A 436,279-nucleotide genomic window follows, 5' to 3' on the forward strand; every position below is an offset into this window, starting at 1 on the left:
ATTCAATAGGAAAAGGGTTTTATTTTGTTTGCCTTCTTTTTGTAACCTTCATAGGCTCTGAGTTCTTTACACTGAATTTAAGCAAAGAATTTTTCAGTAAATTTAAAAAAAATCATAACTCTTAAACCTTCCAAAGGAACTGGGCTCTTCTAAAGGTAAAAAACAAAAACAAACAAACAAACAAAACCTTCAAAAATGAGCTCATGCACCAAACTAGTTTGTTTGGGGGAATTTATGTAATATCTAAGCATTCTTTGGGTGTAAGCTCAAAAAAGGAAGTTTCACAAAATGTATCAATCCCCCTATTTCCTTTACACAGGACCTTCCATTTTAAAGGATCCTTCCCAAAGCACTTCCCAGGCAATATGGCTATGTCTACATGGCTCCTTTTTGTGCAAAAACACCTTTTTGCACAAGAGCCATTCTCCCGCTTTTTTTCTGGAAGAACGGCTCTTGCCCAAGTGGGGGGTTTTCAGCAAAAAGTGTCATTAATTATGCAAATTAGGTGTGGCAATATTCACCACTTTGCCTCATTCGTATATTTACTTGCGCAAGAGAGGGCAGTGTAGGGGTTGCCTATGGCTGTGTCCAGACTGGCAAGTTTTTCCACAAAAGCAGCTGTCTACACTGGCCGCTTGACTTTCCACAAGAACACTGACGATCTCATGTAAGAAATCAGTGCTTCTTGCGGAAATACTATGCTGCTCTCATTCGGGCAAAAGTCCTTTTGCGCAAAAGCTTTTGTGCAAAAGGGCCAGTGTAGACAGCTCAGATTTGTTTTGCACAAAAAAAGCCCCAATCGCGAAAATGGCAATCGGGGCGCTTTTGCGCAAAAGCGTGTCTAGATTGGCACGGATGCTTTTCCGCAAAAAGTGCTTTTGCAGAAAAGCATCTGTGCCAGACAGGATAGTCAACCAGTCGCTTTCCCTCCTGTCCCTATCACATTTGTCAATCAGATAGAGGCAGCAAGGAGTGGGGGAAGAATAGGCAGTACTTCAGAACAGCAGCATTACTTGAAGCCTGGGACTAGAGCTAAGGCTCCACATGGCACTGCCACTTTGAAACATGACATGCAGCTTAGGGCCAGCTCCAGACTGCATGTATAACCACTACCAGGCAGATTTGAACCTGGGACCTCTGTAGCAGTGTTTTGGAGCCTTTACCCACTGAGCTAAAAGCCAGCTAGCTCCCAGTTTCTGCTGTAGAGGTCTCTTGGTCTTAATTATTGCTGTGGTCTAGGTATCACTTGCATTGCTCAGTAACCACTAGGCTATGTCTACACTCACGGCTTCTTGCACGAGAAATATGCAAATGAGGCTAAGCCTGGAATGTCGCCAAGCCTCATTTGCATACCTAATGAGCCACCATTTTTTTCAAAAGAGGCTCTTGCACAAGAAGGAGTGTCTACACTGCCCCTTCTTGCACAAGAAAAACCCTCTTGTGCAATGCCATTACACCTATTGCTTTCAGGAAGAATGGTGGCTCATTAGGTATGCAAATGAGGCTCGGCGATATTCCATGCTTAGCCTAATTTGCATATTACTCGCGCAAGAAGCCGTGAGCGTAGACATAGCCGTGGTGTTTATAGCGGCAGCACTGCATTGAGCCCAGGATAAGCTGGGGACTCACCTGCTGACCCCAGGCTCCCCACAGCGCTGTGGCGTCAGGCTCCTCACAGTGTTTCAAGGTGGCAGCACTGTGGGGAGCTCGGGATCAGCTTCAAAGGCTGAGGCACCCTATTGACTATTAGTAGATGCAGAATGCATCGACTTCTGCATCGACTATTTGATTAGTCAATTAGTCGATACTTAACATTCTCAATGAGAATGTCAATGCTAATATCAGATTGAAAGGTATGGGAAGAAATTCATGGCATTGGTTTAAAAATGTGGTTTATTTCAAATAAATGGTTTGGATCTGTCTTTATTCTTTCACTCTTAATGCGTAGCAACCCCTTAATTCTCTCTGCTTGAAAATCAGATAAAACCACAAACAGAAGCATGTATTATCACCCCCTTTCCCTTGGTCCTCTCTCTTGGAGGATCTCTTCTTTTCCTTATTCTCCCTGTCACCATCTCTAGGCCTCTTCTGATGCAATTGTGCTTCTCTCCCTCCACTATATAACTTTCTTCTACTGACACGGGGCAGCAGACATGCTGCTAGTGCATTTTCTTTCTCCTCTACACTATACACTAAAACCTAATAGGGATGTTAAGTAGCAATTAATTTGGTAGTCGAGTAATTCCATTAGTCGATAAGCACTAGTTGATAAGCACTTCCGTGTTCTGCCTTTGACATGTACAAGAGCCCAGTGGGGGCTCTTGTGCATTACAAAGTTGGAATGCCATGTAGAGCCCAGGGCTAGCGGGAAGTCCCACTGACTCTGGGCTCCACGCGGTCGCTTCCACTTTGAAATGCACAAGAGCCCCCGCTGGGGACTCTTGTACATTTCAAAGCTGGCACACAATGTGGAGCCAGAGATCAGCTGCTGATCCTGGGCTCCACCCAGCATTTCAAAGCAAAAGCGCCACACAGATCCCTGGCACCACGTGGCACTTCTGACTGAAATGCCATGAGGAGCCTGATGCCGGGCTCCCTGCAGCATTCACTCCCTTGCTGCCTCTTCCCTCCCTTGCTGCCTATCTCTGATACATGCAGCCAGTGGGGTGGGGAGCAACTAGTAGACTATACTGTCGACTATCCGATAAGCACTTGCTTATTGGATAGTTGACTAGTCGACTAGTACTTTACATCCCTAAAACCTAATCTGTCATTCTTTGTTGTTATTATTTTTTATAATGGCAAGTGTGTATGAGGTGGTGTCTGATGGATCCAGGCAGCAACATACAACTACCAGCTGGACAGGTGGTTTGAAAGCAGCAACTGTTTCCACACAGCTACCAAGCAATACCAGTAGTTTTGCTAAGTATAGTCTATTTCCTCTTTGTGTGAATCAAGGGGGAAAAGATCTCAAAATGTATTTGATAAGTTGCAGTACAAAGTCAAACAAAATACTAAATCACACTTTTATCACAATGTAAAGTGTATGATCTTTTGGATTATTATTATGAAATACAGGATGATATATTGACTAATATAAGGTGAAGAACATTAGAAGCCAAACAAAGGCTGTCCTTTAAGATAAAAGACAAGTGCTATGCTAATACATAATAGTGAGAAGAAGAGAAATTGCTTGGTATACATGTAATGTGCATTTCTCTATAATAACCCCATTCCCTTTCATATATGCTCTTGTTTACACGATCTACACCTCTTGATCAACAGCTCTGTGGTCATATTTCCATATGTTCCAAATCTCATATGTTCAGAGCCTATTGTGCTGGATTTTTTTCTCTCTTATTTTATAAAGAAGGATTTGTGGCATTAATTTGGTGTTCAAAACTAGTTTATTTTCTTTTGGTTATTTATGTTATTTCAATTGGCATGTGGTCCTTAGTTTTGTGTTGTTTGGGGGTGTTTTAAGAAGCCTGTTCCTGCTCTGGAATTTAATCTGGGATGTTGCCGGTTTATTTTGATGTATTGTCATTTTTGACAATCTGCCTAGAAATTAAAGGTTAATATTATTATAATGTGCTGACTGGTGTATGTATATTGCTGACCTCTATTTGACAGACTCAGAACTGCACAATGGTATTCATAGAACCTTGTATTTCTAGTTAATTCAAGTGTCAAGGACCTGAGTCCACATGGAGAAGGTGGCCTTGAATTCTCTTTTCCTGCAACCAAATAATTCCCAGATGGCCAAATGGATTTGATTGGGTACATATAATCTGCTATCTACTTCCTGCTCTTTCCCAGCAAGAAAGACTGTCTTTAGTTTTATGTTTTGCTCAATATTAAGTAACAATCTTTCTGTTACTTCACAGATAAAGTATCTTTGATTTGGACATAACCTCGGCATGCAAGGACACAAAGCACTCTCTTGGGCTACGTCTACACTGGCCCCTTTTCCGGAAGGGGCATGTAAATTTCACTAGTCGTCGTAGGGAAATCCGCGGGGGATTTAAATATCCCCCGCGGCATTTAAATAAAAATGTCCGCCGCTTTTTTCCGGCTTTTAAAAAAGCCGGAAAAGAGCGTCTAGACTGGCCCCGATCCTCCGGAAAAAGTGCCCTTTGAAGTGCCCTTTGAAGTAGGAATAAGACCCTCCGGAAAAGGGCACTTTTTCCGGAGGATCGGAGCCAGTCTAGACGCTCTTTTCCGGCTTTTTTAAAAGCCGGAAAAAAGCGGCGGACATTTTTATTTAAATGCCGCGGGGGATATTTAAATCCCCCGCGGATTTCCCTACGACGACTAGTGAAATTTACATGCCCCTTCCAGAAAAGGGGCCAGTGTAGACGTAGCCTTGGGGTATGTCTACACTACAATGTTAGTTCGAACTAACGGACGATAGTTCGAACTAACATTCATAGCCGCTACACTAGCGCTCCGCTAGTTCGAATTTGAATCGAAGTAGCGGAGCGCTTAGTTCGAACTAGGAAAACCTCATTTTACGAGGATTAAGCCTAGTTCGAACTTACTAGTTCGAATTAAGGGGTGTGTAGCCCCTTAATTCGAACTAGTGGGAGACTAGCCCTCCCCAGGTTTCCCTGGTGGCCACTCTGGCCAACACCAGGGAAACTCTATGCCCCCCTCCCGGCCCCGGACCCCTTAAAGGGGCACGGGCTGGCTACGGTGCTCGTGCCAGGTGCAAGCCTGCCAGCACCCAGCCAGCAGACCCTGCACCTGGCACGGCACAGAGCCACCCACCCAATGTCCCCCAGCCCACCCCCTCTTCCCGGGACCAGGCTGGCGGTTCCCGGGAGCTTGCCCTGGACCGCAAGAGGTGGGCACCTTCCTGGGCTAGTGCGGACATCGTGGACCTCGTCCACAATCTCCGCACTAGGCACAGGAAAGTGGCCGTCTAGGGCAGGAGAGCTGCCAGCCTGGCCACCCAGGAGCAGGTGTGCATGAAAATCGTGGGGGTCCACTGAGACCCCCGACCCTGAGCCCTGAGCTTACAATGGCCGTCCTGGGTCAGACCAAAGGTCCATCTATCCCAGTAGCCTGTCTGCCGACAGCGGCCAACCCTAGGGACCCTGGAGGGGATGGACCGAAGACAGTGACCAAGCCATTTGTCTCGTGCCATCCCTCTCCAGCCTTCCACAAACTTTGGGCAGGGACACCACTCCTACCCCCTGGCTAAGACTACTCCATGGACCCAACCTCCATGACTTGATCTCACTTCCCTTTAAACTCTGTTCTAGTTGTAGCCTTCACAGCCTCCTGCAGCAAGGAGTTCCACAGGTTAACTCTTTGCTTTGTGAACAACAACTTTCTCTTACTAGTTTGAAGCCTGCTACCCATTCCTTTCCTTTGGTGTCCTCTAGCCCTTCTTTATGGGAACTCATGAAGAACTTTTCTGAATGCACCCTCTCCACCCAACCCCTGCTTTTAGAGACCTCTATCCTGTCCCCGCTCCATCTCCTCTTTTCTAAGCTGAACAGTCCCAGTCTCTGTAGCCTCTCTTCATCTGGGACCTGTTCCCAACCCCTGATCATGTTAGTTGCCCTCCCCTCTCCCAGCCTTTCTCTTCCCCTCTCCCACCTCCTTTTCCCAGTCTCCCCCAGTTTTGTTCAATAAAGACAGAGTCAATGTTGGAAGAAACGTTATCTTTATTTTGTACATCAATAAGAAAGGGGGCTAGGGAAGGGTAAGTGGAAGGAGGTGAGGGAGGAATGGGGTACGAGCCCCCGATGGGGAGGACTGGGCTGGCTCTGCGGGCTTCTGGGGGTGGAAGCTCTCCTGCAGCCCCCCGATTGCCCCCTCTCCCCAGATGGCAGCCTGCAGCAAGTGCATTCGGGCTGATGGCCGAGTGGTGTGATGTGCCCAGTGTGGGTAGTCTGGGCAATCCAAGCCAGGACTGCTTTGCAAGCGGGGCACCCCTGAGAACTGTCTGTCCGGGGTGGGGGTCGGGACCCTTTAAGCGCAGCCCTCGGCTAGCCTGAGACAGCATCTCCACGCTCTAAGTCCTCCTCTGATGCCCTGCCGGCACTGCTTCCGGCCATCCTTAAGCCCTGTTCAGGGTCCACTCAATGTGGACTTGCTAGTTCGAATTAGCAAAACGCTAATTCGAACTAGTTTTTAGTTCTAGACGCGTTAGTTCGAATTAGCTTAGTTCGAATTAACTAATTCGAATTAGCGCTGTAGTGTAGACGTACCCTTGAAGACAAATGTAGCGTTATGTCTGTTGGACTTTAAGAAACAGCAGCTTACTGAGATTCTAAAGGTTCTGGCAGCTATTCAGGCTACCACCTTTTCATTGTACTTGTCCTTCCTCTCTGGTTAAGGCACAAGCTGCAGATGAGGCTAAGAGAACATTTTTTCCATTTGCACATGATAAAAAGAATGGGATATTTTTTATTTGATGTCAGTCTTGCTACACTTATCTATGTCCTTTGTCTGTTGAGACTAGATTATTGTAATGCACTTTGCCTGAGGCTACAGTTTAAACCACTTAAATTGGTGCAGAATGTGACTACCCACTTATTAAGATCATAAGAGGGCTCATAAAACCAGTGTTTTGTAAGTTGCATTGTCTCCTAGATTGAATTTAATATGTTTATCTTGACCTTTAAAGCTTTACATGGTTTGGAACAAGGCTTCTTGAGAGTGTTGTTCTTCTTATGCAATATTGGAAAAACTGTTATCAGTGCAACAGTGACCCTGAAAAAAAATTGACTCACATAAACTGAATCTCAGATAATTACAACCTCTTCGTGAAAGCACTGTGCAATACCGCTAAGATATCTTTAGGATGTAGAACTGAGCACATACCAGGATTTATGCTTGTGCTAGCAGCCAAATATAAAAAATGTCCAAAAATGTTAAAAAGAAATCCTGTCAGAGAAGACCCTATTACAGCAAGGACAGCCCTGACCAATAAGCTTCAAGAGGAAAGGCAACACAAATGGAAAGAATTGATTGAAATAATAGACATGACCCACACAAGTAGGAAAATCATGGTTGACCATTTAAATAGTGTTCCCAAGAAAGTAGAGCAACATCACAGCCTGTCAGGTAGCACACCAATTTCTGCTCAGTGAGAAAGCTCTGAACAAGCAGCCTAAAATATTAAATAGCAAACTGATTTGGAAGAATTTCATTCCAGAGCACCATAGATTAACTCAATGACAGAGTAAACCACTTAAAGAATGGATATATATGCTAGTACACTGACCAGCCCAATATAGAGCAATACAAGGGGACATATATACGCTGTGGTCTACGTATCATGTCACAGAAGAAGGACTTTGCCACTGTCAAGACTAGAGTGACAGGTGTGCTGAGCAATCAACTTATTACAATAAGAACCAGCTTCATGTTAACCCAACTAAGACACAGGTGATGGCCTTCTACCTATCCTGTCAATAAGCCAAGAGGATATTAAACATCACCTGGGATGGAATCCCACTGGCTAATCACCTGAACCCTGTCTACCTGGAGATGACATGGGACTGGACACTTTCTTTCAAAGCACATGTAAAAAAGATGAAAGAGAAAGTTTGTGCCCATAACAACATCTTCAAAGTGGTCATCTCAAAGTGGGGAGCCAATCCAGCTACTTTGCCAACCACTGCTATCACTTTGTGCTCTTCCATAGCAGAGTATGCACTCTCATTGTGGGAATGATCATACATGTCTACACTACCCCGCTAGTTCGAACTAGGAGGGTAATGTAGGCATACCGCACTTGCAAATGAAGCCCGGGATTTGAATTTCCCGGGCTTCATTTGCATAAGCGGGGCGCCGCCATTTTTAAATCCCTGCTTGTTCGAACCCCGTGCCGCGTGGCTACACGCGGCATGAACTAGTTCGAACTACCTAGTTCGAACTACCGTTACTCCTCAATCCACGAGCAGGGATTTAAACGAGCAGGGATTTAAAAATGGCGGCGCCCCGCTTATGCAAATGAAGCCTGGGAAATTCAAATCCTGGGCTTCATTTGCAAGTGCGGTATGCCTACATTACCCTCCTAGTTCGAACTAGGAGGGTAGTGTAGACATACCCTAAGTGACAGGTGTTGAGGAATAACAGGATGTCTAAAGCCAACACCACAGGACTGCCTCTTCTTACTAGCTGGCATTGTGCCACCTGATAGCAGGATCATAGCAAGCCAAAGAAAAAGTTCATGGCCTTATGGAAGATCCAAGGCACCTATTTGGTCACATGGGAGTAATCATATGCCTTAAGTTACAAAGTAGTTTTATAACCAGTGTTGTATCTTTGGATAAAACAGGTGGCAAGGCACAATTTATGTTATGGAATGAAATACTATGTGAATTGGATGCACTTAAATAGATCTGGTACCTCAGGTGGAGCTTCCCAGAGGAGAGGGCCAGATACAGATAGGTCAGCCTGGTGGGAGATGTAGCAAAACAAATCAGTCACTATTCTGATTGATAATAGGGAGCCATAGGAAAGTGTGTATGTGGGGTGGAAATCCAGCACACTAGAGAGACACTCACAAACAACAAAAACCCTCAGAGGGAAAAAACCCGCTTTTTCAGGATAAGGCATTTTGCTCCCCGGCTGTGAATATTTATGTTGTGTTTACACTGAATGGGCTTGTTGCCGGGGAGAGATCAGGGACTGACCTTGTTGGTGGCCCCTGTTCAGTGGACACAGAGTCATTCTGCCCTTTTTCTTCTATGACACTGTATATTTTTAAGGCACAGAGCACAGTTGTCAGTCCTGGCTGGCTGAGCGAGAGAGAGCCCCCCTTCCTGGGAGTTGATTTGGTTTGGCTCTCGCTTACGCATCATTTGTACAGACATAAAAACGCCTCCGCTCCTCATGCCATATCAACGTCAACCACCGAGCCAGGAGGCTGGGGAGGGGGCCACCCATCCCGAACCCTGCCAGGTGGCTGGGCACAAGCCCTGCCCAGAGCACACGGACCTGGGCGGGCAGGAGGCAGGGCTCCCGTCCGCTCCCTCGCAACCCGGAAGGAAGGGAGACGTTCCCTTGTCCCGTGATAGCAGCAGCAGCCTACGACCCCCGCCGCTGCCGCCCCGCGAGGCCGAGGATGGCCTCGGACGCCCCCGCCACCCTCTCAGTCCAGCTGGCGGAGCAGCCCAGGTGGGTGGGTCTGGCTGGGAGCCGGGCCCGTTTTCAGTCTCTCCGGGTCTGCGAGGCGGCTTGGCAGGGCAGTGGCTTGGCCGGTGCAGACGGCGCCTTAGCAGCCCCACATGCCGGGTCCGGGCTCTCCTGGCCCGCAGGGACGGCACGTGCGGCTGGTGGGCGCCCGCTCCACCGCGCTGCACCCTGAAGCATTTGTCCCCAGAACTAAGGGTGGCCCGCCTGTAGGCCGAGGCGCGGGGACTGCGGCGAGAGCGGTCCGAAGCGGTTTCCATCTTATACAGAGAGCTCGCGGTTTGGCACAGTGGTTCTCTGCACCCCCGCTGTAAAAACTGTTCCAGCAGCTCTGCCTGGAGGCACAAGCAACCACTTGGCGAGCTACCGCCATAGCCCTGCCCACCCTGGTTCTGAGGAAATTCTTCTTTCCCAACTCGCTGATAGCTGGATGGAAAAGGAGAATATGTGCAATCCATCATCCCTTAGGGGGAGACTCTGGCTCAGTCCAGCTTCTTCCCCCTGGCCCTGCTAGATATGAGAGTACAGGAGGGGGAAGGAAACTCACAATCAGTGCAGGTTTCCCCAGTCCCCTCTTCCACTATGGCAGTGGGACAGTCAGTGGAGGGAGAGGGGACAACCCTGTCTGTCCTTGATCTTTACCTCTTTCTGCCCTCCAAGCCCCAACCCTGACATCCTATGAATTCTGAACATTGTGAAGCCAACCCAAAAGGCAGTGCAAATTTACCCCACACATTCTTCCAAGGAGAGGGAACAACTCCATGCTCCTCCGTCTAAGGCCTGCTCTGGTGGGAAGTGTTATTGGGAAAGCTAAATCTCATTGTGCTGCAGAATGCATCCAGTCCAATAAACCTCTTTATTTATGTTAGCATTAAGAGAAGAGCTGTTCCAAATTGTTCCTCCTTAATCAGATTACAAGACATTTGGCTTAATTTTAATTCACATGTAAATGCCATTTTCGAATTTGCCTGTGCACAGCTGAAGCAAATGGGAATTGTGTTGATTAGTGAGTCTGAAAAATCAGATCTGATTCATATACATAAATGTAAGCACCCATGTTTTGGCCAAAGTTTACAAATAGATGCAAACAGTTAATTATTCTTGCGTAAGGTATTTCTATTCTTAAAATGCTACAGTAGCTTTAGTGCTTCAATGTAGACACTAATGTGCCAGTGGGAAGGATTCTTCCATTGGCATAGGTAATCCACCTAAATACCTGAGAGGCAGAAAAATTCTTCTGTTGAACTAATACTGTCTGCACAAGAACTTAGGGGCTACGTCTAGACTGCATCCTTCTGTTGACAGAAGGATGTAAATCAAGCACATTGAAATTGCTAATGAAGTAGGGATTTAAATATCCCATGCTTCATTAGCATAAACGTGGCTGCCGCTTTTTTCGAAACAAGTTTTTCGAAAAAAATGACAGTCTAGACGTGGATCTGTCGAAAATAAAGCCTTTTTCGACAGATCCTGTATTCCTCAAAAAATGAGGTTTACAGGATCTGTCGAAAAAGGCTTTATTTTCGACAGAGCCGCGTCTAGACTGCCATTTTTTTTCTAAAAAACTCCGTTTCGAAAAAAAGTGGCGGCTGTATTCCTCACTCTAGCTAGGGGGTAGATGAACCTGGACCTGCCCTAGCTGGACATGCGCCCCTTTCCTAGCTGAGCCTGCTGGAGCTGCAGTAGCCACAGGAGAGGTACTTCTTACCTGCCCCCAAGCTGTTCCTGTGAGAGTTGGGTGGTGTAATCCTCTCTCCCTGGGGCACCCTACATTTTGAACTCTTCATCCCATGCTCCACACCAGAGCAATAATTCAAATGAAGCATTAACTTTTTAATTTTATTTTCCAAAAAACATTGTGTTAAGGACCCGAGCAACACTGGGTAAATCTTCTAGTAGGATATATTTTCTTTTAAAGGAGGTATATAAACTCTCATGCTTCAGGGCATGAGCAAACCACCAATTGAGAAAGAGAGAGAAGAATCTTTCCCTCTGGACTTACTGTATACCAGTGGTTCCTTGCATATTCCTCCAAAGTATCTGGCACTGGGCATTTTCAAGACAGAATATTTCATTAGATTAACCACTGTCTAATTTAGCATGGTAATTCATGTGTTTTAATTTATAAACAGATAAAGTAGATTAAAGTGTGGAAAAGTCTAATAAATAATTCAAACAACAGATGGTGTCCTGTACAGCTTTATGACTAGATATCTCAAAGGGGTAACTCTGTTAGGGTATGTCTACACTATCACCCTAGTTCGAACTAGGGTGGTTAATGTAGGCAACCGAAGTTGCAAATGAAGCCCGGGATTTGAATTTCCCGGGCTTCATTTGCATCTTGCCGGGCGCCGCCATTTTTAAATCCCTGCTAGTTCGGACTCCGTGCCCGCGGCTACACACGGCACGGAGTAGGTAGTTCAGATTAGGCTTCCTATTCCGAACTACCGTTACTCCGTGGTGCGTGTAGCCGCGGGCACGGAGTCCGAACTAGCGGGGATTTAAAAATGGCGGCGCCCGGCAAGATGCAAATGTAGCCCGGGCAATTCAAATCCCGGGCTTCATTTGCAACTTCGGTTGCCTACATTAACCACCCTAGTTCGAACTAGGGTGGTAGTGTAGGCATACCCTTAGACTGTAAATTTAAGAAAATGAGCAGTCCTTTAGCACCTTAGAGCTGAGCTACTCAACTTTGGAAGCCCCGGGGGCCACAAAGATACTCACAGCACATGCCAAGGGCCGCAACTTAAGTGTGGTAGCATATACATGTAAATATATATGCAAATGGATGCTTTCACACTGACGCATGAATACAAAGATTAAGGCAAGACTACACAACACACGGGCCCCATTTAAGTCAGTTCTGCTGATATTAATAAAATGCAATATTTACCCGATTTCCACTCATATGACAGCACTTTTAATGGGCAATGACAGTCAAGTAATTTAACTACTAAAACACATCAACAGAAGACCATTAAATTGAATCACTGTTGTGGAGTGTGTTCCCAATGGAGGCCATGTTCAAAGGATTCCACCTGTGAGCTGTGTGTTGAGCCCCACATAAACCCAAACTGCAGGCGTGTTGCAGGAGGCATAAGGGATCTGTCAAAAAAGGCTTTCTTGACAGATCCCCCCTCTAGACTGCTGCTTTTTGCCAACAAAGTGCTGAGTCAGCAAAATGCGACGGCCATTTTTATGCAAATTAGGCATGGGATATTTAAAGCCCTGCCTCATTTGCAATGTCAACCTGCCTAATCTGCATCCCTCTGCCAACAGAAGGATGCAGTCTAGACATACCCTAAGGTGCCACAGGGCTACTCATTTTTTAAGTTACAGAATAACATGGCTACCGCTCTGAGACTTCTGTCCTCAAACAGCTGATTGTGACAGCAGGAAGTTCTGGAAGGGAGGTGAAAGAGTTGATTGGCAGGGCTACCAAGGGCCAGGAGGCCCTGAGGTGAGGGGGTCTTCTTGCAGCAGCGTGCTAAGTGCCCCTAATTTTCACCACCCTTGGCAACTATGGCCAATGTAATTATTGCGGTGGCTATAGGTAGACCTAACTTAAGTTAACTTAATGTTGTGGTGTAGACGTGCCCTTAGTGATAGGTGGTGGTTATATATACCAAAGAGCACAAAAGATTCAGATTGCTTCTAGTCCTGAGAGACCAGTCACTTACCCCAGGTCATCTTGTGCCTCACCAAAGAGAAAGCTTGTAGCCAATCTAGTAATAAATTAACTAAAGATTTATTAACTAGAAAAAAAGAAACAAGGCTTTTATTACAAGGCTAAAGTAGGCAAGCATATATACACAAGCTTTTTTCTCTTCATCATCTGAGGAAATGAGTTGTAGCTCATGAAGGCTTATGCCCTAATAGCCTAATAAATTTGTTAGTCTTTAAAGTGCCACCGGACTCTTTGTTGTTTATACGCAAACTAGTTACATTCTGTGGCTTAAAGAGGCGAGAGTTGTATTAATATTAAGGATGTTAAATATCGGGCAATTGAATATTTGTGTAACTGCATGAATTCTTATTGATTATATGATGATTTGATAGTCCCTGGGTTGGGGCCAGTAGCTATGCGCTCCAGCCCCACTCATGGGAGCCCCCTGCCATCCCACCCTGCTGCCTCTGTATGAGTGGGAAATTAACTCAAGTGGCAGCGCTTGCTTCTATGATCAGAGGAAGCAGCACGGGGTGAGAGGTGGGAGCTGGTCCACAAGGGGAGCCAGTTTAAAAACCAGTGCCCCACACAGACCTGGTGCCTGCCACCCCACGCTGCTGCCTCTGATACAAAGGCAGCAGCATGGGGTAGCAGCAGCCGCTGTCAGCAAAGGTCCGAGCTCCCCACAGACAGGCTGCTGCCAAAGGGGGTGGCGAGGGAGCGGGGGAGGCTGCCGTGAAGCAGCCTCTGTCCGCGGTGGCCTGGGCTGGCCATGGCAAGCAGCTCTGTGGGATGTGTAGCAGTCTCTGTCCATGGGAAGCTCAGGCCTGCCTGGACAGAGGCTGTTTTGCAGCAGCTTCCCCTGACCCCCCTGCCGCCTCTTTAGAGGCAGTAGTGGGGAGGAGGGAAGCGGCACCATAGAGCCGGTGCTGAGGGGAATCAGCTTTTAAGCTGGCTCCCTCCAGCACCGGTTCCTGCTTCCCCTCTTTGCTGCCTCTGATACCGAGGCAGCAAAAGGGGGGAGGGGATGTGTGTAGTCAACAAGATTAACCAATAAGCCTGTTGTTATTCTAGCTAATATGTCATATCAGAATGTCTATTAGGACTATTCCAAGTTGATCCTGGGGATTTCTCTTATTCTGTTTTCAGAGAGGTAGCTGGGTTAATCTACAGGCAGTCCCCGGGTTACGTACAAGATAGGGACTGTAGGTTTGTTCTTAAGTTGAATCTGTATGTAAGTCGGAACTGGCGTCCAGATTCAGCCGCTGCTGAAACTGACCAGCGGCTGACTACAGGAAGCCCGAGGCAGAGTTGCTCTGCCCCGGGCTTCCTGGAATCAGCCGCTGATCAGTTTCAACAGGCTGAATCTGGACGCCAGTTCCGATTTACATACAGATTCAACTTAAGAACCCCAGGCGTCCCCAAGTCAGCTGCTGCTGAAACTGATCAGCGGCTGATTCCAGGAAGCCTGGGGCAGAGCAACTCTGCCTCGGGCTTTCTGTAGTCAGCGCTGGTCAGTTTCAGCAGCGGCTGACTTGGGGACGCCTGGGGCAGAGCAGCTGGGGTGCTGCTGGGTTGCTCCAGTAGCGCCGCTCCTCGGCGCTACTGGACCAATCCACCAGCACCCCAGCTGCTCTGCCCCAGACGTCCTGATTCAGCCCCTGCTGAAACTGACCAGCAGCGGCTGAATCAGGACCCCTGGGGTGCTGCCGGGTTGGTCCAGTAGCGCCCAGAGCGGCGCTGCGGGACCAACCGGCAGCGCCCCAGCTGCTCTACCACAGGCGTCCAGAGAAAAGCCTGGACTGCTGGGGGGGGGGGGAAGGCGTACTAGCTGCGCCCCGCCCCCCCCCCAGCAGACCAGGGAGACTGGGAGCAAAGCAGAGCAAAGCCGCGGAGCACGCCAGCAGCGGGACAGCCGCGGCACGTCTGGGCTGTCCGCTGCCCGCGTGCTCCGTGGCTTTGCTCCACTTTGCTCCCCATCTCCCTGGTCTGTTGGTCTCCAGCAGACCAGGGAGACGGGAAGCAAAGCCGCGGAACACGCTGGCAGCGGGACAGCCGCGGCGCATCTGGGCTGTCTGCTGCCCGCGTGCTCCGCGGCTTTGCTCCCTGTCTCCCTGGTCTGGGGAGACGTGGGGCAAAGCCGCGGAGCACGCGGGCAGCGGACAGCCCAGACGCGCCGCAGCTGTCCCGCTGCCGGCGTCCTCAGAGGCTTTGCTTCCCGTCTCCCTGGTCTGCTGGTCTCCAGCAGACCAGGGAGATGGGCAGCAAACCCCATTCGTAACTGCAGATTCGACATAAGTCGGATCCGCGTAATTTGGGGACTGCCTGTATTTCAGCAAGAACAGGGAGTCCAGTGGCACCAAGTCTTTAAGGTGCCATTGGACTTGTTTTTGCTTCTGTTTTGTAGCTCTGGCTCTGGGAGAGTCCAAACAAGCCAAAAAGATTTAAAAATTTTGTGTCGCTATTTTTTTTTCCTTCTTCCAGAATTCAAGCCCTTTTTCATGTAGCTTCTTAATCGGTGTGAAGGAGCAATAAACAATCTTTGTATGGTAGTATTCCACAATGACCCATTTGGTATTGATTGCCACCGGGATGAGCAGACGATGATCCCTTCTGACATAGTCAAACAGTTTTTACAGTTATAAAGCAAACCTTAAATATAGCATTTGATAAAGATATTATAAATGAGATCATCTTACATGCAGAAACTTACAAGCATTTCATAGTCTTAACACTAAACAGGTTATTATAATTTCAGTACTTATCTTAATCATACTAACACCCAAATGGAACAGGCTGGTTTCCAGCCTCAGATTTGTCAGTTCTTGTCTGAAGCCTAAACCTTGAGAAGATCTGGCCATCTGGCTTGCTAGTGCTACAAATGTTTACACTTCCGATTTTGTTTTCAGTTACTTGCATTTTAAAGCAAGAATGTTCTTCCTACTTAGTACATTCAAGTATTCCTTTCCTTCTGTTATTACAAATCAATGCTACATGATGATTAGCTGTTGCTGTAAGTGAACCCAACTTCATTGACTTCATTGGCTTTTAGCTATGATCTTTGAAAAATCATGGAAGACAGGGGAGATTCCAGAAGACTGGAAAAGGGCAAATATTGTGCCCATCTATAAAAAGGGGAATAAGAACAACCCAGGAAACTACAGACCGGTCAGTTTAACGTCTACCCCAGGGAAGATAATGGAGCAGGTAATTAAGGAAATCATATGCAAACACTTGGAAGGTAATAAAGTGATAGGGAATAGCCAGCATGGGTTTGTGAAGCACAAGTCATGCCAAACTAATCTGATAGCTTTCTTTGATAGGATAACGAGCCTTCTGGATAAGGGAGAAGCGGTGGATGTCATATACCTAGACTTTAGTAAGGCATTTGATACGGTCTCGCATGATATTCTTATTGATAAACTAGGCAAATATAACTTAGATAGGGCCATGATAAGGTAGGTGCATAATTGGCTGGATAACCGTAGTCAGAGAGTTGTTGTTAACGGTGCTAAATCCTGCTGGAAAGGGATAACAAGTGGAGTTCCGCTAGGGTCTGTTTTGGGACCCGTACTGTTCAATATCTTCATCAATGATGTAGAGATTGGGATAGAGAGTACACTTATTGGCTACGTCTACACTGGCCCCTTTTCCGAAAGGGCCATGCTAATTTTAAACTTCGTAATAGGGAAATCCGCGGGGGATTTAAATATCCCCCGCGGGATTTAAATAAAGACGTCCGCCGCTTTTTTCCGGCTTGTAGAAAAGCCGGAAAAGAGCGTCTAGACTGGCCCGATCCTCCGGAATAAAGCCCTATTCTGGAGGATCTCTTATTCCTACTTTGAAGCCTACTTTGAAGGAATAAGAGATCCTCCGGAATAGGGCTTTATTCCGGAGGATCGGGCCAGTCTAGACGCTCTTTTCCGGCTTTTCTACAAGCCGGAAAAAAGCAGCGGACGTCTTTATTTAAATCCCGCGGGGGATATTTAAATCCCCCGCGGATTTCCCTATTACGAAGTTTAAAATTAGCATGGCCCTTTCGGAAAAGGGGCCAGTGTAGACGTAGCCAATAAGCGTACTCTCTATCCCAATCTCTACATCATTGATGAAGATATTGAACAGTACGGGTCCCAAAACAGACCCTAGCGGAACTCCTCTTGTTATCCCTTTCCAGCAGGATTTAGCACCGTTAACTTCAAAGTAGGAATAAGAGATCCTCCAGAATAGGGCTTTATTCCGGAGGATCGGGCCAGTCTAGATGCTCTTTTCTGGGCCAGTCTAGACGCTCTTATCTACAAGCCGGAAAAAAGCGGCGGACATCTTTATTTAAATCCCGCGGGGGATATTTAAATCCCCCGCGGATTTCCCTATTACGAAGTTTAAAATTAGCATGGCCCTTTCGGAAAAGGGGCCAGTGTAGACGCAGCCATTAAGTTTGCAGATGATACCAAACTGGGTGGGGTTGCAACTTCTTTGGAGGATAGGGACATAATTCAAAATGACCTTAGCAAGTTAGAGAAATGGTCAGAGGTAAACAGGATGAAGTTTAATAAAGAGAAATGCAAAGTGCTCCACTTAGGAAGGAACAATCAGTTCCATACATACAAGATGGGAAGCAACTGTCTAGGAAGGAGCATGGCGGAAAGGGACCTAGGGGTCATAGTGGACCACAAGTCAACAGTGTGATGCTGTTGCAAAAAAAGCAAATATGATTCTAGGTTGTATCAACAGGTGTGTTGTAAGCAAAACTCGTGAAGTCATTCTGCCGCTCTACTCTGCACTAGTTAGGCCTCAGCTGGAGTACTGTGTCCAGTTCTGGGCGCCACAGTTCAAGAAAGATGTGGAGAAATTGGAAAGGGTACAGAGAAGAATGACAAGAATGATTAAAGGTCTAGAGAACATGACCTATGAAGCCAGGCTTCATGAACTGGGCTTGTTTAGTTTGGAAAAAAGAAGATTAAGGGGGGTCATGATAGCGGTTTTCAAATATCTAAAAGGGTGTCACAAGGAGGAAGGAGAAAATGTATTCCTTTTGGTTTCTGAGGACAGGACAAGGAGTAATGGGTTTAAAGTGCAGCAAGGGAGGTTTAGATTGGACATTAGGAAAAAATTCCTAACTGTCAGGGTGGTCAAATATTGGAATAAATTGCCAAGGGAGGTGGTGGAATCTCCCTCTCTGGAGATATTTTAGAACAGGTTAGATAGACATCTGTCAGGGATGGTGTAGACAGAGCTTGGTCCTGCCTTGAGGGCGGGGGGCTGGACTCGATGACCTCTCGAGGTCCCTTCCAGTCCTATGATTCTATGATTCTATGGAGGTGGTGCCAGTTTACATCAAAGGCTGAATTCAGTATCAATATGTTAATCTAGGTTTTCCATTGTACTCCTTCTAATGGATTCCAACCTGCCTTTCAGATTGCTGAAGCTGAAGAAGATGTTTATTTCTAAATTTGGATCGGCTCCCAAGTTTTATGCCCGTGCACCAGGAAGAGTCAACTTGATAGGTAAAAGGAGAATATTGTTCTCTTTAAATTTATGGCAAATTCCAAATATACAACCTAATGATTATGATATATTTATTTTTGGTCAAGAGGTGCCTGTGCTTGACATTAAGTCATATATGGTCAGGAGGAAGTATTACTTCATTAGTTTTTAACTTTGTATTGTTACAACCTGTATTTCACATTAAGGTCACAATTCAGGATAGCATCTTTATTTAAGATGTGCTTAATTTTATATTTTAAGTGCCATCTTGAATAGAGATGGACTTGAGGACAAAAATACTTTTCTGACTTGGTGCCTAAAAATGTCTTTCTTGGTCAAGTTTAGGGCTCGTTTCCCTACCTTAGGGTATATCTCCCTTTATTTTGAAATAACAAAGGCAAGCATCCACACTATCCAGCCCGTTATTTTGAAATAATAACTCCTGCTTGTGAGAGAAATAAACTTATTTCAAAATAGTTATTCCATGAGTTGTTATTTCAAAATAACCTATTTCAAAATTATTTAGTAGTATAGACATAGCCTTTGTTTCTGCAGCTCAGTCTAACTCAACTGGTGGTGCTACAGTTGAAGATGGTAAAATGGTATAATGCAGGGGTTCTCAAACTTTGTGATACTGCGACCCCCCTCTAAGTTGCTCACGATCCCCTGGGGGGTTGGGAACCACAGTTTGAGAAATGTGGGTATAATGAAATCAATCTACATCTTTTCTCACCACCACAGTTTAAATCTTCAGACATGGTGATGTATCCTGGCACAGAGTGCTATGTTTTGATGAGAGCTGGAAATGTTCTGACATAGTTTTCCTTCTCTCATTCTGAAGAAATTCTTCATAGTTGGAGCCCATGGAGGTTAGAATAGTAACTTGGCTTGTAGAATAAATATGGTTATTTCATATGTATTTTTTTAAAATGTGGGTTCATTCTGGGAGACGCCCATTTTTATTTTACGATCATGCCCTTTCTAGAGTTCAGTTCCCTGTGTAATTAGAATATGATGACTCAGCCAGTCAGTCAACTTTCTCTGTGAAAGGATTATTGCTGCAGATCATGGAAAATACATTGTAATAGAGTTCTCAGAAGTCTAGCAGGCTGTGCACCCAGTATCACCTCTCAGCAGGAAGGCCTTTCTGTTCAGCTCCTCATCTGAGGATGGGATTAGCTTTCCCTCTGGTTGCAATATCCTTGCCATTTTATCAGAGGGGGAGTGAGAGTGGAATGTAGCTTATGCCTCACCTGCAATTCTACTGGCCAGAGATGCTGGAAGAATTTGTATAGTGCGGATGCTGAGAGAATGAAACTGTAAACCCTATAATAGAAACTACTTCAAGCTGCTATATCCCTAGTTCTAGCACCTATGCCGCTGGGTCCCATTCAGAGCCCTATGGGTATGTCTACACTACCACCCTAGTTCGAACTAGGGTGGTAATGTAGGCAACCGGAGTTGCAAATGAAGCCTGGGATTTGAATTTCCGGGGCTTCATTTGCATTTCGCCGGGCGCCACCATTTTTAAATATCCGTTAGTGCGGACTCCGTGCCGCGCGGCTACACGCGACATGGACTAGGTAGTTCGGACTAGGCTTCCTAGTCCGAACTACCTGGTCCGTGCCGCGTGTAGCCGCGCGGCACGGAGTCCGAACTAGCGGACATTTAAAAATGGCGGCACCCGGCGAGATGCAAATGAAGCCCCGGAAATTCAAATCCCGGGCTTCATTTGCAACTCCAGTTGCCTACATTACCACCCTAGTTTGAACTAGGGTGGTAGTGTAGACATACCCTATGAGATTCAGCAGTGTCCAGCATCCCGGAGTGCCCTGAGAATGACTCTCTCTGGATCATTTCCTACCATCTCTCTCTCCTCCACAGACCTGCTGATGGAGTGGGACAAAAGGGGCAACTACTCTGGGCCCCAGTGATACAAAAGGGCCCAGAGCTCTGGGGCCATTAAATTGTTGCTGGAGCACTGCATGGCGCACTCTGGGCAGCACTGAGGGCTGCCTAGCCCCAGCCCTGCCCTTTGTGGGACAAACAACATGGCCTTCTCCCACCTTCCACTGCTCCAAGGTGCCAATATAACATAACAGAAGAAAAGACAAACTAGACCTTTAACTCCAGCTGGGCTCAGTGTGCAGTCCCATACAAAAGCTTTTTCAGTATTCTTGTCCAGGAGCCCTCAGGTTAGGTCTGTCTTTCTCCCCAACTTGTCATTGATTGAGTTGTGTTGTTCCTCCTTTTTAAGTTTCATCTCCCGCTGCAGCATGCTCTGCAGGTCTCGACGGACTGGGGTATCTGAGCTCAGAACTGTTCTTTAACCTTTTTGGCATAGGTAGTGGGTGAGCCCAAGGCTGGGGGAGGCAAGCCCCTCAGCCTTGCTCCTTTTGTTTAAAGCCCCACCCCTGCTACCTAAGATTCCGTAGGAGCCAAGCCCCCCCTTCTACTCTAGGGGCAGGCCACTCCTCCACCAGTGGATGGCGAGTAGCCCCAGCCTTCCCACCTAGCCAAGGAGCACAGGATAGAGGGGAGAGCAGGCAGCATGCAGCCCCAGCCCCAGAAGGAACATGACAGAGAGGGAAAGCAGGCAGCAGGAGGCCCCAGCCTTTCCTGGCCTGGTCTTCCTTGGAGCATAAGGAGGGGAGTCGCATGGCCACCTTATCCCTGGCCCTGGAATGCACTTGGTGAGCGGTCTTCCTCATCCCAGAGCATGGGCAGCACCTGGCCCAAAACCTCCCCAGCTTTGGGAGGGCTGCCAGCATAGCTTCCGTCTTGGCAGGGCTGAAGCCCAGCCAGCCCCAGGAGACTGGGGGAGATGCACTGAAGGTAGGTGGGAGCTGGAGAGTATATTTGGGACTGGGCTGACGGTTTGGGAAGGCATTGTCTTCCCCTGCCTCTTATACTGATGCCTATGCTCTTTGGGTCCAGTGTGGAATTTGTACACCCATTTCATGCATATTAAAAAATTTAATTAGCCCACTGTGCAGTCAATTACAATTTTTATCTTATTGTTCTGTTAACATCTGTCATGTAAGACAATTAAAGTGGAGAACAGATGTTGCCTGAAAATTATTCCTAAGAGAAAAGGTACTTGATATCTCTATTTTCTTCATTTAATGCTATTTTGTATCTTATGAACAGTTCTTATAATGATGATTCAATATTATTATTTTCCTGGAAAAAGTGCAGATATGGGATGAAAAATAAATTCCTGCTTAAGGCTTATCCAGTGGATGATGAATCATTGACATGAGCAGAAGTCGTTGCAGGAAATGTATTCATTTTTCTTTGCTATATACCAACCACAGGTGAAAGAGAAATAATTTAACTTGCATGTCTTACTAATTTTACCAATTACACATCAAGCACACATAGATTTTCTACTCTAACTGCCAGATCACTGTCTACCTTGTAATTTTGTTAAGGAACCTAAAGGTTTAGAAAGAAATGAAGTTTCTAAAACGTTATAGAAATTTAAAGCTTTGGTGCATTAGTATAAAATTTAAAAAGTGCAGAATAGTCTATCAGTTGGGATTTTAGCAATAAAAGCTGTAAAATGTATTTTCTGAAATGTCTGGCAAAAATTGCCTCAGAAGTGAAGCAGTTCTGCATTCCTACACTAGCCATTTGTATCCAGGGTGTTTCTTCTGCTGCTGATTCATAGATTCCAAAGTCTTAAGGGGTCTCTGAGATCATCGGGTTGGAACTTCTATATTAATCAAGCCCCTAGATCTTCCCTAAAATAATTCCTTAAACATATCTTTAAAAAAATCCAATCTTGATTTCAAAATTGCCTGTACTAGATAATTCACCATGCTCCTTGATAAATTGTTCCAATGGTAAATTATTTTAACTCGGAATGTGTCTAGCTTCAGTTTCAGCCATTGGGTCATGTTCTACCTTTCTCTGCTAGATTGAAGATTATTTGTTCCACATTTAGGTAATTATAGATTGACATCAAGTCACCTCTTAATCTTCTCTCTGTTCAGCTAGATAGACTTACTCTGGTCAGTATATCATTATAAAGTTGGTTTTTAATCATTCTTGTGGCTGTTCTCTGAATCCTCTCCACTTGATGAACATCCTACTTGAATTGTGGACATCAGGGCTGGACATAATATTTCAGCAGCAGTTGCACCAGCGCCAGAGATAAAATAACCTCTCTACACTGATCTGAGATTCCCCTATTTATGCATTCCAAAATTGCATTATTTCTTTTGGCTATAGCATTGCACTGGGAGCTGATGTTCGAAAGATTATCCACCATAACCTCCAATTTTTTTTCAGAATTACTGCTTCCCAGGATGAAGTCTCCCATACTATAAGGATGGCCTACTTTCTTTGTGTCCAGATGCACACATTTATGTTTCGCTGAATCAAAACACATATTTGCTTGTGCCAAGTTTACTAAGCAAACCAGATCACTCTGTATTAGTAACCTGTCCTTTTCATTATTTATCATTATGACAGGATGCTGCTCTCCACTGTGGCTCCTCCTGCCAGCTGTTCTGGAGATTAGCTCTGTATGCCAGTGTGTTCTCTTCCAGTGATGTCTGGCCAGCATCACTTCTGCTCCAGAGACCAATGTCACCCCACGACCACAGCACCCTCTTCATGACATAGCCCTCCAGACTCTATGTTCCTCCCTTCTCGGGACAATACCACAGTCCCTCAGTCCAACCACTTCCTCAGTGCTGAAAGTGGGCAGAGGGTACGTGGGCCTGCCCACTACTCCAATCACAGCCTAGGCTGCCACTTGCTGTGTCTCATTTAGTTCCCCTGTAGATCTCCTTCATCCACTTCCCCACAGCCCCAGCACCCTCTTTTGCATGCCTCAGGGTCTCAGCCTGCAGATTCCTGCAGTCCTCCAGGAGCTGCCTTTAGCTCTGTGGGTCTCTGCATGTAGCACTGCTATGTCTAGGGTGCTTGTTGCCCTCTACCTGAAAGGCAAACCAGTCCTCCTCCCTTCTCAAGCTCCAGAAAGTGACTGAAACTGCTCTTTTCTGCTCTTCTTATGTGGGCCAGCCTGGCCCTGATCGGCTGCTCCTCTAAGCCCTACTCTGATTGGCTGCCTCCTGTGCATCCTCTCTAGGATTCTGTTAACTCTTGAGAGCACATTGTGGAGGAGATGCCCCATAAAAACCACTCTCCCTATTTGTGTATAATTTGGCAAACATTATCAGTGATGATTTAATGTTTCCTTCCTGGTCACTGATAAAAAAGTCAAATGGTGTAGGGCCAAGAAATACACCTGCTTGACAATGATTCCCCATAGACTATTATATTTTGAGATCTACCACTTAGCCAGATTTTAATCTGGTCAGTAGAGCCATATTAATTTTATATTAGTCTACTTTTTCATCAAAATACCATGCAGTACAATTCAAATATTGTACAGAAGTCTGTTATATATGTTTATCAAACTTGTAATCTCAGAAAACAAAGATATCAAGTTAATTTGACAGGATTTGTTTTCCATAAATCCATGTTGATTGGCATTAATTAAACCTCCTTTAATTCTTTAATGAGTCCTGTATCAGATGCTCCATTATCGTACCCAGATTAATGTGAGTCTGTTGATTCATAAGGCAGTTCTGCACTACAGGGCAATGCTGACCTAAGGCATACAATTCTAGCTACGTGAATACCGTAGGTGGAGTCAATATATCTTAGTCTGAGTTGCCGCAGAATCTCCATTGTGGGATAGGAGGGGAATGGGTGATGGGACAACATTAGCTTTCCTTTCTTCCAGTCTTCTGAAACTCTCCCAGTGTTTCAAGACTTATTGAAAATCAACAGTAATGGTTCATTAAGTTCTTCAGCCAGCTCCTTTATTCAGATTTAATGATTTAAAAAAATCTAACTTTAGTAGCTGCTGTTTAACATACTCATGAGATACTAGTGGAATGGAAAGAATATCATCACCTGATGAGGATACTACATTATCTTTGACTTTCCCAAATACAATACAGGATTATTTATTGAACACTTCTACCTTTTCTATATTATTAATAATTCTACCATTTCCATCTAGTAATGGACTAATACTATTGTCAGGATTCTTTTTGTTCCCAATATACTTAAAAACCTCTTATTGTTCTTAACATTCCTAGCCCTAGATTTCTCCTTGTGGTCCTTTGCTTCCCATATCTGTTGTCTACGATTCTTAGCTTCTGATTTATATTTATTAATATCATCACCTTAGCTTTTCTTGCACAGGTTTCATTTTTTTATAGCTGCCTTCACTTTTTTGTAATCCAGGTAATTTTCAACCAGTATGGTCTTTCACAATTGTGGGTTTATGGAACATCTAGTAAATTGTTCTTAAAGAATCATTCCAAAATGCTGTTAATTTTCTGTTATTTTGTTGTTGTTTTCTAGGAGAACATATAGACTATTGTGGATATGCTGTGCTCCCTATGGCTATAGAGCAAGACATACTTATAGCTGTTGAACCTGTAAAAACTGAGGTTGTCCAACTAGCCAATACAAACCCTTTGTACTTGTAAGTATTTATTTACTTACCTCTTATGTTAATTTATAGTGCATTCATCATCTAATTGCAACACCACTATAGGCTGAAGTCATATAAGCGAAGTTTAAACCAACGTATGAGTGTCTACAGAAGAGCAACATTTGTGTGCAGACAAATCCTCAAAGAGTAGAGTGCCACATACTGAAGCACCAACAATACTTCCTTTAGAAACCAGGAGCTCCTTGAAGTGTTTGCTTCCAGCCCAACGTGACCCTGCTTAACTTATGAAATCTGATAGACTCACAGCATGAGATGATATACTTAGAGCAGTGTTTTTTAAACTTTTTAAGACCGAGGAACACCAAACAATAATTTTTTGAAATGAGGAACACCAAGGATTTTTTGTTGAGAAAAAAAAAAAAAACAGGTTGGTGTGGGGGGGAAGTTATTGAACAAAAATAAAGGTTGCCTGCCCCTTTAAGTGCAGCCATTTTGAACTCTGTTATTCTCCGCGGCACACCTCCCACTGCCTCGCGGCACACCAGTGTGCCCCAGAACACAGTTTAAGAAACACTGTACTTAGATGAATTGTATAAAATGGTATTGCCAAGGTGATACTATAACAGTTTTCTCTGTGGTACAGAATCTAATCAGATGTAATGACACTGGTGCTTCTTATGCTGTGTATACTTTCAGAGAGAGTGAGGTTTACTGCTTCTCTCCTCCCTCTCTCTGATTGAGTTTCCCCAGCATAGCACTTCTCTCCCTTTGGCCTACACAATTCAGAAACCTTTTCATTGCAGTTTTCCCTGTTGAGAGGGGGCAATTCGAGAATTAAAATAGACCTGTTGTCTAAGTTGATTACTTTCTTAAATTCACTCTCCTTAAATTCAGATGCTACATGATTTCCTGGGCCACATTAGTGAGTAGGATATATTTGCAGGGGAAAAGCTATTTTGATAGATGCCAAATGAAGCAGTGACGGAAAATATAAGCACTTTGACTGGACTGGTATTTGAGCCAGAGCTTGGCACAGCAAATAAAAATCTAAATAGCCTCTTATTAAGACAAGTACAATTAGTGCTAAATCTAGAATTATAGTTCTTGAATTAAAATGGCATACACAATCAATATATTTTTGTCACTGTTTTGGCCGCTTTTGACTCAGAAGGAAAGCTTTCTGCATGCAAAAGACAGCATCTCTGCTTCACTATGGTCAGCCGGGTTGTAAGCAAGAAGTAACATATTTTTCAACACTTTTGATCATTATGATAGCAACAGTTGCATTTGAGCTATTGTATCTTTGTTTAACCAATCTGAGTAGGATTGGTTCCAGTACAGACCCCTACAGGACATCATTAGTTATCGCTCTCCATTCTGAAAACTGACCATTTTTCCTGCTCTTTGTTTCCCATCTTTTAACCAGTTGTCAATCCATGAGAGGATCTTTCCTCTTATCCCATGACAGCTTACTTTGCTTAAGAGCCTTTGGTGAGGGACCTTGTCAAAGGCTTTCTGAAAATCTAATTACACTATATCCACTGGATCACCTTTTCCCACATGCTTGACCCCCCTCAAAGAATTCTAATAGATTAGCAAAACATGATTTCCCTTTATAGAAACCATGTTGACTTTTCCCCAACAAATTATGTTTATCTATGTGTCTGACAATTCTGATCTTTATTATAGTTTCAATCAATTTGCCTGGTACTGAAGTTAGATTTACCCGTCTGTAATTGCCAGGATTGCCTCTAGAGCTCACATTGAAAATTGGTGTCACTCTTTTTGAAAATTGGTGTCACATTCACATTAGAATGAAGTCACTGTAGTGTTTCTGTCCACATTGGGTATGTCTACACAACATTTTGGAGCAAGCAAGAGTGAGCTTCTCAGCTGGTGTCAAAAGACATAGTCTAACAAGGTTCATGCTAGTACGCTGAAAATAACTATGTAGACAGTGTTTTGAACGTGTGGCTTGGACTGGAGTTTGGGCTGCATTTTGGAGTAATTGGGGAGTGAGTCTCGCAACTCTGTAAACTCCATCTGGGAACCTCACTCTCACTTGTTCCAAAATGTTGCATAGACATTGTTAGTCCTTCTATTATATACATGGGCATCACTTTTCAGTGCACTGTGCTTCCTTCAGTTTGAGTTTTAAAGGCAACCTGAAAGTAAAAATCATAAACTTTACCTTAGCAATGAGGGGGAAAGTCTGCTTCCTCCTGCTTGACTGAAGAGGACCCTATCTCACCTCAACGGTTGTGAGGGACAGTATTATAATGCAGTGTTTATGTGAACCAGGTGTTCTTCAATTTTCCTACCTCTAACCACAGTCAGTAGCAAGAGAATGGAGAGAGGAATAGTGGCTGTGCTCCTGCAAGGTACCATAGACTTCAGTCAGTTGGGGAAGTCAATCAACTTGTTAGAGACCTTCAGTATCTAGCAGGATCAGGCCCAGATTGAGAATCTGCTGAATAATAATTTAGCTCTGTAATTAGTAAGCTTCAGAAATCCAAAAACTACTGCAGTGGAAACAACTCAAATTGCTTAAAAGAGCCCCAACAAATTATTTCAGTATTGATATAGTTTTCAGAGTAACTGTAAAACTCCAAATCCTTGTGGATTATTGTTCATTTTATAAATAGGTTTCCCCCTTTTTATTTAAACTATATTGCATCAAACAGTCTCAGCGGGGTAGCCATGTTAGTCTGTTACTTTAAAAACGAGTAGTCCTGTGGCACCTTTGACCGAGTCTGCACTAGGGGATAAGTTTGAATTAAGATACACAACGTCAGCTATGTTAATTGCGTAGCTTAAGTCAAAGCATCTTAACTCGAATTTTGGCACTGTCCACACTAGTGATGTAAGGGAGTAGTCAACTAGTCGACTACCTGATAAGACCATGCTTATCAGGTAGTCAAGTCAGCTACTCACATTCTTCCCTCCCCCTTGCTACCTCTGTATCAGAAGCAGCAAAGGGTTGGGGAGAAGCAGGAGCCAGTACTGGGGAGAGTTGGCTTAAAAGCTGGTTGCCCCCAGCCAGGACTGGCCCTACCATGAGGCGAACTGAGGTGGCAGTCTCAGGTGCCAGACTGGGGCACCACTAAGACCCAGAGTGTAGAAAATTGTGTCTGCTGCTGGTGCATATGTATTCTCTCTGCTCTAGATGCACAGAGATGGTGGAGTGCTGTGTTGGAAGAAGGAGGGCACAAGAGACCTTTGAAAGTTTTGGCCCAAGCGAGGGGGCATGGGAGTGTCATTTGAGCTCCCCGCCTCAGGTGCCAAAATATTGTGGGCCAGCCCTGCCCCCAGCACCGTCTCCATGGTGCTGCCTGTTCTGCCCCCCACCCCCCACTGCTGCCTCTACTAGAGCGGGGGGAGGGAGGCTGCTGCCAAAAAGCAGCTCTTGTCCGTGGGGGGTCCCAGTGGGGATTTGGGACCCACCCCATACAAGGGGGCTGCTTTGTGGCAGCAGCTTCTGTCCATGGTGGCCCAATTGCAGACAGAAGATGCTGCCGGCTGGGAAGGCAGCCCAGCTGAGTCCTGGATTGTGCCAGGTGCAGGACCAAACCCTGCTGAAGCTCTGCAGTTTAAAAGTTAGTAGGAGCTAGGCAGCCCCCCCCCCCCCCCCGGCTCCTACTGCATTTTAAATTGCAGAGCCACAGCAGGATTTGGCCCTGCACTGGGTGCAAGCTGGGACTGAGCTAGACTGCCTATCAACTAATCGAATAGTCAATACAAATTCCATCGACTACTCGATTACTTAAATACCCGCCTCTTAACATCCCTAGTCCACGCTATGGGAAGTTGAAGGAAGCACACTCTCCCTTCTACTTCCCTTACTCCTCAAAGAAGCAGGACTGCCGGCATGAATGGGAGCACCCTCCCAGTTTGAATTAATGTGTCTTCAGTAGATCTACTAATTCGAACCCCAGAAGTTCGACTGCAGCTGCTTCGATCTTATCTGTAGTGTAGACATGGCCTTAGAGACTAGCATAATGTATAATATGATGAGCTTTTGTGGATAAGACCCACTTCATCCACAAAAGCTCATGACACTATGGCTGCTTTTGCGGAAAAATCATCTGCTTTTGCGGAAAAACTTGCCAGCTGTCTACACTGGCCGCTTGAATTTCCGGAAAAGCACTGACGATCTCATGTAAGATTGTCAGTGCTTTTCCGGAAATACTATGCTGCTCCCGTTCGGGCAGAAGTCTTTTTCCGAAAGACTTTTGCACAAAAGGGCCAGTGTAGACAGCACAGTACTGTTTTCCGCAAAAAAGCCCTGATCGCGAAAATGGCGATCGGGGCTTTTTTGTGGAAAACCGTGTCTAGATTGGCCACGGATGCTTTTCCGCAAAAAGTGCTTTTGCGGAAAAGCATCCTGCCAATCTAGACGTGCTTTTCCAAAAATGCTTTTAACGGAAAATTTTTCCGTTAAAAGCATTTTTGGAAAATCATGCCAGTGTAGACGTAGCCTATATATTTTTGTTAGTTTTTAAGGTGCCACGGAGCTACTTGGCATCAAGTATGGCAAGGATTTGTGCCTTTGTGACACTTAGCAAATAAAAAGCCAAATTGTCTTGCCCGTTCTTATTTGAGGCAATTTCAAAAATTAGCATTGTGCACTCCAAGAAGTTATAATTTTTCTTTAACCCAACAGCCACAAAATGTAACCACATAATTTGTAATGTTTTGCTTTGTCATATAAAGAATAAAAGGTATAAAGAAAATCTGATAGATGTTCATTTTGGAGATAAATGGACTTCAGACCTCCTTACTGTCACACACAACAACAAATTACACATAGTGATTGTAATCCCTGAGTTTTGTGTGGTATGAATTAGGGATTAGGGGGAGGTCTAGGTTGGATATTAGGAGAAATTATTTCACTAGGTGGGTGGTGAAGTACTGGAATGGGTTACCTAGAGAGGTGGTTGAATCTCCATCCCTAAAGGTTTTTAAGTGTTAGCTTGACAAAGCCCTGGCTAGGTTGATTTAGTTGGGATTGATCCTGCTTTGGGCAGGGGCTGGACTTGATGACTTTCTGAGGTCTCTTTCATTCCTATGATTATACAGAAAACAAATTTAAGGGAACCCAGCAATGGCATGTTTCTCCTCACTCCAAAGAAACATTTTCTTTTCTGTTGTTCAAATATCTGAGCAGTTTTGTTGTTTACAAAAGTCATGAACAGTAGGGTTTTTTCACCTCTTCCTCTAGGAAACTTTCACAGTCTGATAGATCTTAAACTGGAAAATTTTCCTGATTTCAGCCTGAATTTTCTGTCTTAATCCCATCCCATTACTTCTACTTAGGTCAGGTCTTCACTACACGGGAAGGTAAAATTAAGATACACAAGTCTGGCTACACTAATTACATAGCTGGAGTCAGTGTACCTTAATCCAAACTGCCACATGGTCTCCACAGGGGGAGGCAACTTCCTTTACTTGTTGTGAGGAATGGGAGTTCTGGCACTGATGGGGGTGCCCTCCGAATTTGATTTAGCAGAACTTTATAGATCACGACAGCATCAATCTTTTGTGTAGTGAAGATCGTCTTAAACTCTGTGTGCCACCTGAATTAACCACCCTTGTGTACATCACTGCCCCCCCTTCCCCTCCCTCTGTGGCGCTCAGCTGACTGCTGCACCCCTCAGCTGGGCCGCCGGGGGAGCCAGCAGCGCAAGGGGCTGTTTGGTCTCCGCTGTGGCAGGAGGGGAAGGGCGGTGGGGCCCCGCCCCCCTCCCTTGTGGCAGCCCGGCTGAGTAGGCAGCATTCAGCTGAGCGCCATGGCGGGAGGGAAGGGGAAGACAAAGGGGGGCAGGGAGAGATGGAGGGGAGAGAGAGGCAGGAGGAGGAGAAGAGAAAGGGAGAGTGAGAGGCAGGAGGGGGAGAAGAGAAAGAAAGAGACGGAGAGAGAGGCAGGAGGTGGAGGAAAGCTGAGAGAGATGGGGGAAGCAGTAGGAAGAGAGAGAGAGAGAGAGATCAGGAGAGAAGACCTGAAAATCCCATCTTATGATGGGCTAATTGGCTAGAATATGGTATAGTTGTGTATAGTTGAGCTTGAAATCATAGCAGATTGTATATCATGTGGCAAACTCTGATATTACTTTTAATGTTAACCCGGCCAAAGTACTGTAAAGATTTAAGTCAGTTAATGTTGTACTTGAAAAAAAATAAAATGAATGAATTCTAAGCATGAGAGCTGAAACTGTAGCCTTGGCTAGAAGTAGGCCTAGCTTCCAGACTAGAATGCAGTGACCAAGTACAATGCCAGCAATGACTGTGAAAGTCTGGCACCACTGTTGGGAGTAGACTCTCTAAAGAGGGAACAGAGCTCCTGCCTCTATTTCACACAAGCCAGGAGACTAAGAGCGTGCTTGCACGGAGAAGTTGTGCTGCTTTAACAGTACATGGGTCTAGCTCAAGGGGTACAAATTTCCCTTTGTCATTATGTCACTATCAAGGTGTTTTTATACCAATAACGGTGTTCCTTTATGGGAAGGAGAATGAGCTGTGCCTGTTAAGGTACCATTTCTTTATCTTGGTATTAGAAGATTTACCCAGGGTTGCTCGTGTCCTTAACACAATTCATTTTTGTTTTTTGGAAAATAACATGAAAATGTACATGCTTCATTTAAATCATTGCTCAGGGGATGAGGGGTTCAGTATGCGCTATTCAGGACTATCCCAGCCTTCGGTCACTGCAGTAGCTTGGGGTAAGGTGGGAAGCGCTTTTCCATGTCTGTTGCAGCTCTATTGGGCACAGCAGGGGGAGAGGTGCATGTCCCCTGGCTGGGGTAGGCTCAGGTTCATCTGCCACTTGCATCCCCCAGCCAGAGAGAGGAATGCAGCAAACTGTGCACTTTCCTCTTGCTCTGTGATGAAGGGAAACAGCCAGCAATGTTCCCATATGGATCGGGGGAGCTTCAGCCCCCCCTCCCTGGCCTAAAGGGTGCTTGGGGGGTGGGAGGCTCAGGGCTGGAGCAGATCTGGATGGGGAGGGGGCACATCCTCAGTCAAACCCTTATACCTGCCTGGTGAGTCTCTCTCTTTTTTCTTTGGTTTCTGAGAAGCGATCTCATTCCAGGCACATCTCATTTTCTTGGCACAACCAAACCCTGATCTTGCTTTAAATTATGATAAAAGAAAGCTGCGTACTAAATTTAGTGGTCCTAATTCTTACCGTTTAGGAGGAATTCCTGAACAGACTGTCAGACTCACAGACAAACTCTCTCAAATATATAGAAGATAAATAATAAGTGAGACCCCAATAGTAGTTGTATCCACAACAATTTTGGATTAAAAAACCAAAACCACAAATCAGACTTCTAATGGATATATTTTACACCATTTACTCCAAAACTGTGGAGACCAGGCCTAGGCCAGTTTAGGAAGCACACTTCGTAGTCTAGAAAAAGTGAACAGAGTACCTGCTCCTTTCTAGCATTTGGAAAATGTTTTCTAAGTTAACCAAAATGCCTCTGGGAATTACTGCTGCTGCACAGCCCTTCTACAGATGCCACTGCAATGCAGATTGTCACTTGAAAGCCCCAGTTTAGCTTCTAGTGTTTGAAAACATTCAACGTTAGTTTTTCCTCACTGTCTCAATACCTTTGTCCTTGGTGTGCTGGGTCTCTGCTGCACAGACAACATCAGTTGGGCCCAACTATGTGGTATAAATCTGACTCATATTTATAAATAATGCCTTATGAATTAGGCATATGCCCTCTGCACAGAACAGGTGCAAAATGGGCTCACTTCCAGGAGCATTAAAAACCAGGGTAAAAAGTCATTTAGCCACAATATTTAGTGCAGGAATAAGGGGGGAAAGGCGGTGTTGTATTTAGATTTAGGACTTTTGTAATTTTAAATTGAAGGAGGAGCAGTAAAACATTCTGAGAGTTATCTTGGATAACATTTGACCTCCACAGCATAAAACAGGATTACATTTGAGAGGCTGCTATTGGAATTACAGTATGCAAATACTGAGTAGTTTAGGATAGTAGTAGCAATAAATTCAGGTCTGCCTTGATGAGCCTCTCACTTCAATGGATTGTCTTAAAAGTAATGGAGAATAAATCCTGAGAGAAAGCTTTAAAATGTATTTTTATTTATTAAGCATAATTGAGAGATGATCATTATTTATTTTAAGGGTTTTGCTTTTCCAAGGCTCTGATTTAGGAAAACGCTTACCTATATGTTTAAGTCTACCGCAATCTACTGCAGTAGGCCTCACAGTATGGGAAGGAGGTGGGCAGCTCTCACTGGAGAAAGAATAGGCTAAGAACTATTTAGAAAAGCTAGACATACACAAATCCATGGGTCTGGATCTAATGCATCTGAGGGCACTGAGGGAGTTGGCATATGTCATTGCAGAGCCTTTGGCCATTATCTTTGAAAACTTGTGGAGATTGGGAGAGGTCATGTATGATTGGAAAAAGCAAATGTAGTGCCCATCTTTAAGAGAGGGAAGAAGGACAATCCAGGGAACTACAGACCAGTCAGCCTTACCTCAGTCCCCAGAAAAATCATAGAGGGGATCCTCAAGGAATCCATTTTGAAGCACTTGGAAGAGGGAAAAGTGATCAGGAATAGTCAACTTGGATTCACCAAAGGCAAGTTATGCCTGACCAATCTGATTAGCTTCTATGATGAGGTAACTGGCTCTGGGGACATGAGGAAGTCAGTGGATGTGATATACCTTGACTTTAGCAAAGCTTTTGATATGGTCTCCCACAATGTTGCCAGCAAGTTATGGAAGTATGGATTGGATAAATGGACTGTAAGGTGTATAGAAACCTGGCTAGATTGTCAAGCCCAACGGATAGTGATCAATAGCTAGATGTCTGGTTGCTGGTTGGTTTCAATGGGAGTGCCACAAGGATCGCTTCTAGGGCTGCTTTTGTTTAACATCTTTATTAATGACCTGGATGAGGGGATGGATTGCACCCTCAGCAAGATTATGAAAGACACTAAGCTAGGGGGAGAGGTAGATATGTTGGAGGGTAGGGATAGGGTCCAGAGTGGCCTAGAGAAATTGGAGGTTTGGGCCAAAAGATAAGGGACAAGTGCAGAGTCCTGCACTTGGGATGGAAGAATCCCAAGCATGGTTACAGGCTGGGATTGACTGGCTAAGTAGTACGTCAGCAGAAAAGGACTTGGGGATTATGGTGGATAAGAAGCTGGATATGAGTCAACAGTGTGCCCTTGTAGCCAAGAAGGTGAGGCCACATCTGGAGTATTGCATCTAGTTCTGGGCCCCGAAGTATAGAAAGGATGTGGACACATTGGAGAGGGTCTAGTGGAGGGCAACAAAAATGATTAGGGGGCAGGAGCACATGACCTATGAGGAGAGGCTGAAGGATTTGCGCTTATTGAGTCTGCAGAAGAGTAGAGTGAGGGGGGATCTGATAGCAGCCTTCAACCTGAAGGGAGGTTCCAGAGAAGATGGAAAGAGGCTATTCTCAATAATGACCAGATGGAAGAACAAGGAGCAATGGTCTCAAGTTACAGTGTGGGAGGTCTAAGTTGGATATTAGGAAAAGCTGTTTCATTGTGAGGGTGGGGAAGCACTGGACTGGGTTACTTAGGGAGCTGGTGGAATCTCCATCCCTGGACAAAGTCCTGGCTGGGATGATTTAGTTAGGATTGGTCCTGCTTTGGGCAGGGGGCTGGACTCGATGACTCCTGAGGTGTCTTCCAGCCGTAGGATTCTATGTTTCTAAGTCCATCCTAATTCACAACAGCCCTTAAGCACATGCTTAAATAAGTTTGGTTCTGAATAAGGATGCTTCCCTGAGTGGAACCCTAGCTTGAAAAAACAGTTATAGGCAGTCCCCGGGTTACATGGATCCGACTTACATCGGATCCCTACTTACAAACGGGGTGAGGTAACCCCGCATTAGCTGCTTGCCCCCAACAGACCAGGGAGACGCGAAGCTAGCGCTCCCCCCAGCATACCAGGGAGACGCGGAGCGGCTTTTCTCAGTAGACACCTCAGCTTGAGAATAAAGGACTGAGGGAAGTGAGGTGTGGGAGAATAAAACTGAGCTCTGGAGAAATGTTTGGCTGAGTTTCCCCTACAATATGTACCAGTTCCGACTTACATACAAATTCAACTTAAGAACAAACCTACAGTCCCTATCTTGTACGTAACCCGGGGACTGCCTGTACTAGGAAAGACCAGATCTGGTTTTGATTCTTGGAACATAAGGCCCAGGGGCTGGATTTGGCCCCCAGCTTGTCTGGTTCCAGCCCCCTAGGCTTGGGGTTCCCCCCAGCATTGGGTAGCCCGCACTAGTGCTCCCTGCCATCCCTCCTTGGTGCTGGAGCACATAAAATCTACTAGCCTGAGCCCCCCTAAGCTCTGGTGTGCAAGGGGAACATGGGCAGTGTCTTTCTCCTTCTCAGTCAGAGGCCACATCAGTGAGGGTTTGCTTTTTTGTTTTGTTTTGTTTCTTTGTTTCTCCTTGCACATGGCTAGAAGTAGCAACTTGGGGTGGGTGGGGAATGGCAGTGACTCCAAGCCCACAGGGGCTGGGAACTGGCAGCTCAGCACTTGACTAGAAGCAGCTGGTCTGGAGCAGCCCCTGCCCGGGGCATGGTTCCACTCCAGTCCTGTAGGGGGTGCTGGGCTGGAGCATTCCCACCCTCTGTTTAATCAGTTAACTGGTCAAACAATGTTTAACTGGTTAATCAGTTGACTGAATAAACTTAACCAGGTGGCTAATTAAATGGGATTTTACATCTCTAGCTGAAAATTGACACTTGTCTAATTTAACAATTCTCTGAGGTGGAAATTCTCTGACTGTTAGAAAGAGAATGGTTTAGTAACTTGTAAAAAGGAGAAATTAAAACATGATGCAGCGAATACAAATGGGTTTGCAGTATAAAGGGTATCTGTTCCAATATAGAAATGGCAAAATCTGTCTTTCTTCTAATAGGAGAATGAAGAGGAACCTACTATGATTTGAAACTCAGTCCTCACAAGGAAACTTTGGCCCTTTAGATAAATATTTTCTAGTCCTGCCAGTACAGCTACACTTTATTTTATACACTAAATGGTACCATTTTCCTTCTTGATGCAGACAGTGTTAATTGGATCAGTACACCTGTGTCAACCTCCTTCTGCATTACTGATTAATTTTAAATTGATTCATTAGAGACTTTTGACACAGCTATTTCCATTGTTGCTTTAATCTTTATCTTATTTAGCAAAATCCAAGAATATAATCAAAGATTTGTGTATTCCATATTTCTGTAGCTGCAGAAATTGCTCTGGAGTGTGGATGTTGTGGCTTGGACTCTGAACTCACCTCCTTTTGCCCCCAGACTTCTAGGCTTGAATGCCCAATCTCCAGCCTGAGAGGCACAGTGTCCATATTGCTATTTTGAGCTTTCAGGCTGATGTCCCTAGCACAAGTCCCTGGGGATATGTCTACACTACCACCCTAGTTCGAACTAGGGTGGTAATGTAGGCAACCGGAGTTGCAAATGAAGCCCGGGATTTGAATTTCCCAGGCTTCATTTGCATCTCGCCGGGCGCTGCCATTTTTAAATGTCCGCTAGTGCAGACTCTGTGCCGTGCGGCTACACGCGGCACGGACTAGGTAGTTCGGACTAGGAAGCCTAATCCGAACTACCTAGTCCATGTCGCGTGTAGCCGCGCGGCACGGAGTCCGCACTAGCGGACATTTAAAAATGGCGGCGCCCGGCGAGATGCAAATGAAGCCCGGGAAATTCAAATCCCGGGCTTCATTTGCAACTCCGGTTGCCTACATTACCACCCTAGTTCGAACTAGGGTAGTAGTGTAGACATACCCTAGCTTATGTCTCTAGCACTAACCTAGCTGGTAGTTAGCATAAAGCTAGCTACCACGTCTGGGAGGTTTGCTCCTAGCTGCAGTGTAGACATATCCTAACTGTTCTCCAAAACCTCTGGCTTTCCTGAGACATCCTTGGAGATGCCATTAGGCACTGTATGCACACAACTTTGCAGCACTCTGAAGACCAAAAGTATGGGGACAGTGTAACGACATTGAATTTAATAGCAAAATATATAATTCAGGGGCTCTGTGTTGATTTTATGTCTCATATTCATATTTAGTTCTTTAAAAACTTTCATTTTTAATGGAGATGAAGCTGCTGCAGAATTCAGGATCACTGCTGCAAAATTTAGCTTCATTTTACCAAGGGCCTTGGTTATAATTTACTTGGTACTATTTAAATTATGAAAGTCTTGATACACATATAGATATTTTTAAAAGGATGCTTTTTTTGTTACAAATCATATTTTAAAAATACAATTGTTTATACCTACTCCATCACTGATAACTTAGACTAATAAAAAGAAAAAAAATGGATTTTATTGTAATATTTAGGATGTGTTTTCTCAGCATTGCCAAAAAATACACTAGTTCGTTTCCTTTTCTGGTCATACATAGCACAAAGTTGCAATATTTGGGATGCAAGCTTTGCAATATTTGGGACACAAACATTGCAATTTATTTGATTTTAAACAGCCACACCCACTAGAATGTTTTTAAAAAGGCATGAAAACATTTTTGATGTTTAGTTTCATCCTTTGTTTTTACAAAGCCTAGTTTTTGGCCTATATTTCCTGTATTAACAATGTCTCCATTAACCATAGCTTTTTTGCACAGTTGATAAATGAGGTGGAAGGAGAGCCAAAGGAAAAGAATGTAATACATATTGCATAAAAATGTTCAGCACAGAATTTAAATGTTGCTGTATCATCAGCAGATGGCAGCAGTAAGCCACGGAAATAAACACTGACAATTTTATAAACCCTGTGTTATGTCTGTTTTTGCAGGGATTTTAGTACCAGTGTGAATAACATTCATGTTAACAAAACCAAACCTGTGTGGCACAACTACTTTCTCTGTGGTTTGAAAGGAGTTCAGGTAAACCAAACCATTTAACACATACAGTATTTATTATATGTACTATATTTTAAGATTAAAGTATGATATGTGTATATTATATCATATATTTATAAAATATATATTTAATTGGGCACCTTTTACTTATAAACCTTAATTTTCACCATAATTTGTAGCTGTCTTTTGTATCCTGTTAATTATAAGTACTTTTTATATTTATATTAACATTTGTAAAATATTTTTGTTTTGCTTGTTTGAGTATATTTACAGGACATAAAACCTATTTCAGATGTATTATATACATTATATCCAGAGCAGTGTACTAATTTATTGGTGTCATGATCAAAGTCATTGACTATTTCAATGCACATTTTTCTACTTTAAAATTAGATACATTGCTCAACAGAGCCACATGCTTATGGTTTATTTTAAAAAGGAGCTTGAGGGTTGGAAATAGAGAACCTAAAATAATATTTTTCCTTTTCTCTGTCCCCCAGTGAAGACTATTTTAAAATGTACATAATTCCTAGGAGTATAGAAAGACACACAGACTTCCCCCCTGTCCCGTGAGTGCATGAGAATCAAATAGTGAAATTGGTTCTATTGCACATGCTAGGCACAAGGAAATGTGAATGCCTCCAACCCTCAGAACAAACTGAATAAAGCAAGCAAACTAAATTTGTTTTTAAAAAGTTTCAGTTGCAATAATGAACTATATAGCTTTACAGGCTTTACAGTGTATGTTTTTGGGTGAGTTTTTGAAAAGCTCACAATCACTTAAAAGCTAAGTACCACTGGAAGTCATTGTACGCTTGACTCAGGTGCTTTTGAAAGTAGCACCTTTTTATCTTAACTATGCCTTTTAAAAATCATACTTGATTCAGAAAGAAACATTAGCTCTTTATTAGGCTAGGAATAAAAATGTGCTGTGAGTCCATCTACTTCTGAAACTTTGACAGATGGTGAATGTTTAATTCAGTAGTTCATTTAGCACCTTTAAAATGTGTTGCACTATATAGTCTTAGTAACAAACTGTTCTCATTATGATCTAAAATTCCTATGTTACTGTCCTGTATGTTTCAAGCCCCAACTGGTGACTCATATTTGTAGTAATGTGAACATTTTCAATCTCTGAATTACTCCACAAGTAAAATATTCACTTAATTTGTATTTACTTTGCAAATTTAAGCTAGCTTTCCTTACAGTAATATGGCTTAGAAAAACATGACCTAAGTGACCTTGCATATTTTGGGGTCTGTTTCTGAGAGTTAGGTATTAAAAACAATTTTTAAACTTGATGGTTAATATGTAAAGCAGGTTTGTATACTCTAATGCTGGCAGAAAATAAGCATAAATGCTACACACTCTTAAGAAACATTCAAATGCAAGCCCTAAGAAGGTCCCTGCGGATAATCTGTTTATATGAAATTGAACATGTTATCCTTTTGGGATAGAACTATTGCAGAACTTGGCAAAGTCCATTTTCATTTCTGAAACTGGAGTAAGTTTTTTATTTAAACATTGCGTGATAAGTTTGCAAGTCTGATTCACATTGAAGAGAATCCTGTGGATCAGTTTCCGGTTAAATATATTACTCAAGTATTTTTTTTTAAACAAGCTTGTCTGATGCTGTGCATGAAAGGGCATTGGCAGCAGTAACATTTCAATTAATAATTTGTATTTCTGGAAAGGGAATTTTTAGATGATTCGTAGTAATGAAAGAACACATTCAACAAGATTTGTTTTCTTATATGCTGCATGAACTCTGCCCTTATTGTCTACAGTTAGCTTTATTTCAAGAGCAGTTACAGATTTTTTTTTTTTTTGAGGAAGGGAGGGCAACTTTTTTTCTGAGAAATCGTGGCATTTTCTGGTCATTGCAATGGTTACGTAAATCTGCATTGGCACAAATTCATATAACTAAGTATTAATACCATTTATGTAGGCGATATTTTGGTTGGTACAGTTTGTTGTTTAGTTTGAACCAAAGTGAACTAGAGAGTATATAAAAATTTGTTATGAAGGAAGAGAACTAAAACATTTAAAAAGTAAGAACAGAATACATTCTACATACAGAGTTTTGGTATTGATGAATGAAATATTCATATATGATATTTATCCTTTGAGAGTCACCTTTTGAGCCACACTGACATTTCTGATGTTGTACCTTTTCTATAAGTAGTATGATAGTCATTAAAAAGCATAATGGCCTCACATAAGCTGGTGAATTTAGAGTTAGGAAAGGTCATCTCTCATTGAATAAATATTTCTCATATTACACTGCCTACTATTCTTTACTGTTTGCATATAATTAGTGTATAGGCTTTCTACCAAGTGACTTCATAATATTGTATATATGGTTATAATATAAACTTCTTTCCCCCCTACTTGCTAATACAGTTTCATACCAATAAAATTAATATTAACCACAAGCGGTAGGAATGCAATCCAAACCAAGGAAAGAATAGATTAAAGAATATCTAGGTAAATTAGATGTATTCAAGTTGGCAGGGCCTGAAGAAATTTATCCTGGGGTACTTAAGGAACTAGATGAAGCAATCTTGGAACAGTTAGGAAGTATCTTTAAAAAGTCCCAGAGAACAGATGAGGTCCAAGATGATTGGGGAAGGGCAAAATTAGTACCTGTCTTAAAAAGGGAACAAAGAATTACATATCTGCCAGCCAAACTTCAATTCCTGGAAAGATACGAGAACAAATTATTAAACAATGAATTTGTAAGCACTTGGAGGATATGAGGGTTATAAGGAATACCTGCATGGATTTGTCAAGAACAAATCATGTCAAACCAAACTGATTTCTTTTTTTGGCTAGGGTTACTGGCATAGTGGATATGAGGAAGCAGAGGATGTGATATATTTTTATTTTAGTGAGGCTTTGACTCAGTCCCACATGACATTCTCAAAAGCAAAGTAGGGAAATGGGGTATAGAAGAAATTGCTATCAGGTGGATGCACAATGGTTCTCTGTCAAAGGAGGAAAGCATATGTAGTGGGTGGGGTGTTGCAAGGGTCAGTCCAGGATCCGGCACTGTTCAATTTTTTCATTATTGACTTAGATACTTGATTGGAATTCTTATAAAATTTGCAGCTAACACAGAGCTGGGAGGGATTGCAAGCACTTTGGGGGACAGGGATAAGAATTCAAAGTGACTCTGAGAAATTGGATAATTGGTCTGAGTTCAATAAGATGAAATTCAACTGAGATGAGTGCAATGTACTGTCCTTAGGAAGAAAAAAAATCAAATGGAGAACTACAATGTGAGGAATAGCCAGCTAGGTGGTAATGCTGCTGAAAAGGATCCTGGAGTTATAGTGGATCACAAACTGAATATGTGTCAACAGCTGCAAAAAATCTGCTTTCATATGAGGTGTACTACTCAGAGTGTAAGTGAAGTGTAAGACATCGGAGGTAACTGTCCTGACCACTCAGCACCAGTGAGGCATCCTGTGTCCTGTTCCTAATACCTCACTATAGGAAAGATCTGATTAGATTGGCAGGAATCCAGAAGAGAGCAACAAAAATAATTCAAGGTTTAGAAAAACTGACCTATAAGGAACAGTTAAAACAATTGGGCATGTTTAGTCTTGAGAAAAGAAGGTGGGAGTGTGTGTAGGAATGGGATAATAAAATCTCCAAATATGTTAAGGGCTATTGTCAAGTGGACAGGGATCAGTTGTTCTCTGTATCTGCTGAAGGGAGAACAAGAATTAATGATCTGAATCTGCAGCAAAGGACATTTGGATTAGATATTAGGATAAACTTTCTATCTGGAAGGATAGTTAAGCTCTGGAATAGGCTTCCAAAGGAGTTTGTGGAATCCTCATCATTGGAGGGTTTTAAAACAAGTTGGAAAAATGTCTGTCAGGGATAGTTTACTTGATCCTGCCACCATGCAGGGAGCTGGATTTGATGACTTCTCAAGAATCCTTTCAGCTCTACATTTCTCTGATTCTATTTTTGATGTATGTTTGAATCAGGGAATTTGCCTTCCTACTCACTGTCCCTGTCTGGGCTGCATGCAAAACTACCATATGGCCAAAATGTCTCTTAAATTCCAATTTTGCTGGGATCTTCTGCAAGTTGCAGAATGCTTTCTCTGGAAGTATCTTATAGTAGGAGTCCCTACATTTGGGGACTAATTTGACATCACAGGGCATGAGTCACAACTGAAGAGTGTCTAGAGGTAGCAGTAGCAATGAAAATCCACAGTTTTGAGCTTTAGCGCCTCTTATAATTTAGTGAAAACTATAATTGGCTATTTTTCCTTTCAATTCAGAAATATTAGTGATAGCTGAGCTGTAGAACAGTTTCAGCTTGTCTGAAAGACCTCAGAAATTCTCTGTTGTTTTCAGATTAAGCATGCAAATTATCAGGTCTAAAATAATATTTTTAAGTGAAGAGGGGCTATCAAAATATAACCAAAAAGGTGAAATGGTCTTAAAATCTTATATTTGTGCACTTCTCATCTGAGGTTTAGTCTCGGTTTTTAAGGACCACCCTTCATGGTGACAGCAAACAACACATTAGTTCAACAACAGAAATCCATGGGATAATTGAAAGTCTAAGGCGGTCTGTACTTGATACTCAGATTGTTTATTTTTTCATTGTTAGGAACATTTCGGTCTTAATAGCCCAACTGGAATGAATTGTCTGTTAGATGGAACCATCCCACCAAGTTCTGGTCTGTCTAGTTCCAGTGCCTTGGTATGCTGTGCGGGACTTGTGACACTTACCGCGAATGGAAAGACCCTTTCAAAGGTAATTTACTGTAAAACCCAAGAGTATAAACTGTAAAATGCAACTTTAAATATTAACATCTATAAACTTTAAAGACACAATGCAATTGTTTTTACAAAGAACTGTTGGATATAAACTTAAAATATTGCACAAGTGAGGAAACATCTTTGGCCAAATTTTGGCAGGCTTTACATTTGGCAAGGAAACAGGCATACATTAAAGCTGCAGAAAGAGAATTATTGTAAGCCTGTATTTTGGCCAACTCGAGTCTCACACATGGCCATCCATGGACCAGATGTAATCTCTGCAAGCCAGGATTGAGCATATATGTTCTAAAACATGTGGATCACACCCTTTGACCCTTATACTCCCTCCCTGAATGACTTTCCATGGCTCTAGTAGCAAAGCATCAGTTGAAAGCCTGTGGAGCAGTTTCTTAATGGGTTATAGTTAAGACAAAATAGGAATAGAAATCTTCCATCACACTCTTCCCCCTGTTTTGAAATGAACCCATGTACAGTCCACATGCAAAATTTAGTCCTCAATTTTTAAACAAATATTTTTCCTCAAAAACAAACCTAGTATACATGAATTGTTGCTACTAAAACTGTTAGTAGACTTTCATCCATGTGTCAAAACACTTCTGCAGTGGTCCTGGTGCTTGAAAGTACCATATGGAGCAATAAAGTTCAGTCTGGTAGAAATGTCTGGGTAGAATCTAGAATCTTACATCTTTTCTTTTCCTAAAGTAAAAAATATTATTTACATTTGTGCCTGTTGCCTAGTCATTGTAACTAGTGTATTCACATTCCATACCAGAAAATGAGTCTCAGAAATGATCCATAAATCTGACAGAAATAAAAAACCCTGAACTTTATTAGTAGAAATTAGTAACTTGTCCACCAAGAACAGGCATGCTGTGTGCTAAATAATGCTGTTACATCTCTGTTAAGAAAAAATAAGTTACAGTATGTGTCTTTGCCTGGATGTTCATGTAAACTCACACATGGCCTTGGAGTTTAGTTCTGCATCATGCTAAACCTGTTGTGAAGAGGTTAGCCAAGAGCAAAATGTATGGTTGTGAGTGATAGCACTGATGAGGTCCATGGCAGCAATGCTCTCCTCTAGCACAACGTAAGAGGTTTATAGCATGGTAGAAAACAAGAAGCCTGGTGCCAAAGGCAAGGTTTTGCATCTAGCACAGAAAGCTTTTTATAAGTCCATTGGCCTAGATTCTCTGCTGCACCATGCTTATGTTTGGATCTGGGGAACTCTGAGCTCTAGCACAAAGTAAAGCACTCTTGGCATCTTAGACCTAATGAACTGTTTACCAGCTCAGTATAAAATATGTTGTGGCACCTCCCCTTCCTGCCCTATAGTCCGCCCTGCACGTGGACCAAGTGGTGGGTGTTGTAGGGGCCAGCAATACCAGCTGTGTACCAGCTGGGAGCTTCCCTGTGCCAGGGGATTTTTCAGAGGAGTGTGTTCCAGAATCTCAACACTTCCCAGACCTGAACTTTTCAGGATATCTCTATTTATGTATTTCATTTTTTGGAGGGAAAAAATCCCCCAAAGAAGACATTGTTAATGTAATTAACAATCCTAAAGTAATCAGTAACTCTTAGTGAAAGTTGCCATACCGACCCCCTTCTTCAAAGAATTACCTGTAACAGAAATGACAACTGCAGATAATTTAAGTTGCAGTGTTTTGTCATCAGTGTGGACTATTTTGGTAAGGTTACAAGAAAAGGTTGACTTTTTGCCCCATTTGATGGGTATTGCTAAGCCTTAAAACACATGCTTTGCTGAAGCAGAGTACAGAAACTTTTGGCTTCAGCATAAGATTTGGCTGTATAGTAGGAGTTCTGTGGCCAAAGTTCTGGAATTTTGACCTTTTGCTGAATGGAACAGTTATCTGTTTTCTTGATGCAAAACTATTTTTATGAAGATACTTTGATTTATAGTTCTCTTTTTCCTGGTATTGAGAGTTTTAAATACTGTAATGGACTGAAAGTAAAAGTAACTGGAAATTAAAGCGATCTTATGATACTCTCCCTTAGCATGAGGCTTTGTTTCTGTAAGATAAAGAAAAGAACTAGAGTACAAAATGGAAGTGCTGTGCAGTCATAATTAGGTTTTAGTGCTAGCTTTCAAAAATAGCTTTTTTTTTGGTAGAGATTACAATTTAGCTCAGAAAAAAATGCTGTCACTAATCATTGTGTGTAAAAAGGGCATTGTTTTAGTTTGCCTAGAATTATTTTAAAAATCACACAGAATAGTTTAGGTTGGGGTGGATAATAATATTTGGCCAGGATCCAAAACATTTTTGAAGTGGCCCTGGGCTGCCCTGGAAGGGGTGAGGCCTAAAATGGAAGGGGCGGGGCCAGAATGCATCTGGGGCTTCCCTACCCACAGTCCATGATTGGTCTGGGGGTGGATGAGCCTCTTTTACCCCCCTTACCACTAAGCATCCATGCCACTGGCATGACAGAAAGAGGCTTTGCACGCTCCCCACCTCAAGGCCAATTAGAGCCTGGAGGCAGGGGAAGCCCAAAAAGTTTCCTCTGTCCTGCTAGGAGCACATGGCACTTTTCTAAGTGCCACATGCTGCTTGCAGGGCAGGGGCAGGGCAGGGCAGGGGAAACTTTGTGCACTACCCGGCCCCCAAGCTCTGAGTGGTCTGGGGCGGATTAGCATGTGAAGCTTCCTCCCACCCTGCAAGGAGCACACGGCACTTTGAAGTGCTGCGCGTGCCTCGCAGGGCAGGGGTGGGGCGGAGGAAACTTTGCACACTCCTCCTGCCAGTCAGAATTTGGGGGCGGGTGAGCACGTAAAGTCTCCTGTCACCCTGCCAGGAGTGCGCGGCACTTCAAAGTGCTACGTGCTCCTGGCAGGGCGGAGGAAACTTTGTGCGCTTCCCCCGCCCCGACCTTAATTGGCCTGAGCGTGGGGGAGCGGCAGGGCCTCCGCGGGCCGGATCAACCTGCTTGGCGGGCCAGATCCAGCCTGCGGAGGCCCTTTTGCCCACCCCTGGTTTAGGCAAAATACCAGTCCAAGTCAATTCAACCAGCTATGCAATGTTAACTAGTTGCAGTACACAAATATTCAACTTTTAAGATAAAAAAATTTAAATTACATGTTTAAAAAGAATTAATCTCTTCTATAGCAAACTTCTAGTCCAACACTACACTAGAATAATACAAAGAATGCTAATGCTCAGTTATATCATTTGATTTTAAAATAATCTTTAGGTTATTAGGAATACAGAGCCTCTTTAACACAGCTTTTCAACATGAGAAAAGTCTTGTCAGCAGTGGAAGCAGAGTGATGTTTTTAATTGTCCTACCATCATGTTTTCTGCTAAGAATTTGTGAACACAGTAGTTTAGCTAGTACATCTCAATACTTAGATTTATTTGAGTGAACTGACTCTGGTGTTGTGCTGAAAATATGTGGTCTTACTGTACTCAGGTTTGTGAGGCCGCCTCTGCATTTTTTCCATTGCTTAGAGTTGGATGGCTAAATAAATGTTTATCACCTATGTAAACTAAGAAAAAACATATATAGTGTAGAGTAAACAAGAGAAACACTGAGGGGCTGAGTCTAAACAACATTTGGGTACCTTCTTAGAAAGAGCATTTACAGAGGTTTGATGGAGGTTTGATAAGAGGCCCAAATCTACTCAGCATGACGTCATTGAAATCCGTGGGAGCTTTGCCAGTGGGAGCAGGCCTAATGCAATATGTTTATATTTATTAATTAGGGGGCCTAAATCAATTCCATGATGTTAATAGAAAGATCCCCACTGACTTGCATTGGATTAGGCTCAAATAAATTACATAAAATGAGATATCAGCCTTGAATTCCAAAAGGCTCCAGGATTGGATTTATACAATGGAATGCATGAAACCTGCACTTGGTCACACAAATGAGGTAGTTGGAAGTGCAATTATTTTCATACTGTAGTAGTTGGGTGCAAATTTGTAAAGCCACTTCCAAAAATGTAGTTCATGGATTTAAACAAAGATATTTTTTCATATGAATTGTACTTAGTAAAGAATGAATGGAAGCGCTTTAAATCATGAGTCACTTTTGAAAATGTGTCACCATTAGAAATAAGGATGGGAAAAGGTGAGCTGGTTTGTGAAGACCATTGTGTTCCCCTCTTTTGCAATGCAGCACATTGGGAAAAGACACACAGGAAAAAAGCTTTGCGCATTAGAATTTTATTCTTGTAGCTCAGGTTAATAGCACACATAGCATGAAGTGTATTTATTTTAAGTGCATTATTTTAATCTTGGATCCAGTGTTTCAGATAATTAAATGTTGTTTTAGAATAGAAAACACTGGGGGTTTGAGCTGGCATTGCTAGCATTCGTTAAGGATTTATTTTATGTATGAAGACAATCAGAATGTTGAAGTATGACACTTTCTGATAATTTTCACAGTAATTAATTGTAATTTCACAGAAAACCTTATGTGGTAAGCAGCAGGAGTGGACAAGTGCTCAGAAAGCAAAGGTTCTCTGTCATGGTAGTGACCTTAATATCAAGGAGAGAGGAATATGAAATGGAAGTTAGGGAAACCAAATTAAGTGTTGCGATTGCTTTATATTGTGTACTGTAAATGACTAGCTTAATGGTTTATAAAAAAAGAAAAGCACACAGGCGCAGCATGTGAAAAATTCCCATCTGTGCAGGTCTCTCAGTGCTTAAAAATGATAGCATAGCTTTGAGTCTTTGGTCACAAACAGGCCAGCAGGAGTTCAAATTAGAGAAGTAAGGAAACAAACAATACCCCAAGTTTATAAAAGCCAGTCACATTTAGAGTAAAATAACAGTGAGGTGAAGGTTTCTGGGAATATGCACTCCAAGGATCTTGGTCTTCTCCCGCACAGCTCATCATGTCATATTTAATAGAGTGAAAAACTTTGGAGGCTTTAGAACACATAAAAGTAAGCATAAGTACATTGCCCACAGGACTACCACACAGATCAGTGTAAACAAATTGAAACATTTCTGCATTGTACGTATACCACTGTAGGTCCCCAGTATCACCCCTAAAGTTGTTGATAGAATGTTGGTGGCTTTGTGCTGACCATTCACACTCTGGATTGTTTTCACCCTCAAAATTTAACAGCAGAATTTTAAAAAGCATTCAGCATTAGCTTTTTCTGCTCCCACCAAAGTCAATAGTTGAATTATCGTAGCCTTCAATGGAAGAAGAGTTAGGCCAACATTACTCTTTTGAAGATCCCATCGTGCTTCTGAAGCCCCTGTGCAGTGCAGAAGGTTTTCAGAATTGAGACTTTAATCACTTCCCTTTGGCCTAAATTTCCCCACCTGTAAAATGGGATAACTTACCAAAGTGTTTGTGATGATGAACAGCTATAAATTGACTGGAAGTTGTAGAATGATAGGTGCAATGGTTATGATTTAGATTCTTTTATAACATTACTCTGAGCTTTTCCATTTCCTTTCCCTTTTAAAAGCATCTGTTTAAGGTGATTGAGCTTATCTATAAATACACATGTAAACTTTATATTTTAAGATGTTGTTGTTATAAAGTACTATCAAAACTTCCAGGCCCATAGGAAAAAAATTCCAGAGCTAGTAAGGAGTTGTTAGGTTTGACTGTGTTTATTCAAATCAAGTGGAAGCAGAGCTCTTGGAGCAGCTTGTGTGGTAATCAAAGGCCATAATCTCTCATGAACCAGACTGGAAATCCACCATTTAAGTATGTTAAAGGACAGACAACGTCAGGTTACAATTACGGTGTTTGTGATGACATTCAGATAATATCTGACAAATATTTTCCTGCTTCTGATTAAAATAAGTATAATTACCTTGCAAAACATATGTGAAATTCAGGTAATTGGAATTTAGCATGCAGACTGTAAGCAGATGGTAACTTTCATTAGTTTCTATGTATTAGTATTTTCTACGTTTTAGTTTATTTTATACACAATATATTTAAAATCAGTCCTTTTTTTCCCCAGATGCTATTACATTATATACTATGTCTGAGATTGAAAGACTATTTATGTCATCTTAAACTATGTCTTTAGTGATGTAGTAGAATAATGACCATGTCATGCTCCTTTTATATGCTGCTATAAATATCAAATAATCAGGTATACCTGCAGCTATATAGTTTTTAGTACTATGAGTTGAGGACCTGATCGAAACCCCATTGAAGTAATGAAAAATCTGCAATGGATTTTACACGAGATGCTAAATCTTCCATATTTTATTGTGCAAAAAAAAAAAAAAAAAAAAAATGCTGAAAGCCATGTTGCTCATGGCATGTAAAATGAAATTGGAAAATTGGTAAATATAAATTAGGAAACATTCTTTCATTGACTGAGGGATAGATGAGATGGATTAATAGGATTTTTGCATATTGTGATTCTGTGATTTTTCTTATCATGCATACACATAGGTACCTTAATTTACCAGAAGTTATATGATGAAAAGAGCTCTCGGAGAACTGATAGTGAAAATGTTTAAAGGTTGTACCATGCTGTTACGGCTATTAATAACAGAGGTTCCCTTCATGAATAATTACCTTTCAAACAGAAAGGAAACGTGATTTTTTGTAATAGAGCTGAAACGTTACAGCGTCACTTTTTTCTGCACTCTTTTATGTACAAAACCTGATGTACTGACCTTGCTCAAAATGTCTTACATAAAATAACTCAAGTGAATGTAATTTTATACCATCATTCTGTAGATAAAGTCAGTTCATTTTGTTTTCAGTCATTCTAGATTTGTATATATCAAGTTTTGGGATAACAAAGTGTGTGCTTTTCCAAAAAACCCAAATCAATTCAAGAAACACTAATTTTGTTTTACTAACAAATATTTGCCTGTCTCCCACTCACTAATTGTCCTACTCTTTTAAGGGGCTTAATCTTGCATGAGTTTAATTCTGTAAAGGCTTATTTGAGACTGAAAGGGAGTGGTAACTAGTATGTAATACATTAAAAATGATAGACTAGCCTATTTGGATGCAAAGGGCCACATTTTATCCTGATTTACATCCTGTCCCAACTAATGCAAAAGGTGAAAATCAGAGCAGTTGGATCTTAACCTCTGTTTGAGCAGGTGAACTATTACAGTTGAATCTTCCTTAACTGGACTTCTCACTCACATACTTCCTTAGACCATGTCTACACTAGGAAACTATTTCAAAATGACTAAATTCGACTTGAGAACTTAATAAATTCAAACTAGCATGTCCTCATTAATGTGGATGCGCAACCTCGAATATTTTGAAATTATTAGTTTAGAATTAGCATTACTCCTTGTGAAAAGCAAAAGTACAGAGTTTGAATTTCGTGGCCTATTATTTTGAAATAATGGGCTTGGTAGTGTGGACGCACTGCTTGTAAATTTAAACTTGTGGGGGTTATTTCAACATAAATTCCTAGTCTAGACCAGTGGTCATCTGAATATTTGTGGAAAATCATATAAAGTTGATGATCTTCTGTTTCCATTATAATTCATTGTCTGTTGTCACTATTACCACATGGATCCAATGAAGATTAAGGAAACTAATTTAGTGATTGGTAATCTTCCAAAGAAATAGGGGGTAAGGATGTAACAAATTGTCATGCTTTAAAAAGATGAGTTTATGAAAAGCAAAGAGGAAACAAAACTTACAGAGTTGAGTTGTGAATGGAACTTGTGAGAAAAGTTCTCTCCTTTACACTCAGTTGAAAATTTCAACTTTTCACTGAAGAAATGAAAAACAAAGATTTTAGCTGAAAATTCAGCAAAAGAAGTATGTTTAGTTTTTCAACAAGACTTTCTGTGGAAAGCAGACACTTTTAGTGAAAAATTTCATTTACTCAAAAACCCAGTTTTCCAGTTTATTGAGCAGCACTCGTATATATTTTTAAAATCTTTCCACCTAAATATAACAGCAAATAGTTCAACTAACCCCTTACTTTGTTAGACTAAGCTGTGTCTCTGTTGACATGGTTTCTTAGGGTAGACTTCTTCAAACTGCCTATATTGGGTAGAAAATACTATGGATCAAAGATGAAACAATTTTTAAGTGGTAGACATTTCTTTCTTTGTAACCCAAGATTTGACTTACTCCTTATCAGAAAGAACTTTAAACTGTTTCAAACAAAAAACAGAGGGTTTTTTTTTTTTTTTTTTTTTTGAAACTCTCCTTCAGATCAAAGGCTAGTCCTGGTCTGCACATGTGAACAAGTTATCCAACCTACAAATGAGTAATCATTGCCTCCTGGCAAAGGATACTGATCAGAATTTAAAATGAGGAGGGAGGAAGAAACAGAATAGTCTAAGAGGTAGGTAGGTGTGCCCCGCTTTAGGTTTTTTCCAAATTCTTTAACTATTGGTATCGGCAAAACCAGAGCTTTAGTTTTAAAGTGCTTGAGAAGCAGCAGCTTGCTTAAAAAATTGTATTTCTTTCATATTTTTAAATTATAGGACTTCTCTTGTGCAACATTGTTACAGAATTGTGTGCTGTGATTCTGTTCTTGATAATGTTGTTTTTGCTCTATTAGACACATTCTAATTGTGTTATTATATTTTGTTTTTATCGCATAAACAACAAAAAACGAAATGTAGTATTTTGTATAACTCTCTGATGCTAAACATCCCCCATGTCAAGCCCTGCCAATCTGGCATGTGAACTTGCCAAGAGATGCTAACAACCTGATTGTATTAGTCTTTGAGGCGGTAGTTGGAGAGCTGTGCTATTTGAGGCTGCTGCTTTCCAGATTGGTGGTGGAGCTTACTCATTTTCTGAGCATGATATGCTCAGCCTCTGAAGGCAGGAGGAGAGGAGCTGACATATGATGGTGGCAGTTAGGCCAGCAGAGGTGGAAAAGAATAAAAGGAAGAAAAATCCAAGGAGCTTATCTAGGCCTGCTTTAGGGTCAAGATCAGGTGCCATGAAGGTACCAAAAGGTGTAAGGGATGAACCACAGACAAAATAAAAATGAATGTACGCTCCAGTCCTACACAAATCTCTCTCCTCTCTCATGAGATGGGCCATTATTGCAGTCATTTCTGCTGATGTAGTATCGGAGGGCTGTTGTATATGCAGGAACATTTTGGCTAGAGGAGCTGAATGGTGACAGATGCCATTGCTCACAATGTCTAAGTTCAAGGCAGTGGCACCTATATTTCCTTTCCATGATCCTGCAAGAGCTTCTGATTCCCCAGCTGTCACCTGAGCAAGGACTGCAGGGCTCACCTCTAAATGATTACAGTAATAGGCCACTAGTTTATTTTGAGCTGTTCTTGGTGCGTATTTTGCACCTATGCAGAGTATCACAACTGATGAGAGTCATGTGAGGCCATGAGAAATAAAAATGATAGATACAGTGAAACCACCTTTAGGGTTGTCTAAGTAAAATGCATTCTGTCAAAGGTCTTTACTAACATAGCCACTCACAGGAATAAGGCACATTTCCTTCCTTCCTTCTCCACTTTGCTCTTTCAGTACATCAGACCCTGCAAATGGATTCAGGTGTTGTATCAATATTTCACACATTCTAGTCACGTTACCCCACGTGAGCAGGGTAGCATAGTTAGAATTCTCCCATTTTTGGGGTCAGTACTCGAGAAATTGGAGGGTTTTTAGAATGTGTGGGTTTCAAAAGAATTAGGCAGGAAAAGTTCAGATTCACCTATTATATGAAGCCATTATTGCTTATGGGAATTAAAAACAGTTTTCCTGGTATTGTGCCTCATTGTTACAGTCCTGCAAAAGGCCAGTGTGAACCAGGCTACAGAGCTGGGAGCCGCGCTCCCCATGCTGTTAGCTACTCCCCTCACTGAGGTGGTTTACGCATGCTGCAGCCACACTTTGGCTACATCTAGATTGCATCCCTTTTTCGGGAAAGGGATGCAAATTAGATGTATCGCAATTGCTAATGAAGCGGGGATTTAAACCTCCCCCGCTTCATTAGCATAAAAATGGCTGCTGCTTTTTTCCGGCACGGAGCCTTATTTCATAGAGGGATAAGGGATCTTTCAGAAAAGGCTTTATTTTCCACAAGATCAGCATCTAGACTGGCGCTTTTTTCCGGCAAAGCTCCGTGCCGAAAAAAAGCAGCAGCCATTTTTATGCTAATGAAGCGGGGGAGGTTTAAATCCCCTCTTCATTAGCAATTGCAATACGTCTAATTTGCATCCCTTTTCCGAAAAAGAGATGTAGTCTAGACGTAGCCTTTCAGTTTAAAGCACTTCCGTGGCTGCACTCTAAATTGTTAAATGTAGATAAAACCTATGACAGCATTGCTGGGAAGAACAAGCCACAGTGGTGGCAATCAGAAATGTTCATGTTGTAATTCTACTTCTGGGACTGTTTTATGTGACAAGTCACTTAAACATCTGTACCTCAGTTTCCTTGTTTGTAAATTGGGACTAATACCTGCCTTACAGAAATGATGTGAGAATTGATTAGTTAACACTGCGTAAAGTTCTTTGAAGATGTAACGTGAGACAAAAATGCCATTTAGCAGATAGCACAATTCCCATCTCCTAAATTATGTTACAGTTATGGGTCTTGAATGTATGGGAACCATTCAGCTGTGTCTAAACTGGCATAATTTTACGCGAATACTTTTAACGGAAAAGTTTTTCTGTTAAAAGTATTTGCGCAAGAGAGCGTCTACACTGTGCTTCTACGCATGCAAAAGCATCCATGCCAATGTAGATGCTCTCTTGCGCAAGAAAGCTCCGATGGCCATTTTAGTCATCTGTCTTTCTTGCGCAAGAAATTAACGTTGCCTGTGTACACTGGCCTCTTGCGGAAGAATACTTGCGCAAGAGGGCTTATCCCTGAGCGGGAGCATCAGACTATTTGTGCAAGAAGCACTGATTTTGTATATTACAACGTCAGTGTTCTTGTGCAAATACTCATGGCCAGTGTAGACAGGCGGCAAGATTTTGCGCAAAAGCGTTTGATTTTGCGCAAAATCTTGCCAATGTAGAGACAGCCTTCATGTTTTGTGGTTTGGCTGAGAAGTGGTGAACCCATTGTAGTGAGAAATGGATGGGCCAGCAGCTGCTCAAGCTATAAACAAACTAGGTGGCTGTCTAGGCCCTCAGCTTCTGCCAAGATGCCAGGAGTGGCTGGCCAAATCTAAATGGCACTAAATGAATGAGTAAAATTTTCTTTGACACGCACTTTTGGCATTTTTTTGCTGCAGAATTGTTTTTTAGAAGCCCTCTTATCTCTGAGATCCTAATTTCCCCATCCTGTCTGTTTTATAATAATAATAGTTTGCATTTCTATAGCATTCCCCATCTGAGGATCTGAAAGCACTTCACAAATGGTAATGCATTCTGACACATGAGGTAGTGTTCGCACTTTGGATCACACAAGAAGTCAAATATAGAGCTGGAGAGGGAGTCTGGAGACCTAGGCTCTAAACTTACTGTTTTAGTAAGACCATCCTTTTCTAAATATAAAACCTCTGCACGCCATGGCTGTCTGTGACTCTACATCCTTCAGTCCTTCACATCAGCTTCCAAGATTACAGTAACACTTCCCTGAATTTTGTCTTATTGCTAGTTTTACCAAAAAGCAAATGTTTTGGCTGGTTGCATCAATAATGAGTAAAACCTGCTTTTTTGCACAACTGACTACTTCACGCGCTACAGTCCCAGCCTCTGTTACTACTAGGAGAAGGCCAGTCTGTGGAGGCATGAACCTGTTTAAATTAGAAAACAAGTTTTTTAGGGATGCTTTAGGCTGTCTTTTGGAGAGGGTTCTTCAACTCCTGCCAGGTCCTTCTTGGTGGTCCTGCCAATCCTTGCTGAGCTATAATTAAAAAAAAAAAGAAGTAGTTGCTCAAGGCTCCAGCAATGTTGTATGCCCAGCACACGCAGCTGGACAGCTGACAGGCTGGGGCCAAACAAGGACCAGCACTTAATGAAGCATGGATCACTAAAACATATGAAGGGATGGTGGTGGCAGTGTGCTAATTGTTAACATTCCACATCTACAAGACCCCCTCCCACCCTTTTTTTAAGTGTAAACAATCCTAGGCTCACAAAGTTGAGCCGTAGAGGATCTATGTAGAAGGCAGTATGGCTTGTATTCAGACAAAGCCAGGGGAGAATTGCTTCGTCTGAGTTTTGCTATGCTTCCTCCCAAAACCTGCCACTGAAACAATCATTTCTCTGTCTGCCATGCCATATACAGTACAGGTACCTCAATAGCTGAATATTAGGCTAGGTTATTAGAAACGTGTGTAAATCTGGACCTGGATATTTCAGGGCATAAGCAGATCTTACACGTACATCAGATTTTCAAATCTAAGCTGGAGAGCTTTCCACTGCTGCCCTGCTGATGCATTGCCTGGACCTCACACCAGTATGCTGCACAAGTAGCAGCAAAACAAGTGAAGCAGGACCACTATAGAGGAGGAGAGAGGGGGCATGTCATGGGCTAGCAGTTCTGGGAGTTAGCTTGTTGACTCTGTGGACACCTCCCTCTAGCTGGTGTCTCCACATGTTTCTCTTTGACCACAGCTTCATCTTCAGGACACTGCCCTCTGGCCATGCCCACTCCAGTGTCTGAGCCCCCCTTCCAGGGGTTGGTGTTTATCCTGCTTGCACTCCAGGTCCTTCCTTCCCCAGGGTATCCCATTTTCCTCTCATGGAACACCCAGTTCCCTTGTACCCAACTTGCCTCAGTGAACCTCCATCAGTCTTCATCTAGCCCCTGCCTCGGGCAAACTGCAGTCTGTAATGGCCACTCATTACTAGCAAAAGGGTGTGGACCTGCTGCCCCTGGCTACCATGGCTGCCTCTCTACAGCCCTAATAGCCTTGGGCCTTGCTTCAGGTCTTACAGACCGGGAGCTTGTTTGGCCAGAGCTTCCCCAGCCCTGCTCTACCTTCAGGAAGCCTACTACTTCCCTAGCAGTTAAATCCCTACCACTCCTTCTCCAAAACAGCAGTCAGTTCCCCCTTTCTATTTCGGAGTCCTTCTTTATATAGCCCCTAGCTGGGCTCTTATTAGCAGAACTGCCTCAGCTGGGGCTTCGCTGGCAGCCCTCACTCAGGGCTGGGGTTTTGCCCTTAAAGGGCCAGTGCAGGGCAAACGCCCTATCACAGGGCAATATAGCTGTGGGGCTCATCCTGGTGATGGGGAGCAGAAGGATGTTTGAGAATACATATGGTTCCTGCTGCAGAGAAGAGAGAGGACCTATAAGCTGCATTTTGTGTGTGTGCACATGTATGCCAGGGGGTCTTTTTCAGTATGCAAATATGTCATTGCTTATTTTAAGAGGGAAAAGGGCATCATTAATGTGGGGTGGACTGTTGCATAGTAAGGTTTCATTCACAAATTAGTTATTGTTTGTGGGGTGTGGGTGGGAGAACATAGACTTTGGTGAAGGCAATTACCCCCATAAGATCTGGTGCATCCATGGGAAAGCAGATCCCTTTGTCTTTAGATTTATGTAAGTGGGTCTGTTTACACTCTGGCACCAATATGGCGCTCTGATGACAATCTGAACTTTCCTTGATGTTTGCTCCTATCTGCTCAGCTTTAGAGTAAGTTTGGTAATGGGTTTTTGACAGCTCCTTATCAACCTGAAGTTTATGGAGCTTCTTACATAAGTAGCACGTGTGGGCCAAGTAAATCAGCCTTTAGAGTATTTGCAACCCACCTCTGATTGTGTAGCTCCGAGCACACGTTTTACAACTTTGTCTATTTCCAATGGCTTTATGTAAATTGAGCAGGCAGGCACACTTCCCTCCCCCCATGTGATTTACTGCCTTTATCTGCTACCTTTTACAGTGGTGTGGCATCGCTGGTTAATGTCGCTGCTCTGCTGGTTAATGTTGCTACCCTGGTGGTTATCTTGTTTCACTTCTCTGGTGCGGGATCTGAATCTGACTTTGCTCCTGGTTTGAAGAGCATGCTGCTTCTTTGCTACCATCTTTTTTCCTTTTCCTTTCTTCTCTGTTGTATGTATGATGCTGGCTACCCTGTGCTTGAGGGAATGAGCTGGGATTGGCATGTGATAGCATGCAGCCATACAAGCATTACCCTTTACTTGTAACTATAAAGTATTTCTAGAGCATTCCCCAAGACTCCTCAGGGGCTGGCTTTAATGTCTATTACAGCAATGATAACATTCCTACTCTCCCCTTCTAAAGTACCATTTCATTTCCGGGTGCCAAAACATGCTAAGACATTGATGAAGCCTCACAGAAACCATCTGGGATTTACAAATTAGAGAAAGTAGAGATTAGGATGTCATCTCAGAGAGTGGAACACAGACTAGACAGTATGTTCCATAGAGAATGGAGCTGCACCACCTGGTACTTTGGAGGGCTGTGACATAGTGGGGGTGCTGTCTACTTTTGTAATCCTGTGTTCACTCTGGTGTTGCATTCACCATTTGTCTTATGGGTTAATATGTGATCCTACTGTCCTATGCTGCTTTGTAGTGATGATGCGTGTGTGTGTCTGTGTGTGTATGTCTGTGTCTGTCTGTGTGCGTGCCTCAGTTTCCCCAGACCCTGCAGCACTAGCTGCATGAGGAGAGGGAGGCGGGGTGTGACTCACTGAGGAAGTATGTTTAGTCTCTCATGTCCTGAGGCCCAGGTGACAGGAGATAACACCTTGAAAGCAGGACAAAGGAGGGGGCGGGGTGGCCTGGGGCCAGGGAGCAGTGGCTGTGAGCGTGGATCAGTCTTGGTGGGGCTAGGAGGAATGAGGAAGCTGAGAGCAGGAAAAGGGGTGAAGGGCCCAGGAACTCCTTCCCCTCCTGAGAGGAATAATTCTGTCTGCCCTGGCTCCTGTGTTAACATCGGTCCCATGCTACGCTGCTTCTCTGTGAACCAATAAACCTTCTACACTGCTGGCCGGCTGAGCGTCACATTTGGCTGCGGATGGGGGTGCAGGGTCGGGAACCTCCTGACATGCTGTCACAAGGGCCAGGTCCCATATTTATGTATGTATTTTCTTTAAGAACATAACAGCTGAGGACATTAGCAGGCCCCTGAGCAGTCATGGAACCACTACACATCTGAACAAAATCCTTTGGGCTGATATCTGTGTGCAGATGCACGCACAGTGCATTGCTGGCAGTCAGAATCACGTTCACACAGTCAAGGGCAGAATTTGACCCTCAAACTATTTGTTTTTGGTTTGTAAAATGAGGTGATCATACATCCCAAAGGGCTAGACTATGGCATTGCCATGTGGTCTGTACATAAGGCAGTGCCCAGAAGGAATGGTGCCTCAAGATGGCAGTGGTGCGACTTGCAGAATAAGGCCATCTGAGTGTACGAATGTCAGAGCCAGACCCTAGATGATTCATTGTGGGGACTTGATGATGCACTCTTTACTAAGGTTAAAGTCCCATTGATATTATTGGGTGTTTTGCCTACATGAACAAGTCCCTCATTGGAAAACTGTGTGAGTGTCTTGTTAGTGCAGAGTCATAAATCTCATGAGTTCAATTCAATCAGTAACTTCTAATTATGAAACTGATGCATTGCAAGTAGCTAAGTGAATTGTATGGATTATGTAAGTGACCAGGGAATGTACTTTATAGGCTGTTAGTATTGCGGCACAGTCTCAAACACAGATGTGGAATTTGGCTGGGTGAAAGGGACTGGGAGGAGTCAGGAAGATTCTGGTATGGTTCAGAGCAAAAGGGAGAAAGACTCTTATATGACAACCAAAGCTTAGTGTAGTGGTAAGGAATGTGTGAGGAGGGTGATCTCAGAGGTATCTCACTGTCCTTGCAGTGTGTCATTAGTTCAAAATGTAAGCAATGCATGTGCAGTATCCTTTATCTTCACTTAAGCTTTACTTCTCATTTTTGCTTAGGTGGAAGTTGCAGAAATTTGCACCAAGAGTGAACGCTACATTGGCACAGAGGGAGGAGGCATGGACCAGTCGATATCATTCCTTGCAGAAGAAGGAACTGTACGTGACTCTTTTAGCAATAAATTAAGAACACATCATAACAATACAAATTAAAGATACATGAATGGAAGTAGCTGAGCAAAACAGTACAGACACTGATTATGCACTAATGAAGATGCGAGAGTATATATGTGCCTCATTGTATTAAAAATGCCGCTGTTCAGCACTCGAGAGCCAGGTCAGACTAAGAAGATGAGATGAAAATAGATGGAGAGAGAATAGAAAGGCTATCTGGGAAAGGAAGAGATAGGAAAGAGGAGTAATAGACTCTACATTGGTTAACTGATGCCTGGAGTAATTTCTACATTATGAAATCTGAAGCTCTAGAATTCCCTATGCTAGTTATCACAAGAATTCTTTATTGGAATGTCTAGTGACAGACCAGTTCTAGTAAAGCTTCCAGATTCGCTCATATACACAATGGGGAATTTAAAAATATTTAACAGACTTTGATTTCTTAAAATGCCAGTGTTTGATTAGGTTGTAGAACATATCTGTCTTAAACATGAGAAACATATGAATTCATCTGAGGAAGTGGGCTGTGCCCCCGAAAGCTCATGATACCATCTACATTTTTTGTTAGTCTCAGTGGTGCTGCGAGACTATTTGTTGGTTTTTAAGTTTTGGCTTGGAAGCAGATTGGCATGTGGCCACCTGTTTAGTGCTATTCATGGAACCATGCAGTAAGCGAAGAGTGCCAAACCCAGTAATGGGTCCCTGCTTCGCAGAGCTGAGCAGATCCCTGACATAGCATGTAATATACAACCTACCCAGTGAAAAGTAAAAGCTAGGCATGCGTCTCATCTCTTCATGACATCACAGCCTGAATGATTTAGTTATTGAAATGTATAGCCTAGTCATTCTCCCAAAGGGCACCACATGCTGTATCCATAACAGACCTCACCACAAGCCTATGAGGCCAGGAATTATTTTATTCCAGTTCTATTACTGGGGAAAGTGAGGCAGTAACTGGCTGAATGTAGTAATGTCCTACACGCTACTCAATGGCATTTCTCTGTTTCTGTCTGTGAGGCAATGGGCTCAAAAGTATTCAATTACAAATTTTCAAAATACCTAGTCCCATGCTCCTTTTGTCATTAGTGCCCCTACCCTCCCAGTCTGTAAGCACTAGCCCCTGAATCCTATATGAATGGGGTTTTGAAGCCCTGGTAGGCTAAAACAGAAACAATCACAAGGCAAATGGGGGCAGGGGAGAGGACATAGAATTCCCAGCACGATGGACGAGTAGAATGGAGTGTGCACAACTCCAGGCATAAGGGTGTGACTGGGGGATCCCAGTATGGAGGCAGAGAGTATTGGAGTACACAACACACCCCTGGCATTGTGGGTTGTGGAGTATTGCAGAAAGTCCCTGAATTAGAGGGGTGATGAGAGGGTCCTTAGGGACCTTCTGGGCTAATGGGGGGAGTTAAGAAGTCCCTGGTATATGCAGTGAGCTCAGCGTACAGAAGCAGCAGAAGTGTGCAAAACCATCTAGTTTGTAGGCATGTCATTTTGCACAATAACATCGTGATCCTGCAATGCTTGGCAGATTGCTGTGCCTTTGTGGAACCCTGATGATTCTGATGGGGTCCATACAGGTGCAAAAACCTCTCCCACACAAAACACCGCTGGAGTGGATCCTGAATTTGTTGTATGAAAACAAGGTGGTTGCCCATTATTTCTAGCCAGTTGATTTGCATGACAGGCTCCCTCAGAGCATTCTGGATGTTTTATTGAATAGTAGCTCACTGTAGTTATTGGGGATGGGCCTGGATCAAGACTTTGAACACCCCAGAATGCAGGATGTTCAAATGTAAGGCTTTGTTTGGTCCCAGCTCTCACATATAGGGTTCAGTTATTACTGCCATAGTCCTATGCTTTGGTTCCACCATGCCCTCTCCAGCGGGATTTCAGTTTCCCAAATCCTACTGCCATCTTCCTTTTAAAAGGAAGTTATTTTGAAAAGATTTGCCTGCAGATATCTTCTGTGAAACAGAAAACACAAGGACTTTTAATGGAGAAGCCATAAATTCCAGCTCCCAGGAAGAGGCTTAAGATTTTCTTGTAACTTGATCGTTGCAGCTAAATAGCTTTTCTTACTGTTTCATGTCAATTTCCTTAATTAACCGTCTGTGGGTTCTTGAGAGAAAAAAATTTGCAAAGGCAAATGCATTTGATTTATTGAGCTAACTCCATTGCTAGTAATTTAAAATTGACCATTCATTTTTCTTTTACTAGGCCAAGCTGATAGAGTTCAGTCCTCTGAGGGCAACTGATGTGAGACTTCCAAGTGGAGCAGCTTTTGTTATTGCCAACAGTTGTGTTGAAATGAATAAAGCAGCAACTTCTCATTACAATATTAGGGTGATGGAGTGTCGTCTGGCTACAAAGGTACTGTATGGCTTTTGTCAAACTCTAATGAAACCTTCATCCAAGTATGTGCTTTCTTCTACCCATGACCAGTCTTGGCTTTACTTTAACACCAGGTCAGGTGCTGCTTTAACTGGCATTTTTATCTTCTCAGGGCCTGACCCCTCTACCCTGTTGCAAGGCAAACTCCCACAGAGTTCAATGGAAGTGTGAGGCGTCTGGGATCAGACCTTTGTTGTACTGTTTTAGGGTCTGTGGTTTAGCAGTATTGAGTTTATTATTATTATTATTATTATTATTAGCCATGGACGGAGAGAACAAGTTAATTCCTTTTCAACAAAAATATGTTTAGTTAATATGAGTAGAGGGCTTCTAATGAAATCCTGATAATGAAAAGGCAGTGGAGAAAAACAAAAGTATTTGCATGGTAGTTATGTATGTTCAGTAATAGGTACACAGTTATTGGGTAAGCAGATGGCAATAATCAAAGATACAATGTAGAAACATTAAAATGCTATTGGAAGTGTTGATTAGAAATAGATACTTGCATTAACTTTAAAGATGGGCCTGAACCAATACTGCAGATTTGGCTGTGGCCTGGGGTGCCAATTCACATCTTAAACTTGTCTCTAAAATAGGTTGACTCTGAACACTCCAAGCCTGGGGAAAGTTTGAATTTGGACCCGAATTGGAAAATAACAGAGTTTGGGAGTATTCAGATTTGAGGTTTGGATTCAGTCAGTTGTAAAAATAAAGGGGACTATTACACTGGCATAAATGTGGAGTAGCCTGGCTGACTCAGAGGACATACTCCCAATTTATACTGCTGTGAGTAAAATGTATCTCAGAGAATTCAGCTGAGAGTTTACATAATTACATGGTGGGATTCATTGCCCCTTTATGTCAAGGACATTTATATGGAGAAGAATATCCAGCATTGTAACAGTTAATGCTGAAAGAGGAAAAGAGAGAATCTAATAATCAGTGAAACATTTTAAGCTTCCTGTATTGGCTGATAGCAGAAGCTAAACCAAGGGTGTAGTTTGGAAAGTACCATTTTTTATGTATTTAAGACAGCAGTAATAAATAATGTCAGTGGTCATGGCCAGTTTCTTCGCTATGGATTGTCATGGACTTTAGTGTAGTCAGGATCAGTACCTCTCTATGAATAGCTTTTGAGTGGAATGACAATTAAATAACTCAGCTAATTTGGGTAGTCCTTGTTTCTTTTGGAAGCTAATTCAAATTAAAGCTCAGGAATATTCATATATCCTATTTTTTAAAAGACCATTTGTAAGGCCTTAAGTGTTGTTTCATTAAGCAAGGTAGGTGAATTGTACCAGTGTTTAAAATTGCTTTGCTTAGTTGTTCTGCGTTGCAAACTGCAAAAGAATGAAGGGAAAGATGGATGTTATGCCACCTGTTAGAGATGACACAATCTGCAAAAAAATACTTTACACAGATGTACAATTTAAAGGAAAGTAACAATTTACATCTGCCCAATTTAAGCACATGTTGCCCAGATGGATAGTTGCATGCATAATAAAAAAATTGTTGAGACAGAGAAAACCTGTTTCCTTTAAAGACAAGTCATAGACGGGTGAAGGTGGGCAGAGAGGAAGCAGGGTTGTCTTTTAGGTACTATGAACACAGCAGAACTAATAAGTTAACGGATCTATGAAACATTAGCTTAGGCGTCACAACACAACTTTGTAGATTGTTCTTATTGATGGGTGTCTCGGTGATAGTATTTGTCTTTCATTCTTGTAGCTCTAATCTCATTTCCCTTACTCTTTCCATTGTAGACATTTATATGCGTGGGGAGACACTAGCATAACATATTCCTAAGTGCTTTGATTGGCGCAGGATATAATGAATACTTGATTACCTCTCTCAATACCTGCTGCCTTTCCTTCTCCTTTCTTCAACACTCATCCATTCTTTTTCTTTTTATTCAGGTTTTTATATTATGCTCCTCACTGTAGTCCCTGGCGTGGCGCCCGATTGGAGGTCTAAGGGGCGCCGTGCGCTGCCTAGTGGCAGCTCTAAGGGGTGCCGCACTGCCCCCGGCTCTGGGCGTGTGGCGCCCCTTACAGCTGCCATCAGGCGACCCCCCCCCATGGGTTGGCACCCTGGGCAGTTGTCTGGTTAGCCCCCCCACTTCCAGCCCTGCCTGGATCTTCCCCACTTCCCAGCAGCTGTTATGCTTAGAAACTACTCTCTGGGAAACTCCATTTTGTTTCTTTATTCTGGGCAAGCGTTTTGTTGGGGAAGAAACTTTGGTCCAGAATTCTTGCCTCTGAAAATTCCACCATAGGTGTCACAGGATAGATACCCAGCATTAGCAAAAAATGTAGGTCTTTGCTTCTTTGTACTATGGGTCAGGTCAGTGTTTCTCAAAGGGTCGTGTGCCTGCTTTGGGAAAGCTGCTAGTGGGCCCATGCCCAGTGGCTTTCTCAAAATGGGCCTGAGGCTCACTTTGAGAAACAGTGCTTCAGGTTATTCTCTTCACTTGTAAAATGGTGTTAATAATGTCTGTTTATCTGTCTACCTTAATGGGAGCTATAAAGTCTAATCAATAAATGTTTCTGAAGTAGTAAAGGACCCTCAGAGGGCACTATGAAGCACTAGGATAGTATTATTGTTATTTAAGGCTAAGTACACCAATATTCACTGTGAATCATTGTGTATATTTCTCCCATAATTTACTGGGATATAAATTGTTTAGTTATATTCACATGTACTTAGCTTAGAAATGAATAGGTCATGTTATTGGAGTGGATGATGACAGATTCCTGAAAAAGAATCCTCTTTGGTTAGATGAAACTTGGAAAGAGCAGGAAGAGCAGCTATTCTAGACACTTCAAAGAAACTCTTAAGGAGAATCTCAACTTATGTGATATAAATATTGATCACTTTGAAGACAGAACCATGGACAAACCTGATTGTAGAGCAACTATCAATAATGTTGTAAACACTTACCCCACGGGTTGGTTGCAGGGCCAATTTTGTTCAGCATCTTTATTAATGGCTTGGATGAGGGGATGGATTTCTCCCTCAGCAAGTTCTCAGATGACACTAAGGTGGGGGAGAGGTAGATACCCTGGAGGGCAGAGATAGGGTCCAGAGTGACCTAGACAAATTGGAGGATTGGGCCAAAAGAAATCTTCTGATGTTCAACAAGGTCAAGTGCAGACTCCTGAACTTGGAATGGAAGAATCCCAAGCACTGTTACAGCGTGGTGACCAACTGGCTAAGCAAAAAAAGGACCTGGGAATTACAGTAGATGAGAAGCTAGATATGAGTCAACAGTGTGCCCTTGTAGTCAAGAAGGCTAATGGCATATTGGGATGCATTAGGAGGAGCAATGCCAGCAGATCTAGAGAAGTGATTATTCCCCTTTATTCTGCACTGGTGAGGCCACCTCTGGAGTATTGCATCCAATTCTGGGGCCCCCATTACAGAAAGAATGTGCATACATTGGAGAAAGTCCAGCGGAAGGCAACAAAAATGATTAGGGGGCTGGAGAACATGACAGATGGCCATACATTTATAGTGTTCTAATAAGACACTAATATTGAGCAATAATGTCCAGAAAAAGAGGGTGTAAATCGGTAGTTAAGAAGTAGCTTGAGGATACCTTACGTCTTTACTCCACCTGATGTGTAACTGCCAGGAAACACCCAAGTATGGGGTCAGTATTCTTGTAAATTCTACAGATGGATTTTCCCTATTTCTTTTCTGGGTCTGGTGTCTGTGGTATTTTGAGTTAATCAGGTGGGTTTTTTTAAAAGGTCAGAAACTTCATTGTCATACGTTTGAATGATCACAAAGATACCCGGTGCTAAATGTTTTGCAGTGATCAGTTTCTGTTCAGTATGTTTAGTCTGGAGAATATCTAAATAATAAGCTCATCCCAAAGGTAGCTTCTCTTCAAGGAATTGGGAAGGATGCAGCAATGCACCAGTAGCATAATTACTAATAACACAGGCTACGTCTAGACTGGCCCCTATTACGAAATAGCCATGCTAATTTCCAACTTTGCAATAGGGAAATCCGCGGGGGATTTAAATACCCCCCCCCCCCCGGGATTTAAATAAACATGTCCACCGCTTTTTTTCCGGCTTGGGGAAAAGCCGGCAAAAAGCGTCTAGACTGGCGCGATCCTCCGGAATAAAGCCCTTTTCCGGAGGATCTCTTATTCCTACTTTCAAGAACACTTTCAAGTAGGAATAAGAGATCCTCCGGAAAAGGGCTTTATTCCGGAGGATCGTGCCAGTCTAGACGCTTTTTGCCGGCTTTTCCCCAAGCCGGAAAAAAAGCGGCGGACATGTTTATTTAAATCCCGCAGGGGGTATTTAAATCCCCCGCAGATTTCCCTATTCCAAAGTTGGAAATTAGCATGGCTATTTCATAATAGGGGCCAGTCTAGACGTAGCCACAGTGAATAATGTATTCAGATAATAGAAAGGATTTTGCTGGTTTTTCTGATGATACCTACTGATCGTTAGTGCAATATAATAATGTTTTGCATCTCTTCAGCACCGTTAAGCTGAAGCTCAAATCACTTTTACAGGCAACTATTAAAGCTATGAAAGTTTAAAGTTAAATATGTGAAGGAAATATTATTCATGGTGACAGTGACTCATCAGCTGACATTGTGCCATATGGCTGTGTGTAGTATTGTAGGGTTTTTTTCTTCATATTTCTTCTGATCATCCATTCATCTTGTGAGTGGGACTTCCAGCTGGATCATATTTAGCCTCATCCTTTTCCACTGGTAATATAAGGGTAACTCAGCAGTCCCACAACTTCACATCGGATCATTAGGCCAGGCTCAGGTCACTAGTCCTTCCAGTCCTTGTGCCTGGGATCTCCTCAGCAAGACTCTAAAGGCTACATCTACACTGCCCAGTCTTGTGCAAGAACATATGCAAATGAGGTGCGGCGATGAATATCATCCTGCCTCATTTGCATACTTAATGAGCCACCATTTTGCACAAGAAGGAGCAATCTACACTCCTTATTTTCAGGCAGAATAGCTCTTGCACAAGCAAGTATAGACTGCTCCTTCTTGTGCAAAAGCCTCTTGCGCAAAATGACGGCTCATTAAGTATGTAAATGAGGCACAGTGATATTCATTGCCATACCTCATTTCCATATGTTGTTGCGCAAAAGGGTGCAATGTAGATGTAGCCTTAATTTCTGCCTTGTCAGGCCTTTGATTCTTTCCTAAGCTACGTCCTACATCAGTCCACCTTCTCCTGAACAGGCTCACATGTTCAGCTCCCAGCATGACAAAGGAAAGAAAACCACCAGTGTCTTGCTCTAACATTAACAGGTGTGTTGTGAGCAAGACACGAGAAGTCATTCTTCCGCTCTACTCTGCGCTGGTTAGGCCTCAGTTGTGTCCAGTTCTGGGCACCGCATTTCAAGAAAGATGCGGAGAAATTGGAGAGGGTCCAGAGAAGAGCAACAAGAATAATTAAAGGTCTATAGAACATGACCTATGAAGGAAGGCTGAAAGAATTGGGTTTGTTTAGTTTAGAAAAGAGAAGACTGAGGGGGGACATGATAGCAATTTTCAGGTATCTAAAAGGGTGTCATGAGGAGGAGGGAGAAAACTTGTTCATCTTGGCCTCTGAGGATAGAACAAGAAGCAATGGGCTTAAACTGCAGCAAGAGAAGTTTAGGTTGGACATTAGGAAAAAGTTCCTAACTGTCGGGGTAGTCAGACACTGGAATAAATTGCCCAGGGAGGTTGTGGAATCCCCATCTCTGGAAATATTTAAGAGTAGGTTAGATAAATGTCTATCAGGGTTGGTCTCGACAGTATTTGGTCCTGCCATGAGGGCAGGTCCCTTCCAGTCCTAGTATTCTATGATTCTAACTGACTGCAGAAATCTGTGTGAAAAAGAATCCACCAGTTCTTGGAAAAGTCCCAATATAGTCCCCAATTACACAAAGCAAATACTTAACTTTCAGCATGTACTTAAGTCCCACTAACCTGAAAGTTAGTCCCACTGAAGTGCTTTCCTGAAAAGAGATGATCTGCGGTATTGAGGCCTTTATGCTTTCAAACAATTTTAACTTCAGACCAGTGTTTTTTGAAAAGAAAAAGAGGAAATCCTCGCCCCACTCAAATCAACACACTTGAGTGCAGAACACAGTCTCAATTTAATATAACACGCCTGTATAAATGACTCCAGAAAAATCTTCCTTGTACTGTTAAGGTTGAGACTCCCTTTTAAAATGAATGAGAATACAGGTTGAACCTCTCTAGTCTGGTGCACTCTGGTCCAGCATAATGTTAGTTAGCCAGTGTCCACTAATCATGGGCATGGGCAAGTTTTCCGCTGTCCCTTAAAGTTTGTTTATAGCCAACAGTCCTGGCTCTCAGTATTCTGTGCTGTTATTTAGCTCTAATTTACCACTAAATGTCTTCTAAGAGCCCAGTAAGCAGTGGAAGCTGCCAGACAATATTGACCTCTAATGGTCTGGCAAATTGTCTGGTTTGGCATGGTCTAGGGTGCCAGACTGTAGGGGTTCAACCTGTAGAATGCTGCAGTTATAAAAATAATATACACTAGAAAGTCATCAAGCTTGCAATTAGGGGTCCAGCACCAACCTTACCATGAAATTCAGCTCTCCAGCACGCTTAGAAGAAAGTATCACAACAACTTCAGAAATTTGGGTTTATTAAATACCACCAATCAGGCTGAGTGGTCACTATTCGATCAAAGACAGATAACAGCAAGTCCTCCTTTGACCTTCTAGAATTGTGCTGGGGAATGTGTAAGAACAAATGTCTAAAATTGGTTTTATAAAATGAATAATAGTTGGAGGGGATAGCTTGTGGAAAACAAGAGATCATTGATTTGACTAGATATACCGTATTTTCTGGCGTATAAGACGACTTTTGATGTTAAAAAACATCCCCCAAAAATCGGGGGTCGTCTTATACGCCGGGTATACAGCTTTGTGGCTTTGCAAAGCCTTGGGGGAAGCCGGCGGCGGGGCCCCTCCACGGCTTTGCAAAGCCTCGGGGGAAGCCGGAGCAAAGCCTCAGAAGCGCGACACCCCGCCGCCGCTTCAGCTTTGCTCCCGGTGCCTCTGGTCTGCTGGGGACCGTCTCCAGCAGACCAGGGACACCGGGAGCAAAACCGGGGAGGTGGAGGGGCGCTGGGGTATAAGACGAAACCCTATCTTTTAACTAAAAAATTAGGGGGTCGTCTTATACGCCCAGTAGCCTTATACGCCGGAAAATACGGTATGTAATGTCAGTAAGGGTACGTCTACACTGCATCCCTAGTTCGAACTAGGGGTGCAAATGGAGACAATCGAAGTAGTTAATGAAGCGGGGATTTAAATATCCCGCGCTCCATTAACATGATCTCGTTGGCGCGCTAGTTCGAATCACAGCTGATTCGAACCAGGAAGTGCGCGCCGGGACGCATTAGTTCGGACTAAAGCCCTTAGTCCGAACTAATGTTACTCCTCAAAATGTTACTCCTCATTTTTTGAGGAGTAACATTAGTTCGGACTAAGGGCTTTAGTCCGAACTAACGCGTCCCGGCGCGCACTTCCTGGTTCGAATCAGCTGTGATTCGAACTAGTGCGCCGGCGAGATCATGTTAATGGAGCGCGGGATATTTAAATCCCCGCTTCATTAACTACTTCGATTGTCTCCATTTGCATCCCTAGTTCGAACTAGGGATGCAGTGTAGACATACCCTAAGAGATTTAGGCTAATGTTTTAATAAAAGAAATGCTTACATTTTTTTGGGCTGTTATTGACAGAAATCTTCCTGTTCTGGTACTAGATCTGTGTGTAAACATATTGGCTATTTGCTGTGTAAGGATAAATGGCTTGATGGCTTTTCCTGAAAAAAATCCGTTCTCTAAGGTCTGTTTGCTTTATGAAATATGTCATGTCAATTTCAAACTATGATGTGTGTCACTGTTTGTTTTTGCTGTGGTAAGCTTCTCGCTAAGTCAAAAGGCCTAGAATGGAAAACAATGCTGAAGCTCCAAGATGTGCAGGCCAAGCTAGGAGTTAGCCTGAAGGAAATGCTGACCGTTGTCGAGGAGGTATTTCACCCTGAGCCTTACAGCACAGAGGAAATTTGTACATGCCTGGGAATTAGCCTTGAGGAGCTCCGCACTCAGATCCTCAGTCAAAACACGCAAGATGGTGAGTGTACATCAGATGGTGGTTTTTATTTTAAAAAGCTCGTGTTATGTAAAATGCCTATAATACATAAAGGACCTGGACATCTTGCCAAAAGAGTTCATCAGCAGGAACCTGTGGGGAGGTTTCTAGGGCGAAGGGGCTTATATCATATCAGTTCTATTTGTTCCCATTAGGGCAGTGTTTCTCAAAGTGGTCCACGAAACCACTTTGAGAAAGCTGCTAACTGGCCACGCCGGTGTGTTTATTTACTGGTGCCGCAACCACGGAGCCTCGCGGCTCCCATTGGCTCTGGTTTGCCATTTGCAGCCAAGGGGAGCCGTAGGAAGAAGCAGCCCGGCCCACTCCACTTCTTGCTGCTCCACTTGGCTGCAAATGGCAGACCAGAGCCCATAGGAGCCACGAGGCTCTGTGGCCAAGGTGCTGGTAAATAAACACACCGGTGTGGCCAGTTAGCAGTTTTCTCAAAGTGGTTTCGTGGACCACTTTGAGAAAGTGTATTGGGGAGCTGGGCAGACAGCCCAGCTCAGTCTTGGCTCATGCTGGGTCCGGGACCTAACCCCATTACAACTCTGCATTTAAAGTGTATTAGGAGCCTGGCAGGCAGCCTGGCTCAGTTACGGCTTGCGCTGGGTCTGGGAGCTCAGACCCCCCCCCCCACATAGGGGCTCCTACCCCTTCATCAGAGGCAGCAGCACAGAAGGACTGGCAGCCTTTCCACAAGGGGAGCTAGTTTAGACCCTGCTGATCTCAGGGGGAGGGAGGGTCTGAGCTCCCATACCTGGCGCGGGCTGGACCTGAACTGGGCTGCATGCCCGTCTGGCTCCTAATACACTTTAAATGCAGAGCTGCAGGAGTGGTAACAATGTGGAGTGGCAGGTGGCTCCTTGGCTATTAAATTAACCGATATTTAACATCCCTAAGGTAAATGTCTTCTTCAAAGGAATGAGTAAAAGGCACAGGATGTAATGTGCCTGTCACAGAACACCAAGAGCCAAGCCTTCCTGAACACTCTCCTGTGACTATTTCAACCCTTTCCCTTCCTGCTCCTTTTCTCCATTCCTCCCAGCATGTCTGGCTTCCCTCGCATGTCACTGTGGGGAGGCCAGAATACCCCCTTGGCCTCCTTCGTACCCTGGCTTGTCCTGGAGCACCTCATATAGAGGGACGAGGGAGCAGGTGGTGCAGAGTCAGCTGTTCCAGTTTTATGCTATCCCAAAATGCTCCTGACATAAGGAAAATCCTAAGCTATGCAGTTAGGACAGCTGTCTGCTCCGTTGCAATGCTGGAGAGGTGCCAGTATGTATTCAGAGACCTGGATCGGGCCCCACACCTCTGCGGAATGTTGTACAATACTTGTGTGCATTATATAGAGAGTATACTAAAGTGTGTAGCTCTCTAACACAAATATAACATGAACTATGTGCTCTTAGATATCGCAGGGTATAAATAACCTCTCATCTTATCCCCCACACTTCCTTTTTCATGGGAAATCACTAGGGCTCTTAGTTTCCTATACTATCCCCTCCTCTGTTCCCCCAATATGAAACATTATATGAATAGTAACTCACAAATATGACTATTTTGCATATCTCTGGTTTTAAAAGCTAACATTTAAAGCTCAGTAAAGTTGAACTGTTTATATGGATTGTTATTTTCACTAAAAAAAACAGTCTGGATGAAAAATTTTGACATAAAAGCAATAGAAGAAAGTCCAAGGAAATGTTATACTGTAGCTCTGTCTAGTGTTTGCAGATGTTCACCAAACAAAATCTCTTAAAATTTGCGTGACCATGATCTTGTTTGATAAAGCCAATTAAAATGGCTTGTGCAGAAGTCTGTTTGCATTTGTACAAGATAAAACTAAACAACAGATTCCTGTAAAAGTAGACACAGAGAGAAATAAGACAGACCCAGAGTGAAGAAATCAAATCCACTGTTTGTTTTTGTTATGCACCAAACAAATTACACTTCATGTTGGTTTTGGAAAACTACAGCTTCTTCAGCAAAAATCTTCTTGCTTTAGTTTGCTGTATTTTACACTGTCTCCTAATGACAGAACATACTTTCTTGACGTGAAAGAAGAAAATACTGATAAATAAACCAGGCTTTGTCATTACAATTCTGTGAAAAATACAGCAAACAAAAGCAAAAATGTTGGAGAGAATATGTTAAATTATTTGCTAGATGCTGATTTTTCCTTTGTAGCAGAGCATAAATTTGTGACAGTTTCCACTTCTGCCCCCACCCCAGGCTAGGGCTGTTAGTAGTATGCCTTGAGCTCCCATGGCATCCTGTATAAGAACCTTCGCAGATTCTTATGGGTTAGGAAAGGAGAAATAAAATGTTGCATTTGTGACTCAAAGCTTCACCTTCATCTTCATCGCACTTGAGGAAGCCTGGGATTACAGCGCAGAAGAGGGATGCTACAGATTCCAGCTGAGCTATTTGCTTTTAGGCAATCAGAAAGGAATAATACACGCACACTTCTCACTATACAGTATTGTCTGTTATCAGATACATTTCAGTCAGGTCCACCTCTTTCCTTCTATTCATATTATACATTCCCATTCTCTCCAATTGGATGTCTCATTGTCATTTTAGTGAGGCTTCCTAGCCAACTTCTTAACCAACATCTCTGCACTCTGTAACAAGACCTATAAAATAGTTACAGTTGCATTTGCAATGATGTACATAAGCCTGTCAGTAGCTGAATTTTTTAGGCCTACAACACACGTTCTTAACTAGTGGGCAAATCAGAGGTGGGACCAAACCAACACCGTGTAGCATTGTACGACTAAGCACCACATTCGAACTTTGTTGGTAGTTGTTGAGCCAGATCCTGGCTTCTGTTCTGGCTTCTTTGCACTGTTTGGCACCACAAGGACCGTGAAAATCCATCTTGACCAATCAACTAAGGATTCCTGCTCCCCCGGCCAATCAACTGATGATTCTTCACTTGAATATCTGTACTACATCACCCCACTTGAAATTGCTTAGTGCCACCTTTAAACCTACTCACCATTCACAGCTGCTGTATAACCCAAATAAAAATCCTGGTTCTGAAACCCCAAATTTAAGAGAGTGTTGTATCTAGATCTACGCTTTGTGCCCCAGGATCCTCTCCAGAACAAATAGTATTTATTATTCACTTTCTAAAGTGCAGTACACTATAGTTTCATTACTTCATAAAGTAGTTAAGCTCCAGTGGTGGTGGGAAGGTTGTGTATTTATAAATCTCACCGCAGCAGGATATTTTTCTATAAAATAATGTCATCTTTTTGCCATAATATGTTTCTCCCTTTTAAATGGGATATTCTTAAACCAATTTTTCCTTTTTACACATAAAACAGTAATCTAATTATGACATTTTAAACCTGGGAACAGAATCACCATGGGAGCTAAAAGCATCTGTTTAGTCTGTGGGTTTGGCTGGTTAACCCCTGCTTAGAAAACTAAATTTGGGAAAAATATTGCTACTGAAAAATAAGCCTCAAACCACAATGCAATTGGAATGAGTGGGGTTGTATAGTCTTTCACTCATGCTGTGAAGTAGTCCAAAGGAGTGGTGAGCTCAGTGCAAGAACTGATTGTAATTTTTTTGTCACATTTTTTGGAAATTGACTTTTAAATGTATTGCCACATATGCTCTCTTTATCAGGCAGTAGCCGGAGTTTTGTTGCAAAGAGCATGCACCCATAGAGCAGGATAGCAGAGAGCACATGTAGCTTATAAGGAAGACTAGAATAGAATAAAATGGAGTGGGCCATTTTAGCAACAAAAAGCACTTTTAGAGGCATTGTTGTGGTAAAAAGAGTCATCATTAAAGCAGTAGGTGCCATAATCTCTAAAATGTCTCTTGACTTGGTGGTTGTATTCAGGGAAGGAGCATCCAATTGCTCTGTTTTAAGAGGAGCGAATTGTGAATGGTTTACTCACATTGATGAGCAGTTGCTCACAGGAGTAGTTGCATCAGAATGACGGGGTTGCTTTATGTGGGAACCTGCCCAGCTTTATTAGTAAGGGGATGGAGAATCATCATCTGGCCTAGATGAAATATAACAACCTGTGGCAACATTTTCTTTTATTAAATTAAGGGCCAGATTCAGTCACACAAATGCAGTAGAATCTTTCTCTGCCAATAGTTGCACTGAAAACAATGGGACGCCTTATGGAAAAAGGTTTATGCCATATTTGTAAAAGTGGTAAAATCTTTCACTGTATGATTTTGGGCGGTGAATTCTTCCACTATATTTCTTGCATCCCCACTACATCTTCATAACTGAGCCATGTTGTTTTCATTAATACACAGTGAAATGTAATTTAAGCAGATGCCAATGAGACCTGACAAAATGTATAGCCTAGTAGAGATTGGTCTATAGCTAAAGGTTAAATTGTACAGGAAACCCCAAAGAAAGTAGTCCGCTGAAGGTGACGTAATAACAAATAATACAACTTACTGGAAGCCACAAAGTTCAATTATTTTAAAACCATCTACAAAAAACAAACTGTTGCACAGTTCTCTGCTATATTTAACTAACCCACATTTGTTTGAGACTAATAATCTCTGGCCTATTGCTGTTTGTTTTTTAAAAGAGTTTTATGTGGATGTCAGACAAGGTTTTATTAATGGCAGTTTAAGTCCTAATATTTTGTTGCTATGGCCCAAACTGTCTTGGTGCATTGGAAAATTCCACTGTTTCCTCTAAGGGCAGTTGGTAGGCAATGAACATTTTAGACTCATTTGAATAGGGTGCTGAAGAAGTCATTTAAGGGCAAGCCCTTTGCAGCAGAGTTAGAGGCCAGGGGCACAGAGCCCATGACGCTTCAGGACCCATTCAGGCTTGTGGGGCTGTTTAATTGCAGTTTAGAGGTTTGAGTTTGGACTGGAGCCTGGGCAGTAGGATCCAGTGAGCTGAGAAGGTCACAGAGCTTGGACTGCAGCCTGAGCCCAAACATCTGGACCTCATAAGCCTGAGTTAACTGGCATGGGCCAGCGGTGCAGTTTTAATTGAAGTGTGAACATACCCCAGTGTCCTAATTGCTGCTCCTTTCCATTCTTCTGAGCCCAATAGGAGAGAGAATGCTGCAGCCCTCAGTCCTTACCCAGACAAAACTGCTGTTGACTTCAGCGAGAGTCTAGCTCTTGTGTAGAGACTGCAGGATTTGGCCTTAATGGCTCTGTAATAACTCTTTAAAACAACTCTATTCTTAGCTCAGATAGAAGATTTGTTTTATGCATCTGAAAGTTTTATACCTTTGTCACTTTGACTAGAGCAGGTTGAGGCTTCAGTGATCATTCTGTTTTATTTGTGAAATACAAAGTCACCTGCCAAATACGTGTTGTGTTTTTTACATAGTAAATGATTTTGGGCTAGTCATCTCCGGCACACCTCTAGGCTTCCTTGGTTGTTTGGACTGTAAATACAGATCTTCTCTTTGTGTACTGGTAACTATTGTTCTCTTAAGGCTGATAGCCTCCAATTCAGACATAGATCTAGATGTTAGAAACATAGTTTTACTGTTGATATATTTGACTGCATGGCAGCAAGTATCGAGATAGCCCTAATATGGAAGAGCTTTCTCCATTACTTGGAGCATATGTCTGGATTTATGTACGTCAGAGGTAGTACCCATAAGAGGTACAAAACAGAGGTAGTACCCATTGAATACAGAGATGGTTGGAAGCCCAAATGTTATTAATTCTTGTATAGAGCATCAGATTTGGAGGTGGTAGGAGGAAAACACTTTAAAAAGATTTCATTAAGTGCTTAATTTTTTTAATTGGAATGCTGCTATACTCTGTCATATCTATGGCAGTTGTGGTTTTCCCTAGATTTATAGTTATATCTCCATACTGTAAAAACCAGAACCCTTTCATTTAATGATATCATTTCTTCACTGATATTCACTTGGCAAAGAGTCATGTTTGCAAGGGAGTCTAAAACAACAACACAAAACCAGTTTCTGTCATTTTGAATGTAATAATTGCTTAAAAGGATAACATTAGATTATAGTCAAACCAAATGTCAAGTTTGTGGAGTCTTCATGACATGAGAGAATGCTGTCAAGGACATAGTTTCAGATTTTCTGACTAGCAGCCAGCATTTAGAAGACCCATTCTAGTTGCCAATACATAACATGATGATCATAACACAACCACAGAGTGTTTTAAGGTAATCTGGCCAGTAAAGCATTATTTTACCAAAGGGTGGTCTCTGAATCAAATACAGCCTTTGGCAAGACTTTTACCTTACAATTGAAACCAGACATGTTTTCAGTTCATTTTTTGGGTTACTACTGTTCAATGGTGATTTACAAGAGAGTGTGAGCTATGGCAATCTCTCACGCAACTTCAGATATGCTCTAAACGAATGCACATTTAGAAATCCCCGTGCTGTAAAACAAGAGTTTCGTAAGAAAAGAATATTTAAAGAGAAATCATCACAAAAGGAATGCTCAGGATTCTATGCCCAGCAGTCTTTCCCTGGCAGTCCTGAACATTCAGGCACAGTTCTGCAACACACATTGCAAACAGCTACAGAAGCAACAAAAATGATGGACACATATATGGCAAAGCACAGCTCTGAATGCATCGAGTAAATCAGAAATGGTTGTTTAAGCATCCTCCGTTGCTCAGTGACATTTCACTGAGATTCAGCTTCCAAGGAGCATTTGAGTCATTCCCTTTTTTGTTTTGTTTTAATCCTAGTCTAAAAATACGTTGTGTACAGAAGGCAGACAAGTTCAATTCACCTTTAGTGGGTAGCATTTGAGTTATATATTAAACAAAGGAATATTATCACCAATGATCCCAATGCACAGTAAGAAAAGCAAATATGGTAGGCGACCAGATTGGCTTACCAGGGAAATCCTTGGCTCTCTTAAACACAAAAAGGAAAATTATAGGAAGTGGAAACTTGGACAGATAACTAGGGAGGAGTATAAATATATTGCTCGAGAATGCAGGGGAATAATCAGGAAGGTGAAAGCGTAATTGGAATTGCATCTAGCAAGGAATGTGAAGGGTAACAAGAAAGGTTTCTACAGGCATGTTAGCAATAAGAGGGTTATCAGAGAAGGTGTGGGGCCCTTACTGGATGAAGGAGGTAACCTAGTGACAGATGACGTGGGAAAATGCTTTTTTTGCCCCTGTCTTCACAGACAAGGTTGGCTCCTAGCCTACTGCACTAGATAACAAAGTGTGAGAAGGAGGTGGGCAGCCCCCGGTGGAGAAAGAACAGGTTAAGAACTATTTAGAAAAACTAAATATACACAAATCCATGGGGCTGGATTTAATGCATCCGAGGGCACTGAGGGAGTTGGCAAATGTCATTGCAGAGCCTTTGGCCATTATCTCTGAAAATTCATGGAGATTGGGAGAGATCCTGGATGATTGGAAAAAGGCAAATGTAGTGCCCATCTTTAAAAAAGGGAAGAAGGACAATCCAGGGAACTACAGACCAGTCAGCCGTACCTCAGTCCCAAGAAAAATCCTGGAGGGGCTCCTCAAGGAATCCATTTTGGAGCACTTAGAATAGGGGAAAGTGATCAGGAATAGTTAACATGGTGAACATGGATTCACCAAGGGCAAGACTAATCTGATTAGCTTCTATGATGAGGTATCTGGCTCTGGGGACAAGGGGAAGTCAGTGGATGTGATATACCTCGACTTTAGCAAAGCTTTTGATACGGCCTCCCACGATATTCTTGCCAGCAAGTTAAGGAAGTATGAATTGGATAAATGGAATGTAAAATGGATAGAAAGCTGGTTAGATTGTCGGGCCCAACGGGTAGTGATAAACGGCTCGATGTCTGGTTGTTGGTTGGTTTCAAGGGGAGTGCCCCAAGGATCGGTTCTAGAGCTGGTTTTGTTCAACATCTTTATTAATGACCTGGATGAGGGGATGGATTGCACCCTCAGCAAGTTTGCGGATGACACTAAGCTAGGGGGAGAGGGAGATATGTTGGAGGGTAGGGATAAGGTCCAGAGTGACCTAGACATATTGGAGGACTGGGCCAAAAGAAATCTGATGTGGTTCAACAAGTACAAAGTGCAGAGTCCTGCACTTGGGATGGAAGAGTCCCAAGCATTGTTACAGGCGGGGGACCGACTGGCTAAGTAGTATCTCAGCAGAAAAGGACTTGGGGATTACGGTGGATGAGAAGCTGGATATGAGTCAACAGTGTGCCCTTGTAGCCAAGAAGGCTAATGGCATATTAGGGTGCATTAGGAGGAGCATTTCCAGCAGATCTAGAGAAGTGATTATTCCCCTTTATTTGGCACTGGTGAGGCCACATCTGGAGTATTGTGTACAGTTCTGGGCCCCCCAGTATAGAAATGTCGATGCATTGGAGAGGGTCTAGCGGAGGACAACAAAAATGATTAGGAGCACATGACTTACAAGAAGAGACTGAAGGATTTGCACTTATTGAGTCTGCAGAAGTGAAGAGTGAGGGGGGATTTGAGAGCAGCCTTCAACTTCCTGAAGGGAGGTTCCAAAGAGGAAGAAGAGAGGCTGCTTTTAGTAGTGACAGATGGCAGAACAAGGAGCAATGGTCTCAAGTTACAGTGTGGAAGGTCTAGGTTAGATATGAGAAAAAACTGTTTAAATGGGAGGGTGGGGAAGCACTGGAATGGGTTCCCTAGGGCAGTGGTGGAATCTCCATCCCTAGAAGTTTTTAAGTCTCCACTTGACAAAGCCCTGGCTGGGATGATTTAGTTGCGGTTGGTCCTGCTTTGAGCATGGGGCTAGACTCGATGACCTCCTGAGGTCTCTTCCAGCCCTGGGATTCTATGATTCTAATGGAAAAAATTTGTTCCACTTATCACATCATTTGAGCCCATTTGCTATCATCTGGCTCAGAACTACATTTCCAGCAACTATACATTGAAATTCTAATTTATGTCGGCTGATTTTTTTATTCCAAATAAGGAATTAGATAGATATTGCTGATGTTACAGGTAGTGACAGGACATGTTATCGAGCTAAGTGTGGAATACCAGTACACTATGCCTGGTTTTAACACAGGGAAAACACTGTCTGGAGACATTTATCACCCTCACAGTCTCAGATTTGGAGGTAGATCTGGAGGCATGAGCCAGGGAGTTCTGCTGTATTGGAGGTGAATCTGCAGATTGCCTGGATCTAAGAACCCATCCTGAGAGACCTTTCTTCATTCTAAGTTTGAGTTGGCCTCTAAATTGATTTCCCTAATGGAACTGGTGAAGACCCTGGCTTTGAACATTCCTCCCATGCCAAAAAGACAGACTAAGATTTAACATCCATCAGTGGATCTGAATGCCTTAGAAATGAGCTAGATACATTGAGCCTTCATGATCCAAGATGACTTGACAGTGTCAGGATACACCTAGATCGGGATAGTCTCCTATACAATAAAGAGAACTTTGTGCACTGTGATTTTTAGTGCTTTTATGAGACTTCTTCCTTAGAGAGGGTCTGAGTTCTTGAAAACAGGTTTTTTTCCCCCAGAGACACAGCTAAGAGCATTCATAACTCACAGTACAATGAATAAAATGCCAACTGGGAAAATTTCCCCTTTACTTTGGAGATGGATCTGACAATTTCAGACTCTCTAAGGGTATGTCTACACTACCCCGCTAGTTCGAACTAGCGGGGTAATGTAGGCATACCGCACTTGCAAATGAAGCCCGGGATTTGAATTTCCTGGGCTTCATTTGCATAAGCGGGGAGCCGCCATTTTTAAATCCCCGCTGGTTCGAACCCCGTGTAGCGCGGCTACACGGGGCTCGAACTAGGTAGTTTGGACTAGGGTGCCTATTCCGAACTACCGGTACACCTCATTTCACGAGGAGTAACGGTAGTTCGGAATAGGAACCTAGTCCGAACTACCTAGTTCGACCCCCGTGTAGCCGCGCTACACGGGGTTCGAACCAGCGAGGATTTAAAAATGGCGGCTCCCCGCTTATGCAAATGAAGCCCGGGAAATTCAAATCCCGGGCTTCATTTGCAAGTGCGGTATGCCTACATTACCCTCCTAGTTCGAACTAGGAGGGTAGTGTAGACATACCCTAATACAGAAGGAGATTCCTGGCTTTTCAGCCATGACCTCTTTTGGGTAGAGAGGCCACATCTCTCTACCCCCTGAATGGCCCCATAGTTCCCTTCCTACACTGTGAGGTTCCCAGCAAGCCTGACTTCCTAACAGGCCAGCAGCTGTGCTTTGCTTTCTCTCCAGAAGCAATGAACAATGTAATGTCCACCAGTTATAAATTACCACACTGCTCTAAGCAAGCACTTGTATTCCTGTGGTGAAAGCATTACAGATAAGACATATGAAAAAAATAAATGTTCCTACATGCAAACTATAAGGATAGGGTTTCCAGATGGTTTCAACAAAAATACCGGATACTCTTAGCATTACATCACAATCTATATTACATCTTATTTAGAAAATACTGGACATTTATATTTTCTCAGATATGTTTCCCGAACAGAAAGCTCAAATACTGGACTGTCTGGTTCAAAACCAGACACCTGGCAACCCTATATAAGGATTATGAGAGGTCACCTCAACTCCAACTTTGGACTCTACTGGGTATCAGTCTTTCAAAACCCACAACTGAGTTTTTCCTTTGGTTACAACTTTAATCTTTATTATGTGGTGTAAAAGCACCTTGTACACTGTTTGCATGAAGAGTTGTCTATTGCTTCATCCACCTTGTAATTTTTGGGGGATATTCTTTCTAGACCATACATAAAAGCATCAAAACTAAAATGATAATAAACACTTTAGTCTGAAAACAGTATCAAAGCAGAGTTTTTAAAATGAAGCGTTGATTATAGCAAAAATATCTTTTGACTGAGAAGCAATCTAACAAGTCAAAAATACAGAAATAAATGTACATATTGTAAGTTTCCATTTTTTTCTTTTTCAGTTAGGTACCTGTTAAAATAATGGTGATTAATAGAATATGTAATAATACAATATTTTCACTTCATTTTAGTTACCACCTTTAAATTGTATCAGCGTTCTAAGCATGTGTATAGCGAAGCTGCCAGAGTGCTGGAATTTCAAAAGATATGCAGTGAGGCACCTGCCAGTGCAATCCAGCTGCTGGGAGAATTAATGAACCAAAGTCATATCAGCTGCAGGGACATGTATGAATGCAGCTGTCCTCAACTGGATCAGCTGGTGGACATCTGCCTGTAAGTTTTGACAGCAATGAACGAAGAACTCTCTTTGACAATATGGTTTGAATAGATTGGAAAACATGACATCATTAGCTATTGTAGTTTTAAAATGAAAGAAAAATATTCTTGTCTCTTATCACCAAATTAATCTCCTAAAGAGACGTTATGTAGTCAAATGTTTTCCTGCTGACATCTGAGTAATGCTTGTCAGATGAAAGTTACACTTTATGGTTTCATGATGGAATCTAGTTCTGGACTGACTCGTCATCAAAAAATTTCACAGTAAATAAAATTGGCTACTACGTTTGTTAGGTTTTAGAAGAGTTCATGATCAGTGTTCTTAAAATCTCTTCTCAGTTGTTACTTTTAGATGTATTTCTCCTTGCATATTCCTTAATCATTTCACTGCTGACGAGGCTGTAGCTTCAGGACTGTTAATGCATTCTTTGATATAGTGTTGCCTTGAAATCTCTATGGAACATCACGAACTAGCATTTGTTAATACTAAAAGTACATTTTGCCCAATGCAAAGCAACACGACTGATATACTAGGCAGCAGTAAAGTGGTTAAATATTGAATATCTTTTGAATGGACTAGTGCCAATGAAAGATCTCTCAATGTAGAGTCTTGGCCCTGTGCAAGGCACAGGCAGACACTGCTGTTTGCAGAACTCAAAAGAAAAAGTAGAAAAAATAAAGATCTTGTCATTTTTAGTTACATTCACAACTGGATGGACGGCGCTATGCAAGAAAAAAATGTTCTGTAGCATAGAATTCAAACACAAGGATAAGATTCAATGCACACATGTAGTTAGGATTGTATCAAATTAAAGTTAATGGGAACATCTTAATTAGATGGACCAAAGAGTAATAGTGAAAGAAAAACATGGTCACTGTCCCAGTTTCATCAGATTTCTTTCAAAATGACCATCGTGCAATGAAATGAAAACATGAAGAATGTAGCAAGAATAACTGAGCAATGAACCAGGCTTTAGTACAATATGAAATTATTTTTGAAACTATGTCTATTGTATGGGACAAGTTATTTATTTATTCGCCATTCAGTCCACCCATAAGAAACATGAATGTATTTCAATGTTTTCTGGATATAACTTTTCTTAATGATGAGGAGAATTTTGCGCAGGGGTGGGCAAGATGTGCCCAGGGGCCATTTCCAGCCTGCTGCCCCCTCGTTGGGATCCTTAGGCACAGAGCAACTCACGCCACTTTGAACAGCTGCTCTCTGCTCTGGACTCTGGGGAAGGAGGTGGGAGGCTTCATGTGTTGCCTCCACTCCCCAGCAAAATCTCTCGGCTCCCATTGGCCAGTTTCCAGCCAATAGGAGCTGAGAAATTTTGGATAAAGATAGTGCGCAAAGTCTCTCCACTCCCCACCCGGAGTGGAGCCAAATGGAGCTCCGCCATTTTGACTAGTCTGATGCTGCAACCGTCAGGCAGAGAGCCTGCCTCAGGTTCCTGTAGGGCAACTGGCTGGGAGCCACCTAGGTAAGTACCTCCCAGCCAAAGCCTGCCTCTGGCCTCTGGCTTCTCTTCCCCCCAACTATCTGCCCCAGGCCACCACCCTCTCCTGCCACAGATTACCACCCAAACCCCCTGTACCTCTCTCTCTTCTTCTTCCAAGTAACAACTCCCTTGAAGACCGTGAACCCCCTCTTACACCTCTCTCCCAGGCCAGAATCCTTTCCTACAACCATACCCCCTCCAGTGCACTACAAGCCCCTGCCCCAGATCACAACCCCCTCTTTCACCAAAACTCCCTCTCAGACCCCACACCTCCTGAACCCTAGTCCACTACCTCAATTTTCTTTCTGCACCCAATCTCCATCCCCGACCCTGCACCACCCCATAGAAGTGTAGTCCTTGACCACTTATCAAAATCTTGGAGTGGCCCCCCCATTAAAAAGTATTGCCCACCCCTGATTTTGCGGCTACATTGTTACGTACAGTTGATTATTAAAGTTGAAGGAGACAGAATTTTATGGCCAAGATTTTTAAAATGAACCAGTGATTTTGGGTGCCCCACTTTTTAGGTGCTAAACTTGTTACATCTTGAAGGGGCCAAATTTTCAGAAAGCGCTGAGTATCTGCCCTCTGCAAGGTCCCTTTAAGCTGTTTTAAATTGGTTACTCAAAGTCTGAGGCATTTAAAGATCTCTAGTCACTCCTGACAATTTTGGCTAACATATTTAGTTTCATGGACCAGCAACTGCATAAATTAAATTGTCTTTACTTACAGTGAAATACAGCTGCCATGTAACTTTAAAAACCTTTCCAAAATACATTCCATATCATTGCCTCCTCACATGGTTTAAGCCATAGAGAATAATCTGCATATCCAGATGTTTTCTGTTTTGCCTAACTCTTTATGTTTTACAATATACTCCCTGCCAAGAAAAAAAAGATTCCTATTGGCTGTGGTTTGGAGTGCTGAAAAATTTAGCCATTAGTTGGTCAACTTTTTATGCAAAGAGAGTAGACTTGTACTTTCTGTAACCTGCTCATGTTGTTAATAGCTGTTTTTCTTGTTAGTTGTTTAAAGCAGGGCAAATAAAACAGAGAGATTTTCAAAAATGCTTAAGAGATTTAGGGGCTCAGGTCCCATTGAAGATCAACTGGACTTGGGCTCCTAAATCCCTGTGGAATTTTTGAAAATCTTGAGCCCATAAACCACTCTGGATATTTTTCTGTTTCTTGGTGTTACATGTTCTATTCAATTATGTGGTGTTAGCCTTGCTTGTTTTAAAGAAAAGATTGTTGCCCACGTGGTTACAGAATAAAGTGTGAAGATGTGACTTGAGGACAGCTTAGACTTGAAAACCAGAAGACAAGAAAAAAATAGTTTGACTCATGATTTTTAAGTCATTCTCATGATTTTTGAGCACTTGAGGTTTGGCAATGCTATTATATTCTTTTGTATATTGCACAGCATTTGTGGTTGGTCAAACCTGCAGTGATTTCATTGTGATTGGAAATTTCAATAGATGCTGTATCCAGGAGTGCTGAAACAGTTTTTATAGTGAGGGGTGCTGTGAGCCATAGAACCAACTGTAAACCCTGTATATAACAAAAATCACTTCAAGTCAGGGGGTGCTCCCGTACCCCCATAACCCTAGGTTCAACACCTATGGCTGTGTCTTGACTAGCATAGCCACATACTCCAAACCACATCTTTGCTGATTATTTTGATCTTTGCGCACACACTCAACTTTGGACAGTTCCGAATGAGAATGCATCTAATAGGCTGACCGCAGAGCATTTTCCCCTCACCTTTATTTCCTGATTTTAACTTCAGTTTGAATAAACAGTTTGTTCTTGCAGGTCCTCATTTATATTCTGTTATGTAGGATGCATATGGGACCAATTTTCAAACTTGGGTGCTTAACATTAAGCATCTAAATTCATCTTTAGGAAACTAAATCGGTAGCCCGAATTTCAGAGGTGCTGAGCACCAACAATTTCCAGTGACACTGAGGAATGCACAGCACCTCTAAACATCAGACAAATTCTGAGTTACCTAGAGATGGAACCAGGTGCCTAATCTTAGCATCCATGTTTGAAAATGCTGGCCACATTATTTTGAAGCTTTAACACATAGCCTGTTTCTTTTAAAATTAAATTTTGTTGCATTTTTAAATGATTAAGTATAACAGCAATTATAAAATGTAACAACAGAGAATTATTTAATGAGATGATTCAGAATAAATCTGAAGATATTTAAATGGCATTTCACAATAAAAAGCCAACGCTGTATCTGCAATACAAACACTTAAAAATTAGATTGCCTTCCAACTGAATTTGAGCAGTTGACTTAGCTGCTTTTTAAAGAGGTAGATTGAACCCCTGAAGACAATGGCAATCTTTCCATTGATTTCACTGGAAGTTGGATTGGATCCTGCTTGATTTACGAGGTTGCTTCTGTGGATCAGAGAATAAAAACAGCAGAGAAAAAGAGCAACATACAAAAAGAATTATAACACTGCAAAAATAATAATAATAAAAGCCTGGAAATCAAGAATGAACAGATCATTGAGTCAATATGTAGGATAGTGTCCTTCCATTAAACACACACACAGAGTAGGTGCTGGATTCAGAAAAGCACTTAAGCCTGGTCATTTAAGATGCCTTCCTCTGTTAGTTCCTAAGCAAGTAGTATTCCAGCACCTTGAAATATTTAACACTGATTTTCAACCTGTATCTAGAACCTTGCAAATTTGCAGATAGCTGCTTTATATCTGTGGGTATCTGAATCCACAGATGTCAATGTGGACATCTGTCTATGTTGGTATGGAGAACTTGAAAACAACAAATGGAATAATAGAAAACAATTATTAATAGTATGAAGATACAAACTAGAGAGGTAGTTTGTATGGAAGGACAGAAAGTGCACAGTTAGGATCAGATATTTTTTTCAGCTGCATTGTTGTAAACCCACTCAAACCAAGCCAGTCAGATTGTTTTTAAAGCAGACCTGATGGTGAGTGATGGGTAGAGCTCTGCACAGATATAAAATTTGTATCCGCATCCATATCTACAAAAATGAGCTGCGGATATCTGCATTAACTTCCACGGACGCAGATACCCATGGATCTGAAGTGGATATCCCTGGATTTGCATGGCTCTAGTGATGGGACTTTTTAGTTTGCCTTTTCTTGAGATTTGCAGTACTCCTTTTTCTTTACTAGCACTGTGACTAATCTTGCAAAAGTCCTGCATCTTCAGAACATGTTATGACTCTACGGGAGCAACAGACATGTATAGTGTGCTGACTCTTCTAAATTTGAAAATGCCTTATATGAACAGGACCTATGCAATTAGTGAATGAACATTACTTCATTTTTGTCATATCCTCCTGTCATAACTTCTGATGTTTTAAAACTACTGCTAACTAATGACTTCCTACTGCTTTCTTCACCTCAAGTTATTTCAAAATCTTTAAGCATTGTCAGAGCATCTAATTTTTGCAACTGCTGGAAATAACTATACTGCAGAATTTAAATTGCCAACATATTTTTGTCTAAAACGTTTAATGCAAATAGAGTTCAAATGTCTCATAAGACCAAGTGTGCCATATAGTTTTGAAAATGAGAAATAAATGCATCCCACATTCACTGTGCTCTGTAGGCAGTTTATGTATGACAAATGATCTCCTTTGATATACTGCACTCAATTTTTTTATTGTTGTTATTATTATTATTATTGCAGGCAGTTTGGGGCCATCGGGTCACGCCTGACTGGAGCAGGATGGGGTGGCTGTACTGTTTCAATGGTGCCTTCTGACAAGCTGAGTACCTTCCTAACAAATGTGAAAGAAGCTTATTACAAAAGCAATGCCCAAAGGTTAGCTTTGGAGAAGAATAGTCTGTTTGCTACCAAACCTGGAGGTGGAGCTTTGGTTTTTCTTGAGGCTTAGAGAATGTAAAAATTTCAAAGAAACTATGTAGGGCATTTAGGAATTGGCAGTCTTCCTATGCCACAGTAAATTAATCCCTTTTCTGTTCTGTATTATAATGAGCAGTTGCTATTATCAAGATACATTTCTAAAGAAACAATTAAAAGAGGTTTCTTAAGTTTTATAATGTATTTTTCCATATTAAAAATATCCTTCCAATTAAAAGCAGCCTAAATACTTATTTCTCTCTGGATTATACAATGTAAATGTTGCTTTACTAAAACATATCCATTTGAAAAAACTGAATAAACCAGACAATTCAAATAAAGAGGAATACTTTTCTTAAGCAAGTGTTTTTCTCCCCACCCTTCTCCCCCCGACATAAAGGTAAGTGCAAGTTGAGTAGAGAGTTATGTCACTTTATAAACCCAAATGAGGTAATATTCAACCCCTAATTTCAGACCTGCTTTACAGTTGTGGCTTACTCACTTCTTCCACTGTTGAATGCTGTCTTATCCCATGATTGAATTCCTGTGGAAAACAAAGAAACAAACTAAATTGTTAAGGGCATTGCAAATGTTTTGCTGAACACTGAAACATTTTTAGGATTCTCAGAGAAGAAAATATCTGGTATATTTTTGCAATGTAATATTAGAGTAGCACCTGTGGTGCTTAGTTAAGGACTGGGTCCTCATTGTGTTAAGCAGTCTGAGCTCATTGTTGCTATTGTTTGGATCGCAGTTAGCAGTGTATTTTTTACAACATTTGAGACAACTGCCAACTCTTTCCAAATTCTAAGGAAGCTGAGTGACAGGCTTCCTAGTTTTTTGGCCAGATTGAGTGACATCATAGCTATCATAAAGGCCGACAGAGCTAGTTGAGTTTGATTCTTCTCTTCTACTCCTGATCTTTTCTCAAAACATTTCTTTCTGGGTTAAAGTTCCCCTAGCTTGATCTTAGCTCAATTACAACATTTTTTTGGTTTAAAAAATATGTTCAACCATTTTTGAGTTGTGGATCATGAAAAAAAATATTTTTCTTCAACTACCAAAATATCCATTCAGCATTTATGGTGCTCAGACAACTCATGAACAACAACAACAGCAGCAGCAGCAAAATTAAATTGTATGTGACTGCAGAAATTTGGCTCACAAATGAAAAAGCTACAATTGGTTGCAAGTGACCCACTGACCACAGGTAGAACTTAATTTCTGTTATCCTTTGCCTGCTTATAAAGAAAAAGATTCTCTCACCAGTGCCAAACCAAAGTAAATGGGCTTGGTGGAGGGTTGGCCTCCCACGGGGAAAGGGAGGAAATGAGAGCAGGCCTTGCAGATACTGTTGGCAGCCTCAGAGCTGCAATAGTAATGATAATGTATCTCTGCTATTATGCTCCCTCTCCTCCCTCCTCCAGAAGAAATGATTAGTGGCTCCAGCCTAGTCTACTCGTGTCTTTCAGTGGCGAGGAAAGAGCCGCTAGGAAACTCTGCTCCACAGTATGCAACATTCTTGGTTGCTGCCCAGTGTAGTGGAACCTCAGATGTTTTCTGGTGCCAGAACCCATGCAACGTTGAAGGGCCAGGAAAGATTTGTCCCTGTGTATATCTCTACAGCTATGCAAGTTTGACTGTAAAGAGATGTGCATCCAAATACAGATCGCTCAGAAGAGATGCAGTATGTACTATCTAGTATGTACTACCTACTTCATCACTCAGAAGAGATGCAATATGTACTACCTTCAACTACATGTTGAAGAGGCAGTTCTGGGATGCTTCTGATCCAGTGAAAGTGGTGTGCAAGATTTGATCCAGGTGGCCAACACAGACTCCCAGATCTGCTCAGGAGGGTCACCGGGAACACGTAAGGGTAACATTAAAAGTAGGAAGTTATACTGTTGGCAAGTCAGAAACAGAAAGGTGTGACATAGATAACACTGGGATCAGAGAAATGATCTCACAGTTTTCAGAGGGAAAACAAAGGTCTAGTCAGGATAGCTGGAGAAGAGGAATAGAATGATGGGATTGTGGGGAGATGTAGAAAAGAGTTGAGAGGGGGAGTGAAATCAATGAGTGGTGTGAACAAGAATAGAGAGCACAGAATTCCTCAGAAAGGTTCTAAGCTTTAACTAGGCCTCTATGACTGCTTATATGAGCTTACATATGGGTTGTATGCTATTAATGTGTAGCAAATATGCATATTTTCAGCCAGACCTGCAAACATGGCAGGCAGTGATCTTCCAGAAATGATGAGATAAGCTTATAGCACTTTAAGAAAGAATAATTTGGCATTTATTTTCCAAAAATACTTTTCTTTGATCTCATTTATTTGGTGAAAATCATATTTTATGTATTTTCCTTTAATAAGTATATAACAGCTATCACAGCATAGTATGCACTGTGCTATCCACAGGCCTACTTTTCTAATGACTTAGGTGTGCATTATGTATGCCCATGTCATCAGAAAATCTGGACCATATTTTTGAAATTTGGAAGGAGACTGCTTTTATTTATTGCATTATTATAGTTACATACCAGTTCATGCATTAACTTAGCTGCGTTCAGCCTTAGTTCAGAGGGGTTCTTAGAAGTGCTCTCTGTTAGTCTAAGAACAGAATAAAGGATTTTTTGCATCAGCAATGTTTTTAAGTTGAACATGACTTTTTTTGTAGTTTCTGAATGTCTCCAAATATATGGAGATAAGTTTTCATGCCTGCAATAAGTTTCACATTTGAGCTTTCAGTAAGTTTAACAGATATACAGTATTTATGGATGAAGTAATTACAGAATCATAGACATATGGGGCTGGAAGGGACCTTGTGAAGTTCTCAAGTCAAGCCCTCATGCACCGGAGGGGGTGGGGAATGAGGGAGCACCAAGTAAATGTAGACAAACTTTGACAGGTGTTTGTGCACTCTATTCTTAAAAAACAACAATGACAAAGATTCCACTACTTTCCTTGTAAGCCTTTTGTAGATCTTAACCAGCCTCACAGAAAAGTTTTCCTAATATCTAATCTAAATCTCCCTGTTATAGATTAAACCAAATACTTCATAGGGAAACCCCTAAAATGTTATAAAATGGTTAAAGCAAACCTTCTAAACTTCTGGTTAATTTTTTTTCTCTGCTGTTCTATTTTTGAAATGTCTTCTCTACACTTGTTCTGAAACCTGAAAAACCAAAATTGAGCACATAGAATAATTAAACTTGTATTAAACTGATTTATATGAGAATTTCAAGGTACGCAAATTACACATATAAAAAATGTACTCAAGTATTGTATGCAGTCTCTGAAAATATGAGAAAAATGAATTTTTAACTTTTGTTATTTTAAAAGGGAAGTTGAAGAAACTATGGTTGGTATTTTAAAACTTCTCTAGCGATCAAAGAAACAAACTGTGAGCATTAATGGTAGAAATAAAAACTGAGGCTGAGTTGAGGTTTTGAGGTTATAAGAAAACATGGAGCTTTTATATTATTGAAATCTAGGGCAGTGAAGAGAATGACAACAAAGAGGAAAGTTATTCATGTTATAGGTATCTGCTGTTGTCTTACCTGTGAAGAAATCTCTGAATAACAATAGTAGTAAAACTAAACATCCCCAAAGTGCTGCACATACATCTAGTAAAGCAGCCACTACCCACAAAGCATGAAGAAAACCTGAGTGTTGCTGAGAGTTTTCTAGTACAGGTCAGACTCATGCATGTGCAGCAACCATGTGTAAAACAAGGAAGTCTTTCCATAATTGGGTTTTCTTAAAACCAGCTTTTTCTTACTCAACATGCAAAACATTTCGCGCCCTTTTTTAGTTAAAAGAATTCAATCAATATACATATATTATTTAAAAAATAGCAAAGAACTTGTGCGATAGTAATGCATTCTAGTAGTGTGTGTTGTGGTTATTGATGTAACACAATGAATGGATTTTATCTTGTAACATTCAGGGGCATAGTGAGTTTAATCCTACTGTGCAATGGAGGAGATCTAAACCTTTCCAGAAAGGATTTATAGTAAAGATACTGCCAGACTTAACTGCAGCAGCATTGCCTGGTGCCATATTAATATGCCGTATTATCTTAGTCCTAGTGACAAGAACTTCTCCAGCACAGTATTAACTGGTTTCATATCTTGTGTATGTGGGGCCTGCTCTTGCTCCCCTTTGGCATGAAGGGAAGTTTTGCCATTTACTTCAATTTGGGGAGGAGGTAGTCAAGTCTATATTTCTGACATGTAGTATATATGTCAATCTAATAGATAGTAATTATTTACATACCATCTGAAAAAAGAGAGTTATTATCCAGATTGGTATCACTCTAATGCCTTCATTTATCTTAAAAACTGCTTTAAACTTACACAGTATAATCCTTCTGGAATTCTCTTCTGAGCCTTTGTGTCTCTTTAATAAGTTCTTGATAAGTTGGAGCAACTGGTGTGCTACCATTTCAGTCAAGTGAAAAGATTTCTATTTTCAGACATTTTGGGAAATTAAGTGGTATGCTATATCCCAAGCAAATTTACAGGACAAAATAAAAAAAAACTACCCCTAAAACAACATTCAATTTAGATGTGTTCCTCTAATAAAAACAGACACTACAATAATGAATCAAACTGAAACTGTTATGTCTGGTACTAAATTATCATTTAGTTTACACATATAAAATATATGCATCATCAAACAATTATATGAAATGAACTTTAGAAAGGGTTCCTATCAAGAAATAAGAATCCACAACAGCAAACTGTTATGATTTAGCATTATTCACACTGTAAACTAAGCATGTGAAATGTTCTATTAGACACTAAAAGCTTATTTGAAGACAGTTACAGGACTGGTTAATGGTAGGATGGCACAATATTAAAAAAAATGCCAAATATTTTAATTGGAAATTGTGCTCTGTGACATAATTACACTCAACTAATCTGATGGCTATTCTGGACACTTGAGGTTGTCAGGCTGACAGAGACAGCCCTGTCACAACCCTGTATTTTCAGCTGTTTTGTTTTAGCTGTTCTCTTTTTGCCATTCTATTACCAGTATCACAAAGACAAAAGATTAATCCTACCTTGGGATTTAACCCCTTAATTTGTGCCCTCTACTTCTGGACTCATGTCAAAGAACAATTTTCAGGCAATGATCTTCATGTTCCATGAAACCTGCATTTGTAGATAGATGATCGTCTGATTGATTTTTCTGTGGACTTCTGGGTAGATTTTAAACTGTTACTTAACAAAGGGAAAAACTGAAATTACATCGTAGAAGGCCTGTTCATAAGAGTGCAAGGAAATCCTCATAACCTTCAGCTTATCCTTGGACTTCAGCTCTGTCAATCAACCTGATTCACAGCAAAAAGATGGCAGCTACTAGTGTGCTGGTAGAAGCAGTGCTCTCCATGTTGCAGGGCAGTGGTTCTCAAAATTTTTGTATTGGTAACCCCCCCTTTACACAGCAAGCCACTAAGTGTGACTTCTCGTATGCATTAAAAGAGGATTGGCAGGGATGGTGAGCCTACCCTCTGTCAGGGCTGGGAACGGATGACGCAGGTGGATCACTTGATGATCACCTGTTCTATTACTTCCCTCTGGGGCTTCTGCTATTGGCCACTGTTGAAAGACAGGATACTGGGCTAGATGGACCTTTGGTCTGATCCAGTGTGGTCATTCTTATGTTTTTCCTTTTTTATACTGACCACTATTTTAAAGTGATATTTGTAAGTTTGTTAATATCACTTTTCATAGCAGACTTACTAATGCATGCAGACATCACCGCAGACTTGCCAGCTGGCTGGGATGTATGTACGTGCAACCCCCACATACTAACCTGGCAACCCCTGAGCGGTTGTGACCCCCCCAGTTTGAGAACCCCTGTTATAGGGCTTGATCTTGCCACTGGCATTGGTACATCCCATGATGAGCTCCTTATTTATAAAGTCACCTATTCTGCCACCCCTACTCATACTGAATTCTACCTTACATCTTCTCAATCCCATTTATTTCAGTGGGACTATTACTCAGCATGAATCTGGCCCTAATGCTCTGAATCACTGAGTCACTCCAAACTGATTGATAGCTTTTGTTAAACTTGCTGCTTCTGCAGAGATTTGTTCCTTGGTTTTACTTCAGTGGCTCATAAGTACAGGAAAATGCCAAGACAGAAGGAAAAAAGGAAGCTCCAGTCCAAGCCATTGGAAAGATTCCTGAGGTCTGCTCCAATGCTTTAGCAGTAAAATCAGCAGATGTACATTCTCTCATTTGGGGTGAAGTCCTGGCCTCATTGATGTCAATGGGAGTTTTGCCATTGCCTTCAGTGGAGCCAGGATTTCATCTCTAGTCCCTGGCATTCAGTCCCTCGCAGTGCAATTCACTGGGGGAAATGTCAATTGTCAAGTCACATGAAAAAATATGATCGTACAAAGTCCTACATGTAATTAAGGCACTTAAGACGAGGATTAATGCCAAGTTCATGGCATATGAAGCCAACATTTCTACTGATAAAAATGTGCAATCCGCGAGTAAAAATATTATCAAGTGAGGCTGAAATGACTGACCACCTTCTGACCAAGTGGGTCTTTGCCCACGAAAGCTTATGCTCCAATAAATCTGTTAGTCTATAAGGTGCCACAGGACTTCTCGTTGTTTATTCAGTACAATAGTAGATTTGCCTATATTTGACACACATTGGTACCCAAACAGCTGTCTTTTTCACAGCCAAGTTAGGTGCCATTTTGAGAGGAAATAGAAGCTGTACAGGCTACCAGTCTTTCTGAAATTCAACACAATGTGCTGAATTCAACACAATTCCCTTACTTCCATTATGAGTTAATAACCACACTAAAAATAGGAAATAAAATATACCTGAATCAAGGGAATCTAGTAAGGATTTACAGAACTTCTTTAAAATTAAATTAAGGCTATATAATAGAGCCATATATGTGATCGAAGCCAGATATTAACTATGATCTCAAGGAACTTAATCAGAGGGGGGCTGAAGACCAAGAAAAATACAATTACATTGCTTTTTAAAGTCATTTATGGTGAAAGCCTGAACCCTGAGGGTATTTTCAAATAAATTCCTGAATAATGTTTTATGGAGGAAATCAACTATATCAACAGCAGAACAGATGATGAGTTTTCAAAACCCTTTTCTTTAGTTCCTTCTTCTTCCAAGTCCAGCTGACAGAGTGAAAGTCAGTGGACTGATGTCCTGAGCAAGAACTTTCTTTCTTGGTGGAGGTAAACAGATACACCTGAAGATCTGTGACTCAAGAAGGCTAACAAGGAGGTGATTGGCCACTTTTGAAGCTGTTTTGCTGTACTTCCTTCCAATCATCTTGCTGCCACCTTTCTTAAAAGAAGCGGTTTGTACAACCTTGCTCCAAATAAAGTGAAAGAATCTCGAAGCTGACACATTTTTCCATTATTGCCCTGTTTCAGTATTCAGAGTCTTCAGATTTCCTTGATTCCAGTCAATTTATTTTTTGGATTTGATGTAGCAAAGACACTTCATTGAGCTCACTGGCTGAATGGTGATAACCTCTTGCTGCTGGATAAAAATCAGATATGCATGCTCATTCTCTCCAGTCTGTCAGCTGTCTTCTTTGACTTTTGACCATCGAGTACATGTAACTGTGGGCACTAGCTGGGCTTGATGGAGTGACTACAGGGGCACTCTATAAAGGTAATTAGGCATCTACAACCTCTTGGTAGGCACCTAAGTCCCATTTTTTTTTAGGCACCAATGTGAAACATAAAATTGCCATTCAACTGCTTCCAAACCCTGCAGTGCCTAAATTCACTCAGTACTGAAGTGTTTGCCTCTGGAGTATACACAGTGCAGCTTTGCTCTAGGTATCCAGGCATCTGTCTTCTGGGAAAGGTCCTAAGGAATTTACAAATGGGGGAAGATAGCTGTTTGGCCACTTAAGTTGTGTGCAGGGGACTGGACCAGGAGGTATGCTGAGAGGTCACCTACCATATCAGACCCCTTAGGCAAGTTTATGCCAAATGGCTTGAGTGGGCAGGGGACCCTCCCTTAAAACTGTTATCCGAGTGAAAAGGTTATTTGCCTGTGATGCAGGGGACCTCCTGCTTGTTTTCAGTGTCTCTTCCTCCTAATGAGGAAAAAAGGATTTAGAAAGGGAACTGCTACCTCTGAAGTGGGGGCCCTAACCGGTAGACTATACACACATTACATTTCTTTCACTGGCCATATTAATACTTCATTATTATGTGAATGAAGTGGAGCAATTTCAATAGGAGAAATTGAGGACATGCCACATTAGAGTATTTCATAGCTTAATGGTTAGGACACTTATCTGAGCCATGACACATCCCTATTCAAATGCCTTCTCATCGGGGGGGGGGGGGGGACATGAACCAAGGAAGCTCTGGCATACCCTATCAACAAGCCTGAAGGTTAAAACGGAGGGCCTTCATGTCCCCTAGCTGTTTTGTTTCAAACTGACCTGTGACTTAAGCAGATGAACATCTGCCTTTCCCATAACTGGTGGATCACAAGTGAGATGGGCGTCTTCCTGCAACCCAGACTTAGGTGCCTGTCTCTGTGAAAGGGGCAGGGCTTAGCATACAGTCCTCTGGTCAGCATCTCCCATTGCATAACTGAGGCAGCTCCTGACCTACCCTGCTGAATTTGTGGCTCACATTTTAAGGCATCTATTCAAAATATAAAAAGCATAGGTCCCTAACTCAATCTCTGGGGACTGCAGTATTGATCCTGTGATTTTCTAGGCACCACAACTTCCAGAATCACAATGCCTGAATCCCTTTATGGAACTCACATTTCTTCAGAGAGATTCACAAAATAGTTTTAAATAATTGCTTACCTGCCCCTTGTGTTCTGTTATGGAAGATCTCACAATATTTTGTTCTTCCGTTACTGCAATTTCTTATACAAGTTTGCAAGAAACAAGCTATTGTATAGTCAATTAGCACAACCATGTAAGCTTCATTTTATTAGATGGATTCTATAACCTGTGTCCTTTATTTGATATTAGCTCATTTGTTAGATCTTCATCACAGAATGATGTAATAAGTTGTGATATCTGTAAAATTTATTTGTTAGCATTAAGTTAAACTAGCAGTCTCACTCAGTTCATTCTTCCCAGACCCCTCTTTCTGTTCTTCCTCCTTCAGCTGCCTACATACAAGAAAACCACAGAGAGAACTACTGTAGTTGATGGCAGAAGGATCTTGTGAAAGAAACATTAATTTTCTGTAGTATTCTGAGTTATGAGGCTTGATGGTAGCTAAGCACATGGTACACATTTTTTTTATTCCATCATTAACAAAGTGCCAGTGAGTTTGCGAGCTCTCTCAAGCAATATTATGGGATTTAACAGTACAAAGTTTGAAATTCAGTGGTGGGCTCTACTAATGAGATACAATGCCACCTATACTGCTGAGAAAATGTATTTAATAAATAAAATTAGTACACTACTTGTTGCCTGATGTTTTTATTTATATTTGCAAGTGCTAATTACCAGAGTAGTTTTCATAATTTTAATGTTTCAGAATGGACTTTTGTATTCTGCATTTCTATATCTAGGAAGTAGTTAATGAGAAGGATGATATTTTGAACTCTGATTTTATGGTTGGGAAGTCATCTCCTCTTTTATTTGCTATGTATATTCTGTAAAGGCCGTCTTTAGTTCTTATATCTGGAGATAAGGAGTTTCCTTTTCTTGTAAATTATAGCTTTGAATCATGCACCATTAATGACAATCAGCATAACCATTCTTCTCTAAAGATGCTCTAAGTCTGCAGCCAAAATTATGCATTTGAATTATTTTATGAAGTTCCATGCTGTGTCAGGATCTGAGTGGTACACTGAATGTAGATATTTGTCTGTTTTAGCTTTTCTCTAGATTTTTCTTAATGTGCCGTCATTAGCTGTCTCATAATCATCATTTAAAGCATGAAAGACCATCCATCTTCTGTTTTAGTTGTGAAATGAATAGAAGCTTTTATGCTATTAAGTTATGAAAAACATCAACATTTTGTTTATTTGGGATGACTTCAATGTGGGCAATATAGTGTCTCCAGTTATTGTAATAAAACAATGTCACTTTCAGTGATTCATGAATTCACAATTCATATGCTCCAGGAAGAAAATCTGATTTTGTTTTAAAAACCACAATCATGCAAATTACTTATGACAATGAAAGTTGCTACAAAAGCTCATGTATTAACCACTTCTGGTGGTTCATTTGCCCATTTAATCTTTCCATAATAAGGGACAAATGATGGCTGCCCAAGGTGGGTGCACTCGATGGTGGAGAATAGCAGAAAATTTCTGCATTTAGCACATCCATATGTGAGGTAGACAACTCATTTTTGGGGAACTCTGCTCACATTCTGAAGAACAACTTTGCAATATTTGTAGCCTAAAACCCTTATAACCAGATTTCACAGAAAGGCGTCCCCTGCCCCCCTCCCACACACACATTCCTCTGAAGCACAGGGCCTGGGGTGGCTGCCCCAATCCATACTTGGACTTGTTCTGGGCACCACCAAAAATTATACAAAACTGGTTCTCATGTACACTGGAGACCACAACTATGAGAACATGAGAAAATGCTTGAGGGAACTCAAGTGTTAATCTTTATGGGGAATCATTAAATCTACCAAAAACAGACTAACTGGAAACAATTATAGAAGTAAGAAAGAACAAAATGAATTAATATGACCATTAGTTCTCAAACCCATTAGTTTAAAATGAAAACACAAGTGGAAGGTACATTGCTGACTCCACCACAACACAATAGATGCAATCTCCCAAGGTTTAGGCAAGCCTATCCCAGAGATGTATCTAGATCACACAGTTCATATCCTGGTTCAGATCTTTACCTGAGGTTTTTGCATTTAGGGTTCTGGTTTAAACTCAACAACAATAGGTTGAGCTGTAAAGCTTGAATTCAGATAAGAATTTCCCTAAAATTTGGGAAGTTTTAGATTTATGTTTCTGGTTCAGATTTATCTCTGCTATATGGATTTAAAAGACAAAATTTCTGATAAAGTTATCATGAAGTTTCATGTAGGCATTATATATACTATGTTATGTTAAGGGATAACAGGATTAGGGACCAGTCATATTCCATCTTCATGTTATATATCTGCTATTTTTTTCTGTTTTGCTCTAACCACTTGATGAGATACTTTGCATTACAGTGGTCTGTTTCAGTCTAGAGAACAGAAAACTGTCCAACTATCTTGAACATAATGGAAAAAGAAAACAAAATGCATGGGTAGACTTTAGAAATGCAGTCTTCACTTTTCTTTTCTTTGGCTATATAAAACCATTGTAGTTAAAAGCTTAGAAGAATGCTTTATAAAAACACAGCTCAGATTACAGCAAAAAAGGATATGGTAGCTTGCAAATTTCAGTGCGATTCATCTTGTAAGTCAAAGAGCTTGAGACACCATCAGTGATTTCATGCATCTTAAGATAATGTGAGACCAGAGGACTTGGAGCACCAATTCTGAAGAGTACACGCTGGAAGACAGGACCTGAGCCAATATAACAGGACTGTGCAGAGTGGATAAGGTCAGCTAAGCATATAATTATTGAATTAATTTTCTTGCAAATATAGTAAATATAACACCATGGAATTGTGGATATACATATTACCAAATATCTCTGATGGTAAATGAAAACAATAATTATAAAAAAGCTAATGAATATGCTTCATATTGCAAAACAGGGATAAACAATGACCATTTTTTCGATAGAAAACTGGGGGGTGATCTGTGAAGAAACATGGGAATGCACTGTATTTCTTGTCAGTATTATAGGAGATTGTATCAGATCTACTTGAAATAGTAAAACTCCCACAGACCTCAATCACAGCAAGATCAAGTCCTTTGTGGGGAAATTTCCCCTGAGACATATGAACAACTGCCAGCAAACTCCAGCTCATTTTAATGATATTTTATGTCAATGCAATATTTTTGTAATATTACATTTAAGCCAATATTTGTGTTAAATGATTCTCTTGTGGTGTAAGTGACTATTGAACTTCATTTCAAATCATATTGCTTAACATTCATGCTTATCACAATCTAGCTATTGTTAATGCTAATGTAGAGCAAAGATACTTAAGTACTATGAAAGGGAGGAACTTCATAAATGGAGAGGAAGGGAAATGGATAAAAAGAATTAGAAGTAGAATAAACATGGGCAGTGGGACATGACAGCAACATGAAATGACAGATGAACATAGTTTTACATTTTTAACAGTTAATTACAGCTCCTGATTAAAAATAGACTAAAAAAAAGTGCAATGTTTACCGATTGTTACAAATTACACCTAATATTACTATATCTGAAAGGGATTAAAGTAAAACATATTTTTGTGGAATCTGGGGCCAGATCAACTGCTGGTGTAATTCAGCATGATTTCTCTAGAACTATGATGAATTACACCAGCTACGGATTTGATCCTTTATGTAAACACACACACCTTTTTTGTTACACATTACTAATAATACTGTAAATAAAAGTGAAAAATGTTAAAATCCAATTTACTTGATATACTTATAATTATCCAGTGTTTCTCAGCCTAAAGAATGAAGCTAATTTTGCTTTTGTTTATAATCACTTTCACTTTTAGGTTCTCAGTGCTGCAATGTAATGGTTTCTGACACTGTAGATATTTTTTTTGAAACATCTGTTTTCTCTGGGATTTCTTTTAATTGTGAGAAAATTAATTAAATTTTGTGCCAAATGCAATTTGAAAGTGTCCCTTTGATTTAGTATGCCAAATAGAAAGCTATGCAAAAAATTACAAATCTGGCATAGTAGTGAGTAGGAAAATATAGTAGTTATTTTCCAAGACATGACAAGAACTGAAATATTATTTGTCACAATTGTAATATGTTCACGTTTTCCTTTCCCTCCATTCTTCCTCTGAAATTCTATGTCAATAGCAACATTATTTTCCACATTCAGTTTTTAAATCAAGTGTTTTTAAAAATGCAGCCATATATAGGAACATCAATTCAAGAGCTTACACTGGTGAAAAGTCAGGCTTTTTATTTTAAACAAGAAGATTTACCTGGCATTGCTTGGGTCCTTAATTTTTTTTTTTAAATAAACTGAAAATGTCCATGCTTAATTTAAATCATTGCTCTGGAGTGGGGCTGGGGATAAGGGGTTCAGTATGCAGGCTGCCCCTGGGAGAGAGATCTAGCCCAGCCCTCTCTCATCACTGCAGCTTGGGGCAAGGTAAAAAGCACCTCTCCATAGCATCTGCAGCTCCAGTGAGCACAGTTGGGGGGAGGGATACATGTTCCCCGGCTGGGGTTAATCCAGGTTTGTCTGCCCCCTACAGTCCCAAGCCAGAGGTAGGAATACAGCAAACTGTGCACTTTTCACTTATTCCCTGACGAAGGGAAACAGCCAGCAATGTTCCTGTATGAACTGCAGATGGGGAGGAGCGTCAGCCTCCTCACCTCCCCTAAGCGGCATCTAGAAGAGTGGAAATCTCAGGGTTGGGGTAGTCCAGAAGGAGGCAGGCCCACACCCTCAGCCAGCCCCTTTGACCTGCCTGGTGATTCTGCCTCTTTTCTATCTGGTTTTCTGAGAAGCAAACCATTCTAGGCACATCTCATTTCCCACAATCAAACCCTTATGATTAAGAGGCTGATATCCAGAGTGTAAAATCACATTTAATCCTAAAAATAGTGTTTTCATGCATCAACTATACCTCTCATGGGAGCCCTTTTATGGAAAAGTAATTTCTGTTGTTTTATTTACCGTTTTACTTGAAGTTGTCTTGTGACAGAGGGTGAACATATTAATTACCCAGACAAAAGGTTGGCCAGATTCCAATCTGTTACCTCAGCACAAATCTAGCACATATTTATTTCATTGAAGTTGCTCTGGATTTGACCAATTTGATCTGATCCATTTATGCACTGTGTATATTTATGAAACAATATGCCAGATGTTTCATAGGTAAATTGATTTTTCACAACCATCTTTTTCTTGCAGAGAAAGGAGCAGTAAGAAATGCTCCCTCCCCCCCTCCCCCAATCAGCACAGAACTACATAAGAGCATGACAGCCTCTACTTTTTTGGTGATATCAATTGTATCAGCTGCACTTGATAGCATTTTGATGCACCCCTAGGGTATCAGGTCACCCAATAAAATCTAAGCTTATGTTTCTAAGTTTCTGCTTTAGCTCTAAATATAAAAAAAGATGTTTGTCCCATCAAAGAGGAGCTTGAATTTATTATGATTTTCATCATTATGATACTAAAAATGTTCTGTGATTAAACTGAAAACTTAAAAAAAATGTTAACTTGCTCCTAAGTGGTCATACTAAGAGTTACAGCATATTGTTTCCCAGAGACAGAAATTCAGGCCAGCAAGCTCCTTTGTGGCAAGGAGGAAGGAAGCTGTGTGTGGCAAAGCAGTGTTGCAGAAAAATGTGGGGTTGCACTTAACTTCTTAGGCTTGTCTGTCATGTCCAGCTCACATTGTTTGATGCTTCAAATGGGTACAAATGTGGCTGTTGATGGTGACCTTTAGCAATTCAATCTCCTCTGATTCTACTCTTAAGGCAGGCAGTTCGAGTTAATAATGGAATAGAAGCTGGCCACTTGAATGACACCCTGGAAGAGGTTAGGTTTTTCTCTGAAATAGCTTGATACTGGGATAGATAAGAATGTTAAGTTTAGAGTGTGTGAGCAAATGGGAAAAGAGATTTTATATATTAATTATTTTGGGATCCGACTTGGTAAGACAGAATTTAAATAGTACTGCCTGATAAACTCAGTGGATATTGATAGTTCACATTTTAACTACATGTTAAATAGTTTGTTATTGATTCAATAACTTTAAAAAACATTGGTTTAAGTCTATAACTGCCTCTGATTTTTAAATAAGCATCTCCTTTAGTTAACTTTATTTTCCTGTGATATACATAGACAATATGACACATGTTGCTTACGCTACTTTTAAACTGGTTCTCTTCCTTGCAGTACTGAATTAGTTAAAACCTGATTATGTGAAAAAAACACTTCTTGCTCCATTTCACCTCACAACAGCTGCAATCAACAGGCATGTCACAGCTGAGGCAACCAAGGTTCAAACCTGTATAGTCTGTAGGCAGCATGTTTTCAAGGGGAGGGGAGCTGACTATGGAATTCATTACTCCCAAAGATCAGGCAGAATCAGGATGCAGGACTCAACTTTCTGTAGGCAGTATTCTAATAATGGCATCTGGAATGATCTTGGCTCAATATTCAGGCTCAATTAGTGAAGGGGAGGGGTCAAGAGCTGCTGTCTCATTGGTACTAAATGTTACTATTAAACACCTGTATTGCAAACTCAGAGATATCATGGTGATTGTGGCCTTAGAATTGTATATTGATAACAAATATTAGCCACCAACATATTTGAACTTGGGTATGTAAAGTTAGGCCGGTAAAATGTCCTGATCAAATAGTCTAAATTTCAGAATTGTTCTTCTTCCGCTGACTTCAGTTTTCTAAATATGGGATTAGAGGGTTTAATGAAAATTTTGAGCAAAGGCATTTTATACGTCATTATTCTGAAGAGTCATGAAACATCTCCAAACAATTCTGAGATCCCAATTACCCTTTATTTGTCTATTTGAGGGATTCCGGCAAATGTCTTATCTAATGAGACTATGACCTTATTCCCCACTGCCAGGAAAAGTTACATAAGCCAAGGGGCAAATCTAATATGGTTACTTTAAATTTGTAAAGGAAAATCCTGACCTCAGTCTCTTCATTTGGGTGGAAGGTCCCAAAGACAGTGGAAGCTGTGGGGCTGTGCAGTGTACAGGATGGAGCAAAATTAAAGAATTCTATACACTGCAGTGGGAGGTGAGAGAGGGCATCCGCTGAGTGTGTTGGAGGGTTTTGTGGGTATTGCAGTGTATCCACAAAGTAGACCAAGTGGAAAATTCCCCTACTTAATGCAAGTGGTGCAATGTAGCAGCAGCAGCACAGGGAGAATTCTGTTCTCCAACTCTGACCACTGCAAAACCTGTTTACTTTAGTTTTGGCACTGGGAATTGGACTTGGCTATGAAAATTGATTCCAGAGGGAAGATCATCATGACCTAAATCCTTTGCGAGAGAAGGCACAGGAAGAGTAAAAGGGAAATGTTTTTCAGAAAAGCAATGAATGGAAATACAAACTACATATTGTGTATAATTTCATAATCAGTATAAAGCAAACCTCTTTTATAGTTTCTGGCTCTTTTGGGAAATCCATTTTATATTTGCTGTCTTCCTTTACTTCTTCAGCTGGTGAAATGTACATATTTTTTGTATCTTTGGTTAGATCTTCAGAATCAAGGCCCACATGAAATCTCACTGCTAAAATACAAATACAAAGCACACTTTTTAATGCTGTTTCATTTTTGCTTCCCCCCAAAAAGTAACTACTTTAAAACTATGCAATCTTCTTGCAATATTGTTTCACCATCTCTGACACAGACTGTTGGGTCCATGCCATCTTGACCTGTTATAGATTTTTTATTGCATACAGAGATATTGTGGTGGGACATCACATGTGTGTCATAGATTTTGTGGGTGATGTTTAATTCCACTAGGATACACACCAGGCCTTCGATTTAAAATTCCCAAATCAAAATTCCATTTAAACAACTGTGGGATATATGTTCCAGACAAAATGTTCTTGGCAAAATGTCGTGCAAAGAAGTTTCACTGCAGATAAAATATCACTTAGTGAAAGGTTGTACCACCAAAGATGTTTAATCTGGTTTCTGTATCATGAAACATTAATCTATATTATTGTAAATACACAACAGGTAACCTGGCAGATTAGACCATATTTATTAAAAGCATTTACACTACTACCATTATTGGAACATGGATCCTTTCCACTATCTATTTCAAAGACTTTTATGTGCTTCAGCACTAAACTTGTAACTTAACCTTCCAACCATTCAGATTCCTTAGGGTACGTCTAGACTACATGCCTCTGACAACAGAGGCATGTAGATTAGGCTACCGGACATAGTAAAATGAAGCGGCGATTTAAATAATCGCCGCTTCATTTAAATTTACATGGCTGCCGCGCTGAGCCGACAAACAGCTGATCAGCTGATTATTTAAATCGCCGCTTCATTTTACTATGTCCGGTAGCCTAATCTACATGCCTCTGTCGCCAGAGGCATGTAGTCTAGACGTACCCTTAGAGATTTTTTTTCCACATGGGAAGGGGGAGGGGCAGTGATTATGGCCCATGGAAATGAAAGAGGAGTAGGACTACTGGTCCCAACATCCAATGAGTTGGAGCTATGGAATAATAAATATCCCAAGTCTTTGAGGTCCCAGCTCCTGCCTTCTCCATACCCCTGCCAGCCCAAAGAGTTGGGCTGAGGAGGAAAAATGTGGAGCAGCAGAGTTTTGGCATGAATGTATTCAATTTTGAATACTCCGGAGCAGAAAATGAGCTGAAGGACTTTATGTAGGCTTTGCATTTGGCACTGCAGAGGTATGTTACACTGACGTGTTGCCTTGCATCCAATTTTTGACTGGAAACCCCAGTCAAAAAAGGACCCTGGCAGCTCTGATCAACACTGCTAACTGGGCTGTTAAAATGTTGGTCAGCTGTATATTGGGAGCTCAGAGCTAAAGCAGGCTGCCTACCTGCCTTGGCACCATGTGGTGCCCAGAGGTGGCCGCCAGGTCCTTGCAGACTCTATGCACAGGAAGGCTCTGCTGTATGTGCTACTGCTCTTGTGCCTGAAGGTGCCACTCCCCCAGCTCCCATTGGTCATGATTCCAGGCCAATGTGAGTGGTGGAGCTGTCACTGCTGTTTCCACAGCTCCCATTGGCTGGGAACCATGACCACTAAAGATCTGTGGAGGTGGTGCCTACAGCCATAAGGGCAGCAGAGTACATGGACAGAGTGTCTCTGCACTTAGGGGCTGATGGTACCTGGCAGCTACTTACTGGGAGTCATGGTAAGTATCACTGGGACCCTGCAGTCCAAATCCTTTCCCCAGCCCAGATTTCCCTCCCACACCAAAACTACCTCCTGGAGCCCACACCCCTCACCCCCTCTGTACTCTACTTCCATCTCAGCCTGGAGTCTTCTCCGACTATCCCACACCTCCCATCCTCATCTCAGAACCCACACCCCTCAGCCAGAGCCCTCACTCCTCTGCACACCCCAACTCCCTGCTCCAACCTGGGAGTTCTGTCCCATTCCTTGAGCCCCTCATTTTTGGCTCTCCCATAGCCCATACCCCCTGCTAGAGCCCTGGATCCCAACACCTGCCCCAGCCCAGAGCTGCCCCCCCCCCAGCCAGAACACTCACCCCCCTCATGAACCCTATGCCCTCCCTATCCCAGCCCAGTGAGGGAGGGGGAGAGAGAGCAGAGAGAGGGAGAATGGACCAAATGAGAAGTGAGGCCTCAGAGAAGGGGCGGGGCATAAGGCAGGGGGGCAAGGAGGTTCAGTTTTGTACAATTAGAAAGTTGATATCTCTGCTCACATAGGGTACATCTACACTAGCCTCCTAGATCGATCTAGGGAGGCTAATGAGGGCGACCAGAATTGCAAATCAAGCCTGGGATTTAAATATCCCATGCTTGATTTGCATGTTCCCGGCCGGTCACCAATTTAGAAATTGACTAGTCCGAAGTAACTACCCACATCTACACGCGACAGGGAAACAGGATTCTGGAATAAAGCCCTAAATTGAATTAGGTGGTATTCCTCGTGGAATCCCATTTCACTCCCATGTGTAGATGCGGGCAGTTACTTTGGGCTTGTCAATTTTTAAAATGGCAACTGGCTGGGAACATGCAAATCAAGCCTGGGATATTTAAATCCCAGGCTTGATTTGCAATTCCGGTCGCCCTCATTAGCTTTCCTAGATCGATCTAGGGGGCTAGTGTAGACATACCCATAATATGCTTGGGCATAAATGTATTGTGTGTATGAACCTCACACTTCATAAAGCCTTTTTTGTGAGCAGAAATAATTTACAAAGAAACTGCAACACAGAAAACATGAAGAACATCTGAAAACAGAACTAAATGAAATTGTCAGAATGATGCACTGAAGTTTTGATCAGTCTTAAATAACCCAATAGATTGGAAGTACGGTATAATCAAGATAACTAGTGTAGAAGAAAAAAAATTCTCTTGTGACTTTGTGATCCTGAATATGATGGTAAAACAAAATTAAGTTAAACAGTAGAAGATTTGCTTTAGTCAGGCATCCACTGAGAATCAGCTACCTTTCGGCTGGGTAAGTGAAGGCAAAATATAGAAGCATACAGGCAAGGAAAATAAAAGGACCAAGGATGAAGAAAAGTACATTTATACATGACAGGAAATCCACCGAGGAAAACAAATTATATCCAACTACTAGAATGCCTCATTTGCCTTAAAGAAATACAAAGCAGTCTGTAATAAGAAATAATGTCTCTCAGTTAGAACAACCGCAATATGAAGAACTTTATTTGGGAAAAATCTTTCTGAACTTGACAGCATCCCAGCTCACAGAAGAGATGGACTGCAGAAAAAGAGATGCTGTGATAGAAACTGAATGAAAGCCAACATGAAATAGCCTCTTCAAGATTACATGCTTGAAGAGATTTGCTTGAAGACAAAAGCTCTAAACAAAAAGGTTTGCCTAGCTATTCCAGAGCTTTTACCACACTCTTGAAAATAGACCTATCATTTTCTAACTCATCTGGAAATAGTATTTTCTGGTGCACATTTATGTTTATACTGAAATATTAATGTTCCAAAATTACGCTGGTCGTAAAAGATTGTACCAACTGTAATAGAGTGCATATTTGTTTAAGTTTCTTATCTTAATTTTTGTTTATTATTTTGACTAATTATAACTAGTGACTTTTAAAATGAAAAACAATGGCATTGGTGTAGAAAGGATGCCTATGTATATATGCCCAGTCACATAAGCCCCAAAATCTGGACAGCATTTTGTTTAATGGACGATAGGATTTTCTGTACAGCACTTCAAGATATGGTCCTTCTCAAACCATTATTGAATCAAGAGGTAAGTTGAATGGTTACATAATTTCAACACTCACTGACTCAAAATCCTCTAGCATTTATCCAAAATCCACTGGAGGATTTTAGATTTTAGCAGGTTACACTAGACTTTCTACTACATTAACATATATGAGCTAATGCAATTAAGGTAGGAAAAGGTAAAATACAGCCAGATGTTTGAGGAAGGATAAAGTTGTACAGAAGGAAATGGAGGAAGAATGGAGAAAAAGGCTAAAACAGCAAGCACATTGAAGAGGAAGAGTGGGAAATGGAAAGTAAGGAAAACAAACAGATTAAACAGACATATTTTACTAAATAGAAGGGAGAAGAAAACAGTTAAGGAAAAGTACACAGCAAAATAGAATAGACATGAAAACAGAGGAAATGACAGATACCGTAGTATGTGCTAATTAATTAAATGAACGAAAGAAACAAGACACACCCAGGCAGTCTGGATGCTCTCTTTCAAAAAAGCACAGTTTGCATTACATAGCGCCTTTCTTCGAAAGAGAACTTTAGAAAAAAACATTCTTCCTCATAAAACAAGGTTTTCCACCATCAAAAAAACTGCCGCATTCTTTCGATTTACTTTTGAGAGAACGCGGCAGCAGTCTAGACACGGGAAGTTTTTTCGAAAAAAAGGCCACTTTTTTCGAAAAAAACCCTGTAGTCTAGACATACCCACCCAGTTTCAGTCCCTCCCTTCTCCTTCTTACTCTCCTCACAATATTTCACATGTTTTAGTTACTCCTATACCCTTCTCACCTTTAAAGTCATTGAACATTCAGTTACAATTGCTGTCTGGAGCTCCTCACCTCTATTTCATCTTAGACCCTCTTCAATTTGGTTTCCACACCTTGTATTACACTGAACCTGCTATTGCCAAAAATCTCTAATGACCTCTTCCTAACCAAAGTTCAGGACCAGTACTTGATTCTTGTTTTTCTTGATAAGCCTGTTACCTTCAACACCAGACTATCCTCTCCTGGTTTCTTTTCCTGCCTTTCTAATTTTTCCTTCAGACTACTCGAGGCATCCCCTTCCAGTTTTCTGTCGGGGAGACACAGAGCTTTGTTTTTGGTCCATTTCTCTTTTCCCTCTATAATTTATCTCTGGGTAATCTCATCCGCAAACTCAAATTCAACTACGACAATGCTAATAACTCACAAGATCTCTCTCTCTCCTTCAGACCTAGCCCCTTTTTTTCCAAACTAAAAACCTGGCCTATTTGAAATCCCTTTGTGAATGTCTAGTCATCATTCCAAGCTTGCCATGGCTAAAACAGAGCTCTTACATCCCCTCCTTCAACTTTCCCCAATGCCTCCTTTCTTGATCACTGTGAACAGTCTCATCATGCTGCCCATCTCTCCAGTCAATAACCTGAGGCTATGTCTACACTGCAGGCTTCTTGTGCAAGAACTGTTTTGCACAAGAGTTTTTGTGCAAAGGGTCTTGTGCAAGAGCATGTCCATACTGTCATGTGCTTTTGAGCAAGAGTGTCCATGGCAGCGTGGACGCTCTCTTGGGCAAGAAAGCTCTGATGGCCATTTTAGCCATAGGGGTTTCTTGCATAAGAAACCCCTGTTGCCTGTCCACACTGCCTTCTTGAGAAATTGGGATTCTTCCTCATGGGGAGAGGAATAACTTGTGTGCAAGAAGCCCTCTCTTCTGATGTTTTACTATAAATGTACTTGCGCAAGAACACGTGCAGTGAAGACGCTCCGCAAGTTTTTGCACAAGAACAGCCGTTCTTGCACAAAAAGCCTGCAGTGTAGACATAGCCTGAGTGTCATCTTTGACTCAGACCTTTCTTTAGGGCCTCACATCCAGGTTATATTTAAAATCTACAATCTTTCTGCATAATGTCTGTAAGATATGGCCTTTCCTATTCATCCATGTAGCTAAAATGTTCTTATCCAGGCTCTCCCCATCTCATATCTCAGCTATAGCAACATTCTTTCCTCTGGTCTTGACCAATACAATAGTGGCCTGCTCTTAGTCCATGACTTTAACCATTCCATTCTTGTCTTTTCAGCCCTCCACTTTTTTTCCATTCTATCACATCAAACTCTTTCAAACTCTTACAGTTTATTACCACTCTACCTACCATCTTTCATTCACTAATAAAACATCGTCTCCTGCCCGACTGTCCCATTCTGCCAGCTTCCATGATCCAACTGTTAAATTTTCAAAAGCATTTTCATGCTTTTCCCTTAAGCTGGGTAAAGCGCCTCCCTAAACATTTACATAACTAATGCATTATCTCCCTTCAGAATTCTACTCAAAACTCTCCTTTTCCATGATGCCTACAAAAAACTCCAACTACTGGTGGGCCACTAGTGTGATGAGACACAGCCTATCATGCTGACTAATATTGCCCCATTATTTCCTTATAATCTGCCACAGGAGTGAAAGTAACTTACATTTCTTACATGTACTGTCCTATCAACCTTCCCTCCCCAGTTGGAGGTGCTAAGGCTGGGAAGCAGGGTTGACCATACAATGGTACCTGTAAGAAATATAAGTGTGGGGTGGAGTGTGGGGGGCTCAGGGCAGAGGGTTTGTGTGTGGGGGATGCAGGAGTCAAGGTTGGGGTGTATGAAGAAGGGGATAAGGGCAGGAGGTTGGGGCGCTGGTGGAGCAGGAGTTTGGGATGGGGATGGCACACTAGGTGTGTGGGTTACAGATGCAGGCATCAAGGTTGGGGTGCATGAGGCAGCGGCTCAGGGCAGAGGGCTGGGTAAGTGTATGTGTGGAAGGGCAACATTTTGGGAACTGCAGCCACATTCACCCAGTTGCTGAGTGTTTTTCCCCTTTTTGCTAACAAGGGAGCGAGGCAAAGAGCACAGCCTGTGTCCCTCCTCCTCTGCCCTCCCCTTGGCAGCCAGGAGCGAGAGCAGGCTGTGAGCTTTGCTCTTGGTCCCTACTCAACAAAAAGAGAGAGAGAAACCCAGTCAGCGATGGGGGAAGTGTGGCTGCAGCCCCACCCTGAAATGGCAGGGGGATGATGGGGGTTCTGGGTTGGGGCAGTCCCAGATGCACACCCCTCCCAGCCAACCCCTCTAACCTGCCAGACAGACTGCCTGCTTCTAGTGTGTCAGCCTGCAAGAAGCCCAGGGAGCCAGTTTGGGAGCGCCCCTACCCTTCCCCTGAAGCTAAGTTCCCTAGCTGGCTAGGTGGTTGCTGGAGAGCTGCACCAGCTTACTGTCACCTCTGCTCTGCCATCTGCCTGTATCCATCTGTTGTCTCTTGTTTTATACTTAGATTGTAAGCTCTTTGGGGGCAGGGAATGTTTGGTTTTTGTTCTTTGTACAGTGCCTGGCTGTTCTAGTCCATGACAAGGACTCTTAGGTGCTACTATCATACAAATAATGAACAGCTATACAAAATTAAACCAATATAAAAAGGGTTTAAATCTAGACCCTTTAAGCCCTTGGCTGTCTTGTCACACTTCTTTACTTAAAAAATGCTGACAGGCACAGTCAAAATCAAACTCAGGTTAAAGTTTACTCCTTTAGTAAAACCCCTCATGCGTCTTTCTGGCCCATTAACTTCCACAGCAAAAGAGAGCTACAGTTCTATGGCAACCTTTTCAAAATTAGTCCAGACACTGCAGTAGGCCATTACTACTCTTCACTAAAAAAGGGTTCTTAGACTCTTCCCACTATTCTTTCCCCCTTTTTTCTTTTTCTTTTTCCAGACGCCATGTACGTGAAGGACCTGGAAGGTGATTGGGTTATTTGATGAATATTGCATGTTCAAATGTTAGTGGACTGTCTTCTAGTGGCTGCTAAATGGGGATTATAGATAAATTCAGCCTGGATAAGCAATAGAGCTTCTCAGCAATTTTCTGAAGAAAAAGCTTATTGATTAAAAGCAAGTATCCCCCTCCCCCCCAGAAACCTGCCAGTTTGGACTAATCTTCCAAAAGAATCTGCCAGGCAGGTTTAAAAATTTATCTCACACATACATAATGAAAACCTGCCTGCTCAGCTCCTTAGCAGCCTAGCTTTAGGACTGTTTGGGAATTGAGACCCCAGGACTCCTTGCTCTGGGGTCTGTGCAAGGATGTGTCTACATGGCACCATAGGTTGAAATAAGATACGCAATTTGAGCTACGCAAATTGCGTATTTTATTTTGATGTTATTTAGAAATAGCTTATTTTGAAATTTGGTGCTTCCTAAACAGCACTTATTTCAAAATAAATTGCTATCGCAAAACATCCCTTACTCCTCGAGGAATGAGGTTTACAGGGAAGTCAGAATAGCGAGCCCATTATATTTCAAAACAACAGGTGCCCTCAAAAGATGCAGAATAGCATCCGGTATCCTGAAATAGTACTGCAATGTAGATGTAGCCCATGTAGCCAGGATCTCCAAGATTTACAGACAATCGGGCCAGCTCGTTTCCAGGGCTTCCCAACTCTTAAACCCTGAGGATTTAGTTGCCAGCAGCGCTGGAAGCCTAGTCTCTAGTTTGTCATGCCATATGGACTGACCCGGGGCCAGGGACAACAGGGCTTCCAGACTTCTGGGCCAGCTGGCTCCCTGACTCCTACAGCTGTTGGAGCCAGCTACCCAAGGAGTCAGAGGGCCCTGTTACACAGGAATGAGGCACTCTTATTCCAGAATAAAAAAAATGTGTACACATGGCGTTAATCAGGAATAATTCCATGTGTAGACGAAGTCTAATTCTGACATGCTTATCAACAAAATTATTAATTAAATTCTTATTGCAGACCATTTGATGACAAAGGGGCTGACAGATGCAATTGAGGACAGAATTTAGCCAACAGGTCCTTTTATTACTGTTTCATGAAGCAGCAGGAACATTAGCACAGCTTGATTTTTAGATCAAGTTGAGTTTGCAGAGGAAGCAGTTAGAAAAAGTTTACTTGCAAACTGAGCAAAGTTGATCTGGAAGTCATTAGAAGATAATAATTATAGACACCCCTCCCCCCACCATGCCATCTTTACAGTCACTTTTCAGAGTAGAGCTGTACTTTTTCAAGTCATTCTGCAGAGTAGGGTCATGCAGGCTCTCTCTTATATGATTATCCTTATTCCTGAGGACTTTGCATTTCCTAATAAGGAGGACAGAAGCAGAGTGAAGGAAGAGGAAAGTGGAAAAACCAAGAAGAAAAACAACCAAGACATACAAGTAAGTTGCAACTTTTCACTTGTTATATGGATTCTTTGCAAAATGTTTTATGATAAAACAAAGACAAACACAGTAAACATGTGCAGCATTTAATGTAGACAGTGTGTGGAGATTATCACTAACTATTTGATTTTGTTGCATTATCTCACATTTTGAATGTATAGTACTAGGGGGATGGGAGGAAGAAAGGGAGGAAGTAGGTATATCAAAAATATACAAATATCACTAAATCAAACTCTAATATTTTTTCAAGAAGCATTTTCTCTGCCTATCTGTATATGTAAACTATCATCAATGCAAAAGGTTTTCTTCAGTTTGTGTGTGTGTGTTGAAATTGACATTTAGTGACACGTGCAGATATAAATCTAATCCTTCCAACTCTATTAGACATGAATATAAGTTTTTGGTCTTCCATGTAATTACATTTACTGATAAGTACATATAAGATTAGAGCATTCTTGTCAAAATAGTGACGAGTATAAGTATAATATCCATTATCTGGTTTTAAAGGAATTTTGAACCCTGTAATGTTGATTTTGAATCCTCTGAAATAGATCAAATTGTAATGCTGCCATTAACAGTTTTATAGATTATAACAATAATTTCAAACTTTTCCCACCCGTCTTGTTTGTCTTCCTTATAGATGTGGATAATAAAAACCTTACATATGCCAAACTGCCACTAATGTCAGCTAGGTAGGTCTACACAGCAGCATTATTTCAGAATAACTGATATTATTCTAAATAACAAAGAGAGCATCTATGCTACAAGCCTTTATTTTGACAATGTCGAGCTGGAGGACTTCTTACTCCAACTCATGGTAAATCTCATTTCACGAGGAGTAAGGGAAGTCAAAGGAAGAGTGTTCTTCCTTCAACTTCCTGCTATGTAGACAGCACCAAAAGCCGAGTTAAGCTATTTCGACTTAGCTACGTCAATTGCATAGCTTGAGGTTACGTAGCTTATTCCGACTTTAGCCCTGCTGTGTAGACTTGCCCCTAGTGTTTTGCTTGGATAAGAACAGTAGGATTGAACACCTTAAGTATAATAGAGGAAATCCTAGACCTCTTGATCAGTGGGAGTTCTGCCATTGACTTAAATGAAGCCAGAATTTCACTGTTAAGTAACCTGGACTTGCTCTGTGAAGGGTTAATGACATGCTGCTTGAGACACCAACAGTCCTTAGAAACCAGAGGTTCCAACATTGCTATCTCAGTGGTGTTGAACTGGCAGGTGTAAATGCTGATGAGACTAAGATGTTTTTGCAAGAGCTTTGTTTGGTGTCTTGAAAATGTAGGTGTTAAGTTTTCAAACCTAGGTTTACTGCATGAAAAACATTTTAGTCCAGACATCAATATACAAGTACAGTTGTATTTTAAAGTTACAACTTGTGATTAGTTTCTTTTCTGCAGATATATAATATTTAACTACTTCCTGCTTGATTGTATGTCTGTTACTTTCAAAGTATTTTCAAACATTTTTAAAAGAAAGAAATCCCTTTGAACTTAAAAGGCAAGTCAATTAAATTAGATGCACAAAGTTTTCACATAAGAATTAATTAGGAGCCACACCATAAGGTTTTCTTTAACATTTTACCCTCATCCCCTCCCCATTGTGAATCTAATCAAACACCCTTTTTGAAGAAGTTCATTTTTGAATATGAAGGGTTCTTTGTCCTGACTAAATACAAATTTGAAAATGAAAGTTAATATGTGATACATATATATTGACCACACCACTGTAGCAAAGACATTTCATATTGTAGAGTCAGATGCCAAATGTCATGAAGACCATTAAAGCATATATTTAATTCCATTAAAATAATCATAGTATTCTTGCAGGAGGTTTGTTCTATGATGAGAAAGCATTGACTACATGGTTAAACTATGGAGAGAAGAATAGTGAACAACTGAGTGAGAAGTAAGAGAAGTTAAAACATGGCATTTTACTAGAAGCTGAAAATGGAATGTTGAGAATTCATGATGGAATAATATCCTAAATCTGTTTAGACTGGCCAAGGTCCCTTATATCATTTAAAAGAAAAATACTGTACAACTTCATAAGTCAACTGCACAATGTGGTAAGATAATCAACAGCAAAGGCTATAGCGAGGCACAATGATCTATGATAAACAAACAGGAAAGAGCAAAACAATGAGTTATTTAAGATGATCTTCTATAGGAAAAAAGAAAATTAAATGTTGCCATGGTAGCTTCAATATCAGTACATTAAAATCCTACCCTATCACTAAACAAGAGGCAAATTTTGAAAATGCAGGGGTTTATATATTGAAAGATATAAATGTGAAAAGTAGGTTTTCAGTTTGGAAAATATTAAAAAAACAAATTGTAGTAATTTTCTCTTTAACAGTGGTAGAAAACCTATAGAAGGAAATTCCTAAGAAGGTACAGGCAATAAAAGTAAGAGTAAAGTGTTAGCCCTCAAATAAGAATCTAGAAAGAAAATCATAAATATCAGCAAATTTCCTAAACAATTTTTTAAAAAAGATTCTAAAGCCACTTTGGAGCCCTTTCATTTTCCTTGTATAAATACATCAGCTTCCCATAAGTTCTGGGGAGGAAAAAACCAAAACCAAAACCAAATTACTTACTTCCAATGCCAGCAGTGTAAGTAATGACCAGTAAGATTTTATATGCTTCTCTCAGTGTGCCCTTTATAGACACCAATGTCTTCAGTTTAGGCTCAGTTACACCTTTTCCACACTATATGTAAAAACATTTCCATACATGTAAATACATAATTTGAAACAATGGAGGTGATGCAGGCCCCTACTAATGGAATTTGGATAATAAATCTCTGCTGATTATTCATTGGCCACCAAATCATCCAATTTGCTCCCCCAGAGCTGTTTGCATTCCAAGAGCTTGGCATTAGTAAAATCTTTTCTGGGCACTAAAATAAACAGATCTGACTCTGAACACAGAAAGAAAACAGATCTATTAAGATACAGTTTCTAACCAATCACATTTCAGAATAGAGGTAAATAAAGAAACAAGCAACAAATTAGAACCTCACAAAAGACAGACTTCACCATGACTACCTACCTGGTAGCTTAGAAGGATAGCAGAGTTGTCAATGGAAATACAAGCTGGTGGCACAAGAGAGGGGTGAGGAGGAAAGGTAAATTCAGTACAGAAGAGGTTAAAATGCAAATTGGCTACACATCCAAGAGGATCTATCAGAAAAGTGGCCAGAAATTTAAGAATGAACAAAAAGAGGAGAGGTCAGAAATTATCAATTTTTGAGAATCTCTGTCATTAACGTGGTGCTACAAGCATCTCAGAAGTAATTGAAAAAGATTAAAGGGGAAGCATAAAGAACATATTTGCTTATTTTTGAATGTATAAAAGCCTGTAGGCACTAATCCAAAACTCTAAGTGACTATGCCATAAATTAATCCTCACCAGCAAGAGATAAAAGGCATAGGTTAAAAAGTGGAAGTTAAATCCTAGTGAGGAAAATAGAAAGGAGCATAAAGTCTGACAAATTAAATGTAAAAATATAGTAAGGAAAGCCAAAAAGGAGTTTGAAGAACAGCTAGCTAAAAACTCAAAAAGTAATAGTAAAATGTTTTTTAAGTACAGCAGAAGCAAGAAGCCTGCTAAATAACCAGCGGGCCACTGGATGATTAAGATGCTAAAGGAGCACTCAAAGACGATGAAGTAATCGGGAGAAACTAAATGAATTCTTTGCTTCAGTCTTCATTGCTAAGGATGTTAGAGAGATTCCCAAACCTGAGCCATTCTTTTTAGGTGACAAATCTAAGGAATTGTCCCAGATTGCCAGAGGAGGTTTTGGAGCCAATTGATAAAAAAGTCACTTGTAGCAGATGGCATTCACCCAAGAGTTCTGAAAGAACTCAAATGTGAAATTGCAGAACTATTAACTGTGGTTTGTAACCTATCGTTTAAAACAGCTTCTGTACCTTATGACTGAAAGATAGCTAATGTGATGCCAATATTTAAAAAGGGCTCTAGAGGTGATCCTGGCAATTACAGACCAGTAAGTCTAACTTCAGTACCGAGCAAATTAGTTGAAACTATAGTTAAGAATAGAATTGTCAGACATATAGATGAACATAAATTGTTGGGGAAAAGCCAACATGGATTCTGTAAAGCAAAACTCTAATATGCTAGAGTTCTTTGAGGGGGTCAACAAGCATGTAGACAAGGGGGATTCAATAGATATAATGTACTAAGATTTCCAGAAAGCCTTTGACACCAAGGCTCTTAAGTAAAGTAAGTTGTCATGGGATAAGAGGAAAGGTCCTCTCATGGATTGATAACTGACAGGAAACAAATGGTGGGAATAAATGGTCAGTTTTCAGACTGGAGAGAGGAACTAGTGGTGCCCCCAAGGTTGTGTCCTGGGACCAATACTATTTAACCTATTTATAAATGATCTGGAGAAAGGTGTAAACAGTGAGGTGGCAAAATTTGCAGATGATACTAAACTGCTCAAGATAGTTAAAAACAAAGAAGACTGTAAAGAGCTTCAAAAGGATCTCACAAAACTAGGTGATTGAGCCAACTTAATTGCAAATGAATTTTAATGTTGATAAATGCAAAGTAATGCACATTGGAAAAAATAATCCCAACTACACATACAAAATGATGGAGGCAAATTTAGTTATAACCACTCAAGAGAGAGATCTTTGAGTCATTGTGGATAGTTCTCTGAAAACATCCACTCAATGTGCAGTGGCAGTCAAAAAATAAAACAATATTAAGAATCATTAAAAAAGGAATAGAGAATAAGATAGGGAATATCTTATTGCTTCTCTATAAATCCATGGTATGCCCACATCTTAAAGACTGCGTACAGATGTGGTCACCTCATCTCAAAAAATATATGTTGGAATTGAGAAAGGTTCAGAAAAGTACAACAAAAATTATTAGGGTTTGGAACAGGTGCCATATGAAGAGAGATTAAAAAGATTGGGATTTTTCATTTTAGAAAAGAGGGGATTAAGGGGGATATGATAGAGGTCTATAAAATCATGACAGGTATGGAGAAATTGAATAGGGAAAAGTTATTTATTTGTTCCCATAATATAAGAACTAGGGGTCACCAAATGAAATTAATAGGTAGCAGGTTTAAAACAAACAAAAGAAAGCTTTTTCTGCATGCAGCACACAGTCAACCTGTGAAATTCTTTGCTAGGGGATGTTATGAAAACCAGGACTTTAAGGTACATCTAGACTACATGCCTCTGGCGACAGAGGCATGTAGATTAGACTACCAGGCACAGGAAAATGAAGCAGCGATTTAAGTAATCTCCGCTTCATTTAAATTTACATGGCTGCCGCGCTGAGCTGATCAGCTGTTTGTCGGCTCAGTATGGTAGTCTGGACGTTCCACGGTCGACATCAAAGGCATTTGTTGACCTCCCAGGTATGCCTCATCGTCGCTTCATTTTCCTATGCCTGGTAGTCTAATCTACATGCCTCTGTCGCCAGAGGCATGTAGTCTAGACGTACCCTAACAGGGGTCAAAAAAGAACTAGATAAATTCATGAAGGTTACGTCCATCAATACTTATTAGCCAGAATGGGTAGGAATGGTGTCCCTAGTCTCTGTTTGTCGGGGGCTGGAAATGGATGACAGGAGAGGGATAACTTGATGATTACCTCTTCTGTTCAGTCCCTCTGGGGCAGTGTTTCCTAAACTATGGGCTGCGGCCCGATAACCGGCAGGGCTGGCCTTAGGCCGATTTGGGACCCGCGCCCCTGACCCCAGAAGTGCTGGCGAGTTACAGAGCCAGGGGGCCTGCTCCACCAATATGTGGAGCTGGATCTCTCCCCCGGCTCTGCCTGGAGTGGGCCCGGCCCCCCGTGCTCCTTGCACGGCTCCTCCTCACCATCTGCTGCTGCCCATGTGCGGCGTTGCACGTGGGCGGGGAGGACGCCTGGGCGTGACATGATGTCACGGCCCAGGATTTTAAAACTCTTTAGAGGCACGTGGCGGGGCCACACGGGCTCCGGGTTCAGCTTCCGGGGCCTGAGCCTGAGCGCAGCCTCCGGCCCCGCAATGTGGAAGGCAGAAGGTAGGGGGCTTGGGCTTGGGCTTGGGCTTGGGCTTGGGCTTGGGCTTGGGCGGAAGGAGAAGGGGCTTGGGAGGGGAAGGCACCAAGGGACAGGCTGCAGGAGAGAGACACAAATGCCAGGGGGCCAAGAGCAGACAATGAGGGAAAGGGCAGGAGGGGAGGTGACAGTGGGAGGGGGGGGCAGGGTGATGCTGGGAGAGGAGAGGGGAAGGGCGTTGGGGGCTGGAGGAGGAGGTGTTGGGAGAAAGCTTGAAAGAAGGGGTGGGCATGAGAAAGGCCAGGATGGAGCAAATCATGTGTGAGGGCACAGAGGGGCAGGAGGGGATGGGGCAGAGAGTGGTGAGGGGGTGGGTATTAGGGAAAAAGAGGGCAAAGGGGGCAGGGGCAGTAAGGGAAGGGGGAGGCACCAGGAGGGTGCAGGGCTAAGGGAAGGTGCAGGTGCCAGGGGATTCTGGGGTGAGGAGGAGGGGAGATCTGGCTACTGGAAGTAGCACTGGATGGGGGAATCGGGGCAGGCTGGGGAGATTGGGGGGCCGGTGGAAGCAGGGCTGCCAGGGGGTGCGAGGTTGGGGGCAGGGAGCTGGCCGGGGAAGATGTGGAGGGAGTGGGAGAAGCGACTCCTGGAAGGAAGGCTGGCCAAGGGAGATTGGGAGGAGAAGTGGGGGAGAACTGGCTGCCCGGGAGGGGGTTGGGGGAAGTGGGACTGGCCAGAGGAGCAGCAGGGAAGCAGGGGGGAGGAATGAATTGGACTGCGGGGAGTGGGACTGACCCAGCCATATGTAGATCTTGGGGCACTGCCCCTGTTCCCCACCTCCCCCCCACAAAGCACAAAGGATGAGTTAGTCCGGCCCGGGGATTCTATTGTTCCCTCCCCTCCCCCCACACATACCCCTCGAGTAGTTGTGAACTGTCTGGCTGGTAGACACACTCATGCAGCCTGAGCACATTTACCATCCAGGCAGTTCAAAACTACAAACTGATACATCTAGGCTGTGTCTACAATGGCACACTTTTCCGGAAAAGGGATGCTAATGAGACAAGTCGGAATTGCAAATGCCGTGGGGGATTTAAATATCCCCCGTGGCATTTGCATGAACATGGCTGCCGCTTTTTTCCGGCTCGGGGCTTTGCCGGAGAAAAGCGCCAGTCTAGACGGGATCTTTCGGAAAATAAAGCCTTTTCCGGAAGATCCCTTATTCCTGATTTTAAGAGGAATAAGGGATCTTCCGGAAAAGGCTTTATTTTCCAAAAGGTCCCGTCTAGACTGGCGCTTTTCTCTGGCAAAGCCCCGAGCTGGAAAAAAGCGGCAGCCATGTTCATGCAAATGCCGCGGGGGATATTTAAATCCCCCGCGGCATTTGCAATTCCGAAGTGTCTCATTAGCATCCCTTTTCCGGAAAAGGGTGCCAATGTAGACACAGCCTTAGTGATAATACAACTTACCTAATGAGAAAATACCAGAAATGTTATATGTCTGGTATTTTCTCAGTTTGTTTTTTATGTGTTTATATTTTTGGGCTGCAAAAAGCAGTACTGAAAAAAAAAGAGTTCACTAAAGTAAAAAGTTTGGGAAACCCTGGTCTAACCAGCTTTCTGTCTGTCTTACAGTCCATTTATCCAATCCATATTCCTGAACTTGCTGGCAAGAATATTGTGGGTGACCATATCAAAAGCTTTGCTAAAGCTGGCACTGGAGGTTTTGGGAGGACCAGAAACAACTTATTTGAATATTCATCATTTGATTAATGAATACGCAAATATGCAAATGAATGTTACCGGTCCTCCAAAAGTTTGTGAATGGATTTACTGGTCCCCGTGTCAAAAAGTTTGGGAACCCCTGCTCTGGGGCATCTGGCATTGTGTCGGAAGACAGGATACTGGGCTAGGTAGATCTTTGGTCTGACCCAGTATGGCCGTTCTTATGTAATTATGTTCTGAAATACAAGAGGATAGTTCATGAAGATAACCCGCTGCACCCTCCAATCCACTCCCCTTCTCAATAACGTGAGAAAATAGATGGCTTTTGCAGCTTGCCCATGTTAAACTTGGGCTCTGACTAGATAAAGGAAGGAGATTGGAGTTCAAGTCTAGACCCACCAGTACAAGTATCTCAGCTAATCTCAAATGTGGCAATATATAGCAGGGAGGGATGCAATCTCAAGGATACTCATATCCCTAGTGATTTGTGTATGGAAGATCTTGTTATTAACTGACCATGTTAATAGCAAGTAGAAATAAAGGACCACAAAACCACGAAAGGCAAAAGAATGGATTTAAATCCCACCCATGACATCTGCTGCACTACATTAGAGAAGCCTTGACTTCTCTTTGTGAGAAACGAAAAGCAGTCTGGATAGTTCTCAATTACAGTGTTAGCAGCCATCAAAGTCCCTCTTACAACACATAATCTCTCTTTCTGGACTGGTAAAGATTCATGTATAATAATGAATTTTAGGACCAGATGGGAGGTTTTCCTAGACATTTCCTGGCACAAATCAATCTTCATTCTTCCTGCCAATAGAGTATTCCCAAATCATTGCATAAGAAACACTTCTAGCTTTCTGGATAAAATATTCTCAGGTTCTCACACTGATTCTTGGATTCCTAATGCTACTTTTGTTGAGACATTCATTTTACTTTGCACTGTATTTTTTTCCTGAGCAAGGAGTTAAACATATGCTTAGTAACTAATGCAAGATAGAAGATCAGTTATTTCACTCATTGTTCCTTTTAGTAACTGAGGGGGAAAGGTCACTGAATACACAGGAGAGGCATAATCTCGCAATGCGCATCTTTCTTTCGGACCAGCACACCTCCACACCGAGTTCTTACAGCCATTGCCACTCAAAAAAATCTCTCACATTTGGGTGAAATCCTAGGTGACAGTTGAGATTCATTCTAGGCCCTGTCCCTCTCCCCCACTCTTAGTCCTAACTGTCCTGGGGGGCGGGGGTGAGGGACAAGGCAAAAAAGCCAATAAAATGGCCCAGGACAGCGGAGCAGCAAATTTGTTTTCCAGGGCTCACATGCACATCTCCCTTGATATATACTCCTTTACTCAGTATGCTATTTTTGCATCTAATTTATTGTAAAAACCCAAATCTTGTAATATTCATAATTTTGTCTAGCAAAGTTAAAGAAGAAATTGCAGATACATGTACTATATCAATTATGTCAAAAGAGACATCATCTTATGGTGTGGCAAACATCTGCCTGTGGGATTTGCATAGTATTCAATTCATGAAGAATTCTATTTGAAAATATCAGTTGAAGAGTAGAAATTGCAATATCATAAGAATATAAGAACGGCCATACTGGGTCAGACCAAAGGCCCATCTAGCTCAGTATCCTGTCTTCCAACAGTGGCCAGTGCCAGGTGCCCCAGAGGGAATGAACAGAACAGGTGATCCCTCCCTGTGACTCATTCCCAGCCTCTGACAGACAGAGGTTAGGGACAGCATTCCTATGCACCCTGTATAATAGCCATTGATGGAACTATCCTCCATGAATTTATCTAGTTCTTTTCTGAACCCTCTTAAAGTGCTGGTCTTGACAACATGCTCTGGCAGGGAGTTCCAGAAGTTGACTTTACTTATGTAAGGACATCTTCATACAATGCAAACTGTCAAACCATAATCAGTTCTTTCTGTTCTATTGGTGGTATTCTTTCCACAGCTGCTTCTGCTGGTCCTGTTGAGAGAAGGACCATTCTCTTTGGTGGTGTTTTTAAAAATTTTTATTGACAGATCATTTGTTTCTTACTGGCTGCTTTCATTGTCCAAGGAAGTAATATGCTGGTTCAAGTCACGCAGAACTGTAAGCTCACAATGAGCTTTGAAAAGGAATTCTCCTATAAATCAAGGAAACAACCCATCTTCCAGACAGTCTTCTTAAGCAAAATGCAGGATAATGTAGCACTTTAAAGACTAACAAGATGGTCTTCTTAGATACTCAAATGATAGGATCACAGTAGAACTGATGGAGAAGTGGGTAGAGTCCCACGAGATTTTGTCAAAACACTTGGAGGAAGGCCACCACATCACATGATTCAAATATTTCTTTTCAGCCTCATATTATTAATTTTGTCCATTGCACTTCCAAAATGAATGGATAAATATTGAATGAGCCCCCTGAGGACAACATCCTGAGATTGCTGTTTGCATGCTGAGATTAGGAGATAGTAAGAGATTTTAAGGCAGCTGAGCTATTCCAGTTAAACTATAAGACTTGACAGCACCCAGGAGCACAGCACCCAAAAGGGACCAAAACCCCTAATGAATTAAATTGCAGTAAGGGAGGTTTAGATTAGACATTAGGAAAGTCTTCCTAACTGTCGGGATGGTCAAACACTGGAATAAATTGCCTAGACAGGTTGTGGAATCTCCATCAATTGAGCTATTGAAGAGCAGGTTAGATAGGCATGTATAAGGGATGATCTAGATCAGTGTTTCAAAAGTGTTCCGTGGAATCACTCTCAGAAACACATTAACTGGCCACCCCGGTTTGTTTATTTAGCGGCACCATGGCCACAGAGCCTCGCGGCTCCCATTGGCTCAGTTTTGTCCTTTGCAGCCAATGGGAGCCACAAGGCCCCGTGGCCGCAGTGCAGGTAAACAAACAAACCGAGGTGGCCAGTTAATGTGTTTGACAGTGATTCTGTGGAACACTTTCAGAAACACTGATCTAGATGGTGCTTGGTCCTGCTGTGAGGGCAGGTGACTGGACTTGATGACTTCTCAAGGTCCCTTCCAGTTCTAGTAAGTTGTGATTCTATAAAGATAAGATCTTCCAGTTCTGAACACAAGTTCAGAAAACTGATCCTATGTAGTGATAGAAGATCTGATGAGAGTGGTTGTCTGAGCACACCCTGTAATCTAACCTCTATAATTTTTACTACACATAGATCTTTTGTTTGCACTTCTTTATAGACCTCCACCAAGTTTAACACAGAAATATGCACCATAATTAAAGGAATTTTCTTCTAGAACAGATTTTTTTTTAGTAAAAAATTATTTCAATTTCAGCAGTAGTACCCGTCTCCCTCTCTCCCTCCGTCTCTCTCTCCTTTCCAGCAATTAAAACATTCTGTTTCTTTTACAGCCTAATGTAATGAGAGCTGTCTGGCAGATTTTTTTAAAGGCATGCTTTATGGGTTTTCATCATGGCAGCAGTTTGTGCCTTCAAAAGAATCGTCACTGGTGAGATGCTGTCCAATGTGTTGAACAAACTATTAAAAGTGTCGTGACTTTAGGTGTGGCATACCAAAAAGTTTTGCATTGTATGATGCCCTCAAAAAACACTGAAAATATATGCAGCATAATTTATAGCTGTCATGGGTAAGAGTAAAATGCACTCATTACTTCTGTAAACCTGTAAGTAGCCTACTGCTGTTTGCCCTCATGGAAATACTTTCATCCCATAAGTAATATCATTGAAATACTTTCATCCCATATGTAATATGAGAATTTGAAGCATTACGTAAAGTCTGTGCTTAGCATCCAGTGCTAAGGATCTGCTCCTCCTGGTGAGTGAGTGATGGGAACTGGGTTTCCTTTTCTTCCATGGTCATTATTTCACATCAACAGAAATGTCAATTCATGTGAAATTAAGACAATGACATGGAAACATGCTGAAACATCTGTGAGTTATCCTCTTAGGATGTGTCATTAAGGAGAATGTTAATAAGTCTGGTGGTCCCCTTCTATGCATTTTTTATATTATGTCGACACAGAATGGTATCATCCCTGGGTAGCTGAATTTGTAATGGGCTCTTGTGACCCAAAGACCCTCCTCCTGGTTCATGCTCTGAAATGGAGATCAGTCAGAGACAAAATGAACAGGCCACCCAGAAAGAATGACTGTCTCTGTTGGCCTCAGGAATATTTTCCAGTTTTTGTAGAGCTAGGTAATAATTGGATCAGTGTTCTGCTTGAACATCTGCTGCTGGTTGAGATCTCTGACTCTAGTTTTTCCAGCTCCAATCTGACATGCATTCTGAATGTTATTAATTCTCATGAATTAGCTTCAGACTGATAAGAGACAACCAGACCCTTTACTCTATCTTCCAGTGTTTAATATCAGTTCTGGATTGGAACAGCTGGAAACAATATCACATTTGCTACAATAAATTTTCAGAGGAATTTGGTGAAAATATTTCATATCTACAAAAGGCCAACTTAGAGAAATAGTCATATAAACCCGTGATATATAGAGAAAGAGACACAAGGAGAGGGTTTGGTGTCATTGGCTTAAAAAGAGCATAGTTAGGTATCTCTCCATAGGAACCTATGTAGAGATGGACCCAACTTTGTTCCCGCAGACTGAGAAATGTTGAAAAAAAAATTGGATCACCCAAAGTTTATACTTTGTGGATTAACTGAAATACTTGTGCAGTTGGAGGGGTTGTGCAGACATATGTCTTCTCTTCAGCCTCTCTCCTCAGCTGTAGGTCTGTATCTTGATGGAAGAGTGTCTGCAATATCCAAAGGACTTGATGCCACAGAAGCAGCATATTCCTAATACTGCAGCCTCCTCTCAGAGGTCTGCCAGTTTCCCTTCCCTCTTTGTAATGTGGGCCAGAATTAAGACTTGGTTAGCATTTTAAATAAAAAGACAGCACTGGAACTAGAAACCACAATTCTGACTTCCATTCTCATCATGTTATCTGTACATACAGCACTACAATCAGAACTACAATGTCTTCATAGCACACAAATTTCAAGTGCTTTACAACTAATAAATATCACCAACCGCATAAAAATCAAAGGGGTTTTAGGAATATTTTAGTGCTTAAACACATGTAGGTATGAACAGAGCAGCAGAAGTTTCATGTGCACAGTAATGTTTCATAATGGTTTAAAACAGAAAGTTGAAGATTTCCCAAATAAAAGCATATGGCCAATGTAGGCCATACTGTAATTACTTGAATAGGAATTTGACTAGAACCATTAGTTAGCATCCCTCATTTGAGAAATTACATATTACTGTTTAATTACCAAACATTTTAAGGATCTGTTTAATGTCTCCTCAAAAGCAGCTGAGTCATCTAAAGCAAGATAATTCAATGCTAAATGCGAAAACATGTTCTCAATTGATTCCCGGGGATAAATATTGCATGCAACTCCTGTCACTGGGTAGTCTTGTGTACTACTCTGTGGGCTTGATCCTGCAAGCCTCCTTCATGTGCAACTCCCATTTTAGTGGGAGCTGAGCACAGAGAGCATGGAAGTTCAAAGTCTCTATTCGCTGCAATACATACGTATAGATAAAGTAAATTGTAAATTTTAATTTTGTGAATTTTAGGTCAAAGTTTAATATATAGAAAGTTATCCTGTATTAAAAGTTACTGCATAACACAAAATATTCAAAGGTTACAATGTGTAACCAAAGCCATATAGAAAGAAAGATTGGCAATATGGTTTTATTTATAATTGTGAATTTAAAAAAAAAGATCAAAAAAATTTCACTATTTTCCCTGCTGGTAACATTTTTTTCTTTTTACAAGAAGAAACAAATGACTGCATCGTTTGGAGATATCAAGTACTCTCATAGAAATTCCACGCAGGCAGCACGTGTGTTCAGATAGATCACATGGAAGATGAATGCATGAAGATTATATAGCTTTTCTACAAAGGGCTATAGAATAGGATTTAGGGTATGTCTACACTACCCCCCTAGTTCGAACTAGGGGGGTAATGTATGCATACCGAACTTGCTAATGAAGCCCGGGATTTGAATTTCCCGGGCTTCATTAGCATAAAGCCGGCGCCGCCATTTTTAAAAGCCGGCTAGTGCGAACCCCGTGCCGCGCGGCTACACGCGGCACGGACTAGATAGTTCGGATTAGGCTTCCGAATTAGGCTTCCTAATCAGAACTATCTAGTCCGTGCCGCGTGTAGCCGCGCGGCACGGGGTTCGCACTAGCCGGCTTTTAAAAATGGCGGCGCCGGCTTTATGCTAATGAAGCCCGGGAAATTCAAATCCCGGGCTTCATTAGTAAGTTCGGTATGCATACATTACCCCCCTAGTTCAAACTAGGGGGGTAGTGTAGACATACCCTCACATATTAGAAGATACAATACTGTGTTGTGACTTCACTTCAGAAGTCAATATCATAATAATTAGATCTACACAATAAATTTTGAGGGAAATTAATAGAAAAGGCCTAACTTTTTGATTCCTAATTTAGTCTGGTAACTTTTACAGTGACACAAAGAGACACAAGACTTGAAAGGTTACTTCTGAATGGTGTAGCAATGGTTCCATAAAAAAGGGTAGGGAACATATGTTCTGGAGCAATTCACTCAAGGTTAGAAATTGGAATTACAATTATTCTAGTTTATATCTATAATGTAATGATTCTATTACTGGTATTTTCTACTATTAGCTGGCTAAAGATTTTAATAAACCCAAGAAACATTTGCTAGTGATAAGGAGCCCTAAATTAGTCTATTAGCTGATTTTGATCAGCGCTCTAAATAAGCCTACTAGCTGATATTTCCCTTCTTTTCCCCAGTGTGATGTAGCTTACTTTTAGCCTGGTAATAATTAAGTATATATCTGACAATAGAAACTGTATTGGAAGAAAACAGCCACTGATTTTAAATCCTGTGGCTCAGCTTTTTATGGGTCAATTTGTGCATTTAGATGTACATGCAAATAACTAGTTAGGGAAATTCTGCTAGTTGTTTCTGTAGTTTAAATCTAAAATTACTCTAGATTAAATAGCTCTTTCTTAGAACAGGGACTGATCTTTAAACATCTAATTGGTTTCCATCTCAGTTCAACAAAACCTGAGTCTGTTAACCTCCTTGACACAACAAAGCCTATCTATTCTCCCAGGCTTGAGGGGGTAAGAGTTCTAGAAAGGGAAGGGAGCTAAGGTTGTGGTTTGAGTTAATTCTGAATGGACAGCCAACAGCTAATGAGGAGTTCATGGTTGAAATGGGAAGAAACTTGTATACATTTTTATTGCTCATGTGCCTGTAAGTTTTCTAAAGCATAAGCAAAAATTTGACTCAATATCATACTCCAGCCAAGTTTTTCTGCTCTCCAAAACAATAAAACTGACGCTTAAAGGAATTAAGCCATAATTTAAGAAGCAGATGATACAGTGAGGACTGACTGTGATGAAGTAGAGTACATAAAGCTTGTTCTACAGCCTTTTCCAGGGACCCACAAGGCACTGAGAAGTGCTCCTCTGAATTCTTGAGAGCCCTCAATTCCCATTGATTTTAATGAGAAATGAGTAAACTACACACCTTTCAGGAAAGCTTTGGGTGACCAAGCATACTAGTTTGCTGTTGTTTTGAAGACCTAGTTCTATTACCCTGAGGCTTATTACACTTGGCATACCGTACTATCCATTTTTAGAGGTACCATTATTGTCTTAAATCAATAGGCAGTTGGGCACAGCTGTGGAACTTTGCTTTTCAGAAATCTGTTTTGTGTAACTTCTTGCCTCACGTAAATACCAAAAGCAATTTCCCCTCTCAAGGTGTTGTTAAAAATTAACACATTTGGTGTGTTCATTACCTTTCCCTTGCATCCACTCTTTTTGGAATGCTTTTGCTTTTATCTGCTTGAATGTTCAGAGAATGATTTATAATTACTATATCTTAATTTGCTTTTATTATGCTGTATAGCAGAGCAGCCAACAGCCATATGTTGGGCCCCTAGGTAAGGGAAGGGAGGATCCCAGTCCTGTACTCCTGGAAGGGGCAGGGCCTCTGGTAGAAGGGATGGAGCTAGGGCTGCCAACCTCAGCACCACCCAGATGGTGCTGTGCTGTCCCGCCAGCCCTTTGCTGACAATTTACTCCATGCACTACTGCTGCTGCCATCTTAGAGGCAGCCAGAGGCCCAGGCCGGTCATAGTTGCCGGGCCTTAGGGCAATTGCCCCCTTAGCACACCCCTGTTGGAGGGCCAACTGTATAGCAATCTGAGTACATAGGAGCGAGTGAAATGTTTCTTCATAAATATAACAATTGAGCATTATTTTTGTAAAAACACAGACTTTGGAAATGAAAAACTACAAGCATCCTTATTACGTTTTTATGGTGCGTCATGCAAATTTTTAAGCTGGTGTGTAAATTTACCGTGTGAGTGATCTAACTGAACTCAGTGGGACTGAGTAAAGTTAGACATGCTGCTATGTTTGCTGGATTGGAAAACCAACTTGGGAAACTCATTTTAGCTGTTTTTTAAATAAAGGATATTAGTGCTTCTGTGTATTTGCAATGTGAATAAAAACATGTCATTTGAAAATCCAGGTGAGAAAGGTAACTAGCAAAGCTCTTGCCATCTTGGAAATGCTAGTTCATACAACACAGCTTATCTATCTATAGCTATTGTGATTAAAAGCTTCGCTGGCACTGTAGCAGCAGGAATAGCCCACCATAGAGAGAACAGAATTTTTTCCTCCTAGTCTCCAGGCTAGCCATGTTATAAATTATAAAATATTAGCGCTAGAAAATGCCTTTACCAGATGTTTAATACAATGGGAGCAGTATGCAGAAAGGAACTTGGACTAAAAATAAGAATAAATTTCCTTTAAGATTTTATGTTGATGGGCCCCTTCTGAGTGTATTTTAAAAGAGGGGCCTTGCTTTTCTCATGAAATTAATTGCATATAGTATTAATTGCTCTCCTAAATTTCTTATACATATTTAGTTTATTGCTCTTCTCAACAATGAAATGCTATCAGTGGAAAAGCCAAGACCAAGACTGAGAGCAATTATATTCTACAGTTTCTCATATTGAATGGATGTCTTTTAAGTGTAAAAATGTATTCTCCATGGTTTATTAAATCCTTTACATTTTATATATTTATTTTACAAATGAAAATGCATAGTGCTGAATGTGAGACTAAAAATCTTAATGAAATGATAAAATTATTTTACCCAGTATATTAATAAACATTCAAATGCCATTTCTTTAAAATATAAAGTTAATTTATTTCTTGTGAAGGATGTCACTTTGACTATAGTACTTCATTCAGTGAGGTGAATGGGGCATTGACAACTCCACAGGAGACCGGGTGTCCATCCAGTTCTTCACTTCTCTGCTAAGACCACCAATAGGCAGGTAACTGTGATTGTAGTTTTGTAAACTGGACATCTGTCTGCCAGAAATGGACTAAGGCCAGCAATCTCTTTCAGCTAGACCATTAAAAAAACAATCATATGGTATTTACTGTGCCTTGGGTTGACCTTAAACTGGTAACCTAGGGTTAAAAGGCTCCACATACCATTAACAAATCCATAAACACTCTAGTTCAGTGGTCTCCAACCTTTTTAAGCACGAGATCACTTTTTGAATTGAAGTGCAATCCAAGATCTACCTCAAACTCAAATACCCTGGCCTCGCCCCCTTCGTGCTCCTTGCCCTGCCTCTCTCTGAGGCCCCACTCCTGCTCATTCCATCCTCCCTCTCTCCCTCCCTCCCCCATCCTCACTCACTTTCACCAGGTTGGGGCAGAGGGTTGGGGTACAAGTTCTAGTCTTCAGTTAAGGGATTGGAGTGTGAGAGGGGTACTGAGCTTAGGACAGGCAGTTAGGTTGCAGGAGGGGGTTCTAGGTGCAGGCTCTGGGAAGGTGGTTGGATGCATGGGGGCTCAGGGCTAGGGCAGGAGCTTGAGGTATAGGAAGCAGTTCATGAGTTAGGTAGGAGTTCAGGATGTGGACCTCAGTTGGGTACTGCTTACCTCAGTTGGCTCCTAGGTGATAGTGCAGTGGGGCTAAGGCAGGCTCACCTTGCCCCAGCTCTGCACCACTCCTAAAAGCAGCCAGCAAACTTGCTCTATCCCTAGTCCTGTTGTGCCCCCACCCTGCTCTGTGGAGATAGGATATAAGATGGGAGAAGGGGGCCCTCCACTCCCTCCCCTACCCTGCACAGCAAGCAGGAGGCTTCTGGGGGAACAGCTCCAAGGCAAAGGGCCAAAGATGTGCAGCAGTGGGAAGAGGAGCAGCTGAAGTTCTGGCACTTGATAGCCATGGGGCCAAAACAGTCAGGATCACCTGTCAGAGGCTCCAAGATCTTAGGCTTAATTTAGGCCATATCTATACTACAAGATGAGGTTGAATATTATGGTTGATTTCTTGCCACCTATTTTGCAAAGTCAAAGGTCCATGTCCCCGGAGAAGTATTCAATGTGGTTTGAAGTAACACGTCCCTACTAGGGGAAGTGTTGTCGACTTGCGAGTGATGCACTGTGGGGGGCTATCCCCTTTATCTAAGCCTTCTTTGTTTTGTGGCAGGACTGCCTCAGCTCCTTAATTTTAACTCTGCACTGCTGGGTGTCTCTGGAGTATCCTTTCACCCCATTGCCTTTGCAATCTTTGCATAGATATTTGCATTCCTTTTTCTGGTTCGGATCTTGAAGGAAATGGATTCCTCTTCCCATACCTCAGTGAGGTCCAAGATCTCCTTCACTCACCATGCTGGCACTCTTCTGTACCCCTGGGAGCTGGAGCTTATGGGACTTGAAGAATTGGAAGTCATGGCCACGTGTGCTGCTGAGGTGTGCTGCCCACTGTGACGTGTGCTCACAATGCTGGCTGCAAAGGAAATGAAATTCAAACTTTCCAGGGGCTTTTCCTGTTCCCCTGGAAAGCAGTAGAGGTGCAAGTTCTGGCCAGAGTAGTTAGAGCAGCGCAGTGGGTTGCCTCCTGGAGGCCAAGAACCTTGACTTTTGCCAATGCTGCATCTACACTATGGTAAAGTCGACCAAGCAAGCTCAGGAATAGTGTTTCTTCTCATGAAATCAGGAGTAGCCAACATTGACCTCAGGGGCCCTGAAGGTCAATAAGAGAGGCGCGTGGTGTGGCGTGGCATTGTTTAGAAATTTGACCTTATGCAGTTAAATTTGGTCTAAACTCCTAGTGTAGACCTGGCTTTAGTCCTAGCCTGCTATTGTATCCTAGGGGTATAAAATCTGCCTGGAATGGATTTTAGTGGTACAGTACATCTCTTAGCTATTCTTGTAAGCTATGGCTCTGCTTCGCTCCTTCAAGAAAAAGCTGTACAGTATCTGTGTTAAGACATTTAGTGTAATTCCTGACTCAATCCCTCTCCTGCACAACTAGCACAGTTCTCTTCACTAACTTCAACTTGTGGTCCCTTTTCTGTAGAAGAAACCACGGGTTCCAAAAGAAACATTTTTTTATTGTTGGAGGAAGCTAAATAATGCATTGTAGTTCGTGTTATGTGAAGGAGGGAGGAAGGGATTTCTTCAGTGTGATAATAAAAATGTCAAAAAAGGCAAAAATAATTTTGAAACAAAATGTTGAAATTAACTGTTTCAAATCAACAGACAGAATTGTCTTGGCTTTCATGTTCACAAGACAATGTGAAAAAGGGTGTTTGGCAAAATTAAAACATAATTATTTGCTCAGCTCTCTTTGAAAGTGACAAGATTTTTTTGCTAGCTTTTGTGTAACTCTTTCTCCCCTGAACTGCATTGTTTCCAGTTGCTCCTGAAGAAAGTCTGCAACTCTTGTGCTACCTGACATGTAATCCTTTCATGTATCGCAGAGGTAATACTGGTACCATTTCATCATAGGTCCTGACTTCTCTTCCTGCTGTGTGTGTTTGTGGAGGGAAGCGGGGGGTGAGTTGGGTCAACCTTCCCTCACTTACTCTGTCTCATTGCATATTTGGAAGTTCTTGCTTCCTACATCTACAAAGGAACTTCTTTTCAGGCAACTCCTTTAGGTTTTGGCTACTTGGATGGATGGTAATTGGAAGACACAGGCGCTCACCCATATCATTTTGTCTGTGTTTGGATTTATTGTACTTTCACTAGGAAAAAAAATATTAACAGAGCTAAACATGCGATGTCAGTTCATTACACAGTACCTACCATGGAAAAGGGAGTATTAGTAATACTCTAAAATTGTGTTTCTGCACAGAGGCAAAAGATTTGTATTTAACATTTATTTCAGTACTAGAAGATTTACCTGGTGTTGCTCAGGTCCTGAAATAAATTGGTTTTTTTTTTGGAAAATAAAATGAAAATGTTTCATTTAAATCAGTGTTCTGGGGTGGGGATAGGGGGTTCTGTATGCAGGCTGCCCAGAGGAGACAGGATTACTGCAGCCCGCTGTAACCGCAGCAGCTTGGAGCCAAGCGAGAAGCACCTCTTCATGGCTGCTGCAGCAAACATAGCTCGGGGAGTGTGCATGTCCCTCGGCAGGGGCAGGCATAGGTTCAACTGCCCGCTGTGCTCCCCAGCCACAGTGAGGAATGCACAAAATTGTGCACTCTCCCCTGGCTTCTTGATGAAGGGGATCAGCCCGCAATGTTCTCATATCAATTGGAGGGGGGAACCACTACTGTCAATGATGCGCTGGAGGAGTTTAAGCTGGGAACTGTAGGTGATGTCCACTGGTGTTCTGTTATTTTCCTTACTGGATCTGTCTTGAAGTAGTTGGCTTCATCATTGACAGTCTACAACCTCCCGTGGAAAACAATCCCCCTCTCTCACAGGCCTTGGGAGACAGGCCAATCCTCACCTGTACACAACCCCCTAAGCTGAAGTAAATCTTTTCCAGCAGCCACACATCACACCTCAGATACACTCACCTAGGAACTTACCCTGCAACAAACCCCATTGCCAACTCTGTCCACAAGTAACACCATGACAGGACCTAATTTCATAAGTCAAAACATCAGGGGCTCATACAACTGCACATCTTCTAATAGGATATATGCCATCAAGTGCCAGTAATGCCACTCTGCAATATATATTGGACAAACCAGACAGTTTCTACAACAGAGGCTATATCAAACAAAATATCAAACAAAATACTAATAGCCATATTATGCCATTAAGTTGTAAATAGGTTTTCCTGTTTAAATGAATGGGGAACCATACTTTATAAAGGATGCAACATTCACATTTCACTTTTGTCAAGAGTTTAATAACATTTCTTAATTTTTTTCCTTTACAGTATAAAGACAACAGAAACAAATTCCTAAATTTATTATTGCACAGTTCTTTACCTAATTGTCATAGTCTTGGAAAATAGTTTATTCTCGTCCCAAGACCTAATTTTAACTATTTTTAAAAGGAAGCATTACTGTAAAAAGGGAATTTATGTATGTTTCATCAACTTTGAAGTGGTATGTGGAAATTTCCACTACATGCATCTGACGAAGTGGGTCTTTGCCCATGAAAGCTTATGCTCCTACACTTCAGTTAGTCTATAAGGTGCCACAGGACTCCTCGTCGCTTTTGCAGATTCAGACTAACACGGCTACCCCTCTGATAAGTGATATCCAATGGCAGTTTATATTAGATCAAAAATACTTCACTGCTTGAAGTTTTTTTTAAAAACAGGACTGGGCAAAGCACTAGAGAATTGTATTTAACTATCTTTTATTGGTAGATGAAGTGATTTAGATTAAATAGATTTTTTTCCCATTCTTAACATCTAGCATCCTGAGGAGTAGTTGTCTAAAACAATTAATTGTGAGTATTGTCAATTACCTATCTTCAGGATGGTCTCATCAAAGGATCATAAAGTGCTCTCTTTTCTTGGCATGAGCAGGAATCTTGACAGTACCCCAGCTTAAGCTATCTAGTAGAATAGTAGCCCAATGTTCTGGCCAAATTTCAATAGTTTCCATCAGATGATCTGTTCTTCACTTCACATAATAAATTGCCCTGTGTTGCTTATGCACTTTTAAATGGATGCTGCATTCTTCATAGAAGTGATTGCATTTCAGTGGTGGGTGAACTGAACGATTATATGCTACATGCAAATAATTTTGGAATCTTTATGGTTTTCTCAAAATACAATATTTCACTGCCAGATACAAATAATGTAAAGAAATGTCTAATTCAAAACAATTACTTTGAATTGCATATTTTAACATGGAAAGCCAAAAATTGGTTTCTGTGAAACATTAACATAGCAAACAGAAATTTGTTTTCCTGTTGCTCCAGTGTTAACACCGCATAGTTTCAAATATTTCAAATGTATTTTATTAACTATTTAAGCATGTATTACAGGAAAAGGTGGGGAGACTTTTTTTCCCCTTTGTCTCTAGCATCTTTATATTTCCTTTCTAGACAATTCAGAACGGCTGGTCCTGGGATGTTTTTCCTATCATAGGTGGTACAGCTACTATACTTATGCCTAGAACCAAAACCTAATTGCCTTTGATGTTTAGCTTAGCCGTCTGCCCTTGTGGCCTATTTTTAAGTATTCTTCTGGGACTTTCATAGTATGTGTCACATTTTTACTTCCACAGTAGCTATGGTAGTTTAGTATGATTGGCAAAGTACTCTGAAAACAATCTTGCATGAGTACTAAAAGACACTCAACAGTATGAAAATCTATATATTCCAGAACTTTGCTATATATAGCTCTTGGTCAGACTGGACTAGGGCTATACACTCTTCAGGAAAATATTAAGGGTTTTCTTGGATCTACTGGTTATAAAAAATACCCTTAATATTTTCCTGAAGAGTGTATAGCCCTAGTCCAGTCTGACCAAGAGCTATATATGAACAGATTTGATTTTGAAGAACTAGTACTATTTTACATTTATATAGGAGCTTTCATTTTAGGATCACAAAGGGGAAATTGAGATACCAAAGTGAAGTGATTTGCCCATGGTGGGACAATAGCAGATTTGGCATAAAACTAAAACAAATTTCCTCACTCATCACATATTTTAATAAACCTTACATTCATGTGGGATATACATCTACATAGTCTTTTTGGCTATCTCTAGACTACATCCCTTTTTCGGTAAAGGGATGTAAATTAGGCACATCGATATTACAAGTGAAGCTGGGATTTAAATATCCCACACTTCATTTGCATAATGGCGGCTGCCACTTTTTTCGAAACGGGGCTTTTCATTTAGAAAAATGAGGTTTACAAGATCTTTCGAAAAAGTTTTATTTTTGAAAGTTTCCCGTCTAAACTGCCGTGTTGGTTTTTTTTAAAGCCCCATTTAAGATACAGCTTCAATGATAAAGACTTGTATTGCAGTAAGATTCTCCCTTGTCCTTGATCTTTACCAAAGGATTTATTACACACTTATCCTGTTGTGATATATTTATGGTGCTAAATATTTATTGCATATAAATTGATTAAGACAGTGCTATATTATTCCCTAGTGTGGAATGAAGCCTCAATAACTGAGTAGGAATAACACAGCTTTTCTGGCATTTGGCAGATATTTTTCAGTGGCCAAATCCATTGCTCATCCAGTTGGAACTCTCCCGCAGTCCACTACTGCTTGGACTCAAACAACAGAACAGATGTTCTCTGGCCAGGCCTTTTCAAAAAATTTCTTTTCCTAACAGAAATCATTAGCTTCATCATTCTATTTGAATGACAACAGCATTCTAGTCTTCTAATGTGTGTGGAAGGTGGTTCAATTTCATCTTGGCTGGAAAAATGGAAAAACTGTTGGCTCTCAAATTGTTTCAGTGAGCGTGGAGAGGCAACTTGGAGCTTTTACTGAATAACAGAGTAAATAAGATCCATAGTGGATGGGACGAGATCTTTTGGTATGAGTTTACCCTATCCAAGCATTTTGTCAGGGGAAGCACTTGCGGAACCAGACTAATTTGGTCTGGCCAAGTGTTTCTGAATATGTCAAAAGGATACAATTCCTGTAGTTCTCGTCTGCTAAATAAACCCAAATTGACACCCTTTAAGCTTCACCCTTAAAGGCAGAAGCTTGGGTGCAGCACTTTTAAATATTTGGTTCCTCTCTACGGTTCAGTATTTTATTGGGAGGTTTGTTGACCCTTATTTAATTGTTAAAACTGCAGTATTCAACAGAGAGATTCAGAATGACCTCTTTTGCTCCCCCAATAAAATTAAGATAGTGTATGAACACTAAATAATAGACACTACCCATTTGTTGCTTGTTTTCATATTTCCAGTCACATTATTTTCCACTGATAATAAATGAAGTGCAGAACTTCATAAAATTACAAACTCACCTGCCTCTCTGTGTGCCTCCCCAAAACCTCCTTATTAAGCATGCAAATCTTAGATGTCCTCCATTAAAGTTACTTGTACTTACAGTGCTCTAAAATAAACCACTCCTGCTTAAATACTGAATTTGGAAAAAAGCTTCCCATCTGATGCTATATAGGCACTGGCTTTTCCTGAAAATGAGTTTTAAGGAGAAACTTTTGAGAAAATGGATGTTGTTAACATGGCATTTCTCAACGTTAGTCTTCAGAATAATTGTTTAATTTATAACACTATAAGGGTACGTCTAGACTACAGGCTTTTGTTGACAGACGCTTTGTCGACAGATACTGTCAACAAAGCTTCTGTGAACAAAGAGCATCTAGACTACATCCAGGTCTGTCGACAAAGCAAGCCGCTTTGTTGACACGACAGTGTAGACGCAAAAGACAGTGTAGATGCAATAATGCCTTCCGTAGACAGAACTCTGTTGACAAAAGGCATTATACCTCGCAGAATGAGGTTTACCGCCGTCGACAAAACTGCCGAGTTCTGTCGATGTTATGACAACAGAACTCAGCGGCAGTGTAGATGCAGGTATAGTTTTGTCGACAAAAGTCCACTTTTGTCGACAAAACCCTATAGTCTAGACACACCCTAAGACTTTCAAGAAAATCTTTCCTAATTCTGTAGTATTGTTATAGTATTTGACATGTAATTTAAAAATAGGCACATGCTGTTTCAGTGAGACGTCGCTGAACTAGTCAGAGCAGAAGCAGCTTTAAGAAATGTGTCAGCTCTAAGAATTATTTTGGAGGGTGAACTCAAGGTTTAGATGCAGTACTCTGTAATCTGATCTTTCTAAATAAAACCCTTTCAATAAATTCTCCCCAACTCCCAAAGTTCCTAGGAAAAAGAGCATTTTCAGACAGCACTGGAATATTGTGGGATCCCAGGATTGAGAGAGCTGGGAAGACAGTATATTTTTGAATACTGGAGTAACAATGCATAATTTACATATGGATTCACATTTTCATTTCACCCTAGAGCAGGGGTGTCCAAACTTTTTTCAAAGAGGGCCAGATTTGAAGAAGTGAACATGCGTGAGGGCCGTCCCCGCACTCTCAGCCCCAAGGCGGTGGGCCCGCGGGGTCGGAGGCGGGCGGAGAGCGCAGGGCACGCCGGCCTCACGGCGGCCCGGGGGGCAGGGCGAACCCGCAGCCGAGCGGGGGAGCGGGGCTGCGGACGTGCCCTACAGGGCAGGTTCTAGGACCGCAGAGGCCATGGGCAGCGGCGGGGCGGCCGGAAGCGGCGCGCTGGGTGCGCCAGTTCAAAAGAGCGCCAGGGAGCCAGGAGAGGGGGAGGAAGCGGGGGCCGTATTAAACCGGAACACGGGCCGCAATTGGCCCGCGGGCCGGACTTTGGACATGCCTGCCCTAGAGATATAAATTTACCCAGTGTCTGCTTTTCTGTTAACAGAGGCTGTAGCTTTCTCATACTATGTGAAAATATCAGAGTATATATACTTCAGTGTTACTTAATTTCTAAAAAGCAGATATTTCTGGATTATTTAGGAGATTAATAATGCTTCTCTCTTATGTTATGGCTTCAGAGGCAGGTGGCAAATGAACATTACTCATACTGTTTGGCAGCCTAGGTAAAATCAGCAGGTTTCATTCCAGCTTCTCAGAACAGGTAGCCTCCTGCCAAACAAAACCACCAGTAATCAACATCGTTTTGAGCAGTCTTACTAAATATGCCCAACAATGAACCCACTTGAAGGCTGAATTACCATCAGTAAGGCATAATGGCTAGGAAGCCACTGGTGGTGGCTTGATGTACCTGTTCTGTCTATGAAAAGAGGGCTTCATTCTCCAGGACTATCAGCCTGGCACTTTCCATAAGAACTAAAATATTCACACACTCTATAAAAATGCAGGAATTTTTGACTGTCTGAAGAGTTCACTCACATAGATGTCAGCTAATATCCAAATATCTCCATTATTAAGATCCTTAGTTTTATCTACAAAGAAATCAGTTGGCCTACATCATTAACACAGTTACACAAACAGAGGATAAAACAGTTTTATATTACCAGAAGTTGCATCATTATGGATTATTATTTTAGCATTGTTAGCTCTCTACAATATGATGTTGCTCCCACAGGATTACTGATTAAAATAGGAACCAGATGTGCCTTTCATGACCAGATTGAAAAAGATAAACAACTAGAAAATCAATTCAAATAAAAAGGATGCCCTGAGGGTGTTTTTCAAAACTGGAAAGAAACTGAAAATCTTGTGGGGGATGGGGAAGAGGGTAGAAATTTGCCTCACAAAAGATCTCCTTTCCCCCATAAATAGCTAGCAATCCTTGGACCACCTCAATTTTCCGGCACATTTTTGATTATATGGAAAGGCAACATTAAGTTAAAACTGTGCATCTAGACAGCATCAATAACAAAAAAGTGGTTTTAGGATTACATAAAAAATCTTTAGGCATAAGGAGAGAAAAAGCTGGCTAAAGGAACGAGCCCATACTTCAGACCCAGTTTTCAACCTTTTAAGGGAGTACTATTGCAATTTGAAGACTTATAAACATGTTAAAGCTTCAGCAAAATTACCTTAACGGTTAGAAGAAAAACTGAGAGGGAGTCCTATCCTCTGTCCAATTCTGTTTAAATAGGAAAATGATTTAGTCAGAAGTCTGAAATCTTATATCTTAGAATAAGGAGCATTAATGGCATTGAGGCTGTGGAGTAGGCTAGCCATTTTTTCCCCTTCAGTTCTCAGAGAGGCCAGGCATTCCCAATTCAAGACATGGGGGCCTTTGAAGGCACGGGAGATCATTGTTCCTGTTTTATCATTTGGAGTTACAGAGTTTAGGAAGAAATCACTTGAAACATAGAAAGCTGCAGCAGTTGCAAGTTTCAAATTTATTCCATAACATAGAACTAGCTAGAACCAGCCAACACCAGCTGGGCTAACTCCTAATGACCTGACTCAGCTGCTATAACAACAACAACAACAACAAGATCTGTATCTACAACAACCCAATACACAACATATTAAAGGGGGAGGAATAAGAATGTTCCTTTGATAAAACAAGCACTAAACTAGTGAATGAGGGTAGACTGCCTCAGTTCCTGGCTAACCCCGGGGATTATTTTGCCCTGTAACCATGGGTTAATCTTAACTAAAGAGCCAGCGTTTGAGGAAGACTTCTTTCTCAAAGATGGATTACAGTGGACATCTGGTCTTCTTGCATAGAATCATAATACTACGACTAGAAGGGACCTTGAGAGGTCATCGAGTCCAGTCCCCTGCCCTCATGGCAGGACCAAATACTGTCTGGACCGTTCCTGATACATATTTATCTATTCTACTCTTAAATATCTCCAGAGATGGAGATTCCACAACCTCCCTGGGCAATTTATTCCAGTGTCTGACTACCCCGACAGTTAGGAACTTTTTCCTAATGTCCAACTTAAACCTCCCTTGCTGCAGTTTAAGCCCATTGCTTCTTGTTCTATCCTCAGAGGCCAAGATGAACAAGTTTTCTCCCTCCTCCTTATGACACCCTTTTAGATACCTGAAAACTGCCTCATGTTCCCCCTCAATCTTCTCTTTTCTAAACTAAACAACCCCAATTCCTTCAGTCTTCCCTCATAAGTCATGTTCTCTAGACCTTTAATCAGTCTCGTTGCTCTTTTCTGGACCCTCTCCAATTTCTCCACATCTTTCTTGAAATGCGATGCCCAGAACTGGACACAATACTCCAACTGAGGCCTAACTAGCGCAGAGTAGAGCGGAAGAATGACTTCTCGTGTCTTTCTCACAACACACCTGTTAATGCATCCCAGAATCATGTTTGCTTTCTTTGCAATGGCATCACACTGCTGACTCATATTCAACTATAACCCCTAGATCCCTTTCTGCCATACTCCTTCCTAGACAGTTGCTTCCCATTCTGTATGTATGAAACTGATTGTTCCTTCCTAAGTGAAGCACTTTGCATTTGTCTTTATTAAACTTCATCCTATTTACCTCAGACCATTTCTTCAATTTGTCCAGGTCATTTTGAATTATTACCCTATCCTCCAGATTAATCGCAACCCTTCCCAGCTTGGTATCATCTGCAAACTTAATAAGCGTACTTTCTATACCACTATCTAAATCGTTGATGAATATATTGAACAGAGTCGGTCCCAAAACAGACCCCTGCGGAACCCCACTTGTTATGCCTTTCCAGCAGGATTGTGAACCATTAATAACTACTCTCTAAGTACGGTTATCTAGCCAGTCATGCACCCACCTTATAGTAACCCCATCTAAGTTGTATTTACTTAGTTTATTGGTAAATAAAGGGATTATGGGTGTGGGCCTGACAATGGGCTCGGAGCTTGAGGTGTGAACAAGTGAGACTGTCATATCAGCTTGCTCAGAGAGGAGGTTTGTGTTCCCCACAGGTGTTGATGGAGGAGGAGAGTCAGGAACAGGTGACTGTTCACTCAGTAGCTCACTGGTAGTGATGAGATTGGGCAAGTCAACTGGAGATGTGTCCTGGGGTCAGGAATAGTCTGGTAACAACTGATCTACATGCCACTTTAAATCATGATCTACATGATTTAAATAATCGCCGCTTCATTTAAATCAAAATGGCCGCCGCGCTGTGCCAATCAGCTGATTGTCGGCACAAAGCAGCAGTCTAGATTGGGATCTGCTGACCCCGGAACCCTTCGTCGGCAGATCCTGTAAGCCTCGTTTCACGAGACATAAAGGATCTGCCGACGAAGGGTTCTGGGGTTGGCAGATCCCCGTCTAGACTGCCGTGCTGTGCCAACAATCAGCTGATCGGCACAGTCATTTTGATTTAAATGAAGCGGCAATTATTTAAATCACTGCTTCATTTCCCTTTGCTGTCGTGCCTAATCTACATAGCTCCGTTGACTGAGCCATGTAGTTCAGACACACCCAAGATGCTTTTGAATGTCCTCTAGCTGATTTCAAAGCTTGTTTCAATGTCTGCACAAACCTTTCAGCTAACCCATTGGTGGATGCGTGATACGGTACTGAAGCGATGTATCCCATTTCAAACTCTTGAGAGATGAACTGCAGACAGTTGTTACTCACAAGTTGTTCTAGCAGACCAAAATGACTAAAGATTCCACACAGTTTTTGGATAGTAATCTCAGTAGTAGTGCACACCATTATAGAGACTTCTGGACATTTGGAATGGGCATCTACCACCACCAAAAACATGCTTCCTTCAAATGGGCCATCAAAATCAACATGAATGTGTTGCCATGGTTTTTCAGACCAGTCCCATTGGTGTAGAGGTGCCAGCTGAGATTTATTCTTCACACCTGGCATGAAATACAAGCTCTTGCCTTCTCTTCAATGGCACAGTTCATGCCAGGCCACCAAAAATAATTTTGTGCTATTTCTTTCATACACAACAATCCTGAATGTAGCTATTCTAACATCTGTGATCTCGGTAGCATTGGAATAACAACACACTCCACACAACAAGCTCCTAGAATGGATCAATAATTCTGTTCTCCTGGACATATGAGGAACAAGATCAGATGAGACCTGAGAGTCCTGTAGAGATGTTCTATGCATCACTAAGTCTATCACTTGGGACAGTACTGGGTGAACATGAGTTGCTCTCTTAACTTGCGTAACAGTGACAGGCATGTTCTCTACTTGTTCAAAAGTAGATTACTTCCTTCTGGTAACTATCTTGATGTTTGACTGGCAAAGGCAGCCTTGAGAGACTATCTGCATTGCAATGCAGAGTGTATTTCTGATACCTTATCTCATATGTGTGTCCAGAAAGCCTCAATGCCCATCGTTGCATACGATTAGCAGACAATGAGGTAATGCCTGTGTGTGGACCAAAAATTGTAGTCAGAGGTTGATGGTGAGTAAGAAGTGTAAACTTCCATCCAAATAGGTATTGATTACATTGCCAAATCCCAAAAAAGTTTCCCAGTGCTTCATGCTCGATTTGCACATAGTTCGTTTCTGCCTTGCTTAAGGTGTGTAAAGCAAAAGCAATTGGTCTCTCTTCTCGCAAAGGTATAATGTGTGATAAGACCACTCCCAACCATATGGGGAGGCATTGTAGGCCAACTGAAAAGCTAAGGATGGATCAAAATGTGCCAGGACCTCCGAATTTAGCCTTCTGCCAAAGACAAAATATAGAGTGGCATTTCTTTTTCAGACCGAGTGTTACCTTGATCATCTTGAGTCTGCTCAATGGAATGCAGATTTTTCTTTGGTCCTCCAGACCTCTTTTTTTGTTTGCAGGCATGCTCAATGTGTCCCTTTTTGCCACACTGTTGACACACTAGGTTCTTATACCAGCATTCTTATGCATGGTGACCCAGCTTACCACAACGGTAACATTTTTGGCTCCCCATTGTTTTGTGGGTAGGTTGTTGGGATACTTTATGCACCCTAGGGGGTGTACTGAGGTATTGCGCCACCTACGTGGCCAGTTCCATGGAGACCACAATATCAATGGTTTTCTGTAGGATGAGCTGGGCCTCTGATAATAGGCACTTCTGTATCGCTTCATTATGCAGGCCACACACTAACCTGTCATGTATGGTATCATTTAACATCTCCTTAAATTCAGTGTTCCGCAAGCTTTTTCAAATTTGCTACAAATTGGACAACTGTTTCGCTCTCCTTTTGGTCTCTTATATCCTATATCTTTCAGTGGTTTTGGAGCATAATGTGACCACAGGATTTCCACAATGTCACTATAAGATTTGATCTCTGGCTTAACAGACTGCATAGCAGAGAGTAGGTCTTAGTCCCTACAACACTTGAGAATATTGGCACCTTCTTTTCTTCCTCAGTGTCATTAGCAATAACAAAAAGCTCAAAATGCTCAGTATATACATGCCAAAGCTCCTCAAAAGGTCCCAGTGGCCCCGTAAGTGTAGCCATGATGCTGCACCTCTTTTTTTCCTCTTTTTCTCCTTCCTGCCTCTGGGATTCACTGGTTTTAGTTTGCACTGTCAGTGTAGCAGTCAGTTCTCACCCCCACTTTCCAAAACAGCAAAAAGGTTTGTTTTCTTACATTGACTTCTACTTCTTCTGTTGCTGGAGGCAGCACAGGTATCCCATCCTCATCGCCACTTTGTGTTTCAAGCAATTTCTTCCTAAACTCTGTAAGTCCAAATAATATAACAGAGAGCGGCAGAAGTTGCAAGTTCCAAATTATTCCATAACACAGAACTAGCTAGAACCAGCCAAAACCAGTTGGATTATCCTCTAATGACCTAACTCAGTTACTATAACAAGATTTAGGTCTACGATAACCCAATACCCAACAGTCCCCTGTGCCAGAGACTATTTGCACCATTCTGGTTTTTTCTACTCCAGACCTGTGCACTGGTGGATGCCTGGCATTCTTTTCCTCCCCACCTACAGTCAAAGTGAGGACTTTCCTTCTCTGCTTCCTTTGAGGATGAGGGGTGGGAGAAATTCAATCCAATAGCACATCAGACTAAGTTGGAAGTACTGACCTATTCTCTATTTGTTCGGTGACTATAGTAAGGAGAGAGCAAAGCACAGATCAATTCTCCTGCTAAGCTTTAGTTCTTGTGGCTATTATTGCAGGCCTGTTTAGGGGTATGGTTACACTGTGGTGGGGGAGGGGTTTTGGAAGAGATATGCAAATAGCACTCACATTTACATACCTCATTTTACGAGGAAGAAGGGGGCTTTCAAAAGAGGGTTTTTTTCCCCGATATTTGGCCCCATGTAGACGGGGCCAAATGGTGGAAAAGCCTTTTCTGGGAAAAAAAACAGAAGAAGGTATGCCAATGTGAGCGCTATTTGCATACCTTTTCCAACCCTCTCCCCTCCAATGTAGCTGTACCTTAGGGCAGGTCAGCCATACAGCCCACACTAGAAGCTGTTCCAATAGTCAAAGAACAAGCCATCCAGGACTGTGTAATTTGACTTGAAATAGCACACTATGTTGACAGGACTTATCCTAGGGCACTTACATAACATTTCTAAGGAACAGTGCTTTGCTGCTGGCAAGACTGTACCAAAACTTCAGGTACTTTCAAAAAAATGTTCTTGTGGGAGGCAATTGCTGCTCCTCTATTATGAATCCTTCCCATTCCCTTATTATGAACACTTGTGCAATGTTTGCAGTGTACTCAGCATAAGTTTCAGAAACAAAGGATAAACACTTCCAGCAAGTGCATTTTAGTATGCATTTGTTTGCCAACCTCCCTTCTTGGTTATGCTTAGGAGGACATTTGTTTTAAATGAGAACAAATTAATACACTCCCTGGTCCCTCCCCCTTTCTACTCTATGGAAATGTATCCTTCATACTCACAATTTAACACAAGATACGTATTTGTGGGAGCTCATCTTAAAATATTGGCACTAGATCAAAATTCCATTATTTTCACACGAGGGGCATATTTTTAAAAAACTGAGTCCTAGATGCAAATGTAAAATACAACTGTTTTACAGACATCCTCATGCTGGAGGGATCCTAAAAGCTCTTTGCTAAAATTCTACCACCACACTGATGGGCAGGTGGGGCAATTTCCTTGCTACTGATGCAGTCAACTCTTCTCTGGATATTGCTAAATATTTCTTGCTACAGATGTCTGAGGCATCAAAAATGGACCAGATTATTTCAAGTGTTTTCTAGGCTACAACTTCACCCAAGACTTAACACAGAGTCTCCACTTCCCTGCTATCTCACACTCCAAATCGCATACATTGAACATTCTGCTATATAAACAGTTACACAGAAAAACTACATTAAAAATGTTATGGTTGTAAAGTAAAACACTTCAAAGTTAAGAAATGACAGAATTAAGATTGTCCATATAACTTTAATTCAGCTCCCTTATGCATACGTTTTATGAGAGTGTTTAAGTACAGGAATATCCAGTATTTTTTCTACAGCAGAAATGTTAGATGCCAAAGGATATCCTGTCATTAAAGCTGAATTAATAGCTATCAAGAAGGCCATAGTGATTATTATACATACAAGGATACTGAAGCCAAAAGTGGTTAAGCAGAGCATGTGGAGGAATAAATTTAATCTCTATAGAGGATCTATCAGACTGCAAATTACTGGTAGGTTCTTCACTCTCAAGCCATTGGAGAAACTTGTGTGATGGCTGCCAATGTTGTAAAAGTTCTAAGAGCTCTCTCCTCTTCTAAACTTTCCTGGAGGAACTTTAGCTCTTGGAAAGCTGGCTCTTGTTCATGCTAACTCTTAGCTGAGAGGAAGCAAAAGACTGGGGACAAGGTGGACTGCTGGGTTAAAAGGAGAGAAGGATAGACAAGGATTTGGGGCAATGAGGAACCCATTTAAAGACAGCAAACTCAGGAGCAGAATCATGTATCAGCAGCACAATATTAAGACATATTAATATTAACAAAATATAAGTTAAGCTCAAATCAGCTTTGCAATCAAAATCATTTTTGAGTCCAGAAGCAGCTACTTGTAGCAGACATTCTAGAGTCAGCCAATGTATAGTTCACTGCTAACAATGCCATAAAAAAGGCATGATTTTCAAAAAGGGAATTTTACTAAAAATGTGGTTAAAAGTATGAAAAAACTGCCTGTCAACATTGTTAAATAACGTTTTAATAACTTCTCTGAAAAGCTGAATTATTTTATTCTGTGGTTTGTCAGTCAACTGTGTCCATTTTTAAAAATCTGGATGTGTCATGTCAACAACATGCCACGTTTTGCACATAGCATGTTGTATTTCAGCATGATACCTATAGTACATGAGCTGGTTAAATTATTTATTATTAAGAATTTTGATTAATTTAGCTATTTTATGAGTCATTTGTAAATCAGTTCTGGTTTCTATGGATATAAGTACAGGCAGTCCCCGGGTTACGTACAAGATAGGGACTGTAGGTTTGTTCTTAAGTTGAATCTGTATGTAAGTCGGAACTGGCATCCAGATTCAGCCGCTGCTGAAACTGATCAACAGCGGCTGAATCTGGATGCCAGTTCTGACTAACATACAGATTCAACTTAAGAACCCCAGGCATCCCCAAGTCAGCTGCTGCTGAAACTGATCAGCGGCTGATTCCAGGAAGCCCGGGGCAGAGGCTTCCTGTAGTCAGCCACTGGTCAGTTTCAGCAGTGGCTGACTTGGGGAAGCCTGGGGCAGAGCAGCTGGGGTGCTGCTGGGTTGGTCCAGTAGCGCCACCGCTCCTCGGCGCTACTGGACCAACCCAGCAGCACCCAAGCTGCTCTGCCCCAGGCGTCCTGATTCAGCCTCTGCTGAATCTGACCAGCAGTGGCTGAATCAGGACGCCTGGGGCAGAACAGCTGGGGTGTTGCCCGGTTGGTCCAGTAGCGCCCAGAGCGGCGCTACGGGACCAACTGGCAGCGCCCCAGCTGCTGTACCACAGGTGTCTGGAGCAAAGCCGAGGAGCACGGGGGCAGCGGGACAGCCCAGACGCGCCATGGCTGTCCGCTGCCTGCGTGCTCCGCGGCTTTGCTCTGCTTTGCCCCCCCCCCCGGTCTGCAGACCAGGAGGATGGGGGGGGGGGCAAAGCAGAGCCAAGCCGCGGAGCACGCTGCCAGCTGACAGCCCAGACGCTTCTGGGCTGTCAGCTGACTGCGCGCTCCGCGGCTTGGCTCTGCTTGGCTCTGCTTTGCCCCCCCCCATCCCCCTGGTCTGCAGACCAGGGGGACGGGGGGGGGCAAAGCAGAGCCAAGCCGCGGAGCGCCCGGCCAGCTGACAGCCCAGACGCGTCTGGGCTGTCAGCTGATCGCGCGCTCTGCGGCTTGGCTCTGCGGCTTGGCTCTGCTTTCTGCCTCCCCCCCCCCCGTCCTCCTGGTCTGCAGACCAGGGAGACGGGGGGGGTGTGCAAAGCAGAGCCAAGCAGAGCCAAGCCGCAGAGCGCGCGATCAGCTGACAGCCCAGACGCGTCTGGGCTGTCAGCTGGCCGGGCGCTCCGGGGCTTGGCTCTGCTTTGCCCCCCCCCCATCCCCCTGGTCTGCAGACCAGGGGGACGGGGGGGGGCAAAGCAGAGCCAAGCCTCGGAGCGCGTGGGCAGCGGACAGCCCTGTCCGCTGCCCACGTGTTCCGCCGCTTTGCTTCCTCTCCTTGGTCTGCTGGAGACCAGGGAGAGGAACCCCGTTCGTAACTGCGGATCCGACATAAGTCGGATCCGCGTAACTCGGGGACTGCCTGTGTACAATAAGTAGCTTGGAAGACCAAGTGTCAGCCTATTGGTTTGTGAACTATGTACTATGCTTGTTAGTTACTTATGGTCAGGAGGACCAACAGCATTATTGCCAGGCCCTTAGAGAAGGTGAGTGGGCAGATCCATGCTCCAGGAAAGGATGGGGCCCGCCAGCCCTCAGCACCACCCGGAGCACATTGTACTGAGTCTCTCCAGCAGTCCTTAGCTGCTCCAGCAGCAATTTAAAGTACCTGGGGCTCTAGCCATCACCACTGCTGCAGTAGCACTGGCTGCAGGTGGGAGTCCTTGGCCATTTTGAATCACTGGGCCCTGTGGTAATGGCCCCTTTGCCCTCCTGTCAGAGGGCCCTTTTATGGTGAGTGGTAATGAAAAATTGATATTATTTCTGTTCCGTGACTAAATAAACTTTTAACACAGTAGATTACTATCAAAAACTGAATAAAAGATTAATAGTGTCTGATGAATACTTGCATTTGCACACAAATACTTTTGTTGAAGTGGGAATGTAGATATTCACAAGAAGAACAAAAACTTGGTTGGACACGTTTACTGAATAGGTCAGCCTGGCATCTCATACAATGTCAACTCTTCTGTGGGTTATATGTTCCAGTCCATGTAAAGGTTTGGCTGGATAGACCAAAGTTGATCAAAGAAATGGCCAATGAGAAAGAGACTTATGGATCAGACTGTTAGTTTCAACAATCCTAGCTTTCATGCTTCTAATCTTTCTGCCAGCTGTTATCTTTGTTATCTGTGTATCATTATCAAACTGTTTAATTAGCTTCACTCACATAAAACAAACACCAAAGGACTCGCTATCTCCACACAACTAGCATGAAAGAAACAAGGGACCCCATGAGAGTTCTTTAAAAGTATCCTGCTTATGAAGGGTGGGAAAGCCAAAAACACCAGAAAAACCAGCAGATGTAAGAAAAGGCTGAGTATCCTTATACATCCTTTTTCTTGCTGCCCAGTCCAGCGATGTTCACATTCTCAGAAATTTGAGGCCCTTTGTCAATTTCACTGCCAGCTAGGAATGCTATTTTCTGTTTTCAGTTTAGATGATGCACAATAAGAATAAAGTATAAAATTTCACTTTTTTGTACAACTATCTATTGTTTTTGTAATTTAGGTTGTGGTCATGCAAAGAGAAGTTGCAGTATAAAATAGTTTCTTTGATACTCAATTGTAAACAAGTGAGTTTCCCTTAGGTTTTTTGTTCAGGTATGGAAAGTACTATGTATTCTGTGGAGAAATTTATCCATTGTGTGAAGGACCAAGGTGAAACTGTCAGGGTTGTTCTCCACTCCGGCACTCCGAGTACAGAAGGTGAGAGCCCACAAAAGACCTTAAATACCTTGCCTTTATATAGGCTCTGCTTACCAAAATAAAATAAAATAAAATAAAATAAAATAAAATAAAATAAAAAAACAAAAATAAAAACAAAGCCACAAACCTCCTCCCCAGGCTCACAGGCTCTGAGGGGAGGAGGGGGGGAAGGGCTGTCACCATCAAGATATTTAATCCTGAAAAAACAGGAAGGAATACTTTAATTCCTTCCCCAGGGATACCCCAAGCTCTTTTTCCCCAAGTGAGCTTGACAAAAGAAATAAAAAACACAGAAACTGTATCTGATAGCTGACCTCCCAGGCTAGGCAGGCACACAGATCTTCTGTTACCTTCCAGGACACAAGAATCAAATCATTGCCTTAAAAATATTATGTTATTAACAAGAAACAAAAAGATATCTTAATAAAGCATGCTTGATTGCTTGGTATTATAAAGCATCTAAGAAAATAACAGATCAAAACACCAAGAGCCATAACTCTTTGGACTGTAGCTTAAATATCATGAGTGGGGAAGGAAAAGCATAGATTCTCATAGTGAAGTTTAACCAAACAATAAAAACAAAGAAAAATACACTGAATATGACTAAATACACATTTTCTCCCTTATTTACTCATGATTCCTTCATGGTTCAGTCCTCTGTCATGTCCCGAATTCCTTGGAGGCATGGTAGTCATGCCTCGGTTTAAATCATTCTCTGTCTCCCAACTCCTGGCTTAAACTCACACAGAGAGAAACAGCAGGTATCTAGATACAATTCAAATTTCAAGTCTTCCCATTGTTTTTTCTGGCTTTCTGCCAATACCCTCTGCTAGCTACCTGAGTTTAACCCTTTAGTCACTGGGTGCTGGCAGCACTCCTCCTATCCAACAGAGGTCTTCTGAACCATTTAAGTCACTGCATCATAGGGGTTGCACGGATGAGGTCTGCTGGCAGCAAGGACACAGAGACATCTTACTCACTGGAGAAAGCATCTACACCCTGTCACCATATAGCCCAACAGGAGACCACAACAGGGGTGGAACATGTACAAGCAAAGTAAGGGCCTCAAACCAATCTTTACACAGAGCCAGTAGTAAACACAGCTGGTATAGAGGGGCAGCTACCACTATTCCAGCCCATAGTAAGTTGTTTCACTCTACTTAAACAGATAGCCAGGAATCATAGGAGCAGGGAGATGCCAGGATCATTGCCACTGGCCCTGGAGTGGGCATGTGGATTTCACATCCCACCACTTTGCACTCTACCTGCACAAAGCTCAAATATTTGGATTTCATGTAGGTGGAATAGATTTCAGACAGAATTAATGCTCCATTCTCAACTTGAGAAACGGTTGGACATAACTATCCTAAAAAGCATGGAAGTGCTTTAATTTAGTAATGTGACTGTTTCAATTGCAGGAAAGGTCAGGAGGTAGACCAGCCCAATCTTGGTCTATTTAAGAAAAGATTAAAAGTCTGATTCTGGCAAAACTCATTCTGGCAAAACTCATTCTGGCTGATGCCATAGAGGAAGGAATCCCCCTTCTGACACATAAGCAACATGGTTTCTTTAAAATACTATGGCAGTGCATCTGTGTATGGACAGATGAGATCCAGGTTCAAATCTTGGCAGCAGTAGTGTATGTGTCACAACCAGAGATGGGAGGGATGCTGTTTGGCTAGGACAGGAACTAACTGGAAATTTTCTGTCTGATGTGCATATTAAAGGATCCAATCTGTTTGAATTAGTAAGTACCTCACTCTGCTTAAACCCAATTATCTCAACTAAAGCAGTGCAGCTGTGGCAGATTTTCATTTTACTACAGTGGCTCTACATGCAAAAGGCACTCTGGGAATATATGTATTTGACCCGTTAATATTAGTATTTGCTCCTGGAACATTTATTCCTATTTAGCCAAAAGCTCAGACCCCAACATTTTGAAACTAAACAGTACATTTTTGCATCTGTGCCACTCCACATCCTTTCCTAATACCACAGTAGACTGCCTAATTGTTTTTTCTGGCCTTAAAAAAAAATCTATATGAAATTAGTGGAAACCAATGCAAAACTGATGCCCAGCACACAAGGGGTATGTCTAGACTGCATCCCTCTGTTGGCAGAGAGATGCAGATTAGACAGGTCGACATTGCAAATGAGGGAGGGATTTAAATATCCTGCGCCTAATTTGCATAAAAATGGTCACCATATTTTTCCGACTCAGCACTTTGTCGGCAAAAAGTGGCAGTCTAAAGGGTGGTCTGTCGAGAAAGAAAGCCTTTTCCAACAGATCCTGTAAACCTCCTTGCAGGAGGCATAAGGGATATTTCCCCCTCCACATATACACACTTTGTATTGTTTTACAAGTATGTAATTGTATGCCATACAATTAGTTGAAGAGGTTTAGAAAAGGTCTTTCTGCAGCTACTTTGTAAAAGTCAAATATAAAAATATGTAGTAGCAAATACTAAGCAGTTCTATAATCTCCAGTAGCACTTCATATTATTTTTCACTCATTTGTGCTCATTAATCCTATCTGCTTTAACGCCAGGCCTATACCAATAACAGCATGCCAATGACAAGATATTATAGTTAAACTAGATTTGTGGCAATTGTGAACAACAGATCATAAAAAAGGCATCAATGTTAAACCTTGGATGAAATCATGGTCCTCCTGTAGCCAGGATTTCACCACTTAAATTGAACAGGTAAATATGCCTTAACATTCTACCACATATTCAGACTTTTAAAGTGTTGTTAGTCCAAAGTGAATTATACATATTTTCTTTTACAGCCATCATTAGTATTGAGTTCTCCGCTCATCAGCAGCATGACTGTTTAGTATGTATATCTTTATTGAACTAAAAACACAAGGGCAACCTATTTAAAAACCGAATGCCAAAATATTCACATAGTTGAGTCATGTCCTTTTTATAATTTCCTATGCATGGCTCTCTATATACAGAGAGAGAAAACCAGATCCTCAGCTGGTTTAAACTGCCATAGTACTATTGAACTATGGGCCATTATTTGTACAGTCTGATATTATATAACATTATTACACACAAAAAACAGTGTTAATAGAACATGATTAAGGTTGAAATCAGGGCAGAAACGTCCACCTCCCAGACAAATTTCAAGTCCCTGTTCCAGTAATGAAACTAGAGCTTTTCAAAGAAAAAGACACTAGAATTTAATATTGATCAAAACATCATATTTTCCAGTAGCCTCATTCTCAGATACACCTAACCATTTTGGCTAAAGTTTAAAAAACATCTTGTGGCACACATCCAGCAATGATAATTACAGTCCAATGGTTACAGTTTTCAAAGTTATAATCAACTATAAACAAGGTCTTATAATGGGAAGTGCCAGGCAATCTTAATAGTAGATTATGCTAGCAGCACCAGCTATAATATTGAGGTAGGGCATGAAAAAAGGTGTAGACAACTCAGGAGAAGAGGTTATTAGGGGAAAGAAACTGGGACTGAGGAAGAATCTGAAAGGAAGATGGATGTTTGTACTCAAAGAATACGTCTAGACTGCAAGCTTCTTTTGAAAGAGATCTTCCGAAAAATCTTCTTTTGAAAGAGAGCGTCCACACTTCAAAGCAGATCGAAAAAGCGATCTGCTTTTTCAAAAGAGCATCCACACTCACTGGATGCTCTCACATAAAAGGTCACCCAGAACCACTTGTGTCAGGGCAACCGTTACTTCCGGGTGCTGTTACCTAAGGCTATCTGAGACATGTACTTAAAGGGACCCCCCCTGGACAGCCATTTCTCAGCTTCTGCTGCTTGCTGGCCTACCTCTGAGGGACGTCAAAACTTTTGCAGTGCGTGCTTTGGTTGCCCAGCTTTCTTGGACACCATAGGGTTTTTTTTCTCTTTTTGCCATGGAGCCAGAGTTGCCCCTGGGCAGGCGATGGCCCCACACTGCCATGCTGCAGCTTCTGCAGCACTTTCAGCAGACCATCATGACAGTCCTGCCCCAGCTTGACTCAGAGCTCAGCATTGAGAACCTCTGCCTGGATGTGGGAGCAATGTCCTTGCCCTCGTACCCCATGATTGAGAGGTGATTTTGGAGGCTGGAACCAGTTCCGACTGGTGGGACTGCCTCATGATTGAGCGGTGGGACAACCACCAGTGGCTCCAAAACTTCCGCATGCGGAAGGCCACTTTCCTGGAGCTGTGTGCCTGGCTTGCCCCTGCCCTCCAACAACAGGACACTCACCTGCAACCTGCCATCCCCCTGGAGAAGAGGGTCGCAATTGCCATGTGGAAGCTCACCACCCCCGACAGCTACCACTCGGTGCGATACCAGTTCAGTGCGGGGTTATGGAGGAAAGGCACTTTCGGTGTACAGTCCCAGCGGGGGGTGAAGGGGAGGGGAGGCTGGAAAAGGGAGACCCTCGGGAAAGGTGAATGGGAGTGGGGGCTGGAGGGGGAATGGGAGGCAAGGCCCAGCCCCGGGGGGGGGGGGGAAGAGGGTTGTGCCATCCCGCCCTCACACAGCCCGGCTGCTGGGGGGGGGCGGTCTCATAGGGGGTGGCTCCTGGGGTATTTGGCAGGGAGGAGGCAGGCATCTTGCAAGGGCTCAGACACCCCCTCTCATTCTCTGTTTTGTGTGTTTCTTCTGTAGGTGGTGAGGGCCATCACCTCCATGCTGCTGCACAGGATCATCCACCTTGGAGACCTGGACCACATCATGGCTATATTTGCTGCCCTTGGAATCTCAAACTGTGGAGAAGCGATCAATGGGACACACATCCCGATCCACACACCACACCATCAAGCGGCCTAGTTTATAAACAGGAAGGGCTACTTCTCTATAGTGCTGCAGGCCCTGGTCGACCATCAGGGACAGTGTTCAGACATTTCTGAAGGATGGTCGGGCCGGGCACATGATGTCTGCATATTTAGGAACTCTAGCCTCTACCGCAGGCTGGAACATTCTTCCCCCATTGGGACTTTGTGGTTGGGGATGTGCAGATGCTGACTTGCATTGTGGGCAACACGGCCTACCCACTGATGCCGTGGCTCATGAAGCCCTACACTGGCCACCTGGACCCAAGCAGGGAACAATTTAATGTGCACCTTTTTTTTTTTTTTTTTTTAATACAATCATAGAATAATAGGACTGGAAGGGACCTCAAGAGGTCATCGAGTCCAGCCCCCCACCCTCAAGGCAGGACCAAGCTCCACCTACACCATCCCTGACAGATGTCTATCTAACCTGTTCTTAAATATCTCCAGAGAGGGAGATTCCACCACCTCCCTTGGCAATTTATTCCAATATTTGACCACCCTGACAGTTAGGAATTTTTTCCTAATGTCCAATCTAAACCTCCCCTGCTGCACTTTAAGCCCATTACTCCTTGTCCTGTCCTCAGAAACCAAGAGGAACAAATTTTCTCCTTCCTCCTTGTGACACCCTTTTAGATATTTGAAAACCGCTATCATGTCCCCCCTTAATCTTCTTTTTTCCAAACTAAACAAGCCCAGTTCATGAAGCCTGGCTTCATAGGTCATGTTCTCTAGACCTTTAATCATTCTTGTCGCTCTTCTCTGTACCCTTTCCAATTTCTCCACATCTTTCTTGAAATGTGGCGCCCAGAACTGGACACAATACTCCAGCTGAGGCCTAACTAGTGCAGAGTAGAGCGGCAGAATGACTTCACGAGTTTTGCTTACAACACACCTGTTGATACAACCTAGAATCATATTTGCTTTTTTTGCAACAGCATCACACTGTTGACTCATATTCAACTTGTGGTCCACTATGACCCCTAGATCTCTTTCCGCCTTGCGCCTTCCTAGACAGTCGCTTCCCTTCTTGTATGTATGGAACTGATTGTTCCTTCCTAAGTGGAGCACTTTGCATTTCTCTTTATTAAACCTCATCCTGTTTACCTCTGACCATTTCTCTAACTTGCTAAGGTCATTTTGAATTATGTCCCTATCCTCCAAAGAAGTTGCAACCCCACCCAGTTTGGTATCATCTGCAAACTTAATAAGCGTACTCTCTATCCCAATATCTACATCATTGATGAAGATATTGAACAGTACGGGTCCCAAAACAGACCCTAGCGGAACTCCACTTGTTATCCCTTTCCAGCAGGATTTAGCACCGTTAACAACAACTCACATGCCTTTTTCTGGAAGACCACTTTCAGAAAACCCATTATTCCTCATAAATTGAGGTTTACCAATGTCGGGAAAACACCTGCATTTTCGATTTTCTTTCAAAAGAATGCGATTGCAGTGTGGACACAGGTGAATTTCTCAAAAACCTGGCCGTTTTTCTAAAAAACCCCAGTAGTCTAGACTCACCCGAAGAGAAGTTATTCCACATACCAACAGGAGCCGGGAAAAAGATTTAATTTGTCCATTGACTGTAATAACATCATATGGAGTTGCTGATGTCAAGCAACACATTCCGTAAAATGTGGTAAAAACATTCCGTTTTGTCTCCCCTTACCACACAGCTTCACCACACCATTGCTAAAGTTTTGTTTCCTTAGTTAAATGATGGAGGTGACAAAAGGATTCAATATATTAGATTCAAAGAGGTTAATATGGGATGCTTTGAGAGTTTGTATATTGGCAGGTGTACCTTAAGATACTGGAGATTCACTTGCTATTATATTTTGACTAGCAAAATATTCGTGTTAGGTTTTATTAAAAAACGACAACCATAATAGAATATTCTCTCTTAATTTTTAGGCATGTATGAGATTGTGAAACTGAATTTATGTATCTTAATACTCTGTCAGTATGGCAAAATGCTTATATTATTTTATCTGACTAGATGCCAACTGATAGTTACTATAAGAGTGCAGATATCTGAGCTTTAAAAGACTCAAGTTGTAAATTAAAGAGGATACAATATAATTTGCATTGTGAAACTCTTCACTACGACCACATTTTAATTAGGAATATAAGAAATTATTTGAATAGGAGGATAATTGTGCAGTTTCAATTAAACATTCTTTAATTACTCATTTGGGTAGTATTAGTAGAAGAAATTGATCTTCAAAGCAAGTCTTAATCCAGCAAAAAGCAGGCTATCATGTCTGCTCTCTGAAGAATTCAGACAGGTCCCAATTAGAAGGAACTCAAAATAGTTGTCTAAGATTAGAAGTCTAGCAGATAGACTAAAGATGGGCTTTTTATCATCATGGCAACAGGTCTTTTTTCTTGCTTTAAACTTTGGTAAAGAATTATTTTCTGTGTTAAAAGGCTTCTAATACCCATTTATTGCTTAACTAAGAGTAAATTGAAGGAATCATTATGCAATTCAGTACTCAGTACATGGATCATCACAGAGAGTTACAAAATGCTAGTTTGCTTGGACATATAAAATCATAAACAATACAATTGTATATGTGGCTGTTGATAATAGTGGTATTTAAATGTGTGCCTAGCTCTATTCCGAGAGAAACATAAGTTTCTCTTGACAAGCCTTTTCATATTATTACTGGCTAACACTATATTTTAATCATTACAAAATTTCTGGAACTACTTTTTTGTTCTTTAAGTAAAAACATTTCAACAAAGCTCTAGGAAATGTTTGCAATGAAGTCTTGCACAATGTCAGTTTTAATAAAGATGTTTTCTAAAATTAAAGTATGCTACACATCAAAAAAAAAAAAAAATAAACTATTTAAGTTCATTGAAAGTAGTATGATTTACCTCTTAAGTTCTCTGTTCAAAGTAAAATTTGAATATAGAAGGCTGTTTGGGTAAACTCTATATACTTCTCAAAACTGGCGGAACAAATCAGCTGCTATATAATGAGGCTAAATTGTTGTCCTTTGTGGACTATAGAATATCACTTCCAAACTTCTAGTCTCTCCACCTTCTCTAAAAGCCTTATGCTACAATATATGGCTGATGTAATCTTAAATTTTTGATAGCCCTACTCAGTGTGTCATGACACTATATCAAGGGAATGGATACTCCCTTAGGATTGCCAGTACAGGCAGTCCCCGGGTTACATGGATCCGACTTACATCGGATCCCTACTTACAAACGGGGTGAGGCAACCCCGCACTAGCTGCTTCCCCCCAGCAGACCAGGGAGATGTGAAGCTAGCGAGCCCCCCCCCAGCAGACCAGGGAGACGTGGAGCGGCTTTTCTCAGCAGACATCTCAGCTTGAGAATAAAGGACTGAGGGAAGTGAGGTGTGGGAGAATAAAACTGAGCTCTGGAGAAATGTTTGGCTAGAGTTTCCCCTACAATATGTACCAGTTCCGACTTACATACAAATTCAACTTAAGAACAAACCTACAGTCCCTATCTTGTACGTAACCCGGGGACTGCCTGTACTGGTAAGGAAGAGCTTTTGTAATTCTGGGCATTATGTAGGCTTCACTCAGAGGAAACCATCCATCTCCAAAAATGCTAATCCCTGGGATTCCACTCTTTCATGTCAGTCTGCCTCTCAAAAAAGTCAACTTCATGATGACCCAGTCTCCTGGCCAGCTAAGCCTGGACGTGTCTCCCTCAGAAGCCTATTTTAGGATGAATTAAGGTATTTCCTGCAGGGCCCCTAATCTTCCCTAAATAAATTCAAGAAAAAAAAATAATGGTAGATAATTCATGAAAATAAAAGCCAAATTCACTCATCAGATGAATTATTTGCTTTTAAGTATTCTAATACCTACTAGCAGTATACTTATTCCCAGTTTTCCTGAAAGCATAAATCCATACCATCTGACCAAAATCTGGACGTTTACAACAGCTGGCTAATAGATATGGCTAAGGCTTTTGGGTTTAGCTTTGCAAAGTATTTGAGGAAAATTGTAATTTTTTTTCAGTACACAGTTGTATCCAAGATTGCCACACCTATAAAATTATGATTTCAACAAATGATGTAAGAACTTCTCTCAACAATCATGCAGGGAGAGGCTGGAAGGAGTCTTACCTTATGTCAATGTATTTTAATCCACTCAACACCATAGTATTTAAGCTGAAAATTTAAATAGCAACAATTCCATACAGAAGTTGCATGTTCCCCCCCTCTATTATTTATAGAGGGTTCCTTATACTTTATCGTGAGAGATGCTGCCAGATGTTCTGCAGCTGTCATTATCAAGGAAAGGATAAAGAGCAAATAGATTTTTTTATTGCATCCTAAATCCTGATTTGTGATAATAGAGAGTTTTGCAGCTGAGACCTAATACTGAGAATGCACAACTCCTGCATCCTGAGAATTTTACCCTGGTTTCTATCAGCCAGGGAACCCTAACTAGTTTAAACTGTTGCCATAGAAAGCGTGCTGATCTCCAAGGAAAACAGGTTCCATCCCATCACAGGCTCTGAAGATTAGCAACAGCAATACCGAAGCACATCAGGAACAAGATAGAAAGCCATCAGAGTGCAGAGAACCAATGTGCTGTGCTCTCACTAGTTAAGGTTTCCTAGCAGGCAGGCCACTGCGTATTGGATCAATGGAAATGACTATAGCGACTTCACAGTCAAACCCAGTGGAACGTATTATAGTAGCCCATCCTGGAGACTAAGAAGATATGGGTCACTATGACTAACTGTGCATCTGATCAAAAAAGTTGCCCTTTCCTAGCTAGCAGAAGGTCTGTCTGGCTGCTACTATACTATTTGGGTGTCTGCTGTTTGATAGACATATATTCAACTGTCATAACTGGCAAATACAGCAGTTGCTTTTGATCTCCAGAATTTACATTGTTGCGACTTTCTACCTGTTTACACTGGAGGTGTTGGCATCTAGGTTGTTGTAAGGGCAGAAGGCTTACAGAGGTATTATGGAAAAGTAATAAGGGTGATTTGCTCAACCAGGTCAAGCTGATGTCCTTTCATCAGATAACCAAACAGTTGGACTTGCTTTTTGGTAAGGTCATTATATAGAAGGCATTTATTTAAAGCTGCAGCTTCATTTTGAAAAGGTTGTTATTTGTGGGCAAAGCGAGGAGGAAAAGAGGTGGAGGTTGTGGCCACCAGCCATATTAAAATAACTTCTGATTCACTGGTTATATTTATAGCTGGTAGCTTATTTCAGTTGCTTTTTAATTATATTAAATGGAAAGCATCAAAGATCTGAGCTGAAGAACTATCACTAAAGAACATATACTTTACAGAGATGGAAGGGATACATGCAGAAAGCTGCAGGTAGCCTCTGCCTAGAGCATGAGTTTCTCAAAATGCAATCTCAGGTATTCTATGGGTTTATATAAAAGTATATGCCAGAGAAATCACAAATAAATTTAAAATCCCTAAAAGAAAAAAAAGAAGGTTTTAAATGCTACAGATTGTTTTTGTCCAGCAAAGAACTAATAGCAAAATTCATGTGGAATTTTTTAAATGTGAAGGAAAATACAGATAAAATTTTATCCCTAATTACTTGAATGCACAGATTTACTCTTTGGGTGTTTCTAGACTACATGGTTCAGTCGACAGAGCCATGTAGATGAGGCAGGACGACAAAGGGAAATGAAGCAGCGATTTAAATAAATCGCTGCTTCATTTAAATCAAAATGGCTGCCGCGCTGTGCTGATCAGCTGTCTAGACAGTGCAGCAGTCTAGACAGGGATCTGCCAACCCTTCGTTGGCAGATCCTTTATGCCTCCATAGATATTTTATTCCAGTGCTTAACCACCCTGACAGCTAGGAAGTTTTCCTAATGTCCAACCTAAACCTCCCTTGCTTCAATTTAAGCCCATTGCTTCTTGTCCTATGAGGTCAAGGGGAACAATTTTTCTTCCTCCTCCTTGTGACACCATTTTAGATACTTGAAAACTGCTATCATATCTCCTCTCAGTCTTCTCTTTCCCAAACTAAACAAGCCCAATTCTTTCAGTTTTCCCTCACAGGTTATGTTTTCTAGACTTTTAGTCATTTTTGTTGCTTTTCTCTGGACCTTCTCCAATTTATCCACATCTTTCCTGAAATGTGTCACCTAGAATGGGGCACAATACTCTAGTTGAGGCCTAATCAGCACAGAGCAGAACAAAAGAATCACTTATGTTTTTCTCACAGCATTCTTGTTAATGCATCCCAGAATCATGTTCTTTTTATTGCAACAGTGTCACACTGTTGACTCATATTTAGCTTGTGGTCCACTATGACGTCTAGATCCACTTCTGCAGTATTCTTTCCTAGACAGTCACTTCTTTTTGTATGGGTGAAACTGTTCCTCCCTAAGTGGAGTACTTTGCATTTGTCCTTATTGGACTTAATCCAATTTATCTAAGGCCATTTTTCTAGTTTGTCCAGATCATTTTGAATATAACCCTATCCTCCAAAGCACTTATAACCAACTCCTCCCAGCTTCATGCCATCTGCAAATTTTATAAGCGTACTCTTTATGCCATTATCTAAATTGCTGAAGACATTGAACAGAACTAGCCCCCAAACTGATCCTTCTGGAACTCCACTTGTTATGCCCTTCCAGCATGACTGTGAACCATTGAAAAATATTTCTGAGAGTGGTTATTGAATCAGTTATGCATCCATCTTATAATAGCACCATCTAGGTTGTATTTCCCTATTTTTTTATAAGGAGGTCATGGAAGACTGTATCAAAAGCTTTACTAAAGTCTAGGTATAATACATTGGTATAAATGGCTGGTAAGTTCTTTTTAGCAATGGACCAAGGATCAGTGGCTAAGCTGATTTATCAGATTTGTCTGTAGCTTTCGATTTTACTCCACGTTATTAAGTAATGTTGACTTTTCCAGTGAATCTTGAGGGAGACGGGAAAATAGTGAATTTATTGTTCCTTTGTAAGATTGCTTATTTTCTCCAATAGCCCTCTATTAGAGTCTTATAGGATCGCATACCCCAACTATTTGGTATTAAACAAGAGTAGATTGTGAGATGCTTTGGATTGAGATTTCATCAACATAGCCAGTAGAACTCACCTCTACATCTTCTTTTCACTGAAATCAGACTCCACTATGTGACAGAGAAGGGGCTCTGGAGGTGGACAAAGTAGTTACACATGGCTTGGATGAGGCTTATTGGCAAGTGAAAACGCCTAAGTGAGTTGGAGGAGGCACTATTTGCATCATTTTCAAGGGTTCAGCCTTGCAATAGGCTATACTATAGGGCTATTCTTGAAGTCTACCTAGACACTTAAGATCAAGTAGAACTTGCCCCCTTTGAGGGGCAAGCTGGCATGACAAATAATACCTGTGCTAAAGTCTCTATTTGTTTCCTTTCACTTCTGGCTTGCCACTTCAGATATCAATGGAGATCTTTAAAGACTAGAATGGTTATTCAAGACATTCTCAACTTTGCACCTTTGCATAGCAGTACAGGTGGATGAGTGGTTCTCTCTTAGACCCTAAATTTAAAAGCTCCACCACAGACAGCAGGGGGCTCTCAGCTGAGTGCTCCATCTTTAGAATTCACTTTTCTTGGTAATTTCTCATGGCCCACTATTAGAGATCTTGTGGTCAAGTCCTCAGCAGATGTACATCAGCATAGCTCCATTGACTTCAATAGAAGTATGTCAGTGTATAGTAGCTGAAACCCTAGCCCCATTTTATTCAGTGCTTTACTGACTGATTTTCTTATATTCATAATCTTACTTTTCAAAAGTTGTGATTGATTCACTATTGGAAGTGCTTAGTTGTCACTACAAAATAAATTATAGAAATTAACACAATCAATATATCACAAGAGCAGCTTCCCCACTTCCTGTCCTAACCACCAAAATTCCAGATACCAGAAGAACCATTTGGAAGGAACTTATTATAAGACTATTCTATCACTGCAACAGGGACAAATTATTTCAATCCATAAATGCCAGGGATGGCACTCCCCAGGGCCCTTGCAGGTGAACTGTACTAAAAGCCACTTAAAGTGTTGAGTGGAACCATTTATGTTCCAGGTATTGTGGGCCAGGATGGGTGCATGCTACTGGGTCTCTCCTGAAGGAATCAAAACATGAGAATGGGCATTTGTTGATAGCATATAGTAGCACCAATTGGACTTTTTGATCATCTTAATTTCAGGATCTGGCCTGAAATCCACAATGATTTTGAATGGGTTTCACATGTTAGTAGGGACTAACTAGTCAGAAATCTTAGGTGACTGAAGACATTTTGTACCTTTTATACTTCCTCCCTCAATAAATAACTGCCATTATGGTGCATTAATCCATAAATGCAATTACTACATTATTATTAATTGTTCAAATCTAGAGTCAATTTGTCACTTAGATGTTTGGTCCTCTTTGTCGTTGTCCTTTCTGGGCTGGAGTGTGGTGTGGCTCTCATTTTCCTACATGAGCCTCCTTTTCTCTTCATTGTTAAAATGTATATTTGTAACAATTATAAAAATACTCTAAGGGTATGTCTACACTACAAAGTTAATTCGAACTAACAGACATTAGTTCGAATTAACTTTGATAGGCGCTACACTAGCGCTCCGCTAGTTCGAACTTAATTCGAACTAGCAGAGCGCTTAATTCGAACTAGGTAAACCTCATTTTACGAGGACTAACGCCTAGTTCGAATTAAGGGCTGTGTAGCCACTTAATTCGAACTAGTGGGAGGCTAGCCCTCCCCAGCGGCCACTCTGGGCACCACCAGGGAAACTCATCTGCCCCCCTCCCGGCCCCGGAGCCCTTAAAGGGACACGGGCTGGCTACGGTGCCCGTGTCAGGTGCAAGCCTTCCAGCACCCAGCCAGTAGACCCTGCACCTGGCACGGCTCGAGCCAGCCACCCGCTGCCACCCAGCCCTCCACCTCTTCCTGGGACCAGGCTGGCGACTCCCGGGAGCCTGCCCGGGTCCACAAGAGGCGGGCGCCCCCCTGGTTTAGTGTGGAGATCGTGGTCCTCATCCACGACCTCTGCACTAGGCACAGGAAAGTGGCCGTCTAGGGCAGGGGAGCTGCCAGCCTGGCCACCCGGGAGCAGGTTTGCATGAAAAATCAGGGTGGTCCACTGAGACCCCCGACCCTGAGCCCTGAGTTTAGAATGTCCGTACTGGGTCAGACCAAAGGTCCATCTAGCCCAGTAGCCTGTCTGCCGACAGTGGCCAACACTAGGGACCCTGGAGGGGATGGACTGAAACAATGACCGAGCCATTTGTCTCATGCCATCCATCTCCAGCCTTCCACAAACAGAGGCCAGGGACACCATTTCTACCCCCTGGCTAATACCACTCCATGGACCCAACCTCCATGACTTTATCTAACTTCTTTTTAAACTCTGTTCTAGTTCTAGCCTTCACAGCCTCCTGCAGCAAGGAGTTCCTCAGGTTGACTATTTGCTTTGTGAACAACTTTCTGTTATTAGTTTGAAGCCTGCTACCCATTCATTTCATTTGGTATCCTCTAGTCCTTCTAGTATGGGAACTAATGAAGAACTTTTCTTTATGCACCCTCTCCACACCACTCATGCTTTTATAGACCTCTATCTTATCCCCCCTCCGTCTCCTCTTTTCTAAGCTGAGAAGTCCCAGTCTCTTTAGCCTCTCTTCATGTGGGACCTGTTCCAAACCCCTGATCATTTTAGTTGCTCTCCCCTCTCCCACCCTCTCTCTTCCCCTCTCCTACCTCCTTTTCCCAGTTTCCCCGAGTTTTGTTCAATAAAGAGAGTTTCTATTTTTGAACACACGTGTCCTTTATTTTGTACATCAGGAAGGGGAGCTAGGGAGGGGTAAGTGGAAGGAGGCGAGGGAGGAATGGGGTACGAGCCCCCGATGGGGAGGACTGGGGTGGCTCTGCGGGCTGCTCAGGGTGGAAGTTCTCCTGAAGCCCCTTGATTGACCCCCCCCTCTGGATGGCAGCCTGCGGCAAGTGCAACCGGGCTGATGGCCGAGTGCTGTGATGTGCCGAGTGTGGGCACTCAGGGCACTCCAAGCCAGGACTGCTTTGCAAGAGGGGAACCCCTGAGAACTGTCTGTCCGGGGTGGGGATCGGGTCCCTTTAAGCACAGCCCTCGGCTAGCTTGAGGCAGCAGCTCCACACTCTAAGTCCTAATCTGATGCTCTGCCGGCACTGCTTCCGGCCATCCTTAACCTCAGTTCAGGGTCCACTCAGTGTGGATATGCTAGTTTGAATTAGCAAAACGCTAATTCGAACTAATTTTTAAGTCTAGATGCATTAGTTCAAATTAGCTTAGTTTGAATTAACTAATTTGAACTAAGTTAGTTCGAATTAGTGCTGTAATGTAGACATACCCTAAGAGAGTTAGAAAATAATTTTCCTTCACTAGTATGGAAGTATTTTCATGTAAATAATTTTTCTTTCAGGTAATAATAATAAAATAGAATTCCTGGGGTTCTACTCTCATACTCTACTTTGAGTAAATCTCACTGATATCAAGTGAGCACCTAGGGAGTGCTCCAAGGGAACTCTGAGAAGAGCTGAAGCATCAGAACTTTGTGAAGGGAAGTTACTCATATCCTCTGAGTTTGCATGTGGTTTGGGAAGATGGGAGGGCAAGCAGGGTGACATAGGGTCCTCTGATTTCTCCCACCGGTGAGTAATTTGAAACACTCCAAAGTCATGAATCATTAAACCCTTCTCACCATTAAGTGGCATACATTATCTCTTACTGTTCTTAATGGCTATTAACTAGCTCAAGTTTTCAATCAAGTTTAAGAATTCCAATACACTAAATTATTCCCCACCTCTCCTGAGAAAGTTGTGGATCAGGGTACCCATAGCTATGTTACAATTACAATACTATTTTCAGAAATCTACAAATACAGGTAAGCAATTTCCTGTTTAGGACAGTGCATTATAAGATTTTTCCATTCCTGTTTTCTAAAGTATTGCAGAGATGTCCTGTAAGATAAAGAATAGAATCAAACAAGATTAAGAGGCTTGCTATGCTTAATGAATACCAGAGTTTCAACATGTTTTGTAATTGCTGGATTTCACCAAAATCACAAGAAGATTTTAAGGATGACATGGAGCAGAGATTTTTGGACAGCAGACTCATGCCAAAAGTAGAAAACAAATATGTAGAAACAGCATAATAGGTAGCTGTTATATTTGCCTCCCCAAAACTTAAGCCTTTAGATGCACGCTAATGTGTGCTAATAATGTGCTAATATGGATAACATCTGTACCACTGCAGCTTTTAAATCTTATGCTGCAATTTCTAGTAAGTATTCATTGGGGGAAAATTTGGAATATCATTATTACATTTTTCTCCAGGTGCTGAAAAAGGTCTAGACTGAATGCTAGATTTAGAACATACATTGCACTTTGTCCACCACAGTCATGAAATAGGCACCTTCTGTATTTTGTATGCAGTTGTTCCTTATTTACACGTCTACAATACAAAACACGACACACAATCCATAATAGACACCATGCCTCCCACTTTCACTAAATAATGCATCCAAGTATTTCAGATATCTAAAGGGAAAGTCTGTAAGAAAAGTATGTAGCCATTAATCTGTATAAACGATTTGGAGGAGAAATGCATGTGTGCATTTAAGGGAATACTGAACTAAATCAAAGAAAAGAAACATTTTAACTGACATGAAAATAAATGTTACCCAGTGATCACAGAAATCTGTTTCTGGAAAGTAGGTACATACTTGGAGATTTAAAGCATAAAGTATGTTTATAGCTCCCTCTGATGACCATTGGACACTACACAACATAAGTCTTCTTTTATTTTTGTTCATGCATTCAACTGACAGCTGACTGGTTAAATTCTAATTGCTTCCAAGTGAGGTCAGCAAAGGTATTTATCGAAAAGAACTGAACAACAGGCTCAACACATACACGCGCATGCACAAGCACATACACACACCACAACTCTTGCGTGTTGATTTATGGAAACAATTATAATTCTGCTGAAGACTTTCTGAGCTAAGAAAGTTTGTAGCTACGGCAGAGAGTCTCATGTTGCAAAAGGCAGACAACAGAAATGGAATACTTGTATACCCAGCTGTTATCAGGAACAAGTAAGTTATCTATCCTTTAAAAGTATGTTCAAGGCATTGTAACAACTAATAACTTTTTCAGTTTTCTTGATTGATGTATGTTAGAATAAACCTTCTTGACATTTTCCTTAAACATCTACAAGTAACTGAATTATGTATAATATATAAAAATAGAGTCCCATGAACATTCGGTCTGTCTTTACATTTAAACTAGAGAAGTGTGGGCAGTTCTCTAGGAAGAATGTGGCTAACTCCAAAGGTATAGGCATGAAGTAATCAAATGTAAGAGATGCAATAGCAGTCTACTTAGTTCAGTAGCTCAGCTAAATCAATAGTTTTCTTTTTGAAAGCCTTATTACTGAAGTACAAAGAGAGAATTGTACATAGTTCAAATGAGTGCTGCTATCAAGATCTCATAGTAGATATGTCTTGCATGTGGGCTTGTGTATATTTTTTAAGACGTTAACAGTGTCACTGCATAAAGCTAAAAAGGTTTTTTTGCTATGCTACAGTAGTCATACAGCATATATTACAGTTGCACACGTGTAACAATTGACCATAAAAATTTATCCATGACACTTTTCTCATAGATCTTTTACTTTCAGTGCAAGCAGCAAAATCAAGTAGTACAGAAGGTCATGACAGCCAAGGTTATTATAACCTGTTTCTTTAAAGGATATCCTGACTGAAAAGATATTTAAGGAGCTATCCTGTTTCAACATCAGTAACTATTAAGGAATAAGGATCAGAATTCTGGAAGAGGAAGCAATCTCAATTAAATCAATCTACAACTCGTTGTAAAGACAGAAGGCAGGTCAATGACCTAGAAGCAACGATCTACGTGAGATTTAATTTTCATTATGTTGTTCATGAACACCCAGAACACTGCACTATAATGCACAAATGGATACTGACATGGATCCTGCCAACTTTGCTCTACAGATCATATTTTTACATTATCTTTCTAGTGGGCACTATATCTTTAGCTTGCAATGACATGACTCCAGAGCAAATGGCTACAAATGTGAACTGTTCCAGCCCGGAACGACATACCAGAAGCTATGATTATATGGAAGGAGGGGATGTAAGAGTAAGAAGACTTTTCTGTCGAACACAGTGGTACATGAGGATTGATAAACAAGGCAAAATAAAAGGGACACGAGAAGCAAACAACAACTACAGTAAGTAATGTCTCTGCATTTGAAATTTGTATTGAAAGATTTTAAAATGTGGCTTTTTATCCCTTCATTTATGATGCTTTCACAATAATTTTGTAAAGTACAGTGACCATTCTATTAGACATGTTTTCCAATTAATCATGCAGCAGGACATTTGGTATTGATTTTGAAATGCGTCACTTTAAATAATACGTTACCAGTATGTTGTAGATCTACCAATGTATTAGTTACAGCTGGTAGCTATTAGCAAACAGAGAGCGTATTTTAACAAGTGAATTAAGGTTGTACATCTGCAAAAATATAACCACAAACTCTATGCTCATAAAGTACTTATAAAACATTAAACCACATTTATATAGGACGCAAATGATCTACAAGCTCAGTATGTGTGATTTAGCAATAAATATATATTCAATATTAGAACATTTAATGGAAAGAATTATTAAAATTGTCTTGCAAAACCAGTTGGACAATTTGCCGGCTAGGAACAAAATTTATTATAGCTTTTACAGCACATTATTACTATAATAATGACAAAATATTCTCTTCTCTCATTTCTAAAAAAGTTCACCCACCCGGAGAGGGTGGACATGTAAAATTTTACAATTATGCTTTTAACATGAGCTAATGGTTTTTTATAGTAATCCTGATTCACCTATATCAATATTTAAAATAATTTTCATATTTTGCATGTGCTGTTCTTACCAATTTGACAATTTATATACGGTATTGCAAATTTAGGAAAATATCACAACTACTTCAAGAAAATTGGTGCGTGATTTCTTTAATTCAGAACAAAATAAAAATACAGAGAACTATGTATTTTAGTGCTTAAAATGAGAAAAAGTACAAAATAATTATTGCTTTAGAGTGTCAGAGGCTTCTGTTTTTCCAGTGAATAGTGTTTATAGGCATCTTAAACATCAAAACTCTGACCTGTGATGTTTAAAAATGTTGTTGGGTTACTTGCCATATAAATTAGGAAGCATTATATAATAGCCAAAAGAAAAACAAAGTGAAAGAGTTTGTAATATGATTGGTCATTTTCAGTTGAAAATTTATTTTCCCTCCCAAATTCTCATTCTTTTCAAGTACTATGCTTGGCTTGTCCGCATCATCTTTACTTCAGGATTGTAACTAGCATTGGGCATCTTACATAACTCAAAGAGTTTTCTTCAGAAATGTTACTATTTCTTTTAAAATTAGTTTTATATTAATCTCCTTTCCCCCACAATCTATCACATTTTACATATTTATATGATTTGAAAAATGTAAGACATCAATTTATTGGCTATGGGCCAAATCCAAGAGATTTTTTTTAGTTAGTTTTTACAACCTTTCATTGACTTCCACTGGGACACTGCCAGAGTAAAGACCAAAGGACTATATTCTACAAGCGAAATCTTTGCCTCATTGATTTTAATCAGGCTAGCACTTCATCCTAATCATTCATATATAAAAATAGACTTCTGATTTTTTGGGAACACTAGTACATGCTCAGTTATATTTATCTTCTTATTACGTGTATACTGTCTCTGTAGATGAATGTAAAGCTCCACACACTCAAATAATTATGCAAATTTAGATACCATGCTCTTTAACCAATGTGCTGGTTGTAATTTACCATTATCTCAAATTCAAATAAAGACTCATAATTTGTGATTCCCTGTTCTTGCTGCATACTTATGATTTTAATAACTGTTTATTTTAGGATTTAATTATTAGTATCTAGGTTTTTACTAAAATGTAGTATATTGACTCAAACGTTTTTAAAAAAATTTTTTTACAATACAAAATCTTCAATACTTTATTTACCAAATCAGGTGTGATTTAAAGAGATGCCTTTGCCACAAATAATTTTATGTAGAGATATGAGGGAGGTTTCCCAATATATTAAATTTAATCTGCTTGCAGATCTTAATTTACTGCATGTATTAGGAAATGATTATTTTAGTGTTTTTTTGTTGGATAAACAGGATTGAGAAAACAAGGCATAGATAGAGGTTATGGAGAAAAAAATCAATTTAACACTGATAACAGGGTAATATTATCAGAGAACTTCCTGTGTATTATCAAATCAATACAAATGAACATGACAGAAAACTTTCTGAAAATGTGCTTATGGCCATATACTAAACCACATTTTCAGTCTGAATTCAGATAAGAAAGAAATTGAACTAATTTGTTTTCCCCCTGACAAATGTTATTTTTACAGCAATGAACCCAGACACCTCTTATTTGTATCAAACTTGTCTTTAAAATTATATCTATTACCTAAATGGACAAATCCATGTGTGTCAACTTCACTCATCTCTTTTTAGTGACTCACTTGTTCGTAATGCTCAGTGTGGGAAGTGGTAAACCAGACTATTAATTTTCTCTGGATGATGGTACCCCAAAGGAGTCAACCACTTTACCTTCTGTGATTGTTAATGATTCAGTTGCTACTCTGAGAAATGTCTTTGTGTTCTACACTGCCAGCTATGATATGCTGGCACTATATAATCTTAGAACAATGCAAAGATATTTCCTGGATTTTCTACTTTTGAAAGAGAAAACCATAATTGTCTTCCATAAGAAATGGGAATGCTGTTGTAAAAACACTGTGGTTTCCTGTATCTTGAAAGTAGGAAAGAATCTAAGATAAATCCGGTCATAAAGAAACAGATGTAAAAGAAGAACTCAACACCCCCTTATCTGCTGGTTCACTATCGGAAACATGAGATTCAGATTCAAGTAGGGAAATCTCATTGTAATATTTAAGTGTTAATGAAAGATGATAAGATTGACAGTCATGCAGACTGAAATCACCAGTTTATTCATATACCATACATTGTATAACATGGACCGTAGGCAAAGTAAACTTCCTCACAACTAGAAATCTTTCAAGAATGTCATTAATGGAACCCTATAAAAATCATAGCAAACATAGAAAACACATTCATCAAGCAGAAATTGGTGTACAGTTCATTGTATTAGTGGATTGCTGTTACATGATAACATATTGAAGCAAATATTTAACATTAATCTCAAAATTATTTCTCTAAATTCAAAGTTAAATTGTTACAAATTATACAGTTATTGTAATAATTCAGTCAGCTTGATTAAGTCTAATAAATAGCATGCACCCCAAAATCTAACCTAATCTTCATGTCTTCTGTGTTAGCAAAGATAACTGTTGAATCCTGTAATAGATCAATAATGACCCTCTTAGACATAAGAAGAATGTTTATGGCACACACACTTCAGTAAGGAGAACTTCAAATAAATCTTTAAAAATGAATAGCTATTGAAATATTGTTAATTGGTCAGATTTTATTTAAAACAAGACCCTTTGTTTCAAACATCTCTACATCTGTTGGCAGAGCCCCTTAACTTAGCCATACAGCTGAAAACTACAGAGTAAATTTGGTCATTCATAAGATAGCATACCCCACCACTAGGCAAAGGAAATCAGCATCTGACAGAAATAACCCCACACTTCAGCCACAAAGTGCAGAGTAAGAGCGAAGAGCCTCTAACTATAACACTAAAACAATAAAGAAAAGATGTGAGGCAGAAGCCTTGTCCCTTCAGAATATTTCTTACCTTTTGCTTTCAAAACACCCATTTATTGTATTTTGCCTAAGTTTGCTTCTCCCTAGTCAACAGTCAAACATTTCTTAATTCATTTGAGACTTACACTGGCACATGAAATATAGACTGAGAAGGTATTCCTATGTCAGTAATAGAATGAAACCAAGCAAGTGCAGCTTGATCGTCTCATCATTTCATTTCATTTCTAATCTTGCAGATTGGATTTTATGAAAAATTGAGGTAAAAAATAGTTTGTTTTGACAATCTGACTTTGTTTTTACGATCAGGACTACATGACGGTCTGGGAATTTACATATTGCATTGGTCTTGATGCTTCATTCTAATCGAATAGTAACCATTTAAAAAAACTGAGAATTTTTAAATATGAATTTCCAGTATCAAACCGCCTTTCAGACTAGGAATTACCTTCTCTCCCACCCTCATTCTTCTTTGGATAAGTCCAAAATTCCTACAAGAAATGAGGCACTAATGAGATCTTAGCACAATATGGCACAAATGTCACACAAAGACTTGGCCTTGTGAGACTTCTACTGTTTTGATCAAAATCTTGTAACAACATTCCACACCGTTTCAGCATAATTAATCAAACCCTAGCCTTAGTCCAACTTTAAATTTGTTAATTTTCAGTGTGGTGGATTTAATCTAGAAGGGGACCAAACTGCTACATACTGTATACACCAGTGCTTCTTAAGCTGTGTTCTGTGGCACTAGGCAGTAGGAGGTGTGTCGTGGAGAACAACAGAGTTCAAAATGGATGCCCTTAATGGGACAGGCAACTTTTTTTATTTTTTGCTCAATAACTTTTCCCCAGCCTCCCCCCCCCCCCAAAAAAATATATATATATATTGTTTGGTGTTCCTCGGTCTTAAAAAGTGTAAGAAACACTGGTATACACACATGCACAAGAAGTCAGCATTTCATTGTGCATAATACAATATAAGTCTCAGAAGGTTAACTGTGTTAATTTTTAACTTTAAAAGCAATGAGTAGTCCAGTGGCATCTTAGAATATATACATAGGATCATGAGCTTTCGTAAGTCCAGCTCATCTGAAGAAGTGGATTTGCACAAAATTTAATGATACTATATATATATTTGTTAAGTCTCCGACAGGTCACCTGACTACTCATTTTTACAATAGAAAAAAACTGTATAAACTGGATGTGATAGGCAATGCCAAGAATGGAAAGTCATGTTATTTGGATTCTAGCAAATATGATACAAAAGACACACAAGGCTGAACCATCTTGTAATAGCTCCTGCTGCTCTGTACACATATCCTAAATTTAGTATAGAAAAAGCAGAGATTATAATCTGAAGTGTAAGACCAGAATGTATCTAAAGAAACAACAACCAGAAAACATCATGATTACCAGGTAATTGTGTCCTTAAGTTAGGTTAGATTTTGAACCACCTGTTTCCACTGGCAAATGTTTATTTACATTAGCAGTTATATTGAGTTAAACAGTTTTGAGTAAGAAGTTAAGAGTTTGGCTCTCTATGATATCTTGTGTCACCTCAAAACATCCTTGAAAGTGGAAGAGATTGTATCTGTAGGTCATCGTTTTGGGAGAATTTATAATCAGTCTACCTATAAAAAGTTTTAAAAAAGCACTTTGAATTAAATGTCATTGCTGTTAGTGTGGTAAACAAATTCTTTATTTTTACATGGTTATATGACTCTGGAACTTAAGTAAACAACCTAGAGTTTTCCTATAAGATCAGTAGCCTTTCATATGAAAAAGTTAGAACAGGTCAAAAACAAAAACCCAATTTTGCAAACTAATCTCAAAATTTTGATATTTTCATTTTTGAAGTATTAAAATTGACCCAAATTTTCACTTTTTAAAATAAGTCCTGAATTTGAAAATACTTATAGCCTTACTATTAATGTATTCTATCAAAATGGCAATACTTTTCTTTCCCAAGAATTGTTAGTATATTAAAAAATATTGATGACATTTTTGATAATCTTTGATAACATTTTCCAAAGAAAAAAGCACACATTTTTGTTTGCCAAAAAAGTGAAAAAATCCACACCTTTCAAAATGGCAGTTTTTCATAAAAATTATTTTTGATGGACATTTTTATAAATACATTTTTTTCTTTGAAAAGTTTTGACTAGCTCTAGTGAAGGTATAGGAAAAATGGAAGGGATCTGTTTTGAAGAATATTTTTCTCCTATTCTTCAGTTTGCCTGAATAACCTACCGTTTAAAAGTGTCCTATTTAAGCAGAAGCTGATTTATTTAGATTAAAACCACAGCAGCACCATGATCTTTGGTAAAAGTTCACTCTTTTCTATGTATCCTCCAATTTTTCCTTTTTGAAAGAAAACAGAGGTAAAATTTTAAAATACCTTTTAAAATAGATCCTTTTAATTGTTTAAAGATTTTTTTTAAACTTTAAATATTTCATGTTAGATCATACGATGATTTTATGAGGATATATATTCGATTGAATTAAGTTTATACATAGTATAAAGGTTTGTGAGAATTCATTTGAAATCTAAATATGGGGAAGATTTATCATTCATTTAAATATGTACACACTTGAATGGAGGTGGAGATGGACATAGGAGACGGAAGTGTTGAGAGTCTCTGGGTTAGGCTAAAAAACAAGGGGGATGGCTTAACCATGAGATATTGCATGATCTAAAAATAAAAAAGGAATCATATAAAAATGGAAACTAGGAAAAATTACAAAGGATGAATATAGGTAAACAACACAGGAATGCAAGGGCAAGATTAGAAAGGTAAAGGCACAAAATGAGCTCAAACTAGCTACAGGAATAAAGGGAAACAATAAGACTTTTTATAAATACATTAGAAACAAGAGGAAGACCAAGGACAAGGTAGGCCCACTGCTTAGTGAGGAGGGTGAAACAGTAACAGGAAACTTGGAAATGGCAGAGATGCTTAGTGACTTCTTTGTTTCGGTCTTTACTGAGAAGTCTGAAGGAATGCCTAACATAGTGAATGCTAGTGGAAAGGGGGTAGGTTTAGAAGATAAAATTTTTAAAAAGAACAAGTTAAAAATCACCTAGAAAAGTTGGATGCCTGCAAGTCACCAGGGCCTGATGAAATGCATCCTAGAATACTCAAGGAGGTATCTGAGCCTCTAGCTATCATCTTTGGAAAATCATGGGAGACAGGAGACATTCCAGAAGACTGGAAAAGAGCAAATATAGCGTTCATCTATAAAAAGGGAAACAAGAACAACCTAGGAAACTACAGACCAGTTAGTTTAACTTCTGTGCCAGGGAAGATAGTGGAGCAAGTAATTAAGAAAATCATCTGTAAACACTTGGAAGATAGTAAGGTGATAGGGAACAGCCAGCATGGATTGTAAAGATCAAATCATGTCAAACCAATCTGACAGCTTTCTTTGATAGGATAATGAGTCTTATGGATAAGGGAAACGCGGTAGATGTGGTATACTTAGACTTTAGTAAGGCATTTGATATGGTCTTGCATGATAGTCTTATCAATAAACTAGGCAAAGACAACTTAGATGGGGCTACTATAAGGTGGGTACATAACTGGCTGGATAACTGTACTCAGAGTAGTTATTAATGGTTCTCAATCCTGCTGGAAAGGTATAACAAGTGGGATTCCACAGGGGTCTGTTTTGGGACTGGTTCTGTTCAATATCTTCATCAACGATTTAGATATTGGTATAGAAAGTACGCTTATTAAGTTTGCAGATGATACCAAGCTGGGAGGGGTTGTGACTGCTTTGGAGGATAGGGTCATCATTCAAAATGATCTGGACAAATTGGAGAAATGGTCTGAGGTAAACAGGATGAAGTTTAATAAAGACAAATGCAAAGTGCTCCAGTTAGGAAGGAACAATCAGTTTCACACATACAGAATGGGAAGCGACTGTCTAGGAAGGAGTATGGCAGAAAGGGATATAGGGGTTATAGTGGACCACAAGCTAAATATGAGTCAACAATGTGATGCTGTTGCAAAAAAAGCTAACATGATTCTGGGATGTATTAACAGGTGTGTTGTGAGCAAGACATGAGAAGTCATTCTTCCGCTCTACTCTGCACTGGTTAGGCCTCAATTGGAGTATTGTGTCCAGTTCTGGGCACAGCATTTCAAGAAAGATGTGGAGAAATTGGAGAGGGTCCAGAGAAGAGCAACAAGAATAATTAAAGGTCTAGAGAACATGACCTATGAAGGAAGGCTGAAATAATTGGGTTTGTTTAGTTTAGAAAAGAGAAGATTGGGGGGGAACATGATAGCAATTTTCAGGTATCTAAAAGGGTGTCATGAGGAGAAGGGAGAAAACTTGTTCATCTTGGCCTCTGAGGATAGAACAAGAAGCAATGGGCTTAAACTGCAGCAAGAGAAGTTTAGGTTGGATATTAGGAAAAAGTTCCTAACTGTCAGGGTGGTCAGACACTGGAATAAATTGCCCAGGAAGGTTGGGGAATCTCCATCTCTGGAGATATTTAAGAGTAGGCTAGATAAATGTCTATCAGGGGTGGTCTAGTCAGTACTTGGTCCTGCCATGAGGGCAGAGGACTGGACTCAGTGACCTCTCGAGGTCCCTTCCAGTCCTAGTATTCTATGATTCCATTTATATCTTAGTGCCAGTGCCACTGAATTTCCAGGCTCAGCTCAGGCAGCAGCAGGATCCTATTTAAATGGCTCATGGCTCCCAGTCGTGGTGCTCCCTCAGCAGGGGCCAGAGCAGTGAGCCCTTTAAATAACTGCGACAACCCTAGATGGCTGTCAGGCAATGCAATAGCAGTGGGACCACGAGCCATGAGCCCTTTGTGGTGATTTTAATTCAAAACCTCTGGCCCCAGACAACTCTGGGAGGAAGCTAGTTCCCAGCCCCGCCCCTTCTCCCAAACCCTGTCCCTTCCAGGGGGTGGAGCTGGCCTGCGACCATGTACTAAAATTCATTAAGTAGCCCCTTGTGAAAATTACTGCCCACCCCTGAGCTAAGAATGCTATCTCTGCCATCCTGGCTCTTGCCATTGTTGGATCTATCCTCCATGAATTTATCTACGTTTTTATTTTTTAAACTCTGTTAGTCCTGGCCTTCACAACACCTTCTTGTAGGGAGTTCCACAGGTTGACTATGTGCTAATCTGCTGCCTATTAATTTCAATTGATGACTCCTAATTCTTGTGTTATATGAAGGTGTCAATAACTTTTCCTTATTTATTTTCTCAATACCAGACATGATTTTATAGCTCTCTCATATAGCCCTTTATAAACAGATTAGGCAAACACCTGTCAAGGATGGTCTAGATGGTGTTTGGTCCTGCCAGGAGTACAGGGGACTGGACTTGGTGACCTCTCGACGTTACTTCCAGTTCTATGATTGTATGACCATATTCCCGGTTAGTCATCTCTTTTCCAACCTGAAAAGTCCAAGTCTTCTTAATCTCTCTATATAGTTTCATATATATATATATATAGCAATATTTGGGACCTCTGTCACAAATACAAATTTTCTCTCAAGTACTTCTGTAGCCATGAGCAGTCCTAAAGTCAGTAGATCTGGCCACTTGACAATTTCTCTTGCCTAAAGAAATCCCTTTACCTGCCCGTGACTCCTCCCTCTCACAGACAGCAAATGGGGGGCATAGCCAGTAGAAAACAGGAGATGTCTGGAGTTCCCCTGAATCATATTTTTCCCTGGGATTCACTGACAGCTGATGAAAGTCACAGCAGTCTTCTTGCTGCTCTTACTTGTTCTGGGACCAAACTGGTACTTAGCAGTCCCAGGAATTGTAAAGGTCCCTTAAAGACACTTGAGCTGCATGCTCTTCAGATGGCCTGAAAAATCTGTGCCATAACCTGTGAATTTTTTAGGGCATGAATCTTCAGGATTTTATGTATGGCATGGTCCTTAACACCTGTTCAAAGTGTGCATAGCATATTACCATTAAAGAATGGTAGCGCTTACAATTCTCTTTGTTCTCATTTTACATAACCACATAAGGAGCAAGGGATATATTGACCATGTAAATGCAATAACTGAATCTTTCAGTACTTAATATTGAACTCCCTGGCAAGTGATGGGTTTTTAATGACACCTCACTGTAGTTTCAGCTGCAGCTGAAGAATATAGATATATCTTTTAAAAGGATAAAATTACTTTGCCTCTTTTTATCCTACCCATATTTTTCAATCTGTTAAATTATCTTGGTTCAACATTTCACAGTACCCCACAGGACTGGCCTTTCCTAGGAAAATACATGGATTTAAATTATATTTTTCCATTTTGTGAGCACATGTGGTATAATAGCACTGCACTGGGTTTCAGGAAACGTGACATCTATTCCAGTTTTTGCAACTTACTTGTTCAGTAACCTTGGGCATGTCATTTTATTTCTGTTTCTCCATCTGCAAAATGGGGATATTTGACTTCCCCTTTAAAGAGCTTTGGGATTAGTGGATGAAAAGTCCTATAAAAGTGTTAATAAAAGAAGTATTGCAATAAATGTTATAAGTAATAATTACTTTTTTATTGAAATGATATAAGGCATCATTATGTTGAATTAGAAGTTGGAAACAGCTTAAAGTGAGGCATAGTTTATTGCCTGGAGAGAGGAATGTAGAGTTTCAATTGGTATCTCAATGCATGAAATATTTTTCAGATTGCTATAGAGAAATTACTTTGATAGTCAGTTCAATTCCTAATATAGTCATTGTTGGAAGACATGGGATCTTGTTTGCCATTTCAAACCAGCTGTGTTGTTTAAATTTTTGAAAGTAACATTTTTAGATTTGTTGGGTCTTTGAGTACCCAGCAAATTGGACTGTGTGATTTATTTATTTTAAATTTTGGAGATCTGGAATATCTCAGACACCATTCAGTATGTACTTTTATTGCTCCATGCTTCAAGGTGAATCATATAGTGATGTATTAAGGGACACTTTCCACATGTTAGGCAAATAAAGAACTTTACTTTCCTTGAATGGCACATTGTTTCCTGCATAATTGACTATCTATGACTATATTTGGCAGCTGAACTTCAGTTGTCTATATTACCTGATGACTTTATGGTTCATTTTGACTTCTGAATATGAACTGATGGAAGTGTCACATTAACTGATCATGGTACAGTAAGTTAGGAAAAAATTAAATGTCAACATTGAAACGTCGAGATTCATACAGCAAGAGCATAAGAGAGGTTAACAATCATAGCTGCTATATTGTCAGATTACAAGTTTCATAACACATTACATCATTTGGATGCATGGAAAAAGTTGTGTGTAACAATTGGTGTTGAAAAGCTGGAAATGGATATTCACAGATGTGGCTGACAACCGCACGCATAATACAGAGGCAATAAAAATACTGATGCAATCAATGCGCTTTATTGGCCTGTTATGAATTTAGCTTGTGAAACAAAGGATAAGGTGAAGTTGAATTAATTAAGGGATTTGTTCACATAAATCCCATGTACTGCTTAGTAAATTTACCTAATATTCACAGAATTTAGTCAATAGGACACTAAGGTATTCTAAGCATAACCCTCCAGATGCTTAGCTAGAGAATGTCTGCCTAGCCTCATTAAAATCAATGGAGATATGCCATTTTTCTCCCTGTGAGGATCCTGGACCTTTTTTCCTGAGGAATAATATTTTAAAGTGTCATAAAATTATAGTAAATAATAACATGGTATTAGCAAATATTTGCTAATAATCATTTTCAGTATATTGTATATAGTTTACAGATCAACATTATAAGACAGACATATGACAGTATCTGAGCATCTCACCTTTTCTTGTGGCTATTTCTATAAATTATGATTTTGTCTGTGTAAACATAGCTTGTACTGTATTTCAACTAGTTATAATAGGATATATAATTCAATGTTAGTACCCACTGGTGCAGGTGCAGTAGGAATAACAGCAATGGTAGCATAAACTAGAGAAAAGGTAGTAAACATGATTGAGTTCTGTTTACATGACAGCTTCAAGACTGATTCTGCTGGAGGTGAAATATGGCTCCTATTTTTTACCAATGTAGATAAGATTATAGGATTAGATTTAATTTGCAGTAACTGACATTTGCTTTGAAAGTAGGAAGTGGGAAAACATCTGGATTTTCAGATGACCCTACAAACATTAAAATTAGCTTAGAAACATTAGCATTTTTACTAGATTTAGTAGCTCTGCTATGCTTCTCAGAAAATATGGGGATGGCTAGCTATACATAATCCTATATTGGAAATTTGACATCTTTAACCTGGAAATAATAGGTTGACATGTGAAAGTGATCCAGAGATTCAGTTTAACAAAAACATACTGATTTTCTTTAACAGAATATGATCCAAAAAATTCATGTTAATAAATCAATGTATAGCCATAAATGTAAGCAAGGATGGTGTCCATTTTCATAATCCCTGAAACCACAAAAATATCTGCTTCAGAGGCAGCAATAATTAACTATCCTACCCTCAGCAGTTTAACCCACACTAATAAAGTTTTTAATAACAAAAAATCCCTTGCATTGCTACATGAACTTTTACTTACTTTTTCATAGAATTTTGAATAATTATACCTCACTTTACTTCCATATCTAGCTTGCTTTTAAATGCATTGACAGACACAAGGAGGTGCTGTAGTCTTTGAAAAGAAGCGGATTAAACTTGGTCTCAGTCATTTTACTCCTGATGCTTTGAAACTGCATGTGTGACACATTTCTAACTACAAGGCAATATTCTCAAAGACTACACCTAATGAGAATTGAGTTTGCACGAGTAATCCAACAATGTTAGAACAATGCAGTGGTTCTCAACCTGTGGTTCTGGAATCCAAAGTGGATCACAGCCCATGTTAATGGGGTCACAGGACTGCCTTAGAGTTGCTGTGGCCTAGAGCCAAACTGAAACCCAAGCCTCACAGCCCAGTGCTGAAGTCCCTGGGTAGCAGGGCTAGGTAATAGGCCCTCTGCCTGGGGCTAAAGTCCTTGGGCTTGAGCTTTGCCTCCCCAGTCCCTGCCTGGGGCAGTGGGTCTCAGGATCATGTAGTAATATTTGTGGTCAAAAGGGGGTCATGCTGCAATAGAGTCTGAGAACCCCTGGAATACTACATTGATTTCAGATTCTAAAATTTGACATTCAAATATAAATTACATTTGTGTCTGTGTACAGTGCTGTCTGTGTGTAAATCTGTTCTATCATCATTATTGCTAGGAATCTTTTATAAGTGAACCTATGCAATTTACTATCTAGATTTCAAATCTTGGGCACATATTTTCAAATACTGCACCTGCCAAATTCAATGGTGCATCTCTACTACTTGTAAAGCTAACAGCTGCTCCTGGAAATAGCATCATCAGGCCCTAAATTGCCTTCTTATGGGCACAGTTATGATGGGAAAATATGGGATGTTAAGTGGATATCAAGATTGTGACAGAATCAACACCATTTTTGAAAATATCTCCCCAATTGCTGAGTTACAATAATGTTTAAAACTAGTGCATCTATGAGATTGTGTCTTTCACATGACCTATAAATTCAGAGGTGATATCTGACATATTAGGTTAAGTGTTTCTGTTTTACATTGGCATCCAAGAGAATAAACCAATATGCAAGCATATTATTTGATCCATAGGCAGATAAGATAGCCAATATCACTGCTTTTTTGACCAAGAAGAAGAGGAAGGCAGGATAGCCAAAGGAGGCATGAATTCAATCCATTCCTGCTGCAGTTTGCCACAAAGACCTGGTGGAAACAAGAGCTGCATCTTCCAAAAGGAAGTTTGAAGGAGCATTAGAGCGAAAATAAAACTATCCAGAGTGAACAGGATGCTGATAGCATTGACTTGTAACTTGCAGAGCAGGGGTGACTCCAACTCCAACTTCAAGTTATGGCCAAGTGTTTGGTTCATAACTCGTTCGTAACTTGGGGACCGGCTGTATACGTAATTGGGTCCCTTGAATACAAGTAATTTATGATTCACAATCAAAAAAATCCAAGCTTTGGGTAACTTCATAGAGCCACTTCCAAACTAGGAGGTTACCTTCTTGGAGTGCCCTTTTGCAGCAAGGCCCAGCATTGCGGTGTTCTGTCAGCTTCTCACAATAACTTCAGCTAAGCCACTTTAAATTAGTCAACTCCTTCCAGGATCAAAAAGTCCAAAATCATCAGAATAAAAAAAGCCTGCAACCCTTTAGCTCAGCTTCTGTTCCCTTCTTTATAAGTAGACTCCCCACAGCAATAGCCTATCTCACTGGCGGTCTTGAAGCACCTGTGCTCCAATCAACCAAAACCATCTAGATCAGTTCTGTTCTCTTACCAGATGCCTCCAAAAAGTAAGGGTTTAGCCAATTCCTAGTATAAGCCTGGTTTCTCACTTCACACTGGTCTACTCAGGGGATTGTGCCCCACCCAGGCTCAGTTGCTAAAGTTTCAAGTAACCTTTTGCAGGCAGTTCACTGCTACTGAGGGTCTAGAGAGGCCTTTTCCCACTCTTCTTACAGAGCACTGCCTGTCACAACTTGCTCCTCTGGAGGACAGCTTCTACCTAAATTGTTAATCCTTAGAGTTTTTTCTCCTCTTTGACTCTTTATGTCCTCTCCCATCTCTCTGCTAGCTGCAGAACACACACACATGCTAATTACTTTCACAAGTCTGGTAGCATGCATGCCTCTAAAACTTCTTTTCCCCCCCTTTTAAGTCCCACAGCCTGCATTGATGTAGCAGGGTACAGCTAACTGAACAGTTCAACTTGACTGGCTGGCCCAAGGCCTTCTGGCCCATCCAGAGGCACTTCTTTATATGAAGCCTTTTAAATTTTTCTAATAGCTGTTCTAATAGAAGTTAAGAATGCTGAAAAGCATAATCATAGCCAACATTTCTTCTATTGAGTAGCACCCTCCCCATCAAAATAACAAAAAACAAAAAAGAAAATAAAAAAAGAAAACAAGTTGCAATGCCTAATATATCCAAGCTATTGCCAAACATACAATATAATGGCTGCTGCATTTACAGCGTTACTGTATTTCTAAAATTGTGCCATGTAATTAAATGATCTAGAAGACACCTTGAGAACTGAAAGCAAAAAGCTGTAGATAAAATTTAATAAATTTGACTCCATTCTCAGTGATTGATAATGAATGATTGTCTCTCTATATTATTTTTCCTAGTAAATATAATTTTCCAACTTTTATTCTACAAAGTATCTACATCTGTCTTCACACAATTTGGCTTGGAGACATTTTGTTTACTTTAGTAAATTGTGATCACTCAGTACAAGTTTGCATTGTATTTGATACATCTTGCTGACATTTACTAACTAATAATAATATTTTTATATTCACCATTAATTTTTTGGAGAGAGCCACAATTATAATTACAAACATTGTGTATAAACCTGCCTACTGTGTCTTAGGCAATGAGCCAGTCATTTCCTTCCCTTCCGTAAACAGCATCAGATCCAAGGAGAGAACTTCAAAACAACTACTATGTTAGAAGGGCATAAAAAGACTCACAATACCTGAAACCGTTAGCAGGTTTCTTCTCATGTCTGTCATACAGTATATTGATACTCTTCTCATCTTCAAATATTAAAATATGAAATACTATATGTAGGCATTTGAGAAAGGAAAAAAATTGAATTTATTTCTCAAGATTTACATCAAAATATATGATTGCTACAACACTAGTCCAGATTGGCCAATTCATTCATCTAGTAAACATATTGATATTGCAATTACATTCTGGAATTAAAGCACAGACATCTGAATCTCCAAATTAATACACTGATGCACAGACTACTTGATTGAAGTTGACATACCATCATTTTTTTTTTGGCTACTTCTCTATAGGGTATGTCTAAACTGCAAGCTTCTTTCTAAAGAAGCATTTTCAGAAAGGATCTTCCAAAAAAAATCTTTCAAAACCGAGCATCCACAAAGCAAAAGTGCGTAGACAAGGTGTGTGTGTGTGTGACCTGCTGGGGAGAGTGCTACTTTTCCCACCAACTGGGGGTGGGGTGGAGGGGAGTGTGTCCCACATATATGGTTTCTTGGCAAGAGTGCTAAAAGGTTCCACTCCTCCTTCATCCTGGTTGTCATGAGAGATATCAGTCTTCTCCGAATCAAGCAGAGTGATGGAGAGCAGATGCTAACTGAATGTGTTCATAAACCTGGGCCTTATTCTGCAATGATTTGCGGTTCAGTGATTCCAGTCCACTTACTGGTGGCTTGGCGTGGGAAAGTGCCCTAACATGGAGGATGGAATAAGGCTGGCCTCCCCAAAAACCTTGTGAGAAGGATCGAAGAGTTCCTATCTGAGGGCTTCATGGAGATGTGCAGGCAAGACTCCCGCTCCATTTGCAGACACATTAAATAAGCCTTTTGGGGCTCCCTGCACTGTGTAGGCACAGAGAGTGCCCCACATCACACCCAATTGCCTTAACCTGCTTGTAGTAAGAAAAACATTACGACCTCACCAGAAGTGCCCTCCATGGGGTTGGTGCTTAACTGGGAGACATCCTGGGAAGAGGGGACTTGCTCCAGCATCATGAACAGATTGTGTCTCTCTCGCTCACCATCTGTCCATTCTCCTCTTTTTTCTCATCCTCATCCTCCACCACCACATTGACCTCCACGCCAATGTGAGGAGTGTCTTGGTCAGACTCCACAGTCACACCGGGGAAGCTGGTCAACCCCCTCCTCCAATCACATCCAGCTGTTGGTAGCAGCAGCATGTGTGTGAGGCCCTGCACCAGTCTGTCTGCTCACCTGCTTTGCCTTTTGGTAGGAATGTTTCATCTCCTTGATTTTGACTCAACACTGCTGGATGTCCCTAGAATAGCCTTTAGCCACCAGGTGGCTTACAGTCATGTAAATGTCTGTCCCTGTGCCTCAGTGAGTATAAGATCTCCTGGACACTTCAAACTGGTGCTTGTCTGTGCCCCTGGGAACTGAAGTCCAGGGAAGCAGAAGTATTCAAAGTGATCGAAGTATATGAATTGGTTGAAGTCATGTCCATGTGTACTGTGGTATGTTGCTCACTCTGAGATGTGCTTGCAACGCTGGCCGCATGAAATTCAAATTTTCCCAGAGCTTTTTCTGTTCACCTGGAGGCGAAAGTTCTAGCCAGAGCAGTCAGAGCAGGGAACTGTGGTATGGCATCCTAGAGGCCAGTCTTGACTTTCGCCAACTCTGCGTCTGTACTACTGTAAACACGACCATCCAAAGTTGGGAACAGCATTGCTCCTCATGAAAACAGGAGTAATCAACAGCAACTTCAGGGGCCCTTAAAGATGACATGACAGACTTGGTAGTGTGGATGCATTGTTTAGAAATTCAACCTTATACAGCTAAATTCAGTCTAAACTCCTACTTTAGACCAGGCCTAAATATGTATTCTGCTAACCCATGTGTTAGATAACAATCTAATTGCAATGGGATTTATAATGGACCCAAGTTATTTGTAACTTCTTTATTCTCAGCATTTCAGTCATGTAAATTAAGTTATGCAACATTACACCTATTTAGAGTAAGTGACTAGATAAATGCTTTTATGTTAAATCTTCAGCCTAATGTTTGTGTAATATATTAAGTGTGGGTGCATTTTAAATTTTTTATGCACTAAGAGCTAACAGATAGTTTTAGTAGAAAAGAGACTGTTTTCTACCAAGATTTTAAGGTAGGATTTGAGGAAAGTCAACATATGGTTTCAATATTTACCTGAAAGATAAGAGAAATTCAGAAATGAATTAAGTACATCTTAAAATTAATTTCATTCTGACTTTAGATTAAGTTAAAAATATGTACATGCATAGGGAAGGCTACCAAAGATGATGATTAGTGGTAATAATTTAAAATATGGTTCTATACCCTTTAAGGATAGCCTGCAGGGCTTTACCTGCCCATAGTGCTGGATTCATCTCTCAAAAAGCTTGATCCTCTGTGCTCAATTCCTAATACCAAAGGCCTATCAGTAGAAATGGAAACAGCAGGCAGCCAAGGTGTGTAAATAAGAGGGGGAGAAAAATAAGGAATGTATTTTTAAAATGTTAAATTTTATGAAATAGTGTTAGAATATGAAAAGAATGAGAGTAAGCAAACAGCACAGTCATGTCTATAATTCAGAGGAAACTACAGGAACGAATCCAAGAAATAAATAATGAACATAAATAATTTTTTCCCCTTAAAAATAGCTCTGATGTTGTTGTTTTCTTGGGTCAAAGATGATATGATACAATATTACAATACATAAAGCTGTTAATTTTAAAAGTATATCTTTTTATATAGAACTCTCCATATCAACAAAACAAAATATCAGATGTTATTGTTACTATTACTACAGACATATGTATAGTGCTCTAGTCGATCTTCCAGGATTCGTATCAGCAGGTCTAGAGAAGACACGCTAATCTGAACTGAGAGGGGCGCTTCCATTGATGTTAGCAGTCCTGTTTCTATGTGGAGTAAGGGAAGTTGAAGAGACAGTATGCTCCCTTCAACTTCCCGCAGTGTGGACGGCACCCAAATTCTACTTAAGATACTTCAACTTAAGCTACACAATAATTGTTCCTTAAGTTGCATATCTTAATTCAAACTCATCCTCTAGTATAGACCAGGGACAGCTTACATCAGCTGAATATCTGGCCCTATGATTTAAGCATAAACAGACAATGTATCACGGATCTCCTCGAGTGGTGTGAGGTCCCTCTGTAAAAAATGGAAATGGAATTCAGGGTCTGGTATGGAGGGGCTGAGCATCCAATGTACAGTGAGTGGGGGACAGGACAAGAGAGGAACATGGATTAGGTTGGAGGAGTTACGATATGAATATTCTCTAGGTCTGCTATCACTTGAAAAAAGGGCATATTTGTGCCTCTCGAGCAGTGGTTCCCAAACAGCAGTCCGTGGACCACTAGTGGTCCTCGGCTGTCTTCCAGGTGGTCCACAACTCAAGCACAGCTGCCCCTTCCTCCTTCCTCTCCTGGCAGCAGGGAACCCATGCTGGCACTCCAGCCTCACCACCTCCCACAAGGTTGGAGCGCCACCGCTGGCTTCCCACTGGGGAGTGGGGGAGAAAGCCCTGAGCCTCCCTGCTGGATCCAGGTCATGGTTAAGAAGCAGAGCCAGAAGCAGCTCCGTGCGCTACCGCTTATCCTCCCCTTTCACCAGCTGGGGGACTGCAGCATACGGATGCGCTTCCTGGAGACTTTCCCCGCTTCTCCCATTGGCTGGAATCTGACCAATGGGAGCAGAGGGAGGCAGTGCCTGGGACATGATGCCTGGGAGCAACGCGTGGTGCAAAAGCAAGTAAGTCCCCCCCCCCCACCGCCTTCTCATGCCCAGAACTCACAGCTCCACACCCCTCATGCACCGTCCCCCACTGAGACCCCACACCTCCACTCTGCTTCTGCACCCTCCACTCTGGCTAGACACCTATCCCCAACCTGTTCCTGCACCCACCTTTGCTCATGCACCCTCCCTCCTAGTCACACACTGCACCTTCCCTTGTTCTTGCCTCCTACATTCTGGCCAGACACCCTACTCCCAGCTTGTTCCTACCTCCCAACTCCTACTCAGACCTCACACCATAACCCCCTCCCGTATCCCATCCCCACTCAGATCCTGCGCCCCCATCTCTATCCCACTCTCTGGCAGCCCTGTCCCATACACTGAACCCCTCATTTTTGTCCCCACCCCAGAGCCTACGGGGATTCACAAAATCCACTAACCCTGGAATTCCAGAAGATTAAATCTGGGCTAGGGGAAGCACCAAAACTCAGCCTTCTCTGTCCCTCCACCTTGCCCCATGGGGCTGGAGCACTAGTGGAGTGAGGTGTGTCAGTTTGGAGCAACATGAGTGAGGGTTGGGGGGTTTTGGAAGGTTTTGTTTTGCTTCTCACTTGTGTGGTCCCCAACTGATTTTTCTGTGGGTCAGTGGCCCCTAACTCAAAAAAGGTTCCCCACCATAAATAAAGCAAGCATTGAAACCTTTTGTGTTGGACATAATTTAATATTTTACTTTATTTAAAATGAAGTTTGATAAACTAACATGAGAAAATTAAAATGCTTATTCTGTTTAATAATTTAAATTAATATTTCCTTTTTGACTGGTTAAATAAAACTGTTTCTCCTAGCTGCAGCACCAGCAAAATGGCTGGGGTATAATTATGTAATTAACGGCAAGTTTCCATTAGCAAGTGGTGGTGCCTGGAATGGTATGCATTGAGCCAGGTGGGCCACAGGCCAAAAAGTCTGAGAACCACTACTGTAAAGAGTATCTCCGGTATTAGGTTATGCCCTTGGAAAAAGAATCCTATCACATTTGCACTACCCAGATCTGAGACCACTTGGAAGAAGATTTTCTCGTTATGAGCCAAAAATTTACTTTAGCTGCAAATACAGTTTATGTATACAAGTCTGAATTTCTGTATTTAAATTTATAGCCATGCAAAATTACACACAAATGTTAGAGGTTACATATAACATTTTTGAGTCAGAGATTATTGAAGACAGAAATCCAACTATATTTATGTAAAAGTGTTTCTGCAATGAAACATTTGCAACTCATGTGTGAATACTGGAATATATCAAAATCCACTGTGGGAGTTGTACAACCCCCCTTTCCTTCTCTCTGTTTGCCTCCCTTTACTATCATGCTACACACTTGGGCCTGGTCTACACTAAGTCTTTGCATTGAATTTAACTGCCTATGGTCGATTTTCTAAGTGATGAAGCTACACTACCACGCATGTCACATCAACTTTAAGGGCTGCTGATTTTTATTCCAGTGTTCCTGCTTTTCATGAGAAGTAACGCTATTCCCAACCTGGCATGGTTGAATTTACAGTAGTGTAGATGCAGCATGGCTGAAGCCAAGGCTATTGGCCTCTGGGAGCCCTCCCTTAGTTTCCTGTTCTGACTGCTCTGGCCAGAACTTGCACCTATACAGCTCTCCAGGGACATGTCAACACAGCCGGGCTAAATCTGAAATAAACTACTCAACTTGAACTACGTCAATTGTGTAGCTTAAGTCAAAATATCTTATTTCAGCTTTTTGGTGCTGTCTGCACAGTAGGAAGTCTGAGTTAGAGGACTCTTCCTCTGACTTCCCTTGCTCCTCGTACAATGAGGGTTACAGGAGTCGGAGTAAGAAGTCTTCCAGTTGGAAATTATTTCAACATTATGTCAGATTAACTGCTTGTATGTAGACGTGGACTACGTTGTTTCAGAATAACAGTTATTCTGAAATACCACTGCTATGTAGACATAGCCCAGGTGAGTAGAAAAAAAATTGGAAAATTTGAATTGCATTTCCTGTGTGGCCATCATTGTGAGCACATGTCACAGAGCGAGCAGCACACCACGCCACAGGTGGACATGACTTCGATCAATTCTATTAACACTGCAATGACTTTTCATACTTCTGCTTCCATGGGCTCCAGTTCCCAAAGGCACAGAAAAGCACCAGTGTGAAGTATTCAGGAGATCTTGGACCTCATCGAGGCATGAGGAGATGAATCCATTCACTCTCAATTCCGAACCAGCAAGAAGAATGTGAACATTTGTGGCAAGATCACAAGTTGCCTGGAGACTAAAGATTATTCCAGAGACACCCAGCAGTGCTGGGTCAAAATCAAGAAGCTGAGGCAGTCCTACCAGAAGGTGAAGGAGATGAGCGGACAGTCTGGTGCAGAATCTCACACATATACTGCTACTACGAGCAGCTGGATGTGATTTGGGGGGAGGGCAGCCAGCTTCCCCAGCATGACCTTGGAATCCAGCCAAGATACACCTGGCATCAGTGTGAAGGAGAGGATGGTGGTGGGGTTGGAGGGGAGGGAGTAAGAGGAGTAGAAAACTGGCCAGCCAGTGATTTGGCCAAGAGCCAAGAGGTTTTCATGATGCTGGACCAGTCCCCTCCTCCCAGGATATCTCCCAGTCGAGCACTGACCACAGGGAGGGCACTTCTGGTGAGTTCACAAACTTTTTCTTACTATAAGTAGGTTAAGGCGATGGGGTGTAATTTGCTGTGTGCTCTGTGTCTACACAGTCCGCGGTGGAGGAGGGGGAACAGTGCAGAACAGCTTGTGTGTCTGCAGATGGAGCAAGAGCCTTGCCTGTACATCTCCATGAAGCTCTTAGATAGGAACTTTTTGGTCCCTTCCCATGCCAAACCACTAGTAAGTGGTCTGGTATCATTGAACCAAGTGCTTTGCAGCATAAGGCCTAGGTTTCTGGTCACATTCACTCAGCATCCACTCCCGATCACTCATTGTGATTCAGAGAAGACTGATATCTCTCATAACAACCTGGATGAAGGAGGAGTGGAACCTATTAGCTCTCTCCCTGGGAAGCTGCATGTGCTGGACACAAATCTCCCACCCCTACTACAAGCAGGAAATGAAGCAGTGTTTTGAGGTGGCCACATGTGTCAGACCAGGCGTGTGCCGGACAGAGTGGGAAGACACTCTCTCCCTTACCTCCACCTGCAGGCTCCTTCCCTGTCTGGCCCTTTACCATGCCTGCCTGCCTCCGACCCGAGTGCATTCTGATGCTCCCCCAAGAACTCTGTGCACCGGCTGTAAAGTGCATGCTTTAAAGCAAACATTTGGCCTCACATAGAACACATCTCTATTGTCTTTACAGAGACCTTTGGTGTAGGCTAACAGATTGGGGTTAGGCTTACCACGATGTATCTGCTGTAATGTGTGCCCTTGTAACTTTTCATTTCAGCTGGGACAACAGCTGTGTACTCCCCCTCTTATAGCACCTGCCTGCCTGGCTCAGATCCACAGATGAAAGCAGACAAGAAAGGACATATTCTGGAAGCAGATGGACTGCATGAACTCCCTTGTGGGGGAGATGCAGGCAGAATACTGGACCGGATTGCAGAATGTCAGGAGGTAAAAGCCACGAGGGAGCAGTAGGCAAGACAGCAAACCATGTTTGCTTCCCTGACCACTATGAAGGAGTGCCTGACAATGTCTGGAGAGAGTCTCCTTCTAGAATCCTATCCACCCCAATGACAACTCCAGTTCCTCCTCCCCCAGCCTTGTTGCTTCTACTCCCAGGTTCCCCAGGAGCCACCGTGTCCCCAGGACATGAAGTGAGGGGAAACTCAAGGGCAGCCTTACCCTCCAGGCAGACGGCAATCCCACTCTTGTTCCTGAGACACCCACCCCGCTTTGGGTTCACACTTCTTTCCTTTCCCTTCTGTTTTCCACAAATAAAAAATCATGTTCTTTAAACAATTGTCTCTTTATTGCTTGAACTGCAGGGATGAGGTGGGGTGTTAAAGGAAAACACAGGGAATGCAGGGGCAACTTGTTCAGAGCAACATGCATGAGTCTCAAAACTGGACATTCATAAAACTTTTCTTTAAGTCCTCTCTAATTTGCACTGCCCCTTGCTGTGCTCTCCTTATCGCGCTAGTGTCACTGCTCAAACTCTCTGTCTAGGTGCTCTGCCTCAGCCTCCCACCCTGCTAGGTAAGTTTTCTCCTGCTCTTGCAAAGATTATGGAGCACACAATAGGCTGCCACCACACAGGGGAAGTTGCCTTTACTGTTGTCCAACCAAGTCAGAAGGCTCCTAAACCTACCCCTTAAATGTCCAAAAGCACATTCAACCACCATTCTGCGCTTGCTCAGCCTATAGTTCAAATCCTCCTTACTGGGGCCCAGGCTGCCCGTGTAGGGCTTCATAAGCCATGGGAGCAATAGGTAGGCTGTGTTGCCAAGGATCACAACAGTCATTTCCACCTCTCCAATTCTAATTTTCCTGTATGGGAAAAACCATTCCACTCTGCATCTTTCAGATGAGGCAGGAGTCGCTAAAGACATGCACATCATGCACCTTTCCTGACAATCCCACCTTGATGTCAGTGAAATGGCCTGCAGCATCATGAAGAAGTACCCCTTGTGGCTTATGTACTCCTTGGCAAAGTGGTCGGGGGGCCAAGATAGAAAAAGGAAGGTGATAGGGAAACTGAAAGCATAAGATTACCATTTAGTTTTTAACTCAACACCTAAACACATAATCTGCAGTCCTTTCTACACAAAAGCTTCCATCTATTACTTTTATAGAATTTTTCTCTATGTTCATCATCACCTTGATTACAGTGAATAAGTACCTTCACGGGAAGAAAATAGCACGTATTAAAGGGCTCTTTAACATAAGGCATTTGAAAGTGGAAGGCAGGTTGGGTGAAAATGATCATGAAATCATAGAGTTCACAATTCTAGGGAAGGGTAAAAGGGAGAACAGCAAAATAGAGACAATGGATTTTGGGAAGGCAGATTTTGGTAAGCTCAGAGAGCTGATAGGTAAGGTCCCATGGGAATCGAGACTGAGAGGAAAAACAACTGAGGAGAGTTGGCAGTTTTTCAAAGGGACATTGTTAAGGACCCAAAAGCAAGCTATTCCGATGTGTCGGAAAGATAGAAAATATGACAAAAGACCACCTTGGCTTAACCACGAGTTCTTGAATGATCTAAAAATAAAAAAGGAGTCATATAAAAATGGAAAGTAGGACAAATTACAAAAGATGAATATAGGCAAACAGCACAGGAATGCAGCGGCAAGATTAGAAAGGCAAAGGCACAGAATGAGCTCAAACTAGCTACGGGAATAAAGGGAAACAAGAAGATGTTTTATAAATACATTAGAAGCAAGAGGAAGACCAAAGAGAGGGTAGGCCCACTGGTCAGTGAAGAGGGAGAAACAGTAACAGGAAACTTGGAAATGGCAGAGATGCTCAATGACTTCTTTGTTTCGGTCTTTACCGAGAAGTCTGTAGGAATGCCTAACATAGTGAATGCTAGTGGAAAGCGGGTAATTTTAGAAGGTAAAATAAAAAAAGAACAAGTTAAAAATCACCTAGAAAAGTTAGATGCCTGCAAGTCACCAGGGACTGATGAAATGCATCCTAGAATACTCAAGGAGCTGATAGAGGAGGTATCTGAGCCTCTAGCTATAATCTTTGGAAAATCATGTGAGACGGGAGAGATTCCAGAGGACTGGAAAAGGGCAAATATAGTGCCCATCTATAAAAAGGGAAATAAGAACAACCCAGGAAACTACAGACCAGTTAGTTTAACTTCTGTGCCAGGGAAGATAATGGAGCAAGTAATTAAGGAAATCATCTGTAAACACTTGGAAAGTGGCAAGGTGATAGGGAATAGTCAGCATGGATTTGTAAAGAACATAACGAGTCTTGTGGATAAGGGAGAAGTGGTAGAGGTGGTATACCTAGACTTTAATAAGGCATTTGATACGGTCTCGCATGATATTCTTATCAATAAACTAGGTAAATACAACTTAGATGGAGCTACTATAAGGTGGGTGCATAACTGGCTGGATAACCGTACTCAGAGAGTAGTTATTAATGGTTCACAATCCTGCTGAAAAGGCATAACAAGTGGGGTTCCTCAGGGGTCTGTTTTGGGACCGGCTCTGTTCAATATCTTCATCAACGATTTAGATATTGGTATAGAAAGTACACTTATTAAGTTTGCAGATGATACCAAGCTGGGAGGGATTGCAACTAATCTGGAGGATAGGGTCATAATTCAAAATGACCTGGACAAATTGGAGAAATGGTCTGAGATAAATAGGATGAAGTTTAATAAAGACAAATGCAAAGTGCTCCACTTAGGAAGGAACAATCAGTTTCACACATACAGAATGGAAAGCGACGGTCTGGGAAGGAGTACGGCAGAAAGGGATCTAGAGGTTATAGTGGACCACAAGTTAAATATGAGTCAGCAGTGTGATGCTGTTGCAAAGAAAGCAAACATGATTCTGGGATGTATTAACAGGTGTGTTGTGAGCAAGACACGAGAAGTCATTCTTCCGCTCTACTCTGCGCTGGTTAGGCCTCAATTGGAGTATTGTGTCCAATTCTGGGCACAGCATTTCAAAAAAGATGTGGAAAAATTGGAGAGGGTCCAGAGAAGAGCAATGAGAATGATTAAAGGTCTAGAGAGCATGACCTATGAGAGAAGGCTGAAGGAATTGGGTTTGTTTAGTTTAGAAAAGAGAAGATTGCGGGGGAACATGATAGCTGTTTTCAGATATCTAAAAGGGTGTCATAAGGAAGAGGGAGAAAACTTGTTCATCTTGGCCTCTGAGGATAGAACAAGAAGCAATGGGCTTAAACTGCAGCAAGAGAAGTCTAGGTTGGATATTAGCAAAAAGTTCCTAACTGTCAGGGTGGTCAAACACTGGAATAAATTGCCCAGGGAGGTTGTGGAATCCCCATCTCTGGAGATATTTAAGAGCAGGTTACATAAATGTCTATCAGGGATGGTCTCGACAATATTTGGTCCTGCCATGAGGGCAGGGGACTGGACTCGATGACCTCTCGAGGTCCCTTCCAGTCCTAGTATTCTATGATACTCTAGGAAATAATGTTGAAATAAGTAAAACTGAAATAATAACTCCTGAAATAACAAAATTGAAATAGTGTGTCCCCACTATGGGGGAGCATCAAAATTAGTCAGAATTATTTCAAAATAGCACATCCACATTGATTGGACCCTGCCTCAGACTTAGAGCCCCTGAAAGCACTCTGGTGAGGGCACCAGAAGGGCAGACACTTCCTCTGGTTGCTTGATCAAGCAAGCTGTGATGCGTGTTTTCATGGGCTCCTCTCTGTGGCCACATCTCACATCCTACTCCTCAACTGCCTCCTCCTTTGTGGGATAAAAAATTGATGCAGTGTGGTCTGGTTGCCCTTGCAGACACCACAGCACTCACAAGATGGAGTCGGAGCTGTTGCAAAGCAGTGCTAGGCTTACGGGCTTAGTGTTGCACCTCATGGCACAGTTCATCCTGACTGCCCACATGCTGCTCCAGCAGGATGATGACCAGCCTAGACCAGAGGCCTTCATCACCCAGGTCCTAACACTCCTGCTACCGCAAATGCTCCTTGATCCCTTGAACACCGTAGAATGCCACTTCAGGCAGAGGGAGCCCAGTTCAGACTGGTGGGACTACATTGTCCTGCAGCTACCTTCCTGGAGCTCATTGTCCTGCCCCTACCTTCAGGTGACAGGACACTCGACTGAGATCCACCATCCCCATGCAGAAGCGTGTTGCCATCGCCTTGTGGAAGCTCATCACACCCAACAGCTACCATTCCATAGGGAACCAGTTCGGCATGGGGAAATCCACAGTTGAGGCCATGCTCCTACAGGTAGTCAAGGTCATCGTGCTTCTACAGAGGGTCATCACTCTGGGCAATGTGAACAGCATTGTTGATGGCTTTGCTGCCGTGGGCTTACCCAACTGTGGGGAAGCCATAGACGGCATGCATATCCCCATCTTGGCCACCGACCACCGTGTCTCAAAGTACATCAACAGGTGGGGTATTTCTCCATGGTGTTGCAGGCACTCATGGATCACAAGGGATGCTTCACCGATATCAGTGTTGGATGGCCGGGGAAGGCGCACAATGCCCGCATCTTCTGGAACTCATGCCTGTTCTGAAAGTTGCACGTTGGCACTCTTTTCTCCAACCACACCAACAGAGTCAGGGAAGTGGACATGCCCATCTGCATTCTGGGCAATTCAATCTACTCCTTGCTCCCCTGGCTCATGAAGCCCTACACTGGCAGCCTGGACCCCACAAAGGAGCACTTCAATGCCAGGCTGAGCAGGTCCCACATAGTCATGGAGTGTGCTTTCGGCCGCCTAAGGAGGAGGTTCAGGAGTCTCCTCACCCATTTGGACCTCAGCAAGTGCAACATCCCCTTCATGGTGGTAGCCTGCAAGGGGGAGACTTTCCTGCCAGGGTGGGAGGCAGAGGCTGAATAGATGGCCAGGGCATATGAAAAGCTGGACACCAGTACCATTAAGTGAGCATATCAAGGGGCTGAGCTCACCAGAGAGGCCTTGAGGGAGACATTCAGCCAAGTCCAGTTATGAGACTCTCCCTCATGCCTCTTCACAAGGGGCCCCTGCATTCCCTCTGTGTGCCTTTCCTCCTGCACCCCTCCCTTCCTCTGCCCTCCCATCCCCCCCCCCCTGCAGAGCAAATAAAAAAGCCTTTTTTGTTGAAAAACAAGTCTGTTTATTTGGGGGGTGAGTGGTCAATGGGCTAAAGAAACATTTATATTAAATAAGTTTCTAAGGGAACTATGGGTATGTCTACACTACAAAGTTAGTTCGAACAAATGATGTTAGTTCAAACTAACTTTCATAGGCACTACACTAGCGCTCCATTAGTTCGAATTTAATTCGAACTAACGGAGCGCTTAGTTCGAACTAGGTAATCCTCATTCCACGAAGATTAAGCCTAGTTCGAATTTACTAGTTCGAATTAAGGGCTGTGTAGACCCTTAATTCGAACTAGTGGGAGGCTAGCCCTCCCCAGCTTTCCCTGGTGGCCACTCTGGCCAACACCAGGGAAACTCTACTGCCCGCCTCCCGGCCCCGGGCCCCTTAAAGGGGCACGGGCTGGCTACAGTGCCCGTGCCAGGTGCAAGCCTGCCAGCACCCAGCCAGCAGACCCTGCACCTGGCACGGATCGAGCCACCTACCCGATGACCCCCCAGCCCTCCCCCTCTTCCCGGGACCAGGCTGGCGGCTCCCGGAAACTTGCCCGGGACCGCAAGAGGCGGGCACCCGCCTGGGCTAGTGCGGACATCGTGGACCTCGTCCACGATCTTGGCACTAGGCACAGGAATGTGGCCAGCTAGGGCAGGAGAGCTGCCAGCCTGGCCACCCAGGAGCAGGAGTGCATGAAAATCAAGGTGGTCCACTAAAACCCCCAACACTGAGCCCTGAGCTTACAATGGCCGTCCTGGGTCAGACCAAAGGTCCATCTAGCTCTGTAGCCTGTCTGCCAACAGCGGCCAACACTAGGGACCCTGGAGGGGATGGACCGAAGACAGTGACCAAGCCATTTGTCTCGTGCCATCCCTCTCCAGCCTTCCACAAACCTTGGGCAGGGACACCACTCCTACCCCCTGGCTAATACCACTCCATGGACCCACCCTCCATGACTTGATCTCACTTCCCTTTAAACTCTGTTCTAGTTCTAGCCTTCACAGCCTCCTGCAGCAAGGAGTTCCACAGGTTGACTCTGTGCTTTGTCCCCCCTCCGTCTCCTCTTTTCTAAGCTGAGAAGTCCCAGTCTCTTTAGCCTCTCTTCATGTGGGACCTGTTCCAAACCCCTGATCATTTTAGTTGCCCTCCCCTCTCCCAGCCTCTCTCTTCCCCTCTCCCACCTCCTTTTCCCAGTCTCCCCCAGTTTTGTTCAATAAAGACAGATTCCATTTTTGAACACAATTGTCCTTTATTTTGTACATCAAGAAAAGGGCTAGGGAAGGGTAAGTGGAAGGAGGTGAGGGAGGAATGGGGTACACGCCCCCGATGGGGAGGACTGGGGTGGCTCTGCAGGCTTTTGGGGTGCAGCCTCTCCTGCAGCCCCCCGATTGTCCCCTCTCCCCAGATGGCAGCCTGCGGCAAGTGCAGCCGGTCTGATGGCCGAGTGCTGTGATGTACCCAGTGTGGGTACTCCGGGCACTCCAAGCCAGGACTGCTTTGCAAGCGGGGCACCCCTGAGAATTGTCTGTTTCGGGACCCTTTAAGCACAGCCCTCGGCTAGCCTGAGACAGCATCTCCACACTCTAAGTCCTCCTCTGATGCACTGCCGGCACTGCTTCCGGCCGTCCTTAAGCCCGGTTCAGGGTCCACTTAATGTGGACATGCTAGTTCGAAATAGCAAAACGCTAATTCGAACTAGTTTTTTAGTCTAGATCCGTTAGTTTGAATTAGCTTAGTTCGAATTAACTAATTCGAACTAAGTTAGTTCGAATTAACGTTGTAGTGTAGACATACCCTATATTAGCAAGATATACTTTCCTCCAACAACAGTTCTTCAAGGACAAGGTAAATGTGCAGAGTACTGGCAAGGAAGCTACACAGAGAGAGTGCAGCTCTGGCAATCTGCTTCACACTTGGTGGTCATAGGGGCTGATGCATCTGTTTGTGATGGCACCATGTGATGGCAGCTTTCACTCTGTTCCAGCTCTTGGCAGTGAAAGCAACAATAGCAAGACATTCTGAAGCTTCAGGAGGAGCATGGAAAGCTCCAGACAGCTGGAAACATGTGTCATCAGGTCTGCTGAAGTTGATGCTTATGTGCTCAGAAATTAATTCATGTGTAATTTAATAAAAAATGTCATGTTACTTTTCAATGGGAGCATTCTACAAAAAGCAGCTGGTCTCTGACTTCTCCCTCCTTTTGGCTGGCCATTCATCATGTTAGCTAAGAGCAGTTGTTGCAATATGAGTGGACGAACATATGTCAGAGTTACCTTTTCACTTACACATTCAGGGCTAGATCCCCAGCTGGGGTGAATCATAATAGTGTCATTGAAATAAATAAAACTTCACATTTATAACAGGTGAGTGTATTCTGATCTTCACTTTTTGCTAATGAAACAATCAGGTAATGAGCAGATTTATGAGATTAGATTAAAAACGAAAGGAGAAATGTGATTGAATACTCAAGCAAACAAAAACTTTATAGCTGAACTTAATGTAACTTTAAATGTCCTGAGCTCATATAAATAGTTTAAAACATAAGTTTAACTTTTTTTTACAATTATTCCATGACATTTGACATTTTTACTATGACTAATTCCTGTGGTTTTTTTTCAAAATTTACGTTAACAAATTTTCAGCCTTAGTTGTGATCACATCAGTAAAATGTGTAGCCTATCTTTCTGGTGTCCTTCTCCCTACCTATCAGATACAAGCAACTTCCTTTGGTTACATATGGAGTTAGTAGCATCTTATTAACTCCCTTTGTGAAAGAGAAGGAGAGGAACTGGATCCAGGGTGTTTACTATGGGTGCGCCTACAGTGCACCCTAAGCTCAAAATAAGCTACTCAATTTGAGTTACAAATAGATTATTTCATAATTTGGTGCTGTAAATTTCAAAATAAACTATTATTCTGAAACATCCCTTATTCCTTCTGGAAAGAGGATTACAGGGACGTCGGAATAGTATGCCCGTTATTTCAAAAGCTATTTTGAAATAACAGGCATGCTGTCAAGATGTGGAAAACACTATTTTGGGATACTGGAAATTTCTAGATACACTCTCTGGGTACGTCTACACTTGCTCCCTAGTTCAAACTAGGGAGGCAAATGTAGGCAAACATAATTGGTAATGAAGTGGGGATTTAAATATCATTTAACGTTACTCCTCATTTAAAAAAATGAGGAGTAACGTTAGTTTGAACCAAGGGGTTTGGTTCAAACTAATGCGTCCCAGTGCGCACTTTCACTTTCGAAACAGCTGTTGAGCGCAGTAATGCGCCGGTGAGATCATGCTAATGAAGTGTGGGATATTTAAATCCCCGCTTCATTAGTAATTTCAGTCACCTACATCTGCATCACTAGTTCGAACTGGGGAGCAAGTGTAGACATACCCCATGAGATTTAAGAAATCTCTTCATGGGATTGAGACCTATCCCAAAAGGTCATCTACTAAATGTGCCTAGAAGCAAAAGATCATTTGTATAGCTCAAGTAAAAATAGCCCCACAAAATTCTGTCGTGTATGTCCAAATACCTGTAAATAAATATGCAAAATAAATCATGAACTAGAAAACCTTCTTTGATTATTCCTGAAGAAATGAAAACAATGGGAAGAAAGTTTAGGTATGCATAAACCAGCTCTTTAGTATCTTGGTTTCAAACTCAAGGTCAGGAGCCTGAGGGTAATCAAACAACACAAGAAATGCCCAATCCCACATTTCTTATGCATTCAAAGCTCTGACAATCTCTTCTCTCCCAGCCCTCTAAAAAAAATCCATGCAGTTGATTGATTGAAAGGTTAAATACTTTCAGAAATGTCAGAGCATAAGGGAATATTTTATTACATCTTTCATAAAAAAGTGAAAGACTCTACTGACTTTTCAAGTACAAATAAAGGAGTACTTGAAAATGCTCTTCAGGGAATACACTTGCATTATTACTTTTAAAAGCACAGATTTTGCAAGATGCTAAGTGTTTCCTGTGAGGTGATGGGCAGCCTTACTTGCTATTGAAATTAATGCTTGAGGGCCAACATCTATATTATGGTCATAATATACTTGGAAAACAATCAGTGTCAACACAAATAGGAACTAATAAAATTACAGTAACAATTTTAAGTCTCATGCTGGAATTTAATGCTTTTTACAAATGTAAATTACAAAATTTCTTGGTTTGTGGAATTTCTAATATCATAATCTTGAAATCACATGTTTGTAATTTTACTAACAAAAGTAATCTCAGTGATTTCAATGGGACTAATCAGGTGAGTAATATTATGCTAGACAAGAAATATCTGTAGTATGGGTCTCACAAGAGGAACAGTTAATTTAATTTCCCTGATAACATTTGAAACTATCAGTGAAAAAGCAGATATGATTTTGAATCTTGAAAATACGATTAGACAAAAACACAAGTGTAAAAACAAACAAAACAAAGCAAAATAAAATAGAAGAAAGTTGGCAAGAGTTACTATGATACCTTAGGTGGGATAGCCTTTTTCTCTGAGGACTGATTGAAATGTTTTCTCTCATTTGTTGCTGATGCTGTTTTTGTCCAGTTCTGCTGCCAAACTATGTAGTAAATGCACAACTAAATACTATGACACCACTCGAAAAATGACAGGTTGAATCATTCTAGTCTGGCACCCTTTGGACTTGACCGGGGCTGAACCAGAGAATTTGCCAAAACATGGGAGGTCAATATTGTCTAGCAGATTTACCAACACTTCCACTGCTTGCTGGGCTCTTAGAAGACATTTAAGGGTAACTTAGAGTTAAATAACAGCACAGAACACTGAGAGCCAGGAATGGTGGCTGTAAACAAACTTTATGGGACTGTGGGAAACTTGGCCTTACCTAAGATAAGTGGACATCTGATTAACTAAAATCATGCTGGACCATGGATGTTGCTAGACCAGAGAGTGCAGGACTAGAGAGGTTCAACCTGTACTTGCTCCTTGCTGCCCAAACCATTTAAAATTATGATATATTTTGTTGAACTATTGAACTCTGATATGCAGATATGTCATGATAATTTGATTTAAAATCTGGATGCTGAATACAACTGAAATACAGTGAATACAACTGAAAGCCATATTTCCTTTTATTTTTCATGTTCAGTGAATGTATTCTCGTTTACCACACACCATACAATCTCTACAATAAATGAGGCACGTGTTCTGCAGAAATAGTATGGGATGAATTTATCTGAATTACCACCAAGTTAATAGACTTAGCATTGTATAGTGTGTGTCCTTGTTAGATATGTTCCATGTCTGGTCTGTATCACATATTAAAATAAGCAACAGTAGAAATGTAAATAATTCAATTTATGTACTGTAAAATGCTGTCCCCAGAAGTTGTACATGAAGAGAGATTGTGCATTTGAGCAGGGTAGAGAATTTGTTCTATAAACAATTACATATGATTTGCAGACTGCAAAATTACCATTGATTTCATTGGGTTAAGGATTTAATCCTAGAAAAGGGTTTTTAGGTGGGCAAAATGATGTGTAACTAGAAATAATTAGTTGAAATTAAGACAAGGAAATATTAAACTGAATATCACGAAAAACATTTGGAGTTTCAATTGTTGATAGGTTGATCAAGAGGAATAGGGTGACCAGATTGTAAATGTAAAAAACTGGAAAAGTTAATAGGTGACTATATATAAAAAAAGCTCCAAATATTGGGACTTAGCCTATAAAATTGGGACATCTAGTCACTCTAAACAGAACTAAAGACATTTTGAACAGTAAGCCGGAAAATTCATGTAAATTATTGTAGATAACATCATCATTTCTTTAATTGGAAATGGACTAGATGGTCCGCTTAGTCTTTTCCAAATTCTTCTGCTGTTCTAATTCAGGTTATGCTAAAATCTGAATGATTTGTCATAAGTAGAACCAGAACAATCTGAGTGACTGAAGCAGATTATATAAATATATGACCAATGAATGCCTCATAGGGAAAAGAATGAACCAGATGTTTTCTATCACCAACCACACTTGGGTGGTGGTGGTGGTACTGTGTGTGTGTGTGGTGGGGAGGGGTGGATGGAGCTGTAGCATTACTTTTCAAGAAGCCATTTGAATTTTTTAATACATTATAAGGAATTACATACTGACTGTGTCTTCACAGATTCTGAAATTAATGTGTTGAGATGTTTTGCTTAAGCTGCCCCCATGGCAAATCACAGATTTGAGTTTGAAAATATAGCTAAAATGTATTATAAAGTAAGTAGTGCTTGCTTTATATTTTATACAGATTATTGAGACTCAAGGAATATTAAAGAATGTAATGTAGTGTTTATGAATGAAACTACATCTTCCAAGACCCATCCAAACTTATTTAGATGGGGATTTTCCTATCCCAACCTTGAAATGATCTGAAATCTTCCTTTTGTTCCTGTGCCAAAGGCTCTAGAGAGTAAGTTTAAATTCCTAATACTGTAGCCAGCTATGCTCTTACGTCTCCAATTCATTGGCTTTTTTTTTTTTTCATTTTTAAACAAACTAACTTACTAGCTATATCTGAGAAAACAATGTCACTGATAAGAAAACACTCTATATTTAACCCAGGTTTTACAATATCTAGCTATGGGAATGTCAATTTGTTCCTTCTGGGACACATTTTATGAACACTTTAATTAACAAAGGGAACAATTATTCTTTTGTGATGTGAGACAACAATTTAGAATAATGCTAGGATAAAAATCTACTAAAAACATAGTAGAGGAGATTCTAGCTATGGCTCCTCTGTACACTGCAGTACTGGTGCGAAGGAGCCTAAAAGCTATGCAAGCAGCCTGGGGAGAATTATCCCTGTGCAGGCCTCACCAGCCATAGCACACATTGTGCCAGGAGCCTCAGAGTGTGTCAGGGTGGGAGCACAGTGTCCATACTTTAAGCTATGATGATTTGCAGCTATTGAAAGCTTCAGAGGGAGTGAGGGGACACAGTATACATGAGAAAGCTTGTGGTTTAGAGTCATCTTTGTCTCCACCTCCTTTGGGCTGCGTCTTCTGTTCTGCAACACATACATGTGCATAAACACACGCTATATTTTTTTAAACAGAAACCACTACTTGAGAGTACTGTGTGAAACTTGGCAAATTATCCAGCAGAAAATTTAGCTGCAAGTGTTTGTCTGGTTCCCATATGGAACAATGGAAAAGTCAGGCAGGCAGACTGCCTGCTTCTCTGAAAATTATCTTCCATTGTTGTTTGCAGTGCAGTTGTGGCTGTTTTTGTCCCAGGATAGTAGCAAGAGAAGTGAGATGAAATAATATTATTTTACTCACCTGTTTTATGAAAATTAGTCAAAACTGGGAAGCAGGCCTGGATTACAAGTTCCATTAGAAATAGTTCCAGGGCAACGTGGGTCAGCTGTTGTTCCTTACCACCAAGGAGGGCAGATTATTTTGGGCCTACAAATACTTCCCAAATACTAAAGCCCCTGAATACAAAATCATCCAAATAGTGGAAGTATTCATCCATCCATCCATCCCTTAAACTCTTATTTAACTACTTCTGATTGTTTACATAATTCGTTGCCAATTCTTGGGCTATTTGGTGGTTTTCCTTAAAACCCTGATTCAGGTGATTAAATTAGACTCTCAGATTCATTTAAAAAGTAAGTGTCTAGTCATAGTGATTTAAGAGAAAATTAAGAAAACACAAACCCTAACAGATCAAAACCAGAAGGCAAATAAGTCCCCAAAATTTATTATTTCAAAAATATTTTTGCAGCCAATCACATGATTTCTCAGGGTCTGTTTCATGCCTTTTTCAACATCTGGTGTTGGCAATAAAGCATAGTATATAAGTCATAATGAAAGACTAGATCTAGGAGTTTACATAAAAGGTTGTGATTTTTGGATCTATTTTGGAACCTTTTTAACTTTCACAATTTTCTTGCCCTGGGAATGACAAGAAAATGTTAAAGAAAATTTTCATGTAACTTATGTTTAATTTTAAGCTGAATTGTATGGTTGTTATCAGTAAGAGTTGCATTATTGGATCTGATTTTCTGAAACTCAAGTGGCCAGGAGAATTAGCAGAAGATATTGTAACTCATTTTATCATAAAGGATGGTTAGATTTTGTGTGCTGTCTTTGAGCCAGTCAGGAAAAGACTGCATAGAACAACAAGAGTTTGTGATTCTGTGCTATAGTGTGAGGGATACTATTTCTTAGTTACCTTCTGTGAAAAGGATGTGTTAAGGCCTACCCTGAATGTCAAATGAACACCAATTTAGTTGAAAGTGTAAAAGGAAGGCATCATTGTCAAGATACAGGAGACATAAGCAAAAAACCAAAATGTGATTGGATGACCAATAATAACCCCACTTTTAGGGAAGTAAAATAACAAAGACTGCAAATGCAAGAAAGTGCTGATAACCCGAAATAAGAAGCAGATGAAAGTTTTGAAAGGGCAGAATGAGACAACAAAAAAATAACAGCAGCATAGCCAGGTGAGAGGAAAAATACCGAAACAGGGTATATAAGGTTGAACAGAACAGACCAAGAGCAGAAGGGTTGCAAATGAGAAAAAGCCAGGTCTGATCAACCAGGGCTTCTTCCCCGGCACTGAATCTCGCTCCTGCTCATAAGCTCCGAAAGGGGAACACTGGCCATAAGTTGCAACAAAAAAATCCAAAAGGAAAGACAGAAAGAAAAGAGTATCTCCTGAATCTAAACAATGCTTCTATCCATCATAATGTATGTATTATATAGGTATGGCTGATAACTCCACAAACTGTTCAAAGGTAACTTTGGAGGGTATAGCTGTAGGAGGGGTAATTGTTCTTGTTTTATTTGTACTGTTTTTTCTATTCTTTATTTGTATGTTACGCTGTCTTAAAAGAATTAAAGATAGTGAATTGATTTAAATGAAAAATTAATTATAAAAGTAAACAGAAATAAATTCTTTGGTTAACCCTAAAAGGAAGTATTCCTCCGTCTTTGTTTTCAAATCCTTTAAAGAACCAGTCACTGGCTACTGAAACTTTCTAGTCAGGATGTGAGAGATATAGTATTCTGGAGAATAAGAGAGTTTATCCACCAAAGATGCTGGAGGAAGATACTAGGTCACCAGGTCTTGGCTAGAAGAAAACGCCAAGTGATGGTGATGGTCAGGGAGGGAGATAGTATACTTAAAGATCTTTGTGTTAAAGGAGATTTTAGTGGGAGAGCTGTCTCTGTCATCTAATGGAATTCTCTGCAATGTTAAATAGATCAAGTAACAGCATCAAAACTCTACCACTGTTGAGGCTCCCCATTACTAAATGGATGTTCTAGTTTTACTATGGTGAGATCAGTTTGCAATGTGCTTTTATGTGTAGTTTTTCTATAATCAGTCTATTTTGATATCTTTTTAACCTCTCTTGCAGTCAATTTGCATACAATGGAATGCTGGTGGGAAAGAGAATGGCTTTCTAAAATTAAACAAATTAAAAACATTACACCATCCTCAACTGCCCAGAGTTCCAGTTGTTTAGCTCTCAGCCAGCTTCAGGACATTAGCCTTGGCTGCATAGGAATGGAATGTGCATGTATATTCCTCTGAATTATCAGAGCATTCAGTTGCCTGCTCCAATCTTCCAGTGCTTAGTCACACTGAGTGAAAACTGCCCCAAAGCGAGGGGAAAGAGCTCTTACCTGGGCCACCATTTGTGTTAAGTCAGCAGAAATAGCTGGCCATTCTGCAACGTGCCCATGGGAGGAAAAAAGCTGTGTACCCTCATTAAAAGCAAGGCAGAATCCTAACCCGTATTGGTGTGCATGAAACTAAAAAGATGTAGCCTTGCAACAAGATGAGGTATATGTATATTTGTAATGTGTGAAGGATGGATTTATCTAAATGTGTATCCCAGGCAGAAATCTGAATAAAAAAGAATGGGCTGAACACCAAGTGCTACCTGACTAATCTTGTGAAAACAGGCCCAAAAGGCATTCAGACTATAAGCTCTCAGGGCAGGGGCTGTCTTTCTATAACTAGAACTTCTAGTGACAATACTAATAATAAACAATAAAACTAAAACTATTTAATTTTTCTAGTCAAGGAGACTCCAGAAATTAGTATCATTAGTGGAATTCGAAGAAATCATTAATCCTGTTACATTCTACTTTGTCAGGCAGTGATGTAACAGAGCCAAAGAACTTCAACAGTTTCTTGGTCTCTCCATAAGAGTGATTTATGGTTCACATGAGGGAAGAGTGTGGGTATGGAGAAATAAGTATTGGTAAGAAATGAAAGACATGGATTTTTTTAAAAAAGCAGCAAATTTCCATGATATAGTAATTAGCATATTTTAAATTATGGCTTGAATTTCATTAGTGTCTTTCCGTACATAAGAGGAACACCATTTTAAAAGATCATGTACATTCATCAATAAACTTGAATGAAGGATTAAGCACATTTCTTAAGACTAAGCTCTGATACTAAGAAACTTTAGATCCTGATAAATATTTAACCGGGAATAGGTATGAAGAAGAAATTTGACAAAATTATTCAACTCTAGGATTGAAAAAAATGCGACCATCTGAATGTATGTATTGGACAGAGTTAGCCACAAGGCAAATCTTGCTAGTGAAAATGCTGAATACTTAGAAAACTAGGTAAATAAAATATCAGATTTCACAAGATGAAAAAAAGTCTATGCATTAAAGAACAACGTAGTATTATATCTAGGAGGTTTCATATTTTGTACAGTTTTTAAGAACTTCAGTGAATGTAAGAACATAAGAATGGCCATACTGGGTCAGACCAAAGGTCCATCTAGCCCAGTAGCCTGTGTGTTGACGCTGGCCAGCACCAGGTGCCGAAGACAATGATCAAGTGATTTGTCCCATGCCATCCATCTCCAGCCTCTGACAAAGAGAGGCCAGGGACACCATTTCTATCCCCTGGCTAATAGCCTTTTATGGACCTAACCTCCATGAAATTATCTAGTTTCTCTTTAAACTCTGTTAGGGTATGTCTACACTAGCCCCCAGTTCAAACTAGGGAGGCTAATGTAGGCATTCAAAGTTGCAAATGAAGCCCGGGATTTAAATATCCCGGGCTTTATTTGCATGTTCCCGTCCGGTCGCCATTTTTCAATTCCACTAGTCCGAAGTAACTGCCCGAAGCTACACGCGGCAGTGAAATGGTAATTCGAACTAAGGATTTAGTTCGAATTAACTGCTACTCCTCATAGAATGTGGAGTGTAAAAGTTAATTCGAACTAAGGACTTAGTTCGAATTACCATTTCACTGCCGCGTGTAGCTGCGGGCAGTTACTTTGGACTAGTGGAATTTAAAAATGGCGACCGGACAGGAACATGCAAATAAAGCCCGAGATATTTAAATCCCGGGCTTCATTTGCAACTTCGAATGTCTACATTAGCCTCCCCAGTTCAAACTAGGGGGCTAGTGTAGACATACCCTTATAGTCCTAGCCTTCACAGCCTCCTTTGGCAAGGAGTTCCACAGGTTGATATGCGCTGTGTGAAGAAGAACTTTCTTTTATTAGTTTTAAACCTGCTACCCATTAATTTCATTTGGTGTCCTCTAGTTCTTCTATTATGGGAACTAATAAATAACTTTTCTTTATTCACCCTCTCCATACCAGTCATGATTTTATATACCTCTATCATATCCCCCCTCAGTCCCCTCTTTTCTAAACTGAAAAGTCCTAGTCGCTTTAGCCTCTCTTCATATGGGACCCGTTCCAAACCCCTAATCATTTTAGTTGCCCTTTTCTGAACCCTTTCTAAGGCCAAAATATCTTTTTTGAGGTGAGGAGACCACATCTGTACACAGTATTCAAGATGTGGGTGTACCATAGTTTTATACAGGGGCAGTAAGATATTCTGTGTCTTATTTTCTATCCCTTTCTTAATAATTCCTAACATCCTATTTGTCTTTTGACTGCCTCTGCACACTGTGTGGAAGTTTTCAGAGAACTATCCACGATAACTCCAAGATCTCTTTCCTGATTTGTTGTAGCAAAATTAGCTCCCATCATACTGTACGTATAGTTGGGGTTATTTTTTCCAATGTGCATTACTTTACACTTATCCACATTCGATTTCATTTGCCATTTTGTTGCCCAATCACTCAGTTTGGTGAGATCTTTTTGAAGTTCTTCACAGTCTACTTCTGTCTTGACTATCTTAAACATTTTAGTATCATCCACAAACTTTATTACCTCACTGCTTACCCCTTTCTCCAGATCATTTATGAATAAGTTGAACAGGATTGGTCCCAGGACTGACTCTTGGGCGACACCACTACTTACCCCTCTCCATTCTGAAAATTTACCATTCATTCCTACTCTTTGTTTACTTTTTTTTTTACCAGTTCTCAATCCATGAAAGGACCTTCCCTCTTATCCTATGACAATGTGATTTACACAAGAGCCTTTGGTGAGGGACCTTGTCAAAGGCTTTCTGAAAATCTAAGTATACTATATCTACTGGATCCCCTTTGTCTGCATGTTTGTTAACCCCTTCAAAGAACTCTAATAGATTAATAAGACATGATTTCCCTTTACAGAAACCATGTTGACTTTTGTCCAAGAAATTATGTTCTTCTACGTACTTGACAATTTTATTCTTTATTTTTGTGTTGACTAATTTGCCCGGTACTGAAGTTAGACTTACCAGTCTGTAATTGCCAGGATCGCCTCTAGAGCCCTTTTTAAATATTGATGTCACTTTAGCTATCTTCCAGTCATTAGTTACGGAAGCCGATTACAAACCACAGATAATTGTTATGCAATTTCCCATTTGAGTTCTTTTAGAACCCTTGGATGAATGCTATCCGGTCTCAGTGATTTGTTAACGTTAAGTTTTTCTATTTGTTCCAAAACCTCCTCTAATGATACTTCAATCCAGGACAGTTCCTCAGATTCAGTGAACATGATACGGAGTTAGTGAGGAGGGAAACTGGGTTTTGAGTAAAATGTCTTGATCTTCTCTGAATAAGCAAATTGTTTCAGATTGGCTGAAGAAACAGAGTTTGTAACAAGTCTGACTCACTGATATAGCACTTCTTGCTGGTCACATCGAGAAATAGCTGGGTCCATGGGAGTATGTTGTCTTCTGGTCAGTGTTTCAACTGTTGTGCTCCACTCTACTGTCTCTGTCCTCTGGCTCAGGATCCATGTTGCTCTCTGAACCATGGTGCCTAAAAGGTATCAGCAGTCCTCAATCGGCATACCAGCCACTGTGGCCAACTGCAGCCCCAAAGTCTAGCACTTTGCTTCAGGGGCAAGCTGCAATCTGTCTAGACCTTTCTCCTTGGTGGCAAAGTATGGTGCAAGGGACACTCTGGCAGCAGTTTTGTCCTGCCCTCTTTCTCACCCCTTGTCTGCTCCCATTCCATGGGCCACTTCCCCATGTCCTTGCACCTTCTTGGACCAAAATTCACAAGATAATACTGGAACAATATACATGTATCCCTTACTCATCAGCTTGGGACTTCCCTCATCTCTTCAATGCACACAGATTTCTGCCACTCATAGATGCCATTCAACTGAAAAATAAAAATATCACTCTGGAGAATTTTTCTTTGTCAGTTATCAAGACTATTTTTAAAAGTTCTTTTAAAGAAAACATGGAATCAATGGCCAAGAATTCACAGCCTCAGTCCAAGGGGAAAATGAGTACGATACTACAGAGAAATAAAAAATTCTGACCCTGGCTGATGAAGTATCTGAACGTCTAAAACATGAACACATCACGAGTTTTCATAATCAATGACCAGGCAAGTGCAACAGATAGATGACTGTTTGTGCGGTCTTGTCTTATCGTTCTTAAGAAGGTGAACCAGGTTACATTGGAAAAAGAGCAAGGTACCATCAAAAGGGACTGATTGAAAGAATGGGCTTTTCAATTACCTTTGAGTCCCCCAAAATTAACAGAAAAAATCAATTCGAAAGAATTTTTTTCTCAAATCTAAATCTTAAGACACATCCTAAGGGAAACCTGTTCTTCTAAAGTTAACCTTCATGGTAGAATGCATTTAGGCAGTCATTTTGTTTCCAGTAAATCAAAAGCTAGAATTTAAGGGTATAGCCTTTTTTCCCCTTGGGTCTGTGAACTTACTTTTGAAATAAAATAAATAAATAAATGATTCCTTGTGATAGTGAGTATTAATGAAGAGAAAAAAATTAGGGATATCCTTGCTTTGAGACTCAGAAATGATATTTGTTGTGCAAGGTTTGGCTGTAAGTTGTTAAAACAGATTAATTTGCTTATCATTTAGTAACAATTATTTCAATAAAGTATGGTTCTGAATTTAGTCTGTCTTCCTCTTTTTCTAAGGATAGTTAGGTTATTAACACCATAATTAATGCAAAAGAGCAATGTCACATCCAATGCTATATCATAATCAGTATAAGACATGGGATTTATGAAAGGACATTAATCCTGAATAACAACATTATTTTTCATTATTACCATATGTTTAGCTTTAGGGGCAATGTTTCATAGGAGTGAAATGTAGTTTATAGCAAAAAGAAAAATTACTAAGGTACTGTAAAATAGTTTGACCAAGAAAATAATCATATGAAGTGTACAATGGAGACCAGTGAAAGTAAAGAATTCCTAATGATTTTAAAGGAAATTCACTAATTCACTCAAATTCTTAGCCCTGGTCTACACTAGGACTTTATTTGGAAATAACCCCTCCAAGGTCAAATTTATAAGTGTAGCATCAACACTAACAAGCCTGTTATTTCAAAATAATGGGCTGTGGAATTAGAAATCTGTACTCCTGCTTTTCATCAGGAGTAACACTAATTCTGAAATAGTTCTTTTGAAATAATGGTAGTGTGGACACCCTGGTGCCACTATTTCAAAATAATTATTCCCCAGAGTAATTCAAACTAATTACTCCCCAGTGCTTCCTGGGGCTCTAAGTCCGAGGTAGAGCAGCCCTACATTAGTTTCCCCATAGTGTGGACATGCTAGTTCAAATTTGTTAAATCAAGAGTTATTAAGTCAAATTTTCTAATTTTGAAATAGTTTCCTAATGTAGACATGGCCTCAGAAAAGTTACATTTTTCTTAAAGTGGCTGAAAACATATTTTGTTATTCACAAAACAGTTCTCTGAATTGGAATAGTAGATAGGCTTTTCAGTATAGTCAAATGAAAAGTGTCACACATGTGGTGTTTAGGTAACAAATTAAGTACTGAAAAGAGTGAGGCTGGAAGTGTCAGTGCTCCAAACAGACCTACATCTTCAGGGAATGTTGTCTATTGGATAAAATAGGAGCAGGAGCGGCCTGAGGCCGGCTGCAGCAGCTGGTGCCCTATGCGGGTCGGCGCAATCAGCGCCTCTGCCTGCGTGGCCGTCAATGGCTGTGACGTCATCATCAGGTGCCCAGGCCAGCGGTGCCCTAGCGAGCTGCCTAGCTCGCTTAGGCTCACAGGCCACCCCTGAATAGGAGACTGAGGCTACATCTACACTACGAGTCTTCTCAGCAAGAGGAAATGCAAATAGAGCACTCATTTGCATATGTCATGCTCTCATTTGCATTTACTACTCGGAATAAAGAGGTTTTTGCGCAAAAAAGTGCTGTGTACATGGCTCCTTTTTGCGCAAAAATCCCCTTTTGCGCAGGAGCCTTTCTTCCTCATTTTTTGAGGAAATGCAAATGAGAGCACAACATATGCAAATAAGAGCGCAGCATATGCAAATGAGCGCTCCTTTTGCATTTCCTCTTGCAGAAGAGGCTCATAGTGTAGACATAGCCTCAGTCTCCTATTCCATCCAATAGCCTCAATCTCCTATTCTATCCAATAGACACTAGACATTTTTGAGGAAGAATGGCTCTTGCTCAAAAGGGGATTTTTGTGCAAAAAGGAGCCATCTACACAGCGCTTTTTTGCACAAAAACCTCTTGTGTAAAAGGGATTCGAGGAGGAAATGCAAATGAGAGTGCAACATATGCAAATGAGTGCTCTATTTGCATTTCCTGATGCGGAAGAGGCGCGAAGTGTAGACGTAGCCCCATGAGAGTCAAAAGTTCTGGATCAGTTGGTAACTATACAAATGATTCTCTTTGATTTTGGGGAAGTTACTTACCCACTGTGTGCTTCAGTTTCTTTAACTAGAAAACAGGTAGACCAATGGATACTTTAGGGATAGTACAGATAGTATCTGTATCTATGCACAATATCTAAAATTATCTAAAAGTCAAGCAATATGCACAATGCAAAAATGCAAACTAGGTATAGTCATCAAAACTAATCAAATATAGGCCATATTAATACATAAAGAGTACATGTCCAAAATACTTCTAAAATGATCTTTTCTTTTATAAGATGGCATTACATATCATATTTAGCAAATCTTCAATGCAACATTGAAGCCAAAATGGGAAAATAATGGATCATATATTCATTCTAAAATTAGTCTGTTAAACCTCTCACAACAAGGAAATATGGTGAATTTCTCACAGCTCAACACAAGATTGCTAGCTTCCTCAGTATGTTCCAACTTTACTGACATATGGTTGAAGCTGGTGATGTACAGTAGACTTCCGATAATCCGGAACCTTTGGGACCTAGGTGGTACCAGATTATTGGATATGCTGGACTATCAGGAGGTACTATAAGGTGGTTTTATATATATATGCAGTATATACTGTATATAAAGTGTTTTTAACCCTTTTTATTGTAGCACAAGCACTGTCTAGCATCACACAATGCCAGTGGCAGACTGACTCGGTCCCGACCGGTTTCGCTCGGTACAGCTGCTTCCACTGCTGCCTTGTGACTAGTTTTTTGCTAAAGCTTACTCACTAGGATCTTGCCATTTTGATGCCGGACTAACAGAAGTGCCATACAATTGGATACTGGACTATTGGGCTGTGTCTACATTGGCATGATTTTGCGCAAAAGCAATTGCTTTTGCGCAAAAACATGCTGCCTGTCTACACTGGTGTGGAGTTCTTGTGCAAGAACACTGACATTCTAATGTGTGAAATCAGTGCTTCCTGCATAAGAACTATGATGCTCCCGCTCAGGAAAAAGCCCTCTTGCACAACTGTTCTTGCGCAAGAAACCAGTGTAGACAGGCAACATGAATTTCTTGCGCAAGAAAGCCCAATGGCTAAAATGGCCATTGGAGCTTTCTTGCGCAAGAGAGCATCTACACTGGCACGGATGCTTTTGCACAAAAGCACATCTCTTGCACAAAAGCACATGCCGGTGTAGACACTCTCTTGCGCAAATACTTTGACACAAAAACTCTTGCGTTAAAAGTATTTGAGCAAAATCTTGCCAGTGTAGACGTAGCCTTGGAGTTTTACTGTAGTTAGAATTGACAACTCTGCTTGAGGCAACCAAACAGAAATGCTCATTTGCTGATGATATCATAAGACATTGTCGGTAACAGAATCCATCAGCAGATACTTTCCAGCTGTAGAACAGTGTCACATGAATGCATGGATTGTGAGACCATTTACAGCGGAAGAAAAAGTAATCAAAGATTACATAGGAGAATTTGCCTATGTAAATTTGCTTATAGGCAAAAGGAGAATTCCTTGGTCTGTGAGAAGATAACACAATGAAAGCAGATTTCAGAATTCTGATCTGGCAACATTTTAGTGAAAAGCTGGTTTAAAATACCCGATTCTCTCTGACAGAGCTCTCAAACTACTCATCCCATTTGCCTCTACTTATCACTGTGAGTTTCGCTTTTCTACAATGGTCAACATTAAAATGAAGGCAAGGAATACTTTTGATCTTAGTCATGACTTGAGATGTGCATTATCTTGTATCTCTAAGCTAGTCAAGCAGAAGCAGTATCAAATTTCACACCAAGAAATTCAACTGAGAAATTCATCTGAGAAATGCTATTCATGATGTGTTTTCATTTTATGAATAACAAACCTAATATATAATAAGTTTAAAATAGGTGTTCAATTTTGTTCAACATAATGTACGAGAAAACAAAATACAATAAAAATGATTAATTTTAATTGTTTTGTCTATTGCCCTTTAAGGAAGGAAGAAGGCTAATTTTGGTTTATTGGTTAAGTTTAAGGTGTAACAGTGCCAAAGAGGTTAAGAACCACTGTTCTAAAGCATTTCTCTCTCACCAACAAAGGGAAAAATTCTTCAAACCTTTACTCATGAGAGCAGTCTCACAGAAATTCCCACTTTACAACAATGACAGGAGAGAGGATTAAGCTTTATACGAGTACTGGCCAACTGGTACACACTTCCTAAAATTATTCTTAACAGTAACAGTATAAATGGCATTGTAGGATCCTATGTTCATCTCACATTGATTTCCAAATGAATATAGTAAGCTTCTGAGTGGAAAAAAAAGTTTTTTTTTTCTAAATACAGTACAGTACTAGTTTGGAAACTCAGATGAGTCTCTTTTTTCCTAATGCATTAGCCCCAGTAATGTATACTCAGAGGTCCAAATTCTACCCTTGATGACACCTGTACAACTTAGCCTTAACATAGTTCTGTACCAGGTGTAATAAAACAGAACTTTAAATAAGTCTGTTGAGGATGCAGAATAAGAAATGGAATCCATCTTACTCGTTCATAGCAGTATAGGCACTATAGGGTGAAGAGGAGTGAAAAGTATTAAAACTTTACTTTTGTCACAAAGGTAAGCATATATGACTCCGAAAGCACATGCAGATTAGATGACATCAGTAACAGGAGAAACTGAATGCAAAGTTCTTCTTTCTCAGTCTTTGCAAATATCTACTTCATAGACCTGGCTAGCAGAAACCATTCTTAGCCAATTGGAAAATATAGTACATATCTGAGTTCAAGTTATCTTAGTCAACATTTAATTTCTCCATCAAACTATCATCATCTTTTGTTTAATATAGATGAGTTATCCATAGAGAACTCAGCAACTGGCACTCTGAAAGAGGTCTTGTCATTTTAAATTTGACAGAGTTGCAGGAATTGAACTCATGTAATTGAAAAATGGGAAGATGTTTGTTAGCAATTGAATAAAGCAGTTCTGAATAAAAAGCCTCTTGGCATGATGCATTATATGATACTTACAAGGTCAAGTCACGAGATAAAGAAATGAGATATAATTTAATGATGGAGTAACTAAATTATTGGTAACATTTATAATCTTTTTTTATTACAAAACAATTGCTTACAAGCACCTGATCCTAACCTAACCCTGATTGCATTTTGAAAAGCATCAAGAGCCTTTGAATCCAATTGACTCGAATGAGAAAGTTTCAGCTACTCTCAGAGGAGCTCAGCAGCTTGATAGATGAGTTTCAAAATCAGTCTCAGAGGGTATGTCCACACTGCCACCCTAGTTCGAACGAGGGTGGCTAATTTAGGCATTCGAACTTGCAAATGAAGCCCAGGATTTAAATGTCCTGGGCTTCATTTGCATGTTCCTGGGTGAGGGGCGCCATTTTTAAATGCCCGTAGTTCGAACTACCTGCTCGCGGCTACACGCGGCACGGACTAGGTAGTTTGAATTAAAGCTCCTAATTCGAACTACCACTAAACCTCCTTGCAGGAGGAATAACGGTAGTTTGAATTAGAAGCTTTAATTCGAACTACCTAGTCTGTCCTGCGTGTAGCCGCGGGCAGGTAGTTCGAACTACGGGCATTTAAAAATGGTGCCCGCCTGGGAACATGCAAATGAAGCCCAGGATATTTAAATCCCGGGCTTCATTTGCAAGTTCGAATGCCTACATTAGCCACCCTAGTTCGAACTAGTGTGGTAGTGTAGACATACCCAGAGACATTTCTGGGTAGCTTCACTCTTGGTGGGACAGCTAAAACAAACTGCAGCCTTATAGGGTACCAGTCACTATAATTAAAGTTCCAAAGGACAGTATCTCAGATAACTATCTTCCAGGAATTTCCAGCTCAATGGACTTAACTAATTTTTTCCTGTGATTCCCATTAATATATTCATTTGCACATTATCTTATTTTCTGCCAACTCAGTTTTCAATTTTAGTCTTGATTTCCTTCACAAATTATGTTCTAATCTCATCCTTATCCTCTGTGTATTACCTCCAAAGCAGCTAGTAAGAAGTTTTTTTCTTATTAGACTATAGGGGCAGTCCTGATATTTGGGGCTTTTTTATATGGGCATCTAATACCCCTCAACCCCTCTCGTGATTTTTCATATTAGCTATCTGGTCACCCTAGATTAGTCTCAAGTGGCTCAAATTTAACCATTGTATCCATCAATTGTTGCACACCAGTGCAACACTTGGTAATAAACTTGTTCCATCTAGAAAATGTAATTATACTGTTTGGCTATGTATAGATTGCATCCCTTTTTCGTAAAAGGGATGCAAATTAGACGTATTGCAATTGCTAATGAAGCGGGGATTTAAATCTCCCCCGCTTCATTAGCATAAAAATGTCTGCCGCTTTTTTTCGGCACGGAGCTTTGCCGGAAAAAAGAGCCAGTCTAGACGCGGATCTTTCAGAAAATAAAGCCTTTTCCGAAAGATCCCTTATCCCTTATTTTAAGAGGGATAAGAGATCTTTCGGAAAAGGCTTTATTTTCCGAAAGATCCGCGTCTAGACTGGCTCTTTTTTCCGGCAAAGCTCCGTGCCGAAAAAAAGCGGCAGCCATTTTTATGCTAATGAAGCGGGGGAGATTTAAATCCCCGCTTCATTAGCAATTGCGATACGTCTAATTTGCATCCCTTTTACGAAAAAGGGATGCAATCTAGACGTAGCCTTTAAGTATTAGAAACCTCACTCTGCCAATGTATTTCTTAGAGTAAATGAATCATCTTGTACATTTAAACACACCAGTACCCATGATCTTCCACAGTTTATCATATGCTTAATCAAAGAGAAGTTCTGCATTCTATTTTGTATAATAGTTAATATGGGCTATGGGAAAGCATCAGAGAAAGTGAGTTCCATAGCTTGAGGACACTTGACTAAAAACATATTGCCTCCAATCCCCAAAAGAGTATATCTGGAGAATGTCAACAAAAGCACCTCTATTGATTTTAGCTATCATGGGAGACTGCCAGTTTCCAAATCATGTAGAAATTTAACTTGGAATTAATTAGGTAAGCAAACATATTAAAATGCATGTAATTAGTTTACTTTAACCAAGAGGCCCTTGTATAAACTTGTTTTAATTTTTTTTACATTTGTGGAGCAGAACTAAAGTGAATAATCCTTACCACAACACAATGGCTCTTTTTAAATATGTATTCTTAACAAAGCTATTACTCAATTTACCACAAGACCAGAAAATATGCCAAATGCTTTCAAATGAATTTCCAAACTAATGTAACATCTGTACATAGAACTTGAAAAAATACTCATGATAACAAAACTATCACTATATGTCAAATGGACTGCTTACCCAATTGATCGGTATAACATCACAGAAAGGCTTACATGAAATGCAATAAGTAATTAACTTATAAGAACAGTAGTTTAATTAATGCTAAACAATAGGATTTAATGAAAAGTAGATCTTGTCAAACAAGGTTTTATTTTTTATGAGATTACAATTGCAACAAGGGAGGTTTAGGTTGGACATTAGGAAAAATTTCCTAGGGAATAAATTGCCTATGGAGGTTATGGAATCTCCATCATTAGAGATATTTAAGAGCAGGCTAGATAAACATCAGGGATGATCTAGATGGGGCGTGGTCCTGTTGTGAGTTCAGGAGACTGTACTTGATGACCTCTCAAGGTCCCTTCCAATTCTATGATTCTAAGTTTAGCTGATAAAGGTATGTTGACATTTATTTAGACTTCTATAAGCCATTTGACTTGGCACTGTATAATATTGATTAAAATAATACTATACAAAATCACACAGCACATACTAAATAAATTAAGAATTGACTAATGGATAAATCTCAACGGCTACGTCTACACTGGCCCCTTTTCCGGAAGGGGCATGTTAATTTCAGCTATCGTAATAGGGAAATCCGCGGGGGATTTAAATATCCCCCGCGGCATTTAAATAAAAATGTCCGCCGCTTTTTTCCGGCTTTTAGAAAAGCCGGAAAAGAGCGTCTACACTGGCCCCGATCCTCTGGAAAAAGCGCCCTTTTCCGGAGGATCTTATTCCTACTTCAAAGGAAGCAATTGCTACTTCAAAGGAAGCAACTTCAAAGTAGGAATAAGATCCTCCGGAAAAGGGCGCTTTTTCCGGAGGATCGGGGCCAGTGTAGACGCACTTTTCCGGCTTTTCTAAAAGCCGGAAAAAGCAGCGGACATTTTTATTTAAATGCCACGGGGGATATTTAAATCCCCCGCGGATTTCCCTATTACGATAGCTGAAATTAACATGCCCCTTCCGGAAAAGGGGCCAGTGTAGACGTAGCCAACAAGTTATTTTAAACTATTATAATTACAGTCCATAATCCAGAGGGTTTCTACTGGTGTCCTGTAGCAAAGAGTTCTTTCTATATATTTCATATCTTTATCAATGATCCGAAAAAAATATAAAATTATGGCTGGGAAATTTTGCAAGTGACACAACATTTGGTGAAGTGGTCAGTAATGATTAGGGAAGTATTCTGGTACTCATGTTGATCTCAGGATATTAGAGAGATAAGGTGGGTGAGGTATACCTGGGTAAGCTCAAAAACTTTTCTCTCTCATCAACAGAAGTTGGTCCAATAAAAGATACTTCACATACCTTGTCACTCCAGTGATTAGGGCAGTCAGTTTTACATAGCAATTTAGATTTGAGAATTGCGTCAATTGTGTAGCTGAAGTCAAAACAGCTTAATTCGGCTTTTGGGACTGTCTACACATCAGGAAGTCGAAGGAAGAACACTCTTCCTTTTACTTCCCTTACTCCTCATGAAATGAGGGTTACAGGAGTTGGACTAAGAAGTCCTCCATCTCAACATTAGTGTAGACACTCTCTTTGTTATTTCAGAATAACGTCAATTATTCTGAATAGTGGTAGAAATGTAGCCGTGTTAGTCTAGTGCAGCTGAAACAAAAACCAGGACTGTGTAGCACTTTAAAGACTAACAAGATGGTTTAATAGGTGATGAGCTTTCGTGGACCAGACCCACTTCCTCAGATCAAATAGCGGAAGAAAATTGTCACAACCATATATACCAAAGGATACAAATAAAAAAATGAACACATATGAAAAGGACAAATCAAATTTCAGAACACATCCCCCCTTCTGTTCTGAAATTTGATTTGTCCTTTTCATATGTGTTCATTTTTTAAATTTGTATCCTTTGTGACAATTTTCTTCCGCTATTTGATCTGAGGAAGTGGGTCTGGCCCACGAAAGCTCATCACCTTTTAAACCATTTTGTTAGTCTTTAAAGTGCTACACAGTCCTGTTTTTTGTTTCAATTATTCTGAAATAATGCTGCCGTGTAGACATAGCCTAGATGTTTCATGCAGAAGTTACCCACAAATGCTTTCGTCAATGCCAGTTCTTGTCTTCATAAAAATCAGAAAACTTTCTGGTTTCATAATTGGTAATTTTGGTATATAGATCAAATGTGATATATCATGTGCAGAGGTTAGAAAACAAATATATTTGGAAGAAAGAGATGGAAGAAAATTCTATTATGAAACATTTAGAATTTTTTAAAAGTATGTTTCAGAGGTATTAAAATTAACAAACATCAATTTTAAAGGGAAAGTACTTACAATATATAAGAAACAGAGCCTGTGGTAAATTCTTTGTCTGATTTTGCAGAGGAATCAGACCTTCTCTACTTCTCTCCCTTTCTTTCCAGGATTTAAATGCACTTTAAAAGGGGAATAGGCAGGCTCAAAGTCATTGTGATACAAGTTTCATTCTTAACCTACACATGTCTTCTCATAACATACACAATATAAAGTAACAACTGAGGGAAAAAATCCATAGTAGCTGCTCTGCTGAAAAATGTTTCTGTTGCCAAAATCCTCCTGCAACAAAGGCTATAGAAACAATGACACTTGTGAGGTGTATCCACAGAGACATTAAAAGAAGAGAGCTACTTGCAAAAACACAAGAGAATGCTGGAATGTTTGGAAATGGAGTCACATGCACAGGGCTTCCATAGTGCAAAACCTATATGTAAGAATCTTTTCCCATTGCTCCTTGATTTTTCTTAGAAAAACCAGAGAATAGTTGGGATCACATTCTCATCCTCCAAAGTAGAAAAGTGCTGAGATAATACTAGAGAAATAAAAGAATTAATCCTGTGCAGTGCCGGAAAACATACCAAAATGCCTTAGTGGGACAGCCATGTTAGTCTGTATCTGCAAAAATGAGGAATCCTGTGGCACTTTAGGGTACGTCTACACTGCGGGCTAAAGTCGAGTTAAGATATGCAACTTCAGCTATGTTAATTGTGGAGCTGAAGTCGAAGTACCTTAACTCGACTTTTGGTGCTATCTACCCATCAGGAAGTCTAAGAAGAACATTCTCCCTTCAACTTCCCTTATTCCTTGTGAAATGAGGGTTATAGAAGTCGGAGTAAAGAAGCTCGTTATTTCAAAATTATTTAGAAATAACAGGCTTGTTATGTAGACACACACTCTGTTATTTCGAAATAAGCGTGCAGTGTAGACATAGCCCAAGAAACACACAGCAGGGCTTAACTCAAAATAAGCTACGCAAATTGAGCTATGTCAATTGCATAGCTTATTTCAACATAGCTTATTTCGAAATTGGGAGCATTTACACAGCTCTTATTTCAAAATAGAGCACTCTTCCTCTGACTTCCCTTACTCCTCGTACAATGAGTCAGAGTAAGAAGTACAGGAGTCAGAGTAAGAAGTTCTCCAGCTTTCAAAATTATTTCGAAATTACTGCTTGCTGTGTAGATGTGGACTAAGTTATTCTGAAATAATGCTAGTAGTTAAACACATCATCGTCATGTTGAAGATTACCTTTCATAGAATCATAGAACGCTCCTAGGTCTAGAAGAGACCTCAGGAGGGCATCGAGTCCCCTCCCCAAATCAAGACCATTTGGTGCATGTCTCCACATACATTTATATATTCCACTTAGGGACTGGTCCTTTTTTATCCTGAACATTTGTGAGTAAGGATGCAAGCATAGAGACTAACAATCATACAGTATGAGGCAGAGTGTAAACTAACTGGTTGCAGAGTAGAAAAATGTTTTTTATGTGGTAGGACAAAGGTCAAAGAAACACTCCTCTTAAGCAGAGGAAGTTTACTGAACTCATGGCTAGTGAAGGTAAGACACAAATAGTTTCCATCAACCTTTTTGTTGTTTATAGCATGGATGCCAACAACTTCTTTCACAGATCTGCGTCAATGGAATGTTATGGGTACGTGCATTTATGCTTCCATATTTGTGATGGGAAGTTATATATAAGATTCCAAGCTGCAAAAAACTCATTAATTACACAAACCTATGTTCTGCACAGGGAACAGCTGCACTCTCACAGTAATGCCAGCATCTGTTTTGTGGTTTGTAGGCATTTTGGTCTTGCAGAGTTGTTTTAACCTTATTGACTCCTTTTATTGCTGTGTTTTCGGTAATTCATAGTGACTATTTTCCCTCACCTCTTGAATACAATGTCTCATTTGTTCATTGTTTTCCTCTCTCTCCATTGGCTCTGACTGTTGGACTCATACACATGGAAAGACAAGAGATTGTGGTTGCCTTTTGCTCACCACCCATGTAGATTAAGAATGCACATTGATCAAGAACAGCCATAATAGCTTATTTTTAATGTATTTAACATAGATTCTATTATAAGAACGATTGGGTCTCAATGTCTGGATTATTCTGAAATGGATCATTATGTTCTGAGGACATTTATAGGAAAAACCATGGTCTGACCTAGGTTTTCAGACTAATACAGTCCTACAGAGCAAGATCAGGGAATGAGTCAGGAATGTAAATTTGTACTCTTGAATCTTGGCCCATTGACGTTCTAAATCAGTATGCCCATGAGCTCATCCCATTTATTATACAAGCTGTTTTCTAGAACTGGCATAGTTCCAGTCCCATTGAAACAGGCTATTGTAACCCAATTTTTCTGAACTTAAGACAGTACATCCTGATGTACTTTTCAGTCATGGTCAGATATTTAATTTGCCCCTGCTAAATTGGCACAATGGGCTGTAGCCAACAATTGTCAGCATTAGTTAAGAGTGTAAATAATCTGTCTTATATCGATGGAAATTCTCAACTCTTGTACTGCAGAACATTCAAACTATATGTGGAACACTGACCATGTAACCATGCTGAATTGTTTGGAATTTCATTTTTATTTTATGAAAATTACACTTTCGTGTTTTCAATTTTATTTGTCCATTTGTAATTTCTTCCTCTTGCTAACCTTAATTCTCTTCCCTTTCAAGTTTCCTCTAGTGTCTTTCATTGTCCTTTTTTAGTCCTCTTTTTCAGTATGGTTTCTTGTAAGAAGTGATCCAAAGACACAGCTTTGATTTGCGTTCTTAAATAGATGACACACAGATTTACTTGAAGATTAGTCACTATTGCTCCTCTTCTTCAGCAGTTTCAGTATGATTATATAACACATTGAAGACACTAATAATGCCACTAACATAACAAATTAAAAACTGTACTTCTCAAACTGAACAACTTTGTATTGAATCCAGACAAGAACAAGTGTGAAAGTTTCCTCTTTTTCTTCCTCTCCTAGTGGATTCTCATCCTTTCATATGGAGAGAAATGGAAAGAATTGGAATTATTTCCTTTGAAAAGAGAGACTTAAAACCAGACCAGGTGAAAGTATATGGAATCATGTATGGTATGGAAGAGCATTGTGTCATAATACAAGGAGTCTTCCAATTAAACTGAAAGGCAGCAAATTCAAAACTGATAGAAGGAAGTAGATTTTTACACAGTTCATAATTAGACTGAAGAACTCATGGCCAAGGATGTTGTTGAGGCCAAGAATTTAACAAGATTATTAAAAGCAGAATTAGACATTTATCTGGATAACAAGAAGATCCACAGTACTAACAGCTAATATTTAGCAGAATTTTGGAAGGGCTATAAAACCCAATGCTTCAAGCCTTAGAGACTAGTTTAACTATCAGGTGTGAAAAAGATACTTTTATGTGGGCAGATTTTTCCACATCTGCCTACTGTGCAATTTCTTGCACCTTCCTCTGAAACATCTGGTACTGGCTATTGAAAAAGTTGAGATACCACACTAGACTGTTTCCAGGTTTGTGCCAAATTGATAATTTCAAAGTTGCCTGTAATTGTAAAGCAGAGAACTCTGCTCAGTCAATTAATGCCCTGACTCTCCTACTGAGCAAACATTCCTTGCTTCCACTACTCAAAGTAAAATTCTGGTTCTATTGAACTCAATGGTAGTTGAGGCACTGAAATGATTAAGGGAAATATACTCACATAATCCTGGCAAGTTTCCCATTCCCATATACTGTAGAAAAAGACAAGAACTCCACAAAGTGCCTGGCAATCTGAACTCTGGGAAATTTCCTTCCTACCTCCACATACAGTGATCAGTTAAAATCAGCCTGCCAAACACCTGAGAGAGAATGCTCAGCATCACTTCAGAATCCCAGCCCTCCTCATCTAATGTCTCATCTCCTGCTGTAGCTATCCCTGTTGCTCTAGGGGAGAGCTTTAAAAAAAATAACCCAAAGACTTTGGAGGGGATCTTTTCCTGACACCTGCAGTGGCTAGCTGAGCACTGACGTATGATCTTTTAGAAACATAAGACATAAACTGGAAGTAATCCCAAGGGCTATTGGACTCTGCTCCCGACCATCACAATCAAGCCTGTCATACTGTTGCAGTAATAAATGTGTCCAGTTTACTCTTAAAGGGTATGTCTACACTACAGCGCTATTTCGAATTAACTTAGTTTGAAATAGTTAATTCAAATTAAGCTAATTTGAAATAACGCATCCATACACAAAAACTATTTTGAAATAGCATTTTGCTATTTCAAAACAGCACGTCCACACTGAGAGGACCCTGAACCGAAGTTAAGGCTGGCCGGAACCAGTGCCGGCAGGGCATCAGGTTAGGACTTGAGTGTGTGGGGCTGTTGCCTGAGGCTAACTGAGCTCCGTGCTTAAAGGGACCCTACCCCCACCCCGGACAGACAGTTCCCAGGGTTCCCCGCTTGCTTGTCTACCTCGATGAGGGACAGCAAAGCAGTCCTGTCTTGGAATGCCCTGAGTGCCCGTACTCAGGACACCACAGCACTCGGCCACATAAAGCCAGAGCTGCCCCTGCGCACGCCGGTGCGTCTTGTGGGGTCATCGCCATGCCCAACTGCACTTGCTGCAGGCTGCCATCCAGGGGTCCATCGGGGGGCTGTCAGGATCCAGGAGGCCCTGAGGGAGAGCGTCCACCTCGAGGAGCCCGAGGAGCCTCCCCGGTCCTCCCCACTGGGGGCTCATGCCCCATTCCTCCCTCACGTCCTTCCACTTACTCCTCCCTACCCCCCCTTCCTGATGTCAAATAAAAGACACGTATGTTCAAAAATAGAAACTGGGTTTATTGAACAAAACTGGGGAGGAGGGATGAACCTCTGGGGAGACTGGGAAAAGGAGGTGGGAGAGGGGAAGAGAGAGGGTGGGAGAGGGGTGGGGGAACCCTGGGAGGAGGGAGCTGGAAGGGGGAAGCAAGGGGAAGAAGGGGGAGGGGAAGCACAGGGCTCAGGGTTGAGGGTCTCACCGGACCAACCTTTCATGCAAACCTGCTCCTGGGTTCGCATGTGGCCTTTGGTGGCCAGCTTGGCAGCTCCTGCCATAGACGGCTGTGTTCCTCCATATAGGGCTGAGATCATGGAAGTTGGGGGCATCTCCCCCAAACCTGAATAAGGTCCATGATCTCCACCCTGGACCAGGAAGGCGCCTGCCTTCTCCAGCCCCTGTCAGGCTCCTGAGAGCTGGCAGACTGCTCCTGGGGAGTAGTGGAGGGCTGGCTCATGTTTTGGGGCCACTGGATCAGGGGCCCTGGTGGCCACTGCTGGCTCTGGGCTGGCAGGCTTGGAGCTGGCACAGGCACTGTGGCCAGGGTCTACCCCTTTAATGGCTCTGGGGCTGAGGGAGAGGAGAGTAAGTTTTCCTGGTTGTGCCCAGAGTGGCAACCAGGGCTCCAAGGGAAGGGCTGGAGTCTACACAGCACTTAATTCGAAATAGCTATTTCAAATTTGGTGTTACTCCTCACAGAATGAGGTTTATCAAATTCGAAATAAGGACTCCACTATTTCGAATTTATTTCGAAATAGCGGTTTGGCTGTGTAGACGGTATTAAAGTTAATTTGAAATAACTGCTGTTATTTCAAATTAACTTTGTAGAGTAGACATACCCAAAATGAAGACAACTTAGAAGATGTCCCAGCAAACAACTTGAGGGACAGTTCCACAATGTTACCTCTCTGATTGTTAGAAACTATCTTCTAATTTTCAGCTTGAATTTATTCATGGCCAATTTATACCCATTTGTTCTTGCACCAACATTTCCTTTAGCTTAAACAGGACTTCACGCCCCTGGTATTTACCTTCCCTTCTAATGTATTTATAGAAAACAATCAGTTATTTTCGCAAAGAAGGAAATAGGGTTTGGTAAACCCATGTTGTATTATATGTCCTTTACTATTTACCACTATGGGTGTGTCTAGACTACATGCCTCCGTCGACGGAGGCATGTAGATTAGCCAGATCGGCAGAGGGAAATGAAGTCGCGATTAAAATAATCGCGGCTTCATTTAAATTTAAATGGCTGCCCCGCTCTGCCAATCAGCTGTTTGTCGGCAGATCGGGGCAGTCTGGACGCGACGCACCGACAAAGAAGCCTTTCTTGATCGGCACAGGTATGCCTCGTGAAACCAGGTTTACCTGTGCCGATCAAGAAAGGCTTCTTTGTCGGCGCGTCGCATCCAGACTGCCCCGATCTGCCGACAAACAGCTGATCGGCAGAGCGGGGCAGCCATTTAAATTTAAATGAAGCCGCAATTATTTTAATCGCGGCTTCATTTCCCTCTGCCGATCTGGCTAATCTACATGCCTCCATCGACGGAGGCATGTAGTTTAGACGTACCCTATGAGTTTAATTTAGTCTTTCCTTCACAATTTGTTCTAAAGTCATGCCAACTTCTAAAGTCAGACTAACAAGTATTGCTTGGATTACTTTTTCTACGTTTGTTAGATATAGGTACAATGTTAACCATTCTCCAGTCATTTTGTACCCCCAAGCAGATACATTATGAAAAATACTTGCTACCAAACCAGCAATCACATGTGCCAAACTTTCAGTATTATGGGACGGAAGTTATCTAGTCGCCACGATATCAGCACATTTAGCTTTTTAAAAGTTTTCTTCCATTTCAGATGTGGTCACTTCCATTTCTAGATATTCATTTCCATCAGATAGACTGCCTTCATGCATATGTTCCATACTATCATCCTTACTGAATAAAAAAAGAAAAAGAAAGAGAAAGGGAAAGGGGCAGGAGAAAATAAGAAAAACAGAATAAGAAATATTTCACTCAGAAATCTGGTTGGCTGATGTCTCTATGTCTAGACTACAGGCTATTTTCGGAAGAAGCTTTTTTTGTAGGAGATCGTCCAAAAAATCTTCTTCCAAAAGAGAGCGTCCACACTGCAAAAGTGCATTGAAAAAGCGATCTGCTTTTTCAAAAGAGAGCGTCCAGACTGAATGGACACTCTCTCGCATGTAAATTGTGATTGGTATGGATGGAATGGCCACCATGGCACCTGTGCTTTTTCCTCTTTCCTCTTCTTCCGAAATAACTCCCTCTTCCCCGTCCACACACGCCTTTTTGCAAAAGAGCTCTTTCGCAAAAAGGCTTTTTCCTTGTAGAATGGGATTACTAAATGCTGGAAAAACCCCTCTGTTCTTCCAATTTTCTTGTAGAAGAATTCAATTGCAGTGTGGACGTTCCTCAAGTTTTGTCAGAAAAACATCTGTTTTTCTTACAAAACTCTGTAGTGTAGACATACTCCTAGCTTCCTTAGGAAAACATGCAGTAGTATAACACCAGTTACAGCTGAATTACTATTAACTAGAGTTGGTCAGGATGGTCTAGGCCAGTGATTCCCAACCCATTCACAAGCTTTTGGCAGACCAGTAACATTTTGTGTATTTGCATATTATGCAAATGATGAATATGCAAATAAAGCATTGTTGGTTTGCCAAAAGCCCAGCCCCCAAAGCCCTCAGTGCCAGCCCTATCCTCTAGAGCCTCCCATCCCTCCACTATCCCCCAGCACCAGCAACTGACTCCAGAGTCCCCTGCACTCAACCCTCCCAGTGCCAACCTCCCACCCTCATAGCCTCACAGTACCAGTTCCCCATCCCAGACACCTCAGTGCCAGCCCAATATCACTTAGAGCTCCTAATCACCAGACCCCCAAGTGCCAGCCTCCTGTTTCCAGGGCTCCACTGCACCCAACCTTCCCAGAGCCTCTCCAAGTGCCAGCCCCCAATATTAGGCCCATCCCTAGAGCCCCCCTGTGCTAGCCCTGCTTCCAGAACACCCCCCACTACTAGCTCAGCCTCTAGAGCCCCCCAACACTAGCTTGCCCCTGGAAACCCATTGCCTTCCCCCCTCACCTATCCCTGCACTACTGCCCACGTCATGGTGGCTTGGGGGACCGGAGCTGGGGTACACCACCGAGTGCCTCCCTCCCTGCTGCAGCTGTTGGGAGAGGCATGTCCTGCCCCGACTCTAAGCTAACCAGCATTGGGCAGAGGTGGGGTTCCCTCTGGCCGCAGAAGAGGGCTTCCCTGCACAGCGGGAGGGGCACGTAGTGTGGGATCTCCTCTTGGCTGCAGATCAGTGCTTTCCTGTGCAGCAGGAGGGCCATGTGGAGCCTTCCGCCACACAAGGAAATGCTCTTCTGCACCCAGAAGGAGGCTCCACCCCTGCCTGGTGCTGGTTGGCTGAGAGGTGGGCCAGGAAATGCCTGTCCCAACAGCCATGGCAAGAGCAGTGTACCCCAGCCCCCAGAGCCATTGCGGCCCAGCAGCTAGAGGGTTGCAGCCCGGCAGCGGGCTACGGCCTAGCAGTTGGGAACTGCTGGTCCTAGACTATTGTGCCAAAACATTTTAAACAAAAAATGACAATCTGTCAAAATGTAAACTTTTTGCAGAAATTTTTTTTTTAACGCCACTTTCAACAGGAAAGGCTTCTCAGGTCGAGGATGAAAAAAGAAAAAGAGGGCATATCTTCACTTTCTCCACCGGAGAGTGCTCTTCTGGTATTCAATTTAGTGGATCGAGTTAAGACCTGCTAAATAGAATGATGAGGATGGCTCTGGTGGGTGCCAGCACTTCTGGCAGACGCAAGGAGTAAGGGAAGCCTGTGCAGCAGGTAGTTATGGGTTCATATTATCAGCATCCCATATTGTGCTCATCGTCTCCTTTCCTGCTTACTTGAGATTTTACCCTTTTGGGCTCAGGTTACCCACACAGATCTTATAGCAGTGCGAGCATTGTCCCCCTCATGTATCCCGATGTGCATCAAACCATTGAAATGTCGATGTCTACATTCGTGTGCCTAATGGTGCAGAGAGAGCAAACATGTCTCTCCACCAGGAAGAGGACAAGAAGGAATCTCCTAGGATATGTCTACACTAGCTCGTTAATTCGAGCTAGGTAGGCAAATCAGGCAACCGGAGTTGCAAATGAAACCCGGGATTTAAATATCCTGGGCTTTATTTGCATGTTCCCGTCCGGCCGCCATTTTTAAATCCCCCTTAGTTCGAACGAACTGCCCGCGGCTACACTCGGCAGTTTAAAGTTAATCTGAACTAAGTCCTTAGTTCGGATTAACTGTTACACCTCAATCCACGAGGAGTTGGTGGACAGCTTTGCTGTGATGGGGTTCCCTAATTGCAGTGGAATGACAGACAGAATGCACATCCTCATCTTGGCTCTCAAACACCTTCCCAGGCAGAATGTAAACTGCAAGGGGTACTTCTTGATGGTGCTGCAGGCACTGGTAGATCAAAAGGGCCATTCCACCTGTATTAACACGAGATTGTCGGGAAAGGTGCATGATCTTTAGGAACTCCTGCGTCTTCAGCAGCCCTTGAAGTCAACAGAATGGGCTTGGTAATGGGGACTCATTGTTTAGAAAATATGTGGCTAAGTTCAACCTAAACTCCTAAGCTACGTCTAGACTGGCATGATTTTCCACAAATGCTTTTAACGGAAAAGTTTTTCCATTAAAAGCATTTGCGGAAAAGAGCATCTAGATTGGCACGGACGCTTTTGTGCAAAAGCACTTTTTGCGGAAAAGCGTCCGTGCCAATCTAGACGCGCAAGCCATTTTCACCATCGGGGCTTTTTTGCGCAAAACAGTTCTCAGTTGTCTACACTGGCCGTCTTGCGCAAAAGCATTTGCACAAGAGGGCTTTTTCCCGAGCAGGAGAGTCATTGTACTTGCGCAAGAACACTGACGATCATACATTAGATCGTCAGTGTTCTTGCGCAAATTCAAGTGGCCAGTGTAGGCAGCTGGCAAGTTTTTCTGCAAAAGCATCTGCTTTTGCGGAAAAACTTGCCAGTCTAGATGCAGCCCTAGTGTAGACCAGGCCTTAGTCAATAAGAAATGTTTCCATGTTGAGTTTAAAATTCAGACTTTTTTGAGCTATCCATGTTGAAAAGAAACATGGCAACATTTTATAGAGAGAAAGCTCTTTGTTTTCTTGTCCAGAGACAGAACACACAAACTGTGGAAGGGATTTTACTTAAAATTACCAAAAATGTTCATCTTTGGATGGAGACTAAACAGCAAGGTTAATTGAAAATGTTCTCAGCATATGAAAATATATAAAACACATACGTGCAGAAAATGTAGTTATTGCATATACTTCAGATTTCAGATTCATAGTAAAACTCCACTACGTCATGGCTGGAATAATTTGACAGATGCTAAATTTATGATCCTGATAGTTACTTGCATGTGAAAATATTTTGCTATGCTTGTGATTTTTGTCAAGGTATTAAAATCATTGCCATATGCAGGGAGGCATATTTTAACCTCATTGTTAAATTGAAAACATTCATATTGAATCACTGACAAAACTTACCAAACATATATGTGCTATATAAGTTTTGGGGGGCTTAATTATATTTTTAAAAAATTGTTAAAATTCATAACCTGATAAACTGAGTTATATATAGTTGCATATCAATGTTCTATTAACTACAGAATACATTGTGTTCGTATTAGTATATGGATGTGGTATATATACGCATAACATATGGGCATGTTATGCAAAGTATGTGCATATTGTATTTACATTATTAATATCAATAAATTAAATATAAAGATGTCAATATTTTGTTTATAATTTCTTTTCTAATAGTTGAAACAATGTCATAGAACTATATACCTATTAAGAGTATCTAATAATATAATGATAGGTGTCATTAGACAATTTTCATGCATGTATTTCTTGGCAATATATAACTTGTGAAATGTTTAGAAATGCCTGTAAGCTATGAAAAGCTATGAAAAGCAAAGCATATTTTTATTAAAGATAAATTAAAAAATCATTACACTGAGCCTTGCTCAGAACTTTTAAATTGAATTAAAAAACTGAATTTAAATAATCCAAAAATATTAGATTGTAAAATCAACCATGAAATAAAATCCACGTCCACTATTGTGGAATAATATCATTTGAAATTCAAGTAATGGCCTACAGTTATTAAGTTCTTTCCTAACGTAAGAATTCTGGACTCAAACCTACAAACTGTTACTATTGCACATATACATCAAAATGTTCTGCACGAGCCTGATTCTGCTCCAACTAAAATCAATGGAAAACACACGTTCATTTCACTGGGAACATAGGCCAATACTGTGCACTTTTGTAAATCTCATTCAGTAGTTTCTGTACACAGAACTAAGCCTTACATTTTGGGCTCCTCATCAGGAAAGCACTTAAGAACATGTTTAAATCTCTTCCTATGTAAGAAATCACTGAAATGGGTTATTGACACCAATGGGACTAAGCACGTGACTAAACACTTTCCTGGACAGGAATGGTTTCCTGACTGGAGGTGTTAAGGATCTATTGTTGACAATGTGAAAAACATCTTAGATTATTTTAAATCATGTGATTTCAAGAAAACAACGAGCAGCTTATTTTATTTGGAATAGCACTGCTACCCTTCTTGATTTTCAAAAGATAGATTTAATTTTTACAGAGCTATCCTATGTCTTTCAAGCTACTGTCCAGGACCTTAAAGCATCTAAAATATTTGAGACTACCACAGTTTCACCCGCTGATGGGCCATACTGAATCATGTAGGCATTGTCCAGCTATGCCAGAAGGGCAGGAAGACACTGGATGTGGTTTAAATAGATCACAACTCTATTCTTAAATATTGGGACTAACCGTCAGATAAAAATTATACAGTGTAGATAATTCCACAGTTTTTGCCATATATGTGAGAGACTGTCATTAGTCTTGTCACAAGCTTACATGATGGACTGTGACAGTATTGACTAATGCCCCTTTCGTACCCTAATAGGCCCCTAATGTGCTGTAGGAAACGCAAAAAGAAAGAAAGAAAGAAACAAAATGCACCTGTTTCCCTACCTTATTGAGAAAGAAGCATCTACTGCAGAGGTGGGGCACCTTTTTTTTTGGATCGGGGTCACTAATCCACAGAAAAAAATCAGTGGGGGCTGCACACAAGTGAGAAGAAAAAAAAAACCCCAAACCCTCACTGAGAAGAATAACCCCCACATTCCGCTTGTACACCAGAGCCCAGGCTAGTAGATTTTGTGTGATGGAGGGAAGGGGGAGGGGCTGGAGCATCAGTGCAGGCTTCCCAGTGCCTTGAGGGCCAGATCCAAGCAAGCTGGCCCCCAAGCCTTAGGTTCCCCATCCCTGATCTACTGTAATAATTGCAACAGATCATGGTAAAACCTGCATTTTAACTACTTACATGAGTGGGAGATTGGGTGTGCTCACCTGCACCAGGTAAAAGAAGACTGGGTCCCCCTGTGGGAATTTGCTGATGAGGGCAAAACCTCTACTGATTTGGTCTGGCTGACTGCTCCCTACTTCTTATGTGGAACAAATAATCTTTGGAGTGGTGAAGGGTTTCAAAAAGGCTAATGGCACCTTTCCTGTGAGCAGGTGGAAAGTCATCCTTGCAATTAAAGGTGGGGGAGGGGTACTCATCTTCTTTATCAACTAAACAAAAGTTCCCACTTTTTAATATGGGGCAAGAGCAATTGAAATCCTAATGGTAAATTGTCTGTAAATGTTTTTTCTGGGTTATCCTTAATTATTCTTTACATGACACCGTTCTCCCCTGACAGAGAGATTTGATGTCATAGCAATGTAGTATGGTCTAGCTGGCAGTAGATTTTTTGTGACATCTGGTTTTTGATCACTGCTAGTATGTGTGTGTATTTGTTTTAGGGGGAAGTGGAAGGTGTTTAAAGTAAAGTCACCACCATTAGTTTTTCTTCTGATTAGGACAGTTTTCTGTGAATAGATTATGTTGGATTAAGCACTCAGTCTACGGTAACCCACACAAAAGGTGTCTATTTTCTCATTCTGTAATTCCTGTAATACCAATGAAACACACCCACCACCATCATCCATCCAGTACTTAATTTCTACTGAAAGATGTGCCAGGGCTTAAGCAGTTTACTTTTACATTCAGAACTCTTGCAACAGGCCCAGAGTGTTAAGACTATGAACTGCCAAGTGTGGAGGTGTCAGGGCTCAGCCCTGGTAAGCACTGGATCCATCAGATGATTGTTATATGGTATCAAATATTGTTTGACTTAAGCTAGGTCTAGACTAGTGGGCAAAGACAAACTAAGGTATGCAACTATAGCTCTGTCAATAACGTAGCTGGAGTCAACGTACCTTTGTTCGAATTTTCAGAGGCTACGTCTACACTGCAGAGAAAAGCTGGAAAAAAGATATGCAAATTGAGAACTGCAATTTGCATATTTTTCCACTTTTTTTTCCAAAAGAGGCTTTTCTGAAATTTGGCCAATCTACATGGGGCCAAATTTTGGAAAAAACTCCTCTTTTGGAACATCCCGTATTCCTCTCACTGAAAAAGCGATTCCAAAAAACTGTTCTGAAAAAGCAGACGGATTCCTTGGACCCAGCAGAGCTTTTCTGGGAGGCATCCTGGAAAAGCTCTGCAGTCTAGACATAGCCACAGTGTCCCCACTGTAGGGGATTGATGGGAGACACTTTCCTGTTGACTTCCCTTACTCCTCGTGACCTGGTAGAGTACCAGAGTTGATAGGAGTGTGATCAGCAGTCAATTTAGTGGGTTATTACTAGAACTGTTAAATCAACTGCCCGAGAGATCAATCTCTGCAGCATTGATCTGTTGGTAAGTGGGAACCAGGCACAAGGGTACCTCTACACTGCAGCTGGGAGAGAGCTTCTCAGCTCAAGTTGTCAGTTAGTCTATAAGGTGCCACAGGACTCCTCGTCAGCTCAAGTTGTCAGGCAAATGGTGGGCTAAAAGTAGCAGTCTAGGTGGGCTAAAAGTAGCAGCATAACCAGGGGAGCATATACGACAGCTTGACCTAATTAGATGAACACAAACCTGCCCAGCTACCCTAGCTACGTATTCAGACATTTAGCGCAAGCTCCTGCCTGTGCTACCTCCAGCTACTCTGCTGCTTTTAGCATCTTTAGGTTGAGCAGAGCTAATACACATCTGTGTACTGAAACTGGGAAACATGCTCCCAGTTGCAGCACAGACATACTCTTAGAACAGGTAATATCTAGAAAAAGGAAACATGAAACAACAACAAAAGCTATAGTCCTCTTCTCAACTGAGATTGTGGGAGCCTTCTAGCCCTCTAGCTAAAGGGCCTGGTCATTCTATTACAGCCTTATGTTGTAGCCACAGGAGAGTGCACTCTGACCTCTCTTTTAGTTGCAGGCTCCTTTTTGTACACTGCAGCCTGTAATCAGATCTAATCACTAGATGCTAAGTGATCAGATCTAATCACTAGATGCTGGGTCAGCTGATTCTCAGCATCTGCCTGCTGAACTTCCATCAAGTACACATCCTAGGGTATAATTATGATAGCTAGGGTTTTATTCAACAAACTTCCTCTATTCTGGCAAAGTAGGTTGTATAAAAAGTAGTCTGTATAAATTGGCTTAGCTTCCCCAATAACTATGTATAATGCAGGAACCAAACAAGTAATGTCAAGTAAATTCTGTCTTTAGATACCTGAATGAAACTGCTAGTGATTTCAGTGGGAATCATGCACACACATTTCAGTGTGGGATTTAGAGATGATATGATTATTTGTTTGATATAATTCTGATTCTTGATTCTTTTACTATTCTCTCTGTATTCCAGGCAAGGTGATGACATACCCAAATTTACTTCAACACTGACTTATAACATACAACTATGAGCTTGGCATGTGTCAAAAAAATCAGTGTAATTGTGGATTTCATCATTAAATAAAGAAATAATTTGCTAAAATTATAAATTCAGAAATTCTAAGTTTAAATATCATTTTCTTAGGTTACAGATTTTAGCATTTTCCCTTTTAAGAGTAATATTATTTCCCATTATATGCTCCTCACTGACACAACCTCTGGATACCTGATTTTGTACACATGACCCTCACTCCTGACTGTTATTCATAAGTTGTCCCCTGTAATTATTTGAATCCCAGCTTAAGTAGCTCTTTGGGCTGTGAGAGGGGCCTTCAGACACAGGCAGGCTTGTGCTCACTCACCTCCATGCTTTTCAATAGGTACAATAGCTTAGCTACAAATAGAAGTTTACTCAGGGATGTCTCAATTCTCATCACTGATCAAGTGACAGACACAGTTAAACTCTGTTCTGCAATTCTTCATAAATACTTAATTCATTTTCTTTCCACATAGATGAGAAATGGCAAACATATATTTGATTGGCCAGATGCAGTTTGATCATCTGATCTGAATGCTCCACTGGAGTTTCACAAACATTATACAGGCAGTCCCCAGGTTACGTACAAGATAGGGACTGTAGGTTTCTTCTTAAGTTGAATCTGTATGTAAGTCGGAACTGTTGTCCAGATTCAGCCGCTGCTGAAACTGACCGCCAGTTCCGACTTACATACAGAATCAACTTAAGAACCCCAAGCGTCCCCAAGTCAGCTGCTGCTGAAACTGATCAGCGGCTGATTCCAGGAAGCCCGGGGCAGAGGCTTCCTGTAGTCAGCCACTGGTCAGTTTCAGCAGCAGCTGACTTGGGGATGCCTGGGGCAGAGCAGCTGGGGTGCTGCTGGGTTGGTCCAGTAGCGCCGCCACTGGACCAACCCAGCAGCACCCAAGCTGCTCTGCCCCAGGCGTCCTGATTCAGCCGCTGCTGAAACTGGCCAGCAGTGGCTGAATCAGGACGCCTGGGGCAGAGCAGCTGGGGTGCTGCCGGGTTGGTCCAGGCGTCCACAGGCGTCCGGAGCAAAGCCGCGGAGCACAGGGGCAGCGGGACAGCCCAGACGCGCCGTGGCTGTCCTGCTGCCCTCGGGCTCCGAGGCTTTGCTCTGCTTTGCTCCCCGTCCCCCTGGTCTGTAGACCAGGGGGACGGGGAGCAAAGCGGCGGAACACGCGGGCAGCGGGCAGCCCAGACGCGTCTGGGCTGTCCGCTGCCCGTGTGCTCCGCGGCTTTGCTCTGCTTTGCTCCCCGTCCCTCTGGTCTGCAGGGGGGGGTCTGCAGACCAGGGGGACGGGGAGCAAAGCAGAGCAAAGCCGCGGAGCATGCGGGCAGCGGGCAGCGGGCAGCCCAGACGCGTCTGGGCTGTCCGCTGCCCACGTGTTCCGCCGCTTTGCTTCCTCTCCCTGGTCTGCTGGAGACCAGGGAGAGGTCCCCGTTCGTAACTGCGGATCCGACATAAGTCGAATCCGCGTAACTCGGGGACTGCCTGTATTTAAAGTGAAAGTATTACAATTTTTAATGAGCATCACTTTGAAGTTGTTTGGTTCAAATCCTTTTTTCAATGCTTATTGCAGGCAGAGTAAAACTTATTAAAAAGTTGAAAATGTTATTTGAAGTTTGTTAGATTCCACAGTGGAGTAAGAAAGTATCAGAGAAAAGACAAGAGAACAGAGAACCATAAACTAAACTTTAGGGAAGAGGCATTAGATTTGATGGTAGGATAAATAAAAGGAAGATAGGATACTGGCTAAGAATGGTATGGAAGCAGAGTGGATAAGAGGCAACAAATTAAAGAAACAAAAGAAAAAAGTGAAAAGTAGAAGGGCAAGATGATGTAAAAAGGATATATAACAAACAGATGAAACCAGATTATAAAATTCCAACAAACTAAAAACCACAGCCCACATGCTCCCCCACATTTCACAAAAAATGAGCATATACTTAGCCATTTAAACATACATAAATGAAGATAACACTTAAAAAGTCTTGTTTGGGAAGGAGATTTGCATTCTTCAAGTGAAAAACCTCACACTATGGTGAGGACAATATGACATTAACACTCCTGAATTACTGTAGTGATGATGGATAATACGGCTACTGCACAATCCTGCCAAAGAAGTGTATAAGGGCATGTCTACACTAGGAAATTATTTTGAAATAAGTTATTTCAAAATAATACCTCCCAAAATAACTATTTTGAAATAGCGTGTCCACATTAGTCCTAGGCAGGGTCCCTTAATGGATACGCACTTAGAGTTCGTCTACACAGCGGGGCTAAATCCAAAATAAGCTACACAACTTGAGCTACGTCAATTGCGTAGCTTAAGTCAAAATAGCTTATTTCAGCTTTTGGCACAATAAACCTAAAATACTGAAATATTCATTGCAGTAAATACGAGTTAGAGCACACTTCCTCTCACTTCCCTTACTTCTCATAAAATGAGGGTTACAGGAGTCAAAGTAAGTAGTCCTCCCGCTGGACGTTATTTTGACATGATGTCGAAATAACTGCTGTGTGTAGATTCGGACTTTGTTATTTCAGAATAATATCAGTTATTTCAAAATAACACTGCTGTGTAGATGTACCCTAAGAGTGGGGATCCTGTACCGTCAGTCAAGAATAATCTTTAGGAAAGATTAGTTAACTTGGGATAAAAACCCTTAATACTCTTTTCTCTTGCCTAGCACACTTGGGTTAGGTACTGGATTCTGAATGGAACTGGCTGAACTAAAAAGATCCCCTGTAGAAAGAAAATCACAAGAGGAAGCTAGGGAGCTTCCATTTTGAGGAGCTTCCAATCTGAGGAGGGCCTCATCCAAAAATGTATGGTCCAAACTTAAAACTAATGTATTATCTTAACTATTAAAATGCTTAAATTTGAAAACCACATAGTGTACTCTGCATCCCATTTTTCAGTTCTACAAAGAGTATTTTATGTTACACTAGTAACTATGGGTATATGTTAATAGCATCTACCACTCAATGAAAAATTAAAACAACTTCAAATTTTCTGGGTTAAAGATATTTGAATAAAAAAGTTTTGCTAGTAGCTTTTGGTTATTTATCTTCAAGTGCAGATATCTTTTCAGCTCCTGTCACTTTTCAAAGCCTGTCAAGGTCAAGCAGGTATTTTATCTTCCTTAAGATAGGGAGGTCTGTTTTCTATCATTTACAAGTTCTTAGGTTTATGCTTCTTCAAGGAGGTGACACCAGTAAAATTCTCACATATCTTTTAAATGTGGTCTTTACAAAAATTCTGTGAATCTTGGCTAAAACATCTGTCTTTATTTCTGTTGGAAACATGAACCAGAGAAATTTTAAGAAAACATCTGATTCTTAAAAAAATGCAAGTAAAGTTTAGAATATGATGAGTGAAAAACATAGCACTAGAAACTGATATGAAGAGTTGGTTGTATGTGTGTGAATATACATATACAGAAGATTTTTTTAAAGAGAAAGCCACGATCTAGTCTGCACTATGTGAACTTTTGATTTTAATAACCACTTTCACCAGTTTAACATTTTAAATAAACCCAGAAGTATTATAGAATCATTAAGAGAAACAATACTCTTAGGTGTGACTGAAAAAGCAAATGAACAGTTTACAGACCTCAATTTATTTCTTTGCAGGTATTCTGGAAATAAGAACAGTGGCAGTTGGAGTAGTGGCAATCAAAGGAGTGGAAAGTGAATACTTTCTAGCAATGAACAAGTCTGGAAAGCTCTATGGAAAGGTACTGAAAATACTGCAAAGAACTTGTATTATGGAAATATATACTTTTGAACATTTCTGCTGATTTTTACATAACATCAGTGTAGTTTGTGTAAATTATTGTTAGCAAATAGAAATATATTGAATCTTTATCCAATTGTAATGGTAGATTGTTATGCTTGGTTATAAAATCTAAGGATTAACTCCCTAATCTTGTTTTTTTTTTAAATCTTCCTCTTGTTAAAAATTTCAGCTGCTAAGGGAGGATATTCAAAGCTAAAAATATAGACCATGTTAGTTAAGACTTAAGAGACCTAAGTAATATATTAGTTTAAAAACAAATGGTATTTATTATATGGTATGTGCTCTTCCCCCCCAGCTTCCCCACCTCCTCTATGCATTTAAAGAATAAAAGTGTTAATTTATGCTATGTTTATGTTATCATTCATTCTTAACAGAAAGTATGCAATGAAGACTGTAACTTCATAGAACTGATTGAAGAAAACCATTATAATACTTATGCTTCAGCAAAATGGACAAACAAAGGAAAAGAGATGTTTGTGACATTAAATCGCAAAGGTGTCCCCATGAAAGGTAAAAAAACAAAGAAAGAACACAAAGCATCCCACTTTCTTCCTTTTGCAATATCCTAATCATATATGATCTATAGAGAACTAGTTCCAGCAGGAAGATTATTTTTAAGGAGACTGAACAAGTAATCAAGAGAGGCTGGAATACTACTGAAAAACTGAACAAGCTGGACTTGCGCATTTATGTTTATTTTAAAGAGACTTCATTAAAAAGATTTGAAAATATACACAATCAAATTTAGTAACTAAAAGTTGTAAAAAGTTGTAAAGAGTTGTTCAATCATTATGTTAGTAATAGTAACTGGGTAGTTTCTTAAATTAATTTACCCTTAAAAGTCATGACTTGATTATCTGACAATATTTTATTTAAAAAAACCTATCTGCTTATTAAACATGGCTGCTATAAAAATAATAAAGCAGATGATAATGTTATGTAAAATATGTCGGACTTTAAGGCTGCTGGAATGATTTGTCAGATTATCAAGTCAATATTAAATGTGGAGATTGAGCAGTATTTTAAATACTTCCCAGAGAAACTGATAAACTATACATAAAATAGGATTAGAAAAAAAATTGTACATTTGTTACTGTCACATTTAGATTTAAAAAAGCTTGTTTGGAAAATAAAGATTGCACCACTGCAAAATATCAATTGTATTAACAAGAACAAATACCTAATGCTGCTCTAAAAGATATTTCAAAATAATGTATGTAAAGTATTAGGAATATGGAATAAACAAAAATGTACTTCATCTCACTTTCCACAAAATAACATTTTATATAACGACAAAAATTCAGACTTATTAAGGTTTTTTATGTAACATAACCTATCTTTTGTATAATTCCTGTTAGGGCATATGGCTTTTAATATTGTTTTTCCACCGTTATTCATGCTTTTTCTGTTGTTACAGCATTAAACTTTATTTTAAGTTATATTTGAACTTTATTATTCTAAGTTATTTAAGTTGATGTTATTTATAAAAAAACTTATTAAGCTGCATCTGTTTCATATGCTTTTAATTCTAAAGGAATAACAAAACAGTCTGGCTGAGCTGCATTGGTTTTTTTCTATGACCAGACACAAAGTCTAGTACACAACACTCTTGCCAACATGCACTGGATGGCAGACAAAAATGACAGCCTGCAGCAATTCTTACAAATGAAGTCTCACGGGGAACAACCCAAAAATGTAAAAAATTCTTTGCCACATACTCCTGCCAATTAAGTTTGATAGCATTCCCAGAGTTACGGCAGATATAGTAAGGTTATAGCTCTGATAGATATTGGGATACATCCTCAGTTGGTATAAATTAGCACTGAGTTCTATGGAGCTACACCAATTTATACCAGCTGGGGAAATGATCCAGAAAGACAAGCCAATAAAAATGAAATCTCATGACTCTAGAGATTTAACAGATGTAAAGCAATAGTTGAATAACCATTGCCATATGAATAGTTCAGTGTCTCTACTTTAATTCTTGCCCTTGCTCTTGAGTCTGGCAACAAATTTGCCAGTTAATGATGTGAGTACTTCTCTTCCAATGAGACCAACAACCTCCTGGGCCCTGGGGCAAGGTATGTGTGTGGGAGAGAGAGGGGGGCTGGTTTGAAGCCCGTGGGCATAAGGGGTGGGACTGAAGGCAGCCAGCCCTCAGTGCTGCCCAGATTACAGCACGCCCCACACCCGAGCCCTTAGAGCCACATGCAGTACCCACGCGGCACTCTGGTGGCTATTCAAAGGGGTTTGTTTTTATTTTAAAAATCACATCCTTAACCAAAATTACTGTATCGGCAATAGTATCTAGTGTAGACCTGACCTAGGTTAGTTCAAGTTTTGAAAGCAAAATATGAAACCCCACCAACATTGTTTGTGTTTAGCTATTCTACTGAAGCTGGATTTAAAATGCAACCATATGCCAACATGCTTAAAATTGAATCCAGAATCAGAGTTGGTGTTTCGAAAGATCTTATGATTAGATCATTCAGACTGAGAGTAGTAAGGTCCAATGTTTCTTAAACTTTATTGATAATTTTTATTTGCACTTTTTGACATTTGCCTTGCCTATTGGGCTTGCATTGTGACACCTTGAACTACCTGTATATGATCAAGCATCAGAAGAAGCTAGTAATCGGCATTCATGTTGCAAAGAAGACAGACATTTTATAAGGAAAGATGATCAACATAAAACAAAAAAATTATAATTGTTACAAAGTAATTAACAAGCCAGATCATGTTCCCTTTGATCAATGCAAAGAGAATCATTCACATATTGATCACCCCCTTTATTTGTGGTGGGGAACTACTTAAGCCCAATATGTGTTAAATGTCTGAATACAAACAGGATTACAAATTGCTAACTATTATTAATGTGGAGAGGTGAAACATAATTTTCCACGTGGACTAGCCTATCTGTTTGATTAGAGGGATCTGAGCGTGTGTTTGCTGTAGAATGAAATAGCATGTGGCTCCATCCTCACAACCACCATTCTCAATCAGAGCCATTGGACACATATGCTTTTGAAAATGTGGCCATGCCATGTAGGTACCTAAATAATTGATGAGTTCTTTAAAACATACTGATCCATAAGAGGAAGACCATAAATTCTGTTGTTAGATTTGCTTCTCTAATAAAATAAAATTAGATTTTAAATTGAATACTATAATTGCAGTTACAATTTTAAAGATTTTAAATCACTAATAATTAACTATTGTGGACCAAACTGTGCCCCCAGGATCTTCATGGATATCTTTTCCCCCTTTTGATTGTACTAGTGTTAGGTGTAGGTAGAACTTGGTAGATGCCTGCTGTCCCCTCATCAGTTCTACGGAGATGATGTGGGAAAATTAATACAGTCTGAGACACATTAACTCGCCCATGGATCCCTGCCTGTGGGTTCCACCTTTAAGGGCAGTTCCAGGGGACAGCTGAGGCCAATGCATCTCTCTGGTTTTGTGGCTCTGTAAGGTTAACATGCTACAAGATTGTGTGCATGGGGAAAGAAGGGAAGAGGAAGGGAGTTACCAAGGCTCCAGATCCAGTGTAGAGTTATATGAGTTTCTGTAGATCCCTCAGGATTTGTGTCTTGAGTAGTGTTGCTCAACCCATTTACCATTGTGGTCTGCATCCAGTACTATTGGTTTAGACCTGTGGTTCCCAACCTTTTGATACCGGGGACCAGCAAGTGTATACTACCTGAGGGTGTCAAATGGGCTGTAACTCTATGCTGACTGGTCCAGAAGTGGCTCTCAACCTTTACATTGACAATCCCAGATCTACTGCTATCTCTGGGGTACACACAAGCCCCATCCCTTCAGATGGAATGAATAAAGACAAACTGCCCAAGATGATCCTTGCACAATTTGCTTCCTCTTAGCTCTGTCCCACAAGAGAGATCCAATCCTTTGTTACTTTAAATCAATTTACTTTAAACAATTTATTAGTATTCATGCAATTTAAAATCTTTCCTGTCTTCTCCATTATAAGAATAGAACTGTATGTGTTCCAAAGGCTATAATATATAATTATGCACTAGTTCTATCATTTTCCTGACATAGGCTATGTCTACACTGCACGTGTATTGAAATTACAGCGTGAGCATCTACACAGCAAGCCTGTTATTTCAAAATAATTTTGAAATAATGGACTTCTTACTCTGACTTCTGCAACCCTCATTGCATGAGGAATAAGGGAAGTTGAAAGAAGAATGTTCTTCCTTTGACTTCCTACTGTGTAGACAGTGCCTAAAGCCAAGTTAAGGTACTTCGACTTCAGCTACACAATTAATGTAGCTGAAATTGAGTAATTTAACTTGACTTTAGCCTGTAATACAGATGTATCCATAGACAGCATCCCATGAAGTTTTCAGTTCTGTCCAGGTCCACATGCTTCATAAGACACACTACATCATTTTAAATTCATTTCAAACCAAAATGTTCGTTGGCTGCTCTTTTTTATCATGTCTCAAACAGGAGGAGGTCCACGAAAATTTTTTGATTGGCCTGGTGGTCCGTGGACTGAAACAAGCTGAGAACCACTGCTCTAATGTATCCTCTAATGCTATTGAATTGGTTCTGCAGTAAACAAGTGTTCTGTTGCCTCCCTAGGTGGAGCTATGATTATTGGAGATGTTTTAGTGCTTCAAATGAGCTCAGCAGAATAGAAGCTGTCTGAAAGGAATCTTACATGACAATGTAATTTACTCAAGAACCTTTGGTGAGGGACCTTATTTTTGTCTATAATTTGTTGGACAAAAGTCAACATGGTTTCTGTAAAGGGAAATCATGTCTTACTAATCTATTAGGGTGTGTCTAGACTACAGGGTTTTGTCGACAAAAGTGGACTTTTGTTGACAAAACTATACCTGCTTCCACACTGCCTTTGAGTTATGTCGACATAACATCAACAAAACTCAGCAGTTTTGTCGACGTATGTAAACCTCATTCTACGAGGAATAACGCCCTTTGTTGACAGAGTTCTGTTGATAGAAGGCATTATTGCATCTACACTGTACTTTGTATCCACACTGTTATGTCGACATAGTGGCTTGCTTTGTCGACAGAACTGGATGTAGTCTAGACGCTCTTTGTCGACAGAAGTTTTGTCAACAGTATCTGTCAACAAAACTTCTGTTGACAAAACCCTGTAGTCTAGACGTACCCTTAGAGTTCTTTGAAGGGGTTAACAAACATGCGAACAAGGGGGATCCAGTAGATATAGTATACTTAGATTTTCAGAAAGCCTTTGACAAGGTCCCTCACCAAAGGCTCTTGTGTAAATTACATTGTCATGGGATAAGAGGGAAGGTCCTTTCATGGATTGAGAACTGGTTAAAAGACAGGAAACAAAGGGTAGGAATAAATGGTAAATTTTCAGAATGGAGAGGGGTAAGTAGTGGTGTCGCCCAAGAGTCAGTCCTGGGACCAATCCTGTTCAACTTATTCATAAATGATCTGGAGAAAGGGGTAAGCAGTGAAGTAATAAAGCTTGCGGATGATACTAAAATGTTTAAGATAGCCAAGACAGAAGTAGACTATGAAGAACTTCAAAAAGATCTCACCAAACTGAGTGATTGGGCAACAAAATGGCAAATGAAATTTAATGTGGATAAGTGTAAAGTAATGCACATTGGAAAAAATAACCCCAACTATATGTACAGTATGATGGGAGCTATGACAAATCAGGAAAGAGATCTTGGAGTTATCGTGGATAGTTCTCTGAAAACTTCCACACAGTGTGCAGAGGCAGTCAAAAGGCAAATAGGATGTTAGGAATTATTAAGAAAGGGATAGAAAATAAGAGGGGACTGAGGGAGGATATGATAGAGGTATATAAAATCATGAGTGGTATGGAGAGGGTGAATAAAGAAAAGTTATTTATTAGTTCCCATAATAGAAGAACTAGAGGACACCAAATGAAGTTAATGGGTAGCAGGTTTAAAACTAATAAAATAAACTTGTTCTTCACATAGTGCGTAGTCAACCTGTGGAACTCTTTGCCAAAGGAGGCTGGAAGGCTAGGACTATAACAGAGTTTAAAGAGAAGCTAGATAATTTCATGGAGGTTAGGTCCATAAAAGGCTGTTAGCCAGGGAATAGAAATGGTGTCCCTGGCCTTTGTTTGTCAGAGGCTGGAGAAGGATGGCAGGAGACAAATCGTTTGATCATTGTCTTCAGTCCACCCTCTTTGGGGTGCCTGGTGCTGACCACTGTCGGCAGACAGGCTACTGGGCTAGATGGACCTTTGGTCTGACCCAGTACGGCCATTCTTATGTTATGTTATGTTATGTTATGTTATGTTATGTTATGTTATGTTATGTTATGTTATGTTATGTTATGTTATGTTATGTTATGTTATGTTATGTTATGTTATTGGTGCCATCTCATCAAGCATTACTAATATATCCCAAAATTAAATTTGCCTTTTTTGCAATTGTATCACATTCTTGATCCATATTCAATTTGTGATCCTCGGTAGCCCCCGATCTTTTCCTCCTCTACTAATGCCTTACTAGTTATTCACCATTTTATTACCATGCATTTGATTTTTTCTTCCCAAGTGTACTTTGCAATTGTCTGTATTGAATTTGATCTTGTTGTTTTCGGAACAATTCTCCAATTTGTCAAGGTAATTGTGAATTCCAGTGCTGCCTTTCAAAATGCTTTCAACCCCTTCCAGCTTGGTGTCATCCACACATTTTAAAAGCATATGCTCTGCTCCAATAACCAAGGCTACGTCTACAGTGCACTGTAGTTTGTAACAAGATATGCAATTTGAGCTACTCAAATTGTGCTTATTTCTATCTTATTTCGAAATACCTTATTAACATGTTAACAGTGAACCACTGAAATTACTTTTTGATTATGGTTTTTCAACCAACAGTGTACTCACTGAATGGTAATTTAATCTAGATCATATTTCCCTAGTTTACTCACTAAAATCATGACAAATCACATCTACTGTTTCCCACTAATCAGTAGGGGCGTGTCTACACCACAAGATAAGATTGAATCTAATATGGTTGATTTCTTACCACTCAATTTTGTGAAGTCGAAGGTCCATGTCTTGACTGTGGGGAAGAATCGAACATAGTTCAACATAGAGAGTCCTGGTAGTCTATGCAGATGCCATAGAAGCATGAGCATGGAGCCCAGTTGGCACGAAAGCACTGTCATGATCATGTATGTGGTAGTGCACCTAATGATGCAATACTTGGACAGTGTATGCATGTCGCTCAGCCAGGAAGAGGAGGAGGACGAAGCTTGGCATGGCGTGTAATCTTTTGGCAATAATCATGGAATCCCACTCTGCTAATTTTACATAGTAGTTTTTAGGGCAAACCTGCCCCTTAAAACAGAAACTCCAAAGAGTAAATTTTTTCCAAAAAAAAAAAAAGGTTTTAAACATGAGACTTTGGTTAACTTTAATGATTCATATAACTAAAATTCCTCACAATGCTTCTGAAAAACAAAGTGTAAAGCCAAATTATTTTATATCTTTGTACTTTCTAATTTTTTTAAAAAATACATAAAAATTCAAGGAGTATAAAGAAAATCAAGCTTTAAAAATCTCAGTCTTATAAGTAAGGTAATAATGCATTCGCTGGCGCAATCTAGCTTGTAATTCCTGAGGCATTCCAGATACTGAAATTGTATAACTGCTCACATTCCAGACCTAAAAAGGGAGATTTTCTTCAATTTTGTTTATAAGGTAGATGAAACCCACTATCATACATCTGTTTCATGAAGAAATCCTCTTACTTAAATTTTTTAGGAAGCTCTAAACTTGTAACGGCTGGGTTTTAATGCCATTAGCTGAACAGAGAACTGAAGTAAGATGAAATCATTTCACAATGAAAAAAAGAAATAAAATATTTTCCTTTAGTGGTGACTGAAAGAGAACAGGACTTTAAAAACAGAGATGCACATACGTCATACTTGAAAATTACAGTACTTTTTGACCTATCCCTAATGAAGGATATACGGATATCAGAATCTTTCTTTACCTATGAAATTTTGTTATTTTTACTGTCATTCTTAGAATATTCTTCCAGTAATGATGAAAAGGGTTTGACCCTGAAAAAGTATTGAGCGCCTCTTAAGCAGTATTGAGCAGTCATTACTCCCACTAAAATTGATTGAAGGTTAGATTTTCAAAGCTTGTAAGGTGCCTGAAGACATAAATAAGTGCCCACGGGGATTATAGTAGCACCTTGGCAGGTTATATGCTTAACTCCTATTGGGTGCCTAACCGGCTTAGGCACTTTTGAAAATCAAACTATACACCTGTCTGCATTAAGCTCTATTCCAAACAATAGTACAAGCCTGTCCACCCTAACAAAAGAATCCCAAAAAAGCATGTTTCAATATACCGATCCTGTTAAAAAAACTCCATTACTAGTCTCTTTTTGTATCTATTTTGGTATTATAAATTACTAGCATTACCTGTCCTGTTGTGACAATAGATGTACACATGGCCTGTTCCCAGGGGCAGGCAGGCTTAGGTCAGTTTGGCCACAGGGCCCCCTCTCTCCCCGCAGCTCCCGGGGGTGGGGTGGGGTGGGGTGGGAGTTGGGGCAGAGCAGCCTCTTCCCTCCCCGCTGCTCTGAGGATGCTCAGGGGTGCACGCTTTCTTCCCCTCCCTGTGGAAAGGAGATGCGCACATGCTCAGAGTGCTGCTCCTCCTCCTCCCCTTCCTTTGTGGGAGCAGGGCCTCAGTGAAGGGGCAGGGCTGTAGGTGGAGCTAGGGGCCTGCTTCCCCCTAGAAACTTCTCAAGTCTTCTCAAATGGTCACTGTGACAGACAGCTTGATGGACACCTCTCCTTTTATAATAGTATAGATATAGATTATTCAGGCTAGGCATGTTTTCTGTAATAAAAGTTAAGTGCTCCAAGCCTCCTTTTTTATGTGAACAATGTGTAGAGACAGCCAGTTTAACATCAATTTAATTTTACATTGGACATTACATAGTTGTAAGTGTAAACAGGGTCTGAATAAATGCCTCCATTGCAGCCAGGTGGAATGGGAGAAAAACTCTGGTGTGTTTAAGTAAATACAGTTTGTCCCTGTGACTATTTTCTTCTACTATTTGATCTAAGGAAGTGGGTCTGGCCCACGAAAGCTCATCATCTAATAAACCATCTTGTTAGTCTTTAAAGTGCTACATAGTCCTGTATTTTGTTTCAGTTTGTCCCTGCTTTGCTTAGATGTGTTAGATATTCAGCTGATGGAATAGTGTTTTGATCATTGTAATCAACCTGGCTGGGGATAGGTCACAAATTGTGTTACTTCTAGTTGCAATGTCTGTAATTATTGTGGGAATACAAAAGAAGAAAGTTTGTGTTTAACTTGGCGCAAAGGGGAGACACCGTCAATGTAAATAAACTTGGATGAACAGAAGCTCCACTTCCAGAACCCTGTGAGATTAAGCTGGGGAGGGAGAACTCTGAGTCAACAGGCTGCATGCTCTCGAGGTATGAGCTGCAAGACTGGTTCAACCTATTTCTCCCCACTGTTTCAATGATAGAAGGAGTCTCTTTTATTTTTTAAATCTACTCCAATGGGTGCTGGAATTTCTTGTGGCTGGACTGTTCTTTGGGCCAAGAGCTGAAATCACTGAGAATTGAAATCATTAGTTTTGGCCCAGAGCCTAATCCACCACAAGCCAGCGGAAGATGTGATGAGTGGTCAGCAGAGCAGCGGCAGCATGATGAGCTGCCGGCAGATGCAATGGAGACCAGGTATAATGAGCAGCCAGCAGGACAGTGATGGAGAGGTGTAATGAGCAGACAACAGGGTGGCAGCAGTGAGGTGAGATGAATGGCCAGCAGGGAAGTGCCAAAGAGCTGCAAGTAGGTGGATGGTGAGTGACCAGTGGAATAAGATGCCTCCTTAGCGCCCTCCCCACTCAGGGTGGGAGGTGAACTATGTGGATGCAGCTCTGAACTCTGTGTCTGCCCTGACCAAGAGCAGCATCTGTGAGTGGGATGCAGAGAAGGGTTGGACATGTGAAGGGGACATTTACATTGCTGGACTTAAGAGCCTGAGAAGAAAAGGACATTGCCCAACCTACTTGGGGTAAAACTGTTATACATGGTTTTGGTTATTTAAAAAAATGAACACATATGAAAAGGACAAATCAAATTTCAGAACAGAAGGGGGGTGTTCCTTTTTTTTTAATTGTATCCTTTGGTATATATGATTGTGACAATTTTCTTCCACTATTTGATCTGAGGAAGTGGGTCTGGCCCACGAAAGCTCATCACCTAATAAACCATCTTGTTAGTCTTTAAAGTGCTACATAGTCCTGTTTTTTGTTTAAACCATCAGGGTTGGTGGCAAAAAGATGAGAATGAGCAACTGCAGTCACATTATAAATAACAGGCTGAACAAGATCCCAATTTGGAAGGATTATAATGAGTTACTTTTTATCCATCACACTCAATCTCCCTCCCCCAGAATGGAGAGCTATGAAATTATCATGCTTCCAATCATGACGTATTCAAATGGCCCATTTTGATGCTGCATCTATTACAGAAATAATAGACATTGGGAGTGAAATCCTCCATTCGTTTTTTCTGGGTTTCACAACTCATTTGCATTGATAAGCTCAAGAAAGGTTGAAACCTACCTCAATTCCTATTGTGCTCAGCCCTGGCAGCCAGGGCAGCCACTTTCCATGTGGTACTTGGCCCTGGCCAAGCGCTGCAGCTGCTCTTCACATGGCCCCACCAGACAGGCTGTAGGGGCAGATGACCATTTCGCGGGCCCCAGGGCAGCACAATTTCAAGGGGCCCCCCTTTTCCACGGCACATGTGCAGGGCTTCTTGAAGCACGGGGCCCGGGGTGGCCGCCCCACTCGTCCTGCCCTATATCCGCCCCTGCCAGGCTGCATACCAGCCATTAGAGCTGGAACTGGGGCCACAGTGAGGCTGCCCCAGTAGTTGCAATACACTCGGCTGACAGCTACCCCCACTCACCCTGCTACTGTGTGGGGAAGTGGGTGGGAAGGGAATTCCCTTATGGGGAACCCCCAGTGGGCAGGGCTAATTAAAAGCTGAGGGCGTGGCCTGGCAATGTGCCATGGCCCAGCAGGCAGGGGTTCACAGACCAGTGGTTGTGAACTGCTGGTTTAGAGTTCACACAAGAAGCCTGCTGAGACTGCAGAGGAGTTAATGGGAAGCAGATGGGAAAGCAGCTCACCCTGCTTTCTCTGCTGAGATGGGATTGATTCAAACTCTTCAGTTTAAAGATTGTAGGAGGCAGCTCAGGGAATACATTTTCAATTTACAATGAAATATAAATTATAAGACTGGAGGCCAACACTTAGACCTTCTAACACAACAGACACACCCCACAACAGAGGCATTTGAGCCAAGAAATGAAATGGAACAAGAGGGATATGCTGACATTAATAGAATAGGCTTGAGGTAGGATGCTAAGGAATGAGAAAGATCAAGAAAGGCATACTGCTATTAGGGGACGGAGTGGTAAATGGGCTGGCCGATTAGGAGCAAGGATGAGAGATGATAACAGAAGGGAAAATGATGGAAATAGGAACCGGGCATCAGGAAGGAGTGAGAAGAAGACTCATATACCACTGGATGAAGTGTGGAAAGGGATCTATGCACAGCAGTAGAATGGTCCTATGGGGGCCCTCACATCAGCATCTATTTTCTGTATTTGTAGGACCCTACCAATTTTATGGCCATGAAAAATGTATCACAGACCATGAAATAAGCCCTTCTCCATGAAATCTGATGTACCCTTGTTCCTTGGAGCCTTCGATCAAAGGAGGCTTCCTAGCTCTGACTGGACAGGGGAAGGACAGGACTTATCCCTCCCCTGCAAATTGCTTTAGCAGTGAGAGTGGGTGACCAGAGCAGATCCACCTCAGGGTATCTCCCACTGCTGCAGGATGCTGACTGGGACTAGGCAGCAGCCTGAGTTTCCTGCAGTTGGAGGAGTATTGTGGAGTTGGATTGTATCTTCCCTGTGCTGCTTGAGTGCCCTATCAAAGAAGGCTTCATAGCTCTGACTGTGGAGGGGCGGGACTTACCCATCTCCTGCATAGCTGGGGGTGAGGAAAGACAAGAGAGATCCACCACTGGGTGCCTCCCCTTGCTGGAGGATGCTGTTTGGGAATGGGCAGCAGCCTGAGGTCCCTGAATCTGAGTGTGGGGCAGGGGGTGCAGTGCTTTTTGCAGCCATGCAGAGAAAGAGCAAGTGTTGTCCCTCCCAAGCTGGCCAAGACTAGTGGTGAGGAGCCCATAGCTCCCAGCAGCACAGGGGAAATCAGACCCACTTGGACCCTCCTGTGGTTGCAGAAAGTTCTGTGGTTGCTGCCTCCACAGTCTGGCTCTGAAGGCAGAACAGAAGTGAGGGTGGCAGTCCCATGACCTCCCGACAACAGGTTTGTGACTCCCCCCCATTTCATTTTTTGGTTGGGACCCCAAGGTTACAATACCATGAATTTTAGGTATAAATAGCTGAAAATGAGAAATTTACCAGTTTTTAAATCCTATGGCTGTGAAATTGGCCGTAATGGACTAAAAATGTATGGTAGGGCCCTAAGTATTTGACATTCACATTCATTTTTTTCTTTACAGATTTGTGTAAATGTAAATATCAGCAAAACAGCAAGGTATATACACGAGTTAACCCAAGTGTTCCAAATTATTTTAGTTTTTTTCATATGAATAACAATACAACATAAAATGGAAGTGTGAATTATGATTTCTGTTGACAATTATATTAGACTTTGCAAAGTACTGTATGTTCCATTCGGATATTTATGCTGCAATCCATTTAAAAATACTTACAAGCTTCCATGGCTACTTTTGGTTTGACAAACCCCTTAACTGGTACTTTGATAATATTATCTTTCTTGCTACTGTTTACTGTGGGCTTCTTTAGGCAATCTAAATTCCATTTCTTCCAAGCAAATTTCTGTGGCTTTAGACCTGAAAAGCAAAAGTTAACTTTAGAAAAAGACAGGCATATTGGTGTTACTTTTGAAAGCTATCCTATATCAAACATGTTATTCTTCATATGAAGTTTAGACTTTTGATTCCTTTTCAGGTCCCTAATCTGCAAACACTTATGGATGTGCTTAACTTTAAGCTAGTAAGCAGTCTCACTAACTTCCATAACAAAAAACAGGACTTTGTAGGACTTTGTTTCAGCTACACCAGACTAACACGGCTACATTTCTATAACTTCCATAGGCATACTCACATGCTTAAAGTTAAGCACAGGCATGAAACCTTGCAAGATAAGGCTCACAGACATGCTAATTCAAGCTGAGAGGGGAACTCTGGTTGAAGCTGGTATCCTACTTCCACGAGGAGTAAGGGAAATCAAAGGGAGAGTGTTCTCCCTTCGACTTCCTGCAGTGTGGACAGCGCCAAAAATCGAGTTAAGGTACATTGACTTCAGCTACGTAATTAACGTAGCTGAAGTTGCATATCTGAATTTGACTATATCCCATAGTATAGACACACTCAGTATGTATTTTGTGCAGATTAATGTTTATTTTATGTAATTAACAGAGACTTAACTTATGTCAGCATTTGGAATAACAATATTTTGTTAATTATGGTTTTATGAAAGATATTTAGATGGTTTTGCCAAAGCAGTTTGGTCTTTAGCACTTGTGCTCTAACTGCATAACTAATGCTTATTCATTTTACTATCTGCTGTGGAATTAAAAATAGTGATGTATGTTTTTCTTCAGTAGTTTTGAAATGAACATATTTAAAATTCATGTATTTGGTTCCCCATGGCTAATATAAACAAAGTTTGTTACGGCACATGCTAGGCTTTCACTTACTCGAGTAGTGCTATTTTATAAAAAAACAATATTTATTTATTTATTTATTTCCTTCCATGTTTGAACCTTGAATATCCATTTTACTATTCAATATGATATTTTCTTTCATTATCTTAATTTATTATTTTTATTAACTGCTTTCTTCACTTGATTTTGTGTATGGCTATCTTAATATATATTTCATGAGAGGAAAAGTAACTTTATTTTGTAGTTGTTCCCATTCTTGACATTCTTTCATTGTAAATGTTTTTATTTTGTTAAGACCACAAGTTATCCTGGTAGAAGTGTATAATTTGCTTTATCTGGTGGCTTTCTATTTCCTTTCCAGTTGAATTTTTTACTGTCCCTAACCCAAAAGATTTCAGCACTGCCAGAAATATATGGAAGCTAAGCCCCAGCAGTGGTCTTCTAGTTATCTTTTGGTATTTGGTCTGACTGAATTCTGGATAACTCCACCCACTATCTATTTAGCGTAGTTACTTATCACAGGCTAGATCTCTGGGTTTAACCAGCTCCTCCCACTGTAAGTCCCATTTGGGAGTTATGGTGCATAATTATCACCCAGTTGGCTAACATGTATGCTGTTCAAAAGCTTCAGAAGGGTAGCCGAGTTAGTCTGTAACAGGAAAAACTTTAAAAACAACAAATAGACTAGTAGCACCTTAAAGACTAACAAACATGTAGATGGTATCATGAGCTTTCATGGGTGCAAACCACTTCTTCAGATGACTGGAGTGTTAGAAGTCCAGATGCAAGAATAAATAAGGGAAGGGGAAGGGGGAGAGAGGAAAAAAAGAGAAAAAAGGAGGGGAAAAGAAGGAGAAAAAAAAGAGAGAGAGAGACAGTGAATAGATAGTTCAAATAGTTACAAGAGACTGATATGAACAATTAGCACCTTCATTGTTGGGTTGGTTGGTTAAGGCATTAGGGTGTGGAAGGTAGTGTGCGAGCCAGCAGATGTCCCTGTTCATAACATTTGCATAAGAATTCAACTTGTAAATGAAGTTAAGTTCCAATCTTTCCCTGTGTATTTGGCTTGTGGAATTGGTCTGAAACAATACAGTGACTTGGAGATCCATTAATGAATGTCCAGGAAGATTAAAGTGTTCTCCAATAGTTTTTTGTGTATTGTCTTTTTGGATATCTGATTTGTGTCCATTAATTCTTTCCCACAGAGACTGTCCAGTTTGGCCAATATACATGGCAGTGGGGCATTGTTGGCATAGATCACATTAGTGGATGTGCAGTTAAATCAGTCTCTGATTTGGTGGCTGATGTGGTTGGGTCTAGTGATGAGATCGCTAGTGTAGATGTGTGGGCAAAGTTGGCACCGGGGCTGATTGCAGGGGTGGGTTCCTGGGTGATTATGATGTAGGTGTGTTGCGTAGTTACCAGAAAGAATTTGTTTGAGGTTAGGACTCTGAGAGAGAGGGGTCATTTTCCAGGATAGAATGTAGATTGATAATGCATTGGACTGGTTTAAGTTGTAGATGATGGCAAGTGGAATTTCGTTTTCTCTTTTGGGCCTGTCTTGAAGTAGTTCATGTCTGGGTACTCTTTTGGCTCTGTTAATCTGTTTTTTCACTTCTCCGGGTGGGTATTTCAGTTTTATGAAAGCTCTATATAGATCCTGTAGGTGTTTGTCTCTGTCTGTGGGATTGGAGCAAATCCGGTTATATCTTAGGGTATGTCTACACTACCACCCTAGTTCGAACTAGGGTGGTTAATGTAGACAACCAGAGTTGCAAATGAAGCCTGGGATTTGAATTTCCCGGGCTTCATTTGCATATTGCCGGGCGCCGCCATTTTTAAATGTCCGCTAGTTCGGACTCCATGCCCGCGGCTACACGCGGCATGAACTAGGCAGTTCGGACTAGGCTTCCTATTCCGAACTACCGGTACACCTCATTCCATGAGGAGTAACGGTAGTTCGGAATAGGAAGCCTAGTCCAAACTACCTAGTTCGTGCCGCGTGTAGCCGCGGGCACGGAGTCCGAACTAGCGGACATTTAAAAATGGCGGCGCCCGGCAATATGCAAATGAAGCCCGGGAAATTCAAATCCCGGGCTTCATTTGCAACTCTGGTTGCCTACATTAACCACCCTAGTTCGAACTAGGGTGGTAGTGTAGACATACCCTTAGGGCTTGGCTGTATACAATAGATTGAGAAATGTGTCAGCTCTCACTGGGAATTAGCTTTCTTTTTGACCAGAGAAACAATAAAAATATACCCCATAGTCAAGGTTTCATCTAAGCCAGTGGTCCCCAACGTGGTGCCATGGTGCCTGCCAGGGCATTTATGTGCGCCCGCCAAATGATCTGGGCCAGCCCCGCCCCCGGGCGTGTGGCACATGCGTGGTGCCAGCCTTGGGCGTGGGGAGCATGGGCGGCCCCTGCCCCGGGCACGCGGCACAGTGCTGGCCCCGGGTGTGTTGCGCATGGGCGACCCTACCCACAGGCACACGGTGCATGCGCGGTCCCGCCCTGAACATGCAGCACGTGAGAGGCCCCACCCATGGACGCCCGGCAGCCCCAAAAAGTTGGGGACCACTGATCTAAGCTGTGGGGCAGCACAGCCTTGCAGCTGCTTAATCAGCCCCACCCAGTCAGGGGTTCAGGACATGGAGCTGCCTGAATGGGTGGGGCTTATTTAGCAGCTGCAGGGCTGTGCTGCTGCGCAGCTTAGGGCTAGCGTCAGAATAAGGTACTGAACTTGAGCTACATCAATTGCATAGCTTAAGTCGAAATAGCTTATTTTGGCTTTTGGCACTGTCTACACAGCAGGAAGTTGAATGAACAACATCCCGAAATGAGATTTTTAATGCATTCTTTTTTTTGCCTTTTTAATGCATTCTTGTCTCCTGGTAATATCAACATAATTTTTTGCCTGAAAAACAGTGCTTTTCAATAGAAGGAGAAATTTGGAAAAAACCATTTTTGACATTTTACAGATATGTAAAAATATATTTCTACTGTTTACCAGAAGTGCAATGTTTATTACACAGTACCAATCCACAGGTTAGTGAAGCCCACATTGGTTAAAATGTAAACAAATAAGCACAAAAGTAGTTGGCATCTGATATATAATGAAGAGTCCTGTGGCACTTTATAGACTAACAGATTTATTGGAGCATAAGCTTTTGTGGGCAAAGACCCACTTCATTATGTCATGCATCTGATGAAGTGGGTCTTTGCCCACGAAAGCTTATGCTCCAATAAATCTGTTAGTCTATAAGGTGCCACAGGACTCCTCGTCGCTTTTGCAGAATCAGACTAACACTGCTACCCCTCTGATACTTGATCTATAATTAACAGTCCGGCTGAAGTTCAGTTTAAGAATATAAGGATGATAGGGGGTTAGAGGCATGGTATGTCTATGTCAGTATCTAGCACTCTCCCAGTATTCTGGCCAAAACCAGATGCTTCTGAAGAAATGAACAGAGCAGGGCAATTATGGAAAATATATTTCCCATGTGACAGTGTACATAAACCCTGACTAGCATAGATGGGATAAGGAGCTGCTTTGGGCTGGACTGATCCTCTCATGCTGCTACTGTAAATCATGCCAGGATTGTAGGAGGAGTTAAAAATGGAGTTAACTCCACTTGTAAAGAAACAAATGGTTCAGCTTCTCCAGCCCTGGACAGAGGACAGCATACCGACTGAGCCCCTGTCCTTGTGGAAGGAGTATGCAGAGCCCCTGAGTTGAAAGGGAAAAGAACAGAGGCATTATAGCCCAATGAGCTCTGATGTAGACTCTGAGGGTACTTCTACACAGCGGCATTATTTCAGAATAACTGATGTTATTCCAAAATAACAGTGTGCATATACGCTACAAGCCTTTATTTCAAAATAATGCAAAACTGGAGGACTTCTTACTTTGACTCATGGTAACCCTAGTTTCATGGGGAGTAAGGGACGCTGAAGGAAGAGTATTCTTCCTTCGATTTCCTGCTATGTAGACAGTGCCAAAAGCTGAAATAAGCTATTTCGACTTGAGGTACGCAATTGACATAGCTGGAGTCGCATAACTTAATTTGACTTTAGCCCTGCTGTGTAAATGTAACCTGAAAGAGTCCCATACCCTAGAGGAAACTGATTATAAGTGTTTCTTTAGTTTAACCTGTTTTGCTGACTATGGATTGTTTGGGGGCATTACTAAGGTACGGGATATGTCAGGTGAAAGTCCCTAGCTGGAAGGTTGCTGGCTCACTGAAAAGATGTCCCACAGCAGCCGCTGGGCTGGGAATGGAGTAATTGCATTCAAGCATGTGCACTCCCCATATAATTCCTAACCAACCACAGACAGATTTTTGACTGTCATCCAGTTCCAGCTTCTGGAAGTTTTAGGGAACTCGGAGCATGGAGTTTTGTCCCTGCCCATCCAGGCTAATAGGTATTGGTGGACCTATCTTCCATGAACTTATCTAATTCTTTTTTGCATTCAGTTTTACTTTTGGTCTTCAAAACACCCCATGACAATGAGTTCTACAATTTAACTGTGTGCAGTGTGAAGACGTACTTTTTAATGTTTGTTTTAAACCTGCGGCCTATTAATTTCACTCCGTGACCTCAGTTTGTTGTATTAGGTAAAAGGGTAAATAACATTCACTATTCATTTTCTCCAACACCATTCATGATTTTATAGACCTCTATCAAATCCTCCCTTTAGTAGTTTCTTTTCCAAACTGAGCAGTTCCAGTCTTTTTAATCTCTTCTCATATGGAAGCTAATAATATCTGTTGTTCTTTTCTATACTTATTCTAATTCTAATATATCTTTTTGAGAAGGGATGACTACAAATACACACAGTGTTCAAGGTATGGATATACTAGGGCTTTCTATAGAGGCATTATGATATTTTCTATTTTATTATTTATCCCTTTCCTAAGGGTTTCTAAAATTTTAGTAGAGTTTTTGATTGCCACTACACATTAACCAAATATTTTCTGAGAACTAATCATAAAGAATTCAAGATTTTTTCTTGAGTGGCAACAGTTAATTTAGAATTTATCATTTTATATGTATAGTTGGGATTATTTTTTCCAATGGGCACTTATCACCATTGAATTTCATCTCCATTTTGTTACCCAGACACCAAGGTTAGAAGAACCCTTTGTAACTCTTCACAGTCAGCTATGGACTTAATTATTTTCATCTGAAAACTCTGTCACTTCACTGTCCCCCTTACTGTTCACTTCTCCAAATTATTTATGAATATGTTACACAGCACAGATCTCAGAGGGATCCTTGGGAGACCCTATTTCCCGTCTTCATTGCGAAACATGAGCATGCATTCCTAACCTTCATTTCCTATATTTTAATCAGTATCCATGAGAGTACCTTCCTTCTTATCCAACAACTGCTTACTTTGCTTAAGAGCTGTTGCTGAGGGAGCTTGCCAAAGATTTTTTAAATCCAGCTTCACTACATCAACTGACTCATCCTTGGGTATGTGCTTGCTGACACCCTCAAAGAATGTTAATTGATTGATAAAGCATGATTTCCTTTAAAAAAAGTCTCTTTCCTCCAAGGTATAGTGTTCAATAAAAGCTACAGATTATTAACGTACCTTGGTAATAGTCCATCATACATTTATTAATAATACAAATTTCAAATCAAATTCTTCTGCCAAAGGAGGTCTATTAGAATAGACACAGCTTGGTCCCTGTCATAATCTTTATAGAAAATTAAAAAAAATCTCCTGGAAAAAAATTGCATTCATCCAAGGCTTTCCAGTTCCAAGTATTTTCATAGGACATTTACAATTAATTCAGGGGTAAGATGTTCTTGTGCTCCCTCCAAAACAGATAATTCACACTGTCTGTCTCTGCCTGTATTCTTTTCCAATAATCAGTCTGGAAGATTTTTCATTTTTGCTCCATTGTTGTGCTCACCACAGATTCTTTCTGAATAGTCCCTTCACATAGGATCATAGAGAAAGTGACAATATGGTTCACTGCACACACACAGCAGTGAAAAAGCCTGCCAGACCTATTAGCAGAACATAGAACCTATGAAAGAGCCATTCAGGTGGCAATGAAACCATTGAACAGGCATTTGCCAACCCCAAGCATACACTGTGAGTTTCTGAATTTTCTGTCAACACAACAGGACCTTATTTAAAATTTTCTTTAGAGATATTTCATTAGCGTGTTGCTGAAGATTATAAAATCATATCTCTAAAAATGCATCATCCCCTGGGACTGCCGTTGGGCATAGAGGTTCCAGTTGAATAATACTGCATAGGGATCCATAAATCCAAATGACGTCCTTGAGAACTGAGATACCTACAGCTACAAAATAATTGGCTTAAATAAATCCTCATTCAGTTCCATGTTTATTGTTTCCTTAAATAAGTAAAAACTTTTGTTCCTCAGAGATTATGATGAACTATCAGCTCAAATTACCTCCATTTGTTTTCCAATCTACCACCAATTGTTTTCAATCCTCTAACCAAGAGTTGGAATTTGAGATATTAATGTTCCAGACTCAGAAAAGCATCTTTGACAATAGCAAAATGCAGGACTATGTAGCACTTTAAAGACTAACAAGATGGTTTATTAGATGATGAGCTTTCATGGGCCAGACCCACTTCCTCAGATCAAATAGTGGAAGACAATAGTATTTGACAATACTATTTGACAATACTTTGACAATAGTATTTTTAATAATAGGTCAGTATTAATCATTCATTTTAATTATTTATTATTATTATTATTAATAATAATAATAATAATAATAATTAATAAAACTAGTAGGGGGTAAAAGTAATAAGTTCTGAATGAGGGAAAGATATATTGAAATCTGTAATTCTTAATATATACATTTCAAAAATATATTTAAACTAACAGTACCTGATACCCATTGAAAAATTAAATCTACTAATCCATCTTTAAATGCATCATCAAAAGATTTACTGGATTCTGGAAATGCTTCACAAAAAGAAACATATATGACTTGTGACAAACAATCAGGATATACCTGCCAAAATAAGAATTAAACTGAATAAAATAACTATAAGATTACAAAATGAGTTTTAGTACTAAATTCACTATAGTTATAATTCTGTTTACATAACAAAATTAAAGCAAAATTTTGCATTCAGTCTGAACTGTAAATGCTAGAACATATCTGGAATCTGGTCCAAGTTATGTTATAACATATGTTACATACTGTAATCATTGAACTAACACATTCAAAAATAGTTTGTCTATTATTTGTACAAAATATTAAATATCTGTGTCAAATACAATAGCAGGTATAATGATCAATACCTTGGTGAAAAATGGTACAAGTCAAGGTTGCTAGCAAGAACAAGAATTGTGAAATGCTGATTCCAAAAGACTATATTTATAATCTCTGAATGAGTCATTATGAGCTCAAATGAAGCATGGAAGAGTGAATTGGGAATAAAAAATAGTTTAAGGTTTAAGTAATCACTATATGTAATGAAAAGTAAGCATTTTGGAAAATTTTGGCATATTTATTTTAGGATTAAATTTCATTAGTCACATATTGTTTGACCTAGGTATTAATTTCAGATTGCCTGCATGTTGTCATAATATTAGAAGTTGTCACTCTCCTCTCTTTTTTCTCTATCCCTCCCTCCTCCACTCATACAGCTCTGTTTTGTCTACCTAGATTACATAGGTTCAAATATTTGCGTATGAACTTTTGCACTGTCAGCATTTTTATAAAGCTAAAAATATCTATTCAGATAACATTTTCATAAGAAAATACTATGCAAACATTTCAACAATTGAAAACTATGAGTTTCTTTTAAATTTCATAAGCTGCATAAAAAAACACAGCTGCTGCCACATATCAGTGTGAAATTTAAATCCTATATCATATCTAGAATCTGGTCCAAGGTATGTTGTGATATATGTTGCATACTAAACATGCCATACAAATATATTTGTAATTATCTCTACTTCTAATTTCTTCATGTGAGTGGGAGGCAACTGCACCTCAAGCAGAACAACACCTCATGGACTTGCACATGGACTTTCTAGACCTAATGACTATTTTCTCATGGTTAATTATAGTACTTTGTGGCTACAAGGCCCCCAGGAGGAAAAAATCTAGTCAGAGTAAATTGTTTGTAAAATTGTGTACTGAGTGAATTGTGACGAAATAGCCTTGTAATAACTTTAATGCAACCCAAAACTGTAGTGAGTTCCAAGTGCCACAGCCTCTCAGAGCGAGAACTACTTGTAGGAAAAATCAAGAGTCAATCCTAGTTTATTGGATGTTCTTTGGTGATCATCACCACAGGATCTGAGAACCTCATTTAAATTATTTAAATAATCCACATAACTCCTATATAAGGATTGCCCCACTAATCCTAAGGAAGATTGCAATCCCTCTTGTTAGGCCCAGCTGATAATGTGTACCTTAAGAGGTAGATAATTATGTTTTCAGCATTAATTGATATGTAATTTAATAGAATTCTGAATTGTGTTTTTCAGTAGGAGTATGTTACATAAGATAACATTTTCAAAAGTACTTCAAGGCTAGGTTTACAAAGGAGATTTAGGTGTTGCAACTCTGAGCCTAACATTTCCAAAAGTATTTCAAGGCTAGGTTTACAAAGGAGATTTAGGTGTTGCAACTCTGAGCCTAACTCCTAGGAGCCTTGCCACCCAGTGTTATTCCCAGCAATGAGTTTGTCACCACGGCACCTCATACAACACATAGAGAGAGTTAAGAACCTAATAAAGGGATTTTCAGAAGCCAGTAGTGAAAGGCAGAGAAGGCAGGGTTTAGGCAGCTAAGCAGCTGATTTTATATGCCTGGCTGACAGGCCAGAGAGAGGAAAGTCTCTCTTTCTAGGATCTCAGTTGCAAAAACCCTCTCTTGTACTTAGGTATTTATGCCAGGTCAACTGCCTAGGTAGCCCATTCTCTACCTGCCAAAATGCTTGCTTTCTCTCTCTTTCTCTCTCTCTCCCATGCTCATTTTAGATACCTCTCTCATTCTGGTTTTAAATTTACCTGTGCCCTGGATGTTTTTTGTGCAGATGCTGTGCTCTATCCCCTCCCCCACAAACATACACTTCCGCCCATTTATCAGTGACTTGCATCCAGTGCCTGACAGGTAACAGGTGTACTCAGAGCACACCTACAGGATAAGGCCCAGCAGGTGAGGTAGGCATTCTCTTTCTTACTTCAGGGCTTCAACTACTGCTCTGAACAGCCTGTTAGCTGACAGCAGCACTTAGATTGCTTTGTAAATCCTTACTAGAAGAAACTTAGGTGCTCAAAGTACCTCGTCAGCTAAAGAGATTATGTGGCACATCAGCCATAGCTTTAAAATGTCAGCAGAACCTAAGTGGGGGAATTAGGCATCTATTTACCTATTTTGGTGCCTAAATCCCTTTAAAATCTGACTTTTTGTCCTGTGATGCTTTTGAAAATTTTCATGGGGCAAGCTGCTGCTCCCTAACTTCTACTTCCTTTTGTTCAACCAGGGAATGTTTGTGGTTATGTGGGTGAGGAAGCTTGTTTCTGTATGCTTTCTCCTTTTGACATGCCAATTTCCATGCAATTAATGCATTTTTCCACACTATCTACCAGAGAGAAGAAGAACCTTAAAACTTGTCAGACTCATATAACTAATCATTGCAACTCATACGTCACCATACCCTTACCTGAAAAAAAGCATCTTTAGTATCACTGGGGACGCATAGGAAAAGTGAAACAAAACTGTCTGCAATTCTGTCAAACAAGTGATCTTGATTTTCTCGATTAGGCTTAAAAAGAAAAAGCAACAAAAAATAAGGAAGTTATGAATTCACATGATGTTCAGAATTTAGGCCCTGACTCAGCAGGGTACTCATACATGCGAGTAATCCCACTACAGATAGTGGGATGACTCACATGTTTATAGTTAGACATGTACATAAATACCATGTTGAACTGTGGCTTTAGCAATAGTATTTAATCTGATAGTATCATGAAAAATATTGTAATCCATATTCCCAAAGTAATTTTACATGTTGCTGTATTCTCCCCCCCCCTTAAATTAACAGTTTTCTTAATTTATTGCAAAAGCTCTTGATTTGGCACAGCACTTAAGCACCTGCTTATACTGAAGCATGTGTTAAATCTATCCTTATTAAGGATTTATTCCTTATTAATAATTGTCTTTATTATTTAAGCACTACCTTCAATTTTGGGCTGAAGTGCTGTATTGAGTCACCAGTAGTTCGCAAGCCCTGTAATGTACTGAGTATTTTCCCTTGGCTATTCAGTTACTTATATACATATTGATAGTCCCAGGTAATAAAATTAGTGACATTTTTGCTTTATGTTCCTATATATAAGTATTTCAGAACAAACTTGCATAAATTTTAGCATCATTAAATAAATTAAGCAAAGCTCAAGTAAACAGTCAATGCTAGTGTAAAGTTTTACTTTCTTATTCAGTAATATAAAGCTTCTATTTAAATGAATCTTTAAAAGTAAAACCTTGGCAATTAGGTTAAAGTTAAACAATTTCATTCTGGGCCTACTTCTGCTCCCATTGAATCTATTCAATCTATGGATGATGATTTTGTAACACAAGAAACCTTTATTTTGTACATTTGATTAGAAAAGATGTAAGAGTAACTTGTGTCATATGTTTATACCTTAAAATTTTGAAGAAACCACCACCAAAAACAATCTTGTAAAACAGCAATAGATGCTTCTGAGAGAAACAACTTTTTCCAAACTTTAAAAACTTCTTCCTGTTGAAACAAATCTTCTGTTGAATGTATTTATTAATGTATTTATTAAGTGGTACACTTCATGACAAAATTTTAAAAAGTCTTAGCTTCAGCAAACATTGGGAAACCCCTTTTGAGGGAAAAGCTTAGCTTTAAGATGAAGAGAAGCAGTTTCTTTCAAAATTATCCATTATGTGGAATAAAGCATTTTCAAGTAGATACGCTGAAAGCCTGATTTTCTTAAGTGCCAAGCATTTGCAGTTTGCATTGACTTTGATGGGAGTTACAGATATCCAGCACATCTGAAATTCAGGTCCTAAATGTCTCAAATTTGACACTCAAAAACTGCGATACATAAAATTAGTGATGTCTTAAGTAGTGTCTTCTTCATTTGAATCCTAAAAATGAGTTCAACACAATAGTAATTTAAAAACAATACCTCACAGTAAAAGAATGCAGTTAGCAAAATCAATACAGCAAATTAATATATTGGTTCCATTTAGTCCCCTCTGCATTAGGTAACAGACATAAATTATGACCTGTGCATGGCCCCTGTGCAGAGATATTAGTGAGCTTTAGGTAATAACACCAACAGACTCACCAGACCCCTGGGCAAAGCGGGGTGGGGGGTGGGAGGAGGAGGGACAGCAAAGCATTTGTGTCTCGGAGTGCTCTGCTTGCCCTCACTCGGGACACCACGGCACTCTACAACATGGAACCATTCCTGCCCCTGGGGACTCTGCTGCATCTCGTGGACACGTTGCCAGCAACCTGGCTGCACTGTCTACAGGATGCCATCCGGGAGGACCATTGAGGGGCTGTCAGGATCCAGGGGGCCCTGAGGGAGAGCTTCCACCCTGAGGAGAGCTAACAGTCTCCCCGGTCTGCCCCACTGGGGGCTTGTGCCCCATTCTGCCCTCTCGTTCTTCCACTTACCCTTCCTTAGCCCCCCCCCCCTTCCTGATGTCAAATAAAATGCACTTTTGTCTGAAAAATACAAACTCTATTTATTTAACAAAACTGGGGAGGATGAAACTCTGGGGAGATTGGGAAGGGCGGCAGGAGCGGGGAGGAGAAAGGGTGGGAGAGGGAAGGGGGAAAACTTGGAGGAGGGAGCTGGAAGGGGGAAGCAAGGGGAAGAAGGGGGAGGGGAAGCTCATCACTCAGGGGTGGGGGGTCTCGCAGGGCCAACTGCTTCCCAGCACTGCAGGGGAAGGGGGCCTCAGCACCCCTGGGGGGATGGGGAGGAGGGTACGGAGGTTGAGGTGGGGGGGGTGGAGATTGAGGAGGAGGGTGTGGAGGTTGAGGAGGAAGAGGTGGGAGAGGAGGCAGGACTGGGAGAAGGAACAGTAGCTGGGGAGGGGGCATCAGGCGCGGGACCGGCATGGGGCAGCACTCTCTGCACCAGGGCCTGCAGATGGTGACAGATGGCATGACCCTGGGCAAGCAGCTCCCGCCGGAACTCCCATTCTTCCTGCGCCCGCTGCTCCACAATCCGGGTCTGGGCTCACAGGGCCTGCAGGTACTGCTCTTGGTACCTCTGCTGCGTGGTGTTGCTCCTGCTGGGGCCGCGGGTACAGGAGCATGTCCTGGGCGGTGCGGCTGTAGAGAAAGAAGAGAAGTGGTCAGTTCTCCCTGGGGACACAGTGGATGATGCCCAACCCCCCGTCCCCCACGAGGTGAGGGCGACTGTGCCTTGCATTGTCAGAGCCGATGTGCTTGCACAGGACTGGGAGCTGCCCCGAGGCCGTACCTGTGCTTCTGTGCTGTGTATAGTGCAGCCGGGGTGGAGGGGGGGGGGGAGATGTCCCTGCCCCATGTAGAGGGGGCATGTAAAGGGAGGGCGTCCTGCTGTGTCCCACCCCGAGGTCGGGAGTATGTTGGGTCTCTTCATACACACGTGCGGCTATCAGGCCACGGCCCCTGTGTGGCACGCAGCTGGAGCCACCTGCCCAAGGGTGGCACGGCACGTGTCCGCATGTGCATAGGTGGCTGCGTTATCCGTGAGAGGCATGGCCCATGTGCGCGGTCCCTGGTCTCCCTCCCCACTTCCCCCTGGGTAGGGGACAGTGCTGGCATTTACCTGGTATGGCCTCCCCAGACGACCCTGCCGACTCCGGTGCCGGGATAGCTGGTGGTAGCCTTTCTGCTGCACCCAGGTCAGGGCCCTCAGCTCCCAGCTTGCTGCCCCCCGGGCTAGCGCGGACCACCCCGCCCCCCAGGATTCAGCCAAGGGCTGGGAAGTAGGGGCAGGTGGTAGCCCCTGATGCAGTGCTGCCCCTAGTGGCCCTGGTGTATGGCTGCCTGAGCTCCTTTATTTTCAGGTGCAGCTGCTCCTGGGTGCGCCTGTGTCCCTTGCAGGCCATGGAGGCCGCTATGCGGCCATAGATGGTGGCATTCCTTTGACTGGTGTGGAGATCACGGACATTGGGGGCCTCCCCCCACACCTCAATGAGGTCCATGATCTCCGCACCAGTCCAGGTGGGGGCGTGCCGTCTATGGCCCCTGGCTGGCCCCTGGGCACTGGGGGACTGGGCGGGGGACACTGGACTGGTGATGGCTGCCCGGCTCATCGTCTGACCACTGGGTGCAGAGCTGTCAGGGCTGTCTGTCTGCATGCAGGCCTCTGGCTCGCACGTGCCCAGTGGCCAGACTCTACCCCTTTAAGGGCCCGGGGCTGGGGGAGAGGAGAGGAGTTTTCCTGGTTTGACCCAGAGTGGCCACCAGGGCTCCTTGGGAGGGCTGAAGGCCCCCTATTTTGAATTAAGTGTCTACACAGCACTTAATTCAAATTAGCTATTTCGAATTTGGCATTACTCCTTGTAGAATGAGGTTTACCAAATTCAAAATATGTGCTCCACTATTTCGAATTAAATTCGAAATAGCGGTTTGCATGTGTAGACACTATTGAGGTTAATTCGAAATAACAGCCGTTATTTCGAATTAACTTTGTAGTGTAGACATACTCTAGTTGATGTACTGTAGACATACTCAGGGGCTGTGTCTACATTGGCACCCCTTTCCGGAAAAGGGATGCTAATGTAGACTTCGGAATTGCAAATTCCGCGGGGGATTTAAATATCCCCCGCGGCATTTGCATTTACATGGCTGCTGCTTTTTTCCAGCTTGGGGATAAGCTGGAGAAAAGCGCCAGTCTAGACGTGATTCTCCGGAAAATAAGCCCTTTTCCGGAGGATTTCTTATTCCTACTAGACTGGCCGGAAAAAAGCGGCAGCCGTGTAAATGCAAATGCCGCGGGGGATATTTAAGTCCCCTGCGGAATTTGCAATTCCGAAGTCTACATTAGCATCCCTTTTCCGGAAAGGTGTGCCAATGTAGACACAGCCTAGGAAAACGAACTGTAAGAATAGCGAAGAAAGGTTGTGTAGTTCTTGTCACTGGAAATTTTTAAGAACATGTTAGATAAATATCTGTCAGAGATATTGTAGATATTTGTAAGCACTTACACACTGTTTGTGCCATAGATTACTATCCCTTCTTCCTTGTTAAGTAATGGATTTACACTTTCCTTCATCCTACTTCTACTGATTTTATATAACCTTTTTATTGCCTTTTATGTCTCTCTCTGGTTGTAACTCATTCTATGCTTCTCTGATTTTGTCCCTACATGCTTCTGCTCTTCTTTTATACTTATCTTAGCAATTGGTCCTTGTTTTCACTCTTTTTATTATTCCTTTTTAATTTTCAGGTAATTAAAGAGCTCCTGATGCAGTTTATTTATTTCTTCCCATCTTTCCTCTGATTTGGGATAGTTTGTGGTTATTCCTTTAATGTTGTCCCTTTGAGAATTCTAGCTGCCCTTAACTGTTTCTCTTAAGATTTCTTTCCCTTGGGACATTGTTTGCTGTTTCTCTACTAAACAAAAGAGGCAGGTGAATGGCATTGAAGGAGATTTTGAACATTGCGATTTTGATTTTTTCCATATTGTTTGAGCATCTCTACTGGCTAGAAGAGAAAAGCTGAATATCTCGCCAAAAAAAAAATCTGATTTTGGTGCCAACTTGCAAAAAAATAACTAAAACTATTCACTAAGAACTAAATAATTAATAATAATAGTTAGCATTAGCACAGAGAAGTAGGTGGACACTGGAAGGGTTCATTCTTGCTGTCACAGGAGGCAAAAAGGAACTGAGGGATAGCAGGGATTGTTCCACCTTTTATGCTCTTGGGTGGCAGGTGCAACATACAGCGGGCATAGCCCTATTGGGCACTACTGGCCAAAAGATTCGTTTGTACAAATAGGGTGCATGAGCACTAAGAGGAGAATCCATGTGCACTCTTCAGAAGAAACAAAGGGCTTGTCTTCACTGAACTGTTAGCTCAAGGTGTAACTTGAATTTTTCCCTAACCTGATTCCTGTACACAAACAAAAACAAACCTCTAGCCAAATTAAGTGATGCTTTACATTTCAGCTAGATAGTGTCTTGGAGAATTGTGGTGTGTATGTGTTAAAGTTTGAGTACTGCTGTGCTAGTAATGCAACAAGATGCAGGAACTTGAATTACAGCAACTTATTACTGTCTCACAGAATCACTTTGATAATCCAATCACTCTGTGTAGCTTGAATGGTGTTTTGCAGTATGGTCACTCTTACTTTCCTCTCACTTGGGCTAGGTATGGGGATCTCACGTGCAAGGTATGGGTCAAAGCCAGGGTCTGAGTTATAAGGGACATAATCTGAGTTCAGTTCAGTTCAGAGGGTCCAAGGCCAAAAGTAGCAGTAGAATGTCACACCATACTATCAGATTGGAATCAAGGTCAATGCGTTTGCACTATGTCAGAGCCAAATGACTCTGCCAAAGTAAGGTTAGTAGAACAGAGGCAGGGTAAGCTGCCAGTAGTGGAGTGGAAAAATAGGAACCAAAGCAGGATAAGGAGTTAGGATCAGAGCAGTGGACCAGGAACCAGAAGGAAGGCTTGGCTTCATGAACAGGACTGGGCCAGAAACCAGCAATGAGGCAAGGTATGAGTAGTGTGCAGCAGGAAGCTAGAAAGCCACCTGGGTGCACAGACAGCCACTGCATGTTGTCCATAGGGCAAACAGACAATGCAGTAGGCTCTGCCAGTCAGGACATCAATGACTTATTGAAGTTGACATTTATAATCCAATTTAACAAAGCTGAACATGCATGTCCTCACTAAGCACATTCAGTTGACAGAGTATATGCCCACTACCATGGCTAACATTGACTCACGCAGTGATGCACTGTGACTAGCCATCCCACAGTTTCTGCTGCTCATTTGAATTTTGAGTTAGGCTCTCAATGCCTGATTGGACAAAAACATTGTCATGGGTGGTTCTGGGTACTTGATGTCAACTTCCCACGATGTACTTACTCCCCCCACCCTTCTCTTTCTCCTTGAAAACAATGGTAAACAATCATTTTGCACCCTTTTTTCCCCAGGTTATCCACACAGACACCATAATATGGCAATCATGGACCATGATGTCGAAGGGTTTGAGAAGAAAGTCTACATAGCTGGATAGACCAGTAGTGAGCGTGCCAATACCAGAGATGATGGGACGTCTGGGGTGTCCAGGTTTATGGATCTTTGGAAGCAGACAGAACAATCTTGGTCGGGGGTCAGAAAGTGTTTCTGTGTGGATTTGTTCCCGAGTAGCTGTGGGGAGGCTTTTAAGGAGATAGTGTAGTTTCTTTTGGTATTCCGAGGTGGGATCAGAGGAGAGAAGTTTGTAAAATGTGGTGGTCAAGGATAAATTCACAGAGTTCAGCCACCAGTTGTGCTGTGGCATCATCAGGGATACTGACAGCTTGTACTCCATCTGCATTTGGGATGTTTGCATAGAGAGCCTCTACATCCATGGTGGCTAGGATGGTGTTTTCTGGAAGATTTCCAAGGCATTGTAGTTTTCTCAGGAAATCCGTAGTGTCACGGAGGTAACTGGGAATGCTAGTGGCGTAGGTCTGCTATCAGGTTGGCAGTGGTGTCCTCTGGGATAGTGTTTCTAATTGCTTGTAATCCGTCTTCATGTGGGATGTTGGTGTATAGAGCTTCTACATCCATGGTGGCAAGGATGGTGTTATTGGGGAGGTTATCGATATTTTGTAGTTTCCTTAGGAAGTCAGTAGTGTCTCGGAGATAGCTGGGGGTGTTGGTTGCGAAGGGTTTGAGAAGAGAGTCTACATAGCTGGATAGACCAGTAGTGAGCGTGCCAAACTACACTGTCTCCTTAAAAGCCTCCCCACAGCTACTCGGGAACAAATCCACACAGAAACACCTTCTGACCCCCGACCAGGATTGTTCTATCTGCTTCCCAAGATCCATAAACCTGGACACCCCGGACGTCCCATCATCTCTGGTATTGGCACGCTCACTACTGGTCTATCCTGGACACTCTCCGGGGGGGCGGATTGAACAAAGACCCCAACTATCTTACCCATTACCAGCATAGCTTCCCCAATTATCACCTCTAATACCATTAGCTCACAGAGATCTAACTTTCCACACCGCTAATATCATTAACTCACAGACACTTACCTTCCTTCCTTCCCCTCCCCCCGCATCCGCCTTCTGTTCTGAAATGTGATTTGTCCTTTTCATATGTGTTCATTTTTTTTAATTGTATCCTTTGGTATATATGGTTGTGACTATTTTCTTCCACTATTTGATCTGAGGAAGTGGGTCTGGCCCACGAAAGCTCATCATCTAATAAACCATCTTGTTAGTCTTTAAAGTGCTACATTGTCCTGCATTTTCCTTCAGCTATACCAGACTAACACGGCTACATTTCTATTACTATTCAAAGTGTAGATGTGGCTGTATTTTGGCTGTGGACAAGGCAGCCACTGAGGAACCTTCAGACCTGGGTTTCAGGTCAATGGATCCTCACAGCAGGAGTCCTGTAGAAAATGGCTTCATGCACTATAAAGGCCTGATTCATTCCCTGTACACTGTCCATCTTGCACACTACATGAGGCATGGATTCTGTGCAAAAATACCATGAGATCATGTAATTAAAGACATAATGCATATATAGAAGGAGGCTTAATTTCGGTTACATAGGCAACCCTAATTTTGACTGTTTGGTCCACATCCCTAAAGGTACTGAGATGCCTAAAACCGATTAATTTCAATGGGAGTTAGGTATCTAAATATCTTTGGGTACGTCTACACTACAGCGCTAGTTCGAACTAACTTAGTTCGAATTAGTTAATTCGAACTAAGCTAGTTCGAACTAACGCATCTAGAACTAAAAACTAGTTCGAACTAGCGTTTTGCTAGTTCGAACTAGCAAGTCCACATTGAGTGGACTCTGAACAGGGCTTAAGGATGGCCGGAAGCAGTGCCGGCAGGGCATAAAAGGAGGACTTAGAGCGTGGAGATGCTGTCTCAGGCTAGCCGAGGGCTGCGCTTAAAGGGTCCCGACCCCCACCCCGGACACACAGTTCTAAGGGGTGCCCCGCTTGCAAAGAAGTTCTGGCTTGGAGTGCCCTGAGTGCCCACACTGGGCACATCACACCACTCGGCCATCAGCCCGGCTGCACTTGCCGCAGGCTGCCCCAGAAGCCCGCAGAGCCAGCCCAGTCCTCCCCATCGGGGGCTCGTACCCCATTCCTCCCTCACCTCCTTCCACTTACCCTTCCTTAGCCCCCCTTCTTATTGATGTACAAAATAAAGATAACGTTTCTTCCAACATTGACTCTGTCTTTATTGAAAAAAAACTGGGGGAGACTGGGAAAAGGAGGTGGGAGAGGGGAAGAGAAAGGCTGGGAGAGGGGAGGGCAACTAACATGATCAGGGGTTGGGAACAGGTCCCAGATGAAGAAAGGCTACAGAGACTGGGACTGTTCAGCTTAGAAAAGAGGAGACGGAGGGGGGACAGGATAGAGGTCTCTAAAAGCAGGGTTTGGGTGGAGAGGGTGCATTCAGAAAAGTTCTTCATGAGTTCCCATAAAGAAGGACTAGAGGACACCAAAGGAAAGGAATGGGTAGCAGGCTTGAAACTAGTAAGAGAAAGTTGTTGTTGTTCTTGACAAAGCAAATAGTTAACCTGTGGAACTCCTTGCTGCAGGAGGCTGTGAAGGCTACAACTAGAACAGAGTTTAAAGGGAAGTGAGATCAAGTGATGGAGGTTGGGTCCATGGAGTCCTATTAGCCAGAGGGTAGGAGTGGTGTCCCTGCCCAAAGTTTGTGGAAGGCTGGAGAGGGATGGCACGAGACAAATGGCTTGGTCATTGTCTTCGGTCCATCCCCTCCAGGGTCCCTAGGGTTGGCCGATGTTGGCAGACAGGCTACTGGGCTAGATGGACCTTTGGTCTGACCCAGGACGGCCATTGTAAGCTCAGGGCTCAGTGTCGGGGGTCTCAGTGGACCCCCTTGATTTTCATGCACACCTGGTCCTGGGTGGCCAGGCTGGCAGCTCTCCTGCCCTAGACGGCCACTTTCCTGTGCCTAGTGCGGAGATCGTGGACGAGGTCCACGATGTCCGCACTAGCCCAGGAAGGTGCCCGCCTCTTGCGGTCCAGGGCAAGCTCCCGGGAGCCGCCAGCCTGGTCCCGGGAAGAGGGGGTGGGCTGGGGGGCATCGGGTGGGTGGCTCTGTGCCGTGCCAGGTGCAGGGTCTGCTAGCTGGGTGCTGGCAGGCTTGCACCTGGCACGGGCACCGTAGCCAGCCCGTGCCCCTTTAAGGGGTCCGGGGCCGGGAGGGGGGCATAGAGTTTCCCTGGTGTTGGCCAGAGTGGCCACCAGGGAAACCTGGGGAGGGCTAGCCTCCCACTAGTTCGAACTAAAGGGCTACACAGCCCTTAGTTCGAACTAGCTAGTTCGAACTAGGCGTTAGTCCTCGTAAAATGAGGTTTACCTAGTTTGAACTAAGCGCTCCGCTAGTTCGATTCAAATTCGAACTAGCGGAGCGCTAGTGTAGCACCTATTAAAGTTAGTTCGAACTAACGTCCGTTAGTTCGAACTAACTTTGTAGTGTAGACATACCCTTTGAAGATCTGGGGCTTCTTCCAAATGTTTGATTTTGCAACCTAATGTTATTTTAATGTAGTTTTCCCCCAATCTAATAATAGATTAGTTTGAAACACAAGAAAAAGCTTTGAGGGGAAACTTTTACTGCTACTGCATGAGGTGATCCTGTTGTGTGGATAAATAATGGACTTCATTGTCCATATTTCTCAATCTGGCATCTTTTATGAGTTAAAAAACTTAAAGAAAAAATGGAATATGAATATTTTTAAATATATATGCTTATTAAAGATATGAACCACAAAACTTTGCTGATACTTTATATTAGAAGTTTCTATTTAGCAAGCTGGAGTAAAGTGTACATACTTTGAAATTCTGAGCTTTTATAACCAAATCCCAAAGTTTTGCTGCTTCCAAGTGTCTTGGTAGTTCTGTAAGCTGTTTTAACTTGAAACCTGGGTATCTATAATTCTAAAAGGAAAAATGATTAATTCTTAATTATTGCACTCCTGATATATTCTCAGAAGAGAGAGAGAGAGAGAGAGAGAGAGAGAGAGACTATCTCTTCAAATATATCCACAATATTTTTTTCTAAACTGAAACTGAAGACAGTTACCCTACAATGGAAATGTTCCATTGTTGGGAGTCCCATTTTTTTCAGTAGCATTTTCTTTACCAATTGCTTTCTTTGATGGCCCAGAGTCAGGGTATGTCTGCACTGCAGAGTTTTTCTGGAAAAATGGCCGTTTTTCCAGAAGAATTACACTTACGTCCACACTGCAATTGAATTCTTTCAACAGAAAGTCGAAAGAATGCAGGGGTTTTTCTGACAGTGGTAAACCTCTTTCTATGAGGAATAATCCTTTTTCCGAAAGAGCTCTTTCAGAAAAAGGCATGTGGACAGGGAAGAGGGGGTTGTTTTTTTTCAAAAGAAGAGGCTTCCAGTAAAAAGCACAGGTGCCCTCGTGGCCACTCCGTCCATAGTAATCACAACTTAAATGCAAGATAGCATCCAATCAATGTGGACATTATCTTTCGAAAAAGCAGATCGCATTTTCTGTGTGGACACTCTCTTTCGAAAGAAGTTTTTCTGGAAGATCTCTTCTGGAAAAGCTTCTCCTGAAAGAAGCCTACAGTCTAGACATAGCCTCAGTAAGAGGTCCAGTTATCGATCATTCAAGGTACATCAAGGAATTGTTCCCTGATCATTAGTAAATATTTTGCCTTTATGTACTTGTCTCAAAATTATTTAGTGTGAAACTCCAGTCAAGGTGTTTTGCTTTGTTTTTATATTTAAGTCAGCAATATTTTCTACTTCTCAGACTCTGCCTTCATTTCCATGATATTGCAGTCATTCTGTTAATTGTGTAGCAAATGCATAGCAGATAGTGTCCCAGCAGAGTCCATGGCTGTAGTTAAAAAAAAATCTCCTTCTGCATGACATCACCTTGTATAATTGGAATATGATGTATGATTTTCATTTTACGCCAGGAAGTGGATCAGTTTATATTTCAGAGCACAGAAAGCAAAATAAAATTAATAAAAATGCTTAGCATTTATAAATGTGTTCGGATCTATGCAGATATTACCACTCTATTTGATAATACCACTCTTGTGAGATAAGTGGGTCCTGATCTAGTGATGTCAGTAAAATTACTTATGCAATGCATAGGAGCGTCTTTTGGCTCTTTACTTTAGGGAAGTCTCAAAAAAACCACAGAACCTGATTTGCTATTTTTCTTACCTTAATTAGCTCATTAATGAATTATGATAGAAATTTACATCTGTTTTTATTTCATATTATTTCCATGAAATTTGCTCAGTTAATATTTTAGTGCTCAGTTCCACAATACTGACACCTATTACTAACTTTACTTATGCAAATAATTACATTGATGCCTCTAATGTAGGGGTGGGCAATAGCATGGCAGTAGTCCTTTAGGGTTAGCCCCAGGCGGGCCACCACCGCTATATTTACCTGCACAGCCGCAGGTACCAGCAATCGCAGCTTCTGTTGGCCATGGATTCCTGGTGAATAGGAGCAGTGGGAATCAGCGCAGACTGAGACATCACTTCCTACAGCTCACATTGACTGGGAACAACAATCCATGGCCAATAGGAGCTGCAATTGCCAGTACCTGCAGTCATGCAGGTAAATATAGTGATGGGGGCCTGCTAGGAGCTAACCCTAGCAAATTAGATCCGGCCACTGGGCCAGTATTTGACCACTCCTGCTCTAATGGAAGATGTCGTAATCTTTGGCCCAGTGGTCCCTTGTAGCCAGATTTGGTTAAAGGATCCTTTAACTTATGGCAGAAGCAGACTTAGGGGGCTGGAGAAAATATTCTGGGGGCAGGGTGGCTCAGCAGGGGCATATCTATGAGTGGGCCTAGGTGGGCTCACCCAGTTAGCACCCAATTAAGTCCATCATACTAGTAGTGAAGGGGCTCCTTCTGGCAGAGAGAGATTTCTGGGAGACTGAGTCCCCTCTAGCATTAGCTACCCACTGGCTACAAGTAGCCCCAAACAGCCATAGGAATCAGGACAATTTAAAACTGACACACAGCCACCTTTGCTTCCTCCATAGATCCCTCGTTAAACACAGATTGGAAAAATCCAAAAATTAGGCCCCAAGTATTCATATATGACATGTCAATTAAATCAACACATTCATAGAACCTTGCAAATCTCAGATATCCGCTTTTTATCCATGGGTGTCCACAGCTCACTTTTGCAGATATAGATGCAAATGTAGAGACAAATTTTGTATCTAGAACACTACACATTTGAAAATAACTGCTTTATATCTGTGGGTATACACATACACAGATGTCAATGACATATACATGCTCACTTATGCAGACATAGATGTGGGTGCAGATACAAATTTTGTATCCATGCAGGGCTCTACACATTCATACCACAATTGGATTTTCCAGTATGTGGTATATCTAAATGTACATAATTAATAAAAATAAGATTGGATCTTTATATATATATATATATATATATATATATATATATATAGGATCATTATATATATGACCTAATTCTGTCTTCCTTTATTTCCCTAAATTGTCATTGATTTACATACTATTGGTTTGATTTAATACTGCAATCTACTTTATGATATGTTTAGCAAATATACCTTAACATTTTTTCTGCTTGATTCCTCACTGATGTTTTTATCGACCTAAAAAATATTTTAAACAAACCATTCAAAAGTAATATTAAATGTACTTCTTACCATGAATTAAACATTTTGTATTCTCAGACAAAGGGAAATACTTTCAGCTAAGTCAGGAATTAAAACAGTCTAAATATAACTTCAACTTGAAAAATATGACTGTAGGAGTTAATTGCAGAAGAACTTTGTACGTGCAAGTTTAGGAGTGGTGAGGCCTGCATTCTTTCCCTCCTTTCCCTTTCCCCTATATCTGATGAGCCAGAAGCAAGTCTTTGGGAACATACACCATTTAAGATAAGCATTGTTGCCAGTATAGCAAGAACAAGTATAAGATAAAGGGAAAGGACAAGAATGCATAAACAATTCTGTTTACCCTAACATACTGATCATGTAAACAAGGCCAAAGAACAAGTAGAACTAGATCAGAACCAGATCAATAACTAACAGCTGAGCCCTACATCAGCACGTAATGAGTAACCCCTGGAAATTTCCAAACTGAAAAACAAGGCAAGAGAACTGTATTTAAGGCTGCACCAAAGCACAGCAATTTGGACCTCATCGATGGGCTTTGGGTACCGGCGCCTCAGAAGCTGAGACAACCTCCCACTTCGTCTGCAGCCAACTTGGGATCCCCAGCTAGCAGGAAGGGACATAAGATATGCCACTTCTTTGTTATGTTGCCCTTCTAGTGAAGGGGTGCAGCTGTTAGCTGTCAGGAAATAACTGCTTGTGTTTGACAGATACCTGCGTAGCGTTTTTTGTACTTTGAGAACCCAGTGTCGGACCTGAGACTTACTCTTGCCAGTAACAATGACATGCGGCATTCAAAAGCCTTAGGTCTATCTTATCTATACTACAAAATATTATCTGACAATATAAAACATGATCATATTTTTGAGTAGTTTTATCTATGTAATCATATAGGGCAGGCCACAATCTCTGTCTGAAATGCATGACAGAAGCTCCTTTGAAAAATTAGGTCTTTACCAGTATTCCCTGAAAGATTTTCCATCCACGATGGGAGTGAGTTTAATCTTGTGCACCAATATTGATGCCATGTGCATTTGTTTGGATGTGTGCCACTGGGGGAGAGACCTAACTGCCATGGCTGGCTTGGCCCCTGGCCTTCCTCCAAGAAACCGACCGTGAAAGTGGGCTGAGAGACTGCGATCTGCATGGACTGCGCTGCCCTGGCCCTCCTCCGGCAGCCAGAGGATGGTCAAGAGGTTTAGGCTGGCTGCAGCCAGGACGGGAGGGGCTCAGAGGCCTGGGATGGCTGCGGCCCCAGCCCGCCCCTTCTAGGTGTCTGTGGAGAGAGCTGGGCCTGCCTAACCCCAGAGACGGGGCTTGGCAAGCGTAGTGAACAGGGGTCAAAACACCCCAATGTGTGTATATAAAATTTAATTATGTTAGAAAAAATATTAAAAACTGGATATTTAAAAATGTGCTTGACTCTGCACCCACTCACCCAGAAAACCACTCAGTTTGCTGGCTGCTGTCCCCAACAAACACTATGCATGCCCCTCTACCTGTGCCCCCATCAGGGCCACACACAGCCACCTGGTACCAGGATAGGCCTGGCTAACTGCCTACTCCCACAAATGCAAGAGAGTTACTCACCCTGTTCAGTAACAGGGGTTCTTCGAGATGTGTGTCCCCGTGAGTGTTCCTCATGCTGGCAACTGGAGATGTTTTCAGCAGCATCCTGCTGTGCCGTATCCATGCCTTGGCACCTCCTTGTGCCATTGGTGTCTGCTAGGCACGCACACGGCACGGCCCCCTTCCTTCTTTCTCTACCCTTGCCACTAGACCAGAAGGCTCCAAAGCAGGGGAAGGTGGGAGGGTAGTGGAGCACCCATAGGGACACACATCTCGAAGAACTCCCATTATTGAACAGGTGAGTAACTCCCTTTTCTTCTTCAAGTGATGTCCCTGTGGCTGTGTCTAGACTACACCTCCGATTCAAAAAAAAAGCGGTGGTCATGTTTATGCTAATGAAGTGCAGGATATTTAAATCCCTGCTTCATTAGCAATTTCAACGTGCCTAATCTACATCTCTCTGTCGACAGAGAGGTGTAGTCTAGACGTACCTTGTGGGTGCTCCGCTCTGGGTGACTACAAAGCATTAGTCACTACAAAGCATGAATCATAGAAGTGGGTTTGGAGCCCTGCCACTGTCACTGAGAATAACACCACTTGTCCGACAGCCATAGATGACAGAAGTAAACAAGTAGTGTTTTGCAAACGTGTGGTCAGATGACCAGGTGGCTGCCTTGCAAATGTCCTCTAGAGGCACATTTTTGAGAAAAGCAGTCGTGGAGGCCATGGCCCAGTGATAGTGGGTGATGATAGTGTCTGGTGGTTGTTTGTCATGGATAGTATAATGTGTGTGAATACATGATGACATCCACTTGGAAATCCTCTGGGAGGAGACCACTTGGCCCTTGGAATGCTTGGCAAAGGATAGGAAGAGTCTGGGCATTATTCTCCGTGATTTTGTTTGATCTATGTAGAATGTAAGTGCTCGGCGGACTTCAAGGGTATGTATGCCATGCAGCTTGGGATGGATCAGCAAGAGGCTCGGGAAAGAACACAGGTATGTGTATGGGTTTGTTAATGTGAAAGAGAGAGGGGACCTTTGGGAGGAATTTGGGGTGCAGCGGAAGGATTACTCTGTCCTTAGTAAATATTGGGGGGGGGGGAGAGGTCTGCCATTAATGCAGCAAGCTCCCCCACTCTCCTGCTGGAGGTTCTGGTCACCAGAAAGGTGACTTTCATGGACAAGTGCAACTTGCTCATGGTTATTAGAGGCTCGAAGGGTGGCTTAGTCAAACTCTTAAGGATGTTACTAAGGTCCCAAATGGGGACTGGAGGCCAAACCTACGGGAAAGTATTTTGGAGACTGGTAAAGAATTGTCTGGTGATTGGGTCTGAATAGAAAGAGTTGCCGTCAGTGGTTTGATGAAAGGCTGCTATTGCCACTGCGTGTACCTTTACCGTATTAAAATATAGGCCCGACCAGCTTAGTTCCAACAGTCTAATATGAGGGGGATAGGTGTGGTATCAGGAGGCATGGGATGACTGTGTCTGAGCCACTGGGAGAATCTAGTCCACTTGTAAAGGTAAGTTTTCCTGGTGGACTCTCTCCTGCTGTTGATTAATATCTGCTTCACTCGCTCTGAGCAGGTGTTTTCAGCATTCTGGAACCATAAAAGAGCCACGTGTGGTGGTGGAGTTTGTGTGGTTCCGGATGGAGAACTGTGCCGTGATGTTGAGGGAGAAGATTGCATTGTGGGGGAAAGGTGCACGAATCTGCTATTGCCAATCTGTACAGGTAAGGGAATCATGTTTGTCTCAACCAGGCTGGTGCGATGAGGATAATAAAGGCTCGTTCTATTCTGATCTTGGTGATAACCTTGTGGAGCAAGGTGAGTGGTGGGAAAGCATAAAACAAAGGTGCATCCCATTTGAGGGAAAAAGCATCTCCCAGAGAACCCTTCTGCAGGGCTCCTCTGGGGCAATCAAGGTGATACTTGTGGTTAACTCTGGTTGCAAAGAGGTCTATGTCTGGTTGTCCCCATAAAAATAAAACATGTTTGAGGGCTTGGGCATCTATCTCCCATTTGTGATGGTCGTGAAAATTGAGGCTGAGAGTGTCCACCATAACACTGAGTACCCCAGGGATGTACGTGGCTATGTGGGTAATTTGGTGTGCAAGGCACCAGTTCTATAATTTGAGGGCTTCCAAACAGAGGAAGGGTGACCAGGCCCCACCCTGTCCATTGATATAATACATGCAAGTTGTGTTTTCGGTCATGATATTGTCTTGTGCGCTATGTGGTGCAGAAAGTGGAGGTATGCACAGCACACAGTCCCAAGTTCTAGGAGATTGATGTAGAGTGTTTGTTCGCTGAAGGACTTGTACGGTGAGGGGCCCAAGATGAGCCCCTGATCCATAAGAAATTGTGACTGTGGGGGTCGGCTGATGAAATGGTATGCCCCGTAGAACATTGTGTGGATGTGTCCACCATTCCAGTAAACTGAGGACACGTGGTGGGATAGTGACCATCTTAGAAAGGGGGTCCCGGGAATAGGTGTAAAGTGTGGTCAGCCAGGACTTGAGGCACCTCATGAGTAGCCTAGCTGTTTGGACCACATAGTGGTGGCAGCCATGTGGCCTAGGATCTTGAGGCATTCACGGACCGTTGTAGTGGAGGTCACATGTGCCGCCATTATGAGGTTGTGAAAGGCTTTGAATCTGCATGGACAAAGCTGACCTGCCTGTGACAGTGTCAATGTGTACTCCTATAAATTCTACAGTTTGAGTAGGCTGGACTGTGGACTTCTGGTAGTTTATATGGAAATAGAGATGAAGTAGAAGGTCCGTGGTGATATTGACCATGTGTTGCATTTCCTGGAAGGATGTGCCTTTTATGAGACAATTGTCCAGGTATCAGAATATTATGACTCTCTGACGGCGTAGGAATGACACCACAATGGCTAGAGTTTTGAAAGAAAAACCTTTTGAAAAACCAGGTTGAAAGCCTGAAAGGGAGCACTCGATATTAGTAATGTTGGCTTCCCACTGTAAATCATAGAAAACGATTGCAGGCAGGATGTATCAAAATAAGCATCCTCAAGGTAAACTAGGCAAATATAACTTAGATAGGGCCACGATAAGGTGGGTGCATAATTGGCTGGATAACCATAGTCAGAGAGTTGTTGTAAACGGTGCTAAATCCTGCTGGAAAGGGATAACAAGTGGAGTTCCGCTAGGGTCTGTTTTGGGACCCGTACTGTTCAATATCTTCATCAATGATGTAGATATTGGGATAGAGAGTACGCTTATTAAGTTTGCAGATGGTACCAAACTGGGTGGGGTTGCAACTTCTTTGGAGGATAGGGACATAATTCAAAATGACCTTAGCAAGTTAGAGAAATGGTCAGAGGTAAACAGGATGAGGTTTAATAAAGAGAAATGCAAAGTGCTCCACTTAGGAAGGAACAATCAGTTCCATACATACAAGAAGGGAAGCGACTATCTAGGAAGGAGCAAGGCGGAAAGCGATCTAGGGGTCATAGTGGACCACAAGTTGAATATGAGTCAACAGTGTGATGCTGTTGCCAAAAAAGCAAATATGATTCTAGGTTGTATCAACAGGTGTGTTGTAAGCAAAACTCGTGAAGTCATTCTGCCGCTCTACTCTGCACTAGTTAGGCCTCAGCTGGAGTACTGTGTCCAGTTCTGGGCGCCACATTTCAAGAAAGATGTGGAGAAATTGGAAAGGGTACAGAGAAGAGCGACAAGAATGATTAAAGGTTTAGAGACTATGACCTATGAAGCCAGGCTTCATGAACTGGGCTTGTTTAGTTTGGAAAAAAGAAGATTAAGGGGGGACATGATAACGGTTTTCAAATATCTAAAAGGGTGTCACAAGGAGGAAGGAGAAAATTTGTTCCTCTTGGTTTCTGAGGACAGGACAAGGAGTAATGGGCTTAAAGTGCAGCAGGGGAGGTTTAGATTGGACATTAGGAAAAAATTCCTAACTGTCAGGGTGGTCAAATATTGGAATAAATTGCCAAGGGAGGTGGTGGAATCTCCCTCTCTGGAGATATTTAAGAACAGGTTAGATAGACATCTGTCAGGGATGGTGTAGACGGAGCTTGGTCCTGCCTTGAGGGCGGGGGGCTGGACTCGATGACCTCTCGAGGTCCTTTCCAGTCCTATTATTCTATGATTCTATGATTCTAAGGTCGAGAGACGACAGCCAGCCTCCTTGATCTAGTGCTGGAATCATTGTTTCTAGTGTCACCATCTTGAAACGTTGGTATGTGAAGTATTTGTTGAGACTCCTTAAATCCTTAATTCCTCTGAGTTAGGAAGAATGTTGAGTAAAACCCTCTCCCTAGGAAAGCCATTGATACTGGCTCTATCACAGCTATTTTTAGGAGGTGGAGGACCACTTGCTGAAGGAGAGTCTCATGAGAGGGGTCCCTGAAGAGGGATGGGAAGGGAGGGTGGGTAGGAGGAAGAGAAATAAAGGGGATGGAGTAACCAATTTTGATGAGATCCAATATCCATCAGTCTGATGTTATTTGTAACCCATTGGTGTAAAAAGGGCCACAAGCGGTGGTTGAACTGTAGCTGTCTGGTTGGTGGTATGTCAGCAGTGGCGGTGTCTTTCTGGCTCTCAACCAAACATTCAAATCTGCTGCTTTGATAAAAGATAGGGATGTTGAGGGTTGCCGTTGTTGGCACTGAGGTCTACAACGTTGAGGCTTGTGTTTTTGGTGAAAGTCATATCTGCACTGTGGTCGGTATGTTTCTCTGGGCCTTCTGTAGATGTTATATCTTGATCTCTTGAAAGAAAGCGTGTACAGGCCCAGAGTCTGGAGGGTCGCACGGGATTCTGTTTTCACTGCAAATAGGCTGGTCTTGTTGAAGGGAAGGTCTTCGACTTTCTGCTGAAGGTCTCTAGGTAGCCCAGACAGTCTCCGCATAGCGATAGGTGAAGCTGTGATCCAGGCAGCAGTGTCGGCCACATCCACGGTAGACTGTAATGCCATGCGGGAGATTGTGTGCCCTTCATGCAAGACACTGAGCAAAATTGGCCTTTTGTGCTCTGGGAGAAACTGTAAGAGTTCCTGGAGTTTAGAATAGTTGGAGTAATCATAATCAGCTAGCACAGCAGTGTAATTTGCTGCTTTAAGAATCAAGGTAGCTGAAGAATAGACTTTGCGCCCCATAATGTCCATCTGTTTATGGTCCTTGTCCTGTGGAGTGGACCTTATGTTGAGCTGTTTTGCCCTGTGTCTGACCGAGTTGACTACTAATGTATTTGGGGGAGGGTGTGTAAAGAGGAAGTTCATGCCTTTAAGTGTTATAAAATATTTGCGGTCAGCCCTCTTATTGGTGGGGGTAATGGACACTGGGGTTTGCCAGATGTTATTGATGGGGTCCATAATGGCTTCGTCCACGAGGAGGGCGATCCTGGAGGATGTGGGGAGCTGTAAGGTATGCAAGAGGCGATATGGTTTCTCTTGGAATTCCTGCAGGTCCCATTCTTTGCGTCAGAGATACTTTTTAAAAAAGTTCTTGGAACTGTTTAGAGTTGTTGGATGGAGGTAGGGTGGTAGAAATGATAGCCTCGTCTGGCAAAGAGGAGTTGCATAGGAGGGACCTGTCTTCCCCCTCAGATAGAGAATCATCCAAGTCAGACTTAATGGGCTCTGGAGAGTTTGGTGCTGTAGCCAATGGTGTGGGTTGGGGGGACTGAGGTGGTCTTTTCAATGTTGTTGATGGAGCCATGTGATGGCCCCTATGAGAAGACCCTGACTCTCAGGGATGCCATTGTCCTGGGTAGGAGGGTGGTGGGTATGATAGTGATGTACCAAACGGGGGTGGAGGCAGGTAAGCAAGACTCCCAAGAGGGGGTACCTCTGAGTTGGACTGGAGTGCTGAGATGAGAAGTGTCTGTTTGGCCCCATGCTGGCTTCACTGTGGAAGATTGATGGGACTGGTGATCTCGGAGGGTACGTCTACACTACAGCGCTAGTTCGAACTAACTTAGTTCGAATTAGTTAATTCGAACTAAGCTAGTTTGAACTAACGCATCTAGAACTAAAAACTAGTTCGAACTAGCGTTTTGCTAGTTCGAACTAGCGCGTCCACACTGATTGGACGCAGGGGGGCATTTAAGGGCAGCTGAAACCGGTTCTGGCAGGGCATCAGGTGAGCAGTTGCTTTGTGTGGCTGCTGTCTGAGGCTATCTGAGGCTCGTGCTTAAAGGGACCCCCCTGGACAGCCGGTTCACAGCTTTTCCTGCTTGCTTGCCAACCTCGCCGAGGGACAGCAAAGCGTCGGTCTCTGTGCCCGTCTGTGTCGGTGCTTCCCTTCGGGGGGGCCGCCGCAGGTGGCAACATGGAGCCACGGCTCGCCCTGCACCTTCTGGTGCACGTTCTGGACTTGCTGCTGCAAGCCTGCCAGCAATGGCTCGAGGCTGCCTGGCACCACCTGGGGAACGTCAGCCCCCTGCCTCTCCGCTTGGCCGCCCTGGGGGCCATGGAGGAGCCGCGGCGGCGCCCCGGCACTGGCGTGCCCCGCCGCATCTGGCGTCTGGACACCAGCACCGACCGGTGGGACCGCATCGTCCTGGAGCGCTGGGACGACCGACAGTGGACCCAGAACTTTAGGATGAGGAGGGACACCTTCCTGTGAGTGGCTCGCCCCTGCCCTGCGCAGAAGGGACACTCGCATGAGACCCGCCATAGCCCTCCAGAAGCGGGTGGCCATCGCCCTATGGAAGCTCTCCACGCCGGACAGCTACCGATCCGTCGGGAACCAGTTCGGCGTGGGGAGATCCACTGTCGGAGCAGTGCTCATGCAGGTACGGCGCTCGTCGGCCACCGAGCCGGGGGGGAGGGGGGCTGCGAGGAGGGGATGGGCCACCCCAGGGACAAAGGGGGGGGCGGGAGGAGGCGAAAGCGCCCCGCACCGGAGGGGTCGGGCTGTCCCGGCCGTACTACACGCCGCCAGGGGGGTTGCTTCCGGGAGTGGGGCGCGGGGCACTGCCAGGGCACGCACGCTCCCAGCCACCCAGGCGCCCCACTGATTGGCGCTTTGCTGTGTCTCTCTCCGCAGGTGGTCAAGGCCATCAACCGGGTGCTGCTCCGCAGGGTGGTCTGCCTCGCCGACCCGGACGCCGTCATCCAGGGATTCGGCGCCCTCGGCTTCCCCAACTGCGGGGGGGGCCATCGACGGGACGCACATCCCCATCCGTGCCCCGGAACACCAGGCGTCTCGTTACGTGAACTGCAAGGGGTACTTCTCCGTCATCCTGCAGGCCGTGTGTGACCACCGGGGACAGTTCACGGACATAAATGTGGGCTGGTCCGGCAAAGCACACGACGCACGGGTGTACCGGAACTCCTCCGTGTGCCAGCGGCTGCAGGACGGGACCTTCTTCCCCGACCGCCACATCAGGGTCGGGGACGTGGACATGCCCGTCTGCCTGGTGGGGGATGCCGCCTACCCACTGCAGCCGTGGCTCATGAAGCCCTACACGGGGCACCTCAATCCCTCCCGCCAGGCCTTCAATAACAGGCTGAGCAGGGCCCGCATTGTGGTGGAGGGGGCCTTCGGGCGACTGAAAGCCCGCTTTCGATGCCTCCTCACCCGTCTGGACCTGGCCGAGCACAACATCCCGCCCATGGTGGCGGCATGTTGTGTGCTCCACAATTTGTGTGAGCGGAAGGGGGAGGCTTTCCTGCCAGCCTGGATGACTGAGGCTGACCGCATGGCTGGACACTACGGTCAGCCCCGCACCGCCGCCATCCAGGAAGCCCAGCGGGGGGCTATCCGGATCCGGGAAGCCCTGCGGGAGAGCTTCCAGGTGGAGGAGGAGGAGGACTGACCTCTCCCTGCATGCCCCACCGGGGCCTTCTTCCACCCTACCCCCCTTTCCCTTTCCCCTCCCTACCTACTGTCAAATAAAGACACCTGTTTTTCAAACAAAAACGTCTGTTTATTTCACAGAACTGGGGTGGGGGAGGGAGGAATGAAGGTGGGAGAAGGGAGGGGGAAACCTGGGACGAGGGAGCTGGAAGGGGAGGGGAGGGAAGGGAGGAAGGGAAAGGAAAGCTCAGGGGTGGGAGTCCGGCTGCCTCTCCCGTCTCGCCACACTGCGGGTCCGGGGGCGTCGGTGGGGAATGGTTGTGGAGGGGGGGGCAGAGGGGACAGGGGGTGTGGAGGAAGCAGGAGCGGAAGCAGGAGGAGCAGGGGGAGCAAGAGGGGGAGCAAGATGGGGAGCAGGGGGAGGAGGAAATGGAAAGCGGTCCAGCAGGCTCTGGAGGTGGCCTCACAGGGCACGGCCCTGCTCCTCCAGGGACTACAGACTCCTCCGGCGCAGCCTGAGGTCCTCCTGGACCCAGTGGTCCTGGAGACGGAGCTGTCGGTCCAGGAACCGGAGGTGCCACCTCTGGTAGTCCTCCTGGTTCCTGGCTGTCCTACTTGCCCGGGCGCGGGCGGCTGCTGCAGGCGGCGTGGTGCGCCCTGCAGGCCCCGGTGCTGCAGCTGTGGTGCAAGAAGACCAGCGGTCAATTACCCCAGAGGCCCAGGTGTGTGAAACCCAGCTCCCCTCTGCAAGGCCAGGGCCCCTGCAGGATCCCCAGCTGCTGCTCCATGGTGGGCAAGGCCCAGGCTCACGGTCCCGGGGCTCCCTCTCGCCCCAGCCCCCCGTACACATAAGGGGAACACGAGGGTACTCACAGGTGGACGCCTCCCCGGCCTCTGACGATGCAGGCGAGCGGGTCTGTGGCGTGCCTCGGGGGTCCCGGGTCCTGGGAAGGCTGGCGGCAGGCTCCTGGCTCTCAGAGCCCTCCTCCTCCTCCTCCGTCTCCAGGAGCGGTCCCTCTGCCCCGGGGTCAATCATGTCCCGGGGGGCAGGGACGGCATGAGGCCCCAGGATGCGGTCCAGGGCATGGAAGTGGGGGCAGGCCTCCGGGTCGGCCCCTGGCAGGCAGGCCCGGGAGTAGGACTGCCGCAAGTCCTTTATTTTGCAGCGCACCTGCTCCCGGCTGCGCTGGTGGCCCCTGGCGGCCAGACTGGCAGCCATGCGTCCGTAGACGGCCGCGTTCCGGTGGCTAGTGCGGAGATCGTGGACATTGTAGGCTTCCCCCCAAACCTCGATGAGGTCCACGATCTCCGCACTTGACCAGGCGGGCGCCCGCCTTTTGCGCCCCCGGGCAGGCTCCTGGGAGCCGCCAGGCTGGTCCTGGGGAGCAGTGGAGGGCTGGGAGCCCTCTGATGGCTGGCTCATTGTGTGGCAGGTGCAGGCTGTGCAGGCACGGGTGCTTGCAGCCTTGCAACTGGCACAAAGTGAGTAGCCAGCCCGTGGCCCTTTAAGGGCTCCAGGGCCGGGAGGGGGGCAATAGAGTTTCCCTGGTGTTGGCCAGAGTGGCCACCAGGGAAACCTGGGAAGCCTTAGCCTCCCACTAGTTCGAACTAAAGGGCTACACAGCCCTTAGTTCGAACTAGCTAGGGGCCCTGGCCTTGCAGAGGGGAGCTGGGTTTCACACACCTGGGCCCCTGGGGTAATTGACCGCTGTTCTTGTTGCACCACAGCCGCAGCACCTGGGCCTGCAGGGCGCACCACCCCGCCTGCAGCAGCCGCCCGCGCCCGGGCCAGCAGGAGAGCCAGGGACCAGGAGGACTACCAGAGGCGGCACCTACAGTTCCTGGAGCAACAGCTCCGTCTCCAGGACCACTGGGTCCAGGAGGACCTGAGGCTGCGCCAGAGGAGTTTGGAGGCCCTGGAGGAGCAGGGCCATGCCCTGCGAGGCCACCTCCAGAGCCTGCTCGACCGCTTCCCAATTCCTCCTGCTCCTGCTCCCCCTGTTCCCCCCCTGCTCCCCCAGCTCCCCCTGCTCCCCCAGCTCCCCCTCCTGCTCCCGCTCCTGCTTCCTCCACACCCCCCGTCCCTCCTGCCCCACCCTCCACAACCATTCCCCACCGACACCCCCGGACCCGCAGTGTGGCGAGACGGGAGAGGCAACCGGACTCCCACCCCTGAGCTTTCCTTTCCCTTCCTCCCTTCCCTCCCCTTCCAGCTCCCTCGTCCCAGGTTTCCCTCTCCCCTCTCCTACCCTAATTCCTCCCTCCCCCCACCCCAGTTATGTGAAATAAAGAGACGTTTTTGTTTGAAAAACAGGTGTCTTTATTTTACAGTAGGTAGGGAGGGGAAAGGGGAAGCAGGGTAGGGTGGAAGAAGGCCCCAGTGGGGCATGCAAGGGAGAGGTCAGTCCTCCCCCTCCACCTGGAAGCTCTCCCGCAGAGCTTCCCGGATCCGGACGGCCCCCCGCTGGGCTTCCCGGATGGCGGCGGTGCGGGGCTGACCGTAGTGTCCAGCCATGCGGTCAGCCTCAGCCATCCAGGCTGGCAGGAAAGCCTCCCCCTTTCACTCACACAAATTGTGGAGCACACAACATGCCGCCACCACGGGAGGGATGTTGTGCTCGGCCAGGTCCAGACGGGTGAGGAGGCATCGAAAGCAGGCTTTCAGTCACCCGAAGTCCCCCTCCACCACGATGCGGGCCCTGGTCAGCCTGGCATTGAAGGCCTGGCGGGAGGGATTGAGGTGCCCCGTGTAGGGCTTCATGAGCCACGGCTGCAGTGGGTAGGCGGCATCCCCCACCAGGCAGACGGGCATGTCCACGTCCCCGACCCTGATGTGGCGGTCGGGGAAGAAGGTCCCGTCCTGCAGCCGCTGGCACACGGAGGAGTTGCGGTACACCCGGACGTCGTGTGCTTTGCCGGACCAGCCCACATTAATGTCCGTGAACTGTCCCCGGTGGTCACACACGGCCTGCAGGATGACGGAGAAGTACCCCTTGCGGTTCACGTAACGGGACGCCTGGTGTTCCGGGGCACGGATGGGGATGTGCGTCCCGTCGATGGCCCCCCCGCAGTTGGGGAAGCCGAGGGAGCTGAATCCCCGGATGACGGCGTCCGGGTCGGCGAGGCGGACCACCCTGCGGAGCAGCACCCGGTTGATGGCCATGACCACCTGCGGAGAGAGACACAGCAAAGCGCCAATCAGTGGGGCGCCCGGGTGGCTGGGAGCGTACGTGCCCTGGCAGTGCCCCGCGCCCCACTCCCGGAAGCAACCTCCCTGGTGGCGTGTAGTACGGCTGGGACAGACCGACCCCTCCGGTGCGGGGCGCGTTCGCCTCTTCCCGTCCCCCCTTTGTCTCTGGGGCAGCCCATCCCCTCCTCGCAGCCCCCCTCCTCCCCGGCGCAGTGGCCGACGAGTGCCATACCTGCATGAGCACTGCTCCGACAGTGGATCTCCCCACGCCGAACTGGTTCCCAACGGATCGGTAGCTGTCCGGCGTGGAGAGCTTCCAGAGGGCGATGGCCACCCGCTTCTGGAGGGGGATGGCGGGCCTCATGCGAGTGTCCCTTCTGCGCAGGGCAGCGGCGAGCCACTCGCAGAGCTCCAGGACAGTGTCCCTCCTCATCCTGAAGTTCTGGTCCACTGTCGGTCCTCCCAGCGCTCCAGGACGATGCGGTCCCACCAGTCGGTGCTGGTGTCCAGACGCCAGATGCGGCGGGGCACGCCGGTGCCGGGGCGCTGCCGCGGCTTCTCCACGGCCCCCAGGGCGGCCAGGCAGAGAGGCAGGGGGCTGACGTGCACCAGGAGGTGCCAGGCAGCCTCGAGCCATTGCTGGCAGGCTTGCAGCAGCAAGTCCAGAACGTGCACCAGAAGGTGCAGGGCGAGCTCTGGCTCCATGTTGCCACCTGCGGCGGCGGCCCCGAAGGGAAGCACTGACACAGACGGGCACAGAGACCAACGCTTTGCTGTCCCTCGGCGAGGTTGGCAAGGAAGCAGGAAAAGCTGAGAACCGGCTGTCCGGGGGGGTCCCTTTAAGCACGAGCCTCAGATAGCCTCAGACAGCAGCCACACAAAGCAACTACTGACCTGATGCCCTGCCAGAACCGGTTTCAGCCGCCCTTAAATGCTCCCCTGCGTCCAATCAGTGTGGACGCGCTAGTTCAAATTAGCAAAACGCTAATTCGAACTAGTTTTTAGTTCTAGATGCGTTAGTTCGAATTAGCTTAGTTCGAATTAACTAATTCGAACTAAGTTAGTTCGAATTAGCGCTGTAGTGTAGACATACTCAGAGTGAATGGACCACACTGATAAGCATGGAGATTGCAGTGCTGATGAGGCCTGGATTGCAGGGAACGTACGGTGCTGTGCGCAATCTGGTGGCAGTGCAGAGGCTGTGTGTGAGGTACTCGCTACTACTGGTGCCATCAGGGATGGTGGTTTGGGAGGAGGCATCTCAGTGAGGGGTCTTTTCAGTGTCGCATTTGGTGCCGCCTCTGGTGCTAACCTGTGCCTCGCAGGTGTCCTGGATTTGGAAGGTATGGTCGGTGCCACCAGTACCGATTGGTTTTGTTTGGGCTCAGAATGGGCCCTCTTGTGTGGTACCGATGACTTAGGTGGTGCTGTGCCGGAGATGCCGACACTCACCCTCAACAAGCTGGGTACCGGGGGTGGCAATCTGGCTGGGGAAACCCAGGTATTCAACTTTGACTTGGCAGAAGAAGTAGGGGGACTAACTTTGTCCATATCTTTTGGCTTGTCTGACAGTCTAGGCCTGCATGGAGTCTTCCTGTGGTGGCTGAAGAGACTTTTCAAAAAGATACATTTTCAGCCTATTGGCACGGTTGCGGTGTGCTGTTTCTGTAAGATTGGAGCAGTGAATCAGATGGGCACTTTATGCATGAGGCATGCCCATTAGAAACAGGCATAGTATCTCAACAGGACTCACACCATTTAAAATCTGGGGATCCAGGCATAAGGAAAAAGATGAAGTCCAGGTAAACGATGAAGAAAAAGCCTGGTTTTGGGAGGGAGGGGGAGGGAGGGTTGTTTTTTTGGTATGAAGTTGGGAGGGACTCAAACTTGGAAAGATGAGGAAAACTGAGCAGAATTAACTATTTGTTGTTGTTTTTTTGTGAAAAAAGAGGCGAGAGAAAGAAGCTTCATCTGCCACTGAGAATGGTAGAGAAGGAACTTAGGAGGGCCATGGCACGCGCGCGCCTAATGGACACCAATGGTACAAGGAGGCGCCAGGGAGCATGCACGGCACAAGCAACAAGAGTGGGGCACCTATAGGGACATCACTCGAAGAAGAACATGTAGTTGTGCCCAGCCTTGCAATCTGCCCCCCCACATGTCACCAGTACAGTGTGCCAGGGCCATGCTATCTGCCCCCCAAACACAAACAGCCAGTACCTGGGCCTAGGGCCCTCAGCCCAAGCACCACTGTACAGAAACCTTTGCCCAGCCCCACATCTCGCCTTTCTCTCCCCCAACATTGCCCGAGACCTGTGTCTGACCCTGCACCTTGCCCCCCACCCGGAATTTACCTCCTACCACCACAGATGGATGATGCTTTTGCCCCCCACCCACCTGGATTCTGTGCCATGCCACCACTGTCATTGGCCCCATTGTCTCGCCTGCTGGCCCCACTGTCTCCCCCAATTACTGCCGCTCTACCACCTAGGCTCCCACAGAGCGGCTCCAACCCTGGCCTCCAGAGCAGCCTCCTGCCACCTGTCACCCAGCTCGAGAGTCCTCCAGTCCTGGTTGCCAAAGCAGCCTCCTGCTGCCTGCCTCGTGGCTCCTCCAGCCCATCAGCTGGAGCAGCCTCCTGCCACTCCCCTCGTGGCTCACGACTCCTCTGGCCCATCCAACAGAGCAGCCTCCTGCCGCCCACCTCACAGCTCCTCTGGCCCCGGCTGCCAGAGCAGCCACATGCTGCCTGCTACAAAGCTATACAGCTCTGTGTAGGAGGTGGGGTGGGGAGTGGTGGAAATGTTTATAGTGTGCCTGCACAAGCGTGCAGCTTAGAGAGAACATTGGCCTTCACTATCTGAACCTGTAACAGAGTAAAAAATACTAAAATAAATACCATACCGTTGTTTTCTTCATGTTGTCTTTTTTAATTGGAAAGTCTTCTGAATCAATAAGTTGAGTATCAGTAGCTTAAAAAAAGAGAGTAAGATTTAGCAACAAAATAGTGATCACCTCTGTTTTTTCAGCTTCAAGACAAATTCAGGATCTTTACCAAACTAAGGCTCCTAACATGCAAAAACTTATGTACTTAATTTTATGAAGTGTGTAATTGAACTGACTCATCTTTGAGATTAATGGTAGGCTCAGCAGGACTCACCTTTCCTTTATGTATTCCTCATCTTCTCTTTAATAACTTCATTTTTGGAGGCTATGACTGGCTGAGGTCTCATTTTTGCTAAAAGATTTTTATGTATTTACATACATTTAAGCTCATGCATCAGATCAGAGCCTAAACTTGCTCCTTTTATTGTAAATTTGACACTGCCCACATGCATTTATAACTGGAAGTTAAGGATTACACTGCAAGGGTATGTCTACACTGCCACCTTAGTTCGAACTAGGGTGGCTAATGTAGGCATTCGAACTTGCAAATGAAGCCCGGGATTTAAATATACCGGGCTTCATTTGCATGTTCCCGGGAGCTGCCATTTTTAAATGCCCGTAGTTCGAACTACCTGTCTGCGGCTACATGCAGCATGGACTAGGTAGTTCGAATTAAAGCTCCTAATTTGAACTACCGTTAAACAGGGCATTTAAAAATGGCGGCGCCTGGGAACATGCAAATGAAGCCCGGGATATTTAAATCCCGGGCTTCATTTGCAAGTTCGAATGCCTACATTAGCCACCCTAGTTCGAACTAGGGTGGCAGTGTAGACATACCCTAACTAAACAAAATACAATGGCTTAATACACTGTGAGCAAACCGCTGTTAAGAGTCACTGCCCATGTCTAACATCTTCAGGCATATTCACCATATAAATTTAAGAAACACATCCAATTGCATCTAGCGTGTACCTATTTATTCTTTCTGAGCTGGAATGAAGAAGAGAGTGCACCCCTAGGACTTCAGAGGAGAAGTTACTTTTAAGTCGTTGACATTCTGGGGAGTTTGCTCAGCTGTGGAATTCTGTGTATTTATAGGAGTTCTTTACAATTAATTATTTTTTTACTTACAATACCAATATGAAGAAGGGAAGTATTAAACCAATTTTACAAATAGAGGATTAAGACACCGAGATATTAAGGTCTTGTCTGAATGGCAGGGTAATGCATTATGTGATTTCTAAAGTGCAATAACATGCTGTGTATTAATTGTCCATATAGACCCTGCAAATTCACATTAAAAGATCCTAGTACTCTTTTAAAGCATGAGTGTGGTGTCTACATGGATCTCTTAATGCACAAAACTTTAGTGAGCTTTAGAAATCACAACCCCACAGAGCAAATTACTCCACCATGTAGACAAATCATAAGTACTCAGAACCATGCTTAACCAAAAGATTATCCTTGGGGCATGGGGCATGAGGCATTAGTATTTAATATTTTGTCATCAATTATCATACATGAACTTTTATGGAATTTTCACCATGTGAACTTTTACTTCATACCCATACTGTACCCATATACGTAAAATTCCAATAGTCTGGCATCCAATTGTACGGCACTCCTGATAATCCAGCATCAAAATGGCAAGAGCCTATTGAGTGAGCTTTGGCAAAAAATGAATCACAAGGCAGCAGTGGTTACTGTATTAATAGTTTAAGTGATTAATAGTTTAAGTAATTAGCCAGTGCTGCACACTACTGTACATAGTATCCTCTGCTTTCTGTATTCAAAGGCTTTGCAACAATAATGGTGAGTACTATACTGGACATTGTCTTTCATTCTATGACTAAATTTATGCATTACAGTATGTACAATAAAAAGGGTAAAAACGGGTTAAAAAACTAAAACATTACAGTATACTGTATACAGTATGTACAATAAAAAGGGTTAAAAACACTTTATATACAGTATATACTGTGTGTGTGTATGTATATATATATATATATATATATATATATATATATATATATATATATATATATATATATATATATATATATCCATCTTATAGTACCTCATGATAGTCTGGCATATCCGATAAACCGGCACCACCCAGGACCCAAAGGTTCCGGATTATCGGAAGTCTACTGTAATTTGCTTTCTTATGTTGCAGGGCACAAAACTCAACTACCACATATTACTCAGAAAAAATATCAATTCCAAAAAGTATCATTAACTGCAGTTTAGGAAGTGTTGACTATCTACTTTGGTATAATTTGTAACTACCTGTGTATTACTTTTGGGTCAAAAATGCTTTTTGGAATAATGTGTCTCACTTAACAGAACACTGCAGTTAGGCCAGATGTGGGCAATAAGGTGTGGGTCACCAAAGTTAGCCCCTGGTGGGCTGCCACTCTATTTACCTGAGCCTCCATTGGATGGGTTCTTGCAGCTCCCATTGGCCACCGATTACCATTCCCAGCCAATGGGAGTTACAGGAAGCAGCTTGGACCAGGACAACCAAACCCTGACCTTGCTTATTAGAATAAGAGAAAGCTGCATCCCAAAAGAAAGATAGATGCACATTTCTAAAATATGTAGTTAAATAAAAGATAAATACTGAAAAAGGTTCTCAGATGAAGTGTACTGGCATATCTCTACTGAAGTCAGTTATCAATTTATCTAGTTAAATATCCAAAACACAATTAGTTGCAATAATGATATCCCTGCAGTCATAACAATTCAAAGTACAATCTGCTAAGATATTCATAAGCAAATCTGGTGTGCTCATGAGCATAGAACATGGTGCTCACGATTCAAGAAGTGGCTCTCTCCTTTCTAACTCACTATTGTACAAGTGGCCCAGCATGGAATGACAATGCATTGAATTGCTGGAAGTGTCTTTCAGATGAAATGTAAAGGGAAGGTTCTAATTAATTGTGTTGCATAAAGACAACACTTTCATCTACTCTCAACCTGAGGCTATTTTTGTATTCATTTATTGGAGCCTCTGACTGCAGCAAAAGAACTCATACATATTTTATGTAAATGAATTGGAAGCATCCATTTACTCCCTTCCCCGTGAAGCAGGTAGATTGGGAAAACAAGTAATTGGCAGAGCCTTGGCTCCACGCTCTCCATGCATCAGACAATGTAACTGAATAGATGTAGGGCAACCATAATTTGTTGTCAGGATAGGAAATTAAAAAAGGAATTGTGCCTCTTTGAAGCACAGTGACTCCCTGAGATACTCCTAAGTGATACATCTTATGCATATATGTTTCTCAGCACAATTCCTGAGGCTTCAAGTTATATACCATTCCTTACTCAAGCCTATTAAGACACAATCTAGCTCAAGGGTTCTCAATCTTCATTGCACCATGACTTGCTTCTGACAACAAAAATAACTACACAACCTCAGGAAAAGGTACTGAAGCCCGAGTCTGCCAGAACCCAGCTACCCCGGCTGTGGGGACCAAAGCCCCAAGCGGGGAGGCAAAAGATAAAGCCCAAGAGCTTCAGCCCTTGGCAAGGGGCCTATAATATGAGCCCTGTCATCCAAGGCTGAAGATCCTGGGCTTTGGCACCAGGAAGTGTGGCTCAGGCTTCAGCTTTGGTCCTGGGTGGTGGGGCTCAGGCTTTGGCTTTGGACCCCAACAAGGCTAAGACAGCTCTGCTGACCCCATTAAAAAAACAAGATCACTTCCCACTTTGGGGTCCTGATCCACAGTTTGAGAACCAACGATCTAGCCCTCTTGAACACTATGGGTACGTCTAAACTACATGCCTCCGTCGACGGAGGCATGTAGATTAGCCAGATCGGCAGAGGGAAATGAAGCCGCGATTAAAATAGATTAAAATGGTTTCACAAGGCATACCTGTGCCGATCAAGAAAGGCTTCTTTGTCGGCGCGTCGCGTCCAGACTGCCCCGATCTGCCGACAAACAGCTGATCGGCAGAGCGGGGCAGCCATTTAAATTTAAATGAAGCCGCGATTATTTTAATCGCGGCTTCATTTCCCTCTGCCGATCTGGCTAATCTACATGCCTCCGTCGACGGAGGCATGTAGTCTAGACACACCCTATATGATCATTTTCTACTATTCAAGTTTCATTCTATTTAATTTCACTGGATGTTTATTCAGGGTGTGTGTGTGTGTGTGTGTGTGTGTGTGTGTGTGTGTGTGTGTGTGTACATAAACACGCTGCCTTCCTCCCCCATTTCCTGCATACTAGACAGTGCACTCTCACAGTTATTTCCAAAAACTGGAACATAATCATGAGGGCTATGCCAGTATTTAAACAGTAGGAAATTGATTAAATTATTTTATTCACCTTTCCACCATTATTCTCAGTAGTAATAACTAAAATAACTGCCCATTACTTTGTTCTAGTGAAACATGATGGTCATCTTCCTCTCTTGGTCTTTGTGGAAAAGAAAATATTTTTTCAGAGTGTTTCTTCAGTTCAGTTGTACACTCATTTATTCTCTTCTCCAAATCTGAGACCAGGTTGATTTGTAGTGGAGCATTTTCATACAGAGACTTAGAAATAGCATCAAATGAATAGTCATTTCTTAATTTGTTCACCAAAGGACGATCATCATCTAGAAAGGGAAATCTTGGCCAATCATCCTGCAATAATTACATGGCAAAGTAATTACTCTTATGCATAATCAAAAATGTTAAAATGAAATTAAGCATCAATCATATGTGAAATTTACATTTTTGCAATGTATTGCAATTCCAGTAAAAACACACTTTCCCAACTTTTTTATGATCTCTAACTTTGACATCATTATTTAAGGGATTCTAATTTTTTCTTATGTTGAATAGTGCATTCCCATTTGATTACATCACTCAGCAAAAAATAGAAATGGGCCAGAGAAGAGCAGAAAAAAATAATGCTGGGAGAAGGGATTTACACAGGGACTAATTAACATGACTAGGACTTTTTAGTTTGAAAAAGGAGACATCATGCATAGAAACATTATCATGTTTCTAAGAGACAAACAGAGTCTTTTGTAACTTATGTTTTCTGAAAGTATAGTAATGTCTTCCATATGTCGTGGAAACCCATGGAAGCAGAGGCACAGCCTAAGGTCCTCAATACAGAAAAGCACTTAAAACTAGTACTTAACTTTAGGCAAGTACCTAATCTCACTGAAGTACTTAAAATTACCATGGAATTAAGTACATTTCTAGGGCAGGGTTTAAAGGCTAAAGAGTACAATCATAATAAATTGATGACAACTATACCAACCCCACAGAGATCTAGTCTGTTAATAGTGTGGTCTCTTTTCATCAGAGTGGATAGCCAAAAATTTGAGGTCTGTAGGCTGTCACATGTGGAAGGAGAAGGTGGTCATAGATTCACCGAATGTTTAACAGGGTAACCGACTAAGCAGGATCCAGGTTGGAGACTGATCCAGCCCAGCAGGAGCAGCTCCCAAACTTCAGGTCTCCCATCTCCAGCTCTGTGCTGGGGCTGTCTGCTCCCAGCCCTGCACTGGGGTTGCCACCAGCTCCCAGTCCCCACATGGGGGCTGGGGATGCCATTGGCTCCCAGCCCCTGCTGGAGCAGCCCCTGTCCACAGTGGGCCTGAGCGCTCTGCAGACAGAGGCTGCTCCACAGAAGTAGCCCCTACCTGCAGAGCTCCTGGACTCCCTGCAGACAGAGGCTGCTCTGGATGACAGCAGCCACTGCCCAAGGAGGGACCCCTGCAGGGCTGGAACAGCCCCCCTGCTTGGGGCAAGCAGGAACTGTTCCAGCCTCCACCAGTTACTGGTTAATCAGAACTGGTAAGCAATACCTGGTTAGGGTGATGCTTACAGGATAACCGATTAATTGGTTAAACTTTCACATCTCTAATTTCCTTCATGCAGTTTTGTATATTTACAAAGAATGTATGAAGTGGTGTCTCTGAATGCAAAAGCAATCAAATATTGTGAAATAGCTTCCTTTGCTCACAGCACTCAGTTTTCATCCTGACCCCAAAACCTTGTCCAGGTTTCTTCCAAGATCAACCACTGTGCTTTCCTCAGTTCCTTCGAGATGCCTTTGCCTCAATTTTTCCCTGGTTTTTGTCTGTTCTGCCTCCCACCACCGTACCCCAAAATAATATTCAAAAAATTCCTGAGTGAGTTCACATACTTATTTTCTCTTCATTGGAGATCTATCCTTACAGTTATGTTATATGAGGGGTGAAATCATACCTGGCAATCTCAAATGAGGTTTTAACTCAACTCATAGGAGGTTTCACTATGAAGATAGGAAGTTTCAGATAAAAACTAGTTATCCCATGTAACAAACAGATATAGGTCTACTGCAGTGCTCTCTCTCCCCAAACATCTCCAAATAAGAATGGATGATTGGCTGAAGCATAATTAGTAATCAGTCTTAATATGGAATGTTTTGGTGATATATAGTTTATAGGAAAATCTCCCCCTACCAGCTTATCAATGCAAGACAAGGTAGAATGGTTAGAATAAGCAAAACTGATCTTTTCTCCTATCACAGTTTCCAGAACTTTTTAATCTTCAGGTTTACAGCTCTGTTGTTATGGTAATAAAGTCGTGGCCTGGTTATCTATATTAAACAAGCTGTCAGAGTACTCTCTCAAGTATGTCCTCCACAATAAAACAGGAATTGCTGCTACAGCAGACACAAAACTTCCTCCATGGCCTATCTGTGACAAAAACAGTTAATAAATAGAAGCACTGGTCTCTGGAAGGACTGCCATTCCTACAAAGCTCTTGGTTTCCACTGCCGAAGGACCTAGGAGATATAATTCATGTTCAAATTTGGTTCAATATTTATATTCATATAGCTTTTGCTTGAGGCCTTGTTCTTGTATGTTTACTCCAAACAACAGAGACACACACGGGTAGTTAAAATAATAAGCATTCTATTTACCAATTTCTGAGACTTCAAAAATTCTTCAAAAGTGCCAGGAGGTCTTTGCATTTTCTGTCAACATACAAATATGAATTACTCTTACAGAAATACCTTATTGCATTAAAATGGAACTTGAAGTACTGTTCTAGTAAATAATTAAAGCAAACACTACAATGTATACAGTAGATACTCATTAGTTAGCACTAATAAATGAAAGAGCCATAGAGTGTAACCAGATTTTGAGAATTAAAAAATAGGAGTAAATGTGGAAAAAAGAAAGGGCACAGCATCACAAAAATGTAGTTTCTGGTATATTTTGACTAATTTGAAATGTTTATAAACTAGCACATTTACCCAGCATTGCTGGGTTTGTTGACTCGATTTTTTAAATAAAAGGAAAATATACATGCTTTATTTAAATTATAGTATTTTTCAATACAGTGTTATGTTGATGAAATTGTATTTCTGATTTCTGAAAAAAACGGTGTGTTAAAATTTTTCCATTTGTTTTACAATTTTTAAAAAAATGGGAATTCCATTACGTGTATTGTTTTTCTTAATCCCTATAAACTCTTATGATTTTCTATATTTTAACAAAAAAAAAAAGAGCCATAGTCAGTGTGGTTGCAATAACATTTTCTTCTAGTGTTTATACCTTAATCATTGATTTAGCTGTGCCAAAACAGAACACTACTTCATATTTCTCCATTTTATCTACTTTTTGTAAGAATTATTGAGAAGCAATCCTATTGCAGGTTTATCCCATTTTTCTGACTCATCTTGCCAGTTAAAGGGGTGAAAGTTACTTAAATTTCTTACAAGTACTGCCATATTGCAACCCCTACAACCTCCTTCCTCTGGCCTAGGAGAAGGGACCCTCAGGGCAGGAGATTGTGGGGGGAAGTTGTGATACAACAGTACCTGTAAGAGATGTAAGTATGGGGTGAAATGCAGTGGGGGGGGGGGGAGGGGCTCATTATAAGGGGTTGGAGAGTGGTGGAGGAGTCCTCAGGGCATGCGATGGGAGATGTGGGGGTGCAGGCATCAGGGCAGGGGCTTGGGGATTTATGGGGCTCAGAGCAGGGGGCTAGAAGTGTAGGCTAGGGGGAGGGGGGCTCAGGACAGAGGTTGCAGGAGTCAGGGTTGGGAATGATGGTGGGCTGAGGGTTGGTGTGTGTGAGATATGCAGGAGTCAGGGATGTGGGTGAGGAGGGGCTGAGGGCAGAGGGCTTGGGGTGTGGAAATCAGGGTTGGAGAGTGAGAAGGGGCTCAAGGCAGAGGGAGTTGGCAGTATAGGGGGTGCAGGAGTCAGGGCAGTGGTGAGGAGGGGCTCAGAGCAGTGGGGGTGTAGGAGGATGTGCCGGGAGAGATGGGGGGCTAAAGTCCCTCCCCCCAGATTCATACCAGGACTCTTCCCTTTCCTGTCAGGTAGCGAGAACAAAGTGCACAGCTTGTCTATCACCTGCGCTCCCCAGCCAGAGTGAGGAATGCAGAAAATTGTGCACTTTTCCTTCATTCCCTGACAGTGACCAAGGAGCAACTTTCCTGTATAAATCTGGGGAAGAGGGGAACTCCTCTGGCCCTGCCTGAAGAGCACCTTGGAGGTGAGAAGCTTGAGGCTAGGGCAGTCCCAGATGGGGGAGCATCCCCATAGCCAGTCCCTTTCACCTCCCTGGTGATTCTGTCTCTTTTCTGTTTAATTTTATGAAAAGTAATCCTATTCCAAGCGCATTCTATTTTCCTGGGACAACTACATTTATTAATAGATATATTTTGTAAATGTAGTAAAGTCTTATTAGTGTGATAGTCTGTATTGATCTTAACAGTTCAATTTTACGTAGACGTGGAAATAAGTATCAGGTTTTCACATTAGCAACTAGGGCCACTGAAATCAACCCCTTGACATTTCCTGAGTTTTGGGCAATCAAAATCTCAACCATAATTTTTGAAAAGTCTGGGCAGAAAACTAGCCTGCTTCCATTGATGCGCCACTCAGTTGATGCAGCCATTCAAAACTACTAAGGTGTTTTACAAGTGGTTTTCAATGTGAGTCAACAAGCTTCAGACAGTAATAATGTTGAGCTAAGCTATTTTAGTAATCTTCATATCAATGCTAAATACAAGTTTTTGATCTACTAACAACAGACTATTGTTGCATATATAATGTAAAAGTAATACTGAATTACAGGAATTAGTGCTCCCTGGCTGTGGTTATGCATGGCCACTTGATGGCACTGTGGGAGCACTATGGCTTTTGATGGTTCTCTGCAGACCTAGGTTCTTCTGATCCTTGGTACCAGGTCAGGGGCATGGACATAGACAGTGGGATTCCAGGAGCACTCCTTGGGACGATAGTCCTCCCAATCAATTAGGCAGCACAGTCTCCCTCTGTGCAGTTTAGACTCAGGGATAGACTGGCCTATATATTCTTTGTGCCCTTGGACCTTGATTGGCAGGGCAGCTGATGGGATGGATCTAGAAAGTGGTACTCTATGTAAAAGTGGTATTCTCTGTAAAGGAGGGATATATGGGGAAAGAATATATTGCTTAAGACATCACTGGTGCTGCAGTTTAAAGGTGACAGGATTGATTTGCTGAGAAATCTGAAAAGGTCCAAGAAACTGGTAGTCTAGCTTGCAGAAGGGCTTTGTAGTCCCTTTTTGCATTTTCAAGGTGGTCCTTAAGCTCCTCCTGGATGGGGTGAATTTGCAGGATCCAGTCAGCAGCTGCAAATTAAATAGGTAGCAGGTTTAAAACAAAGAAAAGGAAATTTGTCTTAATGCAGTGCACAGTCAACATGTGGAACTCCTTGCCAGAGGATGTTGAGAAAACAAGCTCTTTAACAGGGTTCAAAAAAGAACTAGATACATTCATGGAGGTTAGGTCCATCAATACTTATTTAGACAGGATGAGTAGGAATTGTGGCCCTAGCCTCTAGTTGTCAGAGACTTTAGGAAATGGATGAAAGGAGAAGGGTCACTTGATAATTACCTGTTCTGTTCACTCCCTCCAGGGCATCTGGCATTGGCTGCTGTCAGAAGACAGGATAGTAGGCTAGATGAACCTTTGGTCTGCCCCAATATAACCATTCTTATGTTCAGGGGGGCCGATGACAAGGCAAGTTGAGAGCAAGGGTGGAACCCATAATTATCAAAGAAGGGACATTGCCAGTAATGTATTAGAACTCAGCCTAAGGAAGGAGGGAGAATTAGTTGTCTTGATGTCAGTTGACAAAGGACTTTAGGTATTGCTTTGATACGTGGTTCATGATCTCCATCTGCCCATATGTTTGGTGGTGGTATGTGAAGGAGGTAAAACACAAACATTCATTAGCTGGAGGATTTCATGTCACAAAAGTGAGACTAACTGCAGGCCCTGGTCTGAGATGAACCAATATGAGATCAGATGTATTTAGCAGAGGGTATGCTGTTATAGGGGATAGTGTACTATTTTGGTCAGTCTGTCTACAACAGTCAAGACCATGGTGTGGCTGTCAGAGTAAGGGAGTTCTACTCTCTAGGGTGATTGAGGCCCAGGCTCTAGGAAAGATCTCCAGGGCTAGTAGGACACCAAAGGGCTTAGATCACATAAGAAGAATGCCAGAACAAAGGAGAAGCTGTGCCAAAAGCCTTAATGTGGCCAAAGTGTTCTCATGGCAGAGATGGAGCTCTTCTTGCCAGTAACCTTGGTGGGACATATATATGCCCATGAAGGCAGGTGCAGTCATAGCAGGTGTGGTGCATAGCACTTTGGTTTTGGACCTCATATGATTGGGCTGTACTTTTATCTCCTGGACTAACAGATGCAGAATAGATTAGATCAAGGAGGTCTCTTGGCATATTGTGACACTAAGGAAGATGTGAGGTTTCCGTAAACAGGGTAGTTCTCAGTTAGGCTCCTTGCACTCTTAGTAGTATTTCTCTTTCAGGATAAGGTGTCAGCTTTCCAATTCTAGATTCCTGAGAGATAGATGATGACAAAAACAAATTGAGAAAAGAATAATGCCCACCTGAGCCATCTTTGGTTCAAGGCTCAAGGGAAGAGCATGTCCTGGTCAGTGCTTAATTTGTAATGAAAGAGTTGCAGGGGCTCAAGCAATTTTTAAAAAATTCATAACTGTTCTAACAAGCCCAGAGCTGCTGGAGCTAATGAACTGTAAAAACTGGAGTGCTGGGACCCCACCTATAAAAGCCCAAGAACAAATTAAGTGCAGGTCCTAGTGCTCTGCAACAAAAACACAGATTATTGTGCTGTTTGTTGCCTTTCATTTTCCTTAGGGGCCAAATGTCAATGTCAAAATATCAAACTGCATCAGTTCACAGTTGGGCACTGGTTTTAGTATGTCCTCCTCTTCCCCTTTCACTCATGCAGCTAGCTTTTCAATGTGAAGAGAGATGTCAATGAATGCATCCAAGTAGATCAGGGTCTTAGTGCTGACTATCTCACTCTTTACTTCCTTGGTAAGTCTGCACTGAAAATAGTGTATTTGGGCTGGCTTGTTCCACTCAATGTCAACTATGAGTCACTTGAACTAGGCAACATATGAGGCAGTTGGAGTTTGGTGGAGCCTTTGTAATGCTGCTTCTGCTGAGCAAGTATGGTGAGGGTTGTCAAAAGCTGAAGAAAACTCTGGAAGGAAGGCATTCCAATCTGTTAACATCAGGCTGTTCCTTGTCAACAGCAGAGAGGCCAATCCAATGCTTCTTGAGCAAGCAAACTGATTACTAATCCCACCCTGGCTTGGTCCATGGGATACATTTGATGTTGAGAAAGGAAATGGAGATAGCATTTGTTCAGGAACACCAGAACTTCTGGTGGCTCCCATCAAAACATTTAGGCAGCAGTACTGAGAGTAGTGTACTCAACCCACACATGAAGCACAGAGTTCTTTTCCTTGCTAATTGCTCACAGAGCTTCTGATTTTCTGCTGAGGTGCACCATGTAGGATTGCAGCATATGGTTCTTGATTTGGAAATGTATAACCTGCTCCAGCAGATCTGGTGTCCTATGGGGTCCAGTGGCTGATGGTAGACTTGTCCCTTCCATATCTCTGTAAAGGGGTTCCCACAAGGGGGTTGGAAGTGAGTCTCAGTAAAATGTCTGGAATGTGGGCATAGGCGGTCTTGCCTAGTGGTCATAACTGTGCTGAAATCCACACTTCAGGGACAATAGTCAGTGAGCAATTGCTAGAGCCAGTTCAATAAGCAAAAGTCTCAGGCCAGCGTCAGAAAATGTCAGAAAAATGTTCCTGCCTGCAACCTGTGGTACAGGTAGGAGGTCCGGAATATGCGGGCATCATGTGCCCCACCCGACACAAATATCCATAAAGTGTCCCCGGCGGTCGACCAGGGACTGCAGCACCATCAAATAGTAGCCCTTCCGGTTTGTAAATTGGGCTGCTCGATGGGGTGGTGCGTGGATTGCGATGTGTGTACTATTGAGGGCTCCTCCGCAGTTCGGGAATGCAAAAGTAGCAAACCCGGGAATGATGTTGTCCAGGTCCCCGAGACAGACGAGCCTCTTCTGCAGCACCATAATGATGGCCCTCACCACCTGTAGCACGAGACAAATAGACAGACAGAAACCAGGTTACCTAAGTGCTTGGAAGGAGGACCCTCCCCCCCCAACCTACCCCTCCCATTGTCAGGACACCCTCCTCCCCCACATCAGTGCAGGGGTGGCCGAGGAGCGGCCTCCGAGTGCCACTCCATCCCCACACCCTCTTGCCCTTGCCTGGCAATCCCCCTTTTTCAACCCCTCCACTCAGCAGGGTCTGTCCCCTGACAGTGACTTACCTCTATCAAGACGGCCCCAACAGTAGACCTGCCCACACCAAACTGGTGTCCAACGGACTGGTAGCTGTCGGGGGTGGCCAGCTTCCACAAGGCAATTGCGACCCGCTTCTGCAGGGGGATGGCGGGCTGCAGGTGGGTGTCCTGGTGTTCCAGAACTGGGGCGAGCCAGGCACACAGCTCCAGGAATGTGGCCTTCTGCATCCAGAAGTTGCAGAGCCAGTGGTCGTCATCCCAGAACTGCATGATGAGCCGGTCCCACCAGTCCAAACTCGTCTCGTGCCTCCAAATCTGCCTGTCCCCAAAAAAGTTTGGGGGAAAGGGCAGAGCTCCTGCATTCCAGATCCATATGGGGCGGAGATTCATGACAGTGCAGTCCGGGTCCATAGGGGGCAGGAGATTCATGACAGAGTCATGCAGATGCAGCAGAAGCAGCAGTATGACAGCTTGGGCCATCGCCTGCCCAGGGGCAGCTCAGGCTCCATGGCCAAATAAAAGGTGAAAAGCAGAAAAAAACCCAGAAAATAAACTGCTGTGGTGGCCGAGGAAGCAGGGCAACCAGAGCAAGCACTGCAGCAGCTTTTCTTTCCCTCTAGGAGATAGGCAAGCCAGAAGCAGGAGCAGAGCAATGGCTGTCCAGGGGAATCCCTTTAAGTACGCGTCTCTGCAAAGGGCAGGCAGCAGCACCTGGAAATAAAGGCTGCCCCCATGCTCCACCAGAAGCATTTCCGAGTGCCTTCTTTTGTCGACAGAGCGTCCGGCAGTCTGGACGCTCTTTTTCGAAAAAGCAGATTGATTTTTCGATCTGCATAATGTAATCTAGACACTCTTTTTCGACAGAGGCTTTGTTGACAGATACTGTCGACAAAGCCTCTGTTGAAAAAGGTGTGAAGTCTAGACATAGCCTCAGAGACTAGATGTATTACCAAGCTGGAATCAGGGTCAGCATGAGGCTCGAGACAGAGACTAGAGATCAGAAGTACTACCAGGCAAGAGTTACGCTAGAGTCAGAAAACAGAAATACTACTAGTTTGTAGCAAGGCTGGGCTCACAGGCTAGAGATGAGGTACGTCTACACTACAGGCTTTTGTTGACAGAGGCTTGGTGCGTCTAGACTACATCCAGTTCTGTTGACAAAGCAAGCCGCTTTGTCGACATGAGAGTGTAGATGCAAAGGACAGTGTAGATGCAATAATTCCTTTTGTCGACAGAACTCTGTCGAAAAAAGGCGTTATTCCTCGTAGAATGAGGTTTACCAACGTCGACAAAACTGCCGTGTTCTGTCGACTTACTGTCATCAGAACTCGGCGGTAGTGTAGATGCAGGTATAGTTTTGTCGACAAAAGTCCACTTTTGTTGAAAAAACCCTGTAGTCTAGACACATCCAATGTGAAGTCTGTAGTCACAGAAAGCTGAGGTCTATGTAGTTGTCCAGACAACTTCATTGGCCAGATTTTAAGGTAAAAAAAATAAGTCAGTTGTACCCCTTTCAGGACTCTGATATGTCTTGTGCACCCAAGTTACACATCACTAAAAATTACTTGCTTACAAAATCAGATATAAAAATACAAAATTGTCACAGCACACTATTACTTAAAACTGCTTACTTTTTCATTTTTATCATATAATTATAAAATAAATCTATTTGAATATATATATATGCACGTATAGTACTGAGATTTAAGTGTATAATATATAGTGCAATATAAACAAGTCATCTCTGTAAGAAATGTTAGTTTGAACTGACTTTGCTAGTGTTTTTATGTAGCCTGCTGTAAAACTAGGTAAATATCTAGATGAGTGGATGTACCCTCTTAGGAGATATATACTCATGGTAGAGTGACTGAAATAGAGCACTTTACCAACCAGAGGTACTGTCACTCTGGGTCTGTTGGACAGTGTTTCCTGTGGCACTTACTTTCCCAAAGTGCTCTCCAGCTGTGACTCTTCATGGCCTCTTAATGGCTTTGTGGGACTATCAGCTGTCCCAGACTCCCCAGTTCCTTACAATGCCAATTTTTTAATGTTTCAAATCACTGTACAAAGCAGACTGCAAAGGTGTTAATTTCAAATACTTTTAATCTCACATGAAGCGCTGAACTCTGGCAACTCCGAAAAAGCGCTTCTTAGTATCAAACACGTGAAAATATTATTTCAATAAAATAGTAGATAGTATCATTTAGTAAATTCTGATGTGACAATATTTCAGTAATAAACATCTGTGGGCTATTATAGAATAAGGTGCTGTCCTGTTCATATAAACAAAAGCTTTTTCCACTTAAAATGTCAGAAACTGTATTGTCCATCACTTTACAATCTACCGTGACAGCCAATAGAGTGACAGTGAAATAATCTAATTCTTGTGAAATGTAGCCTCTTATTTTTTACTGAAGCATATTACAGTAAACAAGAAAACATGCCAACAAGAAAACATGTCAAGCCAAAATCAACAATAAGATCTAGTTAAATATTGCTCTGAGTTATTTCCATGCAATTTCATTGAAGTCAGTGGGGTATCATCAGTGTAACGAAGATCAATATTGGCATAATATCTGCCTATAATGTCAGCATTTCTCCTAATAATACTATCTACAATATCACTATGAATAATACATACCAGACTACTCCTTTACTATGTTTCACTGAATCAAGAAAAAAATCTGCTGCATCCCAAAATCATTTTAGGCCTAGTCATTTTGATCTAAAAACACAATTGCTAAATAGTTATGTATAGTAATTGTTTGGGTACAAAAGACTCCAACCAATAAGTGACTAAATATACATTAAACCATTTGGAATTCATTTTAGTAATGTGGCATTATTTAGTATACTAAATCTTAAAGCATAATCTGTCAACCATGCAAAACTGCTGAAAACAAATTTGTTTCCAAATCTAAAACAAGTATTTTTTTCTTAAGGGAATCCAAATTTGGTAGAAATGCGTGAAAAAATGTAAATGTCATGACAAGTCACATACTTATCATATTTCATTTGAAATATTGGAAACTTCTGCATATAAGTCTGTATGCTCCAATTGAAGTTGAGTGACCACTGTACAAAAAAGACAAAAGCCTGAAGCATTACTAAGCGTACTAAAGTATATTAATAAATACATTTTCTATAATACCTTTTATTCAAAGTTATCACAGTATTTTCATATCATTAATTCATTAAGCATAACTACAAGTTACTGACACAGGCAAGGTTATCTCCTAATAATTTTCTTTAGCAGTAAAATGCAGCTAGCCATATTTAACTAGAACTCGCGTTTGATTTACCAACACATTTTAATACAATACAATAGCATAAGGTAATAGTAATAATAATAATAATCTCATATCTATAGTAAAATCTTTGTCAATGCTATACAATGGAATTAAAAATAAACATAATAAAATACCATCCTCTTAAAAAAATAAAAAGGCAATTTTAATTTAGAACATTAATTTAACATAAGAACAACCATACTGGGTCAGACCAAATGTCCATAAAGCCCAGTATCCTGTCTCATGACAGTAGCCAATGCCAGGTGCCCCAGAGGGAATGAACAAAACAGTTGATCATCAATTGATCCATCTGCTGTCACCCATTCCCAGCCTCTGACAAACAGAGGCTAGAGACTACCCATCCTGGCTAATAAGCATTGATGGACCTACCCTCCATGAATTAATATCTAGTTCTTTTTTAAACCCTGTTAAAGTCTTTGTCTTTACAACATCCTCTGGCAATGAGTTCCACAGGTTAACTGTGCATTCTGTGAAGAAATAATTCCTTTTGTTTGTTTTCAACCTGCTATCTATTTATTTCATTTGGTTGCCCCTAATTCTTATGTTATGTTTACTCCTTTCTCCAGATCATTTATGAATATGTTAAATAGGATTGGTCCTAGTATTGAGAGCTGCGGGACACCACTGGTTACCTCTATTCTTAAAACTGAAGGGTAGGAAGGGTAAAGTGAAAGGTTGGAAGAAAAGCTGAAAATATAGGATCAACATTTATTATTCTAAAGACATTTTTGAAAATGTTTTAAGATGTTTTGAAAAGTAAAAGACAAAATGAGATGTGTTTCAGGTGGCAGTGTTCAACACATCACAGCTAACTGCTGCAAAATTCAGCAGAATTACTCTGAATTTACACTGCTATAACTAGAGCAAAATTTGGTCCATTGTCCTTTTTAACATCTTTCTAAGCTATATTGGAAGATGTGTGGGTGATCAGAACATATATTTCCTTTAAGTTTAATCAAAGTATAGTTTAGTGTGCAAAATTAATGTGAAGCACTATGTCTCAGAAGTATGACCATTCTTTATTCTAAATACTATGCAATATACAAGACTGTCCTTGCCATTTATGTAGAAAAGTATAACTGGTCTACCAAAACCCTGCTAGTCATTTCTATCAACAGTATTTGTTCAGTGTTATTGTAAAGAATGAGAAACATGGTGGCTTATGAATCTTATTTTGTTGCAAGAGCTTTACTTTTCTATTAGTGCTGATAATAAGCATATTTTCATCTAGACAGCTTTTTTTCCCCTAGCTCCTGATTTCCAATAATCGTAGAAAACCTGTTATCCCCACTAAGTCTTGCAGTACCACAAAAAGAATGCTGAACCTAGTGGAAAAAAGATGGTAAACAATGATGGGGAAAATCTTTACTGGTAAATAAAATGTAAAAAGCACTTTCATATGGCTTGGATCAAATCCGATATCATAGGAATGTAAAATGTATCTTTCAAAATCTCTTTTTTGTTATTTTCCCTCAGCCCCTATCTGTGACACCAAACACGACAAACACTTATTTTACTATTCGAGATGGTATTTTGGAGCTACCAGAGAAACATACCCTGCTTTCAGCAGCACTACGCTGCGTTTTTTAATAGACCCTAAAATGTGTTGGTTATTTTCCTATTGTCGAGCTTTGCACCAGTATTCTTTAGTGCCTGTTTCAACTTTTTTTCCTTCCTCGGTTGTTGAACCTTGGAAACAACGAGGAGAAATATCCTTGGAAATGGTCCAGTGTGTAACCAACCAAGATCCCCTTGCACCCTCCTTTGCGTGATGCAGGGCCACTTCAGAGACGGGGTGCACGAGTGTCCTACTAGGGATGTCCAGAAAGGGGGACGGGGCGAAACCGACTCCTCGAACAGCTGCCCTACCTCCCCTTCGGTTCAAAGCCAGGCTTGTCTCAGCCCCGCATATATGTCCAGTCTGTGTGGGGCGGAGACGCAGAAGTTAGGGGGACAGCGACCCCTCCTTTTCGCTGTCTTTACCCTCAAGAACCCCGCATGGAGCTGCGCACCCTCAGTACCTTCCCCAGTAGCGAACAGCAACAGCAGCAACAGCTCTGGCCTGCGTGCACCGTTACTAAGGTCCCCTAGCAACCGCGCGTCTCCTAAAAAGCGTCCCCCCGGGTACATTCTTCCGGTATCCTGCGTCCCGGGAGGCCGAGGCTGGGCTACTAGGTTCCGGTACCGGACAAGACCCGGAGCTGCTGCTTTGGTGAGGTAGGACTCGGATCAGCAGGTGTTGCTTTTATCGCTGGAACTGACCGAGTGGCTGAGGAGGGGGCTGTTGTGATTCACCGGACACGTGGGGAAAGGTGGGAGTGGATCAAAGTCAAGCCTGGCTGGATGCCTCCAAGTAAACGTCTCCCCTCTGTGGAGGGCTGGGCCTGGGCACTTGCAGCGCTTCCTCGCCCGGGGACGCCTGATTCCCGGGCCCCGCCCTTCGAGCAGGGATGATAGGGGCGGGCGCGCGGGGCGTGTTCACGGAGAGAGTTGCCTGCAGGAAGGGCCCTGTGGGCAGATGAAGGCCCCGTGGGTAGATGGGATTTGGCTGGGGCGGCAGTAGCTGCCACTTTTGATATTCTCCGACGCCTATGTGAGCAGTTACCCCATTTAGATGCGGGGTCCATTCGGTTTTGATGTCCACATGGAAGTCTGTAAGGAACTAGTGGGGATGAGAACATTTGCCCCATTCAGATGTATGCAGAGGAAGCTTTTATTGGGGCGAGAGGGCTGCCCGATTTTGTTTAGGAAAAGCCCTTCATCACTTTTTTTCAGGAGAAGCCTTGGTAATATGGGCCAGGAGGATATGCTTGTTTCACAGGCTGATGGTACAGACCTGTAACTTTAGTATTAATGGACGTTGAGGGAATTCACAGCATTTTTGTGGCGAGACTCCCCACTTTCAAGATTTTGTCTTAACAGTACCTGGGGCCCAAGGGTAGAAATTAGTGAGCAAGGCAGTCACTTTGAACAGTTTGATTGAAGTTGACTGAAAATGATCAGTATGCTTTTCAGTGTTTCACTGAAGCAGACAGAGCAATTTTCCTTCCTGAGTGAGACATTAAAATGGCTTAAAATTCATCCAGATGAGAGAGTCCACATAAGCAAGACTTCTCTGCTCTGCCTGGAGGTTACTCTGCAGATGGAATCGTTATTCATTATGGGTGTATCTAGACTACAGGGTTTTGTCAACAAAAGTGGACTTTTTTCGGTAAAACTATACCTGCGTCTACACTACCACTGAGTTATGATGACAGTAAGGCGACAGAACATGGCAGTTTTGTTGACGGCGGTAAACCTCATTCTACAAGGAATAACACCTTTTTTCGACAGAGTTATGTCGAAAAAAGGCACTCTTGCATCCACACTGCTTTTTCAAAAGAGAGCATATAGACTTTCTGTTGAAAAAGCAGCTTGCTTTGTCAACAGAACTGTCTGTAGTCTAGACGCTCTTTATTGACAGAGGCCTGTAGTCTAGATGTACCCTTAGATGTGATTTGCAGTCGGAATCAAGCTCTCAGTCTTACAGAATGTGAAAATTGTCTTACTGTTGTGTTTGCAAAAATATATTGTGTGTGTGTGTGTGTGTGTGTGTGTCACTATTATTTTGAGACCACAGAGGTTTTCCTTTTCCGCTAACAGCAGCATTTCTTCTGTCAGCATCAATGATAAAAGTGCTTTGGGGCTTCATAATTGAACACCGCACTGCCATAAAGCATTATATTGAAGAAAATCAGTTTGCAGGCTGGGAATGCATATCAAATCAAAGGGCCTCCTGGCCTCTTTCCTCCTTGAAGAATCTGTATGGTTAGAGGCATTAATCCAGGCTTGACAACTGTCATCAGGGCAATTTAATTCTTCCCCCCCACTTCCTGCCCCCTGATTCTTTTCAGTATTTAATTCAGAACAAACTTGGACTGTAAAAGGCATGCATGTGGTGGGGAGAGGCTTTATTTCCTTTAAAGCCTTGGAATGCGGAAAAACACTTTTTCATGACCTGTATGAGGGCTTCATTTTAGCAGGAGATGATGGCTCTTTTCCTGCAATATATTCTAAATTTATATTGGGGAGAGGTATCATATTTTTACTTAGTTCTCTTTGTATTTTTTAGTATATTGTGTTGCATCACATCATAAATGTAGTCTGTGTCAAAAGAAAATAGGAGATGCAGCACAGAAAACAATGGGAATTGAGATAAGAGTCTAGAGCAAACTCTGAAGCCTGTAGGCAGAGGAAGGAAGGCCCCTTGGGCAGTTGTTCTCAAATATTTTGGTCCACGGCCCACCCCGATCAATACAGACCTTTCTGTGGACCAGTAGCCAACAACTCATGATGACAAAATGGGTGCAGGAGGGGTGGGAATGTGGGGACAGTCCTTGAAGTAGGGTGCAGGCACAGGCAGGGAGATTTCGGTGGGAGGGTGGGGACAGGTGTGGGATGTGTGTTCTGGGAGGGAAGTGCAGGGTCTCAACAGGAGGTGAACGCATGATGGGAAAGGGGACATGGGGTCTGGGCATGAGGGGAATGAGGACACTTACCTGGCTCCATGTCTCCAGGCACAGCCACCACTGCTCCCATTGCCTGTGATTCCCACCAATGGGAGCAGTGGGGAAAGCCTCCAGGTGAGTGGTTTCCTGCACTGCTATTCCCCCCAGCCCAGGGGAGGGGAAGCGGTAGTCTATGGAGCCACTTCCTTCCCCTGCAAGCTGTACCTGAGGCTCCTTGTATCCCTGCAGTAGAAAGCTGGTGGTGGTACTCCAACCTTGCAGGGAGGGCCAGACTGGAGCACCAGGACCAGGCTACCTGCTGCAAGGGGGACGAGCCCCAAGCCCTGAGACCGCCTACAAGACAGTTGAGGTCCAGTAGCAGCCCACAGGCCACACTTCAAGAACCACTGTCCTAGGGTAACTTAAATAGTTTTGGAAATCTGTCTAGTCTACCCTAACTACCCTAGTAATGTGTGTTGCAACTCATCTAGACCAAGTTCTCGGGTGCTTTATTAGGCTGTGCCTACCCTGGAGGAATTCTCTCCCAGTTGAATACAGGGCTTTTAAATGCCAACCTTTTCATGTGGTGTAAAGAAGCCCAGTATTCTATGTTTTGTTTTTGACATCTGGAATGAACAGTCTACCATTCTTGCATTAATATTCTATTCTTCTCCTTAAAACAGACCTGTTAAGTTTAACCCCAAAATGCTTTAATTAGCATCTCTATCACTGCTGTAGGACAAATGTAGTCCTCCTTTCCCGCCCCTTCCCCCCAAAAAACCCTATAGAAGTTAATGTGAAAATATTGAGATTTTGGGTGACTAAAGTTTACGTAAAATAAATAAGTAGCTGATTTTCAATTTAGGTGTTCAACTTTAGGCACTCAAGCTTGAAAATGTTACCTTAATATTTTGTCATTTTTCTCTGAGCCTGCTCCTTATTGCCTGTTAGAAAACCACTGTTCCCTCACAGAATCTTATGCTTATCAGTGAGGTAGGCATAGGGGTCTGTTGTCATCTAATGAATTGCAGGGTGGGATGCTAAAATTGTATACTTCTGTTTGCAAACAAACAACTAACACACTTATCTTAATTCATATAATTACGCTTTTGGGAATTAACTACTCGTCAGTAAATTTAAGCGCGTACTGAAGTATTAAATGCAAGATTGGGACCTAAGTGTTTGCAAAATCTGAAAGTTTGTAGCTTGAATTTACAAATATGTATGTTTGTTATTTATTGCATGAGTAAAGTGAATGAGACAACTAATCTGAGTAAAAATGATGCATGTGCATGTTTGCATAGTCAAGGCCTAAGTCTTCAAGTTCTTTGAGTCAAGGACCATATTATAATCTGTGTTTCTGTAGCATCTTGCCCAGAGGAGTCTGCCTCCAGATGTTTAAAAAAGAAAACTTCTTTGGGATTAATTTGATCTTATCTAGTTGATTTCTGCTGTGATAAGTAATAACAAGACACTGTTTATTAAATAGGGTGATCATGTGATAACATTTTTTTTTAGAAATTACACTATAGACTATCAGATACATCATTTTTCTTTAACAGATTCAGCATATTGACTGTTTAAAGTAAGATGTCTTTAAATACATCTTCATATTTGAATCAAGAAAGCCATCAGAAATCAAAACGAAATTTTGAATGTCTGAAAAATTCACAACAGACTACTTCACTTCAAGATAACCCACTTCAAAATTTACAGTTAGCATCCTGGGAAGTTCTTGAAAAAGCCCAAAAGAGTGGGAGATCAAAGTGCCCAAGATGTGGAAGTTCAAGGATGTTTTATTGTTATTCATGTTATGTTCCAGTTGAAACTGTGCCTACCAAAGAAATTCCAGTTGTGAAGGTTGGTGAAACATGATTATTGTGCTTATTTGGGGGTGTTAGGGAGGTTAATACATTGCCAATGTTCTCTTTTTCTAGTATCCGAGAGGTAGCTGTGTTAGTCTGAATCTGCAAAAGCGGCGAGGAGTCCTGTGGCACCTTATAGACCAACCGAAGTATTGGAGCATAAGCTTTCGTGGGCAAAGACCCACTTCGTCAGATGCATCTGACACAGTGGGTCTTTGCCCGCAAAAGCTAATGCTCCAACACTTCGGTTGGTCTATAAGGTGCCACAGGACTCCTCGCCGCTCTTTTTCTAGGTCATCTTTAATACTGTGGTCATGAGAGATGAATTACCATGGCCACGATAGATGAATAAATAATGACCAAATAGGGTTAGCAGTCTGGTTTAAGGAGCCAGATGTAAGTAAATTGATAATTACGGTTTCAGTTTTGCAGATAATATGCACATTCTCAACTTCACATATATGAGGAGTGCCACTGAAGTCAGTATGCAGTTAGTGAGCAAATAAGATTAGGGCTAATTTTTTAAACTTTTTCTTAAATCATGCTTACCAGAGTTCTACCAGTGGCATAGGCATTTTGAAATTAAAATTAGATGTTTTACTAAAAGATATATTCTGGGAATTATTTTGGGGATGTTCTATGGCTTATATAGGAGGACTGTCACAATTGTTTACTTTTAGCCTTGGAATCAAAATCTATGGTTTTCCAGTTGGGATAGTGAGTAAAGCTTTCAGAAGTGCCAGAGTCCTATTACAATAGCCATTTTGGAGCTTAAATGCCCAAAGGCCTTTTGAAAATGGGATTTTGGCTCTTAAGTAATTTAGGTGGTTTTGAGCTTCAGATTTGTGCTTGACATGGTTTTCCTTGAAATCAAAGCATTTTGTATTAATTTCAATGGATTGAATACTTAATACAAATAGGGATTCAGCATGGGACCATTGGGCTGCTAATCTTAAATGAGCAACTTTTTTCTTCTGTTATTAATGACTGAAAATTGATGATAAAAGTATCAATAGAGCCTTTTACTGTAGCAATGTTACAGAAAGCTAAGTGTTTACATTAACAGCTAAATTACTTATTATTAAAAGCAAGGAGTGCTATTTCCTGTGTGTTTATTAATCTTTGTTTTCTTTCTCTATTGTGCATTAAACAGTCTAGTTTTTAAGGAACCTCTGTTGAAATTAGCAATTTACATGATCCTATACCTAAAATTTAAAAACTTTTATATGAATTTACTAGCAGGCTGCACCCTATGCTTGCTAAGCTCACCAACCCTCCTCTCTCTGGCTGCTTTCACGGTCAGAGAACATGATGGCATCATTCTGGCGAGAGAGTATGATGACATCATTCTGCCACCTAGCAGGAAAAACTTTTTTATAGAGAAAGACTATATATTTGAAACAACGTTTTGTATGGTGATTTCCCTAGGATGTTCTGAATCATTTATGCCTAGAATTTGTTTTTGTCTGCTCTTTTTTTGTTGTAGCTTCCTTTGAAGATTGACATAATTAAACACCCAAATGAAACTGATGGCAAAAGCACTGCTGTACATGCTAAACTCCTAGCATCTGAAGATGTTACCATTTATACATATCCTTGCATACCAGAATATGAAGGAAAAAAACATGAAGTAAGAATTTCTGTAAGCATGTGGTGTGCTGGCAAAGTGTTTATGTGCCTTTCATCTCCCATCTCCAGCTGATATTATACTTCCTCTTTGCAGGGGGAATGCAGATCCAACAACTCTGCCACTATTCCTCCATGGATCCATTTCACACCATCCACAGAACATCCTTGTAGTAGGGATGTAAGCGAAAAGTTGAGTCACTACTTGACTACTCACTTTCCCTCCCCACCTTGCTGTCTCTGTATCAGAGGCAGCAAGGGGGTGAGGAGTAGGAGCCAGTGCTAGGGAGAGCCAACTTTGGTTCCCTCCCAGCACCATCTCCACAGGTGGGGAGGCAGGTGAGACAGAGGTGCAGCAGGGGACCTGGTGCTAGCCGGAACTGTTTCAGTCCCAGCTTGTGCCGGGTCCCCAACTGTTGGTGCCTCTGCTTTTTAAATGTAGTAAGAGTCATCTGGCTCTTACTACATTTAAAAGACAGAACCGCAGCAGGAGACCTGGGGCGAGCTGGGAGTGCGACAGGCAGCTCTTACAATATTTAAAAAGCAGAGGCTCAGTGGTCTCAGAGCCAGCATAAGCCGTGATTGCTCAGTCCTGGCTTGTACTGCCCCCAGGAGCTAACCTCGCTGCAGCTCTGCAGTTTAAATGTATTGGGAGCCAGGCTGCCTGCATGCCCAGCTCCTGCTACATTTAAACTGCAGAGCTGCAGCAGGGGTAGTGAGTGCCCCTCTTATTGATTAATCGAGTAGTCGATGGAAATGCCATCAATTACTTGATTAGCTAATTAAATGCCATTTAACATTCCTACTCTGTAGTGCATAGGGATGGGGATATCCTGCTAGACTCATGGAAATCTGCCTCCACATGCAGCCTAAACACACTGATTCTGTTGTTTCCATCGTCCTCTTCACCTACAGAGGGGAGAGAGGATTTGGTGCATTGTGCTTTGTAATGAGTATTTTATTTACTGCAAAGAGCAGAAATCTCAAACATCAAGGCCACTGACCATTTTACCCTGTTTGATGGACTTATACGTTCTGCTTGCCATATTCATCTGCTGCAGGATCTAGTCTTTTATTTTGTAAAAAGTAAATTTCTGTATTTTCTGGTGCAGGGAAAGCCTACCAAACATAATTGATACATATTGTCTTCCTGAGTCAGCATGGAGCCTGAAATAATGACTGCAAGGAATAATTTCCTAGTCCTCAATTTCACTGCAGTGAAAATTCTGAAACCTGACTAATTTGTAATGTCACCATTAACAAATGGGAAAGGAAAGGAAATGAATGAAGTTCATGGGTATTGGAATTTGTATTTGCTGTAGGGAAGGAATGGTCAAGGATAGAACTAGGGACAGCGAAGAGGAATGAAGGAAGGAGAATGGGGAAGACAGGAACAAAAAAAAAATACTGCTGAATGTAAAGGTGGTCATAATTTCCTATTAGAATGCTGAATGTAATAAGAACTGTATTTATGGCATATAGGCCATTTTATACTGTTCTTTTGTGTGACCTACATCTACTGCAGAGCTCCCCCAGATGTTGATTTGATCTAATCATCACTTTTGGCCGTAAAGGTTATAAACGAATTGAGGATAATGAGTAGCCCTATATTTATACTCTAGTCCATAGATCAAAATGGAAAATGGTCATCTTCTTAGTATAATATTGGGGCCCTGTTGCAGAAAAATAGATTAGTGTAAACACCTGCATAGTACCTTCTTGTACAGAAAATATTGACTTGGTAGGACAACACTTTACATTTAACATGTATAAGGTAATACATATGTAGGCTTGGCAGAATTTGGTTTCCTTTATATAATATTGGTGTATTTAAGCATTATATTAGTTTGTGTTCACAGTTGCACAAAATTTGGGGGGTTTTAAGCATTCTCAATGTTTATCATGGTTATTGTTTTGTTGGGTTTTTTTTACATTTTTAGTGGCAGGAAACTATGGGAATGTCAGACAGTTATTTAATGATAATCTGTAAGAAGTTCTTAAGCAACATTTTTCTTTCTTTGCCTATTTGTAAATTTCAATTATTGGTGGTGTGAATATTTTGTAGTCTCTTGGGCATGTCTGGTGAAATTGATATTTTCTATGAAAAAGCTAATTCTTCCAAGCCTGTACATATTTAATGAAACTCCCATAAATAACTAATTTAAACAAATCCCTTGCCTTAATTTAGTTTTCCTTTTACCCTGTCTCTCTTCTGACCTAAAGAGAAGTTCACTCTCATCTTGTATGGGTTTAAATGGTTTGATGTTTGGGTGGTGGTGTTCTAAGGAATAGGATTTTTTTTTTACTAGAAAAGTTCTGAACATTTTATGAGAAACTAATTTTCTATCAAAATGACACTAAGATATCTGTGTCTTTTCATTTTAGATTGCACTTGTCTTTCCTGGTCCTAACTCAGTTTTGGTAAAAGATATTACTCTCCATTTGCAAAAAAATGTTGAAAATGTTAGGTGCGACGATAATGATGATTCTTCAGCAGAGCCATTACTCAAGAAAGCAAAAATAGAAACAAAAGAAGACAGAAAGTTAGGTGAATGCAAATTAAATATTAGGAGTGAAGACACTGTACTGAAGAAAGTAATATTTATTGACAGCACTTGGAATCAAACCAACAAAATAATCACTGATGAGCGACTTCAAGGTAAATAAATAAAAGGGGGGCATACAGCTGCAATAAAGTGGCTAAATGTAATATGTGTATTTCTTTCTAAATGCAGAAAACCTGATTGGATACCATAGCAATAAGCAGGATAGAATTACCTTCATGAAAGTATATCTGAACATGCATCCAGGGTTCAATTATATAACTTAACATGTAGAAATCTGAAGAGGACGGGCGCGCGCGCGCGCGCGCGCGCACACACACACACACACACACACACACACACACACACACACACACACACCCCCTTCCTGTTTTTACAAAACTTTTTTTCCTGGAAATATCAATAATGACATCAGTGGAAAATGTAGTCTGAATATTGCTGTCTTTATTATGAATTAGCTCAGTGTACCTGTTGTTCTGCACAGCCTGAATTTTGTTATATTGATTAGAAGGATAATATATTTATTTATTCCACCGAGAATTACAATGGGTAACAACAGTTTGACAGTTTTATACTTGTGCTATGTAAGCTTAATCCTGCTCTCATTAAAATCAATGGCAAGACTTCATGGGAGTAAGAGCAAGCCCTTAGGTTACAAGGCCTATTTTCTTCATTTCTACTCTGTGTATTAGTTGGCAAGTATATTAGCAAATATGTATTTCTCAGTTTAATTTTTACCGGTTTATAGAATAAGTATCACAGGTTTCCTGCTTAGAAGATGAATGCTGCTTTGTTGCCTCGTTATCCCATTAAAAATACTACAGAGAAGCATAATTTATTAGCCAATCAAATCCTGTTACCAATTTTACATAAAAAGATCTGTTCTCAAATAAATTGATATTCACTACAGTGATGTATTGCTTTATTGCATGATATAAATATGAACTGGTTTAAAATTAAGACACTTAAAAATCCTGTTCACAAAAGATGAAATTCAGGAAACCACCTTGGGATTTATATGGGTGTCTTTTTCATGACTAAGGAGAGAAAATCCATCCCTTCCCTCTATAGCAGTGGTTCCACGAAATGCTAACTGCTGGGCTGCAGCGACTATGGGGGTCAGAGCGGGGGTACACCACCCAGTTCCTCCCCTCCCACTGTGACTTCTGGGAGAGGCATGTTCTGCCCCATCTCTCAACCCACCAACACCGGGCGGGGGTGGGGGCGGGGTCTCCTCCTCGGCATGGAAGAGCGGTTCATTATGTAGCAGGAGGGCTGCAACCATGACCTGTGCTGCAGCACTCAGCTAGCAACTGGGAGGCAGTGCAGGGCTACATGAGGGGGCGGGGCAGGGCAGGCACTGGGGGCTCCTGGGGCAGGGCTAGTGCTGGGGATCTCTGGGGGTCAGGGGCTCTAAGAGGCAGAGGGCTGGCATTGGGGGGGCTCTGGTGGCAAAGCTAATACTGGGGATTACTGGGGGTGGGGCTATTACTGGGGAGCTGTAAGGAGTGGGGGGCTCTAAGAGGCAGGAGGATAACACTGGGGTGCACCAGGGTGTCCAGGGCGGGTCTAGTAGTGGGGGGACTGAGGGCAGGGCTGGCACTGGGGGGGCTCTGGGGATGGGGCTAATATTGGGGGCTGGGGGAGGCTCTGGAGGAATTTGGTGCAATGGGGCTCTGGAAACAGGAGGCTGGCACGGGGAGGTCTGGTGGTGAGAGCTCTAAGGGGCAGGAGACTGGCACTGAGGCATTAGGTATGAGGGACTAGCACTTCAGGGCTCTAAGGGAAGGAGGCTGTTACTGAGGGGATTGGGTGCAGAGGACGGGTCAGTGGCTGGTGCTGAGGGGTAGTGAAGAGGCAGGGTAACTAGGGGTTAGGGCTGGCACTGGGGGTGCTCTGGGGTCTGGGTTTTTGGTAGACCAGCAACATTTTATTTGCATATTCCTTATTGCATAATGAATGTGCAGATACAATGTTTCCGGGCTGCCAACAGTTTGTGAATGGGTTTGCTGATCCACAGTATAAAAAAAGGTTGGGAACCACTGCTCTACAGGGCCACGTCATTGGACTGCAGAATAGCCAGTCCCTCTTTCAGCCTATGGGCCAGAATATTAGTTTCTGCCTTCTAATCACTGAGGATACCACCACTCCCCCTATCACTCATGCCTATAACTTGCTTGTGTATCTTTGTCTTGCACCTTTCTCTAGGTCCTCAAACCCAGGCTAAAATTTCTACATTTAGGGTGTAAAAACTCCAAATAAATAGTAACTGTGTAACCTATTCAAATTAAGTAGGTTACGTGGTTCAACAAGACTGGCAAGCTGCTGGCCCTATGGACTCCCAGTACTGCAGGCTACCGACGTTGCCAGCCCCATGAGCTGCCACCATCTCTGCAGTAGCTTAACTGTTAACTGGAACCTATCGGCATCAGTTTAAGTTAACTGGTTAAACTTTTACATCCCTATTGTGAATTACATCTCTAAGAGATGAATATTCATATCTATTCACACAGCAAAAACTCTCCCAGCATCTCACATCTTGACTACTGTAACATTCTTTTCTCTGGCCTTGACAAATGCAGATTTACCCCACTTCTATCTATTCGGCAGTATTCTGAATGGATATCTTTCCTAGTCCATCACTTTGACCATGGCACCCTCTCATTGAATCCCTCCATTGATTTCCCATTGTCTATTGCATCAGACTGCTTGTATTCAATTTCAGAGCACTTCACAGTTAATCCCCACCTACATATGACCTCTCACCATTGAACTGTCAATGCTTGCCTCCAATTGGTTATGATGCCAGTCTCCATCACTCACTCATATTACATTTTCAAATAAACATTTTCTCTCATGCAGCTCCACATTCTTGGGAGAAACTTCTTGTAAATCCCACACACTTGCCTTATTTCCATGTTCAAATTCATCTTCAAAACTCTCCTTTTCCATGATGCCTACAGCTTAAAAACTGCTAGACTCCTGGTGGGCTATCTATATCGGTGTACATTGTCTTTTGTTATACTTACATTGTAAGTCCCTTAGGGCTAGGCTAACTGGTTATACATATTGTTTAATTGGTTAATCGATTTAAAGGGAGGTGAGCGGGGGGAGGGGCACTCCAGGCTGAAATGCACTACCTAGCCAACGCAGTCCCTGCCTGCAGTGAGCCAGGGTGCCTCACAGGTAGGGGCTGCTCTGGCATCTTAATCAGAGTAGCTCCTGCCTACAGGGCATCCTGCCTGGGGCAGGTGGGAAGCTGGTCCAGCCCCACCAGTTAACCTTAACCTGTAAGCCTCACCATTAAGGTTAAACCTTCACATCCCTACTAGGGGCAGCGATGATCTTCTGTTTGTACAGTGACCACCATAATGACATCCTGGTCTACGACTAGAGCTTCTAGTTACTATAGTAATACTAATAATGATTATAATGTAAGGATTTTAACTATTTAAGGGTTGCCCAAGTAGACTCTCCCCCAGACTCTCTAACCCCCAATTCTCTACTCCACACCACCATTCTGTTCTAGTCAGGATCTTATACCAAACCTATCACTATGGTGTCTGAGCGCCTTCCAGTAGTCCAGGGGAATCTATGTGACTAGTATGTATGGTTTGTTCTCTCTTCTGTCCCTCATAGCAGAATTGTTTCTGCAGGTTTTAGGTTGTTTAATATGTACACACGTACACTTGGTAAAACTTGTTCTTGTCCTTAGTTCCTGAGAGAGTTCCTCTCATACTCTGGGGTGCTTTTTGATAAAACTTTATCTCCTGAACAGGTCGACTTTGCTGTTGTAACAGACAGTTCCATGTTGTCTGATAAGCAGAGTTGTTGATCACAGTCTTCATCCTGGAACTGCACTTAGAAATTAAGGACTGATACCATGAATTTGGCTTTGCATTCTGTGGGGGTCTAATGTAGAAAGTGGCAGACAGATTTGATAACCTCCATCTTGCTCAGGTTCCATTTCAGCTAACTCTTCTTCTCTCTTGATTGTGGTGTACATGGTGAGAGAGAAGTAGAGCTGTGTATTGTTGGCTTTTAAGTCCTTGTTTTCTTACTTGTTCATCTAGTACAGGGGTGGAAAATAATTTTTGATGGAGGAGACAATCTAAGATTTTGGAAATTGGACAAGGGCTGCACTCTTCCACGGTATTAATGGAGGAGGTACGGGGTTTGGGATGGAGGCTGGGGGCAGAAGGGAGCTTGGGGTAAAGGATTAGGGTACAGGAGGGAGTGCGGAGTCTGGGAGGAAATTTGGGTGAAGGAGGCACTAGTGACCTGGGGCATTGGACTGAGGTGCACGTGTTTGGGTTATGTGGAGTAAGGGAGCAGGGGTGGGGGGCAAAGAATTGGAGGAGGGAGGGGCTGAAGTGCCAGAGGCAGACTGTGGCTAGGAGACTTACCTGGGTGACTCCCAGCTAGCTGCCCAGCACATTTCTGAGGCAGCCTCCGTGCCTGCCCTGCCCCTGCACATGCTACAGCCATGTGTGTGTGAATAACTATGAGCTGGAGGGGGGAGAGTGTAGTGCTTCATGTGCTGCCTGTTTGAAGAACAGGCAGCTCCCATTGGCCATAACTGACCAATGGGATTGTGGTGGGGACAGCTCATGAAGCCTTTCCCCCTCCCATCCAGGTTCACAGTTGTGAACGAGAATGGCCTTGCAGCTGCCATTTTCTGAGTGGGGTGTGGCAAGCAGGGAACCTGCCTGGGGCTCCCCCCTGTGTTTGCAGGCCAGATCCGATGGCTTGGTAGGCCAGATTCAGCCCCAGCCCTGATCCAATAGCTACATAGAGATGATAAAAAGGACTAGAAAGCAAATTATGCTTTTGTTTAAAGCCTGCATGGAACCAAACATCTTCATTAGCAAAGATTGCGGAGACTCTCTTTTTGTGTCCACTCCACTTATGTCTCCCTCACTCCCCCTCCTCCCCATTATATCTCAAATTGATCTAGTTGAATATATGCTCTGCCTTTTTAAAGGCATGAATTGCACACCTACTCTTAAAATATGGATTTTTTAAAGGTTCTTTGGTGGGTTGTATTATTTTTCTCATAGGAAAATGGATGGCATTCACCTTTGTCTGTGTGCAACTAATCAGCACACAATAAAGTTACACAATCACTGTCATTCTTGTTTTCAGACACCAAATTCAACTGGAAATAAATAGTTACAGTTCAAAAACAAAAATGCTTGCCTATATCCATGTCTGAAAAGGAGAGCAATTAATTCCAAAAAATAAGTTACTACAGTAATTCAAATAAACTTAAAAGTAATACTGGAAAGAACCATTAATGAAGTGAGCCAAGAAAATGTAACAGAAAGTCTGTGTTTTGCAGGCCTTCATTTACATATTTCTGTGTATCTAGCTAATTGCACTTAAAAGTGAAAGTAATACGGAACATCACAGTAAGCCTTAGAAATAGAGCCACTCGGAGACTTTGCCAAAACTAAGTATTTCTGAATCTTATTAGGAAAGTGGTATAACGTATCTTTAGAAAACAAACCAAACCCAGTTGCCTTACAGACAGGAAATATTTAAAAGTTTGCAAATGTTTGGTTAGGCTTGATAGTTTACTCCATTAGAAATCAGTGTTCACTGGATCTGAAAAGTGAACTGTTACATTCAGTATTAATGATTACTTACCCAGCATTGATGCAGCATTAGTATGTCTGTTAAGTTAAAAGATTCCTTAGGTACTTTTTCTGTAGCCTTAGTCATCTCTGTTTTATTAGTTTACACTTTTTCTTGTGCAAAGACAAGCAAGCCATGTATCTGCTTCAGTTTTACAGCATCTGTCTGTCCGTCCTGCTTTTGCAAGTAAATGATAGCCTCAATATGCAGGTTATAGGCTGGTGTGACTGTGGCATATTGCCTCTTTATCCCCTCCTCTGGAGGCATTTTGTGAGGAAAGTGCAGATGTGCACAGATTTTTTTACCCTTTTCCTTCTACTTCCCCCTCAGCCCGTCCAGAAAAAAACCTTCAGGAGATGGGGAAACAACTTCATAAATTCCAGTAAATGTACACATATTTTTAGTGGAGCTGAAGTTCCTGCACAATAATAGTCAACACAGGGTTTCAGAAGAACCTTTCACATGTTCTTGAAGTCAGACATATTTAAATGCTTCACAGAATCATGGAATAAAGTTTTAGTTGGCGAATAAAACTACTAGGCTGTGTCTAGACTGGCAAGTTATGATTTTGCGGAAAAACTTGCCAGCTGTCTACACTGGCCACTTGAATTTCCAGTAAAGCACCGACGATCTCATGTAAAATCATCAGTTCTTTTCCGGAAATACTATGCTGCTCCCGTTCGGGCAAAAGTCTTTTTCCGGAAGACTTTTGCGCAAAAGGGCCAGTGTAGACAGTAGAATACTGTTTTCTGCAAAAAAGCCCCGATCGTGAAAATGGCGATCGGGGCTTTTTTGCGGAAAACTGCGTCTAGATTGGCCACGGACGCTTTTCCGCAAAAAGTGCTTTTGCGGAAAAGCATCCTGCCAATCTAGACGCGATTTTTCCAAAAATGCTTTTAACGGAAAACTTTTCCGTTAAAAGCATTTCCGGAAAATCATGCCAGTGTAGACTTAGCCCTAGTGTGTTGGATTGAGATTCACGCACTTAGTAGATGGGTCTATTCAATCTTTATCAAGGCAAAACATTCAGGAAGTGATGATCCACTTATGAGTGGAAGCTCCTCAGAATGTTTTCATCACAATCACCTCCATCATCTCCCTTTGTTGCACAAACTTATTTATAACTTTTTTGTCACAAATGTGATTGCTTTGCAATTTCTTACACGTGCACAGTTCTACTTTTGCTTGCTCTGTTAAATAGTTAGAATTTACTCTTAAAATTCACAAAAGGCTTCTTCTTTGAGGCCTAAATATACCTTCCCTCTCAATACCATCATTAAAATAGTTTAGAAGGGGAGATTACAGGCTTTCTATCTATCATCACAGGTCTTGATGTAATTGTGAAGAAGCATGGTTGCTTGTGATGAGATACAGCCCATGGAAAAAGAATGGAAGCAGAAGAACTAAACTCTCTGAAAGGTGACCTCATCAGCCAAATAAACTGAGCGTGACAGAAAATAGCCTTTTTATGAAGAAAATTTGTTTATTTTCTGTACTTGAGTGTTTTCTAAATGTCTACACTTCCATCCTGCCTAAATCCCAGATTGGCACAAACATTTTATTATTTGAGCTCAAAATAAGTGGATACTGAAAAATGTTGAAATGTTGACTTCCTGAATAGTTTGTTACTCTCATAAGAACTCGTGTTTGCCATTAAAACATTGCCGTTAGCCATATAGATACAGTAGAGAGGTGATAGAAATATGGTCAATAAACAGTAACACTTAACCTCGTCTACATCTTTGGTTCTGAAAACCTTGTTGTTTAACATCTTACTTCCCTTTCCCTGCTCTCAAATGTTAAGCTGTGGGAACTTCGTACTGGAGAAAATGTCCCTAAATTTTAGTTTACCATTCATAGGGTACGTCTAGACTACAGGCTTTTGTTGACAAAGCCTCTGTCGACAAAGAGCGTCTAGACTACAGCCAGTTCTGTTGACAAAGCAAGCCACTTTTTCGACAGAAAGTCTAGACGCTCTCTTTTGAAAAAGCACAGCGTGGATGCAATAGCACCTTTTGTCGACAGAACTCTGTCGACAAAAAGCGTTATTCCTCGTAGAGTGAGGTTTACTGCCGTCAACAAAACTGCCACGTTCTGTCAACTTACTGTCGTCAGAGCTCGGCAGTAGTGTAGATGCAGGTGTAGTTTTGTCGAAAAACCCTGTAGTCTAGACACACCCATAAGGTGAAACCCTCATCCTTCTAAATTCAGTGGGAGTTTTGCAATTGACTTCAATTGAGCCAGAATTTCACATCTCTCTCTTTTTAAAAAAAAAAAGTCTTTTGGGTACTCCTCTGCTAAAAGAGGTCACTGAAACTTTATATAGAAAATAAGATAGCTGTAATGGAAACTGCCACTAATGTAAACAGTAAAGAGAATGATTAGCGTGTATCATTTTTATTATCTTCAGTTTAGACACATTTTTTTCATCATCAGTTTATACAGTGTTTAATGCCTATTGTGATATAGTGTACTTGAAAAGAAAATTCTATTAATATACAAGGTGTCATTGTTAGCTGCGATATAAATAGTTAGACTCACCGTGTGATTGAACCAGAAACAGTTAAATGTAGTTTGAAGCTATATAATTAGTGCTGGGCCACAGGCCAGTTTAGGCTCCTGTAATTGGGCCATATGGAGATGGACCAAACTTCTCTGTCTGTAATTTCCAAGCAATTCTCAGACCATATTGTAATTACTGATGTAAAAACTGTATCTTGAGATGGTTTAACATCTTAACATTAACTTTTAAGAAGATAATCACAATTCAGAGTCTGTTATAAACATGTATTACAGACTGTAGTGCTTGCTAACCTGGTTGATCCCATTGACTTAGTATAAAAAAAATTTCAGAGTAGTTGCTGAGACTTCAGTGGGTTTTTGTAAGGTAAAACTGGGCTTGCGCATCAATAGAATAATTTAGTAGTGAAGAGGTTGCAGCATCAGGGCCGTCAGTATCTTTGGAATCATTGCATAATAAAAATCAGCACCATTTATTTACTGTTATTCAGTTTTGTAATTATAACAACCATTGGGAGATATTCATGTAATGTGGGCCACATCATGCCATTAGATTTTGAGCAAAACTGCACTGATTTCAGGTAAACTCCTATTTAAAAACAGATGACGTGAATTATATATTAAGCCTTACTACTTCTTCTCCGGGCACATAATTTAAATAAAATTTAAAAAGGGGGAAAGCAGAGACTGTATTTTTTTTTTATTGCCTCCAAACACTTAAATACCCTGCCTTCAACAGTTTTACTTCCTAAATGACCTGTTGTAGACATTCCAGGCATTTCAAAATCAAATACCTAAGGTACTATACCTTCCAAAGGCCCATAGCCCTATTCATAAAGTTATGCTTAGGATTGAGTCTTTGCAGGATAGCGGCTTAAGGTCCAGTTACTTTAAAGTGATCTATGTGGGCAGGCCTTAAATCTATGTAGAGATCCATGGAGTCAACAGGATTGTGTGGATAAAAAAAATCTAATATGATCAAATTCTGGGTCTGGGCTCGAAGTAGAAATATTGACCTTTTTTGAGTTGGGTGATAATGGGGGGATTATTGCAAACATTTAAAAAGCAAAAATAACCAAAAAAACCCTCAATAGCTCACAACTGTTTGTAACCTTGTGATGTTATATATAAGCTTGGCTGTATTCGATTTTTATTGGTAAATATTTTCACAGTTCCCACCCAAACCTAGGAAAAAATGTTAAGATTCTGTTATAGCTGTCATTTATAAAAGTCAGGGACAGGGTCTGTGCAATAAACAACAACAACAACAAAATTCACTTGTCCTTGACTTTTACTAAAAATACCCCAGGGTGGTATTGGGGACAAACAAAGCTCTGCTGGGGTTTGCAAGTGCTCCTGCCCTGCCACTGCTCCAGCAGACCAGGGACTGTTGCTCTGGCAGGCCTAGGGCTGGCCACTGGTCAGCTGTCCTAGTGGCCACTGCTTCAGTAGCCTAAGGGCTGACAGATATTCTAGCCTTGCCTCAGAAATAGTCACGGAAGTTCCAGAAAGTCATGGAATCCATGACCTGCATGACAGAAATATATTTAAAGATAATAAAAACTTACAAATAAACAGAATAGGAAAAGTGGTGTTTAAGAACCTAGAGTTTGATTTTAAGGCTATTCATTTTGTATATTTTCATGTGTGATGTTGACAACTTACATTTAATTCTTCATAATGTTTTAATTTTTGAATGTGTCCCCACTCTCATTAAATAAAAGATGACTCTGCACACAATTACCAGTAACTGAAAATGTTAAATAAATAAAAATCTAAAATAATTTAAAACCCAGAATTTTATGCAACTGTAAAAATGTAAATTGATAAAAATTGAAAGAACACTTAAAATTGGCCAATATTATTATAAAAATTATAAAAAACTGAATGCTACCAAGACTAAATATATAATGAATACTAGCTCTTAGGTATCACCATTATCCTCATTTTATAGATGGGGAAACTGAGGAACAGAGAAGCAAAGTGACTTTACCAAGATCACCCAGCAGAACAATGAAAGAGGCAGCAATAGAACCCATATTTTTCAATTCCTAGTGTGGAGCTCTGTTTGTTAAGCTACAATGCCTAACATTTGTCCTCTTTTTCTTGGCAGGGATGCTGCAAATTGAGTTGAAAACAAGGAAAACTTGCTTTTGGCGTCACCAGAAAGGAAAGCCAGATACGTATCTTTCTACAATTGAAGCCATTTATTATTTTTTTGTGGATTATCACCAGGAGATTTTAAAAGAGAGCTACAAAGGACAATATGACAACCTGCTTTTTTTCTTTTCATTTATGTACACGTTGATAAAAAATGCCAAAAATTCTTCAGGAAAAGAGTAAGCCAAGATATCTATGTGGCTGAAAATAGCACTGTTTGTTTTTCTTTAATTTTGATAAAGAGCAGAAATACAGTGTTTTGTCAAAATGACATTTAAAAGTTCAATTATTAAACAGTGCATTATACTCTGAAGTTGTCTGTAATGAATCTCCAAATGCAAGAGGAGGATCTGGTTCTGTACACACTTGATGAGTAATTTTAATCATGAGAGTAGGCCTATTAGAACTACTTATTTCAATGACATTATGTATTTCCCTAAGGATTGGCCAGTTTGGGCTTATTTTGTGGGTCTGACCTTGCAGTAAAATAGTTATTTTACTAATCAAGAAGTTTATAGAATTTTTGACTAGTTAATTAGTTGATAGGGGAAGGCAGCCAGCTCAGTGCCAGCTTGCACCAGGACCAAACCCCACTGCGGCTCTGCAATTTAAAATGCAGTAGGAGCTGGGCAACATCCTTTCTCTTCCTCTTCTTCCCCCCCCCCCCCCCCCCCCCCCGGGACTCCTAGTGTGTTTTAAATTGCAGAGCTGCAGCGGTGTTTAGTCCTGGACCCGGTGCAAGCAGGGACTGAGCTAGGCTGCCTGCCCACCCGGCTTCTATTGCCTTCTAAATGCAGAGCAGCAGCAAAGTGGGGGGGTCAGGTAGCAGCAGGTCACCCCTCTACCAGCACTGACTCCTGCTTCCCCCCTCCTTGTGGCCTGTGATATAGAGGCAACAAAGGGGGAATGCGAGAAGTTGACTTGACTTTACCCGATAAGCCTAGGCTTATCCAGTAGTCGACTACTTGCTTACATCCCTACCTTGCAGTCCTCATATCTTGAGTAAAACACAATGTGGGAGAGCAAGAAATGGAGGATTAAGATCTCAGAATTGTAAAAAAGGAGTTAATATGTCAATATGGAATCTTTTTTTTCCTAAAACATAGTAAAATGTAGTTCAGCTGATTTCACTGTGTAGGAATGTGCTCTAACCAATCAGGCTGACTTTCATCCTTGTGATAACACAATTGCTTACTGAAATGATTGGGACAATATTTCATCAGAAAAAAATTAAAAGACCCAGGTTAATTGAATGAATGGAAAGGAAATGATAAATTTTGTTTTAAATGAAGTCGGAGAAATGATTTAGTGATACAGATAAAAATATAGTCCTGTGTTCACAAAGTTACTTGGGTAGTGTGATGCTGAGCAGATGTTGGTAGAATTTTTAACTGTAGATCAGGCTAGATATTTCTTTTTCCTATGTGAGTAAGGGAGTCACTAATCTTGTAAAAGAGATAAGAAAAATTGTAATAGTTAATCTTTTGAGAACTCTATGAGGTTATTTTAGTTGTATCTTTGTTTCACTCAGTAAACCTGGGTAAGTTTCTGTTTGCATCAGTACTTCTCTTTCCTCCCAAAGGAGAGGCTCAGTTTCCAGGGGCAAGTAAACAGCACTGTGAAAAAGACATTACAAGTTTCTGTTTTAAAACCTATGTAGAATTTCACTTTGGGCCATTAAACCAATTAATTGTTGTTTTACTTTGTGTACCAAGTTATTGAATTAATCACAATAAATAGAGCATTGATATACAAACTCAAGAACCACTTTTTCAGACAGTTTCAAGCTAGCCTCCTGTTTTACATGCCCACCCAATTACACCTCTTCAGGTAGGCATGAAACAGAATTTTTTGTTTTTGTTTTTTGGCACATGGATATCACTCTGTGTACATAAACAAAAGGTAAGGCCGGACTGACCATTTGGCCCTAGGAGTAGAAGGATTTAGTTGGTATGCATGAATTAAAATAACACTTTCCATAAGACGCACAGATTCAGGGTCAGAATGATCAACGGCATTTCAAATGTCATGGCGCAGCTGCTAAAGTGAAAAGCAAGTTTGTGTATCTCTCTTACAGCCAAAAAGCAGCAACAACAACAAAATCCCCTCTCCAGCAGCCATCTCTGTCAGTTATTGGAACAGATTTCTTTAATCGTTTGTTTTTATTGCTATTGAAAGAGGTTATTTTGTCTTTTCACAAAGATCAATGCTATATTCTCTGGTATGAATTTTAATGGTCCTTTTGACATTTTCAAAGCAACAAAGATTGCTTTAACTTTTCTGAGTCAAAGAAACACTTTTTTTTAAAGATCATCAAAGTATAATGTATTATAGTTTAAGAAAAAATGTTCACCCATTTTAAACACATACAAAAAGTGAACTCAATGACCTAATGTTTTACAAGAATAGAGGAGAAAAGCTTTTTTTTTTTTTTTTTTCTTCCAAGACTTTTCCCTGAAAACATGTTTTTTTATTTAAAAAGTAGAGGTCAGATAAAAGCTTATATAAGCTGGTCTTCGTTACTTTTGGAAAATACTTTCATAAGGTTAAAAACATTTTCCAAATGTAAGTTTGGGTATCTCACTTTATTTTAACAATGGGAGTTAAGAAGCTATTCCAAAAGTAAATTAATTTTAGTTCTCAGATGTAATCAATGTAAAGAAAATATTTAAAATCTGGAACACTGACTCTCCAGAAAATTGGGTTCAGACTTTTTTTTCAAAATTAACTTTGCTATAAGGCAACATTAATTCGTAAACCAATAGAAATCATTCTTCTTATTACAGGACACCTCTGTGGTCCACATTAGGGTCTATTGACATTCCTCTTATAACCTTGGGTGGGAGCAGATGGGAGGTTAGTGTAACCACTGTTTCAGATCTGTTCTGGCTGAAACTTGGTTTTCTCCAGAAAAAGGTTATTATCCATTATTTAATTTGAAGACTAGTCCCTCCCCCCCCAAAAAAAGGCTCCTTAACCCACTGAAAAAGTATCATGGTTTTCCAGTTTCTAGCCAAAATAATAGCTTTGTATTGCTAAATGAAAGATAGCAAGCAAATAATCCTTTCAAGTGGAGTTAGCAGCACTATGTCCCTCATTTTATTTAAGGGCTAATTCAGGGCCTATTTCTTAAAGCTGGAATGGCCCCTTAACGCTCTCTGTCCTTTGATCCCAAAGAGAACCTCTCATCCACCTATGACATCAGGACAGGGAGGTACTAGGAGACAACATCTGGAGTGGGGGGAAAAGACAGGCTTAAACTTAGACTAGCAGCAACCTAAAAGTTTTCAAAATACAAGAGACAAGGGGAAGCATCTCTGCTTCTAAACAAAGGATCTCTGATCACCTTTGGAAAGGCTGTCATGTTGAGGCACCTCTACTAACCCAAGGGAATAGAGTGCCTGCCATGAGTAGCAAGTACCGCTATGAAGATAAAAGTGTTAAGAGCCATCTTACCAGCAGTCTGATGCATTCATGCTGGCATCCTGCTTTGGCCGGTCTCCTCAAAAGGTGTGTGTTGTTTTTTGTTTGTTTGCCAGAAGCGGAGAGGGAAATGTTTCGTCAATGGGGACACTAAATCCACTCCTGAGTGGCTGTACAAAGGAATTGTGAAGGGATATTCCTTTTCCTGGAGAGAAGTACGGGCATTACCAGCATAAGGTTGAAAACATGCAGTCATCATTTTATTCTTCATTTTGAATGCTAGAAGGGCCCATCTGATGATCTAGTTGACCTCTTGGGTTACATAGTTCATAGAATTTCACTCAATTACCCCCATGTTGGCTCAATAACTTGTATTTAACTAAAGTATACCTTCAAGAAAGGCATTCAGTGTTGACATAAAGAGGTGAAGAATCCACCACTTCCCTTGAGAGTTTGTTCCAAAAGCTAATCACTCTCTGTTAAAAATGTTTGTTATTTCTGATTTGATTTTTGTCTGGCTTAAATATTCAAAATGTCACCAAAGCTATACCTATATTTTTAACTTATTTACTTAGCTGTCTTCTGTCTCTTTTCCTAAAAATTAGAAATAGATGAGTAAGAAGTTAAAAGACTTTTCTGATCCTTAACACCATATGCTATTTCTTGGGCAATGGACAATGTAACTATCAGTTTTATGACTGACAGCTGCACAAGCCCTTTTCATGATTGGCACAATTATATTTTAAATTTACAGACTCATTATCTCCATTCTTTCCCGGCTCTTTCTGGAACTGTGTGCACTATACCTTTTATATGCCTTCTGTAAGGGAGCCTTTAGCTTTTTCCTTATATCAGTACATTAATTGAAAGGCATTATTAGACCATTTATACTGCCAAGTGTGCTGATTTTTTTTATGCTTTTGACTAATTCGTCATGGATTTCTTCTCCTAACAGGAACTCAAATTCAATCAGAATCTCTTCCTCTTATTAGTGAGTTTCCTCTTGGAATCTCTTAGTTTCCTGAGCTGCCCCATCTCATTTAGTTGTGCCTTTCTTGTGACTAAGCAACTCATTTTTCTGCTTCACAAGATCTTTGGCTGTTGCAAGCACCTCTTTAATTTTATTTCTTTGATCATCTAAGAATGCATGGTAATCTCACTCATTTTGTTCCTGTACCCAGAGGATTTCTTCTTGTTTTTGTGTGTTTCACTAAGCTTGGGAACTTGCCAACTGAGCTTTTAACAGCTGCAGGGACTCCTCCTTTCTTCAAGAAAATTTACAAGGGAAATGGAACTGAAGCTCTTTGGTTTTTACCCCAGATTTCTCTCTTCTCAGGTTCTTTCTTTCATTTCTCTTCAACTGCTGAAAGAACTAGTGACAACTAAAAAAAGTGCTCTCTCTCTCTCTCTTTCATATATGTATGAGTGACCTATTGGGTAGAAAAGAGGGACAAAGGCAAACTCTTGCTCCCTCTCCCAGCCATTTGTATATTTATCTGATTGAAACCTTTTGTCTACAGCCCATTTCAGATCCTATTATGCTTTTTGAATCCTTATTTTAAAGTCTTATTAGTACTCCATAACTGTTTCACATGCCCCTACAATACCAATGCAATTTAGTGTGTTTGTCTCTTCAAAGTGTCTTCCCAAAATGCACCTTGTAGTTTAGTTTTTGTTTGAGCACATTAAAAACATTTAGCAATCATAATTAAGGCTATGATTTTGTCATGGATATTTTTATGAAAAGTAATGGATGGGTTACTGGCAATGAATAAAAATTCATGGAAGCCATGACCTGTCGCTAACTTTTACTAAAATAGCCCTGACAAAATAGGAGGGGGCGAGGTCCACCACCCTGCCCCCATTGTATGCAAGTGGCAGAAAGCTGGAACCTATGCCCTTACTGAATGACTGGAAGTTGAGAGGGACCCCTGACCTGGACTGGAATCTGTAGGGTCTCCCAATACTGATAGGAGCTAAGGAACTCTGGGGAAATCCCCTGCTGCCCCCAGAAGCTGGAGCACTTTGGAGGGATTTCCCATTGGTGGCTGGGGAGCTCCAGAGTGATTCCTCAGCTACCCAGAGGACTGAAGAGCCCCTGCAGGACTAGCAGCTGGGGGAGGTTCTGCACTGCAACAGTCGATGTGCTACTGTGGGGCTCTCTGAAAATCATAGATTCTGTGACTTCTGCAGCCTGCGTGATTTACACAAAGCCATAATCACAGTTTACATATAAACTAAATATGTTAACAACTGCTTTTTACTTTACAGAACAAAGCACCTAGAAGCACACAGGTTTGATATATTTCCTAAGAAAATTAATATGCATCTTTTGAAGCCCACCTAAATCTGACTGCCATGTGCACTGCATGTCCAGTGGTATAATTATGCATCCATGCTTGTATAGATCTCAAGGATTTTACCTACGTAGAAAGCTGATAATTCACTTTTCTTAGAGATATGTTTGGTCGCCATGGTTTTATAGTATGAATGTTATTTTGTGCTGCTGCTATTAGCTTGGGCTGATGGGCTTTCTTTATTCTAGTTAGTACTGGAATCATTTGTAGGATGAAGTTCACTTAGATTCAGAAGATACAATTCCCTCTGACTTATTTAGGCATCCATGGGGAGAGTGTCTGCCAGGAGAATAGTTGGGTAGGGTCTCTCTGCATATCCTATACATCACTGAGGTGGTCTTTGTAATAGTCCCGTATGGAAGATGGCAGTGAGACTGAACAAAGTGAGAATCCTCAGGCTCTGCACATACAAGAATGGAATGACTCAAGAAAGAGTTATGGGTGAACTGTAGAGTGGAGTAGCAGGTATGGGAGGCTGCATTGCTAACTTCAAGAACCATGCCCCACGTACCCGCAAACAATAGCAAATTACTCAGGCCGTGATTCACTTCACACATACATAGCCAATGATGAACCTTGTGTAAAGGAGCAGTAAATACTTCAAGGGCATATTTACACTAGGAAATAACTCCAGAAATAACTATTTTGAAATAGCATGTCTACACTACAGAGAAGCCTTGAAATTAGTCCAAGGCAGGCTCCCTTAATGTGGATATGCTACCTCAACTCTGAGCTTCTGGAATCACTGGGGCATAATTACTTTGAATGACTCTGTGGAGTAGTTATTTCTAAATAGCAGCAATATAGCATCCACACTACCACTATTTTGAAATAACTCCTGCTTTCCATGAGGAATAACACTTATTTTGAAACAGTTATTTCAAAATAATGGGCCTGATAGTGTGGATGCTCTGTTTGTTATTTAGAAATAAGGGCCAACACTGTAATGTCATTTAAAAATAAAGCAACTATGTAAAGCTTCCTGGTGTTATATTATGGTTCACCTTTATACTATTACAGAGCATTGTTTTGCACCAAAGATCTATTCCAGGGTTGAGCAATAGTATTTGATGGGGGAGCCAATCCAAGATTTTGGAAAGTGGTCAAAGGCTGCACTCTTCTATGATATTAATGAATGGTGGTTGGGTGCAGAAGGGAACTTGGGGTAAGAGATTAGGGTGCAAGTGAGAGTTTGGGTAAAGGAGGCAGCTGTGCTCTGCACTGGATTAGGATGCAAGGCTTTGGTTGTGATCTAGGACAGAGGAATGGGTACAGGAGGGGGGTAGTGGTTTGAGTTGTGCCCTGGGGCAGACAATCAGGTTGCAGGTTCTAGGAGGGAGTATGGATGCAGGAGGGGGGCAGAGGGTTTAGGTTATGTGGGGTAGGGGGCAGAAGTGGAGGGACAGATGGGCTGGGGTGCCAGAGGCAGGCTCTGGGTGACTCCCAGCCAGCAGCCCAGCAGATTTCTGTGGCAGCCTCCCTGCCTGCCCTGCTCCTGCACAGGCTGCAGGGGCAATGTGCATGTGAATAACCAAAAGCCAGAGGGGAAGTGGGTGTGGGGCTTCATATGCTGCCTGTTCTTCAAACAGGCAGATCCCAATGGCCAGAAATCAGTTTCTGGCCAATGAGATTATGGGGGGCAGGGGCAGCACATGAAGCCTTCCCCCACTCAGAGAAACAGTCTAGCAGCCGCTTTTCTAATTGACTATTCTTTTCCTTTTTTCCCCCTCCTTTCCTTTCCCTTCCCTCGCCTCCCCATTTCCTCTCTTTCTCTGCTATTTATTTGGAACTTGGACCCCTTAAACTCCATTCATCTGAAGTAGTGGGTTGTGCCCATAAAAGCTCATGGGCACATTTTTTGTTAGTCTCTAATATGCTGCAGGACTGATCCTTGTTTAAGTTCTTCTATTACAGACTAACTTAGCTACCCCTCTAAAACTTTCAAAGATTTTCTACAATTTGTCTCTTAGAACACAAGAGAACCAATGTGCTATATTTGTGGCTATAAATTAGAGAGATAAGTAATCTGCAACACCAATAGAGCAACAGTGGTTTTATTTCAGTAAATACAAGGACTTACATTTGTGTGTACTATGGCACATATATCAAAGAGCTAGTTTTGTGTGTTTGGATGCTTTTTTATTTTTGAAATGGTTGTATTTAAATAAGGTGTTGGATATGCCTCAAAACTATTTACTGACATATATAAATTATATCTAGTTCTCTTTTACAATTCTGAATATCAATGTCAATGAGTATAATACATTTCCCTAATCTTCCCTTGTAAAGCATCACATGTTTTCTTTGCATCCCCCAGCAGCATTGAAGTGTTCGGTTTGTAAAAAATTGGATTGTCAACTGCAGCATACCCAACTCCCAATGTACGCTTCATAACGATGACCTGGGGGGACAAACAGCAGCATGAAAGAATTAAATGAAATAAAAACTTTTCTTATGTCTCATGGAGGATGTAGTTAAAAGAAGAGTTTTTAAAATATCATCTTACATATATTATAAAATCTCATCTTGGCATGTTTAAATAAATGTACTCAATCAAAATTGCATATTGGCAATACTAAAATACATTTTTAATGACTTTTGCTTTTCCATCTTTTAGTGAAATATCAAACTATTTTCAGACCTCACATTTGTGCCACATTCCACTTTGAAAGATTGTTTTGCGGTTTAAAAAAATAAACCAATATGGAAATTGAACAGGGTTCTCCTCATGCAGCTTCACAGCCATCTGCGGGTAGAAGGCAGTGGCTGTTTAGCAGCACACCAAAATACTAAAGAACAGTTAAGAAAAGCAAATTAAGAGTATTCTATACAATTGGAAGTGCAAGGGGGAATTAAGTAGACAAAATGTAACTATCCAAATCAGCAATTGACCAAGACATGTTAATTTGCCTACGTTATGCTAATTGCCTTTTGAGTCTTTTAATGACCATGCATAGTTAGGACCTCGGTTTCATGTAACTGCCAAAGAACACTGGTTGAGATTTACAAAGCTAGCTAAAATGTTTAGCTATGTAATTCCTATTGAAATTAGGGGATTTAGTTACTCTGTTCCAAATAATCAGATGTGCAAAATCTCAAGCAGTACCTCCAGCATAACAGTGTTCCCCAACACTAGGCATTTGAATCAACAGGCTGACTGGGAAAAGTGCTATGCTGAATAACCTTTTACACAGCTGCTGGGTTTTACCCTGTTGAGTTATCTTATCCAAGTGCTGACCAGACCAACTTCGCTTATGAGATCTAACAGCACAAGCCAGTATGACTGCAATAGTATTTCATTAAATAATAATTCATGGTGGATATGATGTAATGTGATACCTGATACACTGTTAATTTTCTGGGTAAGGGCCAAATTCTCTTGCCAGATATGTGGTGTGCATTAGTCTGAATTTGAGACATGCACAGTAAAGTCAAATACATATTTTCTACGATTCATCTAATTGAACCTACCAAAAATGAGGCTTTGATACACAGAGTGCTTAATATTATTTTGCTTCTTAGTGCATAATATTTGAATTGCTTACTTCATGCACTTATTTACTGCATCTTAATGTTACCTGAATACAAACAATAAGTGTCTTGTAAATGTCCTACCATACCAATCTGAGATCAGAACTAAATCTGTGTGAAAGCATAACATGTTGGCATATTGTCTAACTCAAACATAACAAAACAAGCTTAGCCAGTACTGAATAAAATGGAGATCCCAATTTTCCCCGTATACTTCTTCACATTTTGTTGTGTTTTAAGAGGCTGCTTTTAATTCTAAGATCTGTATGCTTCTCATTTAATGTCATCATCTTCACCATACACCTAATCTCACAGATTTTTATATAATCTGAAATTGTGTTATATGCTAATGGCTACACTTGTGCAAATTTTATGGCTTTAAATAACCATAGAACTTTTGAGAACATGAGGTTTGAATTAAAATGAGTTAGTTAACCTGTCAGAGACAATTGATTATATTTTGGCAATGAATTAAAGGTAGAATAGCAAAACTGGTTCTTTTCCTTTGCACAGGTGCCAGATATGTGTATGAAAACAATACACGTGTGCACATACCTGCCCTGAATTTATCTTTAGATCTGAAATTCCCTCCCATTCAGAATTTGCTGAAACCCCACACAATTCACTGTGAACAGAGACAATATGGACATAAAGTATGTAACCAATGCCATTGACTATAAATACAGAAGACCAGGGAGAGGAAAATTGAAAGAGAAAACCTATGGGTTTGCAATGTACACAAGCGTCTGATATATCAAATGAAAAGTTCTGCAGTCCCTTATACCTAGATTTGGTCAGATAATATAAAAACTTATTTGTGAGTAATTCAACAATAGATTTTTAGCTTTTTGGGGAGTATAGTGAAACAGCTCTTTTGAAGAAGATTTGAAATGTGAATGAAATGTATTTTGTATCATTCCAAATTTTAAAAGCAAAATCTATTAAAAAGAAATGTTTTAAATGTTATATAATCCAAACCCAATCCTGCTCCTTAAAGGCAAAGACATAACTCACATTGGCTTCAATGAGAGCAGGACAAGGGCATCTCTTATTGAATCAAGTATTTCACTGTAAGCTCACTCATCATGTCCTGTTGAAATGATTGGGAATTCCATATCCAAATTATCAGCAGAGTTGGGCACTTCTTGTGTACGTGTTGTCTGCTGCTAGACAGATGTAGCTACAAACGTATTCTGTGCATGTGATGTGTGTATTCAGAAAAAAAAGCCCTGTCTTTAGTTGACATTTCTACCAAGAGACAGAGATATATTCCATAAACATATACTGTGCAGACTCCAGTCAAATTTGATTGTTTTTAAGTACCTGTTTAGCTTTCCAGACTTCCAGTACAGGCATGCCAGCAATAATAGAATTGGGATCTTCCTGTGCTGCAGAATTTACTGTGTCATTTGCACCAATAACCAGAGCTAAGTCCGTTTCTGAAACAGAAGAGAAATATGTTACAAATGTTTTAGACCCTGAAGCTGCCTTTTCTTTATCACAGTGACACCAAAACACTCAAATCAAATGTGGATTAAATGTTGATACAGTAGTTTGCTGTTTATTCTAAAAGAAAATAAGTTAGGCCATCCATTTGTGCCAATGCCAGAATCGAATCTTGGCAACTATAGGGGCTAATGAAATCTATTATCACCATTCTGTGCATTCTCTGTACAAGAGACATGAGTCAATATGCCTAAGGCTTAATGTGCTGCAAAGCTCATGTGAGCTCACCAAATGGAGTACATATGTGGATCCTAAGACACATTTTCATTGTGCTATGGCATATTTATATTTTATTTCAACATTATTCACCTGAGGTCCAATTCTACAACCTCTATTCTAAGTAGTAATCAGGCCCACAGTTCTGTATATGAGCAGCTCTCTGCTAGGAAGGATCAGGGCCCAGGGCTGGACTAAGGCACGGGCGAGCTGGGCAGCTGCCCAGGGTGCCAACCGATGGGGGGGGTGCCTGATGGCGCCTGTAAGGGGCACGTGGCACCCCTTACAGCTACCATCAGGTTCCACGCACCCAGCTTCCACAGCGCCGGCCAGCAGCGTCCTTCCCCCAACGGCAGCAGGGCACTGCACGGCCTGGCACACGCGCCAGCAGCACTAGCTGGGCCAGGTTGGGCAGCGCATGCACCGTGCGCCCCGGGGCAGGCCCCGGGCTGCGCACCAGCAGCCGTGGCCAGCCCGTGCATGCGCCGTGCGTCCTGGGGGCAGGCCCGCGCCCCACAGGTGGGACTGCACATGTGCCGTGAGCCTGGAGGACGGCACCGCGTGCCCAGGCCCAGGGTGCCAAAAGGGCTCGGGCCGGCCCTGTCAGAGTTTTTTTCCAGGATGCGCTCTTTCGGAAGCTCTGTAAAAACCTCGTTTCATGAGAAAGAAGGGCTCTTCTGAAAGAGGAGGTTTTTCCAAAATATGGCCCAGTGTAGATGGGCCAAATTTTGGAAAAGCCTCTTCCAAAAAAAGAATCGGAATTTGCATACCTTTTTCCGAAAAATAAGTTTAATGTACACATAGCCTGAGGTAAAATGGCAAAACCGGTCCCTTCATTAGTAAATCATTGCTGAAAAGCTTCAGGATTAAGTCTGATCAGAGTCAGACAGTGCAAATCCAGCTGTCACTGCACTAATGACAAAGAGCATGTCTAGTAACTCCCCTTTCAAAGTAACTCCCCTTATTTCAAAACAAGAAGGTGAGTGGCCACACTACCAAGCCTGTTATTTAGAAATAATGGGCTTGTTGTTTCGAAATAATAACGCCTACTTGTGAAGAGGCATAAGTTTATTTCAAAATAGTTACTTCAGGAGTTATTATTTAGAAATAACGTATTTTGAAGTAACCTGGCAGTATAGACATAGCCAAAGAAATTGTTCTTGATTTCTACAGGTGTAAGGGAGTTCAGAATTTGGCCTTCTGACATTTAGTTCCCCTACTATATATTTACTAAACAAAGTCTTGACTCAGGAAAAAAATTATCTGGTTGACAAACAGATTTGGGGTTCTGTGCAACATAGAAACCAGATGGAGTTTTGCTTAAGTGGGCCCTTAAAGTAGGGGTGGACAATAATTTTTGCCCAGGGGCCACTTCAAAAATTTTTGAAGTAGCCCCGGGTCCACCCTGGAAGGGGCAGGGCCTAAATAGGAAAGGGTGGGGCTACCCCACCCCCAGATCATAATTGGTCTGGGGGTGCGGGAGCCCCTTTGCCCCCCCATCCCACTAGGCACCCATACCCTGGAAGAGGCTTGGCACACTCCCTCCTCGCCCAGGCCAATCAGGGCCTGGGGGCAGGGGAGCCCAGGAAGCCTCCTACCACCTTGTGAGGAGCACGTGGCACTTTGAAGTGCCGTGGGCTACTCACAGGGCCGGGGTAGAGTGAAGGAAGCTTCACGCAACTCCCCTGCCCACAGGCCCTGTTTGTTTGGCCTGGGAGCGGGGGAGCGCACAAATCCTCCTCCGCTCTCTCTCCCTCCCCTCCCTCCCACCCTGCGATCCGCACGCAGCACTTCAAAGCGCCATGTGCTCCTGGCAGAGTGGGAGGAAGCTTCATGCGTTTCCCCCACCCTCAGCCAATTAAGGCCTGCGGGTGGGGGAGAGCCCAAAGCCTTCGCCACTCTGTCCCCGCCCTGCGAGCGGCATGTGGTGCTTGGAAGCGCCGCATGCTGCTCACAGGGCAGGGGCAGAGCAGAGAAGGCTTCAGGCACTTCCCCACCCCCCAGGCCCTAATTGGCTTGGGGACAGGGGAGCAGTAGGGCCTCCGTGGGCTGGATCCACCCACTTGGCAGGCAGGATCCAGCCCGCGGAGGCTCTTTTGCCCACCCCTGCCTTAAAGACATACTTTCATCTAAAGCTCCTGGTGAATCACATTGTTTCTGTAGTTAAAATAGCTTGTTAATTGGAGAGCTAATCAATGGAGGGTTAATTGTGAAGGCAATAATTGCTTTATAATTAAGCCTGGTTGTACTTGACTACAATTAGGATTCAAATAATTATTCAAAAGCAGCATTTGGTTAAATATTTAAAAATGGCCTTTACTTTTGTGCTGTTAAAATTGCTTCCACAGTCCATTGGTGTGGTCAATAGGATTTAGCTGTCTAATTCTCTGATTGTCCATGGGGAGATAACATGTCCGTTGTACAAAACAACAAAATAGTCCCCAAGTGTCATATTCATAGGTCACTATGGGCTGTTGAATATAGCACCAGTGGCAGTTTTCACATTTCACAATCAATCAACTGTGGGATAGACTATGGGATATCACAATTATTTTTATGACACTTATTTTTTGCATCTAGGGTTTTTTTGTTTTCATTGTTGTTAGCTAGGTAGGAAGAGGTTGAAATTAGGGGAGTATTCCTGTTACAGGTGAAGTGATTTATGTGATCACACAATTCCAAGATGGAGTTCTTGATGCATTTCTGTGCAATGTAAGAATCTAATTTTGAAAATATTCTTTCCCTTCCTTTCATTTCTCCATGTATAACTTCACTATTGCCTCCTGTTACAGCTTTTTTTCTCAACTGCCTGGAGCTGTTTTACATTGAAGTACTGTTGGAACAGCAGTTTGACAGGGATAAGCTGCTAATTCATGGAAGTGATGTCAGTTTGCTTTCTTTTAAACACACACAGAGGTACCAGTGTGTCTAACTCTGTGATCCATGAATTGCACAGCCATAAAACATTACCTGATGGTGATGTCAGGGCATCAAAGGCTACTTTGAGTAGTAGCAGTGGGATCTCCCCTTATCCTCTAATACTGATAAAGCAAGTAGAATGCGTGTGGGGGATAAAAAGGTTACCTACCTTTTGCAACCATTGTTTTTCAAAATGAGTTACTCGTGTTGATGCTATTTGAGGTGTGCAAGCACCCACATATGCGGCCATCAGATTTTTTTTGCTTTAGTGGTACCCATAGGATTGGCTATGGTGCCCCCTAGAGAGCCATGCTCATGCTGAGGTATATCAGGTGCTGTAGGGCCCCACCCTCTCAGTTCCTTCTTGCCCTTAACTTCCATAGAGGAGCAGGAGGGTGGGTAATGGAATGGACATGAGAAATACATCTCAAAAGAAAAACAGTTATGAAAGATAGCTAAAGCATTTTTCTTCTTCAAGTGCTTGCTCATGTTGATTCCATTCTAGGTCATTCACAAGCTGGATCAATGGAGATGAGGTCAGACTTCACCATCATTCAGCTTGTAGCAGAGATCTACCAAAGCCAGCATCAGCTCAAGCCTGCTGGGTCAGTCCGTAGTGCAACACAAACATATGAAAGGACAACAGGTGGTCACCCAACAAATTTCTTGGATCACCACCTGTGCCAGGAAGATTGCCAAAGATACCTGTGCCTTAGTGGAATGAGCCATCATGATGGCCAGCTTGTAGCAGTAGCAGATGGATGCCATGTTTCAAGACAAAATTCTTTGGGCTAACACCCTGGGCAGCCCTTCATCCTGGCCATGACAACAATGAACAATTGCAGTGACTTACGGAATTGCCGTGTTCTATCAATATGGAAAGCCAGCACCCATCTGACATCCAGAGTATGCAACCCACATTCAAGATACAGGCAGTCCCCGGGTTACGTACAAGATAGGGACTGTAGGTTTGTTCTTAAGTTGAATTTGTATGTAAGTCGGAACTGGTACATATTGTAGGTGAAACTCTAGCCAAACATTTCTCCAGAGCTCAGTTTTATTCTCCCACACCTCACTTTCCTCAGTCCTTTATTCTCAAGCTGAGGTGTCTGCTGAGAAAAGCCGCTCCGCGTCTCCCTGGTCTGCTGGGGGGAAGCAGCTAGTGCGGGGTTGCCTCACCCCGTTTGTAAGTAGATATCCAATGTAAGTCGGATCCATGTAACCCAGGGACTGCCTGTACTTATATATATATTTATTATTCTCTAAGGCACTAACGCACTACTCATTGTTTTTTTGGAGCTTTTTATGGGTAGGTCTACACTAGGAAATTATTTCAAAATATCTAACTTTGAAGTAATAACTCCTGAAATAACTATTCTTAAATAAGCTTATTCCCCCAGGAAAGCAAAAGTACAGATTTCAAAATAATCAGTCAGTTATTTCAAAATCACAGGCTTGGTAGTGTGGATGCTTCACTTATTATTTTGAAATAAGGGTTTTTTTCTTTTAAACAACTCCCTAGTGTAGACCAGGCCTAAGACTGTCCGAAAGATTAAAATAGTATTGGCCCAGCAGGTCCTGATGGTTTGCCACTAAGTTGGCTGTTGAATAAAATGTTCATCTGTTGGAGGCACTAAGGGTTGACCATGGCTGGAGAAGGAGATTTAGGGTTGGTACTTTATCCTCCACTCTGACCTGTGTGCTCAGGGCTTTAAAGGGCACCTTTGTGCAGAGTAGCCCACTGAGCATAAGTGGATGCTAACTGCTCAGCCACACTTTCAAGCCACTTTTAATTTGTATTTAGTCTGCCTGTTACATGTGCATGCAAGGAGAGGAGCTTCCTGCATCTTTCTTGTTTTACACATCCATACATGAGCAGCATCTAACCCTAATGTGCCACAGTCTTTTAATTCTGTAACAGGAATGGGAGGGAAATAACCTTGGGAAACTATGATAGATGCAGTTTAAACTAGAAACATTACACTGCCAAGCAAAAGAGGACTCGATCTCCCTTCCCACTTACTTTCCTACCTTAAGTTAGACATTGCAAATGTTTTTGATTTAAGGAACACAAGTAATATATCAAATCTTTTAATTTAAGTGCTATTTTCAAAAAAGATAGGGTGAAGCAAAAAATCACATAGAGAACTTGAATAAAATGGGAACAACATTACAAGTCAGGAAAAAATGCATGGAAAGGCTATGGCTGGTATTTTCCCATCACAGTAAAAACCACTGAGACAAAAATCAACAATGATGTCCACACAAAAATGACCTTTTATTAGTGGCCAAATTAATATAATCTTATAACATGTGCAACTGCTGCTAGAGATTAGCAAGAGAAAGCAAACTACAACCTGTTTTTCACATTTATTTAGGTGTGTGTGGTGCAATGTTTCCTCTAAGATTTTCAATTTATGTGCAGAATAAATATTATGTGCACTAAGGAATGCACAGATGTGCACCACCAATAGAAACCCATGTTGCTGGCTGTGGTCAGCTGTGGGCACTCTGCCAATCAGCTGGGAGGCATCTGAATCTCTCCTGGGTGGCCGCCCAAGCACTCAGCTTAGAGGGAGCACTGGTGTGGTGCTTTAAATTCATACAAAAAACAAAAACGAGGTCACACCCATTAGCAGCCACATAAAGGCCTGATCATGGACATTCTTCAGAGAATGCCTAGACCTCTGTGTAAGCAGATAACATAATGGCAATTGACCACAGAGATGAGGTGATTTCACAGGAAATGAGGAAAAAGCCTTTGGAAGAGTATCATTTATCAAGGAAGCAGAATTCTGAACTGTCAGTGTAATAATGGACAGTTCAATATTTGGGATTTTTGCATTTCGTTTAGTTGTCACAATCCTGAAGTTCATGTCTACTAAAATGCATATTTCCCAGCCTCTCAGAGCTGGCATTTCACCAGTTTGGAGTTGGTAAATCTGAGCAAGCTCCCACTGGCCCTAAGGGATAAGGCATCAGCTTCCAGAGCCTGAGATTGCAGATTTGCATCCCACCCACTTCTCCCCGCCCCTCCCAAGGGGCTGGAGCGCACATACACACAGACCTAGCTCCTGCACCTTCCCTCCTGGATAGACCCCCCAGCCCAGGTGCACCAGCCACTCCAGGGCAAGAGGGCAGAACCATCTGCCCCGCCCCTGCCAGCTCCATCTCTGTGGAAGCCTGGATCCAGCTCCAGCACACCACCCTGGTGGGTTACATGGTGGCTGCCCAGCTGCTCCTGCCCCTGACTGCAGATACAGCCCTAGGGAAGCTGGTGGTAGCTGCCTGACTGCTCCGAAGGTGGACAGCTTGGTCCGGGTCTCCACTGCAGAGCACAGCCTGAGAGCAAGCGGCCTGCCCCACCCCACCAGATCCAGCCCTGGCGATGCTGCTGATGGCTACCCAGCTTCTTCAGGGGCATGCCCCTTAATCCACCCAAGCCTTCTACCCTGAGCCCTTCCTACACCCCAGCCCAGACTCCTGCATCCCCACATCCCTAGCCCCCTGCCATAAGACTGACAGAAGACAGCCTGAGTGCATGCATGAGGCTGGATTTGACCAGTTATGATATAAACTTTAAAGAAATGTGTGAAAAGAAGCAGCAGTAAAAGTCCTATTAAATAAAGTCCATGAGGACAATATTTCATTTATGCTATTGTTAATCATCGTGTCAATAATCAATGATATTAAGTTGTATATTTTCAGTCATGCAAATGGACATTCTTATACGGCTCTTTGTTGACCGCTTGTTCTGAATTTTGATGTAGTTTAGCTCTTTGGTTTGAAAAGGTTGTCGACCCCAGAGTTAGCGATTTTTGCCTCCCTAACTTTCTTGTTACTTCCCGATGCCTTAGTCTTCTATACAGAGGTATCACTTCCTGATTTTGATGGGAAATAGGCAATATATTTTACTGATTCCACCCCCTTCTAAAATAGGGCAAAACAATACACAGAAGAAAAAAAGGAAAAATAATAAAATCACGAAAAGGGAGAATAAGGGAGGAAGAAAGGCAGGAAGGAGAAAGGAGAGTGACATCTCAGTTTCCATCCACTAGCAATTAATCAAAGATCTCCAAAAAGTTTTTCAAGTTTGGCTGAAGTTCCTCTTCTCTGAAACATTATCCACTCTTTAGCTGCCAGGTCATAACAGTACTTATGCAAAGCTTCAGTCCCTGAACTCAGTCTGCTCTTCCCTCTAAACCAGTGGTTCTCAAACTTTTTGGCCCGTGGCCCACCCGACTCAATTCAAACCATTCTAGGAACCACCAGTTGCTAATAGAAACTCATTGTTAATTACATAATTACGCCCAAGCCATTTTGCTAGTACTGCAGTTAAGGAGAATGGTTTAATTTAACTAGCAAGAAAGGAAATTATATTAATTTAAATTATTAAACAGAGTAATCATTTTAACGTTTTCATGTCAATTTATCAAACTTCATTTTAAATAGAGTAAAATATTAATTTATGTCCAACACAAAAGGTTTCAATGCTTTATTTATTTATGGCAGGGGTGGGGAACCTTTTTTGGGTCAGGAGCCACTGACCCACAGAAAAATCAGTTGGGGACTACACAAGTGAGAAGCAAAACAAAACCTTTCAAAATCCTCCAACCCTCACTCATGCTGCTCCCAACTGAGACACCTCACTCCACTGGTGCTCCAGTCCTACGGGGCAAGGTGGAGGGAGAAGAAAGACTGAGATTCAGGGCTTCCCATAGACCACATTTACTCTTCTGGAATTCCAGGGTTTGTGGATTTTGTGGACCTCCCAAGCTCTGGGGTGGGGACAAAAATGAGGGGTTCAGTGCATGGGAAGGGCTGCCAGAGTGTCCAGGAGGGAGGGTGCAGAAGCAGGATGGGGGCCAGAGTAGAGGGTGCAGGCGCAGGGTAGAGGTGTGGGGTCTCAGTGGCGGATGTGCATGAGGGGGTGGAAGTGTGAGTTCTGGGCATGAGAAGGCGGGAGAACTTTCGCACCATGCACGACTCCGAGGCACTGCCTCCTGCTGCTCCCATTGGTTGGAATCCAGCCACTGGGAGAAGTGGTGAAAGCCTCCAGGCAGCGCATCTATGCATTGCAGTTCCCCAGTGGTAGTGCAAGGACCTACTTCTGGCTCTGCTTCTTCCCCACAAGCCAGATCCAGCAAGGAGACTCAGGGCTATCTCCCCCACCCCCAGCAGGAAGCCAGCAGTGGTGCTCCAACCTTGTGGGAGATGTCAAGACCAGAATGCCAGTGCGGGTTCCCTGCTGCGGGGAGAGGAAGGGAGGGAGTAAGGGGCGGCTGAGCTTGAGTTGCGGTCCACCTGGAATACAGCCATGGACCACTAGTGGTCCATGGACTGCAGTTTGGGAACCACAGCTTTAAGCAATGGGAGTCTTTTGACTACATGGCCTGCTCTAGAGAACCAAGCGTTCCATTCATTCCATTATGTATGAACTTTCTGTGTGTCTCAGTGCCTCATTGTTTCATTTTTCTGTTTTGTCTGCCCTCCTGCCTTCCCACTTCCCAAAGAATGGAAGTGACATCAAAACTGGCATCAGCCCTCCCTCCTGGTGAATCTTCCCTCCCCTCAGATTTAGGAGAGGTGGTCTGGCATGTGCAGCAAGCAGTAATTTCCCCCTCCTCGCTCCAAATGTCAGTGAATTCAAAGGAAGATTCCTTTAGATATTACAAAAGCTTTGGTGTCCTACAAGAAAATCACATTTTGCAGGGAAGCTGCCTGCTCACTCATGTTCCACCCACAATAATAGTAATAATGGTATAAATTAATAACACACCGCTATTACATAATACAAATGATCCTTGTAAAGCAGGCTCTTCCCAGAGCACTTGGATTAATGAACTTTCATAATCTCTATGTTATCAAACAATATTAAAATAAAAAAATGCTCATGAAGTCCTCATAAAACCAAACAGCAAAGACGAAAAGGAGGGGATGTGATAATCTGTAAAGCCACAGAACTCCATCCACAGAAATCTGATGTTTGAGGGTGGATTTTCGAAAGGATTCATATTTGCCTTAACTCTTCTCCTATAAAAAAGTCAGTGCTGCAACTCCCTTTGACAGTAGAAGAGAAACTGACTTTAAACTCACACCATACATGTGTTGGTCCAATATTCAGAATATCACAAAGTTGCTTTTTCTGAAACCTTTATCATTGACAAAACACAGGCCACATATTTGATGAAAAAAGTGATCTATTTTGCTCACTATACAGCAAAACCCTAGTGGCTATTATAATTATCCATTGAGTATTGTCAGACATTGCTTGGTTTTTATATGTCAGACAAAGATTTGGTCTTATCTAGTCTTGATTCTCATCTTTAAAAAACATTACTGTCAACCCTTCTACCTACCAAAATACTGCCTGAGAATAAAATTATAGTTATTAGGGCTAACTAAAAGCAGAAAATTAAGTTAAAATATTTAGAACGGTTTGAATTTAAGCCATCATTTTTCATCCCTTACCTGGGAAATCTTCATTGATCTCATCCATTTCTAATACCACATCATAAGGTACACCAGCTTCTGCCAATAGTACATTCAGTTGTCCTGGCATACGGCCTGCTACCGGATGGATGCCAAACCTGGAAACCAAGAAAGCAAAGAAGCCAAGTCATGCTGAACTAATAGATGCCGACTGACAAATGTCAGCAATACTACACATGTGGAAGCAGTCCAGTTCCAAATCTTCATATACCTGAACCAGATGCAGAGAGAGTGCTATAAAATACTGCTACTTGGGAAAATACAATTAATGTATATACTTGTAATCAGTACCAGAAAGGGAACACTGGGCACCCCTGTTGGTTGAAAATTAACTATGTAGTCATGGCCTGGTGTTTGGTGATTTCCTTTAACTCTTAAGCCACACCCCAGAATCTAAATCACTCATGAAGACTGTGTATACAGTGTGTGTGTGTGCACTGCACATAAATGGGGATAGAGCCACTTTAAACAGCGATGTGGACAAGGATTCATTCCATTGTCTAATGGAGGTGGTTTATTGATACATATTCTTAATAAGCACTTGCAAAATAAAATCCACTGCTGGGGAAAATTACTCTTCCAAGAATTTGACACAAGAACTGGAACTCTTAATATTCTTGTCAAATTTTAACAAAATGAATGTCTGAATTCCAGAGGCTACTCAAATATTCACTTCTCAGTTGATTGCTACAGCAGACCTGAGCTCTGTCAATGCTGAGTATTAAAGCTCTATTTGCTGCTAGCAGACTTCCAGAACAGAAGTTTTCAGGATTAATGCAGGAAGAAATATTTTTCCCCTCACACTGAATTTCTAATTTAATTAGATGTTTTTCAAAATTCTACGCATATTTACTAATCAGAAAGCAACTCATTTTTTAGAAATATATCTTGGCTCATTTGGGGACTTACGTAAGTGTCTATTGGAGCCCCTAACCAATGCATTCAAGTGTGAAAAGTGAGCCTGTAATATTGAATGGCATGGTCTATAATATGTTACTAAAGATTTCTTATTGAAGATTCATCCGTGCTGTTAATGTTTGATGTACAGTAAGTGCAATATTTTCCTGGCTTATTTCAATGATAACACTGTGAGCCAGATCCTCAAGTGATATAAATCAGCATAGGAATAAGAGGCTGGTTCCCTTGAAACCAATGGAGCTACACCAGTTCACACCAGGGGAAGATCTAGCCACCATATGCAACATACCTGACTTTCTTTCCTTGTTCATTTAGCATTTTCACCATGTCAGCGATGGGATACTGGGCCTTGGCTGCACAAAGACCCCAACCTAAACCATTAAAACATGTCAGTGTTCTACAAAGGAAGCTTAGCATCCCTCAAAAAAGCACCACATAGTGCTCATTAACCAGCAGATCTTCTGCATTAATGCATTTTAGAAGCCACAGTTACTGCCCACAGGACCAGCAAACCTTATTTTCCTTCTGGAGAGGACACAGAACTAAAGGTCAAACTGAGGTGTCATTAGAGGAGGTTTTGGAACAAACTGATAAACTTAACAGTAGCATATCACCAGGAACAGATGGCATTCACTCAAGAGTTCTGAAAGAATTGAAATGTGAAATTGTAGAACTATTAATTGTAGTCCTATAATCTAAACTTTAAATCATTCTCTGTACCAAATGACTATAAGATAGTTAATGTGACACCAGTTTTCAAAAAGAACTCTAGAGGTGCTCTTGGCAATTACAGGCTAGTAACTTCACTAAGGGTATGTCTAGACTACACGCCTCTGCTGACCGAGGCATGTAAATTAGACATACCGACATTGTCATTGAAGCATGTATTTAAATATCCCCCTCTTCATTAGAATAAAAATGGCCGCCACGTTATTCCGGCTCAGCTGTTTGTCGGCACGAAGCAACAGTCAAGACGGGGATTTACAGGATCGGTCAGCAAGACTTTCCTTGCCAACCGATCCCTGTCTTGAGTGCCACTTTGTGCCAACAAACAACTGAGCTGGCACAACGCGATGGCCATTTTTACTCTAATGAAGTGGAGGATATTTAAATCCCTGCTTCATTGACTATGTCGGTATGTCTAATTTACATGCCTCGATCAGCAGAGGCATGTAGGCTAGACATACCCTAACAGGAAAATTGGTTGAAACTAGTGTAAGGAACAGAATTGTCATACTCATAATTGTCAGACATTAATAGGAGTGTTCTGAACAAGACATGAGACGTCATTCTTCCGCTCTACTCTGCACTGATTAGGCCTCAAATTAGAGTATTGTGTCCAGTTCTGGAGTCATTGTGGATAGTTCTCTGAAAATATCCACTCAATGTGAAGCAGCTGGCAAAAAAGCAACCAGAGTGTTAGGAATAATTTAAAAATGGATAAAGAATAAGACAGAGAATATCTTATTGCCTCTATATAAATTCATGGTACGCCCACACATCTTGAATACTGCATGCAGATGCAGCCACCTCATCTCAAAAAATATATCTTGGCATTGGAAAAGCTTCAGAAAAGGGCAACAAAAATGATTAGAGGGTTTGGAACGGGTCCCATATGAGGAAAGATTAATAAAACTGGGACTTTTCAGCTTGGAAAAGAGGAGACTAAGTGGGTACATGATTGAGGTCTATAAAATCATGACTGGTTGTGGAGAAAATAAATTAAGAAAAGTTATTTACTTGTTCCCATAAGAGAAGAACTAGGGGACATGAAATGAAATTAATAGATGACAGGTTGAAAACAAACAAAAGGAAGTACTTCTTCACAAAATGCACAGTAAACCTGTAGAACTCATTGCCAGAAGGTGTTGTGAAGACCAGGACTTTAACAGAGTTCAAAAAAGAACTTGATAAATTCCTGGAAGATAGGTCCTCCTTAGCCTCTGTTTGTCAGAAGCTAGGAATAGGTGACAGGGAAGGAATCACTTGATTGCCTGTTCTATTCATTCCCTCTGGAGCACCGGGCATTGGCCACAGCCAGAAGACAGGATACTGGGCTAGACGGACCTTTGGTCTGAGCCAGTGTGACCATTCTTAAGTTGCACTGCAAAGGGATACTTTAATATGGCTCCTTAAGCCCATGGTAGCTCTTAGTGAAGGTTTCACTATAAATTACATTAAAAACCTAATAGTCCTGGCTACAACTAACTCCTTCTACAACCACCATATTCTGTTTCTGTGTGTATATGAAGGAGGAGAAAAAGGCCTCCTAGTACAAACGCAATTACAGGAGTAAATTTTATGAAATTAATATGTCACTTATTCCTGGAAGATAAGAAAGCAAATGTATCTTTGCAGTAACATTGATTAACATTGTCTGCATTCATCCGGCACTCCTGCACTGCTGGGTAAGGGGGATTTGGTCCCACATTCAGGGACATATAAGGTGATTTAAAGTTCCCTTTGTGCTTGCCCACTCCTTGGCACTCTGATCTTACCTGGTCTTCCTGGTTCCAAGGAGCTATAATGGCAGCTGGAGAATGCCTAGCTACCCCTCTTTCCCCCATCCATGCTCCTTGCCTCTCCTTGGGAGAAGAGAGATGTAGGACTTGCAGCAATGGGTCTACATCCCATAAGCTTTCCTCTATACAAAGGAAATCCTGCAGATATCCGATCATCTCAGTCTAAGTCAGCTTTGTGCCCAGGGAGCAATGCAAAAAGGCCCTAATACGTGGCAGCATCTGACCTCCCTACTGTGGTGATAAATGGAAAGTATTTTCAGAGTTCACACTGTGCTAATAGTCATATCAGTGTAGTCTTCAGCTACATCAATGCTTCTGCATTTGTTTCAGTTGCATTTGTGTTGGAACACATATTACTGGTGGGGATGTGTGGGAAAGATGGCTTTTTCATTTCCCAAGCTGAGTTTGCACAATTGTCATTCAGGAAAAAAAGCATTTTTTAACTTGTAAACTAAGCATTTTTATATAGAGCCTGAGAAATAATATGTTGGTATGTCCAGCACCAATTTTACAAAATCACTGTCCATATTAAACCACACATTTAGCCTACTCATGCCTCTGGGAGATAGGGATCACCAGCCCCACTTTTGAACATGGAGAAATTAAAACACAGAGGCTATGTCTAGACTGGCATGATTTTCCTCAAATGCTTTTAATGGAAAAGTTTTTCTGTTAAAAGCATTTGGGGAAAAGAGCATCTAGATTGGCACGGATGCTTTTCCGCAAAAGCACTTTTTGCAGAAAAGTGTCCGTGCCAATCTAGACGCGGTTTTGCGCAAGAAAGCCCCGATCGCCATTTTTGCCATCGGGGCTTTTTTGCGCAAAACAGTTTTTAGCTGTCTACACTGGCCCTTTTGTGCAAAAACATTTCCAGAAAAGGGCTTTTGCCCGAATGGGAACATCAAAGCATTTGCGCAAGAAGCACTGATTTTGGACGGTAGAACATCAGTGCTTTTGCACAAAATCAAGCGGCCAGTGTAGACAGCTGGCAAGTTTTTGCGCAAAAGTGGCTGCTTTTGCGGAAAAACTAGCCAGTCTGGATGCAGCCAGAGAGGTTAACTTTCTGGCTCAGGATCACAAAATAACAGTGTGCTAGAGACAGGAACTGAGGTGAGATCTTCTGATTCTAGTTCATGGTCTGAGGATGACACACCTTGTCCCATATATTCAACTGCTCTTCTTTACTGGTATAAAGCAGCTGTAAATCAAAAGATAAAGGCAGGGTAGGATTCCCATGTGTAGCAAATGTGGCCAGGACAAAAGGAGTTAAAAGGCATAGACAAGGTGCTATGGAAAACATCGGATTCCCAGCTGTCAGAATAGCTCTTGGGAGCTATTGTCCAACTGCTGATGGCCTCAGGAAAAGATTGGGAGGAATCAGAGGTGGCTTAAACCTTACTTCCCCAACTTCTGGCCAGGTCAGACAAACCCTAGGACCTGATCCACTGCCTCCCAGAGATGTTGGCAACCACTTTAATGATCTTCGCTATTCACACACAGTATGACTTGTTAAAAAAACATACCATCATCATCATATAGCTTATGCAGCAATAAATCCAAAGCTGGCAAATGAGGGATATTTTTTAAATCACCCGCATCCCACACTCTGATTAGGAAAAAACAAGAGATCCTTTTCCAATATTGTACAGTGCTCTAATCAGAATTCATAATCGTGTTCCAAATAAATTCTCCAGACCCTATGAAACAAATTTCTTTAAGCTCCTGGGGAGGAGAATATAAACATCTTGACCAGAAACAAATATTTAGGACTATGAGTATTAAGGGCCTAATTTTCAAATGTTGCTGAAAAAATAACCAATAGACTTAACTGCTATTCTTTAAAAAAACAGATTTGGATGGGGGACACTCAGGCAGTCTCTTTCCTTTCCCCCTAATTTATTCCTTCTCATTACAGAGGCCCCTCATCAGGATGAACCATCCATTTGGCTAAGACGGGCTGCTTGCAGCTGCATCTGGAGCCAACCATCTGCACTCTTGGGTCAGTTGGAGGGGCTTGCTTGAGTGCAAAGTGAGGTGTGTGCAACATTTCTAACCTCTGCAGCCCAGAGAGCGAGGGCCCGGGCCCAACACCCAAACTCAGATTCCAGCCGAGCTGCCAAGTAGAGGGTTGGCGTGATAACAAACATTCAATGCCTGCAGGCAATCCAACACACAATAGCAATTCTAGTTAAGGATTTTTTCCCCTACACATTTGGGACCAAGGCCTCTTATTATTAATACACATTCGCAAAACACACTTTTTGTGGTTTTCTGCAATGAAAGAAGAATTTGATTTGGCATATTTAAATCCAGTGGCCATCATGCGCTGCAGCTCTGAAATGGATGAAGAATTCATCCTGATCTGAAAACGCGTTTGCCATATATCGTTACACTCACAGAGTTAGAAGTTGCCTACAACTTTATACAACTGATTTTTGGTTTGATTGGTGGTTGCTGCAAATTTGAAATTTATTAACATCTGGCCTCCATTGAATTCAATGGGAGATTAACTCGAGTAAAGTCTGCAGGAGTTAGCTTATTATTTTTAAGGAATTTAGTAGCTAGAAATTACTTTTCTTTTATAAGGATTTGGGGAAAAGTAAAATCCTTGAAGAAACAAATGACTGAAAAAAATCACACAATACTGGTGCCATAATAATAGCACCATCCACAGAGTGCAAAATTCAGTTCAGCAAAAGTCTGCTTTTACGCTCAGAATCTGTAGTTGCAGTTTTCTCCGCCTTTGAGGCACTCTGCCATGTCACTATTTTTTCATCTGAGAACAGACAGGACTCCCTTTAGAGCCCATAGGGGCTACCATTTTGTAAAGTATCACAGGTGGGGCTGATTCTCATTTCCAATAGGGTAAATCAGGAGTAAATCCACTGAGTTTAGGAGTGGACGGGTGAGATTCTGTGGCCTGTACTGTGCAGGACAAGGTCTCAAAACTTCAGCTCAAGGGCCATCCCATCTCCAAAGGACATGGTGTCAGGGATTACTGAGGGGGAGGGGGATGGCTGACACAGGGCAGCAGCAGCCGTTGAGACCTCTGCCCTCCCCTCAGGGGCTGGAGCTGCAAGGAAATGAAGCACACTTGGCGGGAACACTTGCTCTGCTTCCCCATGGCTCCTGCACTACAGGGAGTGTGGAGGGCCCAACTGCTGCTGCAGTGTGATACCAGGACCCCCCACCCCAGTAATCCCCAAAGCCGCATCCTCGGGGAGATGGGGTGCCATTCGGGGGAGAGAGCAGGGCGGTGGCAGGAAGGGGCGGAGTTTGGGGGACAATAATGGACAACTCCCCTCTCCCTAGCCCACTAGGACTCCCGGGCCGAATTGCACAACTGCTCTGGCTGGGATTGCCCACGGACTGGGAGTTTGAGATCCCTGGTGCAGGAGGTCACTTCTGACTTAAACTCACAGACTTTAATGTGAATTCAGCGACAAGGCATCCTATAGCACCTGATAGACTAACAGATGTATTGGAGCAACTAACACATCTGTTAGTCTATAAGGGTATGTCTACACTACCCCGCTAGTTCGAACTAGCGGGGGTAATGTAGTCATCCGCAGTTGCGTGTAGCCGCATGGCACGGGGTCCGAACTAGCCGGCATTTAAAAATGGCGCCGGCCGGCTTCATGCAAATGAAGCCCGGGAAATTCAAATCCCGGGCTTCATTTGCAACTGCGGATGACTAAGTTCAAACTAGCAGGGTAGTGTAGACATACCTGAAGGTACTACAGGACTCCTTGTCGCTTTTGCAGATCCAGACTAACACAGCTACCCCTCTGATATGCTAATTCAGTACAGTGAAAATGGTGTGAAAATGGTGAAATTAGGCCCAATGTCCCTGTGGATGTGAGGATGATATGTATCTTTATGCCTATATGTCCCTGTAAGGAATTTGGCACTTTATAACATATCATCTTGGGTTTTTTTTTAATACCAGTGAGATGTAGATTATATTATTTTCATGTTTGATTCTCATAGTTTAGAAAGATTTTCAATATGCAGAATATCAATTTTAAAATCCTCACATGAATCTCTAACTTTCCTAGCTAGACTCCCTTATTCTTTCATAGCTATTTTATCAGTCATCATTTCTGTTCTTTCCTTTAACTAACTAAGCACAATCATAGAATCATAGACCTGGAAGGAACCTCACAGGGTCATTTAGTCCAGTCTCCTGCACTCATGGCAGGACTAAGCATTATCTAGACTGTCCCTGAAAGGTGTTTGCAACCTGCTCTTAAATATCTCCAATATTTCCACAATCTCGCTAAACAATTTATTTCAGTGCATATCCACACTGAGTGTTAGAAAGTTTTTTTTTTAATGTCCATCTTAAACATCCCTTGCTGCAATTTAAGTCCATTGCTTCTTGTCCTATCCTCAGAGGTGAAGGAGAATTTTTTTCTCCCTCCTTGTAACATACTTTTAAATATTTGAAAATGATTATCATGTCTCCTCCCAGTCTTCTCTCTTTGGGTATGTCTAGACTACATGGCTCTGTCATCAGAGCCATGTAGATGAGTTTACTAGACATAGGAAAATGAAGCGGCAATTTAAATAATCGCCGCTTCATTTACATCAAAATGGCCACCGTGCTGTGCTGATCAGCTGTTTGGTGGCACAGTGGGGCAGTCTGGACACTCCGTGGTTAACAAGGGAAGCCTTTGTTGACCGCTCCGGTATGCCTCGTGAAATGAGGTTTACCGGAGCTGTCGACAAAGGCTTCCATTGTCGACCACGTCATGTCCAGACTGCCTCACTGTGCTGCCAAACAGCTGATTGGCACAGTGCAGCGGCCATTTTGATGTAAATGAAGCGGCGATTATTTAAATCACTGCTTCATTTTCCTATGTCTAGTAAACTCATCTACATGGCTCCGTCGACGGAGCTATGTAGTCTAGACATACCCTTTCAGACTAAACAAACCCAATTTTAATAATTTCTGTTGCTCTTCTCTGGAGTTTTTCCAGTGTGTCCACATTCCTGAAATGTGGTACCCAGACGTGGACACAATACTCCAGTTGAGGCCTAATCAGTGTGGAATAGACTGAAAGAATTACTTCTTATGTCTTGCTTACAACACTCCTGCTAATACATCCCAGAATGGTATTTACCTTTTTTTGCAGCAGTGTTACACGTTGTTGACTCATATTTAGCTCATGGTCAACAATGACCCCCAGATCCTTTTCCACAGTACTCCTTAGGTAGTCATTTCCTATGTTGCATGTGTGCAGCTGATAATTCCTTCCTAAATGGAATTCTTTGCATTTGTCCTTATTGAATTTCATCCTATTTACTTCACAGCATTTTCTAGTTTGTCCAGATAATTTTAAATTTTAATTCTGTCCTTGAAAACACTTGCAACCCCTTCCTAGATTGGTATCATCCACAAATTTTATAAGTGTACTCTCTATGCCATCATCTAAATCATTGATGAAGATATTGAACAGAACCAGACCCAAAAATGATCCCTGCAGGACCCCACTCATTATGCCTGTCCATCATGATTGTGAACCATTGATAACTACTCAGTGGGAATGGCTTTCCAACCAGTTTTGCACCCACCTAGATAGTAGTTCTATCTAGTTTGCACTTCCCTAGTTTGTTTATGAGAAGGTCATGCGAGACAGTATAAAAAGCTTTATCAATGTCAGGATACGTCATATCTAGCGCTTTCCCCCATCTACAAGAGTGCTTTCTTTGTCAGAGTAACAAGCCTTCTGGAGGAGAGGAAGTGGCAAACATGATAAATCTTGACTTTGGTAAAGCTTTTGATGCTATCTTGCATGATCTTCTAGATCAGGGCTACTCAACTTTGGAAGCCTTGGGGCCACAATGATACTCACAGCACAGGCTGAGGGCCACAACGTATATGTGGTTGCATATATATGCAAATAGCTTCTTTCACACTGATGGGCATGAATACAAAAATTAAGCCTTAAGCCGTGGGCCAGACCCAAACGTGGCCAGTGTAAGCCAGTCAGCATCTCTCCGGTTCTGCCCACAAGACAAAGTAGCCAGCGCTTCCCACAATGCCCCAGCGCTAGAAATGCTGACACCCTGTACTCATCTGTTCCAGCCAGTCTATTTGCTCACCCCGCCTGGAAGATGCCTCACTGTTGTGAAGCATGTTTTCAGTGGAGGCCATGTTCAAAGGATCCCATCCATGGGTCACGCACTGTGCCCTGTGTAAACCCAAACTGCACCACAGGCTGCAAACGAGTTGTGGGTCGCATGTGGCCTGCGGGCTGTTATAGATCATGGATGCTAGATAAAGCCACTATAAGGTGGGTGCAAAACTGATCGGACAACCATTCCCAGAGATTAGTTATCAATGGTTCGGTCACAGTTCTCAAAATGTTTTGCGACAACTAAGTTATCCTGACAAGCCCACTATTAAATACTTGTATGAAGATATCTGAACTCTTACCAGGGGTAATGATGACAGAGTTAGCTTCCTTTATCATTTCAATGGCTTGGTCAATTCCAACTTCAGTATGTGTTCCAACAATTTCCATAGGTTTCCCTCCACCCGTAGAAGATGTACCAAATCCACCCAAAATCACATTTGGTAAGGACCTATTCATGGCCTAAGTGGGAAGATATTAAATGAGTGCATTGATCAAAAGCAATAGTTCTGATTACATTCAGAGAACTCCAAAATAAGCAGCTCATTTGATGGGAATCCTCATGTAGTTTGTTTGGAAAGGCAAGCTACAGTATTATTCAGTTCATTAAAGTATACTTTAACAAGACTCTAAAGACGATGCAGCAATGGTTCAATAGTTCAATACTCTATTTGGAAAGCTACAGTATCCCACTTGGCATATAACCCATACATTTTGAACGAAGATTTTCAGATGTGCCTTTGAGAAATTCTTGTGTTTTTCAGTCATGTTCTAATCATTTTTCTTTTCACAAAGCCACTCTAACATGTTTCTCTTGGGAAACAAAGACATTGATTTGTTTAAAGAACTCGCCCCCTCTTGCTCTTTATAAAACAGCATGTTTCTTCAAAGTTAGTCACTGAGTGAGATTTTTTATTGTAGATTGTTTGGTCCTTGTTAAAATGCAGATTGGCAATGCTGGGCTTACAAAGCAAATCATACTATTTCTTATTTCATTTTTGAAAGTAAGGTTAGATGCTGGATTGACAAAACTAGAGACTGTTCATCTATGGCATATCTACACTACAGAGAAGATTGACCCTCCAGAGGTAATTAACATAGCTGGAGTTGCATATCTTAAGCTGATTTTCCCCATTAGTGTAGACCAGGCCTCAGAGAACATGTACAGATCAGGCAACAGAAGTGAAAGCTAACCCACACTACAATCCCACCAATCTGACACGGAAGGGACACATTTAACTGGGGGAGTAACTTAGTATCTAGGCCAATATAGGTGTCAGTTCTGGTAGTGGTTTCTGAGACCACTAGGAACTGGACTGAGATCACCATTTATCCTTTACATCTAAACAGTCTGGGTATCGCATCCAAATTATAAAAGCCCTCCAAATAGTCAACAGATCCATGATAACTTTTCATTTATTTATGATGACCATTTTGGACTGGATTTAAACTGAGAATTGATCCTTTTTTTTAATCCAGTCTTCCACATTTCTCATCTTAAAAAGTTCCCACAGCAGAAACACTAGAATTGTTCCACAAAAGTCAGGATGTCAGTCCAAGGATTTACATTGCCATCTTACCACACACATGATGTAAGAGAGAATCGCTCCAGAGGACCCAATCAAGGCACCAACAATTGTCATCAGGTTGTTGTCGAGAAGGAATCCTTCTGCACACAAAGCCCACCCAGAATAGCTGTTCAAGACAGTGATGACTACAGGCATGTCAGCACCACCAATAGCTGCCGTAAGTGTGACTCCCTGCAATTTAATACACAACATGGAGAGAAAAACTAAAGGAAACTCTCATTTAAAAATGACAACATTATTACTAACATGCTAATTAAAAGAAAACAAACCAACCTACCATCAAGTACCTTAGTACAAGAACTCAGCTATTTCATTTCATTTTACACAATGGGTCTGATTCTATGAGGAGCTGAGCACTCTGAATTCTCATTTACACACTAGCAGCTGAATCCACTCAGCATCTCACAGGACTGGATGCTTACACTTTTTAACTAGGTTTCTAAAACTAGGTCATATCTATAGCAGTGATTTAGGTATATGATTGCGTATACATCTGACTAGACAAATGATAACTTGTATCGCTGAACTGTGCTTAGCTAAAATGTTATGGATTCCTGCAGTATGGTTCATGGGACTCTGTTATGGAATTTCTATAGGGCACCATAAATATTATGCATAGTGCTTTGTAGAGTCCTCCCAAGAATGCGAATTTTTCAGCTGATGTGGTGTTGCATTTTGATGGCATTCAGCAGATGCTGCAGATGAATGCAAGAATGTTACATTTTCTGTGTTTGCATTGGATGAAGACAGCACTTTCTTGTGTTCTTACCATGATTGAGGAAAGTCCAGAAACACCAAGTAGACAGGCCATCCCAATAGTGTAGCTTGGGTTCAACATAAACAGCCCCATACCACCCACAGTTGCTGCCAGCAACCCACCATTCAAGTAATGGCGACCAGGTAGAAGGAGTGGTGCTGAGTTCAATAAACCTGGAATTAAACACTGAGGTTTTAACATTTCAGACATTTTACTATATAAACATTTTTAGTGTTAAAGTATGGGAACCCCAGAGAAGCTGTAAGAGCAGGTACAGAATCAGAAGTTTGGCCTACTGCGGATGCAAGACAGAGGTATGGTTGATTGTAGATCCCTTCCTCCTAGCAACACCTCCTCAACTCTCAGCCCCTAGGAGCTGTTTCCCCGCTCCCTTCCCCCACCCATATATAAGCACATGGCCTTGGGGGAAACCTCCAGCCCTTTTGGCTGTCCTGTGTCCACCACTGAGGGGCTCTGCCTATTCAACAGTCTTTGAAGATAGGGATTCCTCTCAGACATCAAGGAGCAGTTCACACACACCAATCCCTGGTTTTACCCAGCCAGGATCATCCTGAATCCTCTTCTACTCACTGGCTGGCAACACAATTTCCATTTCAGCTGGAAGCCAAGGAAGCTGTTTGGTTCTAAATGTCAGCCATGAGATATCCTGCCACCATCAGACTGCTTCCCCAGACAACTACATCAGGATTTGGCATACTCAGTGATTTCCTTGACATCATTCCTGTCAGTATATAAAATGGGATGTGGCAGATGGCACCAGAGCAGCTTCCTATGAAATAGGATCACTCTGCCGCTGCTAATAGGGACCAGATACTTCTCTGGAGCATGAAGCTTCAGTGATTATTTATCCGTGAAAACTATTTTGGCCTCAAAAAGACCCCCCAGCATTTGGTATTTAGGTCACAATTTCAATAGTGATTTGGGATGCAGCTACACCTTTTTAGACTTGAGCTGTATCATATCAACACTTTTTTTCAAACTTTACATTTATACCTTGTCTCTCTTTTTAATGCCATGCACTATTAAACTGCATGTCTATTTTTCAAAATTGTGCAGTTACTGAGCAATTTAATGAGTTTTTATGGCCATAATCCTCTCATTTCACACTGGAGTAGCTTTTCATAGTCATATCTGAGCTGAGAAAATAATAGCTCCAGATATAGTCCACAGGAGTTTTTTTTAATCACATTTTCTATGGCCCCTATTTGTCCATCTCAGGACCTTCATCTTTGCTATATCAAGTGAGTGTAAACAAGCACTCATTTTCCCTCTGGAAGATGACAGGACGGGATTCATTAGCAGCTGTCACCAATAACCATCTAATATCTTCTTTTGGCCACCTACCAAACATTTCAAAGTAACTCAATTGTAAAAGGATCTGATTTTCAAAAGGACCTAAACATTAGCTACCCAATTCCCACAGGAAGTAGCACCTTACTCCCTTAGAAACTTTTGGAAATCCCATCCTAAATTATTTAACACAACATAGATCAAAGAAGAAAGGTACCTTGAAGTTTTCCATAAGCTACTAATGAACCACTGAAGGTTACACCCCCAATGTAGGTGCCCAAATATGCCACAGTTTTGAGAACGTTGGCAGAAGGGTGAACGTCAAGGTGTGGATATTCAATCATGTACTCAGCAATACATGTAAGAACTGCTGCCAAACCAACCAGACTGTGAAATGCAGCTACAAGCTGTGGAAGGTCAGAGATTTCAATCCGTTTCGCAACTGTGAGACCTGTAAAATGAAATGTTTTCAATCCAAGATTAAAGTATTGTATTATATTTCATCCTCTCCTGAAAGTATAAACAAGCAGTTAAGCAACAGAGGATTGTTTGCTTTCTTATGTTGTTTTTCTTTTTATGCAATAGAATAGAAACATAACAGTTGTAGGAAATTATAACCTAATTAAAATCGCCTCCAAAAGTATATTGCAAGAACATTTTGAGACAACAGACTATAAGAAACAGAGCCAGACTGGGGCTTTGAAGCATAACCTCTTGGGGAGGGGATCCTGCAGGCACATCAGTGTCATCTCCCAGATGTATTCTGCCCACAGGGAGCCAGCAAGCAAAATGCCCCTGTAGACACTGGGAGAGTTCTCAGTTACAAGTTGGGAATATTCTTTCCCAGCATTCCTTGTTGTCAGGCCAACAACTCTCATGTCCCTTGGAGATTACAACTCCCAAAGTTCCATTCCTTCTGGGCTGAAACGTGTAGAAAGCAAGGCTCGATTTCTACCCTACCAAGAGGATCAGCATACCCTGTAGTATCCACCCTGTGTGGCTACACACCTAAAGCTACCATTGAAGATTAGTAAACCTCTGCCAGACCAAACATCTGGAGTTACAATTCTAGTACTCCTGACTACAGGCAAATCATGCAAAGGAATTGTGATTCAGGATATTTGCTAAATCTTCTCCCCCATCCTATTAATTAATTTATTCTTATAATCATCATCAAAACTATTGGCACGAAGAACATTCAGGAGAGGCATAAGTAATGAGTAGGAGGACTTTACATTTTGTAGACTGTGGTCTCCATTGCTTTTTGAAATTACTTCAAGTGAAAAACATTCACTGTAGGTTTAGGATGTCTGAAGTGAGACTTTCAGGATTCTGAAGCAAGGCCGTGAAAGGAAATCTATGAAGCTCTGAAAATGGAGCCTATGGGAAATACTGTAGTCATAAACTCTATAATAAGAGCCACCAACGTGAACTATCGTTACTATTTCCTTTGATTGTAACTTGCCAGCACGTGCATATTCAGGGAGAATACTCCCTAAAATAAATGTAAGCTTTAAGTTCAATCCATAGAAGTGTGACCACATTTAAAAACAAGTTTATAGTTTTGTACATGTCTACTTTACATTTTAAGTACTCTAATCAAGAGTGTCACCTTTAGGCATTAATGCACTTTCCAAATGTATTTTAGTACCCAATTATAAATAAACAATTATTAATTGGTTAACAAACCAGTAACGAATGTGGTATGAATTCAGGTTACATGAACGGTACAATGTGTTGTACATACCTATCGTACCACCCATAGCCATGGCAGCAGACATCTGAGTGAGTATTTCTGGTGATGGTTTCAGTGCTCCTAGCGTAGCTGCTAAACCACCAGCTACCCCAATCATACCTAGGGCATTACCGAGTCTAGAAGTGTTCTGACTAGACAATCCTGCCAATGCACCAACACAGCAAAGACCTGAGCCCAGATATATCATCTGTAAAACAATGCAGAAGTTAATACATAGTGCACAACATTGCTGATAGAGTGTAAGGGTGTTGTGAGACCTCCAGGATCAACAGCTAGAGCAGGGTGTGGGGAAGTTTCAATGCCAAGAATTTATGGTTTGAGAAACGAAAGATTTATTTTTTGCAGATTAGTGGAAGAGTCCATTTTATTCAGCCCCAGATGCTGAAAACTCCCCAACTTCTCTCCTTCCCAGTCTCTATTTCTGTATTTCTCACTCACACAATTCTGCTTACAATGCAGCAATGACACTGATGAAACTTCTCAAATACACAGCATCAGTCTCCTAAGACATTTGAGTACATATTTTGTTTATTTCCATAACCACGGCAGTACCATTTTCTTCCATTAGTCTTCATTGCCCTGCCATTGTGTCTCACCTTCAAGTATGTGTGTGGTTTCTTACTCTCTCCCCAGTGCATCAAACTAATAACACATTAGTTTAGGCTTAAAGTAATTTAGTACAATTATCTTTGCTAGATTTACCATTTCTTTTACATTGAATATGTTTTGAAATGGCTTCAATCATTAGGTTCTTTGTGTGTGTAAGTAACACATTCTATCGAATCAGCCATTTGAGTTGCATTTTAAAGATTGTAATATTATGAGATCATTCCCATTGATTTTCGGTAACTTTGATTCTTAAGTGTTTTGATTCACAAAATATTCTGAATTCCCTACATGATGATGCATTTATGAATAACATGTGGTGTTCTCTCTCATGTTTGAAAAGCATATGGTGATTCTGTTTCACAGCATGAAAGCTCAGTGTGTCTTTTCCCCACCTGTATTACTGAATCTATTATTAATCATGAATCTAAAACAATGCAACAATGACAAAAATATAGGCTACATACCCATCATTTTCTAATTGCCCAGTAACAAAAAAAGCTAAGATATTCCATATCCTCTTCATAAAAGGCCATCACAAGACCCTTTGTTGCTGTACGTTTGAAGAACTTTTCAACAGAGGTCTTCAAAAATGGAAATCCAAAAAGCTAAATGTGGCAGAAGTAGAACTGACATATAACAGTGTTATGAATATGGAGCTGTAACAATGTTATGAATACTTTATGTGATTGGATCATGGAGGGCAAGTTATTTCATATGGTTCTAAGATTTTCCTCTATGAATGTGTTGATATAAATTATATTGTGCTGTGGGAGGAAACCGCAAGGAAGGAATACAATGGTTTCCCATATAAGAAAACTCATGAACACACTTGAAGAACAACAGGAAACATTATCAGCCTCAAGGACCAGGCATCCTGTCTCCAAAGAAGATGCAAGCTTGTGGTGCCAGGCATGGAACATGGAGCTGTCTGAGGTTGTGAGTTTCCAGAGGGCGATCGCGACCCACTTCCACCCAGGCACATAGCTCCAAAAAGGTGGCCTTCCGCATGCGGAAGTTTTGGAGCCACTGCTGGTCATGGGGCCATCTCATGCACAGGGGCAGCTCCGGCTCCATGGCACCAAGAGAAAAGCTGTGGCATCCAAAAAAGCAGGGCAACCACAGCAGGCACTGCGAGAGCTTTGCTGTCCCTAGGAGAGGTAGGCAAGCATGTGGCAGAAGCAGAGAAACGGCTCTCCGGGGGGTGAGGGGGTCCCTTTAAGCACGTGTCTCTGCAAGGCTCCAGCACCAGCACTTGGAAGCAACTGGTGACCTAAAGCTCTGTCTGAAATGGTTCCAGGTGGCCTTTTGTGCAAGAAAGCGTCCAATCAGCCTGGATGCTCTCTTTCAAAAAAGCAGATTGCTTTTTCGATGCGCTTGTGTGTGTGGATGAGCTCTTTCAAAAGAAGTTCTTTCAGAAGATCTCTTCTGAAAAAATCTTTGCAAAAGAAGCTGGCAGTCTAGACATAGCCAGAGAGAGAGAGAGAGGGAGAGAGAGACTGTGGAGGGAATCTAAAGAAATTGGGCCTTCCAGATCCAGGGAAAGGTAAGCCTTAGAAGGAAAAGTTAACATGTGTACAGTCTGTTTTATTATGATTATTTTAGATATGCTTTCCCTGAAATGCTTTTGTTCTAAATAAATGACACTTTGCTTTAAAGAGGCTGCTCAATAACTGAATACCACAGTTATTGTCCTGGTGGGAACAGAATCGCAGGGTCTGGGATAAGTCAGACCTACTCAGGTAAATCACAATTAATCCCATGGGACTGCAACGCAGGGTTTAGTCTGACATGGGACAATTGTGTGATTCCTCCCCAAGAGGCTGGAGATGACCTGAGGCCTAGAGAAGGTGTACTTAGAGGGACCAGAAGGTAATTATGACATTAAGCTTGTCTACAAAAGGCACATTATCCAAAATACTCTAAGCTAGGAGAAACAGAAGAAGAATAAAAAATGGGATTCTCATAATTGGAGACTGGGATGTGCAGTAGTATTGTGTTTGGTTGCTTTCTGCACTAGAGTGTTCCTGCAAGCCCTTCTAATCATAATCAGCATAATTCAAAGGGATCTATACAGGGAAGAGGGAGAGACAGAAAGAAAACTCTCTGACTAACTATTCTAAAGATCATTTGCCTTAATAAGCCTAGCCAACAGGGAATCCCACAAGCTTCTCAATGAATGGTGGGGAGATATGTCAACTCAACAATGCTTTTTTTTTTTTAACAAAATGTTTTTCTGGGATTCAGGAATGGTTCTCTTTAGAGCAGGCGTGGCCAACCTGCGGCATGTGAGCCACATGCGGCTCTTCCCCCCCATCGGTATGGCTCATGAAACCACCCCCGAGGCTCACGAAGCCGCCCCTGTGCCCCCTGAACATGGCCCACGCTTCCCGGCTCCCCGTGCTCACCGGGGTAGGGGAGCCATCTGGATCAAAATGGCGGATCCAATATGGCGGCTCTACAACTTTTGGCCCTGGCTCTTCACACTGGATCCAGCTGGATCTTGGCTCTTCATTCAGATCAGGTTGGACACCCCTGCTTTAGAGAGACCCTTTCCACCAGACAACAGCTGAAGCATTGCAAATGCACCTATTGGCCATTCATCTAAATCAATAGATTAAACTAACAACTACCGGCTACAGATTTTTTTTTGCAGGTTGTTACTGTAAAAGTGTCTACATAATATCATAATAAGGATCCAGGCTATAAGGACTAACACTAAAATTCTTTTAATGGACTCAGTCTGAGCTGCACATTCTGGTATGCAGCTCGATTAGAAATTATCAGGTAATTCTCCTAGAATCCTATCCTTAACCCCTATACACATTCTACTTTGTCACTGTTTGGGGAACACATACTGGCCAAACTTTATACTTGTGTAAATGGGTGAGGCTCCTCTGACTTGAATAGAGTTTTGCCCATTTACACCAGAGACTTTGGCCCAGTATCTTTCTAACTATTGGCCTTGTAGTGTGTTATATCAAACATGCCAGCAAGCATGTTTTGTGGCCAGCAAGCCTATGCAACTACTTTATTTTTATCTAGGAAATAAGCTATAAATATCCATTACTGTTTCCAATTCTTCTGCTCAGTAGCTCATCAAGGTATTTATTAGATATTACATGTTTACTATCAGCACTCTCTCATGTATTATTTCCTGTAGGGAACTTTATTATATTATTTCTGTAACTGAAGTATCAGGTATCCTAAACTATTAGTTCAGTATAACTTCAAGAAATGGTGCCACAAATGAAAATCTCTCTCATACAGCTGTTTGGGAAATAAGTTCCATTACTTTGCCTTCTGACTGCTAAATTACCTTCTGATAAATTCCAGGATATTTATCAGCTTCCTTTTCTGAAACAGTTTTGTTTACAGTACTTTAAAGAATTAATGAAAATTAACACCTCATTTTTCCAGATTGTTGGGGATGATCACCTTTGTGGGGAGAAGGATATCCTGAGAGTTAATGAGACAGGACCAGTTCAGTTTTGCTAGGGGTTCTGATTACTTTCAGGCCATTTTCCTCATGAAATACCTTCTTTCGGAGTCTACATAGCTTGCTGTTTGGACTCTCTCAGACAGGAAATAATGACTCAGCTTCTGGTATCCATATTGAGAATAATAGCCAAGACTTTGGAGGTGAATTAGAATAGTTGGCTTAGAAGGGACTGTAAGTGACATCTAGTCTAGCCCTGTCAAGATGCAGGATTTGTTGTGTCTAAGACATCCTAGACTGATGGCCAGTCAGTCTCCTTTTGAAAACCTCCACTGAAGGACCTTTCACAACCCACCCTAGACAGTCTGTTCCAGCGTCCTGCCATTCTTACAGTTAAGAAGATTTTCCTGAGGTTTAATCTAAATCTGCTATGCTGCAGTTTGAGCCCTTTGCCTCTTGCCCTGAACTCTGTGGCAAAAGAGAATTTTTTTTCTTCATCTTTTTACTGCAGCCTTTCAAATACTTGAAGACCAGTATCCTATCCCTCTTTAATCTCCTCACTTTCGAGCTGAATGTACCCAGCTCCTTCCCCATTTACTCATAAGACTTGCATTCCATTCCTTCGATCATCTTTGCCACTTGTCTTCGTATCCTTTCTAGTTTCTTTACGTCTTTTCTATGCATTACTGACCAAAATTGGACACAGTGCTCCAGATGAAGCCTAGTGATGACTAGAGTGGAAGCACCACATTCGGTGACTTGAATATTACACCTCTGTTAATGCAATGTAAAATTGCATTTACTTTTTTTTTTTTTTTTTTTAAAACAGCAGCATCACTTTGCTGATTCATATTGAGGTTGTGACCCACCACCTTCCAGATCCTTCTCAGCAGTGCCACAGCCTAGCCAGTTCCCCCCTTTCTGTATTTGTGCATTTAGGTTTTTTATCCTAAGTGTATGTTTGTCTTCTTTATGTATCCTTGTGTACCCTTATATTTGTCTTTGTTGAATTCCATTTTGTTGTTTAACTCCAGTCTGTAAAGATCCCACTGAATTTTAGCTTTACCCTCCAAAACATTGACAACTCTCCCAGCTTTATATAATCTGCAAACTTGATCAGCATGGTCTCTATAGTTCTATCTAAGTCATGTATAAAGATGTTAGAAAAAAATGTACACGTGCCATTTTTTTTTAAGTTGATTGACATAGCAAATGCATTGACATAGCAAATGCTTTGAGAAGCTTAATTCAACTGCACTGTCAGAACTGCATTGTCTATCCAGTTTAAAATGTAAGCTCCTTGGGATAGATACTGTATATAGCTTATGCTTGTAAACTGATACACATTCTCAAGGTGCTCAATAAATAATAAATAATAATTTAAAAAATAGAAAGAGCAGGAAGGTTCCTTACTAAAGTACAAAGAACCTATTAAAAATACAGAAACTCTGCTTTCCAAATCTTGCCATGACAGAGCGAGCCTCTCAATCAATATAGAAACATTATTGTCATGCCAGGACTCATCACTGATTTTGTGGGATCCCTGCAAGTATATATATTCTTTAGATTGCAATTTTGCTCACTCCAATTGATACTTGACCAAATAATTTCTTCTTGCAAAGAGATATGTCTAAATAGTCTATTCTACTTAAGAGCACTTTCCAAAGTTTGTTACAGAGGAGGCAGATATGTTCTGTTTTACTAGGATGCTAGAAAATGATGTAAAGTGTAGCCTATGGTCTGTGACTATTTAAAAGAGATTCAGAAAAGCCATTATTAAACAACATTATGTCCACTATCATATACTTCAGAATTTCATGCTGTATTTCATCAATTTTTCCCCGAAAGGCGATACAGTGACTTGACTGTATTTCACTGACCCTAAGAAACTCATGAAAGGACAAACAGACCATCATAGAATGGAAACACCGAACCAAATTCTGCAGTCTTTTATTGCATGAACGAGTTTGCTTGAAAAAGGACAGTGATATGCTGAAAGGCTTTAAAACTGTTTTTTTCCCTCTCTTTTAGTTGGTGGATAGATTACTAGAAAACCAGAAATCCTGTGATCCAGTGAAAATGGATGGAGAATATTTGCCCATGTAAGCAGGCCTCCCAACAGGGGGGTAGAAAGTAGCACAAAAGGGGCAACTGCCCCAGAGCCTGGCGATTCTAAAGGGCTCGGGACTCCGGGCTGCTGTTGCCATTACTGCAGCAGCAGCAATAGCCAGGTGGTGGGAGCTGGCCTGTAAGTCACCTCTGGAGCACGGTGCCGCAAGTTCCAGGTGGCTCTATGGGCTGGGAATGGGGCAGCATGATGCACTCTGGGTGGTGCTAAGGGCTGGCTGGCTCATCCCCATCCCCTCCACCTGAGGCCCTGCCCCTTCCAGGTGCACAGAGCATGGTATGGCTGTCAGCTCTCCTGCATATAAGTCAATAGACTCATAGACTCCAAGGTCAGAAGGGACCATTATGATCATCTAGTCCGACCCCCTGCACAGTGCAGGCCACAAAATCTCACCCACCCCTCCTAGAATAATCCTCTCACCTATATCTCAGATATTGAAGCCTTCAAATACTTTGAAGACCCCAAGATGCAGAGATCCTCTAGCTGTGATCTGTACCCCATGCTACAGAGGAAGGCGAAAAACCTCCAGGGCCTCTGCCAATCTACCCTGGAGGAAAATTCCTTCCCGACCCCAAATATGGCGATCAGCTAAACCCTGAGCATGTGGGCAAGACTCATCAGCCAGACACCCAGAAAGTTCTCTATAATTGTTTGGCCAACAGTAAAAATTAGGGGCTCAGTTCTGAAAATACCGAGCCAAGTGCCTGGCTGTGAATAGTCTCTTGGGGTACGTCTACACTACAGCGCTAGTTCGAACTAACTTAGTTCGAATTAGTTAATTCGAACTAAGCTAGTTCGAACTAACGCATCTAGAACTAAAAACTAGTTCGAACTAGCGTTTTGCTAGTTCGAACTAGCAAGTCCACATTGAGTGGACTCTGAACAGGGCTTAAGGATGGCCGGAAGCAGTGCCGGCAGGGCATAAAAGGAGGACTTAGAGCATGGAGATGCTGTCTCAGGCTAGCCGAGGGCTGCACTTAAAGGGTCCCGACCCCCACCCCGGACACACAGTTCTAAGGGGTGCCCCGCTTGCAAAGAAGTTCTGGCTTGGAGTGCCCTGAGTGCCCACACTGGGCACATCACACCACTCGGCCATCAGCCCGGCTGCACTTGCCGCAGGCTGCCATCTGGGGAGAGGGAGTAATTGGGGGGCTGCAGGAGAGCTTCCACCCCCAGAAGCCCGCAGAGCCAGCCCAGTCCTCCCCATCGGGGGCTCGTGCCCCATTCCTCCCTCACCTCCTTCCACTTACCCTTCCCTAGCCCCCCTTCTTATTGATGTACAAAATAAAGATAACGTTTCTTCCAACATTGACTCTGTCTTTATTGAAAAAAACTGGGGGAGACTGGGAAAAGGAGGTGCGAGAGGGGAAGAGAAAGGCTGGGAGAGGGGAGGGCAACTAACATGATCAGGGGTTGGGAACAGGTCCCAGATGAAGAAAGGCTACAGAGACTGGGACTGTTCAGCTTGGAAAAGAGGAGACGGAGGGGGGACAGGATAGAGGTCTCTAAAAGCAGGGGTTGGGTGGAGAGGGTGCATTCAGAAAAGTTCTTCCTGAGTTCCCATAAAGAAGGACTAGAGGACACCAAAGGAAAGGAATGGGTAGCAGGCTTCAAACTAGTAAGAGAAAGTTGTTCTTCTTGACAAAGCAAATAGTTAACCTGTGGAACTCCTTGCTGCAGGAGGCTGTGAAGGCTACAACTAGAACAGAGTTGAAAGGGAAGTGAGATCAAGTCATGGAGGTTGGGTCCATGGAGTCCTATTAGCCAGAGGGTAGGAGTGGTGTCCCTGCCCAAAGTTTGTGGAAGGCAGGAGAGGGATGGCACGAGACAAATGGCTTGGTCACTGTCTTCGGACCATCCCCTCCAGGGTCCCTAGGGTTGGCTGCTGTTGGCAGACAGGCTACTGGACTAGATGGACCTTTGGTCTGACCCAGGACGGCCATTGTAAGCTCAGGGCTCAGTGTCGGGGGTCTCAGTGGACCCCCTTGATTTTCATGCACACCTGGTCCTGGGTGGCCAGGCTGGCAGCTCTCCTGCCCCAGACGGCCACTTTCCTGTGCCTAGTGCGGAGATCGTGGACGAGGTCCACGATGTCCGCACTAGCCCAGGAAGGTGCCCGCCTCTTGCGGTCCAGGGCAAGCTCCCGGGAGCTGCCAGCCTGGTCCCGGCAAGAGGGGGTGGGCTGGGGGGCATCGGGTGGGTGGCTCTGTGCTGTGCCAGGTGCAGGGTCTGCTAGCTGGGTGCTGGCAGGCTTGCACCTGGCACAGGCACCGTAGCCAGCCCGTGCCCCTTTAAGGGGTCCGGGGCCGGGAGGGGGGCATAGAGTTTCCCTGGTGTTGGCCAGAGTGGCCACCAGGGAAACCTGGGGAGGGCTAGCCTCCCACTAGTTCGAACTAAAGGGCTACACAGCCCTTAGTTCGAACTAGCTAGTTCGAACTAGGCGTTAGTCCTCGTAAAATGAGGTTTACCTAGTTCGAACTAAGCGCTCCGCTAGTTCGATTCAAATTGGAACTAGCGGAGCGCTAGTGTAGCACCTATTAAAGTTAGTTCAAACTAACGTCCGTTAGTTCGAACTAACTTTGTAGTGTAGACATACCCTTACAAAGTATACTGGTAACTACTAAGGTCAACAGTAAGTATTAGAAGATTTGGGCCACTAATTTGTTTAGTTTTGCTAGCACAACTGAGCCTACCTGCTTAGGTGGTTAACCTGATAACTGAGCAAAATAAATTTGAATGTTGTCTGACCTGTTCAACGTTATATCCACTGGCAAGAGAGGCACCATATCCTCCAACAAACACTGCTCCAGGAAGGAGATAGAGATAATTATATTCTGGTGGGTCTGTAGGTCGTTTGAACATATCCAGCATTCGTTGTGTAATTAAGAAACCGCCTGTTGGGGAATATAAATTTGAACATCAGGAATAAGAAGATGGGAGTCCCTGTACGCACATTACTATAAATAAATTTTAAAAAAAACACTCCTGCATATCTGATGAAGTGGATTTTACCCTCAAAAACTCAGGATACTAAATATTTTTGTTAGTCTCTGTGGTGCCACAGGACTACTCATTGTTTTTAAAGTTACAGATTAACACAGCTATGACTCTCAGACTCTTGCAGAGTGAAGGTTACCTCTGGGTTTGCATTCTGCAGACCATTTGGTTGCAAATTTATCTAAATGTGGTTAGCACATTGTCTTCTCTTCTGTCTCTTGTAGAACTAACATATTCAGTTCTGTAACTCAGCTGCTTTGGTTTCTTTTAATAAGATTTTTCAGCATCAACTCTGCTCTGAACTCCAAATAGTCCCACCTCCCTCTTTCCTCTGAGGGCACATGGGATACAGAGGGACCACTGTAATCCTACAGTGCAAAGGGAAGTGGAGAGGAACCTGAGAGGCAATGCATGTGGCCTACACACCCTAACCACTACAACCTATGTTCCCCAGGGTGCTGGAAGTTTGAAGACTCAAGTAGGGGCAGGCCCTGGAAGGAAGTGGTGGGTCTGGGAGCATGTGGTTCCATTGGTTATTCCACAGACCTGGAGAATTAGATGAAACAAGCAGCAGAGAGTACTGTAATCCTGAGACTGCAACAGAAGTCATGGAACAGCTCTTCTGCTGTCCCATGGCTTAAAGGAAGGGAAATTCCTTCTTTGCTGCCCTGGCCTGAATGCCCATCCCAGTTACACAGGCTATGCAGCAAGTATGAGATTTGCCTGTTAGTAACCAGAAAGAGGAAAAGACATTTAAAAGCAATTATTGGGCAGAGAAAGCTCTATAAACAGAGAACAAATAGCATGTCACAACAGGAACTAATGAAATTTATTCACTGGAGGAAGAACTATCAGAGAGAGAAAGCAAGACAGACAACCGTGGAATTTGATTCAATGTTCTAGAAAAAGCAATTCTCTGGTGATATTAATTCACTCCTCTGGCCCTTTATTCCCAAAACATTTATCGCTCCAAAGTGCCATGATTAAAAGGCCAGCAGACTTCTTCCTTTGTTTTTCATCTTTTTAAGAAAGATCAAAAATAATTTTCAATTAATCAGGACTGATTTGTGCACAATGAGGGTATGTCTAGACTACATGGCTCCGTCGACGGAGCCATGTAAACTAGTTTACCTGGCATAGGCAAAGAAGCGGGGATATAAATAATCCCCTCTTCATTAAAATAAACATGGCCACTGCGCTGTGCCAACGTGAAACGAGGCTTACAGGGTCTGTTGGCAAAGGTTTACCCAGCCGACTGATCTGTGTCTACACTACCACGCTGTGCCGGATCAGCTAATTGTCGGCACAGCGCGTCGGCCATGTTTATTTTAATGAAGCGGGGATTATTTAAAGCTTCACTTCTTTGACTATGCCAAGTAAACTAGTTTGAGAGGATAAAAGCATCAAAATAAGATTGGAAAGTGCTCGAATATTACATACACAGGAGCTATATAAGCACCATCCACAGTACCACATACTCACCAATTTCAAGTATTAGGTTGCTATTTGATTTAAAGATTGTTGAAAGCCTTAATAGCTATTCCCTTCAGATATTTTAGCTTTCCTAGGGGACGGCAACATTCTCAAAAAAAAATACATCTCTCCATCTGATAATAGAACTCTAATTCTTTACAAAATGGAGTCTGATCCAAGTTAAATTGGCACACATGTATTTCAGTTAAATTGGAAAATGGGTTTTGGCTTGCAGTTGTTTATAATGAACCTTTGGAATCTTGTTTTCTTAACCATTCCCCCTCTCCACTGTGGCGTGCGTGTACAATGGTTTGTTGTTATCAGGTTGCTCGCACATGGTGGGCTGCTGGCACAGATGTCTTTGTAGGCTGAAGCTTTCCAAGTCTGTATGCCTGAAAAGATAGACATCCATGACCATAATTAGGTGCCTATCTTTTCCCTTGATTTTCAGAGATGCTGAGTTCCTTTTGTCCTCAGTGGGAGCATAAGGTGCTCATCACTTCTGAAAATTGGGCCTCTTATTTAGATGCTTTTTTGTTGTCTTAGAAGCATAATTATTGTTGTCTTAGATGCACTAAATACTAAAAATACTAGTGTTGAGATCGAGGAAGAAAATGGGTAAAACTTGATAGTGTTTACCCTTCATTGGGTACGGCTACACTGCCTCTTTTTTTGATATTTTTCTTGGAAGAGGCTTTTTCGACATTTGGCCCATCTACACTGGGCCAAATGTCAGAAAAACCTCCTCCTTCATTTTGGAATGAAGAATACAGGGGCTTCCAAAAGAGCGCATTTGCTCTTCTGGAGAAAATAATGGAAGAGCAAACGCATCCCTGCATGCAGAAGAGTTTTTCTGGGATACCTCTCGTATCCTGGAAAAAGTCTTGTAGTCTAGCCATACCCACTGTGTTCTCTTAGGGTATGTCTGCACATCAAAATTAATTTGAAATAACAGCCGTTATTTCTAATTAACTTTCCTAGCATCTACACAGCCAAACCGCTATTTTGAAATAAATTTGAAATAGCGGAGCGCTTATTTCGAATTTGGTAAACCTCATTCCACGAGGAATAATGCCAAATTCGAAAAAAGCTAAATTGAAATAAGCACCGTGTACATGCTTATTTTGAAATAGGGGGCCTCTAGCCCTTCCTAGGGTGCCCTGGTGGCCACTCTGGGCACAACCAGGAAAACTCTTCTGCTTCCCCCCCCCCCCACCAGCCCCAGAGCCCTTAAAGGGGTAGACTCTGGCCACAGTGCCTGTGCCAGCTGCAACCCTGCCAGCCCAGAGCCAGAAGTCTGTGCACCTGGCCCAGCATGAGCCAGCAACCGACTGGCACCCAGCCCTCCACCACTCCCCAGGAGCAGGCTGGCAGCTCCCAGAAGCCTACCAGGGGCTGCAAAAGGCGGGTGCCTTCCTGGTCTAGTGCGGAGATCGTGGACCTCATTGAGGTTTGGGGGGAGGCCTCCAATGTCCACGATCTCCGCACTAGACACAGGAACGCAGCCGTCTACAGGTGGATGGCTGACAGCCTGGCCACCAAAGGCCACATGCTCTGCCAGGAGCAGGTGTGTATGAAAATAAAAGAGCTGTGGAAGGCCTATGCCAGAACCTCAGGGGGCAGCTCCCAACCAGGGGCTGACCCGGACTCCTGCCCCTATTACAATGACCTGGACCACATCCTGGGGGGGTCAGATGGTCCATGCCCCCCAGGTGGTCATCGACCCTGGGGCAGAGGGCCCTGCCCATGACACCGAGGAGGAGGAGGAGGAGGACGTCCAGGAGCCGCAAGAGGCTGGAGGGAGCGTGCCCTGCACCCAGGACCCCCGAGCCATCTCAGAAAGCCTGTCGCCGGTGTCATCCGAGGCCGTGGAGGCCTTGACATGTGAGTGCCATCACTGTCCCCATATGCACGGGCGGGGGGGGGGGGAGGAGGGAGAGGGATACCAGGGACTGTGCCTGTGGGCCTTGCTGACCATGGAGCATGCAGCAACCTGTGCATGTGCTGTGCCACCCTGGGCATGTGGCACATGACATGCTCCTGACCCCGGGGAGGGATGCTGCACGATGCCCTCCCTCCACAAGCCCCCTCTACACAGAGGAAGGGCATTTTTCCCTTTCCCTTCCCCCCACACACACACACACTATATACAGCACAGAGGCCAGCTCACACTCCGGGGATAGCAGGACGTGATGGTGCAGAGACCTGCCGTCCTCACCTTGCAGAGGGGGGTTGGGCTTCACCCACTGTGTCCCCAGGGAGAACTGACTACTTCTCATGTTTCTACACAGCTGCACCAGCTGCGAGTGCAGGGCGCACCACCCCTCCCAGGACAGCCTTCTGCACCTGAGCCCTCAGCAGGCTAACCTGGAACCAGGAGTACCACCAGCGGCAGCACCTGGGGTTACTGTGAAGGCAGGTCCGCAGCCAGGAGCACTGGGTGCAGGAAGACCTGCAGCTGCGGCAGGAGAGCTTGCAGGAGCTGCTTGACCAGGGGCATGCGACCACTCGCAGACCCTGGTGCAGAGATTGCTGCCTGATGCCGCTCTAGACCCTGTGGCCGCCCCAGCTCTCACTTCCCCTCCCCCTTTTTCCTCCCCTACCTCCCCACCCGCCCCACCCTCCATACCAAGTCCCCTCCCGAGGACACCGAGGCCCCTGCATCCGCAGTGCTGGGAGACAAGTGGACCAGAAAAACCCTCAACCCTGAGCTTCTCCTCCTCTTGCCTCCCCCTTCCAACTGCCTCCTCCCAGGTTTCCCCCTCCCCTCTCCCACCCTCATTCCCCCCTCACCCCAGTTATGGTCAATAAAGAGAGGATTTTTTGGCAACATATGTGTTTTTATTTTACATCAGGAAAGGGGGTTAGGGAGGGGAAAGTGGAAGGACATGAAGGTGGAATAAGGCATAAGGCACGCCAGGGAGACTTCACTCCTCTGGGCGGAAGCTCTCCCGCAGGGCCTCCCAGATACGGACAGTCCCCTGATGGGCAGCCGTGCAGGGCTGTGCGTAGAGGCCAGCCAAGTGGTCAGCCTCTGCCATCCAGGCTAGCAGGAAAGCCTTCCTCTTCCTCTCTCACAAATTATGTGGCACAGAACACGCTGCCACCATGTGCAGAATATTCCGCTCGGAGAGGTACAGGCGGGTGAGGAGGCATCTAAAACGGGCCTTCAACCAGACAATAACCCCTCCACCATGATACGGGCCCTGCCAAGCTTGGCATTAAAGGACTGTTGGGAGGGGTTGAGGTGTCCCATGTAGGGCTTCATGAGCCAGGGTTGTAGTGGGTAGGCTGCATCCCCCACCAGGCACACAGGCACATCCACGTCCCCGACCCTGATGTGGCAGTCGGGGAAGAAAGTCCCGGCGTGCAGCCTCTGGCACACGGAGGAGTTGCGGAACACCCGCGCGTCGTGTGCTTTATCGGACCAGCCCACGTTGATGTCCACAAACTAGCCCCAGTGGTCAGACACAGCCTGCAGGATGACCGAGATGTATCCCTTCCAGTTGATGTAGAGGGAGGCCTCATGGTGCAGGGCACGGATGGGGATGTGCGTCCCGTCGATTGCCTCCACCCCCCCCCACAGTTGGGGAAGCCCAGGGTGCCAAACCCCTCCATGACCGCATCCACATCGGTGAGGTGGATGACTCTGTGGAGCAGCACTCTATTGATGGCCTTGATCACCTGCAGAGGGACACACAAAACCACAGTCACTAAGGTGCCTGGGTGGCTGAGAGTGCTCCTTCCCCGCCACTGCCCTGCACCCCCACTCCCAGGAGAAACCCCCCTTCCTGGCACAGTGGCCAGAGATTGCCATACCTGCATAAGCACTGCTCCGACGGTGGATCTCCCCACGCTGAACTGGTTCAACATGGATTGGTAGCTATCTGGCATGGAGAGCTTGCAGAGGGCGATGGCCACATGCTTGTGGAGGGAAATGGCGGGCCTCATGTGCGTGTCCCATCGCCACAGAGCAGGGGTAAGCCACTCACAGAGCTCGAGGAAAGTGTCCTTCTTCATCCTGTTGGTCTCCCCAGTGCTCCAGGATGATGTGGTCCCACCAGTCACTGCTGGTGTCCAGAAGCTAGATACGGCAGGGCACACTGACATCCAGGCACTGCTGCTGCTCCTCCCCAGCCCCCAGGGGGGGGGTCAGGAAGAGGGCTGGGGGGTTGGGCTGCAGCAGATGCTGCCAGACAGTCTCCAGCAATTGCAGCCAGGCTTGCAGCAATGCATCCAAAATGAGCACCAGAGTGCCCAGGGGTAGCTCTGGCTCCATGGTGCTGAGTGCTGTGGTGTCCCGAGTGAGGGCAATCAAAACAGAAAGAAAAATGCTTTGCTGTCCCTCAGCGAGGTAAGCATGCAAGCCGGGAAAGCTGAGAACCGGCTGTCCAGGGGGGTCCCTTTAAGCAAAAGCCTCAGATAGCCTCAGGCAACAGCCACACAAAGTAATTCCTGACCTGATGCCCTGCCAGACCTGGTTCCGGCCGGCCTTAATGCGATTCAGCGTCCAATCAGTGTGGACTCACTTTTTCGAAATAGCAAAATGCTATTTCTAAATGCTTTTTTTGTGTAGACGCGTTATTTCGAAATAAGTTATTTCGAATTAACTACAGCCCCTCTCTGAGTTACGAACGAGTTACGGACCAAACACTTGGCCATAACTCGATCTGTTCGTAACTCGGACCCCATTGAGTTACACTTGACCGTGCTGTTCGTAAGCACGGGTCGCGTTCGTAACTCAGGGACCGCCTTTACGACCGCTTCATGGGAGCTTTGGTTGTAAGTGCAAATGGTCGTAACTCGACCGTTCGCAACTCGGGGAGCGGCTGTATTTCAAAATAAGATATTTCGAAATAACGCTGTAGTGTAGACATACCCTCAGAGCAGAGGCTTTCCAGGGTAACTACTCACTTCTGCTACAGAAACTGTTACTCCTAACATAAGCCTCCACACAGACATTTACTTTTGAAAACCAAGTTATTTGATTTAAGATTGTGTGCAAAAAAACCCATAGGAATTAAAATACCACTAGAGCCAAATTTTCAAAGGGATCTTTTCCTGGCCTCCAACTTAGCTTACAATAGAATCCAATTCATCAGTTTGTCTATTTCTTTGTCCATTCAAATGCAGACACAGAAATGCCAACAGACAAAATCTCTGGCGTGCAAAATGTTCAGCTTTGACAAATTATAATTTAATTCAACAAAGACTCAATCCAGATTCTATATCTGCAAATGTAGTGTTGGGCATGCATATTATGGCAAATGTAAACAGCATGTGTGTACACACATGGGTGGTTAAATGTCTCACAATCCAGTTTCTGAGTACCAATTCAGGTTTTTTAGGGTATGTCTACGCAGCAGGACTAACCTCAAAATAAGCTATGCAACTTGAGCTATGATATTTTGAATTTGGGCACATCTACACAGCACTTATTTTGAAATAGAGCACTCTTCCTCTGACTTCCCTTAATTGTGGTAAAATGAGGGTTACAGGAGTCGGAGTGAGAAGTTCTCCAGCGGGACATTTTTTTGACATTGTGTTGTGTTTTCGACATTATGTTTCGACTGTTTGTGTGTAGATGCATACTTTGTTATTTTGAGATAATGTGAATTATTCTGAAATAATGGTGCTGTGTAGATGTAGCTAGAGTGTGTGAAAACTGGCAAGTAGAGATTGAACCTCCCACATCTGGGATTCTCTGATTCAGCAACATCCGTGGTACTATAGGGCCATGGATGTTGCTGAACCAAAGAGTCTTGGAGGCAGGAGCAACACAGGGGCTAGGGAGCCTTGGCTGGGACAAGTGGCATCTGGGGAGCCACCTTGGTTGGGGAACCCCTGGTGTTAGCAGAGCATGGTGGCTGGGGAGCCCCATTCCCAGCTGGGGAACCCCTGATGTTAGTGAGGCCAGGCAGTGGCTGGGAGCTCCCGCCCCAGCCAGAGAACCCCCAGTGTCAGCTGGGTCATGTGACCGGGGTCCCGGCTGGGAATCCCTGGTTGCAGGGAGGCTGCCGGTGGCCAGGCAGCCCCAGCCAGGAACTCCCCAGTGGCAGAAGGCCTGGGGTGACAAGGCAGCCTCTGCTAGGGAACCCCGGCTGAAGTAAGGCTGATGGAGGCGGGTGGCTGGAATCCCCAGAGGCAGCGGGGCAGCCCTAGCAGCAGGGCGAGATGGCCAGGCAGTCCAGCTAGGGAACCCGTGGCAGCATCAGGGCTGGTGGTGGCCGGGTAGCTCCAGCTGGGAACCCTGGGGAACACTCTGTGGCAGCAGGGCCAGCAGAGGCCAAGATTCCCACCGGGAACCCTGGGAGACCCTGGGGCAGTAGGGTGAGGAACCCATGCCAAAGTCTGGGAGCAGTGCAGCCAGCAGGGGAGCACTGACTCCCTTGCTCCAGCAAACTCCCTGGTTTGGGACAGCTCTGGTCCCAAGGGTGCCAGTCTAGGGAAGTCTAACCTGTACAAATTTAGAAGCCATCATCCTTGGAAAATATGACCCAAAGAATTTCATCAATAGAAAACTGAGCTCCGCACTACAGGTTGTGAGATTCAGGAGAGTCTAGTGGGTTTTGTTGATGGATTTTGAATGTATTTTTGTCGTAGCTTATGGTTACAGTCCAGAAATCTGCACAACTTTGCCACGAGTGATTAGCAATTGGCATTCACAGAACACAGAAATGCCATGCACCAATGCATAGAAAAATATAACATGTCCTGTAATGTCAGCATACATAAGTGTTCATCATAAAATATAGAGGAAAACACTGCTCACCTGCAATATTGACAGAAGAAACAAATGCAGCTAGTAAGGCTAGTGTTTGAGGCAATGTAGCAGGAAAGTAAGATCCACCCATTAAAACCAAACCTCCTACAGCAGTAAGACCTAAAGACAACAGAATAAATCAATACTTGATGACAAAATACATACAAGAATTAATAAATAATTGATCTGCTGTGGAACCAATGAGAAATTCCATCTGGGAGGGACAGAAGTAGCCAAACAAGGGACCTTATGCAATCCACAGAACTTTCTACCGTATTGACAGGACTTTGTGTCCAGTGCTGATTGGCTGTTTGCTCCAAACCTCTTCCTCATTCTTCCTCACAGTCTCTTCACCTCAGCTTCACTCCACGCCTGCCCCTTACCCTCTTCTCTCCTTTCCTGTTCCCCTCAACCCTTCTCCCTTCACCTTTTTTATCTCATCCTACCTCCACCCTCAAATGATCATGTCATTAGCACGATGTTTGCTGCCATCACGCTATTATCTCTGTGCGGGTGTTCTAGCCTTTTCCTGATCCAGAGCCTGTCTGGTATACTGAGACTGTAAGCTCTTTCAGGCAGGGACTGTTTGCTACTCTGTATTTGAATAGTGACCAGCACAGTAGGTTGGTTGTCCTTGGGCACCAACATAATAAACATGTTTAATAATATCAGCAGGGCATTACTAAGGTGAAGTGGTACTGTTATGGTGCCACATAAAGTCCATCACATTTAAATAATATTGCAACATCTCCATCTTCTTCCTGGTGGGGGACGCTTAATCCCCCTTCTGTTCTGGCCCTCCCTTCTACTCCTTCCCCCAAAACTTTGTCCTGCCCTGCCTCTTCCTGCCCCTGCTTCATCCCCATCCTGCCACTTGCTCCTCCACGTGTGCCCATCCTCCCTCCTTCCCCTCCCTCCCAGAGCTTGAACACCATAAATCAGTTGTTTGTGGTGCTCAGGAAACACTGGGGGGGAGGGGAGTTTGTAAGTGCAGAGCCACCAGTGCATGAGAGGCACAGTGAGGGAACTTGCTACTGGAGGTGCTCTGCACCCACAAATTTTTCTCCTGGGGTGCTCCAGCTCCAGATCACCCAGGGGGTTGATGCCTATGATCATCTCCCTTCTCCAGGAAGCTTTCCTCCCCAGATCTCCCAGATGTTCAGGAGGAGGGTCCCTGTCGGATGAGGCAGCATGCTTCCATCACATCACCCTGCCAGAGCATTTCCCTACTGCCTCCCCACTGCTTGTAGCAGGGAGAGGCTCTAGCAGTAGGTCACTGAAAATAGCACTGTAGATGGGGGAGGCATGGATTAGCTATTTAGAGAGCCATGTAGGATATATGCGCTACAGCTTGGGCATGTCTAGGGCCCTACTGGGCACTGTTCAAACACAGAGCAGCACACAGTTCCGGCCTGAACGAGCTTACAGTCTGAATAGACCATTTCCACAGCTACTTATACCCATGCTGGGTATGCAATGTATGTCCTATGCATGTTGACATAAGGAGGATATGGGATAGACCTAGCCTATAAAAGAAGTGTGACTACACTTCCTCCTTGCCAAGTGTAGGGATTACAGTTGTGCCAGACACCTTGCCTTCTCCCTCCCACCCAGCTATAAAAGGGTCAGGTAGAAGCTGGCCTAACCAGATCAAAGCCAAAGGATGTGGAAAGCAACACAGCCTACCAAGTGTCTACAGTGATGCTATGATTGCCATGCTTCTTGTGATTGCCATGCTTCATGCTTAAAAGCCTCAGAGGATTCTTCCCCACCCTCTCATTCCTCACACAGGTATTTGCATCTGTTATATAAGTTTTATACTAATATATTGGCTTTATCTTTAAAAGGAATGATTTTCACTCAGCTCTTGGCTGAGTGATTCTAGCGAGAGTTCTGTGTGAGGAAGTTGACCAGGGATATAAGTAAAGACGAAAGGCAGCAGTGTCTAGAGCACTGAGCAAGGATTTGAGAGGCAGGAACTCCTGACTTCTAATCCCAGTTATAACATTAAATCATGCTCTGGCCTTCAGTAAGTCACTTTCCATTTTATGTCTCAGTTTCCTCACCTGTAGAAGTGTCCCAGCAGAAATTTTGACTCAAACTCTCTCATACTAAAACACACAAGAGAAGAAAGAAGTGCACTTACCAGAAATTGCATTTGTTACTGACATGAGGGGTGAATGCAGGGCTGGTGTGACGCCCCAGACAGTATGATAGCCAACGATTCCTGCCAGACCAAATGTGGTCACCATTTGAGTAAAAGCAGCATTAGGAGAAATAAGCCCCAATCCTAAAACACCTGTCAAGCCTAAAAAAAAAAGCATGTGCTCAGAGGATTTAAAAAGCAGCATTTTCTTTATTAATCATAAAATAAAAACAGAGCACAAACTTTGCTCTGTTTCAATGAAACTTTGCCAGTGACATCAATGGGAGTACGAGAAGGCTACTAGACATGCTTTTATACGCATCACTTTTTTTCCTTGTTTCTGCCACAACTAGAGTAGAATTCATTTGATCAATTTATCTGTTCTGGCCTTGGAATCCAGAGCTGGAGATGCCAACAATAAACATTTCTGAAATGCAAAATATTTTGCTCGAGCAAAGCACAGCAGCACGCTTAATTTTTAAAAATGGCATTGATTCTCTAATGGCATCTCACAATCTTCAATGCTCTATTAGGAAAAGAGACCACAGTGTAGCAGCTAATTATTATTGAAACAGGCAGACCACACAAATATTTTAACAATGTTCCATTTGTAAAAACTCTAATATCTTCTTCAGTACAATATGTCTTCTATGTCTTCTTGGCCATACAAACTCAAATTTCAAACATTGTTTTTCTCTAGGAAAAGAATGCATCATTGTTAGAGATTGAAATTCCCTTGTGTTTTTTAAACAGAGGGCTAATTTCTGCCCCATTCTGTAGCACTTTCCTACTTACATAGTTCCAGACCAATCAATTAGACCACCCTCTGAGCAGAGTAGTACTCATGAGTGAGGGTGACAGAATCTGGCTCTTAGCAGGGAGTGAGGGGGCTGCAGTTTTTGAAGTGCTAAACAGCCTGAGAAAGCTTTATTGAAATATTTAAACTTGCGTTTGGCAGCATTAATCAAAGAAAACAGATCACCACTATGGGATTATAAAGTGATTACACTCTATGGACAGTATCCAGTAATGAGTTTCTTTATAAGTTTATTACCCGGTGATGGCAAAACCACTGTGATGAGGCAGTATGGTAGGGTTTTTTGGGATGGAATTTGGGAAGATTTTCTAAATGAAAGCAAGTTCTTAGATCTTCCTCCTCCCCCACACCTCTTTAAAATCCATTCTCTTCACTGCCAAAAAATCCCTTTCTTTGGACTAATGGCTAATCCTTTTGTCGATCATTTATTTGGCACAAGATTTCAGAAGGTGAACAGCCCTCAGAGGTGTGTTAAGATGTTCTGTCATCACTTACATCAAAGATTATTTTTATATTAATTCTACCCTTGTTCTTTTCACAGAAACATAATACAGACAGAATAATGCAATACTATTTATGAGTGAAAACATTACTAGCTGAAATCAAAACCTTGCTATCTGATTTGATTTATTTTCCACTTTAACACTGTATTTTTCAAAGTATAATAACCAGAGCCCTGACAATGACATTTGGGAATCTATAGTGCATTAAAACCTGATCCTAAAATCTTTGAAGTCATTAATATTAAGTGGCTTTGGAACTGGCCCACAAACGATATCATATTGACTCTATTATCTATGCAGTTACAAGCAGGGCAGTATAGAGTGATTTAACATAGCATTTCAGAAAACTAACCTATACCCTACCATCATATTCCCCATTTTCTAGCCTCTCAGGCTACATCTACACTACAGGTTTTTTTCAGGATACCTCTGGTATCCCGGAAAAACTCTGCCGCATCCAGGGAACGAGTCTGCTCTTCCACTTTTTTTCGCAGAAGAGCAGATGCTCTCTTTCGGAAGCCCTGTCTTCCTCCTCCCACAAGGAAGAAGGGCTCTTCTGAAAGAGGAAGCTTTTCCAAAATTTAGCCCAGTGTAGATGGGCTAACTTGCATACCTTATTCCAATTATCAGTGTAGTGTAGACATAGCCCCATTCACATGGAAAGTAACAAGTCAGCAGATTATGTAACCTGTTCTGATACTTTTCATTTTTAAGACACCTTGAATAGCTCTAGTTCAGGAGATGGTTTTATTTCAAAGTAAATACTCACGCAGATTAAATTAAAGGCAAACAAATTGGATTGTGCAACAAAATCATTTTTACCTGCTGTGTAAACTCCAGAAGAGGTCATGGTTTTCCTGAATGGTGAAACTGATGCTTTTTTCTCAGCTTCTAGTTCATGCACGGTTTTTTGTTTAGCAGGGTCAGGAGGCGGCATTGTTCTTGGTAAAGGTGCTGGAAATAAATTCTTGCCATCCTGTGACAAACAAGACAATGACTCTGATGGATTCCTGGGGTATCTTGGCTTCCATTATGTTAGGGTTGGATCCTGTGACATTTACTCATGGGAGCTGGCTCATTGAAGGCACTGGGGTTGCTCAGAGGAGGAAAGATACAGGATTTGGCATTTACTTTTTACTACACTGATGAAAGAGCACAGGTAATTTTATTGCAAAGATGCTTGTTTTGAAAATTTACATTTTAAAAATCTATATTGAAATTAAATAACTTTAGGGGTGAAATTAGCATTGGTTGCTGGATTCAGTCAGTGGAGAAAAAACACCTTTGGCCTCTCCATCCCCACGTTCATTGCAGCACAGCATCCGGCCTGGTATCTTTTGGGTCTATTATGTTTCTCCCTGTCAAATCCTGTCAGAACTACAGTTTGTCTAGTCTGGCACCCTTAGAACCTGACCAGTGCCAAACCAGAGAATTGTCCGGAGTACAAGAGGTCAATACTGTCTAGCAGCATTACAACACTTCTACTGCTTACTGGGCTCTTAGTGTTCTGTGCTGTTATTTAGCTCTAATTTATCCCTAATTATCTTCTGACAGCCAAGACTGGTGGCTATAAAGAAACTTTATGGGACCCCAGGAAACTTGGCCATACCCATGCTAAATCTGGCTAACTAAAATCATGCCCGACCACAGATGTTGACAGACCAGAGTGCCAGACAAGAGAGGTTCAACCTGTATTGATTTCAGCCTGCCAATATCTAACTATTGTGCATGTCTATGCTTTGGTCTAATCATACCTGAAGGCAAACATGGATCCTTGTGAATTCACCTTATCAACAGAACTACACTTTATATTCCATCCAAAATAAACATCCCCGCAAAAAAATTAGTTCATCCAAAGACATTTCTCTTGTTTGGAATCATCACAGTCAATACACAAGTGATCTTAGTCATCATTGAATTGCTTGGTCAGTTCCCTTGCCTCCTTTGCCACTGTGACAGGAGCAGAGAATTTATGAAAGGAGAGTGATTTCTACTGCGAAGACTCTGACGGTTGGTGAGGGGTAGTCGGATGCTTCAGAAGCCTATTATTGTCTTAAGCAACAGTGCCATTGTTCCTTGCACACTGGTGTGACTGCATCGCAGAAACATCCTCCAGCCCATAAAACTTTCCAATGTTAACGCTAATCGACATTATTTCAAGAACCACACACAGCTCATACTCCCACCCACCCATCTGACTTTTTGGCAGAAGACATCTTCTCTTGTTGTTAGTACATATTGATCCCAGAGCAAAAAGCCTCATCTGGCATTGAATTCATATCTCCCACAATCACTGAGTTAATGGATCAATCCTTAGTCTTGAATTCTTCTTTATGTATCACAAAATCAATGGCAATAACTTTCACTAAGCCATTTTTGCCCCTAACTACGTTAGTGCTTGGAACTTTTCAATATAAACTAACTATGTTGCACCATTATGAATGCTATAAGAGCTACCCACTGAGAAGATTTCCTGGACTGGCTAACAGGAACATTTATGTCCTTCGTAATACAATTGATACCCAATCATCAGCTTTTTCAAAATGTGCTTAAAACTCACCTTCATTACCATGGTTCCTCTAATGACATGATCAATAGTCCCATAATCAAAATTATCTTTTGGCTCAAAATGAAAATATTCTTTGTCAGGAGAAATAGCTTTTAATAATTTCAAGATGTTGTTGGAATACAGGCTACTGGCCTGAGTTGCCATTCTACTTGGCAAATCTGTATAACCAATGTGAACCACACCCTGATGAGAAAGAAAAATAAATATATGTTAGACCTTTTTCATGTATTATCTTGAAATCTTTTCATGCGTCCTCCACAGACCTGATGCATATTTTACAAATGCTAGTAAATCAAATTCACATATTACTGCAGACACTTCTTTCCAATGCTTTGTTTTACAAGTTAAAGGTTCTTTTTAAAACTAATGGCTTACTCTGATGTCTGAACAAAAAAAACAAAAAAAACAAAAAAAAAAATCAGCAATTTTGTCCGAAAGCCAGAAACTGAACAAGCTGGGAGGCCAGTTGGGAAACCATATGGTGCTTATTTTGAGAATAAGAAATCAAGTGCTTTTAAAGTTTGAAAACACCTTTTGTTTGTCTGATAAAGATCACATTGCACAACATGTTTCCCAGGTTAACTGCACTCCAATTAGTTTCAAAAGGAAGATATGGTTTTAGATACCTTCATTTTCTATTCCCTGCAAACACACAGAAAAGGGTAACATTTCCTTACCAACATCTCCCAGTATTATAGCTGAAGTGTACGGACTATTGAAAAGCAAATATTTCTATACTCTCAAAACAACTGCATATGCTCTATCTTAGATTCTGTGCCCTAGGTTCTTGGATTTTTTTCTTTTATTTTATCCTCATTATTATACATTCCATTATTAGCCATCTGGATTGTGCAGATGCCAACCTATCCCATATGTAGTCACAGGTGCTGGTTCCAACGCTCTTTCAGGAGTAAGGTAAAGGATACAATGTTCAAGTCTGGGAACCAATGGTGACTGGTGCCTACAGGAGGAGGGTGTGCTGAAAGGGCCTCCCAGAGGAACAGAGAGGGGGAAACGTGGGGACATCCTATTTAGCAATTAACATTTTGGCAGGGGCATAGAGAGGTGGAGCACCTCCCTAGTGTTACCATGAGTCGCCTGTGATGGCAACCACAAACAGTATCAGTGCAAATTAATACTGAAACACCATAGATGGACTGCTCTTTGCAGCTGATTTTCCAGAACACAGCCACAGGCAACTAGCCCCTGTCTAGAATATTGAGAGGGGCTCTAGCAATGCTATTGAGGCTCTATGTCCCATTTCAATTGTTCATTTACAGCATCCCACCTTCAGAACTTGCACAATCATCTCCTACAGGGGGTTTGTGTGCTTCCCCTGCAGTGAAGCCACAGTGACCCCAAGTGGCTTCAAACATCAACTCCTTTCAAGGACAAAAGGTACAAAATTCTGAAGTTTAGAAAAAATAAAAAAGGATTAGAGAGAAACCTCATCTTGGATGGGAGGTGGGCTAGGGATAGTGGTCTATCATTGCTCTCTACTCAGAGAACAATTACACCTCAGGCATGTGATCTTCAAGAATATTTGTTGTTACAGTTCAGGATTGTAACATTCCTGCTGGAATTAATGATTTTGGAACTATTTAGGGTGGAAAATTAAATGAACAGCTGCAGCACTGCATGGAACATTTATAGTGTCCATCCAACCTTCAGTATCTGAAACCCTAGAGTAAGCAGTTATGGGATATCCTGCTCCCAGGGAAAGCTTTCTATTAATCAAACAGAAAGATATTGGCTAGAGCTCTAAGAGCTGCATATTTTCCAGCTGTCTCTTCATTCTCTAATTCAGATTCTCATAACCATGAGCAGAGAGCTGCTCCTACTTTACATTTTTTTCCCACACAGTTCCCCCTTATATCTTTGTAACAAAGCAAGCAGGCATCACACTCCTGATGAAAAGGGGACAATGTAAGTCCAACTATAGCTAAACTACATCACTGGTGTAGCTTAAGTCGAAAGAGCTTATTTCGGCTTTTGGCATTGTTTACACACAAGTTGAGAAAGAGGACTCTTCCTCCAACTTCCCTTACTCCTCATAAAATCAGGGCTACAGGAGTCAGAGTAAGAAGACTTCCAGCTTGGCATTATTTTGACATTATGTTGAAATAACTGCTTGCTGTGTAGATGTGGACCAAGTTATTTTGGAATAGTGTCAGTTATTCCAAAATAACGCTGCTGTGTAGACATAGCCAGAGTCTCCATACAGGAAATAGACTGGATCTGTTCAATCTAAGGAAGACCTTCTCCTAGCCAAATGCCAAGAACAAGGGAAGAAAAAAAATTATAGCATCCTGAAGGCTTCTCTAACTTGTACTTGCTGTGTAGTCACGGACTATGTTATTTTGGAATAAAGTCAGTTAGTCCGAAATAACACTGCTGTGTAGACAATACCTAAGGTTGTGCATGGTGGGTCATGTAGTCCAGCTAGGGAGACCAGACTATTGAGGAGAAAGAGCCTTGAAGCACCCAAACTACAGGAGGACCATAGCACTTCAGACAGACATAGATTAATGTGGAGCTGATCCAAAACAATACATTTCAATTTGATTCAGCAAAGTGAAATACTTTAATTTAGAACAACCTGATTCCCAAATGAAAAATTGTGTTTGAATTTTCCTAATGAAAAATCAAAACATTTCAGCAAGATATACAATTTCCAATGGGAAATATTGATTTTATAGAGACCAAATTTCCCATAAAAAATTATTTCCATCTGGTTTATAGTAGGTCTTACTATAAGCCTTAGATAAACTCAAAGGATGCACAGATAGAGGGAAAAATCGGGTAGTCCACTCTGGAGACCCAGCAACTCAAGAAGGCAGTGTTGCCAGCTCTCAGAATTTTATCACGAGTCTCGTGACATTTAGCATAGTCTGTAAAATCCCAGCTGCTAGAAAAATGTTTCCACTAAAGACTCTCAGCTGCCTCTGAAAAAAGTAAGTTTCTTGCCCTGCTCGCTGCAGAGAAACACCTGAAAACATGAACCCTAAACACAAGGAGGCAAATAAAATCCCCCCACAATATTTAATGTTTTTTACACATTATTATTTTTGGAGCCTGACTCCATGATTTTTCTCGACTTTGGGCTGGCCATATTGGGAAGGGGGGAAAGTGTCTTAATCTGGTCCTTTGTAACAATTCAGATTAAGTTTGTTTTAGCAACAAATAAATTACACCTTTATATCATTTTATGGTTTTACATTTTAGCTAAAATAGCAAATTCCTAGGTTAATATTGATGGTTCAACATTGTAAAATAGTTAAATTGACCGTTATTAGTTTTATAAGTGACTACATAAAAAGAACCTCTAAGCCAAATTTCCTTCACTTTTACTATAGTCGGACATTGGACAGCTCTGCCGTTTTGTTAATAAAGCTCTGGGGATTAATTTAAGGGCATTTATGAATACGGTTATTAAAAACACTGTAACTATGCTTATAAAAATCACAAAGCATAAAATTTTCAAAGATGGAATGGTGTCTGGACAGTATTCCAATTTGTGGTTTCATTACTTGTGAAGTGAAAGACTCTGCTTTATTATCCTGCCACATAATAGTAAGTATTCATGACATACATGCAATGGCTTCAAGGAAACAAGGCCAGTTCTTTGTTACTAGAATGTTTCCTCAGACAACTGCAATATTGTTTCAATTTTATATACACTTTAACCATTACTAATAAGCATTGACTTATTCTACAGACCTTGTGAATATAAAGCTCTCCAGGATGAGTCGTTTCCACATTGCCACCAGCTTCAGATGCAAGATCCACAATTACCGAGCCATCCTTCATGGACTCCACCATATTTTTAGTGATTAGGATTGGGGCTTTTTTCCCTATTGCAAATTTAAAAAAAAAAAAAAAAGTAAAAATCAACTAATTGTCATTATATATAGCAAAATTCTACCAAAGAAACTGAAGATGTGCAAAGACAACATCTAGTATGTTGCGGGTGCTGCTGGTAATAAATAATAAAATACTAATCATATAAATTAAGACAATTAAAAGAAGCCATGGTGGATAGGTCCATCAATGGAGGTTAGGTCCATCAATGGCTATTAGCCAGGATGGTTAGGAATGATGTCCTTAGCCTCTGTTTGTCAGAGGCTGGGAATGGATGACAGGGGGTGGGATCGTTTGATGAACTCTATTCTGTTCATTCTCTCCGGGGGCACCTAGCAGTGGCCACGGGATATATGGACCTTTAGTCTGTTCTTATGTTCTAAGCCATTCTAATCCATGACATAAATATTAACTGGAGTCCAAACCAGAAGCTCTTATTCATAGAATCATAGAATACTAGAACTGGAAGCAACCTCAAGAGATCATCAAGTCCAGTCCCCTGCCCTCATGGCAGGACCAAGCACTGTCTAGATTATCCCTGATAGATGTCTATCTACCCTGCTCTTAAATTTCTCAGTGATGTAGATTCCACAATTTCCCTGGGCAATTTATTCCAATGTTTAACCACCCTAACAGTTAGGAAGTTTTTCCTAATGTCCATCCTAACCCTTCCCTGCTGCAATTTAAGCTCATTGCTTCTCGTCCTATCCTCAGAGGCCAAGGAGAAGAAAGAGTTACTCACCTTGTGCAGTAACGGTTGTTCTTCGAGATGTGTCCCCGTGGGTGCTCCACTCTGGGTGCTGGTGCGTCCTCGTGCCGGCGACCGGAGACTTTTCTAGCTGTTTCTGCCGCGGCGCGCAGGCGCCGTGGCGCCCTCTAGTGTTGTTCGAACTGAAGGGCGCCTGCGCGCGCGCGGCTCCTCCGTTCCTTCTCTACCCACCAGAGCATCAGGCTCCAAGCAGGGGAAGGAGGGAGGGTAGTGGAGCACCCACGGGGACACATCTCGAAGAACAACCGTTACTGCACAAGGTGAGTAACTCTTTCTTCTCCTTCGAGTGGTCCCCGTGGGTGCTCCACTCTGGGTGACTACACAGCAGTTGTCGGCTCGCGGAGGTGGGTTTGGAGCCGTGTGGTAGTAACTGTAGACAGCACTGCTTGTCCAACCGCCATAGAAGATGCTATCGAGGTGGAGAGAGCATAGTGTTGTGCAAAGGAATGGTCGGATGACCAGGTAGCGGCGTTGCAAATGTCTTGTAATGGTACATTATGGAGAAAAGCGGTCGTGGCAGCCACTGCTCTAGTGGAATGAGCTGTGATAAGTCCAGGTAAATCTTTGTTATATAAAGTATAAGAGGTCTTGATGCAGGATGTAATCCATTTAGAGATTCTTTGAGATGAGACTGCTTGTCCCTTAGATCTATTCGCGTATGAGATGAAGAGTCTAGGCGAGGCCCGCCATGGTCTCGTGCGATCTATGTAAAACGCCAAAGCTCGTCGGACGTCGAGAGTATGCCACACGGCGTGGGACGGTTCAGTGTGTGGTTTAGGAAAGAATGCAGGTAAGTGTATGGGTTCATTCACGTGGAAGGGAGAGAGTACTTTGGGTAGGAACTTAGGGTGGGGTCTAAGTACCACCCTGTCCTGTAAAAACACAGTATATGGGGGGTCAGCCATCAGAGCTGCAAGCTCACTCACCCTCCTACTGGAGGTGATGGCGACTAGGAAAGCCACCTTCATCGACAAATGAGAGAACGAGCAGGTTGCTATGGGCTCGAACGGGGGTTTTGTGAGGCTTTTGAGGACATGGTTCAGGTCCCAAATGGGGACTGGCGGACGAACCGGAGGAAAGGTGTTCTGCAGGCCTTTGAAGAAGCGCTTGGTTATTGGGTCAGCGAGGAAAGAAGAGCTTGGAGGGTGATGGTGGAAAGCTGCTATGGCTGCGGCATGGACCTTAATAGTACTAAGTGCTAGACCGGAATGTTTCAGAGAGAGTAAGTAGTCCAATAAGTCATGTATTGGAGCAAGGTGTGGTGGGTCTGCATGAGTCTGAGCATACCATAGGGAAAAACGCGTCCACTTGTAGCGGTAGGTCTTCCTAGTAGAGCGTCTGCGACTATTAATTAATATGTGCCTTACTTGTTCTGAGCAGGCAGTTTCGGCATCATGGAGCCATGAAGGAGCCAAGCGTGGAGCTTCAGCCTGGTGATGTCCGGGTGAAGGGTTTGACCGTGATCTTGTGAGAGGAGGTCGCAGCGTGGAGGGAAGGGATACGGTTCTGCTATCATCATTTTGAGGAGGTAAGGATACCATGTTCGTCTGGGCCAAGCAGGTGCCACCAAAATCACGCGTGCCTGACTCAATCTGATCTTGTCTAGGACTCTGTGCAGGAGTGGGAGGGGGGGAAAGGCGTAGAGAAGGGAGGCGTTCCATGCGATGGAAAGGGCGTCTCCGAGGGAATTCCTGCCCAGGGCTCCCCTGGAGCAGTAGAGGTGGCACTTGCGATTGTTCTTTGTAGCAAAAAGGTCCACTTCTGGATGGCCCCAAAGACGGAAGATCGGTGTGAGGGCGCGTTTGTCGATCTCCCACTCGTGCTGGTCCATGAATGTGCGACTTAAGGTGTCTGCTGTGACATTGAGTATTCCGGGAAGGTATACTGCAGAGGGGGTGACCCCATGGGATAGGCACCAGGTCCAAAATTTGGTGGCTTCCGAGCATAGAGAAGGGGAGCGAGCGCCACCCTGACGGTTGATGTAATACATGCATGTGGTATTGTCCGTCATAATGGTGATGGTCTTGTGAGCTATGTGCTGAGTGAAATGCTGGCATGCGTATCTGACTGCCCGTAGCTCGAGAATGTTGATGTGGAGTGCTTGCTCTACGAACGACCATTTGCCTTGGGCTGTGATGGTTCCCAGATGAGCCCCCCATCCCATGAGTGATGCGTCTGTTATGAGTGTTAGAGTAGACGCAGGACGTTGGAAGGGGACACCGTGTAGCATGTTTTGAGGGGTTGTCCACCAGAGCATGGAGTTGATAACGCGAGGTGGGATCGCAACATGCTTGCTCATTTGGTCTCTGAAAGGTTTGTATACCGTAGCGAGCCAGGACTGAAGGGGCCTCATGTGGAGTCTGGCGAGATTGACGACGTAAGTCGTAGAGGCCATGTGCCCTAGGATTTTGAGGCAATGGCGGATCGTGACAGTAGGTGCCGCCTGTGTTGCTCGGACAAGGTCGCATATCGTTGCGAACCTGTGATCGGGAAGAGTGGCCCTTGCTGTGATTGTATCGAGGAGGGCGCCTATGAATTCCAGTTTCTGTGTGGGACGCAAAGTGGATTTTGCGTAATTTATGTGGAACCCGAGACTGAGTAGGAGGTCTATTGTGGTGTCTGTCATGGCCTTTGCTTCTTGGAAAGACGCAGCTTTTATGAGGCAATCGTCCAGGTATGGAAAAATTATGATGCCTTGGCGTCGGAGAAAGGCCATTACGACTGATAGAGTCTTGGAGAATACCCTGGGAGCCGTAGAAAGGCCAAACGGGAGTACTCTGTATTGGTAATGTTGGGTACCCACTATAAATCGTAGAAAGCGTCTGTGAGCAGGATGAATTGTAATATGGAAGTACGCGTCTTGAAGGTCGAGAGCCGAAAGCCAATCGTGTTGGTCGAGAGAGGGAATGATAGTTGAAAGGGTAACCATCTTGAAACGGTGGTATGCGATGTATTTGTTGAGGCGCCTGAGATCTAAAATGGGACGCCAGCCTCCTGTCTTCTTCTGGGTTAGGAAGTACGTCGAGTAGAATCCCCGGCCGCGGAATTGTGTTGGTACGTGTTCTACTGCGCCCAGTTGAATGAGGCGTGAGACTTCCTGTAGGAGTGCGGTTTCGTGAGAGGGGTCCCTGAAAGAGGGAAGGGTAGGAGGGTGGTTGGGCGGGGTAGAGGTAAAGGGGATGACGTAGCCAGACTGGACTAGATTCAAAACCCACTTGTCCGAGGTAATGAGGGACCATTGGTGGAAAAAGGCTCGGAGGGGGTAATGAAATTGAAGGGTAGCTATCGGGAGGGTCGACGGATTGGCCTCCTGGCTCTCGACCAGGCCTTCAAACCTGCTGCTTGCCAGCCGGGGGATGAGGTGTGGCATGTTGCTGTTGACGCTGAGGTCTACGGCGAAGTGGTCTTTGTTTACGGAAATCGTATTTGGGCTGTTGACGGAATGGTTCCCTGGGTCGTTGGTAAGGCTGATATCTATTCCTTCTAAAAGGAGGAGTGTACATTCCTAGAGTTCTAAGGGTTGTACGGGAGTCCTTCATAGAATGTAGCACCTCATCAGTCTTGGATGCAAATAGATTGGTGCGATCAAAGGGTAAATCCTCGACCTTTTGTTGAAGGTCCCTAGGGACGCCAGAGGGTTGTAACCATGACATTCGGCGTAGGACTATTGCGGAGGCTGTAATTCGAGCCGCAGTGTCTGCCACGTCCATGGCTGACTGTAAAGCTGTGCGTGAAATGGCCAAGCCCTCCTGCATAATGCTACGGAGGGTTGGGCGTTTATGCTCCGGGAGATGTTGAAGAAGGTCCTGGAGCTTCGCGTAATTGGCATTATCATAGTCTGCCAGCATAGCGGTATAATTGGCCGCTCTAAGGAGTAGTGTGGAAGAAGAATAGACCTTTCGGCCCATAATGTCCACCTTTTTGTGATCCCTGTCTTGTGGGGTTGATCTTAAATTAGGCTGTTTACCCTTGTGTCGGACCGAATCTACTACCAGGGAGTTAGGGGGTGGATGGGTGAACAGAAAGTCCATATCCTTGGGAGCGATAAAATATTTGCGGTCTACTCTCTTGTTTGTTGGTGTAATGGACGCTGGCGTTTGCCAAATGTTGTTGGCTGGGTCCATAATAGCCTCATCCATCGGGATGGCGATTCTGGTAGCTGTTGGGGGTTGAAGTGAGCGGAGAAGTCGATATTGTTTGACCTGGACCTCCTGAAGATCTTTTTCTTGAGCTAGTGCTACTCGTTTAAAGAGCTCTTGAAACTTTTTAGTGTCATCTCCCGACGGTGGGGCATCAGTGGTGACCGCTTCGTCTGGGGAGGAAGAGGAGTTATGCATCGGAGATCTGGTCTCGCCGTCAGAAAGTGAATCATGGCCATCTGAAGGAGCAGGAGAGTTTGGCTCTGTAGCTGATGTGGTAGCAGGAGGAGAGGCTGGAGGTGGCCTAGAGACTGTAGATGAGGGTCGGTGGTGAGACCTCTTTGGGTGTGGACTCCACGGTTGCCATTGTGTGGCGTATGGCGGTGGTGGATATGGGTATTGGTGTGGATACCATTGGTGCGGGGGGGGAGGGTATGCGTACTGAACCGCAGGCATTTGCCAGGATGGAAGTCTTTGAGACGGGCTGGAATGTTGTGATGAGAATCTGCTTCTAGGTTCGGTTCCGATGCCACTAGCTGAAGAATGGTGTGATCTGGTAGAATGGATGGAGGAAGCCGGGGATGGCGGTGCCGACGAGGTGTGACTCCGCACCGGGGATCGGTACCGGCTTCGGCTTTGAGAGGGTGCCGAGCGGTGCGGTTTCGGCGGTGATGTCGGTGCCGACGTACCTCTCTGCACCGAGGTTTTACTGGATAGGCTTTCGGTGCGGGCTTTCTTCAGTGCAGGGCCCGGTGCCGTTAGGTGTTGTTTCGGTACCGAGCGCTCCATAGACGGTGCCGTCGGAGCCGATGACGGCTTAGGTGCCGAAGCGGCCGGTGCCGTTGCCTTTTGATTCGGCTCAGAATGAGCTCTCTTATGCGGTGCCTGCGTCTTAGACCGCGGCGCACCGGAGGTTCCCGGCATGTCCACAGTGCTCACCGGCGATCCTGAGGACATAGCTGAGGCCGGAGGGAGAGCACATTTTGGTGTCGCGGAGGAAGAATGGGTAGGAGGCTGATCTTTCTCCATACCCTTAGCTTGCTGAGGCGAGTCGTCTGAGGAGGGACGGAGCGACTTCTCGTATAGGAGAGTCGTGAGTCTGTTGGCTCTGTCACGTCGCGCTCTGGCTGTTAACTTAGAGCAGTGCTGGCACTTCTGCATCTGGTGTGCCTCCCCGAGACACTTAATGCACGCAGAGTGTCCGTCGGACGCCGGCATGGCGTCCCGACATGATTCGCAGCGCTTAAAGCCCGGCGAGCCGGGCATGAAGGGCTGGGGAACAAGCGGCGAACCGCAACCGGGGAAAAACTTTTTTTTTTTTTTTTTGGGGGGTTTAACTGGTTAGGGGGGGTCTAAGAACTTGGATAATGAGGAAAGAGGGGGGTAAAAACGATAATTTTAACTGTTTTTCTCTGACAGATTTGGCAGAGAGAGAGCTCCGTCTGCTGCCGAGGACGGTAGAGAAGGAACTGAGGAGCCGCGCGCGCGCAGGCGCCCTTCAGTTCGAACAACACTAGAGGGCGCCACGGCGCCTGCACGCCGCGGCAGAAACAGCTAGAAAAGTCTCCGGTCGCCGGCGCGAGGACGCACCAGCACCCAGAGTGGAGCACCCACGGGGACCACTCGAAGGAGAACAATTTTTCTCATGTACAATTTCTATTGTATGCTCATGTTCATTGTATTCATATAGCTAACTGGAAATGTTCATACAAACATATAGATAAGTCTGTAGTAATCATAAAGCTGCACTTTACCTGGTATAAGAGCAGTGCTAACAATAATATCCACCTCTTTACATTGTTTGGCAAATAATGCCATTTCTGCTTCAATAAATTCTTTGGACATTTCTTTTGCATAACCTCCAACACCTTCTCCCGTTTCAGCAATATGCACTTCAAGAGGTTCTGCTCCAAGAGATTTAAACTGCTCCAGAGCTGGCAGCCTGCATGCGAAGCACAGAGATGACATATATTGGATTAAATATTGGATTATTGAACTTTGCATGATTACATTACCAGTTGCAAGACGACTGCATTTCACAAACTTTGTTACAGTCATTTACAGCAAAGAAACTCTGTATCTTAGCTTCTTCTACACTTTTTAATTGAACCAAGAGTTGAAGAACTTAATATTAATTATCAGTGAACTGAAAAAACACAGTTATATATCTGTTAAGCCTTTCCAGGTCTCAATGATAATATTTTGCATTATCCTGAAAATGGGATTTTGATGAAAACTAGAGCATGGATTTGAACGCAGCAAAATTGAACATGTGCAATGCTCAGGGCACATGTGCCAGCTGGGAATCAGCACTGTTTATGTGCACTGGATATTGTGTATGCACGTTTCACAGCCTTACATCAGAGATGAATTTGGGACATTAGTTTCAAAGGCATTTCCACTGAAATAACTGAAAACAGGATTTTGCCCAGGATGTTCTATGCCAGGGTTGGCTCTTCACCCCTGAAAGTGCAGCTCGCAAAGCTGCCCCATGTGCTCCTACACTGTGTGCAAGGGAGCCGTCCAGCATGGCAAAATGGCATCAGCAAGATGGAGTTGGCTGTTGGGAGCCTGATGTGGCCAAAAAGCCTAACCCGTGCTTTTTAAAGGGTCAGCGTGGTTTTTTTTTTTTTTTTTTTTTTTTTTTTGGCTCAGCAACTCTGGCTGGTGGAAAGCTCTTCCCTTTTTGTGTGTGCTCTCAACAATTCTGGCGCGGCTCTTCGCATTTTTTCCGCTGCTGTTTCAGCTCTCTTCATTTAATGGGTTGGCCATCCCTGTTCTATACAAACCCAGAAATAGTATTAGGCTGGTATTTGCTGACCCTACCTGGTGTCAAATCCTCTGACAATAGCTCCCATTGCACGTGCAGCTCCTGCAGCAGCTAGCCCAGCCACACCACCACCAATGATCAACATCTAGAGAGATCAAACACATGGACAGTGAGCAAAGTGCGTTCTGTATCTTACCCCACTCCATGGTGTGGGTTATATTTCTTATCTTCAAAAGCACTTGAAGTCACAAGAGCATCTGATGCTACTAAATGTAAGTATTTCAACAGTTTCAAAACTTGTCAAAATTATGTAAGTACTTAAATAGCCCTCTTAGGGCATGTCTACACTAGGAAATTATTTCAAAATAACTAAATTCAAAATAATAATTTTCAAAATAAAAAAAATTGAAGGGTCTTCCCACTACAAGGGAGCCTCAAAATTAGTCCAAGGGAGGCTCTGTTATTGTGAATGCGCTACCTCGACTTAGAGCTCCAGAAGCACTGTGGAATAATTACTTCAAATTACTTTGGGGAACAGTTATTTCAAAATAGCAGCAGTGGAGCATCCACACTAACACTATTTTGAAATCAGTGTTATCCCCCAAGGAAAGCAGGAGTACAGATTTTGAAATAACCAGCCCGTTATTTTAAAATAGACACTCCACTTATTATTTTGAAATAACTCCCTAGTGCAGCCTAGAGATGTTAAATGTCAGTTAATTGAATAGTCGATTAACTTCATGAATCCTTATCGATTACTCAACTAGTTCATAGTCCCTGAGGGTGGAGCCAGCAGCTAATGTGCTTCAGCCCCACTCCTGAGCAGCCCCTTGCCATTCGGTGCCGCTGCCTCCATATCAGAGGCAGCAGCGCGGGATGCCAGGCGGGAGCTGGTCCACAAAGGGAGCCAGTTTAAAAACCAGCTCCCTTCACAGACTACTTGATACAGAGGCCCAGCAGTACTGGGTGGCAGGAACCCCTGCTCGGTGGAGAGGGGTAAGGGGAGGGGAATGGGCTGAGCTCCCAGACCTGGCACAAGCTGGAACTGCTTGCCCACCTGGCTCCTAATACACTTTAAATGCAGAGCCACAGGAGGTAGGTCCCAGACCTTAGGTGAATCAGGACTGAGCCGGGTTGCTGGCCAGCCTGCTAAAAAAATTACGGGTGTGGGGGGAGGGGAGGAGGAGAAGGTCTATAGCATTAACCTATACGCTTTTGCTCATTGGTTAATCGGTTAATTGACTATACTATTACATCTCTAGTGCAGACCAGGGCTCAGCATGGGGCGAGAAGAGCTGGTGGCAGCGATCTGCCCTGTGCAAGGTCTGATATGTACAAAATAAGATCAAGCTGGAACTGGTTAGCTATTTAAACCCCTTTTGTGAAACAAAACACAACTAGGACTCACCTTGCTATGCCAACAAGACTCAAAAGTTTCACTCTGGAGGAGTGGTGGAGGAAATAAGCCTGATTTAAATAGCTATTTGATCTGTTATAGTCTGACTTTTCCTCAAACAGGCATTCTAGACAAAATTCTGCCCTCACAATGTAATGTAAATGGCAACTCCAACTGAAATGGGTGTTTGAGTGCTGAAGTCAGTTCCCTGGTGAATAACAGGTTCTGTGTGGACATTATTTTCCTTAAATACACACACACACACCTCTGACAAATAGCTGTCTCTAGGTGTGAATTGATTACATGCATTTGTAGCATTTAAATGACTACATCTGACCAAACATTTACCAAAACACTTAAAAAACCAAGTAAAAACAGAACTGGGGCCAAGTTCTCCAATAAGGCTATGTCTACCCTGTGCACTTTCCAGTGGCACAGCTATGTCGCTACACCAGACTCATTGTACAGGTACGCAGCATCGCTGCTCTTTGCCAGTAGGAAAGAGCTCCAACAAGAAGCAGTAGTTCTGTCAGCAGGAGAGTGCTTTCTGCCAACAAAACGTTCTCCACTGGTGCTTTTCATCAGTAAAATTGTGTTGGTTAGGGTGTGCTTTTTTCATATCCCTGACCAACAAAAGTTTTACCAATAAGAGTGCAGTGTAGATGCAGCCTCAGTGACAGGGGCACAACTCCCTTTCACCTCGGAGGCATTGCATTTATGTAAAGGAGAGAAGAATTTGGCCTGCTATCAGCCATAGGATTGCCAACATTATATTTAAAAATACGAGGCTGTTTTCTTAGCAACTTCACCTCACCCATCCTCCTGATTATTTCTTCTTGTATTATTATTTTTATGATGATGATGATGATGATGGAGAAGAAGGAGAAGGAGGAAAAGGAAAAGGAGAAGGAAAAGGAGGAGAACTCACTTGTATTCATGAAGGATATTTCTTGCTGCTTGTTGCATTATTCCTTAACTCTCAATCTTCTTGTACAGAGATGAAAAATAAGGGGCGTCCCTTGTAATAAGGGATTGTTGACAACCCTATGTAAGCACAGGCCAGTGCTTAGGGCAGTGTGGAGCTACACTTCTGCAGGAGTTCTGTGAGCTTCTACCCACACAGAAAAAGTGGACTCAATGGACCACCTCCATATGGGATTGCTGTGGACAATCTACATGGCAGCCATCCAGCTGTGGAAATACCCTGTTTCCACCCAGCCCCTGTTGGTAAGACTAGTGCCTTAGGGAGCTCTAGTGAAAACAGACTTTGCACTCTGGAGAGTTCAAGTACTGCAGTTATATCTGGCCTCCATGGTGGGGTGCTCATGGAGGGAAGGCTCCTTATGCCCCACTCACTTGTGTTAGGACCAGATACAATCTGAGGCCAGTACAAATAAAGTTGCAACAAATGGAACTGTAACGGCTATACCCTAGATTCCTAGAAAGGTCAGATGGTGGAGCTGCACTCCCTGACAACATGGTCAGTCAGGACATTCAGTACGGAATGTTACTCCACTATTCTCATCTATACAATCCTTACCTTTGCAGGAGGCACCTTTCCAGCTGCTGTTATCTGACCAGTAAAAAATCTGCCAAAATGATTAGCTGCCAGGATTACAGCCTTGTACCTAGAAAATGCAAACAACAATTTAAAAAAACCCTGCAGTAATGCAATAAAGCCTCTGCAGACAAAACATAAATCTAACTATGCCAAGGGTATCATTCCTTTACCTGCCTGGGTGCCAAACACAGCTGAGCCAAAACTCCTCAGACAAATATGCAGACCAAATCAGTGAGATAATTAATAGAAACCCCATAAAACAAACAATGGCTATTGAACATCTTAAACCAATATATCTGCTAAATGAAAAAATACATTCAGATGTCATAACAATTTATACCAGTGGTTTGTAACACACTTTTAAAGTGAATGCCCAATGAAGGACTATTGCTGGGAAAGGAAAGTGTGCAAGGGTGTGGACTCATGGCATAAATAAATATTTATTATGGTTTCAGTATTTTTACTTTAAAACAAAACAAAAACAAAAACAAAAAACCCATCCCTGGGTGAAGAGGTAGGGCCTATGTGTTAATGGGGCTGGGCTGTCCATGCGTTCAACCTTGTGGGCGGAATGCAGACTAACACTACAGTTACATCTAGAATGCACAACAGGGATTCCTGCATTAATCAGTGATCATTTAAACATGGCATGAAATGGAAAATGAGGCAAACAGCACATGCCATTGCCAAAGGAAATGTGTGTGCTGCACCCATCAATATGGGTTTCCTTAACATTCCTTCATAATGTAATCTTTCCTAATTAACTGCTGCCCACAAACCCTCTAACATATTGTTTTTTTGTCAGGAAACAAGAGATGGTGCAGCAACACACATTAAAATGCTGTGCATGGCTTCAAATTGTTATGGCCTAGTTTATCCTGGTTACATCAGTAATTACTTTAAACAAAGATGTCCCCACAGCAGCTTCCCAGGTCTGAATACCCATTATTAGCTTTAGGAAAGTTATGATTAGGATCAGGTTCCAATTTGAAGACTCACCCCACCCCTACCATGTATGATGCTGAATGCTTCCCACAAGGTGCCAACTCCTTGACTTTCACAGAAGGAGCACAGCACTTCTCAGAAAACGCTCAGATATCTTTCAGGGCCAGGCCTGTGACCTCAATCCCAGGAGCCAGTTATGCCCAGACGTAAGGAAGTTTGGATCCAGTTTCAGATACACTTTGTGGCTCAGACCCATCTTTAATCTTTAGATGATTCAACTGGGAAAATGCACCCCAGAATGAAACTAGCAAAGAGCAGCCTATGATAGAAGTTTTACTTTTAATTTTGAAACTGTTCCTACTAATGGCTATTGGGAGACAAAAGAAAGAGCAGTTGGCAGTTTTAGAAGTGCTGAACTTTCCCAGTGCCTGAAAAACAGCTTTAGGTAAACTAAAGATTTTCAAGAAAAACTTAAAGAACAACAAATAGTCTAGTAGCACTTTAAAAACTAACAAAACATGTAGATGGTATCATGAGCTTTCATGGGCACAGCCCACTTCTTCAGATGACCAAAGTGTTAGTTTTTCCTGTTACAGACTAACTCAGCTACCCCTCTGAAGCTTTTAAAGATCTTCAGTCCACTGTGGACTGATTAGTGCTATTTGTGGGGTCAAGATAAAAAAGACCAAACTACACAAAGTGACATATAGTTTCACTGAGGATCTTGGAGTAGCTGACCATGTGACAAATTCAACAGTAACAACAAAACAAAAGCAAAAAATCCTAAAGAAAACCTCCATGATTAGGCATAAGCAAGTTATATTAAAAAACTAAGCATGGAACTGGAAGAAACAGCCAATTCGCTTGAAAGATGGCATGTGAGCATCTCAAAGTCAGCAATCCAAATATGTAAGATGGCACAGAAGATGGCCCACTGTCCATATCATGTGAAACCGCAAAGGAGTTATTCTGGGAGGGTATGTCTACACAGCAGAGTTATTTTCCTAAATAAATTCAAAATAACAGGCTTCTAACTCTGACTTCCCCTCCAGGAAGTCAGCAGAATAGCAATTTATTTTGACATCCCCAAATTGCATAGCTTATTTCGAGATACTGAGAAACAGGGTGGGTGAAATGTTGGCCTTTTTCACATGAATGGAGTCCAGCTTTCACCTAGTAAATAGACATGAAAGATGAGGGAGACTGAGACATGCTAATGCCCAAGATAAGCAAAGGAAAGAAAAATGATCATTTAAGATATGCCTACTGGATTCTAACCAATGGTCCCTGCTAAATGCTGTATACATGTATGATACCTATAAGCCAAATTCTGCTCTGACTTTCACCCATCGAGAGCTGGGTTTGGACCCAGTAAATTGTTGGATGCTCAATCTCAAGCTATCCTAAAAAACCATCATATACAATCCAGCTTTTTCTAGCAATTTTGCAAATAATGTTTTAGGTGCATAATTTCTGTGTGAGAGCAAAAACTAATTCGGTAGTGTGGAGTGCTCCCTATTCCCTTTTTGTGGTTGTGTGCTTTTTGTGATGTCTAAATATATTTTGGCTTAGAGTAAACAAAAGGATGGCTGAACATTAAATACAAATATTTTAAGAACAGCCTGTATAAAAATGAAGACATGTTTTGAGCCTCATGTTAGTCTATTGGAGGGGAATCAGAGGATTTGACACTAGGTTAATTAAACAGTTTTACAGGCTAAAAGACAAAGATAGAGTGTGTGTAACAGGAAAACACTATTCATCTCTGTACCCTGATTGCTTAAATTTACCAGAGCTGTCAGCAAGACCTTTTAAAAAATATCCTCATGATGTTGTTTATGGTTCTGCAAAGACAAACAATATTGTCTGTGCTGACATTATCATTGCTTGTAATTTTTTCCTCCTTAGCAGCACTGGAGCTGAATACATGAGACGTGATTCATGTAACCGCACTTCCCTCTGACGGCATGTGGAGAAAAATAGTGCACGTGGGATGAGCCAGTGCTGGAAGTGAATAATTTTAAAGTATTTCCTGTTACAATAAAAGATGGAAAGTCCAGGGAATAAGTAAAAGTGTCCAACTTGTATCATGTGGGGCATGACAAAAAATTCATGTGGCTCTAGGATTCAGATAGGATATGTGTTTGGCTAACTTGACAGGTTGGCCTGTTCTCATCCAAGCTGACACTTTTATCAATTTTTGTCAGTGTTCACAAACATAAAATCAGTTCAACTTGCAGTTCCAGTGCAAAGCAGAATGATTTAAGAGGGACTGAGGCAATGCACTCCACAGAACTCATTCCTATGCCATTTACAAGGGATCAATAAGTGTTTCTCCACATTGGAGGTTGGCAAATCACCCTCCATTGAGGGCGCTGTTCCAGGCAAATGCATCAGTTTGGCATCTTCTACTAGTTCTCTAGAGTGTGTATTTTCCTGTTCCATTACTAGTGCACAGAGAGTTGAGATGGTTTGAGATGGAGGGAGTGGCGTAAAGCCAACCTTTTCTGTAACACTTTCCTGTAAGGTGGGTTGCATTTGGAAGATGCTCAGATCTGGGGTCTGGTAATGGGAAATGGACTTTTTCTTTTCAATCCTTGGTTTTAATCTGACCCAGATTAGCAAAAATGGTCAGCGCTTGATGGCTTCATTTTTGGCAGTGACAGAAAAAGTGTGAAGTATCAGAATAGAAAAATGATGCCACTCTCTTCTTGTCTCTAGAAGAACAATGATGTCAGATTGGCACAGGAGCATTGTGAGCAAGACACGAAAAGTTATTCTTCCGCTCTACTCTGTGCTGATAAGGCCTCACGGTATGTCTAGACTACAGCATTTTTCTAGGATACCGCATCCAAAGAACGCATCTGCTTTTCTGAAAAAAAAAAAAATTCAGAAAAGACTACACATTTTTTCAGCATCCGTTTAAACCTCATTCTACAATGAAGAAGGGATGTTCCCAAAGAGGGTTTTTTTTCCCTGAAATTTGGCTGAAGGAATTGGGCTTGTTTAGTTTGGAAAAGAAAAGTCTGAGTGGGGACATGATAGCTGTTTTCAGGTATCCAAAAGGTGTCTCAGGGAGCAGGGGGAAAATTGTTCTCCTTGGCCTCTGATGATAGGACAAGAAGCAATGGGTTTACGTTACAGCAAGGGAGGTTTAGATTAGACATTAGGAAAAACTTCCTAACCACCCTGATGGTTAAACACTGGAATGGATTGCCTACGGAGGTTGTGGAATCTCCATCACTGGAGATATTTAAGAGCAGGTTAGACAGACATCTATCAGGGATGATATAGATTGTGCTTGATCCTGCCATGAGGGCAGTGGACTGAACTTGATGATCTCGAGGTCTGTTCCAGTTCTGGTATTCTATGATTCTTTGATCATTAGCACTAAATAATCTTTAAAATTCTTTAAGATTTAAAAAGAAAAATTTTGCCTCATGTCAGGTACAGGTTTGGCACAATTTCCCATTGCAGTTTAGCTCACTGTTTACTCATTGAGGAGGCATTTGAATGACTGAGTGCTGGGAAGTATGTAGAAAGAATATTCACCCAGGGGAAGAGAAAGAAAAGTTACTGGGTGTTATCTCTTTTTGGTATGGGATGACCCACTCAGATACATTGATAGGTAAGGATAAGTTTAAGTGGGTCCAAATATCTGACACAGTGATGATGACTCTTGAGAGTTTGCTTATATTCCTGACAAAAGAGCATTTTCAAAGCTCAGAGACACAAAGAGGGAGAATAAATGCATAATATTTCCCTACGCTCCATTGCAGAGGACAAATAAAATTAAAGGACTACATTCACTCAGTCCTTTGATAGGCAAAATGTAATGATGTCATGACAAATAAGCAAGGACAGAGCTTTATCAAATATCTTCTGAATTAAATTTCAGTGGTGATGAAGTCAGCAAATGGTGAGGAAAATTCCTCATTCAATGAAACACTTAAATATGTTTGATATCTTTACCAAATTGATTCTATTTGAGATGAAATGGTTCAGATTTTAAACCATTTCAATATGTAGCTTATGAATGTAAATAATTGGTCCAATGTTTAAACTAGTGCATTGTGTTTTTTTAAACAAGCTCCTTACCTAAATCAAAATGGCTTTGAAATCAGTTCCAAATCTGAATTGATTCCAAATGTGTCTATTGCTGAATGGCAATTGTTCTTGATGGCTTGGCTAGTAGCAGTGTGATTCCATGTAGGAGGTAAGAGTCAAGACCAGCCATGAGATATTTGTGACTCAGGTTGTCAGAGGTTAGTAGCCTTGTAAAGGTGATATTTTCATACAAAATGCCCAGCTCATGCAGCCCCTTGTATCAGTCCTTAGAGTAGCACAGCAACTTCAAAGATAGAAAATTCTCTGCCACTTTCAATTAAGAAAAGTGAAATTCCTATCAATACACTTCCCATGCAAAGATCTTGTGTTTCAGCTTTATTTCTGTGAAAGAGAATCATGGAAAAATAATAAAAACTGGTATGTTAAAGCTATGCCAAATATAAGAGCATGTTTATCACAGTCAATGGTATTGAGAACCACATGTGTTACAATGGATTGACTGAAATAAGTTTTCTTGCCCACCTGCAAGTCAGTATAGCTCTAAGACAATGTGGCTGTGTCTACATTGGCACCCTTTTCCGGAACATCCCTTATTCCTCTTAAATTCAGGAATAAGGGATCTTCCAGAAAAGGCTTTATTTTCTGAAAAATCCCGTCTAGACTGGTGCTTTTCTCCGGCAAAGCCCCGAGCCGGAAAAAAGCGGCAGCCATGTTCATGCAAATGCCGCGAGGATATTTAAATACTCCGCAGCATTTGCAATTCCGAAGTATCTCATTAGCAGCCCTTTTCCGGAAAAGGGTGCCAATGTAGACACAGCCAGTGTGTGTTGTCGCTCTGAAACAGAAAGCAGCACCAGTTTTAAGGCCCTGGTGTAAACCACACACCTCTTGGGTGTGGAGCACTGTCCCAGATAATGGCACAGAGACCACTTACCAAGAGAATAATGAACCTATGCTACAGCCTTAGCTGATAGCTACCTGGCTTTGAGCTCATGTTCTAGACTCCAAAGGTCCCAGATTCGATAACGCCTGTTGGTGTTACACTGGCACTTATGTAACAAGGGAAACACACCATTCTAAAAATTGCCAGTGCCTAATCTGCAGTCCTTTGGGCCCTAAATCAACAGTGACCAAGCTCCTTGGCCTAAGTGCCAAAGGCTACCTCTACACTGCAGGCTTTTTGCGCAAGAATGCCTGTTCTTGTGCAAACTTGCAGTGTGTCTACACTGCACACGCATTCTTGCGCAAGTAAATTTACAGTACAGCGTCAGAAAACAGGGCTTCTTCCAGAAGAGTTATTCCTCTCCCCAAGAGCAATAAGCACTCTTGTGCAAGAGCTCTTTCACAAGAAGGCAATGTAGCCAGGCAACATGAATTTCTTGCACAAGAAACCCCTAAGGCTAAAATGGCCATGAGAGCTTTCTTGTGCAAGAGATCGTCCACACTGTCACGGACGCTCTTGAGCAAAAGCACATGGCAGTGTGGACGTGCTCTTGTGGAAGATCTTTTGCACAAGAACTCTTCTTCGAAACAGTTCTTGAGCAAGAAGCCTGCAGTGCAGACATAGCCAAAATGTAAAGGGGCTACAATCAACATTTTGAAGCAGATTCTATACCCCTCGCAATCATGCTCCCTCTAGTCCCTGGTGAAGAAGGCATGTGAGAGAGGGGAAGGACATAGCACTCCAGTTCCTCCTAGGTGGTGCATGGTCCCCTGAGGACCATATTCATCTGGCATAAGGTACAGAAGCCTCTGTGGTCTGGGACAAAGAACAGGAGAACTTTAACTGGTTGCCAGCTTCTCTTCCTTTTCTCCTGGGTGTCTGCGGAGGGGAGGGAAGCCATCAGACAGAGCTAACCAACTCCCTATTCTGTTATTCTGGGTCTCCAAGGCTACGTCTAGACTACATCCCTCTGTCGGCAGAGGGATGTAAATGAAGCACTTTGAAAGTGCAGAAGAAGCCAGGATTTGAATTTCCCGTGCTTCGTTTGCATAATCACATAATGGCACTCTTTTGAAAAAGCGCTATTTCAAAATTGAAACCGCAGTCTAGACGCGGTTCTTTCAAAAATGGGGCGCTTTTTCAAAAAATGGTTTACAGGAATGATTTACTCAATGAGGTTTACGGGAGCTTTCAAAAGAGCACCCCAGTTTCGAAAGAACCACGTCTAGACTGCGGTTTCAATTTCAAAATAGCGCTTTTTCGAAAGAGCGCTATTACACGATTATGCAAACGAAGCACGGGAAATTCAAATTGTGGCTTCATTTGCACTTTCAAAGTGCTTCATTTACATCCCTCTGCCGACAGAGGCATGTAGTCTTGACGTAGCCCAATAGCCCAGCAGAGAAGCAGGCACTGTGACAGCCAGCATTATTCTATCTGTTGTCCACATGCAAGAGAGAGCAGGGTTATGTAAAATCACATGTGTAGAGTGGTGCTCCCAGGAATAAATGGATACAAGGCTATACCAGACACCTTCAATTACAAAAATAACATTCATGCAATAAAATTCATATTCCGTCTCCTCACCCTGCAATGTTGGCCATTGAGCTTAAAGCATCATATCCTTGGGCGATAGTGACTCGAGGAACTTGGTCCATTGCCAAGACTGTGGCTTTGCACTGAGCAAGTTTGCCTAGGAGATCTGGGTTCTGAGCAGGGTAGATAAAGCTGACCAGTGTTGCATTCTCCTTGAGAAGAGAAGCCTCGTGCACTCCCAGCACTTCATTAAAACCTGGGGCTCTGACCTTAGACAGACACAAAACATACCACACATTTTATTTTTTTCATTAAAAGAATTTCAAGTCTGATTATTTAAATTAAGCTTTTGAAAACTGAATTTACTATTAATAAAATACACGGAATCTTTTGTCTTAGCCCTCTGTGTCTTTTACACAGATCACTGTGCTCTTGTGGCACCCTATTGAATTGAGCAGTAACAACCGGTCCCTGAGATCTTCCTGGAACAGTTTAGAAAGGCAGCAAGCTAGTCCTTGGTATCAAAAAGACTGAGAAACACTGGTCTGGATGTTGCAGATCCTATTGCAGAAGTAATAGCTTTAGACTAATGGCTTTAGACTAATAGCAGTAAACAAAAAATGGTTAAATGCCTTTATATCAAATACCATTCATCCCATTGAGCAAATAAGTGATTTTCATGATCTGGCATGGAACAGAATGCCAACAATCATACCACAATGGGTGTGAACTGGGGATGTATTGAGCAATATCTTTGTGGAAACATAATCCTTCCACCAAAACCAGAAATACAACACATGCTTAAGAGGTGTGAAACAGTTCTTGCTGTAAAGGCTGTTGACACAAAATACAGTACCCCTATATTACTGGACACATATAAGATTACATTTATCATATGAATTGATGCCATAGACAAGCTGTTCTATTCATTTTAATGTCATGCTGAAATTCTGATTTTCTTAAAATCAGAGTCTCTCTTGTCTGCAATATTATCCATATTGCCATTGGAATAAATATATGGGATTCATGTCACATATTATACTTGCCTTTAAAACAATATCTGAGCCAAAAACAGTTTTTAAGTCACTGATTTTTGCTCCAGCCTCTTTGTATTGCTCATCAGAAAACTTTGCTTCTTCCCCAGCTCCATGTTGCACTTGCACATTAAAGCCTTGTTTAATTAAGGACTGGACACCAGCAGGCGAGAGTGCCACTCGCTTCTCGTTTTTGAATGTTTCTTTGGGGATACCCACAACTAGGTCCTTGTAACGAATTCCTAAGTAAAAATAAAGGAGAATTATTATTTTTCCCAAATTCATATTCATTGAATTGTTCTTTGTGGAATAAAAGGGGGGAGGGAGTTTCAAAGGCACAAAGAATATTTCAGTAGCCAATTCCCATTAGAAGTCAATGGGATTGGAGTGCCTAGCTCCCTTAGGCATCTTAGAAAATACCAACCTGAGGACCCAACTCTAGGAGTAGTTTTTACTCACACACATATCCCTAGTGAGTGACCTCAGTGAGAGTGCTTGCGTGAGGAAGGATGATAAGACCGAGTCTGTGTTTTTTGTAAATGACACAGAATGCTACCAGATGAAACATTCCGTTAAAGATTTTACAGTGCATCTTTCCACAGCCAGCCCACACGGTCACACAAACACATTCACAGATGCCAAAAGGATAACAACTTAAAGTTTGGTTTATAAAAGCCTTGGCTGGGATACTGCTTACACAAGATTTCATGCTGTTTATCCCAAAAAAGGTGTGGAATTGACCACAAACAATGAAGCAACAACCTCAACCACACTCACACGAGGTGGAAAAACCAAAAACAAGGCAGTATCATTGGAAGAGGAAGCTTTATTTTTCCTGGCTTTGTATGTGAGAGAACTATCTTTGTGGACAAAGCGGCAAGAACATTTTGTGAAACAGTCTAAGGGTATCTCTGTAAGTTTTTAAGGAGCTAATCCAGCCAGCATTCGCAGTATAGATACAGCACTCAATAAGAAATGTTTTCAAGATCAGGCCCTAAACTATTATCTATATGCCCTAAACAGATATAAAATTTTGTATCTGCATCTTCATCTGTGTCCACAAAAATGAGTTGTGGATATCTGCATCCACATCTGCGGATGCAGATACCCATGGATATCAAGGGATTTGCAGGGCCCTCATTATAGTGCCCAATCTTATTGGGTACTATAAAGATTTTCCATTGAATTCAATAGAGCTAGATTGGGCCTTTTAAGGGTTAAATTCACCCTGTGTGGCAGTGGGCTGGGGGAAAAACACAAGGAATATATATCAGGTAAGTTCCACTTAAAGCCTCAAGACAGGATTTCTGTGGTGCTTGGCGTGGTGCTGGTTCCATGCACGGCGTGAATGTAACTCTGATGTCTTGATCCTGCGAGGTCCTGAACACCAAACATTACTGGGAGTTGAGTGCACCGATCACTTCACAGGAATGCCCAGCATTTGGCAGGGCTGAGCACTATGCGCCAAAGCTTGATGCACTGAGGACTGTGACAAAATTCCAATAACATCAGCAGGACCAAGTTCTGGTCCTAAGCTAGTTGACTGCAGTAAAACCCTTTCTCCATCCCTCTTCATCTTACATCAGTTGCATTTCTACAGCCTAGAACTCTTCCTTACACATAATTCGCATCAAAGCAGATCATACATGCCCGCTGGTTCACAGGGGGTTAATATGGGGTGAGTCACTGAAACGTTGTGACCCCAGAGTCTAACTGGCCATATGCAAGCTGCCCATTACTAACTAATGTAGATGCAAAAACTTAAACATGTGTTTGCCTACATGTACGTAGGAGTGGGCAATACACCAGACACGGCTCGCCAGGGTTAGTGCCTGGCAGATATGACCACTTGAAGCTCCCAGCCAATGGGAGCAGCAGGAAGTGGTATCCCAGACCTTGACGCTTCCTGCAGCTTCCATTGGCAGAGTTTCAAGCAGTTAATAAAGCCCCAACATCCCCCTAGGGGCTAAGCCTGGTGAACTGTGTCTGGTCTGCAGGCTGGTTATTGCCCACCGGTGATGTACATTGTCAGTTCAGCACCAGACAGCACTCTGTATGAGGTTACCCAGACAGAGCTGGCACATTCAGCTAGGATATTTCTAGTAAGAACATTCTAAGCAAACCTATACAGTGCTGAGCTAATATTTTGCTGAAAAGATGTGTACAAAATATTAATGCAAAGCCTGAGTCAAGCAGAGAACGATTATAAAACCACCCAAACAAAAGAAAACAGCTGTGAGTAGCTTTGGTCAGTGGCACATGTGCAGGACCAAGCCCTGAAATTGCAGCAGAAAATATCCTTTTAAATTTAATTTTAAAAAAACCCTTCTATTTGAGTCACACACAAAAGTTACTATGGGATGATATATATAAAGAACACAACAGAAGTGTTTGTGAATGCATAGAGAGGAGAGAATCATTACAGCTAACCCCAAAATCTAACACAGACCTGGTTTAAATTAGTATCACCTAGGATGTGTCTGGACTGCAGGACTTAACTCAAAATAAGCTACACAAATTGAGCTACGTCAATTGCTTATCTTATTTTGAAATGGGGAGTGTCTATACAGCACTTATTCTGAAATAGTGATCTTCTTCCAACTTCCCTTATTCCTTGTACAATGAGGGTTACAGGAGTCAAAGTAGGAAGTCCTCCAGCTTGACATTATTTTGACAGTATTTCAAAATAACTGCCTGCTGTGTAGACGTGGACTCAGTTATTTCGGAATAACACTAGTTATTTCAAAATAATGTTGCAGTGTAGACGTGCCCATAGGAAATAAATAAGGGTATGTCTACACTACAAAGTTAGTTCGAACTAACGGATGTTAGTTCGAAATAACTTTCATAGGCGCCACACTAGCGCTCCGTTAGTTCGAATTTAATTCGAACTAACGGAGCGCTTACTTCGAACTAGGTAATCCTCATTCCACGAGGATTAAGCCTAGTTCGAACTTGTTAGTTCGAATTAAGGGGTGTGTAGCCCCTTAATTCGAACTAGTGGGAGGCTAGCCCTCCCCAGGTTTCCCTGGTGGCCACTCTGGCCAACACCAGGGAAACTCGTCTGCCCCCCTCCCGGCCCCGGATCCCTTAAAGGCGCATGGGCTGGCTACGGTGCCCATGCCAGGTGCAAGCCTGCCAGCATCCAGCTAGCAGACCCTGCACCTGGCACGGCTCAAGCCACCCACCTGATGCCCCCCAGCCCTCCCCCTCTTCCCGAGACCAGGCTGGCGGCTCCCGGGAGCTTGCCGGGGACCGCAAGAGGCGGGCGCCCGCCTGGGCTAGTGCAGACATCGTGGACCTCGTCCACGACCTCCGCACTATGCACAGGAAGGTGGCCGTCTAGGGCAGGAGAGCTGCCAGCCTGGCCACCCAGGAGCAGGTGTGCATGAAAATCAAGGGGGTCCACTGAGACCCCCGACCCTGAGCCCTGAGTTTACAATGGCCGTCCTGGGTCAGACCAAAGGTCCATCTAGCCCAGTAGCCTGTCTGCCGACAGCGGCCAGCCCTAGGAACCCTGGAGGGGATGGACCGAAGACAGTGACCAAGCCATTTGTCTCGTGCCATCCCTCTCTAGCCTTCCACAAACCTTGGGCAGGGACACCACTCCTACCCTCTGACTAATACCACGCCATGGACCCAGCCTCCATGACTTGATCTCACTTCTCTTTAAACTCTGTTCTAGTTCTAGCCTTAACAGCCTCCTGCAGCAAGGAGTTCCACAGGTTGACTCTTTGCTTTGTGAAGAACAACGTTCTGTTATTAGTTTGAAGCCTGCTACCCATTCCTTTCCTTTGGTGTCCTCTAGTCCTTCTTTATGGGAACTAATGAAGAACTTTTCTGTATGCACCCTCTCCACCCAACTCCTGCTTTTAGAGACCTCTATCCTGTCCCCCCTCCATCTCCTCTTTTCTAAACTGAGAAGTCCCAGTCTCTTTAGCCTCTCTTCATATGGGACCTGTTCCCAACCCCTGATCATTGTAGTTGCCCTCCCCTCTCCCAGCCTCTCTCTTCCCCTCTCCCACCTCCTTTTCCCAGTCTCCCCCAGTTTTGTTCAATAAAGACAGATTCTATTTTTGAACACAATTGTCCTTTATTTTGTACATCAGGAAGGGGGGCTAGGGAGGGGTAAGTGGAAGGAGGTGAGGGAGGAACGGGGTACGAGCCCCCTATGGGGAGGACTGGGCTGGCTCTGCAGGCTTCTGGGAGTGGAACCTCTCCTGCAGCCCCCCAATTGCCCCCTCTCCCCAGATGGCAGCCTGCGGCAAGTGCAGCCGGTCTGATGGCCGAGTGCTGTGATGTGCCCAGTGTGGGCACTCAGGGCACTCCAAGCCAAGACTGCTTTGCAAGCGGGGCACCCCTGAGAACTGTCTGTCCGGGGTGGGGGTCGGGACCCTTTAAGCGCAGCCCTCGGCTAGCCTGAGACAGCATCTCCACGCTCTAAGTCCTCCTCTAATGCCCTGCCGGCACTGCTTCCGGCCATCCTTAAGCCCGGTTCAGGGTCCACTTAATGTGGACATGCTAGTTCGAATTAGCAAAATGCTAATTCGAACTAGTTTTTTAGTCTAGATCCGTTAGTTCGAATTAGCTTAGTTCGAATTAACATTGTAGTGTAGACGTACCCTGAGGTACAAAAGGTAATCTTCGAAGGACCCTATCTTCTTCGCCTGAGTCAAGTGAGTTTTCCCAGTGAGATTAGATGGTGCCTTTAGGCACACATTTGACCACGGGGCAGTGTGTAAGCTGCTTCAGTGTAGGAGGCATTGCGCCTGAGAGAGCCTCCAATGAAAGATGAAATATATGTAGAGACTGATCAGAGAATGAATTTACTGAGTGGGGACTAAAGTGGGGACATATGGTATTTCTCAAAGGAACAACCATTTAGCATTCAAATAAAATATATTCTCTCTGATTTTGGTGTTATTTCATCTCAATCTGGTGTTCACTAATACATACACAAAGTGGCTCACACGCTTGCTATGAGAATGTTTTTCCAGCCCTACCATTGCCATACACAGGTGGTAGAGTCCAATCTTGTGAAAGAATATTTATCCATGAAATACATTGGAACAAAAATTCTTTACGTATGAAAGTGTCATTGTGTGCATGTGCAGCTCTTAGTATTGGAAAGGTGTACAGAGAGAAATTGGGAGAATTTATACAGACATCCCAGGCCTTAGGGAGGACAGACTGAATGTGTAAGGAATCAGGGCCTGTAGAAGAAGCAGTTTCTGGGCAACTTAATGAGCACAGCTGGCCTGTAATAGGCTACTTGATTGGCTACGCCACTTATTGGCTGAACCAGTCCGTAGATGGGTTCTTAACACAGCAAGAGTTCAGCAACTGCTCAAAGCATTTGCTCATTTAAAAGGGTTGGAAATTTTCTATTTGCAGAATTCCAAATGCCCTTGTCCTGCCCCTGCCTTGCGCTTTCTCTGAGGTCTCACCCCCCACTTGCATCATCCCCAGTCCCTCCATCATACACTCTCCCCCTCCAAGGTTCCCTCTAAACTGTGTGGCATCACAGCCCCACAACTGCTTAATCAGCCCCACCCAGCCAGCAGCTGAGGGCTCCACACACAGAGCTGCCTGGCTCGGGGAGGGGCACGTTTCCCTCTGCAACAGCAGCAGCTCCCTGATGAGAACAGACCAGTGAGTTTCTCTCAGCCAACAGGGCCAGTCTCACTTGCTCATTTTCACTTGGCCGGGGCTTGAGATGCGGAAGAGTGAGGACTCTGACTATGGGTGCAAGCTCTGGGGTGGAGCTGAATGAGGGGTTTGGGTGTAGGAAGAGGCTACAAGATAGGGGGTGGCCCAGAGCAGTTTGGAGTTAGGACTGACAATTTCCAGGATTGGCCTGGAGTCTCCTAGAATCAGCATCAATCACCTAGTGACTATTGAAAGCAATTCTGGAGCTCTGAATAGGATATTTTAAGAAAATTACATCAGGGTCATGTTGCGGAAAAAAAATCTCCTTAAATAGTTTGTCACAGTTGGCAACTCTAATCAAAGTGTGGAGGGAGCTCCATGGAAGGGCAGGGAGTTGGGGTGTGGGAGGGGATACAACATCTGGGGTGGGGCAGAAATGAGGGGTTCAGGATGCCGAATCTACAACTAATAGACCAGACCAAGGTCCTAAAGCTACTGGGCAATATACACCAAGGCTACGTCTACACTGCAGTATTTTTGCACAAGAACAGCCGTTCTTGCACAAAAACTTGCAGAGCATCTACACTGCACGCGCGTTCTTGCACAAGTAAATTTACAGTAAAGTGCTGGAAAAGAGGGCTTCTTGCACAAGAGTTATTCCTCTCCCCACGAGGAATAAGCCCTCTTGCTCAAGAGCTCTTGCGCAAGAAGGCAGTGTGGACGGGCAACAGGGGTTTCTTACACAAGAAACACCTATGGCTAAAATGGCCATCAGAGCTTTCTTGCGCAAGAGAGCGTCCACACTGCCATAGACACTCTTGCACAAAAGCACATGGCAGTATGGACATGCTCTTGCGCAAGAATTTTTGCGCAGAAACTCTTGCGCAAAACAGTTCTTGTGCAAAAAGCCTGCAGTGTAGACGTAGCCCCAATAATATGAAACAAAGTAAGCTACAATGGCCGTTTTGTGATAAAATGTATAGTTGAATGTGTTATGCCACATCGCGCATGCTCTTTCAATGGCATGTTATTCTGTACTGCATACATCATCATATATATGGAAACTCAGATCAGAGTAGCAATATGCATAGTGCACTCACTACAACAAATGACAAAATAATTATTGAGTGTTAAAAAACAGAAACCCTTTAAGGAGTACTTTTGGTTCAGAAAAATCAACCCTCCTTCACAGCATTAGAAGAAAATAGCTTATACTAAACATTCTCTGAGTCTTCCCAGAAATGGTCATTTCTTTTGGAGATTTATGAATGCAACTACAACTACCACAATCTAATCTGTACTGCACTGCATAGCTACAGACATACTTAGCTCATGTTGCTATATAATAGTATCCCAAAAATCTGTTGTTAGTTTTACCTTTTGATTGTCAAAATACATCCAGTACTGATAAGGCAACAGCAGAAGAGAATTTGTCCTTAGTACTCGGTACAGCCCTTATTCATACACAGCACATACTGTGGCTGCTACATAATCCTCCCCAGTAGTTTCATACGATATACACAGTATTAAGTTAGGACTGGTGGGATAACGAGGTTCATTTTTTACTTGTTATTTGTCCTGCACATAGGTTCTCTATAGGAACCTTTCTTTTGGTTTTCACCAAGGTGACTGGTGGTGACTGGATGCCGAACATAATAAATACTAGTGGAAATGGGGTAGATTTAGAAGTTAAAATAGGAAAAGAACAAGTTAAAAATTACTTAGATACGTTAGATGCCTTCAAGTCACCAGGGCCTGATGAAATTCTAGAATACTCAAGGAGCTGATATCCTGGAATACTCAAGGTATCTGAGCCATTAGCTATCATCTTTGAAAGTCGGGAAAGATTCCAGAAGACTGGAAAGGGGCAAATATAGTGCCCATATATAAAAAAGGGAAATAAGAACAACCCAAGAAACTACAAACCAGTCAGGTTAACTTCTGTGCCAGAAAAGATAATGGAGCAAATAATTAAGGGATTCATCTGTAAATATGTGGAAGATAATAAGGTGACAGGTAACAGCCAGCATGGATTTGTAAAGAACAAATCATGTCAAGCCAATCTGATAGCTTTCTTTGATAGGATAACAAGTCTTGTTGATAATGGGGAAGCGGTAGATGTGGTATACCTAGACTTTAGGTATCATATGGTCTCACATGACCTTGTTATCAATAAATACAATCTAGGAAATACAACCCAGATGGTGCTACTATAAAGTGGGTGCAAAACTGGCTGGATAACCATTCTCAGAGAGTAGATATTAATGGTTCACAGACATGCTGGAAGGCCATCACAACAAGTGGGATTCTGCAGGGGTAAATTTTAGGACCAGTTCTGTTCAATAGCTTCATCAGAAATTTAGATAATGACATGGAGAGTACACTTATAAAGTATGTAGATGATAGCAAGCCTTTGGTGTTCCACAAACAAAAAACGTTTGGTGTTCCGCATTAAAAAAATATTGTTTGGTGTTCCTCGGTCTTAAAAAGTTTAAGAAACACTGGGTTAGATAATCATCTGCAAGAGATGATCTAAATGGTGCTTGATCTTGCTGTGAGGGCAGTGCTTTGGACGACAGGGTCATAATTCAAAACGATCTGGAGAAATGGTCTGAGGTAAATAGGATGAAGTTTAATAAGGACAAATCCAAAGTACACCACTTAGGAAGGAACAATCAGTTTCATGCATAGAAAATGGGAAATAACAGTCTAGGAAGAGTACTGCAGAAAGGGATCTAGGGGTCATAGTGGATCACAAGCTTAATATTACTCAACAGTGTGACACTGTTGCAAAAAGCAACAAACATCATTTGGGGATGCATTAATAGGAGTGTTTTGAGAAAGACTCAAAAACTAATTGTTCTGCTCTACTCTGCAGTGATTAGGTCTTAGTTTGAGTATTCTATGAACCTAACTTTCTAAGTACAGCTCCGCTTGTATGCTAAAAATGACCTGGCTAAGAATCTCTTTTACAGTATTAACCAGAATGCACACTGTGGTCTTTAGTTCCACACTTAATAGTTACATATTTCTTAGGTGCAATTAAGAAAGTTTTAATCTTTTCTTTAAACCCATGCTAACAAGGAGTAGAATATGTCTTCACAATAAAATTTCTTTCTATACCTGTGCATCTTGGCTCAAGCCATGTTTACAAACTCACAAGACAATGGACAATAATGTGTGTGTGTGTGATTAGCTATCAGATTACATTCTCTTCTAGGGGGATATCAGTGAAGGGCGTATTTAACTTATTGTTATGGTGTATTTAGTGTACAGAAAATTCTTCCATCAGGATGGAGAGGACAGATAACTGTAAATCACGGAAAAATCGCCCTTGCCAATCTGTCATTGTTAAAACCTCCTCTAAGCTCTCTTCCCCATCTGCATTTGATCTGCAATGCACATATATTGTTAAGCTAGCGTATTTGCTTTTTAGTAGATATTTTCTTCTATAGATCCATTCATTCTCTTGTAAAGACACCACACAGGCTCTATTATTTTATTCCATACAGAACTTATTATTTAGATCATGGCTTCATTCTAAACACATATAAAATTCCCTCCTTTCCAATATAAATTCTTCACTCAATCGCTTAAAGGGGTTACAGTCTTTTGCAACTAACATTTGGGCCATCCAAACCAAACCCTTCTCCAGAAAATTAAAATTTTCCACAGCCCCACTGAGTCTGGATGTAATTAGCATAATTTTAAACTATATCCTTATGTCATCTCATATTTTCAAGTGACCCTGTCAATTTAGTTTAGGACCAATATTTGGGTTTTGTGGAAAAACACACATATTTTTCATAATTTGCTTTAATATACATTTTAAAAACAGATTGGTTATTTACAGATTCTTTTCTAGGGTTTGTGAAACCAAACTTAAAACCCTTGATCTAATGCATGGCAATCAGAAAGTGAAAATGAGTTCAAACAAAACTACACAGAGCAATTTCATTACCTAGACAGAACTGCAGAAAGCAAACAAACAGCATAAAGGGAGAAAGTTTGTAGTTTGTTGACATTCTTTCAGTTGCAATAAAGATGTAATACACTAGGAAGGTATTTAAAAGAAATTGGATAAAATCCTAGCCCTATTGCAGTCAATGGACCGGCATACTATTTATTGCTTTTCTTGGAGAAACCTGCCATATGTGGGGCCTCCATCAATTTTTCCTTATGTTTAAAATGCTGAAGCGCAAATTTTGATTTAGCTTCATTAGCATATATTTTTGATATTTGTTAATGACAGCACCCTCACTGTGTTACGCTGGTATTAACTTGGTAGACTGTTGGATATACAGGTTCAGCTAGAATGAAGAGATGTATAAACCACCCCTGCATCTGTTGCTGCTCTTTCCCTAATCTCTTTGTCTTTCTGTCTTCTGACACTGAACTTCTCAGGGCAGAGATTATCCTTTCTTGAATGTCTGAAAAGTGGGTATTTACTGAAATCTTTTGTGAGTTTTGTCATTGCCTTCATTGGGAGCAGGAGCAGACCTGACGTGTATGTTCAAGGGGGAAAAAATAAAGTCTACAGTAGTTTACATACATTACCCATTCCTATCCACACAGGATAAGTAAAGGATAGACCCGATAAATGGAGTGCTGAGGATGCCCTTGTCAACCAAAGTACTCCTTGCTACTACAAGGAGTATGAGAAGTCGATGAGAGTTTCTCCCATTCACTTCTTCCTGTGGGACCATCCCAGAAAAAGTATGTCAACTCCTGCTATGCAAGTCACATACCTGGAGTTACGTATCTTGCATCTATTTTCTCCACCAGTGTAGACCTGGCCTGAGTAGGATAGACAGAGCTAACTTTAGGCAATGGGACACCGAAGTATCAAGGCAAATATGGTTGAAAGCACATTTTGCCTATTTGAAAAGGCTTTCCTCTCTCACTTTTATTCATAGTTTTATTACAGTAGCTCCTAGGAGGTCCCATTCAGGGTCAGATCCTGCTATTACCTATAGATACACTTATCTTTATGAATACAAACAGCCCTGGTGATCTGTGTGGGACTCTTCACACGAATACAGTCATACACTTGGCTAAGACGCTTCCTTTAATATGAAGTCTTTCAGTATTTGTGTTTTACTTGGCTTTCTGCATACTCTGAGCATTCTGAATACAAGATATTGCCCAAACGCTCACTCAGAACAACATGCTTTCCATGTTTTTGATCCGGGCGCATTGTGTTTTCTCACTTTACGTATTGAAATGATGCCAGCATGGCTTTACAGCAACAATGACATAATAAAGATTGTTTCATTTACCCTTACAGGAACAGTAGTTTAGATTTATTGTATTGTGTTCCAAAGAGTGATTGCCCAACAGGATAATATAAGCAAAGAAAAGTAAACTTGAAAATGAACTTAATCACAAAAAGATTGTTTGGAAATGCAGTGGATTTGCAGTTGAGAAATACTTGACAATTCAAAGTATAACCCAACTGTTATACATGAAGGAAAGATTCCTGGAATATCACAGTATCATGAAAATGATTCACAAAGAAAATATACTGCAAGATTTAGACAGTTCTGTTTCAAGTCCTAAGCTACAAATGAGGCGCTTAAAGTGCAATGCAAGACAGAGAAACAAAGGCTGCTTTGTGCTACTTGTGTGGAATCCCTATGCCAGTTCTACCTGCCCTGTGATGATCCTCCTGTGGACAGATTTAGGGTCACTCTGTACCAGTGTTGGGGTACAAAGCAGCCTCAATAGAGCTCAGAATGCCAAGATCTCTGCCTGTCCATAAAATCTGAACAGGTTACAGATAAGTCAGATTCAGAAAATAATGGTGAAAAATGGAAGCATCTTGAAGACTGATCTTTGTTATCACAGCTAGTTTTTAAAAAATACTGTAGCAGTATATCAATGGGTCATAGTCATTCACCTGGAAAACTTCATATAGAACAGAAGTGAGTAAAGGAGTTAACTGTCAAAAACAGACAGAGAGAAGAGGAAAAGATAAAGACTGAGGTGGGTCTACAAAGTGATTCTCCAAAATTTTCATTATCTGTCCAATTTTGTGGATCACCTCCTATCCCTCATTGGAGCCCCTTAAAAACACTTGAGACAGAGAACCAAGAGGCTGAAAAATTAAATATGGCATTAACTGGGGATGTGTTAGGATCTGGTATTTTGATTTGATTTTGATCTTTATCACAATAAAGATAGGAGTCATTTGTATATGAACCCAAACCAGATCATATTTTGATCACCTGGAAATTGGGGGGGGGGAGGAGGGTTAGAAACTTTTTATTAAGTCAAAATTACAATAAAATATTATCATACTTCATCATATTTTATTACTTCAGGATCAGGATAATATTAAAAAACCTGACTAAAGATTCTGGCCTGCTGGCTCAAGAACCCTTCTTTTCTGAATATGCTAATAGGGTGATCAAATTTCAGAATACCTATGCTGTCTTGTGTGCATCATACTTAGTGTGAAAGTCTTTCCTTTATAAGCACAGTCCATATTTTCCTATATGGAAGTTCCACAGGAGTTATCACATTTTCGCCATAATATGCAATATAAAGTCTAGCTGGTTATGATAGAAAAGAAATTAATTTATTGATCTGTTTAAAAGGTAGAGCCTTTACTGGAGCACTAAATAAGCAGGTCAAAGGGTTTCTACAAAGATGGCATTCTGTCATAAAATGAATTTTTCCTCCACAAACCTTCTAATTCCTAAGCAAAACCACCACGTGTACAAGTATGTTCTTCTTTCCCCAAAACCCATCTAACAGAATGTCTCCCTAGTAGAAAAATATATGCTAGATCTTACCCATAGTCAAATATTACTTACACAGTAATTTATCAACAATTTCTTTGAGCTATAAAAATTGGAAAAAAAAAAAGAGGGTATATCCCCTTTCCCAAACAGAGACCCACACATCCAGCTCAATTTATTTGTCTAAACTAGAGCTGTCAATTAAACATAGTTAACTAATGCGATCAGCTATACAAATTAATCAAAAACTTAAAAATTAATCATGATTAATTGCAGCTTTAATCACTGTTTAACAATTGAAATGTATTAAATATTTTCTATATTAAATGTTTTCTATATTTTCATATGTACTATATTCTATGTTGTAACTGAAATCAAAGTATATTATTTCTATTTATTTGCACTTTAAAAGGGATTAAAAATAGTATTTTTCAATTCACCTTCTATAAATAATGTAGGCTAATCTCTTTGTTCTGGAAATTTACAAATGTAGAATTTTTGTTGTTGTTGTTACATAACTGCACACAGAAACAATACAATGTAAAACTTCAGAGCCTGCCAAATGCCCATCATTTAACAACAGTGACCAATGCCAGGTGCCCCAGATGGAATGAACAGAACAGGAAATCATCAAGTGATTCCTCCCCTGTTTGACAGAGGCTAGGGACACCATTCATAACCATTTTGGCTAATAAGCATTGATGGATCTATCCTCCATTAATTTAAACACACTATTAGAGTCCTCATCTTCTGAAAATAGATCAGTATTTGGTAATTTTCCCCATACCATAAAATAAACAACATCAGCTTGCTTTCTATAAAGCAATATAACACTACTCCAGGCTCTTTATTATAATTAATATGCTGCAGATTAATTTCATAATCTGATCATTGGGACTGTGAATTTGATTTTTGAAGAAATCGCTATAAATCCAAATATTTTGGTATTGGGATAAACTCAGATCAACCAGAATCTCCCATTATTGGTCAGTGGGGCCAACAGATTTGCCAGACCGCTAGTCAAGGCAGGAAAGCAGCAGAGAACTTCTGTTCTAGAGGCAGCTGCTGGAGTCTGGGTCCTTTTGAATTACTGGGCTCCAGAACAGTTGCCTCCTTTGGCCCCCCTCATCCCTGTACATAGAGCTGTTACTGATATGTATGATTTCTTTACAAGCTTTTCCTTTTTCATGGCCTGAAGAATATTGAAAATGAGGCCCTCTCCACCACCCAGGAACTAAAATCCTATCAAAAGACCAGCCCTCCCACTGTGCCAGCCCACTGAGGAATTCCTCTTTTCCCTATGTAGCTATGAAAATGGAGGTGTGCAAATATAAACCTGGAGCCTAAACACACATGCATGCATGTTCTTTTGCCTTATCTCTCAACTGTCTGCTGCAGATATTTAATTAAAAGGTTTTAAAGTTATTGTTCAGGCCTTGATCCTGTGGCATTGACAGCACTGAGGTTTTATCACTGGGAGCAGAATTTTAGTCCTTTGTCAACAGTGAATCTTTTTCACTCTGAGGCCATGCTTACAGAGTCCTGTGCAAAAGGAATGTTACCTGCTGGCTTCTTTAGATCACTTTTAGCATTAATGGTACTTGGCAACTGACCAGCAATAACCCAGAAAAACTTAACTTGGCAAGTCATTGGAAATCCAGTGAGTTAAAAAATTAACACAAATATTATTCTGAACAGCATACACTTAACTACTGGCAATGGATGGATGGATGAACTTCTACAATTTGAAAAAAATTTTCTGAAGCTCGGTGAACTCTTGAGCCTAAACGTCTGCCTCAATAGGTCAAATTCTTGTCCATTTCATATTGGAGTAAGTCAACCTAGTTGAGATCAGAGATGAATCCTGTATCTTTCTATTAATAATTTAAAAACCCAGCACTAACTCTTTTCATATTAAGAGCCAGTTTAACATCTGAGTGAATGAAATAGTGATTTGCATTTGTAAAAATACACTATTGTTATAAAAAGTCCGAAAGAAATTAAAATATCTAATTAACCATGTGGAGTACATGGACATTGGCTTTGAAGGTTTAAGGCCTGTTGAGATTTTTCTGTGATATCTGACACTGACTTCCAGATTACCTCGGTGACAGTAAATGAGCCTCCACAACATTATGATCCATTTAAAAATAAAACTACAGCATGACAACAGTTATGTACAGTCAGATCACATACATATTGTACCTTTTGCTGTCTGTTGATTCCACAAGATTTGGAAAGTTCTAAATGAACGTTGTCCTGTTGATGGCCGCAGCGTCCTAGAATTTACACTGTGGAACAAGGGCACTGAGCAACTGGTGATACACCTCACTAGCCCAGCCATCCCAGTGAATTCTGGGAACAGAACACTCCTCCGTGCCCTTGATGGTGGTCCAGTTGCCCTGTTGATATAAAAGCCTTATTGAAACCAAGCCTTATTGAAACCAAGTTGCTTCATTAACCCAGCCCAAACCTGCATAGTTTGCAAAGATCACTCCATTTAGAAAACTCCGTAATATACCTTTAATATTACACTGTAGAATGAGTACAAGACCTTTACATCAGGTGATGCCTGTGGAATTGAAAGTTGATGACTTTCCAGGGTGCTTTTCCAGGTCACCGAACCTGCCACACTTGAGTTACGTTCAAAATCACAAATTTGGCACAAGCATGAACTAAATTGTCCTGACATTGAATTCCACAATCTAGTATAATTACTTTATTTCCAACTTTATTTCCAACAGGAGTTTACTCAGACTGCTCAAAAACCTTACACGGCCAGACTGGAATGTGCAACCTTTTCATACCAAAGAGGTTTCTGCTTTTTATTGAGGACTGCTCACTGACTGAATTTCTGAGAGACATAATAGGGAAGTAAAACAATGAGTTCTATACTCAAGCAACATAGTGCTACATGAAAATAAAATCTCAATAATAGAAGTTAGAACATAGCTGGCAAAGTGTCCTGGCTGCGCAGTCCATAGATCACTGCTATCTCTTTAAAAATCCTTCCCCTTCAAATACCAGTTTACTGACATCATGGCTACACATGGTCCATGACACTCACACACGTTCATCAGACTTACACTGTCTTTTTTATCTGGGCCATTTTAATCAGTTTAAAAGCAAATATTTTGTCATTGTTTTACTTTATTTGGCAACTGTCAGAAACGAAAACAAATCCCAGATACAGAGTTAGGGCAAACAGTAAGATATCAGTAAGGTGTCTTTAGTGTTCAGTGCTGGGAAGACATAATAGAAGGGGAAAAAATCAGGTTCAAAATGGGAAGTCCAGTGGGTGGCACATTGCTAGAAACTCACTGCACATACCTTCAGTCCCAGAATTCCTACTCACCACAACATAAGGTTCGGTGTTTTGTATTCTCTGTCTCAAATGTTCCATCCCAGGCTCTCCTTTGAAACTGATCCCCATTCACTGGATGAAAGACTAGGGGGGATGCTTCCCTTCATTGATGGTGTGTCAGAGCACTACTAGTCAACCCCAAGGAATAAAAAAATATAATGAGTCAGCCCCAAAAATCAGGATATTGACCTTAAAAAAATTGCAAGGTTTTTCAAGCTTTTCTCTGCAGCTATGAGGGTTAGAATCCTTTTTTTAAATAAAAGCTGAGATTCTCGTGGAGTTGAGGCTTTAAGGGGGGGGGGGGGACAAATATTGTGCAACTTATGATAAAGTTGCTAGAGTTAGCATATTCTTTGGGGATGAGAAAGAAGGGAAGAACCCCCATTCCATCACAACTCCCCCATCTGAATTGTGGCTTTACTTTAGACAACCACAGTAGGTGGACATATGAATAAAAGCACCAACCTTCCCCTTTCTCACTTCAGCTTCAGAGTAATCATTCCCAACCAGTAAGCAATCTAATCAATATACCCCAGAGCACATGCTAGGTTCTAAAGAATTTCAGTCCCTTTTCCTCTTATTGGACAAATATTTCCCTTGTCTTCACCACAGGCTCTTTCATTCCCTGCATAAGCGGAAGAGAATGAAGCTAAGACTGGGATGTGTTTCCATTATATACTTCTGTTTCTCCAGTGGTTTACCAAGTTCAGTCAGGCTGAAATTAAATTAAATTAAATTGTACAGGACATTAGTCCATAATGCAGGCCAGCAGCTCTCAGTAATGAAAAAAATATTGAAAGTAGTGGTTACTGCCCAGTAATTACTGTTTCTTCTACTACTAACACATACTGTATGCAATTACATGGGGAAATAATGTTAATTGCTAAGATTAATTAACCACATAACCCACTATCCTGAAAATGCAGAGTTGGAAACTTAGGGACTTTATGATAGACCGTTTGTTTATAGGCAAATCTTTTTTGCAAAGGTGGCCTAACTTTTTGGAGAATTATATATATGTCCCAGTCTATCTGTAGGTTATGATCAGCATATATGTCTCAAACTTAATTTGTTAAATTATACATAAATCATGTATTAAAGTTAATTTTTCATGATATCCTTCTTCTGAGGTCACTAAACAAGCAATGTTAAATATGAAACTTTTATTTAAAATAGACATTCCAATTAGCTGTAACACTGATTCCAAAAACCATAAACCAGCATAAACACTGTTTATTTCAAGATTTGCAAGCCAAAAATCTTGGAGCTGAACAAACTGGAAATATAAATTGGCATCTCAGACTTATAGCTTGGGTCCACCTCTGCTTAGTGTTTATACACAGAGCTCTACATTTTCAAAACACTACAAAAAAAATAAAGTGATAGGTTCTCGCAACATTCCTGCAGTAAACATTATGCCCATTTTACGTGTGGGCTCAATGAGGCAGAAGTGCTAAGCTTCTTGGGGCTAAAGTCCCAAAGAGAGGTAGTACTAAAAAGGGATTACAAGATAGGATTTCCTGGCTCCCATCCCTTTACATCAGGCCTCTTGACCCAGGCTGAATCTTTAACAGAATTTCTACTTCCTACTTAAGTCTCAGAGGGGTAACCATGTTAGTCTGTAACTTTAAAAACGAATAGTCCTGTGGCACCTTAGAGACTAACTAATATATAGACTCTAAGGTACCATGGGGCTATTTGTTGTTTTTAAAGCTACAGACTAACATGGAGACCTCTCTGAGACTTTTTACTTATTTATTCTGGAAATTAATTTCCTCGCTCAAAGACCTATTTGTCCTTTTCCTGATAAAATAATAATATAATTAACAAAAAAAAATACAGCCAAACAGAAACCCAACTATTTATAGATAAGGGATATTGCTAAATTGACAGGCATCTTTGTGCTTCAGCCCTCCCAGCATAGGAAACTATCGACCTAGTAAAACTCTCAGATTTGACACAAAACATATTTGGTACCCTACATTCAGCTCTGCATGCCAAATAGAAAAATCTTTGTTTTCAGCTAAAAATCAACTCTAGATTTAGAACGTACCCTCCAATACTGTAGCAGACAACACTGATTCAAATGACTGAAGGAAATACAGCTTGTAATTCATCTGAAAGTTTGCACAAAGCTTTACCAAATGTATCTAACACACACCAAACTGCTTGATGTGGCAGAGTTTGGTACCTTTTTCCTTTTGCATTTTCAGCATAATACCGATAGCTGCAGCTCCTAGGTATTAACATCCTTATATGAAAAACCCCCAGAAGGTCTCCCACAACTGTTCTATGGAAGTCTTAAGACCTGCAGGAGATTTATAAGCCTGGCTGGGATTAGTTTACAGAGCCTGATTGTAATTTCCTTTACTCGGGGTTTGCACCATTTATTTCAGTGATGGGTCTCTTGGTTTACAACAGGGTAACTTGGATGGAACACAGGCCTAGTATATAGAAACCTTGTATTCATGCTCTAGTAGACTGTATTGTGGTTCCTGATTTTGATAGGTAGTTTTATTCTTGCCACATCTCACACAATGGGAAGGAAATGCCTTCATTTAGGGAGTAGTTTTAAAGACATACGTGTGGGGGCACTTTGGGGCTGAAGGGTTTTGCTGTGAGTTTGAAGGAGACACTGAAAATCTCACTTGCACTGACACAGCAGTCCTGGCCTTTAAAGAAGGCCTTTTCCCTCCCATGAAAAAAGTTGACAGTGTTATAGCAGCCAAACCTGGGACATGTTGAAGAAAGAAAAGGAAGACTAAGGTAAGACTAACCTGAGACTGGTGTCCTTAGGAGTGAGTTCTGCCCTCCATGAAATACAAAGGACAGGCCAGGAGGGAAGCTGACAGTCAGTGACCTTCACATCAACAGCTTGCTGCTGTGGGCACAAGTACATTTGTATAGTCTATAAATAGGCACCATGTGATCTGAAGGCACATTAAATTTGGCACTGGGAACATGAAGACTCTCAAAGTGAAACACAGGGGGATTCCTGGCAGCCTCCGAATAGGCCTGACATTTCCAAACCTCCCTGCAACAGTTGCAGACTGCAACCTTCAGTAACTAACCTAACACCCAGTCCCACAGCATTGTCCCTGTAAACACAGTAGGGGACAGTAGTCTTGGGTACTTACATGCCATGGCACCTCTGTCCCAGGACCTAACTTCTTTGGAAAATAAAGAGACATTGTTTTGTGAGCTCCCTGCACTACCACCATGATGTTGGCTCATAATTCTTATACTTTGTCTGTCTTGCTTCTTTGCCTTTTGTTCAAGCGTCACCCTGTAAGACACAATCAGACCTGTGGTTACAGTAAAGGGGAGTGATCTGGGGAAGCAAAGCTTCTCCACATAGAAACCCTCCTCAGTGATAGCAGGGAAAGCTCTTTGTCTTGTTCCACACAACTTTGATCACCGATCACACCGACATTTTGCTTTGCAATAGGTGTGTGGACACTTTGAGATTCTTCCAGTCGATATAAGATATAATGTTTTGTACCATTTCAACAGAATATTTCTGCAGTTTTTATAATGGCAGCAACATTCCAGCAAAGTTCTCATAGCTCTCAAAACTATACATAATGATTACAGACTATAGAAAGAGCTCCCTTCACTCAACAAGTGAAATGTGTCCATCTCGGGGTTAAAAACAAGCTTTAAAACTGTGCATAGTAAGCATCACCCATGGCTTATTACTAAATTCATTTGGGCTTTGTGTAGGAAGAGTTATTTTATGCAATTACTGTAAATTACATAGGGGTTATAAACCAAGTTTATCCAAGGCAATAATTAGTCCTTTCCATGCAGCCTCTAGTAAGTACCTCTGCTTATTCTTCCTGATTTAGCACTGCCTCACATTTCCCGCTAACTATTACTGCCCCTTTGCTGCTAGATCTTCTGGGCCTGTTTATTTTCTTATGTGATTAGTAAAACAACCCAAAATGCCAGACCTGCCGTTCTCTCCTTTTTGTGAATACTAGACTCCTGGGGTACGTCTACACAGCAAAGTTAATTTGAAATAACAGCTGTTATTTCAAATTAACTTTAATAGCTTCTATACATGCAAACCGCTATCTCGAAATTAATTCAAAATAGCGGCGCGCTTATTTTGAATTTGGTAGACCTCATTCTATGAGGAATAACGCCAAATTCAAAATAGCTATTTAGAATTAAGTGCTGTGTAGACACTTAATTCGAAATAGGGGGCCTCCAGCCCTTCCCAGGGAGGGCTGGTGGCCACTCTGGGCACAACCAGAAAAACTCCTCTCTTCTCCCCCCGCCCAGGGGCCCTTAAAAGGGTAAAATCTGGCTACTGGGCACGTGCGAGCCACAGGCCTGCCAGCAGAGAGCCAGCACTGCCACCCCCACACGCAGTGGCCCCATCGGGAGCTGGGCAGCCAGTGCCAGCCTGGTGTCCTCCTCCCAGTCCCCCAGCTCCCAGGGGCCAGCCAAGGGCATAGATAGCATGCACCCGCCTGGACTGGTGTGGATCATCTCCCCCCCGCCTCGGCCACACTATACACGGCACAGGGGCATGGGTGCAGTCTTGGGGCAGCTCCCACTCCCAGGGAGAGCCAGACATCCCGACCATGGCCTCTGTGCAAACACGTTGGCTCTGACGGTGCAGGGCATGGTCATCCTCACCTCACAGGCAGTGCTGGGCATCCACTGTGTTCCCAGGGAGAACTGACCACTCCCCTTCTTTTTCCACAGCCGCACCAGCTGCACGTGCAGGGTGCACCACCCTGCCTGGGACAACCTCCCGCACCCAAGGGCTTCTCTGGACCACCAGCACGTGGCAGGGGCACCGAGACCAGCACCTGGGTGCCCTGTGAGCCCTGAACCACACCATCCAGGTCTGGGTGCAGGAGGACCTGCAGCTCTGCCGGGAGCAGCTTGCCCAGGGCCGTGCCATGTGCTCACACCTGCAGGCCCTGGTGCAGAGCGTGCTGCCCTGTACCACCCCAGTGCCTGCTGCCCCTCCAGCTACTGTACCTCCTCCCTCTCCTGCCCTGCACACCCTCCTCCTCAACCTCCACACCCCCCACCTCAACCTCCGCAACCTCCTCCCCATCCCCCCAGGGACACCGAGGCCCTCTCCCCCATGGTGCTGGGAGGCAGTTGGCCCAGTGAGACCCCCACTCCTGAGCACTGAGCTTCCCCTCCTACTTCTTCCCCTCACTTCCCCCTTCCAGCTCCCTCCTCCAAGTTTTCCCCTCTCCTGCCACCCTTCCCCGGTCTCCCCAGAGGTTAATCCCCCTCCAGTTTTGTACAATAAACCCAGTTTATATTTTTGAACATACGTGTCTTTTATTTGACATCAGGAATGGGGGGGGGGGGGTAAGGAAGGGGTCAGTGGGAGGACGTGAGGGAGGAATGGGGCACGAGCCCCCAGTGGGGAGGACCGGGGAGGCTCTTAGCGCTCCTCAGGGTAGATGCTCTTCCGCAGGGCCTCCTGGATCCTGACAGCCCCTGCTGGACCCCCCAGATGACAGCCTGCAGCAAGTGCAGCCAGGCTGATGGCAACAACCCCACAGAACGCACCAGTATGCCCGGGGCAGCTCTGGCTCCATGTGGCCAAGTGCTTTGCTGTCCCTCATCAAGGTAGACAAGGAAGCAGGGAACCCTGAGAACTGTCTGTCCGGGGTGGGTTATGGTCCCTTTAAGCAGGGAGCTCAGTGAGCTTCAGGCAGCAGCCCACACAAGTCTTAACCTGATACCCTGCCGGCACTGGTTCCGGCCAGCCTTAACTTCGGTTCAGGTTCCACTCAGCGTGGACGTGCTATTTTGAACTAGTTCGTGTGTGTAAATGCGTTATTTTGAATTAGTTTAATTCTAATTAACTATTTCGAAATAGTGCTGTAGTGTAGACATACCCCCGCATAAAATTCTAAGTTAATCATCCAAATGTGGTAAGGAGTCAGTGAGGAGTAGGACGACATTCCCAGAATTTGCTTCCCTTCCCAATGTGGTCCATAATTTTCTTGGTGCCCTGGGGACACATGGGGTCTGATGGCATTACATCTGGTGCTATACATTCATAACTCTGACTCAGATCAAAAGGAACTGTTCTCTGAACAGATGAAATGGTATAAACTGCTAAATTCAAGCCCTAGGCATCTCAAATTGGGCACCAAAATTACTGGATAAGTTTGGTCTTAAATCCCTCTGCATCTCAGTTTCCCAACTGTAAAATAGGGATAATAATAGCCCTATCTACTCTCCAGGGTATTGTGAATATAAAATCATGCATATTTGTGAAGCTCTCAGGTCGAGTGTCATAAAAAAAAGCCCAAGAAGATTCTGTTTTCCAGAGCACAGTTTGAATAATATGCTAAAACTAAGGCCTGGGGATACATTTTAAACAACCAGAAGAAAAAAGAATATTGACACTATGGGAAAACCATGGAATTAGACAATAATACATCTGCATTAGGGGTAATGCCTATGCATGGTCAGCATAATTCTAATTAAAAAATTTTTTGACAGCACTGATTTTTACAGAAGATGAGAACGTAGTAGCCCTTTATGGAAAAGAAATGGTAAAATCTGGTCTGGTTCATGGCTAAATGGAAGTCTTGGCCTATTGGACAAAACTCCATATTTTAATTTTTAACATCTGGTCAAAGCTTCTTCTCAAACTTTGCCAAGGACAAATGAATACATTACTACAAGTGTAACTGTAGCCTGAATGTAACTGTACAGTCTCACTTCTGGAATATGACGTACACAATTTTCATGGAAATTGACAAGTGAATTTTATAAAGTTTTGTGAAAGTCTGAGCATGGCAGCATTCACATGCTACAGGATCTGCTATTGCACAATAAGGGGGCCTTTCCTAGAGGTTATTAATATACAGAGTCTGCTCTTCTGTTAGTCAATGGCAATGTTACAATATCCTAAATTGCTGCAAGTGGTTTGTCTCTCTTGTGGTTATAGTGATGATATTGTTCTGTTAAAAACAGAGAATCAATAGCTTTGTGAGTTACACACCCATTTCTAAAGCAGTCGTGATGGAATGCATCCTTTTCCATGTTGTGTGAAATAAATATTGAAATGCAATAATGCAGGTGACGATTAATCGGTTTGTGCAGTACTTATGAGAATTTGATAATGAATCAAAATACACATCTTGGATTTTTTTTGGGGGGGGGATTTCTAAAGGGGTACTGGGCACAGTTGTTATTTGGGCATCCAGAATGACATAGGGTCTAACAAGGGGAGATGTATCATACACAGCAGCTTTGCTCTTTCAGCCAAGGGGGCAGCTTATCACCTATTGTTGTGGTTGCTTCCCTCAATCTATCAGCATTACCGTTATCTCCCTGTAACTGAGCTTTAGCAAGCTAAGTGTCATGCATACTCATGTAACAGGGAAGAAGACAGAACTCTGTGATATCCCATAAAACACCATCCTTGAGAGAGAGAAAAAATTGCTCCCAAATGCCTTCTGGGTGCCTCACCATGGAACCGCTATTTAACTATCCTGGTTAGGTACCTGTCCCAGGGTGAACTTACCGCCAGAGCATCCCCTCTTGCCAGGACAGGGAATAGTAGTGGTTCTTCAGCACCCTCTTGCAGTTTCCATGTCCTGGCCTTCCTGCTGGATCATTTTTCCATTCATTCCCTTCTCTAGGCAACAGAAAAGTCAAACCAGAAAAACATGACCTCTGATGGCCTTTATTCCAGGCTTTCAGCTTGTCATTCCTTCTGCCACTTTTAGTGCTGAGGCTTGTGTATCCCCTCTTGCTAGGGAAGGGAAGCCAGGCCAGGCCCTTCCTTCCCTCTGGGTGCCAGCCCATTGATCTTATGTTAGGCAAATAAGCACTGCTCCTTACAATCCACTGTTGCTACTCCTATCTTTCTGCCATTTGTCCACATCTCTCATCAGGCTGTGGACTCCACTGTTTCTGCTCAGTAGTACTGCCTCCTAGTACATCTTCTTCACAGCCAGCGACTGAGGCACTTCATCAAGACCACTTTCAGCCTCTCTAGCAACAGCCCTTCTGTCTGAGCAGCAGCTGTTTCTGCCAGCTGTTGCTAATTGGCCCCTTAGTTGCAGCTGGAGGGATAATTGATCCCTTGATTAACTCCTTCTTGGCTTTCATGCTGTGGGCGTCTGCACATCCTGTCAGAGGACCAAACATGTGTCAAGTCACCTAATAGTGTTAAAAGACTCACCTGAAGGCCTGAAGACTACCATTGCAGTTTCTGTCTTATATCCAAGCTAAACCCTTCCTCAGAAACTTTCCCAAAAAGGAAGATTGGGAACAAGATACAAGTTAAAACTTAGGGAGGGCTGATGGGCACCTGCAGCTCCCATTTGTTTAATCTGTAATTGGATAATCAGCACCTCCAAGAATCAGGCCCAAAGCTCCACGAATTGAGACATCAAAAATCAGTGGATACTTTGGAAAATGTTGAGCCTGGCATTTCTCCATCTCTGCTTCCCCAACTGTTAAATGGAGAATTGGAAGGCTCATTTTATTAGTATTTGTAAAGTGCAGCATGTAAAAGACTAAGTATATTTTTCTCCACAATTATTTAATGACATATTGCAATAATCTAAAGGTTTATGTTTTATATGACTGTGTTAATAAAACAGCAAACCTTATTGCATTGCTGAAAACAGTAGTAAGTAAGCGGCATGAGTCTGAAAGCTGTAAAACTTTCCCTGCTGTAATTTTTAGACTGCTAGGTTCAAAAAATGTAACAAATAAAAGGGCACAATACAGTGTGTTTTGCTCATAGTATGGCAATTTTATTATAGATAGATCAAAAAGTAGGATATAGTTTGGTTTACAGCATACTAGTGATTAACGCAGGGCCTCTGCATAAATAATCTGTGTACTACTCTCGGAGTTATATGTGGCCTACCAGCCTATTTTTCCAAGCCTGGTAAACTGATATGAGCCATCACATCACTGATATGAGCTCCTCACCCTGAGGTCTTTAGGGGAAAAGGGAGTTACTCACCTTCTGCAGTAACTGGTGTTCTTCGAGGTGGGTGCTCCTGTGTTTTGGTGCCCCTGCGCTTATAATCGGAACTTTTTGGTAGCAGTACCCTTGGGTGCCAGCGCGCATGCATGGTGCCACTCATGCCATAGCAAGCAAGTCAACGTGTGCGCACGGTCAACTGCCCCTCAGTCCCTTCTCTATTGCGGAGAGATGTTAGAACTCCGAAGCAGAGGGGAGGAGGGAGGGTCAGGGAGCACCCACAGGGACACCCATCTTGAACAGCAGTTACTGGACAAGGGGAGTAACCTCTTTTTATTTCTTTGAGGACTGTCCCAGGGGGGCTCTCCACTGTAGGTGGCTACAGAGCAATGCCCTGAGGATTTGGAAGGAGGGGCTTTGGATCTGACTTGTCAGTGACGGACAGGATTGTCGCTCCAAACTTAGTCATTGAGTGGCATAGTGATCTATTGCATAGTGTTTTCTAAATGTATGTAGAAGAGGCCCATGTTGCAGCCTTACTAATATTGGTGATGGGCACGTTATGCAAGAAAGCTGTAGAAGCAGCCACTACTCTGGTGGAATGGGAACGTAATTGATTAGGAGGTGAAACTTTGTTGATCACACAACAGGTTTTGATGCAATTTTATACTAATTTGGAAAGTCTCTATTTGGAAATTGCTTGTCCTATCGAGCAGTCTTCCAGGAGGAATAACGGTAGTTCAAATTAGGAGCTTTAATTCGAACTACCTAGTCCATGCAACGTGTAGCTGCGAGCAGGTAGTTCGAACTACGGGGCATTTAAAAATGGCGGCAACCGGGAACATGGAAATGAAGCCTGGGATATTTAAAACCCGGTCTTTATTTGCAAGTTCGAATGCCTACATTAGCCACCATAGTTTGAACTAGGGTGTCAGTGTAGACATACCTCCAGAGAGGTGTAGCCAGGAGCCCCTCTGAATGAGGACAGACATCACTAAGGAGCTCTATGCCATGTCAGCAGAGTCCAACAAGGCCTGTAAAGTCATTTTGTCTACAAGGGCTCCTTCATCAAGGTTGGCCCTGAATGATGTCTTGTAATCCTCCAGCAGATGTTCAATAAGTTTTCATCTTATCAAAAAGATTATATGCAAATTTTGACAGTAGGGTTGAGTAATTAGTGATCCTGAATTGAAGTGCTGATGATGAATACACCTTGCAGCCCAGAATGTCCAGCATCTTCCAGTCCTTATCTAACGACGTAGACTTGAAGTGGGTTTACTTGCCCCTGGTGTGGGCTGCCTCCACTAGGAGGGAATCGGGAGCCTGGTGGGTAAAAAGGAATTCTGTGCCTTTGGCGGCCACGTAGTATTTTCTGTCAGCCCTCTTAGAAGTTGGTGAGATGGAGGCTTGGGTCTGCCAAATTATTTTCACCAGATCTAATATAGCCTTATTGACAGGGAAGGCTATTTTGGAGGATGCAGAAGCCTAAAGGATATCTGGGAGTTTGTCCTGCACTCAATAGTCAACAAGATTTACTTTTACTTTTGTATCCAGCAACTGCAGTGCAATGACTGTATTTGTCATCTGAAGCTCAGTATTGGGAGTCTTATTCCTTTATTAGTCTGTCTCCTGCTCAATATTAAAAGCCCTGTTTCATTTTTCAATTCCAGAGATTAAAAGATGGCCTATATTCTTACCATAGTTTGGCAATCTCTAGTAACTGGTGCTAATCCCGTCTCAAAGTTCAGAGACAAAGAAGTTGGGGCCATGTTATTTATCTGCCAGCAAGGGAGTCAAAGATAGTGAAGTTTTCATGGCTTGATCCCATACAGATCATAATCTAAGTTCCTCTTGGGAATTACCCCTTGAGGGGTAATTTGGCATATTTCAGGGGGTAATAAGTTTAAAATAACATAGTAGTTCAATGTTGTTCTACATAATGTATGAGAAAACAGAACACATTAAAATGATTAGTCATAATTTTCTTTTTGTCTATTGCCATTTGAAAAAGGAGGAGGGGTAATTTTGGTTTATTGGTTATGCTTAAGGGGTATCACTGGCGCCTCACTCCATAACCTAGCCCCAGGGATAGCCTCTCCTGGCCAGGCATAATAGCTCAGCAGCCTAGTCTATGGTGCCCCCATCTGCAGGGCAGTAAGGCCCAGTGGCTGAGTCTATAGCGCCCTGGTTGGCAATAAGGCCCAGTGGCCTAGTCTATCTCACTCCAATCAGCGGGGTAGTGAGGCCCAGTGGCCAAGTCTATACTGCGATGGATTGGCTCCCCCCTCTGGGGATCAAGGGAGGTGGGGTAGGAGGCCTGGGGCCCTCTGTCTCCACCAGGCCCCAGCCCAGGGCCCTGTCAGTGGTAGGTGGTTCCCACCAACCACTAGCTCGGCAAGGAATCCACCCAAAACATGCCGAGTCCACCGGGAGGCCACCTGCTCCCCGCCCTTGGCTGCTTCCTACCCTAGTCCACTGGTCGGCGTAGTCCCCACCTGCAGTTGCTGATCCCTTTTTGCAGTGGTGGCAGTTATGTGGAAATGCTCCTGGCCCAAGATCTAATGCTTTGGGCATGTCCATCAGATATTGGAAAGGGCATTCTTCAGGTCAGGCATGTCTTACATCTAGGAGACCCTGGCATAACTACTCTAACTATGGGAAGAATGGGAAGGAAAAAGGGGAAACAACCTTTTTTTTTTTTTTAAATGGAGAGAAAAAAAGGGAAGAAAAGGCACCCGAATAAACTAGGCAAAAAACAGTAACAACAAGCAGCTAACAACTATCTCATCTAAAAGGAATCCTGGAGTGCAGCTGGGTTCCAACCATGCCTGGAGCAGTTGAGAAGGAACTGAGGAATGGTTGATGGCGCACACGCGTGAGCACACGGGCTGTGGTGCAAGCAGCACTGCGCATGTGCACTGGCACCCAGGGGTACGGCTGCTAACAAGTTCTGATTATAAGCGCAGAGGTGCCAAGACAGAGTGGAGCGCCCACAGGGACATTCCTCAAAGAAGAACCACAAAACCTTCTTCTTTGACAAAGCCTTTCCACAGTAAGAAAAACATTCTCATTCACTGGCACCCTCTGCTACCCAATTAACCCGCTGGAAAGATGAAAAAAAGAGGAATTTAATGTAAAATAAATATATATTTCACTAGGCATTTTGCTATTGCTACTAATTTTTCATGGAAGATACCTGGATACTGTGATGTTGGGTGGCATTTGTAAAACCCCAAGGAAAAGAGAAAGGCTTTGTCTACACTATGACTTTTTCCTCAAGAGGCAATGCAAATGAAGTGTGGATTAACATTTTCTCGCGCTTCATTTGCATTCTCTTTCATTCCATTTTTGCACTAGGGGTTTTTGCGCAAAGAACAGCCAGTGTGGCCTTTGCCATTTTGCACATAAATCCTTTTTTCCACAAGATCCTTATGCCTCTCTGGCACAGGCATAAGGATCTTGCAGAAAAAGGGGTTTTTACACAAAATGGCCATGGCCACACTGCCTGTTTTTGAGCAAATACCCCTAGAGCAATAACGGAAAGAAAGAGTATGTAAACGAAGCATGGGAAAATGCTAAACTGTGCTTCATTTGCATCGCCTCTTGTGGAAAAAGTCATAGTGTAGCCGTAGCCAAAGATTCTAACCATCATCCATTTCTCAAATTGAGATGTGTTAGTTGCCAGTTCTTGCTATCACATTTGGACGCCATCTTGGAATTTAGTGGCAAGCTCTTCCTAATCTGCACACTGGCACATTAAGATTAAGTAAAAAAAGAGGGGGCTTCTAGTGAAGCATGTTCCACGTGGTTCTTAATCTAGAAACCACTTCCTCACTTTAGCGTGACAGAGGCCAGACTTGGATATTTTCAGGAACTGCAGTAAAACCTCCTTTGCAAGTATTTTGAGATTTCTGGCTTTGGTGGTAGATTGAGGTGCTCAGTGTGTATTTCTCTTTCTGGAGTCTGGAACATTTCTGGCCCTTCATTGTACCACCTACCTGATTTGGTTGGCAGAGGATATTTGTTACCAAGCATTTTTTTTTAACTGAGGCAATTTTAAGTTTTCATGCAGGAGCTACAGTTTAAAAAGTTGTTTTAAAATTGAAAATAATAAATTAAAGAAAACATTTTCATTCAGTGATAGGTTAACAAACATATAAATCCCTTGCCAGTTATGTGTCACATTCTAAGGTGTACTTATTACAGGCAGAAAGTCCAAACACAACTGTAGTAGGTTGAATAGGTTTTAATAACATAACTGAATACACACAACCTGATCAGAGATTTATAGTTAAATATGCAGTCTAACGTTCACAAAAACATGACCCAACATTTTAATTGAGAGCTCTTGAGTCTGAGCTCCAGGACTTGACTTTAATTTTTGATTTAATGCAATTTACAAGTGTGTATTTCCTCAAGGTTATTTATCTGGATAGTTATTTATGTCTTCTGAAACATGGACAACAGAAGCACTAGAGCGTGAAGTTTAACCAGACTTCAAAAACCCCAAGAGGAACTTAGATTATGATCTGTATGGGATCAGGCCATGAAAACTTCACTATCTTTGACTCCCTTGCTAGCAGATAAATAACATGGCCCCAACTTCTTTGTCTCTGAACTTTGAGACGGGATTAGCACCAGTTACTAGAGATTGCCAAACTATGGTAAGAATATAGGCCATCTTTTAATCTCTGGAATTGAAAAATGAAACAGGGCTTTTAATACACATATTGAGCAGGAGACAGACTAATAAAGGAATAGACTCCCAATACTGAGCTTCAGATGACAAATACAGTCATTGCACTGCAGTTGCTGGATACAAAAGTAAAAGTAAATCTTGTTGCCTATTGAGTGATTATTTGGCAAAACCCAATTGTGCTATTGTAAGAGATAATTCTTGTTAGGTTTTAAACTCTTGAAAACTGTCTGAGAAACTGAAATTCATAGATTTACAGTTTTTCAGGCAGTCAGAAAAGTATAGAAATTAAGCCTTTTACTGTTATTTTTATGAGGTTTTTGAGCTTCCTTAGGATATTAATTTCATATTGATAAGGAATACAGCATCACAGTGCAGTCCACTACACATTAATAACAGATTGCTAAATATAATTCATCTGAAATAATGGCAGACCTGCTTATACTTAGCATCTCCATTCTTGAAGATATGATATTTAAGGCAGTGAATTAGACATGAAAAACCCCTCCCATATAAAGAAAGAAAACATGAATCATATTCTTCCTGATGGGTGCAAGCAAGCAGATTACAGAGGTACAAATACTATACTATTAGGGCTGTTGATTAATCCTAGTTAACTCAAGTAATTAACTCACAAAAATTAATCATTTTTTTAAAATCACAATTAATAACACTGGTAAACAATAGAATAATAATTGAAATGTACTAATTTGTGGATGTTTTGGTGCAGTGTATCACCTGATCATGACTAAATATACATTTTCCTATTTACTTACAATCTGTGCTTCAAGGTCCAGTCCATTTCCATG

The 436,279-nt window shown here is 42.2% G+C and overlaps 5 protein-coding genes across 10 annotated transcripts; 3 read left to right on the forward strand and 2 right to left on the reverse strand.

Moving 5' to 3' along the window:
- The first annotated feature begins 8,952 nt into the window (after window positions 1-8,952).
- GALK2 (galactokinase 2) lies at window positions 8,953-85,771 on the forward strand. Its single transcript, XM_075897172.2, has 10 exons — window positions 8,953-9,141; window positions 18,239-18,327; window positions 24,698-24,821; window positions 37,627-37,717; window positions 42,329-42,475; window positions 58,299-58,397; window positions 60,639-60,791; window positions 68,754-68,964; window positions 79,952-80,153; window positions 85,360-85,771. The coding sequence occupies exons 1-10, from the start codon at window positions 9,089-9,091 to the stop codon at window positions 85,565-85,567; spliced, it is 1,377 nt and encodes a 458-aa protein (XP_075753287.1). The 5' UTR covers window positions 8,953-9,088; the 3' UTR covers window positions 85,568-85,771.
- FAM227B (family with sequence similarity 227 member B) lies at window positions 83,936-305,325 on the reverse strand. Of its 2 annotated transcripts, XM_089782044.1 has the most exons (17): window positions 305,188-305,325; window positions 294,258-294,311; window positions 291,727-291,976; window positions 287,359-287,426; window positions 271,832-271,876; window positions 269,050-269,154; window positions 259,652-259,750; window positions 258,671-258,772; window positions 255,873-255,999; window positions 248,006-248,146; window positions 101,771-101,910; window positions 96,924-97,084; window positions 89,896-89,973; window positions 88,638-88,712; window positions 88,078-88,147; window positions 86,036-86,077; window positions 83,936-84,072 (listed from the first exon to the last, which is right to left on the reverse strand). In XM_089782044.1, exons 2-17 carry the CDS (start codon window positions 294,306-294,308, stop codon window positions 84,028-84,030), a joined length of 1,599 nt encoding a protein of 532 aa, XP_089638170.1. In that variant the 5' UTR covers window positions 294,309-294,311; window positions 305,188-305,325; the 3' UTR covers window positions 83,936-84,027. The 2 variants fall into 2 exon arrangements, with proteins under 2 accessions (XP_089638170.1, XP_089638169.1); XM_089782043.1 differs by lacking the exons at window positions 88,078-88,147; window positions 88,638-88,712; window positions 89,896-89,973; window positions 96,924-97,084.
- On the forward strand, window positions 163,084-236,621 carry FGF7 (fibroblast growth factor 7). Of its 3 annotated transcripts, none has more exons than XM_089782047.1 (4): window positions 163,084-164,243; window positions 165,165-165,403; window positions 235,015-235,118; window positions 235,555-236,621. In XM_089782047.1, exons 1-4 carry the CDS (start codon window positions 164,182-164,184, stop codon window positions 235,747-235,749), a joined length of 600 nt encoding a protein of 199 aa, XP_089638173.1. In that variant the 5' UTR covers window positions 163,084-164,181; the 3' UTR covers window positions 235,750-236,621. The 3 variants fall into 3 exon arrangements, with proteins under 3 accessions (XP_089638173.1, XP_089638172.1, XP_014434989.1); XM_089782046.1 differs by having other exon boundaries at window positions 163,680-164,243; window positions 164,813-165,403; XM_014579503.4 differs by having other exon boundaries at window positions 163,680-164,243; window positions 164,828-165,403.
- A 73-nt stretch (window positions 305,326-305,398) lies between the features above and the next one.
- DTWD1 (DTW motif tRNA-uridine aminocarboxypropyltransferase 1) lies at window positions 305,399-324,490 on the forward strand. The gene is made up of 5 exons (XM_089782045.1): window positions 305,399-305,535; window positions 309,368-309,665; window positions 311,157-311,300; window positions 313,682-313,955; window positions 324,131-324,490. Exons 2-5 carry the CDS (start codon window positions 309,396-309,398, stop codon window positions 324,358-324,360), a joined length of 918 nt encoding a protein of 305 aa, XP_089638171.1. The 5' UTR covers window positions 305,399-305,535; window positions 309,368-309,395; the 3' UTR covers window positions 324,361-324,490.
- Window positions 324,491-331,995: 7,505 nt separating this feature from the next.
- Window positions 331,996-424,718, reverse strand: LOC102453110 (NAD(P) transhydrogenase, mitochondrial-like). Of its 3 annotated transcripts, none has more exons than XM_006135049.5 (23): window positions 424,611-424,718; window positions 421,825-421,961; window positions 420,675-420,871; window positions 406,090-406,319; window positions 405,095-405,312; window positions 397,531-397,618; window positions 394,651-394,739; window positions 393,579-393,766; window positions 386,776-386,909; window positions 383,047-383,238; window positions 381,309-381,462; window positions 379,167-379,328; window positions 377,030-377,140; window positions 368,536-368,681; window positions 359,606-359,801; window positions 358,076-358,309; window positions 356,560-356,720; window positions 355,782-355,961; window positions 354,504-354,663; window positions 345,829-345,910; window positions 344,601-344,719; window positions 334,812-334,927; window positions 331,996-332,358 (listed from the first exon to the last, which is right to left on the reverse strand). In XM_006135049.5, exons 2-23 carry the CDS (start codon window positions 421,830-421,832, stop codon window positions 332,206-332,208), a joined length of 3,318 nt encoding a protein of 1,105 aa, XP_006135111.3. In that variant the 5' UTR covers window positions 421,833-421,961; window positions 424,611-424,718; the 3' UTR covers window positions 331,996-332,205. The 3 variants fall into 3 exon arrangements, with proteins under 3 accessions (XP_006135111.3, XP_075753285.2, XP_025046488.3); XM_075897170.2 differs by having other exon boundaries at window positions 421,825-421,958; window positions 424,611-424,708; XM_025190703.3 differs by lacking the exon at window positions 421,825-421,961 and having other exon boundaries at window positions 424,611-424,714.
- Window positions 424,719-436,279: the final 11,561 nt, after the last annotated feature.

The sequence above is a fragment of the Pelodiscus sinensis genome, chromosome 14 (genome assembly GCF_052426305.1).
Source record: "Pelodiscus sinensis isolate ZL-2025 chromosome 14, ASM5242630v1, whole genome shotgun sequence".
Classification (NCBI taxonomy): Eukaryota; Metazoa; Chordata; order Testudines; family Trionychidae; genus Pelodiscus; species Pelodiscus sinensis.

Bases quoted from the DNA above. Each gene is read 5' to 3' on its own strand.
- GALK2 (XM_075897172.2), top strand. From the start codon at position 9,089: ATGGCCTCGGACGCCCCCGCCACCCTCTCAGTCCAGCTGGCGGAGCAG. The intron at 42,476-58,298 runs GTAATTTACTGT...ATTTTTGCTTAG, and splicing joins ATGGAAAGACCCTTTCAAAG to GTGGAAGTTGCAGAAATTTG. The intron at 58,398-60,638 runs GTACGTGACTCT...TTCTTTTACTAG, and splicing joins TCCTTGCAGAAGAAGGAACT to GCCAAGCTGATAGAGTTCAG.
- FGF7 (XM_089782047.1), top strand. From the start codon at position 164,182: ATGTTGCAAAAGGCAGACAACAGAAATGGAATACTTGTATACCCAGCT. The intron at 164,244-165,164 runs GTAAGTTATCTA...TTTGCTCTACAG, and splicing joins CCAGCTGTTATCAGGAACAA to ATCATATTTTTACATTATCT. The intron at 235,119-235,554 runs GTACTGAAAATA...CATTCTTAACAG, and splicing joins CTGGAAAGCTCTATGGAAAG to AAAGTATGCAATGAAGACTG.
- FAM227B (XM_089782044.1), bottom strand. From the start codon at position 294,308: ATGCAAAGACCTCCTGGCACTTTTGAAGAATTTTTGAAGTCTCAGAAA. The intron at 256,000-258,670 runs GTAAGGGTATGG...TTATTTTGGCAG, and splicing joins CTAAAGATGCTTTTTTTCAG to GTATATCCTGATTGTTTGTC. The intron at 88,148-88,637 runs GTTTGCTTTAAC...TTCTGTTCTTAG, and splicing joins ATTAACCAGAAGTTTAGAAG to ACTAACAGAGAGCACTTCTA.
- DTWD1 (XM_089782045.1), top strand. From the start codon at position 309,396: ATGTCTTTAAATACATCTTCATATTTGAATCAAGAAAGCCATCAGAAA. The intron at 311,301-313,681 runs GTAAGAATTTCT...TTTTCATTTTAG, and splicing joins ATGAAGGAAAAAAACATGAA to ATTGCACTTGTCTTTCCTGG. The intron at 313,956-324,130 runs GTAAATAAATAA...TTTTCTTGGCAG, and splicing joins CACTGATGAGCGACTTCAAG to GGATGCTGCAAATTGAGTTG.
- LOC102453110 (XM_006135049.5), bottom strand. The intron at 383,239-386,775 runs GTCTGTAGAATA...CTTTCTCATCAG, and splicing joins GAGAGCTTTATATTCACAAG to GGTGTGGTTCACATTGGTTA. The intron at 344,720-345,828 runs GTATGTTGCATA...CTTGGTTTCCAG, and splicing joins GAACAAGGAAAGAAAGTCAG to GTTTGGCATCCATCCGGTAG.